The sequence below is a fragment of the Emydura macquarii genome, unplaced genomic scaffold, assembly GCF_026122565.2.
Source record: "Emydura macquarii macquarii isolate MOO-44397 ecotype Brisbane River unplaced genomic scaffold, CSIRO-AGI_Emac_v2 contig_1043, whole genome shotgun sequence".
Classification (NCBI taxonomy): Eukaryota; Metazoa; Chordata; order Testudines; family Chelidae; genus Emydura; species Emydura macquarii.
The window spans coordinates 18,126,962-18,703,677 of NW_027131180.1; the positions used below are offsets into that span (position 1 = coordinate 18,126,962).

At 38.9% G+C, this 576,716-nt stretch overlaps 2 protein-coding genes across 2 annotated transcripts; both read left to right on the top strand.

The window, feature by feature from the left end:
• The first annotated feature begins 43,068 nt into the window (after positions 1 to 43,068).
• LOC137151031 (cell adhesion molecule DSCAM) lies at positions 43,069 to 366,733 on the top strand. The gene is made up of 12 exons (XM_067545225.1): positions 43,069 to 43,145; positions 48,929 to 49,075; positions 300,296 to 300,302; positions 306,028 to 306,167; positions 314,614 to 314,892; positions 316,572 to 316,847; positions 319,310 to 319,606; positions 320,440 to 320,715; positions 333,410 to 333,688; positions 342,591 to 342,710; positions 349,156 to 349,329; positions 366,550 to 366,733. Exons 2-12 carry the CDS (start codon positions 48,973 to 48,975, stop codon positions 366,564 to 366,566), a joined length of 1,968 nt encoding a protein of 655 aa, XP_067401326.1. The 5' UTR covers positions 43,069 to 43,145; positions 48,929 to 48,972; the 3' UTR covers positions 366,567 to 366,733.
• Positions 366,734 to 480,392: 113,659 nt separating this feature from the next.
• Positions 480,393 to 539,335, top strand: LOC137151032 (cell adhesion molecule DSCAM-like). Its single transcript, XM_067545226.1, has 7 exons — positions 480,393 to 480,716; positions 494,002 to 494,032; positions 500,504 to 500,619; positions 504,114 to 504,263; positions 506,450 to 506,647; positions 511,441 to 511,743; positions 538,387 to 539,335. Exons 1-7 carry the CDS (start codon positions 480,524 to 480,526, stop codon positions 538,725 to 538,727), a joined length of 1,332 nt encoding a protein of 443 aa, XP_067401327.1. The 5' UTR covers positions 480,393 to 480,523; the 3' UTR covers positions 538,728 to 539,335.
• Positions 539,336 to 576,716: the final 37,381 nt, after the last annotated feature.

A 576,716-nucleotide genomic window follows, 5' to 3' on the forward strand; every position in this document is an offset into this window, starting at 1 on the left:
TGGCTCCCCCTCTGGGTCCTTCTCAGAGGGGGACCCCCCTCCCGGCTACAGTGATCTTAAAGTATTCTTTTAAGTTTTAAAGTAATTGGTCACATGTTCCATTAAAAGGAGGGCATGTTTTGATAACTCTTCCCCTCCTCCCCGTCCTATTATGGCAGCGGGCAAGGGAGCTGTGTGGTTGTTTAAGTAAATTAATGTTTTTAGGGCTTTGTAATAAAATACCGACAAATTATGTATGTATTTGATACATTGCATAACTCTTATTTTGTACGCATGAATATTTCTGATCCTATACAGGTATGAGAGGGACCTAGACAATGCTTCTTTTCTCCCTGTTATTTTAATTTCTAACATTTTTTATTTTAATTGCCCTATACCTAGCACATTCACTTACATAAATCTAGTTTGCTAGGGTTATCTTGTGGAGTCTAAGGGTGCCGATAAAGCATACACTGTTATTAAGTTTTCCCTTTTTTTTCCATTTATACAAGTATTTAGTACTTCTGGATTTTTCCCAGTGGTAGATTTCATGTGGAATAAAAGATTCAGAATGAAAGCCTTTTATATGAAGAACACTGTCCAGTAGTTTTATATTTTTAAGTCTTTGTCTCTAGATTTGCAATATCCTAAAAGCATTATTAATATTTGATGGCTTAGCGGGAGTCCTAGGTAATATAAATATATAGCAGTCAAACACACAATCCATCTGAGTTTAAATATTTTCAATCCTATCCTTTTAGTCAGAGTTTGGCATGCGTCATAACAAGGATGGTGAATGGAATGTGTCCCACTGATGGGGATGTGTACAAACTGGCTTATGGTATTGAAACTGTTAATTTTTCTTGATTATTTTAATAACTTGCAGATGGGTCTAGTATAAAGCACAAGCTTTGCTTTAGTGAATTATCTAAGAAAAGATTAGGATCCCTCCCTTGTGTTGCATGGCTTGAAAAAGTTTTGCAAGGTCCTTAGAATTCCCCAGACACTATGTAGAGCTCATTGTTGAAATCTTCACATTTGTACAAGAGTTTGCAGAAGAGTGGTGCAGTAGATTAATGTTTTTGATAGGGATGCACTCTGGTTTGTTAAACTCATGACATAAATATTTAGATTTGGGATCTGGAAAATGTTGGGTTAGGGAAAGGTCAAAGAATTAAAAGGATATATTAAGGATATAAGTAAATGGATATAAATAAAAAACATAGGAATACATCATTATGTAATGAGAGAGGATTTCTATCAAGGTGAGTGTGTGAAACCCAGTGCACTCAAGACAAATGTTTTGTGGGGAGAGTGAACCGTGACCAATAAAGTCAATTATTGTAGAAGAATTTGAATAGTTAGAGAATGACTTATGTTTTTCAGTCAAATGTTACATTACTGTCTTTTGCCATACAAATGCAAACAACATCATTCAAACTGATGCTGCAGCACATGCTGTTTTTATGCTCTCACTAGCCTCACATATAGCATTTGTCTACACTAGTTTCCCCCCTAAAATTTCCCATGATTACTAAACACCAGTTCAACTCTATTAGTCTACCAATGGTGGAAATACTAGTGTAACCTTTCGGGTTGCCTTGGTCCACGAACACTTTTGCCAGCACATTATCTAACCTTGCTCAGGGCAGGCCCAAATGACACACTCTAGTAAAGGGTAAAAAAAAATTGTCTAAATGCCATTTTCAAAAGTGGCTTAGGCCCCAAGTAACCTAAGTTTTATTGAAAGTCAGTATGATTTAGGAGACTAAGGGCCAGATTTTTAAAGGTATTTAGGATAAATTACAGTAGGTATTAGGTAAATGACATTGGTACTTAGTCAAGATTAGCACTCCACTATTGCTATCGCAGGTGGAGAAGAATTAGTGGTAGCAATGGTGGAAATTTAGGGAAAATAAAGCCTATTGAAACAAAGCCTTAGTCTGATCTGTGTTCAGTGTACTGTGTACAAGAAAAAAAGATATTTAAAATATGAAGTTGAAACTTTTGGATACCCTTGATGATTGAGCATAAGTACCAGGAGTCACCTTTTAGAAGTAATGCCAAGTATGTTTTTAAGGAAAAAAAACACATTGTCTGGTCACATTATTGTACAATGCCCAGTTTCTTTTTCTTCTTAGCTTGAGATCATTAAAATGCTGCTACTACTAATAGTTTCTGGCTACTGTACCCATTCCCCCTGGCTAAGTACGTGGATGGCTAGCCCAAGCCACCACTCATACCACTCCCTACTATATTATTATTTTTAGCATGCTAGCTCAAGCAGAGGTAGTGCATGTCTGTCCACTTTCACTGGGAAGTACACTCCCAGATGCAGTGTAGATGTACCCCTGTTGGGATGGGGTGGGCAAGGGTGGAGAGCATTGCCAAGTCAAAGATTGCCCAGGATATGGGACAGCACCAGAGAGGATTTTTAATTCTTGTACCAGTTGTATTAAGCAACAATTATATGATTAAGGATCAAGTGCCAACCTTTCTTTTGTTAAAATATATAAAACAGTACCTATACCCATGGTCTTTCCATTTTAATTTTGATCATGAGATCACTTATTCTTATGAGAGGTTTATTGCTTTAATGGGTATGTTTTATTGGTGTCTTCTGTACTAAGTCAGTAGAATAGTATCATTCAGATTATGTAATACAGGTTATTTAAAATTCCACGTGTGCTGCTAGATGTAATAAACCAAAGGATTAAATGCAGCATGTTTTCTTGGATAAACAAAAGCTTTGGACTGACCCAGAGGTTCTTAATTATGACCTTGTCCAGTGATCAAAAAGTTTTTGAATTTCAGGCCTGAGTTAACTGAAAATTTCTTTCTTCTTATATTTATGACTCTGAAGTTTTCTATAGTCACCAGATGGGGAAATCTCTGGAGCAAAGTCCACCCTCTGAAATTAGGATATCAATAGTTTAGTCTAGAAACAAAGCAACCTGGTCTACACAGAACTTTTGTGGCATACAAAAGCTTGAGTTCAGCTGTAATCTGTTCAAAGTTTGAGTTTAGCTGTAATCTGTTCAAAGGTAGATGTATTTTGGTGGTGGGGTAGCCAATGACTGAACTTCCACAAGTCCAGCAGAGATTGCACGGCCTGCCATTGTCAGTCTTTCCAAGTCTTTGCCTGATGAACTAGCTCTGGAGCCAGATTGATTTAGGAACTCTTTTGGGTGCTTGTGTAAGTGGAGACTGAATTCTATTTTCATTGTGCTTTGAGACCCAAACCCTCTTGTTGTGGGGTTTTAAAAGGTTTGGTTGTTTCTTTGAGCAATTACATATGTGCATTCCACTTCAGTGTACTCCCCCCTCCAGTGCACTATTGTTGGAGACTTTTTTCCCTCAGTGATACCAGTTGGGGCAGTGCATGTGCTTTCTGTTGCCTTATGCTGCTGTGCAATGGTATGAAGTGCAGAGCCACCTCAATTACCTTTAGGTCCTTCTTACCGTCTGTGACAGTTGTTGGAGTGTGTTAATAAGGGCATAAGAAAACAAGAATGGCCATATTGAGCCAGACCAATGATCCAGCTAACCCAGTATCCTATCTTCCGACAGTGGCCAGTGCCAGATGCTTCAGAGGGAATGAACAGAATAGGGCAATAATTGAGTGATCCATTCCCTGTCGTCCAGTCCCAGCTTCTGGCAGTCAGAGGTTTAGGGACACTCGGAGCATGGGATTGTGTCCCTGACCATCTTGGCTAATAGCTGTTGATGGATCTATGCTTCACGAACTTATTTAATTCTTTTTTGAATCCCGTTATGCTTTTGGACTTCACAACATCCTCTGGCAACGAGTTCCCCAAGTTGACTGTGTGGTGTGTAAAGAAGTACTTCCTAATGTTAGTTTTCAATCTGCTTCCTATAAATTTTATTGGATGGCTCTCTTTCTTGTGTTACGTGAAGGGGTACATGACACAAGAATCAGTGTTATCTTGCTATCAGAAGTTTCCCTCACTCTCTGTTTGTATATAGTTAGCACTCAGTTTCTTTTAGTCTTAGTTTTAGTGTTAGGCAGTTTTAGTAATACAGTTTACTTTTTAGAATGGCTTTTTATCTACATTTCGGCTCCCATTGTTGGGTACCATACCAGTGCTGGGGCATGCCTCAGTCACGAGGCTTCAAGCCTTGCCATTCCAGCAAGAAACTGATGCCAGTGAGTGACCCACATTCCAGTTGCCTGAAGTGTCTCGGGAAGACTCACTCAGGAGTTGGTGCCAAATTTTTCAAGAACTTTAAGCCAGAGACCAAAAAAGACAGGGAGGCCAGATTTAAATTTATTCTGATGGAGGCAGCCCAATGTCCACATTCAGAGCCTCCCTGCTCAGAACTGGTACCAAGCACATCTGCTTCTGTCAGAAGTGTTCCCCCTGTTTTGGCTGAATCCTCACTCTGGTTGCCTTCCCTGCTACTAAGGAAGAGGCCACAGAAGATGTACTTTGAAGGACTTACTATCCATGAAATCAAGGTCCCCGACACCGAAGTCCATCAAGCGTGCTGAGAAAGAGGGTGTAGTGTGCTTGAGGCAGAGGTATTTCCCAAGGCAGTCATCTACTCAGACAGGACTGTTGACACTGGCACCTGAAGCAGCATCATTTAGCTCAGCGGAGCCATCCTCCTTGCCTCAGCAACAAGAGACTGTCCCGGTGCCCTTAACTCCTGAAGCGTATGCTGTGTTGAGGGATTTGCTGTGTCACTTGGCACTGGTTTCTCTGGCAATCCAAGAGTACTCTGACCCAGTACTGTCAGCTGTTATTAAAACTTGCCGACTGCTTCATCCCAGCATGTGGCACCATGGGCGCCTCCAGACTCTTGAGTGCCACACCACACAGTGCCATCCAAATGGGAACTAGCGGTGATCTCTCTGGTACCTTCTCTAGCTTCCAACACTGATCCCTGGCACGAATAGGAACAGCCTTCCTGTGGTTGGGGGAAGCTGATTCATCTTTAGACTCAGAGGTTGGTTCATACATGTTGCAGTCATGTCATGTCACCATTTCCCTCCAAGCATTTATCACCATTGGTACTCACCAGAGGCTCTGTCTTGGCTGGCCAGTAGAGATCCGTGTCTGTAAGAAATTGGGTGCCAGGGCCTTACCAATGGCCATTTTGGAACCCTTGGGGTTTTCCCCTTGCCGGCAGGTTGTCTCTGTATTCTCCACACTCTACTTAATTTAGTAGACCTAAAGACCCGTCCCACAACATGCAGCTCAGTACTGAGCAAGAGGAAACTGCTCTGGGAAATCTGCCTTTGCAGGAATCAGAGGTGACTCTACCACAGTCAACTTTGGCTTTCTATTCCGCTCCACTCCCCTGTCCCTTTTCTGGAACCACTCTTACAAGTTCTCCTTCAGGAGGTACAATCTCTCCTCCAGTTGGGAGCCATAGAGGAAGTTTCTGTGTCACTCACAGGAAGGGGATTCTATTTTCACTACATCTAATCTCAAAAGCAAAAGGGGTTTCAGACTTTAGAGATCTATTCTAGACTTGTGAGAACTCAACAAATACCTGAAGTACATTTTGCATGGTCAATCTGGCTTCCCCACTGTGGATCCTGTGGACTGATATGATGCCCTTGACTTAAAGGACATGTATTTGCATCAAAGCCAAAGGAAATTCCTCAGATTTGTTTTGGTCAACCAATATCATTACCAGTTTGCACTGCTACCAATTGACCTGTCTGCAGCTCTGCATGTGTTCATGAAGTGCATGGATGTGGTGGGAGCATTCCTGAGGAAATCAGGAGTTCAGTGTTCCCCTACCCGAATGACTGGTTGGTGAGAGGCTAGTCCAAAGTTCAGGTGCTGTCCACTATGGCTGCCATCCAGTCCACTTTCGACATGCTAAGATTACTCATCAACACTGAGAAATCAATCTTGTCATGTATATAAAATAGAGTTTGTAGGAGTGGTCTTGGACTCTACAGAAGCCAAACACTTCCTTCCGCAGATAAGATTCTAGACATTGCTAGCCATTACTTTGTGTCTGAAGGCCCATCCTAGTTCAACAGTGCAAACTTGCTTCAGGATCTCAGAGCATATGTCCTCATGCCCTTTCATATTTCCACATGCCAGGCTCCATCTCAGGAAGCTGCAGGGGTGGTTGGCATTGATCTACTCACCAATTCATCATCCTCTAGACATGGTGGGTCAGGTGCTGTCTAAAATTTTGGCGTCTCTGGGCTGGTGGACAGACCATTCAAATGTGCATAGTGGTGGTGGGGTTTCCATTTGCTCCTCCTCACCCAGCTTTGACCTTAGTTAAGGAGTCTTCTACTCTAGGTTGGGGGTCAGAGGCTCACCTGGGGTCCCTGCAGATGCAAAGTCTGCTCAGGATTGAACTCTGCATGTAAATGTCAGAGAATTGATGGCCTTTTGGCTAGCTTGTCAGGCATTTCTTCCCCATGTCGAGGGATGAAATATGCTTGTACTTACAGAACAGGAGCCATGTCCTATGTGAACAGGCAAGGAGGTGCCCAATTGACTATGCTATGCCAGAAGGTGATGGGGCTATGAGAATTTTGTATCACCAAATCGGTCCACCTCAAAGGCTTTCACTTTCCAAGTGTTCAGAACAATCTGGCAGATCAGTTAAGCAAATCTTTCACTAGGCACCATGAGTGGTATCTCTGCCCAGATGTAGCCAGATTCATTTTGCAGCTGTGGGCGACTCCTTATGTAGACCTGTTTGTTTGCAAAAAAAGTCAACAGAAAGCATCATCAGTTTTGTTCTCTAACAAGTCAGAGTCCAGGTCTCTAACAGATGTTTTCCTGTTGCCCTAGACAGACATGCTTCTATATGCATTTCCTCCAGTCCCACTCCTACTCAGAGTGTTGTTCTAAATCAGGCAAGAAGCATGCTTGAGTCCTTCTCATAGCTCCAGAATTGCCTTGGTAGCATGGGTTTTTCATTCTGATGACCCTTTCAGACAGAGCTCCATTGACCCTACCACCAGATCAATCAGGACCATGGCCAGCACTTGACCTCTCAGGACCATGGCTACAGCCTCCACCCCAAGCTGAAGCCCCTCCACCTGACAACCTGGATTCTCTGTGACTAACACTTCAAGAGGAAGTTTATTCAAAGGGGGTTCAAGACATACTTTTAAATAGTAGAACAGCACCTAGTAGGTATACTTACCTAGTGAGATAGAAGAGATTCTTCTTCTGGGCCAAACAGAAAGGGGTTTCTCCAGTTTGGGCTCCAATACACCATGTGCTGGTGTATTTGTTTATGTCTGAAACAACAAGGTCTCACCATAAGTTCCATCAAGGTCCACCTAGCAGCTATCTTGGCATTCTACCCTCTGACTGACAATCACTCTCTTTTTTTCCAATCCCATGTCAGTCAGATTTTTTAAGGGCCTGGATTGGTTATATTCCCAGGTAGAGGACCCTGTATCCGCATGGGACTTAAACCTGCTATTGACAAAACTAATGGATCTTTCCTTTGAACTTTTAGTTACCTGTTCACTGTGACATCTCTCAGAGATGGTAGCCTTTTCATGGCAATTACCTTGCCAGTAAAGTGGGTGCACTATGTGTCCTAGTGTCTGGACCTCCATGTATCCCTTCATCATCACCCCAAATTTCTCACCAAAATGGTATGTCACTTCCATGTTAATCAGGCAATGTATTTACCAACTTTCTTCCTCATGCTCATCAGGGTGAGGAAAAACTTCACATGTTAGGAGAGAATTCACATTTTACTTGGATGGGACTACCCGAGGAGCATATCTGTGACTTCGTGTTAACACTGTTTTAGTGATTGAGGAGTTCACACTTGATACTTGATTGGTGAAATCTGAGTATAGAATTCACAACCAGTTTGGGATTTGTGCCTTGCTTCTTAACTGTCTGCCCTGAGGTTGGCGCTCATGCTCTTGAGCCACTCCAGACAGCCTGTGCCTATTCTGAGCATTTGCAAAACAGTGGCTTGGTCTTCAGTGCGTATTTTTGCCTCATGTTATATCATCTCTTAACAATCTAGAGGCTATGCCAGTTTTGGATGTGTGGTCCTTCAGTCTTTATTCAGGTAGACTCTGATCCCACGTCCAGGTCAAACCGCTTGTGAGTCTCCTGAAGTGGAATGGACTTGTACAATCATTCGAAGAGGAAGAAGAAACCATTACTAACTTGTTCCATAACTGTTGTTTTTTTAAAATGTTGCATGGGTCCATTGCACAACCCACCATCCTTCCTCTCAATATTGGAGTCTGACAGGCAAGAGAGAACTGAATGGGGTGAGGCATGGCTCTGCCCTTTGTACCATTGCACAGCAGAGTGAGGCAGTAGAGGGCACGTAAGATGCCCAGACGGATACTGCTGACATCAGAAATCTCTGGCCATTGTGCACTGTCATGCGCACACACCTGAAGTGGAAAAGACATGTGAAACACATCACGAAGAACAAGGGATACAGAACCGGTTGTTAACCGTTTGTTTAAGATTTCTGCTATTTAGGATTACCTAGTTGTTGTACCCTTTATTATTCAACCTTGTTTTTAAAAAAAATTCTTCACAGCTCTGTACCATTTACAGCAACTGCTTAGTTAAAACTTGTTATAATGTGTTTTGTATTTCCCTGACGTGTATGGGTGTGTTTCGTCAACTAATTAGATTTCTTATGACACTTTGACAGTGTAAACTGTTATGGGGTAAACAGAAACAACAACAGAAATTCCAAGGCCCACGTCCTCAAAGGGATCTGGGCACCTAACTCCCATTGATTTCAGTGCAAGTCAGTGGGAGGCTTGTGAGAAGCAGCTGTAGGTAGTTTTCTGACTACTCTTGGGAAATTAGAACCAGGGTGAGGTCCAGCTGGCTCTAATAAACCACTAATCTTCACAGAGGCTGCTGGGAGTGAAAGGGGTCTGGTGCCCCTATAAGCCAGGCCCAGCTCATGCCAGGAGTAGCTAGGGGAAGGGTCAACTTCTGGAAGGGTGCACTATTAGGAGGGCCTGGCGACAGCTGGAGCGGGGACACTGAGAAGAGCTCAGGGAAGGCTAACATGTGCCCAGGAGCAGGACAGACCAGCATACTGGAAAAGAGGATAGACCCTCAGAAAGGAAAGCACTGAACCAGGGAAGGTTTGGCCATATGGTGGGGCTTGCCGCCCGTAAGGACACAAACTTTTGTATTTATGTGAAAGGGAAAAAAAGACTTTAATTGCATTTAAGATATATAGAGCATGCAGAATGTATAGGATTTAGGTTTAAAAGTAAAATTGGTGTAAACCACTGGTAAAATAAATACCAATACACCTTTGTTTTAGAAACTGCTACACTTTCCAGCTTCACCGTCTCCCCTCCCTGCCAAATTTCTGTGTTGGTCATCTCATTCTGAATCCCCTAGTGTCGGACTAAAATGGTAACAGAGCCCCCTAACTCTGATTGCTGCTTTTGGCACCCTTTTTGGGGTTGAAAGCCATGGGTAGGCCTATGACTTTAAGAAGCATAGGGGTTGGAGCTCAATCCCATTAAAAGCCACTGGAAAGACTCTCATTGAAATCAACAGAATAAGAATTAGGAGTCTACTCTGTAGTATCTGTAATAAGCAGTTGAATTTCTGGATTCTTTTTCCTTTTGTAAATGTTCCAAGTAACTCTTGTTTAAAGCTAAACTCCTTGTGTGAACTTTGAGAGCAACTGGATGTGTATTGTACTTGAGCAACATTCCTGCTCCTCTTTCTTCCCATATCCACCTAACACTTTCCTGGATTTTTAGGGCTAGAGAAGACTACTATAATCTATTCTGACCTCCTACATAACAGAGACTACTGAATTTCACCCAGTGATTCTTGCATCTAATCCAGTGGTTGAACTAAAGCACATTTCTTACAAAGGCAGCCAATCTTGATTTAAAGACCTCTTAAGCAATGAATAATTTATTAGCCCCCATGGGGTTCTGTTCTAATGGTTAATAACCCTCCATTTTTAAAAAGTTCATCTAATTTCTATTTTGAACTTTGCAGACCTCAATTTTCAGTACTGTGACTAAAATCCTTTGCACCTGCTTCTCATGAAATCCTGGAACTGGGAGCACTCAGGATGTCACGTTTGTGAGGGGCAGACCTAACTGAGCAATGAACATCATGCTGTTTATTGCTTAGGCAGGCCCTTGTTGTTACAAAGGTTGATTAAGAGCTAAAGTAAAAAAAAAAAAAAGTATATCTGCCATTAATCTTTACCAGCACAATAGAGAAGTTATTCTTGGTGGATTTTTTGAACTTGTGGAAGTTGACTTGTGAGAGCTGTATAACTCCTTTGTATGAGAATCAACATTATGTCATGGAAAAGAGATGTAGAATATGGTGGTTCAGTAATCACCCTAGATCTGTAATTTTTAATCTCTTTGAGAATGAGTATCAGATATGAGGCCAACATAGTGTGTTTTCTGTTGTCCTTTCTCTTACTTTCAATCAGTCCCTACACACTCCTTTTCCTCTTCTAGGTCTCTCTTTCCTTCTTCCCCTTTGACACCCTTCCTTTCCACTAAACCACTAGTAGACACATGCACCACCTCCTGCAGGAACACACTAGTAACTGTCTTCTCTGAGATTTCAAACTCCACTTGAGGCCAGGATAGCAGGCAATGCATGCCATAGAGTTTAGCATCAGTGCCCTAAGTTATTGTGGTTAATTAAAAAATGGGGTAACCAGACATAAATAGGTCACTTTTGTCTGGAACTGCCAAACCAGGTAGTAGTCTGCAGATATTTCAGTATGCTCAGATGTTGTTTTGTAGATTGTAAAGCTTATTTGTTTAAAAAACTAAACAGCTGCTTTGATATATTTTTATTGCAAGTATTTTTCAGAAATGTGTCCAAGTATGGATGCCTCCTGTTACACACTGGTGGGATAATTAGCGGGACTGAATATTTGACAATATTATTTGCAGTGGTGGGGTAGCTAATGTTGGTGCCAGGACATGAGAGATACAAAGTGGGTGAGGTAACAAACTTCATAGCAAATGTTTGTCTGGAAGAGGCATCTGTGTTTTGAGAATCTGCTGAGAGGAGGGCACTACAGTCAGTTGTCCTAATGGCACAATCTTCTTCTTGCCAGAGCAGAATAAAGGCATCTGCTCTGATGTGTGTTGCCCTCAATTTCCACCTATGGGAGTTCACATTGCTTAGCTGAGGGCTCCTCTGTGGCTATGTGACTCAAACTCAAATTCATTGCTCTTTTTTTTTTTTTAAATTCCTAGAATCTGTTTCTTTCCCCCTCGCCTCTCCTCTCCTCTCATTTCAGGTGAATAGTGCTGTACTGACACTACAGATACAATACATGAACTCTGTCTGAACAAACCCCTGTTATCCAAATTCTGCCAACAGATGTTTGTGTGTGGTTTCCTCTAATGATGATGAGGTTGGAATGCATGTGTCCAGGGCTGAATTTGGTCCATTAGGTAAAATAGATATGATGATGTGGCAATATCATCTCTTCTCCTACGCTATTGACAGCAGTGTTAGTTTTCCATAAAACATTTTTATATTTAAATTTTATAATCTCTCCCAGAGGCCTCTTCACCCTTCCACCCTCCCACCTTCCCATCTTGCATGTACAGCCTGTCTTCCACACCTTCCCTTATTACTGAATTAACTGAATCTGACTTCCTGCTGCACTTTTCCCTAGACCTACTCCTGTTTTCACATTTAAAATGAGTGCTTTCATTCACCTGTAAGATAGTGTGCTATAAATATGATCAATTGTCATTTGCATTCTATTATTTACACCAGCTGTATTCCTATTGACAAGATGTCAGATGCATAATAATTCAGTACATTCTCACATCAATAATAATTCAGCATTTTATCCTAATGGTAAAATTCCTTATAGAGGAATTTTGAAATCATATATTATAAATGGTGGTATGAAACCTTAACATTCAACTGTGCTGCGTGTTCTTTTCAGATTTTTAGTGTGCTGTGCATCACCTTCCATTAAGTTTCAGAAGGTTATGCAGCTGCTCTTTAACATATTTTCCTCTTTAGTGGGTTAAAACCAATGAGACAGAAGAATTTGTTTTGGTTTTTCCATGTTGCCCGTCAGGATGGGAAAGGACTTCAACTTTTCTTGGAGTTGTGGTCTAATTGCTACTTATTAAAAATAATGAACTATCTTACCAGTCATACTTTCCTGCTGTAGATTTAATTAGCATTTTCCCTCCTTTTGCTAGGCTGATAGAGCTGAGAGGAGGGAAACTGAAGCAATTTGAAACCTTGTTAGAAATTTATGAAGTGCTAAAATGTTTTATTCCCAGAGGCTGGTTTGCCAGCTGTCACTGGTAAGCCATTCGCTGCCTGCCTGTGCGTATGTCTGTGATAGTGAGGGGAGGCGGTAGGCCACAGTCAACAAGAGCATGTACATCATTTGGCAGATTATACACTCCATAATTAGCAGGAAGTAGAGTGAAACTAATTATTTTTCTCCACAATTGGCCAATGACATTTTCGATGAGGATGGATGTGGCATCAGATGAGGGAAGAGCAGAAAGGGCATGGTGATCCTCCATCTTTCAAACAATTAATAGGTCATATTATATGATTCCAGTAACCTGTTAACCTAGTGTACCTGCTGGAAAGGGATAACTTTCAGAACCTTATGTTTTACACACTGTACAGGAGTGGCTGCAGAAAGGCTGTGATTCTGTGTGTTGATAATTCACCTGTGAAAACTTTCTAACACATAACTAGAACCAAGTTGGGAAACTGACTTCTTTTGATTGCTGGACAAGTTTATGCAGGTGCCACCATGGGTGTGTGTTGACTGGTATTGCTCACTCACTGATGCTTATATTCTGTGTTTAGATGTATATGCATACCCCCATTAACTTCTATAGAAGGACTGCATGGGCATCCAAGAGAAAAATCTGTCCCTAAAGCTGGTTCTGTTAGACTATTTATCCAGACAAACCAGCTTGTGGCATCCAAAAGGGTAAGCAATTTATTAGGAGAATAGGTGCTGGTTTTTATTTTAGATTTCATTAAACAAAACACAAATCAATCCGCTTCCATTTTAGAATAAACCATTCCTTATTTGCAAGCAAGTCAGTTGCCCCTTAATGGCATACGCAAACATAGCAGCTTGAAAACCAGTATTTTTATTCCTACCAGTCTGACCTTTAAAGTCCATTTCTATCTATGCATTTTTAAGGAAAGACTTTTACAAGATCAGTTCAAAGACCTTATCTAAGTGGAGTGACTTGAAGTACATTGCATGGAAACATATTACTAGAAGAAAAACTACTAGCAAATGGATCAGGGAGAATTTAGAAAAACAAACATACCAGCTTTCCCCTACCCTTAAAACCAGAAATAGATGAGATTTTGCGGTCTATGATTTTTCTTGTTGCAGATTAAAAGTATTACCTTACAGTGTTAAATATGCCTAGAAATATCCTCCTGGGTCATTTAGTCTACCCTCTGCATGGAACAAGATATATTTTCCAATGCTAGTCTCTAAAGTGTTTTATTGATCATGCTCTTAACACCTCTAATGACAATGTGCCAGTTACCTCCCTAGATAGAGAATTTTTTTGCCTAATTACTTCTGTTTAGAAAAAGCATAATGTGTAACTTGAATTTTTTTCCTCCTAATTTTGTTTCAAGATGTTTGCTCCTCATTATGCCATTCCCAGTCATTGGAGATGAGCTTGCAAAAGTCCTATCCCCTGAGACATAAAGTAAAGGGAGAGAAAAGGGGGTTGGGGCAACCTAACAATAAGGATACTTGCGTCTAAGCTGTGTAAAAATTCTGAGAACTCTCTTTTGCATGTGTGTGTGCGATATATAAACATATATATGGACAACATGTTTCTTGCAAATACATATGATTAAGTATTTCATTTTATTTAAAAACGTATATAGCTTTGGAAAGAAACCATTTTAATGGTTTTACCATTAACCGAAAGGAGCAACACTTGTTTTTTGTATACAGAAAGGTTTGTTTGTGGTCATTCTATCTATTTCTTAAGGGGGCTGAGGTTTTTAAAAAATTATTTATTTTAAGGTTTGGCTTTTAAATGCTTGTGGGCGGCAATACTGCATTCACAGTGCACAACAAGTCTTACTGAACCTACAAAGCTCAGTAGTTACGGTACATATTCATGAATCCTGTTGACTGTCATCTTAATCTAGTAATTATTTACATATATACAGATATCTCTCATTTACAGAGCACTATGATAATTATGTAACAAATCTCTGTCAGTAAGTGAATTCCATAGTGTAATCAGCTTCCCCCTAACCCCAACTAGCTGGATTGCAGGTGGACGTGATTTGAGAAGAACTGGAAGAATGGAAAATAAAGCAAAGTGTCTGTCTTGGAGGGTGGAGCTCCCTGTTGGCTGTAGAGCTGGTCTAAAGGTGGGATTTCCAGTTTCAATATTTTGGTTTTATTTTGGATCTGGCTCAGGAGTCTGGAAGCCCCGAGGCGCCCAGTCTGGGGCATGGTGGGGGAGCCACAGACCCTGGGAGCCCATTCTTGGTGCCTAGCTCTGTGACAAATATCATCTGAAGCCAGAGCTTTTCAGAGGTTCTCTTGAGATGAAATTCCCTGGCAGAGAGCTGAGCCCTGGTAAGAACCTGGGCTTCAAGGGGCTTTTAGAGTTCTGGCTCCACAGCAAGAAGCCTGGAAGCCCTGGCATGGTGGGGCTGCCCCAAAACTGTGGACCCTGAAAGACCAGAGCCCGCAGTAGTCCACTGAGCCTCAATTCATCCTGTCTTTGATTCATCAAAAATTCTTTGAATCTGTGATGTTTCAACAAAACATATTGGGTTCTAGGGATTGGCATTTCTGATGAAACTGTTTCATTGGACAATTTCCAACTGGATCTAAGTGACTGTTCTAGCAGAGAGAGGCACTGTGGGGTGGGAGCTCTTCCTGCATTAAAGCTTTGTGTTTTTTGCTAATGTGGTCTCCCCTCATTACTCAGAAACCCCTGATGCTACAATATCTTATGAGTTTTGTCAGGTCATGAAAAATCCACCCGCTACTCAGCAGTGGTAAATGGGAAGCTTTTCCTTACAAGAGAAGGAGAAAAGGATAGTGGGGGTTTTTTTGTTTGTTTTTTGTTTTGTTTGTTTTTTAAAGGTCTCATTTTCATTCCATATCAGAACAAAAAGAAATTCCACAACCCCAAACCATTTTGCAAAAACAAAATTGTGGTTTTCCTGCCAGTCCATCATGGTTCGTGGAGAGAGGCTGAGAGGCAGGGCTGAACTTCTTGGAACAGGCAGAGGGCAGTTTTCAACCCTTTGTGCCAACATCCATGAAGTTCTGTACAGGTAGAAAATTCTAGTAGAGAGAGCATGATGAAAAACAGACAAGCAGAAGAAAGGAGGTGGGGGCAGATAGATGAGAATGCAGGGAGAAAAGGGGACAGTACAGAAGAGGAGCAAGGGGAAAGACACTAATATAGTAGATTGTCAGCACCAGGATGAGGTGAATATGAAAAGGGTGGGAGAGTGGGTGGGTGGAGGGCCTGGAGAAAGAGATGAGGAGAATGGAAAAAATGATAAATTAATTTTAACCTTCAAGAAAAATACCTAGGTGTCACTGTGAACATCTCACAAAAAATATCTGCTAAGTGTATGATGGCTGTCAAAAGAACAATAAAGTGTTTCCTTTCTGTAAGAAAGGGATAAAGAATAATACTGAAAACATTATAATGACATTGTGTAAACACTGAAATCCTGGTCCCACTAAAGTCAAAGGCAAAACTCCCATTGACTACAGTGAGAGCATGACTACATCCACTGTTCAGTTTTGCCCGCCCCCACTACAAAAGAATTAATAGAAATCCAGACACAATACAAATTATTGGAGATATGGAAAGACTTTCATATGATAGTGGAAGAGAGAAATAAGATTCCAGTTAATTAATTTAGAGAGGAGAAGTTGATGAGGTGACATGGCTGATGTATATAAAACTAGTAGATAACCTGGAGAAAGTAAACAGGAGTGCCTCTTTTAATTCAAGAACTACAGAACACTGAATGAAATTAAAAGGAAATACCACTTTAAGTAATGCATAGCCTGTCCAGTTGACTGCCACTAAATATTGTGGAGACAAAGAACTTAACTGCATACAAAATAAATCATTCATTTTTATGAATCGGAGAGCTGGTTGGTAAATTTCTGTTTAAAATCAAGAACTGGAAAGGAAAAAACTGTGATATTTCTGTGCTGGTGGGGGGGGGGGGGAGAGAGGTGTATGGGGGTTGTTTTGTTTTCTGAAGAGAGAGAATGAATATTCTCCTCCTCCACAGGTGCATATTTTATCTTATCCTGGAGAATGAGGGTTGCTATCCATTTAACATTACTGCAGCTATGTTCCAAAGACTGGGGGCTGAAGTAGGGGGAAGCTCTCTCCATAGACATATTGTTGCATAACACTGCGTTATGGGAGTTGTGCATCTTTCTTTAGAAGTGTTTGGGATTTGATGTCCTGTATCAGACAATGGCTAACTAGGAAGACCACTCTTTACTAAAACAGAATTGCGAGAAAAGGCGTGGTGTGGAGACTGAAAGAATGGATGAAGGGAACAGTATAAAGAAATGGAGGAAGGTGATATGCAAGAACAGATGTGTAACTTTTGAATTTGTGAATTAAATTAAATATACATTATACTCTTATTGTACTTTACCTAAAAGATATCCCAGGTCTCTAAATATGGGGGAGGAATGAGTTGGCTTTTATGAACACTTATTTATATTAATATTGAAGTTTTGATTGTGCAATAAAACAACTGAAGAAAATGACAGGAAAAAAAACCCTAAATTTCAAATTGAATTGAATTGTTCAAATAGTCCTCTGACTTGGGGCGGGGAGACTAACAGCCCCCAGATACTTAGCTTGTTGAGAAAATTTTTCATTGGAAAGACTTAAATGTTCACACCTCCTGTATGCAGGTGTAGTACATTGTCTTAGCATGTATAATTCATGTGTCCCTCTAGCAATTTTCTGCAGGGATTAGAACATCTTGCTACTTACAGCAAGGAAGTTTTTCTTTAGCTCAAGTTGTAGAGATGTGAGTGTGTAGGTGGGTTTTTTGGTACAGAGTTCCTTATTTTGGTCCCTGCTGATAACTGTAGTGTTTGTATCTGACCACATTTTATAACAACACACTGTGCTAAGCAATCATGATTCATAACATCCTGCTGCTGAGTGATGTACGTACGTGACCACAGGCAATAACACTAATAAAAGCAAATTGGTTCCTCTTCTGCAGTGGAGGAGACTGGTAGTGACCCAAAGAGCCAACTCTCTTGCCCTTCTTTATTTGTATGTATGTATATAACTATGTATTTGTCAGTAAAATTTGGGAGTGGTCCCAAAGAATCTTCTTACATACCGCCTCCAAAACCACTAGGCTGATGCAATGCATGTTGTGGTGTGACCAGAGCATTTTTAAATGGGTCTCCAAACAATTATTTGTGTTTCTTTTTGGCCAAATCTACCTCTAGCCTCTGTCCTTTTGGTCTCTCCTTGCTTTCCCTGCACTAAATTTCTATCTTGTTATCTGACAGCATTTTCATTATATTTTTGTACAAAGATCCAAATAGGCGATTTTAAAATGTCCTTGAACTAGCTTTTTAGATTAAGAAAACAATTTAAATGCTGTCTTAGATAAGTGTGCTAGTAAATAAAATGTGTTGGCAGTCAAATTAATGTGAAAATTGCTTTTTGAATTACATTACCCATGATATCTCAACTATATTGTATACATGTGTAATACAGTTTTCTTTTGTGGTGCTGAACTATAAGGCCTCGTTCCACTATTGGCTCCACAAGATAGATATTGCATATATGTCACCAGAAGAATTCTGATGGCTGAACTATATAACTTAGGCTCCTCCCATAATTCAGATAGAGTTTTTTCCCCCCCAGTAAATGAATACTGATATCTTTAAATAGACTTCAAATAAGCCCTACTTCTAAGACTACTTTTTCTCCACTTGATGGTTGTAGTCCAGTTCCTTTTTGTCTAGGAACTTCATGGTGTCTCCTGGAGAAAGATAGTATGTGTGTGTGAGAGGGACAGACCACCATAAGAAATCATCAATCTAGTCAAACAAAGCAATGTGAAATCCACAAGAAGCCAGACATGGTTTCACCAAACTGTGCCTTATTATGGGAATTGGCTTTCTTAATAATACCGTTTCTTCAAGCTACAAGCAAACCCGCATTCTTCAAATAATTTTTTTTGTGCTTCCCACCACTTCCCTAACTTAAACATAAATGACATTCTTGTCCCTTAAGTAGTTAGTTTGTATTCACTTTGAATGATTCATTAATATGAATATAGTTTGCAGAAAACCTCTAGTGAATTTCAATATTTACAGAACACTAGCAGAAATATAGATAACAGATTTAGTATCTGATTATCAATTTACAGTATTAGATATTTGGCAGCAATAATTTCATATTTACACTCTATTTCTTTTTATGAATGTGTTCTATTGTTTGAACTCATGGTAAACCATTTAAATCATATCCCCAGATATGTATTTTAAAGACCACTCCTACATGTCACAAACCCTTTCTGTCTCATACACATATACCATACAAATTTAAACAGTTTCTCAGAGAGAGGTTTCTTATCTCCAGGGATCTCACAAGGAAAGCAAGGCTATTGTCCTTCTTATCATGTGTAGCTTGCTTTCTATGAGGTTGTCTACTCTAGACAAACAGTTAGGGCATAGCGCATCAGTATGTAGTGCACTAACTGTTTGGATGGTCCCTGCTGCCACTCCTACAGGTTTCCTAATGTGTTTTGATCTATGCCCATTTTAAAGTGCAATGTTAAGGGGTCTCTTCTCTGGCTGACATGCTTTGATATGGACTGAAAGGAAGTTGCTAGTAGTTACAAAGTGGGACATTCATACTTGCTCAGACTTGCATCATGCTAGGGTGACCATATGTCCCTAATTGGGCGGGACAGTCCCGAAATGTACATTTCAAGTCCAGGTCCCAGGCTGAATGACTCTGGGACAGTATTTTTCCTCGATTACCTGCAGCAACGCTCCACACCTGCCCGAGGCTCAGGAGTGGAGCCAGCGTCTTCCCAGTGGGTGGGGCTGGGGGTCCTTAGCCCTTACCTTGCCATGAGGCCCCACCCTGGCTTCTCCTCTTCCCCCCAAGGCCCTTCACCTGGCTGGACCAGAAGCCAAAACTGGGCAGTAGTAAGAGCTATCCAGGGAGTCCGGGCCACTGTGAGGAGCCCTAGAGCCTGGACCCTCCACCTGCCCTGGCTGGCATGCCCTGGGGGGCAAGGAAAATGGCTGGGGCTGCTCTTGGGCACCTCAGCCCTCCACCCAGGGCAGATGGAGGGTCTTGGGCTCCCACATCATCCTGGGCTCCCTGGATGGCTCTTACTACTGCCTGGCTCCAGCTTCTGGCCTGGCCAGGGGGCAGAGGGTGGGTTCATGGAGGGCATGGGGCTCCTGCATGTGTCCCATTTTTGCATTTTGAAAAGGTGGTCAACCTACATCATGCCCTCTTTGTTTTTTTTCCCCTTCAGATCTCAGTAGTGTAATGTTGTTAAAGTTCAGTGTAAATGTTCGGTTTAATGAAATGCAGTAATCAATACTGTGGTTTGTATGCATTCTTCCCAGAAGGTAAGGCATGTTTGTTTATTCATAAGAAGCACATTCATTGTAAGGATCCCTAGGGCTCAGATCTGGAAGAAGAAAATGATTTTCAAAGTTCTTGAAGATGAATAACAGAGGATTTAAGATCTCAAAACAAATCCCAATTTATATCGCCACACCTACTGATATACTCAAGATATTATATTGGACATCTCAAGTGATTGCTTTAGAATATAAAATCAATGTTTATCAAATTATCCTTTATTTGTTTCTGAGTGGGTGTCTTTTAAAATTCAGTTTTACTTGTACAGAGGAGCAAATGCTGCTTTTATATTGCTGTCCTCAGTCTGTCGCACAGTAACAAACTGATTCTGAGACTTCTTTAGGAATATGGTTACCTAAAAAAATACTCTGTGGAAAGAAGACACTTCAGTTGTTTTTAAGGTAGCATCTCACTTAATCAAAAAAAAATAATTTTAAACTCACAGTGTCTGATTATAATTATGTATTCTTGAATTACAAAGAACACCTTAATTTATGAAAACTGAAACAAAAGCAAAAAATCCTTAATCTAAAGTATAGTATTTTGCTTGTTACCTTTTTTTGTTTGTTTGTTCTGTAAACTTTAACATGGTAGTAAATCAATGGGATCTGTGGATGACTCAACAGTTGTGAAAAATAGGCCACTTTTTATAGTTGTTGAAGTATGGGTTTGAGGATTTAACTTTAAGCACTCAGGTTCGACTGTAAAAACAACATTAGCTAAAACGTTCAGTATCTAGTGCAGAAGAACTTGAAGCTGGCTAATATATGCTACTGTGTCTGGGGTACAAACATGAGGGAACATTTATCTCTACTATAGAAGTGACATGGCCATTGTTGACAAGATAATGGGGAGTTGTTTGTTGAAAAATACACCTCCTTTAAATAAAATAAATGCTGTCATTTCACAAAGTTTACCTTTCCAGGCACTCATGCACATACATTTAAACAAGTTTAGGTGGTTATGAAAAGAGGTTCCCATTGATGGAAGATTCCACCTAACCTCCATAAAGAGTGTTTGTTTTTTGATCAGTCTAGGTTGGTACTTTATATATAAGAACAGCCATCCTGGGTCAGACCGATGGCTCATCTAGCCAGTACCCTGTCTTCTGACAGTGGCCAATGCCAGGTGTTTCGGAGGGAATGAACAGAACAGACAATCATCAAGTGATCCCTCCGGCAGCCACCCATTCCTAGCTTTTGGCAAACAGAGGCTAGGGACACTTCAGAGCATGGTTTTGCATCCCTGCCCATCCTGGCTAATAGCCATTGATGGACTTATTCTCCAGGAATTCATCTAGTTCTTTTCTGAACCCTGGTATAGTCTTGGCCTTCACAACAATCTTTGGCAAAGAGTTCCACAGGTTGACTGTGCATTGTGGAAAGAAATACTTCCTTTTTTATTTTAAACCTGCTGCCTATTAATGTCATTTGGTGACCCTTACTACTTGTTTTATGAAAAGGAGTAAATAACACTTCCTTATTTCCTTTCTCCACACCAGTCACGGTTTTATAGACATCTATCATATCCTCCTGCCCTTAGCTGTCTCTTTTCCAAGCTGAAAAGTCCTAGTTTTATTAATCTCTCCTCATATGGAAGCTGTTCAATACCCCTAATCATTTCTGTTGCCCTTTTCTGTACCTTTTTCAATTCCAATATATCTTTCTTGAGATGGGGTGAACGGATCTGCACGCAATATTCAAGATGTGGGCATACCATGGATTTATATAGAGGCAATATATCTCTCACCATTGTGTAATACTGAAATGCTTTTAATATTAGCAATTTATATTTAAACTATAGTAAAATGAAAGGTTTAAATTTTCTTATTCTAATTAGAAAAAGAAATGATCCAACTCTAAAAATCCATTTGTTGGATACTCTACAGCAAAAATCACTGATCTGGCATATTAATTTTTAGCAAATATTTTGCACTGTTAAAACATAACACTATGTAAAATGTATACCACCTAGCAGTATTCTCATTGACTTTTTTCTCTTTTTAATTGTAGAAGTCGCAGTTTGTGTTTTCTAGCAGTTAAACATTGCTTTTGCATGTTTGTTCTGTTTAATGCTTAGTAGTTGATGTTCTATAGTAATAGGTCAGTCTGTTGAATATTTGGAGCTGATATCTCCCAGTAAAGAAAGGGAAAATGTGGTCTTGGTGGAAGTAGCTGATGGATTTGTCCAGATTCTCCTTTCATTCCTAAAAACGAAGAAAAAACATTTTAAATAAGCATTCCTGATACAACAGAGAGGGGAGGAGGAAATGGAGAAAGAGAGAGCAAAATTAACTGACCCAGCAGCCAAAAGTGAGGGATTGATCAATGTGCTCTCAGTACCATAACAAGCTTTTCTACACAATATCAGAACAAGCCTCGGGGATGCTAGGGATATTAGTCTATACCCTGGCTTTGATGAGAAAGAACCAACTTGAATGCAAAATGTATCTGAGTGAGCAAATAAAAACTATGGTCTTCAGTTTGAACACGTCCTCTGTTTATGGCTTCTTCTCTGTCGGTGCAAGTAGTAAATAGGGCAAGGTTGTACTCAAACTCCTCAGAGGCTGCTGTGTGCAGTTTCTTTTTCCCCTCTAAGATTCTGCAAGGTGATCTTAAACCCACATTTCCTCAGTGTGTGTCAAGACTCTACTGGCTGCATTAGTGTCCTCCCATGTACTTGAAGTGTCCTTTTCATGAGCAAAGTGACAACTTGCAATCCAATACTTTTTGGATCAATCCAAAGCTTTTGCTTTGGCCCAGAAAATTTACATCTCATGTAATCCTTTGACAGATTAGATCCAGCACTCTCACACACAAGCCTAAATGTCTCTCTGTATTACACAGTCAGAGGGATACTGTTGTAATAGCTTAGCACAGTGGAAATGAATGAAACAAACAAATACTTGTCTTCTGTATTTTATTTTAAAAATATGAAGGGTATGCCATATATTAACAAATGTGTGAAAATATAGAACAAAATCCTCACCGAAGTCAATGGCAAAAATCCCATTGATTTCAGCCAGATCAGGATTTCATTCCTAGTCAACTCTTCTCCCCTCCTTTCCATTGTGCTTAAGTGCTTACGTAGGGCATGCTATGGTTATGTTGCTGTTGTTCATTGACTTCTGCCTTGACTTAGCATAACAGAGCAGATTAAAGAGTGCTTGTTGGTTTTAGTTTTGAGTTTCCTTGCTATTGCTAATTTGTTCTACAAATTGAAGACTACATGGTAAACTAAAAACACAGAAAGCTGTTCAAAAAGGATAAATTCTATAGAAGTACCTTTACTACCAGTTTGAGGGGGCCTGATCCTGCACACACCCTACCAGGCATGGTACTGCCTCCTAGGAGTAATTCCATTGAAGTTATGCAGTTACTCATGGCTGCAAGCCCTTTGCTGGCTAAAGCCAGTAGAGTTTGCAAAATGGAGCCCTTAATTAGTGCTCACAAAACAGAAACAAACCAACAAATACAAAACCACAAAGTAAAAGCAAGGCAAGGGCATTCTGAAATGTATAACTTCTATCCCCCTCCTGGCCACTGCCTTTTATGCTCTGCATATATTTTTTTAGGCACATAGCATGATGTTTATGGATATATGCACACACAAAATATATATATTCTTGCATATTTCCTCATCTCCTTCACAAGTGTGTGTGTGTGGTCTTTTATGATATGTATTACAGTGTGAGTTGGTTTGTCTGACTGGAAAGGAAGTCTCCTTGTGAGGCTTTTCTTATCTTAGCCTTGTTAGTCAGAAATATGACAACTTTTACAGGCTAGAATTAATATTAGCATTAGTTAGTATTAGATTTCTTCATCCCAACATGGCCTCTTCCTATCTTTTGCACTATAACGCTGTAATGGCCTCCTGATACCGTATTTGTACCAGACTAACCTGCCAAAGGTGCACGTGGCAGCTGACATTGACAAACATAAAGGGTAAAATAATAAGAAGTAGTTAGACACCTTGTGCCAGCTCATAGCCCAGTTCCAGCAGAAAATGTCATTAAATTGTGATAATGATTGCACATAATGACTATTTCATACTTTGATTTTGCTTAAAAGATCTTCTATCTCATCATTATTTATACTTTAAAATCAGGCTTCAAAATCAACAGTGCTGCCAATTATATGATGCAGGTACTTAATTAGCACTGATTAGAAGTCAAAGTGAAAAAAAGTATTTTGTCAAATAGCTTCATTTTATTGGGCCTTAATTATTATTTAATGTGGTTGATGAACTGCGGGTTCAACTTTTCATTAAGACTGACTACCTTGTTCAAATCAACTCATACTGAGTCCATCAGGCTGAGGGGTAGAAGATGAGTTTTACAAGCCTTTGCTATCGATAATGACTGTGGTTTAGATTATTTGGGGAATGGAGGAGGGCAGCAATGGCACACACTTACTAACATATTGCAGCATACCAATATATAAAAAGTAAGGAACTAAAGGGGTTACTAGCTTCTTAGAAGTGTTATTAAGGTAGGAATTAGAGGTATACTTTCACAACATTGTACAGGTTTTAAGCCATGCAACTAAAACAAAACAAAATGCTTTGAAAATGTACCATTTAGCTGCTATAACGTGTTTTAATAGAACTGAAGTTACTGGATGCAATCTGAGCACTTGTCTGTATCTTCTTCTACCCTAATTAAGCTTTTATGGGAGTGCCTTTTAATGCCCTCACTAAATACTATACTCTTGTCATCATTTAGTTAATGTACAATATTTCACTGTCCTATGAGATAATGTAACTGCTTAGAACTTTAAAGTCACTTTCTCACTTCCCTTAGGTCTAGTTATGCTAATGAAACCCCTGTTGTATGGGAATTGCACCTATGACACGAAAGGTAGAACTGGGACATTTTTCTTCTCTACATTTCGGGTCTGGTATATGATACTCTTTACATTAGCAAAAATTTGCAGGACTGAATCCTTTGAGAATCTTTCTCCGTCATTGGTTAAAACATATTCAAGATTTCCTTGTGGTTTTCAGCTCTCAGACCTTCTGGAAATCCTCCTGGATCAGTTAGCTGAACTTGGTGTTCTAGGTAGATCGTCCAACATTATCTTGTCTACACATAAAGCTTTCTGTAGTTTCTGAAATATTGGTTTTTTTTTTAATCTTATGAAAATTGTATATCTATCTGCTCTTTAGAGAACTATTGTTACCAAATCGCAACCTCAACTCAAATATTTAACCCCCAACCCCACTCCCCAGATTGTTTTACAATCATTTTCAGGCAATACGAAGAAAATGTTTTATGTAAGCAAACTGTTTAAGGCAGTACCAGTACCCCAGGGCACAATCTTTAGAGTATTACTCTACAGGAGTTGGAACAGAGGTTTTGTTTAAAATGAACCTATAGAAAATGCAGTAAATGGATTAGTTGCAGTTATTGAACAGATGCATGCTTTAAGGAGCATTCCCTTGAATCAATCATTAATTTCAGGCCATTGACACTAATTTCTACTGGATTAAGTTAAACAAAAATCTAAAGTAGGCAAAACATTTTGGAACAAATAAGGTACAAACACTTGGAAGCTGATGTCCACTTTACAAAGACAATGATAATATAAGATTAAGCTAGTGTGTAATTTATAGGTTTAGCTGTGGCACTCATCACTGTGGTATCTGAGCATGTCAAATGTTAATGAATTCATTCTTGTAACACATCTGTGGGTAAAATAAAAGTTTTGTTTCCTCATTTTACAAATGGGGGAGCAGAGAAAGGGGGGAAACAGAAAAACTTAGTGACCTGCTTAAGGTTGCACAAGAAGTTTGAGAGAGCCAGGTTTTGAACCAAGATCTCCCAAATCCCAGTCTAGTGCGTTATATGCTTGCTTTCTGGAAGCCTATGAAGGCCTTCAGACAAAAGTCTTGTATTTTATTAAAAATATCTAAAGTGTAATTGTATGAGAGGGGCATATAAAATACCCACATACTATACCCCTGGTTACCTTTTTTTTTTTTCATTGTAAATCTCTGCTCTTCAGATGATTAGTACACATGATTCTCTGTTTTCAAGGTCTGAATATTATTTTAGGAATCTTTCAGAATGGTTGGGAATGCTAATTGGCTGACGATACAATGTTGTTGGTCCAATGAAAGATATTACCTCACCCACTTTGTCTCTCTAATTGGCTGATGAGGAAGTTAGTTTTCCTGTTAATGGAATGTCCCCTTTAAAAAGAAAACATTGTGCATAAATAGAAAACCCAGTTTCAAAGTGAGTCTAAGCCTCTCACCACCCAAGAATTAATGGAATAAGGCCATTTGGGTTTTTGTAAGAAATAGAAGTAAATGAGGAGGGACAGTATAAATTGTTACGCTCTTAGAGACCAAAATGAGGGGTGAAAATCCTCTACTCTCTTGGGTATATGTAATTCACCCCAGCTTGTCTAGCCTTCTAGTGAAATAGAGGCCAAGAACACTCAATCCATTATATGTTCTCTTCACCAAGAGAGAGAACTAAATAAAAAATTAGTACTTTGTAGCAAACTCCAAAATGGCTTAAAAAAATAAAGCTGAGCAATAAGTAAGTACTAAAGAGGCTTCTCTTCTTTACTATGCCTAGCTAAACTATATAGTGCCTATATAATTAATAACTTTATTCTGATGCTTGATTAAAGCCAGATCATCTTAGAAGTCTCTTTACAAATTCAATACAGATTCTGTTACTTTTACAGAAGGGAGGATATCTGCTTAGACCCATGAAGACTTGACTGTATTTGGGCTTGTACTTGCTGTCCAAGTTGACAGGAAGGATGTTTTATTCTAGCTGAACCATGAACTACTTGTGGGCCATCTTTTCAGCATGATTAGAATCCGTGTTCTCTTTGGTGCCCAACTCTTGCCTGGGCAATGCAAAGTAGTTTTTTTTGTGTTCTGAATGTCTATGTGCTGGATAAGGGAGTGCCTCTCTTGATCTGTAGTTGGGATGTTTGTGACTCTGCCAATCCAGTCTTGTCTAATATGATCGGCAAACTTACAAAACTAATGACATCAAATTGAGATCAAGTCCCCATGGGGAAATGTCTAGGATAGTTGTGAATTAGCAGTACGCTACAAAATACCATTAATCATGGGTGGTACGTGAACATCCCATTTGGGGAGGCCAGCCCCTGGCACCTCCTTCCTCCTGCCCCCACTGGACCCTTGAGCCCCTTACCATGACTGGAGGAGTCCCAACCCCAGGCTGGCCCCAGCCCCAGGCTGGCTGGCCTGCTCCAACCCAGGCAGCCTGAGCACTGTCCCCACCACCCTGAGTCCCAGCTGGCCCAGGCCACCAGCTCCAGACCAGCCAGGCAGCCTTGGTGCTAGGCAGGTCCAGTGCCGGGCAGCCCCAGCTTCAGACTGGCCAGGTGGCCTGAACGCTGGGAGGCCTCAACTCCAGACTGGCCAAGCAACCCAAGCGCCTGCCCCTGCCACCCTGAATCCCAGGCTGCTGGCTGACCCCTGCCCAGCCTAGCCCCAGCCCCTGCCCACTTCGGGGGCGAAGCTGAGCAAGGGAAGGAAGAAGAGCGGCACCTGGGCTGGGGTCATGGAGGAACACAGCAGGGAGGGGGTGGGGTCTCGGGGTGGAGCATGGGTGGGGCCATGCCTGGCTGTTTGGGGAGGCCTATCCTCCCCTGGGCTGTGATACCAGCTGCCATTGCCCTAGATACACTTCATGTTCTATAACTGTCTGAAAAGGCACAGCAGGCTAAGAAATCCAAAGGGAAATGACTGTAACTGGGTTTCTAATTTAGGAAAGAGCTGTGTCAAGCAAATTTGGGGCCCCTCCAAAGTCGTTCTATATGGCCCCAAGCTGCGTGGCTCAAGCTTCAGTTTCTCTTTCTCATGCACTAGTCCAAGCTGACCCAAGTTGCTCTACTAGCATGAAGCTGGGGGCTCCCATCAGGGGGAAACAGAGGGTTGACAGTTGAAAGTAATGGAGGGTAACTTAGTGTGATCCAGTGAGGGTTGAAATAAAGGAGAAGATGTCCCAATTCTCTGCAGAGAGCTCAAGTTATTAATGTCTCCGCTTTCTCAAAATGAATGAGTTTGTACCTAACATAATACAGCAGAGGTGCATGTGTTGCACACACACAGCATTTCAACCTGTTCTTGGTGGGGTGGGGCTAAATAGGGCTACTAGGACCCAGAGGCCCCTTGTGGTTTCAGGTTTGGCAGTGCTGTCTGAACAGGCTGCTATGTTGAGTAAAGAATAGAGTGGGAATACCTCAATGTTTTTAGCAACATTACTATGGTTGCAAATTCTGACTGGCAAAGCCCCTACTGCTCTGTTTCTGGGTCTCTGTTCCACATGCTGAGATTAGAATGATACAACCAAAGTTTTGGTTTAGTTTATTCTGCATTGTAGTTTCTTGTTGCAGAGCATAGCAGTACATATATTGAATGTGGGAGAATGTTTTATAGTGAGCCATGAAAAAATGTGTCCTTCATCCATTGACTGATATACAGTACTGTGTGTTGTTAAGCTTTCTTCACCACTCCCAAGATAAATCTGTTTCAGGTTCCACTTTCCTATGATTTCTTCATGAGTTGATATCAGATAATAGTATTAGCTAACAGAATGTTATTTGTTATATTTTATAGCAACTCCAGGTTGAAGAATATTGGAACATTTTTTTAGAAGATTTTTAGGTCCCAATTTATAGAGGTTTTAAAAAAAGAGGAAATCCCATTATAACAGTGCCAAGTGAACATTTTAATGGGCCAGACTGGGCTAAATTTCTAGTCAAATTGGATGGAAAATATAGTCCTGTTAGGAAAATGCCTTTCACTCTGTGAGTAGGACCGTCCTCATGTGACGTATGTGCTCCCCTCACCATTTTAGGGCCTGATCCAACTCCAGTTGAAGTGAATGAGTCTTTCTATTGACCTCAGAGGCAGTTGGATGAGGCTTACATCAAGGAAAGGAAGGCCCTGTTTGTGACACAAATAAAGCTGGTATGTAATAAAGTTATGAATACAATAGGAGCTGCTATGTAAGAATATTGATATGTAACCTAGTTATTGAGCGAGGACGCATAACTTTTATATTGGGGTAGTAGAATGTTGTTACACACTATAATACTTGGATTCAATAGGGGCTGCGGGAACCACAAACAGAAAAGCAACTCAATAGCTTCCCAGATAAGACCATCTAGGTATCACACTAGAATGACAGTGGGTCATACTGTTAGTTTCAAGAATCCAGTGTCCTCTGTTTCCAGTGAGTTGCAAACTTTGTTTTTCTAGAGCTGTAACTACCCGATTAAAGTGTTTTGTAACTCCCGTCATAAGAATCTTGTGAGCAGATGTCTAGAAAGAGGGGCTGTGGAGAAAACTCTAGAGGAACTGAGTATCTCTAGATCCAGGGAATGGTAAGCCTTAGGGAAAAACTAGATATGCATGCAGTCGTCTTTTTTTTTTTTTTTTAATTAATTAAAGATGTATTGTCTCTGAAATGCTTTTGTTCTGAATAAATGATACTCCACTTTAAGGAAGTTGTCTGACAGCTAATTACCATTGTGATTGCCACAGAGAGAACAGAAGTGAAGGGTCTGGACATAAATCAAGACCTGCTGAGGTGATCACAGCTAATACACCAAGTGACCACCCATTCTGTGAGTGGGAAAATCACATGATTCCACCCTGAGTTATAGCCTGAGACCTATAGGGGACAGAGGTGCAGTTTGCCTGGTAACTGTGATATTCCACTTTAAAATAAGGGGGAAGGGAGATAGTGTGGCTGCTCTCGAGCCTATAGTCATTCGCTATGTGTAGGGACTCAGAGTGCACTGAGAACAATGTTGCCAAGAAGGATTCTATTGTGCTGTTTTTTATACACTCCTAATGCACAGTTAATTGTGCACTTGAATGTGCAGTACATGGGATTGAACCTGGTATTTCTGGGTTTGTCTGCACTTCCCTGCAGGTCAAACTACAGAGTTTGAATAGCAGTGTGCCCCCAAAGTGCTGCTCTGTAACTCCTCACCATGTGGACACTGTGAGTGCAAACTAAAAAACTGCTAGTTTGCAATAACGTAGTCCTCTTCACTGGGCCTTTTGCTCATGCCCTGAGTGTCCAAAAGTTACTAGGAGTCACACAGACAAATAAAAAGTTGCACAAGGCCCTGAAGGTCTTACAGTCTGAGTGGAGACATGGTGGATGAAGGAAGACAAAGTGGAGGAAGGAAGCATGGAGAACAAGTTACAGATGAAACCTTGGGTTAGTTTAGTGATGCTGCACACATCTTGTTGGTGTTGGGGTTTGGTTTTTTTTCAGTGTGTAGTTGGGAATAATTTAAACATTGATAAAACGTCTTGGAGAGAGGCAATTCACTCCTGTGGTAGTGAGATCAAATAATGCTTATTTGTTTCCCCCCTATCGCCTCTCACTTTACCTCCAGTTTATGCCCCACTTCTTCTAACAGATATTTTCCTCATCTGTCTTGCAAGCAGAACATTTATAAATATCCTAGCTGCACAAAAACAAGCTCTTGCTTCTCCAGTTTCCTGCAGCCCCTAGTGAAGTCTCTCCTTTCTGCAGAAGGAAGAGATTTCAAAAGAGGTAGCAGGAGATGAAGAGTTGCTGAGGTGTTTGTGCACAAACATCAAAGTGGCTGTGGGGAGGGCAACTGTGGACTGCCTGCACCTGAAAGTGATGCAGCCTGGTGTTTGTGTGGGGACCATGCAGATCCAAACTCACCCTCCCTGCAGTTCTTCTCTTCTAGTTTCTTTTGTTGAAATATTTCCCTCCTAGGGGTGAAATCCGCACTGAGAGAAAGTTCTTGTGTCCTGCATGGGAGGGAGGGGTAGCCACTCAAGCCATGTGCTTTTAACTCTCCTTTTTTCCTTTGATTACTTCCCCCTCCCCCCTCCGCCAAAGCTATTTTCATAATACTTCGGGCAGAAAGCCCTTTCTTTGATTATTATGCTCATAATCCTGTTCCAGTAATGAGACAAAAATATCTATTGGGTGTATGTATAATCCTGTTGATCATGGAGTGGCTATAATATTTAGAGCATGAGAAGGGGTCCAGAGAGGATGTGGGAGGAACACATTAACTATCAATGGTGAAACTTAGTAAGTAGGAATTTCCCTTTTAAAAAGTCATATAATCTCTAAAAGCAACAAGAAGATATAATAGAACTGCATGAGGTTCGGGGTAATGTTGAACTGACCTTGACACGGAGGAAAACGTCCACTTCCACTGGCTACATCAAGGCAGGGCCCCATGACTAAGGGCTTATCTATGCTTGGGAATTTACAGCGGCACAGCTGTACCGATACAGCTATGCCACTGTAAGAGCACTCATGTAGCCGTGTTAGGCTGATGGGAGAGAGCTCGCCCGTCAACAAAATAAAAGCACCTAAATGAGTGGCGGTAGATATGTCAACGGAGAGTGTCTCCCACTGACATAGCACTGTACACACAAGTGCTTATGCCAGCAAAACTTGTCGCTTAGTGGGGTGTTTTTTCACACCCCTGAGCAACAAGTGTTTTGCCAGCATAAGTGCTAGTGTAGACGAGGCATTAGCCTCCAGGTTCATACAGAAAGAGAGTGTACAGCAAATTGGTGTAAACCTGACTAATCAGTAGAGCTGATCCAATATTTTAAACCAATTCCCAAACTTTTTCTCAAATTAATCATGTCATAGTATTGATTTTTGAGTATTGGAAAACTGCTGTGCATTTATGAATCCTGAAAATTTAATCGAACTTTAGCTTAGTATTGGAAGTACATTACCCTTCACTTGTTATGATTTAACTGTAAAAGTTTGTCATCCAACCAGGATGCAGAAACAACTTCCTGTGAGGCAGATATCCAGTCACACACTACTAACAAGGAATAGTTAAACTGAAGCAGTTCAGAAACAATCCATGGGTTGAAAACTTTAATCAGCAAATACATATAAATAATGTTTGAGAAATTGTGATAATTTTGTAAATCAAACAAATAAACAAAAGGGCTAAAGCATATTTTTACTGCTTTGACTAGGTCAGAGTGCTGCACAGTAGATGTTCCTCTTCTTCCTCCTCTTTATCACTTTTAGTTCTGCTGGGGGAGACACAACGCACATCTTGTACTCTTCTCTTGCCTCTGACTGGTTGTTCATGACCCTATCAAACCACCTTCTTCAAGTCCACTCCTTTCTTTATTTTTACCCTAAAATAAAAATAGACCTCCCCTGAACTTGCCATCACATTGAAAACAAGCAAACAAAGAGAAGTCAAGTGTAATATTAAAACTTCTCTTCTATTTTAAAAAAGGAAATGACTGCAAAACCCCCCTAAAATTAAACTGCCATCACACAGCTTAAAATATTAACTGCTCAGTTCAGCAGGAATAAGTATTAAAGTATCTGTCCCTTCAGTCAAGACATTATTGAATACAAAACTGAAGGCAAGTATTTAGACCACAAACAAATGATACCTTCCTAACTAATTTGAGGGTCCCACACCTTTTACCCAGGGTATTTGTCACTTAGTATCCGTGTTCACCTCCCTGCCGAGCACTATATCAAACAACCCCACTTTTCACACTTCCTGAGATGCAACTCACTTGTAGCCCCCCCACACTCTGCCCCTCATTTTTTTTATGGTTTAACCTGAGGACCTTTTATTTGAATTGAGGAAGCTGCTTTGATTTTAATATAAAATACTATCCTGTGAGAATGGCAATGTAAAAATGTACATTTTTTGTTTTCTTGTAGTGATCTCTTTGTTGGCAAAAAAACAATTGCCCATTTAATTATCCTCATTAGAGGTTTTGAGATTGCTTCAGATGAATATAGCCTTGGAATAATACATTGAGAGTAGGCACATGGAGCAGGAATAGCAATTTGGAAATGCACAGTCTAGTTTTGTTCCTTTTGCACACACTGTAATTTTATACTTCTCAGCCCTAAAATACTAATAGCCTGGCTACCAGTACAGAATATGCTCTATGGGAAGTAGTTCTACAACTATGGAATGTATTCCATAGAAAGAAATTGGGTTTTTTTTTGTTTGTTTGTTTTTTTTGTGTCACCAATTGCATAAGACCTATTAAAACAATATATAAACTAACAAAACCTATATATTTTATTCCATATTGTCCCTTGATCATTCCATTGCATATTACTGCAATAGCAATCTACTACACAATTGCTTGAATTTAGTAGAATAGTACTGCCAAAATTGCTTTGTATTTTGAATTGTACTTTTATCAGACTATAAACTGAGCATGAGTATTTAAAATGTTCAGTTGCTACAGTGATGCCAGAGAATAACTAGAATTTTCTTGTACAATAAATATAAATTAAGACAGGTGCAGTTCACTAACTGACACAATTCCAGAACTTTAAAGCAATACACATCTAATTTCAGTATGGAAATTGACATAAAACAAACTTAATATCTATCATACCAGCACTATACAGGGAATAAGTAATAACTGAGAATGGGCAAACAGTTTTAACCCCAGTACATGTGGTTTCCCTCTAGAAACTTCCTCCTACAATTTAATCCATTATCCTGATCAAATTTTACAACTCTCCCCTCATTACCATCTCGTGATACAGTGTATCAAGTTGGTGGAGAGGTATGTACAGAATACAAAAGGGATTGGAGTTGGTAGCTGGCTTGTTCAGAATTTGTATTTATGACCTGAAAGAGGAGGCGCATAGCATATTGATGGAACTTTCAGACTGTACCTAGGTGTTCAGACCCTTTGAAGTTTGAGGGAAAACCTCTTGGGCTAGCATTACCGCAGTCGAGGTTTGCCTGTAAAAATGCTTGTGGCGTTAGGGGACATTGTCACTGAGAGGGAAATGGTCTGGATTTTATAGAGAAGGTAAGCTGCTGATATTGGTTTTACAGCCCATGTTTGGAGTTTTATAGGTAGGATGGGTTGGAACTCCACTCTCCATAGCAATGATGGGTCCTGGTGGTTTCTACCCGTTTCCTTCTGAGAACTTGAAGAGCAGGGCAGGCTGGGATCTGTAGTCCAAAATAGCAGCCATATTAGTAGTTCTAACTTCTGACATCACAAGATATGGAAATAAGGGAAGTATGTAAACAGTATCCTTTCTGTAATACAGGAGACCTGAAGGTAGCCAGGCTATAGTTTTCTCTTAAGATTTAGTAAACACACTATTGAAAACAGACTATTGAAAAAATACTGTAGAAATCAATGCTACAGTAACAGGGAGTTGAAGTGGAAGTTCATCTGGCTCTTTTTTATATTTAACTTTTCCGCTTTATGATTCATGACATTTCAGTTAGATTAATCTATTTAAATTGGTATAATGAGTTCCTGAAGAACTGAACTTAATAGTAAAGCTGGGCAGAAAATAGTTTTCCCCAAATTGGGTTTGAAACTTTGAAAACTCAATTTCCACAAACCAAAAATTCCCCCAAATTTTTGATTTAGGTCAATCAAAACATTTTGTTTCAATTTCAACCACTTGGTTTTTTGTTTTTGTTTTTATTTCAGCTACCTTAAATTTCTAAATAAACAGTCAAAATTTTGTAACTTTTTCTCAATTGTTTCAAGTTGAAAAATTTGTGAAAACTAATCCAATGAAAAGTGTGAATTTTGATATATTGGCATTTTTGGACAAAAAGACATTTAGTTGAAAAATATCTGACTAGCTCTATTTAAATATATAACCATGCAGAGCTACTTATGGAGAGATCGGAGAAACTTGTTTTATTACAGAGAACAGGGGGATGAGTGAGTGTTTTTTGCCAGAAGATCGGAAGTATTTATTAAATCCTCTCCTCTAGTAAAACTATCCATTTACTAAATAGTTCCAACTATGACCTTATTAGGACAAATTCTGAAAGCTGTGTGTTTTGGGGAAAGAGAATCTTATTTTGTCTTATCTGATGTCTTACAAGAAAGCAGCAATGGGCAAGGAGATCTAAATGGCTTGTAGCAAGTAAATGTTTCTTCTATTCATCATTTGCTTTGCTGCTGATTACACTTAAAATTCTTGTCTCATAGTGTATTGGTTTTATTGGTGCTTCCATATTCATTTATATATTGATGTATTAATTGAATATGCACATTGTCGGTTCATTATTAATTATATTTTTTTAATCGCACGATTGTTTTTGCAATTGACTTAATTTTTTCTCCTTATTTGAAATATTTTGTGTTGCTTTACTACTCTATCGCTCATTATTATGCTTCAATACACCTATTCTTTCCATCATTCTCTCAGTGCCATTCAGAGAGACATTTGAGGTCCCGCTCCTAGCTAGCTGTCATTCAATGCCGTTTTTCTTTTTCCCCACTTTCTGCAACATTCCTGAGTGTCTGCCTTATCTCTACCCTAATTTTGTTCCTTGTATGATCCCCATTTACTTTCTCACCTCCAAATACAGAGGGCCTAATTCTTCCCGCAGGTATGAACATTCAATTCCCATTGACTTAAAAGGAGTTGTGCATGCTTTTAAGGTCAGAATTTGTCCATAATTATTTCACTCATTTTCTTCTTCCTCTAATGCAAATATTTAATACCTATTTCAGTTCCACATTCACTAGTCACTGGGGCAAGTCACTAGATCGAGACATGGCCACAACTACTATATTATATACTACCATGCATCTTTGACCTTTTTCCTCTGACTCATTTTTTTTGATTTGCTGAAATTTTTTAGTATTAGGAGACCAAACTGATTTTGTTTAACTGCCAATGAACCAAAAAACAATTGTTTGCCCAGCTCTAGTTCTGTCATAGTCACCCAATTTCTAGTTATACCTATGGCTGTCACTTCTTTTAATGCAGATAACATTCTTTTTTGTTTGCCACCTTTTAAGGAAAGTGAGTGTTTCTTTTGAGTCTTCTCTATGATTAAACTATTTCTTTTGTCCAGCCTGAATTTTAAATAACTTACGTTTTGTGCATCTTAAATGTTAAAGCTGAAGGGATTTTTGTGCAGGGGTGAGGAATGGGAATAGGTATAGATTCTTTCAATATAATCCCTATATATTTGTAGTCCTTTTGACCTAAGCACTTAGCCAAAATTCAGGGTCCTGCAGATTGTTTTCTAATAGGAGGACAAATTGATGCTGGAGTCAGGTATTTCTTTGCTGCACTCTTGCTTATTTACAAAGAATATACACCCAGTCCTGTTTCCCAGAACACAGCAAAAACAGATTTCTTTGCTCACAATTGCAAACTTCTCTCAGTCAGCACTTTAACCCAAAGCACTCTCTCTTCACTTTTTCTCAGGGTCACACTACAAGTGTTTGTCTGACTGTGTCTGAGGCTTCTTTTCTTTCTCTGGGTGCTTCCATGGTGTTTCTTCTCTCACTCACACAATCACTCCGCTGCATTTATAATCAGCCTGTAATGAAACCCCTCCGTCAACATAGTTTAGATTCCTGAGTGACCTTACCTGCATTGTGGCCTTTGTTTTATCTGGTGACTCCTATTGCTGCACTTATCTCTAAACAAAAGAGCTTTTAATTGTTCCCCCTCATTTAGCCAGAGTGGAAGGCAGCTGTTATGCCCACCCACTTTAACAAGGTTGGACCCGATATATAGGATTAGACCCCATAAATTTATTTGGAAACTACATTTAGTGCAGAATGGGGGATGCCTATTTAATTAGTGAAGCATTACACCATATTCAATCAGTGCTCCAGAATCTGCGCTTGCTGTCTGATGGGTTTCTGGATTGAGTTGAGGGTGAGGGGTTTTGAACTATAAAACGCTAAGTCGTCTTAGATCCCTAAATACTTGAGAGACTGCCTCCCATTGTGTGTCATGCCTGTCACAGTTGGTCTGTGGAGATGCTCAAACCAGACCTCCCTGGCTGCTGAAAACCAGAGTGGTGATTGCTGGCAAAGTGTTCCTCTCTTTTAGAACTTGCACCCATACTTGGAACAAAAGATCCCCAATCGGCTGCATGGCTTAGCAGTCTGAGGGAGCATCCTGGAAAGGGAGTGCTGCTTGGGGGCTGATGTTCACTGAGAGTGGGTGTTTTGTTTTATTCTGCACTGTACAGTTTGTTTACACCTTGGTTACGCTTTGAGGAGTTGCTGCTGGCCCTCCTTTGTTCCTGGGGCTCGCGCTTAACTGTCAGGGTGCTGAAACTTTAAAGATAAGCACACTGTGTGATCTAACCTGTTAAAGTCAAGTATTTGATTGCTGACTAATGAACCAGTTGCTAGATCTGCTCTGGAATTTTTGTGAAGAAACAAGGTTTAGTTGGAAAATGCCAATTCATTGAATCTGAAGGTGTTTCTCAGAAATGTGTTGGGCTTGACAAACTTCCAATGAATCACAAGAAGGATTCTTCTGATGGAACTCAGCCAGACAGGTGGCTTCCTGCCAACTCACCTGGTAGACTGCTGGGGCCCCCGGGTGTGCAGAGTCCGAGGCTGCAGAGCAGTCCCGCTGTGCCGTGGAGTTTGGAAGCCTTTGGAGCCCCATCTCTAATGGCACTTGATCTGGGGCTGTCAGGGCTGCCAGGTGGTAGGCTCCAGATCCATAGCAAGGAACCTGGAAACTCCAGGTGGTCTTAAGGGTTATGGACTCCTTAAGGCTTCTGGGAGCCCTACTGTGGAACTGAGTCTGGTAGCCCTGGCTTCCACGCTTTGAGGCTCCTGGTTTAGCTGTGGCTCCCTAGGGCTCCTTTGCGCCCAGCTCCCTGTCAGCCCTAATGAACTGATGGGGAGCCGGGAGCCAAGAAACCCTGGCAGTCAAAGATGAGGCAGCAGGAGACTCAGAACGTGGGCTCTTAGGGTCAATTTTCTTTACAAATTTTCTAAACAAACTTTTCAATTATTTCTAAATGGCTTTTTGGTCTGAGAGAGAACAAAACTTTTTCAGAATTCTATGTTTCTCCACAGAATGGAAATTCTGCCTTTTGCCCAGCCCTACCATATATGGGGGAAATATCATATCCAGTGCTATGCCATGAACCTGATTGTCCGGTGGAACATTGCTTCAAATTCCACTGCCACATATCTGCTGCAGTGCAGAACGGCAGGAAAGGGCTTAATTACATCACTTATCTTCTCTGCACTGCCTTTATTTTATACTGCCCTCTTTACCCTGAACTTGCCCTTGATTCATATGTCTTTATTTTGGCTAAATAAATATTTGACGCCAATATTGGATTCATAGGGCTGAATTCTTCCTTACATAATCAAGTGTAAGGATAGGATTTAGATGTTAATGTATAAAATGAAGGCAATGTAAATTAGAATGCTGATAAATAATCACTAACCATGTAAGGTAATATTTTTTCAGTAGACCTAGTATTAGATTTCAATAGCTTTACAAATTTGACACACTCAGAAACTGTGTTTATTTAAATGTGTATGTGTGTATGTATATTCCCAGTCTTCTGTAAATATTGAAATTCAACTATTTATTATAACTGTTCCTTATCTACTTCTAATATTTTGATTATTGTAATTTCCTTTTATATTCCAATGTTATCTATTTAAACTAGTTGAGGAGACTGTGTTGTATGACTCCCTAGCCAGACTGATAGTGGGGTGTGACACTCTACCCAAACCTGTGATGGTCAAATCTCATGAAATGCAGTTCAAATAATCTGTAGAAATCTGTCCAAATCTTTTCAGAGTCCCTCTTCAATTTCGGGATTACTCTCTTTTCTTTTTCATGATTTTACCATGACCCTCAGAACTTTCTCCATCCTCAGAAGCATGGAGTAGGCTCACAGTTCTAGCCATCTATTCATCTTTCCCTGCAATTTTTTTTATATAGGCTCTAGACCACTCACTTACCTCTTCATTGTTTTACAGTGGAAGGAAATTAGGTCTTCAATTAATCTATTATAGAAGGAACTGGGTATGTTAGAATGGAATTTGAAGAGCAAATAGAAAAGAATATAAAAACAGAGAAATCATTTTAGTGTATTCAGTGGAACCTGAAAGATAGCATATTTAAAACTGATAAAAGGAAACATAACTCACAGTTAGCCTCAATTAAATTATATGGCAATGAGTTTCATGGACTTGAACAACAGGATTCAGAAAAGGGTTGGACACTATATAGATAACATGAATATTTGAGCTGTCATAGCAAGAATAAAAAAAACGTAATGAACAGTTGTGGAGGAGATCTATATCCCAATGCTTCAGAGCATAAACCAATAGCTAACAAGAATTAGCGGAAAGCTTTCCTTGGGGCAGATTATCCCATAATTTCCTCCTGCAGGGTTTCTTTCATCTTCCCCTGAGGTATCTGATACTGATCACTGTTGGAGACAAGATGTCATACTAGAACTAGATGGACCTCTCCAATGGTCTGAATCCCTATGATAATTCCTATGTCTAGTTCTCTCATACAGTTGCCGTGATTCCTCCTGCAGACATTGAGTGATCTCACCTTCCTTTTGCCTTTTGATTCCACTATATAATCAGGAGTTGTAGCAACCTCTATTATGTCCTGCCTAGTGCGGCGTGAACTCAGGAGCAAGAGACACTTGTAGACATCAGCTATATTGATCAAGCAGAAGAATGATTAGTCTGACTGGCCTTGTGATAAGCCCTTCAAATACAGAGTACATGCAGAGACATGGGAGTCCTGGCTTATTGGAGAGCTGTGGGAAGTGAGTGGTGCTTAGGCTGGGAGAAAGAATAATTACTGGACTATACTTACCAAAATGGGGGCTTTTAGACCCAGTCAAGCCCTATAAACAGGTTTGGGTTTAGGGGAGAAAGTTAAGGTCCAGTCTGGATTCTTATCAACTTCAGGGGCCTGCAACCTGCTCCTCATAGACAGACCTCAATCTCTTCAGAGGATGTTTTTGTGGATGCAGGGGTCTGCCCACACAGAACAATTTACAGGAGCAGGGCCTAAATTTCTTTACCAGTATCTATAGCATGTTGTCCTCCATGCTGGGAAATGTGGATAGGCTTCTTCAAATTCAAGTTTAGATCCAGTTGTAAAACTAAATAAATAATTTTCTTGTTTTCTGCATAGTTAATGAGTTCATTCCAACATCTCGGTCTGATCTTATTATCTTTTGCTTGTATTTATACTCTGTTTTCTATTTCAAGCTTTCATCTGTTTGTTTTCACCCTTAACCTGATTGCTTTTATCAGTTACCCCCTTCTCCTCTCTCCAGTAACATTGGATATGGTCTTACTGTTGCTTTCCTGCCTAAACCTCCATATTTTTATTTTAATATTTAACATAAATTTTAAGGTACAACAACATATAATCGTATTTCCCTCTTTATTTCAGTTTCAATTAAGTTTTGGTACATTATCTGTTCTGTTGTTTAGAAAATTACTTTTTTCTATGAAGCATAGTGGAGATAGCCCTTTAATGAAAGATACTGCACAAAATCCCATTCTGGCTTTTTTCGGCAATATGCATCCAAACAGCTTGTACATTGTACTCAGCAACAAAATAAATCTGGATCTTCTGTTTGTGTGTATATTATATCATCGCAATTACTTTCCAGGGATTCTTGTTGATATGTGCATGTGGCTTCTGTTAAGATTAATATGTACTAGGTGCTACTTTAAAGTGAAGCATTATTGTATAGGCAGATTGATGAAAAGTTAGTCAGAAATAGTGAAAGCTGCTACAGGGGATACAATGTAACTGGACTATGTGATATTTTCTTAATGGTGTATTATAGCATCTATTATGAATCTATTCCCTTGCATAGCATTTTGATTTAAGTTGTGTATGGAAAAGTTAGTCTCTATGTAAGGCACCAAACTTAATGTCTGGTAATCTTCTCTATTTTATGACATGGACAATTTGGTATCCACCTCTTCATCCTAAATCAGAAAACCTACTGTTCCTCATCTGAGCTTCTGTTGAGATGCGGTACAATATATTAAAAGCTAGCAATTGTACAATATATTTGCTATTATGAGTGTCTCTTCTTTGGAGATGAAAATTAAAATAATGCATGTTAAACAATATTTCAATTCTAATTATAGTGACTAGCTCTTATAGTTAAATGAACAATGCTGACTTCCACATTTTTTTTTCATTCTTTATCCCGTTACAATCTGTTTTGTTCCTCGTTTAAAAGTGTGGCTCTATTTAGAAATCTGATTATATAGAAATGGCACCACATTACTCAGCCCATCTTCTTTCTGTATGTATTCATTTCAGGTCTGTTTTCTTTACCAAAAAAATTTAAAAACCAAGTTTTGACTAGGACTGAACCAACCTTGAAGGATCTTTTACATCTGTTTGCCAGGGGCTGGCTGTAAGCCATTCCCTGTCAGTTTGCCTGAAAATTCAGATTCCTAAACCTACAAGATCCTTTCAACCTAGATTTCCCCAGAAATCCCTCTCCACTTAATTTTGCTGTCTTTTAGGTGGACAATCTGCTTTTCCCACTACATAATGGGTTTAGAGGGTCTCCCCCATTGAGGTCTTTGGGGTTGCCAGGCCAATCCCCATCTTTTTTGTGGATGCCACCATGAAGAACCATTTGTCCCAATCCATTATGGTCTTCAAACAGGTAGCAGGAAACAACTTATTCCTTCCTTACCACCCCACCCCCTTAGTGGGTGGGAGAAATAAGAAAACCCTCCATCTCACCCTGACAGCCACCATAAGACTGAGCAGCAGAAGTAGGTAGTACCCTGTAAAGATTAGCTTTATGGTTATTGGGGTTTTTTTATACACCACAGGAGATCATATACTTTGCAGATAAAGGCTAGTATTGAACATCTGGCAGATGTTTACTCTAGCCTGATGCATAATAGATACCTTTTCAAAACTTGCCATTTACCCTGGCTAACTTTGTTTCAATGTTTAGAGAATTTGAGCTATAGAGAAGTGCAAATGTAGACACTAAAATAACCTTTTCTATTTGTCTAAGGCAGTGTTTCTCAATTGGTGTTCCGCGGAACCCCAGGGTTCCGCGGGAACACTGTTAGGGTTCCGTGAGCAGCTGTTCTCCGCGCCGCCGAGAGCAGCTGTTCTCCGCGCCGCCGAAAAAGGGAAGATGTCTCGGATTTTCCGGCAAAGAGTATCCAGTGTAAGTGTAATTTAAGTGAGAAATGCTGACCTTTGCTTATTTCGACATTTGAAGACTGCTAAGAGTTTGGGGGGTTCTGCAATTATTTATGGAGTTCAAAAGGGTTCCGTGGCCAAATCTAATTGAGAAACACTGGTCTAAGGTAAAAATGAGTACGTTTTCAGGGTGAGCATTGCATATATTAAACGCAAAAAGATATACAAACCACTGGTATGGTTGTACAGGGGAAAAAAATCACAATTTCTGGCAATGCAAAAGTAAAGCTTTCACTGCCATGTTCTCAAACAAAGAGCAGTAGGGTGATGCTATTGTATTAGAAGTCTCATACTTTGGATGAGACAGTGAGGTTTCTTCTGCCTATTTGTGGCTTTCTGGTAGAAGGTAATGATCTCCTGGCAATCCTTCTTAAAAGAGTAGGGGATAACTTCCTGTCCTGACCAGTATTCACTCTCTCAGTATACCCAGATCTACTGCCCAAGGCTATGGGGGGGAAGGGTGCTATTGCTGAGGAAACTATAGTTGACATGTTAGCCTTAAACATTCTCTCTATTAAACATATCTAACTTTTTTACTGGCACTGGTCAAATAAAATTTCTAAATTTTATTTCTAAAAATTTCTTGTTACTTTTTAAAGAAACTGATTTTTTTTCCATTATTTGCTCAGTTCTTCTCATAAAATTATAAATTGTTTGATATACCTCAGAGCTGGAAAAAACATAAAAACAAATTCTGTTACAAATGCTAACAGCCTTTGCTAGACAGAAAATTATAGTCACTGAAAGTTTCACTGAAGTAAATTACTGCTAGTATTTGACTGGTCTTAGCAAGAGTGCTGGATCAGCAATGGCAAGGATGATCTAATTTGCTTCTCTTCAGGCTAATGGTAGCCTTGCTAGGGAGTAACTCCTTTTGCTTTGTGTTTTGAGATCCATAGCTTTTTGATTGTTTTATTCTGAGAAAACACAGAAACAAATTGCCCTATCCTATATTAGGATCCAGTTGCCTTAGTTACCTTCGTCAACTATCATAATGGTTCAAATTTGATTGTGCTGTATGTGTTTTATAATCAGCAGTTACTTAAAGGAGGAGAAAAATCCTGAGCATCACTATCATACCATGACTGCCTAATTCGAGATATAAAATAGTTATATGTGCGTAATATTTTCTTAGCTGTTAAATGCACGTTTGTCTGTTTTATCTTGCAGTTTTCAGTGAAGATCTACATGCAAGCCTATATTTTGTCAATGCATCTTTGCAAGAGGTAGTGTTTGCTAGCACCACAGGGACACTGGTGCCCTGTCCTGCAGCAGGGATCCCTCCTGTGACACTCAGATGGTACCTAGCAACGGGCGAGGAGATCTATGATGTCCCAGGGATCCGCCACGTCCACCCCAATGGCACTCTCCAAATTTTCCCCTTCCCTCCTTCAAGCTTTAATAACTTAATCCATGATAACACTTACTATTGCACAGCTGAAAATCCTTCAGGGAAAATCAGAAGTCAGGATGTTCACATTAAGGCCGGTAAGTGGGGTTCTTTACTTCATCACTTCAGATTGGGTGAGGGTGGGAGACCATGTGTTTCAGACTAAAAGTTGTAGCCATTGTCAACTGGAGTAAAGCCTGTGGTCTAGAAGAGAAACCCATGAGGAGTTCTTAATAAAAATCAACAGAAACAATGTGGGTTTTAGACTATTTTTATAAAAGAGAAGTTAAAAGTTCTATCCCAAAGTCCATCAATAAAATGAGTTTCTGAAAGATGCCAAGGTTCACAGCTGACCAGTTAGAGGTAGGCCATTTATCAGAATTTATCAGAATTTATCCCTCAAAGAATTGGGGATGGGAGAAATAGGGAATCTCCCTGTACTGTTTGTTTTGTTTGTTTTTTGGAGGAGGGCAGGGGGCTGATAAGTAAAATCTTTGCATAGGTGAAATAAGGGGAACATTTTGTTATTTTTAGTTGTGAATTGGTTTTGAGACTCAACAGAGATATACAATAGCCTTGAACATGGATGTTAATATATAATAAAATGGTATTGTCAATACATAGGAATAGCTTTATGTTTAACTTAAATTTTGCAAAGGGCTTTTTGTAGGTGTAGCAGTTAGGCAACTATTTTCTGAATAGACTGAATAGAAAGAGGTTGACTCCATAAACAGAGAATTGCTTTTAAATGAAATTAGACTCAAGTCTATTACCACTATTCTACTAGTGCACAGAACTTGTATCTAGTCATTTTATTTAATCAAAAATTTAATTAAAAAAATTCTAGGGGCAGATCCTCTGCTGATGCAAATTCTCAAAGCTCCAGTGACTTCAGTTTACACCAGCTTAATCATCAGTTTACATCAGTGTAATTTACACCATCTGAGGATCTTTCCTCTACAGTATATGCAGTCCAGAAGCTATATTAGAGAAATTGCAAACCATGCACAAATACAGTGTTTTGAGGTTATAGCTCTTCTTATGATTTTCTGCTTGCACACAAGGAAAAGACAGATCATGAAGCATTATGCCAGTTAATAGTTTCTACTTCCACATTTTAGTTTTTCTAATCCTAAATATGACTTCAAAGACATGTGGAGTGATAATTAGAACATACAAGGAAAAACTGACATCGCCAAGAAATGCATAAAATGCACTATCCAAAACATAGTCTACAAAAAACACATTCATTTTCTGTGTAGAACATGGACTTTTTTTTTTTGAGTTGATTGACTCTGTAGACAAGAAATTTGATCTTTTTAGAGAGAACAAATGTCATATCAACTTCGCTATCTGGATTAATATTTACTTCTTTGCAGTTTTTTCCTTGAACTTCTTTTAAACAGAAACTCTAAAGCATTGGGTGATAAACAGCCCAGTCCACCCGAGCCTGGATACAAGGCTTGGATCACAAATCCCCCTTTTCCCCACCAACAAATATCAAGAGCGGTAGAGCTGCCATTGAGTCAGATACCAGGCCATCTCCACTGGTGAGTCTCAGTCCCAGGCATACACCCAATTTCATAATTCTGGGAGATATATACCTGCCCTACTATTCCTACAGAAACTGGATAATATATGTGCAATGTATAGGAACTTGGTGATATCCCTATAAATAGTTTGGGAACCCTCTAGTAGGCCTCCCTATCTTCTATTGCAGAAGCCATCAAAACCCTGCCAGAGTAGCAGTGTGTACCAATAGCAAGGCCTTGTATATTTGTATGTAGTTAGTAAACACTGTTATTTGGAACCCAGCTATAAGTGTGATTTCTGCATGTTGTTAATGCTATGAAGAAAGCAAAGAAATAATAAAATGTAACTTCTGTCAAAGACCACACAGTCCCCCAAAAGTTGTGACATCACATGCTAGATCATATGAAACCCTGAACATGATTCTGGCTTGGCCATAGCAGAAAAGAGAATGCAGCGATTAGTCAACATAAAAACTCTCTCTTTTTGGTGATTTAAATGCAATACCTTGAGAGAAGAACCAATCACTAGAGCTAGAATGGCTCTTTGCTCCTCTCTAGCTCTGCATAAAGTGGGTGCAGTACCCTCCTTCCCAGCCAATCAGAAGATTTTGTAGAGCCAGACATAAGAACATAAAAATGGCCACAATGGATTAGACCAATGGTCCATCTAGCCCAGTATCCTGTCTTCCAACAGTGGCCAATACCAGGTGCTTCAGGGGAATGAATAGAACAGGTAATAATATGTGACGAATGGTATAGCCTGAAACAAAGCTAGCCCTCGATTGATCGGGAGAGGCAAGGAATTCCTGGTATCTATTCTAGGAAACCCTAGGAAGAAAACTGCTGTGTTTCTTGTTTTTGTTTTTTTGTGGAGGATGGAGGTGCTCAAGGCAATGGCTGAACTGAATGGTTTTTGGCTTTGTATGTAAGGCAGGTAAACTCTCTGGGACAGATCCTTGGCTGGGGTAAATGGATATTGGTCCATCTTGCTTTCCATTTTTTTTCCAAGCAACCATGAAAGCTAGAGACCTTTTTCGTGAAAGATGAGTCTCGTAATCACATGACAGAGATCTGGGGCTTTAAGAAAAACAGTAAAAATCACAAGGCTCATGATAAAATCATGAGGCTTGGCAATGTTATGAATGCATTACACAAAACCATTAATGCATGTACACAAACAAGAACTGTCTTGTATGGTTTGGAACTGAATAATTGCTTTTGTGATATATCTCAACCTCCTTGGATATTGCAAACTCCAAAGTTTAGTAGTTTGATTTGGAAATCTGATGAATGTATGCCCTCTTCCTTCCTGTATGCCCAAATGCCAAGTTCCAGATACTGCAATTCTCCCCCGAAAGGGACTGAAGAAATGGGGCTAGTTCAGCCTCTGTCAAATTTCACTGTTTTTCAGGGGTTTGTGTGTGTTTGCTTCTTGGAACAATTGCCCTGGAAGTAGCTTTTTTTAATAACATGAAAGGTTTCTGTAACTGTACAAGCAGTTCAGAAAAAATATGAATCAGCTTGCACTAGCTGTCATGATACCTTCTCAAAATAGCCCATGCTCTGTGAGCTATCTCTGGAGCATAAGTGTTAGGAGACAGTCAGCCACATAAAGAAGATCCTGGTGCTTTGTGAACCCTTCCCTCAAGCATGGAAAGAAGATGATGGCCGGCTTCTTCACATGGGAAGGGGTGCTCCAGGGTTGCGACTGTAAGAGAACATATGCTTCTAGCAATCCAGGAAGTCTGTGATCAAAGTTAGTAACTTTGACTCATTATTTATAATCAGTGATGTATTTTAAACTAATGATGTCATCTTTTCTTCATACTTCATTTTGATTTATTTTATTTTTAGACCTCTTAACCTTTAAACTGCATAATTGTGTAGGCAGATTGTAAAACAAAAAAAACTTTCTTATTCATGAGCTAATGGTTGCACTGTAATTTAAAACCCTACTATTGTACATGCTTAACTTACCTTTTGAATCTCTCAAAGCAGTACTATGTTTCAGGGCAATACACACTGTTATTTAGGAGCAATTGTAAAGAGGTTACCATTTTATAAATCCTTGGCATCTTTGTTTCAGAAATATACATCCAAATGCTGGGAAGCAAGTATAGCTACACCCATGTGAATGTGGTTATACTTAAATTTTGCTCTCAGTGAATATATATATTTGTGGTAGGAGTAGAGGAAGTTTCTATGAAATGGTCCCATAGTTACCTAAGGGCACTGAAATTATTCTCATCAATAATAATAATGACTTCTACACTTGTGTGGCTGCTTTGCCTCTCATGCCTTTCATCAATTTGTATTCCCTGAAACGAGCTTCCCCATTCTCCAACACCCCTTCTCTAGCTGCATTCTTGTACTGGTCTCTCCTTTTACATCCCAGATCTAAAGCAGTGGTGATATTGGGCTCCTACTCTCTCATTCATAGAATCATAGAAGATTAGAGTTGGAACGGACCTCAGGAGGTCATCTAGTACAGCCGCCTGCTCAAAGCAGGACCAATCCCAACTAAATCATCCCAGCCAGGGCTTTGTCAAGTTGCACCTTAAAATTCTCTAAGGATGGGGATTCCAGCACCTCCCTACTTAACCCATTCCAGTGATTCACCACCCTCTTAGTGCAAAAGGTTTTCCTAGTACCCCTCCTAGACCTTCCCCACTGCTACTTGAGACCATTGCTCCTTGTTTTGTGATCTACCACTACTGAGAACAGCCTAGCTGCATCCTCCCTGGAACCCCGCTTCAGGTAGTTAAAGGCTGCTATCAAATCCCCCTGCCTCATTCTTCTCTTCTGCAGACTAAACAAGCCTAGTCCCATCAGCCTCTCCTCATAAGTCATGTGCTACAGCCCCCTAATCATTTTTGTTGCCTTCCACTGGACTCTCTCCAATTTGTCCACATCCTTTCTGTAGTGGGGGACCCAAAACTGGACACAGTACTCCAAATGTGGCCTCACCAGTGCTGAATAGAGAAGAATAATCACTTCCCTTGATCTGCTGGCAATGCTCCTACTAATGCAGCCCAATATACCGTTAGCCTTCTTGGTCTTAATAAGTCTCATGCCACTTCTCACCTTTTTTCCTCTTGAACTGTACTCCATCAGGCATTAATCTCTATCTCCTTCTCCTGTTAGTTACTGCCCACGGGCTTCTGATCTCTGATCTTCATTAATCACAGTGCCTGGATTTCCTCTTCTCCCATTTATCTTCCACTGCCTATCCACCAACTGCTCAGCTGTCATACTGACCTGTCAGATGCTGTTGCCTCTTTCTTCCACTCCCTAATCTCTTCATTTGACCTTCATCTCTGGATCAATTCTCCCAGCTGCCAGCAGGTTTACTAGTATTGTTCCCATTAATGTACCTCACTATCAGTTTCCCTTTTCTGATCACTACCTTATTTCCTTCCTTCCTTCCACTCCACCTCTGCCCCCACTTTTCTGCTCAACCTTTGAGACCTTCAGTCTATTAACATGCCTCACTTCTCTGCAAGTCTGATCACCCTACTTCCTTCCTTATCAATAACCTCAGTTGATTCCATGGTTAGCTCTTTCAACTCTTCTTGCTCTCCTCCATCCTAAATTTCTCTCTTCCATCCTTCTGGTTGTCCCACATATCCTTCCACCAGGAGAAGGTTGGCAGCTTAATTCAACCAAACCAACACATGGGAAGCCCTTGGCAGTGTTAGGGGTGCCTGTGCTCCCTCTGGCAAAGAAGAACACTCAGCTTATGAAGGAAGTGTCCTTATAAAAACCTAGACCAGCAGTCACGAGTTGGAGCATCATTTTTCCATATGGAGTCTGTATTTCTCTTGGGAAATGATTTTCCCCTGGCACTTAGAATTAACTAGAGGATGAACACTGAAATGTGGTGGGGTATAGTTTAGTATTGGAGTAAACAAAAGTCTTGGATTTTTCTCAGAGAGATCCTTCAAGAGCAGCTCTGCAAAATTATCACAGATTTACCAGCCCAGACACACAATTTACTGTCTTACCCTTTCCATTAGGATGAGGAAAGTCTATTTTACTTGCCTGCCTAATTTTTCTTCATCCTGGGTGAATCGTGCAAGACTAATGCAAGAACTGGAGCTGGGCATGATCCCACCATTTTGGGTTTGTGGCTTTGACCAAGCCTGCTGCAAGGTGCATGAAAATGAAAAGGCTATTGGGCATGAGTTCATCTTCTGATTTCCTTTATGTAGGCAGAGGAAGTGTGTTGTCTGTAGTCAGTCCTTTGGGAAATGATACCCACCTCTCCAGGCAGGACCTCTTTCTATTTAATTGTATCTTGGCTTTACCATCTCACTTATTAACAAAAACTCACTATTCTTCCATTTTAGTTTTACGGGAACCCTATACAGTCCGTGTGGAGGACCAGAAAGCCATGAGAGGCAATGTAGCGGTCTTCAAGTGCATTATCCCCTCCTCTGTGGAGGCATACATCACTGTTGTCTCTTGGGAGAAAGACACAGTTTCACTTGTCTCAGGTAGGCTTTAATGACTTTCTTTCCTTATTGGATATGGTTTCTGTGTTTTCCATAATGTTTGCTGGTTCCTTTGTGTTGATTATAGCTGAATGATATTTCATCTTTCCACTGTAATTAATGTATTGCACGTTTAGCATTGATGCATCCTCATGATTAGTTGTGACATGAAGCTTTGAGACAGCTCTGGGTTTTTTTAGCTTGCTCCAAGGGGAATTAACATGTATTTTGTTTTACACCAGACGTGAAATCAGAATTTCTTGGCATTGTGGCATAGCATTGACTTGATTTTTTTAAAAGGAAATTCTGTTTGCCAGAGAGTTTTTTGTTTTTGAGTGTCATAATCTATTTGGTGGGTTGTGATGGTTTTGTAGTGGTGAAGTTATTTATGAAGTACAAGAAATCTTGAGTTACGTTTATTTTGGTTGTTTTAAATTATGTGTGAAATTTACTTCCATATTTTAATAATACTTTTGTACCTGGTACATCTATATTTTAATTATTTTATTTTATACCAGGTATGTCTATAGGCAACATTTGAAAACTTTCATAGCGTGAAAGCTTATGTATCCCCGCCCCCTCCCCCCACACAAATAAAATCTTGCTGTATGCTAAATACATTTATGCATATATTGAAGTTAAACTGTATGTTTATAAAAAGAATTGTCTGCACTGCTGTGTCTACAGAAAATTTACTTTGCTATAGGAAAACTGCAAACTCTCATGCAAATAATTGAACTGTAAATGTGTACAGATGCAGCAAAGAATCCCATTAACCTGATTAAATCTCACAAACTGGCGTCTAGGAGTGAAATCCTGGCCCCATTGAAGGTGGGATTTGTGCCATTGATTTCAGTGGAGTCAGGTTTCACCCTAGGAATCCAACTTTTTCTAGCTAATAGAAATGTAAGAAATCCATAGAACAATGTATGTTGTATATAGACAATATCATATTGAAAGTACACATTGCTGTACTATAACTGAAATGTGTATTATGCTGATAAACACAGAATACATCCGCTATTATATGTTCAAATGAACAATGTACATGCACAGGATGTGAAAGTACAGCTGTTGAGAATTGCATCAAGGGGACAATAATCTGAGCTAAATGTCAGTGCATTGTATATTAAGAATGTGTTTATACTATGCTAGAGTATGTGCTGAATTGAGTTAAAGGCTGTATGTCCCTCCATTTTGGATAAAAGTGGTGCTGATAGAAATAGAATTCTTTGTTTCTATATATCTTGTGTTCTAAACTTGACTTCCTGCCTGTGGTAAATCTATTGTTTAAAAGGTTTTGTCCTCTCGTAGATATATTTCAGACAATATAAAAATAAACTCATTTGGTACAGAATTTTTAAGTGGTCAGTCACCTTGTCCTCTGATATATGTATCGTTTTTAAGTGTAGTAAATCCACTTTAGTACACTTTTTTTTACATTTCCCCCTGTGGGCTGTGATCCAACTATCTGATCTTCAGGGATCACAAACATTGTGCAGCAGCTGACATGATGATGTGATGTGATTTGTAGTTTTGCATTAAAGAACAAGATTGAGCCCTTAATTGTTACAAATATCTTTTATTATTAATGTAACCTGTTAAAATAATATCTAGTACATAAACAATTAAAAATTACCAAGTGTTTAATTTCATGGGTTTTTATTTAATTTATCTTAATCTTAAAGTAGTTTAAGTTAGATCATTTAATGTTATTAAAAATTCCTGTTGGTACACCCGTCATCTTTGGATAGCTCAATTTTTCTCATAATTCTGGAATCTAGAGAACAATATATGTTTCTGCAGCCTTTTCTCTACTATTGTAGAGGGAAATGCTGCTCTTCTGGATGCCACAATCGCTATATAGTACATAGAAAGAGTCTACCAAGTCAAGCCTCTGGCTTCAACATCTGTCATTCTAGTGGCTGTAGGAACATAATAATAGTCTTTTACTGATCGGCTGGCTTTTGACTTTTACTTAATGAAACTACATCTGTTAAAAATCTTCTCATCCCAAAGCATCTTTACAGACGCTGAGAGCAGTAGAGTGTCACCATTCATTCCTCTCCATGGGTTGTTTCTTCAGTAAGTCCAGCCTGTTTATGTCCCTGGAAGAAGAAGAAGAAGAAGAAGAAAAGGATGGAACCGCATTCCCTTGAGCTGGATAGGGTGATTGGCCTAACAAACCATTACATCTGAAACTTACTTGTAATAGAAACAGTACAGTAAGCCATTAAAAATGAAGACTTAATACATTTATCGTAGTCCTGATCCCAGAATAGTATATCTGAAAAAAAAAATCAGTAAATTCTAGTGCAGTCACAAAGCAAGTAAAAACTCTCCATTAAAATTTATGCTTGTTAAAAGATAGTTTAGCTCATCTTGGCAAATCATAAAAAATACTTTAGAAAATCTGATTTGTGAGGTTGTCACAGTACAGATTAAATATAAAAGTTATATTTAATTACAATTCTTCTGATGAATTCCTCAGTATCAGTGTTAAGGGGAGGCAGGGAACATCAATCCAGTTTAACCAGAATGATTACAGGGTTTGCTTTTGATCTCAGTACTTTAGCAGCAGCTTAATAATGGTAGCTTTTTACAAAGCAACATGTTTTAGAAGACAATTTCCTTGAGTTCTCTCCATGATCAATTCAACAATAATATGGCTATGAACTCAAATGGTGGATATTGATTAACCTCACAGTCTTGGATTCCCAGTGCTGATGAATAGGATGCTAAGAAATAACAGGACTATTGAGCTGTTTTCCACTAGTGAGATCAATATTTTGAGGGAAAATGTTCACTAACATAGGTATCAAATACGAGAACAACTTTCCCATGTGTGTCCGTCTGATCAACTTTTGTGAAGTGGTAAAAACAAATATGCAATAATATTATTTTTGCATCTGACAAAATAATATTAGAACATTAGCAATAGGATGGGCTGATTCAGTAAGTAGCTGATGTCATCAGAAAGGAAAGTTAAAGTGAGCAGAGACCACTACGAGGAATTTGTTAGGAATGTATATTTACTGGAGATTATCACCGACTATATTAGACAAAATGCAATGAAAACAGTGGGATAAAACTAGGTATACAGTACTGTAAAAGGAAGAAAGTTGAAAAGAAAATCTCCCATAAAAATTATCTGTTGAAGAACACACAAGTAAGACAGCAAGTTCAGACCCATGGAGGTAAGTGTGAGACTTCCTACACAAGGTAAACAAGCCAGCATTCCAACGGATGCTCCATGTTCTAGTTTCAGAAGAGCAATTTTTGCTTTTGAATTAGTTGTACTTGCATACAATACTTTCAGAGTCCCCATCCTGAATTTTAGAATAAAGGGATTTGCAAATGAACTACAGTCCCTTGTTTCAGATGCTCAGATATTACACAGTATGTTAGGTGTCATTTCTCTTTCGATGTAAAAGCAGGTCTCTGCTTGCTTGCTTTTAAAAGCATTTTTGCTCGTTATACATACCAAAGTTTTTTAGAAGTTTTTAAGAAGAACACTTAAGAAATACGTTTTGGCTCAGATAGCAGGAGCCTTGTTGGTTTCATAATAATGAAATGTGGTGACATCTCTAGCTTTATAGTCTATTTGCTTGATTCTGCTTCTGACTGTGCATATGCAGGTCCCACTGAAGTTATCTGAGAGCATAAAGCTGCCTATAGCAATTCTAATGTGTAATAAAGATGTGATGCACAGGACGACTTGTAAGAGACCTCTCTCTATTCCCTGGTTCTGGTTTAATGCCAGGGGTCAGGGTTAGTGCAAAGGTGAGGGTGTAGAAGGCCACTGGAAGGCATCCCCAGAAGACATTATCTGGAGCTCAGTTGCTAACAGATTCCCCTTCATTTAAAATGATAGTTGCCTATGTTTGGAGACAAAGGTATTGAAGTCCATGCAGTCCCAGTATGCAAGAATAGCAGCTGACTATGAAGTTATTTTTTTGTTGTGTTAGTTGATGATAACACAGAAGTCCCCGAATATCTCTCTGCTCTCCATCTCTCCCCACTTTCCTTCTCTGGCCCTGAAATCACATAAGTTATTGTCCCACAAAACCTCTTTAGCTTCTGGGAACGTCATGCAGTGACTTTGCAAATATAAAGGGATAGATTCTTCAGCAGATGATTACACTTTTTTGGGAGGAGTAGGCTTCATTAAGTTGGTTGTAGTATGAAAGCCTAGATAATACAAAACATAAGGATGTTTAATAAAAAATGGTGTGTGTGTGTAGTGAAAATTTTCCCATAAGCTTTTTTCCACAAAATTTTTCAATTGAAATTAGTTATTTTTAGAAATTAAAAACAGAAAAGTATTCAGTTTTTAAAAAAAGAACATAAAAAAGGGGGAGGAGGAAAAAGGAGAGGGGAAACTCCTTTTCAAGTACATCCATTGGACTTTTTTTTAATTCCATAAAAACGTACATTTTATAAAAGACAGCCATTTTTAATCAAGGTATTTGAATGAAATATTTCAGGATGTATGGCTCACTGTCCTCCAAGATTCAGATAAGGACATCAGTAGACATCAGGAATGGCCAGCCAATTACGAATGTTCTGAATATTTTCTAAATTATATCCATTCAGACAGGCATTTGCTCATCCATGTTTCCTAGTACTAACAATTCTTATTCACTTTTTCCCCACAGTATAGGTTTTGCCTAACAAATGTGACACAATTTGTTTAAAATATGAAAAATAGAAGATCTGACAGTAGTTTGGAGCAATTTTAAAGGGACTTGCACTTGTGTCTTTAAAAGTATTGTAGGCAGATCTTTGAGACCCACATATACTTTCTGATGAATCATGTCTTACCAGTCAAGACTTTGAATTGAATATGAAAATCATATTCTAAGAGCTATAATAGCTGATAATATGATGGCTTGCCAGTATTATTTCTATGCTCACATCAGTAACCAATTCTTGTAAATTTACTTTACCACACTAAACATGAAATGTTATGTCATCCTCTGTTGTTAATCTTGTCATGTGACCACTAGTTAGCTTTGTACGTACACATTTTCTTCTCAGCCCTTACTGCTTTCCCGCATGAAATTACCTCCACAGGTCTCCACTCCTTTAAAATCTGGCACTATGCTGTGTTGACTTTGCAACTACTGAAAACAGTTTTTCCAGAAGGGCCTAATGAATGCAGTAAAGCACATTTGTGCAGTGACAACTGAAAAATGTGCAGCGACTATTCAAAAAAGTGTAATGCACAGGGCAGGTATGTTTGCTGCTGCCACTGCTGGGATGAGTGGAGGAGGACGGGAGTGGTGACTGAAAGGAGATTATTAAAAGGGGAGAGTGTAGGAGAACAGTGAAGGGACAAAGAAGGAGAAGATTGAGTGGGGAAAAATGAGGAAGGAAGGGAAAATAAACTCTAGTCATAGTGAGAAAGAACCTCTCTTTCTGGGGGTTACAGTGGTGTGACACACAAATAAATAGAAACTTTGTCTGCTTTTCCTATGATGTTAAACGGACAAGGGAAAGCAAACACTGAAAAGACAGCAGAAAGGATATACTATATGATATGCAATAGAAGACATGCAAGGAAAAAGTTCATGGGAGTGCAAGGAAAAAGAAAAGAAATATAAACAAATTGGTGCAACATTCTATATAAAAATCTTTCTATTAAAATAAATGCAATATTACAATTTTTGAAGGAAGCAGCTACATATATAAAGAATGTGTGGTATTTAGATGATATGTTCTTGGTTTATTATGAAAATTACTTTAACTAGATGCTGAGAACTATGAGGGCTTTTTTTTTTTTTTCTTTTTTTTTTTGAGATTTTAATGGGTGTGCTTAGTTTAGTTTAGCACTAACAATGAGGTTAACAAGAGATGCATGGACCCTCTTCTCTAAATTCCCCCTTTTTCCCTGTTTAATAACAACCCTTGAAAGGAGCTCAGTTCTGTGAAAGATACATGACCACTTCAAACATAGGAAAAGAACGGGTATGGTATTGTGCATGATGGGGATTTAATCGTTAGTGAAAGAATAGCAGCTTTGAATGAAAGGTGTAGAATTATGTACGGTAAACAAGTCCCTGAAGGGCTTTGATTGACATGCAGATGACAGCTGTTGAGTTTTTGAGCCTCTGCACTTTCCATGGGCCAAAAATTAGACATAGCGGACTAAGGTTTGAGGATATGTCACTGTTGTACAATTATCTGCATTTAATGTAATGCATTGCATTTACATCTTAACTTTAAAAGACTCAAGAGTTCTTGGATCTCTTTCCACACAGCATTCTATGAATTGCAATGATTGATGTCAAGCAGTCGTTTGCCATTAGTTTCCTCATAGGGGTATCTAAGATACAGAACTGAATTTTTTATCTGTACTTATATTTGGAGATTATGGTAATGTCTCAAAGCCCATGGACTGATAATTTTTTTCTGAATAGTGAGCACTGTGCATGACAAAAATGGGTTAAATTTTCTAATTAATGTTCATGAATGTAGATTGTTTTCTATATAAATTATAGTCCTTTAGAAATATTATCAATATAGAAGATGGTCCCATATACAAAGATGAGATACAGATTTGAATACATCCAAAATTCAGAGGAATATATCCAACATTTAATCTACATCTAATCCAAAAGAGGTTTTTTTTTTTTTACTTTTGTTTTGATTTTGTCCCATTTCTAGTGATGACTAACAAACCTGAAAAAGAGATCTGTGTAGTTCAAAAGATTGTCTCTTTCATCAACCAAAGTTGATCTAATAAAAGATAGTGCATTACCCACCCTTGTCTCCGTAACAATCAACCACCATATAACAAATACTTTCAAATGCTCTCGGTCCAAGATTTTTCATTGTCCAAATTGAACAGAATGCAAAATAGGCAGGCCTGATGTTGACAAGTTTGAGAGGTTTCCACATTTGTTGAGTTTGAATAATTTAATATAATATCAATAGTGCAGCTAAGGGATGAAAATAATCTTTTAAATTGTAATACCTACAGAAAAATGCTGCAGCCAGACTCCTCCTTTTTCTTTTTTCTTTCCTTTTCTTTTTTTTTCAAGGCATGATTTTGAGAGCTGCTGTGCATCTGCAACTTCTGTTGATTCCTAGTGAAGTTAACAGGAGTTGCAGATGCTCACCATCTTTCAGGATTGGGCTCCAAGTTTGTTGCAACAGTAATGTGTTTTCCAAGCTTCCAAGCAGACTTGTAAAGCTCACTCATCTCTAAAACTGATATTGCTTCTTAGCTTTCTCTTTCAACAAAGTTATTTTCCTAGGGGACCTTGAGGGAAAAGTAATTTACTGCATTATTTAAGAAATGCCTGGTGATTGCATTTGCAACTTTTTCTTCTCAGTAGTAATGTTTAAAGAGGGGATTACCACATGATAGAAGTTAGAGATGGGAAGGATCTATTAAAAACTCAATAAAAATGGAGGATTTCAACTATGCTCATATTGACTGGTTACATGTCACTTCAGGACAGGACGCAGAGCTAAAGTTTCTTGACACCTTAAATGATTGCGTCTTGTAGCAGCTAGTCCTGGAACCCACAAGAGGAGAGGCAATTCTTGCTTAAGTCCTAAGTGGAGCATAGGATATTGTCCAAGAGGTGAATATAGCTGAACCACTTGGTAATCGAGACCATAACGTAATAAAATTTAGCATCCCTGTGGGAAGGAAAACACCAAAGCATTTAATTTCAGAAAGAGGAACTATACAAAAATTATGAAGCTAGTTAAACAGAAATTGAAAGGTAAAGTGCCAAAAGTGAAATCCCTGCAAGCTGCATGGAAACTTTTTAAAGACACTGTAATAGAGGCTCAATTTTAATGTATACCCAAATTAAAAAACTTACCAAGAGGACCAGAAAAGTGCCACTGTGTCTAAACAACAAAGAAAAAGAAGCAGTTAGAGGCAAAAAGGCATCCTTTAAAAAGTGGAAGTTAAATTCTATTGAAGAAAATAGAAAGGAGCATAAACTCTGGCAAGTGAAGTCTAAAAATATAATTTGGAAGGCCAAAAAAGTATGTGAAGAACAGCTAGCCAAAGACCCAAAAAAGTAACAGCAAAATTTTTTTAAAATACATCAGAAGCAGGAAGCCTCTTAAACAACCAGTGGGACCACTGGCCAATCGAGATGCTAAAGGAGCATTCCAGGAAAATAAGGCCATTGCGGAGAAACTAAATGAATTTTTTTCATAGGTCTTCATGGCTGAGAATGTGAGAGGAGATTCCCAAGCCTGAGATATTCTTTTTAAATGACGAATCTGAGGAATTGTCCCAGATTAAGGTGTCATTAAAGGAGGTTTTGGATCAAGTTGATAAATTAAACAGTAATAAATTACCAGGACCAGATGGTATTCACCCAAGAGTTCTGAAGGAATGCAAATGTGAAATTGCAGAACAACTAACTGTGGTATGTAACCTATCATTTAAATCCGCTTCTTTACCAGATGACTGGAGGATAGCTAATGTGATCTTAATTTTTTAAAAAGACTCCAGAGGCAATCCTGGCAATTACAGGCTGGTAAACCTAACTTCAGTACCAAGCAAATTGATTGAAACTATGGTAAAGAACAGAATTATCAGACACATAGATAAATGTGATTTTTTGGGGAAGAGGCAACATGGTTCTTGTAAAGGGAAATCATGCCTCACCAATCTACTAGTATTCTTTGAGTGGGTCAAGAAGCATGTGGACATGGGTGATCCAGTGGATATAGTGTACTTAGATTTTCAGAAAGCCTTTGATAAGGTCCCTCACCAAAGGCTTTTGTGCAAAGTAAGCTGACAGGGATAAGAGAGAAGGTCCCCTTCTGAATTAGTAACTGGTTAAAAGATAGGAAACAAAGGGTAGGAATAAATGATCAGTTTTCAAAATACAGAGAGAGAAATAGTGGTGTCCCTCAAGGGTCTGTACTGGGACCAATACTATTCAACAGACTCATAAATTATCAGGAAAAAGGGGAAAACAGTGAGGTGGCAAAAATTGCAGATGATACAAAGCTACTCAAGATAGTTAAGTCCAAAGCAGACTGCGAAGAGTTACAAAGGGATCTCACAAAACTGGGTGCATGGGCAACAAAATGGCAGATGAAATTCAGTGTTGATAAATGCAAAGTAATGCACGTTGGAAAACACAGTCCCAACTATACATATAAAATGATGGGGTCTAAATTAGTTGTTACCACTCAAGAAAGAGATCTTGGAGTTGTCATCCTCTCTGTGTGCAGTGGCAGTCAAAAAAGCTAACAGAATGTTGGGAATCATTAGGAAAGGGATAGATAATGAGACAGAAAATATCATATTGACTCTTTATAAATCCATGTGTAGACATGCGTGGCCATCCCTCCTGGTAGGTCTCTGAGGGAGGCCACACCGCTTGGCTGTCACTCTTCTAAAGGCAAGCTCAAAACAGGCAGGGCAGGACAATAAGCAGATAAGGCTCTGGCCCTCCAGCAGGGGCAGTGCTAGCAAGCAGTCTAGCGGGCCTCTGGCTCCCAGGTATGGCAGAGCACCCCAATAGTCTATAAGCTCAGGTCTTCAGGCAGGGTGGAGCTACCATGCAGTCTAGGGGTTCTGGCCTCGGGGCAGGGAGGGAGGTTCATTGGCTTTAAGGTCATGGATGGTGAATGGTTTTTGACTGTTGAGCTAGCATTGCAGAGCCTATGTGCAAGAGCTGGATTGGGAGCTGTGAGAGCAGTGGTGTTTTGTTTTGTTTTTTCTTAGGGTGGCTACAGAAGGCGTGGACATGAGTTGCACAGTTATTTACTTTCTGGATACTAGCTGACATTTCAGAATCTTCACCCCCACGCCCTTCTTCCTCTTAGTACTGGGAATGTAAATGGCTGTTTGTGGGAGATAGGGGCAGGGGAAAAAGGATGTATTTGAATGTATCAGAATGCCAGAAATTCAGGGAGCAGAAATCTGCCCCACTTCTGGTTACTTTATCTGTACTACACTTAGTGAAAGGACACATCTGTTGAAGGTACTGTATGTATCTCAGTACCGGAGAGTGACTAGGAAGCAAGTGGCAATTTTCATTATTAATATTTCCTTCTCCTTCCTTTAAATCTCTTCACCCCATCTCTTCCCTCATTCTTCCTCAGCTTTTTGCCTTTTCCTTGTAAATGTTAGGCGCATAGAAGTCTTGACAGGATTGAGACCTCTCTAGGGGAGGGGTCCTGCACAAGAGAATGGGGAAAAAGATGTTCTGAGGTGGCATGTGTACCTTGCAGAGGAGGAGAACTCTGTCCTGCCTTCCTTCCTTCCTCAAGTGGGGAAGAGGAGATAGTGAGGAGCTGCTTCCTGGGTCAGGTCTTCAAATATTTGAATTTCAGGAAAAACTTCCTTTCTCTATCTATTTCTTTAATTTAATTCCATTCCTCCTGGTTATAACCACACTCTCTCTATTGTGTCAACATCCTTGGAATATTAATAGGCCACACAGCCTAGTCATTATAGCCTCACCAAATGTAAATAATAGATAATAATTAGTTTTTTCCAAATCAGGGAGTCCTTTCAGTCCTTAATCAATTCTATTTCTCTTCAGGTTCTCCTTCCAGTTTTGTCAACATCTTTCTGGTACTGAGGTGCCCAGAAAGGAGCATCATGTACTAGGTGCCTCACCTGTGCCATAAAGAAAGGTGCTTTCGCCTTTTCATACTATTACATGATGATTCTAATGTGTGGTCTACAACAATGCTGCAGGATAGTATATATGGAGGAACCCCCGTATCTTCAGAGGCTCAGCACAGGCCTAGTGGTCTGTTGCACAATACACCATGTTATAAGATGGGAGCCCCAACTGTACTGGATTTTGGTCTTTGGCTATCATATTATTTTGTACACTAATGTTTAATTTGATATCCGCAGTCATAAATACATTATTTCAACAATGTTTCTCTCACTGGAAATATCTATGTATTGGATTATTTCCCCCCAAATGTACCTGAATTTATCTGTGTTTTTCCAGTTTGTATCACATATTATTGCCTACCCAGATTTTTCTTGCAACTCTAGTTCTCCCATTATATTAATTCTCTGCCTTCTTTCCGGAGTTCATACCACTGCCAAATATTGCCTGCACCCTTAATTAATATGGTGTTTACCCCTCGCTTCCACTGGATCTTTAATAAAGATATGAATTAAAATGGGATTGACTATTAACTTTCATGGTCGCTCACTGGACTCCTTTCCTGTCCCAGACACGATGAATTTTATTTTTGTTCTTTATTTGCCATTCCTGAGATGGTTTTTGATCCATGTGGCTTTGCTTATATGTTCAAGGTATTTTGAATTAAATAGTTCAAGGAAGATTTTGTGAGACATTGTCCAAGCATATGATTTCTGCATGGGCTGTACTCATTCAGGCCGCAATCTCGGGAGTATAGTACGGAGGTGGACTGCTGTGCTCATGTGGATCTGCCCTGGCACCAATGGCTGGGGAAAGGGATGCACCTTGCAGATCTAGCCCTAACTTTGCAATTCTATCAAAAATAGTGTAAAATTGTTTTTTATTATCCCATGCTGTTTGCTGTTAATGGATCTTGTTACCCTCTTAGATATTTACATGTTTTTATATATGTTGGTGAATAGATATCGAGTATCCTCTGGGTTTTCAAGATGATTCCCACAAAATTTTGAAACTGACTGGAGAGAAACATCCCATAAGGCATAAGCACTGATGAATTTGATATGAGGGGATGAAACTGAAGCATCAGCTGGTTCATTTTAATGGAAACATGGCCTTACTGCTCAGAACTGATTACACTGTAAAGCTGTGGTCCTATATTTGTAGGCTTGACAGAATTTTATTTTTAGTTTTTAAATAATTTTGCTGGATAATGCTGATATTCATTTTAAAGCATTTTTTTATTTAAATTTTCAGTTACAAGAAATTATTGCAGGGGGGGAGGGCAGACAATACTTATGTAATGACAGTAGATGTTCAGATTCAAAAAAATTAAAACTTTATAACCATTAAAACACAGTCAACATCACATCTCAAAATATACAAAATAAACATCCTTAAGTCAAACTCCTAAGTTCTCAAGCAGCATTTTTCTTTCTTTGCCTATCTGTAAATTTCTATTATCATTGGTGGGGGAAAAAAAATCTGTTGATTTGTTTGTGGATGATGAAACTGGCATTTACTGATGAAAAATCTAATCCTTCCAATCTTATATATTTATGGTTTAGCTGTGATTTCAAAGTGATAAAATGTAGAAACTTTCACTAGCAATGATGTCTGACTTGTATTTTATTTTGATATGGAGTAAATTAATCACAATTAACATTGATCAAGCTTGAAATAATATTTTCTCATGAAATTTTTTGACCAGTATAATTTGGTTGAAATAAAACAACCCCACTAATGAAATAAAACAACCCCACTACTGTTGCCATTGATAAACCTTTAAATGTTCAGAGATTCAGACAGACAGACATCCAGAAATCAGATGCTTAGTCTGATCCATCCCTCTCTCTTGAGAGTCAAAACTGAACTGAGAAGCTCACTAGAAAATCTGTTCTGTTGAGATATCAGGTACTTCCTGATTTCACTCTGGCTAAAAGTACCATAAGATCATCTTTTCGCCTTTTGTTTTTCCACTTTTTGGTCTCCAAAATGCAGACACCAATAGTCTGTTTTAGCTGTTCAGTTATTACTAAGGAATACGGATCATTTTAAAACCAGTGTTCTGTGCAATAATTACAAGAACTGCTTGTAATTTTGTTGGGGGAAGAATTATCCTCTTGCTTGATGATAATTGATCATCCCATGTATACACCGTAACAGTTAAATCTTTTTGGCATTCGATAAGACGCTGTCCCAAATTTTCTTTGCTTTTTCTGGTGATTTGCTAGAAAAATTGAGTTTGTTGGCTTTTTTGTGGGGGAAACCTTCCACAACTATTTTAATTCAAAGAAATGCATCATACTTCTAGTATATTTCTCAGCTTTTAGGCAACGGGTTCATATATGCCTAGTTAGAAGCAAAGAGTGTTTGTGTTTATCATGCACTCAAATGCTATTTATGTTGAACTAGTAAAAATGTTTACTCCAGGCCACAGAGACCAACATGATGCCATACTTTCAACTGACAGAGTAGTGTGATCCGCACAAACTTGTCAACAAAAGCAGGTCAGCAGGACTGAGCAAGGAAAAAAAATCAATAAATCTTTGAATTAATCATGCAGCTGCCAGAGAGAATTATGGGTGCATGAAATGAAGTATGTAGGTATGTATCTATCACAGCTATTTTTTCTATCTCAGTTCAGTCTTTCTTCCTGTGCTTACCTGTTTTTTTTTTCTATTTTAATGTTCCTATGTCTATTCCAATATGTTCTCTAACATTCAGAATCCATTTTAAAGCAACTAATCACATTCAGATAACAGAAAAATGTGTATTAACTTTCTCTATACTGCCATTTTTCTCCATCTGAATTTTATGCAAATTTGATATAATTAATACAAGAGTTTTTAGCTTGATATAAAGCTAAGATTTTTACATCTTGTGCAGTGAATTGGACTGGAAACAACTGATGCTTCATTGCACAGAAGAGTTAAAAATTCATGTCTGCATTGCTGATGTCTCAGGTGAGCCACTGTCCTCATGTCTAATTGAGCACTTCTGCAGCAGTGCAGTGGGGTATGAGCTTTGACCTCTCAGGAGAGAAAAAATCCACACCTGTGCATGAATGCCAGCCCAACTTCCCCATCTGAGTACACTGTTCTGAATAGTATATCACAGACAGCCCCCATCAATAAGCATAATTGCTAGATGTGTGTGTTTGAGCCCTGTCTTCCAAATCTGTATTACAATCAGAAGCAACCAGGGGGGACTTTAAAACAAAAAACAAAAAACGGTCCCCCCCGGGGGGGGGGGGGGGGGGGTGAGGTGGGTGGTCACTGGCGAGAGTAATTTGATGCCAGTGACATTTATGAGCTGATTGAAACTAATTATGAATTAACATAATCATCTTTTCAATAGATCTTTGTGGTCTAAGATTTAGTTTCATCATATTTTCTTTTGTGAAGGATTTACCCTTAATTACACTGCAGTGGTTTTAGGGGGATCATTCCATATATCTTCCTCTAGCAAAAACTTAAGCTTTATACTGCCCTGGTTTTGAGTCTAGTAACATGGACAGCTGATAAGATTAATGCTCCAGGGTCTTTAAATCCTACTGTCAGACTCTCCCACCTCCCCACTACACACACACTATATGTTTTAGATGTAGAAATTTGTCGTGTACAACCAGTCAGATGTCTTCTTTGGCTCTGTGCCTAGGGATAAAGTCTGGCTAAATTCCATTTGGGGAATGGCCCAGCACTTGATGTTCACTCTCACAGTGAATTCAAATTAATTTTCCTCTTTTATCCATGGGCTTTCTTTTCAAATAGACAGTGATACTCATAAATTCCCTGAGAATGATCACCCTGCTACTTGTGGAAGGTCAGGGCAACTCAATTCAGGGATTATATGTTTCAGCAGAGAAAACAGAGTTGACTTGCAGCATTTTTCTTTCAGATCATACTCTTTTTGTGAAAAAATAAAGTCCTTCTAAACATCCTTTACAAAAGGAGGACACTATGTCCGGGACAGATTCGAATTCAGGGAATAAGTTGGATTTGGAATGAAAAAAAGAGGCTAATCTCTTTGGGGCAGAGACTTCTAATTTTTTGTATCTTTTAAACACCTTAATAATAAAATAATAAAATGTAGAAGTTTATTTAAAAGGACACAATATAAAAATCACATTTATGTTGTGTTTTTCTACTCTGTTACAAGTAGCCCTCAAAGCAGTTATCAAGTGAAAATAGTGGAAAATATTTTTCTTTGTTTTTATATTTTTTATTTTGTCCATTTATGCATTCTGTGAGAGTCTTTCAGGCAATACAGAGGAAAAGAGACACTTCTATTTGGAAATAGAAAATCTGCTGTTTGTTTTTGTTTTTATCACAGAAATTTGACAGAATGAACTGATGCCAAGTAAAATACCAATAAAGATGTTTAACTCTTGTTTAAAAATTGGTTAGATTTCATGTGATGGTGATTCTTTAAATGTAAAAAATAGTATGTGCATTTAAAAAAAAAAAAAAAAAAGGATTAAATTATCTAAAATACTATTCAATGCAAAAAATGAGGAAATTGTTCTTACAAATGAAATAACTTGCCTTGAAGCAAACCTCTCATTTAAAACAAAATATCTTGTGCAATTTTAGATCTGTAAATTCAGCCTTCTAACGTTTTTATATGTACATGCAGCATGTACAATAATCTTTTTATTGTAATTTATTTATCTGAAGTCTTAGAATTTCTTCAGTACTCCTGCAGTAAAAATTCATGAACAATTAATGGAGTAAGGGTGAGGTTGGAAAAAAGAACACAGTGAAACACAAAGAATGTAGCAAAGACCAGTACACGTGCACCATGTTATATTTAAATATGGAATGCAAGGCTGGGAATACCGGTGAGGTAAAAGGTTTTGTGAACTTCAGAACCATTTTTTTCCAAACATAAACATATTAGTTTAATAAAAACTTCTGTCCCTGAAAATAATCCAATATTGATTTTGACAACATTCAATGAAAAAAAAATTCTACTCAAGTGGAAGTTATGTGCCTTGTTAAAAAGCAACTTTAGAACTTTCCAACAGAAGCACAAAAGAATACAAAGTGGATCAGACAATATAATCAGTGGGTACAAAAAATACTCAGCATTTTTAGGATGGAAAACAAAGATCTCCCCTAAATGTCATGGTGGCACAAATACATTCACTGCATAGCACTGTGCTAATTTTTTTAAGGATTTAAAAAAAATTCTCTACTACTTTTGACTACCCTCTTTTTCATATCCACTATAATTTTGTTTCTGGAATAGCATTATTAATAGTAGTAGTTGGCAGTTGAATAGTGCTTTCCATCCAAGAATCTTAAAGTACTTTGGGCCAGAATTTCAAAAGTGCTTACAGAATTTAGGAACATACGTCCTGATAAAAATCAGTTGAAAATCTCCTTTTAACAAATATTAAGGCTCTGTAAGGTATTAGTATTATTATCTTCATTTTACATATGAAGAAATTGAGACCCAAAGAGGTTTAGTGACATGCCAAGTTCTGAGACTCTCTGTGGCAAAGCTGGGAACAGAAATTGGGTTTCCTGATATGTAGTCTTCTGCTTTGAGCCTTCATTTACATATATTTCTTTATAAATATGGATTAGCAGAAGAAAATGTATAAGGTGTGAAACCTTTCTCGGTTCATTTTCCCATAATCTCTAACAAAGACATGAAAGAACTTATAACTGGGGAAACAATGGATACAGTTTTGTGCTGAGAATGCATCTGCTTTGTCTTGTGTTCTTGTCAGTAGACCCAATCCTGCATGCTGTCTGTGATTTGGATTGCCATTGCCAGAAATCCCATTTACTTGGATTGGAGTTTCCTGTGTGGAAGGTTTAGAAAGTCAAGCTTGCTAAAAGAGATGGGATGCAAAAACATTGCTGATAAACGTAGTCAGTAAAAATCAAATAAAACTGTTTGCCTTTTGCTGCTTCACTTTTATTTAGACATATTTTCTTGCTGTGTGTGATATTGCCTAGTAATAAATCACTACAAGGAAGCAGTACAAACAAGTATTAAAAAATGCCCTAAATATGTCAGATAAAACTGAAAATGGTCTGTTTTAATCAGTGAATATGGATTGTATTTAAAACTGGAAACTTCTTTTCCTGCTTCTTTGTGACTCACTCTTGTCGTCCTTTACAAATGACATGCATTGCAGAAGTTCAAGTTGCATTCTAATCTCTCCAATTAATACCTTCCTTTAATCATGTGTGGAAATTAAGTGGGTTTAACTGGGGTTTTCTGTTAGTTTCCCACATTCTTCCCCAGACTTTTGTATGGAGAAAGGAATACTGAATATTTCAGTTCAATTAAGTTAACATGTTGTATGTTAACAAACTCCTTCAGAACATTAGTGCAGAATATTGTATTTTCTCTGAATTAAAACTGTTAGAGCTGAGATGATTTGTATGTAGCAATTTAACTACACCATTCATCCAAGCTGCTTCTCTTAAGTGAAATCAATGCCATTTTTTGCATTCCTAATGGGAACCTATTTATTTAAAATCACAGGCATTTTTCACCTTCATTCCGATTGCAGGAGCATAAGATTCCCAAGTTGCTGAGGTGCAGGTAGTTACTGGCTTCAACTCAGTGTATTAATGAAGAACGCTGAAGTATATGATCACATTTGTGTGCCCTGCTTGCTTCGTTAAGACTTTGCTTTATCGCCCTACAGTACCACATCCAAGATTCATGCAACTCAGGTCTGAGGGACATTTTAAAATTTGTCTTTGACACCATTATCTCTACTCTATAATTATTATATGGGTATGAATGCTGCTGCTTTTATAAAGATCCATCAACATTTTTGTTCAGAAGTCTTGTTTTCTGGAGTTTATAAGACGATCATAAAAATGAATTTTGGATTGAAATTTGGCCCTGTAGGTCCAACATTAGTTTAAGAACAGTCTATTAAGCCATTGTAGATTTATTGCTTTTAAGACCAGCAGGTGTGAGAATTGCACAACTAGTTTAGAAAGAAAATATTGCTGTACACTGTATGGTTCAAGAGAGGTATGGTTCAAGAGAGTGAGGGAGGGCCCAGAAGAGCATTGGGTTGATCTGGCTTTGGAGGCTGCCTTGGAATAAGACGTGGCAATAAAGTTCAAATGCAGACATACCAGTGAATATAAAACAACGAAAAATGTGCATAAGAGACAACCCCATGACCCTCAAAGGAAAGTAAAGGAATTTCATCTGTGGATACCACAGCCTGCCACCGCAGTGCTGCTGTCCCTCTAATGCCTTATTTAATATCACCATGGAAGTTATTGGAAGTGGAGGGGAAGGTCATTAGACTGGTATGTAGGCCTCAGAGTAACCTTCTGCTTCTGAAGTTTGATCCAAATGTGTTCACCATAGTTCTGGGTCCAAAGTGAGGAGAGACATTTGTTAGTCGAAAAATGGGAAAATAACTTTGCAAAAAGACTTCCAAATGTTGAAGTTGTTTCTAGTTTGTAGCCTTTGAAATGGAACAATTTTCACTTGATTGAAAAGTTTTACAATTTTTTGGAAAAGTTTTTAAAATTTTGAAAGTTCATGTTCCCTCCTCCTCCCCCTTTATTTCCTGTTTGCCACTGAGTGTAACAAAATGAATGGTGTCAAGGGTTAGGTTTTTTTCAGTTTTTCCTCATCTTTTATTCCTTTTTCAATTTACTATGCTGTAGCTTTTCTAAACTTCTGCCATTTTGGTGGGAGAGTGGTGGGGGGAGGTGGAGAAAGTCAGTGGTTAAAGGAAATATAAAAAGTGTGTGGAAGTGCACCCTTAAGCATAATTTATTCTGTTCCATTCAGTAGCAAAAAGTTTTCAGTTTTGATGGAAAAACAGGATATATTTTAAAATAAATAAAAGAACAACTTCACATGATTTTTTTTTATTCAGAAAGGTCTTTTTTACCTCCCCACAAAGTTTCAAACCAAAATGTTTGACCAGAAATAGAACCACAGGCCTTGTGACTATACCAACACCAAGCTGAGTTTCCTTTGCACATGGTAGGACTGGGGCCTGATTGGGCTGATAACAAAACAAATTGTTTGCAACGTTGAAGCTGTATTGGTCCCAGGATATTGGAGAGACAGAGTGAAGTAATATCTTTTACTTCTGTTAGTGAATGAGACAAGCTTTTGAGCTGCATGGGGCTCAGGTCCGAAAAAGAGCTCTGTGTAGCTCGAAGGGTTATCTCTTTCACCGACAGAAGATAACCCACTGGTAATCCTGGCATTGGAAGCCCTATTCATAAAGTACAAAGGGCTAAAATGTGAAAGCTAATGCAGGCACATACAAATGCACAGAAATGCCTTGGGGGGGTGCTTTGAAAATGTGGTCTAAAGGTTGTACAGTGTGGTCTAAGTATAGGACTTAGCTACAGTGTAAGCTCTGACACTGACTTGATGTATGACCTTGGGCAAACCCTTCAGTGTTTCAAGCTGTAAAATGGGGATATTACTTAGTGAACTACCACCTGTGAGTGTTGGGAAGATTTCGCATACTTTTAGATTAAAGTCCAATGTAAGTGATAAATATCATTAACAGTACACTGCGGTATAGCAATATTCTCTCTCTTCTAATTCTTATATGTAATTGTCTTATTTTCCCCTAGTTTGCAAAGTGGAAGCTTTAAGGAAGGAATAAGGAGAGGCATGAACATGCTGACATGCTTCACTGTGACATTTGATTATCCTTTGAGTCATTGAAAAGATGCTTCTAATTTATCAAAACAATGTTTTCGTGTTTTTGAAAATTCAGTATTTCATACAGTCAAGGATTTATCTATTTTGAATCTCAAGACTTTCTGTATTTTAAAATAAATGTATAGCCACTTTATTAATTATAGATGAAATGCAAAAGGATATTAACATGAGTTTTCCAAACCTTTTGGTAACACCTCCTACCCCAGTAGGCCTACTCCAGCTATACCTTCCACAAGCACAGTCTAATCCAAGAGAGGGTGTCCATACCTCAGAGGGTCCTTGATTCTCTAACTGGTGAAAGAAGCCACAAAAGTGTGAATGGGAGTTCTGTTCTTGAAGCTTACTCCCACAAGGGTCATCGATACCGACACCTCCCTGACAGGCTGAAGAGCACACTTCCAGCGCTTCCCAGCTGATAGAAAATGGACCCTTCAGGAGGCAGATCCTCCATATCAAGATATTAGAGTTCAGAGTGGTTTGATATGCTTGACGGCATTTCCTATCCCACGTCAGTGGCTAGCTGATCAGAATAAACATACCTATCTCAGACATCTCCAAGGCAGTCGCCTGGTCTTTGGTGCCCATGTTTTCCCAGCATTATGCTCTCATGCCTGCTTCCAGAACTGACCTGGTATTTGGTGATGGTGTTCTTTGGATAGTACCAAATCGGACTTCTCAGAACCCTCCTTCACAATTGCTTGGGACTCTCCTGACGTGGAGCCCCTATAGGGCTTGAAGAAGAAGAGGTGGTTACTTACCTTGTAAAAGTAACTGGTGTTCTTAGAGGTGTGTGCCTCTATGGGAATTCCATTACCTGCCCTCTTTCCCCTTTGCCTGAGAGTCCTTTTGCTCGACTTTTGTGGTTGAGATGGAACTGGAGTGGCAGCATGTATCTCCGGCCCCAACACACACAAATCCTTGTACCAGAGCACAAGGCTATGTAGGGCGCAAGCATGGACTTGCTGACACTGCTGACAAAATCATCAGTCTTACAATGAGCTCTGTGTGGATGGGTACCTGTACTTGCATGAAATCTCATTCGGTTGACAGGTCTTCACACAGGCACAGGGGTCTGCTGGCATCATGCTCATTGCTCGATTGTATCATTTACTGTCCTGTTTGTTGTTGTTTTTTTTAAAATGTGTCTACGTGTGAAGTTTTTAAAAATGTCATGGTGGTCTTAAAAAATATTGTAGGCTTTTCAGGGCAGAGAACATGTTCACTTCTTTGTTTGTCCAGTGTCTGTCACAACGGGACCCTGTTCCTAAGTGAGATTTCTGGGTATTACTGAAATTATTATTTGTGTATTCTGGGGTGGTGGTGAGGATTGGGAAGGAGACGGGATGATGTTTTCTACAGATAGCTCAAGTGTAACTTGGTTTGGTGAGAGGAAATAACCCCTCGGGGTGAGGCCTCAGCGGAAGAGGAGGGGCAGTGGGTGGGGCCTTGGGGAGGAAGAGAAGGAGTAGGGGACAGGTCCACAGAGGGGGGCTCCTGCATGTGTCCTACTTCTGTTCTCTCATTCAACTTGCAACAGTGTCAAAGATATAGAAGCATTGTATAACCGCTTTTGCACACCTCCACCAACTCAAGCATTAGTGATCTGAAATGTAGAACTTTTGATTTTAATTTTGTAAAAAATAATTGAATAGTCTGCCATTCTGTGTGTTTGCATATACATATACAAAGTATTGACTGGGTGGGGTGGGAAACATCAGTGAAATATTGCCAAAGGTTTAAAAACAGATTATGAAACTAATCCATTATCCAAAATTTAATTCCTTTTATCCTAGGATTTGTTCATCTTTGGGATTATTGTAGGAACTGGTTGTGTGTGGCTAAAAAATGATGAGGATAGACCTGGTTGAAATAATTCCAATTTTAAAATTTGAACTTTTATTTTTTGGGTGAATTCACTCTTCCCCCTCCCTCATCCCCCACCTGTTTGCTGGCTGACCAATTGAACTTTTTGGGGAAACATTTCCTTGGGTCCCTCCAGCTGCTCTCTTGGAAAAGATGTGCTTAAATAATAGATAAACAGCAGAAATAGCATGGTGACGTGCATGGACTTCATACTGCCATTTGTACAATGATTATTGTTTTCTGGCATCAGTTGGAACAAATAGCATGTGCTGCTTTTTTGATCAGAAGGTCATGCCTGCCAACTAATTGTTCAAAAATCTGAAATCTTAATATATACCACTAAATGCAATATATAAATCCATATATAAGAAAAATACTAGCTATAGTATGTATGTGTGCACAAGCAGATCATATTTAAATGTATACTGTAATTACGTGTAACACGCACTCTGAATTATGCTTTTATGTAAACAAGCAAAACTTAGAGCTAGTTTTTGCTGAGAGGCAAGAGAAATGTGAGTCTAATCTAATGATAAGGAAAAAACATTTGATGTTGCCATTCAGCAGTCTATAGCATGGAAGGACAGAGACTTGAGTCTGGCTTTTTTGTGGGGCTATTGAGGGGTAGATTATTTTATGGAATTGCACAGAAATTTCTTTTGTTCCTTCTCAATGTCAAACTCCAGCCCTCTGAGTCATTTTGAATTTGAATTTACAGTGCACCCTGTGTGTGGACCTCGTGTAGGAGATTAAATATGGTAACTGTACAGCAGATTGTTGTTTTTTAGGAAATTTAATGTTCACAGGGTTTTTTTGCCCACCTTTACTATATTGATTTTTAGTTCAACAATATATATAGGTTATTTGCAGAAAGGATCTACTGTGTTAGTTCTAAAACAAGTATTGGCCTTTACTCTACATGACTACTTACATTGAGAGATATAGACTCCCATTGTCTTCAAGAGGTCTGGATTTCACCCCAGTTTTTAAGGGTTGTCTTTATTACTTTATGAACTATAAATTGCTAGCATGATTTTTTTTAATTATGCTTACACCTTTTTAATCCTATTGAGAATACAGACATTATATACTGGTATTAAAATAACCTTTACAAGCTTTTACCTAATGTTTGTAAATTAGCAAAATACTGGTGTCCTAAATTGCTAATTATTGTTGTAGTGTCAAGTCAAATGTTAGAACTAAGTTTTTGGAAGGCAGGTGTTTAAAAGTTTTCTGTAATGATGCATACTGCCATGCAATTAAAAAACTAAACTAAACAAAAATTCTATTCAAACAACTGCATCCTCAGCACTTCTCAAAGATCATGATACCTAGTCCATTTTACATTACTGAATCAGGCACTTATGGTCTGTCTGTTTCCATATGATAGAAATGTTACCTGACCTAGATAAAAAGCCAGCCCCCAACATCTGTAACATCTTCTAAGTTCCTCTATAGGGCAAGATTCACTGGTATTCTCCAGCTACTTTTGAGCCACTCCATAAACCCAATTTAACTGGCTGATCAGGCCAGTTTGACAATGGATTTTCCTTTGTCAAAATGTTGCATAGCTGCTAGAGTGCACCATTGAATCTAGAGTTAGGGTGCAATACATTACTTTCTTAATTTTGTTTTACTATGTAAGCAATAGCTGTAGCTGACATATGGAGTTGAAGAGGTTGGGGAATGGTCCATAAATTGGTAAGATGTCCAGGAGATATTGATACTCTCTTTTTTAAGATGTAGTCCATACTATGGAAAAAATTTGCAAATCCCTGATATACTCCTCCTCAGAGCTCTCCATGAATCTTAGTTTGATTTCATGAAAAATATTTATTTGCATATCCTTCAAAGTGAGCCACACACAAAGTAAGTGAAGGCCTATCATAATGTAGAATTCAGTATATCCACTGTAAGAAAGTGGCCTGACTCCCAGTTTCGGAACAGCTTTCTATTGATCTCAGTGTTTCTGACAAGGAAAATAGCAATATCGCCCTCAGAAATGCACTTCTTTTGTGAAGCCTTTTGGAAAAAACATCAGCAACAGTCCTGCACAAACTCAAACTTATTCTGGCACCTGAAACAGTACTATATAGTATGTGTCTGATCTGTTTTGTCTGTGCTAGGTGGCAAGTTCCTTAGGCAGAGAGTATGTCCTCTTATATGTTTTTATAGCACTGACGGAACTATTTTCCTTTCCATATACATTATAGCAAGTACCTAGCAAATCTGTTATGGTTACAAAACAATTCCCATTATAATCCCCTGTTTTCAGACTAAAAAATGGCAATAAATCAAGAGCAGAACCAACCCACTTTCGTTTCAATTCAGCACCTTCTTACCGTGGTCATGGGGATTTATAAAACCCCAAAAAAAGATAAATATGTTACCTTATTTCTGGCTCTTCAGAGACTAATTGGTGCAGTTTAAATGCTAACGTTATTAAGCATATGACCTTTTTTTTCCTTTTAAACAAGGGAGATTAACATTTCCTTAACAGTTCTTTTTACATCTATAGTTACAGAAGTAAAATCAAAGGTCAGGAAATGCAAATATTAAGGTTCCAACAGTAATGTTCTCTCAGTTGTGTTACAAAATCATAGTATCTTATATCAATTTTTGGTTAAGTATGTACAGTAGCTTAATATATTGTGATGTTAGATATATGTAATGTACTGGATGTGCTGCTCTTCCAAGTTAATATTGTTGGAATTTCAGCTTTTCCATTTCCTGACTTGTTATTTTGACTATTCAATGCTAATGGGTTTTTTTGGTTTTTTTTTTTAAGTAGGGTTTTTTGGAATTTAATATATTCTTACAGGAGAGAGGTTAAATGTCTACCAGACAGAGAAAATGGCAAATGTCAAGATAAAGATATGCCATTAGAAAGGTCATGCAACAGTAAGTAAGATTTAGCCACAAGTAATAAAGTGGATTAAATTAATTGACTTGTTACGAACAATATTACACTTGATGCATAGAAACTTAGAAATGTTGAGAAATAGGGCTACACAAAAAAAGCAATGGGTTGGAATGGTGAAAATTACAAAAATCGCAACTGTAGTAAAAATTTGTCAAATGTCAAAGCCATTGTATTTCACTCAAGTATCTTGTATGTAATTACTTTTCAAATCATCAAAAGTAGTGTCAAAACCACTAATTTTCAACTACCCTCCTATAAAAGTAAAACGTTGTAAAATAAACTTAAAATATTTAAATTATTTATTAAAAATGTAGTTAATCCTCATTTAAATAAAAAAAATAAATAAAAAAGAAACAAACTAAGATGATAACCTAACTACCACTGTATGCTACAAATCCATAAGCCAGTCATCTACATGCTCCCTGCATTGACGACTTAAAACTTCATGCCAGATGTGTGAGTAAAACTCAGAATCTCTTGTTCCCAAAACAGAGACACTTGAGCTTAAGAAAAATTTCTATTAGCTGTTATCTGCTTGATAGACATATGCCCGACGTATTAGAGAAATTCTGATTCTAGCCAGCTGAGGGCAACAATTCACGTCCACTTTAATCACTTGATTATAATATATAGATTTGGATGGGATGGGGGGGCCTTTTCTCAAAAATAGTGGAATAAACTGTTAAGCGTACCCAATGCTAGAAGTAATCTGCATAGTAGCAGGAGAGGGCAGCAAGACAATTCCCATCTGCAAGACTGCATCCAGTGCTTTTAGGCAGAAGATTGTGCTGTTTTTCGTATTCAGTAATTGCTTTTTATAGACAGCTCCTTTGAGACACCAATCCTGAAATTTACAGTGGACATTGATTTTGGTGGTGCTGGGATTCTGTGTGGATGCTGCCATACACCTATGTGATATCGATTGCAGGATTGCAGACTCGTTTGTAAAAGAATAGAAGAAGCTCATAGAGCTGAAAGCTCACAGTAGGGAGGGGTTAAAATAGCAGAAGTGATGATGGAGATGAGGCAATGAGTTAGTATTGAAAATCAGCTTTAAAAAACCATCAGGCAAAAACTCCATTATATTTTTAAACAAAAATAAACAAAGAAATCATGGAGTCCCTGATTACTGGTACAAAATAGCTCTGACTATCTGATGATCATGGAAAGATATATTCTGAACTAAAGTTATGCTGTAGTTAGCATAGGATTGTTAATAATATATTTGCTGCATAATAAGAATTATATTCTTGTTTAAAAGCACTCTGTTATTTTCAGGAGAATTCTATTTCTCATTAACTTTGAAAGGAAAGGAGAACAGTCATATGAGAAGGGGACTCAAAAAAAGTGAGTGGACTAGAAAAGGGAATGGAATGAAGAGGAAAAAAATGGAAGAGGTCTGCTCGTAGTAATATCTTTTTCCATAGGGCCTTTCATCCCAAAGGATCTTAAAGTGCTTTACAACCAGACATCCAAACTATATAGGGAAACTTGTCTTCTAACCTCTGTATAGGTAGGTGCAAAGAACATGTTTTTAAAGGCTCTGCAAATCCATTTTTGCCCCATGTTGAGTGATAAGTACCCATGCAAAATTGGCCTTAGCCCTTTTTCATTTGCTAAAATAGTCCTTTTTATCCATGCTCTTGACTGCCTGGGGACACAAAGGGATTACCTTATCCACTTATTTATAATTGCTTTCTAAAAGGCATGGTTTTGTCTCCCTTCACCAAATGTTTCTTGGTGAGTTCATCTGGAAATCTTTTACATAATATTCAATACATCATCTTGGGCTAATCTGTAAATAATAAATTGACACTTCAGGAAGCTTCCCTAGCTTTGGAAGTCTAGTGAGGTCTCTCCCAAGACAAACCAGAATCCCCACTGGATATTGATATCTATAGGAGACCCATTAATAGCTAAATTAGTGTGCATGTGGGTATTTTAATTTGTTCAGAATGAGAAAATAGATTGCCATTATCTCGTTACCTTCATGAAGCTCACGATACGTTTACACTTACGAAACTCTTACAGCCTTACAGTAATTGTGAGTAATTAGCAGCTCCTTCACCTTTGACCTTAGAAGTTCTTGCCTCTGACAAATAACTCCATGTTTAGAATTGTTCAGTGTTGTGGAGGAAATACACTACAAAGGGTCACCGCTGTATGACTTTAAGGCAAGACATCTTTCACACTAATGTGCTGGTCTTTACAGACATCTGATTTATTTATTAAAGACAATTACAAAACATGAACTGGAGTTGCAGATCATTGGTTCAAATATGGTTAGTCTGCTCGGTAGTTGGTCTCAATCAAGTTACTAGGTGACAAGTGTCTACCTCTTGAAACAACCACCACTATGGCACTAAACATCTTTGGTGCTCCCAAGTGAAACAAAGGATTGGCAGTGACCCACTAAGGTCAGATTGAGATATTCTGGCTGGGCGGTATGAGGATGGTGACAGTGTTGTGTGTCTGCTCTGGATATATGGAAGATTATGCCCAGAAGTGAGGGGTTTTTTGGTTTTAGTTTTTTCCTTCAGATTTCTAAACAAAGTCACTGAACATGTCTAGTGGTATTGCCATTTGAAGGGCTTCAGTGTCTGGGTACATTGCTATGGTGACTGCCTTCTATTATTAATTATCATAATAAAAAAGATGATTTTCAGTGAAAATTTTTTAAATTATATCTACATGGAATTTAAGTAGTCAGCATGTAATTGCTCAAGTTGGAATTTGGCCAGGAAACCAGTGTGAACACCCTTACTAATGTAAAAGGTGCCATGGAATCACTAGTGAACACAAGGATCTTGGTTTTACACTTTACCAGACAGACAGCACCTCCTGCAGCATATCATCTCCTACCACCATGCTTGGCCACTAGTTCAGTACTGATTTAAAGGACAGAGTACCATCTACTGATTCACCCACAGTACTTCCTACAACTACCTCACAGGGTATTCCATTTTTGTCTTTCCCTGTTTCAGCTTTCACGGGCTGGATTTACAAGTGGATAGAGTGGCCTCTAATCCCATTGAAGTGTGGCCATCTTCAACTATATTGGCTTAAACAATATTTCTATTTTTTTTACTTGTCATCTTATAGACTCATAGGCTCATAGACTACAAGGCCAGAAGGCACCATCATGATCATCTGGCCACAGAATCTCAGCCATCCACTCCTATAATAGACCGATAACCTCTGACTGAGCTACTGAAGTCCTCAAATCATGATTTAAAGACATCAAGTTGCAGAGAATGCACCATTTACTCTAGTTTAAACCTGCAAGTGACCCGTGCCCCATGATACGAAGGAAGGTGAAAAACCCTCAGGGTCTCTGCCAATCTGACCTGGGGGAAAATTCCTTCCTGATCCCAAATATAGTGATCAGATAGACCCTAAGCATGTGGGCAATACTCATGAGCCAGACACCTGAGAGAGAATTCTCTGTAGTAACTCAGAGCCCTCCCCACCTAATGTCCCATCACCAGCCAGGAGAGACACTTGCTGCTAGCAGTCACAGATTGGCTACATGCCATTGGAAGCAGTTTCATCATACCATCCCCTCCACGAACTTATCAAGCTCAGTCTTGAAGCCAGTTAGGTTTTTTTGCCTCCCACTGCTCCCTTTCTAAGTTCCTGTTTCTCCACAGTATTTATCTGAAATATTAGAGCTCCAGTTCTGAGCTTATTCTGAGCAGGATTGAGTGAACAGGAGATCGCAGATGGCTGTTTGCTACCTTTGCAGCTCCCTGGGTTCAGCTGTAACCTACATCTGGCTACATATATTTCCAAAGGCAATAGTGGCAGATGAGAGTGATGCTCCAGCCACAGTTCCTTTTCCCTGGTTATGCCCCTAACACAGCCCCTGTTCCATAGACTGGGAGACAAGGAACATAAAGTTGGTATGCTGGCACCATGCCATGCTGGCGGAGCTCTTGGGCAGCTGGTTCTGCTCTCTTGTCTTCATGCTTTTCCTGAAAAGATTTGGGCCTAGGCATTTTCCTTTCCCACGTGAATATCTATTTCCGGATTAACATGAACAGAGTCTGAAATTTATAGCAGGAACTAATGAATCCCTGGATGACATATTACACCATGCATGACTGCTATTTTAAATGACTGAATTTACAAGAGGCTTGTGAGCTTTTGTCGTCATTTCTGGCAGTGACGTGTTGTGTGATCTCTAATGCTTTAATATGTTTTATTTTATAATAAATACGACTTACTTATTTCTTTTCTCTCTCCTAAAATATAGTTAGCTGACAAGCCATTCAGTTATTATGATTCCCTCCCTTTGCTATGAAAGTTGTATTATGATTAAAAAAATCTTATTTCCCAAACCATATGTAATTTCCTTTCTATGGCAACATTTCTAGTTTTTCAGGGTAAATGTGTCTGATCTTTTTTTCCTTTTTTTTTTTTTTTTAAAAATGTGCTTACATTTGTGTCTTTGTCTGCACATATGGTAGAGACATCTCATGGGAAACATCTTCCTTTTGTTCATGCTTTAGTCTCAAAATCAGTACTTGAATGTAGCTGTATTTTACACATTGGCAATTTTGCAATAATGAAGCTTCGTGAAAACAAAGATTCATGTAGAATTCCTTAGATACCCGATGGTGAGGTTTAGCAATTAAATTCCATCTAATCTCATTGTAACCTATTGGTGTTTCACTGTTGTTCAATTGCATCACAATGCTGATTCTCCAGAAGTGCAAACAGCACAGTCGGTAACTTTTAAGACTTGGCAGATTGATTTTGGAAGGTATTTGTCCAGAGTTTTTGACAAAAATTGGAAGGTCAAGTTCTTTACAGATTCAGCAGCAGGCTCGAATTAAATAATGCTGATACTGTGGGCACTGTAGCTTAGTAAACAGAGCACAAGGACTGGAAGTTGGAAACACTGTGTTATATTCCTAGATCTGCCACTAGTGATTTGGGCAAGTTATTTCATCTCATGGGGCCTCTGTTTTCCCTCTCAGCCTCTCCCTTGCCTACATAGAAAAAATTATCACAGCATAGGTTGTCTCTTACTATGTGTGTATACAGTGCCTTGCACAATAAGACCTGATCTCAGTTGGCCTCTATGCACTATTGTAATATAGATGATTATTATATTGGGAAACGGGGAGAGAGTTGTAAAAGTGAGTTTATAGATTTACTGCACACAATTATTTGCTTAGTGAATTCCATAGAAGTCTAGATGGAAATAAATTCATGCTAAGTGGACATGGAACCTTCTGCTGACCGAAAACTTCAGGATTTCAGCAAGACTTGTGCTTTCATTGCTGTTAAAATGCAGAATGACCCCTGTTCCCTGTGGCATCTTGCCTCTACAAATTCCTTGCCTTTGCAGTTCTCCTTGCATTTTTCATTTTTATTAGAATAATAGAAGATTAGGGTTGGAAGGGACCTCAGGAGGCCATCTAATCCAACTTCCTGCCCACAAAGGACCAACACCAACTAAATCATCCCAGCTAGGGCTTTGTCAAGCTGCACCTTAAAATCCTCTAAGGATGGAGATTCCACCACCTCCCTAGGTAACCTATGTGAGTGCTTCACCACCCTCCTAGTGAAAACGTTTTTTCTAATATCCAACCTAGACCTCCCCTACTGCAACTTAAGATCATTGCTCCTTGTTCTGTCATTTACAACCACTGAGAACAGCCTAGCTCCATCCTCCCTGGAATCTCCTTTCAGGTAGTTAAAGGTTGCTATCAATTCCCCCCTCATTCTTCTCTTCTGCAGACTAAACAAGCCAAGTTCCCTCAGCCTCTCCTCATAAGTCATGTGCTCCAGTCCCCTAAACCTCTGCAGGATTCTCTCCAATTTGTCCACATCCTTTCTGTAGTGGGGGGACACTGGACGTAATATTCCAAATAAGGCCTCACCAGTGCTGAATAGAGGGGAATAATATCTTCCCTCAATCTGCTGACAATACTCCTACTAATGCAGCCCAACATGCCGCTAGCCTTGTTGGCAATAAGGGCACACTGTTGACTCAGACCCAGCTTCTTGTCCACTGCAACACCCAGCTCCTTTTCTGCAGAAATGCTGTCTAGCCAGTCGGTCCTCAGTCTGTATCAGTGCATGGGATTCTTCCATCCTAAGTGCAGGACTCTGCACTTGTCCTTGTTGAACCTCATCAGATTTCTTATGGCCCAATCCTCTAATTTGTCTAGGTCACTCTGAATCTTATCCCTACCCTGCAGGGTATCTACAGCCCCACCCAGCTTAATGTCATCTGCAAACTTGCTGAGGGTGCAATCCATTAATGAAGATGTTGAACAAAACCGGCCTCAGGACTGACCCCTGGGGCACTCCGCTTGTTACCGGCTGCCAACTAGACATCGAGCCGTTGATCACTACCTGTTGAGCCTGATGATCTAACCAGCTTTCTATCCATCTTATAGTCCATTCATCCAACCAACCCATACTTCTTTAACTTGCTGATAAGAATACTGTGGGAGACCATATCAAAAGCATTGCTAAAGTCAAGATATATCACATCCACCACTTTCCCCACATCCACAGAGCCAGTCATCTCATTATAAAAGACAATCAGGTTGGTCAGGCTTGACTTGATTTGCCCTTGGTGAATCCATGCTGACCGTTCCTGATCGCCTTCCTCTCTTCCAAGTGCCTCAAAATGGATTCCTTGAGGACCTGCTCCATGATTTTTCTAGGAACTGAGGTGAGACTGACCTTTCTGTAGTTCCCTAGATCCTCCTTCCTTTTTTTGAAGAATGGTACTATATTTGCCTTTTTCCAATCATCTGGGACCTCCCCCAATCACTATGTATTTTCAGAGATAATGACCAATGGCTCTGTAATCACATCACCCAACTCTCTCAGCACCCTCGGGTGCACTGCATCTGGCCCCATGGACTTATGCATGTCCAGCCTTTCTAAATAGTCCTGAACCTGTTCTTTCAGCACTGAGGGCTGCTCACTTCCTCCCCATTCTGCGCTGCCTAATGAAGTAGTCTGGGGGCTGACCTTGTCTGTGAAGACAAGGGCAAAAAAAGCATTGAATACTTCAGCTTTTTCCACATCATCTGTCATTAGGTTGCCTCCCCCATTCAGTAAGGGGCCCACACTTTCCCTGACCTTCTTGTTACTAACATACCTGTAGAAACCCTTTTTGTTATCCTTCATGTTCCTTGGTAGCTGCAACTTCAATTGTGCTTTGGCCTCCTTGATTTCACTCCTGCATGCTCAAGCAGTATTTTTATACTCCTCCCTGGTCATCTGACCAAGCTTCCACTTCTTGTAAGCTTCTTTGTTGAGCCAAGCTGGTTGCCTGCCCTATTTGCTATTCTTTCTTTACATCGGGACGGTTTGTTTCTGAGACCTCAATAAAGTTTCTTTAAAATACAGCCAGCTCTCTTGGACTCCTTTCCCTCTCATATTAGCCTCCCAGCTCCCTGAGGGAGTCAAAGTCTGCTCTTCTGAAGTCCAGGGTCCATATTCTGCTTTTCTCCTTTCTTCCTTCTGTCAGGATCCTGAACTCTACTATCTCATGGTCACTGCTGCCCAGATTACCACCCACTTCTACTTCCCCTACCAATTCTTCCCTGTTTGTGAGCAGCAGGAGCATGGGCACTAGTATGTTCCTCCAGCACTTGCACCAGGAAGTTGTTCACAACACTCTCCAGAAACTTCCTGGATTGTCTGTGCTCTGCTGTATTGTTCTCCCAGAAGTTGTCAGGTGATTGAAGTCACCCATGAAAACCAGATCCTGTGATCTGGAAACTTTCACTAGTTGTCTGAAGAAAGCCTCATCTACCTCTTCCTCCTGGTCTGGTGGTCTATAACAGACGCCCACCACAACATCATCCTTGTTGCTCTTGCCTCTAAACTTAACTCAGAGATTCTCGATAGGCTTTTTTCCGGTTTCATACTGGAGCTCTGAGCAATCATATTGCTCTCTTAAATGCAGTGCAACTCCACCTTTTCTCCTCGCCTGTCCTTCCTGAACAGTTTATACCCATCCATGACAATGCTCCAGTTGTGTGAGTTACCCCACCAAGTCTTGATTATTCCAATCACATCATAGTTCCTTGACTATGCCAGGACTTCCAATTCCTCCTTTTTGTTTCCTAGCCTTCTTGCATTCGTGTACAGGCACCTAAGATAACCAGCTGATTGCCCGACTTTCTCAGTATGAATCAGAAGGCCTCCCCTGTTGCACCCTTCTCCTTGCACTTCCTCCTGATGTCCCACTTACCTGTGGGATTAGGTCCCAATCCCCTGGAGAACCTAGTTTAAAGCCCTCCTCAGTGGGTATCTAAAAATTATTAGAACATAAAAACTGCCATACTGGGTCAGACCAATGTTCCATCTAGTCCAATAGCCTGGGATAGTTAGTTAGTTCTTTGATAAATTAACTTCACATAAAGAGCATCCAAATTGTACCACATAATAAATGAGAGAACATTTCAGCTCTATATTTTAACTAAGTGCCAAAATCTGCTCATATTAATTTTATTGAGACTGAGAGCCAGTGGGAAGTCTATGTATTATTTAAATCCCATTTAATCTCGGTTTTGAGGGCTTTAGTGGAACTTAAATTGGGCATAAGCCTATGCTATATGTCTTATATGCTTCCTGAGCATGTAAAAATGTGCTAGGCACCATACTGACATAAAAAAACCTAGTCTCTGGTCCAAAGAGCTTACAGTCTAAGTGTAACTATGATAAAAAAAAAAAAGAAAAGGCAAAACAGAGATGTGGTAGGGGGAATGCAGGTTACAAACAGAGCTGGGCAAATAACTCACTTTTTTGCTTCACTGGTGGTTCCAAAAAAATAAAATAAAAATTGGTTTGGTTCTAACAAAATATTTCCCCCTTCCTAACCACCAGGCTATAGGTGTGTGTGTGTCTGTGCGTGTGCTTCAGAGCAGGAATTTGAATCTGGGTCTCCCCCACCCCTAATGAGGGCCTTAACCAGTGGGCTATAAAGTTTAAGAGGACCATCTCCTCCTCTATGACTCTTAGCCCTCCCCCAATTTTTTGTCTAAAACTGTTCTGCAAATTCATGTTGAATTCCCAGATAGTTTCAGTTGACCTGAATGTTCATTTTTTTTGGCGAATAAAATATCCAAAAAATTTCACCCAGTTTTCGTTACAGAGACAATATCGTGGGCAAACTCCATGGTACTGACATACCTTTTCTTTAAATAAAAAAAAAAATGTGTGCGTGTGTGCAAACACACACACACACACACACACACAATGTAAATTTAACTGACTGATGTTTTAGGAACTCTTTATCTTACTTCCACAAGTAGTCCCATTGACGTCACAATTTAACCTTCAATGAAATTATACAGAAGACAGTAACAAGATGAAGATTAAGACACATGTCCCACTTATCAAATTGTTTCTTTTATTTTTGAAATTATAATTCAGAGTTAAATGTTGACATAATTAACTAAGAGTTAATTTTACAGTAGCACTTGGGTAACTTGCACTGCTAATGCAAGATCTTTGGATGTGTAGAAAGAAGAATATCAAGTAGGATTAGGGAGTGTAGGATGAGTGGCCGTCCCTCCCCGTCAGTTCTGGAGGGAGGCCACACCCACTCCCTACCCTGCTCCGGCAGGAGTTGACCCACCCCAGGACAGGTAAACAGTCTCCGGGCTCGGGCCAGGCAGCCCAAAGGCACTATCCCAAGTCCCAATGGGCAGCAAATAGTCCAGCGCCCCATCAGGCAGCAAATAGTTCAGAGGCCCCAGGCGGGGTGGTCAGGGATGGGGGGAGGGAGACGCAGGCCCACCCGACTCCATTGCGTCCAAGCCCATGTCCCTAGCCGTGGCAGAAGGGTATGCCACGGAGTCAGCGGGGTTCCAACCGCAACACGCTGACTCACTGTCTGGTTCCTCAGTCCCCGGACCAGGTGGCCCCCTCCCCTGGGCTACTTCCTGTCCCCTTTCTCTTGGGTACCTGGTGTGCCACCGTCCAGTCAACCTTGTCAGGGTAGGTGCTGAGGGGCAGGTTGAAGAACCCCTCGATATTGTCAGGGGGCGGTAGGTCAAGCAGCTCATCAAGGACGTCAGCGGGGGGGGCAGTTCCTCCAGGTCTGGCCCTGTCAGGGCCCGTGCCTCGTCATCATCCTCTGGAAACTCCAAGAGCAACTCCTCCAAGTCTGGCCCCGGTATGGCCACCTCCTCCTCATCTGCGTCCGGCAGCTCCTCCAGGTCTTGGCCCTTCTGGATCACTGGGTTCAGCAGGGTGGTTGGGTCCGGGGATACCTCTGGGCCCCAGGCTGTGCACTGCTCATTCACCAGTGCCCGGACGCAGGCCCTGGTCCACTTGCCCGGGTACCAGGCTGCAGGCAGCTCTGGAGGGTGGGGAGGGACATCCTTCGCCTCCAGGAGCTGGCCACCAATTGAGCTCCTGGGCCTCTCTTTTATACTTCCTGTCCCTCCCTCTCACTTCTGGGTGGGCGGACAGGCAGTCTCTGGCTCCACCCCACAGGCCCAGCCTGTTTCTCCCTGTCAGTTTCAGAGGGAGGCCACACCCACTCACTACAGGGAGGTGACAGTATCTCTGTCTACAGCACTAGTGAGACCATTACTGGAGTATTGTTTCTATTTCTGCTGTCTGTCCTTTAAAAAGGATGTTGAAGAATTGGAAAAAGTTTGGAAAAGAGCTGCAAGAATGGTTTGAGGAGGTCTGGAAAACTTGCTTTACAGTGGGAGACTAAAGATGAGCAATCTAATCATTTTATCAAAGAGAAGGCTAAGAAGTTACTTGATCATAGTTTATAAGCACCTAAATGGGGAGAAGACTTCTGATAATAGAGGGCTCTTTAATCTAGCAGACAAACACATAAGATCCAATGGCTGGAAGTTGAAGCTAGACACATTCATACTGGAAATAAGATGCACATTTTTAACAGTGAAAGTACTCAATCCGTTAAAACAATTTACCGAGAGACATGGAATAGTCACTTGCAGTCTTTAAATCAAGATTAGATAGCTTTCTAAAAGTTATGATATAGCTCAGATAGAAGTTATGGGTTGATGCAGGGATCACTAGTAGTGTTATGGTCTGTGTTACACAGGAGGTCAAACTAGATGATCATAATGGTCCCTTCCGGCCTTAAAATCTAGATCTCTGAAAACTACAAAGAAAACAAGTTCCTGTTGCTGTTTCTCCAGCCTTCCTCAATTTCCCACCTCCATGTTAGTTTTTCATCCACTTGTTGCGTCTTACTAAGCTTGTAAGCTCTTTGAGGGTATGAACTGTATTTCAGTATAAGCCTGTACAACACCTACAGCTAGAGGGTTCTGAGCACTACTGTGATGCACATCTGGCCATTGTACGACACAGGGTACGGTGAGCCACTGGCATAATGCAGTGTGGCAGTTCCTGTGTTAAATAGTAAATGATATTAAAATATAGGCCAGGGTCACTTTATTATTTCATTACTCTCCTTTTTCAAATATTTTAAAATACTTTGAATGTTCTTTTATTAAAAAATGGTGGTATATTTGCTTCTCTGTAAATCTTTCTCTCGCCATTGGCCACTTTGGCATGAGACTTGTATTGTGCAAGATATAGTGCTATAATATATGTTTTTTCCCCCTGACCTAGAGTGAAAATCTTCTCAAGGGCTGATTTTGATATATGATCCATGTCAGCTCAAAGATAACTCTTCAGAGCAGAGACCATCCAGTTTAAGATTAAAATAGTTAATCTTGTGATGTGAATTGGTTCACTGGAGATAGAGTTAAGACTACCAAACTCATGTCACCCATATGAAGTTAAATTCATACCATGATTCCAGAAGTAAATGGAGATAGTGTTACATACATCCAGATAAAAATGTATTTCAGGAAGTTAGAGTGCAAAGGTTCTCGGGTCGGTATAATCTGACCCCTGAACCTAACTTTCTACTGCCCTCTTAAGATTGTAGCGATGTTACTTCTGTTAAGCATAATTTGCAAGGTAAATTTCCTTTGCCAAGCTGTGATCTGACACAAGTCAGAGGGAGACCACATCATCTAGGTTTGCCTTTTAACTGTCTTCTCCCTCCTTGACCTTGGAAATTATAATATCTATGAGCCCAAAAAAGGTCATGGTCTGTGCATATGTCAAAATTAATTGCAATCCAACACTTCATTCTTGACTTTCAATACCCCACAAAATAGACAGGCAGAAAGGCTTTACTTAATATTACAATTAACTGTCCTGAGGCACTTATGCTGGAAGATGGACATAGGCAAGTAATGGCGATGGTGGTGATAGTGCAAAAATAAACTGCCTTTTTCTACAGAAAAGGGAGGGAAAAAATGGCAGGATTGTGCAGACAGACCATCTTTTCACACTGAAGTACATAATAATGCAATTTAGTTCAATCTTGTCAGGTTGAGAAGATATAAAAAAATAATGCACACATACCTTGTTTGACAGCCCAGCCACTAATGGAGTAAGTGACAATGGCTTTTTGCTCACTGCACACCAGGGAGTGCCTGGAAACTTTGTGAAAATAGATGGAAATCTGGTGGTATTCAGATTCCCAAGGGAGCTGAGGGACCAGTGGTGCGTCATTGTGAGATAAATGTTAAGAGTAGACTCGTACCAGTGAGGGAATGCAAAACAAAAACAAACAAACAAACAAAAATAGCAATAAAGGGAAATGAAGAATTCTGCTTTCACAGTGCAGATGTGATATGAGCTGTCTTTTTTATAAAATGGCAACATTCCACATTAGAGCTTGTTAGCCACATGGAAAAAATTGCAAATAATTCATTTACATTTAAATGTATTAAATATGGGGTTGTGTTGCAGATGACTGACAGCATCAAGCTTTAGTGGCCCAAGTTTGATCTAACTGGTTTAGACAACCAGTGGTTGTGGTTTCAATTTGGAACAAGATAAATAAAATAAATAAATCTGACAAGCTGACTTTTACTACTATAGCATTTCAGGGTTTATGAATCTGCAGCTTAATAAAGACATTTTTGTATGTACAGGCTTTTCTTTTTAAATGAAAGCAGAAATTTTGCCCCCAAAGAAGCTGCAAACTGAACTTGGGAATGATTGCCACCATTTGGGGGTATTGGTGCTCAGATAGAACAGTTTGAAGGGGCTTTATTGTTGTTGCTTGGCCTAAAGGGCTAGAAGAGTATTTTAGCATCCAGCACTTTTATGGTTTCCTAAGATTTATTGAATTCAGCATGCAAATGTGAAAAAGCCTGCATTGAATCCTATTACAAGACTTGATATGTGTATGTGACAGAAAGTTGTCACCTCAGGTACCTAAATGATGTTATTTTCCTTCTTCCTTGGACAAAGGGGGCAAAGTTGATTCACATAGACCTAAATACATCCATCAAATGGAAGATTGGAGGAACAGGCTTGATATAGCTTGGAGACAGCCTGCCTTTTCTAAAAACAAGGATCTGGACTTGATTGGAATAGGTTTAAATACCTTATAGAAGAAAATGTGCTTTTTAGCTATTTTATATTCTGAAACTTTCCAAATTTGTGCAAAATTTATACGCTTTGACTAGGGATCTTATTTTGTCATGTATTATCTTGGAATAGTCCAGATCATATTGCAAAAGACTGTTTTCCTTTTAATTAATTGCAAATAATAATACTTCCTTTTCTGCCAGGCTTTCACCACATTGCCATGGGGTTTGATATAGAATAACTCCTATGTACTGATTACAACACTAATAAATCTCTGAAGTAAATTAAAGAATTGCTCACATTACTCAGTGTGAGGAATGCATAATTATTATCTGAAAATATGATCACACTATACCATTTCTAGTGAACATGATCCTCTCCCTTTGCTGGAAATGGTAGTTTATATTAAATGTGTTAAACAATTTTATCACCATTTTGCCAATTAAATATAAATTATCAAATTACAAAGAATTGGAATAAACTCCTTTATCCAAAAGTAAATACCAACGCCATATTTTCTACTGGTTCAAATTCACTGAGGTCAATGGAGTTACACCAACAGAAAATTTGGCCAAAGATCCTTATTTTGCCATCTGTCCATACACAACCTCTGTTTAAATCTTTGAGAGTTCTGCAGGCAGATTAAGGACAATGTGTCATAGCTAACATACAAATAGTTATGGGAGGTTTTTGCACCTTTCTGGGAGGACAGTAGGATTTAATTTGATGATAAGCTTAAATGGGAAGGTACTCTAACTGCTTCTATATCATGTCATCATTGGACCCATACATGCATCTAGTTTTTATGGCATTATTGATAACATATCTATAGAAACTCCACATCAGTCTTCAGCAAGGATAGATGCTGGGTTGGGTGAGAGCAACTGCACAAAAGAAATGAAATACTTTAAAAAATACAATGATTGCCACTGAATGGGTCAGGATTTGACAAGTAGTCTAGGATAAAGGTATCTGAAAGAGTTGTACTTGATGGCATTTTAATTTTAACTGATTTTTTAAGAGTCCTTTGATTTGTACTTTGGTATTTCTTGGAAGTCAGCCAAACTCACTTTAACTGATAAATATTTGCATACATTCACCCACAAATCCATAATATTTTTATTTTATTTTCTACCATTATTTCAATCAGCATATTTTATTTACCTGATGGCCACCTTTTTTTCTTGGTTAACTTTGTCTGTCTCACTAAAATTTTCCCACATAGAGTATATATAAAGTATATTTGAGAAACGATGTATTTCAAGGTAGATCAGAAGAACATAGAGGCTCCAATTCTATGTATCATTATTTTTTTCTTTATTAAATCAACCTTCTAAATCAATAATCAAAGTATGATTCAAAGAGTTACCCATTTCAGGTTACTTGGATTGATCAACTGAATCCCTATCTATTCCAATCTATCTGTGGTGTTTGAGACATCCATCACCTTGGTAACCAAGAACCCCCTTTCCCCATTCTTACCTCACATGCATCCCCATTCTGTTCTCCCTTTTATCTATATGCAGTCCTCTACAGAGTATTGCACACATATGACACTTTGAAAATGGATATTGTTTTGCTTGACTACCGTATGTGCCCTGAGACACTCATATCTACTACACACTAATTAACAGAACAGTTCAGGTTTAAGTTGGCTTATACCAACTTTTATCATGTTGCTGAGTGCAAGGATCTCTTTTGTGCTGTCATCCATTCATTAGGGCCTAGATTGCTGCAGTGCTTGTTCTTAGTTCCTATTCTGATTTATTTTGATCTGTAAAGTCCTCCTGTAAGGTGAAGACTAAATCATAATTTGAGCTAGCAAGGGTATTTCACACACAGGGTTTGACTGAAAATCTGTCTGCCTGTGTTAATCTGTCAGGGTAGAATTTTTATTTTTTTATTTTTCATTTTAAAGCCAGGGGAGAGAAAATGGGCACTGATCAGGAAAATCCTGAATACAAATTAACTAATAATAATTTTTTAAAAAAAGACTGAGGCTAAACGGTGGTGACTCACTGTGATTTTTGAGCGCCAAGGCCCAGCCCTCACTTGATAAGCCACAGGTGAATCACTAATGTTTTCTTCTATGGTTCCCAGACTAATTAGGCATCATATCTTCCACAAAGGACCTAGTTTTTAAATCTTTCTAGAGAGCTCTTTTGTCAAATTATGTTTGCAGTATAGGGCAAAAGTAGCAAGTTTTATTTTTGTTTTCTAAGAACATCTCTGTTTATAATCTTGGACTAAAAAAGTGACCTTTAATATGAACTGTAGTTTGTAGGATTGAACAGTAAGGCTTAGCGTTTATAAACTACGGAAAGGATGATTTTGTTATTGAAGTGAACTGCAACTCACAAGATCTGGGTTCAGTTCCCAACAATATCACAAACTCTTTCTATGACCTTGAATAAGTAAGTCACTTAATGCCAGATTTTCAGTGGTATTAAGCCATCTAAAGATTTTGGATAGGTGTCTAGTGGGCAGTGCTTAATTTGTAATGAAAGAGGTTCTTGGACTCAAGGAATTAGATGCTGGGGCTCAAACAATTTTTTACTTTCATAACTGATGCAACAAGCCCAGAGGGACCGGGGCTATGAACTGCCAAGCCCTGGCACAAATTAAGCATTGTTAGTGGGATTTTCCAAAGTGCTTAAGCAGGTTTGGCACGTAACTGTCATGGAGAACAATGGGAGTTTAGTTGCTAACCTGCTTAGACACTTTTGAAAATCCCACTAAATGCCTATCTGAATCTTTAAGTGCCTAAACACCTCTAAAATCTGTCCCTTAGTCTTTTTGTGCTTCAGTTCCCCTTCTGTACAATACCTACCTCTGTGGTGTTCTGATCTCTTTTGGGACCTCTGTTTTACAAACAACAGATAGTAATAAATAGAACAAAAAACCTCTGCTTTAGAATTTTGTACTATATTGGAATTACTCCCTTTCCTTTTCCGATAGCAGACTGGGAAATTAAACTCCCTATGTATATCTCTAGTCTATTTTCAAATGAAGTAAGGTTTTTTTTTTTCAAAATATCTTGATTCTGACAATTTTTTCAGCATGAGGAATATTAAAATGTTACTAGCTAGCTGAAAAAGGTAATTACTGTATTTATTACAATTTCTTTAGGAACCTGACAGAACAGTGGTGCACTAGGTGTCAGTGCAATTAGTAGCATCAATAACTTTATATTACCTATTATACTGTTGCAATAGTAATATTAATTCAGCTAAGAATCAATTGGCATGCCCTCAGCCTTTCAGTTTAACTTTTACCTTTATGCAGTTGCATTTTCTATGCTATTCTTTTTTTCTTTTTCTTTTTTTTTTTAATGGAATATATTGCTTCCTACACTTTTTTTAATGATCCTAACATAGGCAATTCATGTCTGTTTCATTATTTACCCATTATGCTAATCTTCTCCCAAGAACAAACTCAAGACAAATGTGGTGGCTGTTGTTTAGTATCACTATATTCTGCATAATCGTCACAGCTTTAACCATGTCATAAAAAAGAAGAAAAAAAGAGAGGAGAGAGATTAAAAAAGGAAAAAACCAATAGAGAAGCAAGCACATAAATTCTCTGTGAAAGAGAGGCCATTAAGCAGTTATACTTGGAGAATGATTATTTTGCACTAGTCAACTCAAAGTCTATTCAGGCATTAAAAAAATAAAACAAAACCAGAACAAAATATGGAGCTTTCATTTCCTAACTTTTTTTTTCAGTGCGAAAGGAATATTAAAAAAAGTGGTGGTGGGTTTTTTCTGGTCTCAGGTCATTTCTATGACATTTATTTTTGAAAGAGGCTGTGTGACAAGCTGACAAGGATTTTCCTTTGGCTCACCTTATTAGCAAGTGTTGGAGCCTGGCAGGGAGTTGCAGTTTTATTACTCAGTGGGGCAGGTCCAGCTCCTTAGACATGAACCTCAACGTAAGAGAGAGAGAAATCTCCCTCCAGGAGACAGAATTATGGTGTGAGACTAATGAGGCCTGAGGGAAGGGATCGTAGAAAAAGCTAAGCTTTGGTAGAATGTTTGTGCTGAGATTTATGCAATGTACAGTTTTGGAATTAATTTTTCCGTTAATAAAACCAAGCCCCAGGCGGAGTGATGTTTTGACTTTATAACAAGTATGTGGCATTTGTTTGGAGCTGGGTGGGGATTACAAGCAACGCTGTCAGTGGATACTGCACAGGGCTGGAAATCAGGAGTCTTGGGTTGAAATTGTAGTCCCACTGAAGTGAATGGGAAATTCTTATTGACTTCAGTGGGGTGAGGATTTGGATTTCACTCTTAGGTGGTGTTATTAATGCTACCAACAATTTACTGCCTGATCTTAGGTCAGTCATTTAGGCCTAATCCTGCAAAATTCTCAATGCTGGTGGGCCCATTGATTAAAATGGTCTCTTTAAAGGTCATTTAGAGAGATTGTGGAAGACTGGTTTGTACTGTCTTTACTTACCTTTTTCTGTAAAGAACTCCTGAAAGGTATATTGGCTTTGTAATGTTTTTGTTTTACTTGTTTGGTATTTTTAATTGAAAATTCAGGTCTTTTTTTTTTACCTTGTTTTTCCTGGAAAATTCTATAGGTTAGTGGTAAACTGATAAATTTACGGCATCACTTATTATGTGGAAGTGAAACATGATTGAGAAGAAAGTGATTTTTAATCACACTGCTTGAAACTTTTTGGGTTTTGTTTTCTTTTTAAGAACATTTGAGGCACTTCAATGCCTGAATAAACAGTCGAAAAAATAGTTTCTTGTTAAAGGTTCAAAACTCTTTCAGCTGCAGATAAGAACCGATGTAACCCAAACTGCATCTTGGGTCCTCCAAGAAAGATCTACAGCAAAACAGGGAGGATCAGCCTTGGCATTTGTTATATTTGCAAGATACAAAATAAACAAATCCTTGTAGGCCTCCTTTACACATCATAAAAGAACACACACTAAAAAGGCACAAAATAGTTTTTTTCCCTTTCTCTTTACATTACTACTTTTATAAGGAAAACATTACTCCTTTTTTACTTCAGTAACCACCCACCCCACAATCTATGTGGGATAATGGTTAACAATGCAAAGTTCGCTTAAATATATAAAAAAATACATAACACGTTAATAAAATAATCTTTTATTAGTGTTATCATTTGATCAGTCCTTGAATTAAGAGAGGGTGGCAATGAATTTCAATGGGTCTTGTATCTCTTTAATCACAGGAAAAAAGTTGGCCTATTCACAACTGAGCTAGAGATAATTGGGAAAGGCTGTGTGTGTTCCAATCCTAGAAGGACAGTTTGCTTAGTTTGCTGAAGAAAGAAGTTGGTGTTCTGGTATAGTCACTAATTTTTTGGTACATAAACACTGTCCCTGAGCTTCCACGAGTTGTCTTTAGAAGAGTAAGGGCAATCATAAACTATTTTTAATGTATTTTTTTTTAACTAGAGACCTACTTTATTTATACATACTGCTAAATTCTTATTTTTTTCTAGTAAGATGCATTCAAATTGCCAGGGTACTAAAGCATGATTATATGAGATAATGAGTTAACCACAAAGGCTGGACTGTAATCAGACACTTTTAAAGTTGACAGACACCTACAATGTTTAGTTAGGTCCAGATCCAGTCAACTTAATCTATTTCCTTTTCATATTATTGGTCCAGGTAAATCAGACAATCCTAATGAAAACACTCTTCACAATTTTCTCTAAATATGCTGTCACATCAAAGAACACAATATAAATTATTCAATGTGTAACTCCCATTTGGAGTTTGCCAGCTTCTGAGACTCTGGACTGAACCTTAGTGTCCTCTGACAGGTTTAAAGTTGGGGCTGAGGGCAGAATGGACTAGAAACCCTGCTGAGGTCAGTAGGGAAGTTTCTGCATTTAGTAATAGGGACAAGCAGTTTGCTGGGCCAATGATGAACCAGGGTCGCTCAGCCACTCTATGGGCGGGAACAGCCTGACACAGAGACAAGAAAGAGACTAGTTTTAGTTTCAGATTTTGAGCTTTGTATTTGGGAATTGGGAGCGGAGAGTGAAGCAGAACAGCACAGGGAATCTCTGATTAGCTCCCCCTCCCCTCAAAGAGCATCTTTGAACTGCTGTGGGATCTAGTGCATGGGTCAAGCAGTTCCAGTCTCTCAGAGTAGCAGAGATCTGACCTGGTGCTGGCTACTGAGAGGCAGCCGAGCGCTTTATAGCAGTTCAGACCAGGGAGCCAGGAGAAAATCCTGCCCCGCCAGGGGCAAAAACACTGTAAAAGCTCACATTTTGTGATGTGATTAAGCCTGCCAACATTCACAGCATTGCAGTACTCATCTCTGGACTCGCTCTCAGAATACCACCTGCCTGGAAAGGTGCCAGGCAGGCAGCTGGGGTTGGGAAGAGTTGTGAGTGTTGGGAGGTGGGGAATTAGTTGATTTGTTGATGTTTTAGTACTTATTAGTTAACCATTTCCCAGATCCTATTGTCCTGCTCCCAGTAAAGTCCCTCTCTGTTATACTGTTGTTTTTGTGTGTGCCATTTCTTTGCTAGGGTTTGTGTTGATATACTTTATTGTTTTTTGTGTACTGGGTTTTATGTTCCTTGCCAGCAGTGGTAGCATTATTAATTTTCCTAAAGGACAGACTCATGTGTTCTGGCCACAGAGAGGAGTCACCATGGGTGGAGGTGATGCAACCCATGTCAGCAGAGGGAAGAAGCCACTCCAAGCAGCAAACACCAGGGAGGAAGCTTGAGTCACACCTGAAGGAAGGGGCTTCAAATAGATTGTACAGTTTGTTTGCAAATTATCCTTACTATTGTTTTTTTGTTTTGTTTTTACCATTCATATACTTAAAAAAAAAATCAAGGGAGTTTTTTTGACCTAAAACATCCATGCATATGCCATAAGTTCTAACGTGACCTTATCAAGTATATTATTTTGATCATTTAAAGGTTTGTTTAGCATGTTACTGGACCTGTAGCATAAGTATTTCTCTGTATGTGTAACTTTATTAATGAACATGAAAGACGTGCCAGATTGCATATCAGCTTCCAAAAATGACATTGTTGAAATTCATGTGTAGGAACTGGCTTGAGACTACTATTTTATTTCCCAGAACCTGTGTATTCATAGGACATTTAAAAGCAGTTTAGTGGGCCTGATTCTCATTCTCATTTACACTCAGACCCCTTTCCATGGCTTTGGCCCTCAGGTTACATCCTATAGTCTGCAGAATATCCCCTCGGTGATGATATTTGTGCAAACCTATTGTAGGGCCAAACTGTTTCTAATGTATTATATTGTATTCTGTGTTTACATGTCTACAACTGAACCGTTCAATTCCTAGCTTTTCTTTTTTTAAAACCTAAAATGCCTTTAAACAGGTTAAAAATCTGTTGAAGATCTACTATAGTGAAAGGCTATCTGCAGAAAAGTTGTCTGATCCAAAAGAGAAACTGCAGAGTAATCTGTGGTGAGATTTAGATCCTGCTAAACCCTCTGGCCACCATTTTGGATTTCTTCTTTTAGACAATGGAGTCCCAGCAACCAATCTTGTAGCTCTGAAGGTTTTGTTTTGATTTTGAAATCCTCTCTCTCAAAATTCCTTGTGAGAGCAATGATCAAACGGAAACAAATCTTTCCAAACTACGGCAATAATAATGTCAGATGGAAGAAATAATATTCCCAAGTTCCTGCAGACAATTTCTTTGAGAATATCCTGTGATACAAAAAATAAACTGAAAGGAAAAACACAAGTAAGTGAAGCTTCAAAGTGACAAAAAAGGGAGTACAGAATTTCGAGAGTTCTGTGACAGCAACACCTACTTGAAAGGTTTACATTTATGTAATTATATATACATGATTTATGGAGCAAAGGTATAAAATGTCCATTTAGAACCCTGAATGTATCCCAAATCAGGGATGGTATAGAATTTATTAGACTACAGACAGATTTAGACTTATTCAATTATCAGAAAATGGACCCCCCCCCCCCCCACACACACACTTTCTTATAGGTGCCATCCTTAACTTCCCTCAGCTCTTTAGCCAAGGGACTCACCCACTTACTGTTGTGGGATTTTTGGCCTGAATGTCCTGTTGTCTCATGAGCCTGGCTGTCTTCCTTTCCTAGAATTTTCTAGGGCAGTGGGTGACTGCTTCTGACATCCTGTACTTCTGAGTGGAGGTTGCCACTGTTTCTTTGCAGCCAATAGATTTGCTGTGATTGTAGGGGTAGGATGGGGACAGGAGGCAGTCTGACTTCTTCACAGAACAGCAGAAGAGCCCAACAATCCTCATGTTGTCCGGCTATACAGAAAGAAGGACAGGATGCATTTGATATGGTTTTAATCAGGCTGCCATTTTATTATTAGATGTCTGGGACTACCTGGCAGATAAATGTGTACAGTACAGGTAACCTCGTGTTCATTCAATAATTACTTAGGGGCCTTCCACCAGCTCCCTCTCTTTTTCCATCCAGGTCCCCCAACCAATCCATTGCTGGGACCTTACCATCCACCCGCCCCCCTCTTCAGAAGGTTAAGGTGAGCTATAAAAAGGTGGGAAGGGTTGACTCCCTGCCACATCATTTATAGGATCCCCGTTCCCCCGTCCCGTTCCTTTAATGGGAATCTCTTTTTTAAGTCCATTTCCAATCCGTTTCTCTAGTCACTATACCTTTCCTATGGACTACCTGCACTGGACATCTGCCTCAAGGAGGCACCAGCAGTTTGCTTGCCTGCCTCCTCCCCAAACCCAGGCAGGTCCCCAGGCATCTCCTAATGCCCTCTTTTATATCGGCCAAAGTGTGTCAGCACCCAAATCTATGAGGTGAACCCCATCTATCGCCGCCTCTTTTTATCAGACAGTAATGTGTATGTGACCCAAGTCTTCCATCACCCCATGTGCTATGCTGAGATTGTTTGGCATGCCACTTGCTGGGTTGCCAACAATACCCTGTACCATAGCACACGCCCCTCCTCAATGGGCCATATCAGTGACTAGCTTCCAAGATCCTGGAATTGCAATGAATTAATTAAAAACTTCCCTAATACCTGAGCCATGCATCCAGAACCACTGATCTCTGCCCTGCCGGTAATGTCATATACCGAGACTCCATAGCGCTAGCAGCATCTGTTTGGGTTCCAAGCTGGCTCTTGGTGCAAGTTCCCAAAATCTGTCAAACTGAAAACAAGACAAGGCATCTGCTATGTCATTATCTACTTCAGGTACATGCTTGGAAGAAAAACAGGTGTTAAGACTTAAACATTGCAGGATGAATGCCCTCACTACCCCATTTTGTGTCCAGTTGGTAGGTCATTTCTGGGCACATCACCTGGCCTGGTAAAACACCCCAAATCCCATGCTCCCTGAAGCATCTGAATGGATTTTCAAACCAACCTCCGATAACCATTCTCCCATCCATAATTATTGGCCCAAAACTGTTCTCACATCTTCAAATCTTGCTTTATCTCTACAGTAACTTGAAGAAAATGATGCGGCTTCACCATGCCTGCTCCAGCCACTGCAAGCAAGGCAGAGAATGCCCTCCCTGGGGCAATCACCCTGAAGCAAAGTTCAGGAGCCCCATAAGAGACTTGGAACATGAGTTTCTTGGCTCCTATTGCTCTCTGAAGCAAACCCAATAGATCCAAGGGAGCCGTGATATGTCCGCCCTTGTATCTAGATCAATCCCTAGGTAATCAATGTAGTGGAAGGGCCCTCTTTTTTCTCTTGTGCTAAGGGTACACCCAACTATTCAGCCAGGCCCTGAAATGTGTCCAACAGGTGAACACACTCATCGGACCCTGCCCATCCACCAAACAAAAAATAATGCACTATTTGCCATAAACCAGCTGCTTGCATTATTGCCCATGCTGTCAAATGCTGAACAGGATACTGCACAGCCTATGGGCATAGCTTTGTCAAAATAAAATTGTCCCTCAAAAGAGAAATCCAAAAGGTCAATGTCCAACGTATGCACCAGCAGAAGTTGAAAAGCAGACTTGATATCACACTTAGCCAGAAGTGCCCCTGAGCCACATGACCTAACCATACACACAGCTTTACCAATGGAGGAATAGCGAACGGAACACAGAACCAGGTCTATTCCATCATTAATGGAGCTACCTCGTGGGTAGGAAAGGTGATGAATTAATCAGTATTCTCCTGGAGCCTTCTTGGGAACCAAGCCTAGTGCGGCAACCCGCCAGCTCCCTCTAGGTAATTGTTTGAATGGCCCTGCTACCCTACCTTCCACCAATTCCTGTGCAATCTTTTTGTGCATAATATGACTCTAAAATCACCACTGATTTTAAATTCTTTGACATTACATGAGTCCTAAGTCCCCATAAAGGGGAAAACGAAATTCAGCAGTAAACCCCTCCCACAAATAATCCCCATGTGTTTTGTTACGCTAATCCCAGAGGAGCACCCTCGACGCCTCCAGTTTATCTGGCTATGGTGCCCTTGCCTATTGTGCTGCCTTCCGCTCTCCCCCTTCCCCACTTGTGTTCTGTGCACCATGTCCCCTTCTAGCTGAGCCGAGCCTGAGGATGGCACTTGATCCAAGTCCAATCCTGTTCCCCCCCCGTGATGTTCCCTGGGCTCACCTGCTCCAGCCGTCCCCACAGCCTCTGTTTGTTGCAGATCAGGCTCACCCCTGCACTCAGCAACCTGCATCTGTTGCTGCTGCAACTCAACACTGCCATCAGCATCAGCATCACCCTTGTCTCCTGCAATTCGCTTGGATGAACATCCAGGCTCTGTTTGACCCAGTACCCTTTGAAAGTGCAGCAGTGGCTGCGGAGACAACATCAAAAGCAACAACCTTGACAACCTGTATCAAATTCCTGTTAATTATTCCAAGCTGACGTGGCTGCATGCTCACTTCCTCTATAGCCACCCCCACCATCAGTCTAGGGGGATGCCTTTGGGGATCCCACAGATCGCCCTGGGCTCCACTAGCCCTAGACCCAGGACTAGACCCTTGCTTTCGTTGATAAGATCTTACCCCTAAAAGCCCACTCCAACTGCTCTGAACAGTATTTGACTTCCACCTGGAGAGGGAAGAGACATTTTCCCCCACCCTAGCCTGCCCACAGTAGGACAAAAATGAAATCTGATCCCCCATGCCTCTACTCACAGCCCGTCTGTGAAGATGAGGGTTGGAAGGACCTCAGCAGGTCATCTAGTCCAAACCTCTGCTCAAAGCAGGACCAACCCCAACTAAATCATCCCAGCCAGGGTTTTGTGAAGCCGAGCTTTAAAAACCACCACCTCCCTAGGTATCCCATGCCAGTGCTTCACCACCCTCCAGTGAAAACGTTTTATCCAACCTAGACCTCCCCCACTGCAACTTGAGACCATTGTTCCTTGTTCTGTCATCTGCCACCGATGAGAACAGCCTAGCTCTATCCCCCCTGGAACCACCTTTCAGGTAGTTGAAGGCTGCTATCAAATCCCCCCTCATTCTTCTCTTCTGCAGATTAAATAAGCCTAGTTCCCTCAGCCTCTCCTGATAAATCATGTGCTCCGGCCCTTTAATCAGCCTCCCTATGCTATTTCAGTAACAAATTCCCTGTCCCCTTCAGTCACCAATCTGCTGCATCTGCCTGTCCTCCGGGGACCAGGGGAAAGTGTGGGAATTGTCAATGGGGGGGATTGCCCCCCTTCTCCTGGCTCTCATCACTTCGCATCCACATGGAGCCATGCTCCTGGTGCTCTGTGCTCCTTGCTCTCTGCTGCTACTGCCTCGGCCTGCTCTATGTAAAAGGGGGCTTCACGCACATGGCTGCCCCTTTTGAACTATTCCAATCATCCAGTTCCCAGGGGATGAGTCAGTGTCATCACGCTGGCCCTTTGTTTCTTTATTCAGCAGTTTGACCTCTCTTCACCCCCAAGGCCCCACTGCCCAGCCATAAAGCAGTGTTCCCTTCATTTGGTCAGCCAGACCCACCCTCCGCTTAAAGGTGCGGTGTGGTCATTCTAGCTGCTGCTTAGATTGGGAACATGGATAAGTAACCCTTTATAGAGCATAGTGTGTTCATTGATGGACCCTAACATTAAACATTCAAGCAAACCTTAGGGCTAGTTTATTACCAACCCCAGCAGACTATATCCTCTAGGATTCAGTTCTCGCAACTAAAATAAGACCCCCATTAGCTTGTCCAGCTCTGTTATTCAGTACATAGCCAATCCTGCAATGACTTTGCGTAAGACCATAGGCTCAGCTATCTAAAGGTATCACTGTTCCACTCAGTGTTGCAATGTCTAATTGACTTAGAAATCTAAATGTCATTTTCTGAAATAACTTAGGTGTCTAAGTCCCATTGATTTTCAATGAAAGGTGGGTCATTTTGGTCAAAAATGATGATTCATCAAAACAGAAACTTTGTGAAAAAAAGGGTGGGCTTGATGAATTTTCTGACTCAAAAAATTGTCGAGGAAAAGTTTTGAAATCACTGAAACATTTCATTTTGACATTTTCAAAATGAAAATTTCTGTGTTTTCTCTCTTTTTGAATGAGCTTGTTTCAAAATTTAAGCTAACTAGAGTGAAAAAAGGTTTTAAAAAGTAGAAATCTAAATGAAACATTTCAAAATGATCTAAATGAAATGTTTCAATTGAGCCAAAATGAAAAAAAATGTTTTCTGGTTTGTGCATAGTTGAGATTTTGACTTTTCATCCTGATTTGAAATGGAAAAAAATTCCAAACTCTCAAAAATTTTCATGGGATGGAAAAACAGTTTCCTGCCCATCTCTTTTATAAATCTGGGCCACAGTCCCATTGGTTCCATCTGCACTGTGTAAACTTCCATCTTCCTCCACCTGCCATCTTTAAAATAAATAAAGATGTGGTCTGAACCATAAACTGGTCCTTACTTGGCTCTAAAATTAAAGTATACCCTCGTGGACATAATCTGAGTGTTCTAGAAATGCAGGAGTACTGTTAAAACCTAACATAGTATGTTCTATAGCATCATAAAGCAGATTCCATTGAAAGCGGTTGTCACAATACAGGGCAATCGCACCTATACTTCCCCCTTGTGGTCCACCAAGGGCACCCACTCTAGGCTCCTGACTGCGCAACCATCACCTCTTTGGAGAAAGAACCACGTCCCTTCCTCCTGACCAGGGTTTTCCAGGCTGCACAGTTCCCTGCCTACACTGTGTTATTCCTGGCAAGCCAGACTGCCTAAACAGGTCAGCATCTGCACTTTGCGTTCTCCTCAGAGGTTATAAACAGCATAATTGCCAGCAGTTATAAATTACCACACTACTGTTTCTAAACAAGCATATTTATTCTGAAGGTGAAAGCATTACAGAGAGAACCATAAAAACAATAAAAGAACCTACACACATGCTAATAATTCCAACAAGGGCTCTGTTAGGAGTTGGTTCTTCAAACTCCACAAAGTGGTTCTTCTGTGGTTACAAGTTCATAAAAGCTTTAGCTCAGAACAAGCACCCTCATGCACAGGTTAGCTTTTCCTTATACAGTTTGAGCCTTTGATCTTCAGATTCTAGGAAAAGGTAATCTGTAGACAATGGTCCCTTCATCAGGGCATAGCTTCAAAAGGCTGGGTTTTTGCATCATTGGAGGGGGCATTTGCATTCATCTCTTCATAGATATTTTCCAGGAATTCCATTTCACACATGTTGTCCCAAAAGACGATCCATATCTGCCACATCTTCAATATAGTCATTTGATCATGCAGGCCAGCAATAATACGTAACCTTTACATATAATACAGTGGACACCAAAGATTCTGAAACTTAATTCAATCAGGCTTTTCAAGAGTATTACAGGAAATTTCCATATCTGTCACAGTGGTAAGGAGGGAAGAAAAGCCAACAGAATGCTGACTGCTTGAGCCTGACTTTGTTGTTGTAGCTAAAGCAGTATGGAAGTAAAAGACTGTTATTACTAAAAAGTGGAGAGTAAAGAGAACCCTTTGGGATCTTATTTTCTCCCTACCTGCCAGATGTTTGTCATACCTAGTTGAAACTTACCAAAAATAACATTATTTTGTATTAACCTGTCCTACAAACCGCTGTTTTTGTGTCTAAAGCTAGACTCCGGATAGGATCCTGACTCAAAAACCTTAATTAAGAAAAGAAAAAACTTTTGGGGCAAATTTCATAGGAAACAAGGTTAGTTAGAACTCTTCTCAGCTCTTTTTCATCCTCTGCATCTTATGTGCATTTGCAGCAGGGGATTCCACTGACCCAACAAAACATAAAAATAAAACACAGGAAAAATGTAGATGCTTTAATTTGGAGTACATCAGAATCAAATCTAAGATGCTCACAAAGACTTAGAAATGTCTTCCACACTTCTAAATACACTAATAATCCATCTAGAAAAATCCTTAAGCCCCAAAGGCTATGAGTTGCATAACAAATATGGACATTACTGTACCAGGTCTAATGAAGCTTTTGTCATTAAATATCATTGTAAGGCTGAGGATAGATGAAAGGAAGCTCTGTTTCTGAACTAGCTTGAACTTTCAGACAAATGCTTTCATCACAGAATGTTGTACATGAGATTAATGAAGGGGTGTGTGTGTGTATCTATATCTATCTGTCTATATAGAGCATGGCTAAGCTGAAACACCACCTGCAGATATTATGAATGAATTCATAGAAATAGAATTAATATACACTAAATGGATCAATGTCAGAGATCTTTGTGTTTTGAGAGTTTGCAGTTTGAAGTTCCTAATTTCCATATTAGTTATGTCAGAAACAAGCCTTGTTTGTCACAGCTCAGTTAGATTGCATGTTCCACACTTCTCAGAACTGGATATTTCGGTCCCAATTCTCTGCTCCTTTCCAGTTGTTTTACACCAGTATAAAACAGATGTTGGGCCTTTCATCTCTTTGTTCTGTAGAAATTTCATTTCCAAAAATATTGAGTTGTAGGGCTTGCCTAAATGCATGGTGTGACCCGTCCATGCCTAGGATAGCCACCTGAAAACGCCAAGGTCAGGACAGGCTGCAAAAGAGGTTCTCTCAGCATTGGTGGTTGACACTGAAATCAGACTTCCCAAACAGCCACAAACCATGCTTCTGATTCCCCACACTGGTTATCAAGAAGCTAAAACAAAATATACTCAGCCCCCTTTACTGCAATTCAGTCTATGGCTCCCAATCAGCCACTAGGTCAAGTAAAGAGAAAAGTTATTTAAAACTCTATGCTCTTTACCAAAAAGGTTCTCCTGAGCCCAAAGAGTCAACCACAGTACCAGATCAATGTAAGTTTGGATCTTACCCAAAATACTCCACTGCCAACCAATCCTTTAGAAACTAAAACTAAAGGTTTATTATAAAAAGAAAGAAACAAACTATAAGAGAAATGTTAATGATTAAAGCAATCACATACATACAAATGATTTGAAAGTCCATATATATATATGAGGTTTTCATTAGAATTGTGGAGTTTGCAGGCTTGGATAGTCCCTCTGGTGTGCATACGGTACCTGGATGGGTCTTAGTCCTTTGTTTCACAGCTTCAGTTGTAGATGAGTTGATCCAGAGGTAGGTGAAGGCTGAAGTCTAAAGACTGACTGAAGACAAAATGGATGTGGTGCAGCTGCTTTTTATGTCCCTTGACCTTTGCCATGCTACTTATGGAAATTTACAGAAATAAGATGGAATCCAGGGTCACATGAGTAAGTCTTGGTGACTCATAAGGTGTAGCCCCTGGTTTCTTTCTCTGGGCTTATTGTATCTTTGAGTTCCCTTAATGGGCCATTAAGCAGCTAGTGCTGCAGCCATCCTGTCTGGGGTGTCACCCAGAAACACAGCACATGTTGAAATACAAATACATAAAATTATCCATAACTTCCAATACATATATGACACATGCACATAAACAATACCATACTTAGCAAACTGTAACCTTTCTAACTGTACCTGACGAGGCCTATCTCTTATGAATTATTGTAATTTTGAAATATTGATATTAAATCACATTATAAATGGTCCCCCTAATCCAGCCAGTGTCACATATAACTATTATGAAGATCCCAGACTTGTAAGGCCACAGATTTGCTATATCCTAACAATCTCCGAACACTATCATAGCTTTATTCTCTTCCTCGTTTTTATGGCTTGCACCCTTTTTCCTTATGATTGTGTGCCTGACACTGTCCTAAGAGAACATCAGGCTAGAATCCTGCCTGACTGCTCTAGAATTGGTGTGTTTTGCTCATCAGTGCTTGGATTCACAGAAGGTACCTTCCAAGACATTCTTCCCTCGTATTGGGACATGAGAATGGGTTCCTAACTCTAAACAACTTGCCATAGTCCATTTACCCACCGGCCGTCTAAGAAACAGTTCATTGTTAGTTTTAGATTTCAGACTTAACTGGAAAGGGAACAAAGACTTTCATAGCAACTATTATTCTTATTGTAACTACTGTAGCAATATTAATTATAGATGTTGCAGCCTGCAAGAAACGTCTGGATTTCTCTATGAAAACCATTTATGGATGTTTCACAAATCCATTATGCACTCACTGTTGTTAACGCTCATCATTTTATCACAAATTTGGCAATATTTGATGTCTTGAAGCCTCAGCATTTCAAGTGGCTAATGTGGGATGCAGCCCCACTCAGGTTTGGCCCATCCGCCCCTCCGTAGGTGGAGATGGAGGGGCAGATGGGCCAAACTTTAGTGGGGCTGCAACCATGCGTGCTAGAATGCAACACCACTTGGTTTGGGAGCCCCTTCAAAAGGGGGGAGGTTGGAGCAAATTGCCCTTCAACCTCAAAAGGAAGTTTTGAAGGTCAAAACAGGATAGTCCTGCAAAACCTGGTCTGCTGGGAGGTATGAGCTTCTGAAGGCATAGGAATCTTGGCTTTTTTTTTTGGTAGTGTTTTTTGTTGTTGTTGTTGATGAAGGCTAAGTGTTTAGACCTCGTTGTGGAGGAAAACTTAAACATTATTCCTTAAAGGCTCAAGAACCAAAAGGTAAATAAAAAGAATAGCAAATTAATTATTTTTATAATCTCATGGCTTACAAGCCAAACTCATGTTTTCATGGGGCCTGATTCATGTTTATTGAATGCTTGGGTTTGGCAATAATGTGCATGTAACAGGGGGAAAAATACATTTCTAACATTTTAACATGCTGCCACATACTGTGCAGTTTATTCACATGCAATTTTCTCATATGGCAAGATGGCAAATCTTTACCTTACCTGCTCAGGTGCTGGGAACATCACTGGCTATAGATTGCTAAAGGGAGTCATAGTCATAGTGTTCAGTCATGTAAACTCGTATTAGGAAGATATTCTCAATTAAAATGTTGCTAGGACCTATTGCCATGTAATACAGAAGTTATTTTATCTTTGTTGTTTTAAAGAAATTTCCATAAAGAATACATTCCTTAGAGAGATTACAAATACACCTCTAAGGGAAAGAGATTATCCACTGCAACCATGTAAGCAACTATATTATACACTTGGATCAGTTTAGATTTTCTAGGGCTGTCACTACAGTACATGTTAGTGTAGGTGATGTATGATTTTATGGGCCTCTAATGTCAAACATGAGGATCAATGTAAAGAAACTATTTGGACCTAAATTGCAAAGCTCAAATTCCGAGCCAGTCATTCACAAATTCAACAGTCTTGTAGTTTGAGTCCCTTTCTTTTACTGAAAAACAAAAATGCTTGAAAAAGGGGACAGAAGAGAAGGTAGTCTTTTATTAAGAAAATAATGACTGAAGAAGTTTAAAGAAAGGCTATGTCTACACTGCCGCAGCAGTGTCGGTGCTCCTGGATCAATGTCACAGGATCGATTGAGCGGGAAGTGGAAACCAGCTTAATCGATCCCGGAAGTGCCCTCCGGTCGATGTCATAAATCCATCCCCACGAGAAGCATAAGGCTGCGCCGACTGGAAGGCATCTCCCATCGTCAAATTCCAAGAAGATTTGAAGCTTTTCAGTGTAACATGAAGATTATAGCTTTGACGGGGTCTTGTGGATGGGGGGAAGCAGTAGATGTGTTATAGCGTGACTTTAGTAAGGCTTTTGATATTATCTCGCATGACCTTCTCATAAGCAAAATAGCGAAATACAGCCTAAATGAAGCTGTGGGTGCAGAACTGGTTGGAAAACTGTTCTGGTAAAGTAATTATCAGTGGTTCACGGTCAGGCTGCAAGGGCATATCAAGTGAGGTCCTGGTTCTGTTCAATATCTTCAGAAAGGCCTCAACTTAACTATTATATCCAGTTCTGGATGCCACATTTCAGGAAAGATGTGGACAAACTAGAGAAAGTCCAGAGAAGAGCAACACAAATAATTAAATGTCAGGAAAACATGACCTGTGAGGTAAGATTGAAAAATCTGGGTTTGTTTAGTTTGGAGAAGAGAAGACTAAAGGGGGACATGATAACAGTTTTCAAGTACAAAAATGGTTGTTAGAAGGAGAAGGGTGAAATATTGTTCTTTTTTCTCGTCTTCCATGACTTTTCAAAAAATAATCTCGAATGGCTCAGATATCTCCTCAGTCTGCTCCTTGAATATTCTAGGATGTATTTCATCAGGTCCTGGTGACTTGAAGACATCTAACCTCAGTAATTTTTAACTTGTTCTTTCCCTATTTTAGACCCATATCCTACCTCATTTTCACTGGCATTCACTATGTTAGACATCTAATCATTACTAACCTTTTTGGTGAATACTGAAACAAAAAAGTCATTTAATACTTCTGCCATTTCCACATTTTCTGTTATTGTTCCTCCTCCCTCCTCCTTATTGAGTAATGGGTCTACCCTATCCTTGGTCTTCCTCTTGCTTCTAAAGTATTTTTAGAATGTTTTCTTGTTACCTTTTATGTCTCTAGCTAGTTTCATTTCATTTTGTACCTTGGCCTTTCTAATTTGTCCCTATATACTTGTGTTATTTGTGTATATTCATCCTTTGTAATCTGACCTAATTTCCACTTTTTGTAGGACTCTTTTTTGAGTTTCAGATCATTGAAGATCTCCTGGGTAAGCCAGGGTGTCTCTTACCATATTTCCTATCTTTCCTGTGCAGTGGGATAGTTTGCTTTTGTGCCTTTAATAATGGTCTTAAATTGCAGCAAGGGAAGTTTAGGTTGGAAATTAGGAAAAATTTCCTAACTAGTTAAGCACTGGAACAAATTGCTTAGGGAGGTTCTGGAATCTCCGTCATTGGAGGTTTTTAAGACCAGGTTAGACAAACACCTGTCAGGTATGGTCTAGCTATTATTATGTCTTGAGGGTAGGGGACTGGACTAGATGGCCTATGGAGGTTCCTTCCATTCCTACACTTCTATGATTAAGAAATCCAGGCTCCAGTGGACCAAGGGAAGAGCAAGTTCCAATGTCCCCTTATGGACCAGTGCCCTACCACCAGCTTCTTGTCATTTATATTGAGGGGACTCCAGCACAAGAGCCTGCAGCAATCTTAACTACCACAGTTATGTCATGGAGAGAGCAGCGTCAGTCACTCTCTGCCTTGTCTGCATACATATTTAACTAATGTAACAAAAGAAACAGTGTTTCTCCTCAGCTTAGGCCCTGCCTGCACTACCTCTAGGATTCCTTTCCAACTCCTGGGCCTATTTTAAGGTAGATTACTAATCACAATAAATATATACCAACTGGTGCAATAGCTTTGTAACATGGAACAAAGCTCACTAGGGAAACCACCAAGGTGACTCATGATCTGAAACAAATTTGAGTCATTCCCATGGCCATGGAAGTCTAGTGTGCTCACATGCTCTGTTGCCAAGCTCTGTAAGGTGATGTCTTAATTTAATAATAATGTGAAAAGGAGGCTACATTTATCTTGAAGATGACAGGGGTGGAAACAGCTGTATTCAAAAAAAAAAAAAGCAGCGATTCATTTCTTTCATATTTTTCCTAGTCTGTAATTATTCCTAATCAAACTACAACAAACAGGAAACACTAAAAATGAAATAAATGCAGTGACAGTTTGCCAATAACGAGCAGAAAATGTTCCATCTGTCTAGCAGTGAGTAAAAATGTGTGTAATTACTGCTCATTTTTCTTCTAATTGCTGAGTTATTAGTTTAAAGCTTACGCACAACTGGTGAACAGTGCCGACTACCCATTCTCTAATGACAGTCCCTGCTCTGCTGTGCTTGAGATCAGGCAAAGCAGAAAATGGAATTTACATTTAGAAAAGTTGTCTGAATTAACCCCTCTGGTAATAGCAGCTCTTCAGTTTGGATTTAGCAAGGTCTTGGGACCAAATCTTCAGCTGGTATAAATCCACATACGATTTACACCAGCTGAAGATCTGGTCCTAAATTTTACGGTGAAATTACCACTTTTTCATGTACATTTTAACTAAATTTCACATGTAGACAGTACTGTATTAGTGCAAAGTCAGGCCCTTTAAGTTTGGACCTGCAGCATCCATGCAGGGGGTTACAGTGCAGTGCTTTGGTGCGCACTGCTATTCACACCCCCTTAGTCAGAACTGCAGGGCCGCGTAGACAAGCTGTGTGACTTGGTAATGGAATTCTGGCTATGTATATGCTGATGGCAGCGTGTAAAGTACAAACACTGCACTCACCCCTAGCACAGGGATAAGTAGCACTGCAGACAATGAGGCACTGTTTAGGCAAGTAAAGACACACCAGAACCTTAGGGTATGTACCCTGCACTGTTCTCTAGATGCCCAAGTGGTGCCTCCCTAGTCTACACCACTAGTTTTAGCAGTGTAATATCCTGCTGCCTCACTGCCACAGGGGAAAGGCTCCAGCATTGAGAAAAGGCTTTGGCAAAGGGGAGACTCCAGGGAAGGGTCTGGCAGCATTCAGAGCTGTCATCATCACAAGTAGCTACACACCGTAGTGGGGCCACAGCCTCCTTTTCATGGCAGTTTGTAGCTACACATACATTACACCTCGCTGCCAGCATAGACAAGGCTTTTGAGACAGTTACTGTCTTGTCAGTTTAGATGGGAGGATTATTAGCATTGGGAAGCAAGGGGAAGCCATAGATGTTATTTGTGATTTAATTGTTGGAAAAATTGTGTGAAAGCATCATGACACAGAATTCTTCTCTCTGCTTATGTACCTGACTCTGCTTGGGTCAGCAGTGGGGGGTTTGAACCCACGATCTTCAGCACTAAAAGCATGATCTTCTAGTAGCCAAATAACTCAATTCTCTAGCTGGCACCCATAGACTTGTAAATCACTTACATGGGGCAGCCACTAGACAGGAACAAAGAACCACATTCGGCTAGTGTAAGTTAAACCTACTCCAAGCAGTCTAACGGCTGTTCAGCTCCTTACTTTAGGTGAACTTTGTGCTTGTTTAAGGTCTGTTTATCCTCAGAACAGACACAGTAGATGGGCAACATCAATTCAGGCTTCTCTACACTGCCATTCCAAAGCACCTTCCTAGTGGACGAGCTCAAGGAGTGACAGGTCTCAGTGTCCATATTTATTCCTACTAGCTCTCTCTGCTGATTTTTGCTATGCCGTTTGTGTTTTTTGATCCAATAGGAGCTGAACAAGGACATTAATTTCATTTAATATAAGATGATAACTTCTAACCTGCACGTTACAAGATCTACTCACTCGTACAACCTTTCAACCAAATAGTAATCGTCAGAGCGGATTCTACAGTTTTAACTCTGGACTGTTTCGCCCCCGTGCTGATTGGCTGTGTGCTTCAACCCTTTCTCACCTCATCCCCCCTCACTGTCTCTTCACCTCAGCCTACCTCCACCTGCCCTCCCTACTCTCCTCCTTCCCTTCTCTCCCTTACCTGTCCCTCTATCCCTTCCCATGTCTTTCCAATTAGCTGATCCCCCTCCTAGTAACCCCCCATTCCTCTGCAAAGCGTGGTAATAATGACATTTTGCAGCCCATCATTTTCTGTGTCGATGTTACATCCCTTTCCCCTCCCCAATGCCTGTCTTGTCTGTTTTGATTGTCAGCTCTGTGGGGCAGGGACCATCTGCTGCTCTGATTGTACAGTGCCTAGCATAATTGGGGCCTTATTTTTTATCATTCCTTAGGCACTAACATTATACCAATAATAATAATCAGCCAAAGCAAACTAAAGCTTTGTGTTTGAGTTGGCAATAGACCTTGGGAGTCCATAAAACTTGTGTTTGTCTAGCTAGAACGACTAAGTGAACCTGGTATAATCTAAAATGCATGGGAAATCTAGTTCTTATTATTCCTGTAGTCTCAGTCATTGCCATTATAATAGAGCTGGAATCTTTCTATGTTCAGAACTGAAGTGAGGAGAAGATGGACTGTTTCTATGGGAAATAGGTAGGAAAGGGCTATCATGACCAACTATTTTTTTGATGTGCTTGTTTAACTACCAATTACATTAATAGGGATTGCATATGTCCACGGATGGGAGAATAGATCTTATAGTTTAACCTACTTTAAAAAACAAAACACACAGCAGCAGTAGAAGAGCCTTAATTTCTTTAATTTGTTTTTATTTTATTTTATTTTTTGGTGATACTTAACCTCTTCTTGTGGATGTGGGGGAGGGAGAATTCATGAAATTGTATTTAAGAATCTCTGCTCTGTGCTTAGAGGACTGGAGCAGTCCTGCTTCTTTTCAGCTCTGAATAAATGTATTTGCTTCATGGGCTCACATGCATATTATGCATAATCCATTAGATACAGTTGCCTGCTGTGTGGTAGAGATAGGGAATGGTGGGACTTCACAGCTTTAAAAATGGCAAGGATACTTTACCCTAAAAGTAGCAGAAATGAAATAATTATTTGCATAATCTTTCTCGAGTCACCTAGGTTTCCTGAAAGCGGCTTAATGTGTTTGGAATAATCTATTAGGAAAATATTAGGGGGAAAATACTCCTTTTTCTCATGACCATATGCATTTTGATTTTCTCTCTTGATCTAAGAGATTTACATTGTGTTTTATTCATCTTAAGAATATTTTCTTTCAGAAAAATAACTGCTATGTAACCTTTGTCCACACTAGCAGAATGCCAGTGAAAACTCCAGGTTGTCATTTGAAACAAGCTCACGTTTCTTTTTCTTTTATTTCTGATACTGTGTTCCAAACACAATATATTGTAGAAAAAACATTAATGATTTAAATGCTATCAATACATATTAGTATTTTGGAATTTCTTTTTCTTTTGATGTAGAACTACTTGTTATGTTGTGCCCAGAATGAAAGATCCCCTCTGCCCCCGAAGCAACAGGGAGATGCTCTTTACAATTATGCATTCATGTAGCCCTACTGAAATTAGTCAGACTTCTCGCATGAGTCAGCTTTTACAGTGTCTGCCCAAATAGCTGTTTGCTTTACTACATATGTGTGTGTTGCCCAGTGTTTTATATTTAGCTTTGACATGGAAGTAGAGGTACATGGAGGTGGATATTGTTCTTTTGGATATATAGATTCCAGTTCAGCTGTGGGTCTCAAATCCAATTAATGAAAATTAGTGCTCAGGAGGCCTGTTCCTTCAGGACAGCAAAATGAATCTTGTAATGTTTGGGGTTTTTTTCAGAGTACACTGCAGATGTGCATAGTGTTAATGGAAGAAGAGAGGCTGACACAGCAATGTAAACCCAATAGAGAATTTCAAACACACCTAATCCACTGAAGATTCTTAATAAACACAGACATTCAAACAGCTATACTCTTGTTGTGTATTGATATCATGTAACTTGCCAGTGAATGTTTAGTCCACCTGAACAACTTTAAAAATTATGGCTTGGCATTAGCCGTATTCGTTCCCTAGGAAAAAAAAGGAAGGTTGTTAGGTGTTTTCTTAATAATCTAAGTTCCAAATTTAACAGCTCCTAAAGCATTTATTTTAGTCAATATCAAATGAATCACTTTAAAGGTCATTTAAAGGTCATTAAAAGCTACCAATTCGTTAAAACTCAGATTTGACCATTTAAAAATATTATTTGCCAACTAAAAGGAAAAGGTGTATAAGAAAATAAATGTTATTTTCTCACTTGTAAAATGGTGTTACAAACCATACAGCATTGAAAACAATAATAAAAGCTATAAAACATAGCTTGTGTCCTCATAAAATGTTAAGAAAAATAAAGCTGCAGAATAGATAACACCATTAAGATACGAACAACTACTGCTTGTTTATTATAACTGTAACATATGTGAGGACTTTTATTTAATTTCCTGGTTGTCAGACATGAGGTTGAAAGTTTTTAATAGCCTCTGGGTATCAAATCTACAGCCTCAGGCTCCTATTTATAATTTAATAAGAGTAATTTATTATAAAGAGAGTAAAAACAAGAATTGCCCAGTAGCTATGAAAGCCCATTTACATTATAATTATCAGGCACATAACAGCTAGAAAATAGATAAAAGGAGCACCACCACTGGCAACAGTATAGTCTGCTAAGACATAACAGAAAATCACAGCTACAGAGATATTTTATATGGGGGAAAGAAGTGGTTATAGATGAAAGGTCATCGCCACCTCAGCTGGCTTGCTGATTCAGCTGGTGGTATTACAAACCGCTCTTCAGAAGATTGAGAGCAATTTTAAAACATTTAGTTCTTGAACCAGCTGGGGTTGGGTGGGAATTATTATAATAAACAAACAAACAAACAGGGAAAGGTGCACCTTGTATCTTTAAAATACTACTATATCAGTGGATCCATAAACTACTTTTTAATTATGCTTTTTTTTCAAGTGTTGGTACATCAGAAGATCTCAGTTCAAGGCAGCAAGGTGTAATGATGCTGGTAGACAGCAAACACCCTTTTTCTGAATATTATACAGCACGGGTTAGATTTTCAAAGAGTTCAGCATGCAACTCCTTTTTTATGTACCTAAATAAAGGGACAGATTTTCAAAAGCGTTTGTCCATTGTTCTCAATAGGGGGTGGGACGTAGGGGAGCTGTTAGGTTCTGAGACCATGTTAAAAATCTGGCCTGTGTTAATGAGTAACCAAATCTCTGCATGTGACTTCTACTTCTGTATGAGAGGGCTATACCCATAGAACTACATCTTGTAACTAATTTTTATGCACCTCATGATGGCTTTAAGACTAAAAAATAATGCAACTAATCCATTGAGTGTGTTTGAGAAAATGGCATTCCCAACCTAGATATTGTCCAGATTTACCCCTTTCTTGATATTATCTTTACTGTTAACTTACATGACATCAAACATAGATTTCAGTCTGAGCTTTTCTGTTCTGGGGTTGCTCCTTGAAGAGATTTCTCTATCTCTAATATTTCTTCTGCCTCAGACTGGTACTCAAACTTTGTATATTTTACTTCTGGGTTGGAGCTAATAGGACCCTGTTGGGGTGACTGCCAGGGTGACTCACTAGATCTTTGCATCTCAGTGCAGGGTCCTCAAAGATGTTATCTGGTTGTGTGGGTTATTTGCTGGGTCTCAGAAATGTAACAGTACACTGCAGTTCCACTGGCAGCCAAGTGCTGACAGGATTATTTTTTCCTGCTGGCTCAGTAGACGATGTGTGGAATCGTTGCTTTGTGATTTTTGCTTTAGAAGCATATTTTGATATTCTTGAAACTGAAAAAATTCAAGGACAAAACTCTGCATGTATCTCATAATTCTGAAATAAGGTACAAAAGTAGGGATGTGCTGTCAGTGAGTTTGGAAGAGGTTTCCACATTTTTTTTCTTTAAACAAGTTAAATTATATGCATATGCTCCCCCTCTGCACTCTGCTTCTATTATGAGGCACCTCTTTCATCCTGTCAACAGCAGCACTCACCAGAGGAGTGGCAAGGGCCCTATTTCCTCATTCCCAACAATCTAATAGGGATCCTAGTGTCCCCTTTCTGTCACAAGAACCTTTGTGGGAGAAGTTTGGCAGTTCTCCCCTCTCAATATCAGTTGTTGTTTCATACAGCAAGTTTCACCCCATCACCAGCAAGAATTTTCAAAGGAAGGTTCACTAGCCCTAAGAGGTACTAGGCTTAGAACTTCCCAGACATGCTATCTGCTTTGTTCCAACAGAAGTGGGCAAAGATCCTGCTATGCTAAAGTGAGGGATTGAGAAGCAAGAAGTGAAACATGATGACACTTTCCCAAATTTCAAATAGTTCTGGCATAATCTAATTTTACTCATCCTTAGAAACCATCACTAAATATATCTGGTATTTTTTATTTACCATTTACATCATGTTTGTTTAAAATGGGAAAATATAAAATAGCTTTGTTATTCCTTCAATGAATCTGTCCCCATGCATCAATGACCTAGAAGAATGAAAGTGCGATAAGGCTATGAAATGTGCTGTTGATACACAACTGGGGATGGCAGGAAGGCAATAACATTCAAAATTACCTGAATAAAAGCAGAAAGATGTAACAGAAAAATGACACATGCAATTCAGAGTAGCATCGGGTAATGAAACTAGGGAGAAAAAAAGAGAAGGAAATAAACTCAAAATAGCCACAAGTTACAAAACCCTGAAAAAGACAATAGAAGTAGCGGGTAAAATTTTAAAATCACTTTTACCGTTCAGTGACCACAACGTTAAAAAATATTTGGAAGGTATAAAAAAAGCTGTGAAATATACCACAGAACCTTTGGTAGCACCATATAGAGCATTTGTGGCTAAATGACTAAAGGTTCATGCTAAAACCAGAAAATCTCATTCTGACCCTTTTGCATTCTGGAAGAGTCTTCTACAAAGGGTGATTTTATAGACTGCTTTTCTTCAAGAAAGGTATTCTATTCAAAATGTGAATTCTGATTCAGTAAAACATCTCTATTCAGTACAGAACTTAAGCACATGCTTAAATGCTCTCCGGAACTGGGCCATAGTTCTTTAATTTAGCTTCTTTTCAGCATGAAAGTAACCATTTTGTTCCATTAAACGTCTCTGATAATGCATACAAGAATTTTGGTGTAATATGACATGCATTCTTCAGCCAGTAGTGACGTATGAATTTGCAGCAATTTGGTGATTTCAGTGTGCATAATGGAGAGTCATGGTGGAAAGTGACAATATATAGAAATACATTCTCCATATTCCCTTCTCTCATTCTGAGTCTGAGTTTTTTTCTTCCCTAGAAAATGAGGTCATTTTGATTAACATGATGTTAAATAAGACTTTGTAATCAGCATAGACAGGGATGAGTTGTGTTTTAACACTGTCAGCGGATTGTGGATAAATCCTACTAGAACCATAGGGTCAGCTATGATCAGCTGACATGAACCCTATAGTTCTAGCAGGATTTACCCATGACCAAGTGACATGATTGTCTCTGTCTACAGTGTCATGGTTAATGCAGTGTTGAAACACAACCTTGAAGAACCATGTCGTCTAACATGACCTCATTTTAAATTGATGACAAGCCCCAAGAGCGTAATATTTGAAGCAGAGGAAAAGGAAGATTTTACTTTGAAACTCCTCCTGATATTAATGGGACATTAAGATAGCCAAATTCTTGCTGTGGAAATGTTATGTCTAAGCTTGAGTGAAATGTTAGTTTTCTACAATCCTTTCTGTAAAAAGCTCATGCTTTCCCATTAATGATGAAGTAATTTCTGTGCAGATACCTCTAGCTTCCATATAAAAAAGACGAAGGGCCCACACAACATCAAAACAGATAGGTAAGTGATTGGTTCAGAGCTAGAATTTAAAGAAAGAGGGAGTTTATATGGTCTTTAATGGAGTTTGAAGCATTATATTTACTATAATAATAAAAAGCAAATAAAACATTGAAAATTAATTATAAGAATGTGAGCTAAGCATTTCATTTTATTACATGGTGAACATTTAAAAATAACTTTTCTAATGCATTTACTGATGCTTTATATGGGTTTGCATGCATCCCAAAGTGCGTGATTCAGAAGAAGGCAGGGCATTAAAAAACGATCAGAAAGTCAATTAAAAACCAGGCCTGCAATGTGAATTGTGTAGTAACAAGAGACTTCCATCACAGGAGAAGCATGAGAACAAGTACACCGACAATAAGGATATGTTTTGGGACAAAGGGCCCTCCCTTTTTGATGAGATATAAAACTGCCAGTTCATATTATTTTTGTTTTAATCTGTACTAATAAGGATCTAGGCTTCCTCACTTATAAAGAAGTGCTTTTCTCCTTTATAGTTCAGGGAATTTGTGATGGCTGTGGTTGAGTTCAAAAGAGTGTGTTATTGACTCATTGTTTACTGGATACGTACAGCATCTCTGCCCTATGAATTCTACATATGCTGTAGTGATATCTCTTTGTTCAATCATTTGTATTACTAGAACATTGTAAATTTTGCATACAGTAGCTGAAGCTGGCGAGTTGCCAGGAAAGTTAAATAGAGTAAAGATTCATTCACTGTGGGGACATGGGGATGAAGAAGGAAACAGGTTTTCTGCCCCAGCCCCAAGATTTTACTATTTGTGGTGTTGTAGGTCTCCTGCATTCTCACTTCTATGTCCTTATTTTATGGTTTGTGTCCTGAGGGCATGATGTTGAGTGATACAAGCAATTGTCTTAGTGTTAGTATCCCCTTAAACATGTGATCTTATGTCCCAACCTGATTTCAAAGAAAAATGTGAGAATGAGCTTTGTTATTAATATCCATTACTTATTAATCTCTGTATGGTTTGCGGTGTGAGAAGAGAGAAAAAGACATTCTACTTGGATATAGATAATATAGTTCAGATATAAAAGATGTATTGGTAGACCTCGTACGATAGTGATTCACTTTTTAAAAACAGAAATAGTATGATCATCTTTCAGTTTAGTGAGGTGTTAAATACTGTGTCACTTTCTTAGATCTTGTTGCTCTTTTCAAATGATGTAAAAACGAAATGCATATAGGGTAATAATTATTTACATGTGGAGACAACAGTCCACCTGTGAAAGCTTTTTACAGTGATCAACCTGTTTGTGTGATGTATGACCCTCATTAATCATTTTCATTTTCAGGTTTTGTAATCTATATCTTGTCTATAAAAACTGAAATATTTCACAAACACATCAAGTTGCAGACACAGATCTCTCTTAACTGTATTTTTTTCCCCTAGCATGCTTTTTCTTTCTTCCTTATTCTTGTTTCTTTCAGGTCAAGCATTTTCTGTTAGCCTCTGCAAGTGCCATAGGTTACTGAATATTACCACTGCTGGTTGGAACTGACTGTGTGTTTGCATTGTTACAATATTATGTAGAGATGTGGTGTATACAGTCTCTCTATATCCTTGTTTCTTCTCTTGGCCAATGTGCTTATCTCCCTTACTCTGTATATTAGTACTACTGTGGAGATTGGGTGGCTGTGTTAAAAAGTCATTTATGCTCCCCAGTTCTATTGGTAGTGCTAGCATTCTGTAAAATATCAGTAGTAAGTTGTGATATTTTAAAGCAGTTCACTAAAGTTAGAGCTGGTAAAAATTGTCCAAAAGTTAAGTTTTTGACAATTTTTATTGAGGAATTTTGTGTTTGAAAACAATTGAAAAAAAATTTTTTTATGACTTTTTCAAAATTAAAAAAAAAAAACAATGACAACCTGTGAACATTTTTTCCTACCAGCTCTAACTAAAGCTATCTTTGGCAGGGTGTAAACAATTAGTGAAGTCAGTGAAGTAAGTGAAGGCTGCTTTTTCTTTCCACACCACATAATAGTTCTACAAATCACTGTTGGCTCAATTAGCAATCTCAGCACAGTAGAGTCCCAGGTCTAGAGTGTGGCAAGTAAATCAGGATGAAAGTAAACTAGCTCACAGAGTGGAGAAAAAAGTGGTGGACCTAGTCAAATATAGGTTAACCTTGGGGATAAGGTACAGTGGAATAAAGCAGGAATGATCATTCCAGAACTACTCCCATTTCACTTTTGGATTCTCCTTTTGCTATAAATATTTTTTGTAACTTTCTATTTCAATCTTTTCTACTTATTTTATTAGTGATGTGAAACAATAGCCCTTTTGTTTTTCATTCCAGAGAAGGACTGTAGCCTGGCTCTTGTGAGTTCCTGCTGACTTTGTGGGGAAGCTTGCACAGCTTCCCACTTCATGCTTGGTTCAAGTTTCTTCTTTTAATATATGATGTTTGTAAACTCTGAATTCCTTCACAATTTTTTTTTTTTTTTTTTGGTAAGAAAAAGGACTAACTTTTTGGCCACTTTTTTAGCATTCATTCTCCTTTGCACCCTCTAGCAGTCTATGTGGATAAGGGCAAATAGGACGTAAAGGGAAACAATGCCTGCTATGAGGTTTTCTGACAAAAAACATAGCTATCTTTCTAAAGATGAATATCCCTCCCCATTTTGTTTGGGGTTTTTTTTTGTAATTTTCAGCACTTTTCTTCCGTAATAACATCTCCTTTAATGTCCTCAATAGTTCTTTAAAATGATTTTTGTAAACATTTTATGAAACAAAAGAGCTCAAAACTATCATATTGCAGTGAAACACTGTTTTTCTTTTATTAATACTAAGGTATCTCCCTTAAAATTGATATTTGTTCCAAGAATATTCTTGACTAGGAAAACAATATCCTCTACTAGTAGATGGAAATTACCAAATACTTAGATTTAGCCAATAAAACCTGTACATATAGTATTTGTACAATGAGGCATGAGAAAAGCTAAAACAAAACTACATACAAGTAAAAATACGGGAAGTTCTGACACACTTGACTAGTTGAGAATTTAGTTAAGAATTTCAGTGACATCTGTGATCAGGTTTGTTAATCAAGAAAAGTCCATAAACATTAGCACAGCATTTGGTGTTAATTTTCTTCATTAGTCAGAAACCACTCTTATTAAAAAAACAAATCAGCTATATAGTGATGCAACTAGCGCTGTTAAAATAAGATATTGAAAGAAAAGGAAATTTAATACTGCAGTTATACTTCTTGTAAAAACCTACATTTGCTGCACAAGGACAAAAACGGTAGATCAACAATTCTATTACATTTTGATTTATTTTCCATAAGCAATGGTTAATTCTGTATGTAAGACTCTGTGCTGTTCTTCATATCTTGTCTTTACTGAAATGATGCAATTTTAAACTATTTGCTAAAGTGACAGTCTGACAATAAATGGCCACACACTCTGAGTGGTGTTGGCTAATTAGCAGAGATTCTCTCTCTGCATGGCTGGACCTTCAGTGTGGTTGCTTTGTTCATCTCCTCTGCTGAAACTCTAACTGGTCTTCATGATTAGCAGGCAGTTCCCACATGCAGAGACAATTGACAGAAAAGGAAACCTCCCATTGGGCAAACCAGTTTTTCTCTCAAAAGGTGGTACATTATATTCTTCTCCTCTTTGAGAAGCTGCAAGTGGGAGCTGGTCATGGGCTGGTTAAGGTCACATAATGAAACTACAAGCTTCTAGCTTGTAATGTTTCCACCTGAGCTGCTCTTTTAGTTGTTGAAATTCAAGAAGGGACATATTAGATATGTTTGATACCCTATTTCACAATGGGATTTTTCCATTTTCACTGTCTCTGTCCTGATCCAGATTATGTTTAGTTTTGGTTTAGTTTTATATTTGAAAATATAGAAATCAAAATCATGGTTAGAAATAAAACAAAAGGAGAGAGTTAGAGTGGAGAAAACAGCACAAATAATGGCTGGGAAATTATATATTCTTTTACACGGGCATCTATCCGTCCATTCCAGCTATTCAGTGGTGCCTCCTGGCAACTTGAACTTGCAGAGCTCTGAGCAAATTTGGATCCTCTGGGGCTGCATGACCATCCCCTAGGATGCATGTCCAAGCCTCCGTATAGGAGTGCACCTACATTCCATCTTTTCCAGTGTGTGAAGAGCATTAAAAACCCATTTTGTGTCCTGTATGTACCGCAGTTATTTTCTAGCCCCTTACTTTAAGTATAACTCTTTATTGTGTGTGTGTTAGTGTTTGGTCACTTTCTGAGTAGTCTACAGATGAGGATAATCCTTTAGTTTCCCTCAGTGAGGGAATCCCTGAGGGCCTACCTCTGTTCCGCTTCATTTTGAAATGTCAGGCTCAAAGGTGCACCTTGTGCCTCGTGATTTACCTGGAACTGGACATGTGTGTTCACTGCCTCATATGTTTTGGGGAAACTCCCTCTCCAGAACAGTGCTCAGTCTTCGAGCATTCACCCTCAGAATGTGCTGGGCATGGGATCACTAGAGGGCTAGCTGAGACTGCAGGCCCGCCTTGCAGGGGAAGCCTTAAAGGGATAGGCACTGGCACCTGAATGCCAGGGTTCTGAGCAGGGCCCACTATGGCTATCAGCAACATTAAGGTCCAGTATTGCCAAGCAAGAGAAGCTATCCGCTCTGGCTTCAGCACCAACATCCAAAAGAAGCTCTAGTGCAAAGTCTTCTGAAGCACTGATTGCTGTTTTGTACGATACCATTGGTAGTAAAACAGCAGTGAAGCTATCTGCTGTGACAGGCGCAGTAAGGATGACACCAGGACATGTTGTACCTATACAGGAGCCCAGAACTGACACCTCTCTTAGGGATCTGAAGGTAATTCCTCTCTTTCAGTAGCCCAGGAATCCCATGTCACCCGGGACTGGCTGTGCTGAGATGCCCTTCATCAGAGTGTAGGTCTTAGAGAAAGGAGAACAAAAAACCTTAACTTCCAGTTACTATAACGCTCTGAGAAAGACATCTTTGCACCAATTGGAGGAGGAGGAGGAATCACTGCCATTAACCTCTCTGGCATCAGAGGCAGGACAACAGAGCTGTCTGATACTGGCACAGGCAGAACTGTCCTCAACCCATGTTTCTCAGGAAGTTGCGATCTGCCTGAAACTCATGTTAGATGTAGTGTTTAAAAAATTAGTATACTTCTTTTGATGGAGTCGTTTAGATATATTACAGAAAGAGAATGTAGATAGTTAAAGATATTTATCTAACATTGTTGACAAAGAAAATCTTTCTAGTGCTGTTATGTCACTCAGCATTTATCCAATTAATTATCTTAAACTCTTGGAGACTACTGTTTTTGCACTGTTTGGCCCCAATTCTGCAATCAGATGTCCTTGAAGTCGTCCTTTACTCTAGCATGAAGTCAATGGGACTATATAGTAGCATAAGGGTCCACACAGGTGCATCTATTTGTAGGACTGGGATCATTTTATTTACTATCTGTCTTTCAGTAGCACTAGAGGCCCAAGATAGGTGCTAGGGGCCGTGTACACACATTTTGTTAACATTTTTTCTCCATCTAAATTTGTTAACTTTGTCTAAATCTTTAATTTATGGCATGTAACTTGTACAAGAGACAGGCTGTGGGTAATGGCAATGTTCTTTACTTAGACAGTATTCCAGGTGGAGCTGATAGTTTTGTGCTCCTGTATCATGTGGGGGAAAGTTTTTGTTTCTCTTCCTTTGCCAGCATTTGTTGTTCAACTTGGACTGCAGCTAAAGAAACACTTTTTGCTCATGTCTAGTAAATAAAAAAGATTACTATGTTGTACTAATTGGACCCTGAGGTTAGCTGTAGATTTTTAAAAACATTGATATAAAGTCTGCTTCATAGCTTGTCTGTAGTGTGAAAGTTTCTAAATTCTGTAATCTGTGCAGGGAGCTGAGACGAGTTAGCTATATGCAGAAGAAGAGTTACAACTGCTTCTCTCCAAGCTATTAATAACCTCTACAACACATCTGGGGAAAATGCTAAGGAAGATCTTGGAAACAGACATATTTATAAACTTCATATCACAAGATGGAAGAACACTCTGCATTAATTAGGGACAGAATAACATAGCACCTAAGCAGCTATTTAATTTTAAAAAATAAGCATGGGTTCACAAAAGGGAAGCCAGGCCTAGCAAATCTAATTCTCTTTTAAAAATTATTAGTTTAGAAATGATATGATTTTATGTGAATAGCTATGGAAATAATTTACCTGAACTAATCTGTAAAGTTAGGGATCAATGTGTGGGTTACCTGAGAGCAAAGAATAGGTTTCATTATCAAAGAGGATAATTTGCATAGAAGCAGTTTGCGATGGAGGCAAGTGACTAATGGAATGCCACAAGGATTAGTATTAGAATGAATGCTGTTCATTTTGTAATGATCTGAAGATGGAATATGCAGTTTGGTGATTAAACAACTGATAGAAAATTAGAGCGCAAATTAATCTAAAGAAGCAATATAGTAAAATTCAGAATAATTCTCAGCATAAAATGTGGCAGATAGATTTGAATCAGCTACTTATATAGAGCACAAGAGACAAATGACCAACAATTTGCCTAAGGAGCATAGACCCAGCAGGGACTCAAGGAAAGTAATTAAAGAACAAATATGCCTGGCCATTGTCATATGTTAGCTTGATGGAGAATCTAGAACCATACATAACTTTTATTTATATACAATTTATACATTTTTGTTGATTTTTTTTGCAGATATCAACTCTTTTTGAGACTGCTGTGTAAAATACATCTTATAAATGTAACTAGTCCTTTAGAATGTCTATTTGTTTCACATCGCCCCAAGATTCATCATTAAGTGTCGACAATAAACATTAACCAACCATATCTTAATATGTAAATTGTTATAAGGAAAGAAGTTGTGTGCTCAGTTTATTTCCTGTTGTCAGGAAACGCTTGGAACATGAAGTTGATTTTGGATGACTTTTTCAATTTTACCCCATCATCCACTAAATCTGAATAAGGTAATTCCAGGTTGGTCCCTGCAGCTCAGCTGAGAAAATAATGGATCTGCATGAAAGCCAGAGGTTAACGGTTCTTGCAGACATTCAAATATAATTCTTAGTAGCTGTCATCCCAGCCCAATCAGTGGAGTTAATCACTCAGACTTACAACCTTGTCTGGTTTATGCGCCTTGGGCAATTAGCCATACTCAACACTTCAATTGACTAGCAAGAGAATGGCAATAGTTTTTGCATTTGAACTGCAGCTTTCATTCTATGATAAACAGAGAATGTTGTCATCATTCTCATCACTGTTGTCATAGTCATCCTCAGCCTCACCATTCTCATCAATCATTTCTGCTGTGAGAGCATTGGCACATTTTCTTTCAGTTCACGCTGCAGTGTATTCTTAGAAATAAACCCCTATGCTCAAATTCCCATCAACTGATGGAGCAGTTATTGAAACCAGTCATGATACACTAATTAAAAATAAAACAAATATTGGATTGCACTAGCAGTGGAAATTCATTGTCCTAGAAGGAGAATTGTGTCCAGCCACATATTTCAAACCAGCCAAGACATCAAGGGCCATAGCCTAGTAGCATTTTAAGCAGAGATAAAAAGAAATAACATGGGAAGATGCTATCAAAAGAAAATAAAGAACAAAACAGGGAACTATATTGTCTAGGGAACTTTTTGTTGTTGTTGCAGGAGAAATTTTAATATCACAATTGTGTTTGTGTTTTAGTGAGCTCTTTGCAACAAGTGGAGGAGAAATATTTTCTACTGTGTCAACAAGTATGTCACCTGTTCATCTGTGTGTAAGTGGGCCGTATTTAGATAGCCACATGGAGATGGAATTCCAGCTGCTGTAAGTAAATGGGCAGGTGATCAACGAAAGAAAAGCAAATACTCTTAGCAGTGATAACTGGAACCTTTCAATTGTGTTTGCTTTTTATTCAGTCGTGTTGGTCAATGGCAGATGTGCTCAGGAAGTTTAGGCTGGAAAGGAAGAGGTGGGACCACTCATGCAGCTGTTAATTTACAGGGCTTTTAATAAGTCCACCTTGCAAAAATCAGTCTGATACAGATATGGGGAGGGGGGGAGAATTAGACTGGATCAACTGGAAACAGCATTCTTTGTAATGGTCTCTTTCTTTCACACCTATTACCACTACTTCTTGGTGAAGAATGCTTTCTGCCTTATACTATATTTTGGAGCTAGGTCAGTGTTTCTCACCAGCTTGCCTTACACTTGAAATTCTACATGTTAATGGGTACATGGTGAGTTTATTATCCTAAAAGCACTTGCCACACATTGGATATTTTAACATGTATCTGCATTTTAGTGGAGTAAAATAATAGTAATAATAATAATACAATAATATAGACACAGATGAAAAACCTAACCCAGCTAGCACAAGTGTACAGTGGATATTTTTGGACTTGTAATTGCATTTTTCATTGATTACACTATATTTTAGTCATGCCACTGACACTTACAAATCTATACTAACTGGACTAACAAAAAATATTTCCCCACTCAGTCCTCCAAACTTTCCAGTTCCCTTTTTAGTTTTCGCACAGATCTGTTAGCATTATTTTTAATTACCAAAAATGGCTGAGTGATTATCTCTTAATTAGCTACTGCACATATTCAGAAATTATTTCAAGTGACAGCTTACATATTCATATTGATAGGCACTCAGATGTCATGGTGATGGGCAGCTTATAAAAGCCCAGATATTTACTAACACAGTAAAGATAGTGTGTTACAGGTGGACATGAAAAATTACATGTACTTTGGAGCCAGTGCGAACACTCAAAGTAAAAAATGAACAAACTTCGGCTTTAGCAGCTCACGCAAGATATGCAAGCACACAAGATAGAATACTATCTGCCATAACAAGGTACACAGTAGTAGCAGTTCAGTGCATGTCTTAGGTGCCTATGTGTAATGGTATACAAAATAGTTTGGGGTAGAGATGCAGGAATGAGAATGCCTTATTCCTAAAGCCACCTTTAAGAGACAATAACAAAATATTAAAGTTGGGTAAAGAACATATCTCACCTCCCCAGTGGTTGCATGTATGCTTGAGTGTGTTATGAGTCACTAGGCCAAAGGCTGTTAGATTGTGAGCGCCTCAGGGTGAGGACCTTTCTTTCTTGTCTGACTTTCTTGTCAGACTAGAAAGTCCTAAGCACTTAGTAAATAAGTGTCTTCCTCTGCTGGAGAAGGGCAGCAGTAACTATATTCATTTGCAAGGTGGCATGGCCTATTGCTATTGGGTTATGGCTCTTTAATTTTACATTTAATTTTCTTTAAAAATAGGTTCTTTCTGAAAACAAGTTGTGGGGGGGTGGCTGTGCAATGAATACTTGCACTTTACACTAGGAAAAGTAAGTTGTATATGGATCGCTTCCTTACTTCTGTTCCCTCAAAACCCTAGAAACTTTCAGCAGCAATCTGTGCCCCACCACCCACTTTCAAAGTTTTTTTTTTTTTTTTTAAATTATAAACAACATGAACAATCCCAAGATGTTTGCATTGGATTGGTTTATTTTACAATAAATAGTTTATTAAAAGAAACTGGAGTTCCCCAGACTTCAGCTGAAAAGGTGAAGGGCAGTGTAAAACGGTTCTGACTCACAGCCTTGGCGTCTCCTTCTGGCTATCTGGGGAATCAGCTCTCAGCCAGGCAGACGCTCCTCTCTGTGCTGTCTCACCCTCAGTCCTGTCTCTGCTGGACCCTCCTTCTCATGACTCAGCCCTTTGGCTGAGTCACAATCTGTGTTCCCTCCTCTCCCCTTCCAGGGGATTCTGCAGTCTGTTCTAGCCACTTCCTTTTGTGACCATCGCAGTCCTGCCACCACTGCTATAGTGATTGGGGGAGGAAGGGAGGCACCCAGACCCACCCACTACTCTGGGTCCTGGCCCAGGGACCCTATGTATGCAGCAGCCTTCCACTACATCTCCCCCACAACTCCTCTGTGGATTTCCCTAGGTCACTTCTCCACAGCCCCAGTACCTTCTCCACCCTTGCTTCAGGGTACTCTGTGCTGCTGAATCCCAGCAGCCAGCCACTGCTCTGTCCAGGGTGCTGACAGTCCATCCTCTTCAAGCTCCTGGGAGGCACCCCTCTTGCTCTGCAGCTCCCTTTTATACTGATCTTCTGGGCTCTGATTGGCTGCCATGCAGCCCCTTCCTATTAACTACCTTTCGTGAAGCCTCTCCAAGGGCCCTCTTAACCCTTTCCTAGCCAGTGCAGGGCAGGCGCCCCCCACAGGCAGCTTGGCACATTAGGCACTGTGATAACATAAAACTGTTACTTTGTTCTGCTCCACACACCTCTCTTAATACTTCCATCTCATGTTGCCTCTATCTTTCTCCCTTCCTCCTGCCTCTGAGATCCTTTAGAGGCAGCCAAATATTAGGTTGATGATAAAAAGGCAGCTGGAAGTGAGGGGTGAGGTAGGGGGATCTGAAAGGGTAAGAGAAGATAATATCCTTAAGCCAAAGACCACTTTAGCAACTAAAATGTGAAGACTGAGATTTCCAAAATAAACTAGAGAGTCTGGATATCCCTTTCACATTGGAAATTAAGTGTCCAAATCCCTTGCTCAACTTTGAAAATTTCAGCCTGTGTGTGAGAGGATGCGTAATATGAATAAAAATATCACTCTGTGGGATAGGGGAGAAAGAATGACGAATTAAGATATATTATTAACTCTCTTTTTCCTTCCAACTTGTTAACTTAATGGCAAAGGGAATATTTTGTTTGTTTGTTTGTTTGTTTTGCTTGTTAGATCACAGCTATGCATGGTTAGGAGTCCATGCACGAATGTGACATCATCAAAAAGGGACCAATGAGCAAATCAGGATATCGTTTTGGACATTCAGTGTCCCCAGTTATGCTGCAATGCATGAATGATCGGAAAGTAATAGTCATTGGCTACATGATGTGCAGTGATAGTGGGGAGAGACTTTCCTCAATTTCTGCACAGTGGAGCACCTCTTTGTGCTCTTCAAACCCTTTGGTTCACCAGTGCTGAAAAGTATTATTTTGTCAAGCAAAAGCTTATCCAGAAAAACAAGTCACTGGAGAAAAGGAGAGAAAAGCTAGAGTTCAGCCTATCCCCGCCTTACAATCAACGGCTTGCTTTATCTTCAGTCTCCTAATAAAAGCTGGTAACTAAGGCAAAAGACTAGGGGTGGAATCTATGAAGGGACTTAGCTATTACAGTGCTGAGGGTCAAACCACTTAACTTTTACGTGCCTAGAAGTTCACATGAACAACATTGTGATTCACAAAGCTGAGTTAGGCACCTGGGCTCCCTAATTAATGAATGGGGAGAGAGAAGGGCACCTAAAAATGCAATCCACCAAAGCCAGCACTCTAGGCAGGGAGCTGCCTAAACTAGTTAATGGGTGAAACTAATGAGGTGTGCTAAGCCCCACCCATCTCTCAGCGATAGATGCTTAAATCCAGGCTGCAGGGAGGCACCTGTCTCTTTTTGCAACCCATGAACAGGAACCAGCTGCCTGGAGTGAGGCAGCTTAGGTGCCTAAGCTGTTTCTTGCAGGAATGAATGAGGGGCCTGTCTCACCCCACAACAAATGGCCGGAAGAGGAGGTAGGGTGTGTGTGACTATTTAAGTATTTATCCACAGTAGAACAGCTTCAACAGGGCAGACTGAGGGAGCGCTGCCATTGCCACCATCACCGCCCCCTTCACAGGCCAGATTTCAAATGGGACCCAGTCTGATAGGCATACTCAGAGGCCTCAAGGCAGATCAGGTCCTGCCTGCAACATAGGCAGACAAACACTTGTCTTCCCTGGGTTTGTTTTGGATCAAGCCAGGCATACATATTCAGCTGACCAATACCTATCTTCCCCTGATTTATGAATTGCTTGGGGGCTTAGGCGCCTGAGTGCCTAGACGGAGACAATAGTGCACCTGCCCAGGGTCTGAAACTTAGGTGGTGCATAGCGAACTTTTACAGTGGAAACATAGGCACCAAGTATCAATCAAGCGAGAGTTTTGTGCTGTTCACAGGGACTTAGGGGCCTAATGTTGGAGTTTGAGTGCCTAAGTTGCTTCATGGATCGCACCATAGGTGTTGTCTCCTGGGTGTCACCCTTACTTTGAGACAGACCGCTCAGTGCAGTACACAGGAGAGACTTAGAAAAGGAATAGAAGTAATTTTAATCATTGGAAGAGAGAGAGAGACTTTCTATTGGCTAGTATTAGCAATGTGCTGGAGGGGAACCTCTTGTTGAAAATCCCCAGCCAGGTTGAAGGAAATAAAATTTCCAGCTGTATTAGAATTATCCATGGGGCAGTGCACTGGTCCCAAGCCATTATCTTTCATTTGTACAATACTCCTTTCCAAGATCTTTGGAATTTTCTGTGGCTTGGATGTATGGGAATGCTAAAGAAGGCTTTCTTTATGTTCCTTTTGCAAGAAAAAATAAGCAAAATCCCTTTTGTTTAGTTATTCTACGAGGAGCTGAATAAATAATTTGTAGCAAATCAATTATTTACATGTAGCCCCTCTCTCTGTTCACAAATTGTCTGACTAATTACCAAAATACCTGTAATGTCTATTCTTGGTCTGCATATTGATCATAAACATTTGTGGCTGTTTGACTGGGCACACAAGTCACATAATATTTTCTATTCTGATTGAATGAGAGTAACTCTTCTCTCAGATTTCTGGTGTGGATATTCATGTTTACATATTCAGAATTTGCTTTCTGCAAACATTCTTGAATATTATGTTAATTTGCCATTTCTGTGAACATTCCTATCAGTAAACTCATTTACTAGAATATTCATGGGTAGGAAATGCAGATGAGGAACAGAAAATATCTGAGGCATTTGACCACCTCTACTTTTCAGTCTTTCAGGCAGTCCATGTGAGAGGAGTCGCACCTTGTTTAGGAAACTGCTAAATAATTCCTGCTTTGAGGTGATCTATTCCTGAGGCTCTTAGTAATACTTCTGAAAAGCGAATATGAAGAGCTCACACCAAATGACAAATATTATTTTAACACTTTCCTTGGAAGATAACTGTACCTTTTGCTAAAAGGTCCAGCAGAGACCACCTAATATTTTTGTTTGCCAAGTGGCAGTGCCTCCAGCCTTGATTCTGTTTATGGAAGGGTGCTTCTATTAAAGGGAGGAAATCCCAATTCCCTCACCCTTACCTGCTGCAAACATATGCATCCCTGTTCATCTTGTTTATTTTGTTAGGTCCCTTTCTTACATTGCTGGCAACACACCTCTGACTGTATTATTATTATTATGCAGCTGCACACATACACATACAGTGCCTGTCTGCTAGGATGTTATCTGAAGCACTGATTGCTGGACTAGGCAGGTGAGTTTCTGTTACAAAAAATGAACCACTCTCCTATTCCTGGTCCATGCCAGTTATTCTACTAGAAAGTGATAAAATGCACTCATATAATTAGGGTCAAATCCTCAGCTGGTGTAAAGATCGATAGGTTTATTGCCTGATGGTCCTAAACTGATTTATTCCAGTTGAGGCTGAAGCCCAGGCCATTTACTGTCTCTGACACTCTTCCTCCTGCACCATTCAATTGCAAAATACATTTTGTTTTAATACAATTTGTGAGACCATTTCTCCAACTGTGAGATCTGTGGCAAATATCAGAAAGAGCTTCTTTAGAACCAAATCAAACAGAGTTGCACTCAGCATATATTTGAATCTGCTAACATTAGGTAGAGTACAATTTTTCCCCCCTTTTACCCTTCCTCAAGGCGTCCACCTCTACATTACATTTTCACTCTTTTAATGAAAAGATCCCACATGAAAGTCTTCCTTCTTTCTATATTTCATGGCTTTTAAGCAGCATTCCATTTCAAAGCAAGTGCCCTTCCATACAGAAAGCCATTTGTTTGCAGAGAATAATTCCTCCTTGGTGTTTGCCACATATTTATTTTGTCTCAGCATTATACGAAGTGTCATGTTGCTGACGCAGAAGGAACTCATTATGGATAGCCTTCACCTTTCAATTGCAAAAGACATTTCCTTGAAATGATAATGTAATGAGTGCTAGATCAGCTGTATGTAACTCTCAGGCTATTCTTTTGATCGGTTCAAAATCCCTTTGTTAAAAAGCTGCTTTATTGATTTCCTGGCTGGTTTTTATGCTGTTTGGATCATCTGTGCATATACACATCACGTTTTTACCATTTCAAAGTGGTTAATAAATGCACACTACTCAGGAGACTGCACAGGAAACAGAGTGAGCCCTTTCTAGAAGAGATCTGTTATTCAACATTTGATGGAAGTACACTAAGCACCTCCTTTAAAATATTTTAAAACCATCTGCCACAAATAAAACTATGTAAGCTGAAGCAAAACAAATGTGGCTCTCTGGGCCATATTTGTAAGAGATTGAACCCTGCAGAAAGCAATGACATTTAGTAAATAGGAGGTCAGATGAGAAAATGTTACTCACTTTGTTCTGTGTTTAACCACAAGTGTGTGTGTGTATGTTTGTGTGTGTGTATATATATATATAAATATATATATATAATGTGAATAATACATTGAGGTATTATTATTATTATTTATTAACTTGTTTCCTTACACTACTGTAGGAGCACAGGATTGAGATGTTTGCGGTATTTTGGTATTTAAATACATTTATATGTACACATATCATATGAACATTATTAGCTATGCAAAATATCCACAATTAAACTCAAACCACTTGAACTTGTATAACTTTGGGTTACTTTACAAATACTCAGACTGTTGGCTGACATACATACTTTGCCTCAGTTTTGAGAATACATGACCCAGATGATGGTTTTATGTTAAAATTCATTATTTCACTATGTTTTTGTGCAAAACCACAATGTTGGTGGTAGTCTCAATCCAGTTTTGCTTTGAGTTTTAGGGATTTATTTTTAACAACAAACAAACAAAAAAGGAATGAAAATTATTGGGTCATGAACTTCATGAACGAAAAGGTAAGTTTAGATGAATCCCTGCAAAGTGAAACCCTGAGGTTATGCACAGATCTGCATAAAAAACTGCATTGTAATTTGGCATTTGTTTCCAAGATAACAATACTCACAGCACAGCTTGTCTCTTCTTCTCCTCCCACTAAGCAGAGTTGCCAATTTGGATTTCACATCAAGACGATGTTGGGTGTTAGAAACAAAATCTATTATTATTTCATTGTCCTCACGTGGGCATATCTGTGACTTGGCTATGTATTTAGCATACCATTCAAGCAATCGTGTACACATTTAATGTGTACTGCTTCCAAACAGTGCAGATGCATAGAGTTGGAAGCTGTTCTTTTGTGCACACTTAAAATCCATGTCAAGGTATCAAAGTATAATTTAAACACCAAAGCTTTCTGATGTTAAGTAGTGTCAAAATTGCCAGGAATGAAACAAAAAATTGATAGCAAATGAAGGAGAGAGAATTTTTATGTTGTTTTTAGCAAAAATGTCCATATATTTCTAGCATATAAAGAGTATTGAGAGATCAGACAAAATAGAATAAAAATATTAAATAGAAACCATTACAAACTACTCACTGTGGATTCTTTCTGAAATTCAAAACGTTTGTAATTACTCCACTAGGGTCAAAAGAGATTTCTGCACCTCTAGTTGAGGCATTCAACAAAATTTTAGTTAAGCCAGGGAATGGTTTGCAGGCAATTCAATTGTTTTACACTGTGGACTTCCTGTGTGACCTTGGGCAAATCACTTAGCCTCTTTTTGCCTCAGTTTCCCATCTATGAAATGAAGATAGTAGCACTTCCCTTCTTCAGAGGTGTTATGAGGATAAATACATTAGCAGCTGATGTGGTGCTCAGCTATCATGGTGATGGGAGAGAAATAAGTATCTAAGATAGATGTAAACAGTTGCTTAAGGAGTCTTGCTCCTGCTGCTCCCAGTTCCACCTGACAGAATGCATATGATCTTGCACATCTACTGAAGGTGGAGGGATGTTTTAAGATGATTAAGTTAGCCAAAAGATGTGAGGCAGCTATACTTCTGAACTTTTCTGGGATGATGATCACCCAACTGGGTATGAGTCCCTACAAGTGAAAGGAAGACAACTGTTTTCTGAGGGAGGTTATTTTGTTTTCAATATCGTACCTTGTTCTTAGTAATAAGATTCCTCATTACTTGACTGAAAACAATATGGCGTCAATCTATGTACTCATATTTTCAAGTGTTTACAAAGAATGTTAGGCTCTCTGATAGGTTGGCAAATGGCTTGCTGCCAGTATGCCTTGAGAGATTATCCCCTTTGCCTAAGCAATGACAACACGGAAAGACACAATGCAGCTGAATTCTATAATGTTATCACAGCTGACTGTCTTCCATATATGGTGGTGTAGGAATGAGTATTTTCAAGATGTGAAGAATGTGATTGAAGCCCAGATCTGGCCCTTTTTGTAGGATTAAGTGCTGAGGGGGTGGAGTCAGCATCTGTTGTTATATTTGTGGGGTGTGTATTTATGGTGATGTCAGAAAGATCTTCCCTCCTCCCTTTTTCTGGATAGGATCAGAATTGATCAGCTTCCATAGAAAGAAATGGTTAAACTATCATAATTAAGTTTGTGAGAATGTAGAGCATGTATATTTTGGTTTGGTTCTATTGAAGTGATCTGCTGCTGTGTTTGGTTTGATAAGAGTTCTGTGAAGGAGACAAAAAGATTCTGGAGTTTGTTTGCAAACAGGCTGTAGCTGTTTGGAATGGTTACTGTATCTGGGGGTAAATAAGAGAAGTATGAAGGTAATTACACATGTCTGAAAATAGAACATGCATTTTGAAACCACTATTAACAAGACAATGGACTCATTATAAATAAACACAGCAATTTACTCCTCATCAGAGATATTTATTGCTAGATGAGTCTTTTGATTGATACCTTTTATTCCTGAATGTTTTAACATTCAAATTCATACATTCAGTATATTCTATTTTAGCATTGACAATAGTTGGAAAGTACATATATTCAGGGAATATAGACTTTCATCCATCTATCTCACTCATATAATCAAACATGCCCATCATCCTCGTGGCTGGGTACCAATATGATTACTGTACATAGGCAATATTGGGTTATAAAAATTATACCTTCCACATCATGTGTATTTTAAGCCAGTAGTGTTTGCAAGGAAGTTATTAATGTGTTTGTTTTGTTTTGAAAATGTCAGGTAGGTTGACAGAAGTATGTCAAGGTACCAAGGCAGTCTTCTGAGTGGCTGTTCCACTCTACTGAAACAGTCTTTTCTATTTTAATGTGCAACCTAGAAGATCTGCTGTCAACCTCATTTCTAGAGTATTAGTTCCTAGACTGTGGTTCCAAGATTGTTGGGTCCACTGAGCATGTGCTGATGGTCTGTGGAGAGCTGTAGTCATGTGGTACTAGTTCTGCTCCAGCTGCTACGTCACATTAAACACAGCAAAAATACATTACATTTTTTCCTAATATTACTTGTCCACATAAACTATTACTTTACTTGCCACAAAGATGTTATGAATATTAAGGGAGGTGTTTTATGTGACTTTGAATTGGAGGTGACAGTCCATAATACAATCTCTCTTTTAAATTGATGTCCACACTATATGAAGAAGACTTTGAACTCTTGTTTTAAAGGAAAGGAGTTCCTTAGCTTTAGAAACCAACACTTTTCACTTATGTCTATATTTACATCAATGTGTTTATTATTTTAATGGACATACTCTGTACAATGGACCACTATATTCTACGCACATAAAGCACAACTAAACATAATACTCTAGAATTTTTTTCAACATGCTTAATTTCATCCACGATATCATCTTGTTTTCTTCACCATTTGAATGATAAAGAAATCTCTATGAATTTTCCCTTGGTATTAGAGATGGGATGAGGCCAGGGTAGGGTTCTTTTGGTGAAAGTGTACTCACTGTTGTTTTTGCTTTGCCGAATGAAAACAGTGAAAGGCCTTGCAACTAATTAGATTAGAATAATTAAGGAATGTTATTGTACTACCAAGTAACCGAGATGCAGTGTACATACATAGGAATGCAAATCAAGGAGGAGTGTGGGTTCAAATGTATAAATTAATTGCAGAGAGAGAAGAATGAACAAAAGTTGCCTTTTTGGACCTATGAATGCTGATAGACAATGGGTCAGAATGAGATACAATCAAGTGCAGATGTGAGAAGTGGGATCACCAGCATTTAGAAAGCTTGTATCTAAAAGGTACTTGGGGCAAGTAATAAAAACAGGGATGCTGCAGATGGACAGGAGAACTGAATGACACTGGAAGTGCGGAAACTGTGTAGTTGGAGAATTCCCTGTAACTAACATTTTCTATAAATGAACTCTGGCAAGGCTTTTCTGTGTAAATTCTGGCCCAGCAAACTCTATGCTAAACATGAGTTCCCACTGCAAAGCTGTCGCAAAAAGAGCCAGTATTATCCTTGGATTCCAAGAGCATATTCAACAAGAGTTCTGTAGCACTTTACAGACTAACAAATTTAATTTCAGCAGGCATAAGCTTTCGTGGGCTTCAGCCCACTTCCTCAGATGCAGTTGGTAGAAATAATACAGCAAATATTGGCAACATATATAGGAGGCAACATATACATATCCAAGAGCATATTGAGCAGGACTAGGAAGCTGATGTTATCTCTGTCTATTAGCACTGGTGAGACCGCTATTGGCACACTTTGGCCCATTGTACAGTCCACAGCAAAAAGGATGTTGAAAAATTGCAAAGGGTTTGGAGAAGAGGTACAAGAATGATCTGAGCAAGAGACTTAAGGAACTCTTATCCTTCTAGCTTAATTAAGGGAGTGTTTAATTTAGAGAGCAATTTGATCAATATCTAGAAGCATCTACATTGTACAGTCCACAGCAAAAAGGATGTTGAAAAATTGCAAAGGGTTTGGAGAAGAGGTACAAGAATGATCTGAGCAAGAGACTTAAGGAACTCTTATCCTTCTAGCTTAATTAAGGGAGTGTTTAATTTAGAGAGCAATTTGATCAATATCTAGAAGCATCTACATGGGAGAAGATATGTTATGCTTCAGATTTCTTTTATTTAGGAAAGGCAAAACATGACTAGTGGCTGGAGCTTGTCAGAATTTTATTGGTCTTATTTCCAGTTTGCATTTTAGCAGTGTATCAGTTAACCATTGGTACAGATTGCCACCCAGGTTATGGTAAGCTCTCTGTCACTTGAAGTTTTAAATCAAGATTAGGTGTCTTTCTAAAATATGTGCTTTATTTCAACCTCCAATTTTTGGCCTCAGTGTAGGAATCACTGGGTGAAATTCTATGGCCTGTGGTATACATGAGGTCAGAGAAGATGATCTTAAAGGATGTCTCTGACCTTAAAATCTATTATCAGAATACATCTTAAAATGGGGGAGAGAATCTCTGTCACTTCTTTCTGTACCTGCCTTCATCTGCTTGACCTATTGAAGTCAATGGAAAGATTCCCAATAACTTCAATGGGTTTGGGATCAGGTTCAGTCTACCTCCTACTCTCACTCTCATGCTGCTGTTGCTGCTCCCCCTAAGGACTCGTGCAAGTGGCCCATACTCCTGCAAGATCATCTATTTACACAAAATTAGCTTTCATAATATCATTCAGTGTTTAAACTGCAAATCAATAGATAAGTGGTTATCTACCCTATTTGAACCCCATTTAACATTTGCCCCCCATTAGCCTTGCTGTTCCACTTGGGGTTGTAATTTATTACCTGAATCATGAAACTGAGGTTAGGGAAGATGGAAAGCAAATCCACATACCCGACAGGACAGGCTGAACGTGGTTTTATTGGCAGAGTAATAGCAGTTTGCATCATCTCTAACAGCTCATGCCCTGCCTTCTGATTCTACCAACAGTGCTGAGTTTCCAAGAGTACAGCTGTTTAAAGGCCTTAAGGGATACATTTCTTACCCTTCGTATTGTATCAGTTTTTTATTTTTATTTATTTATTTTGTGTCCCCGATTCTGGGACCACTGCAACTTTTATTGTATCTTCAACATGTGGGACCATGGCAGATTAATACTCTTTATCTGGCTTGATTACATGATTTCTGTCCAATTCTGCCCTTTAAAGAGTGATCCTTGACACATCCCTTCCATTGTTGTAGGGCTTGGCACAATGTCCTCATAGCTAGTGTTCCTAGTGAAGTAGCAATAGTTCACTGTTACAGATATATATATCTCTCTTTTATAAGTGCAACTTAAATTCATGAAGCCAAAGTCCTTCCTTCTCCATTTGTATAAAATTATGTGCAGAGACGGCATCCTTATCCTGCATGAGAATATTATATTCAACTGTTTTTGCTGGCTTCAAGGGGACTGGATTTTTTACTTGTCCGCAGTGCTGCACTTTTGCAGTTTTTCTAAGTGAATTAGTCAGATAATGAAAGCCAAGGTTTTGTGCATTTTTACTGGCATTCTACTACAGACTACTATGTCACTTCAAGAGTATAGATAGCTAAATAGTATATCTGTATTTGTACAGCATCATTCTATATGGGATGATTCCTTGTCCTATAAAATAATTGGCGTGATGATATGAGTCTTAACAAAGTATGTCTGTGTGCCAAAGAGGGCTAGAAGGAAAGCCTACTGACATATAGACTTGCCTGCAGTCAATTTCCCATGTTTTTTGGCTTCAAAGCGATGTTAATATCTGTCTTATAAACAAATACCTTGTAAATAAACTTCAGTATTTTTTTCATATTTGTGTTCCTCTATTTGGCATCAGTGTCTAGAGCTCAACACTCAAAAGAAGAAAGCAGAATGTGTCTTTGTTTTATAAATAGCAAAACCAAGCCACTGATGAAAAGGTAAATAGAGGTTGATAAATTGAACAGTAAAATAATGTAACAAATCACTTGTATCTTAAATTATTGTTTTACAGCGTACATAACTCCCTCCACAATCATAGTTTTGGCAATTCTAATATTTATTAAAAACCAAAACGTCCTGTTCAAAACACTAATGAAAAACAACTTGAGAATTTGAGACAAAATTCATTATCCATAATGGGTTAATACTCTGGGAAAATCTCTCTATTAATGAGAATACCAGTTTATGAGTCAGTATCTCTTAGACTGATGTTACATCCTCTCTTCATGGATGGATATATTGCACAATTAGTGTTCTTCTGCCTTTCAGCATGAAAAGAGACATTTACTGGAAGTTGAAGACAGAGCTCAGGGTCAACATCACAGTTATTTTAATGAGGAAATTTAAAAACTTGTTAGGGAATACAGAACTTCAAGTTTGGAGTGGGAATATTTTGTCATTCAAAATGGAAATTATAGGAGATGAAAAATACGTTTGAGAATGCTGTGTTAAATTTTTTTCTGTTCTTATTCACTAAACTGCAGTAGCATCGGATTAATAAACAAGGGTTCTGCCATAGTTAATGCTTGCCTGTAAAATAGCCACATGTAAGAAACCTACTGATCCAGAAATGGGAGAAACAAAATCAATTAGCGAGTCAGTGACGCCAAGTCTGATGAGCCAACAAGTGATGCTGACACTGAGAATATTTTATATTTGAAGGTGCAGCTTTAATGATAGAACCAATAGGGGGGAAAACTTGGAAACAATATCACATCTTTGATACTCTCATCCTATGTGGAGAACAGATCTGGGTAAACAAAATTCTCTTATCTGGTAATGAAATCTGACAACAACAACAACAACAACAAAAGTCTAACTTTAAAAAGAAAGAGGATGGGATGCTTTCAATTATCACCTTGATTATTTCATGAAAACAAAAGACAGCTTCCATCACAACCTACTCTCCTCCCGATCCTCCCTTACATTCATTTTCTAGGGAAGTTGTGAATTCCCACGGGTTTGTGAAAATACAGAATTCAGCATAAGTGCAATGTCACTGGGTTGCAAAATGGAAAAATATCTAGATCTGAGTCACAGATATTTTTAAAATCCCCATTACATTAACAAGCAGATTAGCAATAATGCAGTTTCACACACCTGTGTAGGTCAGCATGTCCAATACAGGTAGAGAAATGAGTAGTGATGGGGAAAATTGAAGGACTGGGCATCCTTTAAACTACTGATTTTGATAATGCCATTAGAAATTTTGTGTAAACAATAGCCTCAAACTAGCAAATATATATTAAAACAGAAAGTTGTGAGAGGAGAGAAAATACTTTTAAATTAACCAATTTCATGACCAAGGATATAAATGTGCATTCTGTAAAAAGGTATATACATGGTCTTCTGCATATAAATTCCTTGTCCTCCTGTCAATAAGAAATAATGTTAATGTTTGGTTTTTTTTGGCCCAGGGCATGCAGTGAGGTATGTCATGCTAACGTTAAGCATTTATAAATAATAGTTATGTTTTCAACAACACCTTTTTTTTGCTTGCACACAGCATAGTCTTATTGATACCCTTTGAGAGAGACTGTATGGGTCCCCTGACCTTGGGAGTACCTTATTTATTCTTTTTCATTACCTTACATCTGTTACATTTTTTCAGGGGTAAAATCTGACAAAATCAGCTAACAGGCCCTAAAATCCTTTCACTTGACTCTGTTTAAATAATCTGTTTCTTACATGTGAAATTATAAACCATCAGCATGCAGTTCCCTGTGGTGAGTAGCTAATAATAATGAGGATTTGTTGACTTTGTAGTTATTTTGTGTTTAAGTGGCAGAGACCCAAGAATGTGGGGGAATAAGACATTGTCATTTTTTTTAGCATAAAACAATATAATTCTTTTGAAACCATTAGTAACTCTCTGTATATAGTCTTTGATTTTTAGAAAAAATGAAGGAATCAGATTTCCTCTGAACATTCATGTTGGCACAAAAGAATATGGGGAAAAAATTAATTGGCCACTGAGAGTGACTGAATACATCAAAAGAGATTATATATGATGTATGTTGCAATTACTATAGAAATATGGTAGCTTTATATATAGTGATTAAAAGAGAAAGAGAGCTATCAGTATGCAAACTGACTCTGTGCTAGTAAAGCAAACCATACATCTTCTAATAGGTGAAGTTAAACAGCATGTTAAAAGATTATGCTCCTATCCAGGTCCAATGGGGTTGTTTTGAAGTACAGTGTATTATATGAAAGAAAATTGTGGTCGAGGAAGAAAGAAAGATTATATATTGAATGTTATGTTAAAATTTGGATACATTGGTACATTTTATCAGAAAGGAAATAACAATAAACTTATTCCATGGATCTAGTTAATAGATGAGAAAATAACATTGTCCATGTACTGATCCAAAAGATGATTGCATCTAAAGTGGCGATGTACGAACATTTATACCTAAACAGTATAAACATGAAAAGTAGAAGTGGGAGAAAAAGCAGGACAATCAGTCAAAGTTATGTGGTAGGAGGGTACTTATTCTCAAAAAAGTGCTGCAGAGATGCTGGCTGTGGTCATTTATGGGTATTATATCATAGGCGCTCACTGTCAGAGCATCCCTTTGTGTACCCCAGGGTGCTCCACAAGCCAGTGTGGAGTGACAGGTGTTTCTGTGCCTCAGTTTCCCCTTATGGGTTATCAATAAGTTTAATGAGACTGGTATACAGTGAATGGTGCCCCTTCATGGGTCTAATTTAGTTAATCAAAGGCCGAACAGACATGCAAGCAAGTCTTCATCCTCTTTGTCCTAGCTGGGAGAGAGGGGACAGTTAATATTCGTCTGTCTTCCCCACTTGAGTCCATTTGTCTCCTTTCACCAGTAAGTCCCTCTTGACCCAGGGCCATCTTCTGGAGTCAAGCCTTCTGCCATCACCTGAGGACGGGTTCCTTCCTTGGACTAAGGGCCGCTGCAGAAGGCAAACCACTGCAGCTCTCCGCTGAAGTGTTGTGTAGTTCCCCAATGTCCTGGACTTCTTGCTGCTGTCTGGTAAGGTCTTTCCACTGGGACCAGGCCTTCCTAGGGCTTTGCCTCCTATAAACCTTTTGGAACCTGCTCCAGGAGCATCTTTACTAGGCTTTATTTTCTGATGAACTCTCTGACCAGTTCCCTGAGAAGTCCCTTTCCTCAGAAGCTTCTTTTCTGTATTCTGGGGCTTCCAGTCTGAGCCCTCATAACCATTTATAAGGCCCAGGTGTTCCCTGACTAATTAAATGCCACCCAGCCACCTAGGTAATTAACTATTCACAGGTGAATCTGGGTTCACTCATTCTTGTTAGCAGAGCCTATCATAGATGGGCTGGCCCCTGACTCCCCTTACAGAACCTGCCCTACAACAGGGGGCATGGCAAAATCCTAAATGAACACGAGTGACAGGAGCAGGAAATGTCAGGTTAGAGCCACGAAGAATAATTTGGATGGACCAAACCACAAAGTCACTGAGGGTATGTCTACACTGCTGGCGCTGCATGGATTGATGCAGCGAGATCAATTGAGTGGCCTGTGGAGACCTGCTCAGTCAATCCTGGAAGTGCTCTCTGGTTTGTACCATAAATCCACCCCATGAAAAGAGTAGGGCTATGTTGACTGGAGGGCATCTCCTGTTGACGCAGCACAGTGGAGATGCCGCGGTACAGCAACCTAAGTGAGTCGACGGGAGAAACGCAAGCTACATTATGTATCTTATGTATCTCCCATTGACCAGACCACTGGTGGCAGTGTGGACCAGGCTTGAGAAATGTCAGGATTTTGTGAAACTAAAAATGTAAACTTATTCATTGCTGTTATATATAAAAACACTACTTGAAAGCCTTCTGGATAAACTGACACTATGAGACAGATTGTGCAATCCACTGTATCTTGAGCATTTCTGCCATGAGACTGTCACAGAATTATTTGTCTTCAGTCTAATGTCCTGAAAACATCCAGGAAAGTTGGGAAACACTGCAGTGATGACAAATGACTGTCTATATGAAATATGGTGAGTAGTCGCAGCATAATTCTGTTTAACTCAATGGAATTATTTTGTGACCTGTCTTGATATTTTACACTTGTTATCTAATCAGGCTCTAATCTAGATTCTGATTAGAGTATTGCTATATATTCATGTTTTTTCAATATGTCAGCCTAATCCTTTCTGTGCAGCATGCTTATACATACATTTTATATAGTTTCTCATTATTTTGAAAAAACAAAGCAATGGAGTAGCATGGCAAATAAGATGTGTAAGGGTCAGTGTACAATATTTGCTTCTTTAGATGATGTAGCTCAGACTGCAGTAAATATGTAGGCCAAAGAGGGGAAAGACTTGTCCAACTATGATATTTAGAAAACTGTCTTTCACATCAGACAGGATGCTGTGGTGACACATGTTCTGCAGCACCATTATTGAGAGAGAGTGCAGGTTCGTTATCCCATTGAACCACAAGTTCCCACTACTAGGCACCTGTTTCCTGCGGTAATAATTACTCATTTTAATGACACCTGCCTTGGGTGTTCCCACATAATCTTACATTACAAATGACAATCACCAGTGTAATGTCTTACTATTTCAGGTCTTGAGTGTTCTCTTGGGAAAAACAGATCAATCTGAGAACATACCCATCTTATAGTTACTGCTAATGAGTTATGTCCTAGCATACTGGATATACCAAAAATTAAAAGTGGATATTAGATATTTAACATAGTTGTCTGTGGTCCACAGACTCCATGCCACTACAAAAAAGCTGCTGTCCTGATTCGTAAGGAAACATTGATATTTAAGGTTGAAAGACTAGTTCAGTGTGAAGAAATTTTTTTATATATATTCTTTAAATATATTCAGGTAAAAAAGAATCATAACAATGATATTGATCCATTACTAGATGAAAATGATAGGATTATCAATAATAATGTAGAAAAGGCAGTAGTGTTCAATAAATATTTCTGTTCCGTTGGGGAAAAAACCAATGATATAGTCATATCATATGATTATGATAACACTCTTTCTATTCCACTAGTAACTCAGGAGAATGTTAAACAGCAGCTACTGAAGTCAGATGTTTTTAAATCAACAAGTCCAGATAATTTGATTCAAGAGTTTTTAAAAGAGCTGGCAGAGTTGCTCACTGCACCATTAATGTTGATTTTTCAATAAGTGTTGGAACACTGGAAGTTCCAGAGGGCTCAGAGACAGCTAAACTTATGCCAATATTTTAAAAGGGTAACTATTCATAAAGAATGTAAAGGAGGGTAATATAATTAATAAAATAATCAACATGGTTTTATGGAAAATAGATGCTGCCAAACAAACTTAATACCTTTTTGATGAGATTATAACTTTGGTTGATAAAGGTAACAGTGTTGATGTAATATATTTACACTTCTGTATAGCGGTTGACTTGGTGTCACATGACATTTTAATGAAAAAACTAGAACAACATAAAATTAACATGTCATACATTGAATGGTTTAAAAGCTGGCTAACTGAAAAGTCTCAAAACATAATTGTAAACAGGGGATCATCATTGAACGGATGTGTTGTAGTCCTTGGCCCTACGCTATTTAACATTTTTTTCGTGACCTGGAAAAAAACCCACAAAATCATCACTGATAAAGTTTGCAGATGGCACAAATATTGGGGGAGTGGTAAATAATGAAGAGGACAGGTCACTGATACAGGGTGATCTGGATCACTTGGCAGGCTGGGTGCAAGCAAACAATATGTGTTTTAATACAGCTAAATATAAGTGTGTACTTTTGGAAACAAAGAATGTAGGCCATACTGATAGGATGAGGGACTCTATCCTGGGAAGCAGTGACTCTGAAAAAGGTTTGGGGTTGAGCTTGGTAATCAGCTGAACATGGCTCCCAGTGCGACACTGTGCTCAAAAGAACTAATGCAATCCTTGGATGTCTAAACAGGGGAAACTCAAGTAGAAGAGGTTAGTTTACCTCTGTATTTGGCATTGATGCAACTGCTGCTGGGATACTATGTCCAGTTCTGGTGTTCACAATTCAAGAAAGACGTTGATAAATTGGAGAGGGTTCAAAGAAGAGCCATGAGAATAATTAAAGGATTAAAAAGTATGCTGTATAGTGGTAGATTCATAGAGCTCAATCTATTTAGTTTAACAAAGAGAAGGTTAAGGGGTGACTTGATCTCAGTCTGTAAGTATCTGCATGGGGAATAAATATTTAATAATGGGATCTTCAATCTAGCAGAGAATAGTATAAAACAATCCAATGGCTGGAAGTTGAAGGTATACAAATTTAGACTGGAAATAAGATATAATTTTTTAACATTAACCATTGGAACAATTTACAAAAGGTCATGGTAGATTCTCCTTCACTGGCAATTTTTAAATCAAGATTGGATTAATTTTCTAAAAGATCTGCTCTAGGAATTATTTTGGGGAAGTTCTATGGCCCATGCTATACAGGAAATTAGGCTGGATGATCACAGTGGACCCTTCTGGCTTTGGAATCTATGGATGAGGGATGAATTGTCCATTGCAGAAGAAAAGATCATCTTTCTGGTTTGGTTTTATTTTGTTTTGTGGGTGGAGGGCATAGTTCTGTGTATTTTGTTGTTTACCACTTTTATGTTCCTCTGTCCCTTTTTTGTTTGTTGTGTTTTTTTCTTTAAAGGTTCCCGTGCTTATTAGCATAGTCATACCTTCTTACTTTGCTGGTGGTGACATGCTGCCACACCATTGTAGACTTTCCCATTACAGAGCCCTGCCAATGACAAACATTGACTCACAATTAGACACCAATCCAAAATCACAATTGCAAAAGTCTGAAATCTAGCCTCTGAAGCTTCTTTCTAAGCATTGCCCTAAAACCCTCCCTGTCTCACCCTCCCCACTTTCTGTCTCTTCTACTCACAGCCACTACCACAACTGCAATTCCCAGCCCGACTGGATCATAATCTCTTAGCTGCAGCAAGCAGCACATGCACAGCCATTATTGTGTTAAGCCAGTAGAATGTGGCAAGTTGTTTAAGACCGGTCAGAAACAGTAGATCAGACCAGCCATTAAATAATGTTAATTTCACCTTCCTTTTCCTCTTTCCCAGTTGTATTTAATATTTTTTCTCCACAAAGTTGGGATTCCGGTGAATATCACTTTTCTTCAGGTGTTAGCCTTAGGCCTATACAGCACTTAGAGTAGACTGGAAAAGGGCAGTGATTGTGCACTTAAGCACTCCTAGAAAGGGCTACAAATAAGACTTTCATGTTCTGCTCTGGCGCATAATTATCTTGTTTATATGAATGCAGTACCATAGCACTCTTTGGCTAAGACGCTTTATTACATTCTACATTTTCTGAAGAAAACGGCATTCGTTAATTGCCCTTAGTATCATTGTTCCTATACTGAAGATCATGGAAGGTGGTCACATCACAGAAGAATATAGTATAAATTGATGGGAAGAACCTGAAGGAGGGGAACAATGTCACCTATCAAGAGAACTAATTCTATTATGGAAAGAGGGAGCAAGAAGGAAGGTCAACCAGTGCAAATTTAGGAAGAGATAGCAACTGCACTCCACCAGTTAATGACCTAGCCAAGCTTTACCTTGTGCCTCCTGCAGGTCAAGAATTGGCAGTAGGTCTCAGGCTGCTCAGCCTTCATACTTGACAATGTGTGATGTGACCTATCAAAATACATGATAAGTGACCATATGTAGAACTCCTGTATTGTGGTGTCCGTTGCACCTCACTTGACTGTTTTAATGTATTTAATTAACAATTCATGGATTCTAGTATCTTAATGGCTTTTAAATATATTTTATTTTTAATTTCATTTTGATCAATTGTTGACAGATTTTAATGGTTTCCAAGGCTTTCTTTAACAGTTTGTTGTGGTTCCACCCCCTTGGGGGGGAAACCTGTGAACGAATATTTTAGGGAAAAAACAGGCTTATAACATAGGTCCTTTGTCAAATGTAGAGAATGAAAGGGAAGTGGATGAGCACAGGGGAAAAGCCCTTTTGGTAAATGAGCTTCTACTTTCCACAGGAGTCCTTATTCCCAGTCCCCAGGCAATACTGCATGAGAGAAATTAATGTAGAACCAGGACTTTTTTTTTCCTTATCCCTGAAGTTTCAAAGATGTTTCATTTGATACAATTCTATGTTCCTTAGCAGAAAACTGCAAGGGCTGTTTTATTGCAATAGATTATTATTATTTAGATGCTGCTACTCTCATAGCTCAGATGGACTTGTACCTCAGTCATTGAGTGTGTACTTATATAAGGCCTGGTTTCAGTAAGCAAACATTTATCAAGTTCCTCACTCTGGCTATCCATGAACTAGTGGCTTAACTAAAGACTAAGAGCTGACACTCAGAGTAGTAATGGTGGTTGTAGGTATTAGAAACCCTGAAGGAAGGAGAATGAAACAAAGAAATATCCTTCAGAGTACAAAACACAAGGTAAATCAGAGCTTAAGTAGAAAAGTTGCCTCATATTTATCACCATTTTGAGAGCATATCTGCCAAGCATGACATAAATGAGTAAAGAAATTGCCCTCTTCCCCACTTTTTTATTTTTTAAAAAAAACATAAGTATCTCTTTCTGAATGAGAAAAAGAAATAGTCAAAAAATCTCTCAATTTACCTTTAACTTGCTGATGGAATGAACCCAAGTGCCCTCTTTATAATAATTCTATAAAAAAAATCAGGAATAGACCCATATGAAGTCCATAGAAACCCTTAGTATCTTTGGAGTAGTCACTGTTCCTCTGGTCCATTTCATTACAGTGGAGAATTTTCTGGTAAATTGGGGAATATTAAAATTTAGAAATAAACCTAATTAGGCAGTGGTAGTGTTGGCAGGAGATGTTCTAAGTAACTTTAAAAAGGGAGGTAAAAGTGTCAATGGGGTAGTATCAACATGCTGAATGCCATTCGCATTGCTCTTTTACTGCTCTTGTTCTTAATCCCTTGACACTGTGAGAAGGAAGTACTGTACCTGGCGCACAGGTAAGCCTCAGTGTGCCTGATGGCAAACTTGACCTAAATTCTGCAATGAGGTCCCCGCATTCTGTAGCTCTCTGGTGTATGGCATACAGGAATTTCCTCAGCAGCTTATTTTAAATTTAAGAAAATGAGGATTTAAATGAATTTAATTTGAAAAAGAACAACTCAGCCATGACAACAGGCCCCATTTTACTTATTTTATGTTAAATTCTATTTATTTTACTCTGACCTCACATTTCCAGTTTTCAGTATGCTGCAGATTTGTCCCTTGGTAATGCATAGCTAAATCAGAGAACTTGTCAGATAAATCTGAAGCTGTGGGTGACTGGGGTTTTTGACAACTGGGGGGAATATGGGAGTGGGTTTGTGCTTCTGATATAAGCCTGTTGGCTGCATATTTCTAATAAAGGATCAGCAATCAAATAGTTAACAAAGTTGATATTTTAACATCTTTGTGTTTCAGAATTAATATACCTCATTGATATGAATACAAAACCCCAAACCTCATGTTAAATTATCAGCTTTGTTAATAATTTAATTTTTTTAATGTTACCTATGGCACTTCAGAGTAATTGTTTCGTGCTGCTTCAGACTCAGAAAAATAACACAGCCTCAATTTACGTTCAGGTCTTAATTCCAAGGTTATCCTCCCAGACTAGAATATTATTAAATAATGAAACTGTAATTTCTAGAGGCCGATGTTACCATAAGGGATGGATTCAATAGCCATTCTGCAGTTTTCATGTCAGGGTATGTTGCATTATGATTTTGTGTTTGCCAGTGTTTCTTGGGAAGTGTGAGAGGTGGAGGGTGGGGAGATGCCTGATGCAGATGTCATGCAGAAAACAAAAGGGAGTCCAGTAATTATTTTCCTTTCTTCTAATGATAGATGAACCTAAACAGACTTGTGAGCTTCTTTCAATTCAGCTAAACACATTAAATATTTGAGAGCTGAGGAGAGGCTTTTTTGGGGAGTTATGGTGTAGATGGAGTAATCTGTAGCCATACTGGAAATAGAGAGAGGGAATCAGGGCCAGATTAACCCATAGGCTAATAAGGCTATAGACTTAGGCCCTCCTATTTTTAGGCCCTACTTTATGCCCTCCATTCCATATTGAGGTAACAGCAGAGCAATGGTAGTAGGACCATCAGAAATTTTTTGTCTCATTAGATATTGCTTTGCATAAATGAATCCATCAAGATTGTGAATTCAGTTTATGGTGGTTGTGATTTTGTCTTTGTGGGTTAAGTAAGTGTTTGTGGGCCCAAACAATATTGAACTTTGTACAACAATAGGCCTACACTGGACAATAGAAACCATGCCGAAAAAAAGAGGATGGCAGAAATTGAAGGAGGCCAAAGAAAGACAGCAAAGACAAGATGTAGTGCTGAAAGATACTCCTTCTCTCTTAATGTTTTTTTTCCTCCTAGTAAGACTGGTGGTGAGGAAGTCCAGGCAAATACCAGCCCAAGTGAACCTGCTGCTCCTGATGAAAAGGGACAGCTTCCCGTGATTTCTCTAGCTGCAGTCTCACCCCACTCCTTTGAAGACTTTCCCGATGATAGTCATACAAAAATATCCTTCTCCAAAGATCCAGGAGAGTGGGACATTACTTCTCAAGATCTCATTGTATATTGGACTGAAAAGGGCGCACAGAAATGCCAGAATCTAGACAAAGTGAGAGTACACCAATCAGAATTGTTATCTGACAAAATAAGTGTTTGAATATGTTGAACCTAACAAACAGATTAGTAAGTGAGAATGGCTCATCTCTTCACCTTCTAAGAAGAAAGTGTACTGTTTTTATTGCCATCTGTTTTCTGATACCAAAAAGTGGGGAATGTTCTGAGAAGGCTTCAATGATTGGAAGAATAGTGCATACCTTACTAAGTGTGAAGCATACATTTTCAGTTAGCAACTACCTGAAAGAAAGTGAGTGGTAGAATTGAGACCCAAATGTTGGCCAGTCTGCCAGAGATTGTTGTGTTGAAGCAGTTTCTTTTTTTGTATATGTCCAAGAATTTGACAATTTTTTTCCCTGCGTTAACCAGTGGTTGGATGATTCTTAAAGATTCACTACCAAAGGGATGCCCAGTGCCCAAATCACTAACAGGGACATGATGGAGTGCCAACGCTGAAACTGTGAATGCAGTTGTTCTGGGATACCCCAACATCCTTGACTAGAGAGCATCAGGGATGATGAATCTCAAAAATCAGCAACAAGAAAAGATGCGAAGATCCTGAGTGAAGCAATGCATACTTTGGAAACTGGTATTTTGTGTGGGATCTGGAATGATATACTTCAACCATTCAGCAGGTGCAGTCTAAGCTTGCAAAGTGCTCAAATTGACCTTTCCACTGCTGTAAACCTAATGAGGAGGCTTGGAACTGTACTTCAACAAATGCAGGATAGTTTTGATGAGTGTGAAATTCAGGGGGCTGCAAGGACTGCTAACCATGAGTATAAGTCAGCCAAATGCTGCAAAAGACAGAAGACGTGATGATGCAACTGCCCACTCATTCAGTAACAAGGAGGTCTTCGGAGTTAATATCTTCATCACAATCATCGACAAACTGAAGAGTGCATTAGAACAACAGCTTGAGGCTTACAAAAATATTGACAAAAACTTTAGTGTACTGAAAATTTTTTTGCATACCATTTCAAGTTCCAAGTCAATGAAGGTATCAAACATCTGTGTCAGAAGTACCCAGATGATCTCCCGGTAGATTTTACTAAAGAATTTCTTCAATTTGTTGAATTCACATCACTCTCAGATATAGAGAGAAAAGATGATGAAAGCAAATCTATTTGAATATACCGAACTATCACTGAATCCAATGTGATAGAATGTTTCCCAAATGTTGAAACTGCATTATGGCTGTATTTGTCACTAATGATCACTAACTGTAGTGAAGAATGTTCCTTCCATCTTCTAATAAGGGTAAAAAATGTCCTCCAATCCACCATGACTCAAGAGCATCTGAGTGTTTTGTCTCTCTTGAGCACTGAGAATGAAATCATCAGGTATTTGAATTACGATGACATCATTCATTACTTTGCCACAGCTAGAGCTAGGAAAAAAATTGTTTGAAGAATTGAGTGTAGTGAAAGTAGAATAAATAAAGTAGAATTTACATAAATAAATAATATGTAAATATTATGTAAATAAATGTTAGATGACTTCATACTTTTTTTGAAATATGTAATTCATACTTAGGCCATTCCCTCCCATTAGCCTTAGGCACCTCATAACCTTAATCCAACCCTAGAGGGAATAGGAAAACCTCTTTATCTGAACCCTTAGAGGTGTAGAGTTTGTTCAGTTTTGTTTCTTTCTTTTGAGTTCTGGAACATTCCAGAAACATGCTCACATCTCTCTTGCTAAAATCTATTTGTGAAAGGATGTGTCAAATGAATGAGGAGTAAATAAAACCTGCAAGGCTTTTCCTTTGCCTTGGGGCTGATTTTTTTTCTCCAGCTTTCATATTGCAATGTCAACACAAACTCCACTATACTGAAATCAAAACTGTGGAGAAAATGGATAATAACAAAATAGAAGTCAGTAGTTTTGGGTTTTTTCCCCCCTACATTATGTGCTTCCTTTATATGTTTGCCAGCCTTTTCTATCAGGTGGTACAGCATATGGTGCAATGTCATTATATTGTAGAAATCACAGTAGTTCAGTAGTTTTTTAGATGTCAGACTTCTAGAGACGTGAGCCTACAGCAGTTTGCATTTGTCAATCTTTCTGGATGCTCAAAATATCGTGTAGCGCTCATATACAGATATGAAAGATTGTGTCCCATAGAGCTGAATCAAACTGCCTAATCATAACTATAAAAATCAATACATTTTTAAGGGATGAGTGTATAAGGAATATGCCAGAATTTTGGAACTCATAAAACATACACAAGAGGTATTGCCAACAAAACTCTGAACTATTATGATAGAAATTATAGGTCTTAAATATTAGCACATCAAACTGGAGAATATAACTGGTGGAAACAGCTTTTCATTGGGAAAAACAGGACCAGTCATTCTCTTGATAATGCCTACCTCTCATACACATATTGCATTACATGACTTGCTCCATGACATAGTATGATTAATCAGCTCTTTGTTATGAGTCAAAAATAGACACAAATTCCTAAAAAGTATTGCCCTATAGTTTTCTTCTTTCTCTCTAGCTCCCTATTGGACATGTAAGTTTGCAGATTTGATCTATGCAGTGATTTTTGTTCCCAAGTACCTGTGCTTTTTTAGAGAGGTACTGAATAAATGAACTCTGCACAATACTGTGCAAAAATGACTCTCTTGCACTATGATCTGTTATTGGTCCTTGCCTAGAATAAAACCAGAGGGAAGTCGAGCAATATGAAAATAGCAAATAATGTATTTTATTGAGAATGCAGTTTGTTGCAACAGATATATCCCATTACCACTATGATGACATTAGGTACCAGGATATTCCATCTTAACTAGATCATAAATTGTACTTTGCCTAAAGGATTTATCATCAGTTATGTTTGTGTCTCAGTAGTTTTTTGTTGTTGTTTTGCTTTTAGGGTTTGCAATCACAAGTTAGCCCTCCCTTCAAAAGCATCTTTTATCAAGATGTTGGAACTGGATCCTCTTGTAAATTAAGATCAGAGCACAAAGTTGAATTTTGCTGCTCCTTCCTGTTGATAAATGTTCTTTCTTTTAATCTAGCTAGCAGACAAGACAATGAATTAAACATTAGCTGAATTGGCGAGCAAAATGCTGAAATCCTTTCCTTCTACAGAAATGAGATATTTCACCTAGTAGGTGCCTGGTTAATCAGGATTGAAAGGGAACAAAATGTTTAAAAAAATCTAACAAACAACAAAAGGCCAAAAAAACAAACAATCTCCCCACCTCCGCCACCATCACCTTCTTATCTTTTATGTCTGATGGGGGAAAAAATACAGTTTTATTAGCAATATTGTTTCCTCTGATCATCCTGTTTATGTTTGTACCCTTGTAAACATGTCATAATCTAGATACAGAATATGGAATTTACAAATGCCACTTTATTTCCATTATAGGGGGAAAAGAAACCCTAATCATTTTTTAAAAATAAAAGCATAGCAGCAAATTGGGTGCAGGTAGGATTACTTAACTTCAGTGGCATTGACTTAGTATCAAATTCTGAACACCTTACCTCCACTGATGAGAAGTTAATCCCATTGTTAGTCCTGTAGACTTAAATGGAACTACTTGTTTGGGTAACTGCTCAGTGTTGTGAATAAGGTTTTCATAGAATGGCCCTTAAAGGGATCTCTCTTACTCTGTTTTTTTACAATACCTAATAGACGTGTGTCCGTCCCGTCCCCGTCAACTTCCTTCTTTATCATTATCTGAACCATGCTTATGAGACAACACACAATCTTTTCTGCTTTTATTTTCACATGCCCTCAACACAATGAGATGAAAGCAAAAGAATCAAAATCTGTCACCCAATGAGAATGGGTATTATTTACTATATTGCTGAACTGTCAATGTTATGCCTGTTTAGACAGTAAGTCACTTCTAGACTTGTTGCTTGAATTCTGTTGCATTTTTTCCTTTCTGGTTCAGATATGGTCCCCATGATGTCTGTCATGAGACTTACAGTAGACAGTATTCCTGTAAGCAAAATTTCCTATTATACATATGTCCTACTTACTGAAATTTCCTATGCACTTAAAAGCCGTCTCCTTTAACTGAAGTTACAGTATATGTGCCTGTCAACACCATTTCTTTATTTGGCCATAATCCCACTAACACTTCTGAATGTATTTAACCTTTGGGCACATGAGTGGTCCCACTGAAGTCAATAGTACTTACCTGTATTATGTGAGTTCTTTACACATGTAACTAGTCCCCCTACACATTATTGTTTACTAATGACAGTTTTGACATAAACATCCAGCCCATATACTTATCTCAAAATTCCAAATTCTCCTATGCATTCTAGAGTGCTCCCCCTACACCGTGACTTAAACTTCTACGCTTCCCCCTTCACAGTCTCTTCAGCACTGTTATGCTTTGTCATTATAAATGTCTGTGTCCCACTGAAAATTTCAAATTTAGGGGCATTTTTAAACACATCAAATCTAACATATAAAAATAAATAACATGGGACACTGTATTCATTATATTATTCATTTTCATATTTAATTTCCAGTCTGCTGCACTAGTGTTCTGCCAAAATTAGGACACCTTGCAAAAACTAGGGGATTTCTGCCCAGCTGGTTGAAGAGTGCATAGGTCTTAGTTATAACACTAAACTGAATCCTTGCCCCTACCTTGAAGATTTTTTTTATAGTGCTGAATATTAAAATTGAATGAATCCTGGGATGTTGGTCAAAATAAAAGCAACTACCTAATTCCCCATTGATGTACTGTATGTAAGGATGTGACCTCTTATTGTATTTCTATGTGCTATACTTCTGCACTCACGCTTGTATTGAAAGAGGTACAGTATTTCTGTCATTACAAATATGATTCTGAACATTGAACTGAATTTCTAAATAAATATTATTGGGCATAAATTGTAAGGTTTTCTTTGCTAAATATTGCAAATTATTCAAAAGTCAATGTACTTGTTTCAAAGGAATGATAAAATATTTCTTATTCACTCTCCTCCCCTGCCTAGTTTATCAGACAGTCATCATTCCGAATCACTAACTAACCTAGGGTATTTATAAAAACTATAGAGTACATACCCAAGCTAAGTAATATTTTGATTCACCTGATGAGGGAAAGATATCCATAATAATGTTCAAGAGAGAGCTACAGAATTATTGATGTCTGTGACTTTATATGAGTTTTGGTCAATTGCATTTCTTTCTCTTGCCATGTGCTTTAGAGTGGATATTCTCAACTCAGATTCAAAGCCCACATGTGAAATCCCTGACCTGGCACCCTGAGGAACACACATTTTTCATTCTCTGCTCCCCACTGGCCCTGCATGTAATATCAACCTCCTCTGCCCCTCAAACTGCCACCTCCCAATCTGACATCCCAGTGTGAGCAATGAGGAACTTCCAAGGAAATGGACAGAAACATGCTTTACACTAAGCTAGTACTGTACACACAAATCTTAAGACACTTATTATGTAAAGGGCAGCTGTGGTTTTATCCTAGTCCATACTCTCTCCTCACAATCTCTTCTGGTGACTGGCTTGAATCAAGGAAGGGGGCCCAGGGGTTAATACAGGAAAGAACTATGAATAGCCATGTCTGCCTGTTAAGAACATATCTAAAAAGGAAATGAAGAAAAAGTACGTACTAAAACCTGCTGGGTGATGAGGTGGGCTGTAGGTGTGAATTAAATTTGAATTCATATTCCTAGACTCTTGGCCGTATGAGGCCAATTCTCTCATGGAGATAAAATACCCTGTGTCTTCAGAGTGACTGGTGCTTGCAGTACAGAGAGTCTTCATGGCCATTCTGGAGGGAATTCTTCATCCAAATTCCTAGCAGCAGTAAGCACTCACTTTGATGACCAGCAGTCTTACTGATGACCAGAAATAAGATAGCGAGCGAGGAAGATTTTTTAGCAAGGTGAAATGAAGAATGGTTAGATTTGATGTTTTGTCTTTTTCAGAGTATTTCCACTGGAAAGAATAAAAGTGGCTTCACACTGTTTAAACTTGATTGCTTCAACAGTTTAAAATTCCCCTCACTGTATATTTTAGAACCAATATTTCATTTGATCATCTGCAGAGCTTAATCTAGCTCTGGAAAATAAAAAGCGGATGACATTTTGGCTTTTTTCAGCTATGGTGTCTTGCATCTCAAAAAGATGGTAATATTGGAACAAAAAGTGTTTGTTTTTACTGTAGCTCTGCTATTGATAAATGTTCTGTCTTTTCATCTCGCTTCAGGAAGAAAACATGAATTAAACATTAATTGAACCATATTGGCTGCCAGCATGTAGAAATCTTATTGTAGATGTTAGAAAGTGCAGAAGGCTGCAGGGCAGATTGCTGTTTCTTCATTGATTATTTCAGTAGTAAAAGAGACTTGTTGACAGAATGCTGTTCTGATGTGAATAATATTTACTCCCATGATATCGCAAGAGAGGTGAGAAGAACTGGAGTGGCACACTGTGTTCTATTCCAGGCAGGTAGGAAGTGCTTCCCTTCAGTTATTTCTTGTATTCTAACTACATTAAGACTTTCAGCCTTTGTAAGAGAAAGATGCCACAGAGAATAATTTCCTACTGGTGTTTATGAAATTTTCCCCTCTCCACTTTTTTTTTCCCCTACAAAAATGTGCATCTGTCTTTTTTCTTTCTTTTTTGCTCTTCCCTGTGTACAGTAATAGGCTTTCCAGTACCCATAGTAACACATATTGAAAGTGACTAGCAAAGAATCCCAAAGCTAAGATTCTTGATAGATGCCTGCACTAGAATTTAAACCAAACACACACTAGGCTCAGAATGAAAGACCCCTAAAGCACTGAGTTAGGGACTGAAGGGAAGATTTTCAACCTTTGTCAGGACTTGAAGGTTGCTCTAATGAATCTATACAAAGGAAACGGACTAAAATAATTAATACTTTTGGCTTGTAGGGTTGTGTTTCATATAACTATCTTTTTGCAAATAACTTAAAGATAAACACTACTCAGAAAAATTTCTAGTGGCTAGAGCAAGTGGGTCCATACAGCATATCAGAACAATAAAATGCCCTGGCATGTGCACACTGTATAATTTTTGAACTATGCAAAAAGAGTTCCATGGATAAAAAAGTTTTTCTTTCATCTGTATGAGTTGTTACCATTAATTCTACTTTATTATATACAGTAAACAGCATTATATACAGCATTATAAACAGTAAAACACACACCTAACTTCATAGTTTCCCACCGCATTTCTAGTAATTAAACAGTCTTGTTTATAAATAGATATATATTTGAATTTCTCAAGCGGTCCTGATTCCAGTGGTAGTTACTAAACATTTAATACCTTTTTGTAGCAGCCAAAGTCTCTCTGGGACTCTCAATACTAGCAAATCTCATTTGCTTTTTCATTATGAATTTTGCATATTAGCACCTCCCATAAGTCATAGCATAACAGTGGCTGAAAAATGAGATATTGTACTTTGACATGTATACCTATTTCCTTATTTTTGATGTGTTTTTGTTGTTAAATGCATTTAGTGCTGAGTTAACAGAGCACTGGTGACAAAAGTCTCCTAATTACTCCCAGGCCAAGTACAGCAGAGGAGGCACTGGTATACATCTCCCCATATAGCTCACTAAAGTATTTCAGCCTGGAGCTGAAGAGGACATCTGTAAGAATAAGAGTGTAGTTCACTCTCCATACTCACTCTCACCTAGACATCTCTGCTGGGATTGCCAATAAGGGTGATTATCGGGGAGTCATAAGTATAGAAACATAATGCCTTACTGTGTCTAAAATCCCCTTAACTGTATCCCTCCATACTAGCCCTACTGAGCTTTTGTTGCTTCCTAAATTCATATGTGATAACAGTTTTGTGATCCAGATACCCTTCCATTAAGGACTGGAACTCATTTCACTTTGGGTATGTCTGTGCTGTGACAAAAAAAAAAAAAAAAACCCCACAGCACCAACAGGGGCGCTGAGATCAGAAACCATGTATTTGGTTGTTATTACTACTTAAAGCCAGGGGGTGCTGCCACACCCCCAACCTCCTTATTTCCTGAACCCCTGAGCACCACATCTCAAAGCCTGAGTCAGCTGACTCAGGCTCACAGGGGTCTGGCTGCCACAGGTTGGCAACGTGGTTGCCACAGGTTGGCCATGTTCTCCAACGTAGAGAAGGTCGAATTTGCTGCTGCATCTGATAGAAAGAAATCCTCAGCAATTACAAATTAAGGCAGATGGAGACCATGTCGTCCTCCCAAAAAGACTTTTGCCCCCTTCACCGGAAATCTGAGAAATTATCTCTGCTAGGCAGGATTTACAAGGAAAATGAGAGGAATGCGAGGATGAGAGGCTAGGTAGGATAAAGGGGTTTTTACACGCACTCTTATGTGAAGTTATGTGAAGTAAAGAGGAATGTTTGTTTGAGAGTTAAGATTTCTGTAAGAAATTATTTTAGAAAGTGGCCTTGCCTTCCCAGTTGAGAGTTATAGCCCATGTGGTAGGCAGTTGTCAGGAGGAAGGAGTGAAGAAGCTGTTTGCTGGAGGCTTTTTCCTGTTTGGTGCTTCTCATCAAGCATTATGGCAACTGAATGAAATCACATTGCGGAATCCATTTCTCTGTCCATGTGTGGTTGGTCTAGGGTTTATAGTATATATATCTATATATATAGTATATAGTGTGTATATATATGTTGTGGTTACACAACACAAAATACTTTGGCAACTTAACTTTACATAGAGAACTACGGAAGATAATAGACTGTGCAGACTTAAACTATCTCAAATCCTCTCCTGCTGTGATAAAGAAGGTAAGGATTATAGGTACATCAAGGAAAAAATAAACTCTTTCCAAATGTACTAGATACAGAGACAAGAGACTGGTATGTCACTAGATATCCAACTGTGCATAAAAGTTGCATATATTCTTCTTTCTCAAAACTGTCTGTTACATAAGGCTTTTATTAAAGTTAGGTGATTTAGCTTGGATTAAATTCAAACCCATTTTAACACTAAAAGTTTGAGTGATCCAAACCAAATCCGATTATGTGTTCATTTCAGATGTCTTATGAAAGTGATGAAATGTTAGTTAACGTGAACACAGATTGTTTGCTGTCTGTCCCCCTTTCCTCCTATCCTGCAAAAGATTACAGACTATTAATGTTATGGGTCCATCTGCTTGGAAGCAAGAAGGCAGATTTACAGACTCCCACCCCTCAAGCCCCGAGACCTTCAATATCCTTTGCCTCCTCTCCTGTAATGTTGGAATTCAGCTCTCAGCTCTTTGAATCCAACTTCTCCTTTCCGCATGGAACTTCTGTGGGAATAGAAGAAAACGGCAAAAAGAACTATGAAATAGGGAGAGGGAGAAGGGGGACAAGAACAGGAAAGACGTTGCTGAAAGAAGGCCAACACTAAGCACCACCTAGTGATTCCACACCCAGCTGTGCAGGTTTTCAAAGCCAACAAGCCATGGAAAGTATGCACCACGGAATTCTACATCATTTGTGCAGGCCCCTGCTCTGGGATCTGAGCCTGCATAGTAGGAGGGATGATCATAAGATCCTCTGGGATGTTTCAACTCTAGATCACCCTTAAGGTGGATTTTTTCGGGCTGCGTCGTGGTCTGTTTCTTTAGGAGAGCATCTCATGTCTCAGTAGCAGGATCAAATTGTCAGGAATCTTGTCATTCCAGAAGCTTCTCCTTTAATATCCTCCTGTATTCCCTGTTTGTACAGCTACTATGCCTGAGATATGAAGGCAGTGGTTCAGTGCTATCATTAGGCTCCCACTGAACTCTCTGTAACAACCTGTATAATTTCTGTTCTTGCTGCGTTCATTAGACAGCCAGACAGTTAGACCAACTCTCCTCTCATTATCTGTATTTGTTGAACTCAGGCCTGATTTTTCTAAATCTGATGATAGTCCAGCTGAAAATTCTGAATCCAAATACCTGGGAACTTTAGGGAAGATCTGATCTGAAAATTCACAACTGGTGTCCATGGCTATAATGCACTGAACCATTTAATACAGACAGCATCATGCTTTGAAGTTTAGATCTGGTTGCTTAAGTTTATTTCAGGGCCAAAAACTTTCTAGGCATCTTACTAATGAGTGATACCAATGTTTCAACAGCTGTGGCAAATATATGAAGGACAATATGCTTCCCTGTTGAATGGCCTGTGTAAAGCTGAATTGTTTGTTGCTCAGTTTTTTAATATCTTGGACTTGATTCTTCACTCTGTTGTGTGGGCTTTTATATCAGTGTAAATGCAAGGACATAACGCTGGTATCATGGAGTGAAGAATAAGGCCCCTAATTTTTTTCTATTCACACTTTGGGAATAGTACTACTGTAGTAGTAGTTTTGTTTGTGCGTGGGTTTATTTCCCAGTTTTATTTTTTAAAAGACCTGGATCCATGATTTCATGGTAACCATTATTATATTTTCTTTGTGGCTCCATATTGTTTGTTTGTTTGTTTAAACTCTGACTTGACCTGAGGATAATAATAACATCCTTCATTTTGAATGTTCTGTCTTATTTCTCCCTCCCCCATTCCTGTTCACATCTTTTTCTTTAAAAATTAGCGTTTTCTCTGATAACAATGACTACTTTGCTTGCTTTAACTTGTAAAATGCCTAACTTCATTTAATCAAATATGAATTCAGTCATTAAAAGGTATTTACATTAATTGATTTACAGATTGATTACATAAGATGTGTTAAACTAATATAACAGCATACCCCCAACAGGTATGCAGCCAACTTGAACAATGGTCAGTGGTGATCTCTCAAAAATGAATTCTTGTCTTTAATCTGGAATCACACAGTGATTACTTTCTAAAATAATTACCCGGCTGACTTCACCAGAAAGATTTTACGATTAGACACTATTCTTACAGTATACGGAATCAGGGAATTATCAGTAAGTAATGAACTTTTCCATTATTTTTGGAATATGTTGATACTGGAATGGTCAGTGCAAAGTTCAGATTCTATGTAAGCTTTTTTTTATTTGAATGTATTGTAGTAAACTGTGTATTTTTCAAGTGCTGCAATTAGTATTCTTGCTTACATGAAAGTACAACATATCCTGAAAGTTAATTTTGCAATATAGAGAATATAGTCATTACATAAATTTTTGCTTAATCCAAAATTTTAAGTGAGATTCCAAAAAATACCAAATTAGCATGTTTCTGATGCAAAACCATAAACATGCACAGGTTCAGGTGCAACGTTAGCTCTCATTCATTTGAACAGTTTGAGAACCTTAGTGTTGAGATGGGCCTGAAATTAACCTTGAATATGAACACCATTGAATTTTGCATGAACAGGCATTGCAGGATGGGTCCATAGGAAATTAACATATAGTTATTGGGCATACACATGAATATATTTGTCTCCTAAATCAGAGTGCAGGTTACAGAATGCAGTGTTTTACATTAAGAAAAGCATTTATCATAATCTTATTTTGATTAGCTGTGATATTTTCTTGTTTTTAAAATAACAAGATATTGTAGAAAACTGATATTGATGTCATAGGCCAAAAGGCTTCCTCTTAAATGAAAAACACTGTTACTCTTTTTGTTATACTAGGTGTAATTCCGGATCACACCGTTGTGTATATATAGATGTACAACTTTACATGCAATAACTGAATGGTATTTACTAAACTAGGAAACATTATAGTTCCCACAAGGTTGATCCAGTGGATATAGTGTACTGAAACTTTCAGAAAGCTTTGACAAGGTCCCTCACCAAAAGATCTTAAGAAAAGTAAAGCTGTCAAGGATAAGAAGGAAGGTCCTCTCATGGATCAGTAATTGGTTAAAAATTAGGAAACAAAGGGTAGGAATAAATGGCCAATTTTCAGAATGGAGAGCAGTAAATAGTGGTGTTCCCAGAGGTCAGTACTGGGACCGGTACTGTTCAATATGTTCATAAATGATCTGGAAATAGGGGTAAACAGTGAGGTGGCAAAATATGCAGATGATACAAAACTACTCGAGATAGTTAAGTCCAAAGCACACTGTGAAGAGTTACAAAGGGATCTCACAAAATTGGGTCTGGGTGACTGACAACAAAATGGCAGATTAAATTCAATGTTGATAAATGCAAAGTAATGCACACTGGAAAACATAATCCCAACTATCCATACAAATGATGGGGTCTAAATTAGCTGTTACCACTCAAGGAAGAGATTTTGAAGTCATTGTGGATAGTTCTCTGAAAACATCCTCTCAGTGTGCAGCGACAGAATGTTGGGAATCATTAGGAAAGGGATAGATAATAAAACAGAAAATATCATATTGCCTCTATACAAATCTATGGTAAATCCACATCTTGAATACTGCGTGAAGATCTGGTCGCCCCATCTCAAAAAAGATATATTGGAATTGGAAAAGGTACAGAAAAGGGCAACTAAAATGATTCGAGGTATGGAACAGCTTTCATATGAGGAAAGATTAATAAAACTGGGACTTTTCAGCTTGGAAAGGAGATGACAAAGGGGGATATGATAGATCATATAAAATCATGACTGGTGTGGAGAAAGTAAATAAGAAAGTATTATTTACTCCTTCTCATAATACAAGAACTAAGGGTCACCAAATGAAATAATAGGCAGCAGATTTAAACAAACAAAAGGAAGTATTTCATCCCACAATGCACAGACGACCTGTAGAACTCTTTGCCAGATGGTGTTGCAAAGGCCAAGAGTATACCAGGGTTATAAAAAAAAACTATACATATTCCTGGAGGATAGGTCCATCAATAGCTATTAGCCAGGATGGGCTGGGATGCCAAATCATCCTCTGAAGTGTCCTTTGCTTCTGTTAGCCAGAAGCTGGGAAAGGGCAACAGGGGATGGATCACTTGATAATTGCCCAGTTCTGTTCATTCCCTCTGAAGCACCTGGCATTGGCCACTGTTGGAAGACAGGATACTGGGCTAGATGGACCATTGGTCTCACCCAGTGTGGTCGTTCTTATATTCATTTAAGGATCATGATCTCAAGATTTGTGTTACAATAAGGAATCCTTTACATGTGCATCTTCTCTACTTGTGTTGGTTGAGGTCTCCACTGCACCTTTATAGACCTCCGCAAGTCTGGGGATTTGCATGAGGGGAAAGAGGTGGCAGGGTAAGGGCTGGGGAGGGACTGAGCTAGGGCTTCCCCACCAGGGGTGCAAGTCTTAAGTCCACTTAAAAGTTATTAACCCAGCCTGAGGACAGGTCTACACTACTGCTTAAGTTGGCATATACCATCTTCTCCAGATGTGCCAGAGTGGTGCAGCTGCATCGATGCAGTTGCGCCAGTGTAGCACTTCTAATGTAGACCTGCCCTCAGTCTGGATCATCTTTTGTCTGGTCACCTCGCCACACTGGAGAACCTCCTTGGTTTGTTGGAGAGAGGATATTCTAAGAGCATCCATTAGTGGCTGCAGTCATAATAGCTGGATTCCAATCGACCCAACACTGTTAGGGTGCAAGAAGGAACTGAGAGTTTCATAGCCACCATGGAAGCATGCTGATGGCTAGTACCTCTAGTAGTACCTCCCGAGAACTGCGAGTTCTGAGGAATAGAACACCCTGCTCATTCCACACTGGGGAGTTTCCTTGCATGAAGATTCTGGCAAAAAGCCATGAGCCTTTCTCCTCTGATGGCCTCCTATCCCCCAAGGAGAGAACAATTCCTGCATGTGTCTGAGTAGGTGGTGTGTGATATCTGTTCCCTGTAAAGTATTACAAATACCTTGTGCACATTCAGTAAGGAAATCTATATCTGCCTAAGCTTTCCATAGTCATAGTGCAATGTCTTCAGACAGACCGTGATTTTAGTTGGCTTTCTGCTTCTGAGGACACATGCCTAATGCAAGCTAGTTGGAGAAATCTGAACCAGGAAAGGTAAGTATTGATAACAAATAGAGGTGGGCAGGAAGTACCACTTACTTGGAAAGAACTGGATTTAAATATGAATTTATCCTCCATGAATGGAAATTATTTTGGGGACCAGTGCTAACCTAGAAATTCTGTATACAGTTGGCTTTAAAAGAAGAAATTCAGGAATGCCACAAAAGTGATTCATTCAAGTAAATATACTGTATCATCTGTCTCAATATTGATGGTGTTGCAGTTACTCATCTATTGTGGTTTTATAGCACCTCTAGAAATATAATATTCCAATGTACTGTGCGGTATAAAAAGCTGTAAGTAACTTTTAATAATAAACATCAAATGATTGAGAATTACTTACAGATACATTTTTTTTTGAATTAGTAAGAAAGGCTTTTGCGCAGCTAGATGTTCAAACTCCAATTCCTCAATATACTGCAATATATATTATTAATTTTTAAAAATGAAAAGAATGTTTGCCCATAAACTTGTTGTGTGGGAATTAAATTATCCCTATTGTCTTCAGCCCACTTTCTGAGGTATAGTCTCCTTTCCCTGTGTGTGTAATTGCCATTAGCGGTTTATACATGGTATGTAAAAAAAAGAGCAGACTCCTTCATGCAAAGATGACACAGGTGGAGTTCAGCACACACTTAGCTTTAGTGTTGCTATACATATTTTTTATCTAGTATTATTCATATTTATTAATCTTTTTAATGAGATATAAGTCCACAAGACATTTTCAGTCACTCAAGTCACTCTATTAGGAAAATGTCATAGTTCATAATAATAATACTTGTAGATCATCCTTTGTGTGCATTAATAGAAGACATGGCAATTCTATCATCCACTGCATTTTTTAATGAGTTGTAGCTTTAAAAAATACTAGTGATGCTCTATTTTCCCCTATTACATTTTAATTTTTACCTTATTTTTCAAGTCTTATTCATTTATATTCACTCTGGTAAATCTGCATCATTCAGCTGATTCTGCTATTTCCTTGTCCCTTCACATATCTGCAGCTAATGTACATGTGGACCATAGCTACAGATTTCTTAAGCAGCTAAATAAGTTCAATTGTTTTTATTAAAATGGATGAGTCCTTCCTGTCTAGATCAGATTCATTGCAGGTATAAAGTCCTGCCAATGACTGATCAAGATGCTATGTGGTTATTTCTTTTTCTTCTTCCTTTTCATTCTAATTCAACCAGCCAAGGGCATTAAACCTGTTTTTTTCAGGCAACTTCAATTTGCAAAACTGATCGGGTCAATCTATTGTCCTTGCTGACAGCCCAAGATGCAGCAGACCTGCTGCACAATAAGCAGCCTATGGGGGTCAAAGCCTGCATGTGGCTGATAACAGTGCTATTCTTGGATGGAAAACACCATGATTAGTGAGCTTCAATCTGCCTCAGCATGGGACTATAGCTCAGTGACAAATCCTAAGAAGCCACATTTAGGAATCTCTTTTGTCCCTGTATTTTCTTTCAAAGTGAAGGCTGCAAACACAGAGATCTGAATACTGTTGCTCCCCCCCCCCCACACACACACACACACACACACACACACACACCGTCTCCTCCCCCGCTCGAGTGAGCCCTACAATAAATAATCAAGTATGGTAGAAGCTGAGGGAGGGGATGAGTTCAGGATTATTACCTTGCCTTCTGATTCCAAACAACTCTACTGAGATCTAACATGTTACAGTTACATTGTGCCTTCTACTTTCCACGCTTACTGATTTAGCTGAACATGTGGTTGAGGAGCTCTGCAATCTTATATAATTATATACAACTGCCTACTCAGACTGTGGCCACTTCCTAGTGAGCTGATCATTTCAGAAGTGCTAAAAAAATTATAAATAGATATATGATATTGTATGTTTCATCTTGAAGGATCTCAAAGCACTTTAGAAACTGATATGCAGCATACATTAGTTATGGGGATCTCTTATTCCACCACTGATATTCAGCACTGCAACATTACTCAACACTTGGAGAAAGAAAGTAGATCAAATTTACAGAAGTGAGGAAAAAAGGGAACAAGAAGCATTTTCTTACATGTTTACTGTATAATATAAAACAGACAGCTGCAACCAACTAAAGCGAATTAGTTTTGTCACCTACCTCCTCAACACTGCCATTCAGCCAAAGCTTACCATAAGCACTACTATGAGAACTAGGAATCCAAGCATTAAAGCCTGGCTTTTAAAAGATCTCAGAGTAAGACATGTAATCACTGGGTGGGAAAAACTGATGGAACACTCTGCCTCTCACCCATCTCATTTTTCTTTAGTTATCAATACAGGAAGACATCAAAAAGGTGAATTCCTGAGGAGTTGCCTCTGAGGTTTTCCAGAAGCAAGTAGAATAGAACAGGAGAATAGATGGGACGGGTTGAGCTGAAGATTTCAGAGCTGGTGGGTGATCTTGTTAATAAGCTTTGTTTGGAAGTTTTGTTGGGGCTGGAGTTCTGGGAGTGATTGCAACCGAGGGTAGAGCTGAATGTTGTATAGCAGCAGGGGCCTAATCAACCAAGTGAGCGGCAAACCATTCAGTTTCTTGGAGAGTGCCTAGACTTCAGGTGAGGTCTAATCAGAAAAGAGGGCATCACTGGTACATAGAACTGCCAGTAGAAGAAACAAAACAGTCTGATGCAGACGATATACAATGCTCCCATTTTTTAAGATCAGGACAGGATTACATATTCTCCAAGTGTCAAGTTGCTTCCATGATGGAGGAGAAAGAGAAGCACAAGTCACTCAGGGAAGCTGAATATGAGACACAAAGAGGAAAAAGGCAAGAGAGAATCATATGAAGATATTCAATTTAGGCATCATTTATAGAGATTCCTCCTTGGATGAGTCTGGGTATGATCACACTACAAAGAGCCAAAGTGCAGACAACATGACAAGTGATCAAGGAAGCAAGTTTATAAAAAGTCAACATGGAAACAAATTAAAGAGAGAGTTACTTAGCTGTAAATTCCGAGGACTGGAGCAGAATAGGAATTTAAAATTTCTAGGTCAGCTATTGATAGGGTTGAAATCACATGAGACTATATATATGGGACTTAAACTACTCAGACCTCTGCTGAATGACTGTAGTTCCTCCACGTGGGCATTAATGATCCTGCCAGGTATGACCCTGAGCAGATCAGCAGTAACTACATGGCTCTGAGAGCAAGAGTGAAGGAGTTGGGGACTCAGGTCATGTTCTTGTCCATCCTCCTGGTTGGTGGTTCTGAAGGCTAGATAATGGGGGAATGTGGAAAATTATGACAGGGTCATAGAGGCAACAAAAGGGAAATCAGTAGGAGATTCCTGCTCAGCATGTCAATACACAAATGCAAGGTGTATAGGGAATAAACAGGAAGAACTGGAAATATTAGTATACAAAGTTAAATTTCACTTAATTGACCTCACTGAGACTTGATATGATAAATCTCATGACTGCGATATTGGCATAAAGGGGTATAGCTTGTTCAGGAGGGACCTGCAGGGAAAAAAAGGAGGAGGAGTTGCACTATACATTAAGAATATGTACACTTGTTCTGAGGTCCAGAAGGAGATGAGAGGCAGACGAGTTGAAAGTCTATGGGTAAAGATAAAAGGAGAAAAAGCAGGGTGATGTCATGCCCGTGGTCTATTATAGGCCCCCAAATCAGGAAGAAAAGGTGGATGAGGCATTTCTAGAACAACAGAAATATCCAAAACCAAAGACCTGGCAGTAATGGGGAACTTTAACTATCCAGACATCTGTTGGAAAAGTAACACGCAAAACACAACTGAGGACATCATTTTGTTTAAAAAAGTGGAGGCAGTAACCAGAGGGATTGTGATTTTAGACTTGATTTTGACCAGCATGGAGGAATTGGTTAAAAATCTGAAGATGGAAGGCAATTTGGGTGAAAGTGACCCTGAAATGATAGATTTCATGATTCTAAGGGAAGGAAGGAGTAAGAGCAGCAGAATGAGAATAATGGACTTCAAAAATATTCTTTAACAAATTCAGGGGACTGGTAAATACGGTCCCATGGGAAGAAAATCTAAGGGATAAAGGTGTTCAGGAGTGGTAGTTTCTCAATGAAAACAATATTAAAGGAATAGTTGCAAACTATCCTAATGCAAAGGAAAGATAAGAAGAATAGTAAGAGATCAATATGGCTCCATCAGGAGCTCTCTAATAACCTGAAAATCAAAAAGGAATTCCTGCAAAAAGTGGAAATATGGACCAATTGCTAAGGAGGAGTATGAATAGCACAAACATGTAGAGACAAAATTGTACATTTACCTGACACACACAAATTATTTTCTTCCCCACTTTTCAACAACTGGATAGAGAATGATGCTACGAGATCTCATGTCACTAAAGCTTCTTTGCTTTTACATAATTTACAATATTTACTAGTATATTGTAAAGTCATACATAATCATAACTATACTACACTTGTCAAATAAGTGGGAGGGAGAATACGTGTTTAATATAGCATTATTAGTATGTGTATAGTGCCAGAAAAGTACATAGCAATTTATAGGCAAATATAAATACGTTTTTTCCTCAAAATTTTAAGTTAGACCAAAACACAGCAAAAGGACAACAGGCTATTCAAAATGAGGACAGGTGATTTGGGCAATGGAATGCTAACATGGCAGGAACATTGGGAACAACTTAGCTGTGGAGAGCAGAGCTTAAAACTGTTTGTTTCATTGATTCCTTATTTATTACTTAATTTAAAAATAAAATAAGGCATTTTTCAGTGTTGGAATAGCACGGACAGGCTTTGCGGAACAAATTAGTACTGAGGAAGGATTTGAATAAGGGTGGGATGGTTGTTATGCGCATATCTGTCATTAGTCTATGGCGTGTATAAGTGTTGACTGTATACAATTAGTAGAGCCAGCTGATGTGTCTTTGGTTGTTAAGGGAATTAGCAAATTAATTTACTGACCTTCTGACAATTATTTTCAAAAGAATGGAGAGTGGGCCAGTACCAGAGTATTGGAAAAACAAATTTGTTACCCATCTTTTTAGAAAGGGCAAAAAAATCAATCCTGGAGATTGCTGTCTAGTAAGTGTAACTTCAAATGTGTATGTGGGCTGGGGGTATAATATGAATCTATAAATATGTAGGCCAGGATTTCCAAAAGTGCGTTAGGTGCACAGCTTCTTTGAAAATCCCAGCCCTAGGGGATATCAGAACCATGAGCAAGAAACAGCAAAGCTATGTAAGGAATAAACTGCTCCATACAAAGGTGATAATTTTTGGATGGAATTATAAAATTAGTGACTGAACGGAATAAATACTCATTTATTAAAGAAAACTTAGTTAAAATATTTGAAAAATTCATTCAGATTGGCTCAGATTAAGTACTGAAATATGCATTACAAACTAGCTAAAGGATCACATATAAAGGTTTCAATCCTTCACTGGCAGGAGGATGGACATAATGATCTAACTGGTGCTTTCTATTTCTAATTTTCTATGCTTATATGATGATTCAGCCTTATGCCTTTAAGATAAGGTCATTTTCGAAATAGAATTTGCTGTAAAAAGTACTCTCTAGTATTGCTTATATGCACTTTAAGTAACAGATTCCTTTCAGTATATTACTGGATTATCTTCTGTCCTGAATGGCAAAATCATTAAAGTTTTAATGCAATCCTGCACATCTGAGTTTCCCTGCAGCACCTGTTTCCTGGTCAGATATCACCAGTTTCCTTGTGCTGCCTGCTAAGAACCAGCATGCACTGTAAATCCAGATTTATTCATGTTCTGACCATTTTCTATATTTTTACTTCCAAAGCAAAGTATATGTGGGGGAAAATGTAGTGCAATAGAATAAAAAAACCTATTAAAATATATTCTCTCATAGTAGCCATTGACAATTAGCAACCAGTACAACCTCTTCCCATTACAACATCTACTTATTGTGTAGAACTTCTTGATCTTTTGCTACAGCTGCTTCTCTCATTATCATTTCAGGTTTTATCATTTTCCTAAAAGTCTGATCTATTCTTCCTCTTCACTAAATATATCCAGTAATGTAGTACGCATCATCGTTTTTCTCTCTAGCTTTCATAACAGTATGGTTGTAAAGTAGAACAGTAAAGATGGTATCTAGGCTTGTTGATGACCACTAAATAGAATGTTTTTTAATTTATATTGGTCAAGTTCTGATCACTCAAGCCCCACTCTTTGGGCAAAAGAGGGTCAGTTTAATATTATGACTGAGATATATTTTGTCAGGGAAAAGTCTTTTTTTTTTTTTTAACAGTGATACATGTATCTTACACAATTTTCTTTTAGATGATTGCCTTTGACTCTAAGACCAGAAATTTGATCCCCCTATTGCAAGAGCATCAGAACATTCCTGACTCAGATGTAATTAGGCTCATTATCAAGTTTTACATGGTTACTAGTAGGTGAAAGCCCATGCTGTTACATGGGTGTAATTAAAAAGTCATGTGTAAAAAGGTCCAAAATGGCTAAGAACTTAAAAATTGTAGAGTAACAGACAGCAAATCCATTGATGATTGAACTGGTGATATTCTAAACCAAAAGTGCTCTCAACCATGCTTGTAGCTGTTTCCATCTCTTTACACACTAACTCAAAAAACTTTCAAGGCTTCAGCCTGATGTTTGGGTTTATTATGTGTGTAGTCTTTGTGGGGGTCGCTGGAAAAAATTGCATGTAGGCTATGTTGTGCTGGCAGAGTTGTGTGGGTATCAAATGAGGAGTGTGTCCTGCTGTGAGGGGTTGTGTTTTGGGGATTATTGTGTATGCTGGTTGTGCTGTTGTGATGGTGGTTGTGCTGATTTGTGTCTGGGATGGCTGTGCTGAAAGATCTGTGTTGAATTTGTGGAGGTGGCAGTTGGGTGCATAGTTGTGGCAGATGAGCCAAATAATCCCTGTGTAGTCTTCTTCAGACAGCCAATGACATTGTTGCATGAAAAATAGCTGTAGTGTAAGGGTGGTGATTTTTTGAGTTACCTGTGATATTACATTTGTCTAGAACTCTTGGCATGAAACAGATATATGCCTTACTGTAGCTGTGCACTACATAGGTGTAATTTGTAAAGTCAAAATGGCTGAGAAGTTAGACTTTAGATAATAACAGACTGCGAATCCCAGTGATGATTCAACCTGGGGATATTTTGAACAAAAGGAGCTCTCAACCATTCTTGTAGCTGTTTCCACTGCCTCAGAATGATTCAGCAGACATTTTAGAGTTCGGAGTGACATTCCTGGAATATTATTATATAGATTTTAAAAAATCAACTTAAATGTTTTACTTTGTGGGAGAATTTTGTGTCTAACTTGTTTTTCTTAAAAAATATGCCTGCTGGCTAAATTTTTTCTCTTCTAACATTCTTGCAGAGTGATGAGTCTAAAATAATGTGCAAAAGCCGTTAGCCCCTCTCTACACACACACACAGACTTTAGAGTCTCTTGTCTAAGATGTAGGATTGGTTGTCATCTTAAAAAACATAGTTGTCCTTTAATTCAAATGCCATTTTATATATATAATAAAAATGATTTCTGCCCACTAGTCAGCTTTATCCATTATCTCATAAATTCTACCCCTATCCTGTTGTCCCTGATGAAGGACATTCCTTTACATGAAGTTAAAAGTAATCAGGGATTAAAACCCCTTCCAGTTGGTGGGCACATTATGATTTGTGAAATAAACTGTGGGTGTCGGAATTGGTAGAGGAGAGTTGATTGGAGTAGTTAAACCACAGCAAAGTGAAAGAGCTGACTTAGAAAATGAATCTCCTTCTCTTGTAATCTGAAGACTTGCTAAGTAAAAAAATGAAAATATAATGCTTCTGGTGTTGTTTATTTTCCTGGGGGTTAAGAGATAAAACTGTTTTGGCAATTTTGTTTGTCTATCAACTGTTACTAAATGGAGAATGAAGTCAGGTGATAGTAAATAATAATCATACTGCAGACTGATTTCTAGACAACTACCCAATAAACCTGGTTTATTGCAGCAGAGAAACTACTTTCCTGGAATAGTTATGACCGACACTAAATCAGTATTCTAAGTAATGTATCAGACCAGATACTATAAAGCTGCACTGTTCTATCTTAGAAAACAATATATTTTTTTCAAGGATATAGTTGAAAACATGTTCAATTAGGACTCTCTCTCTAAAAAACCACTGCTTTGTTTCTGAGCAGTTTGAGCTAGGCATAGGAAAGTTCTCATTGTCATTGTTTGAGGCTTCATTACCTGCAAACAAAACCATGAGTATTTATAGTGCTCTCCATAGAATGTCTTCAGCTTTGGCTAACTACATCCTAGTACACTTGGAAACATCAGCACTTAGAAACTCATTCTGTATCGATGGATTGTTTTGAAGCATGCATAGACACTGAATATCCCATGTTTGCAGTGCTGTGCCACAGATAGTCACACAAGGGCAGTTGTTGAGGCATAAGGAAAAGCAAGAGCCACAGTTACTAAGTGTGGTTGTTTTCCTCAACTGTCTAACAAATATTACCATAAGTACATCTAAAAGAGGACAGAAGGACACAGTTTTAGGTTGGCCTTGACTGAGACACCCACGTAGAAGGCATTTTGGCCACTTGGGCCAGTCCCTTGCTTTGGTTGCAGAGCTAGCCGGATGCACTAGTAGTCTTCCTCTAATCTATTGTTAGACTAAGTAAAGTGAACTGAGTGTCAGTAAGTCTGTGCTACCGTTCATCAGCACCACTTATTGGCATTGCTGAAACGCTCAAGTAGGCAATTCCCTTCCCTGGCCTTAAGTAGGAAAACTGAAAAACCTTGTTATCTGGGTTCATTTTTGCTACTCCTGTGGGGAAGAGAGCAGGAGAGAAGAGAGTTCTTCCTCCTCCCTCCCTCCCCCTGGCCGAAAAAACTCAAAAACCATCTTCAGCAGACACCAAGAGTGAAGAATTAGCACCTGACTAGTCCAGTATTGCTTGGAAGGGACCTATCCAGCAGGTCTGATATGATATGAGTGACTGTGTTGTAGCGGGGAAAATGGTGCATGGTTATTGGGAGTAGAAGATGAGTGTGTAGTATCAGAGTTATCAGGGACAGAGTGGCAGAGAGAACGGGGATTGGGTGAAAAGGGGAGTAGTGTGGAAAGGAATGAAATGGAAAAGACGGAGAATGTGGGAGAGCCAGGGACTAAGGTGAATAGGACAGGAGAGTGATAGGAATAGGAATGGGAGCAGAACTCAGAGATTTGAAAGGACTAGAAAATGGAAGTGTAACAATACAAGAGATACAGAAAATTAAGGGAGAAAAGAGTAGATATTATTACTCCATAAATTAAAGAAAACCTAGACAGAGGATAAATGGAGGGAAGACTCACCAAGATACAAACTAGAAGGAAAGAAGAAATGGCATGAAAGAAGGTAAATGAAAAAATAAAATAAAATGAAGAGAGACAGGGTAATGTAATCTAATTTATAGATTATTTAATGCCAAAATGTTACAATAACTGAAACTCCTCATTAAAGTTGAGTGTGCAGAAGATTTGAGCAATATCTTTTTAATGGCTGACAGAAGTCTACTAAAATTTCCACAGACAGAGCACATGCACATGTGAATGTAAGAAATAGAAGGGAAGGCTGATGGAATTTTCTGGACTATCCTAAAGATATTATTTGGGCTGACTGCATCTACTAATCTGGCCCTGATTCTGGGTGAGGGTGCGGGGTAAGAGCTACCTTACTCAACTGGTCAAGTAGCGCAACAATAGTCCTTACATCATAGAGAAGCTCTGGCTGTAGATATAAGCAGGCATCTAATTAACTTGAAACTGGAGGGCAACAAGAGATTCCCTCAACCCCTCCTCAGGCTGCTGGCTATGAAATGCTCCACTCCCACACTCAGTATTAGAGCCACCAAGAGATGCACTCATAACAATCTCTAACACTGGGTATTTAAAATCTCATGGTTGAGAGATACAAACCACTTCCCCTCAACTTTAGTCTGCTCTGGCTGAATAATTTGATCCTCTTGCAAGAGCTACCTGCCCTTGTTTTATCAACAAGTTGAGACAAACGATACATAGTCACAATAAGAACCAGAACAAACTGCGTAGGTCCATGTACTAGGTTAGCATTCCCAATGGAGGAAAAAGAAATTCTGTGGTTAAAATAACATAATTAATGTCCAGTGACAATGCAGCAGTGAAAGAGTGCAAACAGGATGACGACAATGCCAATATTATTTCCAATGTGCCATTCTGGCACATTGATGGGTCTGATGGGAAGCAAAGGGAAGAATGGCCTGGATTTGTTCAGTCTCTCCTATGTGAAAAGAAATCTCCTAGCCTATTTAGTCAAGGCTAAAAGGCCTAGAAGGATCAAAATGGCTCAGTCTAGAAGTCATAGCCTAGCTGACTAGGAATCTTTTGGTCTTCCATCCTCAGTCTGGATACTCCAGCAATATAGCTCAGACAGCTTCTACTGATTTGCTCTGATAGTGCTGTGCATTCCCATTGAAATCAATGAAGCTGCATGCAAGTAGAACTGAAATTCCTATTCTGTTCTATTTTCTTCAGATCCTTTATACCATGCTCATCAATGTAGTGTCTGAATGCTTTCTAATAGTGCAGTAATTGACATGACTATCATCCGTCATATGTGGCTGAGTTTGTCTTTCTTCCTCTCCCCAGGAGGAAAATTGTGTGTAGATTATTGTTATTTCTGTATGGCGTGCTATGCGATGTTTATTAGTGAATTGAAGATCAAAAAGTGCACCTTGCACTTCCAGTGGAGAGTAGTGAGGTTTTTGGAAGCTCTTAGTTCTTTGAGGAGTTCATTCCACAAAGTTGGACCAGCTCCAGAAGAAGCTATCTCCTACAGAAATGAGCTTTACCCTTGATAATGACAATTCTATTGCACCAAAGGATTGGAGGCAACAACAATAGTCTTCCAGCCTTTGGCAATCTTTTAGGTATCCCAGCCCCAGATAATTAGGCACCTTGAAGGTAAAGACTGAGCACTTTAACTTCATGTGATATCTGTGGGGAACCAGTTTAGTGAATAGAGGTCATGTCTATTTTGTAGATACCATAGTTTCATGCCCAGTTAGATTGCATTGTTTTAGTTCAGTCAAGAGATAATGAAGATGAGCATAAATCTACAATTTTGCTTTTTCTCTGTAGAGTGAATATTAGAAAACAAGTTGTGGTTAGCAAAAAAATCCCAGCTAATGCTGGAAGGTCCTAGGCTCAGGTTAAGAATTAATAGCAGCAGTGTGTTAGATGGTTGGAAATTGCAATAGCAGTATGAGCAGGCAACTGGAACCTCTGCACTTTATACTTGTTATAACAATTAGCAATATGATTCCAATCCACAGTTTGTATGTAACAACATTTTTATAATCTTCCATTATAGCATTAACAAAAAGTTCCCTCTAATTTTTTTGCAAGGGTTAATAAACTGTTGTAACAGAATCCTGATTTTGAGCTGAACCATTAATGAAGTTCAGCTTAGTAGCCCCATTCTATCATTTCCTAGAACACCAGGGAATTAGAAAAGATACACGATAAAAGTGTTTGTTGTTATTAAAAATGTTCTTTTGATACCATATGTCATGAGTTATCTGTCTGAGCATATTGCAGAGCTTTTATTGCTTTATGTAATGTTTCAAATTATATGCACAAATAAATATTGCACTTGTGTGTCAAGCTTCATAGGTATATAAGATTTAAACTTCTGTTTTATAGTAACTTTATATTTAAATAGTGTTTCTCATCATCTTAGATAGAAAGCAAATGAGAACCCCACATCTTTGCATGTGTTTGTACTGTGCCAAGCACAATGGGGTCCCTATCCTGATTTTCACCTTTGAGTTAATATAAATTCTTAACTGGAAATGGGTAGAATTTTCAAGTGAATTTAGGTTCCTAAATTCCTAGTCTCATTAACAGTGAATGTGTGCCGTGGTGACCAATGGGAGTTGTAGTTTGGATACCTCATACCCCCATAGTCTTCTCCATGGGCTGGGCTCCCTGACCAGATAACATGTCCCATAATGCAGCACAACCATGTGACTCCCACTAAGCACCGCAGCAGATCAACGAAAGTAGAGACCATGGTAAATTATGGGAGCTATAGTCTGACCATAGAAATAAAGAGGGCAGGAGGCACCTGAGTTACAACTCCCATGAGCAATATGGCTGCACAGGTCAGACTGCTCTGAAACAAAATATTTCAATTCAGCTTGACAAACCAAAATAATTTGATTCAGTTAGTATTTTGTTTCAGTTTTTCTGATGGAAACTTCTGGTTTTTAGTCAAAAGTGTTTGTATTTTACCTTTTCAATTAAAAGTCAAAACTTTGCATGGATGAAAATGAATATTTTTTGGTTTTTGAAATTTTCCATGGGAAAAAACCCATTTTCCAACCAGTTCTGGCCTCTGGTCTTGGTTGGTTCCCAGAGGCTCAGCTGTCTCTCCAAAGATCTCTAACAGCCAAAAGCAGAGTCACATTCATGGATCTTGTGGAATCAATCAGCTGAAATTTCCAACTAGTCGCTCTGGCTAAAGTTAGCATCAAACAACGTTATTTGAATAAATTTTAATGGTGGTGGTGGCAATTACCAGCCTCTGATGTAACCAGTGGTCAGATGAGATCCTACACTAGGATACCTAGCAACTTTAGGGGACTTCTAGACATCAGTCATAATGATCAGAGGAATTTCTTTTGTTATGCTTTGCCTTTGGCTTTTTTTTTTTCCGTTTTGTTATTCTTTTACTATTTTAGAGATGGCACTACATGGGCCAGATGATTTCAGATGTTAAGGATGACTTTGGAAGCCCACTTCAGCTTGGAATAGTGGATAGAACATGGCCCTCCAACATTTTTTGTGGTTATCAATATTTTTATTTAAGATAATGTCATTGGTTACACAGAGGGGCCAGACCCCCACCTGAGATAAACTGGCACAGGGCCATTGATTTCAGTGTATTGTGTGGCTGAGAAGACAGATGACAGTGAGCTCATTGGGTCTATGTCACTTTATACCAGCTGAGGATCTGGGCCTCAGGATTTATAATTATTATATTTTGTATCAATATCTAATTTTTATGCTACCCTATGAGCCACCTTCATTATTAGCTCAATTTTGCAAATGAAAAAGAAATCTGATAATGTGAAAGGAGGATTTATTTTTAAAAATCTTCAGAGCTATAGCTTTGAGTATAAAGGATCACCCTAATCTAAGAAAAATATTACATCCAGCATTAATAAATTGCATGTATATAATGCAATACAAAAGTAGTAGCAGAGACATTTTGTTATGAAAGATACTTTTTCTCTGTATACCTAAAGCATCCTTTTGCCATAATACATAACTTAGAAATGAAATAGAAAATCTTAAAGCAAGACATTTCAGGTATATTTTATACAAATTTTAAGAATTTCATTCTTTAATATATTTTTTGTGAAAATATCCCTGAATATAATATGATTATTCCCTGTTAGTTGTGGAAAAGTGTCTGGCTTCAAAATATGAAAGAATTAGTTCAGGTTTGTAGTCTTTTAAAAATATTGTGTATCTGCTAAACCACATAATACTGAGGGGTCAATCCTGCCCCCCTGAGGTGGGGAGAAACATTGTCTTTTGGCACATCTGTTAAAAAGTTGCTTTAGACACAAGTTAGATGACTTTTCAAGTCACTTGGGGACATGTAGCCTTGTAAATTAAGGCAGAGAAAACAGAATAGAGAACTTCATGTTCCTTTGAGGTAAAAAGGCATTAAGAACATAGATTTTTGTCGTGGAAAATTATCATGCACATGGGGTTAAACTTCACTGTGGGTTAGTACATTAACTCTTCACCTTTGAAAATGTATATCATAATCTGCAGGTGGGTCCTGATTCAGCAAAGTAGCATTGCACCTGCTCAAGTGAGGGGCTGAATCAGGGTCTCCATTCACAGGTGAATGTTACACTGATACTTTGGAAGTTACTTTGAAGTATTTGAAACACTAGACAACTCAGACTGGAAATAAAGCATACATTTTGAACAGTGAGAGTAATTCAGAGTTGGAATCATTTAACAAGGGTCGTGGTGGATTCTCCATCAGTGACAATTTTTAAATAAAAATTGGATGTTTTTCTAAAAGATATGCTCTAGGAATTATTTTGGGGAAACTATAAGACCTGCATTGTATAAGAGGTCAGACTGGATTATCACAATGGTCCCTTCTAGTTTTAGACTCTATTAAGCTGGCCCTATTTAAATATAGTGGGTTTTTTCAATTAAAAATAATAAACATATTAAACATCATGGACATGATTATTGAAATTTTGTTTACCCAAAACCTTGATTATTTGATAATGTTTGTGATCAATTTTAAAATATATTAAAGAAACACAGCATGTTTTGCAAATATAAATATCAATAATACTAACAATTCTTTGGGGGGGAAAAAACATTAATTTTAGCAAAAAAATGCAAATTTTCAATGAAATATTTTTTGTTTGGGAAACTTCTACCCACTGTACAAGTCACAAGTCAGCAACATTAACTTAATTAAAATTATCTTGCTGAGAAAATGCAAAGATGGGATTATTTACTGTTTGTGCTGCATTTTGTTAGCTAAGACACAGAATCATGTATAAAAAGTCTGTTGAGAATAAACTTCATTGTAACACAGAACCCAGCCAGTAGCTGTTCATATAGGTAACATAAGGTGATGAAACTAGTCATAAGAGTGGTAATGCATTGAATAACTCAGAACAAGTATTGACTAGTGTATTAAAATATATATATATGTTTACTCAAAGTGGTGAATTATTAAATTTTATTTCCCATTCATGTTTAAATATTTTAACCAATTATTTTCAAGGTAAATTCATTTTATTTACTTTGTGGATGCCAGGAGACATTTCCTTTAAATCTTTGTTTCAGTCTCTGATCCATTATAGAAAGCTTGAATTTACTTTATTCTGACGAAGAATCAGCAAAATCAGAGCTGCCCTATTTTAACTTCAGAAGGACTGTAGTTCTGATGCTGTGAGGCTGTTTATTGTTAAGATGTCCCTCTTTCTTCCCCTCTCCACCACTTCCAGTTGGGCAGTCTTTTCTTTTTATAAAGGCAATAGAACATCAAAGTTAAAAAAGCGGAAGAGGAGAATAGGGCAACCAGCAATATTGGTGAGGAATACCAATGTGATTTGAGGTGGCAAAACCTGAAACAGGAAAGGGAAGGCTTCTTTTTTTTTTAAAGGGGCGACGTGGGAGAGGAGAGAATACAAAAAACTAAAAGTGGAGGAATCCTGAAGTATGAGAAAATGGTGGAGGAGCACAGAGAGGAGAAAACCGATGTTGTTAGAGTGATTTGTTTTTGTTTTTTGATCAGTTACTTATTGTGAGTAAATTAGCCAATTAGTTATTATTATTTTTATTCACAAGTGATTTGCAGACCATTTTTAATCTGGGCAGATGTATAATTATTTGCAAAATTTGCCAGATAGTTTAGATGAATGGTTCTTGGTATATGGGTTGTTTGCAAACTGTTCACTTTGACTATAGGTGTTCATTATTCATTGTGTATGAATGGCTGTCTAGATCACACAATATTTTTATTGGCTGAATAGAACACATGATTAATGGGATAACAAAATAAATAAAAAAGGACATAAACACAGTTGAACCAATCAGCTGAACCAACTCTGTTTCTGCAAGATTCAATATATATCCTGGACCAGAAATTCAGCTGGTACAAATAAGCGTAATTCAGTGGAGTTACATTCATTTAATCCATCCAAGGATCTAAATGTTTCCTTATTCCACCAAGCTCAAGCACCATATATATTCCTCATTTTGAGGCAGAAAAACTGGGTTAGGGCTAGTAGACTTCGTTTTAAAAAAACAGACATATGTTTTCAGCATGTGTCCCAAATTGACTTCTCCTTGCCCCAGTTTCTTAAGCATGGGAGTCAATGGAACCCTTGGTGTCAGCAGCTGATCTATTTGCCAGATGTGAATGTTAGGGCCAAATGTCAAGGAGCTCACAAACTAGTGAGGGCTTGAGCAGCAGAACTCTGATAAATCTCCAATTGCCACTATAAAAATGATGAATGCGGTCTACATTTTTGCATATATTAAGAACACAAACATAGGCACTTGATTGAAGTAACACACCTAAAAAGGAGCACTGTGATCTCTACCTTCTTTAAATTTCACTAATATAAACTGTTCATAAGAGGCTTTGTCCTTTAATCCTCACTGATTTTTAGACAATTTGTTGTCTTACAATTAAGTGCAGATGGGTTGAAGCTGTAATGCAGATAAACAAAGATGCTTAGGACTGTTTCAATTTCCGGGCTGGATTTTAACAATAATCCAGGTCTAAAATGTAAGAAATCTGTTTTTATCTGATTTTAATGCTTTTTACTGTAATCACTGAAATATGTCAGCTATCTGTCTGTAAAATAATACCCATTATCATATTTAGTGAAGGAATAAATCTTCTAAAAAGACTGGGTAGGAATATACAGCTCTTCGACCTCTTATGTCATGTGACATATAATAATAGATCATTCAACCATGCTAAAAATGACTTGTAGTGCAAGTAAGATTTGGCATTAAAAAGGAGATAGCGCTATCATGAAAGAGCTGTGAAATGTTACAATATAAACAAAATTCCCTCATTTAATACACAAATAAAATCACTGAGGACTCCAAAATGGCTCAGATACCAAACTGCTTTTATAAAGATCTGATTTTCTTTTGTTAAAGACACAAATAGAGATGGACAATTTGGAAAGGTCTGGTAATAAATACATCAATTGACACAAAGCAGGGAAGAGAAGTGCCTGATAAATTTGAATACATCATCTGCAATAGGTTTATGTGATAAGCATTCTTGGATGTTAAGGGGATTAGCTAAGTGACCACTCTCCAATAACCCTTATTCCTATTGAGTCTCACCTGGCTCCACAAGTAGTCCCATTGAAGTCAGTGTGTCTGTTCATGGAGTAAGATGCTAGTCAGGGTAAGGGTGACAGAATCTGGTCTTTTTGGAAGCAATGTTACTTATTTTTGAAAAGTCATGGAGAATCCGGCTGGCAAAATCTTACTGATCTTCAAAAAAGGAGTCATCCTAGCAATTAACATAGAGTAGGATAACTTCAATTCCTAATAAAATGATGGAATAAATACAGAAAAGATAAATCATAAACCATTTAAAGGACATCTGAGCCATTATCAGCATGGGTTTATAAAACCTGACTGCCTGGCAACTTTGACTGCTTTTTATGGTATCTGTCCCTGACTCTGCAATGACCCCTGCACCTCTGGAGATAACTGCAGGATCAGGGTTTTGGTGTCTGAAGCAAACCCAGCAAATAGATTTTAGTAAAATGTTTGGTAAATAATCTGAGTCTTACTTGAAAAATTCATTGTGACTTGGATATAAGGGCTGTCACATGAAGTATACAAATTAGAGCTGGAAAAGAGTTACTGGATTATCTCTCTTGCTGGTGCTAGATTATTTCAGTAGAGGATGGGCTGGTGCTTTGTCCAGGTTAGATTTATGGAGCCATGCGCTCAGGCATTTTAACTCAACATATCTCTATTGACTTCAATGCAGCTCTCTTGATTCACAGCAGCTGATGATCGGACCCGTGCATGTTTGGTTGTCAAGATGTTTTTTTAATCCCCAACAGCATTCCAATATTGTTGGTGCTTGAAATACAGTTCTATGAACAGTTTAAAAAGAGTGATTTAATCAATGAATATGCACTTTCCCAGCTCCTGTCTACTCATTACCTTGAGGAGGGGCAGGAAACTATCTGCTGTTTACCTGCTTCTGCCCCTCGTGCCATCGCTAGGCAAACAGTGACCCAGCAAAGACCATGGTGGGACTTAATGCTTAATGGAGAACACTCCCACTTTCTCTGCCATTTCCTCTAAGGGTTGAGTTAAAGAGCAAGAAAAGGAGGTGACAACTACTAGTAACTGGAGGACTGGGGGAGCTGGAGTGGAGTCCCCCAGTTGTGGGCAACTGCTGCTGCTAGAATGCCCTGTCAGAATCATGTGCTGCTTACTGGTTCCTTTCCTTGTTTGTGAACTAAGAAGCAGAGGTTGTGCGACAGCTGCTACTGGATTCTGGAAGCAGTCCAAGCCTGAGCTGTTCTTAGAGGACAGCTCTTCCCCAGTTCTCACCGTTGTTTTATTGTAGCTGGCTGGCTTCCTTTCTTTGCTTCGCTTGCTCTCGCTAGCAGCAGCCATCCCCGCCCCCTCAGCCACCTCCACAAGCAGCTGGAGAAATTTGGCTTTCCCTCCCTGATCATTACAGTCATTATCTGCCCTCTTTTTTTGTCCCCACAAGCAGACGTTACAGCTACACTGAATTTTTAGCACCACTCCAACCTTTGTCCTTGCACCTGTTCAGTTGCAAGGGTGAGAGTGCTATTGTAGGTAGGGTGCAATGCTACCTAACCCTGATCAGGGCAACTATGGGAAAGTGCTGATGTAAATAAGGCCCTGTGGGAGGTTTATCATTACTCAGTGTAGCAACCCATACGACTTCAAATAGGACATTGCTTGTTTAGTATCTGTCTGCTTTCATCTCCACTCTCATCAACAGGTGATTCCCAGCTCCTAGCTTGAATTAGGAAGTGGAAGCAGGGATAGGAAGATGCAACACTGAATTCAGGCTTAGCTATTATTAAAACATCATTAAAAGAAATTTTGTAAGTTCATAACCCAAGAGCTCTCAACTCTTTGTGTGTGTGTAAAGTTTTTCTCCCCCTTATACTTGGTCTTAAATTTCTTTCTTTTAGTTTTATCCAGGTGCCCAAAGTTGTGCTACTTTGAACCACCTAAAATATATTTTGATTTCAGTCTGGCTAAAAGGGATAATGATGGGTAGCTTCAGAGACCAATGTTTGGTCCCATCTAATTTAACATCTTCACTACTTATCTGGAAGTGGGGATTAATTGCACATTAATGAAATTCTCAGATCATACTAAATTAGGGGCTGTTGCAAACACCACTGAGAACAAACATTAATGCAATGGGACCTAGATAGATTTAAATATGGTATAAGCATTAAAAAATATAATGAGTTTCAGCTAGGAAGAATATGCACTAATACATAGGGGGAAAGAGGGAGGTGAATGTGAAGCAGATATTCATTGGAAGAGTGGAATCCTGCCAAGACAAATCTTGGTGTAATAGAGCAAGTTGGCAATAAAATTACATGCAAGCTTGCAATAAAACATGGATGCAAGAAAGCAGGTTTTGGACTGTGTGCGTAGAAGCTGCCCATCATAGAGCACGGACATGATAGTTGACCCTGTTAAAGGATGCACCTGCAATATTTTGTTCTTTTCTGGCACCTCACTACTCAAAAGATATAGGTAAAAGCAGAGGGATTTCTTGTACTTTGTACTGGCAGTGGAATGTCCATTAACTTCTCTTGTTCCAGGTCTGTCTTCGAATCAACAAAGAATAGTCTCAAGTTCCTAGACAGATTGTAAACTAGGACCTTTTATTCTTCTATATTGATCCAGTCCTCAAATGGTGCTCTGCTTCTTATATCATCAGGCAATGTTACAATCGTGTCTTCGTGATATGTCAGAATGGTCACAACCCTCACTACCTTCAGAAAGAAATGCAAAGCTCACTTGTTTGATTTAGCTTTCCCACCGTAATTAAAAGAACCCTGTCTGCATTTGTGGGAGGGGATGAGGAAAAAAGCTTTTGATACCTGTCTTTAAGAACGAAAGAGAAAGAAAAGGAACGGTTAAGTTTATAGTGAAAGATATTGTATAAAAATAGAGTCCTGGGGATGAAGAGAGGCTACTTTACATTCAGATGTGATTGACACCATATGTGATACAATAACTGTTTTGAGAACTTCTGTTTTAGATTCTCTACACAGATTCTCTTATAAATACAAATAATAGAAAATCAAAATGAAGAAAATTAAACTTGTAGCAAAATGTTGCTGGAGGACTGCCACCATAATAACCCATCATACATAATTCATGCCAAGCCTGCAGCTTCAAAGCCTTGGATCTCTGCTTTCTTTTGAAATATGCGTTGAAAGTGAGCTTCCTCACTTTTGCAAACTTGAAACACAACCAAAATAACTTCTCCCTCCCATCTCAAATGAAAATTACTTTAATCCTGTAAACTATGACATGAAATTTTCTGTTTTGTAACGCTGAGGAGGAAAAGGCCACATTTGTCTAATGTAAGGTTCCCCTTTTCCCTCAACTCTTACAAAACCTTCATTAATTTAGCATATTTAAACTCTGCAAAGTTTTGGCTAAAGCTCAGATGCTTTTTCTGCTTTAAGAACAGAGTGTCTGTTGAGTCTGAATTTTATTTCTGAAGCCAGTCACAAATCCCAGTTTAGAAAATATGCACAATATAATTTCCAATGGCTGCTGAATATAATGGTAAAATATACAGCTAGTGAATGGACCTTCCAAGATACTGTGTCATGGTTTCCATGCAGTCAGGAAAGTTTGGACAAAAATGGGTTCTTTTCCTGTTAGCAGAGAAGTGTGTTGAAACAGATACACTATATTGTATCTTATTTAAACCTTTATTTATAATTATGTATACTCTTTGTTGGGAGTATTAGACAGTGAAAGGAAGGTTCATCTAATTCCACTGCAAAACACCAGCCAACAGCTCTCACCTAAGTAAGTGGGCAACATGAATGGTCAAGTCTAAACTGTTATTTCTTCATCTCTTGGCTTTTTGTGCTAAATGCTTCTAGGTACATGTCCATGTGGTCCTGGTGTTTAGGTAACGTGATCATCCTCTCTGTCTATAGCTACTTTGTCTCACCCAAAAAAATCCACTCACATTGACCATTTCCTTCTTAAACACGAGGGCATATGTTTCTGTTTTTACTGGCCCATTCAACTCGCTAGAACCTCTGTCCTAACTAGAACCAGGTGAAATTTTCAGCTAAAATCTTTTCTGGTGACAAACGTAGATTAAAAAACACCACAACTTTGTATGCATTTGTCACTTTTGCCAAATTGTCTCGAAAAGCAAACAAAAAACATTCCCCCCCCCCAAAAAAAGTGAAAATACTTCATTTAGGCATTTTAAACATGAAACATTTTGATTTTTTGGGATCAAAACAATTTTTTTGTTTTGGAATTTTCATCAATTTCCTTTTTTTAAAAAATATGAAAACTTAAAAACTCTCAATCTAAATGAAATATTTTGTTTTGGGACAAATGAAATATTTAATTCAACCTAAAACAAAGGGGGAGAGGGTATTTTAATTTTCAATTTGCTGAAAATTCTGAAATTTTCATTTTGGGTTGACCAGAAACAATTTTCCCTTACCCCCAACTGTCTCTGCACTGAAAAATCTGTTATTCACATGGCTGTAGTCCTCATCAATGAATTAAAATTGTTACCGAACTAGGGATCTTTGTGTGGACCATTACTTTGGGTACCCATCTCAGATATTTATTTCAAGGGAGTAATTACTTTCATATAGTATCACTCTATTACAGATCTTTCAAGGCAAGGGAGGAAAAAATGAGAAGATACCAGGGAGGAGTGTCTCAGCATTTGGAGGCTGACTAAAGTTGTTGGATCTGCCTATATAGGTGCAATAAAACTAGGTATGAAAGGTTCTCCTTTCAGTGACTTACTTCTGCCCACAGGTAAATGACATGTTGAGCATAAGAAACCGCAAAGGAATTATTTTTATTTTAAAATCCCTCTACCACTTTATATTAAACATGAGATTTATAACTGAGACACAAATTGCAGCCTCGCTTCTGCAGCCTTCAAAGCCAGGCAGAAAACAAGATACTGCATCTTTAAGAGTGCTTACTTGGCATTTACTTATTTAGTTAAAGATCATCACCAAGCAGAAAACCCTCGGGAGGAGTAGATGGCTCATTGGGCCCCATGGGGAGGGCGGTAATTAAACTCTGAAGGCGAGCACTGATGTTAAGCTAAAAGCTCGTCTTTAAATAGTAATACACTTGCAATGTAAAGTGGTAGGCCCTCGGGTGCCTGTTGACATAGCGTTAGGAGCTGGCACTTTTTTTATATAAAAGCTAAATTGAAGAAACGGGTTATGAGCTCATCTGCATAAAGCAATACGATTCTGCCTGAGGGTGCAGGCAACAGGGAGTGATTAGCAAAACGTCTTTTTCCTTGCTACTCTCTTTCTCTGCTAACATGCCACTTGTCACTGAGAAATTTGAGACACCATATGCCAACCTGCAGCTACAGAGACCCCCTTGCTGATTGCACATTGAAGAATTCCATATGAGGTGCTGTCAAGAAAAATTTTTGAGGGCATAGGAAACACACTGGAAAGAAAATACTGGTGTTGCCTTCTTGTTCCTTCTTCTCATGCTGCATCAACCTTGCCTTATGAGAATTTTATATTTTAAATAAAACACTGTTACAGGGAGAGAGTTAAAATGTTTCTCCCCGACTTAAGTGGGGTGAATTTGTTCTAGTTATTCTCTTTACTATACAAAAGCCTAAGCTGGCTGCTTGTTATATCATTTATTCAATAATGATTTGTTAATTTGTTAATTATCTTTATTTTATATATAGATTATTTATAGGGTATTTAAAACCAAAGCAAACAAAAAACTGAAAAACCTGTTAACACTGAGAGAAATATAATAATCTATCATTGCATTTGCAAAACCCAATTACTTAAAACACATAATTGAAAATATTGTAAAATTTAATGCACATGTCAACTGTGCATAAAGGAAAGTATATTTCATCACCACAAAACAACCTTAACTCTGACCCATATTTTTGTTGTTTTGATTTATATCTGTTGTTAAATGGGAAAAGTAATTGACATTGTCTATAATTATGTCTACATACTTATATGGTCCTTGTCACCATAGTAACTGAGTACTTCACATTTATTAATGTCATCAAAACACCCATTTAACATATAGGGAGCTGAAGTACAGGCAGACTAAATGACATGCTCAGCATAATTAATTATGAGTGCATTAATTATGAAAAATTTCCTCATCCATGTATGTTGTCAGCACATTTAAAATGCAACCAGAAGAAATATAGCTTTTTAATATTCTCTAGAACTGGGTTGTTCACCTACCCTTGGATTTTGCTAAATATTCCAGCTTCGGGGTAACTTGATTTCTAGATTGTTTTGTATTATTTTACTGGTCTCAGAAATACAAGAATCCTTAAGAATATGAGTTGATTTTCTCAGAATATGTGATATTGATTACCCTAGAGATTTGGATGTGAAGGTTCAGAGGTAACAGAACTATTTCACTTAACCTCTGTATTACCATATTGTGAAATATATCCTGTGAAGTGACATTCCTACCATTTAGACCCATGGACATCATAGTATGGAGAATGCATAGGCGTGCCAAATTTTCTGCACCATGAATTATGATGCTCCTTTCCTAAAACCTCAGCTCAGTCTTTTTTTGAGCCTCCTGTCCCGGAACTGGAGGAAAAGACATCTTAGTTGCTCAATTTTTACAAAACGATGGAAGGAAGGAACTGAGTGGCTTAGCAGACTAATGATAAACGGGGATTTTCACAGCTAGGTTATTGGTTCAGATACAGGATTGGTAGACAGTGAAAGTAATTTCCATGTACTAGATGTTCAGTGAGCTATGTAAAATTCATTAGTACTTACAGTCTAAACCCTAAAGACTAGATGCCCACATCACAAAACTGGTACCACAATAGGCATTCTTGGTGAAAGTCTCAGCAGGAAGGCCAAAGACCAGATGGACATGGAGGATGAATTGAGCTTTTACCTCTTGAGGGGTTGGTTAGAGTATCTAGTACAAAAAGAGAAGCATTTGGGGGCATGCAAGCAGTCCAAAGAGGATGTGAAAGAAGGCACCTTCCAAAACACAGCTGAAGCATAACGACTGGGTAGGGCTGGGAGGCTTACTCTGCCACTGTGCTGCTGCTGTACCTCTTCTTGAATGAATCATGGAGGATTTCAGTGCCCCAGGCTCCCAATTTGGCACCTTTTACAAGCACGATATTTATTTTATCTATTTACTTAAGTTGTAAAAATGGGTCCATGACCAGAAATATGAAACTTGAGAGCTAATCAGCTTTTAGGATGTGACACATATTTAGAACTGGTGTTAATTATGAAATGTACAGACTCGAATGGCCTGGTTCTCCTCTTGGATCGTTTTTTCACCAGTGTAACTCCATTGATTTTCACAGTTACTCCTGATTTACATGACTGAAAGAAGAAGGAGGATCAGGTCCTATATCATCATAACATAAGGTAGATCTTTGGAAGGACTTAAAAATGTTCGGCTGATGAAACCAAGGATAATTTCCAAATGTTTGGTGATATTATGTAAAGTTCACCTTGCATAGCAGAGAAAAGTGTCCCAGATACAGAATGGCCTCCAGATTCTTACAAAAGAGATGGCAAAGTTATATTTGGCAGCAAATTAATACAAATCTACTGACCTGTTGGCCAGTTTGAAACATTAGAGACCAAGCCCCTCACAGCTCACAAAGCTTAGTGCTCTCATTCATTAATGTTTGTTTACTCTGTTTGTTCAGTCTTTCAAGTAGCAAAGAGCCTTTGCTGTTCACAATGAATGAGCCTAAACCAAATCACAAAATGGGGAACCTTGCCATAGGGGCGATCTGTAAAATTCAGAGGGCTCTAAATGCAGCATGGAGTCAAAAACTTGCAGCAGTTCAGGTCCATTTTCAGAACAAGGTCACAAAATCATGGTCTGTTTATAAGACTGAACTTTTTTATTTGATGTTTGAACTGAGCCTTTTAAACACTTCAGCTCCTCTGAAATGAAAGATGCTGGTATCAGTCTGGCAAGTGTTTGCTTGCAACACCTCACCTGTTAGCAGGTAGCTGGGAGGGGGGATTCCCTGCTGGGAGAAAGTTAAGTGCATTCTAAGGCTGGTGACTCATTACCTCGAGTGGGTAAGAGTGAGGGGGGAGCATCCAGAAAAAGAGAGAAAGGATCTAGGGTGTAGGCTAAAGAATCCTGAAGTAGAAACCCTTGGAGCAAGCAAGAGGACTTGTATTACATTTCATGCTGTATTATTGCTAATTTCTTGGTTGGGCATACTCTAGGAAAAGGGAGTTTCTGAGTGTGGATTTTCTTAGCGTGGAGTTAGACTTTATTATACAGCAAGTTGAGAAGGGCACCAGCTCACAGTGCTATATAAACATAAGATGTTACATTAAAAAAATTCTATCATGAGCTGAAGTTAAAAAAAACACCATCAGTGTCAGAGATGGTACTTATTTCTCTTGTTTTTTCCCTCCCTGTTCTTCTTTTGCTCTGGTGGCTTTGACCATTGATGCTAATTACTACTGAAAAGGACATTTTGGCAAGGCTTTTAAATACAGCTTTTATCTTCTCTAGCAACAGGGAAAGTTGCATTTAATGGTATTGACATCTAAGAGTGACTGCAAGTTTTTCTGTTTATTTGTTTTTAAAGAAGGCCTTCTTACTCCTGAAATTAATCAGGAAATCAGAGCACTTTTTTTCTCAGTAAACAAATATGTTGTGCGCTTGACCAAGTCTGTCTGTCTGTCTACCTATCATGAATTTAAAAGGAAAATATAAGCATTGTCAGTGTTGCATTAAAAACTAAACATCAAGAGTTTCTTTGTATGGAAGTCCACATCACATATTCTATTGAGTGGTTGCCTTGGCTATATGCACCTTATACAATGACAAATTCTTTCCTTTTAATGGATTTAAGCTATTTCCTCCAAACACTCTCTAGTTATTAACCTATATATTACAGTTTATGTACAGTAGTAATGGGGCCAACAAGGAATAAACAGTCCAACTGGGTTCCTGCAGGTATTTCCCTGTCTGAATTAGTATTAATGACCATATATTTATGTAATTGCTCTAACTATTGTTTTCAGAAGGTAATGTGGTAACTTTAGGGCATGTGCTAATGCTGGCCAAGTATCAATGCCAAATATTATGATGTTGGCCTATATGTATTACCTTTGGGTATAGGACTTCTAAGAAAGATAAGTTTATGGTACCATCAGAACTAATGACTGGCTAAATACTTAACATAAACCTGCTCAAAGATATCTGACTAATGACTACTCCTGTTTCAAGAGATTTCTGCTCCAAATCCAGTTAGTCTACTATGTTTTCACCTCTTTTCATTAATTTGCATTGCAAACTGCTGGAAACAAGGTGAAACCGATACAGAAAGTGCAAAAGATGGAGGGGATTCCTCTTAATATATTTCTTTTTATATATTTCAAAGGCCTGTATATATATTTTAAAGACTTTTAGGCCTGCACTTTATCCTACAGTATGGTTTCAGTAATCTAAGGAGAGAGATGCACAATCCTTGGACTATTTCCCCTTTTATAGCTGTCTGCAAAGCACTATTAAATTGCTAATATTAGGTTATAGGCTAATAAGGGCCAGATTCTTGGGGGCACAGTGGATGCTTTGCACCTCACTACTGGCAGAATCTGGCCACATAATTGGCAATAGGAGGATAATCCTAGTGAAGGAGGATCCCACAGCAGCATAGAGATGAGGTAGGGGCTCTTATATCATAACACTTCTCCGATGTTGACATAGAGAATGTGTTGAGAGGAAAGGGGGCATGCCAAAAGCTTTTTCACCCCGCTGATATCTGTCTGCTGTATTGGGGACTGAACCAAAACCAGCTGAAGTCAATGGAAAGACTCCCATTGATTTCAATGGACTTTGGATGAGGTCCGTGGCCTTTTGGCGCCATTGGCATCTGTTGTTACTTAGAGCAACATTAAGGCTACTCTAATTTAAGCTGTTAGACTGACCCAACACAGAGATGGGCCAGTTTCAAGAGAATGAGAAGTTTTTGTGTTCTCCACCTGTACAGTGTACCTTGCAGCCGTACTCAGGGTTCTGGCAGTATTTGACAAGGTGCTGGGTAGAGTTGGTCGGAAGTCCTCCAATGGAAAATGAGAATTTTCAAATTTCCATCAGGAAAATCTAAATGAAATATTTTATTTCAGGTCACTTTGACCTGAATCAGAATATTTCCAAAATGTTTCCTTTCAAACCAGTTCAACAAAACATTCCATTGCATTTCCCTTATGGAAGTTGCTGTTTGGACTCCTATTCTCACCTGTGGACTGGGATCCCTGGAGGACTATTTCTTCCCTAATGCAATGTGGATTTTCCTCTGACAGAGCTGCATGGTGCTTTATGGAGATGTAGTCCAGCTGGGAGGCCTGGTCCATAGGGAATGATAGAGGGCATCAGGCCTTCACTCTACAGCTTCGGGAGGCAATTCACTGCTATGGGAAAAGGCAGTTTAAGATAGAACTGACTCAGAATGACGCATTTGGGGTCAATTCAATTAACTAAATGAAACATTTCAGTTTTGGGAATGTTTTCAAATGTTTCATTTTGGTAAAAAATGTTGAAACTAGATGTTGTGACATTTCCAAATTGACATTTTTTTAAAATTTCTGTTCTGTGGTGGGAAAAAAAAAATCAAAATTTCAACTTTTGTTTGGGACCAAAAAAACCCCCAAAACCTTGTGTAAATGTTGGAATTTCCCTCAGTGTGGAAATGTCAAATGTTGCTTCTCTCTAGTGGTGTGTTATTTGTTTTTGGATTTTTTAGTTTAAACAATATGTTACCTCAGGAGCGCTATGTCTGATGCACATAAAACTTGTTAACTAATAATGGACATTATGTGCATAATTGTTCAGCTACTGAGCTAAAAGTATAGGCCTCAATGCAACTCATGGAGCTGATATGAAATACTTTCCGTGTGAAAGGTAATTACTGTGCCTCCACAACCAATGTGAAAAGAACTGTTTTGCCTTGCAGGCTATTAAGGTTTTCTTGAGGAGTGAAAGAAACATAATAATCAGCCTTTGCCAGGTGAGACATTCTTTTTATTCTAGAGAGAGATTTTTGGGCTGGAGTGAGTGTTTCATTCTGTAGTGTCTAAAATCTGCAGCAGTTACTGTTAGCTAAGATGTTTCAAATGGATAATTGGTTGCTACTTTTGGGAACAACATAATTATCTGCTTCCATAGAAAATTCTGAAGTTTAAAGATTTAAAATAAGGACCAAGTATTTGGGATAACAATGTAACTAAGGATGGATTCCAGCCCAAGCCACCCTTACATACCTTTAAATTAAGCCCTTAGCACTGATCCAAAGTCTAATGAAGTCAGTAGAAAGTCTCCAACTGATTTCAATAGGGTTTGGATCATTAACCTTGAGTCACAGTTCTACACTGGAGCTCCTACTGGGTGGTAAAGCTGCACATCATCCCATTCTCCCAGAGCAGAGAACAAATGTTCTATCTAATCCTTAGGCAGTAAGGACCAAATTTTCAAACAGGTGCCTAATTTCTTCCTGTGGAATCTGTTTACAGCAATGTTTTATAAGCGCAACATAGGCACCTATGTTTGAACATTTGGTTCAGAGCGTCAGACTTAGATTTATACAACCTTATATGTATTAAACATTTCTTTTCAAGGAGTAGTTATCTGTAACAAAGCTTACAACTTCAAAAGAAAAAGCAGCAAAACTAAAAAGCATAAACAGGTATATTTTCACTGCCTAGGTTTATTCTTAGATGAAATATTTTACTCAGCAGAAAGATAATGAAGGAAGAGAATCTTACTGCTTTGGAGAACCAAGATATCTTTTTTTTAAACCCCAGAAGACAGCATTTTTACTTGTTTTTTGTAGCTACAGTAAAGTGTCATTTCCTTCTGTCACCGTTGAAGTCTCTTCTCCCCCTATTATTGGAAACTCTACTTTATTAAACCCGCAAGACCATTTGATCTAAGGAAGATATTGTGGCAGTAAGACCATATATTTTTTCACAGCTTTCTTTGTTGGTTGATAGAATGTTCTCTCTTTATGTTCCTGCCATTTCTCTCTCTCTTAAGCCTCACTCATCTATTGGGAGATGTTTTCATTTCACATTAATTTTAAGACAGGTTTGAAAGAATCTCCCTTGTATGAAAAAGTGTGTTTCAATGAAAAGTTTAAAATGTCATTCAATTTTTCTGACTGCTCCGTCATTCAGATTTAGTCCCTATTCTATTCTTAAATTTGTAATGATCATTATGGCCCTGATCCTCTTCTCTTTGAAGCCTATGTCAAAACTCTCAGAGTGCAAGAACCAGCCCAATATATGCCAATATGTGATACTTCTGTTTTGACCATTGTGTCTGTTAGATATTTGTACTGGAATTATAATATTTGCATTAGTAATGAAGAATAAACATTGACAGATGAAGAGGTCTACTTAATTGCAAATTGCCTTTGAAATGCACCATTAATCTGCTGAGGTTTTAAATACTTCCTTTGAGAAACAAATAATTTTTCTGACCACTTTTGTTGTTATGTTTCCATGGCTTCCTTGACAGAATCAGCTTTCTCTGTGGCCCCAAGTGAATTAATTATATTAAATATCACAAAGTTTCTCTACACTTATAGTAATAAAACAACTGAAAACTGTGGACAAGTATCAAGCCTTAAAAAGAATATTGACACATCATAAATACTGCATATTAAAGAAAAATTGAAATGAGAACTACAGAACATAATTTAACTAAAATAGGTACAAGAGACAATTAAATGCCAGTAAGTTCAGCATATTTGACCCACAAATTAGATAATATATCAGGAGAAGGGAACCCTTATCAATGATTTAAAGAAAAGAATTAAAGATCAGCTGGAATGGTAAAATACTATCTATCTCAGATTGGAATAAAATGGGCTACAAATATGATGTCTTTGCCAGGAATAAAGGAATAAAAAATCTTTGCTTAGACTTCAAAAGGGCTAACTTTAAAAAATGAAGGGAATTAGTTGGGGAAGTGGACTGAACTGAAGATCTCATGGATCTAAAAGTGGAGGAGGCTTGGAATTACTTCAAGTCAAAGTTGCAGGAATTATCTGAAACCTGCATCCCAAGAAAGGGGAAAAAATCATAGGCAAGGGTTGTAGACCAAACCGGATGAGCAAGCATCTCAGACAGGTGATTAAGAGAAAGCAGAAAGCCTACAAGCAGTGGAAGATGGGAGGGATCAGCAAAGAAAGCTATCTCTTGGAGGTCAGAACATGTAGAGATAAAGTTAGAAAGGCCAAAAGCCAAGTAGAGTTGCACCTTGCAAAGGTAATTAAAACCAATAATAAAAGTTTCTATAGCCATATAAATAGGAAGAAAACTAAGAAAGAAGAAGTGGGACCTCTAAGCACTGAGGATGGGGTGGAGGTTAAGGATAATCTAGGCATAGCCAAATATCTAAACAAATACTTTGTCTCCGTTTTTAATTAGGCTAATGATGAATTTGGGGATAGTGGTAGGGTGGCTAATGGGATTGAGACTGTGGAGATTGAAATTACCACATCCAAGGTAGAAGCCAACTTGAACATCTTAATAGGACTAAATTGGGGGGGAGGAAGGCAGATAACCTTCATCCAAGAATATTAAAGGAACTAACACGTGAAATTGCAAACCCATTAGCAAGGATTTTTAATAAATCTGTAAACTCAGGGGCTGTACCGTATGACTGGAGAATAGCTAACATCATTCCTATTTTTAAGAAAGGGAAAAAAGTGATCTGGGTAACTACAGGCCTGTTAGTTTGACCTCAGTAGTATGCAAAATCTTGGAAAAAATGTTGAAAGAGAAAGTAATTAAGGACATCGAGGTTAATGGTAATTGGGATAAAATACAACATGGCTTTACAAAAGGTAGATCGTGCCAGACCATCCTGGTCTCCTTTTTTAAGAAGATAACAGATTTTTTAGACAAAGAGAATGCAGTGGATCTAATTTACCTAGATTTCAGTAAGTCATTTGATACGATTCCACATGGGGAATTATTAATTAAATTGGAAAAGATGGGGATTAATATGAAAATCGAAAGGTGGATAAGGAACTGGTTAAAGGAGAGACTACAGTGGGTCATACTGAAAGGTGAACTGTCAGGCTGGAGAGAAGTTACTAGTGGAGTTCCACGGGGATTGGTCTTGGTACTGATCTTATTTAACCTTTTTATTACTGACCTTGGCACAAAAAGTGGGAAGGTGCTAATAAAGTTTGTGGATGACACAAAGTTGGGAGGTATTGCCAATACAAAGAATGATCAGGATATCATACAGGAAGATCTGGATGACCTTGTAAACTGGAGTAATAGAAATAGGATGAAATTTAATAGTGGAAAGCGCAAGGTCATGCACTTAGGGACTAATAACAAGAACTTTTGCTATAAGCTGGGGATACATCAGTTGGAAGTGAGAGAGGAAGAGAAGGACCTGGGCGTATTGGTTAATCACAGGATGACTATGAGACGCCAATGTGATGTGGCAGTGAAAAAAGCTAATGTGGTCCTAGGATGCATCAGGCAAGGTATTTCCAGTAGAGATAGGAAGGTGTTAGTACCGTTATACAAGGCGTTGGTCAGACCTCATCTGGAAAACTGTGTGCACTTCTGGTTTCCCATGTTTAAGAAAGATGAACTCAAACTGAAACAGGTGCAAGAAGGGCTACTAGGATGATCCGTGGAATGGAAAACCTGCCTTATGAGAGGAGACTCAAAGAGCTTGGCTTGTTTAGCCTAACCAAAAGAAGGTTGAGGAGAGATATGATTGCTCTGTTTAAATACATCAGAGGGATAAATACCAGGAAGGGAGAGGAATTATTTAAGTTCAGGGTCAATGTGGACACAAGAACTATTGGATATAAACTGACCATCACGAAGTTTAGATTTGAAATTAGATGTAGGTTTCTAACTGTCAGAGGAGTGAAGTTCTGGAATAGACTTCCAAGGCGAGCAGTGGGGGCAAAAAACCTAGCTGGCTTTGAAACTGAGCTTGATAAATTTATGGAGGGAATGGTATGATGGGACAGCCTAGTTTTGGCAATTGACTGATCTTTGACTATGTGGTAGATATGCCAATGGCCTGTGAAGGGATATTAGATGGGGTGTGTTCTGAGTTATTACAGAGAATTCTTTCTTGGGTGTCTTTCTTGGCTGGCGAGTCTTGCCCACATGCACAGGGTTTAACTGATTGTCATATTTGGGGTCGGGAAGAAATTTTCCCCCAGGGCAGATTGGCAAAGGTTCTGTGGGGTTTTCACCTTCCTCAGTAGCCTGGGGCATGGCTCACTTGCTGGTGTACACTCTGTACCTTAGAGTGTTTAAACCATGATTTGAGGACTTTAATAACTCAGTCATAGGTTAGAGGTTTATTACAGGAGTGGGTAGGTGAGGTTCTGTGGCCTGCATTGTGCAGGAGATCAGACTAGATGATCCTAGAGTCTATGAGTCTAATAAATTGCATTTTCTGTGAAAATACAAGATGAAAGAATTATAGATTTGCACACTGTTCTGTGTATACTTTGGTAAAATAAAATGAAGATGTTGCTGGACAAAAAATATTCCAGGTCAAGTAAAAAGATGGAGCAGTCAGAAAAATTGAATGACATTTTAAACTTTTCATTGAAACACACTTCTTCATACAAGGGAGATTCTTTCAAAACACAGAACACCAAGAGATAGTGAACTCTTGGAATTATCTAATATGCAAAAGTTCTGTTGGGCAGCATACAGATGAAGGCCTCAGCTGATCTGATATTACACAATGAAAGGACAAAATATGGCTTCTAGTGGAATAAGAATTACTCTCAGGGATAACACAAAGGATATAGGGTGAAATGCTAGCCACATTATAGTCAATGGCAAAACTTCCATCAACTTCGATAGTCTAATTTTCCACTCTATTATATCAGTTTTACATCAGTGTAATTTACTTCTTTTTAATGGAGTTCCACTATCAAAAGCAAGTGTGAAATAAAATACCAAGAATTGGATCCTCTGCCAAATCAACATATGTAATTAGCACATTTTCTAAAGGGGAAATATTTTATTTTCTTAAATTTAAATAGATTCCTTTTAATAATACTCTCCTCAGTAGGATCCAAAGGCCTTGTGTTCCAAATATATTCAATACAACCAGGGGCTAGAGGAAAAAAACAAGGGGAAAGACTTGAGTATAATAAGTACTGCAGCACACACTGAAAATATCTTCTCCACCTCTTGTTCTTCACACATTGATCTTTCAGAAGCATGAGGTAAGATGGAATGTTGTTGGCCTCTTATTTAGTGTTGCTTATGGAGAATATGGAATATCTATGCCTCATTGTTTGAATTGTCTTCAGGCTAGTTTCTGGGAGCAGTCTAATGTGTTGTAAGGTTGCTTAAAATGTCCCATTATTTAAACATAAATAAATAAAAATTCAAAACATGTTTTCAAATATCTGTAATGGCTCCATCATTTGCGTCAAGGACTTGAAATTTGGCAAATGTATAATCCTGAGGTCATAGAGGTGCTTCTGCTGAAAATCCATTCAGAAGTGGCAGAGTTATAATCTGTTGAAAAATCACCATTTGCCATCTGTGTTATGCTCCATAGTGCTTACTAGAGGCTTGCTGCAACGAAAAAAATATGAACACCATTCTATCTGCCCCACCCCCAACAAGCTTGCTCACTGACCCCATCTGCACTGAGCATGATCTTGGAATCGTAGATGCAACCACTGTACATGTGTGTGGATGGGGTGGGGGTGGAATAATTCAGGTGTGGGGGGGATAAGACATGTTCCCTGCTCCTAAACTATTTTCCTACTCAGTGATGCCCACCACCAACCAACACTGTCTGCTTCAGGTCTGGGGAGTTAAAACAGACTTCCCATAGAATAGGGTGACCAGATAACAAGTGTGAAAAATCGGGACATGTTTTTTGGGGGTTTTTTTCAGGAGGAGGATATAATTGAGCATATAAGACAAAGCCCCTAATATTGTGACAGTCCAGTCTTGATAATATCGGGACGTCTGGTTACCTTACCATAGAATCACATAATCATAGCGTTAGAAGGGACCGCTGGGTACAACATGTCCTCCTGTTGCTGCTTCTCTCCATTCAATGCCTTCTGTTCTCTCCCCACTCTTGCTATTGCAGCTGTCATATCTGTATGCTATGGACAGCAGAGTGTTGAGGGAGAGGAGGGGACACAGATACTGCAGCATTCCCTCTTCCTATGTGGCAACAGACTTCCCCACCCAGCACTGGAGAAAGCAGGGAGGCAAGAGGGGTGGGAGTGACAGAATGAATGAAAGCCAAGAAGTTGCACACAGCACTTTAATTCAGGCATTTTCTAACTTCTGAGTGCTTGACTTTACAACCTTAATGTTCTTTTAACATAGTTCTTCAGATATACTCTACTAGTTCTTAAAAAAAAAAAAATGGTTTCATATGAAACTGGGCCCCACTTAGGTCATTAGCAGTGTTTGGATCTTTAGATCTGCCACACAGACCTCTGTCACTTGAGCTAATGGAGTATTCAGTAGTAGTAACCTATTTTCCTCTCTCCAGGCAGCAAGGGAGGATGAAACACACACTGGCCAGTGGATTCCACAGCTATTTGCTGACAGCAGATAAATACTGGGACTGGAGCTGCGTGAATCATACAGTTCACTGGCAATTTTGAAAAGTAAAAAAATGTTTTGGATCAAACAAAGTTTCATCTGATCCAATATAAAACATTTGGTTTTAATTTTGACCGTTTTAAAATATTTGAGATTTTAAAAATTAAAGGAAATTTCAAAACTAAAGGTTTTTTTGAACCAAAAAAATAAAATGTTTCATTTGGGGAGAAAAATGACTAAATGAAACACTTCAATTTTTCCTGAATTTTGAAGGGGTTTTTCCTAAAACAAACAATTTGGAAAAAAATCATCATAACTTCGCCAAACATTTTGTTGTTGCCAAATCTACATTTTTCACTGGAAAAAAATTATCACAAATTTTTGCCTAGCTCTTATTGGAACTCAGGAACCCTGGGTTTTTTTCCAGTGCACAGTTTTCTAGTGGCTATAGTCCCTTCTATCCATGTCCTCCACCTTTTCAGCCTCTCCTTATTCCCCATTCTCCTTCTTTCCACTTCCCAAACTGCCTCTGCTCCCTTCAGCTCTCCTTTGGGAAGCGGGGAATCAGCCAGAGGCATATGGCCAGCATGGAAAGCATCAGCCCAAATGATTAAAATATGGAAAAGTTAGAAGCAATGTAAGATGGGGTCGTACAATGGAAACTATTGGGCAACCTTAAATATAGATATAGGTCTTGTCTGTACTTAAAATGTATATCAGCATAGTTCTGAAAAACTCACAGCCCTGACCAACGTAGCTATGCTGACAAAACACCCAGGGAAGACACAGCTATGAGAATAGAAGAATGCTTCTATTAGCATAGCTAATGTCATTCAGTGAGATGGTGTTCTTACGCCAACAGAAAAACTCCTTCTGTCAGTGGATGCTGCATCTTCGCTATGCTGACATAGCTAGGCCAACATAGGCTCTGTAGTGTAGAAATAGCCACAGCTGCAAGCTACACTTATAATATATATAGACATATATGACATATACATATGTATATGTCTTGCTTCAGGGAAAGAAAAACAAATATTTATTTTTGATTGATATGTAATGATTATTTAAAGGTAAGTAGTAACCAAAAGTCAACAAAACATCTTTATGGGAAAGAAGTGTTTGCTTTCTCAATGAATTTCTAAATCCCTGGAAAAAACATTAATGATTCCATAAGTATTTTGTGTGCATTTTATCACAACTTCTTGTTTTCCTTTGATGGTACCACTATGTATTTGTTTACCTACTGTTTAGGGGATGTATAGAACACATGTAACTGAAGGCTGTTGAAAATCCTCTTGCCTTCCTTGATGAAAATAAAGAAACATACAGTCCTCTCAGGGTTATTTATTACTTCAGAGTTTAAAATGAGGACATGTGAAAGAGAGACTGATTTTTATGTATTAGGGTGCAGAAATAAGATAGAAAAGAAAGAGTGTGAGAAAGGCAGATTGAGTCTTATGATGTACCATTTATTCCTCTTGTTCATTCATTCTTTTCTTGTCACTGATGTCATACTGCTCAATTTTCTTTGGCTGTCAAAGTAACGATCATTTTGGTCCATCCACTGATATTAAATAAGGATGCCAAGAGAAGGAGTGCCAAAGAAAGACAGAAGAAGAAAGAAAATGAGGAGAGCAGAAAAGCATTAAAAAGTCAAATGGTTCATATAAAAATGTGTAGCATAAACTTTGAGCATTCATTTGTATAATGCTGGAATTTCCACCTGGTTGTAATAATCATTTTGATTGGCGGTCAGTAAAAGGATTTCCTCCTGAGTTTAATTTGGTTCTGATTTCCACTTTAATTATTCTGATTTCAACAAGAGCTTAAACCAACCTCTTTCACCATGGATACAGAAAACATGACTTTTAATGTAGTCTGTGGCAATGCACATTGCTTATATTAAACACACACTATACCAGGGGAAAACTAAGACAAATCATGTAAACAAAACAAAACAAAATGAAACCCCACACTGTTCTGCTTAGAACCTATTCTGGACAGGTCATAAATACTTAATATGAAAGCATCAACTCAATATTCCTTTATGAGCCACTGCTTATTTTTAAGCTCTAATATACCGATCTATTTCTCTCTGTGTGTGTGTGTGTATATTTATATATAAATTTCAGAATGTTAAATTTATTACTTTTAGGACAAATGAGTATTATTCCTGTCTGGAACTCTCCCCCTACAGTTTCATACTAGTAACTGTGGTTTTAAACTACAGTAACTCACTTATTCATAGTTTGCCGGTACATAGATTTTATTTCATTTTTTTAACCTTGGAAAAGTTTTGTGCTCAGCTCCTTATTAGAAATGGTAATACATAAAACATCTTTTTGAAATTTAATCTGAAGGTTCTTTCAGTCACATCCACTGGAGCAGTATATAGGGGGCAATATTTGTATTACATTTGGATTTGACTACAAATAAAAATGTTGATCATTTCTACCTCCTTTGCAGGCCTCACAGACCCAGGCTAAAATATGGCTCACATTTTTAAATATGAATAATCATTTTGGGTGCCTCAATTTTTTGAAGCTCAACGGTGGACACTGTAAAAGAATCCTGACTATCAGAAAGAGCTAGGCACTTGCTCTCTGAAAATCAAGCTCTTTTGGGCTGTCTCAAGTTGAGCACCCAGAAAGTTGAGACACCTCAAGTCACTGTTCACTAAAATGTATGACCTTATATGTGTGTGAATGATGCCATGAAGGCAATATTTGCTCCAGGCTCAGATCTTCTGGATCTTATTTCCCTCCTTCTACAAAAGACAGACAAAACTATGGCTCCGTGTTTGCACTGTTAGAGGTACTAACCTTCTGATGAAACATTATACAAAGGTCCTGGTTGAAAATCTCCAGTGGTTATCTAAGTGGAATTTAAATATCCGCAGAGATTTTTACCAAAGACAAGTGTGACAGTGAACACTCTGTGGGTAGAAGGTATATGAAGACCCCTGAAAGTACATTTAGGCAAAATCCCACACTTTTAAAAATCTTCATGAACCTTCTTACCTTCAGGTAAGTGCTGTCTCATGGCATCATTCACATTGAAACCCAACACCACAAAAGCTATAATTATGATTTATTTGTATCCCCTGAGGACATTATATAAAGGCTTTGTGAGTTATGTGAACTCTGGGTGGAAAGAAGGTAACTGATGATTAGGAAATGAATGCAAAGGCACCATCATGTTTTCCCTCTCCAAATTATATACCCCCTAGGAATATGGTGGAATTATTGTAGGTGTGTTAATCATACCTCTCAGTGTTAATTACCACCTAAGCATCTTCACAGTTCAGAGCACCTGGCATCAAAGCTCCAGAGACAAGAGGTTTGAATGGCAATGTGGAGGCCTTAATCCCATGAGATATAGAGGTTAAGGGATGAAACCTCTTCGGGGACTGTATTTTTGTTTTGTGTTTGTACAGTGCCTAGCACAATGGAGCCCTGGTCCATGACTAGGGCTCCTAGGGGCTACCACAAAGCAAATAATAAAAAGTTCTGTTTGGGTGGAGTAAATACTACCTGCTTATGGAAGAATTCCAGGAAAAAAACCCTGCAAACATACACAATTTTGCTGACCAGTCCTCATAAGGGAATAACACCCACCAAAGGGCACAAATCTGAACCAAAGATTTGTTTAAAGAAAATAGCTGAGGTGAAACTGCTAAATGTTTTCAATAAACTAATGGTAGACCATTTATTTTCACCATTAATACACTTTGTAAATAGCTCTATGTGAATGTTTCTAGCTGAGCTTTGCTGACATACTGACACCTATAAAATGGTGCATTGTACTGGTGTATAAAAGCACTTCACATTAAGCATTTGAAATAATCAATTATTTAACAACTTATCACATTTACTCTCCGCTGAATGAAGGATCTTTACAACATCAACAGTCACCACAATTGAATCATCTGTTCTCACATTCTATTTTGAAAAAATGAACACAGCTGACAGCTCCTACGAGGAAAAATAAAAGTTTAAAATTTAGTTTTGCTAAATTATTTACAGTGAGAGAAAATGATTGTTTTTAAATAATAACTTTGTATCTTTTTGGACTCTAAAAGGTACAAACATCCAAAATGGAGAGTGGTCTGATTATCTGGATCAATGGGAATCTTTCCGTTGACTTCAGTGGGCTTTGAATAAGGCCACTGAGCAGCGTTAGGTATTCCTTAGTGGAGGATGAAGCTAGCTTCCAATTATAAACTCAGTTTTCAAACCCCTCCTCCCCAGAAAGAAATGAATATTGTTGAAATGTTACATACCACTTTCCTTCCTGAAGAAGAGTTGTTTTGGGGAAGATTGGAGGAAGAAATCAAATAAGGAGTTTTGAAAATTTGGCATTTATAAAAATTCTGCAGATTTTTGAAAAATTCTAAGCATCCTCTCTTTCGGGAGTGGGGCTCATGTCTCCAAAATGGTGTGCTGCAAATATCATTTGTTTTGTTGGCACCTTTTATTGTTTTGGGGGAAGAGGAGGTAGGGTAATGAGGAAATTACTAAGATACAATGAGTTTTGTGGTGGGCTTGGAATACCCCACTTTAAGATAAGCAGGGAAAGCTTTATTTAGATGTTCATTATATCAGAGATATAAAGAGGAAGCAAGAGAAGTTTGGGGTAGGACCCTTGAGACAAAAGTGAAGCTTTTTGCCTGCCCTGTCCCAGTTGGTAACAGGGGCTGGAAACTCATAGTCCCAAGCTCCAGACCAGGAAAAAATGAGAAGCTGGTAAATTGATCACTTTGCTTACATAATACTATACACTGCTAACCAGATGCTTTTGTAAGTTAAAGGCTATTTTCTTACCTTTGCTGAAACAACCCATCCTTTGTTTACTATTTTGCTCTTTCTCCTCATAAAATAATCCAGGGTAGAGAAACACTCCATGAACAAAGGTGTTTGTGCAGCAAAAAGTGTCAGAACACATGTGTGTGTGTTGAGGGGTGTCTTTGTTTCTTTTTCTTCTTTTTAGTTGCCCATTGCTAAGGTCAGGACATGCTTGTTCAGAGCTCTTTTCATGTGTTTACAGACAAATGCCCCAAGTTATTTTTAAAGGTGACTTGCATACGGGAAACAAAATGGGCATATGTCTTTTTTTGCTCCTTTATGATGTATAAGGAAGGTCTGAAAGGTTGGCTTTTTAATATAAAAATGTTATTGTTCTGTTTCGTTTTCATGTTATAAATGAAAATTTTGTTTGACCTAAAAGAGTTAGTGGTTCCTAGAGAACTAATGAAATTATGACATCATGAGATAGGTGGTGGAAAGCAGTGATACTGAACAGATAAGGGATTTTAGTTCGAATGTTTACAGCTCTTGATTTTTTATTTATTTATTTATTTTTTACATCTCATAAATGCCAATAACTAATAAATACATTGGGAAAAGGGTGTCCTGATGAAAACTTTCAGGCAGGTCCACAAATCCTCCAGCAAAACTAGTGAAGTTCAGACTAAACATTTCTACAGTTAAAATACAAGCAGAAATGGATCTGTTACCTCATACTGAGGCAGACTGATAAGTTGACAGAAATTTTGTTGATATATGGTAGCACTGAAAATTCTGCACTGCATGTCAACAAAGAAATATTTATTGGCACTGCTCTGTATTTATATGTGCAATACCACTCTCTATGTATAGTAGTATTTTAAAATAAGGTGCTGGAAGTCATGAAATATGAATGGGAAATTTGAAAGATCTTCTTTTTACACATTTTTTTCCTACTGCTATTCAGCAGTCCTTCATGTTAAAATTACATTAAACACTGGTGGGTCAGATTAATCCTCACATAACTCCACTGAAATGAATGGAGTTAAACTAAGATGAATTTGACCCTGATTCAGTACAAAGCAATAAGGGGCGGGGTGTTTATATACTTCAGCTCTTGTATGTGGACTCTTTTACTGCCTTTTCTAGAGTCACAGCAAAAACATTTATGCTGATCTGGAGAAAAAGTAGCTGTGTCGGAAAAAATAAATCTTGAGATAGCATGGCTGCTGTCACTGCCTGAAAGAATGTGATGCAATAGTCACAAAATCCTTTTCTTCTCACACACAGTACCTTGTAACACTTCACAATGCTGAAATACACATTCACCAGTGGGTGGCAAATAGACTATTTAATCCTTAAAAAACATCCACTCTGTATTTGCAAATATTATAAATATTATTAGATGTATAATATGAAAAACTACAACTCCGATAACCTGAACTTTTAAAACAAATGTTCAATTGTTTTAGTCAACAATTTATCCTTGCAAATATCTCAAATAGGTTTAAAACTTACACATACATGTCAATGGGGCTTTATGCTCATGTGCCAATTTTTTAAATAGGTCTCCTTTTTAAGCATCTAATTCCGTATTTAAGATAGATGGCCTTGTTTTCAGCAGAGCACGTCAAATCTGGTGCATGTGGTGCAGAATTTAGCTTGAGATTTTTGTCTGAGGTGGGCAAATGAGTTTCCCTCTTTTGTCTAGTTCCCTCTGGCACAAAAAGGAAGATGAGTAGAACTCAATGAACTTCCCTGTTTATAAATCCCATGGGAGAAATCTTGGCCCCACTGAAGACAATGACAAAACTCCCATTAATTTCAAGGATTTCATTCCGGGACCTAAATAAGCCCACAGTAGATTTAACATATTGTACTAACAGAAATAGCTTCAAATACTGAGCTGTTAACCTATCAACAAAGTAGGTGCCCATGAAATGATTCTTCTGTGGGTTCTTGTCTCAAATATTTATTTCAGTACCATTATTGTTTCCCATATGTTTGTTATTTTGCTATATTTTCAATAATGCCTAAGGGAAATATCCTATGTTATGCATATATCCTGAACCCTTCTCCATTCTCCATTCCTTTTTTAAAATATTTTATTGAATGTTCAACTAACACATAATTATTGTATATAATAAAATATCTTTTACCCCATAAAGCAAATCAGGCAGACATTGATGTGTTTAAAAGCATGTGTATGAGCAAAATGATTTTATCCCTTTTTAATCCAATACATTACTTCAGTTATCTTTACTTTAAGGTAATCTTTATCTTAAGTAAAGAGTAAATGGGAAGTGCTGGTACATGTGGTTGAATAGTTATTAAAACAGACATGCAATGAAAAGAGGAAAAGCAAACCAAACAGGAAGACATGGATGGGTGTCAATGCAGAGACTCTTTTTTTCTAGAATCCTGCAAGAATTTCAGTTTCATCAATAAGCAGAAGACATGGGGAAGCCTTGCTTTCCGTTGAAAATTTGAAGCAGTTAACGTTAGGGACCAATCAGGAAAGTCTTGTCTCTTCATTAGAATTCAAGTGGGAAGACAATTAGTGAAAGGGAAGAGAACCTTGGTATCTCAGCTACCCTCCAATAAAAATTGCCAGGCACTCTGCAGACCATTGTGGGATTGGGAGTGAGATTTTTCAGAAGTGCTTAAGTGTTTTAGGAGCACAAATCACAATGACTATCAGTGAAATTTTTGCTCCTAAATCAATTAGGTGCTTTTGAAAATCCCACCTCATCCTGCATATTTATACTTTTTATTCCTGAACAGATACTAATTGCAAGGGAATGTGGCATGTATATAATAACAATACCCTAGCCACCTATACTTTCATATCTAATCTGAACATTTTAAACCCCACGAATCTGTGTATTACAGAAAGAAAAAGAGAGACTGCACTTTATTCACAAGGATAGTGATATTCTGCAGCTACAGTTACTCAGAGTTAGCCTTTGGTCCCTTGGCTGAGAGGACCTGCTAAATTCTGATATTTACAGCTCCTTTACTGTTGGTTGGACTCTTAATCTGCTACTGAAAATAAACATAATTAACAGTGTCAACAGTTCTTTCTGTTTTTGAAAACCTTCCTTAGAGAAATATGCTTTGTGACACTTGTAGTGACTTCATACTTAATTGATTGTAAGAGAGTCAAGGTTAACAGACTGTCTGATAAAATGATGATAGGTTTATTGCTATATGGAAATGTGTGTCTGACTGTTTTTTTAAATATGGAGACAGAACTGGGGTGGAGAGGTCTCTGTTGGAACGGACTGTAATTCTCAGGCACATAACTTTCACTTTTCAGGCCACAATTCTCATCCATCTGGGGATTCCAACTTTAAGTAGGTTTGTGACTCTGGGTCAGATGCTAATGGAAATCAGCTCTCATTACAAACTCACAAACCCTATGTGTAATTAAAGATGATTGGTATAAAAGTGCTCTTTTTTTTTTTTTTTTTTTTTTAAATCCTGAACAGAGCTATCATGAAGTCTGTTTTTGTCTCCTCTTAAAATGAATGACTTTATATGAAGTCTGATAATTGCAACAAAGCTAACGAAAATATATTCCTGTCAATGGAGAGCTAGACAAATTGTGTATGTGTTTTTTCTCTTACCTAGAGATGACCCAAATGAACTGAGAACAGGAGATTCATAAGAAAATATGTTCTTCATTGGTCAGTGCAAATAGTCTTTAGAACTTTCTCAGAAAGCAAAACTGAATGTGAAGCCTCTCCCTACTGTGTGTTTTCCCTTCACACCTTGCAGATTCTTCCTAAAGTGATCCTCTATACAACAACAGATCCATATATTCTATGACAGAACAAATTTTTAAAAAAAAGCTATTCCATTTCCATGGTAATATCAATTCACATTCTGCAGGTACAGCAGCTGCCAGTTAGGCCACTGACTAAATGAAGACTCCTGAAGGCTCTTTCTACTGCAGCACTTGGCCAAAAATAACTTGGCATGCCACAATTTCCCACAAACCCAGAGAGAGAGGAGGATTAAACTGACTGGCAAGCAAACTGTCAGCTCATTTAGTGTCTTCATGCTAAGAGGAACAAAACAGTCACTGTAAACATTTGAGAGAAAAAAGTGTTTATGGTTTGGTACATTATTTGTATGGCCTTAAAGGTAAAACATTTATGCTGTTGAAAGGAATATAAAATATGTTCCATCTAGTTCACCCCAAGAGCACCTGTTAATTTGTTTTCCAGCAGAACTATTATAATTACATACATTCTGAATTGGAATTAATTAGCATTTTTTGGAAGTAACAGCGATAAAACTAAGCCATTATTTAAAATTCATTCTAATAGAAATACATCAGTTTTTGTAGTCAGTCTTGGACTTTTTAGTGTTTTTTTTTTTTCTGAGGGGGACATAAAATGATTGCTTCCATAATTATCTTAATACTGAAGCCCTGTTCATAATTAGATATTACCACATGATATTAAAGTCTGCATCAGTGTACCTGCACTTAGTAGATTTCCATGCTAATCAAGTGTTACAATAGCGCCCCATAAGTGTATTCAATATGAGCCTGTAGAATGAAACTCTTTTTTGACACTCCTGTTACCAAGTGCATCTGTAGTGTTTATACCTGTAGTGTGCCTAATTAAGTTAATTAGAACTAGAACAGACACTCCTGAATTGTAGCATTTGGAAAGTGTGCTAGCAGGCCATCCAAAGGGACTAGAGACTAGAGTGTTCAAAATCAGATTTGGGAAAGCAATCAATCTGGCGTGGAGCCTGAACTTGCTCATTGAGATGGTCCTTCCAGAACGGTGTTCTGATATACAAGTTGATTGTGTATGGAGTGGAGGACTTGCCACTCTTCTGTGGATAGTAGACTTTAGATGTAAGGGTTGGCAGCTCAATTTCTTTCACAGGCAGCTAATAAACTTAAAGGGGCCTCTACTCAGTCTTTGAGTTTGCAGGCAGAATTTTCAGCGTGCAATTAATTATAGGTACAAATGCTAGCATTTAGGGAACTATCTACTTGCTTTCTGGCACACACAGGTAGTTAGGTGTCTAAATTCAAACATTTGCACCAGCAACTAATTATACCTTCAGAATTAGGCTGTTTTTTAAAGATTTAGTCCCAAACATTTTGACTTGGTTATCACTGCTTAATAGATATTTGTACAGAATGCAACAGGAGTAATTAAAGACACCACAGCTCCTTGCTGTAATGATACAAAATGCTACAGTACTTACTGCTGTATGTTAGGCCTTTATTGTGCAATGTTTTACTCATTTTTTTATAAGTAACAAGGGTGAACTTAATTTCCATTTCGCCATACTGAGGAGGCACTTCACTTTTACCTTTTATTTCCTTAATTGGTCTATTTTTTAAACATCATTTCTATAACACAGCCTTAAGAGTTAGTTTTTTAACATTCTATCAGGAACGTCCACCTTGATATTTTAAAATGGCAAGCAAATGTAAGCTTATGTCTCATACAAATGTAATTATAGATTCTCCGGGGAGTATCTTGTGATAGAAGACTTTCTATTTAATGTTATTTTTTTGGGAAGATACTGTCTGAAACACACACTGAAGCCTTGTGAATGCTTACAGGAATATCAGTGTGTATTTTTTTTTTTTATTTTAAGAGAAATTCTGTGGAAAATGACTTTTTCTGAGTGTTTCATTGGCATCTTATTTTACAGAAAATGTATTTGGTGTGTGTTTTATCTGAACATGAGATGCCTCCTAAGTGTGTGTTCTAAACATAGATCTTCTAGTATGACACCTAGTGGGCAATCAGGATAGATATTTTGGAGTATCATTCACATTAGACAAGGATGATTAGCTTTTATCAGATCTACAAATACAGCATGTGAGAAAAATATGTGAAGAAGCATCAACATTTCAGAGGAGTCCTTGTTGATGGCAATATGCATTACCTCCATGGCCTGTAATGCAAAACATTTGTGTCATTAAAAGGAACATCTGGTATTTCCATCTTGTTCAAACCCTTAGATATTACCAAAGGATATTAGAATATGCATCAGTGCAACCTGGCTGTTTTTTATGACATCTGAAAATACAAAAGAAAGTTTCCTTCCCTTTGTGGGTTTTTTCCCCTCCAATATAGCCCTAAAAGAATAATATCCAAAACCATGTTGTGATTCAAAATTCCGATACTTGGTTTAAGAGAATTCAGGGATTAGAAATGTGATTCAAGTGTGGGCTAAAGGGACACATTTAGCAATAAAAAAGAAAAAAAAGATTGCATGCCAGGTAGTAAAAAAAATATAGATTCAGAAGTGGGTTTAAAGTCAAACCCAGATGTGATTTACATTGTCTTAGCCATTTTTACTTCTGAAACTGTGGATAGAAGATTTTTAGGAGCTTTCATCTTGAGTAAATTCCTTCTATAGAATTGTTCTTTTATTCCCACCTATTTTTTCCCTTCTGCTGCCCCAACAAAAATCCTAATGTATTTATATAAACCCAACTGCAAGTCTGAAATTTAAGTAGGGTAGCTTCAGTTTCTGCAAGATCCCCTACAGAACACAGAGCTCACTTGAATTTGACTGTGATATTGGTATTTTCTTCCAAAGCAATATGAAAATATTATTGTTGGGACCAAACTGGCCTGTTTCAGAACTTATTCTGAAGACTATTCATTTCCAAGGATGCCACATTTCTCACTTTGATTCTAATAAATAATAGCATGATTATGTTTTTGACACATTCTCCCTGAAACAATTAAGAACACAGTTTAATTTAAATGTGGGAAGAATGACCATATGGAAGATAAATGTAATACTTTGGACTGCAACATTCAATCTTATAAGAAAATAGACTTGTCTGGATGTATTGACCAAGTAACAGAAGCAATATATTGGCTTTGCTGAAATAAAACAACTTTTGTTACTGATTTAATGTTGCAGTTCCATTTAATACATTTTCCCCAATATCATCTTTGTTTCTATATTTGAATTAAACTGTATTCTTTCATGAACTGTATTTCTACACCATTTTTATTGAAGGAAGTGTGGGGAGGTCTCTCTCTTACTATAAAATTCCTATTTAATGTATTTTATTCAGTCTCTAGAAATACATTGTGACTTAGAAAAATAAAATGATCTGGCAAATAGGCCCCCCAATTCAACAAATCACATAAGAGCATAATAAACCTGGTAGTGTCATGGCTTTCATATTGTAGATATCTGTGCCCCATGCACTAAATGTAGGCCACCAAACTATTATATATAGTCCACCAATGAGCGATCAAAGGTTAATTAGTTCTGGTCACTAAGAGTGTTGGCCAGATTCAAAACAGCAGCCTACAGCTGAAACACTTCTAATCCCCTGAACTGTACAGTCCCCAGGCAGGTCCATTTATTTATCTGTGAGAAATGGAGTATACTCTTCTGGGTTATGTACAAAGTTCCATCCCCATCTTGACCTGAAGTATGACTTATTATCTCCTTCTATAGTGATTGAAGAATGCATAAATTCAGGTGTAAAATAAGGAAAGCAGCAGAATCCAAATTTAGTCTGTAGAATTTTTCTTTTGAATTTTTGAAGAGATGTACAGTCATAAATGTAGCTTCCTACTAATCTTGCGTGGCTTTGTTTCTGGCCATAAAAAGATTCTAAAAATTGCAGGCTCATCAATGAAGTCGTTTAACCATGTTCTTAGTAGAACAACAAGTTTAAAAATTAATTACAGTGAATCTTTCTTGCCCTTTGTCTGTATTATCCCTTGAAGTTATTCAAACTGTGAGTGAAAGTACGAAGCTAAAGAAATGGGGAAAAAAACCCGCAACCTACCCAACCTAAATCCTACAGTACCATTCGTTTTCTGTCTGATTAAACTCTGTAGGTTAACTCTACCATTTGATACTTTCTGTGACTCATTAATGAAACCTATGGTAGAGGGTCTTAGAAAACTAGATCAGCTCATGAATTGAGTATTTTAATTAGTTGGAATATGCATTCTTCGTTAGTTGTCTTGGGACCAGATGCAGTGTAGGTCATTATTGTCCCAGTGCACGAGTCGGGTGTGTGTGGTAGAGATAAGTCTGTAACAAAGCTCTGACAGTAATCATTAGTCTTTAAGATTAACAGAGTGGTTTTATACATTGTCTACATATTAATGAAACAAGGGTGCAGTATGTTATAATAAATGTTTCTCCAGTAGGCTGTAAAGATGCTTCACAGTAGAACAAGTCAGTTGGGCATTATTGTTCCTATTTGTTGGAGTGGGGGACTGGGTTCTTTATTTATGGGACCTTATATCATCATGAACATGAATGAAAAAAGGCCAAATATTTATCACTGCTGCATTCTCATTATTTGAAGGATGTATCGATTAATAGGGTTATTGGTAAAACGTTAGTCTAGAATGTCTTTATCACTGTGCACATAGGGAATGCAAACAGAAATAGTGGTGGGTTTTTTAATTAGGAGCATTGTTTATCACTGTCATTAAACAGGTTCTAAAAGATCCTATGTTGTGAATTTAAATCCCAGGAGAATAGTTTAATTGGAGTACTAGAAGCTGCAGGGTTCTCTCTGACTACCACCTACACCTTAGCAACTGCCTGATCTTTTGCCAACATGTACTGTGGTTACTGTAAACAGGTGTGAAATTTAAAGCAAATTAATAGTGTTTACTAAGTGAGGGCTCTGTTGTACATATAGTCATAGATGTGAGCTGAAGTTCCAGTAAAAAAAGCAGATGTCTCTCTAGTGGGAAGATGTGACACATTTCAAAATGGTGAGAAAACACCTTAGAATAAGTAAATTGTTTCTAGAGACTTGGCAAATAATTCATTAACATACATGGGAGCTAGGTATCATGTTTCTCAGGCCAATGGATTTGTGAAGAGTGTGCAACTGTAGTAATAATAATGATAATCCCCGTAACTGGCTTTAAAAATGTCAACACAAATCTGCAATGGGAAAGAAAGCAACCATTTTCTAGTTCAAATCTACTATGAACTTTTTCAGCCAGTGAAGATTCTTTTCAAAATGACCCCAGAAGTCATTTACATAACCTTCATTGTTAGTTTTAACTGCTTAAATCCTCAGTAATAAGCACTATAAAAATAAATCTTCTCTGCATATCGTAGGAGGCACGAAGACAAGAAAACCAAGGGATTTGCATAGACCCAGAGGTCTTGTCTACAGCCAAGAAACTTGTAAAAATATTTCCCCTGATGCTAACATCTCTTCAGCTCTTTACGTATTAGCAATATAGGGAAGCCCTAGTGCAGAGCCTGCTGTCATGTTTAATACAGTATCATGTATTCTTGTTTAAAGTAGGTCTGATTGACATGATACTTTCAGATACTGCCAGCCTGTAGAGAAAACAACCCAACATCTCTCTTTTGAACTTGGGTATTTTTCAGAGCATAGTTTGCATCCCGGCACATCCTGGCTAAGAGCCATTGATGGACCTATCCTCCAGGAATGTATCTAGTTCTTTTTTTAACACTGGTGTAGTCTTGGCCTTCACAAAATACTCTGGCAAAGAGTTTCACAGGTTGACTGTGAGCTGTGTGAAGAAATACTTCCTTTGATTTGTTTTAAACCTGCTGTCTATTAATTTCATTTGGTGACCCTTAGTTCTTGTGTTATGAGAAGGACTAAATAACACTTCCTTATTTATTTTCTCTAAATCAGTCATGATTTTATAGACCTCATTCATGTCCCCCTTTAGTCATCTCTTTTCCAAGCTGAAAATTTCCAGTCTTATTAATCTCTCCTTTGTCTTATATCCCTCTTCATTAAAGCAAATGCATAACTGAATTATATTATAGATCCATTGACTTCACTGGGACTATTCTTATACATAAAGTTAGGCATGGTTTAAGTACTTTGATGTATCAGGGCTAAAGTCGTTGGGGCAACTTGAACGCTAGAATTATTTTTACTTGAATCGGTATATTTCAAATGTTGATTTGCCTCAGGCAGCTGGAGCTGTGAGTGTTAAAGAAGAAGATTAATTAAAACAGTTTTCAGTTCTTCTGGCATTACTCTGTAGGTTAGATGTGAACCCTTTAGATTTCAGTACTAAAGGAAGAGAATATAAAAGATTTTATGTCATAATATTTGACATTTTTTCTTCTTTCTTAACTTTTTTTTTTAAGCACTTCACAGTTCTTGTAGCTATGTGACATGCTGTAGGTAACAAAACCTGATGTAGGTAGGACCTAAGACAGCACTGTGTGAGAATGAGCATCTGCTTACTTGCTTATTCTAGTTATTTCATGACCATGACAGAAGACATGCTCTTCTCCTGTCAGAAATTTATGTTAATAGACGTCCTTTGGTATTGTGGAATGGCTGATGACAGACGTGACTTTGAGTTTGTGTTTTAGAGGTGTATTCCTAGTCTGGTCAGGTACTCCAGCAGAAAAGCAAAGGCAATTTGGGTCTTTATTAGGAAAGAAGTATTTCAGAGGCTATTGCTGTGAAAACAGAACTGTGACATTATGTTAACACTTTCACCACTGAAAATATTTGGGGGGAAATGGAGAATGATCACTCTTTGGGTACCAAATAATTTCCCTGAAGTACTTCACCTCACATCATTGAAATACTCTTTTGGAAAAAAAATATGCTGATATTAATATGCATTAAATGCATATATAGTCATAGATATTAAAGGGCAGAGTGAACAATTATGATAATCTAGCCTCACATCTGCATTATGCAGGCCATAGAATTTCATACAGATAGATAATTTCACAGTTTAATTCAACTGTTGAAATGTGTTGACTTGTCACTATTAGTGGCAAACTAATAATTCTATTCCCTTACATATTTCAATGTAATTAACTTTTAATTTACATTTTCTAAGCAATTAAATGCAGATATGCAAATATACAGAAACATAATATACAACGATAAATATTCTTGTTAGAAAAAACTGACATGGAGTTGGGAACTTAGTGTCTCCTGTCCTATGAAGTAAGTTGCTATATCATTGTCTGATAGTGTGGCTCCAGGAAGAGATTACCCTGAGTTTTTATGGGTCTAGATCAGAAAGCAAATCTCAATTTTGTTCAAATTCAGGAGAGCTCAGGTCAGGAGTTCAAAGTCTGACTTGTCTCATGCTCTGTAGTAGTAATAATGCACAACATTTCTCTAGCATCTTAAATTTTCAAAGCCGTTAACAGTCACAGTAATTAATGTTCACAATTTTGCATCATCATGTGAAATAGGCCAAATTCTGCCAATTCAAGATTGCCAAGGTTTTGGTGTTGTATTTTGTTTTTTATGGATGACCGATTCATACCTTAGGAACTTCATTGTCTTTAGATTCTGCCTTTGATGATACATGACCTAAATGGAGTCATACAAGTATAAATGAAGGCAACACTTAGCCCTGCAGTTCAGATAGTGTGAACACAATTTTTGATGCACAAACCTAAATAGAATCAGCTCACATTGCCATAGCTTTGTAGTCTCTGCAAGATTAGCAGGGACAAAAAGCAATATAGATTTTATTTCTCCTGAAAAAAGTAAGTAGGCATGACTGAAGATGGACAAGAAGTAGATTGGTTGAGGTAGAAGATGACATTTTTATATAGCATCAGACTAGAACCCCACTTTAATGTATTGGTCACATTGCATTTGGTTAATAGGTATCTCCTTCACAAAGCAAACATTGATTTACAAAGCTAATGGGAAGGGGAATATTGGTAATGCAGGTGTGAAAACAGCATCGGCACAAGTTAAGGTAATTCCTAGAGTAGTTTTCTACCCTTCTACCGTAAGAGATGTATACTGGGAACTGTGCTGAAATGAGATTTGTGGCTCGTCTGGACCAACTCGTGGCTTTCATGCTGTTACTGTGGTGCGACATAGTTCAGACCTCAGAGAGAACATTACAAGAAATGCAATTAATCTCTGCACCAGCAACAGTCCCCCATACTACATAGTGCCCTAATGCTTTCCTCAACTATATATACAGTTTACTCCTGTTCGTTGGAAGGATATATTGTGGGGTAAGAAGAGGCTGTATAAATATAAGGCTGCTGCTAGCTAGGATATGGACACACACTAATGGAGCATTTGTTTGCATCTGCTTGTCTGAGGGAGGTTAAACCACTTTCATCAAACAGACATATATATAATGGTATACATATAAAAACACATAATGTGTTTGCCTTCTCTGTTCAGTTTGTAAGCTCTTCAGGACAGGGATGATCTCTTGCTATATGTAAGAATAGTGCTTAGTACCAAGGGTTCCTGATCTTGGTTGGGGCTTTTCCTGTAATACAAATAACAATGCCCCTGTACTGTTCACAGTTTTTTAAAATATGACCAAGTCACACCTGATCGGTATGAAATATTTGATCATTTCTTTTATTCGCCTCAGCCTCCTCTGAGAAGTGAGAGGAGAGTGCCTTTTGGATGCTAACAGGTGTGCAGCTGAAAGTAAGTGAAATACAGGCTGGAGAGGCTCTCCTGTAGTAAAGGGGGTGGGGAAAACTATGTATAGGTAGTCCTGCTCAAGGAGAGTAGCATTCTTTTCTTGCAAAGCATAAACAACCAGACTTTCAAAAGGGGGAAAGTTCCATGAAAGATTCATGAGCATTAATTTGTTGGATAATCTCACATTACTGCAATGCTTGAAGTCTTTTTAATGGAGGCAGTCAATACAAAGGGAAAAGGAGTGCTTTATATGCACACGTGAACAGGCACAAAGCTGGATTCTCAACTGGCACTGGAGTAATGAGAACAATCCCCAAAGAATGTTTTCTCCAGACCAGGCCTTGAATATTTAATAATGGTGAATTACCAGAACCCTTCAACCATAATGAAAGAATAAGCAGGCAATTAGAGCAAACTCCAAATTCCTAATCCTAAAAAGAATCCCAGCTTTTAACTCACTAAGTGCAAATTTCTTTCCCGCCTGATTTTTGTTCTCTTTTATTTGAAACCAATGCTAAGAAAGAGGCATTCTGCCATCTCATTTAAAAAACAAAAAAGAAACCACAGTGTCATCTTCTGGGGTAATATTCCCAGACACTGCCACTTATTGAAGTGCTATTGTGTTTTGCATCATTACTGTAGTATTTTAAGAGGGATTGTACAAAGCACTTTGGAAACCCTGATAAATCAGTCTGTAATGAGCACAATTTTTAACACCTCCAATGTGTCAATAAGCCACATCGGGCCATAATAGACAGCACTAGTGTCACACTACTGCAGGGCAAAAGAATCATTATCCAATGATATGCTTTAGGTTTGTGAAGCAGAAGAGTCTTATAAATCTGGTGAAGATGATGATAAGGAAAAAGGTATTGATTACTGCAAATATAGCAACAAACTCGTTTAGACACTAACTACAACACATTTCTCAAAATCTTTAGTAATGTGCCAAACAGGTTAATGAGCATCTGTACCTAAATCTACAAGCAGGTTGGGTATTTGGTACATACTGAGTACCACCATGTTTTTTTGCACCATTTCAGGAAGTAATTGCACCTGAATATATCTGATTCAGAGCATGATGTTGCACAGTCAGAATCAGAGGTGGTGGTAATCTACTGGGGCTCTAGGTAGGTATATTTTTGTCCCCTCTTACCTCTCACCCTCCCCCTAAAAATATTAATTGTATTATTTTTCACAGACCAAAAAATATACCTACACAACATATACTAATATATTTTTTTTAAGTCCATGCTAAATAAGATGAATGATATTTTGGGGGCAAAAATATTCTAAATTGGAGCCCCCTTGAAATGCTTGGGGCTCTAAACAGTTGTTTAGTTTCCTTATGTCTAGTGTGACCATTGGTCAGAACTGACCTTCATAATTGGTTTTAGGATATATATATATAATATTATATATATAATAATTGTGTATATGTAATGTATACAAACATATAAATATATGGATGACGTATGGAAAATAAACTCTCCTAGCTTGTAGATGACACTGACATTGGAATGGGAGCAAATAATGTACAGAGCAGATAATGACAAACAGTGCAACCAGACTGAAGAAGATTTGGATTATTTAGGTAATTAGGTCAGCAGATGGCAAATGCAGTTCAATATAGAAATATGTAAAACAATTAGTCTGGGAAGAAGAAAACAATCACCAGCACACTAGTCAGGAAAGAATTCCTTGGTTATAGTGGAAAAGTCACTGAAATCATCAGGACTATGTACAGAGCAATAGAGAACAGTGCAAACACATTGCTAAATTGTACTAGCAAAGGCATGGAGTACAAAACCAAAAATAAGCAACTTGGTTACTGTTTAAGAGATGTTCCATCCCATCATGCAATGTGTGTTTGTGGATATTACTTCCTTAGTATTACAGATGGGCTTGGAAATATGAATCAAAATCGAAGCGTGTGTGTGTGTGTAATGTGTGTGTGTGTAATATAATGTTTGAGACAACAGTTTGTGGAGAAGTGTCACACTATGGGATGTGGCTGACAATATGACATGGTCTTGTATAAGAGATTTGGTGGTCCCCATTTAGTATTCTGTGAGTATTATTGCTCAGTGTACCATAAGAAGGATATTATCACCTTGGAAAAAGCCCATTATGCAAAATGGCAATACCAAATAACACCAGATTTTAAGCTATAAGAAAATGTTATTGAGTCTATCCTCTGTGGATGAAATGAGACTTTGAGATAACCTTGTTGAGACACTCAAAATCATAACAGTCAATTAAGGCACTTTTGTTTTTCACGCTGACAAGGGGTGAAAAAACTTCATCTGCAAATTAGAAGAGTAAATTGGGAATAACACCGCACAATAATACTTAGCATTTGCATAACAGTATGGGCCATATTCTTTGCTGGTGTACATTGATGCAGCTACAGGGGAGCCAATGGAGCTGTGCCAGTTTACACCAGCACAGAGTTTGACACTATATATTCAAGGACTGTACAGACAATAATTAATAAACCCACCTGCCTCACACATTGGTGCTTTTTAAGGATTATTATCCTCATTTTACAGATGAGGAAATTGAGACGGGGTAATGAAGTGACTTGCCAAAGGCCACATGGCAAGTCATTGGCAGAACCAGCATTAGAATTCAGGACCTGCTGATTTCCAGTCCTGTGCACAGTCTTCCAAACCACACAGCCTTCCAACAGATAATTGCTACATGGAATATATTACTGGTAGGACCTTACCAAATTCACAGTCCATTTAGTTCAATTTCATGATCAAAGGATTTTAAAAATCGTAAATTTCACAGTTTCAGATATTTAAATCTGAAATTTCATGGTGTTATAACCATGGAGTCCTGACCCAAACGGGGGTTGTAGGGAGGGAGTGGGGGTGTCACAAGGCTATTGTGAGGGGGGTCACAATATTGCCACGCTTACTTCTACACCACCTACCTCTTCCTGGATCCAAGCCCAGCTCTCAGGAGTTAGAGGCCTTGTGCTGGCTCTGTGTGTGTGTACGTGTGGAGTGACCACAACACCCCCGTGACCATGGGGCCCTGGGCAGTCACCCACTCACCCACCCATAAGGCTGGCCCTGTCCCCTCCCTCTGCCCCTTTAATGCTTCCCCCACTCCCTACCATACCACCTTCACTTCTGAGCTGCTGCTGCTGGTGGCAGCGCTGCCTTCAGAGCTGGGATCCCAGACAGAAGCTGCCGTTCTCTGGCTGCCTAGCTCTGTTAAATCTGGTCTCCCCTGCAATAACCAGATTTCATGGGGGAGACCAGATTTCATGTCTGTGACACTTTTTTCACAGCTGTGAATTTGGTAGGGCCCTAATTACTGGAAATCCACATCTGGATATTCCCATTCCCACATGCTCTCATATTATCTCTTTGTGTTTGAGAAAAACTTCTGTACAGCGATATTCTGAGATCTCACACAATATATTCCTACTACTGAGCTGGTGTTTAGTCATTATCTGCCCTTGTTCCATAAAAATATTCCATCCCCAGGATGCTTCTTTTTTTTTTCTCCCCCTTTAAGGCTGCTTTCCACTTGTGGCAGAAGATGAGTCTCTAGAAAATAACTCATGTTGACTAGAGCCTCTGGACTGGGACATTTGCTATGATTACCATTATTGTTTTCTATATGGATGGGCATTTTTATTTCTAATTCAATCTGAAAATGATCTACAGTAATTCACCAAACCTAGATTTCAGCAGCCTTTATCTGAAGAATCTCAAATAAGGATGAACATAAACTCAATTTCTGATGTACTTTTTACATCAGTTTTACAGGCACAAAACACAGCAAAGAAACATGGGAGATGTGGGGTCCTGCAGGGATCTGTCCTGGGTCTAGTTTTATTCAATATCTTCATAAATGATTTGGATAATGGCATACAGAGTACTCTTATAATGTTTGTGGACGATACCAAGCTGGGAGGGGTTTCAAGCACTTTGGAGGACAGGATTAGAATTCAAATGATCTTGGCAAACTGGAGAAATGATCTGAAAAAAATAGGATGAAATTCAATAGGGACAAATACAAAGTACTCCACTTATGAAGGAATAATCAACTGCACAAATACAAAATGTGAAATGACTGCCTAGGAAGGAGTATTGCAGAAAAGGAGGGTTGCAGTGGGTCACAAATTAAATATGAGTCAACAGTGAAACACTGTTGCAAAAAAGTGAACATCATTCTGGGATGTATTAGCAGGTGTGTTGTAAGGAAGACAAAAGAAGTAATTCTTCCTCTACTCAGCACTCATAAGGCCTCAGCTGGAGTATTGTGTCCAATTCTGGGCACCACATTTTGGGAAAGATGTGGCCAAATTGGAGAAAGTTCAGAGGAGAGAGACAAAAATGATTAAAGGTCTAGAAAACATGATCTGCAAGGAAAGATTGAAAAAAAAACTGGGTTTGTTTACTCTGGAGAATAAAAGAGTGAGGGGGGGGGACGTAACAGTCTTCAAGTACATAAAAGGTTGTTAATAAGAGAAGAGTGATAAATTGTTCTCCTTAACCTCCACAGACAGGACAAGAAGCAATGGGTTTAAATTGCAGCAAGGGAAGTTTAGGTTGGACATTTGGAAAAACTTCCTAACTATCAGGGTAGTTAAGCACGAGAACAAATTGCCTAGGAAGGTTGTGGAATCTCTGTCATTGGAGGTTTTTAAGAACAGTTAGACGAACACCTGTCAGGGATGGTCTCGTTAATACTTAATCTGGCCTCCTCACTGCAGGGGACTGGACGAGATGACCTATCAAGGTCCCTTCCAGTCCTGCGTGTCTATGATTTCTATGGAAGATTTGATTTCAAATTAGCTCCCACATCCCTCTAAGCTTTTCTGGGAAAGCAGCAAGCTTACTTGTGATTTGGGTGTCCCAAAGCTTATATGAACTAATCCATATCAGATAGGCCAATCCCTTAATTAAGAGCTTGGAACCCTCACCTTGAGTTGGCAGAAATGAATCAGCATTACGTTCTATTGCCCTACATAAAACAGAATCCTTTTAAATGAGGTCTTTTCCACTCTCCAGCTTTTTGGTTTGTGCAAAAAGTTTCTAATGGTTCAAACTATAATTATCATTTTATGCTTGAAATTTTATGTTTGCAATATTTCATTAGGCATCATCTGAAATTCCCTAAAAAGCTATTAGTAATTGACATGTTTTTTATTATATGGTGTTATGTAAAACCAGAGATGTTGTAATTCTTGCTACTTCATGTTTACTTAGATTTTAAGAAACAATCTGCTTCTTTTAATCCAGACTTTCATCCTCTCCTTTTAGATAAATAGAAGAACGTATTAAAGTCAGTTGTTTCAAAGTCATTTTTTTCAGCATTGTAGTAATGAATTTAGTTCTTCTCCTCAGTGATCTGCCTCACTTTTACAGCACATTATGTTGGTTATTTCAGCCTGATTTTACGGAGTTATTTTGCCAGAAATGATAATCCATCTAAAACTGGTTTGTTCAGAGCTCCGAATCTCTCCTTTGATGATTATAATAGAACAATAGACCAAGTAACACACTCCTGTAACCAAAGACTTCTCACATGTAAGTGCTGTCAGCTCTTTTGCAGTATATTGAGATATTTTGCATGTTTTACTCATTCTGCCGTTTACTGTTGGAGATGGAAATACTACTAATATTTCTCCCTTTATTCCTTCCCTTTTATTCCTTTGCACCTTTCTTCAAAGTAGCAATGAGTAATAGCTGCAAGAACAGGCGAAAATCCTAGTAATGAGACGTTCGTTGCTACTGCTGGCAACAGCTCTGGCAGCATATGCCCACTTTGTAAAACAAAGCCATTTGTAAATCCATAAACTGAGAAGGAAAATACTCTTGCTTCACATATCAATATCAAAAAGTTGTTTCTGCTGTTAATTCAATTCCCTGTCAGATCAGGGAACTGGTATTTAGACTGAAAAGATGTAAGAGACATGATAACTTACATTCCAATGATTAATGCTGCAGCAACATTTTGCTCATTTTAATTCATTTGAAAGAAGTTTAGTGCCATGGTCCAGTGGATAGAGTACTGGACTGAATCTCAGGAACCCTTGGTTCTCTTACTGACTCTGCCACTGACCTATTGTGTAACCCTGGGCAAGTCACTTCACCTCCCAGGGCCTCTTTCCTCTCCCTTTTCCTCTTTTGTCTGTCTTATCTATTTAGATTGTCTTCGGGAAAGGAAGTGGTTCATGCTAGGTGTTTCTACAGCATGTATTGTAATGGGGCCCTGATCTTGGTTGGGACCTTTAGATGCTATCATAATACAAGTAATTGATAATCATGTTTGCTTCTCTAATCCATCATTTTTAATATTTCCAATTTTAAGTACAATTGTAATTTTAACTGTTGCTGTGTAACACCATGTTAGACAAACCCAAATTTATAAGTAACATTGACTTGATATAGGCAAAAGAAGTACTTACTCCTTGCAGCAATAATTAACCATTTATTTTTATTGGCTAAGGGTGAAATTCTGGCCCCAGTGAAGTCTGCGGCAAAATTCCCACTGACTTTATAGGGGCCAGGATTTCGCTGTTAAGATCTAGTACCTGAATCTCTAAATGGAGAATTAGTATATTTGGAAAACAATTTGTTTTGGCAATGGCAAATATGTGACACTCATCTACCCATGTAGAGTATACTATATATGACAGTATTCTTTTTCTGTATACTCAGAATGCTATACTTTTTAATAAGTATTTCTTGTAATTGTATTAATATAACAAAATATGATCCTAATCCAAATCAGAATGATGTCCGTTAGGGAAAGTACATATTATTGCATTCCTTTACAGCATTTTGAAATTTTGGTGGGTTTTGAAAGTTTTTTTGGTAAATTTTTGGATAAAATAAAGATTTTGTTCAGTTCAAACATTTTCCCTTTTTTTAGCTTGAAAAAACTTGAAATGAAGCTTTTTGTTTTGAGTTTTCATTTTCCATCCTTTATCTCTACTTTTTTTTTTTTTACCACCTTTTCCCCCGACTGAAAAGTAAAAAAGTGAGAGTGAGTGGGGTTTTCCCCTACTTTTTCAAATAGAAAAAATATCCACACAAAAAAAGACAATTTTTCTGTGAAAAAATTTCAGTGTCATCCAAACTCCATTCTTCAATTAATGTTTATAAGTTCTAATCACTTTCATTTAAGACAGGCCTGAAGCACTCCTGCTTCTACAGCAATATTTATATAATAAAGTTTTACCACTAGTATAGTATTTTACAAATTTAAATAAGGAAAATGACTTTGATTGCCTAGCAACAGAATACCTTCTATCTCTTGAAAAAAAAAAAAAGGCTGGCATATCACATCAGCCTGAGATCACCCTAGCAAAATGAAACCCAAATTGATCAACATAGTGTGGTGCAGCAGAGCAATCATTTAAAAAGTGGTGGTGAGAAATAAAGCTATAACCTGCAACAAGGTCAGGAAGGAGCACTTGACACTTAGTCAACCCAAAATTAGAGCAAGACATTTTCTAGAAGTTGGCATGTTTGTACTTCTCAATAACAATTACAGTATGTTCATCTAGATTTTTTCTGATTTCTGCATCACACACAGAGGGTGAATCTCTGAGCACAAGATGCTCTGCTCTTTGCATGGACTAAAATTCCAAATTATGTGAACTGTGGTTATGATTCTCCTGCTCATACCAGTGTAAATCAGGAGTAACTCCACTGAAGTCAATGGAGTTATTCCGGTGTGAGTGAGAGAAGAATTGGCATCAGGACCTTTTGTCCCCTATCTAAAAATGAAGGAGTCATGTCAAAGTTTACATTATATGGCCTAAGTACACTAAACTACAGAAAATAGTGATGGCTTGTGCCTTCTTGGGTAAAACAATCAAATACGCTTAGACAACAGAGGTCCATAGTGTTGAATGTCCATGACCATGTTGTATGGCCTTATTCCAGGTGCCTAAGAGCTCCACTGGGTTAGTACTGATCTGGTGCATCCAGGTTAATTGTGGACGGTATGATCACCACTGTCCATGTCTGGGCAGTGTCCTCTCCTGACCTCAGGTATGAACTTCAAAGCTTGATATGCAGGGACTTTGCCTTCAAGACAGGCAACATGATCAGAAAGGGCAAGGACTGTAGTGGCCAGTCATGGTTTCAGTTCTCCCAAGGGGCCAATCCTCAATGATACATCCCTGTTACTGATAAAGTCAAACTGTTTTATACCCAATAGTTGGCATTGGCAACCCATATGAAATGTCGTTAGTTCATGATGTCTTGCTTAAGCAAAGTCCATGTTTCAGATCCATATAAGAGGATCAGGAGCACAAAGGTTTGGTAAATCCATCATTTTGTATATAGTTTCACCTGCTTTTAACAACAGACCCTATGTAGGTGCTTCATGGCTGATGCTGCTAAACCAGTTCTCCTTAGGATGTCTATCTTGTTGTGCCCATTTGATGACCATTTACTGCCTAGGTAGATGAAGTCACCCACTGCTTCCACAATTTGTCTGGAAGCACAGAGGTATCACAACTTTTGTGCCAGCACTCTGGATTTTTGTTTTTGTCTGAGAAACCCTTAGCCCACAGGCAGTTGCCTTATGCTGGAAGCTCTCTAGTGTGTCTTTGAGGTCATTTGCATCCTGACTGAAGAGGATGACATCATCTGCATAATCCAGGTCAGTAAAAGAAGTTGAACCAACATTTATACCAGTATTTGCATAGCTATGTCCAAGGAGACAATCCATTGTGTGGAGGAATAAGGCTGGGGCCAGAACACATCCCTGCTTCATTCTGGATTAATGTGAAATCTCAGACCCTTAGGTCCCCCAATGTATCCATGCCCCTGAGTCATTATATAGACCTTCAGTTAGCCTCAGGAGGATTTTGGGAACACCAATGCTCATAGGGCCTTCTAGAAGGCAGCTCTATCCACAGAATCGAAAGCTGCCTTTAGGTCTATGAATGCTGCTGTCAAAGGCCGAATTCACAATGGCTTTCAGATAAAAGACGGCGAGTAAGTATAGTGTCCATTGTAGCTCTCTAAGCAGTGAAACATGATTGCTCTGGGAAATGACGTTTCACAAGGAGAGACAGGAGTCAGTGAGTAGGACATCTCTGAGGACTTTTTCAGGAACATAGAGCAGAGTTACTGGCCTGTAGCTGCTGCACTCAATGCATGGGCGTTTTCCCTTATTGAGTGGGATAATGGTCCCTTCTTTCCACTCCACTGGTACCTTCCCAGTAGTCCAGGCCTGGACAAAGTGTTGATGCAATGCTACATTTATGAGCTCTATGGTACCCTTAAGATGTTTGGATGCTTTGCTGTCAGATACAGCAGTACGCTTGCTTTGAAGTTTTTTTATGGCAGAGCAAACCTCTTCCAGCACAGGTGCATCTAGACATATTTCAGGGTCAGGGATTGCCTCTACTGCTAATGTATCCAGATCTGAACACTGAGTCACTTCAGGATGGTTAAGTGTGTGTCATAATATTCTTTCCATCTTTGCAGGACTTCTTCTTGGATTAAGTCCGTTTTACCATCAGCCTTGTTTACCAGCATAGACCCTGAACGAAGTTCAGTTTTGGATCAAAGTGATTGAATAGCTTTGACTGCAGGTCGTAACTTCTTATATCTTATTCCCTTTTCTGCCTCCTTTGCCAAGTTCTCAAAATAAGCCTCACTACCCACTTGTGTCCTTGAGCAAATACCTTGTAAATGTTTATGTTCAGTATTCATCATGGTGCTGAGCATGGTCCTCAGATTTCTTTTGCAAGATTTGCTATGTCTTCTTGGGGAGATACAACATAATAAAGGGGATGATGAAGTAAGAGATGACAGACAAGTATAAAAAATAGCACACTAAACAAAAAATTCTAAACTTCAGCAAAAACAACGAGAGTTCTGTAGCACTTTAAAGACTAACAAATTTAATTTTTGCAGGCATAAGCTTTCGTGGACTGTAACCCACTTCGTCAGATGTAAGGAATAGAAATCAGATTGGGGGTATATCTATACATCTAAGGTTAAGGAACAACAATGGGGAAGGTAGGTATATGCAAAGTCCATTCAGTTAGAGTAGTTGAGGCCAATTCACAATTGATTAGGAGGTGGGAATGTGTGAACAGTGACAATTACTTCTTGTAATGAGATAACCATTCCAAGTCCCTATTTAGACCCAGTTTGATTGTGTCAAATTTGCAGATGAGTTCCAGTTCTGCAGTTTTTCTTTGAAGTCTGTTTTTGAAGTTTTTTTGTAGAAGTATAGCAACTTTCAAATTAGCTACAGAGTGTCCTGGGAGGTTGAAGTGCTCTCCGATTGGTTTATGAATGTCACCATTTTTTATGTCTGATTTGTGTCCATTTATTCTTTTGCGTAGTGACAGTCCAGTTTGACTAATGTACATGGCAGAAGGGCATTGCTGGCACATGATGGCATATAGTACATTAGTAGATGTGCAGGTGAATTAGCTTCTTATGGTGTGGCTGATGTGGTTAGGACCTGTGATGGTGTCACTAGAGTCGATGTGTGGGCAGAGCTGGCAACGGGGTTTGTTGCAGGGGTATGTTCCTGGCTTAGTGATCTTCTTGTATGGTGTACGGTTGCTGGTGAGTATTTGCTTCATGTTGCGGGGCTGTCTGTAAGCAAGGATAGGTCTGCCTCCCACAGCTTGAGCGAGTGAGGGCTCATCTGCTAGGATAGGTTGTAGATCCTTAATGATGTGTTGGAGAGATTTTAGTTGGTGGCTGTAGGTGATGGCCAGTGGTGTTCTGTTGTTTTCTTTGTTGGGTCTGTCCTGTAGTAGGTGACTTCTGGGTATCCGTCTGGCTCTGTCAATTTGTTTCTTCACCTCTCCAGGTAGGTATTGTAGTTTTAAGAATGTTTTATGTTACATGAGTTTAATAAAGCTACAGGCTGCAATATTTACAGAGTAACACTGTGGGATGTCTTTGACACATTGGCTGAACCGAAAAGATCATAACTGTGTAATGAACTATTTTTGAGAAAAAAACGAGCAAAACAAGAACAGAATCACAGTTAGCAGCAGGTCACTCAAAACAATTATTAATTTAAAATGCCCCAGATGCTAACATTAATTTTGGTTAATGCAAGTGCTCTCTCACCAGTACAACATGTTTCATTTCCTTTAACTTAGAAACAAGCAAAAATATAAACAAGCATGAAATATGCTTGAGATTCTTAGCTCATCTTATAAGGCTTTCTTTCTGGTCTCTCTGGAACTGGGGACACCATTCTAGAAAGTATAATTACTTAGCTTGTTTTGCTGTCCTCAATCACTTTCCTTTCTTTACAGCGGGATTTAGAAGTACGAATGAAGTATTTGGCCTTCCATGCTCTCTAAGATTTGTCCAGTCTTTGTATTAAACCACAGTTCAATTCACTAGTGAAAGTCCTTATCCATAGATGTAGCAATTTCTAAATTTGGTGAGGTGAATGGCAACCCTTCTGTGCAGTGAAAATGGGCAAGTGCAAGGCATATTTTCTTATTCTAGATTGCATCTGTGTCGTAGTACATGCACATATGTAAAACAGGATGATGACAAATTAGGTTTGCAGAGTACTTCTCTATAAAGTGTTTTTTAGAAGCCAACATTCATGGAGGGAAATATAATAGACCTATCAGAAATTGTTGTAATTATGTATCAGGAGTAGCCTTATAACCTGAAAGAGAGCACTGATAATATTTTTTAAAGTATGCGGATAGATTTGCAAGATTAACAATATTTGAGATTTGGTTTTTTGGCTCTCTGTTTGTTTTGTTAGTATTTGTTCCATAATGTATATATTAACGTGTGGTCTGATGATTTAAAAATTAGACTGGAAAAGTCTTTGCTCTCTAATTTCCCTTAGCGTATTTACTGAAGATGATTTAAAAAACTACTCTATTTATAATTTTTAAGTACCGTAGTACCCAGGCACTCTAGTAATGAACCAGGACTCCATTGTGTTTGGTGCTGTACAGACACAGCCCCAAAGAACTAAAAATCATGATCACATCCTCAGCTGATGTCAGTTAGGGTAGTTCCATTGTCTTAAAAGGAACTACACAGTATTCCAGCTGAGGAACTGGCCCAATACGACTGAGTGAAAATTCCATCTTTAAGTGTAAATGCCTTTTGGTTCTTTTTTCTATCTCTGATAGGAACATTTTAATATAGATCTGTTATAACTAAGGGTATGTCTACATTGCCATGGCAGGAGGCATTGACTGAGCGGGTCTACGTAGACCCACTCAGTCGATTGGAAAGCGCTCTCTGGTTGACTCAGTTAGTTCACCTCCCCAAAAGGAGTAAAGTTGTGCTGACAGGAGGGCATCTCCGGTTGACACAGCTCCGTGAAGACGCCGCAGTATGTCAGCGTAAGTACGTTGACATTAGGTAGCTTACATATCTCCCATTGACCGCTGCCGCCAGTGTAGACCAGCCCTTAGAGAGGACATGCAGAACTTTAATCATCTCTACATGTCCAAAAGCAAAGAAAACTGTCCAGGTGGAAAAATGATAAAAGCTAACATTCCTCTACTGTCTAGCAAATAGTTGTGCAAGCCACTAGTAAAGTATGAGTCTCATTTTCCTCTAATGACTGGTCTATATATATAGAATAACAGCTATTTACCACAACCCCTATATAAATCCATGGTATGCCCACATCTTGAATACTTCATGCAGATCTGGTCACCTCATCTCAAAAAAGATATATTGGAAGTGGTAAAGGTACAGAAAAGGGAAGCAAAAATGATTAGGGGTATGGAACAGCTTCCATATGAGAAGAAATTAATTAGACTGGTACTTTTCAGCTTGGAAAAGAGACGACTAACAGGGGATAAGATAGTGATCTGTAAAATCATGACTCATGTGGAGAAAAGAAATAAGGAAGTGTTATTTACTTCTTCCCATAACACAAGAAGTAGGGGTCACCAAATGAAACTAATAGGCAGTAGGTTTAAAACAAAAAAAAGGAAGTATTTCTTCACACCGCCTTTTGCTAGAGGATGTTGTGAAGGCCCAAGACTATATCAGGGTTCAGAAAAGAACTAGATAAGTTCCTGGAGGATAGGTCCATCAATGGCTATTAGCCAGGATAGGCAGGGATGGAAAACAACACACTGAAGTGGTTTGCTGCAAGAAGCTGGGAATGGTTACACATGGATGGATCACTTCATGGTTACCTGTTCTAGTCATTCCTTCTGAAACACCTTGGGCTAGATGGACCATTGGTCTAACCCATTGTGGCCATTCTTATGTTCTTAACCTGTTTACACCATTAGCTCAAGTGCTGTGGACCCTAGATTCTCAGTTTTCCTTCCTTTTCCAACCATGCAGGGGATAAACATGATGGAATTTGGAAGGGGAGGGGTTGTTATTCAGTTTCCTTCAAGAAATAATCATTAAGAAATTGTTTACAGAAAACTATGTTAAAACACTAAGGTTACAGAGTCAAGCATTGAAAAGTTAGGAAATTCCAGGGTTAATGTTGCTCCTACAACATTGATTCAGATCCCTTGTTTGTATGCATTAAAATGCAGTCTATAATTATATGATCACATAAACTTTGTTCTAGAGAACCCCTTCCTCATTCAATGCCCATGGCAGATGATGATTATGGCAGAGTGTTGCAAGGAAGGAGGTTCTCTTGAATTTAAGGCCCTGGACTGGAACTCAGGAGAACTAAATTCTGTTTTTTTCCTTTGTCATAGATGTCATATGTGATGTTGAATAAAGCTATATTAATCTATATGCTCAAAGAGGTCAGATTAAGGCGTCCTGGGCTGCCCTAATGCTTGCATTCCTAACTTTTAAATGCTTGATTTTGCAGCCTTACCTGGGTTTTTATATATCTATATACATTTACTAGTTGGACTGGTAAATTATGGTACACGCTTGTTAACATTTTCTCAAAGCAAAGGGATAAAGACACACAACTATATCATTAAAAAATAATGAGTTACGTTTCAAAATCCTTTACTCAATTTTGAAAATTTCTCCTGGTACCATTTTTTAATCCAGACAATAAAATGACTGCAGAGGTGTTAAAGGGCCACTCTATCTTGAATTGTTCCTTATGATATGTGTGAATTACTTATGTTAAACAATCTGTTCCACCTTGCATTTAGCTGTGACACTCTGAGTACCTTGCCCAGGCCTAAAGAAGAACTCTGTGTAGCTCAAAAGCTTGTCAGATGAGTTAATATCTTTTTCTGGACCAACTTCTATCAGTGATTTTTCACCAACAAAAGTTGGTCCAATAAAATTTATTACCTCACACATTCTGTGTGTCTACTGAAATCAGTGGTATTTTTTTTCATTGACCTCAGTGGGACTGGACTTGTAGTTATCCAAATACATTTTCTCTTCCCATGTCCTCTACTTCCTCCCAGTTTCTATTTCCATGACAATTATAACAATAGAATATTAGAAAAATATTATATAAATCAAAATACACACACATCACCTTGGCTCCCAGTCTTGTCAGTGACAAGTTGTCACGAGTCTATTCTCAGTTGGGGAAATTTCTTTTTGTGAGTTCTTAAAGAAATAATTCGAATGTTTGACACTTTCAAAGCAGAGTTTGTCCTACTCGAATTTCAAGGTCAAGTTTTTTCTTGAAATAAATGATTTTTCTTCCTGTTAACCAGAATTCATGTGATAAAGTGTAATTTGGTAATCAGTACATTTTTATTTGAAATTCATTAGTTGCAGCAGGCAGTAACACCTCGTGTGGCCTATTTTGTCCATAATACAGTTTACTTTTTAAGATGAGAATTTAAACGTTGGGAATCTGTGTATATTCCATCTCCAGTTTAGATCTTTAACAAAACACAAACTTTGACAGTCAAGATAAATCCCTATATATTCCAGCTTAATCTGACTTTCTCTGCTAACAAACTAGGTGAGGAATCTATTTTTACTTAGTAATGGCTCATGAATATCCATGATGTTGCCCCCCTGAGGCTGGACAGTAAAAAAACACCCCGAAGTATTTATGATACATGGAAGTAAAAAGGCCAGTACACTATAGACAGCAGTAGTTTAATGAGTTGAATCTAACACGGTCCAATTAAGCAGCATATAGTATTGCCAGGATTTGGGAAATCCATCAATTTCACAGGAAATTAAGGTTGAATTTTTGCCATTACTTGGCCACATGGCAAGGTTCCCAAATGACTCTGAGCGCTGAAGACCTAATTGAGAGCTGTGAATACAGGCAGGGATTTCTCTCCTCTATTGCATTATATGCACACAGTAACCACTCTGTTTATACCAAGTCTCTGTGGTGCTGCTTAGTGGAGTGCAGCATTCTTTCTGGCTGAATGTCATGCAGTGGAGCTAGGACTGCAAATCCTGTTGTACATGGGATTATTTGGCGCAGTAGTGTTTGCTACCACAATTTGATGATAGAAAAATATTTTGCATTTTTCAGTTCCTTTACTTTTGCATACTGCACAAAAAGTGTGGATGACCCTTTAAAGAGAAAGTAAGCCATTGGGGAGTTTACAATCTAAAGGCCCAACCCTTTAACATTTTTAAGTATGTGAGTAAAGTAGTCATATGTATAGCAATTCACAGGATTGGGGCCCGGGTTAAAATGTAGCTGAATAATTAGCACTAGAGAGACTATGCGTGAAATCCCAACCTACTGAAGTTAGTGGAGTTTTGACATTGACTTCAGTGAGGTCAAGATCTCACCCTGGATGTCCAGTCCTGCTACCATAGAAGCCAGCGGCAGCAGAAACGTGCCCAAAGAAATACACTTGTTTCCCTGACTGAAAATTTATTTAATCAAATTTTAATCAAATTAGCTGTCCCAAATAAAGCACCTTTTATGATATGTAAATTGTCCTTTGGAAACGGAAAGCAACTAACTTCATGTAAGATACATCACTCTACAGAGCTGTCAGTTTCCCCATTATTATATAACTTTCATTTTCATTTTTCTTCCTATTTCCAGATTTTTTTTTTTCATTTTCTATTTGATGGTTTTGCTCTGAAGTGTCAATATATATATCTAGAAGGTGCAGGTTTTGCATTTTGTGACTATCCAGCTATAAATTGGAACTAATCATACAAAATTGTTCTTATTTTGCATATCTACTGTCCTTTCTTTGATATCTGCGGAACTAGGTATTTTGTAAACTGTACTGAAATGACTCCTTCCTTTTTTCTTAAACTCCTCCCCGCTTCCCCCGAAAACCTTAGAACTAGATTTGCCTTTTTTAGTCAAAGTGACATGAAGGTGTTGTCCAGTGTTACAAATGGAAGACTTTCCTTTTTTATTTTCCTTCTGAAATGTTAAGTTCCATTGTAAATTTACACTGAAACACGGTGCACTTTCTGTGAGACCTAATCTTAAAACTTACAGCAGCACAGCTGTATTGGTACAGCTATGCCTCTGCAAGAGCACTTGTGTAGCCATGTTATGTTCATGGGAGAGAGTTCTCCTGCTGACATAATAAAACCACCTAAATGAGTGGTGGCAACTATGTCAGCGGGAGAAAGTCTCCCGCCAACTTAGCGCTGTCCATTCAAGGGCTTACGCTGGCAAATTTATGTCACTCAGGGGTGTGTTTTTTTTCATACTCCTGAGCGATAAAAGTTTTGCCAGCATAAGTGCTAGTGTAGACAAGACCTTAACCCCTGCATGTGCTCCTCCAGCACAGGAGACAGGTAAATCCATGAGCTTCTACTTTCAGTTTCTTCCTTTTTCTTTCTTTGGCTCAAACAGAATTTGCCCACCTCCTGCCCAATCCCTGTGAAAAGACTGCAAGGCCTTATGTCTCCACATGAGCTTCAAGGACTCCTTGGGCTCTCCATTGCCTTGGATGTCCTACTGCTAATAACAAAGCCTTCAGGTGATTTACATGTGTTTAGATATTTTGAGCCAGTTTCTCACTCTGCAAATGAGCTGCTTTTGAGACCCACAAAAACTAGTTTGTGCAGTCTTGTCAGGCTCAGTAGCAGTATTTAAACTATATTATTCTGGGAACTATACTATTCCTGGAGCATTAATGATGCTGGTGCAGAAAACAAGAGGTCTTGGTGTGACACCGTACTAGAATAAATTTGAAAGTACAGGTACTGTAACATATGCAGGGATGGGAAGGAGAATTGTCTGAGCTCTATTTCAAATACTGTGCATGTGTGAGAGACACACTGAAAAAGGTAAAATCATTATGAGAATTGGTTTTTTCCTAAATGTGCTAGGTTATTTTGCATGGGGGAGAAAGGGAAAAAGAAATAAACTATGGAAAAATAACTTAATTGGGTAGTAACTGGATGACAATGGGTGTTTTGAGGTATGACATCTTCATCTCTAGGCCATCAGTTCAACTGCAGTCTAGGATGGTATTGACAGAAAGTCACTTACAGTGGACTTCATTGGCCTATGTGAAATGAGTCAGGTGGTAGTCTTTGTCCTTTACCAGCTAGGCACAAGTGTAGTCAAAATAAGAACTTGCACTCATTTCTAGGGATAAATTTGAACCAAACCTTCTTTAAGGTTCAGAAATGAACGGTTAAATGTTGTTCACTTCTGGTTTCCAGCAGGGTCTGGAAGTGCTGAAAGAGGAGGAGAAATGCTGTTCTGCCAGTAACTCCAGCTGAGACTGGAAGCAAAAGCGTTGGAAATCTCATGTGAAAGATTTCAAGCCATTTTGCAGACTCGGATGTTTTGGATAGTTCAGATAAATGTTTGGCTGCTTATTCAAAATTTATCTGCTCACTCACCATCTGTTGTTGTTTATGGCTTTTTACAGGGACCAGAACAGAAGTGAGAAGAATTTTTCCCTACACTAACGAATTTATAATCTTTGTTACACAAACATAGAACCTATGGTACACCACAAGTAGTTGCATTTAGAATAATTTTAATGGATCTGTCTAAGGTACTTTATATGTCTCCCATCACTTTAGTATTGGACTGCCTCACAATCTTTAATGTATTGATCCTCACAGCTTCCCTGTGAGGTACGGCGGTGCTATTATCCCCCCTTTAGAGTTGAGGAACTGAGGCACAGAGAGACTAAATGACTTGCCCAAGTCACACAGGATGTCCATAGTACAGCATGAATTAAAACCGGATCTCCCACAGCCCAGATTAACACTGTAACCACTGCACCATCCATCCTTGCTATGGAAGGATGGCAGTGGTATTACTTTTGTTGTAAGGTGCCATTCAGTGTGAGTAAGGGCCACAGATTGGGCCTGAGTGAAGTAGATAGGAAAGGAGGGGCTACATAACAAATACTGAGTCATGTTACAAGCCAATCTTCTAAACTCTAGTAATTTCCAGAGACAGAAGTTGGGAAAAAGTGAGGAGTCTAGAGCACAAGGTGGTGGGAATCGGCAGAGGAAATAACGGCAAAGGAAATGGATATTGAATAGCGATTGCAAAGAGGAGAGTGAAAGTGCTTGCTTAACCTGATGAGGGATGTTGTTCCAGGCTTAGAGAGCAGTGTGTGAAAATGCACTGCGGTGAGAATGGAAGCAGGCAAAGGGAGCAGTACAAGTAATGTTTCACTTGCAGTAGTTGATATTTTTTAACCAGAGATCCCAGAGAGTCAAGGCCAGCATCACTGGGCTCCCTTCTCCTCCTCCCAGAATCAGCAGTAGGGCATCCTTTCCATGGTTACACCAGGAGTAAGAATGCATTTTCTTAAGGGGATAGGACATACCAGGTTACTACAGTCTATTCTGCTTCTCCTGCCACACCCAGAATCCCCAGATGGATTGATGTTGACACCTTCCCTCCACCCGGAATCCATCCACCATGTTCCCTCTGTTGACATACAAGGAGTAGTTCACACTTCTCTGACCTGTTTTTCCAGGCTCTGACATCATTGCATTGGTTCCACTTGAGTCATGTTTCCAAGCTTTTCTTCATAATCATGAAATCTAGAAATTGTTGGGTTTTTAAAATGTGTTTTATCAAAGCTGAGATTCTGATAGAGTCGCACAACTACAGGAGCTGGAGCCCTAGCCACAGGCCAATAGGGTCTATGCCTTAATTGTGCCCTAAGGAGAAGTTGTTGGTCAATTGTGTTAGGCAGGAGGTCAGACTGGATGATCACAGTGGTCCTTTCTGGCCCTAAAATCTATGCTTCAATGGTAGCAGAGGTATTGAGGAAGTGGGAATGAAGACAAGACTGGGAAAGGAAGAGGTGATCAATAACTTTTATGAGGGCAGTTTCAGTGTAGTGGAGAGGGTGGAGGACAGACGCAGACTGAAGGGAACTTATCCAGACTCCAAACCTTTCAGCTCAGAACCCTGGTTCCACCACTGACCTGACTTGTTGTTTGTCCATCAACAAGTCACTTCATTTTTCTGTGGGTCAGTTTCCCGAGCTGTCCAATGGCTGTCCATTTGCTTTTTTCATGAGCAATACATGTATGTAAGAATGTAAGGAAGATATTTTCTGTTAAACAAAACTTTAGAGTTACAATGTGCACTGTTGAGTTATGCTGCTGTTAACTTAGCTAATTGCTGACTGTAGGAGCAATGCATCTACCATCCTGGATAATGCCAAATAATGTATCTTCTGCTCTTTGGAAAATAATGCAATATGGAAAAGCTGGGAGAGCACAAATTCAGTTTTGCTGCTAGCTACCAAACTTTTCTTCCTAAAATCTTTATTACATACTTTATCATTTATATAGTTATTTTTTGCCATTCATAGCATTTGAAGTTATATTATAAAAATGCTATACACTCTAATAATGTGCTGCAATATAAGATAAGTCATTGCATTTCTATGCTTCTGACTAGAACTCACAAATGTGTATTATTTTTTCAATTCGACTGAAATATTCTCAACCTACAATTTAGCAAATTAAAATATGTATATGAATTGCTCAGATCTGGTATTTCTTATAATTTGCCTACTGTTCTTATATTGAAACAACAGATTAATCTGACACAGAAATCCAGATATGTATTTTTAATAATTACATCAGCATTACAGCAGCTCTGCTTTAATTAAATCTTCACAATTAGACAGATTTGTTATTGCATGTCATTAGTCTCCTTAATGCCATTTTACCTGTTATCACCTGGTTTTCAAGTATACCTCTGTCAAAAGGAAGCTGCTTTTCCACCTTTCTTCATTGTTCACTGACTTACACCTAGAAGCCTGTAGGCAATTATATAAACAACTATGAATTGTCTTGGTGAAAGTCACAGGAAGAATAAATAAATAAATAAACTACACAGGTGCATTAGACTGAATAAAAACATGAGGAGAAACAGATTCTGGGGATTCAGGCAGGGTTTTCCTGTGGGGTTTGTGTTACCATTTGGTCTAATTCTTTCTGAAATGTCCCTAGAGTGTGCTGTTTCAGTGTGTACTCCCTCATTCCATTTTGCTTCCTGAACACAAGAAACACAGTGTTATTGCTAAATTCATAAACTCAATTGATAGACTAAATGTAATTCCAATTTTCCTCAATTTCACAGCTTTGAAATATTCTTCTTTAATTATTTGGTTTTATAATACTGTAAAAAAAATTTTGGAGACCTCCAAGTTGCTTGTTCAGTATTTCATTAATATTGCGAGCATGATGCCAAAAGCTACACCACTCTTTCTCCACCCTAAACATTTATTCTTTCAGTGTGTGCATGGCTCTGTGGGCTTATTTGTAGAGTAAAAACTGGACAGAAATTATTATTTAATCTGACCCTGCATGACTGGTGTTTTATTCCTGCTGTTAAAGTTCATGGCAAAAATAAAATGTCAATTACACACCGTGTACTAATGTTTTATTCCTGCAGCCTATTTAAAAGGGAGGAATAAAGTATCAATTCAGAAACTGTTAAATGGATCCCCGGTAACAACTTCCCCTTGTGAAAATCTGTGGACCCCATTTTCCCCACTGCTGGAAGAGCTCTCTTAGGGAGTTATCTTTCTTCTTGATGCCATCTGTGGATATACTCAAGTGGCAGTTTTTTCTGATGGAAAAATTACACCTGTGTATAAATTTAGGTGCTAATTAAGTATGTTACTTGAAAATAATAAAAAAAGTGAGGTGATTGGGATAAGCTCCACTAGGTCATTGAAAAATAAGAAGTATATTGTTTTAAAAGAAAAAATCTAAATTATTTTTCATTTTGCATGTTAATTTTTCAAATGTTGCATATTCTGACAGTTTTAAATACCATTCCCAAAGAGAAAGCAGTGAACCATTACTGAAATATCAGTTTCACTGCTACTAATGTTGCCCAAGTTATTCAACCCCTTTATTTATCAGATCTTTGGTAACTCAGAAATCTCTCGAGATAGTGCATTTAGAATGTCATGGTAAATCAATTCTCAGCATTGAAAATACTTTGTTGACAACTCCATAACTTCCAATGGGAATTTCCAATGCATATTCTACCCCCTTCCACATACAGAATTCTCATTGATATCAATAGCAGCAGGGTAATATGTACTTGAATTACTGAAAACATCCTGACTTGTCTGGTAAATAGCTTGTTTTTTTTGACCATCTAGGTATGGAACTTTTTTTTATTTAGATCTGCAAATGGAAGAGTGATTACAGCTACAGCCTTTAATTGTATACACTCTAGTTATTTGTTCTCTGTTTCAAAATTGCTTAAGTGCTTATATTTATGCACATGATTAAGTGCTTTCCTGTATCATGGCCTAAAATTACTTATTTTCTAGTTCACTATTTTATTAAAGAAAAGTATTCTATAATGTTACCTTTGCACAATGTATGGCACAGAAAGAGTTTGGGACTTTCTCCAAGAATGGGAAGTGTAATGAAAGATGTAAGATAAGAAAGAAAAAGATAATACAGAATAAAGAGCTGACTTATCCAATGTGGGCAGTTATCTGATTACTAAACACTTCTGATCAATGAATAAAATACTCAAAAATATAGTTAAGAGCAGAGGATACAATAAAAACAAAAAAAAAAACATTTTAGACCAAAACACAAAAAACAGCAAGGTCCCCCAAAGTCAGCAGAGTTATAACCTTGGACTCTAGGTTTAACTAAAATAAAGATTAACAATGATGAAATGATAAACTAATTGAACAGGCCTAGTCAGGAATGATTGCTACATCCCAGCATGAAAGAGTCTATCTTTGTATTTGTGTACAAGTTGGTAGGCTCAATGTTAAGATTGAAAGGAAAAGATTTTTGTGTACCTGAGTGGAGTACGCATCTAGGAATGACCAGATGAGAGTGGATCAGGTCAGCTGACATTCTGATGAATGTTAAGAAATGTAATAAATCTCTTTAATTGTGCATGAGGGATAATACAAGGAATAAAGTACAGTAGAACTTCAGAGTTACAAATACCTTGGGAATGAAGGTTGTTCATAACTCTGAAATGTTTGTAACGCTGAACAAAATGTTATGGTTGTTCTTTCAAAAGTTTACAGCTGAACATTGACTTAACACAGCTCTGAAACTTTACTGTGCAGAAGGAAAATGCTGCTTTTAACCATCTTAATTTAAATGAAATAAGCACAGAAACAGTTTCCTTACATTGTAAATTTTTTTAAGCTTTCCCTTTATTTTTTTAGTAATTTATGTGGAACACAGCGCTGTACTGTATTGGGAGGAGGGGGGATCTGCAGGGAGGGATGTCCCTGGGATAGAGCAGAATGCTGGTCAGCTGGAGAAGCTTGCCAGAAGTGAAACAATTCCAGGAAGGAGGGTCGTGGTCTCCCCTTGTCCCAAGAGAGAAGATGTTTGGGCCCAGGATTGAAGGTAAGGGAGAGACTCGAGCAGGGTAGTGGAGCAGGGAGGAATTCTGAGGTGGAGCTGAAGAGAGGAAGAAGGACCTCAAGAGTCATGCTTTAAAATACAGGAGGAGAGCAGCCACTAAAGGAAGAGGCCCTTTAGGGGAGGAGAATCAGAGCAGCTTGCAACTTCAGGGGTACACTCCCCATTGTTTAGTGACTGCAATGTGCCGAAGGTGGAAGGAAACAGAGGCAGGATGCTTGCAATGCCACACTGTGTCACAAAGGGCCAAACTCTGGGAAAGCACCTTGCAACACAGGCTATCATCATAGATTATTATTTCTCTAGGATTTGTGTTTCATTTGGAGCCCAATTTCACTCCCATGGAAATCAATGGAAATCTTACCCTGGGCTTCAATGGGAGTTGGGCCAGGCCCTCAGTGTCCAGGTTTGACAGTGTGCAGTATACAATGTGAAGAGCTCTCTCTATACCTAGATATTATAGGTTACATGTTACATAATTGTTTGGAGGTCTCTGTGCTACGTAGGCATAGCAGAGTGTCTTTGGGACAGTAAGTTAACCTTATATTAGAATTCTTTAATGTTTTTGGGGGTTGGAGGGATTAAGTAGTACCCTTAATAGTGTGTTAAGGCCATTCATATTCTTTAGAAAAAGAAAATGCAATAAAAGTAAAATTGGATGACATTGGATCTGGTGGTTCTTTGGCTCACTTATGATGTGCATTATTCCTTTTCTATTGAAATCTAAATGTAATGAATAAATCACACCTGGCTTAATGGGAGTTTTGCCCATTTATGCCTGAGCTAAATTTGGTTAAATGCTGCTTCTCATGTCACTGCTGTTTTAGATCCAGCATTCATTGTTCCATAGAGCTTGTCAAGTGAGTTGTTGTAAATAAATGTTCCTACAAATTTAGCTCACTTTTCTGTATTGCAAGCCATTTTCAAGCCAATCATGATTTCTGCAAATGTTATTTTTGCTTGTTTGCCAGTGTTTGGTGCTTCAGGTCTTTGGGTTAGTCTCTTCTGTTGGAAAGGAGAAAACAATTAAAAAACTAATTAAAAATATAACCAAGTATACATTAATAATATATGCACACTTGCACAAATATTTAAAACTTCTATATCTGAAGAAGGAATCCTTGAAACCTTGGTATTTTAATTTCTTGGTCCAATATAAAGGTTATCATATTGTCTGTCTCTTCTAGGATCTGATCCAAAGCACATTAAAGTCAGTGGAAAGACTCCCATTCATTTCAGTGGGCTTTGGATCAGGTATTTAACGGGGAATATTTATAAATACATACTATTCTTTTCTAAAATTGTTAAAATGCCTTAAACCTTGATTGTGAAGCAGTTCTAAACATTTAAGGTTTAACTTTCAACAAAACTCTCAGAATTATATCTAAATGCTGTAATTGAGTGTGGCGAGGGCAGCCTGTTCTGCCCTTCCGTGGGTCCTGAGCCCTTTTCGGCTATTCTGGCAATATGCCTGGGTGGGAGCAGGGGGGGGGGGAGGCCCGGTCCCACCCTCTGCCCTAGGCCCCAACCCAGGGACCCTCGGAGGAGTAGCCTTAAACTGCTTAGTCTGTGAGCTATTCCCTTCCCTGGGTCGCCTGTCCTTGGCCCCACTGCTCGTGGTCCACTTCCTGGAACTGGGGGGCCTCAGGCCTCTGTGCCTAGGATCCCTGGCTGTGCCCAGACAGGCGCCCCCTCGACTCCGATACCTTTTGGGTTGTGGTAGCAACAGCAATTGCTCCAAGCCAAATAGCCATGCTGCTCCTCCCCTCCTCTTAACTCCCCTCCAGCTGCCTGATAGAGAGGTTTTTAACTGCTGGGGAAGCTTCTTGATTGGCCTCAGCTGGTCTAATTGCCCTAATTGCCCTGGAGTAGCCCCAGTTGGATCACCCAGGGAACAAGGATTTGTTGATCCTGGGGCTAATATAGATACCCTCCTGCACTTCTCCCCGCACCTGTTCATTTATTCACACCCCATCCGTGGCCCCACAAAGTTGCGGGACCTCCTCATCAACCTCCTCCTGGCCCTGGCCAAATTGGCTATCTACAAGACCAGGGAGAGGAGGTTGGCAGTGGGGGGCACTCTGCGACTGTGGGGCCTACTTCTGTTCCCTTGTTCACTCGCGTATCCAGGTGGAGTTCTTCTGGGCGGCGTCCGCTGGCTCCTTCGACACCTTCTGGGAGCAGTAGGCGCTGTCTGGGGCTCTCTGCTCGGTGTCCCCTTCTGGCTCCCTTCATTTAAACTTGTGACTCTCACGTCCCTTCCTGTTTTTTCATTAGTTGTCCCAAGCACTCAGTTGAGCTCCAGGCTCAGTGACTCCTCCCCTTAGGCTGGAGGAGGGGCCTTTAGCAGTGGGCGGGCTAGTGCCCACCCACTTCCTGGTCTGCAAATAGACTACTCTCCTGTAGTCATCAGGTCTGGCCCTTTCACAGTAGAAAACAATTGTAATACTGCTCACTGAATAGGAATGTACTCACTTCAGGAACAAGAACTCATATGTCAAAAAATACTTACTTAAAACGTCTTATAGAAAACCTCTCTCTCTGTCTTCTCAAATCTACAGTATGTAATGTATTGTGCATGGATATATTTGGAGCAAATTTACATCAAAACATTCCTTTATGGATGTTAATGGTTTTAATAACACTTGTTACAATCCTATTTCTTTTTAAGAGCTGCTACTGTGCAACAGTTGTTATTGGAAAGTATTTCTTGTGTCAGGAATTACGTGTCTTCTTATGTGTTCTTTCAAAGTTATTATGTTCTCAACTTTTTGAAAACCTTTTGTGTTGTATTTTTACATCAATATAAATGTCCATGTGGTGGAATTTTATACGGTAAATAGATTAAGTGGATGAATTTTTACTGAGTGAACATCAACATTTTTGATCAATAAAAGCTGATGTCTATTGAAACATAAAGTTGATAATATCTATATTGCTACACATAGATTCTGAATGTTTTTGCATCAATAATCTTTGAAAATCTCTCCATCATAGACATGAACTTCTCTAATATAACAATGTTTCTTTTAAACCAACATTCTGAAGGGAAAATTGAGTTGTTTATGGGATCCATTATCAACTATCTATCTATCTAGTCTGGAAGCGGAAATTTTCATATGCTATTCTATTGGGTTAATCCAAGATGAATAATAATTTTAACAGACATTAAGCCACGTAGACATTCAAATGTAGTCATTTACAACATATGCATTAATTGATTAACGTCACTGCTATTCATCTGTACTGGGGCAACAGTAGAAACTTCCTTACTCATCACAAAACTGTTTTTAGCCAATCATCATTCTGGATTTTATATTTCAAAATGAATTACATACACGGCATTCAGAAGATATGTTAATAACTATGTAACAGCTCAGGAGGACTTTGTGAGGCAAACCCGCTGCCAGACCAGTGTTCTCACTCATTTCCGATCCTCCCTGAAGTCATGTCTCCAGCAGTATTCCTCTGGGCCATGTCCACTGTCTCCCCAGATGCCTTTGAGGAGCAGTGGATGCTGTCCGGTTGGTGTGTCCCTCTGAATCCCTGCTATTCTCTGCTCAGTGTCCTCTTCTGGATCCCTGCTTTTGACCCTGACTCCCATCCCTGGTTTTTCATTGGTTGTCCTCTGAGATTATTTGTGGCTGGGTCCAATAGCTCCTCCCCTTAGGCTGGGAGAGGGGCTTTATATGTAGGCAGGCTTGTGCCTACCCATTCCCCCAGAGCCTCAATAAGTACCATGATTCACACCTCCAGAAGAGCCTGCAGTTACTCATCCTTCAGGCATGCTGTAGCAATCTATCCCTGGGCAGAGTCTAGGTCAGATGACCCACAAGTACAGGTATTTCACTTCCACTGCCAGAGTCACCAGTTAGTCTGTGAAACAGTACCACTCGGCTAGGAGCCTTCCCACTTCCTCATGGTGTTAGACTCCCTCAGCTTCCAGCCTGTCCTTGATCCTGCCCTTGCGCTAGCCTTGTTCCAACCTTAACTATGCCCCCTTCTGCCCCTGTTCCTGTCCTATTCCACCCCTGCACCTGCCCTCAGACTCTTGGACTGACTCCAACCTGGGGGTTTCAGCCTGCTTCTGGACTCTGATCCTGATTTGGCATGTCTATGAACTCTGATCCTGGTTCTGACCTTCAGGCATGTCAGCTCTACCCTTGATCCAGTCCTGACTCTATGTCCAGATTCGACCCTCAGTACCTGTTCTTGACCACCACGTCTGATCGCCTATAACCCAGAGCCTGACAGACCTGATTAAAAAGACAAAACTTAACACACACAATTTTAGTGAAGTCACCTAAACCACAATAGTGCCTCAAAGCCAAGTTTCATAAAGCATAACATTTTCAAAAGCACATGAGCTGCCTTTCAATGAGACTTAGGCTCCTGAGTGTCAAAGTCACTTTTGAAAATGTAACTTTAGACTGCGAAACAAGTGCACTAACATTACCACGTAGGATCAGATTTAATGGAGAAACTGAGGTATAGAGTCAAATGTTGTTTTGGTGTTGACTTGTCCCATGATAATCATATCAGGCCATGAAGTTGGAGAATTAATTTGAGGATTCCTACGGGGTCCTTAGTTAGGGCTTGATGCAAGGTATCACATCCAAAGAGCATTGCTTTCCTTTCAATATTACGTTTAAAAGGGTGGGCAGGTGAGAAAGCCTGCTCCCCGCACATCTTGCAGAATGGGGCAAATTCCGCCCTAAGTGACACCCATGCCACCACACTGACATTGCGCTGTCTGAGGTTAACTTTTTCCACAAGGTTTTAAATACACAGTCACTGTCATTTTACAAGGCTGAACTCTTTCATTTGAGGCTGAACTGTGCCTGGCCCCTTTGTGGGGTGTGGCAGGGTGAGAAGGGCAGAAGAGACCCATCATCTTCATAGAAATGCAGAGGCCGTTACAGTACTTGAATTCAGGACACACATCGCTCAAAAGGGGGAGAGATGGAAATGGCTCTGTGGCCTGCCGACTTCTAGATTCTTTCTTAGTGTGATGCATCTCTGCATCATTACATGCTTAAAGATGTGCCCCATGGGCACCATTTCGCCATTTCTTCCTTACTTATTTTTAAAGGAGCCTATGGGAATCCAGCACACAAATTCCAGGGATTGGGTCACTTAACTCCCTTAGGTTTCTTTGAAAATCCCAGCTCAAGCTTATAAGTAAATCAATGGTAAATGATAATATATACTCCCCCATTGACCACCAGCCCAGCAAATAAACATTGTAAATCTCTCACTTAGATTATAAGCTTTTTGGAAGAGGAGCAGTCTTTTTCCCTGTACTTGTACAGCTCCTAACACAGTGGGGTCCTAGTCCTTGAATGGGGCTTGTAAGTGCTTTGACAATACAAATGATAGCTGGGAAAACAAACCCTTATATTTGCCTTTCTCTTTAAAACAGAAGCTTTGGCAAATTGAAGACAAATTTTGAAGACCCTCTCCTCCCAGGAACTCCAAACCATTGTGTGAAGTACAATAAAAAAGTCCATGAGAACAATGGTTGACATTAAAAAAACTGACTGAGGGCTAGACAGGAGACTGCTCTCCTGCCAACATAATAAAGTCACCTAAATGAGCGGCAGTAGCTATGTTGGTGGGAGAGCATCTCCCACTGACTTAGTGCTGTCCACACAAGTGCTTATGCCGGCAAAACTTATGTCACTCAGGGGTGTGTTTTTTTCACACCCCGAGAGACAAAAGTTTTTCCGGCATAAGTGCTAGTGTAGTTAAGGCCTGAGTATAGGGATCCTGCCTGGTGCCACTACAGTCATCACAAGCCAATCAGAATCTAAACATGAACCACATTTTTTTAAAAGTGTCACATCTGTAAGCAACTGGAAACTCTACATAAATAAATAAATGAAATGAAATGAAATGAAAGCTGGGAAAACCAGATACATCTATTTTATTCGCTCTCCAGCAAAGCTGCTTCTTCTGCTGTTGTTTTTCCTGATCAGGAGTTGCAAAGCATACATGGTAACAGTCCTCATCCCTTTCTATGGATGCCATTCCTTTTAAATCTTAAAACTTCATTATAATGGCAGTTGATTGTTGTGATGCCAATCAAAGGCTTTGTTAGCAGAAAGAGGCTGGAGGCTCCTAGATGATCTACAGAAATGCTGATCACTCTGCAAAAGGAAGGTTTGGGGCTACTACACATCGCTTTTATAGCTTCCTCTCCCTTACAGTTCTAACCCTTATCTGAGATATTATACTAAAGAAGCTAATTTGCTTCCCTTTCTGGCCATGCAGTAGATAGGAATCTATTGTAGCATTTGGACATAAAAAACACAACAAACAAATGAACCAAAAAACCAAAACACAGCTGCAGAAAAGCACTTGCAGGAAAGGGGTGAGAACAGGATAAGGAGTGGGCAAAGATTATTGTAGTATTTATTAAAATGCACAGAAGGAAATTATTTTTTTTTCTTGTTTGTTACAAACATGAAGTAATTTGCCATTTATTTGCTAGTGGTTGTGAAAAATACGTTGGCATTGCAGTAGTCAGCTTGTCAATGTGACCTTTTTTAATGTCACATGTCACAGAATTTCATGTCACACTAAGACAATGTGACAGGACAAGAGCAGTGCTTTTCTAATGTTTTCCCTTCACGTTCTCAAAAGTGTTTGCATCCTAAAGAGGAAAGGTACAGTACGCTTGGTGATGCGGTGAACTTTGGAAAAAGAAAGGTCGTATTGCAAGACATGCTTTTCTTTTTTCCCTCTCTTCCCCCTTCCTTATGTGTATTTATTTATTTATTTTAGAAACACACTATACAATTCAAATAAACCAGGAAGGTAATTAGGATGCTTTATGCTCCATGACAAGAACAAACTTGAAATGTCAGGGCTAGTTTAGAATGTCACTCAAATTCTTTATGCAATGTTATTTCCTTACATCTAATGTAATGAGAACTAAATGCAAATGCCTAAGTCCAACTCCAGTAACAATCTTTGGCGGTTATATGTACACAAAAAGATAAGGGTCATACAGAGAACACCACCATTTTTCATCATTTATTTTTAAAAACCAAAACTAAAACCAACACTACATTAAGACTGACTTTTATGAAAAAACATAGAAATCTATCTCCATTTTGTATAAAATATTTGAAATTTTTGGCAACAGATTATAAACTCTAAAGTCTGTCATTTGTGTTGTGGAAATCCTTCTTTGTTACATTAAAGATACCGAAACTAAGGCAGTTTCATGAAAGAAATGAGACACTTTCAGGCAGTTTAATTTTTCACATGGTAGAAGATACATCTTTCTTATTCTTAGTATAGTTAGCAAATGCTAACTTTTTCATGGTGATTACTATAACATATAGCACCAGATCCTCAACTAGTGTAAATGTGGCACATAATACACATATAAATGCTTTTTACAACTGATTTTGTGTTGTATGAGTATGTAAGTTCATACACTATATATGGTGTATTTAGCACATCTTACTTGTATGTTCTAAATTTAATTTGAACTATTAAATGTATCTTCAATAGGGTGGGCCAGCCCATGTTGCATCCATGACTGAATTACCTTTTCACTATTGGGTTTGGGTGCTTTTATCCAGATGATATAGACTCCAGAGCAAAGGTGGTGGTGGTGGTTGGGATTTGGTAGGGGGGTCGGGTTTTAGGGGTTATTTTTTAGCTGGAAAGCCAGATTTCCAGTTATCTTAGACTATCTGCAAAAGATTTTCTCAAAGACCTAGGTTTTGACCTTTGCATTATTATGGTTCAGGCTTCTGCATTAAGTGTCTTAAGGAGTGTGGTAGTTGCAAAGGACTTTGCCTCCTTTCCCTTTTGTCATGCTTCTTGAAGGTGATGACAATTGAGACTTTCACCACACTGGGTTTTCCAAGTCCAGGCTTTGATAAGAGACACACCATCTCAGTTAGGGAGGAAATTAGGCTAATGATATCTTAATATCAGAAGGAATCACACTGAAGAAGTAGAAGGGGGAGCCCTAGAGAGCAGTAAAATCCTTGATGATTGGTTGTCATCTAGCTTGTCAGTGTTACTAGAAATAGTCTCACTGTCTGTGCAGTACTGACAGATCAACAGAAAGCCAATTAGCCAGAAAATGGAAATATAATTTGCCTTTCCTCTCAATCTAGTTGATTTTTGTTTTGTTTATTTGTTTGTTTGTTTGTTTGTAAATATTTCCAGCCATTATGCAAAAGTCATTGTGCAAAAAACTCCCATTGACTTCAGTGGGCTTTGGATCAGGGCCATATTGCCATTGTCACTAGTGCAGAAAATTGGTTCACGTCATTTGTTTTCATGAACTGGTGCCATGATGGTTGAATGGGTGGTAATGCTGACGGAAACTTATTTGTGTTAGAGGAATGACAGGGTGCAAAATTGCTGAATTCAGTATGGTACAATAAATTAACCGATATTTGCATATACAGTGTTGATTTATATTAGAATTCCTTGTATCATTAAGCAAATGGGTTTTCAGTAAAATAAATAAAATTTAGAAATTTCTCCCAAACTTTTTTTTATTTTTGAGTGTTTTCATTTGCTTTATTCCTTCTCCAATTTTGCAATACTAGGTTTTAGCCTGAGCTAGAAGTAAAAGAGTCAAAACACTTCACTTGCCAAGGATCTCTACTAAGTATCAAATTTTTACATTCTCACCTTACTAATTCTTTGACAAGTATCTTCATCATGCTGCTTCTATCCTCCTTGCCTCCCATCCCACACACTTTTTAGGGTGTTTACACATTGTTTCTTGACATTGCAGAAGAACAGAAGAGATTAATTCAGAACTTCACCAGTATTGAGTCTCAACTGGTTTTTGTGGCACTACACCTCTACATGTTTATCCTTATTTTTTCTGTAATTATAGCATGTAGCCATAGACTCAATTTAAGAGCTAAGCAATATGCATGTATCACACATAAGATCTAAATTTTAAAGGACACTGGTTTAATGGACTCTGTTGGATTTTGGAGCCAGGGTTTGGTGGAGTTATAATGAAGAATTTGAAGATGATTGTGTACTTGGCTAGTTTTACAAGAGTTTGGCATTTGGCCTGCATTTAATTTAGACTGTACTGGATACAGATTTAAAAACATGTTCCTTGTTTGTTTGATTTATTTCCTCTGAGATCTCCATTTCAGTGAAGATTTAGTTTTATTTTCAAATTGCTGCTACACAGTAAAACCATCCTGTTTTTAAAAATTGGAATCAAAGTGGTATTATTCTGCAAGTGTATGGTTCAGCATGAGGTGAGAGGGGGTCAGACAAGAAGGCTGACTGTGTTTTTTACATTTGGTTTCAAGTGTAGATGTTCTGCTATCCTGAAGATACATCTATCTTAACATGTACAGCTGGTGCTTGAGTCTGAGATGGGAAGTGAGGGGGCTTGTACTGATTGTCAGTACCTGGTTGAGTTGATCATTTTATTCACTGTGGTGGTGGTGGAAACAACAAGGCTAATAGGCTTGGTAATTTCAGGGTCCACACACGATTCCCCTGGATCAACCCAGGATGTCATGGCTTGCATGATGACCAATGGACTATCCCAGGTGACTTCTGGCTCTTCTCCTACAGCCGGCCATACTGTGGAACCAGTGTTCAGGAGAACATTAGAATAAATTAGTGTGTTCGTTTTTAATGTGTGTGTGGTAATCCCTGCAATGTTGTTAGATGCTCTTCATGTATTCAGGAAGGGTGTGTCCCTGCTGTGAGGAGCTCACAGTCTGAGTTCACATAGATTTTATTAGATCTGTTGAAGAGGGACTGTTTTTTATTGTATGTTTATATAGTGCCCAGTCCAAAGGGATTCTGATCCCACTTGCGGCTTCTAGGCATTCCTGTAATACGAATAGTAAACAACACTGCTAATAATCTGTCAACTGTCTTTCAAACCACTGCCCAAGAATTTTTGATGGGACAATCCTAATGGAATGGATGGGATTGTTCTGAAGAGTTTCTGTTCATTCCTGTCTTGGAGATCCCAAAGGGTGATTTCAGATTTCAGCTATTGCTCCTGGTGCCTTGAGGGCTCTGTAAAGAGGGACATTCTGCAGGGCTACACATTGTCTCCCTTCATGTTAAACATAAATATGAGATCATCAGGGAAGTGGTGGGGAAATATAGATTGTGGTGCATTCAGCGTGCTGATGACATCCAGTTCTGTGTATCCATAACATTGAACCTGGCTGGTGCAATGGAATGAATAACCCCTTGTCTCTGTTAAATCTGAATGAGGATGAGGACAAGCTAGAGCCAATTTTAATTCAGACAGGACCACAGAGGTGACAATGGGCTGGGGGAGGAGACTGGAAGCTTTGTTGAAGGTGATATCTACACACTTGGATGAAGGAGTATGTCCACAGTCTGTGAGTCAGCTTCACAATCTTGGTTTTATTAGACTCAGAGCTGCACTTGGAAGAACCCGTTGCCATTGTAGCCTAAAAGGAGTTTTTTGCATCTCTGCCTGGAGAGGATGTGACCTCCAGTTCAGACCTTGCACGCCATCATCTATGTCTGTCACCTCAAGATTTGTTTACTATAAGACATTCCACATGGGGCTGCTCATCAGAACTACTCAGAAGCTTGAGCTACCGCAGAAGGCAGCTGCCTGCCTACTGAGTGGCTTGTCATAGGAAGCATATATTATTAGCACTACAGTGCTTTGCACTGGCTGCCAGTCCATATCTGGGGGGAGCTGAATTGCACTGCCTTTAATCCATGACGTCCTAAATTGTGTTGGTTTCTGATGATTTGAGGAACTAACTCGCACTTCGGGAGATATTACTGCCTTTGGGATCCGCTGAAATCTGCAAGCTGCAGCCCTCTTGCTATAAGCAAGAAAAAGCTGCTTGGTAGGATATTCCCTGTTACGATTCCTTAGCTTATCTCCTTGTTCTGCTAGAGCCCTGATATATTAACCTTTCAGATAAGCTGCCAAGCCCATCTCTTCTCCCAGGCAGTGGTTGTGGGTTTACAGGGGCTGGAAAATGAAGGAGGATTTAGGTTGTGTCTTATGGTATGGCTGGGTAGATTGCCTTTATTTCTATTAAAGGGAGTCTATAAATAGGACAATCTGTGTATCTGTCAATCTTGTGAGGTGCCTAGAGACTTGAATAGCAATCAAAATGAATAAATAAAAATAAAGAATATAGTGCCTCTGGGGGTTAGCAGGTCAGTGAAATGAGCCTTTGGCCAATCATGTCTCTTTCCTAGTTTAATGTAATTTGCTGTGGGAATGTGTCTCTTTAGCCAGTTCCTATGTTGTTGCTGCTGTTGATAGGAGGGTGCTTGATTACTTTCTGACAGAAAAAAAAAAGATATTTCATCAAATAGTTATGTAAAAACACTAGAACATGTCCAAACCTTTATGATATATCATAAGCAGTGTTCAATGAAATATGTGTACAAGCAATTACATATATCATCATGTAATGTGTATAATGCAATAAATTAACCTAATGAGTCTAAGTTGTTTTTTGTTTAAATAAAAAGAACTCCCAAAGAGTAATAGTGCATAAAGGAATGATGGGAATATCAAAACAGCAAATTGATGTCTGCAATGTGATAACACTCACAATTTCCTCAGGGGTTGTGGCTTTCTTTGTCTTCCGTAAATAAAATTATATGTTCAGGAATTGAGGATGGCAATTAACCACTCTGCACCCCAAGAAAAGGCTACTTGGAAAACACTTGGAGTAGTCTATTCTTGGTATATTGGATAGCTGTTCACTTGGTAATGACTTTAGGAAGCTCACAGGTGCAGGGCAAAAACATTGGTCTGGAAAAGAATAAGCAGGCTGAGGACTGGGTGGCAGAGCTTCTCTAGCTTCTTTTTCTCTTTCTCGTCATGTTCTTCCTTTCTTTTCCCTCTTTCTTTATACATTTATTTTAATCTTTCTAGCATTTTTGTGTTTTTATTTTTCCTATTTTGTTCCCTTTCAATAGAAATTGCTATTTCTCAATTATGTCTTGCATATATTATTGGATGTCATTATTATTGTTGTTTATTATTTGTATTGCCGTAGAGCATACAAGCCCTAGACACACACCACCTTGTTCTGGGCATTGTACAAATAAATAATAAAAAGATGGTCCCTGCATCAAAGACCTTACAATCTAAGTAAACCGTATTAATATTATTTGTTACCCATAGAGATGTGAAGTATAGTGAGTAAAGGTTTCCTAGATTATCCATGAAAGAGATTCTGGTTTATTGGTGTGCAGTTTATGCCAGGGGTGGTCAATTATTTTTGCAGAAGGGCAACTCCATAAATTCTGGTAAGTCTCATGGGCCACATGACGCTAGAGCATCAGCATAGTGCTCCTGCATGGCAGGCCGGCGGGCTGGACAGAAAAGTTTGATGGGCCGGATCCGGCCCGCAGGCCATATTTTGCCCACCCCTGGTTTATGCTATGTTGGTTCATTAGATAAATTCTGTGAGTGACATCGAGGAAAACTACTCTCACTAAATAAAGTGTAACTTGTGCTACATACAAAAAATACTTCTCTCTGTCGCTCTCTCTCAGATTTTTCCATCAGTTATGGAGGTGCAAATTTTGGATGTGGATTTGAGCTTCTCCAGGGGCATTTGGATCCTGGGATTTGGTTCTGGGTCACTTAGCCTGTTGCTAATTATTTATTGAAGACCCCTAAAATAAAACTAGAAATCATATATATTTCCATTAGTAATAAAGTCCTAAATTTTATAAGCGTTTTAGAGGAGGGGGAAGAGTGTTTGATGTTCAAAGACCAAATAAAATATGTACATTTCTCTCTCTCTCTCTCTTTCTCTGTAGTTTTTACTAAAAAGATTAAACTGCATTTTTGTATTTTGTGTGTTCCTGCCTTTTTCTCAAGCTCTTAGACTTACAACATTCCATGAGAGGCAGCATGATGTCATTATAATCACAGTACAATTTTTTTCCTGCTGGGAGGAGACACATTGTTCCTTGTCAGTGAAAGAAAATTGATCCTTTCGATGTTGCAAGTAAAATAAAACAAAATACATTTTAAGTTGCTATCTATCTTTAATTACTATAGACCTTTGTAAAGTAAGCCTGGAAAAATGGCACATTTTGAAGGAAAATATCTTTTTTGAGTCTTTATTCTATTAGAAACAAAGTGATTTTTTTTTCCTTCTGCAAAGAGATTAGATTGTTTTTGTGTTGTTTTTAGAGATATTTTGGTGATTCAGGCATCACCATTACACCTGTGGCTATTTCAGATAACAGATTGTCTTGATGCTTGAATGTTTGTGGGTCATATGTATTTAATATCCAAAGTAATTACCTAAGGAGCTGCCTGAGGTTACACTAAATATTGTCTCATTAGCATTCAACGCCATTGCTAGAGCATGAAGGAGAAAAAAAAATCACTCAGAAACATGTGAAGACAAGATAAAAGAAACATGCTGAGAAGAAAAGACAGTTGTTTCCTAATTGAGCTGGGGAGAAAGATGAAATTGCCTGTGGCATGTTTCCTGTGATCTATACCTGCTTCACATGGAAGTATGATGCTGCAGCTGATAGATTGTCAGCACTGTGATTATAGGTAAGAGCAATCACTGATGTTTTATGCCACATGCAAATAATTAAATGGTACCAACCATCTTTTTTAATATCTGCTACATGGGCAGTACTGTTTGATAAAATATTTATACAAGCTGTGAACTTTCTCTCTCTGTAAACAGCCCACCTCCTCAACCAATCTAATTTGATTTTCATGTGGCATTTTGACACAGAGGCCCATTGGTGTTTCTACTCTGTCAGCAACTCTTGTCCAGCCTGACATACTCACCACATCTAACACAGTGTTTTCAGGATATATACCCAAAAGGTGGCATGTAATATATCATTGGAAAACTAATAACTCACTAACCATTAATGTTTTTGCATGACATTTGTACAGCATGTGCTCAAAGAGATATGGATATTTGCTAGAATTATTCTTAAAATGTGTTTGGCAAGCAATGTATAAACAGTTTGTGTTGAGTTTGTCAATTTGTTTGTCTGTCCAGCCTAGTCATCAGGCAGAGATCAAGAAGGACCATTTACATATAAGGTAAACAAAGCTATCAAGCAAGGGAGAAGATAGCATGGTGTCTGTAACCCAGAAAGAGAGAGAAACTTTATCTGTGCTACAAAGACAGGGTATCTGACCTCATGTGATAAGTAATTGAATCAACTGGATGATTTAGTTGGGGTTGGTCCTGCTCTGAGCAGGGGGTTGAACTAAATGACCCTCCTGAGGTCCCTTCCAAACCTAATCTTCTATGATTCTATTATTCAGAATGATTGTATGCAATATTACTGCGTTATAAATGTGTACTGAGTAAGGCCTTTTATGAAAACTAATGGTACGCTGGTGATTAATATCATTGTGAAGTATGCATTAACACTATCAGAGGATATATGGATACTTAATGAGACTGTATTAAGCTTTAAAGTTTGTGACCAAACACAAGGAGAAACAAGTTTTCCCTCAGACAGGAAGGAAGGAAGGAAGCTATCTGTCTCTAATGAAATTGAGCATGGTGTGACCAAAAACAATGGAAGCTCCATATACATATGAATCAGCAGAGGGATATGAAGTCCACAAGAAACAGCGTGAGGTTATCCTGAGTCTGGGGCAAAACAGTAAGTTTGGGAAGATATAAGGAAAAAGAAGAAGCCATCCTGGTATCCATCATGGGGTGGTCACAAGGGCAGAGCTCTTGCAAGATGAGAAAAATGAGGTTGAAATCTTTGGGAATGGAAGATTAGTAAGGAACCTACCTTGAACAAAGACGGTAGCTTGTTAAGTTAGATCTTAGCCATTGGGAAGTTTTTTTTTTTTTTTTTTAATTTTGTTTGTTTGTAACCCTTTCAAACTTTATTCCATCTACTTGATATCACTTAACTTACTACTTTTGTTTAATAAACTTGCTTTACTTTTTACAATAAACCAACTCTGTGCGGTGCTTGAAAGAAAGAGTGTATTTACCCAGTTAAGTTGATAAGCTGTGATGTGCTTTTGTCTATTTAAAGGAGCAAATGAACCTTATTATTTATCTGGGTGTTCCAGGAGAGGGCTGGACACATCAGGGCAGATGGTTTTGGGGACATTTGGGAGTGTGTTGGGATCAGCTCTGCATTAGGTAACTGGGTGATAGAGATTAGAATGGGGCTGTTTTGTTTTGTTTTGTAGGCAAGTTGCTGTGCTCAGAGTGCTAAACCGGGCTGCAGAGCACACAGACACTCAGGATACTGCATGCTTATCAGCTGGCTGTTGGTGTCTGGGCTGTGAACCACAGCAGCAGAACAGTTAAGGCACCCAGTGTTACAGGGAAGGTGATGACACAACCCCTCACTGATTTGGATTGCACCCCAGAATGTGGTGGATATGTACAGCAGCCTGCAGATGTTTTAGCAGGGTGGTGTTCCATCTTATCACCTCCTCCTGTTCAATGTGTAGATAAATAAACCAAAGAAAATAGAGAGATGTTTGGGCCACAGTGTGCCGTTTATAAGCTGATGATCTTTGGCTCTATTTTCTTTACATTAAACTCAGACATGTACTTTCCAAATGTCTGTCTGTAACAGGGATCTGAATCAAAGGGAACTGTTTGTGATTCAGCCTGGGTATGTCGCCAACATCCATAATGTTCGCAGAATGGCTAGATTCCCAGGGAGCAGTGGTATCTTATCAGCTGTGGCCATCCAGGAGGTTTCTACCATTCCTCTGTAGTACAGAACTTTATCATCTTCAGCCTAGAGGACTATAATGTGCTCTATGTAGAGACAACAATAATGAAGCCTAGCTAGAATCTTCCACTGGTGCAAAATGTAGTGGCTGGCCTCCTAAGTGAGGTAGGAGGCTATTAGTACATAGCATCGCTCTAATAAAATGTATGCTTTGACTTCTTATTTTTATCCAGGTGCTATTCAAGGTATTAGCTAAGATTTTTAAATCTTTGAATAATTTGGGACCCAGTCACCTGAGATACTCCTTACCCTGTGCTTCTGAGTAACTACAGCTGGATGCACTATTTGGAAACGATGAATTTTTTCAATGAATTGAGCATTTTATATTCTGCTTGTGAACTATCTCTGACCCCATGTGGCTTTTCCTGAATTTGTTTTTATCCTTCATAATTATTTATGGAACCACTAGCTAGAACAAATTGCAGCCTATGGCTGACTTGTGATCACTTTTATTTGTTGTGTGCTTGGTCATCTAAGTCACATGGGTGTTGTTTCTATTCCTCGATTGAACAACTGAAACTATTCAAACAGGAGAATAAATGGTGGGTACCAAATAATGAATTGCCTTCTTCACACATGTGAAGACTGGTATTAATATGAAATAACAGCAGTTCCACACACAAATAATGAACAGAAACCAGTTATCCAAATATTCACGAGAAATGAAGAAAAAGGGGCACAAAGATTACCAAATCAAATTGAGAGTTTTTTGTGAAATCCTACCAGGAGACACAGTAAGCTTAGTTCTTTCTGATTTGCTTTGCATCAGTGATAGAAAGTGTCAAATTAACTTAATCATACCCAGAGGTTGTGCATTTCTAAGGAAGATAGGCTTAAATTCCAAGCAGAGAGGACAGAGGCTTTTCTATACTTTTACACCATTATGCAACATTGTAATTCAGACAGTTTAAAGTCGTATGCCAATGTCACTGCTCTTGCTATAAGATGTTACAGCTGCAGTACATAGAAATACTAATTACAGTGCTCTCAGGTAAAGCAAGTACCTTAAGGTTGGCAACAAATTTGTGGGATTGATATGGGTGGTGGTATTGTAATTTCTGTATTTTTTTAAGATAATGGTGTTCAGAATTACAATTCAGAACTGGAAATATACGGTGTAAACTTCTAACCATTTCCATCATGGAAGTAAAGAGAAAAGAAACAAAATAAGATTGTACTAAATGCTAGGACAATGCATGTCTCAATGATTATGTATCTTTTTCTTGTTTTCATTAGCATTGCAATACATTCTGAGTCTGCACTGCACAATTTTTGTAGGACTTCAGGGAGGTTTTGTGGACTTTCTTTATCATTAAATAAAGGTGTTACAGAGAACCGTGCAGAATCTACAGTCAGACTTGCCATTATTTGTTTGTGCTCTCTTTAATATACCTTTAAAATTTAAATTAATTTAGAATTTGGTATCTAGACTCTATGGTGCCATCTGAGGGAATAAACTGATTAAATTAAAGGAATGCCGTCAATTTTAAATTTGACCGTGAAGCTTAATTATGAAAGTGATAGAATTATCAATAATATTGTAGAAAGGCTAGAAGTGTTCAATAAATATTTCTGTTCTGTATTTGTGGGGGAGGGAAGGGAAATGATGCAGTCTCATCCACTAATACTCTGGAGCATGTTAAACAGAAGCTACTAAGTTAGACATTTTAAAATCAGCTGGTCCACATGATTTGCATCCAAGAGTTTTAAAAGAGCTGGCTGAGGAGTGCATTGGACTTTTAATGTCGATTTTTCAATAAATCTTGGAGCACTGGAAAAATTACAGCTAATGTGCCAATTTCTGAAAAGAGTAAATGGGATAACCCAGGTAATTATAAGCCTGCCAGCCTGACATTGATCTCAGGAAAGATAATGGAGTGGCTCATACAGGACTTGATTAATAAGAATTAAAGGAGGGTAATTAATTCAAATCAACATAAATTTATGGAAAAAAGATCATGTTAAACTATAACTTTATTTTTTTAATGAAATTACAAATTTGATTGATAAAGGTAATTGTATTGATGTAATATACTTAGACTTCTGTAAGGTGTGTGCCTTGGTATCACATGACATTTTGATTAAAAAACTGTAACTCTATAAAATTAACATGGCATACATTAAATGGATTAAAAATGGGCTTACTGATAGGTCTCTAAATGTAACTGTAAATGGGTAATTTTCTGTTTCCAGTGGGGTCCCACAGGGATCATGGTCCTGTGTTATTTAACATCTTTATCAATTACCTGAAGGCACAGGAATTGTATTTTATTCCTGGGCAGTTGTTCACTCTTTTTCTTGATTTTCATAAATAGAACATAGATTTTTAAATGCCATAATTGTACCACTAGATTCCAGTAGGAACAGATAGCTATCAGGCAGTTGGCACATGAAAGTAAATCAAATCTTTAATTTGGAGCCAATATAAATGTGCATAAATATGTATAAATTCTTTGAGCATAACTGACTTGGAAGTGAAGTACAAGTGAAATATGAAAACACAACTGTGGAACTGTTTGGTAAACTACAGTCCTCTCAATGGGAGTTGTAGGGATAATCTTTGCCCAGAGTCAGGCCTTAACACTGAAAAGGGGAATAAGAAGGCAGGACAATTGCATTCTCTCATTGCAGTAATTATGGTAAATTGCACCCCATTGAGCTATTGCTTTACTACATAATATACGTTGTTTGGATTAATTTCCTTTTTCTCTAATTCTTCTGGGCAAGACACAGTCTTCTTGCCACAACCATATCGAATGAATTGTGTAAAGTGTCAAGATATTGTCTAATCTAAAATCTACTGCAGTAATGAGGTAAGTTAGGTTAAAGAAGTGATATTTTAAGTTCTCAGAAATTTTAATAAATCAAACTTCTCTGAGTTACCGTACCACAATTGCTTGTATAACGTAAACATGCCATGTTTCTCCCATTTCCAGTGCCAGATATTTTTTAACTGTGCTAAAATGAACTTGAACCCACAAATTTAGCAAAGATTCATAGCTCATGTGTTGTCACTCCAGAAACCTGTGCCTTTGAAAGTGACCATTGCCCCAGTTAGATTTGGGAATTACTTAAATTTAGAAGCAACAATCATATTCTTACAGCAAAGGAGGCTGATAGCCCACCCTCCTTATCTGCAGTGGCAGCCATCCTAAATTCAGAAAATCTGTCCTCTGCAGTAAGAATACTAGTCAGATACACATGACATAGTAGGAAATTAGGATTTGGTTTGGGAAATGTTAAGACCCAAGGTAAGGGAATGGATGCAAAAAATATAACTCCATTTGCATTGGACCCACATTTTGTATCCCTCCCACCATTTTGCATTATTGTTTCCAATGTAGTAGGTGAGCTACTATCTCAGCATTTATTTGTTTTAGAGTGGGCCTCATTATGTGAGGCACTGTATAAACACCTTCTAAGAGACAGTCCCAACCCTGAAGTGTTTACTGTCTGACAGACATGACAGGTAAACTGAGATGAATTGAGTTACTCAAGGTCACACAGTAGGTCAGTGGCAAAGATGAGAATAGAAATCAGGTCTCCTGATTCAGTTCCCTCGCCATTAGAACCCTCTGTAGGAAAGGAAAAGATAAACATCCAAAACTTCTTGATAAGCATTTTGCTTTTTAAAATCATGTTTATTGTTTTACCTGATTCCATTTAAAATGCTTTTGATTTTTCTAATAGCTATGTTTTCTACATGGACTTATTGAAGCTAGAGCAGGACCTGAGCAACAGAGAGACATATTCCCTTCTGCCTGAGCAACACTTAGTACAGGACACAGGAGGATGGGTAAGAAAGGAGAGAGAGAGATTCAGAGTGCCAGCTTTGGCCTCCACATAATTTAAAGCATTGTTGTTTTAAATTGCATGACTTTAGGGTCCATAATGGTCCTTATGCTAGTGCAGAAAGTGCCACACCCCTTATTCCAAGAAGGGGTGGGGCAGGGACACAATGCCTGGCTGCAGTACAAAAGCGTTAGCAGGGAGCTGCCCTCAGACTATGGAATTCTCTGCTGGACACTTGTGACTGGGTCATGCCCCCTTTCTGCCAATTGAGTGGTGCAAAGCGGCATAACCCAGTTTGTGAATCTAGCCCAGAATCTGGATCCCAATTCAAAGCTTGCCCCAGACTTCAGGGCGTCAGGATCCACAGTTTTGGTTTGGGCCCATCTATAAATGAAACATCTCAAGGAATACATATTAAAGAAAGTTGAGGGGGGGAATGTTAAGATATTAACAGATGTTAAAGGACAATGGCTCGTGGGTAACCAGATTTGCTAATTATATGGTACAGGTTTGTGTCAGATACGAACTAATAAAAATTACAGCAAGTTGAAAAAAGGATGCGTAACTTGGGTACCTCTCCCATCCATGCTGTTTTCTGTAACAGCAAATACCAACTTGGTTGTTGTTTAGCAACAGGAGTGCATTGTTGTAATTCACCTCACACAGTAACTGCTTCTGCTGGAATGACTGAAAGCCCTTGACTTAGACATTTGCTTCCTTAATCAACAGCAAAAACTACTGTAGGTTGTACATAGTGGGCCAACTCCTGAGAGGTGGTGAGCACCTGAAAATCATTGAAGTCAGCCTGTGTTGCTGGTTTTCTGTGTATTCTGTGCCTCTAAGGATTTGTGCCTTTGTAGGGAATAAAGAGGTTGTTGGGCGGGGGGGTGTTTTGTTTTGGGTTTTTTTGTGAATTTCTATGAGATCCTAAGAGCAATAGAAAAAAAAATCAGCCTTAGGCTGCTGCTGGGATGAGCCCATTCTACAACACTCAGCCAGAAGCACTCCACTTTAGAAAATTACTTTCACTGAACTCCATGAACCCTGCTGTAACCACTTAATTTTATTCACACCTCTCCCAGGTGAAGTATATAAAGTAATTCTACCTGTGTCAGTCCCTTTCCAGGTAGAATCCTTAGAATACTTTCCTCTTGGCATTCTCCACCTTTATTTATGCACAAATGCTTTCAAGATTAAATAGAAAAGTACTGCCTGGTTTGGAAAAATTTCTGGAGAACTACTACATGGATTTGCATGAGGGTATATTGTTGTGATGAAACTGAAGTTCATGGTAAAGTAGACATTGCCCCCATTTTAGTCACTAGAAAAATCAAAGTTAATTGGGCAGAGGGTTATTTACCACTGAATAAAACAGAGAGAAATGGCGTGCCAGTAAGTATAAATTAAATAACTATATTGACCAGTTTAGAAGTATCTGATAAAATGGATCTACTTCCACATCAAAGTGTTTCTAAGCAATTTTTCCATCTGGAGGAGCTTCCTGAATGATTTATTGATACTGATTGATATGAAGCTTCATTAATATCTCTCTCCTTAAAACACCTGTTGTTAAGAGTATGCCACTTTAACCCTGTGAATATGCTATCTTTCAGTAATATAGATTGCTTTTCAGCCTGCTTGCCATTCCCCTTTAATTTTAAGATTCATTGTAATGGCAGTTTTTGTACAGTGCTCTACTTTAAGAACAGCCAGGCAGTTTTCAAGTTGTTCATTGTGTGATGCATACTGCCACTGCATTAGAAGCACAGATTTTGACTACCCTATGTTTTTACCCTAAAGCTGGGTGGGAAATGCTTTTCTGTCTTGAGAAAATTTTCCAGATTTCGAAAAATTTTCCCAACCTGATTTGAGACAAAGAGTCTATTTCTCAAAATGTTTATGAATTGACAATGTTAAAAAAAAAATATTGGTTCAGGTCAATCAAAACATTTACTTTAGATTTTGACCATTCTTTCTTTCTTTCTTTTTTTAAATGAAAAGTCATTTCAAACAAAGAAAGTGGAATTTTTTGTTTAGAAAATGTCTAAATGGGTGATTTGGACAATTTTGAAATGTTTTCCACAAACTTTTTTAAATGAGAAGTTTATCAAAAACAACCTTTTTCCACACACAATTTTTAGGTTTTGGTGAATTGGCATTTTCCCATGAAAAGATTTCATAAAAAACATCCTGACCAGCTCTATTTTACAGTGCCTGTGACTAGTGTGTGCAACTTTCTTCCCCCCAAGAGTTCTCCTACTCACTTATTCCTACTTTTAATTTTCAGGACATCTGCTCTGCTGGGAGCTGTTATTGTAGAGAGCCTTGCACTTCAAGGCACTAACTTTTGATAAAACTGTTTATTTGCAAAAGATAACATTAATATTTAAATGTTTTTTTATAATCTTTGATTTATTTTTTAGAACATCACATCTCTTTTAGAAATTCCAGCCTGTTATGACAGTACTTCCCTCCTAGTATTGTCAATATAAAATATGGACTGTTGTAATGGTTCTTGTTCTGAATCAGAGGGGCGAGCTTGTAACAGACAGTTCTTATTAATCATGCAGTCACTACACCATGCTAATTTTAAAAACTAAAACATAACTTTGGAAATGCTGTTCTGTAGTTATAAACTAAAAACCCAGCTAACAGCAACACATCAAAGAATAAGTTGTACTGTTTACAGCTTCATTTCTGCAACAAACAAAAAGCAGAAAAATTGAGAGTAGATCTGACAAGTGTCACACATTTCATGTGGTGCACAGGTGTTTTGCAGAACTGTCAGACATTCCTGCACCACCAGTAAAATGTCTTTTACTGATAGACCAACCCCTAACAGAAGGTGCACTGACTACAAGCCAAGATCCCCGCTCTTCTACTGATTATTCTTAATGTTACTGTGGACTTCACAACTCTCATCAGCCAAGACCTCTTATTTTACCTATCTGAGGGGGTGCAACTATTATTCACCCAAAAAAAGTAACTGATCAGTTGAAGCAGATCACAGAATTGGGATTAGAACCCAAGTCTCTAATATGATAGCGCTAAACCACAGCCACTGTGCCACATTTCCTTTTATGGGAAAGTTGACCAATTATGTGTTGTCTAATCCACACTAACAGAGAGTGAGGGTCTTTTTCTCCCTCTAGTGGCTAGACCACATAAGGCCTAATCCAAAGACTATTGAAGTCACTGAGAGTCTGTCCATTGATTCCAGTGGGCTCTGGATCAGACCTATATAACAGTTTATGAATCTACCACTGTCTCCCTGCTAATGTGCATAATCATGTAATTCAAGTAACAAAAGCTTGCACTTTTAGATCCAGTGATCCAAAGCTGGGTCCCTGCAGATGATCCAAACAGGGATTTCATTCAATATAAGTATGTTCTGTGTAACCACTATAACATATGCTGATCCCGAGAATAGAACCCAGGATTCCCGATGCCTAATACTCTAATTCTGGTTCACAAATAGTTGAGGAACCAGTGATAAAGCACATGTTGGTGCTCTAGGCAGTTTCTCACACAGGATAACAGTATATATCTCACACATACATACACACACACAACAGGTCCCTGGCAGAGATGAGACTAAAACTCAAGGTCTCCTGTTTCCCATTCCAGTTCCCTAGCCACTAAACCGACTGTGGAAAAGGAAAAATAAAAATCTGACGCTTCTGCCAGTATTAAAACATCTTTGGAATGTCTAAATATTATAGATGGCAATTTCCTAACTCAAAAAGTGTTGCCGCCAACTTGGGGGAATACTATATTAGACCGCATATTAGACAGATAAAGAAGAACAGATCACCAAATTAAAAATTAATGGTAACTTAGGTACAAGTCATCATGACTTGATCACAAATCAGATGGGAGGAAGAATTGAATCAGAAAAATGTCAGTGATAACTTGAAATTGTTTAAGAACACTTTACTAGGTGCTCCAAAAGACACAATTCTACAATTGAGGAAGAAGGCCGTAGGGATTAAATAAAAAAAGAATATATTGAAAATAAAAGAGAGGGGAAGTTGATAGTAATTAATATAAAACAGAAGCTAGGAACTGTAGAATATTGATAAGGGAAGCAAAGTGACACAAGGAGAAATCTATGGCCAGGAGAGTTATAGAAGGAAGTTTTTTTATGAATATTAGGAACAAAAATAATCCTAACAATGGAATTAGTCCATTACTAGATGAAAATGATAGAATTACCAGTAATAGTGCAGAAAAGGCAGAAGTGGTTTAATAAATATTTCTGTTCTGTATTTGGGGAAAAACAGAAGATTTAGTCATATCATATGATAAAACTCTTTCCATTTTGCTAGTATCTCAGGAGAATGTTAAACAGCTTCTGAAGTTAGATATTTTTAAATCAGCAGGTCCAAATGACTTGCATCCAAGAGTTGTTTTAAAATAGCTGACTGAGGAGCTTGCTAAGCCATTAATGTTAATTTTCAATAAGTATTGGAACATTGGGGAAGTACCAGAAAACTGGAAGAAAGCTAATTTGTGCCAATATTAAAGAAAGGTAAACAGGATGACCTAAGCAATTATAGGCCCGTCAGTCTGACATTGATCCCATGTAAAATAATGGAGCAGCTGATACAGGACTTAGTTAATAAAAAATTAAACGAGGATAACATAATTAATGCCAATCAACATGGGCTTATGGAAAACAGATCCTGAAAAAAAATACTTGGTTGTTTTATAATATTGTAAATTTGGTTGATAAAAGCAATAGTGTTGATGTAATATACTTTGACTTTTGTAAAGCATTTGACTTGGTACCACATGCCATTTTGATTGAAAAACTAGAATGATATAAAATTAAAGATACTACCTTACCCACCTTATCACTCTAATATTCTGGGACCAACAGAGCTACAAAAATGCAAACATAAAATTAATATGGCATACTTTAAATGGATTAAAAGCTGACTAACTGATAGGTCTCAAATGTAATTGAAAATAAGGACTCATCATAGAACAGGTGCGTTACTAGTGTGGCCCTTGAGGGATCATTTCTTGGCCTTATGCTGTTTAAAATTTTTATTAACGATCTGGAAGAAAACAAAATGATCACTGATAAATTTTGCAGATAACACAAAAGATTGGGAAAGTGTCAAATAGTGAAGAGGACATATCGCTAATACAGAGCAATCTGAATTCCTTGAGTTCAAGATAACAAAGTGTATTTTAGTATGGCTAAACATCGAACGTATGCCATACCTACAGGATGGGGACTCTATCCTAGGAAGCATTGACTCTGGAAAAGATTTGGGGTCAAGCTGAACATGAGCTCCCCATGCAACAGTATGGTCAAAAGGACTAATGCATAAACAGGGGAATCTCAAATCGTAGTCACAGAAGTGATTTTACCTTTGTATTTGGCAGTGGTGTGACTGCTGCTGGAATACTGTGTTCAGTTCTGGTGTCCAAAATTCAAGAAGGATGTTGATAAATTGGAGAGGGTTTAGAGAAGAGCCACAAGAATGATTAACTAACAAAGAGAAGATTAAGGGGTGATCACAGTCTGTAAATACCTACCTGGGAACAAATATTTAATAATAGGGTTTTCAATCTAGCAGAGAAGGGCAGGAAGTTGAAGTTAGACAAATTCAGACTGGAAAAAGGTGTATATTTTTAACAGTGAGTGGAACTAACCAGTGGAGCAATTTACCAAGTGTCGTAAATTCTTCCATCACTGATAATTTTAAAATCAAGATTGGATGTTTTTCTAAAAGCTTTGCTCTACAAATTACTTTGAGGAAGTTCTGCAGTTTGTTTTATCCAGGAGGTCACAATGGTGCCTTCTGGCCTTCGAATCTATGAAAACTGTGACTAACCTAAACAATATCAGTTGCTCCTTTCTTAGCAGCTTGCAAGCAGCAGAATATGGTTGCCAACCTTGCATTTTAGTTTTTACTGACATGAGGATCCGACTTGATTATTTTTTACTGACACAGTAAACTTTTTACTGACATCACTAAAAATACCATAAACAATACAATAATGTCACAGAAGTGTGTACTCAATCACGATATTCTGTACACAGGAATTCAGAATTACTCAATTGTTTTAGCTGCAGTTAATTGATCAATCGGGTTCTTTGGGCATGTGCAATAATAGAAAACAGTAAACAGTAGTTTTACGATACAAGAAATGATTCTAAATGACGACAATCGATGTCAAAACACAATATGTTTTATTTCAATGCAATTTCATGGACATTTTCATTTATTTATGATTTTATGGACAGTGTTAAAATTGTACCATTTTTTACTGATTGTTTGTAAATTTATGGATGGTTGGCAACCCTCACTGCTTACAAATCTAATGCATCATGTGTTGTTTGATTTGCCCCACTGGTGAAGTTGCTAATGAATGTTTTGCAAATAAGCAACTGTGTTACAGTTTCAATAATTTAGTGATGCACAAAAAATTATTACATGGTAAAATGGAGACCTTGAATTATAAAAACAAATACTCCCCTCCCATAACCCTACTTTTTTAACTACTCAGCAAAACAGAGTAAGAAAAAGAGGTTTTTTTTAAGCATGCTGAATTGTATGTGCAATTATTAGTGGAGTTGGTGAAATGTTTTCACCGAATAGCTTATTCCCTGATTAGAGGCCTAACCACCAGGCAATAAAGTCATTCTGATTTTCTTTCTCTGGCCCAATGACTATTCATGGTCCTTATGAATGACTATGAAGTGCCCCTGTGAATGACAATGACTAGTCATTGAGCCAGGAAAAGTGAGTCAGAATGACACTGTAACTTGCTGGGCAGGGCACTCAGCTGTGATGGGAGAGACTCAAGTTCAAGTCTATGGTCTAATGACTCTTTAATTATTTATAACAAGGGGAGCAGCTTCAAGAGGAGAGACTAAGAAAGACTCACATTAGAATATCCTATTGTGTGGTGGCTAAAGCACTCACTTGCAACTTGAGAGACTTAAATTCAAATCCCTTCTCCTCATCAGGCAGGAGAGGAAATTCATCTCAGGTCATTTTGTGAATCTAGTCCTCCTTTGTTTTGGTCAAAATGCCAAAAATCTAAATAAAAATTTCAGGTTGGGTCAAAACAAAAAAAACGTTGTTTTGACCTGACTCAGTATTTTCTAGTTTTTGATTTTTTTATAAAATATTAATTTTCGGTTTGACCTGAAACAAAACTTTTTTTTTTTGTGGAAATGCCAGCAAGCTGAAATATCTGTTGTTATCCCAGTTCTAATGATCAGCACTACAGGATAAATTAGTACATTAAATCCACTAGCACTCGGGAGAAGGGGGGTATTTACTGTGTAACACAAATTCTCACATGGTGCCATGTTGCTATTCACATAATACAGTGTGTAAGTCAACACTGTTGTGCCAACAGTACATGCACATTACAGCAGCAAAAAGCTATTGCTGCCTGTGTCCTGCAACCACACCACTTCAGCTTGTGATCATTTAAAAACTCTCAAGCTAAGCAAATTTGTGCCTTCTCAGTACTTGGATAGGAGATCTTTGAAGAAAACTGAGGCTGCTTCAGGAAGTGATATAGTTGATTCTGTAGATGATGTTTTTCCTTCTGAGTTAGTACTGAATCAGTCCTCCAGAATGATCTTAGATGGCACTGTTTTCTCAGAGGATTTCATCATTCAGATGGAATTTAGAGCTAAGGTCATGAGTACTTGTTGTCAGAAGGATTCCAAGTAGAGGTGTTATCTGATATCCTGATAAAGCTTTTTAGGAAGGGGCGGGGGGGTGAGAAGGCTTTGTGTGTTTGTGTGTCTGTGTAAGGTTTCTTCGTGTGCTGCAGTATTTCACTCCAGAGGTGGCTGTATTTCACAATGAATAGTTCTTGTGCATTGTATAGTCTGTAAAGCACTATGGGACCCTTTAGGGATTATTACTTATCATTTTTCATTTCTGGTAAAATAGTTTTTGTCCCACCTTAATATAATAAGTTCTGCTATTTATTTATATCCTTCAATAGCTTGTTATAACTTATTAGCTACTTCAAATTGTTACTCTTCAGACCTTATACAAATGAGATGTGAATTTTTGAGATATATTGGGGATGGGAAGGAACATTTTATAATCTTCATTTCTCTGTGCCCTATTAGTCTCCAATTGCCTTGCAGTTTAGCTACTGTTCTTTACTGATAATAGATGAGATCAAAGTAAATAGTGATGAGTGGCCCTTGACAGCTTTAATATTGCTGTTATATTATGGTAGATTAAGTTTTTAATTAAATAAAATGCAGCAGATTGCCAGATTACATGATTACCATTTCAGGAAGCAGTAAACAGGTTACTCACTAGTTTGGAATTGTTGCAGGTAATTTAACATCCAAGATGCTTCCACCCACTGATGATAATTTGGATTGTGCTTGACTAAATTAATTGATTGTGAATATCTGATCAAGAGATTTTTTTTTTATTTTTTTTTAGCGGGAGGCTATTTCACAGTTAGTGTTTTGTTCAATTAAGTACAATTGATCTTATCCTTTTACATCACCTTACATGATATGTTATCGGATAGTGTTATAACAACATATAATTTAGCTATAAATGTCCAGTTTCAGATAAGAGGGTTATTTAAAGTCAGTGAGAGTTGCACATACATTTCAGAACAGCATTTTCCTACCTGGTGGTCTAGAAGTGAAACAGGTCTCCCCAAAAGCACAGTTTTTAATCTAGTTAAACAGGTCAATGCAAAGCCTTCCCTATTCCTAAGTCTCTCATTAGGGCTGCATGGGAGAGGCGGCCAGCAGAGCAGATACAGAGGGTTACCTTTAGACTAACCTAAACACTGAGGAGCGGTCTCTGTGCTAGTCAGCCCTGATGAAAATAGATGGCAAGGGGAGGGCCACAGGATTAATATTTATGATGATTGTGGCTCTCCTACAACACAAATGACACAGAGAGGCTGCAGCCAATACTTTAATCTACCAAGTGGAGAAGCAACTGTAGGGGTCCATTCAGCTGCTCTGTGCTCTGATCTAGGTTAGGTGATGGGTTTCACTCTTTAACTTTGTGCAGTTTAATCTGCATCTGCACCTATAATTGGTGACATTTCTGTGAGCGAAGTGATTTCTCCTATTTGAAGGGGTAGTTAGTACTGATGTGATTTGGGCTATACTGGGAGTTGATGTGATTTAATGCAAGACCCGGTATACACACAGTTTTGGCCAGTATACGTATTTTGGTAAGGGCTGTAATATTTTTACCAAAATCGTCAAACCAGTACAACCACTCGTGTGGATGTAGTTATACCAATATGAACCTGCTTACATAGGTATAGCTTATTCCATCTCCAGAACAGCTACCAATATAATTGACTCCACACTTGAGGGTTGCACCACGTTAGCTGTATTGGTGGAGTTAAAGCAGTACAACTTGTGTGTTTAGACAAGCCCATAGATTTGATATGCTTTATATAATGGGAATAAGGTGGTTAGATGGCCAAACCTCTTTACATAGGTCGATATAGGAGTGAATTGCAGACATATGCGATTACTTATGGTAGATATATTGGACGAAATGCACAGATATTTTCTTAGTGTCTATGACTGGGATTTTGAAAGGGCCTAAGAGAGTAAAGTGCCCAACTCTTTGACTTTCAATGGAAGTTGGGGGCATGACTTCCTTAGTCCCTGTTGAAAATTACAGCCTACATATAGATGGTAAAAACTATGCTATTTCATAAGTCCTAAATACACTAAATTTCCTTTTGTTCTGGACTTTTTATAATTCTGATTAGTTTGGTTTTTGGCTAATACCCATTTTGTCAATCCGCACCTGCTTTAGAGCCACCTGTAACATAATTGTGAACAACGTGCTGACCTGGAGATATGCCCTTTTTAAGGGAATGGCATCATACTAGCCAAAAGTAACTGCAGAGGCCACTACCAAGTCCTTAAAGCCTTTAGTAACGCCAAATTTCAGAGATCCACATTGCGACTCTGATGGACTGGTATTAGATGGCCCTAAATGACTCAAGTTAGAAAAGAATGTAATTAAGTTACCTTGGCAATATCTTCTGTACCTTCTAGACTTTTATGGCTTGTTATAGTTTAAACCCACACAAAGAGAAGTAGAACTGCAGTGTTACCATGGCAACAGCAGGGGCCTGTCAACACCTCTCTCACTAATAGTGACAAATGGTACTTATTACATCAGCACTAATTTCATCCGATCCCTTTCAGATGAAGATACTTAGTCCTTGCTGATCAAATTCTGTTGCCGTAATTACTGAAAACAGACCTTATTAGATGACAGCACTCCTTACTCATTGCCTCATCTCATGTTGATGCTCATCACTTTTCTAGTTTTACTACTTTTGATGGTGTTTTTTGCCTGTTATGGAGTGTGCTCCCCATTCAAAAGCGATGAGTTTTTATTTCTGGGAGATGCAGAAAGCTATTTAAATTATTTATATTAAATAACTTTCTGGGTGGTTTTAAAATACATAGGAAAAAAGCAAAAGTTAATTCTCAATAAAGTGGAAAGCAAAACTACCAGTGCATATAAAACTGTGCACAGTTCCCTTTAAAGAAAAACTAGAAGTTTAATCCACACACTCATGTAAAATACAGTATGTTTATGTTAAGATCACATTATTTTAACAAGAAGCACATATTGCAACAGTATTTTTGTTACATTACTAAATGTTTCAGTTTCATAAATACAAGTACCCCATAATAGAGTGGCAAGGTGGCCAAGCGGGCACTGGACTGTGCCTCAGGAGAACCTGGCCTCTGTTCTCTACCACCAGTCAGTTGCGTAACCTAGGACCCTTCCCTGTATACCTATTCCACTCCCACCCTTTGTCTTGTCTACTTAGATGGTAAGCTCTTTGGGGCAGGGACTGTATGTCATTAAGGGTATGTAAAGTGCTCACCATGATGGACCCTGATCTTATTTGGACACCACCATAATATAAATATTAATGAGAAATAAGCAAGTGGCTCTTACAAATATCTCTTTTCAGCTAAGATTTCTTATGGTGACACAAACTATGTGCCAGGCCCTACAAACACTTAGGCATGTGTTAATGGGATTTCTCATATACTTAAGTATGTGCAGGATCTGCACTTAAAACAATGAAATATGAAAAATGTAATCCACTTTAGTGGAAAAAATTCATAGTAACCACCATACCCCAGATATGCCACACAGATTGTACTTCATTTTTCAATAGCAACACTGCACCAATAATTGGTGATGTTCCAGCTGTGTTGCTATAAGAAATATTATACCATAATGACCTTTCCATCAAATTCCTTAATAACTTGGTCTGTTCCAGTTTCTTCGGATAAGTTTTTAGCCAATAAATTCAAATGTGTTTTACTAAGGAAGAAGTGGATGAGGCTTTTTATAAAGAACTAACAAATCATCCAATGCACATGACTTGGTGGTGATGGGGGACTTCAACTATTCAGACATCTGTTGGGAAAATAACACAGCATGGCACAGATTATCCAACAAGTTCTTGGAATGTATTGGAGACAATTTTTTATTTCAGAACGTGAAGAAAGCTAGTAGAGGAGAGGCTGTTCTAGATTTGATTTTGACAAATAGGGAGAAACTGGTTGAGAATTTGAAAGTGGAAGGCAGGTTGGGCGAAACGAGATTAAACTAGCTAGAGACACAAAGGGTAACAAGAAAACATTCTACAAATATATTAGAAGCAAGAGAAAGACCAAGGACAGGGTAGGCCCATTACTCGATGGGGGAGAGGGGTACAATAACAGAAAATGTGGAAATGACAGAAGTGCTAAATGGCTTTTTTGTTTCAGTTTTCACCAAAAAGTTTAGTAGCAGTTGGACACCTAACTTAATAAATGCCAGTGAAAATGAGATAGGATCAGAGGCTAAAATGGGGAAAGAACATGTTAAAAATTACTTAGACAAGTTAGATATCTTCAAGTCACCAGGGCCTAATAAAATACATCCTATAAAACTCAAGGAGTTGACTGAGGAGATATCTGAGCCATTAGCAATTATCTTAAAAAAGTCATGGAAGACAGGAGAGATTCTAGAGGACTGAAAAAGCGTAAATATAGTGCCAATCTATAAAAAGGGGAATAAGGACAACCTGCAAAATTACAGACCAGTCATCTTAATTTCAGTACACAGAAATATAATGGAGCAAATAATTAAGCAATCAATTTGCAAACACCTAGAAGATAATAAAATGATAAGTAACAGTCAGCATGGATTTGTTGAGAACAAATCTGTCAAACCAACCTAATAGCTTTCTTTGACAGGGTAACAAGCCTTGTGGATGGGGGAAGCTGTAGATGTGGTATATCTTGACTTTAGTAAGGCTTTTGATACTGTCTCACATGACCTTCTCATAAACAAACTAGGTAAATATAACCTATAATATAACCTATAATATAACCTATAAGGTGGGTGCATAACTGGTTGGAAAGCCATTCCCAGAGAGTAGTTATCAGGAGTTCACAGTCAAGCTAGAAGGGCATATCAAGTGGAGTCCTACAGGGATCAGTTCTGGGTCCAGTTCTGTTCAATATCTTCATCAATGATTTAGATAATGGCATACAGAGTACATCTATAAAGTTTGTGGATGATACCAAGCTGGGAGGAGTTGCCAGTGCTTTTGGAGGACAGGATTAAAATTCAAAACGATCTAGACAAACTGGAGAAATGGTCTGAAGTAAATAGGATGAAATTCAATAAGGACAATACAAAGTACTCAACTTGGGAAGGAACAATCAGTTGCACGCATATAAAATGGGAAATGACTGAATAGGAAGGAGTATTGTGGAAAGGGATTTGAGGGTATAATGAATCACAAATTAAATATGAGTCAACAACGTAACACTGTTGCAAAAAAAAAAAAAAAAAGGCAAATATTTTAGCAGAAGTATTGTAAGCAAGACACAAGAAGCAATTCTTCACTCTATTCCATGTGACTAGCCCTCAGCTGTAGTATTGTGTCCAGTTGTGGGCACCACATTTCAGGGAAAATGTGGACAAATTGGAGAAAGTGCATAAAGAGCAACAAAAATGATTAAAGGTCTAGAAAACATGACCTATGAGGGAAGATTGAAAAAACTGGGTTTGTTTAGTCTGGAAAAGAGAAGACTGAAAGGGGATCTGGTAACAGTTTTCAAGTACATATAAGGTGGTTGCAAAGAGTAGGGAAAAAATTGTTCTCATTAACCTCTGAGGATAGAACAAGAGGCAATGGGCTTAAATTGCAGCAAGGGTGGTTTAGGTTGGACATTAGAAAAAACTTCCTGTAAGGGTAGTTAAGTGCTAGAATAAATTACCTAGTGAGGTTGTAGAATCTCTATCATTGGGGATTTTTAAGAGTAGGTTGGACAGACATCTGTCAGGGATAGTCTAGATAATGCTTGTTCCTGCCATAAGTGCAGGGGACTGGACTAAAAGACCTCTCAAAGTCCCTTCCAGTCCTACAATTTTATGATTCTACGTTGCTAAATAAGGACCGCAGGTAAGGCCCCATGGTTTTGGAATAAACAAATTGGGCGAAGGGTAGAATCGAATTAGCATTCAGATACTGCTTTTTAACCGGGATCTAAACAAATCAAAGAAGGCAGGAAACAAGATCACATTTGGCAGACAGAAAGCTTTTAAAATAAGAATGCCCTTTGTGAATTTGAAAAAAATTAAATGGCAGAAATATTTGTTTTAAAGTTGGCCATTGGCCATGCACAGTACTGCTGTTATTTTTCATAATGTTATTATCTTGGCATCATAATGGAAATGACTTCATGATTATTAGAATTATTATTATATTGTCATCTGATTAAATGACAAAACCATGCTAGATTGTTGTTTTTCCCCCTCAAGACTATGTGCCACTGCTTATCTATATACAGAGATGACATTAGTTTCAAAATTAAATGAAATCATACCAAATCAATCCACATAATCATAATCATACAGAAAGCCATAAGAAAACTACTGTACATTTAAGGTATAGACATAACTAATAAGAACAAAGGAAAGTTGAAAGAACTCATACCCAGAGTAACTATATGCATTACTGCATTTATGGTCCTCTATCAGAGACCACTCATTCTGTAATGCTAAGAAATTATTTAATTGGTTATTATGGACCAAGAATGATAAATTACCCCTGTGCAATGGTCATCACAAAACTTAAGCATCACTTAAATCCACTTAAAGCCTATTTTAAAAATATAGGTGGAATTTGGGTAGTACATAGGGCTTTGTGCTGGTTTTCTGCATGGGATAAATTCCACCCTTCTTGCTATCTATAATTACTTACTTGCTATTTTTATATCAGTTTTCTATTTATCTGTAAAGATCTTAGGCCAAGATTTTCAAAAATAAGAGCCTCATATTGGACTCCTAACTCCACATTTGCTATCTAAATAAGTGACCAGGTTTTTCAAATGTGCTGAGCAATCAACACCTCCACTGGTCTCCTCTAATTTTGAAGAATCACTAGCAAAAGAGTTATTTTAAGTGCCTTAAATATAATTTAAAAAATCAAAAATGAAACAGGAAGCCATCATATTTACAGTCTGATGATGCAAATTGGAGCTGAAAAAATTGGCTTTCCAACTAGAGAGTTTTGGTAATCAGAAGATTTCAAAGTTGTTTTAACATAAATGTAATGTAACAAAAGTAAATAACTAAGTAAGTGTGTTTTTTTTTAAAAGCATGGTTATAGCAAGTTTGACATTAATCTTGCCTCCTTCCCAATTTATCTTTTGGGGGAATCAGACAAAACTCAAAGGTTTTGGTTGCGGTTTTCTCTGAGTTAAGAAAAACAAAACTTGCGGTGTGCGCCCAAGTGAACTGAAACTTAGGACTTTTCAGCAGTGCGGGCTATGGAGGTGTGAATTGCAGTGAGCACCCAAGAATTGCACTCTAATTGCCCTGTGAATGCTGCTGGCACAAATTAAAAATTACAAGGTGCGCAGCTCGTTCTCCTTCTCCTTCTCCTCCTCCAGCCATTTTGTGTGGAGTTAGGCACTTTCCTAACTCATTCACACAAGAAGTGGCTTAGAGTGGGTCAGAGCTCCAGGGGCTAGCCCAAGCCTCTGCCAGTGTAGCAGTATCCACATGCTATTTTTAGCATGCTAGCTCGAGCCCTTCTAGAACAAGTCTGTCTACCAAGGTTGGGAGGCTGTCAGATGCAGTGTGGCATACCCAAAGTTGCCCTACTCCAGGATTCAGGATCCATTAATGAGTTGCTAGCAGAGGCTTCCCTGCAGCCTGGATTTAGGCACCCAGTTCCATGAGGGGGTGGGGCTTAGGCCACACCCCTTTCAACACTGGAATCTCCCAATTGCTACCTTTAAGTGGCTCCCCACCTAGTGTGCTGGTTTTTGTGGATTGTATTCTGAGGTGCCTATCTCTCCTCATTCATTGTCTAGGAGCCTAGGCGCCTAATTCAGGCTTTGTGAATAGCAGTGTTGTTTCACTGATTTTCTAGGCACCTAAAAGTTAGATATTGCAACACTTTGCATCACAGCTTTGAAGTACCATTGTGAATTTAGGCCTTAGTAACTACTAATAGCCTTATCAGTATAACTGAACTGTTTAAGTGCTGCCTGTACTGTATGTAACTGAAACACACTCACCTGTATATTATTTTCTGAGCTTTGATTTTGTTACCGATGTGGACCAGTAGGTAGCTATTCCTGCATGCAGATTCAAGAAGGGAACAGAAAACTAACCCAAAGACTGTTTTCAATTTTCTGACCTCCTCTCAGTCAATGAGATCTACAGACTAAATATTAAGAAATTCTAAAATTCACTATTATAAATCATTATATCATATATATAATATATAATTATATATAACATATATATTATGTAATATATATTATATAATAAACTTTGCTTTCTGGCTGGTAGGAAATTTTGCTTTCTCTAAAGTAAAGCAGCCTCTATGAATCTCTAAGCAAGGCTCATGTGAACTTCTCTAGTGATAGCCAGTAATTGATTCAATACTACTAGACTATTCTCAAAGCCAATTGGTTTAAAATTCCACTCATTTTCTGGAAAATCTTACCAATTCTTCAGCTGTCAGTTTCTTTTGTCCTGTGTTTGTTTGGAGCTTTTCAATTCCAAGGACTATGTGCTTATTTCTTTTTAAATTATTCTGTTCAGTTTTCTTGCTGTTAGTCTTTTTTTGATATTATTTTAAAATTAAGAAAACAGGTGGTTTAATAAATGTCTTAGTATACTGTAGGAATTAGATTTTATTTTAGGTTTCTTTCTTCAGTTCAGCTACAGTATTGTAGAATTCACCATAGGCCTGATCCAAATCCCATTTAAGCAACTGAAAGACTCCCATTGACTAGAATAAGCCTTGGATCAGGACCCAATTAAAAAAGAAAAAAAGAAAAAAGAGAGACTTCAGACATTTTCAAATGTCTTGGTAACAGAGGCAGCTGTATTTTGTGTTAGAGCAATACTGTAGGATTTTTATACAAGTCATTGCATGCATTTTTAAAGCACAAATACTTTTGTATACATGCAATTTTCTTAAAATAACGTATGACACAGACTGACTCCATGCCTACTTTGCAATTTTTTTAATCTACATTTAACTACAGGGACATAACAGTGACATTCAAGACAACAACATTTGGTCATTCCTCTGGGAAAAATATAGCCACAAATCATCCCAACACAGGAGTAGGTCAAATGGGAATAATCAAGTCATATTCATAACTCATTGAAAATAGACTATTCTGAAATTGCTACCTGATACAGAACAAATGTTTCATTAATCAGAAACACATCAACCTAAGAACACTAGTTATGTCAGATAGAATTATGAATGACACTACGGGGAACACAACATTCTGTACTACATGCAAGAATGCATCTATCTATAGAAATGGCACATCCTTATACTTGTTCTACTGATCAGGATACTGTAGAAACATACTGGTATATAAAAACAGACCTGGGTGAGGAAGAAAGATAGACAGCTTGGCATACCAAAAGGTAGCCTGTTAAATAATCCCCTTTAGTATACTGCACAGGAGAGAGAGTAGCATAATCATAAATGTATGAGTCCTGAAATCCTTACTTAGGCAAAACTCACAATGGAGGAAATAGAAATTTTGACAGATCAATAAGGACTTCAGGATTTGATAGAATATGAATGATAGGCCTGTAGTCATACAGCAAGTCAGTATCAAAATCAAATGTGGAATCCAACTCTTGACTGCTAGGCCCAAGCAAGACCTGAAGAACAACTCTGTGTAGCTCTAAAGTTTATCTTTCACTAAATTGGTCCAGTAAAAGATGTTACCTCACCCACCTTGTCTCTCTAAGGTCCACACATAAATCATAAGACAACAATGACTGTCTATCAGCAGCTCATTTCTATATAATATACAAAATACAGTGTGCATGCCCTTAGGTGTGTATTTCAAAACACTGTAACCCAGCCAAATCAAAATGACTTTTCACTGGCCCACCAAAAGGCACAGCCATAACTAAGGAACTATGTGTCTGCCACATTTCAAATCTTTACTAACTGTTGGGATGCTAGAGATGCCTTAAAAAAAAAAAAGGGGGGGAGGGGGTTTACAAACTATTGTTTTTAGAATGGCAAAATGTACTTTTTTCATGGTTTTATCTCTTGAAAATGGCCAAATTATTTTTTTCTCAAACTTTCAGACAAAAACAACCGCTCATCTGAAAACAAATATGCAAAATATCAGCCTGAAAGGTAAAAGTTGGACAAATGTGTGACTATGTCCATTTAGAATAGAAATGCTTGTGTAGCCTGCTTACAGACATCATTGTCTATACACTTCCTATCTCTCACTCATGCAAGGGGTCACTTAGGTTGTGTCTATCCTGCAAATAAAAGGTGTGTGTTAATTCAGGTTTGCTAACCCGTATTCGCTAACTCAGGTTAAAACAGCAGTGAAGACATGGCAACTTGACTTTAACTTGGGTTAGCAGCTCTAGTTCAACCTCAGGCTTCCACAGGGTATGTCTACACTGTAACAGGGAGCAAGTCTCCCAGCCCGAATAGATAGACTCATGCTAGTGGGGCTCAAGCTAGTGCACTAAACAGAGCAATGTGGATGTTGTGGCTCTGGCTGAGTCCCAGGCTAACAACCCACTTTCAGACTCAGCAGGCTGGGTGGGGTTGAGAGCATGAGCTGCTGCCCATCCCCAATGTCCTCACTTCTATATTTAGCATGCTGCCAGTCTGTCTACCTCAGCTGGGACGCTCACTCCCACGTATTTCTGTGTAGGCTTTAACTTGAGCTGCTAACCTGAGTTAAAAGCCAAGATACTATGTCTTCACTGCTATTTTAACCCAATTTAGCAAACGAGGATTAGCTAATCGAAGTTAAGAACACACCTCTCTTTGCAGCGTAGACACAACCCTTAGCCTGTCACTGAAATGCACCCATTTGTGTTTTGTAGCCTTTGAAAAGCGCTCTGCAGTACCTTATAAAATAAAGTTTCCTATATACAAGCTTTGTCCATTCTATTAACATTTCCCAGTGTCTTAAGTACTTTACAGATACACCCACGAGTTTCACTGCCGGAGCAAATATTAGCAGACTTGTTAGGAAATGACAGCAAAGACTTTACCTTACAGTAGTTCTAAAGTTTATTACTGAAATATCTGGTCTTAAAAACACAATAAGGTGATTCCAACTGATATGTGCCCTGAGACTCCCACATGACCTCTTCTGTGATGTAACTATTAAGTTGTTATGACCATTTGATCTTAAAGTACAGTATAAAGCCCAGCTTGATTCTTTAGTAAGTGTAATTAATTATTTCATGTATTTTCTGTTCTCATCAGTGAGATTGAAGATCTAGTAGAGCAGTACTAATGCTTTTATTTCTCCAACAGCACAGTGTGTTTTATCACTTGTGGCAAAAAATATTACCTTAGATAAATAAAATATTTAGATACTTTAAATCCCCAGAATGTTAAATTTCTAGTTAATTTTATTTTCTGCTTGTCTACAGGATTAGTAAGTGTGGTCTATTCTGTCCAAGAATTTACATATATATTCAGACAGCTAGCCCCTCCCACTGTTCCCCTCATCTCAGCTACACTTCAATTTTTAGTGCCCTAGCATGCTCAGAGTTAATGTAGATATGTCCCACCTCCGGTGTAGACATATCCTCTGATTCATAGTGCTCAGAACAATCTGAAAGTGCTTTTGAGGATACAAACAAGAATCCCGAGTGACTCTATGGGGTTTGGAATCAGTCTTTCAGGAGATATTGTATGGAACTCAACTAACCATCCCCCCTGATAATCCATGGGGTGGCACAAAAATAAATGAAGTTGGGTGCCAACTATGAAAGATGCAAAACCTGTGCACATGAACCACTGTAGCAATGCCTTGGGAATTTACAATGTATATATCATCATATCGAATTAGTGAATAATATTCTGGAGAAACATAAGAATTCCAAACAATTGGTGTTTTCTCTTTGTGTTCCTGTGGAATTTACCAGAGTATGTTGATTGATATGTATTCAGTCCAGGACATTCTTTTAATGGCCACTGTTTCTGGGAAAAAACTTTATTGCAAAATGGGTATATTGCAAAATGTGCAGCATAATTCATTTAATAAAAAATGGAAACGGACTATACGCAACTCAAAAATGAATGATTACATAAGAAAGCAAATATTTTGAATGCACTTCTGTTTGCAGCCTATATTGACAAGATGACTGATGTGTATGGCTTTTGTATTTTTTTATATTTACACCAACATTGGGATTTTGCGTTTTTAAAAGTGGTATTTTATGTCACAAACATGACCCAAGGCATTCTACAGTGGGGAAATAAAATAATACTGTGGCACTTTGAAAACAGAACATTAGTTAAAAAGTAATCAGTTACTTAATTTAAGGTTCTCAGCCCCTATAAGCTGGTGCTAAGTAACCATTTTAGGATTCTGCTGATTAGCAGAATCTTTTGGTGGCATAGAATCAGGATAGCCTACTCTATGGTATACCTCCCCCCCACATAACTCCTGACATAAGGAGATGTGTCTTGCGGGAGCTGTGATTGGAGCATACCCTACTGCTCTTAGAGGGTGGCTGTGCCTGGGAACTTCTGCTTTTGCCCAGCCAAGTGCAGTTGGAAAGAAGGGACCAAGGTGGCGAAGTGAGACTGTTGCCTGGGTCACTAATGGACTGTGAGACTTTGGCTATGTGTAGAGTAGCCATCACGGAGGGGTTAGAATGTGGAGTGCAGCTGCACAAATCAAAAGCCCTCCTCCATTTTAAATGGTGGATTCCAGAGTGCAGAAGGCAGAACAAGCAATTCAGGATACAGCTTCCAGCAGGCTCTTGTTGCTGTTATGTAATGTTTACATAAAAATAATTTAGTTTTTAATTACAAGTTCTCTGTACCTTAATAAGAACAACAGCACGAGCTAGATTTCACCCTGCCCTGCAGACAACAGCCACAGCACACACAAGAGTCAAAAGACTGATTCTTGCTAATTTCAATTAAATAACACTTGCAATTAGGCAAGGCTTTTTTCTCTTCTAATTAGTAGAACCCCAACAATTCTGAGTTCATGCTTTTCAGCTGTTGGGTTTGCCAGTGGCATTTACATGTGCCTGGAAGAAGAGGCTGATTGGACAAATTTGATCTTTCATTCTCATGAATCTAGAAGGTGATAATGGAAAGAAGCCATTGGTCAAATTGCATGCTAAAATCAGGGTCACTAGAGCAGAAAGAGACTGGGTCTTTGGTTTTGAGTTTAACTGCTGTTGGTGTTTGTGATGCTTGTGCCATCTACATCCTCAAAACCTGAGGACAGCTGTTACACTGCTATCTAGACATCTTTGTTCAGTTATCCGTTGATTGCAGGTGTCAAAGGTTCCTATGCTCACTGGTTGGGACTTCTGGATTGGAGCAGAGGAAAGTGGGGTGAGAGCTTGTTCTCTGACCCCTTAGGAGTGAGTGCTTCCTCAAGCGAGAAGGTACCAAGGACTTTTTGTCTGACACTAACTATGGCAGATTCTGATCTAACGAGTAAAGGCTGGGGGGGGGGGGGAGGGAGAGAGAGGAGCTTTAAATTAAAAAGACAGAATTTACACAAAAAAGCTACCTGTTGTTGGTTAAAAGTTTTATCTGAAGTGGAATCTTTCTGCTATTTAGATGTCTGAGTTATGAAAAATAAAATGAAACAAATATTAAAAATGTATCGTTTATAAATATGAACAGAGATTGTCACTTATATTTGTGGAGTGGGGATAGGTCTTTTAAAATAAACGATCAAGAAGTGATCAAGCTGCAAAATTCAGATCTAAATCCAGATTGCAAAGCCCCCAAAGTCCAGATGTAGAGTTGGGGTTTGAACCCATCTTTACATATTATTAATTTCAAATCCAGTAAAAAAAATTTTTGAATGGGTGAGGAGATTTTTTTTTTAAATCTTTAAAGAAAAAACAACTATATATAATATGTATATTCAATATAATGAATATTTTCAATTAAAGAATCAGTTCTAGGACTGTGTGATATTGCTAACATATTGTGAACAGAATATGCAGTGAAATTTGATAAAAAAAATTATTTGCTATGAATTATTTGCTAGAAATGATGCATCTTTTAGTTACCTGTCTCTCTCTCTCTCCTGCATTTATAATGAGTTCTGCTGCTTTTGTTTCTATAGGACCCCTTCACTGTGTGCAGTTTCATTCTGGTTCCTCAGTCAAATGTAAAAGATTTCTGATCCTGGTGTTCTGTGTTCCAGTTATAAAACTCTGAACTGAATATGAGACTGTTACAATTTCAAACAGATTAAAAGCAGCTTACTTTGCCAGGCTACGTGATAGGGGGAGATTATAAGAGGGCAGTGGCCTAAATTGGTAAGAGAAGATCTGTCAAACATTCTGTAGTCCAATCATCTTCCTGTGTTTGCAGTCAAAAAAGGATTAAATATGGCTATTGCCATACATGTATTATTCTAATTCATGAGTGAGTCTCAGTCATATAGCAGAGATAGTAGGGACGACATTTGCAAAACTGGGTACCTAAGGTTAGGCAAGGTTAGGTTCCAAGTTTGAACATTTTGGCCTTCGACACAAGCATAGCAGATTATATAGACACACTGTGCTGTAACGTGGTGAAAAAATATGAAATATAATAGGATGTCAAATAGATGAAAATATAATTAGTCCTTCACCTGTATAAATTGGATAATTAAACAACTTAGAAGCCTTCAGGAGTGAAATATTGTCTGATCTGTCTTCGTCTATGCTGCTTGTATTCCCTGTTGTAATTTTGACTGGGAAAAACGGGGGTAAGTGGGAAGCGCACACAGGGTGTATTTCCGACTATCTCAGAGAGATGAGCTTACACAATTAAAGCCAGCCTCTCCCTCAGAGAAAGAGAGTCAAAAGGTTTGTGCTGACTCTCCTAAGCACATGGGGGAAGTCAGACAATTAAGACATCAAAAACAGCAGCATATGATTTCAGCCACATGACCATTCTTAACCACCTCAGCTCAGGTTTTATCTTGAAATTCCCATGGGAATCCAAATAGTTTTGGGCTAGGAAAGAGGGGAATCAGCCCTCAGTTCCTAATTTTTCCTTGTGCAGAAAACTCCACAAACAAGAATGTAATTTCCAAGATGCAATGTGAATGCAAAAAAGGGGGCAATTTCTAGTATTCACAGTTTTTCTACAAATGTTCCATTCAGCCCTAGGTGGATTCTTATTTGGGGTTATCTGATCTTGTGCTGTTGTTTAAAATAGGGGTGGTGGGAGGTGCAACAGTAGTGACAACAGCTTCCATAACTGCAGGAAGGTAGGTAGCATAATTTATATAATCAAACTTTTCTGAACTGTTTTTACTCACTAACATTATTTTCACACATCTTTGTGAATTGATTGGTTTTGTAACATATAGTTGTTTGAAAGAAAGAGGGTGTATGTGTGGATGTTCTTGAAATATTCCCTCCTATAAATATGATTTGAACATTACAAATGTCATCTTGTCTTGGAGATTTAACACTATAAATGCTACTCTGGAGTTAATGAGTCGACATGTAACTTGGAGGCAGTGCTTTGGTAGATTTACATACACTTGGGACAAAAGACACAGCTTTTCGATCAGACTAATGGTTTGGAAGTGGCTTCAGAAAGAGTGCTTGTAATCACATTTGACGGTCTGAATTGATGGCTGATGGCTTGTAAAGGGCAATGCACTGGAGTGATTTCAGGGAGCTTTTAATAATGTGTGGCAAATGATCAGGCTGCACAGTCAATCACTTTGTAGGTGCCAATATTATTTTTTTTCAGAGAGGCACCAGAGCACAAAACAAAGGAAGCACAAAACTGCAGACATAGGTAAGGGAATCAGAGTTTCCAGGTGGACAGAATATCAGGTTCAGTAAATCCTATATAAACAAATCTTATCTATAATGATCCCTTGAAATTTAAATATTACATATGGCTCTTATTATATACTATTATTATTATGTATTTGTTGTTTCCAGAAGCACCCACAAAGTGCTAGACCTTGCACAAACATAAAGGAAGGCATGATGGAGGGATTCTTTCTCCCTCTCTGCACAAGTACAAGAAGCAGCATACTCTTACACAATTGTTTCATTTTTTCTCTCTCTCCTTTAAAAAAAAAAAAAAACCAAAAACTACCACAAGTAACAAGTGGTGGAACCAGCAAATGATCAGTGGTGGCTCAGGAATGAATTCAACTCCACCTTCTTCTTTTTCATTCTTTGTTATTTTGTGAGTAAAATTCCTTTTGAATACCTGGCACTATAATGCAACTTCTGCAGAAGACCAAAGAAGCATGCTCAGAATTTCCAAAGAGTCATTTTGAGTGTTTCAATTTTTGGGTGTCCAATTTAAAATACCTTCAAGGGGCCTGATTTTCAGAGGGCAGGTATTCAGCAGGAGTCTCGATAGCAAAATCTTTTGTCTCCAGCCTAATCACTTCCCATTTTGATAGATCTATATGCTGTGTGTATTAGCACTTGTATTTCTAGAGTTATTTAGTAGATACTCACTGGTCAGTGCATCCACTCATCCCACCTCATACTGTTTTGTGTGCTTTTGTACCTACAAAGCATGTTGGCAATGCAAACAGTTGTAATATTGGAATGAAATGTTTTGGCCAGCCCACACAGCTGCAGCTGAAGTTATGTGGGAGAGATGTAATACACCGAGTAGAATGTTGTTATGACTTTATAGATAATGTATAATGATATTTTCATTTCTGCTTTATAAGAAGTGAAGGACCTTTCTACTTTTTATTTGAGAGAAATAATTAGCATAGTGAAGTCCTCCAATGAAATGGGTTGAAAATTCATCTGTGATATATAAAACACTGTGTCCAGTTCCTTTCTGCAGACAGCAATAGGAGATAATCCAATGTTGCAGGCTGCTGGCAACCCCACATTATTCAGATGAGGGCATTCTAAGGTATTACACTTTAACTTTACTACTGGCACAGAATACAAATTCTCACCCACCTTGGGATGCTTGCAACTTTATTCATCTGGAGTTAAGAGTAAAAGAATCTACTCTTCCATCTAAAAATCACAAAAGAAAACATGGTATTCTCATATCCCACATATGTTAGAAGGTCTGGAGAGTCCAATTTAAGATTCCATTTATCAAAAAACCCCACCCCAAATGCATGAAATTATGAAAATATGGATGAAGTCACACAAACCCCGTAGCCCTCTTCCCATTACACCAAGAGCCTTTCAACCTCCCTTTAATCTTAAATTTGTAGGAAACAGCATTGTGCACTTTGTCACTGGAGTAATGAAAATGTGAGCCACAGAGCACTGGTTTCATACATACACATGTCCGCCATACCAGGTGAGCTAATTCATCTCCAACTGACTTCTACTATTTTCATGTGAGTGCTATTAATTTCATGTTGGCTGCTTAAGAATTTTGTATATTTAGTTACACTAGTCCCCATCTCATGCATTTTGGATGATGCACGGGGGAGAGCCTTACTGTAAATCTTAGGAGCTGCATACTGGGGAATACACTTGACTTCTCAATGTCTTTCTGTCTCTGACAGAAATTCTTCACTGATGTTCCCCTCCCCTATTCAATCCCACTGAACTCAGTGAAGTTGCATGGGGTGTAAGTCAGCTCAGAATTTGACCCATAGAATATAGAATGTGGTCTTGCCTCAGCGCAGGGAGTTGGACTTGATGACCTCTCAAAGTCCCTGCCAACCCTACATTTCTGTGTTTCTATGATATTTTGGACACTGTTACTCATACAAATGAAAGAGGAAAAAAAGAATATAGCTCAAAAACCAGTTGTCCAAAAATCTTTTATGTTTGCATTTCAGAGTCATTCATTTCAGTGGTTCATTTTGTTGTTTTGACTAAATAAATGAATAAGCAAGACATACATTCTTTTATCTTGTGTTCCTGCCTGGTCTCAATGAAAACCTGAAGTACAAGCTTCCAGTTTGTTTTGCTCATGTTTTTACTAGGTTTATGACAATGGTTTGATTGATTGTATGAGGCACATACATTTTTGTTTCTCTTAAGTCTCTTTGTTTTATAATGTTGGCTTGCAGTCCCAACAGGAGTGCTTGCATTTGGTACCACAGCCCAATTGCTGTTGGCCAAAATGAGGACCTTAATAGTAAATCCAGGAATAGATAGTGGATGCTTGCTTAGTTTTCCTGGTGCTAAATAATAAAACTGGTTGGTTCAATGCAATGCTGCGTCTGCCTTTTCCATGTTATGTTAATTTTTCAATAGACTGAAGGATAAAATGATCATGAACTGAGTACCAATTATTGACCAGTTTTCATGTGTGGACAGTCTCCTGTTTGTCTCCAAAGGAAAACTTTAGCCCATTCAGTATTTCTGTTACAGTGTGTGATAATAAGATAGGGATGGATCCTAAGTTTTTATCTTTTCTATTAGTTCTTGCTCAACTGTTTACCAGAGTATATCATATATTGTAGAGGGCAGAGCCTCACTTGATGTAAAGTGTCATAGTTCCATTAAGGCCCCTAACAATGTTGCTGTTGCCTTCTTCCCACGCCTCTACCCAGCCACTTCTCTACAGGGATTTTCCTTCCTGCTATTCTGCAAAGTGAACAATAACTATTAGGGCTATCAATTTAAAAATTTTAAAAATTAATCGTGATTAATCATGCTGTTAAACAATAATAGAATACCATTTATTTTAATATTTTGGATGTTTTCTACATTTTCAATTACAGCACAGAATACAAAGTATACAGTGCTCATCTTATATTATTATTTTTATTACAAATATTTGCACTATAAAAAAGAAACAAAAGAAAGAGAATTTCAATTCACTTCATACAAGTAATGTAGTGTAGTATCATGAAAGTTGAACTTAAAAATGTAGAATTATGCCAAAAAAAAAAGCTGCAATCAAAAATAAAACAATACGCATATGAATGTTTAGCATATCTAGCACATAAATACCATGCAATGCCAGCTACAACAGTGCTATGCAAACTCCTGTTCTCACTTTCATGTGACATTGTAAACAAGAAGTGTGCAGCATTATCTCTTGTAAATGTAAACAAACTTGTTTGTCTTAGTGATTGGCTGAGCAAGAAGTAGGACTTAGTGGACTTGTAGGCTCTAAAGATTTATATTGTTTTGTTTTTGAGTGCAGTTATGTAACAAAAAAAGATCTACATTTGTAAATTGCACTTTCACAATAAAGAGATTGCACTACAGTACTTGTATGATGTGACTTGAAAAATACTATTTCTTTTTCCTTTTTTACAGTGCAAATATTTATAATAAAATAATAATATAAAGTGAGCACTGTATACTTTATATTCGGTGTTGTAATTGAAATCAGTATGTTTGACAATGTAGAAAAACATCCAAAAACATTTATAATAAATTTAAATTGGTATTCTATTATTGTTTAACAGTGTGATTAAAACTACGATTAATCGCGATTAATCTTTTTAATCGAGATAACTCAAAACAAATTAATTGCTTGAGTTAACTGTATTAATTGACAGCCCTAATAAATATATGTTCTCTCAACTCCCCTGCTCCCTTGCTGTGTTTTACAACAAAAAATACACGTGTATATGTTATTTGACTCAGTAGAGTAGCTTGAGTCCATTTCCTCAAAATTTTGCCAACTCATAATTTTCACTGGCTCACAATGCTATTTTTTATTATTTTGTAAAACCTACCAATTTTGTACACAAAATATCACAAAACTAAAAACCAGGCCTTTGCAGTCATAGGATAGACTAGTGTCATCAAAATCTATAGAATTAAAAGTTATGATACATTTTTGAATTGCTGCTTTTTATATAGCTTTTTGTTTTTTTATTACAGCCATTTGTCAGATACCGTGTAGGATTGCCCATCCTTCAGTGATATATAATTTGACATTACTTATACTTCACTCAACATTTCCTAATTGTGCATCAGCCTGGACAATACACACTGGTCTTTGTGTGTCATATGTTCCCATTTTGTGCTTGATCCACAGAAAATGAGAGTTTGTTACAGCTCCTAGATACAGAGTTTGAATCTGACTCTTAAACTGTAGCTATGGAGACTCATGCTTTTAGCTCTAACAGAGTTCAGTCTCCAGCATGCCACATATAATGGTGGGCATCACAATTGCACAGGGTGTGCAATCAGTTGACATACTCCAGCTAACAGCTCCCTTGTGTAAAATGGCTGATGCTAGATGCAGGGATTCCTGCCATTGGAGAGGGCTGGCAAGTGGTTCTGAACTCTGAAACTTGCTAACACCCTTTTGGTCTGCTAGACACCAGATTTAGAAAGCTTCATGGTATTTTGCAAAAATGATTTGTTTTTTCAGCCGTTTCCTGGGAGTGCTGAGTGGAGTTGATTAGGGCCCTGAGTTAGGAATATTTTGTTTCAAGGTTGGATTTCTGTTTAAGAACGCCTTTTAATATCTTTTGGACAGTTGTGAATTTGGTTAAACATTTTATAGTATATGTAGAGAATTTATGATAGACACAATATAGAAATCAAAATAAATAAAAATGACAACAGATATAGGCACTGACTGCTATGGTTCAACTTGCAAAACGAAAAACAAAAAAAATCATTACAACCCCTCGGTTTCAGACACCCATAACTTTCTATGCTTTGAGTGAAATCCTGGCCCCATTGATATCAATAGGAATTTTGCTATTGATTTTAATGGAGCCAGGATTTCACCCCTGGTCTCTGCCAGAAGCTAACTTTCTCTCATATCCACACACACACGCTTCTCCTTCCCCCTGCGTTTAAAGATTCAGGGAAAATTGTAACCATATACAAGTTAGGCAGAATGAGGAGAGGAAAACTTGTCCACTTGAAATTATCTGTTTTTCTAAACAGAGCTACAGCAAAAACAGCTGAAAGTTGGCATGGAAATATAGGAGGAGTTCTCACTAAGCACTAGTGCTTTTGTTGGCTTTAAAACAACTTTACTTTAATGTACCTAAGTTATGAGTTCTTGAAAATTATGCACAAGAAAGTCAGTCTTCAGTGTTTTGAAATGAAATGAAAAAAATGGAGTGCAAAATATTTTGGCATTTTCACTTCTTATCTGAAGTAGAAGTGCTAATATTCATAACAAAATGCAAGGATATGCCTCCCCCTCCGGCATATTTTCTTATAACATTTTTACTGTTATGTGCACATTTTTAGATAAATTTGGAATCACTTTTCACGGAGACTGGACCATGCTTTGAGCAACCAGATATTGGTTTCTGAACCAAAACTGGCAAAATGAGATGAACATTCATACTTTCAGAATCTGCTGCAAGACCAGGCATTTTGTCGACATGCAGGTGAAGCAGAATGAGATAGCACAAAGTGAAATGGCACAAATGTTTGTGCAAAACTTCACAAAGTATTATGAATTTTATACAACTCTAATCTTGATTGAAACCAGAAATTTCAGGGGAATGTGAAAGTGGAAAGAAGCATATAAAGAAGGTTGGGGTGGGAAGGGAGCTAACCATTTTTCAAATCTCAGAAAAGGGTTGGTTTGTGTTTGGACCAAGTTTTCTGCAAAAGTTTGAATCAGTTCTGATTTTGTTTGAACCACTTTCCTCACCTGTAACTAATAAAATAACATTACAAACTTTTCAAGTTTTTTTTTAATGTTGTGGGTCCCTTGATTGACATTACTACTTTTAAGACATTTATCTGCATCACATTTCTTTTAATACAATATGGATAAAGTACAGATATTTTTAATTAGATATACATTCAATCCAGTCAATGTATTAAAGTAACAAAAATAAAACCTCCCAAAATGATTGTCAGAACCCTGGTAGAACTTTCTAGACTGAAGCTTTCTAGATGCTGTTTATTCATACATTAAGGCCAGAAGAGACCATTATGATAATCACATCTGATCTCCTGCATAACACCAGCCATATAATTTCACCCAGTAATTTCTGCATCAAGTCCATAACTTCTGGTTAGACCATATCTTTTAGAAGTCATGCAGTCTTGATTTAAAGATATCAAATAATGGAGAATCCCTCACTGTTAAAAATTTACCCTTGTTTCCACTCTGAATTTATCTAGTTTCAACTTTCAGACATTGGATTTCAGGGGGGTGATTCCCCCAGTGGAAATAGTGTGTGTGTGGAGGGGATGTATGATCCCTCCCTCTGTGATATCTTGTGGACACGAGAGTCGGACCTGGCTAATTTCTACCTGCATAGGGCAGGGCAGAGCAAGAGTGGGATCTTAAGGCGGGGCTGGAGCAGCCTGGGCTGCACATGAGATCAGGCAGGCCTCCAGAGAGCAGATAGGACTCCCTGGCCCAGCCCAGTCCATCCTTCCACCCACAATAGGGCCTGGCAGAGACACCCAGCCCAGGGTACAGCAGAAACACATGCACCAGCCACCAGGCTGAGGACAGAACTGGCACCTGGGGAGGAGACAGTGGGGATCAGCACACAGAGGCCAACCACCGAGGAGCTGGAGAGAGCACCGGGCAACAGCAGCTAAGAAACAGCAGTAGGAACCACCAGGATAACCCTTCCAAGCCTGTAGCTGGCAGCCCTCCACCTCCCAGCCCTCCACTCAGCCCCGTTCACAGAGACCTCCTCCCATTGGATCCAAAAGGCCCTTGCTATCAACTCTCCTTGTGTAGGTGTGTGGCAGGCTTCACTCAGAGGCCAACTGGCCTAGCAGGCAGGCCATGGCTCAACAGTCCGCAAAGCCCTGTGATACCCTTCCTGGGCAGTCCGCAAGCCTGGCAGCTGCTGCAGTCCACTGTGTCCTGGTGTCCCTTAAGTTCTTCTGGCTGGATGATGGATGGAGTGGGGAAAGTAGGGGGACCCAGGCCCTCGCTCTCCACTGGTTCCCAGCCTAGGCACAAGGGGAAAGGGAAAAGGAGTGTCTCAGTCTCTTCTTCCTGCAACACCAGACCAGCCTCTTCTGGGTCACTTCCTACCTCCCTGCTCTCTCTTCAGTTTGGGGCAAGATCACAGCACTCTGCTCCCCCTCCCAGAAGAGAGTTCCCAATCAGTCTCAGCTTTTCAGATAGTCAAATGGGACTCCCCAGTCCACTTCTCAGTGTCCAGTTATTCTCCTTTGGCAGCGAGCAGGGGGCAGAAAAGGCTTAGGTCCTTGGCCTCCCAGTTGGGTCTTACCTGCAGTTAAGACCCTTCTCCTGTGGATCAATCTGTCCCAGAAGCTGCAGACAGCCGCTCTTTCACTTCCCCCCTCCCTTCCCGCTTCACTGTCAGAGTTGCCTTTTAAGCAGATCCTTCATTTGGAGTATAGTCCCCAGATGCTGAGGGGCAGGGCCCTCTTGGCCAAGTATTGCTCCTTTAATCCTATAGCCTTTGTGTGGGGTCTGTAAACTCCATCAGAAGGTGCTTATAGAATGTGATAAATCACCTCTTAACCTTCCCTTTGATAAGCTAAATAGATTGTGCTTCTTAATTCTCACTGTGAGGTGTAACTTCCAGACCTTGAATCAGTCTTGTACCTTTTTACTGTACCCCTTCCAATTTTTCAACATTTTTAATGGTGATTTAAGATTTATTTTTTGTCCTAATCTCTCCCTGCAGGGTATCTGAGGTATTCCTCATTTCTGCTTCCCAGATATAAAGACTTGACATAGTTGGTTATGATCACTTAATTCAGAAGCTAGTGCTCTGGACTTGATAGATACATGTATTCCCTTTAACTTCAATATGATGTCTTAAGTGGCTGAACTCCCACCTTCCAATTTCTTGTGTGTGAACAGTTTTGCCCACAGTTAACTCTCAATTTATGTATTATATATTACTTACATAATTTATTACACACAGGGACCTTATATTATTTATCACATGCATAAAGACATTTATGTGCAGACATGCAGGCATAGGATGTTTTCTTACATAAATACTCTTATTAGTGTATTAATAGTTAACCTTTGTTATATTCTAAGCAAAACTTGCACCAAAAAGCAAATGTTTACCATGGTATCAAATGAATACATCTTCATAGTATTACATTTTAAATTTAGTAAATACCATAATAAATTCAAATTCTGTAATATGGTAAATGTTGTCTTCTTATTAGCATCCTTGTATATTTTTCTTCATATATTCTATTTGTCTAATTGTGAACAGTCTTTCTTTAAGAGATATTATCATTGACTTTATATCATATTCCAAAATGCTATAGATGAAGCAAAACTTTCTAAAAAGAATTACAATTTTTTATGAGTAAACATTGAAAATTATTTTACTTTTGGCATAATTATTCTGTACAATGTAGATTTAAATGGGGACTAGAACACAGTCAGGTATCCAATACCAACAGAGTTTGTTGGAAAGTGCTGATTTGTCAAACCTGAAATGTTTGTCCAGTTTGAACTTTCATCATATCGCAAACAGGGTTCCATGGAAACCTTCTAAAAAACCTAGAAACTCTAGTGATTCTCAGAGCTTCCAGGCTCCCTGATATGGAGCTGGAAGCCCTGGGAACCCCAGATGTAGTGGGGACTCTGAATGGTAGGTGTGAAACTGACATGAATCATATTAATTTCAGTCAGCAGCAGCCAGGGAGCATATTTTGTTTCAGAAATATCATGTGTTTCCAAAACAAAAATTTCACAGAATTTCAAATTTCCATGATATTGTGAAAAAAAATATTTCAGTCTGAATTGGAAGAAAACCAAATTTCAAAATGTCAGTTTCCTGTGAACCAGAAATCCCAAATTTCAGTCAATTTTAATAGTTACTCAGATTAGAATTCGGCCAGGATGTCGAGTGAACCTCCTGCTCTTGGGGAAAGGGCTATGGGATCTCTAATGACCACAAATGGTTAGGAGTACTTCAGTTTTATATTTCAGCCAAAAAAGACATGCTAGGTGAAAGTATTCCATAGTCTGTCACTACATTGCTATAGCAAATAAGTACAGTTTAAGTTAGAAATGCAGTTACTTACATATTCTTGCCAATGATTGTTTGTCCTTCTGCCATTTTTAAAAAAAGAGTCTGGCATTTTGACTTTTAGTCAAAAAATGCTTCAGGATTTAAATGAGAGAGTAACTCTGAAGTCAGTAGTTTTTCAAGGTAGAAAGGTAGATGTTAGGAAATGGCTATTGCCTTAGGCAATATTACTTCCTCTCCCTGCTGCTTCCCTTCCCCCCCAAAGCATACCCACATGCATGCACATCCAAACAGGATTGAATGTCAAAAACACCTTGTACAAAGACCAAAGAGGATTCCATTTCACAGCCTGAAATCCTAGTTCCCCAAGTGAAATCAAGTCTCTCTTTTTCTTAGAGTCATCTCAGAGGTATATTCAGGCAGACTATTCTACATGTTAAAAGATAGGGAGGTAATAAGAGAACAGTGTAAAAGAGTTGCAGCTTTAAGATCCAGTTTTGAAAGATTAGGTTAAAGACAACAAAGGTAATAGGCTGGTCACACAATCAGATCCCATCCAACCACTTACAATTAATTATTAAAGCCCTTCTTTGAGCATTTGTTAGTTTGAATAGAAGAGCTGTCAGCTCTTAGGTCACTATTGAATATCAGCCTTAAATCATTATTATTGAACTGGTAGACTCTGAACCACTAATGTTGTCTTGGACAAAAACAAGTGAAGCACAGTATACTGATTTGTGGAGCAATTTTTTAAAATGTATTTTATTTTATTTTTACTTCTGTCCTCTGCCTTCTCTGCTCTTCAGAGTACTACATTTTGAACAATATGTTCCTTACACTACAGAAAGAACATAAGTGAACCGAAATCCATTAATGGAGTCTCTGTACATCTTGTTTTTGAAGTAAATTCTTTATGGGAGGGAAATTGGGTATCTAGAGGTACATTGTGTAGAGTGGAAATACTGGGTACTATGATACATGATACTATGATACTACTGGGGCTGCATCATAAAGAATTTTAGCAAGAGAAATTGATCTCTTCTTTGGAGGTAAAGTAACTATGAAAGTCTAGAGAAATAACTATGACCCTAATATATTCTACTGTGGCAGTTACTTAAGAGGTTGAATTTTTGGAGAATTAGCATGGAATAAATGCCATATGCCATCCAGCTGTCAGATTGTACTACATTAGAGGGTTTTTTTGTGACATTTATGGCTGTTCACATCCCTAAGCCATTGGCTGCAGAAAATAGAGTTCTCAAATTAAAGTTTAATATCAAGAAAGGGAAGGTAAAATAATTTTAGTCTAAAGCCTTTATCTCTACTATTTTATGCTGTCTGATTTTGAAAAACAGGAATATTCTTTTATTTTTTCTTTTACTTTGCAATCTGGAAGAAATTGCCATTTCTTAAATTGCCATAGCATGTCAAATCATAAAAATTGCGGCATATTTCTTTTTTCAAAATTCACTGGGTACATGGCCCCCATATTAAGTGACTTTACTTATAAGAGAGTATCTGTTGGCCTTGTGTGCGTTTAACTTTTTTCCACACTATCAAAAGGAAATTGAATATTCCTATAGGATGAACTTATATCTGTGCAAAGAGCCAGTAAATGGGCTCTTAAATCCATTAAAATTCATCTTAAGCCCTGTTTTGAGGATTTAAATGAGACTTAACTGTTTCACAGGTTTCATGTTGGTCCTCTGCACAAGGGTAAATTTCACCCATTTGCTAATCCCTTAATAAAGGGCCCTTAAGTGTACTCCTTATATCTAATATAAATATAAGAAATGCTCGTCTTCTAATTTTTGTATATAAATATTGTCAGTGAGATAGCAGATAATGTTTAGGAACAATGGAACTATACCAATGGCACAAACAAAAATACTAGGTACATTTTCTATGTTCGTATCTTTGCCCTACTTCATACCCTCCCAATCTGCAGGATGGGCCTCAGGATGAGGAAACCTCTGTTCGGATCCCTTCACTAAGATCCTCCCCTATTGTCCTTTCAGGCATTTATCCCCTACAGGAATGGCTGAAGACTCCCCAAACTAGCAAAGCCTCATGGATCTGCATGAGGCCAAATCTCTCTGTGATGAAGACATATGCCTCCACGTTGACTCTGGCTGCAGGCAAGGCCATCTTTCTTCCCACCCGATTGTCTGACAGCCTCTGGAGCTGGGAAGGGAAATAATTGCCTTCCAACAAGGATTTGTATTGGTTGAGCAACACATCTTCTGTTCACTAAAGCAAACTGTTACGTGTGTAAAAACAACAAAAGTCCTGTAGCACCTTAAAGACTAACAAATTTCTGCGGTCATAAGCTTTTGTGCTCTGACCTAAACAAAAGAGCAAATAGAAGTTGGCAGGCCCACAGACAGAGCATGCGAGCACTAAAGATGAAGGAGGATGTTTTTGTGCTTAAAGCACAGGACTAGGAGTCAGGAGATCTAGATTCAATTACCAACTCAGCCACTAACTTCCAGTATAACAGTGGGCAAATCACTTCACTTTTCTGTGCCTCATTTTCCTCATTGATTTACAAAAAATGGAGATAATAAATATTGTCTCTCAGAGGTGTGTTTGATGGCTTATTTCATTAGTGTTTCTGAGGCAGTTGGATGTTGTCTAGTGATGAGCACTGGAGAGGTGCACATAAATAAATAAAAGAAATACTTAAATTATTGATTTTTATGCTAAAGGATTTTGTTTGTAAGGCTTTTCTTTCCATATCCTGCCAATCTTGAGGGATGTAATATTACTGGGTGAAATTTTCCCCTAGGGAAAAAGAACAGGACCTAATTTACATGCTTGTTAAAACTCACTTCAGCCCTCAGTCTGGAAATTAAACTGGATTTGAATGGCTCGTAAGCCTTGATTTGATCCTCTGCATGGGGATGAATATCTCCCATTTTAAATCGCTATATTGAGTCAACGTGTGAATGACTATTTTTTTTTAATTATTTGAATAAATCTTATGTGATTAAAATGCTAGCCTTAAAAACCAATAACCCACCATGACAAGAAAAAGTAATCTGAATGATAAGGTTATACTGTATAAAACACCACATCACAACACAATTCGTATCTTGTCATTTTAGTGTTGATTATAGTTATGTCATGAAAATGTTAAAGCTTCATGGTTAAGCCCTCAAAAAATCAGGAAATGACAAAGTTAGAGTTGTGTGTACACCTTAAATCTAACCCCTTGTGCAGACGCATTACAGTCTTTAATCACCTACTCAAACATGAGTTTTCAACTAATACAACGTAATATAGTTGGGTTTTTTTACTACAACCTTACTTATACATGTAAGGCATCTTATATAATTCTTAGTTGCTAAATATCTCATTAAATATTCAGTCTAGGAAGCAGCCTCATTAGATCACAGCAGACAAGAATTATTTAGTTTCATAATCCAGACTAGCACAACTGCCTCTGCATATTCCTTTTATTATAGTGGTCCTGCTGCTGATACTTCTAATCCTTTGAAGCACTTATCCAACAAATAAGTTGCTGTTAATGCTACTGCACACTTTTCTGTGTTGGCACCAGATGAAGAGACAGTATCTTTCAACGCCAAGAAAAATTATCCTCAAACCCTAGAAGATGGGATTAACAATGCATAAAGCCTTGAGATACTTCCAGCAGCTCAGTAGCCCTGCAGAAGTAAAAAAAAACAAAAACCCAAACCCTTAAAACGGAAAATGTGTGAGGTATGTCCTGTTCATATGAGTGACAAGAGAAATGTATTCCACCAATATTCTGTAGTAGTGTATGAGAGAGAGACTTTTAATGTGGGTAGAGAAAATATACACTTGATTGTACAGGAAGGACAGACTATGGCTGGTGCATTGGAGACATTTCCAAAGAACACTCACATTTTTATTATCTATTATTTATATTATCATAGTGTCTAGAAATCCGAGTCCTGGGCCAGGTCCCTGTTGTGCAAGGCGCTGTACAAACACTGAACAAAAAGACTGTCCCTGCTGCACAAGCTGCAGTTTACAATCTAAAAATAAGATAAGAGACAACAGATGGATACAGTGTAATTGTAGCTGTGTCAGTCCCAAGATAGTAGAGAGACAAAGTGGGTGAAGTATTATCTCTTATTGGACCAACTTCTGGAGCTGGTCCAATAAAAGATATTATCACTTTGTCTCTCTAACAGATGGATACAGACAGACAGGAGAGTACAAGGAAACCATGAGACAATATTGGTCAACATGATAGGCTGTGGCCTCGGCACAAGAGCAGCTTAACCATTGCCAACCATTTTTGTAGGTATCATGTCAAAGGGGAGTTTTCTGAAGGGACTTGAAGGAGCAGAATGAGTTAGTTTTGCAGATGTGTACACTGAGTACCACCCCAGGTGAAGGGCAGCATGGGAGAAAGGACAAAGGTGCTTGTTTGAAACTTTAGCAAGAGGATGATCAACCCGCTTCAGCTTCTGTCTTGTTCAGGGACATGGAAAGGTGGTTTAGAGCTGCATTTCTCCCCCTCCTTTGTGTCCTATACTAAGCAATGCACAGCTGGACCTGAGGATCTGGGCTTTGATGTCCAGAAGCCATTATTTAGTCCTATTCATGTCTCTGTTTCTGGTTGAGTTGTTTCCTGGCAAGTGAATAGTTCAAATAGTTTTTATCCTATGGATCCCGTATGTTTACTTGCCAAATCAATAAAAGAGAAGGAAAAGACCCCTCCTCAAGGTCCCACCCCAAACTCCAAATTATTGATTTAGGATTCCCAGATTTGACAAACATACAGTCAACCATTAGATCAAAATACTAAACTAGACTGTGTCAAGTGATACTTTGTGAAATAGAGCATATGCAATGGGTGAATATATTGTGAAACTCTTAATAGATTTTCCCGGGAGGGGAGGGCTACTGGAGTAACAATTTTGATAAGACTCACCCTCCGGTTTGAGATGCTTCATTACCTTCACAGTTACCTGTGATGTGATCCAAAGCAGTAAGAAATCAATGCATTTAAAGCATGTGAAACTATTAAACTGCAGCAATTCTAATTCAATGTAGCATAATATTGATTATATGCAATTAGTTACAATAAGACTGCTGTTAGTGGCACTAGTAATGCTGTATATCCCAGGCTATAATTTATGCTAATCATATTGTTTATACCTAAAGTTCTCTACATATAAAGTGACTTTGAAGCTATAAACTGTTAAGTCTGATGCATAAACCTAACCATTGTTCAGTTCAAAAGAAATGCAAGTCCTTCCTTCATATAATGGGGGATATCTTGCTTATTCTTAAATCTCCCTGTTGATGGAAAAGGAGATGAATTAGGTTCCCTGAGATCATACAGTAAAATGTAAATTTAGCTGTATTGTATCACTGGTCACCTAGAGGCCATATATTTATTAAGGATTCACCAGCAAAAACTTGAAAGAACCAATTTTAATCCTCAGGCAGCTTCATACATCACGCATGAACCCCATTTAATCAAAAGCTGCCTTAAAACTAGCTGGTGATTTAAAACTTAGCTGCTTTCTTTGCAACTGAAATAGGGAAAGCAGCTGACAGAGTAAAGTCTATAAAGGCCTGAATCATCTAAAACTGCAGTATTAAGATTATGACAATTTTCCTTAACATGATAGAGGATCGAGAGCTAACTGCTATGAGGAGACTTGCAATTACCGAGACCAAATGCACCCAAAGGAGATTTGGTGCGTTATATACATATTGCTATTTTTTTATTATCCAAAAATAATTAACATTGACATAACTGTTAATTAACACAGTCTTGACAAATGTACATAACAGTACAATTCAATATTGATCATTTTCCGTTCCCCTTTGAAAAACCAATCCCTTTACAGAAAACAAACTCTTTCTTTTAAAGCCCCAAACATAATATAATACAAATACAATTAGGACTGACAACTGATAGCAAATATGTCCCTTTTTTTGCAACTTCTCAAACATGGATGAGAAAGGAAAAAGAAATAAGGAGGAGCATCTCTGCAAATGTTCTCTTTTATCTTACATAACTCTCAGTTTTCCATGGTGTCCATTATCACAATAAGCAATATATTTAATTTCTTAAAACGACTGAACTGTATACACAATAAGATTATCTGTTCATTTTTTCTTTCTAATTCTGCTCCTAGAGAGATACAGTATTATGATACTAGAGTTGAGCCCATATCAACCAAGAGTATGAATTCTAACTCCCCCCTAGTTTTAGGGGTGTTTGGATTTGGATCATTGGATTCAGATCACTTCCTGTGGATCTGAATGCAACATGTCTTCCAAACCTGAGGAAGGACTCCTGTGCTGGCATATATCATGGCAATGTCAGGGGCTAGCCACTACTTAGTCTTTTGTAACATGTCAGTTTGTAAAGATGAACTTGGTGTTTGCATATTTTTGAACATTATTTTATTTACCTTAATAGTCTTAGGAGCAGGGAAATAGTTTTTTAGGGAAAAGCAGATTGTTATTGTAGCTTATATCACAGGTGAATAGGGAAACTTGGGTAGTATAGTTAAGATTTTGCCCTAACTTAGGTGTGGCCAGGCCTGGGGTCATGGGGTTGCAGCCCCGCTCAGGTTTGGCCCAGCTGTTCCTGCCCCTCAAGGCAGCTGCCTAGTTTGCATATAGCTAGAGCAGCTCATGTCCATGAGACATGGGACAGTGTTCACTTGGTAACCTGGGGAATTGAACCTAAGGTCTTTATCTTCCCCATGAGAACTGAAAGAGGGGGAGAATGGTCTTTTTTCTTTGTCCCCTTCTTGAATGATTGGAGGAGGGAGAATGCTAGCTTACTCAATGGTGTATCAAAACTCTGACAGCTGCTCAGCCAAATATGGTTAATTATTGTGCTAATCAGGAAATTAATTATTCAATTTGTAAATTCCAATTTCTTTCACTGGAAGCTCAGAAAGGGAAGTGTGATTTGTCAGCACTGCTTCCAGCAAAGTTGATGGTAGTGATGAGCAAACTTTTAAGAGTCTAAAGTTTGGATCTAGGGTAGATAAACATGCAAAACTGGATGTTTATCTGAAACTCTTGAGTCCAGAAAAATAAACTGGTGTCCACACAAGAGCAGGCCTTACAATGAGAAATTCAGTTCATCTCAACATTCTCAGAAATATGCTGAGAATTGCTTTTCTTGCGCTGTGTTTCCACTCATCTAGTTCAGGCAGCTGTGACTTAGTAGTGAAAATAATTACTCTGAACATTTCAGAGCCTTCAGCAAATTCTGGTTCATTTCTAGAACTGGGCAAAGGGGATATGAAAATACAGTGGAACCCCATGTATCCAGTCTAATTGGGACCAGGGCCAGAATGGATAATAAAAAATTTGGATAATCAGGAGAATGGGCCGGGCTTGGGCTGTCAGCCCCCCAGCAGCAGCAGGGCTTGGGGGCTAACTTCCTGAGCCCCACTTCCCAGTTCAGTTCATACAGAGAGCTGGATAACGGAGGCTTGGATAAATGGTGTGCTACTGTAGTTTATCAGAGCTCTGAATGAAATTTCAGTGGATCTTGCTTGGGCCCTACTTGAAATCAATGAGAGTCTTTGGCATCAGACCAGGCTTTTATAAAGAGAACACTTCTGGATACTTTAACCTCCTGCAAAGCCACATGGTCATGCAGACAGTCATTGTTATTTGGATTCACAGATGCATAGATCTTAAGGCTAAAAGGCACCATTATGATCATTTAGTCAGATCTTCTGTCTGACACAGGCTAAAGAATCGCCCAATAATTTCTGTATCTAGCTTGTGACTTCTGTTTAAGCTATTGCATATCTTTTAGAAAGCAATCTGGTCTTGACTTAAAGACTGTAGATCACGGAGAATCCAGCATGTCCTAGAAAGTTAGCAGAATTATTTCTGGGTTAGAAAGCTATTTCAGTGGAAATCTATCAGTTTCTTTGAGAATTATGAAAGGTTAAGAAACTTATGTACTTGTGTGTAAATTTGATAGCTCAAACCAATAAACTGTCTGCCAATGAAAACAAAAATTTAGGCCCTGTCCATACCACATCTAAAACCATCTTTGGCCTCAAGTCTGCAAATGTTTATGTATGTTCTTAACTTTACTCATGAAATTAATCTCACTGAGTTCACATCAAGGCTGAGAACAGTCGGTATGAACTTCTATGCTCTGTGATGCTACTATCTTGTTTTATAAAATCTTAACTTTCATTTTGAGGGGGGAGAGAGAAAAACACCAACCCTAGCTGTCTAGTTGTTATGATTCTTAAGAAAATCTCAAAAGTATTAACTGAGGGCTTGTCTACACTTAAAGCACTGTAGTGGCACAGCTGCGCCACTGTGGCCCTTAGTGAAGACATTACCTACACCGACGGGACAGCTTCTCCAATCGGCATATGTACTCCACCTCCCCAAGAGGCGGTAGTTATGTCATCAGAAGAAGGTCTCCCGTTCTCATAGCACTGTCTGCACCGGGGATTAGGTCAGTATAACTACATCACTCAGAGGGGTGGATTTTCCGTACCTCTGAGAGACGTAGTTATACTGACATAGATTGGTAGTGTAGACCAAGCCAGAGTCTATCTGATGTAGAGGAGTCTGTTTGAGTCTGCAGAGAGATTGGAACAATAGCCCTGAGAGGTGTGAACTGTCACATTCATCTCAATAAGGTGTTAACTCAGATGCTCATTGATCATGATTTAAATGTTTTAAATGGTTTACATGTTTTATTTCTCTTGTAAGAAAAGAGATGGGGAATCATATATCTTCACAAATTATTGAATAACATCTCATTTCACTGCCAAAAGTGTGTTTGGCATTTGGGAGATACCACCACTTATTTTCTTCCCCAGACAAGAAGGAGTTATGCCAGCCTAAGGGGCCCATCGGCATAATCAATAACCCTGAAGGGGAGCCAGTGGAGCTCAAAGAGATGCATAGTCTTATTTTGGACATCAGTGCAACCTACTGTGAATGGCATCTCATTTTGATGACTTACATGGATAGAACATATTTTGTGAGTGGAGCTTGGAAGAGTACCACCACTCTTATTTTAACTCAATGTGGTTCATGCATAGATGTTTGCAGGACTGTGGCTTCAGAGCAGTGTTTAAGCATGGCTGTGTCTAGCACATTTTCCCTGTCCAGAGTGGTAGATAGTTTTGTTGTTTAGAGACTTACGTTGTAGCCATGCTATAAAATGGTGATAAAGGTTATTCTTTAGTATGGCTCTTTTGAGACATGTTCAGGGAAACCATTATAGATCCTTGATAGAAAAACAGTTTTATCAGTCGGAAGTGATGAGTACAATTGATACAAGTTTAGTTGTGCTATATTATCATTTAGCATCTGATTAAAGCAACCATCCGTTCTTTTTATTTCTATCAACCCAATTTAGATGATAATAATATCAAATCATGATATGTTTCCCACAAAGTGAAAATCACATTTGATTTTTACCCCTTCTTGAGCATAACATTACTCCTATTCAAAGACTAGTACTATAGCTGCCAAAAAGGGGAAAAAAAGTAAAAAAACCAAACTCCTTGAATGCAGACTAAAAGAACAATTAATGTTGGAGTCTTAAAATATGCTCATTTTCATACAAAAATATTTGACACTAAATCCACAAGAAAGCATTCAAATACTCTTTTATGAATTATACATGAGAACAATTTCATATTGGAAACCTAAACAGAGATATCTTAACTTTATTACTAAGACCTGTAAAATTTTATTTTACTCTTTGATATTATCCAGTCTAATGGATGGCATAAAAACCATACATAAGAGCTACTTCATAATTGTTAAGGTGACCTTTCATCACTTAGAGGAATTAATACAAGATTTGCCAATGCAGCTAAACTTTAATGAAGTCACTGGGTTATTTAGGGCAGTAGGCAGCAGTTAGTAAAATAAGAGATATACTTCTCTATATGTCATCCAGGCGGTTTAAAGAGACACAGTTCAGGTTGGCAGGCTCCAATTTGACCTACTTTCCCTCCATCTATTTCTTTTCAAGATCTTATTACTTTTTTATTTGTTTCTTCAGATTAAATGCTTCAGTAATGTCTCCTATATAAATACAAATTTAATGTTATTCACAAGTGATGGAAATTAATTTGATTAAGGAAACTAAAATTGTTGCTGGTAAAGTTTGCAGATGGCATGAAAATTGGTGCAGTTATAAATAGTGATAAGGATAGGTCAACTGTACAGAAAGAGCTGGATCACTTGGTAAGCTGGTCTCATTAAAACAACATTTTTTAACACAGCTAGATGCAAGGTCTAGGAACAAAGAATATAGGTCATTGTTTCATTGAGTTTAAGGCCAGAAGGGATCATTGGATCACCTAGTCTGACCTTCTGTATATCACAGGCCATTAAATTTCTCCATACACCCTGATGCTGAGCTCAGTGACTTTAGTTGGACCAAAACATTTCAGTTCTCAGAAGACTCAACCATTATGTGCCACGAAAAGAGTACAGGAGAACCTGAGGTGCCACCAATGCCCAAGGGACCTGCAGGATGGTGGACTGTATTCTAGAAAGCTCTCTGAAAAAGACATCAGAGGTTATGGTGAATAATCAACGGACGGTTACTGTGGCTAAGAAGACTGACATTGTTTTGGGATGCATAAACAGGGGACTATCAAGTAGGAGTAGGGAGAGGATATTACCTCTGGATATAGCATTCCTGAGACGATTACTAAAATATTGTGTCCAATTCTGAGGTGTGAACTTAAAAAGCATGTTGAAAAATTGGGAAAGGTTCTGAAAAGAGCTGCAAGAATGATTCAAAGTCTGAAAAATCCACTTTACAATCAAATATTTAGGAAGCTCGTTCTATTTAGCTTATCAAAGAAAAGGTTAACAGGTAACTTGACCATGGTCTGTAAGTACCTATGTGGGGAGAAGATTTATAATAATAGAGAAGTTATTTAATGCAACAGACAAAGCACAACATCAAATAGCTGGGACCTTAAGCTAGGTTAATTCAGACCAGAAATAATGTACAAACTTTTAACAGTGATAGTAACTAACCATTGGAATAATTTATCTTGTGGTTGTAGTGGTTTCTTCATTAAAGTCTTTAATCAAGATTTATGTCTTTCTAAAAATGTATTTGGCAAGTCCCTGGTTAATCTGTGTGACTCGGTTTACCCATTTGAAGAACAGTTATAATTATAATATTAGTAATAACACTCGCCTACCTCACAATTGTGTTATGAAGAGTAATCAATGTTTGTAATATGCTCTGGTGTCTTTGAATGAAAGACACTACATGCAAATGATGGGCCTGATTTTCAGAGGTGCTGAGCATCGAAAACTACAATTCAAGTGAATAGGAGCTGCACGCACTTAGCATTCCTTAAAATCAGATGCTAAAATTATTATAATTATCAAGTTTCCAAGGAATTATTACAAACAACAGAAAGGACAAATAAAGGTGAATTATGAAATATATTTTGACAGTATTATTTTTTAATTGGGGTGAAGGTGATTTCTTTGCCTCCCACCCTCCCTCCCTTGAAGGTCTCTAACAGCAAAAAAACAAAAATTTCTCTGAAAGGATGCATCTTAGAAAAAAAATCCTTATGTAGCATATTAGGTAGGTAAATTAAAAAAGTAGATTTTGCTGGAGCAAAAACAAGAGTGATTAAATTAAATATGCCTGGAGAACAGAACACTCCCCAAGACCAGCAGAGTAATAAATGCATGTTGATCTAGGTGTATTTCTAAACACTTTTGAAGTACAGTACACAGAATTCTTGACACTTAGGCTTTGTCAGTTTTCAGAATGGAGAGAGGTAAATAGTGGTGTCCCCCTGGGGTCTGTAATGGGACCAGTACTAATGAACATATTCATAAATGATCTGGAAAAAGTGAGGTTAAACAGTGAGGTGGTAACATTTGCAGATGATAGAAAACTACTCAAGATAGTTAAGTTCAAAGCAGACTGAGAAGAGTTACAAAGAGATCTCACAAAACTGAGTGACTGGGCAACATAATGGCAGATGAAATTCAGTGTTAATAAATGCAAAGTAGTGCACATGGGAAAACATAATCCTGACTACACATATAAAATGATGAGGTCTAAATTAGCTATTACCGTTCAAGAAAGAGATCTTGGAGTCATTGTGTATAGTTCTCTGAAAATATCCACACAATGTGCAGCAGCAGTCAAAAAAGCTAACAGAATGTTGGGAATCATTAGGAAAGGGATAGATAATAATTCAGAAAATATTGGATTGCCTCTTTATAAATCCATGGTACAATCACATCTTGAATATCGCGTGTAGATCTGGTTGTACCATCTCCAAAAAGATATATTGGAATTGGAAAAGGTATAGAAAAGGGCAACTAAAATGATTAGGGTATGGAAAAGCTTCCATATCAGGAGAAATTAATAAGACTAGGTAGGACTTTTTATTGTGGAAAAGAGACTACTAAGAAGGGTTATGATAGAGGGGGGTATGTGTGGAGAAAGTAAATAAGGAAATGTTATTTACTTCTTCTCATAACAAGAACTAGGGGTCACCAAATGAAATTAATAGGCAGCAGGTTTAAAATGAACAAAACCAAGTATTTCTTCACACAATGCACAGTCAACCTGTGGAACTCCCTGCCAGAGGATGTTGTGAAGGCCAAGATTATAATGGAGTTCAAAAAAGATCTTGATTAATTCCTGTAGGATAGGTCATCAATGGCTATTAGCCAGGATAGGCAGGGGTTGCTGTTTGCCACAGGGTGGGAATGGCCGATGGGATAGATCACTTGATGATTACCTGTTCTAGTCATTCCCACTGAATCACCTGGAATTGGCCACTGTTGGAAGACAGGATACTGGGCTAGATGAACCATTGGTCTGACCCAGTATGGCCGTTCTTATGTTGCGGCTGACAACTTGTCGACTTTAATGAAAATCCTCTCCATTTAGAAGGTGACAGAAGTTACATACATTTTCCCTTTTATTTTATGTTATCTTTTATGTCTAGCATTTTTATGGTTTAAAGGAGTTGGTTATAAAAGTGTTACATAAGTATGTAAAATATATTAAGAAAAAGAGAGGAAGAGAAATGCTTTAACCCTGTAATTATACACAGTATGTGTTGGTGAGAAATGTATACTATGTGATAACATCTGGCATGTGGCAATAGCTCTTTATTTTTAGTTATCTTTAAAAAGGATAAGGCAAAAATTCCTAGATAATGTAATAAGTAAAGGTTTTATTTCACAACTCTCTTTCTAATATTTTACTATGACACCATTTAAATATTGCTAATACTACATGTATATTCAAAGAGGCAACCCCATATACATGGGGCTAAGACTAGAAGATGATTACATGTACATTAATAACTCCTTATTTAAAAATAATTGTGCTTAATATATTACTCAGATAATGATAATTTACAAATTCCTAGCAGTGCAAAGACATGATGTGAAGTTTCTGTAGCTTTCAGACAGGCTTTTTAAAAAATAAGACCAAATTTGACTGGCATGTTTACGTAGGAGCATGTGATAATTTTTGTAGGCTGCAGTAAGGGGAAGAAGGCTCCACCAACAACAGGCAGAGGAACATTACACAGCATGGGAGTGGCTTACATATCTATGCATATTTGTCCCTTAGACCAACAACAGGCAATATACGTAAGTCTCTACATAAGATTCCTGTTCCTATATTGATAGGAATAATATGCATTAGGTGGGAGATCCTGTGGGAATTCAACTTTTAAACCCAGGTTTATGCAAAGACTTAAGCATGTGTATAACTTTACTCATGAGTAATCCCACAATGGCTTAAATCTTTGTAGGACTGGGGCCATACTTAGTAAAGATGCTATTGCAATCAGAGTCAATCAGAATGGGAGACAATGATACAGGACACTTTTAGGACATTTGTTTGGCCATTTGCACATTATTTTCATACATGGTTGGGTAAATGAGCTAATTAAGTCCATAACTGTTCACTTAAATTACTTGAAAACCATTCTCTTCAAGTGATCATTAGGCTTAAGAGTTAGCCCCAACTGAGATTAATGAGGGCAGCTCATATCTCTTGGAGTGATCCCGTCAGGCTGCCTGCAGTCACAGGAAGACATCTGTGCATTGGTTTCTTGGTTCACATCATGAAGAGTTCTTTGCAAACATAGGGAATATCAACTTTAAAAAAATAAAAGTCTAGATTCTACAGACATGTTGGATGGATACCTCAGAAGTTATGGCTCTGAACTGTGGGCTGTGTTTTTGGCATGACTGCTTGAAAACCTCCCTTTTTTTTTTTTAGCACTGATGTAGGAATTTTTCAAGGTAAAACATATGAAACATATGAAAAAGACTGCACAGAAATTAGGTTGCAAATGTTGAGTAAAGGACAGAGGAGAGTGGATTGCATAGTTGTGTCTGAGAGAGCATAGGTTGTAAATGCCCTGGAAAAGGAAGGCTTACTTAGCACGTGCAAAGGGGGAAAACAAAGAGTAATGTGGTGAAACTAAGCAACATAAAATTTTCACTGGATGCCAGTGAAACACCAGGGAACAGCCTTCCAAAGAAGTGGTAGAAGCCCCATCACAGGAGCCATTTAAAATAGACTGTACAAATAATTAGAATATGTAATGTAGAGAGCAAGTGTATACTGGCTAATGAATGCCCTAGATGATCCAATATATACTTTCAATCTCCAATTTCTGTGTTTTCACCAATTGCAAGGTTTTCCAGTACAATTGTTCAACCGCTGCATGAAGAGTAACTCGCACAGTCAACGAATCTCTGTCTGGTTAAGCATTACTTCTGGAAAGAGTTCGTAGTAACACTAATAACCACTGAAGTCAAAGAAGTGGCATTGATCATTCTTACTGGGTTAGTTATGCATTGTTAGATCGGGTATACCGTTTTCTCCAAACATTGTAATTAAAGATATTGCAATATTTAAAAATACAAATACTGATTTTTTCCCTTGTGAACTTTAAGCTGTATATTTCAACCATAATTGTACTGCTTTGAAATATTATCTCCCAGGAGATGGTGTCTGCTTTCCACTATGCTAAGAAGCGTGTTTTGTTTCAAATTAATCTGGGCTGAAACACAAACTCTGTGCATTTCAGTAATTAAAATTTTCAAGACAATATGAAATAGATCTGGTCCTTGGATAGAAGGAAAAAAAAAAAAAAAGGAACAGCACCATATAAAGATAAACATACTCCCAGAGGGCCTCCACAGATATACCATGGCTGAAAAGCCTTTTCCCTAGCTCTCCTCACAACATCTGTCCCATGTCTAGCAGAAATCCTCAGGTTGGGCACTGAGCTCTGCATTTGATCCAAAGTGAGCAGGAGCTCAATATCCTGTATATTTGTGTTTCAACAGGAGTTTTTAACAGCAGCTCAGTATAATAATTTAAGCTCTTTTGCAAAGATGAGGAAAAATAATAGATTCAAAGTTTGGCCTAACTCTGCTTCCACTGAAATAATTGGCAAATATTGCATTGACTTCAAAGGAAGCAGAATAAGGCCAAGCCAGTGTCATATCTGAGGTTATTTTATCATTCAGCACCTATCGTGAGAAAAAAAGAGGTTGTCTAAGGTTGTTCTAACCCTCTATGCCTTGTTCCGTAGGTCAGTCTTGTGATGTGTTTTTAAATCAATTTCTACAAATTCTTTTTTAATTTCTTTTAGATCACTGCTTAAATGGGATGCCCAGGTAATTGTTCTCCCCACAAATAGCATTTTATTTTGATTCATTGATTCTTAGAAGTGCTTGTACCTTGACCTATTTGTGTGTAGCTGCCCTTCATATTGTTAACCACAGATAAATCTGTATGCAAACCCATGTCTGGTTAAAAAGAAGTGTTTCTCACATCCATGTTATTGAATATTGGTTTATAACTGTTGTCATCCCTGTATATTTTTCACCATAATTTGGGAAGTCAGATATATTTAACAGTATGCATGTACAAATGTTCTCATCATAATAATTATCAAACACCAGGAGAACAAGAGTGCTCTTAGTGTTGCTATAAACTGTTTATCTCTTACTTTTAATAAATGCAATCATCGGTAGGGCTAAAATTCCAGATGGGTCTTCAGAGGGAGGTTGGTGGATGATTGGGCAACAAAATGGCAGATGAAATTCAATATAGATAAATGCAAAGTAATACATATTGGAAAATATAATCCCAACTCTACATATAAAATGATGGAGTCTAAATTAGCTGTTAAAAGAGATCTTGGAGTCATGGTGGATAGATTGCTGAAAACAGCCACTCAATGCACAGCAGCAGTCAAAAAAGCTAGCAGAATGGTGGGAATCATTAAGAAAGAGAGACAGATTAATTCAGAAAATATTGGATTGCCTCTTTATAAATCCATGGTACGACTACATCTTGAATATTGTGTGCAGATCTGGTTGTCCCATCTTTAAAAATATATATTGGAGTTGGAAAAAGTACAGAAAAGGGCAACAAAAATGATTAGGGGTATGGAAAAGCTTCCATATGAGGAGAGGTTAATAAAACTGGGACTTTGCAGCTTGGAAAAGAGACGAGTAAGGAGGGATATTATAGAGGTGTATAAAATCATGACTGGTGTGGAGAAAGTAAATAAGATAGTTTATTTGCTCCTTGTCATAACACAAGAACTAGGAGTCAATCTATGAAATTAATAGCCAGCAGGTTTAAAATGAACAAAAGAAAGTATTGCTACACACAACGCACAATCAACCTGTGGAACTCTTTGCCAGAGGATGTTGTGAAGGCCAAGACTATACCAGAGTTAATAAAAGAACTAGATAAGTTCCCGGAGGATAGGTCCATCAATGGCTATAAGCCAGGATAGGCTGAGATGAAAACCATGCTCTGAAGTGTCCCCAGCTTCTGTTTGTCAGAAGCTGGGAATGGGTGAAGGGATGAATCACTTGATGATTGTCTGTTCTGTTCATTCCCTCTGAAACACCTAGCATTGGCCACTGTCGGAAGACAAGATACTGGGCTAGATGGACCATTGGTCTGACCCAGTATGGCTGTTCTTATGTGAAGCACATACTTAGGAGCTTGGCTGGATCAGGGGCTAAGGATGAAATTAACTGTAATTGCAGAGGACCTAAGTATGACTCTGCACTCTTCAGATCCTTAGGACTCAGGAGGGTGAAATCCTGGCCCCACTGAAGTTAATGGGAGTTTTGCCATCGACTTTGGTGGGGTCAGGATTTCACTCTTAGCCTTTAATGAATATGGGTTTGTAATTGAACAGTTTGACAGCTTTTAACTATACCAGTAGTCACTGACAACAGCTATAATGGGCACGTTTAATCAGATTTAACCACCATATGTTATAAAAAATCAATTTGTATTTAGTAAGCATACGATAATTCACTTCTGTACATTTTTTATTTTAAAAACAAAGTTATTGAATGCTACTTATTACTATGTATATCCTTGATTTGTGATTAATGTACTGTTATTCAATCACAATAATTGCGAACAAAAGGAAGTATTTTTTCACACAATGTACAGTCAACCTATGGAACTCCTTCCCAGAGAGTGTTGTGAAGGCCAAGACTATAATGGGGTTCAAGCAAGAACTAGATAAGTTCCTGTAGGATAGGTCCATCAATGGCTATTAGCCAGGATAGGCAGGGTTGCTGTTTGCAAGAGGATGGGAATGGCCGTCAGGGTGGATCACTTGATGATTACCTGTTCTAGTCATTCCCACTGAAGCACCTGGCATTGGCCACTGTCAGAAGACAGGACACTGGGCTAGATGAACCATTGGTCTGACCCGGTATGGCCGTTCTTATGAGTGCAAAAACATGCACTGCATTCTAATGACAATGCTAGATATTAAGTGATAGAAAATGTTACTGCAAAAACAATTTAATATTTTCTTTTTTCCTGTATCTCTTAATTTCTACTTATTATAATAATTAAAAAACTTGGTAAAATTATCCTTTCCCTAAAAGTTTATTTATATATTTGTTTGTTTGTTTTTCCGCAATGTCTGGAGGCACCAAGTGAAAACAGGGTGCCATTGTGCTAGGTGCTGTACATATGCAAAGTAAGATATAGTCCCTGTCCCCAAAAGCTTATGATCTAAATAGACAAGATAGAAAAAAAGTGGGAGAAAGAGAATATCCTCACCATTTTACAGAAGGGGAATTGAGGAACAGATAGATTAAGTGATAAGTCCATGCTCATATGGGAAATCAGTGATAGAGATAGGAATTGAAGTCCGATCTCCAGTACCTTACCTACAAGACCAATTTTCATTTTAAATTTTGTTCATTTTTATTTGACAGTGTTCCCCGCATCAATACAACCATCCCCTTCATCTCCCATGACAACTTTGCTCCACCTTATTTATTTCCAGTGATTGTTATTAGCATCATCAATGAGACCAACACAACAGAGAGAACTGGGCTTGTTCATTATTCTGTGTTCCCTTTATTGGCTGTCTTCCTCATTCTGTTAGCACAGCAAATAAATACATAAACAAAAATTATAAAGACATGTATACACAGTAGCTTTTTCACATTCTTGGTTAAAGAAGAATGGATTAAAAAGAAATGTAAATACATATATACATATAGTATTTGTAGACTCATAGACTTTAAGGCCAGAAGGGACCATCATGATTATCTAGTCTGACCCCTTGAAGATTGCAGGCCACAGAACCTCACCCATCCACTCTCGTAGGAGGCCCATATCCTCTGACTGAAGTTACTGAAGTCCTCAAATCTTGATTTAGGGACTTCAAGTTACAGAGAACCCACCACTTTCTCTACTTCAAATCAGCAAATGCCCCATGCAGAAGTGGAAGGCAAAAAAACCCCCGGATCTCTGCCAATCTGACCTGGGGAAAAATTCCTTCCTGATCCAAAATATGGTGACAAGTTAGACCCTGAACATGTGGACAAGACCCACCAGATATCTGGGAATGAATTCTCGGTAGTAACTCAGAGACCTTCCCATCTAGTGTCCCATCTCTGGCCATTGGAGTCATTTGCTAATAGCAGTTGTGGATGGGCCATGTGCCGTTGTAGGCAACCTCAGCATACCATCTCCTCCATAAACGTATGCCAAATGCAAGTGTGTGTATGTAATATAATATTTTAAAAATTAATTGGAGAAGACTTTCCACCACATTTTGACAATTTTAAGGTACTATGGATCAAATGATGGAGCAGAACAATTTGGGCCTGTCCCTTTTTAAAGAGCAACCACTCTTCTGGGCTTATTTTCTTCTTGAAATTAGACTTTGATGCTTCTAAAAATTTAAGATTATTGCTTTTTCCTTTTCCTTTTTAATAATCTTTGGTTATTTGAACTTGAAAGCATTTCCCTTTTCTTGATCTAGTTTATTTGAGCTCTTAATCTAGACTCAAAGCCCAGAAGTCTCCCACTGCTATGTCCCTTCAAGTCACCTGAGGTTAGCTTTGCTGTCTTTGTTTTCTGTTCTGAGGTCACACTTGAAACAATCTAGTGGCAGGCCCTTCTCAGTCCAGGGTCCCAGTCTTTTTTCCAGATATGTTTCCCTCTCTGGAGAGGTTTCCAGATCTTGGTGTAAAAGCTTTCTTTTTTTTTTTTTTTTTTTTTGCAAGTTTTCTCAAACCTCATTGGTTTCCCTTTTCTTCACAATCATATTTGAAATTTTCTGATTGTTTTCTGGTACTTCTAGGCAATAAGACCAGTTTGGTTTAATATTGTCTTATTATGTATATCCTCCTAGATAATTATTCCGATGTATATCATTCATCAGGTAAATTGCTAGTGTAAAATAATACTCTTTGACATTTAAAGTAGCTGGCTCAAATTCCATATTAGTCGATTCCCTCTTATATTTTATTTAAAACACTTCTCTGGTATTTGGTGTTGTAATAAATGTGATTATGAATTAATGATATCTTTCTTTGATACTCATATGTCATACTTTTAATATGTGTTCTTGTACTTTTATAGGAAATCCACCTGAATTAATTTTGTGATAGGCATTCATAAATGGATGCTTAGTAAAATATAAGATTAACAACTTCATTATCTTAGATTCTGATGAAGAAAACTTCAAACTTTTCACCTCAGAAAGACAAAATAATAATAAAAATCTGTAGGCGTTTTGACCACTGTAAACTCTTTTGTCTTTCAGGATCTAGATTTCTCATCACATCCACGGGAGCCTTGTATATTGTAGATGTACAGAATGAAGATGGATTGTATAATTACCGATGTATCACACGGCACAGATACACTGGAGAAACAAGACAAAGCAACAGTGCAAGACTTTTTGTATCAGGTACTCTGGTATTTCTTAAAATCTGTATTCTATATATTTCTCTCTCCAGCATAAAGCAGGAACTATTGGTACTAATTATCACTTATCTAGCAAACTGAATGCAAATGTAAGTATGTAAGGATGTACAGTACTTTTTCTGTAGAAGTGTTATAAATTTAAGTTGCTTTTTCTATTTTTGTCACTTAATTATGTATTTTTATGTTGCATCATATGTGGAAAACACTGTCCACAATGCTATAATATAAACTATTCCCTCAAAATTAAGAAGCTACAGACCCAAGCCTGCACAGCAGTTCATTCTCAGAACTGGGATAAAAACACAGACGTTCCTAGCTCTTAATCCAATGCTTAGTCCACAAAACTATGCTGCTTTCAACAGTAAGATCTGAAATTTTTTTTTCTCAAATGGCCCTTTCATAAGTAATGTAGATTTAGATGCACACAATCTTTTCCTCTTCTTCATGTAGTTTGAAACATTCACTTGCTGGTATTCTTCTACTTTCTAGTAAATATTGATTGAGATGACCCCCATTCAGCAATATCCAGGATTTAGCAGTTTTATTTTAACCCCTCAGCCTATAAATGCAGCACTCCAGGTCAACATTTCCAAACCATCACTGAGGTGTTAGTCTACCTAATTAGTGTGCACAAAGTAAAAAACACATAAAGCTAGGAAACAGACAGCTAAAAGTGACACCACACCTTCCTGTATCTTAGTGATTAAAGACCAAGTGGGTCTTTAATGACCCTAAGGTTTCAAAAGTGGCTGGGCAGTAAAATTTGTTCAGGGGTTTGATTGAATTATGAAAACAAATTTACATGCCCCCAAAAGTAAGCTATTTTCAAAATTGGACATGCAAGCTGCTTTAAAAAAATGCTTGTCCAGATAACCTAGGAGGTAGAGGCTACGAGCTACACTTTAGTGTGCATTTTGATTAATTTTAGTAGATATATAGTGCTCTACAAACATTAACTTCTCACAGTCCTTCCATTAGGTAAATATGTATCTGTTACTATCCTAAATTTTCCAAAGGGGATAATTAAAGAAGAAAGGATAAGTGATCATATGTAAATTGCAGCCAGGTGTTTTCACCCTGCAGGCTTACAAATGAGAAGGCATATCATTGAACAGTGTAATTTATTTTTCTTTTACAATCTTATTATTTTGAAGCCAGCATCACAATTTTTGTATGTCTAATGATTTTGGAACACTTGGGGTTGTCAATACTGCCTTCTTCCATGTCCCCTATTCCTTACCCTCAGCTCCCAATCTTAGTACAGGGAACTGGGAGCTGAGAGTGAGGAGAGGAGACAATGGCTGGGACTGAGATTTAGCACCACAGCATAGGATTAGAACCCCCACTTTTGAGCATAGGCCTGGAAAGGATCTTCTGGGTCGTTGAATCCAGTCCCCTGCTATTGTAGGCAACCCTGCCATATAATCCCATTCATAAATGTAACAAGTTCCATTTTAAAACCAGTTAGGTTTCTTGCCCCTGCTATTCCTATTGGAATGCTGTTCCAAAACCTCACTCCTTTGATGGTTAATGGGTCAGAGTGTGTGTGTGTGTCTTTGTACGTCTGTTTCTGTATCCAAAAGTCATTACACATCTGCAAAATCAGCCACTTTTGTGCCCCAGACTATACAGTGCACATCCTCTCCCCCTCCCAGATCCCCAAAGAGGCTGTCTTTCCTATCTAATGCCTATGGCATGAGTTATGGCTAGGGCTTCTGTTTTTTAGTTTTAACTGATAAACATTGATAAAATAAATAAAAGAAAGAAAGAAATGGGTGTTTTTTCAATAAACACTAGAAATGGTCACTTGTATCTAAGGGTTTATTTACACAAAGCAGTAATGCTGACTACAGGGGTGTGAAAAGTGCATTAATGTGTTGTGCATTAATTAGTCAGTATAGAGAGTGTGCAGTAAAGATTCCCTGGTGCACTTTAACATAGTGCTATCTGAAACAGTACTACATTAAAGCATGCTAAAGAACACTACAAAGAGATTACTCATTACAGTATATACAAAAAGAAAGCCCACCACGCCACTAATTATTGGTCATCTACATAAAACTCAAAAATTGCTAAAAACAAGTTCTGAAAAATGAAATTAATAAACTCAGAAAACTAAAGCCCTAATTATGGCATTGTAGCAATTACCTGTTTTCACCATCAAACAGCTATTATATGGCTGTAGCCCTGCAGATCAATCTGGGTATAGCAACTGTCACAAGCCAACAACTGAAGGACTCATCCTCCTTCCCTAGGATTAATCCTTTATCAGGAAAATCTGATGATTAAATCTACAAATCCCCACTTCTTGCAGTTTGCCAACTGTGACTGAGATCTTAGGTCACGAAGACTTGCAACAGGATCAAACCTACTGTCCTCCTTTCTTCTGAGAATGTTATTTAATGGCCATTCAGCCCATTTGATAATATAAATCAGTATATAAATGCTAAATACTATTTCATTATTCAATCCAGAAGTATTTCACTATTCAGGTCCTGCTACTTGTACTATGTCCTATGTGGCTGAAACATTCAACCCTACTTTTTTCCAGTCAGATGAGGAAATATAAGTCCAGCACAATGATCTGTCTGGTTATCCCAGATATTTGGTCTTAATAGTACATGTTGATTTCCATCCTTCCCATTCAGCCCTCTAATATGACCCCACTCCCTCATGCAGTCAAGCTGAACCTGAACCAGTGGTAATCTATAATCAAGCCATTATCTTGACCAGTATAGGAGGATTTCTACCCTAGCTGCTTCCTGGAACAAGGCGGAACAAAGCTGCTTGTTTCATCATGTATGCCTTTTTGACCAACCCAGAGGATATACCCCAACATGGAGTTCCCTTTCCTGCCCAATTCCACATTCACTGTCATGGTGGGAAGTCTTGTGCATCCTAATGTACACAACCTTAACTTCAGCATTTTGGGCTTTTGAGTGTTTCGTTTTGGAAAACTAAATTCTGTTCTCATCTACACTCATGCAATCCTGCTCAAGTCACTGGGGTTGCATCGGTGTAACTGAGAGCAGAATCTGACTTCACATACAGAATCCTACCTCCCAATGACTTTGTCTTAACAAGACACAAAAAAACCAAAATAACATTGGGACGACGAATAATTTCTACCTCCATTCCCCACAAAGAAAATCCAAAGCAGAACAGCTTCAAATAAAATGTTTTGCCTCAATTTTCCATTGTCCTTGTTGACAGCCTCCTGCAGCTGACTGCTGAATCCCAATATTTTAAAGAGGCTGTTGCAGTGTGCTTTTCATTAGATTTTTTAAATGGGGATATAGTACTTTCTGTTTATTTTAGTGGCGGTAATTACAAATAGATAAATGGGTTCCTTTCCTCTTTTCTTTTTTGTTTTTAACTGAAAAATGGTTAACAGCTTCGTAGGAGCTTCTATCAGGAATCTATTTGAGGGACATCCTATGAGAACATAAGGCTATTGAAGAGAGGCTTTTACTGTGCACTTGAATACACTAGAACAGAATGCAAGAAAGAGGGGTCATGTTAATTTTATTTTGTACATCCAGAAATCGATCTATATTATCTGTAATATATTATTAGCAGGTTGGTCCTGCTTTGAGCAGGGGGTTGGATTAGATGACCTCCTGAGGTCCTTTCCAACCCTAATCTTCTATCATTCTGATTTTATATTTATATTATCGCCTCTACCACACATGCTTTCTAAACCATATGTCATGGAGAATAACTGTTGCCTGAAGCAAGCACATGGATGTTGGACTCTGGTGTTTTGGCCTTTTTTTTTTTTTTTCCTCAAGCCACTTCTTTCGTTCCCTGTATCAGAGCAGGTGATCCTTGTCCTGTTTTGAGGTCTAAATGCCACCTCATGGATTTGCACTTTAGGGAGTTGTGAACTGTACCACTTATACCTGTCAAACACTTTGAAACTGAAAACATCTATTCAAAGATCATCTGCTCCTGGAAACTTTTGAATAGTGTTGCACAAAAGTGGCAAAAAAAAAAAAAGGGAATTTCCTGTGAAATGTTTAGCCATTTCATGTGCAACTTGTATAGAAGGAATGGAAACACTTTTTTATTTTCAAATCTCCTTAGGAGATTTGGCCTGCTGTATTAATTTAGATGGAATAAATGGTCCGAAGGTGTTAGTATAACCCAGACACTGTTCAGCATTAAACAGTCTTAAACAAGGTTCTGGGACTTGGTATACAGGTAGCTCAGCCTGCTTTGAACCTTGGCAAACACACCATTAAAACCCTTTTAATCTTTTATTGAAGATTCAGAAAAGAAGGGAAAACACTTAACACATTTGAAATGCAAAGTATTAAATAAGGCTTTCATTTTAACAATATCCCTTGTTCCCTTTCACTTTAGCTGGAGAGAGTTTTTAGAAGGAAAAACCCACTTATCTGACAGCCTTTTAGATGGTATCAAAGATAATACTAACTAACCTTTTTACAGAAAGAATAAGTTAGTTGAGATGTGCTGAAACTGTTATTGTTGCTGCTGTTGTTGTTGTTAAAGTCTGATCCCATTTCATCCTAGGTGGTGTTTGAGACTCAGCTGGAGCCCATAGAGGTGGTCAGATCATCTGGGTTCCTTTCTCTAGCCCAGTCTGGTCAGGACATCTCTCAGGATTAGCATGACAAAGGCCCAGGGTCCCAGGAGGTGGTGTGGGTGGCAGCCATGATGGTGAAGCTTGCTCTACTAGCCAATTATTCTCCCAAAAGTCTCTTTCTTTAAGGACCGACAAACAGTGATTGGCAGATTAGCCCGTCCCCCAACTATCTTGTCAACCAGTTAGGCCTAGTTTCCAACACACCAATTTTGGTTCACTGATTTCAGGTTCCATACTTCTCTTTTTTATCAAAAATTATCTTAACACGGTGCTTGAGTAATATCACTAGGCCTTTTTGTTTAATTTAGTGTTTGCCTCCCTTTCGTACCTTTTCCCGTCAACCTTTGTTGTTATAGGTTATTATGACATCTCATGAATTTACACTCACTTTTTACAGCTGAGCTGACAATAAGGGTAAATTTGCAGGCCCAATTATCACAATTGGATATCCAATCCTCATCAGTTTTAGTGGAACTTGGACATCTAAGTCCCTTAGATCGCTTTGAAAATCACAGCCAGAATGTATTTTTATCGTCAATTCCATGTTTTAAAAAAATTATAAAATCAGTTTTAAAAAATTAAACAAACTGACTTAAGGTGGCTGGCATGTTATGATTTTCTCACAGTGTCACTGATTTTCAGTTACTCTGCAGCATCTGTTATATTCTGTACCCTTATGATAGTGCCACTTAATCTACTTTTTTATTTTGATGCACCTTAGTTTTTTTCCCCCACTCCAGCAGCATGACAGGCAATATCATCTGGTTGATAGCAACAGCATCACAGTTCACCAGCTTTGTGCTTTGATCAAGTGCCCATAAAATAACACACATCAGGGGTAATGTACAGGCCAGTGTCTTCTTGAGTCTGGTTAGAAAGCATATAGAATTTTGTATCATTATGTGCAGCTCCTGGAGCCATCCCAGCCACATACTTTGTGGATTTAAGACCACATCCTTACTTCATTCAGTAGCAAAGAAGACCACTGTGCACCTGAAGTTCTGCAAACACATCCTATGTTGAACAGAGGCTACTGAAGTGTCTGCATATGTTAGAGATCATTACTAGCATCCCGTCCATATTTGCATTTGTCTCGAGTTAACTCCATCAAAACCAAGTTGAGGCAGCAGGGTGCCAAACAGGATATGTACAGAAAGCTCTTTTCATGTTGTGTCTGTGGTCTGACACTGCAAACCAGAGATAAAAGAGGAGCAGATTATCCACTTCGTTATGAGTTCTTTCAGCTTTCCTAAAATGTTCCTGAGAGAGTAATTTCTGAAAGCCACACATGCACAACACAGCATGCTAACAAATATTATATGTTGTTGCCAAATATAGACCCAATGTCTACTAATGCGTGTAAAATCATTGGTTCGGTTATGGATCTACATGTCAGTAATGTGATAGACCTTATAGTTGGTGAAAGAATGCTGTAGAACTGATGTTCTTCCTTGAGTGATTGCACATGTCCACTGCAGGTGTTTGTGCACTCTACGGCCTAGCTGTCGGAGAGTTTTTCCTCTAGCGATACCCATCGGGGTGGCACAGGCACTTTCTGCTGCCTTCTGCATCACACATAGACATAGAGGGCAGAGCCCTTCTGACCCCCACCTTAGTTCTTTCCTACTGACCATGATGGTTGTTGGAGCTCCCTTTTCTAGCTTCTGCAAGTCTTTTCTTCTAGCATGTAAGTAGTACCATTTTTAGAATCTGTGTAGTTAGTTAATGTAGTGTTGCTATTTAGTTAGTGTAGATTAGTTGAAAAAAGAAGAAAAATAGAATTTTTGTTGTTGTTTGTGTGTCTCCGGTGCCTAATCTGGATCCCAGCCCTGGTACTGGAGTTATGCCATGCCCTCTGATTGCCCTGCCACTCTTGTGGTAAGGCACTTCCTATTAGTGACCCTCACCCCAGCTGCCTTAAGTGCTTGTGGAAGGCTCAAGTAAGGGACAGATGTAGCATCTCTAAGGGTTTTAAGCTCTGCTCTAAGAAGGACACAGCAGCCAGGCTGAAATATCTGCTGCTAGAATCAGTGCTCTGTCCTCCATCAGAACCATCCATCTTGGTTCAGATACTAAGTGCCTCGCCTCAGCCAGAAGTGCTCTTCCAGTGTTACCAGTACCAAGGGGCAGGTTGGTGTCGTCAGTTCCAAAGATGAGGCAACTTAAGTCAGACTTGGTGCTGGTACATCAAGGGAGATGAAGAGCTCGAGCACAACTAAAGACTTAGGAGAGTGCTCAAAAAGGAGGCAGTCTCTGGAACACACCTCAGAGCAGGGGAGTTCATTGACTCCAGAGTCCAGGACAGGCCTGTTGAGACTCGACTCCTGAAATGCCATGTGATTGTCTCACACCCTAGTACCACAGAACACTTTCCCAGTACCGTCAACCCCTGAGGCATTTCAAGCTGCACGAGAGTTATTGAACCTGTTAGTGTCACCATCAATGGCAGTTCAGGAGTCTCACCCAGCACCGGTGCCCAAGGTAACGTTAATGGCTATAGAAGAGGTCCCTCCGTTTTTCAGGAGAAGGTGACTTTACCTTCGATACTTCCTGATCCCAAAAGCAAAAGAGGGTGACAGGCCTATTTTATATCTAAGAGGGTTAAACAATTCCTGAAGGAAATCTATGTTCCAAATGGTCAGTCTAACTTCAATTATTCCTTCCCTGGAGCCAGGGGACTGGTATACTGTTCTCGACTTAAAGGATGATTACTTTCATACGGCAATTCATCAGAGCCACAGAAAATTTCTAAGGTTCACCATCAGCAGTTTCCATTATTAGTTCATGATGCTCTCGACTGCCCGTCACTTATTTTCAAAGCATATGGCAATGGTAGCAGCATTCCTTCAGAGATCAGGTGTCCATGTCTTCTCTTATCTGGATGACTGGCTCATAAAATGTCAATCCAGGTTGCCAGCATTGTCCAGCATAAGCATAATATGATCCACATTCAAAGTGCTCAGCTGATCAACACAGAGAAGTTGCATTGATAGCTTCATTTAAGTTCATTTTATTTTATTTTAATAGTAATAATAAATGTATGTTTTGTGGTATGGCCGAGAGGCCCCAATCAGGTTGGGCCCCATTGTAAAGCACGCAGCACAAATATAAGAAAATGGCAGTCCCCGTCCAAAGAGATTACAGTCTAAAAGACTACATAACACATAGAACATTATGCTTGGTAAGGTATCGAAGCATAAACATGGACTTAATGTTCCATATTTCTCTAGAGCAGAAATAGCAATGGTCACCATGGCAGTTGGAACTTGTTTGTGTGAGAAAAAGTCTTCCTGGGAACCTGGACAAAGAGCAGTGTGCTGGACTTATCAGCTTTAGTTTACTTCTGCTATCTAAGATTCTTCTTCAAGACTATACAATATTTGTCTGTCAATTAGACTACAAACAGGGTACCACACGGTTTTGGCCATTTCTCTTCTGACAAAGGAATAATTCACTCTTCTAATTCCAAATCCTTTGACCACTTAAAAGCAGGTGGAATAGGTTGGTTTAGTTCTCGGTGAAACATGTTTACATTTTCTGACTCTTCTCTTCTCTTATGGGTGACATGAAGAACGATTGCCACATGGAAAAAATCCAGTGGGAGGACTTCCAAGTAATCATGCAATGTTTAGTTAGTACATGCTGCTGGATGTCAGCCAGCACTGCTGAGATACCACAATCTAGATGACTGGTGCACAGTAGTAGTTTATAGTACATACAGTTCTGGGATAGTAACTAAAAAAGAAGGATAAATAGTGGCATATTGCTTAGAAAACGTAATCTTAATTAACTACACTGAAAACATTTATTTGCTTTCCAGACCCAGCAAACTCAGCTCCATCTATTCTGGATGGATTTGACCAACGTAAAGCCATGGCAGGACAGCGAGTGGAGCTGCCTTGCAAAGCATCGGGGCACCCAGCACCAAAGTACCGTTGGCTGAAGGACAATGTTCCCTGGGAGCCTGATAGTAGGTTTCGGCAGACAGTCACAGGTCTACTGATAGAGAACACACGTCCTTCAGACTCAGGCAACTACGTTTGTGAAGTGTGGAACAACTATGGTACAGCTGAGGTGATAGGACAGCTACATGTAAAACGTAAGTCCAGGACGGAATTTAGCAAGTATGATTTCAAATCCCTGATTGTACATGGTTTCGCAATGGATCGAAAAGAAGGAAACATTTTGTAGCAGCTTCTATTGTTGTCATCATTGTTATTACTTATTTTATTATTGTAAACGGTGGCTGCTTGAAGCTGCTCAGGGGATTGGAATGTTATGAGCAGTCTCAGTGGAGATGGACTAGGGAGTAGAATGCAGACGAGAGATCAGAAGTGCAAAATGAATACGGTTTATCACATGGTTATGTGATTTTTCACATCACAAAAATATTTTGCAAGGTAATAGAACTAGATAAATGGCAAACATTCTTCTGAATAAAAGTGTCAAGCTCTGGTCTCTAGGATTCCTGCTATTCGTTATTTTTGAGTATTCAAATAATCACTGAGTGTTCATGAAAATGTATGCAAATCCTGAATGTCTCATGCATTTTATCATAGATGATTATTAGTCTGAAAAGCTGTATTTGAAAGGCATTATTTGCTGTTTGTTATTCTTCTGTTGTTTACATTTTTTTCTTTAAAGGAGCAGAAACAATACCATGTGACTTAGATTTCTAACCACACAACATGAATAACAAATTGTCAAAAGGAAAAGCATGTGAACAAGCCATTGTCTAAAACTTATTCAGTGAATAATTACAAATAACAAATACATCCAAAGAAAATCAGGAGGGGCCTACATTTGTAAAACATTCATAACAAGTAGTTGAATCAGATCCACTTAATATAGTACAGGCTCATAACAGACCAGGAATATCTGGCAATCCTCAACAGGGAAATACTAATGGCTTTTTCAATTATCATGTTATACAATATTCAGTAAAAGAGATTCAGTAAAACAGACATATATATAATTCTTTATTTAACTCATCTATTGTACAGAATATGGTATAACATCTTATATCTGTAACTGTGTGCGTGTGTGTATGAGAGAGAGAGAGATGTAAAATAAATAAGTAATATTATACTTCATATTTGAAACACTGTCAGTGCTGGTCTTTAAACAAACAAAATAATATCTCATCACATTTAATTCATAACACATATATCCATAAATGACAAAAAAGGGTAAGTTTTTAATTATTTCGTGTTGGTAGAGGTGGTATTGAACAAAAATCCTGGGGCAGAATCTCATCTGGATATAAACTTAATTGTAGTCCATTATGTATATACTGGGCCCAATCAAAATGCATATCCAAATTCAATAGCTTTAGTTGTGGGTGTATGTGTGGATAAAGACTCACTTCCTCGTGTTTACTTTTATTACTTCAATACTGTGAATTTTCTTTCGCATGTAATATAAAACTTCCGTAAAAATATATCATAATATTTTTAAATGGTGGCACTGAAAATAAAGTCAGCTAAGCTCCCTTACTGCTTTGTGTGCTTATCCTGCAATGAGCGCCACACCAGGGCACCCTGGAATCCAGGCAGTGAGACTCCAATAGCCGGCTATAGGGATCTGTCTGTCCAGAACTCATTGCGGGATTGTGGCCTTGAAAGGCCTTTTAAAGCAAACACGGCCACCTATTCTCTTTTCAGTGATGTGTGTTTGTGATTCAGCTTTTTTCCTCAGTGAAAGGTCACCTCTAGTCATATTTTTAAAAAGATACATAATGTATTTATTTTTTTCCCTCCTTTTGACTTAAATCTTCAGAGCCTCTGAAAGCCACAATCAGTCCACAGAAAGTTAAAAGCAGTGTTGGTAGTCAAGTGTCCTTGTCCTGCAGTGTGACTGGAACTGAGGACCAAGAACTCTCCTGGTACCGAAATGGTGAAATCATCAACCCGGGAAACAATGTGAGGATCATTGGGATCAACCGGGAGAATCTCATTATGGATGGCATGGCCAAAAGTGATGGTGGTGCATACCAGTGCTTTGTACGCAAGGACAAGATGTCTGCTCAAGATTATGTGCAGGTGGTGCTAGAAGGTCAGTCATTACCTGCTTTAGTGGGGACACTGGCTACTGTGAAGTGTTATAGTACGTATATAACATTATAAAATGCTTGTGTTCGTCAATTATAAAGAGAGAGAAGACCCGGTGCATGCAAGAAGGGTGAAGCTAGCTACACACCTTAGGAGATATTTGTGCATCTCCATGCTCCAGAACAATAAATGAAGGAAATGCAGGTCCAAGCATCAAAGAAATTGATTTGAAAAATATCCTCCCTCCCTAAGCCCCACCAAATGCATTATTTTTATGCTGCTATCCAACATTCTCTAACTCCAGGACAAGAGAGAGGAGAGATCCCGGTTGAGGATCAAACCTTTCATTCCAAACACAGTTTTTAAGGCTGGATGTGAAATCAGTTGAAGGTCTGGAGATCATACTATGTAACTGACACAATGTTCCACATAATAATCAAGTGAGGAAAGTAATCAATTTGAACAGAGCCAGTTCACTAATGAGGCTGTAGTGCAGTCAGGGCATGGCCACTATTTTTAGTCTTTATAGACAAAGAAGAGATTACCTGCCTGGACCTAGTTACCTCGGCAACCATCTCCTGTGACTAAGAAAGCCTAAAGAGCATATTGATAATCTATAATGATGTCGAGAGAGTGCAGGTTATCAGAGAGCGACAGCAGGAAAGATTTCAAAGACACTCGGGTCTCGCTGGGAAAATAATGTCTGCTTTCATCTCCAAAAAAGCCTGTCACTTGAATAAAAAAAGGGCAGAGGTGCCTACTGAGCACACTCACTGATTTATTTGTCGTGTGTCAGTTTCCATTCAGGATAAAAAGCCTATAGCTTTTTTGTCTTGTGAGAGATGACAGTGCTAATACACGAAAAAGGAAAGGAAGAGAGAGAGTCGGAGATGAAAAAAGAAATGTTAAATACTCTGTCACACATCCAGGAGGACAGGAACAAAGAGAGAGGGAGAGAGAAAAACATATAAGAAATCCAGCCTAATGTCTCTGCTGAAATGTTTAGGTGTTTCAATGTACCAGAAATGATCATTTTGATTCTCTTAGGTGATTGTGCTGGGGAGAGAGAATGCTGCCACTCTTTTTTTTTTTTTTTTTTTTTTTTTTTTTTTTTTAATCCTTCTGAGACTCATTTTGTGGGGCTAGCAATTCAAACTCCGACACATCCCGAGATCTCCCTCAGTTTTCTGTGTGATCCTGTGTTGAGATTACTATATAAGGAGAGGCTGTTTCCAATGGAATTATGTTGGTCTGAGCCTCCATGAAATGTGCTGAGTGCACTATGTATTCTCTCAGAACATGAGAGTTACTGACGCTTGTCACTGCTGTCCTTCCCCATTACATCTTGTGTGGAATTGAAATGAGTTATTCCCATAGGACACAGCCCACTGTGTGGGAAGAGAGGGGTTTTCAAGAGGCTTAAGCCGTTCTCTGTACTGTGATTAAACCACCATCTTATAGTCTTTGCTGATGATAATATTTTCTCAACTTTAAAACTAATTGGCTGGCCACATGATGCATTAGAATCAAATAACGGCATACAGAATTGTTTTCCAAAGCTCTGAATAGATTGCTTCCTTCATATCATATGCTGAACTAGATACATTCTTACCCTCAATTATATTTAAATCCATTCTAAACACCTCTTTTGAAATATAATTTTAAAAGAGAACTACAGAAAGAGTGTACTGTAAGACTTTGGAAAAAAACCTTCTAAATAATAATAGGGATTCAGTTTTCTTAAAACCATTACCCTTCTATACTATCCAGTTAGGAAATAATTTAATTCTACTCCATACTTTGAAAATCCTTGCCCTTCCTTTTCTCGCATGCACCTTGGAGACTTTGGTTAAATTGTGGCTTGGTAGATTTGTTTATAACCTACCACAAAAATTGTCATCATCAGCATGACTAGCAATTTGTATTCAGGAAAGGCATATTTTAATACTGGTATAAAAGGTTATTGCAGGACTGAACTGAATTGGCAGAGCTGTGTGGAATTAGCATATACAAGTTATGCCTGGCTTTTGCCAACATTATTCATCCTTAACTTTCAAAGGGATTGAAATGTACCAGAAAAAGTATATCCCCAAACATCATAGGCTTATACTATACTTCACTGGCTTCTGAATTGCATATGGCTTCAAAGGCTTTTCATAGGAACACGGAAATTGCTATACCAGAACAAACCAATGGTCCATCTAGTCCAGTATCATCTCTCCAACAGTGGTCAGTATCTGAAGCTTCAGAGGAAGGTGCAAAAGAAACACAGCAGTAAGCAGCTATTAGATAACCTATCCACAGGAAAAATCCTTCCTAACCTTCATTAATTAGAGGTTGGCTTATGTTCCTGAAGCATGAGAGTTAGCGTCCGTTTCAAAACTCTTGGTTTATGTGCTAAAAAAAGGCAGAGAGAGCAGGTTTATTGTGTACATGCTGTTAATTTACTTTCCTTTTCCTCTTCAGATGGAACTCCCAAAATCATTTCTGCCTTCAGTGAGAAAGTGGTGAGTCCAGGAGAGCCTGTCTCCCTTATGTGCAATGTGAAGGGGACTCCTCTCCCCACAATCACCTGGACACTCGATGAAGATCCCATAATCAAAGATGGTAATCACCGTATCAGCCAGATTATCACCTCCGAGGGCAACGTGGTCAGCTACCTGAATATCTCTAACACTCAGGTCCGAGATGGGGGAGTCTATCGCTGTACAGCGAACAACTCGGCGGGAGTCATCCTGTACCAGGCTCGAATAAACGTAAGAGGTGCTTGTCAAATCAGCTCCTCAAAAAAACACACATAACTCATTGTAGTGGAGAAGAAGATTGTTGCATGCACTGATCTGAGTCTTGGAATGCCAAAACTGACTTACTGTGGTTCTCCCCATCTTCCCACCTCCTTCAACCCCATCTAGAAACTCTGTTATATGGTTTAATATTGGAAGGCCCCTTCCCTCTTTTGGCTTAGGATGTCAGCTTGTTATGCAGTCTCTTTTTCTAAACTTATGTTCCTGAAGCCTGAGGGTTAGTGTCTTCACTAATATGTTTTCCTATTTTGGTTCTTGCATGCATATGTTTCTTATTTTCCTCTCCTTTAGTTGTCCTACATCCATTGTAATTACTTATGCATATAGTACGTTAGCTTGTACTTGTAGTTCTACATGGCATAATATCCATCCTCATGATATTCTATTTTATATACATCAGAATGAATGCTAACTTTGTCAGTATTCTCATGTGTAACAGGATTCTAGTTTAACATATCTTTTATTATTTGACATTAATTAAATCATTCCTTGGCCTTTAAATTGTAATGCAGCAAAGATTTTATCACAAAGTATTCAATAATACAAACATATACCACAGCTCTAATTAGAATATAAGCTGTAGGGCAAGAGAAACAAGAGCACATAATGATTAGGGAGACTGCTTAAGTGGTTCTTAAAAGCAAAACCTGTCAAATGTTAAGAAAAAATGTGATGCAGACTGCATTTGTAGGTGTTGTAAACATTTATATATTCAGCAAAAAAAAAAAAGAATATTTCCTCTAGCAAGTGTGCCCTTAAATTATTTTCAAGAGTTTCTTTTTACCTTCACAGGGCCAGCAAGCATTCGGCCAATGAAAAATATCACAGCAATAGCAGGACGGGACACCTATATACATTGCCATGTGATTGGCTATCCATATTACTCCATTAAATGGTACAAGAACTCTGACCTTCTTCCTTTTAACCATCGCCAAGTAGCATTCGAAAACAATGGAACGTTGAAACTCTCAGATGTGCAGAAGGAAGTGGATGAAGGGGAATATACATGCAATGTTCTGGTTCAACCCCAGCTTTCCACAAGCCAGAGTGTGCACGTGACTGTAAAAGGTAATGTTTATACTGAAATTTAATGCCAAGTTAATGGCCAGATGGTTTTGAATCAGTACAAGAATCCACACATAAATTAATCTGTTGGTTTTTTTTTACAATCGTGTAGGGATGATGTATAGCTAATGGTCATCTACAGATATCATATTGTACCATGCTTGCTCTCATTGGGTTGTGCCTTACCTTTTTTACTTCAATGGGACTACTTGCATAGTAAGGTACTGCTCACCATGAGTAAATCTGGGAGATCTTACCTTATAAGATGACGAGTACTCTAGCGTTTTTAAAGACTGAAGACTAAAGAGCATGGAATGTAATCCTTTGTTTTTTTCTGAGACAACTCAGTGGTTGAGGATGACTGATCATTCACCTAAATGTTACGTTCATTGAAGTTTCATTGATCATTTCCTTGTCTCTCTTCTTGATACCTAAAGTCAGTTATGCAAGCTAGTTATTTTCAGCTTTTAGCGAATGAATTGTGACTATTTCTCCTTTTTCTCCAGTAAGCACTAAATTAATTAAACTTGATTTTTTTTTTTTAAATAGGAGTAGTTCTTTTCAGGGAGATGTTGATGCTTTAAAGAGAAACCCATTTATCTAAGTTCATTTCAATGTTACATGACTTGTAATTTGCAACGGGATGTTTGAAATCCGTGAAAAAGTTCCTGTACAAGGAACTTGGAAACTGACATGTAAAAATTCAGAAGTAGATTATGATAATTTCCAAGCATTGCATCCAGATCATTCATAAAGACATGAAAGATAAAAAGCACAAAAGTGCTTATTATGCTTGATTTTCAAAACTAGGTTGTACTGAGATGGGTCCCTCATCCAGGACTACTAACAAGTTCATTTCACATAAGTCTGCAGGAAAAACTGAAGTGCACTTTCCCCTTATGAATTTGTTCAAAAGCTTTTCTACCCTTTTGTATTTTTCTGTGATTAATATGTGTCAGGCCCCAGATAACATACCAAGAACATTTCTAGGCTTTTTTTTCTTGTTTTCATTCTAGAATGATATTAATTGCTTATTACTTGAAAGGGTGGAGTGATTCGGTTGTAACCAGTAGTACTGTGGATCCTTAAAGGAGTGACCCCCTCATGTTCTTTAGCCCTCAGAAGGGGAACTGTTCCACACCATTTGTTATAAAAAGCTGCTAACATAGCAGAACTGCTGTTGGTGCAGCTCTGTGAAAATTAATGTTAAATTAGTAATTGTGACGATATCATATCTACTGTTCCCCCTGGTTGAGAATGCCACCTCTTAATTGTATCATTCTTCAAGTGCTTATGACAGCTAATGTAATTAGATGTAGATGGAAGTGCTCTTACTGTATTTGTAAAGAAAAGCCTTGGTGCCCATTCCAGTACAATTCAGTTACCTAGGCCAAAACACAACTGGCCATCCTGAAGGAGATTTGATGCCTTAGGATCCGGATATGGTGGCAAAATTAGGACTATGAATGGATTTCAAGCAGCAACCCCCAACTTTTATCAAACTGTAACATAGGGGGGGAATGCTACCCACCCATCACTCATGGTCTCATATAGCTGGCATTTAAGTGGTTAAGTGCAGCAGCTACAGGACTCCTACCATATAACCCATAACTTGGGGTAGGATTTCCTCAGCCCACCCGCCCAGGATTCAGCAGGCTCTGAGTCCTACCAACCCCACCCCATGAGGGGAAGAGACAGAAGGGTGGGGACATTGGTCCATGAGGGCCACAAGGTCTCACCCTATCCCATGAGCCCAAGGCCCATCAGCAAAATCCCAGGTTTTTTACCACTGGGAACCATTCACTTTATCATTGTAATGGCACTGCACATTCCTGAATAACCTATTAAGGCTCAAAGGTGCTATGAGGAAGTCAAAAAACCTCCTCCAGCCTCTACTAACTGGCCCTACAGGAGAAAAAATTCCTTCCTGACCCCCAAATAGGTGAACAGTTAGACCTGCAGCATCTGCCAGCTTGGATTCCCATTCCTAGCTCAGGGTGGGGAGGGGGTGGGGCTGCTAGAATGGAGATGAAAGAGTCTCCACATGGCCGAGGCTACCGGTTAATTCCTGGAGTTGGGGAATATGGGGCCAAACATTGCCCTTCCCGCCAAATGGCCAATGGGTGCCAGATATTCCAAGGGACCGGGAGAAACTATCTGGTGTCCCTCGGTGAGTGTATCTCTCCCTTGCTGCTGGGGCTGTCCTCCTTCACCACCAGTCCCATCAAATTCCCCCACCAGTTGAGGTGAGTGGGTGGCATTTTGACTTCCCGTGGATCACAGATTTCAAACTTGACTCCTCCTCTCTCTGAAAGTCTCAAATGATCCAGAGGCCTTTATTTTATCTTGACAGGAGTGAGCTATTTAAAAAAAATAAACTAGCTAAAGCCGCCATTGCCTAATAAATTATTTTTACAGTAAATAGAAGATTCCAAAGTTGGGCTTTCTTCTCTTGCCTTTGTCAAATCTGAACAATTTTTAATTTAGTTATTATATATTTTAACTGTAGTCCAGCACTGCCGTAAATTGTCCTGGGCAGCTGCACATTTTTTGTCTCAGTAGTTAATAATTACATAACAGATTTATCCTGCCTATTATATGTACTTCTTTGGAGTACTAGCAGTTAACAAAAGTCAGTATTTGCATATTACTTTAAAATATAACATAAATTATTATAGTTTTATTTTTTCCTTTATAGTTTCTGTAATGAATGTGATCAGTTTTCAGATTGACACTATTATGTTTGATACTGAAAAATAAACAAAATTTGGGGCAGCATGAATATATAAGTTCAAATTTCCTGAAATAGCTTCATAGAGTTTAAGGCCTGAATGGGGTTATTAAATCGTCTAGTCTGACCTCCTGTATATCACTGGCCCTTACATTTCACCCATTTCATTTGCACAGGTAACCTTAATTCTGGCATTTCCTAACTGCTTAGTGCTTGCCTTTGCAATCTTAATAACATCCTTTTAACATAGCTTTTTGTGTGTAATTTCCTAGCTTTTTAATAAAGCAAACTGAAAAAATAAAAACAACAAGGCATTCAGCATCATAATAACTTTCACATAGGTGATCAACAGGGTTGGAACTTGAGATCTGCTGCATGACCTCTGTCTCTTGAACTAGAGGATGGTGTTCTCCTGTTCGCACAGAGTCTTCTGCTCATTCCTCCCAAGCTTGCCCTGTTCTGCTCTGTCCTATCCAGCCTGTCCCTGTTCCAGTCCTGTCGCTTCCCCACCTGTGTCCTTGTTCCAGTTCCATTCTCTTTACCTAGCCAATCCCAGTCTCTACACCTCAGATTTCTCCTTCCTAGTCTTCCCCTCTGAGCTGCTTCTCCCAGTCTCCTTTCCCAGTCAACCATTCTCATTTCTCCCTTTTCCTCTGGGTACAGCTCTTGGTCCCTCTGCATTTGAATTGGGCAGCTTCCTCCTCCATATTGACTGGATCCAAAAGGGGGTGTGATGGAGTGTATAATAAACCAGTGATGAAGGATTTAATGAGTTGCTGAGGCAAGGCTAGCCCAGACCCTCTAGCTCTGTCAATCATATCAAGGGTGGAATAAAGGCTTAAAACCAGGAAGTTCCCAGAAGCTGCTGAGCAGCTCTGAGAAAGAGCATATGTCAGCTCTGCACTTCACAGGAGACTCCTCAAAGCCTTCAGGGGAACTGCCCTCAGGGAGGCCATTTACCAGACCCTCATATGCTTACAAGAAGACAGTAACCTTGGTATACTGGCCAGATAAGATAGGTCTGGCCACTACTTGGTTTGTAATGAAAGAAGTGCTGGGGCTCAAGCCATTTTTTTTTACATTCATAACTAATGCAGCAAGCCCAGAGGTGTTGGAGCTATGAACTGCCAACCCTAGAGGTGCTGGGGCTCAGCTCTGGTACAAATTAAGCACTGGGTCCAGCAAGCCCCAAGACAAGATGATTTGGTGGTTGGTGCTGCTACCCTCTACCCCTTTTGGGGTTAGAGAATCTGAGAACAGACAAAAGGGACTACAGGAGTGGGAGCCAAGAACTCCATCCCCATCAACCCAAAAAGACTATCTTGCCCAATTTGTGTTCTAGGGACTCTGACTCGGGCAAATGGGGGCACCCTGAAGCCTTTACAGTGCCCATCCAGTAGGAAGCACCCATCATCTGCCTGAGAACTGTGATAGGGGAGCATTGACATCACAAGAGAGACAGGCTCCCTGCTGTCAGTTCTGATGCCTCCCCCCCCAGTCCTCCCCACAGCAGCCCAGAGCTGCAGTTGCAGGGAAAGTTCTGCTCAGCACCCTGGAAGGTAGGCTGGAGCATGCTGGCTTAAGGTAGAATCTTCGGAGTTTTTAGCTGTGAAGTTCTACCAAGTCTCTATGGAGCATGTGTGAACTGTGATTTTTCAAAGTGTCATAACTTGGCCAACTGTGGATGCATTTTCACAGGGATAAGGCACATCCCTGATGCAAAAAGCCACCTCCCTGACAAATCTGAAGACCTTGCTCCAAAGCATAGGGACGCTAGAGCGTCTCAAAGGAAAGATTATTAAAATGTTTTAACATGAGCATAATAATGTATTTTTCCCCAACTGTGTTTTGGAAACAGCCAAACAATTGTGGCTGAAATTTATTTAAAAAAAAAATGTCAGCCTGTGGCAGACACCTGGCATGGAAAATTATAGCCCAAACAATTAAAGTTTTGGCATAGTTATAAGCAACTGAATACAGGGTGGGAGTGTGTGTGTGTGTGTGTGTATTTATCTTTTAAACATTGTTGAAAAATTAACCACTCAAATGGTGAGATTAAAACTATTATTATAAATTCAAGCTATAGTAAAACCCATCAGAACTAAGTGATGATTTTTTTGGTCAGTGTCATAGGAGATGCTTCCCAGGTGAACAGCCTGCTGTTACTCATGTTTCTCTTACTGAAACAAATTGAAAAAAAGAAGCCCTAGAGAGAGAAGGATGCTGCACCATTAAACAAATGCAGTGTTCCAAAGTAATGTCACTGATTCCATAGAGTTTATTTATCTCTCTGGTTTAGAGGAAGTTACACAACCTTACCTTTTGTAAAACGTATAAAATAATTATATTAGTGTGTTTCTTCTCTGGTGACAAGAAAGCCAATTATGGGCTATTTCCAAGATCCTTTATATTAAAACTGTCTCAATTATTCCTCTTTGCCTTTCTTGGGAAGTGTCTGTTTTTCTTTAATTAATAAATAAAACGTTGTCCATTGATTTGCATTGCAGATCAGAGCGTCGGAGGCTGCTTTAGAAAATGAAAACTATATAGACATGAAAGGAGAAAACTAGACTCTTTCAAGGGTTCTATGGATCTCTTTATACTTTCATTAAACAATCTGCTAGTTCTTTCATGCTTGGTTCAATCATTAGTACATCTGACAGTAAATGTGAGCTTCGTTTCATGCATGTACATAAGGACAGCCTCGCTCCCTATCTGCACTAGTGAGACTAGTGTTGCAAGGTTTTGAGTTAGATATGTTTTTAGCTTTGATATCCTTCTTAGCTTCTGCTGTAAGGGAGCTAAGAAAAAGACACTGAGGCCTGAACACCTTAAATACACAATTTGGTTAAATGATATTTGAATCTTGTATAGACTTGAAAAACACTCTATGACGTTGTATGGAACTTGATGTGTATAATAAATAGTGCTGATAGGCATACTTGTCCATCACTACCTGATAAGACAGCTCCACACTCTGTCCTCTCTTTGCTGATATGCTTTGCAACTTCATTATTGTCTAATACTTTTCAACAAAACAAGGAAACAGTTTGGACTATCTTATCAGGCGAAAATTGATGGATATGCCCTTTGGATCTGCAAGGTACAAATCAGATCTGAGCCCCCTTCTTAGTACTGTTTTATTTTTATATTTTGGAGTACCTTTATATTAATAGGCAACCTTGCTGCTCTTATTGCTATGTTCACATGAAATATCTTCTGTGGAAACCTTCCAAATTCATGTCTCAACTTTTAAAAAATTGTTTTGTATGTATTAACACAGTGTTAAAGTTGCTGACTTCCATTAATAACCAGCCCCCCCAATACACACACACAAATGTTACATGTATCCTGAGTCCTGTAGTAGACAATATATCTGTTTTTCTACATATTTCTGATTATTTTACTTCTAAAAATGCAAACACCTCTGAAAAATAGATGTAGAAGCTGTTGCGTTGCTATGCCTGTGTTTGTGATGGAGAATTAGTCATGAACAAGTATGTAACAAAATATTTTGCATACTACTGTTTAATACAAATAGAAAAGTATGATTTACTAATTTTGGTTTAACAAATCTTTATGAAATGTATTGTATTTGTGTGTATTGGAGTAGTAGAGCTGGCTGGGAATTTTTGGACAAAATGATTTTTTGTCAAAAATACCAATTCATCAAACTGGGCCTGGGAATGTAGCAGTTTCAATTAAACTTTCCTCAAGTTTAGGCTGGAATTTCTGGTGAAAGAGAGAGCTACCCCACCACAGCCAATAGTCCAGTGATTAGGACACTCATCTTGGATATGAGACACAGGGTCTTGATCCTGGGTCTTCTATATCCCAGGTGAAGGCCTTAACCACTGGGCTAACGGTATAAGGGAAGCACTGCTACCACTGTCTAAAAATTTCATCCATCTCTACTCTTAACTTCATGTTAATGCAGGTGGGGTTTTTTAATTTGAATTTCCCTTGTTTTTTGGGGAATTTTTCATTTCCCTTACTGAAATTAATTGAAAAAGAAGTCCAAGAGAGAGGAGACTATAGCATCATTTTAAAAACTGCAGTGTTCAGAAGTGATCTTACTGATTTCATGGAGTGTATTTATCTCCGTGAATTACAGACCCTCCCATTACCTCATGCTGAAGTTACACCACCTTACCTCCTGCAAGCCTGATAGAAGAATTATATCATGGTGTTTCTTCTCTAATAACAGGCTCTTAGTCTTATATTTATTTGAGGGCTATGACTGGTATATGTGTAGAATAGATCTGATATGTTATGTGTGTTCACATAAATACTATATATATGTGTGCATGTGTAAGATATATGTGTGTAAGATATAAGATCAGGATTATGATAATGGAAGAGTGGATATAAAACCAACTGCATGGGTATAGTTCTAGAATTATGGTAGCAGGGGAGTTGGTGTGAAATCAATATGATTGTCAAAGTGGTTGCAGGAGCCAATTCCAGAGCCAATGGTACTTCTTTAAAATTATCTTGCCTCTAGCCCCCTCTCACTAAAGTCTGAAGCTTTTAGCTCAAATCCCTTAGTTGATCTCAACCCCTCACATATAGAATGAGGAAAGAGGCACTCTCTAGCATGGCTAGGGTCCAAACCATGGAAATAATTTAGCTTCTTGTGCAGACAAAGGCATAGTAAGACCCAGTGGTTGGAAGCTGATGTTAGATAAATTCAGGCTGGAGTTAAGGTGCACATTTTTAACAGTGAAGGTAGTTACCCACTGGAGCAATTTATCAAGAGATGTGTTGGATTCTGTATCATCTGAGATCTTCCAGTCAAGATTGCTGTCTCTATAAAGTATATGGTCTATCTGAACCACACTTCAGTGGAGGAATGGCTGGGTGAAAAACTGTAGCTTGCGTTATACAGGAGGTTAAACTAGGCAATCATAATGGTCCCTTCTGGTCTCTTGCATTTCCTAAGTTATGTGTGCTTGACTTTGCAATACTTTTAATGTAAAGATAGGGGGTTTTGGGGGGAGGAGAGGATTTTTCCTATGTGTATATATATGTATATAAATAATCCATTGGCATATAAATGAAGAATGTACTATGATACAGTACCCTGATAAATGAATAAATGAGAGTGTCATGGTACAGAAATAGAATCACACAGATCAGCCTCATTCATTTTTTGGATGCAGTTGCTTAGTAAAAGCTTTTAAAACATTATTTCTCCCTTTTCAGGACGGGTTGAATTAACACTTAGCAAGGAAACCAGGACATGTGGAGTCAGAAGTTCAGATCAATAAATGTCATTAGCAGATGTAATGTTAGCAGATGTCTAGTCTGTTTATTTGGTCACCCTTTTCAGTTTGGAATAAATATTTTGATGAATCATAATCCCTGCTGATAAGGTTCAATATACAGCAGTAAGGGGCAGACAAATGAAAGTCTAATGCTCCACTGGATAAGTTGGATTCTGCACCTAGTAACACACAATTGATTAAACAATTTCGGAGAAACCAGACGTAGTTAAGGAAACTTACAAAGAGCCAGACTGTGGCTAGTCCTGGGTGTCTGCACAAGGCCCAGACACAATCCTGACCCATGCACTCTCAATGCATAAGAACCAAATGAGTCTAGCCCAGACAGAGGTTAGTAAGCACCCCAAAGGGGCAGAACAAATTTATGAAGATCAGGCCATTATTTGTATCGGCCAATGGATCTAGACCGGTCTGGGAAGTGGAGCTCACTCTGTACCCTGTGAAAGGGTGTGTCAGGAACCATTCATGCAGGTTTTTCTGCAGGCATGCTGCAGAAAAATCCTCTAAGGAACAGTTTTCAGTGACATAAAATGACAATAACCTCTGTTTCACTGTGTGGGGTACCACGGGGTGGAGAAGGAGGGAATGCACATGGGAAGATTGCAAAAATAGATTAGTTAGAGGATGTGCTGTTTCAGTGAATCCCCTCAACAATTTCCTCCAGTGACATTCCTGTAGACTTTTCGCCAAGAAATTAAAGCTGCTTCTCTCCTAATGGAAGGCAGTGGAAGAAACTGAAGGTAATCAAAGAAATCTCCCACAGGTGTGCTTGCTAGGACAAGGAGACATAATTTAAACCTTCTCGCACTAGCACTAGTGAGCCTAGCCCATAATCCTCTTCTTAAATAATAAAAAAAAACCGAGAGTTCTGTGGCACTTTAAAGACTAACAAATTTAATTTTTGTAGGCATAAGCTTTTGTGAGACTCAGCTCACTTTGTCAGATGCAGAGGTCGAATGATACAGTAAATAGGAAACGTAGATATACAAGTGCATAGAGAACAATGGGGGAGATGGATGAAAGCCGGGTATTTGAGGGCTAATGACAGTCATTGAGTAGGAGGTGAGAATGGGTGAGCAAAGCAATTACCTCATCCACCTCCCCCATTGTTCTCTATGCACTTGTATATCTATGTTTCCTATTTACTGTATCATTCGACCTCTGCATCTGACAAAGTGAGCTGAGTCTCACGAAAGCTTATGCCTACAAAAATTAAATTTGTTAGTCTTTAAAGTGCCACAGAACTCTCGTTGTTTTTGCTGTATACAGACTAACACAGCTACCCCTCTGGAACTGTTAAATAAAAAAAGTGCTCCTGGCTTGAGCACTACCAAGACATTATATTTCTTGGACGAGAGCTGAAATTTGCACCGTTTCTCCCCAAGCTTGCTCTTCACTGGATTTTCCCTTGTCCTAATGGATGCTTTCTTACTACCATCACTGTTAAAAATTTGCACCTTAGCTCTAGCCTTAATCTATCTAACTTCAGTCTCCAACCATTGGGTCTTACTATGGGAGTTGAAAACACAGTCCACCAACCAAATGGGAAAAAGCCCATTGGTTCTGCAGATCTCAAGTCAAATCAAACATTTAACCAAAAAAAGGGGAAAAAGTTCACTATAGCCCTACATTTTAGCAACACAATTTTTTAAGTATTTGTTATACTGTAATTGTCTGTACATTTTATAATACTAGCTGGCCTGTGCTACACTCCAGTGTAACTGGAGTTATACCAGCATAAAACTTGAGTAACAAAGTGGTAAGTTGGGCCTTCTATTTTTAAAAAAAATGAAATACTTTATTTAGTTGGGGATGGATGCAACCTTTGTACATATTGTATTTTTTCAAGCATAATGTATCAGAAATATCTCTCTTATAGCCACTTTATTTTAGAAATATTGGGACATATTTTGGCTAATAATTTTTTGTTTTCTGTCATTGGATTCTTGAGATGTAAAGTATATTTGTTTTCTGAGAACCTTTCTGCTCAAGTTAGCTCATTAAAGCTGTTTTGAGCAACTCAGGCATACAAATGTAATATTAGATTAGTTGTTAGCAACAACTTGGAGATGTCACTGAAATATTTACATCGGTCAAAGCAATGATAATAAAAACATACTGGTTTAAAAAAATATTCCCTGCCAGGATGCCACGCTGCTACAGGTTACAGGAATAAACAATAGTCTGTCTTATTTATGCTCTAATACCTATCTGGAGAGACAATGTGTTGGTCTTCAAATGTCACAACTACTTTCTAAACTCTATCTGAAAACTGCTACATGGTGGTGAATTCCATTATAATGCAAGAAATTGGGGAGGGCTAACATCAATACCTTGCAAAAATTTGCTGAAAAGTTTTAATGTTAATTTGATCCTTTAGAGTCTTCAAGATCAGGGTGGGAATCTCATGAGACAAGACTTTCTTGCAAGCTTCTGGAAGTTTCCACTTGTAGTTAGGCCAAAAATAGCCCCAGACTATACATCTGCTTCTGGTCTCAACAAGAATCTGGAAGTATAGATCTGTGAAAATTATTTTCAGGTGTTACATACAAATATTCCCTATTTAGTATGAACTGTTTTGCCTAGGCCTAGTACAGAGTATCTTATATTTTCAGGTTTTAATGCAATCTCTATCAAATATTTCTTAGATTTGGAAGCCATGGCTAATAATGTCAGGTGACTTTTCTGCATGTCAGCCTGTACTCCTAAGTTAGCCTTTTAACTGAAGCTATTCTATTCCCACGGTCCTCTGAATTGACATTTTTGAATGAGGGAATGGGGGGAAGGCCAGTACCTTGTTCCTGTTTGTCTCTGTTTGGAAATGTCACCCTCAAAAATAGAAAAGGGATTTAGCATGTTGAAGAAAGAACAATTCAAATAACCCTGACCCCCACTCTACCAGTTAGCTAGTTTTTGTCTTCTATATGAATGGGAATCGACTGTTCCAATGTCCAAATGGTTTACTGATTCAATAAGGGGTTTCCCTCCTACCTGCAAGAAGGTTTCTGCTGTCAGCAACAAGCAGGGCTTCCAAATTAAATTTATTTTTTCTTCTGTTTCTTGACATCTGTCCCATGTTTCTGTTATAAGAACTTGTGTAAAAGGGTGGAGTTAATATCAGAACTTCATGTTTATTATTCCCCTGATTAATTTGTAAAGACAAATATTAGTCTTTGACATCTTAAACCTAAAGTGCTTCATTTTCCCCTCAGTTATACAAGACTTATCCAGAATCTTTAATTTCAATTATGCCTTCTTAAAAAATACGATGTGTTCAAGTAGGCCTCTTAATAGGGTTTGCATAGGACTGACATGGCGTACAGGCCTTTTGCTGCACTTGTGCATAGAAATTAATTTCACCTGAAGGTTCTGATCTTGCAAACATCTATACTTAACTTTAAGCATCTGAGTAGCCCCATTTGAAGACAGGAGGGATAATTATGTGGCTGCAAGCAACTGTTTGCAGATCAGGGTGTAAGAGTCCAAAAATTTCCACAGTCTCATATGATAGTGTCCCAGGTAAGGTTTCCATACAAGGCCATATTTTATAGACAAAGGTTGAGAACGCTGAGAGAGGAGTCTGAAGAATCATTACAAAAGCTTAAATTGCATGAAAGCAGAGCTGTCTAGTGGTTAGAACTCTAAATTTTATTCCAGACTTATTGTGTGATTTCAGGAAAGTCACTAAGGCCTAGATCCTCAGAGTTAAGCACCTTTCAATGAAATCAGTTGGAGTTGGGTGCCTAAATACCTCCGAGGATCTCAGCCTAAGACCTGATTCTGCAAAGTGCTGAGCACATCCTACAGGTTGCTTAGCACCTTTGATTTCCTTTGATTTCTGTAAGAGTCTAGATACTGAGAACAAGAGGTAGGCAGGAATTTTTCAAGAAAATATTTTTCATCACAACAAAAACTTTTCACAGAAAATTTCACAGATCAATTTTGACAGAACTTTAGTTGGGAAAGTTTCTCAAGTCAGGGATAGAATTGAGAGAGAGAGAGAGAGATCGATCTGTCCACCACAAATAGCCAGTAGCCCAGTGGCTAGGACACTCATCTGGGATGGCAGACCCCCAAGTTTAATTCCCTTCTCTGAATCAGGGAAGGAACTTGAACCTGGGTCTCCCACATCCCACGTGAGTGCTCTAACCCTTGGCTATTGGCTATTCTGGGGTAGGTTTCTTTCTCGCTCTGGTTTTTCACAAAAAAATGTAAAAAGTCTCTATTTTTGTCTCAATGCACACCACCACCAAAAGCTTAAAGCTCACAATTTTTCACAAAATTGAATTCTTGTTTTCTGGGCAGCCCTACTGAGAATGTTTCAGGAAATACAACTTCCTGGGCCAGGATGCAAGGGTCTGATTTTAAGAGGTGATGACAACTCATTGGTGCCATTGACTTAAGTTGGAATTGTGGGTGATCATCATCTCTGAAAGTCTCGTCACCTTGGTTTATCCATCTGTTAGATGGGGAAAATAATGCTACCTCATAGAGGTGCTATAAAGCTTAATTAATGTTTGTAAATCATATTGAGGTCCTTGAATAAAAACTGCTATATAGTTACTATATTTTTTATTACTGTTACATATGTGACATACCAGCTGGCTGGTTGAAGATAGTTTTCTTTTAAATAATTATACTATATTTGCAATAATTCTTTTCTTTTAATATTTAATTTCAGTTCCACCTTTTATCCAGCCTTTTGAGTTTCCAAGGTTCTCTATTGGACATCGAGTCTTCGTTCCATGTGTTGTGGTCTCAGGGGATTTGCCAATCACAATCACCTGGCAGAAGGATGGCAGGCCAATCCCAGCCAGTCTTGGAGTAACCATTGACAACATTGACTTCACCAGCTCCTTAAGGATTTTTAATCTTTCACTGATGCACAATGGGAATTATACCTGTATAGCTAGAAATGACGCTGCAGCTGTGGAGCGCCAAAGCCAATTAATTGTGAGAGGTAAGAGTTGTAATTAATCTGAAGGGCACCAATTAAACAGAATTATACAAGAATACGTCTAAATGATCATTGTTTGATGGTGGTATAAAATAGTGGAATATATGGTAATCCCTCCTCTCATATTAAAGAATACAAAACAATAAAGCAGAAAAACAAGCATAACTTTTTCTGTACTGAGTACTGAGCCTTGAACCTAATAAGCAACCAAGGAATGCATTAGGGCACAAATGGGTGCCACCGGATTTAATTTATGGAAAAATTTTGAAGCACCAACCCACACATCCTTTGGGAACAAAGCATTTAAACTGCTATTAGATTAGTTTCCCTTTATTGGTATTCTAGTCTGATTCTCTGTATTTTTAATTTAGAAGAACAGTATCTCCTACAAATTATGCTAATCAACCAGAACACATGAACATTTCTAGGAACTGCCTTTAACAAGAAAATGATTTTTTCCTCCTGCTTATCAGTTCTTAAAATATGATTTTAATTATTCAGATATTGTCCTTTGTCTTTGCATCTGCTCTAAACTCACAGTCTCTGGAATATGAGTATAGGATCCCAAAAGTTAGAGATAGAAAACACCTATTAGTACAGATGCTCTGGAATTTCTTTTTCTTTTGAAAAAATTCAGTAAACCAAAGAAAATTTTGTTTTTGTAAAAGATTTTCTGCAACATTTTTGGGAGTTTCATTGAGAGACAGGTTGGGGGTTGGAGGGGAGGGGAGAGATGTATTTTCAGGTTCAGAAACAAACAAAAAAAGAAAGATTCTCAGGCAAAATGTTTAGTTTCACTGAAATTTAATCTGATCACACATTTTTCAGTTTTTGATTTTTTAAAATTATAAGCCTGAAAAATATAATTAAAAGTAGATATTTCCAACTGAAATTTCTCCTTTTGATGAAAAAACAATTTAAAATGAAAGCTATTCATGAAAAATCATTGAATAAAATTTCAACCGGCTTTATATGTTAGATCACATTTAACATTGTTCCCTGGGGCCCAGTGCAAGATTATTCCCTTTGGTAGATTCTCAAGTTTATTATCCTATTATAGTATTATTACAACTATTTTTGTTATTTGTATTATATTAGTACCCAAAGACCCCAGTCAGGACTGGGGCTCCCTTGTGTGAGGTGCTGTACAAAGACACAGTTCTTGCTCTGAAGAGTTTACTGTCCACAAAGATAAAAATAGACAAAGACGGGGGAAAAGCATACGTCATACAAGCAAGGGCCATATTTCAAGAAAGCCCTTAAGAAGGTGCTTAAGTTCCTCCTTATTCAAGACAGCATTTAAGTGCATGTTTAATCTGAAGGCATGCTTACATATCATTTGGGATTTAAGCATGTGCATACTGTGAAGCATGTGCTAAAGTATTAATCTGAACAAGGGTGCTTTCCTGGCATCCTTCAAGGCCAGAAGTAGCAGGGCAATAGCAGGCATATCACTTGTTTATTCTTGTACATGTGTGTGTGTGTTCATGTTCATCCCAACAATCATATTTAATTGTAGAAGTAGAATCCCCCCAGCCCCATCTTTCCTTTCCCCAGCAATGGAACCTCCACACCCTCTCCCTTTCTCCTCACCACCTCCGCATGGACATCCCCTCTGTCCAGTAAGTCACACTAAGTTCTGATGATCTCACCAGACCACTGGGCCTGTGAAAGCTGTTCTGTTCCCCCTGTACCCAGATTGTGTTACTACCTCCAATGCCATTCTTCTGTTGCCCCTACTTGACATCTGTTTAGGTGAGTCCCAGCTGGCCTGCTGTGTCTCCCCTGCCCATGCTAATACTGCCGTTGCCTCCCTGCTGCTTCCCTCTGTCACCTATTCCTAAGGAGAAGGGCTTGGCTGGCTTGCTCTCTCTCCACGTGTTTATGCTGTTACCTCTGTTGCCAGTGTACTTCTACCCTTCCCTGGTCATCTTACCCTCCTAAGGAGAGGTTCGAGCTAACCTATTCCCTGACACCTCCACGTGGTTATTGCTACTTCCCCTCATCTGCTCATCTTCATGAGAGGTTTGGCTGGCCTCATTGATCCCTCTGCTGCAGATGCTGCCTCTTGCTGTGTCTGTGCTCCTGATTTTCCTTTTCCCTAGAGGAAGTTCTTACAGGCCAATCTCTGGAGATGACAGGGGGTAGCTCCTGCCCTGCACGTCTCTGGGGCCTGGGGAAAGACTCTTGGGGTCCTGCTGCTTCAAAGTTCTGTGCAGATGGAGTGGCTGGTATGTTTCCCCCCACTTTACCCATGCTGCTACCACCACTGACACTCTGCTTTAATTTCCTCTCATTTCTCCTCCCCTTCTATCAATTTAAATGATAATGACCCAGTCAGTTTCCCTTGAGACACCATATCTAGGGTGATATATCACTGTTAGGAAAAGTTTTCTAATACTGAGCCTAAATTTTCCATTAGGTGCTGGACTGACCCCCCGTCTCCTCATTGTGCCACCTCAAACACCCCATTTCACATATGTCAGTAGCCAGCCATCAGAGGGTCACTGTTGGTCGTTACTAATCTGGACTCAACCTGTTAGACACCCTGAGGTAAAAGACTAGCTATCCCACTATCTGTTCCCTGAGCGTACCAGTCTCTCATCATTTTTCTTCCTAGTATGAGTGTCGTACGACTAAAATGTTATATTTTTTCTAAATGAGCAAAGCAGTTTTCCCCTATATATTGGGAGAATAAATGGCACTTAAACTCTTCTTGTTTCTAATCCATATTGTGCAACAGCTTCTGAGCAATATGCTCTGGATTTAAAGACTGGCTTTACCAACTGGTTGGGGATGGATTCTTGGAAAGGTCTCATGTAAAGTGTGTGGGGATTTTTTATACAATAGTAGAGAGAAATCATGTGTGCTGGTATGGAAAAGTAAATAAAAATATGACTGTTCATTGTAAATATTTATTTTCTCTAATTCCTTTATACACTGATGTTACTTTTAAAAATTGAATTCAAATTATTTGTATAAAGAAGACAATTAAGGTTAAAAATTGAATTAAAATGTTTTTTATAAAAAAGATAATTAAGTATTTAAAATATTTGGAAGCCTAGATCATTTAACAGCACATGGGTAGACTTAAAATATCATCTAAATACACTGTAATGCAAAATTGAACTGAAGAGGATTTTATCTGCCAATACTTCATTTAAGGGTCTATATTTCTCCTGCAGTGGCTGTTGACAACATTAATACCTACAGTACTGTAAAGCAGAATGGAAAACTCTTTATTACCTGCAGTTTTTTAGACATTAGTGAGGGTATGAACTTTTGAAGGGGCCATATGGTGGCTCATAAATGTAAAAGAAAATAATCTTCAATTATTCTCTGTCAAAGCATATTTATCTGTCATTTTTAAACAAGCTTATTAATTTAGGGGATGGTATTGAATACGTTTTGTCTGTTTTTAATTTAAATGTTTTAATTTGCCTTGAGACTCTTTGCCATTTTGCAGGCAATAAAAATGGTGATGGTGGGAAACATTATTTTCTTTGAATTGTGTGCATTTCAGATAAAATCCTTATCCATGCTCCTGCTCTGTTTTGCTACCTAAAAGTGCCAGAGTGGCCCCAGTGTTATCTGAGTTATTCTGGAGGCCTCTCCCATAGTCTCTTGTTTTTAAAATAAACTCATCCTACTTGAAAGGAAGCCCATCCACCCTCTTCTTTCAAAGATGGCTGGTACTGAAGCCAAATGAATGAAAATAAGGCTCACTTTCATAAACTCATGCTATGTTGGCTCCTGTCAGTTTTTATAGAAAAGTCCTTTAGAATTGACTAGTGATTAAACCAATAGGGTTTTTAAAAACTATACTAAAAAACCTATATTAATCATTATTTTTTAAATTATTTTATTTCTGCTAGCACCCTCAATGTGCAACACACTGTATAAATGCAAAAGAAAGAAAATGACTCCTGCTATGAAAAGCTTTCACAGAATTTCAGAGAACTATATCCTTTTTATAGAATTTGTAAACCATTTCACAAAATTAAATTCAGCATATTTTCTCTTCTATAAGCTAGTTCAAAATTCTACAGAAAGGTGATTATTAATAATTCCTATGGGGCTTTTCTAATACAGGAGTAAAATAATTGTGATATAAAAAGAGCAGTAAGAAGTGTTTTAATTGGTGAGAAAAACCCTCATAAATGTATTATGAATTCCCAAAATCTCAAGTACTACTAGAACAGAGATTTCAAAGAAAGTAATGTGCGCATAAATCATGATTTTAACATTCCTTTGTGTGAACACATCATGAGTTTATAGTGCGATAAGGCCTTTAAATACTTAATAACATCCCATAATGCATTTAATGGAAATGTGTTTTCATTTTGTGCTTGCTCGGTATATCCTATATTGTCAGATAGTTAAGCAGCCAATGAGGAGTCCCAGAGCCTTTGAATGTTCCATAAAGGAAGAGAGTCCATGTCTGCTTACTGACATTTTGAAAAAAATTTGTAGCAAATGTAGACTGTGATTGAAAAGTAAGGAAAGGAAGACAAATGGTCATTGTCAGTATTGAATATTCCATTTATTTTCCTTGTTGGTATTTATGCTGCAGTTTTGAAGGCTATTCTTGAAAGGCTTACTTAACATTTTGTTTTCTCATTTAACAAACCTGATCAACATGACCTGTTGTGCTTTATCTCATTTTGCCAAAGAACATCTCTTTTCTAGAACTGCATAGCAAGTGGTTTCACTAAACCAGCTAAATTGACCCCATAGGTCCAATGGCCAAATTTAATAACTGTTCATCTCTGCTAACATACAGTGTGTAATGATCTCATTCATTAATACATCAATGGCTGCTTTGGCTGATTAAATTTCTTCCATCATTTTGACAGTATGACCTAAATGTAAAGTACAAATGTTCCATGTAAAAATGAAATGTATTCTGGGCCAATCACTTAGATTGTTTTGCCACTCACTGCAGTGGCTCACTAGAAAAGCCCATGTTAGGAGTCTTCAGAATTACTCTCTGGTATAATGTACTATTAACAATAGTTGGAATTAGGAACACTTTCATGGATTTTTAACGCCAGAAGGGTCCATTATAAGTGTCTAGTCTGACATCCCACATACTTTGATCATGCTACTAAAAATTGACAGTGCTTAATTTGTAATGAAAGAGTGCCAGGGCTCAAGCAATTAGGTGTATGCAGAACTGGCCACCTCGACAGTCTTTTTCAACATCCTCTTAAGCATCATGCTCATGATAGGCTACTGTCTGAGGAAGGATATTGGACATGATGGACCATTTTGTCTGAGCTGATATGGAAAATTGTTTGTATGTAGCACCACTGAACAGCAACCACAACCGCTGTGGTAAAGTGGCAACCAGCTGGTGTACAACATACTGCTCCTGTAAGGGGAAATTTTGGCTAAAGATATCTGAGCAAAACCATACATCATGGAAGTACAGTGGAATCTGTAGTATCTATAAAGGGCATCCCAGAACATGGTTTTATCTGAAAGTCATTCACCCAGAAAGTACAAGAAACTTATCCCTATTAGAGGAATGTGGGACCATGTCTGGACATGAACAAGTGATTCCAAAAAGTCAATTTTAGTCCTATGTCACTAAGCCACCTGTCCCATTGTGATGAGAAGCCAACGTCTGGTAGGTAGGCCATAGGACTGGGAGTCAGGAGACCTAGGTGCTAACTCATAGTTGACTTCATCTTCAGAGGTGCTGAACTCAGCGGGAATGGTGATTGCTCAACACAATTTATATGAAGTATGTGTGTGACCAGGGTTCTCTGTGGTGTAGTTACGCTGTCTGTAAAATTGGGGTAATGATACTGATCCATTTTTGTAAAGTGTTGATTCACAGATAGAAAGTATAGTATATGTAATAAGTCACTTTAACTTAATGTAAATATTATTTTAAAGGCAGCCTGTTATTCCACAGTGGACATGTTGTCTAACTCTTCTAGGGGTTTTTATGTTCCTGTTTAGCAGTTAATATTGTGGAAGCATACAGTTTTATGAAAATTAGCGATCATGAAAAATAGCCATTGTCAACAAAAGCAAAATAAAGACTACAAAATAACTTTTTTCAGACAGAAAGTAAACTAATCAAATTGTGCCAACATGTTATTGCTAGAGATCTTTGTAAATATTGTAACATTGTAGTCTCCACTTTCTTGAAGGACAAAAGTAAAGTCCCATAATTATCCAGTTGCATATTATTTTATGGTATCATTTTAGTTACTAAACTATTATGTTAATTTATTATTGTATTAACAATGTTTAGGTGATACAGAATCTTTCATCTTGGAAAACCAAGGGTGAAGATACTGACTCTATATTGACACATATTTATTGTCAATCTTTGACAATGTTACTAGGATTTTAACCTCTGAATACCAATGCTTTTGAATTGACTCATTATCCACTGACTCGGATCCCATCTCCATCAAGCCCTGGGAAGCTGAGTGCAACACATTTGCATGCAATTCTGGAGGAAATTCAAGTGTCTCATTAGTTTTAAAATGATGTCTCCTTTATTATAAATATGTCCATTCTCCAACATATCATTGTATGAGGCAGGTGCTACTCTCTTCAGAACGGTAGCCTTTTGTTTCCATGTCTCAGGCAGCCACCTTTATATGCACCATATCATTCTACCAAAAATGTGTTACAGGATTTTTCCTGAATCAGGCAAAGCATTTGTTTTACAGAATTTTTCATGTAAGACTTTGGGGATGGCCACTTTTTTATTGATGTTGGGAAATCTTGAAGATAATTTGCTTCCCGTTAACAGTTCTCCAGGTGAAACATTTATAGGGTTGACTAGACTGTGAGCTATATAAACCCAAGTATTATTTGTGTTACTGCCTAATGTTTTTTATCAAGCCTTGCAGAATTAAATGGACTTATAACAGTTTAATTTCATCTGCTGATGTAAATTTTATATATTAATGGCTGGAATAGCGTGGACTATTGTCCAAGATTACAGTTGCTAGGGTTGCAGTTTAGTGAATAGCTTTCATGTGAATTAATATAATACTGGATTTGTGCTTGACAGTGGGGCAAACCTCTGGAACGCTGGAATAATTAAGAACAATAAATACAGTAGCCCTTTCCATTACAAAGTAATAAATCAGAACCAGCCTGTTTCAATGCAGAAGTGGATATAGTTCTGTCACAGTTAGCTCCTCTGGTTTGTTGCAGCAATATTTAAGATATACAACATTTCTTGTCATCTGGTCATTGTCTTTATTCATATTTGATTAATAAACTGCTTCACAATATATTAGAATTTTCAGTGTCCCAGATAAAATTGTAGGATTTAATTGAGAAAAGAAACTAGTAAAATGATCATCTGCTCTCAATAACATTGCTCCCACAAATGCTAACTCATCCTGCATTGGATGGTACTATTTACATAAGCCACTAAGTCACCTATAATGGAAAATGTAGGTCATTGATATAGCACTGGTCATTATGCTATGCTTCCATTGCACTGTTTTTCTGATTCATGCAGTGAACCAAATTCAGTAAAAATATCTTTCACAAGCGCAGTCACATAACATCATTTTCTGTCTGGCACTAAAACAAGATTTGTATATATTGAGGATATAAATAGACTATACATTTCTGTTTTCCAAGTGTGTGAGTCATTAGTTAAACACTGGAACAAATTACCTAGAGAGACTGTGGAATCTCCATCACTGAAGGCTTTTAAGGACAGCTTAGACAAAAACCTGTCAGGGATGGTCTAGATAATACTAAGTCCTGCCTCAGTGCAGGGAACTGGTTTAGATGATCTATTGAGGTCCCTTTCAGGCCTACACTTCTATGATTTTATGATTATGGGCCTGATTCAAAGCCCATTAAAGTCAATGGAAAGACTCCAATTGACTTTAATGGATTTTTAGATCAGACCCTATATGCTTTAGGTCATCTTTTATTTAGAACTTTTGTCTCTCTTTGTCTGTACTTCAAACTCTGAAAGCCATTCATAGCTGTCAAATTTTCTTTTTGAAAATGTGATGAATTTGTCGGTTTGATTGACCCCTTAATGTCAAGTAGTGGCACCTCAAGGTCAGCTCCTAGTGACAATATTGTCACAAGTAATTATTCTCCTCCACTGGCACATTTTGGTCATTTCCCCAAAATTAAAAGATCTAATGAAATCTGTAACACATATCTATCTCAGATAGCTCAGATCATTTCTCTCTCATTTGAGCGTGACCTCAGAGAAATATAGATCAGCCGAAAATTTCCACACTTGTTTATTGAATGATGAGCACTGTTATAATTCATGGTTTGAACCTCATCATTTTTTTAAAAAGTGATCTTTCTAAGAGCTAGGTGGTATAAATATTTTTGTTATATTACTTTTTTCAATAATATTTAGGTTTGGTTTTCTGCTTTATTTTGTTTGATTTCCTCTTTTTCTGAAACTTGTCAGCATACATAATTATTCTGATACCAAAGGACAGCAAATTTTGTTTATTTTTTGTTTGTTCTTAGAAACCTGTCCTACCTCAATTTTCCATAGTTAGCACTCCTGTGCTGACGGTGAGCATATGCCATCATTTGAGGCTGATTATGAGGTAGATCACGTGAGACAGCAAGTGGAATTTACCATTCAACCCTTTTTTTCTCTAATGTCTCACTCAGTGGTGCACAATGTTTGTTTTCATTTTCACTGGCAAAAACTGCTTTAAATGAGTGTAAATCAAAATTAAGAAAAATCAAGAGTAAAAAAGGTCAGCTGATGGATTTGAATGTCGAAATGCTATCTTTTCAATTTTGCTTTGTGTGAAATGTTGTGCCCATTTCTAATTTTTATTCCCATTAAAATTCCTAGAGTTGGCCAATAATTTTCTGAAGTATCTTCTCAGCTGCATAATTTCTCAATGATTCCTTGTTTTTCCCTCAGTTCCCCCTAGATTTGTGGTTCAACCAAGTGATCAAGATGGGATTTATGGTAAAGCTGTAATCCTCAACTGTTCTGCAGAGGGTTATCCTGTGCCCACCATTGTCTGGAAAAACTCAAAAGGTATGGCTTCTTTCATAATCATTTGGGTCCATATTCTGACACTCTTATTTCAATGTAATAGCACCTTATTTCATGTAATTCAATAGGACTAGTTATAGAGTAATATTGGATTTGATTAAGAATATCACAATCTAGTCCTTGATATTTAGAGTAAGTAGTAGTAGTAGTAAAATTCATGTGTTACCTCTGTACGTATGTTTATACATCCTTCTGTTGGTATAAAACTGTCTACAGTGATTTTAGGTTCTTGAGAGTAAACCTGAATAAAGTCTCAAGAAGAAGGGGAAGGAAGGTAAATTTTGGTTTGATTGCTGTGACCTTCAGAACAAGGTTCATTGGTATTACTTAGTTTGATTTTTTTTTTCTTTTAAAATCCATGGTAACACAGCCAATCATATCTTTTCAGCAAAGAAGGTCAGGTAGTATTAGTATAACCCAGTAATTCAGTATGTGCTTTACATAATGCTTTAACATTTTATTTTTATGTAACAGAGCATTAAAACTGGCCCCACTTGACCCCAGCTAACCACATGAAGTTGACAGCTTTTTAATTAAAATGTGCTGTCTGCTAGATTGTGTCTTTTAGTCAATTATGTGTAATGCTTACCTTGTGTCAAAGCTGGAGTTATTCAAGAAAACAAGTGTACTGTATGCATTAATTAGATGTTAACCATTTACCACTGTATAGAAGAGAATACCTGATTGCACCAAGCTGTATGTAGACAAACAAAAGACAACTCAGTTCTGGCTAAAATTTGGTGCTGTTCAGGGCATTACCTGAGGTGACACTACATGTCATTTTCCGTTTAGTAACACTGTTTTGCTTTACCAGTGCCTGGAAGAAAATATGGACTTAATTTAAACATTTCAAGATGTCCTTTTATTTTTACTTTCCATGTTGTGGTAATAAAGAAAAAAGATTATTCTGTGTTCCATTTGTATTCTAAAAAGGGAGGCCAAGTCAGGTTAGCTAGATTCCAGCTAACAGTGTGTGAGCACAAATAGTCCTGTTTAGTAGCAAAGAAGAGAGAGGTTTAATTTTAATGATGTTCTACACATATAAGTGAAAATCCTGTAATAATCTCCATACATAGCTCATCCCTAATCTTGGATGCAATAGGTTATCAATCAGAACAAAGATTTAGTTGATATTAGTGGTGGTCAACAATGTTTGACTTTTTGAAGTTCCAATGATTTCCCCCCAACAGCTCTAGCTGACATGGACAATATTTTCATGCTGACATTGTATTTTGTTATTAAACCATGATTTCATCAAAAATTTTAATGAAAATGTTTTACAGATCTGTAGGCTATACAGTCGATCTTGTCTTAAAAGGGCACACTATATAATTTTCTTGTGGCAGGTTTGAAACAGGATCCAAAATAAGTACTGGGGTGGAGGTCTTTAGGAACAAAGCACACAGGTACCATCAGTTTTGTAGATGCCACGTAGAGTTTACAGATTATCAACAAACCTCAAAAGCCGTTAGCATCATGGTCAATATAAAGTTAGTCCAAAAGGAAAGGCAGAATGGCTTTTGTGCACAGTGAGATAATATTGACATCCAGGTCACCTCTGTAGATTTATGACCTAAATCAATATATAAACCCAAGTAATGATGGGCAGGGTGCTATTATCTTAGTCTCCAAGGAACATTCAGTCACATCACAAAACTCACCACACAGTAATGCATGATTGACAGTCACTGCTCAGGATGGACTTTGGCTTTGCAAGTCAAGAGGGAGATGCTTTTGCAAAGCTACACGTAGAAGCTTTCCCAAATTCTGCCTGTATCTCACCAGTGTTATTAATCCTTCACTTTTCATGAGCACTCTCAGAATTTTGAATACAGGGAAATGTAACAAGAGAGAATCTATACACAGATACCTGCTGCAAATACACAAAATGAATAAAGTGTAACTATTTCCCTTGCACTAACCACAAGAAAGTTGGTTCATTCAGGAAAAAAAAGTAGGAAAAGAGAAAAAACATGAATGTGACTAATAAAGTTGAAAAATCATTAATGACAGCTAATATCTGTGCAGACATTCTCCTATAATGTTACCAAGTTCAGGGTATCTGCCTAGGTAATCTTCTGTATAACTGCCAGTCCCAAAGGTAAGCTCTTCTAGGATTAGAGAAACTTAAATTTGCACATATGATAATTTTTAACATCCGAATGTAGTATTCATGAGTTGTTATACCTTTCTCTTTCCCCATAGTATTTACTCATTCCATTTCTTTTTAGGCTTACTCAGACGACTGCTTATAGGAGTGGTTTCCAACCTTTATGAGTTAAAGCCCAACTAATTAACATTAGGTAAAACATGTGACCCGCCCCCCACTCTCCACTGCCCTGCCCCCTCACCGGCCATAAACACATATAACCCCTATAAATACATATAAGGATAATAATAACAACACTAAATTACCTAAATAATAATATAACAATAAATTACTCTTACCTGAGTAAGAAGCTAAGCTTTCCTTGGCACAGCTGGCACCTTGTGCCTCGTGTGGCCCCACCTCTTCCTGTCCCTCATGGACTGAGTGTAATGGAGACGGCAGGGGCTGGCCAGGGCTGCTTTAGGCCCTCACCATCACAGGGATGAGGGGGCTGATAGCTGGCATGGAGCTCGGGGGGCGCTGTTGATGCATCCAGCCGATACTGGGCTCAGGGAGCTAAATGACCTCAATATTACTGAAGACTCATGGACCCCCTGTAATCTTTAGCGCCTCCCCAAGGGGGTCGCATACCCCAGGTTGGGAACCTTTGGCTTATAGTAATTGATGTTGATGGATATCAAATTCATGTACAGAAAGTTATATAGGAGAATCCCACTGAAAAATATTTCCATGTGATTTCTCTGAAAATGCCCCTTACTGCCTCCCAAATTAGACCATAAAAGCTTTGGAGCTGGGTCCTTGTACGTATTTGTAAGACACCTAACACCATGAGACTTGCTCCTGATTTGGGCCTATATAATATAATATCATATAATATAATTTATACTATAATATAATAATAATTAATAAAGTGTAAGCTAAGTGGGCATCAATAGAAATTAGCATCCTCTATCAACAATACAAATACTATCTATGTATTATATCTAAGGTGTTCCCAGGATATCTCTCAACACAATATCAATGGGTATGTCTACCCTGTAGTCAGGATGTGTGCTTGCAGCACATGTAGAAATACCCAAGCTAACTTAAATCTAGTAGGCTCGGGTATTAGAGCAGTGAAGCAGTCTACACTAAGGCGAATGAAATTTTCTGGATGAATAGTTCTTTTCCCCCCGAAAAAGCAGTTTGCAGTAGACCGAAACTATTCGGGTTAAATTTGTCAAATAATTTCAGACAAAAACAAAAATGAAAAAAACAATGTCTTGACAAAATTGAAACAAAAATTCTTTTGGATTTTTTAGTTCTGCCACCAAAATAAAAATCAATTATTCATTCAGCTACACATGCTGCCATCACACCTCCACTTGCTGTGTAGATATACCTAAGTGCCACAGCACAGACAATGGTAGTGCAAGATTCCCTTTAAATGTATTTCAGTTCTGCTCTGCTCTAGAAGGAGTACCTGTAAAAGTGAAAGGGTAGGGTAGTTGCCATACCCCATTCTTGGTGAATTTTGTGAGGAGAGCATATGTAGCATTAGAACTGGACTGAAACCACCAATACTGAAGTGGGAAAAGGGAAGCAACAATATTCAGTACAGACTTGGGCCAAATTCAAGCAACTGATCTTGAGGTTCTGTATCTTATTACTTTTCCCCTGAATATCCAGTGTCTCCATTCCCATGGAAAAATGGCTTCAGCTCAATCATTTGGGATTGGAAAATGGGACCTTTTCTCTCTCTCATGAGTAAGACCCTTGATGTTTAATGATGATTGAAGAATCCATGGATGCCAGATCAGAAACATGTATAATAACTCTGCTATTGAAGGGTGTTATGCTCCACTTTGCTGTGTAGTGAAAGAAAACCAAAGCATTCAGCTATGGGGTAGAAGGGAAAAGTGGCTGCGTGAGATGTTAATCAACTCTGTTTATTTGCCCTTTCCTCCTTCACAGCTGTTATATAAGCTCTGCTCCACTCAGCGGGGTAGGGTACGGCCAGAGGGAGGTGGGAAGGAGTTAGGGAACAAATACTTTGTGTAGCTTAATCCCCTATCAAAGCAGCATGAAAGCATCAAAATGTATTGCTGCCACGAGCAAGAGTAAATCCCTCCCTGCATTTTTTCACTGTGGACTGTAAAGGGGCTCAGTCAATGTCAACCCAACAAGGACAAATGCTGTGCTGCCATTGTTGTGGGGGAGGTCTCGGAGGAGAACAGACAGGCTGAGATCTAAGGGGCATAACTCTGTTATTCCAGCAGATATTTGTCTGTTCACAAGAAGTGGCAGCCTGACCCTCTGGCCCGTCTACTCTGCTTCTGGACCCACTGCCAGGAAGTGTAGTGGCCCAGGCCCTTCTAGATCTGTCCTCCCAATTAGCATGTGAAAGGAAGCATATGGGCCTAATCGAGTAGATGATTCAGTTCTGTCCAACCAGCCTCCATGTCTGCCAAATCATAAGATGGATCTGAATTCTGTATTTTAAATTAGTTGTTAAGATTAGCCATTTATGCACCTTCTGACAGTTTCCATATCTGCTCCTTGAGAGATGTGCACAGTTTGGGTGTTGTTTTTGTTTTTATAAGTTTAACAGCTTTGTTCACACCTTATTAAATTCTTTGCAGCTCTGACTGTGAAAATTAACAGATTGAAATTCTTTAAATTATACATTGCATTTTAATTTGGTTTCATTGCTCCTACCCATGCCAAAGAGTGAAGTTTGGCTACATGTCTGCATGTTTACAGGTATCATAGATTTATCTTTAGGTGGTTGTTTCAATCCAAAAATTATTATTAAACTTGCTTCTGTTTGCATAACAACTTCTTAGTGTGTGCACAACGTGCCTTAGGTGGCACGTGACCAGGATTCATCACCGAATTTGGTCCGCTGGTTAGATCATTAGCTTCCCCGGCTTGGGCCAGGTACTGATGGGGAGTGCAACATGAACGTTGATCCATGCCCTCAATTTGCATAACCGATGCTGATAATAGAATGTTTGATATCAATTATTAGACATCCCAGTATATTACAGTATTCAGTCTAATCTATCTGTCTAATGAATATAAAATTCACCCATCACTGTGATATGTAGGAGCCATAAAAACCAAATAACAATTATCTCAGAGCATCGTACTCCCTATTTTGCCTGGTTATCAGCCAAGGAGTGCTCTGGGCAAGTCATCATGGGGATGCAAAGCTGTCCGCCACTTACTTGCACACCTCAATGCTGGGCCACCCCAGAAGCACAATATGGGGAATCATAAGGGGATTACAGCACTGGTGAATGGAATCAAAATAGGGCTTGACTGGGACTAAAGTACAGCATAGGCCTCATGCGGGCTCTATGAGAATAGGTACTATTGGAAAGGGATATGCATTGCCAAATAATAAATAGATCTGAAATAAACTGAATTTAACAGACACATGCATGATGGTATTATACAACACTGTAAATCTAACCTTGGAAAGTGAGGGTTTTCTTAAGGAGGCGACTATCAATAACAACCCCATCTGAGCATTCCCTAATAACACAGGTCAATGAGCTAAGATCATCCCTGCTGAGCACCCTTGACTGCAATGCAGTGACATCAGGGATGTATTTGGTTCAATGTCTCATTTCACTGTTGATAGAAAAGTGACCAGTGTGTGTTTTGAGTGAGTTGTGCAAGAGTTCTTTTATGGCAATCTGCAGTCCTTCGCATGCGCTTAGATGTGTTCTTGCATCAATCTGAATGCTGTTCCAGGACACAGTGACTCTGAGATTACGTATGATCAGACTGTCAGCTGTAGAGGAAATGTTCACTGATGTGTTTGTCCTCATGTTACCATGAGTTTAGTGAACAAGGTCCTTAAAGTCCCTTGAGCAGTCCATGTTTACTACAATAGATGTCCCTCATGAGCATAAGGAATTCATCTGGTATATGCATAAGGAATGCAGACTTCTGTGACTGTTCAACTGTAATTTTGAATAATTTATCAGCCACTAAATGTTCAACAAATTTGGCTTTTTACTCAGGAGCTCTCTGCAAACTTCTCTCTCTCTTTTACTCCTGTTCTCCCTCTGCCTCCACCCCCTACCTTGTGGTGAATTGTAACAACAGTTATAATTGATTAGCTAGACCTTTTTTTTCTTTCCATTAAATGACTTTCGTTTTGGCAAAAGGCAGCTTGTTCCAAAGATGGTTATGATGCCAGAAAGCAACATTTCATTTTAATTGAATTTAGCCTGCAATAATAGGCAACCGTTGTTGCTGCCTTTTTAAAAAATTCTTCTTTCCCCACCTCTTCCATCCTGACTAATCTTTTGGGTTCTGCTGTAGGTGCTGGGGTCCCCCAGTTCCAGCCAATTGCCTTGAATGGCCGTATCCAGCTTCTCACAAATGGCTCCTTGTTGATTAAACACGTGCTGGAGGAAGATAGTGGATACTACCTCTGCAAGGTCAGCAATGATGTGGGAGCGGATGTCAGCAAGTCCATGTACCTCACTGTTAAAAGTAAGAACTAAAAACACTTCTTTATGACCCAAATCTGAGTTACAAAGGTTTGTTTATTACTGCCCTATTCCTGATAAAATAGCTTTTTATTTGATATTGAAATTCAATTGCATATTCTTGTAACTGGAATGTCAATATAGTTGGGTAAAGTTATTTAGAAGAGTTAAATATGGATGAAAAGGCAGAGTGTTGACACAATCTACAGTTCAACAGTGGAGAATGTAGTGAGAAAGTTCTTTGGGTAAGCACAAGGAATGAATAATGAAGGAGAAATATTATGAGTATCTGCTAGCAAACCCTAAAATTGACTGAGAACACAAATGAAAAATTCCTGAACTAATTCTCAAGGTACCATAAAATGCAGTTATCATATTTATAATCTATATAGATCATTTATATAGATACGATAAATATCATATTTCTTTTAAATTGGTCATTGGTAGATTATTTTCAGAAAATACATACATATTTACTTCTGCAAATGATTTGGTCAAAGCCTTTTCTATCTTCTTTACTGTGCGGTCAGGAGGGATGAATGGATATGTCCCAATTTTTAACATGTACCTTTGGTCTGTGTTTGTACAGCAGCTAGCACAATGGGGCCCTGGGTCCATGACTGGGTCTTCTAGGTGCTACAATCACACAAATAATAAATATTAATAATTATATCTGCACAATTCCTCTTAATGTAAACATAGATGAGAATATAGAGATGATGATGTATTGCAGAAGAGATCACAATGTTGATACACTTCCTCACCAGGGGGACAGGAAATAGTGACACAGTAGTGTATGTGACATCCTCCAAACATTCCTTGTTGACTTATTAGAACAGCATAGATGGAGATCACCAGGGAGAGCATGCACTTTCATGCCTGTAGTATTTCACTGATTGATTGAATGCTTTGGAGGTTCTGGATGCCAATTGTCTTGGCAAAAGACTATCCTTGAAAGTAAAAAAGATATTTTTCCTCTAAAAGGGAGGGAAAATGCAGGTTATTAACTCTCCATTGGATCTGTAGTCTAGGATCTACAGCTTTTTAATACCAAGAATTGCTGATTGTTGTAAATGGATTGCAAAGACTCGTGTGAATCTTATTACACCTGCAAGTATTATAACCTCAACTATCTTCCACCCTCTAGTTTATCTTTTGCCAAAAGTGACACTCTAATTGGTGCAAAGCACAGGACCATTTTTCCTGATCACTGCAGAAATTACCAAAGTAATGTGATATTCAAAATTTCCAAAACCAAAAATATTAGTAGTTACTAATGGTTTTCATAAGTCAGGTTTAATATCAGTTTCCCACGCTTCTATAACTGACCAGTTTTCAGCTACAGGAGCAGTACATTTTTGTAATACACTATAGAAAAGCAGCTTCTCTCTTGTTGGCAACTATGCACAGTGCCTGTCTGATCACTGCATGCAGTTTCATGTGTGATAAAAGAGCATCCCTTATCAAATAAGAGCAGGGGCCTCCCTGGAGAGTTAGTTACTGTTTGAATCTAATGAACACCCCTCTGGCTCTAAGATAGCAAACACACACATGCATGCACTCTCACACATACATACTCACACACATACTGTTCCCAGCATGGGATTTGTAAAGCAGCTACCGGATACACTGTTTGCATGTGGGTGTATGCATAAAGGAGATTCAGCCGTAGCTTTAGTCAAACATACATTAAGGGCAATCTGGTTTCTGGAGTGACATCAATAGAACAGTACAGTTATATGCCTATGATATGGCTGAATTTCCAGTTATGGTAGGATTATTATGATGGAGATGTAACAAACTGCTGTCACTCCAAAGGAAACCCTATACCTATGTGGTGTTCTCCAGACATTGTATTCAGATTTCTATTGTTTTATTTTCCCCTGTGATTATTTTTATTCCCTTTCCTGCTTGCTTTCCTACTCTTATTCACTGCCTTCTATGCTTTAGTCCTCAGGGATACCCCTGCTACTAGATGAAAGCTCAAACTTCCTCAGTGAAATTTCACTATGCCAGCCATTAATTGATCCTGCATAACGTGTTTGTCCAGCTGCACATGTTCACCCTAAATGCCTCCTTTTACTTAAAGGCAGAAGAGGATGAAATATGTTACAGGCAGTGATTTCTGGGTGACAGGGTTAGAAAGAATATCCCTTCAAAAATTCAAAAAGATTAACACAAATATATTGCTACTTTTTTTTTTTTAAGGATCCTTGTGACAAATCAGCTTCCTTTTTTCTTCTATATTCCTTGACACTCTGCATAGGTTTTCCATCTCTATCCTGCACCCTAGAATCTCAAATCACTGGAGAAAGAAATCAGTGGCTTAATATAGACTTAATCACTGAGCTCTTGAAACCAGGCTACCATTCTGAGAAAGAGAAATAAGGGCTGGATCTTCTCCTCCTTTTTAACCTGTGTCTTGCACCACTAGAAACATATGTACATATATGCAATCATTGAAAGCATAACCATGAATTAAAAATAATAATATTCTTATATGCCAATGATTTCCCATCCATGTTTAATGAGTGTTTCTATCTACTCCATTTTCCCCTTTGTTTATCCTAACACCTTCAGAGAAGCTTTCCATATTAACTGGGATAAAACTCATCTTTCTGAAAGACTGGATCCTTTACTCTTCCAGCATTTCTAATATCAACTATGCAAAGTTATCCCCTATTTACAGTAGGTGTTAACATATGATAAGTATCTTTACTCGTGATTTATAACTGGCTAGAAGGCACATTTGAACTAACATGCTTTCCTGGTTTATTGCTTCTTACTTATCGAGACTTACTATGCAGTTCATACTGGCTAAAAAGCAACCTTGCTAACACCTGATAGCAATTCCAGATATGTATTTATATTATTTAATGTTCCAAATGGTGCTTGTCGCAAGATGATTCACCTCAGAGAAGGTAGCTAAAGCTGCATGACTGATGGAGATTGTGTAAGGAATGAGTGTACAGTAAAGAGAGAAGATATCAAAGGACAGAGCCCCAAGGAAAATTGATAGAGGGTGAGGAGGAGAAAGAGCCGCCAAAGTGGATGTTGAAGCAGCAGCCAAAGTACAAGAATGAGAATCGTAAAAGCATAGTCTATATCTAACATATATAGTCCATCTCTTTACCTTTTGATAAGTCCATCTGAAGATCACCATCGGGTATATCTGTCTTTCTGCTGGGTGCAAAATATGCAATTTTCAAACTTCACATGCACCAGAATATATAAAACGTGAAAAACACAATGAGAGAGCCCCGTAATAAGGCATCCAAAACTGGACTTCTTCCAGTGGTAGTTTAGATTAGGGGATTCTAAGGAAATTCTACAGAGGATAACAAGCCTTTCAAGGTGATGGGAAGAACTGAAGTTAATTGAATGTTGTCCAGGAGTCATAGGGGAAGATATGCCTATTTAAAATGGGCACCATTCAAAAACTAATTGCACAGGTTGGTTCACCGGAATACTATCACACTTTAATTCCTAACTAGAGAGTGTATAATATGATAAAACAAGTTTGTAAGAATTTCTTCTAATGGGAGCCAAGCTTCTGTATAAAACATAGGAAGTAATCTGCGGTATGTTCCTATTTAAATCACCAGCCTGACCCTTCCTAAATTCATCATTTGTTGCATGCCAGCATGGAGACTGCTGACATTTAGTATGAACAACAAAACCCTTCCAGTAAGTCCTGTCTACCAATAAAATCACTTCATTCATGTTCCTCTCAAATACTCTTCTTGACAATTTGCATTATACATCATTAATACATAAACTTAAAGCTGTACCCTACAGTCAGACTCATGCATCCTTCCAGAATGAATGTATTAATCACAGATAATACTTATCATGCTAACTTATACCACTTTAAATATTTTAACTAAACCCTGCCAAAGAATTGTGACAGGAGCTCAGAGCAAACGGGGAAAAAAAGCCCATGATAGGCAGCATTATCCAGTGGCTAGGGCCCTGGGGAGGGAGCCAGAGGTTCTAGTCCCAGCTCTACCTGTGACCTTGGGTAAATTACTTCTCCTCTTTGTGTCTGTTTTCCTTCCCACCATTTATGTGTCAAGCCTATTTAAATTGTAAGCTCTTCACACCCAGAGTTGTCTTTCACAGTCTTTCACTGTGTTTGTACAGCACCTGGCACAGTGGGGCCCTCATCTCAGTTGGGGGTCTAGGTGCCACTGCAATACACATAAATTATGATGATAAAATAAAAAACATAAAGAAGATCACATGGAGGCTTATATAAGGACACTCTGAGTCCTGTGAAAATATTTCACCCACTGTTGGAAGGTAGCACACTACCATATCACTGAGACATTGCAGTATTTATTTGTGAAAAACAAACATACAGAAAAGTAAACCTGGCCTCCTTTGTGAGTTTCTGGGCAATGAAAAAGTGAGACTGTATAGTTCAGTGACTTAAACATCTCATCAGAACAATGGAGTAAGTAAAGACATAAAATAATAAAAAATGAATGCAGTTAAATTGAAAGCAGCATATACACCAAAAAGTGCCTTTTTTTCTTGAGGTACCCAACTGCCTTACCTTTTTCCACCCCACCCTACCAGCCAAGGGATGCATATATCTTTGTTAAAATATGTAGGAGTAAACAAACTATTGGGAGCCTCTGTTCTAATTACCAGATAAATGTTGATGGATTGTAGTACAAGCTATACTTTTTTTTTTTTAATGCAGTCTGGGAGAAACTATAGAAAAGCTATGGTAAATCTTGAAAACATGAAAAGGTTCCCTAGACACAAATACTCACTCTTGTTAGTATAACAGGCCCCCTTTTATCCTAATGAGGTCCTCCCACTATGAGAAATGAACACGCTCTGAGTGCTGTTTGCTGCCTCTTCAGACCATCAGCACAGCTTTGATTTAAGGACTTGCACTTTAATCACCCATCATGTGTCATTACCCCGACAGGCGGCAGCAGCCGCAAGATACAAGCTCCAGTAAATTGCACTGAAAGTCGCTGAAGCGACCCTTTGTTGATTTTTTTTTACAGCTATTCAATGGCAGATCAGCCCTCATAACAACACAATGCCTGTGGCTACAGGGTGAAATTAAACGTGAAGTATGTTCAAGGTAGCTGGTAGAAAGCTGGAATATCCCTTTTTTCTGTAGATTTGAATGCTTTTTTCTCGTTTCACTAATGCCAAGCCTGTGGCAATTGGCTGAAATGACTGCTATATCTCATCAGATAATTGCCAAATGCACTACAGTACAAATATTAGTGCTTTTGTATGCAAATCATTACATTACTATCATTTTTTTTAAAGAAGGGATTGAAAATTTGCTCTCTTTTTAAAAGAAAGAACCCTGTTGTAACTGGCCATGCGAGGAAAAAACGTAGCAGCACAGGAGACTAGCTGCACGAGCAATGCCTCTAGCAAGAAGATGAGACAAAGTTTCTCACACAAATGCATATATAGATAAGTACATATTGACCTACAATATCTATTTTATCTAGATAAACGGCATCACGCTCATTATCTTTTTTTGTAGACAGTAGTCTCTCCAAGCCCTATGGTGCTTGCATAACAAAATTAAGTATGAAGTATATCTGGATTTTTTTTAATACTTGCATAGAAAACATTCAGCTGAGACTTGAATTCTATTTTCAGAAGTGTTCTGCTGTCGGAGGTGTCATAAGGGATGTATAATATTAAGGCATTGTTGCAGAGGTGATCAACTTAGTAAAGTCATTACCCATTTCCTCCTTTAAATCCTTCCTTCACACTGACTTTTGCTATGAGGCCTGCAAGAAACCAGCCAATTACTACTGGATAGTCCGAGGGGGATGGTATAGTATAGCCAATATTCTATTTCTTTATATTTAAAATATATAAATAATAGCTATAGATGAAAAATGTATAAAACAACAGGTATTTTGACAGGGTCCCTCTTCCCTGCCCTTGGTATTTGTTTTTTTTTTTTCCTATTGAATTGTAACTTTTTTGGGAAACAGGATGGTGGCTCTGATCCTGCAGTAAGCGTCCGGACAGAGCCCCATTGAAGTCAATGGAACTGTGTGCATGCAAAAGTCTGCTCAGCAGAGCTCATTGCCGGGTCAGGATCTGTGTCTCCTATGTATATGGACAGCACCTAGAACATTATGGGTGGGACCAGAATAAATAATAGTAAAATATTTCCATTTTTGCCATTGATGCTCCGGTACTACAGTGATGGCTATTAGATAGAAAAATATCCAGTTCATATTCCCCTTGATCAATCTTATAAACCTTTTGTGATGATAGGAGTGGAATTAAAAATGGATATTTAAAATATAAGATACAGTAGAGTTAGTGAAAGGGGCAGCATTCCCAGCTTAGAGAACAGTTCACCTGTCACAACAGTGCAATTCCTATGCAAGAGGGGAAAATTAATCCAATGTATGTTATAGATGACTGGTTGAAATATAGAGCTTCTCTCTTTCTTTTTTTCTCTTTCTCCTCCCAATATTCAAGTCTAATTCATTTGTCATTGAAATGCAATGTCGGCGGCACTAGAATATAATGGAATATAAAGTAAGCTGGCTAAGAGGAATACTTTAATCTTGGAAGGCTTCCATCTTACAAGAAGTGTATTGGAAATTGTCCTCACTTATCATTTGGGGGGGGGGGGGGGGTGAAAGAGAGAATTTAAAACAAAATTATTCAGTTTAGATGTATCTTCACATGAAGCCTGCATGTAGATTTCTGGAATAAGGTATGTTTTTCTAAATAGGTTTTTAAGCAAATATATGACAACTAGCTTAACAGAATTTCACTATTATTTGTACTTGCTTACTGCGCTGTTGCAATATATTTGGAGAGAGCTCTGTATTTTTCTACCCTACCCATTTAATGACCCAGATCAGATTTTGTTACTCCATTGTTGCACTTTTCAGAGTTACACAAGGTGTCTGGTGTGGATCATTATCACCTGCCTACAGCATGAGAGAGCCTTGTGTGTGCTCACCAGAGGAGACCCTCCCCAATGACTGTTGGCAATACAGCCGCTCCTATCTGGTTTCCAGAAGCCCCACTCTTTCCTAATTCAGACTGGCAATTTACATATCCCACTTTGTTACCCTACAGTGCGCAGGTCCTTATCTTCTGGACACCCACCACATACACCAATCGGCTGCCTCCATGAAAGCAGTGGATCCCGGCTCACTAGTCTCTTAGCCCAAGGCCCTTAGCCATGTCTATAGTAAAACCAAGTTGAAGTTTATTTAACAGAGCTTGAGACAGAGATTCAAATAAAAGCAAGTAAAAAGGTTTGGAACTAAGGTTCCAGGTAAAAGAAAAATATAAAACACAGTCTATAACCTATACTTCTTAACAAATTACTTTCCTGTCTAATAAGGTACTTCTTACCCAATGGTCAATCCCTACAGCTCTTGTCCAGTTTAGAAAACTGGGATCCACCTTTCATGAGACGCCCCCCTTGGCAGAGTCTCTCGATGACAACTTGTGCTCTCTCGTCATTTCTTCTATGGTAACAGACTATTGTCTCTTACCCTTTGCCTTTGTAAATCCTCAAGTCTGCACCTCATCCAGATAGTAAAAATAGGGCTGGCTCCACAGATGTTCATTGTTTTCAAGGTTGTTGAAGTTAGCCCTGAGACCCATCTCACTTTGACCCTTCTCACCTCACGTGACACATTTCACTTCAACAGTTTTGAAATATAATTGTGATGCTAGGCCCGAAAAAGCCAAGCAACTTTGCAAGTTACATGGCCCAACTCTGACCTTTCAAGATATATTATAGGAAAATACAATGATAGTGCGGGTCATTGCTTATAAGTAGACTAGAACTTTGATATGCAAGTGTATTGTTGGTAGTTGTTTGATGTTGTTTATGTATCTAGTGTTAGAGGTTAGCAATGTAGATAAACTGCTTTCCTGTCTGTCACTGTTCTATTAAGAGTTCAAAAGGACCATATGAACATTTAGATAGAACTTTGAATGTAACAATACTATTGTTTGTATTTCTCTTTGAAGTTTAAGTAGTAAATACCTGTAAATGGTTGTAAATGGCCAATTACCTTGGGCTAAAGTAACTAGTTACCAGCGTGCACAGGACATAGGAGATGATACATCAGAGCCCCATGTAATCATATATTAATTGTTCAAGGAGACACCTTCTGTCAAGAAAATATCGGTCAGCCTGCATCAATCTATAAAAGACTCTAGTGGACTGATCCTTTTTATCTCAAATCTGTCAAAGCTTGTCAGGGAAAGTTTGGATCGCAAGATTGAGATCCCAGCACCAGCCTGGAATCACCCTGCTAATTCTCATGGGAGAATTTGAACAAACTCTGCACATGGACTATTTAGTCTTCATTTCTCTGGACTGGATTTCTAACAAAGAAGCTCTAAACAAAGACGGATGACCTCCAAACTGTTTGGGTAATTTTAGAGATTTTGCAATTTGAGAACTTTGCAATTCAGTTATCATTTCTACTTTGAAACTGACCTAAGAGCTTTATTTTCATCTGTGTATGTATAGTGACCTTTTAAAAATTACTCTATTTCCTTTTTTTAAAGAAAAATATTAGTTTAGTTAATAAGCATTGACTTTAAGCATGTATTTGGGTAAGATCTGACCTATTCATTGACCTGTTCGGTAATGTGTCCGATCCTCTGGGATTGGTAGAACTTTTTTACATATGATGGATAAAGATTTTCAGTAATCGCCTTGGCTGCCTGGGTGCTAGCCAAATGGCTGGATAGTTTTAAGGGAACTTTGTTCTGTCTATTGAATAACCAGTGAGGCCATCAGAACCTGTTTGTTGCTGGCTTGCTATATCTTATGGAAGAAAAACCACCAGTATTTTAGGGCTTTGCCTGCCCCATTCTTTGCAATTTGCCCTGTTTAAAAGCTATCTCAGCATGGCTCCCCTGAAAGCCAACATCACAATAATATTCTACATATTACGTCTTTTAAACTATTTCCCACACAAACATCTCACAGTAACCATGACAGTCAGCTGATTTGTAGCTTTCGGCAGCAATCACACATGAACCCTTTGGTGAAATACTGAGAAGATGGTCAGACAGAGGGGTAATATACTGGCCTGGGTATGCGTGGGCATGTCTGTGTCACATTTCTTGTCTCTCCACATAAGAATTTTTTTAAAATATATTTATCCTAAGAAGCAGGTGTGAAACCTCTCCCATCCCCCCGTTAAGAAAATAGATGCCACATTTTTTAATCACTCTAATATCTGTAAAAGCATCCAGGACTAGGATTTAGGTACTTTCTGTTCACACTATAGGCCATCTTTTTAACCTTACTCTTCTTTATATTTTCTTATCAACCTGCAAACTGAGGGCACAAATACCTGCAGGTACAAATGAGCTTCTTCAGATGTCAAAGTACTTGTTTGCATGCACTGTTCAGGTACCTAGAAGTCTGAATATATTAAAAAATGCACTGCTTCATTGCATAAAAATGTAGGCCTTCTCAAGCCTAGGACTATCTTGGGTCCCACATAGCCTTGCCCTTTCCCCTACCCCTATGAGTTTGGGGGAAGAAAAAACTCCAAGGGCCAAGTCAGCTGGAGAACCAGAGACTCCCACAGCAGGAATTGACACAGTTGCCACTATAGCAGGTGGGATGATAAAGCCCACTTAGGGGATCCCTCCCAAGAGTGCCTTGGACCTAGAGCTATATAAGTGAGGACCCCTCCTCCCATATCTAGAAGACAGCACTCCACACCAAGAGGAGGAGGTGAGGACCTGATGAATCATTATCATTGTATACTAGCCTCAACAATTGACACACTGGCCCCAAATGTCCCCTTCCTCTCAATCACCCATATAGACCTTCTTGGTTTTCTGGCATGCTGTGCTGGATGATGAGAGAGGGTAGAAACTCAAGCACTGATGGTGGAAAACAAAGACTGATACACACAAAATAAAACAAAGAATTCCTTCAAGACTTTGCTGAGGTTGTATTACAAGCCAAGAGAAACTTCTTGTCAGTCTCCATTGAAACTGCCAATCTCACCTCAAGGAGCTATCCAGGGTTGTAAACCATCTCATCAATCCTGAATGCCTACTACCTGCCTCAGAATCAAGCATGAAGTGCTGCAAAGAGCTATCATCCTTCTTTGCTAAAAAGATCATTCACATTTGGGAAGATCCTGTACATTCTCAAACAGCATGGATCTGCCCCACCTATACTCACCAACCAACAGCCCATCTGCATTCCCAAAGTTCAGTACATTCACTCATCAAGAAGTTCTGAACTCCCTAAGGGAGACTCAAACCAAGACTTGCAAATCCAACTCATGCCCTTCCTGGCTTATGAAAGAGAGCCATAAGCATCTGGTACAATTCCTGACTGAAATAGCCAATGCCTCATTCAGAGAAGGAATCTTCCTTCCCCCCTTCAAATATGCAATAATCTGACCAACAATGAATATACCTACCCTGGATACATTGGCTCTAGCCAACTGCCACCCAGTGTGAAACCTTCCATTCCTGAGCAAGTTCATAGAGAAGTTACTGAAACTCCAACTACAAGCTTATTTAATTGAAGTTAATATTCTAGACCCAGCACAATCTGGATTCAGGCCAGGAGGTGAAAGTGAAACTGCTATAGTGGTACTGATAGATGATCTCCTGTCAATGGATAGAAGACAGATATCCATTCTCATCCTCCTGGTCCTATCTGCAGCATTTGACACTGTTGACCATGAGATAATGCTGTCCTACCTGAGACAGGTGGCAAGAGTCCAGGGTAGTGCACTAAATGTTTGAGTTCTTCCTGGAGGAATGCACTCAAGAGTAATGATGGGAAACTGGACCTCCATCACTACATCCCTCCATTGCCTAGTCCCACAAAGATCAATTCTCTCTCTGGTCCTTTTCAACATCTACATGCAGTCACTAGGTGAACTGGTCAGATGCAAGTGTTCAAGTGCCATCAATATGCAGATGACACACAGCTCTACCTATTTTTCATCACATATGACCATCCCACTATCCCCAAGATGTCTCAGTGCTTGCAGTAGGTCGACTCATGAATAAAGAACTGCTGACTGAAGCTGAACTTGAGCAAGATAGAGGTTATACTGGTGGGCAGAGGAAAATATTTTGACAAGTTTGCAGCCATGGGTACATATCCATAATTGATCAATTCAATCCATAGTTTAGGAGGCTCCTGGATTCATCACTGAGGCTGAGCCCCCACATAAGAGCATCTGCAAGCATTGCTTCTGTTCCATCCTGGAAGATGATGACATGGCTTTAATTGTTCATACCTTCATCACCTCCTGTCTGGACTACAACAATGTGATACACCTGTGTATGAAACCTTCAGTTCTTAGGGAACTCCAACTAGTACAAAATGCTGCAGTATGTCTCCACAGCAACACAGGCTGCCATGAGCACATAAAACTTGTCCTCTGCTCTCTACACTACCTTCACATAGAATATTGAGTAAAGTTCAAGTCTCAGTTGTTATCTTCAAGATGTTCCATGGCTTGACCCCAGGATCTAAAAGATCGACTAAGGTTCCATAATAACTTTTCTCCTCTGGCACAATAGAACTCTCAGTGATAAGGGTACACATCTGTGCATTTCTTTGGCCTTGCCTTCTCTAACAGAAATTCATAGTAACATGTAAACAAAAACAAATAAATAAAAAAAAACCTTCCAAAACAAAATACTACACTGCACACACTTCTCCCCCTGGGGAGAAGATGAGAGAACAAACAACATATGACAGATGTGTAGCTTTGTTATGTAATGCACTACTGCAAGGTGCTCAGATACTATGATAATGAGCATAGTATTCATTAGAACCTATATAGAATACAGCATCCAGGGGACCAGGCTCTAACTCAGGCCTGTGGGCTTCCAGAAGAAGAAACTCCAAGGGCAGAGGCAGGCCAGAAGCTACAAGCTGACTGACAGCAGCATGTACACCTTCCACTCTGTACACTGGTGATGTCATCTGATTCCCACTTCATATATTTAATTTTAACCTAAACCGCCAGTATGGAAAGCAAAGATGTTCCTCAAATACTCAGAGCATTAATAGGTGTAAACAAAGCTGAGAGAGAGGAGACAGCACTCACCATGACCCGTTCTCTCCCCTGCTTCCACAAATTAATCATCCCAAAATGTATATTCACCACTACTTGTCTGTTTGCCACCTCACCGTAGCTGGGCTCAACTCCCATGCTGACAAGTTTTCTTGATTGGCTCATCAGGGCTCAGTGCTGAGTCTCACTAGTGATTCAAAGAAGCTGGGAGACAGCATCAAAGAATGAGAGTAGATGGTGGATCTGAGGAGCTCTACTGGGTACTTTACGTGGAAGTACTTGATATGGCAAATAAGATGGATAAGTCATAAAATACATAGAAATATGAAAACTGCATTATAGGAACTATGGTATGGGCATGTATATGGGTGTCATTTGGGGCTTTTAGAGGCCATGGTTTGTTTACAAAGGGGATCTGAAAAGAAGGTGAGATGCCATAACCCAAATTTCAGAAGAGAGTGATATAAGTATTCATATTTTATCCAAGAAACTCTTCTTTGTGCAGACCACACCTTCAAAAATGTAGACACTTTCAAACAATATTTTTCTCTCTGTTTACTTAAACCAGGAAGCCATGGGAGCAACAAAGAGATTTTAAAGTCCCCTCAAAGTCAAAAGGTTAATGCAGCCTTAAATATGGAGTTGTTCCATGCCACCAAAATATTCTGTTAAAACAATTTTCTGGTAGTTTCATTTTTATTCACTACGTGATAGGAAGTATAGACTAATATACAGTACATATGCACACATGTCGTCTGTGACTCTGATTAGTTTACATGCAGTCTGATGGGTTTTGTTTACTATTGTATATACACCTGTAAACAAATCCATTTTTCCCTACACATTCATCTTATTTGGTGGCCAACCCGTGCAGTACATAACGCTATGGAGTTTTCATTTTTCTCTCTTATCAAATCAACCACATTTCTTGAATAATGTTTAAAAATATACATGCAACTTTGAATAGACATTTTCTTTGATGATGAAGCATATGTAACTTACTTTCCTAATGCAGAAGGAGTGGGTGTGTGTTGATGCCCAGCAGAATATAAATTCCCATTATAGGAAATAAATGCATGATTCATCATCATTTATTTTTGTATTTGCAGTTCATCAGGAGTTGGGGCTAAATTTGGTAACGGAAAATGAATATGCTTAAATCAATGATAAATTCTGTTCTTTTAAAGAGGATACTGTAAAGCTGATAGTGAGATACCAATCAGTTTACCAGCCGTATATAATACATGTGACTATGTTCCTGCTCAGAAGTGTTAATGATTTCATCCCTATTTTTAGAAAATGAACATTTTTTCTTTTTAGTTTTTCTTCTTCCTACTTATTATAGTGTTAATGTGAGGTTGTTTCCTATTTATAAAGTTATAAGCATCTACCAACTTGAGTACACTCTGCGGCCAAGGTGCACCAGGATAGGGACGTTGCTCATAACTTTCCTCATTTTTCTCCTACCCTCCCTCTTTTGGTCTGTCCATAGCCCACCAAGCCACTTTCTTTCCTACAGATCATTAGGCCTCTTCTCAGTAAATTTTTTATTACAGTATGTTTGAAAACTCAACTACGAGGCAGAAGCTGGTATTCTCAAATGACAAACAAATAGCAAAAGTGCAAGTTTATCAATTATAATATACTTATATCGGTGACCCTAAGAGCATCCAAGTTTCAGAGGCCAAAGGACTCACTGGTATCAGGTAATGAATTTCAGCTGGCCTAACCAATTCAGTGTACTCCAATTCACTATGATTATAATTTGTAGCTAAAAGGTGTCGTGTAATATATCATTGGAAAACTAATAACTCACTGATCATTAATATTATTCTGTAATGTACGTACACAGTGTATATAAAGAATTATGGATCTATGCTGGAATTATGACTAAAGTATGTTTAAACAAGGTACGTCGGGGGAATTGGCAAACAGATATGCCCTAGCCAAAAGAATGTGCATTTGCTTCTCTGGCTTGCCCAGTCATCAGGAAGAGACAATGAAGATCTATTTACATATTAGGTAAACAAAGCTAACCAGTGGGGTGGAGACAGCTTCCAACAGAGAAGAGAAACTTTATCTGGGCTATAAACACAGGGGATTTGAACCTCAAGTAATAACCAATTGAATCAACTGATTATATACAATACTACTGTATTATAAATGTTTATCAAATGAGGTGTTTTATGAAGGCCTTTGACACATTGATGATTAATATCATGGTAAAATGTATGTATTGATACTATACAAAGAGTTATGGATACTCATTGATATTAGGCTTTACAGTCTGTTTCCAAACAAAGAGAGAAACAAGTCTCTCCCAGACAGGAGGGACTGTCACAGCTATTTACCTGTCTCCTATATAAATTAAACATGATGGAATCAAAACAATGGAAGCCCCATTTGCATACTAGGGAATGGGAAGCCCACAGGAAGGGGAAAAAAAACATGAGGTCATCCTGTCTCTTGAAACAAAGTCATTGAACTTTGGAAGATATAAGCAAGGACAGAAACCATTGTTGTCATTCATCTGTAAACAGATGCAAGAGGCCAGAGTTCTTGCAAGCTGAGAAAGATGGGTCCTTCTACTAAGGGGGGGGTTGAAGTCTCTGAAGACTGAATATAGATGAGAAACCTGTTCAGGCAAAGATCTTTCACCTAGGAAGACAAGTGAAACCAGCCCTTTGTGCTTCTGTGGAAGGTCCTGACGGAAAGTCAGCAACAGCTGGGAAGAAGAGAGATTAGTCAGAAATCTACCTGGAACACAGACTGTAGCTGGTTAAATCTTAGCCACTAGAAAGCGTATTTTGTTTTGTTTTACATATAACTCTTTCTATCTTCATTCCTTGTACTTAAACTCACTTATCCTGTGTATATTTTGTTAATACATTTATTTTATTTTTACTATAAACCTACTCAGTGCAGTCTTTGAAGTGAAGGGTGTACTTACCCTAATTAGGCTAATAAGATGTGTCTTTAAAGGAGCAATTAACCTTATTATCTCTCTGAGTGGTCAAGGTGAGGGCTGGATACTTCAGGGCACACAGTTTTGGGGAAATTTGGGAATAGAAGTGTGTTGGTGTCAACTTGCTGGTTATCATTGCCGAAGCTGATGGAAGCCAGAGTGGGACTGTGGGGTTGTAAACAGGCTGCTGGTGTCAGAGCTGCTGAACCAGGGCTGTCTATCACACAGACACTCAGGGTGTAACCTGCATGCTTGCAGGCTGACTGGGGGCATCCCAGGCTGGAAGCTACAGCAGCCAAGCACTATAAGACACCCAGTGTTGCAGGGCAAGATGTGAAATAACCCCTTACTGGTCCAGATTGCACCCTGAAATGTGACAGTGTCCCATCTAAGTGTCCCATCTAAGAACTTTGAATGGGCAATCTACAACAGATATCTTGATTTTCTTTCGTCTTTCTCCTCGAACCCCTTCAGCCTGAATTCTGCTCCCTGAACTTTACTGAAACTGCTCTTACCAAAGCCTAAGCAACCTCTTCCTAACTAAGGCCTCAATATTACAGTGTGCTAACTTCAGTGAGGCATTGTGTGAGCACCGCAGTCTAACCACACCTGATGAATTGCAGGATTTGAGACCTAAATTGGAGAACCTTTTTTCTCTCCTCTTTCTCTTTGATCTCTCTGAAGTTTTTGGTATCATGGATCATTGCCTCCTCAACAACCTATCCTACCTGTCATCTTTGTGAATCTGTTCTCTCTTAATTCTTCTTCTGTCACTCTGCCCTTTGTCCAGAATCTAGTCTGGATGAGGTTCCTCCTTCCTCCACTTCCTATCTGTTGGTATTCTACAAGACTAGCCCTTCCTCCTGCTTTTCTCTCCATCTTATCCCTAGGTGACCTCATCCATTCACACATGTTCAGCCACCATCTCCTTGTTAATTATTAAAAAATCTATACCTGAGCTGTCTTCCCCTCACCTCTCCTATGAAAATGTAAAATTTGCAGAATATTGTTGAATGCAGCAGAAGTTGTGGACAGAGCCTTAAATCATAAATCCATAGTTTTTTCATGCCTACAAGTTCTCCTGTGTTCCTGATAAACTAAGCATGGACATTTTCAGCACAAAATGTTTGCTTCAAAAAGTTATCCATTTTTGAAAATGGGGGTTATTATGGAAGCTGTTTTACTAATCTTGACTATCATTTACCAGGTGCCCACTATATTACTTATAAAAATTAAATTATCTTGCATTCTAGTTCCTTACAAAGAATTTAATTTTAGACTTATTGAACACTGGAAAACTTAAGAGTGTGTTTTAGAAGTTAGGATCTTATATTAGAAAATTTATCCAAGACTGTTATTAAGTGTAAAAAAAAATGCCATTTTCAAGCAAAAGAGAGAAGCACTGAATTCCAAGCAAAAACTATCCTTTGGGAATATATGCAAAGAATATAAATCAGCCCTGAGTACTGAATGATACATACACTCCACATCAGTTACACATATTTTGCTGCCTAATATTCATGTAGCAAAAAAAAATGTAAAGAATGTACAAACTATGCAAACATTGGATTCAAAGAGCATATTTAATTTTAAATACAATATTAAATATCTCTATTAGTCTAAGAGATTCTCATCCAACTGCTTCCAACATTACACGTTTAAGCTTTTTTTTTTTTTTTTTTTGGGTAAAGGAAGCAATTTTGTCTTCAGAGAGAAAAGAACATCATTTTTGTGGTCTTTTGTTTTGTACTTCAAACTGTTATTCAAGAGTTACATGGTAGCTGTGATCATATCTTTCTATGAAAATCCTATGATTATTCAGTATAAATAGCATGTGTGTATCCTATAATAATCACAGTAAAAGCAAAGGTTAAATATACAGTTTGGAGACTCACTAAAGGTACAGAAGATGCAGGACTAAAGGAGGATTGCATATTAGGTCAAAGATCCCTGCAGACAAGTGAATTTCTGGCATTTTGTTTCCCAGATGGCCACTTGCTGTGAGTTCATCATGTACAGTAATTCACAAGGAAGCACTTGCAAATGGTTAGTAAAGTACAGTTGTTTTCAGCAGCCTAAATAGATTTGCTCTGCGGGAAATTGTTTTTCTTTAGCCTGAATTGTATACTTAAACAAAGATTTCATCTCAGCATCAGGGGCTGAATGATCATTAAAGTTTTCTTTTTCCTTTCTTCAGATATTTTCTGTGTGTGATGCCAGTATGAACCATAATCTGTTGCCTGGATGTTTCTTTGAAAGCAAGGACAGTCTTTGGAACTGTCCATTTATAACAATGGCTGTTACCTTTAAACTGTTGTAAGAATGTCTTTGTGATACACAATCGATCATAAAGAACTAAAGAAGTGTGTTTTAATTTTTAAATAAATCTCTTTAGGGGAATACTGGGTTAAGTAATGAATTATAAATCTTGTCAAACCAAGAGCCATGATTAGCTAATGAAAGAACTCACAGTATTGGCCCAATCTCTTAAAAAAAATAGTCTAGGTTATTTGTATCTTTCTCGATCAGGCCACAGAATAATTAACAGGTTCTACACTGACTTTTTTCTCTTTTACATCATATGGTGGAATATTTGAGTATTTTCATTTAACCATGAAAGATTGTTGTCTTGACAGTAATGGGTTACTTTGTAAAATTCATTTTGCTTCCCACCGTGTTATTTATTTAATGTTTAGCTTCCATCTGGCAAATGCAAGGGTAGCCCACAGGGATGTAGTCTCAGATTAATATGTGGGGATGTATATGCATAAAATACTCTGATTCTTCAGGATGAGAATAAACACCAAAGTCTTTACTCTTTAGTTGAAGAGAAGATTGCTGTTATTGAATGATAGGATAATACTTTCTTTACCTTATGGGATTTCTGTAAGAGTTCCAGTACTGGTTTGAGCTTCTGAAACATTATTACTCACTCAGCTTTGAAAAGATTAGGTAATAGTGTTAATTGATCTTTTACAACTTCAGATATTATTTAGGGATTTAGGTCGCTTATAAACAACAACATCAATTGTGGACAACTAGTTGGAAATCTAAATATGTCCATCTCTGTGGGCAAAGTGTGTGAATGTCATTAACATTATGCAATTGTTGTAACTATTATTGTATTTGTGTGTCTTCTCCATGCTATGTCCCATCACACAAGTTGATGCAGTATAATTTGCGCAATGAACTTGCACAGTATAGTTAAGACTGGCAGTTTCTACATCACACCCTGTTTTAATATTTCCGTGCTTAGTTTTGCAGAATGTCACATGGTGTCATTATCCATTAAAACATACAACCTACAACATACAAAAACTAGTGAGCTCCCGTTCCCCTTTTGATATCCTTTAAACACTGGCCACAGTCAAAAACAGTTTAGAGAAGGGACAGAAAAGTGAACAAAAAGAGGTACAAATATGGTCAGATGATATTGGGAGTCAGATTTCATAAACATAGTTATGTATATTTTTTCCACTACTTGCCCATTTCTAATTTAGCTTTTGCATAGCATGGCCATCCATCATATAGTTTTGTCCATTTTGATACTGGTGGCAATTTCTACTCAGAAGCCCTGAACAGCTAAAGAACTTACATAGATTCTGAGAAAAGTTTTTAAGGCCATATGGGGAAGCTTGCCTTCCCTATGCATGGCTTTCATATTTATGAGCATTAAATTTAATCTTCAAGGCTACAATTTTTTTAAAATGGGTTCTTAAGTCTATATTTATATGCCTATATTCTGTATAGGTTGATTTTCAAAAATGTTTCCAGTGACTTCAGTGAGAGCTGATTAATTCTCACCAATTTGAAGAGCTGGACATTTATTTAGGAGCCTAAGCTTAGGCACCATTTTTTAAAATCTTGGCCTAAACTTTTAAGAAAAAATAAACAATGATGACTAGTATTTATGATAGTATTATATACTGTATACCATATGCAGTGTTGTTGTAGTCATGTTGGTCCCAGGATATTAGAGATAGGATGGGTGAGATAATATCTTTATTGGACCAACTTTCTGTTGGTGAGAGAGACAGAAACTTTTCAGCTTACACACAACTGATGAAGAGCTCTCTATAATTCAATAGCTTGTCTCTCTCACCTACAGAAGTTGGTCTAATAAAAGATATTACCTCACCCATCTTGTCACTGTATGCCATACTCTGTAATGACATGTAATCAAACACTATTATGGTTGGAATTATGTAGAGTAAATGTTGTATTAATCTTTAGTGGCAGAAATTCCAAAGTGCTTGTTGTTGGCCTAACTCCACTCCCACTGAAAAAAAGAGTAAAGCTCCCATTGATTTCAATGAGAGTGGCATTAGGCCAATATTGTGAGCACTTTTTAATCCCATCCCCATTTTGAAAGTCTGTTGTATTAGTTAAATTACATACATAAGTCATAGTCAACCATATAAAAAAAATGTGTCAGGTAATTAATGAGTAAAGGAAAAGTAGTCCATTGAGGTGTAGCTACATTGGAAAGAAACAAACAAAACAAAACAAAAAGAAGAGAGAGCAAAGGAATTAAAATAATTTAAACATCTTTTCGGAGACAGAATTGAGCTCTAAATATAAACCTGTAATGGAAAATGGAAAGATTTGAAGTTCCTAATGGAATTTGTTACTTGCCTTTATAACTGTAGAAAGAAAATCTGAGAAACAAGGTGGGTGAGGTAATATCTTTTATTGGACCAACTTCTGTTGGTGAGAGAGACAAGCTTTTTAATTTACACAGAGCTCTTGTTCAGGTTTCGTCTACACTGGCCGGGTTGGTCGATGGGAGATACTCAAGCTACATAATGTATCTTGCATATCTCCTGTCGACATACTTATGTTGACATGCCATGGTGTCTTCACGGCACCTTACTCCTTTTGGGGAGGTGGACTAATTGAGGCGACCAGAAAGTGCTCTCTGATTGCCTGAGCAGGTCTACACAAACCTGCTCAATCAATGGCACTTCATCAATCCTTGCTACTGCAGCAATGTAGACATACCCTCAGAATGTCACAGCTAAATACAAGGTGGACCAGGTGGTTTAGCATAAATAGTTTACACATGTTTCAAGGGATCATTCAAGGTTAAGTGGCTTGTTAATACCCCTTCAGTCATAAGGGAGAAAGGAAGAAGGGAGGAAGGCAGTTGGGAGGGGTTGTTAGTGTGTTATAGATTGTTGTAATAAGCCATAAATTTGTTGTCTCTATTCAGTCCATAATTTTTAGTGTCTAGCAAAGTTATGAATTTAAGCTTCCTGGTTTATCTTTTGAAAGTGTTGTGCAAGTTTCCTTTGAGGATGAGACTGGTAAGTCAGATATAGAGTGATCAGTTTGTGAAAAGTGTTCGCACACAAGTAATAATGGTGTTCTTGTCTTTTGTCATTTTCCTGTGTGAGTTCATTTGAGAGTGCAGTGATTGTCTGGTTTCACCTCCATAGTTGTTATTGGGGCATTGGATGAGGTACACCACATGTTGTCAAGGACACATGTAGGACCCATGGATCTTGAAAGGTGTTTGGGGGTGGGTGTTCATTGTAACAGTGCAGAGTGATCAATGAAGCACTGGAGAGAAATCTGCAGATTTTGAATCTATTGTTCTGGCTGGGTCTGGTGCCACTTTGAGTTGGTGTGTCCTGGTCTGTAGGGAGCTTGATTCTGATGATGAGTTTAGAAAGATTGGAGGGGGCGTTGTTTGAAGGCCATAGCGGGGATTCAGGAAAGATTTCTTTCAGAATAGGGTCTGCATCAAGTATGGTTTGTAGTTGTTTGATGATACTCTAAGGGTTACAGTGTGAGGTGGTAGGTGATACCACCAACTAGAAAGGACTCACACTACAATTTACCCAGGAATTTAAGAATATCATCAAATCCTTCCCCAGACAACTCCAAGAAAAACTCTATAAAATCATCCCCCAAAAACTTACCTCCAGGACCTTCTACATGCTTCCCAAGATACACAAATAAGGGAACCCTGGCAATCCCATCATATGTGGCCACAGCACTCTTATTGAAGGAATATCAGGACTCATAGAAACCATCCTCAAACTACTCATCACACAAAGGGCCATCTTCCTCCAGGACACAACTGATTTCCTCCACAAACTCCTCAACGTTAACAACCTCTCTCAGAACACCATCTTTGCCACCATGGATGTCTCTTCTCTCTACACCAACATCCCTCAGGATGACAGCATAGGTGCCTGCCTCAAATATTTACAAGATAATGGACAACTCTCAAATATCCACCCCAAACACATCACCAAACTCATCCATTTCATCCTTACCCATAACAATTTTACATTCAACAACAAACAGTTTGCTCAAACCATGGGAACAACCATGGATGTGAGGATGGCTCCCAATATGTGTTGTGTGTTACAGATCGTTGTATTGAGCAGTGAAACCAGTGTCTCTGTTAAGTCCATGTTTTTTAGAGTCTAGCATGGTTATGAATTTAAGTTCTCAGGCTCACCTTTTGAAGGTATTGTGCAGATTTCCTTTAAGGATGAGTATTGAAAAATCAGATATAGAGTGATTACTTTGTTAAGCGTTCATCTGTCCTTACTGTCCACTCTATTTCAAGTGATCTCCTAAAACATATGTTAGTGTGTCCTAAGAGTACCCTGATGCTATATGGCAAGGGGCTCTCTGATATTTAGCAGCGTCTCAGCTGGCCTGACTCAGTGTACCCCAACTCACTGATGTCATCATCCTTATCTAAAAGCTAGGTGTAAGGATCATGTGCAAACTGGCAATACGCTGGTGATTAAAATTACTGTGTGGTATATGTCTGAGTGATACATGAAAAATTGTAAATATGCACTGGAAATATGTTCTTAAAATACGTTCAGCAGGTAGGGCTTAAATCACCCCATGCTAGACAAAGGAATGTGTCTTGAATGTATCTCCAGCGTAAATTGAGCAGAGAGAGACAATGAAAGGTAAACAAAGCCATCAAACCAGCATGTAGAGGAGATAGGCACTTAACTATCATGATAGGGGAGGAGTCTGCAAAAATGAAAATGGCATCAGCTCCCTGGTGGAAACAGCAAGTCGAGCCCCCAGGAGGGCTTCTGGACTTTGAAAACAAAGATAGAACTTCAAGGATATAAGCAGAGAGAAAAGGCCTTCTTGGAATCCTTCACCTGAAGAGACAAAAAAACCAAATGCTTTGAACTGTGTGTTGGATCCTGGCTAAGAACTGGCCAGCCATGATGGAAAAACAGCTGTCATGAGAAAATTCCCTGGAACAAAAGATTCTAGTTTGTTAAGTTTTAGTCTTAGAAGCATATTTTGACTATTGTTTGTTTTACACATCTATCTCAGTTCCTTCAACTTGGTATCACTTAAATATCTGGTTTTTTGTTTTGTTTTTTTACACAACCATCTCAGTGCAGTGTTTCAAATGGAAGAGTAAAATCCTCTTCAGCCAAACTAACAGGCTGGTGCTGCGCATTGTCTCTTTAAAGAAATAGTGACCTTCATAAGGTTTTGTTCATACTACAGAGAGAGGGGATGATCAGTGCAGGGGAGATGGTTATGGTGATCCTTGGGGCTGGAAGTGCAGTGAGCTTCACCCTGCAGGGAATAACCAGGCTGGTGGAAGCCAAGGTGACGTCACTGTGCTGTGAGCAGGCTGCTGGTGTCAGAACTCTGAGCTGCACAGCACAGAAGCACCCCAGGTTGCAGGACGAGCAATGACAACCCCTTACTGGTCAGGGTGAACCCCCAAAGCATCAAAATTACCTCTTGTGCTTAACTATCTGTCCCAACTTTTGTTTAGCTCAGACACGCTGATTTCTTCCCCAGACCTGAAGAGCTTTGTGTAAGCTCGAAATTTTGTCTCTCTCACCAACAGAAGTTGGTCCAGTAAAAGATATTACCTCATCTACCTGGTTTCCTTCATATCCTGAGACCAAGATGGCTATAGCTACAGTGCAAACAGCAAGAAAGAGGCATTGTGTAATGTAGGCATGTCACGCTGTTTCATAGAGCAATGCAATATAACATTGTGGTACCTCTGGCTGACAAAGGTTGGCTTCCTGCCAAATATTTAAAGTCATACACCAGTATTTTCAGCTGGAAAAACTGCTGTCATCAATTTTTAAAACAGTGACTTTCCCAGCTGAAACAAGGCAGAGCAGACTTTTAAATGATTGTGTGTTATCAGGGAAAATCCCTTACTGTTTGTGAACTTAATATCCATCTCTAATTAAGATATAAGTAATTGCTTAATTAAGTTAATGTATTTTAATGCAAATGGACATGTATTTAAATGGTGAATATGACCACCAAAGCTCTGTGCTTCTGGTCCTCAAGATGTTTGCTGATTCCATATGGTATATGAACCTGATCTTAAAGCCAATCTGATTTGAAAATTTCCAGACAGGATTTTGTTTTTCGTTATAAAATATCTCTGCTTGGCTGGCATTTTTCATGCAGCCTAAATAATCCCTTAGATTTGAGAATAAAAAGCAAATGTAATTGCCGTGTGTCCTTGCTACCTTTATAAACATATATATTCTGCAAAAGGAAATTTTGTATGAAATACCAGTAACAGGTTTATTGATCTAGTGCCTCTTAAACTCAAACATATTTAAAGCAGCACACCTGCAGACAAATTGTTTCGAAAAAAGAGTTTTGAATTTTGTTAATTTATAAATTCCATATAGTAATGGTTCATGATGATGAAAATATTCCCTACCAACAAAGCGAGTTCTATAAAGATACCAGTTGTGCAGGATTCTCACTTGTTGGTTTTAGCTTCTTAGCACAAGACTGGCAGAACTCCCAAAGCCCTTAAGCAGGAATTAAAATAAAGTGCAGTGGAGAGGAGAGAAGCATAACTGCTTTTTCTTCTTTTGCCCTGGAGGAGCAGTTCCCTCATCTACATGTGGCAAGAGCTCCCCCTCCTGTTTCAATCTGCTTTAAACATTGCTCCTAAGGTTATTTGACCCCCGAGGGCAACAGGAGCACAGTGGAGGGCGAACCAGGCTCCCTACTAGCGATGACACGGCTACACACTCACATGCTGTCAAGTATAAATGCTTTTCTCAACCATTCCATTCAGTTCCTTAGAGCTTGTTTACATGGGATATTTTTCCAATTCCACCTGTATATCAGTATAGTTAAAGTGCTATAGTTACACTGGTATAACTCCCCATGTGAACACTCTTATTCTGGAGTAAGAGTGGCTTTTTTCGACTTAGTTTAAACCACTTCCAAAGCAACATTAACAAAAGTGAAAAAAAGGCCCTCTGATACTGCAATAGGAGTGTCCATACATGGAGTTATACCAGTATAAATACAGTGCTTTAAATTCACACCTTACCTTATACTGGAATAGCTTCCGCATATAGACAAGCCTTTAGCGGGAGGGAGGTGAAGCTCCCAGAAAGACAAGCCAATTCAAGGTGTTCAACATAAAAATGTGCCCCATTTATATAGCACCATACTATATAAAACCATTAAATTGTCTAAAGTTTACTTCATCATATAGGCTGTGTCCTTCTCTTCCTATATATGCCTACATGCCATAATGTCAGTGTGGGGGGTACATCTTTTTCTTAAGAACCTATTAAGTAGCTAACTAGTAGAATTAGTCATTGTCAAAATACTGTTTTTATTTTGTTTTGCTTTTTTTAGTTCTTCTTGTGTGTTTCAGCAATGAAATATATGGTTGGTTTTCACAGTTCTCATGTCAGTCATGTAATGCTTGAGTGGAATATGAGTCTGGCATACCAAACGTGTGCAGTCTGATATTTTCCTTGCAAAATATTGACAATTCGCTGGAAATCTGATTTGTGTGGTACTGCATAGAATTATTTTAAAACAAGTTCTTTAAAAAAAAATTTATAAAACCACACTTTATATCCTTTCTGACATGGGGCCATGATAAAAGTCAACATTTAAAACTCCACAATAATTGCAGTATAGTGGTATCTCCTATGTATAAGAGGATACTATGGTTACTGAAAATACCCAGAGCAGTGAATATTTAATTTTTAATATCATTCACTATATACATTTACAGTGAATTTATAAAAGACTAGTGTAGCTCTAAAGTGTCATTTGTCAGATGTTCTTCATTTAGGTTGTCTGTATTAAACAAACATTTTTCAGCTAAACTTTGTGTAGTATTAAATTAAAAGAAATATATTTTCATTAACTTTGACAAAGTATTGATCTTCTCTGATAGAAACAGTGCTTTATCAGCACTGCTATCTCAAACTATTGAGTCAGATGAGGAATTTGAATTTTCAGTAAACTCTTACATCCTGGATTTTGACTTCACGGCAACTTTTTGTTTTGTTTGTTCCAGAATTTTTAAGGTCTGTGATCTACTTACAATAGAATTGTTTCAGATACACATAAAAATAAATACTTCTCAGTAATGCTTGCTGCATCACCATTAGAGTTTGCTGGGACATATAAGATTTTTTTTCCTTTTACTGTTTTGGGAAGTATGCTGTAAGCACAGTGTTCTGTTAGACTATGAGGTAATCAGCAATTATTTAAAATACTATACATAAAAAGTCAAATTAATTCACTGTGGATATTTGAATGTTAGACCCTGATGCATGAAAGCATCTCTCTTTAAGACAGCACTTAAGCATGTTGAGGATAATGGAATTTAAACACATGCTCCAGGTTAAGCATATTCTGTCCTGAATCAGACTCTTAGATTGTGATGAGGAAACAATGCTTTGCTTTATTCCTTAGTATGATCACAAAATATTTTTAAATTTCAAATAAAGCAAAAAACTAGAGCAATGCAACGTTATGGTTAAGCACATGTACAAAAGTCAGAAAACTTGATTATGGTTCTCCCAGCAACAATTACTTGCACCTTTGGACACTTTTATCATGGCATTAATTTAAATCAGTAAATTCATCCATATGACAGGCCATTTTATGGAGTTACAGTTCAGGGAACCTTAATTTTGAATTTCCTGATCTTCGTGCATTTAAATATTCAACTATCATTTTACATCAACAAAGTTTACCATTGTTGCTCTAGTTGTAGCTTAATTTTTTTTTTTTTTTTTTTTTTGGTTTAAAAGAAATATAGTATAGGACACTTAAAGAAATGTAAAAGATTTGAAATAAACACGTTTCTTACAGTGTTCAGAGAGCTAATGTGTGTAGGCTTACTATATATGTACCTACTGTTTTGCACCTCAGTGCAATGCTAATGATATTGAGATTAAATACTTATTTCCTGTATAAACAAAATACATGCGGGGGATCAGGAAAAGTAATGAGGTTGACTTTGTATAGTTTCCAGGCAACCATATCCTCAGGTTGTAGAGTTCCGGAGTGGGGCGTAGAGTAGGAAGGGATATGTACATTTTCTCAACCTGTGGATCCCAAATGGAAGCCCTAGACTTTTAGGGTCAGGAGGTGGAGAGCCAGTTCCTCTGTTTTGTTCTGCTGGGCCCCATTATCTCATGCCCCTGGCAGTACACTCCTCAAGAAACCATGCTGCCATAGTATGACCTAGCTGGTATGAATGGTGCTTCAAGCAGCATTGACTCCAGATCATATTTCTGCTTCAAAATCTGTGGGACAAGCTGGGGAAAATGCTACTAGCATTCCTGACTGATCCTCTGCTCTTTCCTGTCCTGTATCAGGCCCCACCCTCAATATAATGCATAGCCCACCTCTCATTTCAACCAAGAAGTTTATCTAGGGTCCCAGGAAGAAGTGAATGTGGGAGGAGACAAGAAGCCTCCATATCAATATGTAGCTGATGTGGATTTTTCTCCAACTGCAGAATCTGACATGATCTAGCACTTTAGTGACTTTTGTGAAGTGCATGCCAGGAGATGATTTTCATATATCTTTAATATGGACTAATCTAATTCCAGTCTTCAAACATATCATAGGCAATTGCTGTTGAGAACTAAATCTATGACAGATTTGGAGTTTTGCTTAATTCAAACTATTTTTGAGTGACTGTGTTAGAGAGCAAATACCTATATGAAAATTTGCTGTAAGCACTAACATACTTAAAAAAAAAAATCTAATAACTTCAAAAGACCATTTGGAATTTTACCAAATTTAAGAGAGGAGGAAATAAACATTGTGATGAAAACAAATATCAAGAAGTTTTAATGGTTTGGGGATTTTTTCCACCCCAGAGTGCTATAAAAAGGATGTGCAATCAAAGTGCAATGACCTTGATGCTATAATACTGTATTACAACTAATATCAGTACATCATAATATTAATTAAAATTAGCATAAAAATACATTGGCAGGTGACTTCTTCTTACAGTTTGCAGATATCATGTTTACATGACTAAAGAGGTATATGTTACTACAGTGTGATTTGTAGAAATCATTTTGGATTATATAGAAAGCTTGATCTGTCTAAAGCTCCCTTTAAGAAATTTTGCTTTGTACGTGGCTTACAGACAAGGATGTGAGAAATGTATTTTTTTGCCTTATCTCTTGTTTAGGTGGAGGAAGTTGCATTAACTGCAGTAGGTTTTCCATCTAAATTATTTCAATTTCATTAGGTTAGTCAAGAACTCTGATGAAATTTAATCGTTTTCAGGGTACTGTTGGTAGAGGAAGGGTGACAAAAGCTTTGTAACACGGTTAGGTTTGTTTTTCTCTTATTGATCTTCATGAGAACAGTCATTAGTATAATGATCCTAATCCAAAATCCCATAATGTAACTGGGAATAAACACGTCTTGGTTAATGTCCTTCAATTAATAGGTCACCAGATATGTCTGAAGCAGGTTGTAAACAAGTAGGTTTTAGGATCTGAGCCCAAATGATATTAGGTTTTCCTACACTGTTTAGATAAAATGGATTCCTAAGATTTACTCAAAAGGATCACTCTTGCAGTCTTTAATTATAGTATATACATGTTAATGGCACCATTGACAAGAAATTACAATGTCCCAAGGACAACGTGCTGCAGTTGTTTCCTATGAAAACAATTGTGTGTGATAATACAGCCTGTCACAAGATGTCAAAAGAAACCACATGGTGTCTTGCAATGATTGTGAAATTATCAGGTGTCACCATTGTATATATCATAAACAATACCATCATAGCTGAATTTCTGGTGAATTTATTAGGTGACTAATAGTGGAGAGAGCAAACAATTGAGATTTTAAACATCTTAAATGCGTAGAATGATGCAACAATGAGCTGTTTGAGGCAATTACTGTGATAGAATAACAGTACATTAATCATGAATCAAGGATACACATGGTAATAAGTACCATTCAATAACTTTGTTTTTAAAATTAAAAATGTACAGTAGTGAATTATCGTATGCTTACTAAATACAAATTGATTTTTTATAAATACTGTGATTAAATCTAATGTAACATGCCCATTATAGCTGTTGTCAGTGACTACTGGTATAGTTAAAAGCTGTCAAACTGTTCAATTACAAACCCATATTCATTAAAAGCTAAAAGTGAAATCCTGACCCCACCAAAGTCGATGGCAAAACTCCCACTAACTTCAGTGGAGCCAGGATTTCACCCTCCTGAGTCCTAAGGATCTGAAGAGGTCAGAGTCATACTTAGGCCATCTTCAGTTACAGTTAATTTCATCCTTAGCCCCTGATCCTGCCAAGCTCCTAAGTATGTGCTTCACATAAGAACAGCCATACTGGGTCAGACCAATGGTCCATCTAGCCCAGTATCTTGTCTTCCGACAGTGGCCAATGCTAGGTGTTTCAGAGGGAATGAGCAGAACAGACAATCATCAAGTGATCCATCCCGTTGCCCATTCCCAGCTTCTGGCAAACAGAGGCTAGGGATACTTCAGAGCATGGTTTTCATCCCAGCCTATCCTGGCTTATAGCCATTGATGGACCTATCCCCCAGGAACTTATCTAGTTCTTCTATTAACTCTGGTATAGTCTTGGCCTTTACAACATCCTCTGGCAAAGAGTTCCACAGGTTGATTGTGCGTTGTGAGAAGCAATACTTTCTTTTGTTCATTTTAAACCTGCCACCTATTAATTTCATATGGTGACCCCTAGTTCTTGTGTTATGAGGAGGAGTAAATAACACTTTCTTATTTACTTTCTCCACAATAGTTATGATTTTATACACCTCTTTTATATCCCGCCTTACTCATCTCTTTTCCAAGCTGAAAAGTCCCATTCTTATTAATCTCTTCTCATATGGAAGCTGTTCCATACCCCTAATCATTTTAGTTGCTCTTTTCTGTACCTTTTCCAACTCCAATATATCTTTCTTGAGATGGAGCAACCAGATCTGCATGCGGTATTCAAGATGTGGGCGTGCCATGGATTTATATAGAGGCAATATTATATTTTCTGTCTTATTATCTATCCCTTTCCTAATGATTCCCAGCATTCTGTTAGCTTTTTTGACTGACACTGCACACCAAGAGGATATTTTCAGAGAACTATCCACAATGACTCCAAGATCTCTTTCTTCAGTGGTAACAGCTAATTTAAACCCCATCATTTTATACGTATAGGTTGGATTATGTTTTTCAATAAGCATTACTTTACACTTATCAGCAATGAATTTCAACTGCTGTTTTGTTGCCCGGTTATCCAGTTTTGTGAGATCTCTTAACTCTTTGCAGTCTGGTTTGGACTTAACTATCTTGAGTAGTTTTGTATCATCTGCAATTTTTGCCACCTTACTGTTTACCCCCTTTTTCCAGATCATTTATGAATATAGTGAACAGTACTGGTTCCAGTACTGACTCCTGGGGGACACCAGTATTTACCTCTCTCAAATCTGAAAATTGACCATTTATTCCTACCCTTTGTTTTCTATTTACTGATCCAGGACAGGACCTCCCCTCTTATCCCATGACAGCTGACTATGCTTAAGAGCATTTGGTGAGGGACCTTGTCAAAGACTTTCTGAAAATCTAAGTACACTTTATCCACTGGATCATCCTTGTCCACATGCTTTTTGACCCCCCTCAAAGAATTCTAGTAGATTGGTGAGGCATGATTTTCCTTTACAAAAAACATGTTGACTCTTCCCCAACAAATCATGTTTATATATGTGTCTGATAATTCTGTTCTTTCTTGTAATTTCAACCAATTTGCCTGGTACTGAAGTTAGGCTTACTGGCTTATAATTGCCAGGATCGCCTCTGGAGCCTTTTTTAAAAATTGGCATCACATTAGCTATTCTCCAGTCATCAGGTACAGAAGATGATTTAAATAATAGGTTACATACCAGCTTTAAGCACATGAGTTTCCAGTTGAAGTCAATGGATCTACTCACAAGCTAAAGGGCTTTGCTGGTTGAGGGCCTTAATGAATAACATACATTTCATGTTATTAAAGTTAAATGTCATAGAAATAAAGCATAAATGATTCAATCAGGCTACCCCAATTTACAATTTACATTGCTTTTCTTTTTCCTTCATATGAATGGCCCATTCCCATTCACCTGCAAGCAAAACTCCAATTGAAGATTTATTGTTACCGTATTTTTTTTTTTTTTTTGAGGAAACTAGATCAGAAGGCCGCTCAAGTGTCAGATATACTGGCCCACAGAAATAAATGAGTGAGTGTGAATGTGAAGGTAGATTAATCTTGAAGGATCTACATCCTTAGTTGGCAGTTGGAAATATACAATAAATCTAAGTAAGCATCCAGAAGATTCACTGATGCAAGGGTTAAATGTGAACAAAAATCCAATATCACTTTAATATTGTCCCATAAAGGAATGAATAGTTAGTCTAAACCTGTACATGGATGGTCACATATGACAACCCCTCATAAATATATTACTTACTGACAGATTGGTACCTCAGAGTGTTCTTGGATGTGCTCTGAAAAGTTGTAAGACCAGCTCATTGAGCAAGACTGGACACTGGCAAGACAGATGACATACATTCTGTCATGAACTTTGACAAGACCAGTACTCTTAACTGCTGATGATAATCATAATAGAGTAGTACAGGAGAGTAGTTTTCCTGGCCTGTGTCCTGGTTTCTTCTAATAGCTGGTTTGTTAGGAAAACTCAGAGTGCTAAGTTTATTCCTTTGACTTCAGTGAATCTGGACCAGTGAGAAGCTGTTCATATTTAAGCATGTTTCATTTACCATACCATGAGTTTAATTTATTTTGGCTTATTGGTGAGGATTAATGAGAAGGACCAGAGAGCCACATCCATAATAGGAGATGGAGGGAGAAGTTGGGGGGCTTTTTATCTGAACCAGTCCAAGCTTGAAGAGTGGTCCAGATTTTAAACAGGAGTGCATGAATGAAGGTTCTGGACAGTTACTTGTTTCCTACTCATTTTGACAGTGGTTGTTTGCCTTTTTTTTTCAACTAGATTTTAAAAATTTCTTTCTAAACCATAGGCTATGGTTATTTGGTTTCAATATTTTTGTTCTACTAGTTTTTTTTCTCTTATAGTACTGGGGAATACAATACAATAAGATGGTATAGCAATAATGTTTGCTTATTATATCTCATTGCTCTCTTTGCCTACCCTCCAACCCCCATTGTTGGCAACTATCATATGCATTTGGCAAATCTCGTATTAGTCTTGTTGCAAGTAGAGATTGTCCCCAGATAAATGTTTAGATCTGAAGACTTGAACTTAGTGGATTTTTGGATCCAAAAATGGAATTGAAAATTCTCTGGTAGCTTCTGATTCTATGCAGAGCCAAACTAGACCCTTGGATGTGAACAACCTCAGACTCCAGAGGGTAGTATTATATTTTGTACATCCCTCCAAGAAGCTCACATATTGCTATCTCTATTTTACAGAAGGGAAACTAAGGCCAGGTCTCCACTACAGGGTTAGGTCAACATAAACTGCCTTGCATCAACCTAGCTGTGGAAGTTTCTTCACTTAAGTTTGGCTCCTGCTGATGTAAGTGCCTCTCTACGCCAATTTAGTAACACCACCTCCCCAAGTGGTGTAGAGTCATGGTTGATGTAATTAGATTGACACAGTGTCAGGCTAGACACTGCGTTGCATATGTCAACTGTTACTGGCTTTCAGGAGATGTCCCACAATGCCCCACACTGACAATACATTCAATAAAAGCGCTTCTGATGAGGATGCACACCACTGACATAAGGAGCCTCGTGTGCATACACACACAAGCAATTTAATAACTGTGGTGGCTGTATACCGATGTAAGTTAGATCAACAAAATTTTGTAGTATAGACATGGCCAAAATCAGAGAGAAGGTAAGTGATTTCCAAAGGCGACACAGGAAGTCTGTGGCGGAGTTTGGACTAGAACTCCTATCTATAAAATGAGGATAATGACACTGACCTCCTTTGTGAAGCACTATGAGATCTTATGAGGGAAAGCACTATTTAAGAGCTAGGAGTACTCACAGACCTGGGCTTTATCTGCATGACCATCTCTTTATTCCTCTTAATGGCTTTATTCAGTCTCTAGATACTAGAAATAAGGGAGAGAATCTGAACTTTACCATCCCATTTACCGCTATCAAATATTGGATTTCAATAAACACATCCTCATGAAATTAATGCCTTTTTATATAGCAAATACAGATGGGTGAATCTGTCTGGTTGAAAGCAAATCCTAAGCTGAGTACACAGAATCCTTCTGATATTTGAAAAATAAAATGGATAACATTTAAAACAATAATATTGTAGTTCACACCTCGGTACTTCTTGTTTCTAGCTGAGTCCAGAAGTGTAAGTGCCAAAACAGCATGATCGTATGTTCTTGCAGTATTTCTATCCCTACCAGAAGTAGAAATATTGGAATTTAGGCACCCAGATATTACGGTGATGAGCATGGTATAAAAATCTATAAAGAATAGAACAGAATTCTTGACCGGTGACTCATTTTCATAAGATTTCCAGCCTAATTTTCAGAAGATTGGATAAGATTAAGATAATGATCCAAAATGTGGGGTGCTTTATCTGAACTGAAGTTCCAAACCTTGTGATGTTTTCTGCAAAAAACTCTTACTTATTCAGGTTTACAGCATTGCAGTCGCAAGCTAGCTGTGCCTGAAACATGCAATACATTTCCAGTGGCCTTTTTTTCACCTCTTTCCCTCTAAGGCCAAGTATCTACAAGGAACACAATCTAATTAAAAGACACAGCAGGACCCTGCTCAGAAAGGAGGAGAGAAGTGAAAAAAATACTGTGTATGGTGTTATAGGCTTTTGTTGTGGCCAAACCCAAGGCAAGGAACATGAGCTCTGGATAAAGAGGTAGAAGAGATTGAGATTTGTGAGGGACTAGAACACAGAAGATGGCAGAACTGACAGTAGCAGTTGGGTGAGTTATTGTAGCTGCCATGAACTTTGCAGGCTTTTGGAACAAGAATCAAAGAATTATTATTTGTTAGCAGCTGTATTAAAAATGTATTGAACTGGCAGAACTGAGTAGGCTTTTCCTTTCTTCCCTGCTGTGGATAGGCCTGCATTATTTTAAATTATTTTTTCACAGTTCACTAGAGGTCAACTTTCTAATGAGCTGTTCACTGTAGATCAAGCTCTGAACTGTCTGACTCTTGGCTGATGCCACACTCATACAAAGCAACTGAATTAAAAATACAGTATTAATATTGGACTATAAATCTGCAGATCTTCACAAAGGTCCAGGTGTGCCTTGGAAAAAGCATTGCTTTATTAGACTGTCTTTGGCGAACATAAGGTTACTAAAATTTTGTTTCCTCTAATTATGTACCCATTTATAAAAGGCAACAAGCACTTAAATTGCTCTACTTTTGTCCAGTAAAAACTCTTTATTGTCCAGATAATCAGGACTTCCTTTTAGGATGACTTCAGTTACTGTTGTGAGTGCTCTGCACTTCAGTAAATCAGACTTTCAAGTTAGGCACATGAAAAATGAAAATGAGGAACACACACTTAGTGACCACCTGCTAAAATGTATGTTTAAATAACTTGTCCAGCATAATATAGGAACTCAGTGGAAGAAGATGGGCCACAACTAAGTTATCCTGTGTGGTGTTCACATGCCTTAACCACAAGACTCTCTTTTCTCTTCCTTCATTTCTATGTCTTATTCAGTACATATCCATGAACTTCTCAGACAAAAGAAACAAGACTCCTAGAAGTAGCCTCATTTACTACATAACCCTGATTCATTGTCTGTGCACTGTACATCTTGCAAACTAAGTGTGGCAGGGTTTCTCTGGAACAAACAGTATGTGATCATTCAATTAAAGATTGGATCATACTGCGTATGCACAAAAGGGCTGAATAAAGGTTTTCCAGGAAGCCTAATTCTGTTATTTCCCAGTGTTTGAGTGCTTGACTTTGCAAACCAAAAAAAATGTTTTTAATGTAGGGTTTCTGTATGTAATTTCCTACTTTTTTTTTTTTTTTTAAGGAAAAATAAAGAAATTCTGTTATGTACTGCTGTAATTTCCCACACGACTATCACCCACCATCAGTAGAATTTGAACACTGAGGATTTTAGCGTGAACTTCTACCACTTGAGCTACCTTAACTGGCAGCAGAAGAATGCTGTTATCCCAGCCAAATGCTGGTCTGGAAGATTTTGAGTAGGATCCCAGTCTGATATTCTCTCTATATCCTGGAAGGTGGGAGGAGTTCATTCCATATGTCGTGTTCTCAATACAGGGCATAGGTCAGTTGGAACATTTGCTGGATCATGTTATTTTGGAGGGCGGGGTTCTGCAGGCCCTTATTCTTGCTTTCTTTTCCTTCTTTCTCATCACAGCTGCTCCAGGAGCAGCTGGGTTATCTGCTTCTGTCCCAGTACAGTGTCTGTTGCTGATGGTGATTTATATAATGTTCATGTTTAGTCATTATTCTGGCATGATACCAAAATTTTGCTGATAACACAGGTGATAGAAGGGAAGTGTGATTTTCAACAGCATATGACTGATAAACCTTCAAGGAATTTCATGGAACAAAGAAAAGGCATTTAGATTCATAGACTTTAAGGCCAGAAGGGATCATCATGATCATCTAATCTGACCTCCTGCATATCACAGGCCACAGAACCTCACTCACCCACTCCATCAATAGGCCCATGACCTCTGGCTGAGTAACTGATGTCCTCAAATCTTGATTTAAAGACTTCAGGTTACAGAGAATACACCATTTACTCTAGTTCAAACCAGCAAGTGACCCGTGCCTGACGCTGCAGAGGAAGGCAAAAAACACCAAAGGTCTCTCTGGCACCGACACTTTCTCCCTCATGAAATTCCTTTCAATTTGACTGAAGACAGTGTAGATGTTAGAACTTCTCAAGAAAAGGTCTCAAGAATCTTTATGATGGCATTGTATGTAATATGGTAGATCTTTAGTAACACACAGATACCAAAAAAGCAGTTTCCAAGTGTCTGTTGACAAGCTGCTCTTAAATATAATTCTAAATCCCATCCATCAATCTAATAATCTGTTTCTACTGAGAAACCTAAAGGTCGTTCTCCCTGTGAGCCAACCAGAAGAATGGGAAATTGTGCAGAAAACATTAAGTGAAATCCTGGCCTGACTGAAGTCAAATGGGAGTTTTGCCAGAGAGTCAGCAGAGCCAAAATTTCATCCATTGTACTTCCTTTTGCAAATGCTATTGTAACTCCTTCTTCCACCCCATGTAGAACAAAAAAGCAAAAACAATTAATGTGTTACAACTTTGTTATAGCTTATACCGTATCCTTTAAAAATGTTTTACCTTAATTCAGTGATGCTCAGACCTCATTGGTTCAGGAGCCAAGTTAGCAATCAGCATTACCCAAAAAAACCACAGTAGTCTTGAATTTATTTTCATTTACACTATGTGTGTGTGGATAGCTAGATTGATTTTTTTCTTGGTTATTCTGACCAAGTATTATTATTTTATCAACTACAATTGGTTAACAACATAGTAAAAGTATCCTGATTGGTTAATAGCTAAATCACGCAGTGTTTTAATATCATATGCTGCAAAGAGCCACAGGAGACACATTAAAGAGCCACTTGTGAGTATCACTGCCTTAATTAGTTTCAACTGCTCTACTAGGAGGTGCAGCTGTCAAAAATCAAATGGAATTTTAGGGAAAATTTTCACAAAAATATTGTCAGGTTATAAAACACTTTTTCAGCACATTTTGTAATTTCCCAATCAGCTGTAACTAGAACTACAGGAATCTTACATATAAAATAGGGTTTTTATTGCATGAGTAAGGCAAGGAAGATTTGGAAAATATAGAATTAAATTATATCCCTCACTGCTCTTTTCCCTAGCATGATGTACAGCTTTATTCTTTTCTCCAGTTCTGCCACATTTTTCTAAATGTCTTCATTTGGTGGTGCTACTTTTTGTTAGTTATAGAAAGTTACTAGTTATTAATACTGCCAAAGATTAGGGTAGAGATTTAAAACAAATACACTGTGCTCTGCTTATCAGGCAATCCTTATTAGATAAGCAGCTTTTGTCAGATAATAAATATTCTTTATAAGAGGGTTTCTATAATTCTAAATAGATTTACTCTAATGGGTTACATCAATCACCATGTGTCAGGGTATTAACACAGACTACATAGGGAATTGGTAGCTCCAAAGATTGTGTGGCAAACAGCCAACTTCCCCCTAGTGGGTCCCACGCTTCTGCCCCTTGTAGTGGGCCAGGGAGCCACCAGTCACCCCATCTCCCCAAGGAGGTGCCTTGCTGCGGCTCCTCTTTCCAGCTGGGGCCAAGGGTTTCCCCCTCTCTGCTCCTCAGGCTGCAGAGAAGCACCATCTCCTAGCCCAGGGGAAACTTCTCCTCCAGCTGCCACAAGCCTTCTGGCAACTTCCTTCTTCTGTGCTCCCCCCCTCCCTTTAGGGAAGGCAGGGTTTAAGTACACCTGGAAGAGCCCTTCATTGGGTCCAGGTATCTCTAATCGCCCTGCAATCATCTCTTCTCTGCTTGCAGGAAAAAGGGTTTTGGCATTCTTGGGCTTACATACTGGCCCTGGTATGCCCTTTTGAGGCCCTCTGGCCTGACTTTATCACAGTTGATAATGGAATAAGTAAGTCTTTTGCCTCTAGGTCACCAGTTTGAATCTGACTAGGTTAGTTGTGAATGAAAATATCTGACAATTGTTTGGTACTCTCAGTCCAGTTTTCTAGAAGACCTGTTTCTACATTGCAAAAATAACTGTTATAGAACTCCTCAGCTGGCATGCTAAGCAGGGAGATTAAGAACTGATTCAGCTTGGACACCCTGAAACACTTTTACCTCAGTTGGCAGCGGGTGGACTCTACAAGTCATAGCTGAGACACATTAGCAAGGAGCAGTGCAGAAAACTTGTATGGCTGCAATCCATGCTGTTACTGTTGAATGAATGAATGAACAGGAAATGTTTGCCTCCTTATGAATAAATAGAAGATTTGTGCCTCAGTCAAGAGGTACTGATAATGATAATTTTTACCAACAAAGGAATCACTCTATACCAACTTGACAGACAATAGAAGAGACCGACTTTTTCTGTTTATTAACTATAGACGTTCACTATGGATAGTGGCAGAGCTTTCCTTAAGTAACCAACCGATAGATCCCCCACCCCAAAATGCCTTTCTTGACAGTCTTGTCAACTGTTGCCCAGACTTTAACCTCCCTTTTTGGGACAAAGCTTTTTGATAAGGTTGTGGCAAGGAACCTCTAGTAGTAACTTGAGTATTGTGACTTCCTTGAATACTTTCATTCTGGCTTTAATGCTATCTCCATGCCGTATACGTGCCTAGTCAATATGGTTGGTGATGTCCTACTGCAATGATGAACAAAGAGCTGATGTTCATTTTAGATCAGCAGCAGCTGTTGTTACTGTGAACCACTTGATGCTGACCCACTTGGAGAGATTGGCTAACATGAAGAGCATCATTTTTTAGTGGTTCAGCATCTCTGTGGAGGTGTCCAGACAGTTCAGGATTGGGGCTCTTGAATTGAGCTACTCTTTCTAAAAAAAAAAATCTGATTAATTCTATTAAAATGTAGATAATAGTAAAGAGGAAATGTTAATTACGTTTTCATGAAATGCTTTTGTTGTTTTTCTAGCGGCTTTATGCCTGAGCCAGCTGGGTACTTTCAAGGAAATCCTGTTCTTTATGAAAACAGACACATGCTGCTATACCAGAAATCCTTTCTCAGTCTAAAAAACTGAGGATATCCATATACAAAAACACTGTCAGTAAAAGTTGCTGTCCAATTTACATATCTAACAAGCAACCTGAAAAGCAGGGAAATTAAAAATTAACCCACCTAACAGTTCATATTATCTGCTCTTTCACCCAGAGACACACCCCTCACCATTAGCAAAACTACCACACACAACAGACATTGAGCCACAATGTCAAACCTGCGCCATTAGACATGTCAGCCTTCCAGAAGCCTCATCCTCAGACTGGAGTGTGAGTGGTATCCCAAAACTGTGCAGGTGAGGCAATGGAAGAGTGGTGAGAGTTTGACCAGAGCAAGGTTTTGCATTGACTAGACTGGATCAGCCACTCACCTCGCAATGTTGTCACTAGACCAGTGAAGAGGTGTGGCTTTTGTACACACAATGGATAGACACATTTGGTGGGTGCAATCAAGATAGCAAATTCTGAGAATTTGGCCAAAAGTCAATATAGTTGCTAAAATATAGTCCTCCTTTAACATAATATTATAGTGGCTGGCTTAGCTTGATTTATTATATTCAGTGCTTATTATAAAGAGCATGCTTCGATATCCCTATTGACATTTTTGTTCACTGCACACTGACGTGTATTTGGAAGTGGAGGTGTTCCCATTAGTTTATAGTTTCCTTTAATGTTTTGCTTTAAATTAAACAAAATGAAGGTCTTTATAGATTTTATGAGATGTGCCAGGCAGAGTTGGTAAAAAGGGGCCTGGAGTCTTTTGCCATGCGTTTTGTCCATGAGATTGATAGCTGTAATTTAGTCCAGCCCAAAGCATTGGGATTCATTATGCCTTTCCTTAGCCAAGGGATAAACATGGTCTCCAGAGAAGTAGAGACATATTTCTTTTCAGAGTATGCTGAAAACAAACTGAAATGCAAGGTATGGAGTGATGGGGATTTCCTCTGTTCCTTTCAAGATATTTTAAAACCTGATTCCAAGTTATATGGCTCCATGAAAAACAATTTGTTTTTCAAAAAAAATTTAGACCCTTTTGGTCTAAAACCTCAGCTAGGGCCAAAGAGAACCACCGTGTAAAAGGTGGCTTTGTGCTCCCCTGATCCTCAAAGGGCTGGACATGTTGGTCCCTCAGAATAAGTCGGAGCAGCCATAAAGCTGCTTTAAGTTGCATCAACTTGTTTTGACCCCAGGGGTTTCATACAGCAGCCAGGTATCAGCAGCATGTAGGGATGCCACAGCCACGCTACTTTTCCCGGGGCTCAGGGACGGTGCATGTCATAGACACTGATGTGTTGGCTTAGTGACAGTGGGAGATTCCACTACACTAGGTGAACCTCTTTTGGCTGGCTACACTGGCATTATGAATTCTTTGTGCTGAGAATGGGGCAAAAAATGATGGCAGTGCAAGATCTGGACCAAGGTCCAGATAGCCAATAGCAAAATTTGGCCATAAAGTTTGTATCTGTGTTGCTATGTGTTTATACGGTGGTCATCAATACAGTATCTGAGCACCTCTTGCTGTCTTGTTACTGTTTATTCTAGTTCTTATACCATGTCCGTCACTACATCTGACACCTTTCCTAAAATCATTAAGGGAGGTGACTAACATCTGCCAAATGTGGTTCATTCTTTTTTCCTTCATCTCCTAAGGAGGAAAATTATGTACAAAGTATGATTTTTTAAAATAACTTTAATTTATTGTATTTTAATACCTTTTATTGTATGGACACGGTGGTGTGTGTTGAAGAAGTGCACCTTGCACTTAGAAAGGAAAGTAATGAGGTTTGAGATGGATCTGAGGCGCTGTAGCCATTGGTTCCACACTCTTGGACTGGCCCCAAGAAAGCTCTCTCAGCTGCATATGAGATCTTTTTGCAGTAGCGTCTGAGGGTCAGACTTGTCAACCATGGACCTCATCCCACAGCTTTAGGTGATCTTTTAGGTATCCTAGGCCCAAATCATGGACTGCTTTGAAGATAAAGACCTAGTGCTTAAATTTGACAGTACACTATACATACATTATAGAATAGATGTAAAAAGCAAAAAGCTTGCCCACCTATTGCAAACGGCTAGGTAGGGCATTCTATGCCCTAACAGATTTAGGCAAACTAAGGAAAAGTTACCCTTCGTGATCATCTGTTGCTTTCTTCATTCTGGGTCAGATTTATAGCCTTCAAATGCTACAATTTTATTAGACCATGTTCATTTAAGCAGTCTTAATTCACAACTGGCAATAACTATTATTTTTACCCCTGTGGGTAACACTATGTTCACTTTTCATAGCGATTCCTACACAAAATGGTGTTGTACACAAAGTAAATACAATTACCTACCAATCTGCTTTTGGACCAGGCAGGCTAGGTTTTGACTCCCTGAGCTGGTTTCCCCCTCTTCATGTACATTTTCCTTTTACTTACCACAGTTCAGGGGGTCTCTTTTCCCCTGCAAAAATGGCTGATATTCCAACCAGCCAAAGATGAAGGTATTGCTGAAAGACAGCAAAATATATAGTGGCTTAAGATTTAAGTTTAGTTTTTCTTTGGCAGTGGATGGTGCTAATATTCAGTCATTGAGCTGGTCCAAACAGTCTAGATTCCTGACTGCCTGCCTAATTCCCCAAAGGGTCTCTGGAGCAAAGGACAAAATTAAAGTTTTGATTGGAGAAGCAAGATAAATGCATGTTAATGTAAATACAATGTCTTCAAAACTTTGCTTAGGTTTTCCTTCAAATTAGGGATATCCTGTAATTCTCCTGTCCTGCCTTCTTCTGAGAAAGTTATATTCATTAATATCCTGAATCTTCTTGTTTTTGTGATGTAGAATTTCTAAATTACACTCAGTGTTTGATTGTACGTGTGTACAACCATACATGTATAACATTTGTGTGTGTGTGTGTAACCACAACTTTCTGTCTATATACAGAGGAGATATATGTTCTGTGTGTGTGTGTGTATGTGTGTATATATATACACACACACACCATACAGTATAGTTGTAGCCATGTTGGTCTCAGGATAGTAGAGAGACAAGGTGGGTGAGGTAATATCTTTTACTGCATTTTGCTGTGATACTGGGAATAAATTTCCCCAAACTGAAGAAGAGCTCTGTGTGGCTAGAAAGCGTCTCTCTCTCACCAACAGAAATTGGTCATATAAAAGGTATTACCTTACCCACCGTGTCTCTGTATATGTACCACTGACACAAATATATATGGATAGATATATCTCACTTCTATTCTATTTGGTTCTTATGCTGCACCCATCACCATGGTATCAGATGCTATCTATCAGTCTATGCAATAAAACTAAAATTCATTCTGAAAAACCAAAATGAAACTAGACTATTTCTACCAGAGCTGTACTTTTTATACATCAGCAGATTGTATTTCATGGCTCTTTACCGCAGAACTGTGCTGTTTAGATCCAAGTCACCGTGCTTAAAAGTGTACTTACTTGCATGAACAAGCAGTGAATGAAAACCATTAGTGTCCCAGCATGCATTGCTCAGCGGCACTCGTTTTTGTTGTTGCTGAAGCTTCTTAGTGTTTCTGCTTCATTTAAACCCCTCAATACCCCAATTAGTGCCTGCTTTTCTTCCCCTGGGAGGGACATTTACACATGTCACTGAATTTAATTTAGGATCAAAGCAAAGGGGAAAACATCCAGGGTTATACACTATTGTAACATTTCTATTGATCTTGGATTTAACTTTTGCACAGCAACTAATAAAGATGATCATTGATTTAGAGTAAAAAAAGGATCCGAGAAAATGTACTCTTAGTGGATGAACATTTCAGATACCAATACATTTGTGAGAAATCCATCCTTTGTAGTCTAATAATAATACTAATTAATTTCCCATGGAGAAGATGGTCTTTGTCCAATTCTTCATGAATCATGCTAATATAAAAATAAACTGTTTATAAGTCTCCAATTAGTTATTCTTCCTATTAGCTATTAGTCTAGCTTGGATGATATTTATCTCACAGAGTTTCATATGATCTATCACAATTTCTCAAAAATGTCCTCGGGCTTTTACTATAGTTCACTGCAGGGAACAAAGCTGTCAATCTACCATTTCCATTCTGTTGGTTATTAGGCAGTTCACTTAGCAAAGTGGGTATTGTATACACATGGCAATGCAGAATCAAGTCACATTCATTTCAGAACTATGTCAGATGAGAGAGAGAATAAGAAATATAAGCACTGTTAGTCTCTGGTGTGTTATTTGCAGATAGCAGTTTGCAGTGTACAAACATAAAAAGAGTGCAAGAAAAGCCTCAGGAAAGGGAAAAGACTTGCCTGTAGTGAACGGAGAGAAAAAAAGCGTGTTATTAATGTGTCTTTTGGTTAAAATTCATAGTTGCCATGCAAAATAAATCAACTCCTTTTCCTATAATCTGACTGCTTCTGAGTGAATAAGATATGAACCCTAAATGTTCACAGCCTTTACCCTGACACATTCAATCATATCATGAGGCTCTGGAGAAGCTGCCTAGTGCTCAAAACATTGTCATCCTTATTAAAGCTTAGCATTAAATAAGGCCTATTCTAGTTTGGAAACACATGTTTGAGTAATACTTATAATCAAGTAACTTCATTATATAACTGCAATAAGCCAGCAGAGATGATATTTTAGAATGTGCTGAATACTTATTTAATTCCAGGCTGAAGAAATAATTTTCTTTATAAGGATTAAGGTTACCCAGTAATCAGGCTCTAATGCTGCAGTTTTTACATATCATAAAGTCTTGATTAAAAAATTTTTTGATCTGGGGATTGCAAGGTGGCTTTTTATATTTGGGACACGGACAAGAATTCTATTTGTGTTTATAATTGCTGTCTATTATTTACATGCTGCTATTAAAATGCTTGGTGCTATGTGAACAAATATGAAGAAAAGATCCCTGCTGTGTTTTTAATCTTTCATCCAATGTACCACTGTTTCTCAACAAGTATTACTTTCAGACAACTGTCCTGCTAGTACAGAGAACTTCTAATGAAACCTAAACTAGTTGCAAGGCAACTGTCAATTAACAACTGCTAATTCAAGTGTAACTACAAGACTGAAAGTCCTCATTGTATGCCAGGTTTGATTATTTAAAAAAAAATATAATCAGCTAAATAGATGGCCTGAATTAATTTCATACACATTGCAAAGTTTCCTGCATTTCAGTGCAGTACTCTAAACTAAAGCTGAATGAATAATTCGTACTAAATTAATTCATCAGACTCCTGCTCATTTTTTGTTTGCACAATGTTCATGAGCAGATTGCAAAATTCTCAGGTTTATTTGTTTGAAATTATCTGCAGTGTTTTTTCCTTATATTAATACCTCACTAATAGTTCATTCCAAAATATTTGCTATTTGAACTTTGAAATTCATACCACATTGGTTAGTTATATAAGTAACCTAGCATTCCTTCTGTTCATCAATTAGATTACTTAAATCATGAATTCAGGATGAATTCTAAATATTACAATAAAATATACAAAGTAAAATTCACTTTAGTCAATGTATTCAAGTATTTTAGCTTAAAGTTAGCTTTTTGCAAGTATTTGTGCCAGAAAAGTTTGACTTTCAGTGTTCTTGACAAGCAAATATAAAGGGATCTATAGAAGCCGTCACACTGAAATTCATTTTCAAATTTGAATGAATACCAATAGAAAATATTTTTCCATTATTTGCTCAGCTCTGCTGTAAGCCATAGCTTCCATTAGAAATGGCACTAGTTACAAAAGAATTGAAGCGATACCGGAGGGCTGATTTTTCAGATTTATTTCTGTGAGTGAATTTAGTGCTCTGACAAGTGAGTGGTTAATATAGTATTAATATGAACCAGCCACATTGCTAGTTTTCTCACACAGCTCTGTCAATTATGACAGGCAACATTATTTTTATTCCAGGCTTGGGCCTCCCTGGAGTGGTCTAATGATGTGAACAAGTGGGGGCTAAGATGAGACCAATATTTTCACTTTTGTTATGGGCCCCAATCTAACAATGCACTTAAGCATATGCTTAACTTTAAGCGCTTGAGTAGTTCCATTGACTAAGTTCTTTGCTAGATAGGGGATGTTATACATATTTGAATCCAAGTCTCCAAAAGACAGAAGCTTATACATTAAACTAGTGTGTCACTTAGCCTCCACCAACAGGGAAATTTGAAACTAAATGGTAAATTTCTAGTGGTTTACCAGTAGGATATTATAGGGCTATTTGAATTTGAAAGGAAATTAGTTAATGAAAATCAATAGAGAATATATGGGCACACCTGTTGATCTAGTTTTGGTATTAGCTAGGCTATTTAGAAACTAAGAACTGTCTTCCTGAAGTTTAAATGCTTTTATTTTTAAGGGTGTTTCAGTTTTGGAAAAAAAAAATGTGTTTTTTCTAGCTAAAGTGAAACCTGGCCTGTTTGTTGTCATTAAAAGTATGTTTATACTGATGGCAGCAAAGTCGCCACCGTCAGATCAATCTTTCTGGATCGATTGAGCAGTCATTGTAGACCCGCACAATCGATCAGGAAGTCAATGCAGTAAATCCACCCCCTCAAGTGGCGTAGCGCTGCGTCGACGGGAACGCAGTTCCTGTCGGTGCTGTGCAGTGAAGACAGTGCACAGAAGGGAATCCCAGCAGTTGACGGGAGTTATGCAAGCTACTCTGTGTAGCTTGCGTAACTCCTGTTGACAGCCGCCGAATTTCCAGGTAACTTTAGACCAGGGCTAAGAAAGCATTCCCTATATCCTCAGGGCATCCCACATATAGTACATAGTACATTTGTTAAATAGTACATTTGTTTTTTCATTTCTCCTTTGTGCTAAATCATCCATATTATTATAGTTACAGTATCACATAGAACCCCCAACCAAGATCAGGATCCTAGTGTACTATAAGTTGTACAGACACAGAGTGACAGACAGTACCTGATCTGAAGAGCTGAATAGATGACGGTGGGAGAAGAAACAGAGGTGAAATGACTTGCTAAAGGTCACACAGCAGGTCAGCAACAGCCCCAGGAATAGAACCCACATCTCCTGAGACTAAGTCTGGCATCCTATCTACTAGACCACAGTACTGCTTAAGTGCCTTTGTATTTATTTTTTAATTCTGCTTGTTATCTGTTACATTTGTCACTTTATACTTTCAGTATATTTTTTTCTCATTAGCCCCTCTCTACTTTTTTTCATTTCACTTAAATCTATGTAATGTTTGGATTTGACTCAAACCTTTGAACACTTTTGTTTTAAAGATGATTTGAAATGGGGCCAACCATATTTGCTGAACCCTACTATAGAGAGCCTCCAAGTGCTGGCTCCCCACCAATAGTTCTTTCTTCAGCTTCTAGGAATTTTGGGGTGCATAGCACCTATTTGCTGCATGGAAACTCATTACAGTGGTAATTATTCATGACACATGCAGAGACAGGGTAGTTTTAAAATTTTTCTTCCTTGATTGGTGTTTTTAACTAACTGGTTGAGCTCTGAGAAAAACAGAAATAAATGAAAAAACCTCACAAGATTGCAAATTTCTTTTAAAGGGATTTTAAGTGGAATTCACATTTTTTACAGTTCAGTTTACTATTGCCTTGTGATGGGTGAATCTAAAAGATTTAAAAGTTTGGCTCAGATGGTTATCTCAAGCTTATCCTAATTTACTGAAACTCAGTAGTGGTCCAGGTTCTGTTTAGTTTGAGATTTAGATGAAAGGTGTCTGCGCAAGTTCTTATTTTATCTGAATCATAGAAGATTAGGGATGGAAGGGATCTCAGGAAGTTATCTAGTACAACCCCCTGCTCAAAGCAGGACCAACCCCAATTCAATCAATTCAACAGTTCTTAATAGTAACCTTTTCTACTAAATTCTGTACCTTGATTTTGGATGGCAAAGTTAACAGTCTCTAACAGTGAAGTTATTCCCTATGATGTCCACTTAAGAACGGGGAAGGTAACTGGTTGACATGTAAAAAATTAAACCATCACCCTTTGAGACAGAAGACTGGTTTTAAACACAGAACCCCGCTAGATACATATTAGTAGTTCTGGGCTCACACTGTAAAATTCAGATCTCAAAGCTGTGAATTGCCATACTGGATCAGACCTGTGATCTACATAGTCCAGAATCCTACCTTCAACAGTGGTCAGCACAGCAACGGTTGCTATGCAAAGAACCCCACAGTAGGCAGGTGTAGAGTAACCTGGCCCCCAAGGAAGCCTTCTCCTAAATCCTGATAACTCGAGATGGCATAAGCCCTGAAGCATGAAGCTTTATATCCCTTCCAAAACATTTTTAAAAGTATTTACTACTACAACTGGGTCTTCTTGTTATTCATATAAATGTTCTTGTTTGAATCTTACTAAGTTTTGGCCTTGATGACATTCTGTGGGAATTAGTTCCACAGTCTCATTATCTCAATCTGAAAGTTCCTAACGTCAGAAGTTGTTTGAATCCGGGGTTTGGTTTTGGTGTATCTCTGACACCAATAAAGCCAAAAGGGTCCAAGTAAATTCTACTGAGAAATATATTTTTTTTGGTTTTATTATATAGATTGTTCAAGATGATTTGTCAGTAAAGAACCAAGATATTTAATTAGGCAATTTACACCACTTAACAGTAGTTGATTAAAGATAGAAGAAAGGAGGAACACACAGCCTTATGTAGTCTAAGGCCTGGTCTACACTTACCTTCAAATTTGGAGGCAGTTAACGGGAGTTACGCAAGCTACTCTGTGTAGCTTGCGTAACTCCCGTTGACTTCATAACTCCTCTTCTACACGGCATCTTCACTGTGCTGCACCACCTGAGAGGGTGATTTTAATGCGTCGACTTCCAGATCGATTGAGCAGGTCTTCCCTAACCACTCAATAGATCTAGATAAATCGATCAGATGGTTGCGAATTGCCACCATCAGTGAAGACTTACCCTTAGGAATGTGTCTTTGATACCAGAGATCTTCTTTAGAGGGAGATAAGAGGAGACTGTTGGAGAATTTATGGGTTAGGATCATTGCAGATAGATTGTGAAGAAGAAATCAGCTCTGGAAGGAAAGGGACTATGTAGCTGTCTGAGTCATTGCTATGGCAATGAAAATTCAGTGCTGACAACTGTGTTAGAGGGAGCAGATGGTAATGAGGGATAAAGTTGTCAGTGAAAAACAAAATGATTTCTTCTCATGTAATTTTTCTAGTGTTCTTACTAAGAAAGTTTTCTTGAATATTTTGTTCCTCATGGTTAAGGTTAAGATTTTGTCATGGTTATGTTTAGTAAAAGTCAGAGAGGTCTCAGGCAATAAACAAAAATTCACAAAAGCCTATGACCTTTTTGTGACTTTTACTAAAATAATGGTGTGGGGAGAGGCAGATGAAGAATGACTAAAGCCCGAAGGTGGGGAGAAGGGTTTGAGACCCTGAGCCCTGCTGTGGCATGGGGCGGGGACAGGTCCAGCACCCACCACCTGTGGAGGCTGATGGTTCCCAGGCCAGCAGCTCGAAGCATCTTTGCTAAAGGTTGGCATCCAAAACCGGACACGGTACTCCAACTGAGGCCTCACCAGTGCCAAATGGAATGGGATAATTACCTCCCATGTCTTATATAAGATACTTCTGTTGATACACCCCAGAATGTTTTTTGCAACTGTATCACATTATTGGCTCATCTTGAGTCATGATCCACTAGAACCCTGGACCCTTTTCAGCAGTACTACCATCTTCCCAATTATTCCACTTTTTGCATTTGTGCATACGATTTTTCCTTCTAAGTGTAATACTTTATACCGGGGCATATGTAGCCTCCTGATTCAATGGGTCCATATACCATAGTCAAGGGGGCCACTGATCACAAACAGAAGCGCCTTCTGCCTCAGCACCACAACCCTAATCCTGTCTTGGTGTGGAGAGAAGGCCCTGAGGGAGGGGCAGATAGAGAGTGAACTCACCTTGCAGTGGTGTCTCCTGTTTTATGCGGTTGGGCCAGGTTCCCCACTCCAGCCATTGCAACTTGGCACACAGATTCACAGTGCCACTCAGATTTGGCCCTCTTGGTTTCATGGTGGGGGCAATTGAATCCTTGCTACAGCTGCTCCTGCTTTGCACTTGTCCTTATTGAATTTCATCTTGTTGATTTCAGACCAATTCTCTAATTTGTTACGGTCAATTTAAATTCTAATCCTGTCCTCCAAAGTGCTTGCAAACCCTTCCATCTTGGTGTCACTTCTAAAGTTTATAAGCATAATCTTCATTCCCTTAACCAAGTTATTAATGAAAATACATCATAGTACTGGACCCAGGACAGACCATTGCAGGACTTCACTAGATACATCCTTCCAATCTGACAGCATACTATTGATAACTACTTTTTGAGAACGGTTTTTCAACCAGTTCTGTGCCACCTTATAGTAATTTCAGCTAAACCACATTTCCCTAATTTGTTTATGAGAATATTATGTGGGACTCTGTCAAAAGCCTTACTAAAATTATGCTATCTCACATCTACTGCTTCCCTTCCTATCCAGTAGGCCAGTAATACTGTCAAAGAAGCAAATTAGACAGAGCCATGCTGGCTATTATTTATCACCCTTTTATTCTCTAGGTACTTACAAACTGGTTTTTAATAAATTGTTCCAGTATCCAGGTATCAGCATTAGGCTGACTGGTCTATAATTCCCAGGTCCTCTTTCTTTCCCTTTTTACTATCTACATGCTATAGCCTATATTTGGGAACTATCTCTCACACTGACAGGGGAACCAACTAGATAATTTAATCATTTTTTCCACTGCTAACTTCCATGATTAACTACATTGTGATGTTAACTACATTAACTACTGTAGAAATGCTGTCTGAACATAGTCAGTTTACAGCAAACAGAAAATGCCTGTGAATTTCTAAGCCCCATGCCTCCTCTGACTAAATTCAAGGGTGCAAGATCAGGCACTTGGCACTGGAACTTGGTAGCCACTGTGGCAAACAGCCAGCTACACCCTAGTGAGTCTCACACTTCTACCCCTTGTATTGGGCCAGGGAGTCACCAGTTACCCCATCTCCCCAGGCTGAACAATTCTTTTGTCCTTTCTCCTCAGCATGCCCCCAGGACCAGGGGAAGTATCTTACTGTAGCTCCCTCCAGCCAGCTGGGGCAAAGGGTTGTCTCCTTCTCTGCCTCTCTGGCTGCAGAGAAGCACCATCTCCTAGCCTGGGGGAAGTTTCTCCTCCAGCTCCCACGAACCTTCTGGCAGCTTCCTTCTCCTGTGTTTCCGCCGCCGCCGCCACCCCCCCCCTTTAGGGAAGGCAGGGTTTAAGTACACCTGGAATAGCCCTTCATTGGGTCCATGTGTCTCTAATTGCCCTGCAATCATCTCTCCTCTACTTGCAGGAAAAAGGGCTTTTGGCATTCTTGGGCTTACATACTGGCCCTGGTATGCCCTTTTGAGGCCCTGTGGCCTGACTTTATCACACTACATTTTCAAAGAGCCTCCTTTTTGTTGCCTACAAAGTCTTCCAGACTTGCAACATGTAGTGCATAGGTGCAGCTGTCTGCTCAATCTTGCAGGATTATGGCCAAAATGTGCAATGCACCCATGTACTCATACAAAACCTACCTGTGTGTCCATACATTGGATAACTGGATATGCCTAGTTTACTGATTTGTAAGTCTAGATGCAAAGGGGTGCATGCCCCAAAAGCTGACCCTCTGAATATATGGTGGGTTCTGAAAGTTGGAAAGTCTTATTTTTGTAAAATAAACCAGCTAAGCAGCGCAGTATTATATTCCATAAGACTCCTGGAGAAATTGGGGCCACTACTTCTTTTTATGAAAGTGGAAATTCCTCTGAATCCAGTTTCCTCTTCCAAGTAATCTTTAATGTAGAACACTTCTCCTTGAGAAAGTTTATCAGGATTTAATGTACAAACAGTTTTACAAGACATAGATAATCAGAATGCATAAGGATCCTTGATAAGTGCATCGTATCTCAGAGAAAACCTTTCTAAGAATCCTTTCTGTAGTTAGATCCAATTTTTAATTCTAACCCACAGCTCCACAACCTTGTTAATTATCAGAACAGTTTGTTATGGTTCAGAAACCCTTCCAACGGAAAGGGCTGCATCCTGACATATTGTCGTATCCAAGCATCAATAGCTCTGACATGTGAAAAGGTCATGCCACCAAACATTAGCATTTCAAAGCAGCAATTATAGTAATTCATTTAAAAAAGGTTTCTTCTTCTGTCCACTAGCAATGGATTTGTCTAAAGAAAAGCCTGGAAAGACCCTGACCCAAGCTGAATGCCACTATCTCCTTTCTGAAATTGAGACTCACAAATACGTAAATGAAACAAATTGACTGTTCACCTGATTAAAAGAGGCAATCTCACCATGTGTAAAAATGGAGAAAACTGTATGGTGGAAATAGCTTCAGAATGTGAGAGGTTGGCAAGGAGTCTCTTCTCTCTACTCCAACTCCAACTCCATGCACCTCAAAGTGATGGACTTGATTCAGTTCAGAGGAAGGTGGTTCTGTTCAGCACACAAAGTTTTCAAACTTTTTCAGTGGAGGTCATAGCTTGACTGAGTGATGGACGTTCTTCCCATTCACAATTGCCTAGGCCCCTTTTCCTCCCATTCATGACTGCATAACAACCCTACAGCAATTGTTTGCATGGAAAAGTACTAGGTGTGTTTTTAACTGCCTGAATGATAGTGGAGACCCAAAGTAATTTCTGCAAGATGTCACTTCTGTCATACGTTTAAACATATCATTACAAAAATGTATTGTGTTTCTCTTATGTTCCTTCTCACCCTACCACATGGAAGGTCTTTATTTTTTCATTACCTTCCAACGGTTGGAGAAGTCTGAGGCAGCAAAGCACCATTTTCAGTCTCAGTTCAGACCATTGGAAAGGGTTAATGCTTCATTGCCTTTATCCAACGACCCTGCTCAAATCTGCCTGTCCTTATCCATTGACACTCATGTCCATACCCTTTTATACACTTCTTTCCAAACACTGGGTAGCAGCATGAGGCACAAAATGGCATCATTTTCTATTCCTTGTGCTGGTGGTAGCCTATTGGAAAATCCATGGTCAATCCAATCTGTGGGCAAACCTACATCCAGTCTGGGTAAAGATGGAGGTGGGGGGAGGCTGTTTTGAGCAGACTTACTCCAGTCCATTTCCTGGGATTGGGACTGTTTTCTCATTCTCCTCAGCCAGCAAACTAATGAAGGTAGCGGCCAAATGAAGGGATCACTTAGCCTGCCAGACTCCAAGACGAAGAAAAGAAAGCAGGCTTTGCTGCTTTCCTGGAAAGAAGGGGGAGGTTGTAGCTGGCTTATAGGTGTGACAAAAGGAAGTGCCTCAGCCCCTTCTCATTCTGATGCTGCAGCAGTAGGGCAGGGCAGGCTGGATTCTAATCACTGAATGATTCTTTCTTCTCTTCCGCCAGGATCTCTCTACGAATAGGGAGCCAGATGTGTGAGTACATAAAACACTTCTCCCGCACTCCCTCAAGTGGCCACTCAGAGTCTCAGTGTATGTCTACACAGCATTTTGGAGAGAGACTCCTAGCTGAGGTCAACCAACTTGGATAAGAGGGGCTCCTGCCAGCACTCTAAAACTATTGCTATAGAGAGCACTTTGAAGTTGCAGCTCAGCTTGGAGCTGGGCCCTGAAGCCCACACCCCTCCCAAGGCTGTCAACCAAGGCTGGGGGGCCTTGCTCCAAAATGCTGTGTAAAAAAAAGAGTGAGTGTACTGTGGTATTCAGCAGCAGATCGCAAGATTTGTGACAGTGTGCGGTAGGGAGAGACAGTGGCTCTGAGTTCATCCCAGATTCCATTCCATGGGCTATATGTCTGATTGCTCCATGGTCCATCCTGGCTTGTTTTAAAGCATGAATTTGAAAAGAATGCTTTCTTTGACAGGATAAAAAGCCTTGTGGATAGGGAGGAAGTGGTAGATGTTGTATATCTTCACTTTAGTAAGGCTTTTGATACTGTCTCAGTTGACCTTCCCATAAACAAACGAGGGAAATACAACCTAAATGGAGCTACTATAAGGTGATGTATAAGTGGTTGGAAAACTGTTCCCACACAGTAGTTATCAGTGGTTCACAATCAAGTTGGAAGAGCATATTGAGTAGGATCCCACAGGGATCAGTTCTGGGTCTAGTTCTGTTCAATATCTTAATCAATGATTTAGATAATGGCATAGAGAGTACACTTACAAAGTTTGCGCATGATACCGAGATGAGATGGATTGTAAATGCTTTGGAGGATAGGATTAAAATTCAAAATGATCTGGACAAACTGGAGAAATTGTCTGAAGTAAATAGGATGAAATTCAACAAAATCATGTGCAAAGTACTCCGCTTAGGAAGGAATGATCAGTTGCATACATACAAAATGGGAAATGACTGCCTACAAAGAAGTACTGTGGAAAGGGATCTGGGGGTAATAGTGGGTCACAAGCTAAATATGAATCAACAGTGTAATGTTTCAAAAAAAGCAAACATCATTCTGGGATGTATTAGCAGGAGTTTTGTAAGCAAGACACAAGAAGTAATTCTTCTGCTCTACTCCGTGCTGATTAGACCTCAACTGGAGTATTGTGTCCAGTTTTGAGTGCCACATTTCAGGAAAGATGTGAATAAATTAGAGAAAGTGCAGAGAAGAGCAACAAAAATGATTAAAGGTCTAGAAAACACGACCTATGAGGGAAGATTGAAAAAACTGGGTTAGTTTAGTCTGGAGAAGAGAAGACTGAGGGGGAAATGATAACAGTTTTCAAGTACATAAAAGGTTGTTATAAGGAGGAGGAGGAAAAATGGTTCTCCTTAACCTCTGAGGACAGGACAAGAAGCAATGGGCTTAAATTGCAGCAAAGGTGGTTTACATTGGACATTAGCAAAAACTTCCTAATTGTCAGGATAGTTAAGCACTGGCATAAATTGCCTAGGAAGGTTGTAGAATCTCCATAATTGGAAATTTTTAAGAGCAGGTTAGACAAACGCTTGTCAGGAATGGTCTAGATAATTCTTAGTCCTGCCATAAGTGCAGGGGACTGGACTAGATGACCTCTCAAGGCCCCTTCCAGTCCTACGATTCTGTGTTGTTCAAAAACCTACATACAAAATGGGACGCAAAGCTGACGCCACACTGTTCCTCTCCACTGCTCTGCTGCTTCTTTCTTGTGATCAGACTACTGTCAAAATTTAGGATTCCTCTAAATGTCAGCACCTTCCTGCTCACAAGAACAGAACAAGCGGAGCAGAGAGACAGCACATGCAGCAATCACAAACAAACCCCGTGCCCTGTGTGTTTGTTGTTGGTGAGTCACTCAGCTGAGATTTGCTTTATTGCATCACCCAGTGTCAAGGGATGGTCACGTTTCAGGGTTTGATTTTGTTGAAATGATATTTTGAGAGGATGCTCAGTTTGGATTTGTCAGTCCTGAGCCTGTCTTTTTAAGTAACCATTAGGGGAAGACATGTGGTAAAAGACTTATAAGAACTACAGATAATTACATCTGTGCCATACTGTAGAATTTGAAATGAAACTTGAAAATTGCATTTTCTTTACATAGGTTGTGACAAAAGTAGCATTTTACAGCTGCTGCAAATCATGTCCAAACTGGTCAGCAAAGACTAATGACTACTTAATATAGTAAGAGAAAATCAGGGTAGGTTTAGCATCAGCTTTATATATAACACATGTAAAACATATGATAATTATATTCTCTAAATACATAGATTGTAAACTCTTCTGTGCAGCCATCTGTCTCTTGTGATTTTATACAGCTCCTAGCTTCATGGTGCCCTGATCTCCACTGAGGCCTCTAGGTGCTTCTGTAATACTGACAATCATACAGTACATAATTATAAATAAAGAGAAATGTAAATGCACATTCCATTAGTCTTCTGCTGAATCTTGACATAGTAGCATGGCAACAAGTATGAAGTTCTCCCATCACATCTTTAGAGACCACGTACCTGGCTGCTTATGGCTTACAGTAATTTTCTGTATCCAGGCATATTTTAATTTATTAAAAACAGGGGTGGGCCTACGCTTCAAATCTAGATTCCTAGCACCTTAATGTGTAGGAAGAATTGTCTGGATCTCAGATGTTGGCTTGGGACCATCTTCAGTTAAAATATTATTTCTTATACTACATAAAAAGAAAATAAATCCACTGCAAAAGTATTTATGCTAGCTAGTGAAATATCAACCACATGCCTGAGCCTGAGACTCCAAAACCAGACCTTAGTTAGAGTAGCTGCCTCACTGATTAGCTGCCTTGTTTTTTATTTTTAGTTCCTGCTATGATCACTTCCTATCCAAACACCACCTTGGCGACACAGGGTCAAAAGAAGGAGATGAGCTGCACAGCACATGGTGAGAAACCCATCATAGTCCGCTGGGAGAAAGAGGATCGAATCATTAACCCCGAAATGTCCCGCTATCTTGTTTCCACCAAGGAAGTGGGCGATGAAGTCATCTCTACCCTGCAGGTACTAAAACAAAGTGACCAATGATCTTTTCATACATTCTAGAGAGTTGCTTGATTCTGTTATTTGTGGCTGAGGACACCAGGCACACCTTTCCCCAATTCCTGTCAATCTAAAAATAATGATTTTGGGTATGATGCACCTCTGGCTTACACTGGTTGGAGTCAGGAGTCGCTCCATTGAAGTCAATGGAGTTATTTTGGTACAAAACCAGTGTTAGAAGGAAGAGAACCAAACCCTGTGTTTTTAAATTTCCTCTTCCCATCTGGGCTCCTGAGTAGTGCACAGGCAGTTTTAAAAAGAGTCAGAGTAATAATCACATAAAATACCCATTAAAATATCCTAAGCAAAATGAGGTTAAAGGAAAAGTTGCCTCAGGGACATGAGCAGGATTTGCACTGCGTCTGTTAATATTCAGCAGATACTGTATACGGTAGCAAAAACCGTCCAGCCAGCTGGCAAGAAGTCATATGTCACAGGTTTGCTGTTACTTTTGTGAAATACAGCTCTCTGGTGGCATCATGGCTATGAATCTTGCTTTATCTGTCAAATATAGACTGGGCTCAGTTAAGCATTAAGAGGCTCAGTTGGACTCAGTATGGAGAGGTGTACCACCTTAATGGCCTTATGGCTTTATGGGGCATAATGTTGCATGGACACTAATGGGAACAAGAGAAGAGGTAGCTCTGGCTAAACAAGTGAAGCTTTCCTAGTGGCCTGGTGCCAGGACCCTGCCCTCCCTCTGCCTAGACATGCGTCTGGATACAGTGTCAATTCTGGTGGTGTTAACTTGCTCCTTTTTCCACTACCGCAGCCTGCAGCCAAATAATGCTGCCTCCTGCACATCTGTGCTAAACAAGGGACAAAGGGCTTCTTGCACCCTCTCCCCACCACGGCATCCAGGCTGGCACAGCCACAATTTGGCTTGAGTCTGTATTACCAGTACATTTATAACACACTATCCAACTAGCTGAGAACAGGTCATGAGTGTTTTGTAATACGCCCTTCTTCTTGTTGAAATTGACATCAGGACTGAGGACATCAGCACAGGATACATCTGATGCTGCAGCATATTTTGGTCCAAATACCCTGTATTTAAAGATTTAGGTGGATGCCATGTCAAGTGTAGCAACTGGAGCACCTTTCTTTGATCTTCTTTTGCTTTTAAGTATTATTTGCTGTGAAATTTGTCACCGGGAATCCCTCCAGGCTTCAGATCCCTGGAAGCACTGGTTTCTCCCCTGATCCCTCACCTCTACATGGGAATGGCACCAACAAAAGATCAGGTGAATTAAAAAGTGAGTTTTATTTAAAACTCACCAATAAACATAAGTATCTAACCTGCTCATCTATGTTTTTGCATGCATGTTTAGTAATATATTTTTAAAATGGCACAGATTTTCACTTTTTTCCCCCCAAAGAATACAATGCAAAACTTTCTGCATAATTTGGCAAAATTCTTGTTGATTTCCAGTACTACTTTTCAGCTACACTATACAAACAAGAAAACAATAAGAAGAGATGTTTTGTATCAAACTCAAGGAAATAACTAGCTCTCTGATGATGCTAAGCTATATTCTCGCAGTAAAAGTAGCTCTTTCTTCACTAGCAGGAAGATGTTTTGGAGACTATCCAGTAAAGTTCCTGTTCTCTTTCAGTTGAAGTCAATGTGAGTTTTGTCATTGACTTCAGTGAGAGAAGATAAGGTTCATGTACATATGCTATGAATAGTATTTATTACATACAAAGAAATGTATCCTGCAAATAGATACATTAGCATTGGTCCCTGCATCCACAAGTCACTGATTGTAGTGTGATTTCATCTGTGTGCACATGATAGCACTTCTGTTTGCCAGATTGAGGCATTAACCCCTTTCTTGGTTAGCAAATTGTTCATGAAATAATATGGCAGTGATATATAGAGCGAGACATAGCTATATACAAAAATGCACAGTAAAGTTACAAGAATATTATTAAGGTTGCAAAGTCAAGGTCTCAAAAGTTAAGAAATGCCAGAATTAAGGTTGCCTGTGCATCCTTTGTCTGTCCCACTTGTACAGGCTTTACTTACATGATTATATAATATTTTTTCCACAGGACCCCTGCCTCATTCGGTGCATGGGATGGACAGTGCTCTCTTATTGAGCAGTTATTGCATATATAGATATATATTTTAACTTAATTGTTCAGTTTGTGGCCCCAGGCCTTATTTACTATTCAAACCCTGCTCAGAATATAGAACTATTAATTTCATCATAGGATTCTCTGTGACACTTATAATTATAGTATCTTAGTGCTTCACAAACATTAATTAATCTACATTCACAACAGCCTTGTGAGATGAAGTGGAGGTATTACCCCATTTTGCAGATGGGGAACTGAGGCACAGAGAGATTATGGTCAAATGTTTCCACTAATTTTGGTTGTCCATTTTGAGACACCTAAGACCTGATTTTTCAGAGTACTTAGCATGATATAGCACTTTATCTGTTCAAAGCACAGCTCTCACTGATTTCAGTTGCAGCTTGTGAATGCTGAGGACTTCTGCAAATCAGACCCGAGGGTCTCAGATCAGGCACCCAGAAAATGAGAAACACAAAGTTAGTGACCATCTGTGAAAAGACTGATTTAAGTGATTTGCCAAGTATCACTTGACAGAGGCAGGGATAGAATTCAGTTCTCCAGGGCAGCATTCAACTGCCTTGACCATGAGACTGTCCTTTCGCTTCCTGCAATCCCCAGCCCTCTCTGTGTTAGAATCACAGTTTCCTTCTCCACGTTGGCAGGTTGCCAGCAGGGGAGATATTGAGAGCTCAGGATCCGTTCTCTCAGTTCTTTTGCCTGGCTCCACCCTGGCCTGGAGTAGCTGGGAGTAGCCATTACAGGGAAAATACAGCTTCTCCCATGTAGCGGTGGCCTGGAGGGAGCACACTCAGTCACTCTGAGGCTATGGCTCATGTGCAATCTGGTCAGCTCTAGGAGAGAGAGGATGCAGCATGCTCAGTAAATTTGTGTGGATGGCTCATGTGCAGTCCTGTCACATATAGGGTCTGTGAGAGGGTGGCGCAGGAGCAGTCTAGTCAGCACTAAATGCTGTGAGACATTTGAACATGCTCAGTTAGGAGGGACTCTGTGGAGATTTTAGCTGCTAAAGTCAAAGCTCTCTACTGTGCATGTACAAATGGGGATTTTTCAAAGATATATAACCTGGTTACATTTGGGTGGATTTTAAAGGGGATGAAAAAAGAGGCACATCCCTCACACAAAGCCCACCTCCTGCGAAATGTCAAGTCCCTGTTCCAAAGCATGCGGGTGCTAGAGCAGAATGTTACAGCTTCATTCTTGGAGATGGTTGGACCATTGTGACTGAAATTTAAAAAAAGAAAAAAACAATAGCCTGAGGCAGACACCTGGTATGAAAAATCTCAGCCCAAATGATTAAAGTCTGGCAAAGTTATAAGCCACAGGGTCTTATAATGGGAAATGGTAGGTAAGCTTAATAAAAGCTGGCATTATCAGCACCACCTCTAATATATGTAAGTATATATATATATAAATATAAATATCATTATTATGTGTAAATATCATTATTATGGTACTTATATCCAGAGTTCCATATAATAATTTGTGACACCATGCATTAAATTGCATTTATTATGCATTTTTTACCACCTCACCTGCACTCTGCCTATAAATCCATCTCCACTTGGATTACTTGCAAACATTAAGTTGCTTCAAACATCTGCCATTTTCCTTTTTAAAAACAACCTGCCAGAGAAAAGTTTCTTTCATTATTCCAAAGTAAAATATTAAAGTGGTCTTAGTGCAGGGTGGGGAGCAATGAGCCCTAGATCAGCGGGAAATTAAAGATCTGACCTCTTGTATCCCAACAGAGCTAAAAAAGGGTTCTACTGCTGGGAAGGGGAGTTTTCTAGTGGGATTTAGCTCATGCTTCTGGTCTTGATAGATGCCAATATTTTGGACCTTAAACTCATGCCATTGTTATTTATTCTGTAAAGTTACATATATGTTTGTATATTACATGTATACACACACATACAATATCTGTGTGTTACTGCAAAGAGAAACAGTTTGTATCATTTCCCCACCTTGTATCGGAAAGATGCTTACATTTATTTGTTTTCTGTACATACTGTTAAACCAGCTGCTTCTTTTCAACCCACCTTTAGATTTTGCCAACTGTCCGTGAAGATTCTGGCTTCTTTTCCTGCCACGCTATCAATTCTTATGGGGAGGACCGTGGAATAATTCAGCTCACTGTGCAAGGTAGGAAGAGGACAACATAAGGAAAAAAACACAACTATTGTAGTACAGTAAGTGTACGCCATGCTCAGAAATCTGTTTTTGGGGGGAGGTTCTAGTCCCTAATTAAACATATTCCTAATTGTCAGAGAAATTAGAAGCTGCATCAGAATCTTAAACTTATATTTTCTAGCACCACAGAATCAATCACAGTGAGCTCCAGAGTCTTTGTAGAAACATACAGATGAGTAAAGGGAGTATTTCTTATCTGCACTAGTTGACAATCTACTTGTCAGCTTTAAGAAACCATTCAGCACATATACTGTAGGGATGGTATACTTGAGGGTTGATTCATTTATTCTGTAAATCAAGAAAATGCTTAAAACTAAGATGAAAGAAAGCAAAAGTGATTTGTTTGGATTTTTTTTAGGAGAAATGTTAAACCTACTGTAGATTTAGAAACAAAATATTTCAAGTTTAAACAGGCAAAATAAATGTTAATATATTGTGCAACTCAGGCTCCCGTAGCCTGTATCGCCTGGGGATGGGATCTCCTTGCTGTGGGGAGCTCAGCTGGGCAGACAGCAGCAGATTGTAGAGAAGTTTACGGTGATGCAGAGCAAAGGCAGAACTCAGCCTTCTTTTAGGAATTTACATTCAAAGGGTTGAGACTGTTATTCTCCCCGAACCCTCAATAGTTTAGCCATAAAGGTATTGTCCTTATGTATATACCATCATATACATTCAAAATGTATAATTACCAGTGAAGTGTGACAGTTGTAGCCAGAACCTCCCCTGCATGAATACTGCAAATGGGAGTACAATTTAAGCAATACTACAATATGTTGCATCTATGCATCTACCGTTAGTGATCCAAGACAAATTCAGTCTCTCTTATTTTGAAACATGACTTTTCCTTCCTTTACAGAATGTTCTTCAATAGGTGGTTAAATGAGTATAGTTATTAATGAGGGAGCAGAGAAAATGGCATGAGATCTTCCTGTTAACAAACCATGTTAGAGCCATGCTCATTATTATAGCTTATGCTTAGTACTGGCCTTTTTTTTGACTAAAGCAGAGTCTGTCTGTTAACCCAGAGCCACCAGACCCTCCTGAAATAGAAATCCGAGAGGTGAGAGCACGTAGCATTGCCCTCAGATGGACCATGGGATTTGATGGAAATAGTCCAATCACAGGCTATGATATTGAATGCAAGAACAAGTCTGGTAAGAAATAGTCTTCATTTGCAAGTGATACATTTCTCATCTCTTGTTTTTATTCCTTTATCAATTTTGTTTGTACTGTAAACAGTAAATCATAAATCAAAACACCTTGATGAAAATTCTTCCTCCACAGTTTGTTTTATTTTCTACAGTAGGGTTCATCTTCTGCCATTTCACTGTTTTAGATTTCTTGTGATATGACCCTTTCATTTATATTTGAATTGTTGCTCTTCCCTTTTTATTGGGATATCCACAGGTAATTGCATTAGATTTCCTGATTCGGGCTTAGCCATTCCAGCTTGTGACTACCATGATGGATGCTGAATGGTACTAGGCCACTATTTTTACCTCTATCTCTTCCTGGTTTTTTTTCCCCCCCACTGCCTATTTTTCTCAGTGGGGTAATTTCTCTGAACAGTGACCTTTTATCTGGAAGAGATAAATAGAAGAGAAGAGAATTTGCACATAGGGTTGTGTGACGTTTCACCTGAACAGCAGGGCTAGGAGCCAAACTGCAGTCTTGGGAATGTACTAGAATAGACAAAGAAATCTGTACAGTAGCTTGCTGAGCCCTAAGCTGAATTTGCAGTAACCTACCTGAAATGCTGCAAGGGACAGGCTAGTGGCACATATCTGCAGTACAGAGTAAGCAGATATATTTCTGCTAGGTCAGCATTCAGCTGTATCAACATGTAACTCGTAAGTAAAGCTGACACATCTCTCAGTATCACTACAGGTGTGCTAATTCCTATTCTTAAAGGAAAAATACAGTTTTGAGAAATACAGTGACATTTTAAACTGTTAAATATATGAACTTTTGGATTAAATATCATAGCTCTGCCTCCAGGCTGAACTTCATTTGCTCTGTAACGTAAAACATGCATGTTGGTTTGAGTTTCAACTCTGTTTGAACAGGTGGCAGAAAGAGTTACGGTAAGGTCATGATATCACTTTCATTTATGCTTTCTCATACATAATATGTTGTTGCTGTGCGTTATACTGCTCTGATTAATTTACCCTTACAAACTTGTAGATGAACGGTGTGTGTCCATCTGTCTCACACACATTTTATATGCAACTTTGTAAGACATTACATATGCACAAATTAAGTCGGGGGGAAAGAAGGAAAATACCTTATATAGGAACAGAAAATGAAAGCTGAAAGGGTCATTGAAGAATGATGAGAACTTGAAGAACTGTAAGAAAATAAACATAACTCCTGATTCAGGGCATCATCCCTATACAGAAAAGAATTTAAACACAGGTTTATCTTTAAGCACATGTTCAAGTTCCATTGAAGTCCATGCAAATTAAGGTCATACTTAAAATTTAAGCACATGCTTAAATGCTCTCATAAATCATGGCCCAAGGAAGGACTAGGAAGGAAGCAGAAAATTATAGATGAGCAAGATTTACCTTATTAATCAGTAAGCTTTGAAAGATATTAAAAAAGGACATTGAATTTGTTTGTTTTGTGCTGCTCCTTGGTGTTTGTTGTCTATGGAGAATACCTGTGGACAAAGTCTAATAACTGATGGGTTTTCAATATATATGGTTATCGGCGCAAACATTTTGCTGATGCAGTTAATAATGAGACAGTATTCGTATAACATTCTATTTTTAACTCTTCAAAACCAATAACTAATTGTAAAAATTATATTCTACTACATGTCTCGAATATTTTGCATTTGACTGGTCTGGTTTGTATCTGTGCTGTGCATAGCGCTGCCAGCTGTCCAGGTTTTCCCAAGATTTTCTTTTTTCAGCTAGCTGTCCTGGGAAATCTGTTAGGGTGCTCAGTAGCCACAGCCAGCTGCCAGTTTTATGGGCTCAGGATCACCCCGGACATCCTAGTTTTTGTAGCACAGAGGCAGCAATCCTACCTGTGCATGCTATTTTGGTATACAAAAATAGCATATTAATATTACTCTTGTTAGGTTAGGAAGTGGGAGTTAGAAGAATGCTGTGCTACAAAACAGAAGCAAACATCACACTTGGTTGTATAAACCACCCATAAATCAGGGGGTTTTGTTTGTATTTTAAGGAGAGATGAGATTTTTTTTTAATTGAAAATATATCAATGAGTATGGTTCCCTAAAGATTATGGCCCGGATTGTCAGTCTAGCAGCCCTGGAAGCACAACCTAGGATGTGCAGCTTAGCAGGGATATGACTTTAAGTTACACGTGCACCTCCATGTGTCTAGGTCTGGCTTTGCCTGTCCACCTATAATCCCCCCCCTCAACCCAGAAGAAGTGGATTTTGGAATGCCATCCCTCTGTGACACACCTTCCTCCAACTCTGAGCTCACCCCTACATTGCGCAGGGAATCCCCTGCACCAGGATATTTCCGGGCTGGAGAGATCCAGTTGCTTTCCTCTCTTGCTAGGCTAGAGGAGCGATGTAAAGGGGCAAGAATGCGGTCCAGAATCAGCATCTATATCTTCTCTGGTTAATCTGATGGAATCTTTTCTGGTGATAATACAGGGTGCATGCAAGGGTAAAGTAGTGAACGTAACATACTTGGATTTCAAAACTGCTGCTGAACAATACTACATGATAAACTTGTAGCAAGGATACCATAGGAGATACTGTCACAGAATGGATTAAAAAATGTGACTCAGGCACATTATAATGATAAAAGTTTGAGTCAGGAAATAAAAAAGGAATGGATGGTATATGGACAATACTTTAAAATCTGCACGTCTAAATAAACAACGTAGGCCCAATCCTGCAAGGTATGGAGCACCCTCAACTCACAGTGTAGGCAATGGGCACGTTGTCTTTGAGATTCAGATCCTTAGAGCTGTTGTTCTCAGTCAGTGGTCATTACAACTGAAATACTGTGCCCCGTTTTTGCTCATAATTCTATAGAAAAATCATCAAGAAGTTAGAAAAACAACAGTAACAAAATGAAAGCACTGGTAAAGTTAACTTATGCAGAACGGCTTAAAAAAAACATGCTGAAGAAAAAGAGTCAATAGGAGTTATCATTGAATTTTTTCAGATGTTACGTGAGCTTAAGAAGATAAGATGCTTGAACAAATATTAAACCCAGTCCTTGATGTACACAGATTAAAGAAGACAATAACAGGCTAAGAGATAATTTAGGCAGAAGTTTCACAAAGCAAATGATAAGCATCTGGAATGAATAAAAGTGAAAATAATCATTAAATACTTAAGAAATAACATTGAAGGTTACTGCTGGATATGCCAACTGAGTATTCCTGGTACTTGGGTCCTGGTGATTATATAGCGGTCAGAGTGGTGACTAGAACACAGAAGGGGTGATTCTTTTCCTACCTTTTCTGGAACCTCTGCTTCAAGAAAGAATTCATGGCAAGACCTCAGGACAGTTCTCTCCCAGCCATGGCTTTATGGCCATATACATTACACCCAACATGAATATGTGTACAATTGTTTTTTCTGATTGTATTATACTTGAGTGTCTTATTTGCCAGTCTTAAAATGTGTGTCAGCCTAGAAATATCAGTTAAAGAACAAAGTTCAACTGACAGTATGTCTTAGATGAATATTTAAAAATTTCACTGACAAATCAATGAGGGAAAAAAGGCTAAAGTCTTAGGTACAGTACTTTTAGCAAACCCCCAATCTAACCATCAAAGCTCTCACAACTGTTCCTAAACAGTGACATAATGTCATCTTTCTTTCTCTTTCTCTGATACTATACCCACCATAACACCCTCCAGTGAAAGCTTCATTCCAACTCTTGAGTAAACCCACTTGTAATTGTTCTCAGAAAGCAACCAGATTTACAGCCACTTCCAGAATGACAAAAACGGTCATAAACCTTTGACAAGCATCCTTAGCTCATCTTCCAGCCTATCCATTACCCAAGTAAGAAGCATTTGTAGCTCTGAAACTCCTTCAATTTTAAAAGAGTACTGATAAATAGTTAAACATGGGAAATCACAAATGATAAGAAAATTCAGTTTCCATGACTTCCATGAGAACATGATTCAAAGACCTTTTACATGAATGAATGAACTGTAGCGAAAGCAGGTGAAGATATGAGAGGCCCACTCAGTAGTAGCATGGGCAAGAAGCATTCTGCTGATTAAAATGGCACGCAGTGTTTAGTAATCTATTTTTGAAAGTATTACCCAAACACACTGCATTAAATTGTCATTAGCCCTTTTTACTCTCACTATGATGTTTTTACTATAGGCTTGATCCTGTACAATGCAGGTGCTGAGTGTTGTGTTATAAGGTAAACTGTGATGAGCAAGTCTGGGGAGCACAGGGCAACCTAGGGCCATATAAAGGCAATCTCCAGTTTAGGCACATCATGACGTGCACCATGGGCCTCTCCCCACTTGAAGTGACATTGGGCCCCTCTCCTGACACGAAGAGGCAGAAGCAACATAAGAACATAAGAATGGCCATACTGGGTCAGATTCTAGCCCAGTATCTTGGTTTCTGACAGTGGCAGATGCCAGATGCTTCCAAGGAAATGAACTGAATAGAACAAATATTGAATGATCCACCCCCTGTCGTCAGTTCCAGCTTCTGGCAGTCAAAGGTTCAGGAACATCCAGAGCATGGGGTTGCATCTCTGACCATCTTGGCTAATAGGCATTGGTGGACCAATCCTCCATGAACTGGTCTAATTCTTTTTTGAACCCAGTTGTACTTTTGACCTTCACAACATTCCCAGGCAATGAGTTCCACAGGTTGACCATGTTTTATGTGAAGTACTTCTTTCTGTGTTTGTTAAACTTGCCGTCTGTTCATTTTATTGGGTCAACCCCCTCCCAATGGTTCTTGTGTTGTGTAAAGGGATAAATAACACTTCCCAAGTCACTTTCTCTACAACAGTCATGATTTTATAGACCTCTGTCATATCATGAGGCATCATGAGGCTCCCTTCTCTGCACCAGGAATGGCAACAAGGCCCACACTTTCTTTTGGGGTGGCAGCAAGAGGACTTTCCTGTACTTATTCCAACTACTTGGGTGTCACTGTTGCATGGGTGGGACTGTTATCCTCCTTCCACACACACAGTCTTTCAGGACAAAGGGTGGGGAGGGGTGGCAGGGTTCTCCAGAGGCATTGGTTTTGGAGTTAACACCTCATTAAGATGAATGGGGAATTAATCCGTCTCTGAGCTTTTGTCTCAGGTTCCCTTACAACTCAGGCAGACATTTTTGCATCTTTTATGTCACATTTTCAAGCTTTTCTTTACAACCAGGTGGTCCAGAAACTTTTTTAAAAATAAAAGTTGTGATTTTTATATAAACAGGGTTCCAGGAACTAAGACTACAGGCTTGGACTGATAGTGCCTATCTAGATCCATGGTCCAGGAACCTGACTTTGCAGTGAAATTTCTGCTGTTTAGCCACCAAATTACTCCAGCCTGCAAGCAGCAGAAGGGACAATGAGCGGAGTTGGGTCGGGGGGTAGACCATGTAGCTAGGTGTCTCATCATACTTAACATTATGTCTTCTCAAACACGCCCATTCTCTGTCCACATCCTGCCTATTTTTGACATTGCATCCTTGAAAGTTAGGGAGCAAGTTGCTAAAGGAGGGGAGGATTAAGCCTAGTGCTTGACCTTTCTCGTTCCGTGTGTAGACTCATCTCACACTTGCACTTAAGTACAACAACAGCTCTGCATTACTTGATTTATGCTGTGCATGGATTTGCAGAATCAAGGTCTTTATCTGCATCCTGACAAGGATAGCTTCAAGAAATCATACAGCTTTTAGCAGTGTGCTACAAATGTGTGCAGTTTTAAATAGTATCACTAGATGGCACCTCACACACAAAATAGAAATTCAGTGTTGGCTAAAATATTATATATACAATCATTTCCCCCAAATCAGAAGTAGAGTACAATATAAAACTTATTCAGCCTAGCTATATGCTCTAAATTGACTTTTCTGGGTCAATCATTACCTTAGGAATTAGTGGAAAGTACAACACAGTGCTATTGATTTTCATAAACATTTTCTGTCAATGTGCATTTTATATAGCACTGAGATTTGTATGATTTTAAAAAAAAATCTCTGAGGGAAAAAAATGAACTGAAATTTTATGCTTTCTCTTTGTATCTTTACCTGTTCTGTATATTATTTCTAAGTTAAAACCCTGTTAAATAGATTTTTCCCTCAGAAATTTATATAAAAATGTACTTTAAAATCCATGTATTCCCTATACTCAATCTGGAAAAAAATATAGAAGTCTGGAAGATTCTGGTTTTCCATCTCCTCCCTTATTCTGGTATGTCATTATTTAATCTACTAAACACCTAGGGGATTTTTCAGGCTGTGTACTCTGATTTGAGTAATTTAATAGTAAAATAAAATCTAACACTGAAAATTGAAAACATTAAAAATCAATTTTGTAATGTGTTGAATATATTCAAATCAAGGAAATTATCATCTACCACAAAGGAAGTTTATTTAATCCTCCATATAAACTGGATCTTTTTATTCCAGAACTGTTGACATAACAAATTGGAGTAGAGACAGTCTTACTCTATGTTTGTACAGTACAAAGCATAATGGGGCACAGATCTTGGCTGAGGTCTCTATGCACTATTCTAACAACAACAACAACAACCATTGCTAAATATTACAGGCCAGATTCTCTGCTGTCTTGAGATTATTCTGTTCAGTGCATCTGAATTGTGGGATCATCAGGGAGCCAGTTGCAGCTCCCTAATTCTTTGCCAAGCCCCCGAGCAGATTAGTATAGCCTAATGGCTGCTCTAAAATATATCAGCTGGCAATAGTCCCCAAAGGACCCTCTGACAATGAAAGAGAGCCAGAATGCAGTGCATTCCAGCTATGCTTCCTTCTTGCCCTCCAGTGACAATGGCTGCAGGAGGGTGGCATATGAGTATGTTTTGCCAGCTGTACACCTAGTAGAGAGTCTCCCGTTTCTGGATGCTTTTATGAACTTCAAACATTTTGAGACTTGTTCATCACTGAATGGTTCCCCATTTGCTATATTATGGTGGCTTAATTCTTTCTTCTGAAGCATTTGGCATCAACCTGTCTCAGATACAGGATACTGGACTAAATTAACAATTGATTTATTCTGGTATGGCCATTCCCAAATTGCAGTTTTTTGAGGGGTGATGGCTGCCATCATTAATTCAAATGTTAGCAGTCTTCCAAGATACATAAGGACAGTTTCAATCTTTGACCCAGAGCACCATTTAAAAATGTCCCTAAAGTGTAAAAAGAGTACTCAGAGCAAATGGTATTGAGATTATATGCATATATATATATTGATATTGAGATTATAAGAAGTCTGTTAGACATTCTGGGAGCACTGCTGCAAAGGCAGCAGTGACGAGTAGTAAATGAATGCAGTTGCAATTGATCAGCACCACATCAGTTGATACCTAAATGTTTGGGGTTTTTGAAGGAGCATCAGCTGATACCTAAATGTTTGGGACTTTTAAATGCAAACTGACAGACAAAGAATGAAACTGTTTTGCAACCAACAACGTTGGTTAGGTTGTAAACAATTTGCACATCTCTAAGAGATGCCACAGAGAGAGAGAATTACACACTGCCTCAAAAACTGGGCACAATATTTTGTTTCCTGCTATGCTTTCCTATTTTTAACCTAGACTTTTCTGTCTGGTGAGCTTTTCATGATGCTGCCTGCAGTGACACTCGCTATACAACACCACTGGATAGCTCCCAGCGAAATCCCATAGGATACTGCTGAGGTTAAAGGAGGAATATACAATACAGTGAGAAAGAAATGACTGATGACAATACATAAGAGAAGTCAAGATGATTTAAAACAGATCAGTCCCATTGTTTTATTTGGACTGATTTAATGTTATGTTGAGTCAGAGTAGTTATTACATGTAGCCAAAGTCTGTCCTTTTTAATATCAAGTGCCAAGCAAGTTTAGTGAATAATTTATGCTAAATGTGGATAACCCCAGATTTCCTTAGATATTGATTTAATCTGGATAAAATTCCTCCTTTTACAAGTACATACAGATAACTCATGGGATTCATGACTCCACAAATGTTAAATCTAATTGAATTGTAATCTGCATTGTTAACCTGAAAACATGTCTTAATGGCTTAGCACTGGATACTGAAAGGTGCTGAGTACTCTGGCCCTGATCCCTCTTAAACTCATGCTTAGTTACGTGCATAGTTCATTGAATAAACTTGCAGGAGCGAGCCCTTAAGAATTTAAAACATAAAGCATTTTTATCCTTTTAAATGATCCTTTGCATCTCTAAGAATTCTCCCTGTCCCCCTTTTCATTCCTGTTTAACAACTTCCTTTCAAGGCTCTTTGTCACAGTAACCAACCTTCCATCTGAGGAGCACTGAATGGAGAATTCCTTTAGGACAGCGGTCCTCATCCTTTTCCCATGTCATCCCCCCCCAAAAAAAATCAGGGGAGCCCTCTCACTCTCATTTAACTATAAAAGAGAGAGGGTTGTAGCAATCCCTTTGGACCTTTTCATGCACCCCAGGCTGAGAACTCTTTCTTTAAGAGACCATCGAGGCCACACTTTGATCAGTGAGAAGAAGTACTGAGAAAAAACGTGATATGCCATTTAGGTTGTATTAGCAAAATTTTCCCAGAGCTGAAAATCTGAGGTCTTCTTTGACCAGGTTGATTTAGTTAAATATTTGAAATAACAAAATGAATGGGAAATTGTCTTTAGCTTTTTCTTTCCCCATTTATTAAATAGACACCTGGGATTCTGTTCAGAGAACCAAAGATGTTTCCCCTCAGCTGAACCAGGCCACAATCATTGACCTCCACCCTTCTTCCACCTACAATATCCGCATGTATGCCAAAAACCGCATTGGCAAGAGTGAAGCAAGCAATGAGCTCACTATCACTACAGATGAAGCAGGTACGTTCTGGCTTTGTATTGTCTAAATCTCACCTGACCTCAAGTTTTCTTCATTTGTAGGAATCCATGTTTGGAATGCCAGATATGCTATTATAGCTACCTCATAGAAGATGCTAAAGTATTCCAGGAGCGTATGACTTCAGAAACCTTATTATGAAGGCCTGTCATTAAGGCTATTCAGTGGCATCTAGTGGTCAAAGAAGACATTATGCCCCAAATTTTACACATTGGATACTTGAAGCTATGTATTTAAATCTATATTTAAGCACCTAAATAATAATATCTAAAATTTAGTGAAAAATCAGACTTGTTCATTTGGATGCCTAAATATGGATTTAGGTGCTTAACTTAAGATTCCTAAGGTTGAAAATGTTGATCTATGTGAATATCATTGTTGATCTCCATGAATGTCATTGAATATCATTGTTGATCTCCATGAATGTCATTATTCAGCTATTCTCTACCCATTTAATGTCCTGACTGCAATTAAAGTTAGTTTGCTGTAATTAATTGAGATTGTTTCCTTGAATTTAATTTTCATGCAGTCCTCCACCACAGATGGCATTGGCCATTGCAACTCTTCCTCTCCGCCTAGGAAGGGAAATGACTGACCTGTCATAAAGCAGTCATACCAGAGCTGCTGTGTGTCTGCTCTGGCAAGAGGATTCTGCCAGCACCTTTCTGAGCCTGTAATTGCTACGTGCAGTGGCTTCTTTACATTCAAGTCTCTATGGGTCTCACTTGCTGAAGTGCAAAAATAATCCTTTATGGCATTCCTCTGTTCTGGTGCCTTCCTCTTTCTGAAGCCAATGCTGTATCATTCTGTTCCTTATTATATTTAATAATGTTGAATGTATGCGTATACCTCCCCTCAAAGATACATATTGCAATTAAATAAATAGAAATCACATCTGGGATTTCCAAAGGAGCCTAAAGAAGATCAACACATTAACACCACTGAAATTCTTATATCCCTTAGGTTCCTTTGAAAACCACAGGTCATACGAGAATCTACTGTTTCTTGTTTGAGAAGCATACTTGCACAATACATACTTATTTATTTTTCCTATGCTAACATGCTAATACCTCCCTTCTTGGGGAATGATTTTTCTAAAAGATACATGCTAGGAGTTATTTTCGGGAAGTCCCATGGCCTTGTGTTTTACAGGAGGTCAGAGTAGAGGATCACCATGGTACCTTCTGGCCTGGAATCTATGAATCTATGTACAGTTGAGAGGTAGAACATAATGTAGGTGGTTAGGTGCTGGATTGTGGGAGATAAAGCCCCACCACATTCTAAAGCTACATGATGGTTTAGGCTCTACACTGTCAGGGGCACTTTTCTTAGCCCAGCACATGAGAATTTGTCTGTGCAAGTCTTGTCAATAGTAACAGAAGACTAAATCACTGCAGTGAAAATTTACCTTGCTGTGAGATCAGATTTACAGATCTCAAGGACTTGTGACAAAGAATAGGAGCCTAAGGGCTTACTGTACAAACCAAAGCAAATAGGAGACAACATGAACTGCATTCATTTTTGCCCCCTGATGCTCTTTTTTAGCATATATATTCTGCCCACAAATAATGTCAGTGTTAGGAAAGGAAGTCAGAGAATGAAGAGAACTCTGCATTATGGTTTTTAATTTTATGATTCTTCAATGGTGGGGCAGATGGCAGGTTTCTTTACTACATATCAAGGAAAGGATGAGTAGTTTGTTTGCTTTTAAACTGCATGTTGAAAACGGAAATGTTTTTCCTGTTTGCAAGGTGAAATGTGAACATTTTAGAGAGACAGGTTACCCATCCTCTGAGCCTGGAGTACCTCCACTTCCCACTTCCCCCTCTCCAAAATCTCCTAAAGAAATTGTGTCTCTCATATATGCACACAAGTTATTAATATTTGCTGTTAATGCACTTGGAGTGTTTCTTACTTACTGACTTTCTTTTGTCTGATAATTAACATGTCAGTGTCAGCAATTGACCTCCCATTAAAGACTAGCTTCCCCATTAGCAGGCTGAAACCTGAATGTCACATTTTATTCAGTGCCTCCTGACCTAGTTTCAGGATGACTGGGCCTTTCACTGCTCTCATTAAGGAGCTGTCCAGTCAGAGTAAAAGGTCAGTTATGTGGAACTGCAGTCAAAAGTCATTGATTTATTCAGGGAACAATCAGAGGAGGGAAGGTCATGTCTAGGCAAGGTGCACAGCATTGTCTTGGTTTTGGTTTGATCAGTCGCACGACGTAGAGAAGTGCAGTCATTTGTCATTGCTTACTTTAGTTTGCTGCTTTTACTTCAGGAGGGTTAAATTAGCAGAGGGTGCTAAGCATAAGGAGAAGCCGAAGGGAAGAGATCAAAATGAAGGTTTGAGAAAAACAACAACATTAAAAATTTAAAAACCAAAACCCGGATTACATATCATACACTAGTGTGACCCCAGGCTGCCAGCAGTGTTTATTAGAAAGTAAACTGAAAAGGATGCCTTCAGCAAGAGGAGAGTCAAGCAATATCCTCTGTCCTTTCACTAATCTGGAGCTGATTTCAGGGCTGTTGGGGCTTTTTTTCCCTACAACGTCTAATAGCTACTGCTTTGAAAGATAGACTGAGAGAGCTAATTTCCATCAGTTTGACAGGAACTTTTTCTTTGTTTTTGTGTATTGTGCAAGCTGAGATATCGGTGTTCTTTTTTTTTTTTTTTGGCTTTGTCACAGACTCTGAGTGACCTTAAGATGCTCATTTAGCTTCTCTCTGCCTCAGTCTCCTTATCTGTACAATGGGGATAACATCATTTACCTGCCTCCCAGGGATGTTATGAGGCTTAAATCAATCATCTGTAAATCCTCTTGAGATGCTCAGATGGAAGGCCCTAGAGAAATATATATTACTGTTACTATTTATCATTCATGACCTATAGCAAACAAAGCTGCAGAGAAGTTGGCTTCCACATACAAGTAGTTATCAAGGGCTCAATGGATTTAACGTATGTGTGTAAGGGTCTGACTATACTACACTTGAGGATGAGCCTCCCAACCCAGGTAGACAGATTTGCACTAGTGTGGCTCGCTAAACATTGCAGCATGGACATAGCAGTGCTGGCAGAGACTTGGGCTAGCTTCCCAGGCTCAGAACCAGGGGTGTTGACAGCCTGAGCAGCCATCTGAGCAGCAACATCCATACTGCTATTTTAGCATGCCAGCTTGAGCCCCGCTATCGTGAATCTATCTACCTTTGAGCGATGAGGCTCACTCCCAGCTGCAGTGCAGATATACCCTAAAAATATGTCTACACTGCAATGAAAAACCCGCCGCTGCCACGTGCCAGCTGACTCGGGCTTGCGGGGCTCAGTGTGTGGGGCTCTTAAATTGCGGTGTAGCTATTCCAGGCTGGGGCTATAGCCCGAGCTCTGGGACTCTCCTCCCTCACAGGATCCTAGAGCCCAGGCTCCAGCCCGAGCCCAGAACTCTACAGTGCAATGAAACAACCTCACAGTCCGAGTCCCCTGAGCCCAAAGTCAGCTGGTACGGGGCAGCAGTGGGTTTAATTTCAGTGTAGACATACCCTAAGAGGTTAACATAACCTTGCATGTTTTGGATGGAGTTTTTTTGGTGAAAAATCACCTCCCAAATTAATTCCTGGAAACCACGCTGGAAATTTACCTCATTACCTTCAGGGTAGTAGTGAGATACCCAGCCACTCTTAATAATCATGTAAGTTGTGGTGAAGGCGTACATTGAAATTGGCAGACAGTAATTTCACTCCGTCGCACCCTCTGTCACAGCCTCCTTACCACACACTTTGTCACAGCACACTCCCCTCTCTCTTCTCTCTGCCCTCTGTCACCATCCTCTCCCCAAACCCACTGCCCTCACACACTCATTCTGTTATACCCTCTGTCACAACTTGCTCCCTCTCACCACATCCTCAGTCATGGCTTCTCCGTTCTCCATCACAAACTCACCCACAGCCTGTCTCCGCCATTCACCTTCCTCTGCGATCTCTGTCATAGTCCCCCTCACCTCTAACTCCACTGTACCATACGCTGCACCCCACAGTCCACAACACCATCTGTCAAGGCCTTTAGAATCATAGAATCATAGGGTTAGAAGGGACCGCAAGGGTCATCTACTCTAAGATCTACATCTGCCAAGATGCAGGACCCTTCTCTCTCAACTTGCCCTCACATCTACCTTATCCCCTCCTCCAGCTCCCCACTGACCCAATATACAACCATTCACTCTGTCACTATCCTTTGCAGTCCCCTAACTAAGTTCTTGAGACTGCTCTCACTTACATTGATGTAAATCAGGAGAATTAGTGTGAAACCAATGTGAGATCAGAACTGGGTCCAGAATGTGTTATTCCAAGTATAGCAAAGCAACCCAGAATCTTTATGAAAATAAGGCAAAATGGCTCAAGTTTGCTGCAGTGTTTCTCTCTTATTTCCTTCCTACCTGCATGAGTTTCCTGTGGTGAGTCTGAATTCTTCAGACCAGAAGAAGAAAGGTTTAGCCTATATAAATATGTCACAGTAATAACCTCCACACCAGAGACCGAGAATACATTTCTGCACATGGAGTAAAGAAATAAACTGCAGGCATAAAGGGAATTTATGGTTGCCATTTTGTGAAGCCAATGAAAAAGGCAGGATTGATTAGTTCATTTTGTGGGCCAAATGTTTTGTACATATCTACCACAGAGTAATATAGCTGGAATGATAACATTAGTGTCTGTAAACTGGTGGTTAGAGTCTAGAGCTGACTTAAAGAACTAGCCGAGACCCCATTCTTGCTGTTGTACTCACTCTGTTTTCATTGCTGTGTGTTACTGCATAGGAAATTGCGATGAAAAATCTATGGCTGGCCCATGCCAACTGACCTCATGGAGCTAGGGCTAAGAGACTATTTCATTGCTATGTAGACATTCAGGCTGAGGCTGGAGCATGGGCTTTGGGACCTCCTGAGGGGGGAGGGTCCCAGAGCTTGGGCTCCAGCCCAAGCCCAAACGTCTACACCAGAATTAAACAGTCCCTTAGTCTGAGCCCCACAAGCCCAAGTTAGATGGCATAGGCCAGCCGCAAATGTCTAATTGCAGTGTAGACAGACCCTTAAACTAAGGACCCATATGAGCTACAGGCAATGGTTCCACTTCACCATAGGTGAAATTCACCCCTGTGCACAGAGCCAACAAAGTCCCACAAAATAGGACTTGTATATGTCTTCAGTGGAGCATAAGTCTTGTTCTGGGTCTCTGTACAGGGGTGGAATTTCACCCCATGTAAGCCAAATGGACTTCTTTCACTGCAGCTATTATTTCCTGCTGTTTACCACACGGACGGCTTTCATTGCAGCTTCCATTTCCTCCTGCTCTTCCTCTCACAACCTAGTTTCACCCTCTTCAGTCCTTTGCTCCCTTTGTCATATTATTAAATTTGTGATTTCATACTTTTTATTTGTGCCAACTCATACAATAGAAACCCCTCTATTAGCGCTCTGAGATACCTCCATCTCTTTCTTCATATCCTTCCATTCAAATTACTTGTTTTGGTTAGCTTTCGTTTGCAAATCTCCACTGCAACACTAACTGCCTCCAATCAGTGATCATTGTGTTGGAACTGTCTAACATAGATATAAGTCTCTCAGGACTAGAACCTTGTCTTCCCACTGGTTTGTGAAACACCACAACATACCTTTGGTAGTATATAAATAATAAGAGATTCCCTCTGACTGAGCCAGCAGGAACTGTCCCATGCTCATTTCATCTGGCGGTTATTCTTTATATGGTTTCCACACTGATATGTTTAGACACAGAAAAGCTATTTGTTCAGTTTTTTTTTTCTTCATAAAATAATTATTTTGTACTGAATATGCTCAGGCTTTAGTTAACAAAAGGAATTTAATCAGAAGCTATATGTTGAAAATGATCAAAGCTGGTTGAAGAGTTGCTGTGTTCCCTAATTCTGAATGGGTGCTGCTGTCTTTTCAGTGCCAGTGCATTCACAACAGCTTAAAGCACACACAGTACATCAACAGAGAAGACTTTAAAGGGAAAGAAAAGCAGCTTGCGCATGCCACTAAACAAGGCTTCTTGAAGGAAAGTCACCTGTGACTCACTCTTGTTTTATTTGCAAGCTTGCTGAATCTTGAAGTACATTACATTTCATTGTCACAAATACCATGCGATCAGCTACTCGAGATTCCTTAGCCTTTTGGTTTTGTTTGAGTAAAGCGATACCTTCAATGCTTCACGTGTTGTTAAAAGGTTTCATTCCAACCCAAAACCTCTGTTCTATGCCGCAGTGTTGACATCAACACTGTACATTGTGTTGTTTTCTGCTACATTGTAAGAACCTGCCTTACGATGTGTCTCTCTCTGTCACCAGCTCCTGATGGCCCACCTCAGGAAGTTCAGCTTGAGCCTGTATCTTCACAAAGCATTCGGGTCACTTGGAAAGTAAGTAAACATAGCAGGAAACATAGACTATAACAGTATTTATGTGTGTTTAAAGAGCTGTTGTTAGGATAAATATTACAATTGTGGAACAGAAGTATTTTATTCTGAATAAAATTTGCAGATCATTTTGCCAACAGATCTTACAAGCTTCGCCAATAAGACTGTCATTTTATTCGAGGAAAGAATGCTCCAGAGGAAAATAATTGCTGCAGGCCTGTGTTTCTATTGAACAGAGTAACCGTTTCTATTTGTGCTCTAAGTGTCTTTATTCTAATTTGCAAGCAAGGCCTTATGCTGACAAAATTAGTGTTCACATTCAAAGGAATGACTGCACAGATAGAGGCATGATGACCTCATTGGTGCTAGTAGGATGTATGTCTCGATTTGTTCAAAAGTAGAGTCCAAGACACCCGTGGTTTCGTACTTAGGTTAGTCAAAATTATCTATTTTTCCAATGTAATTTTTAAAAATCTCCATTGTAACTGCTGTAGTCTAATGCTTGTGACTTGGTTTGTTTTGTTTGAGTTTTATTTAGTGTCCGATAACTGAAAAGTTTTACATATGTTATTGGACAGGGAAATCAATGGGTTTATAAACACTTTCAAACAAACTGTACATCCTGATGCATAGAATAAAGATATGGGGTCACTATAGGGTAATCTTAATAAAAGTGGCAATTTCCACACCACATTCCGAAATATGTAGAATAAAGTGTTAAAAAATGGTGACAGCATAATGGCCATTAATATGTGTAGAAATTCTACATGTTTACTGTAACTTAGTGTCAATGTGAACTGTGCCATCTAACAGAACTTTTGGAGTGTCATGGTCATAATTGGAGAATGCTGGCCATTTATCATGGCAGCAGACTCTCATCTCAGACAGTTCATGATGGAACAAGATTATCCTGTATATAAAGGAAGTATCTGTACATACAGACAGGCTATAGCTAATGAATTGTCCAGCTAATGCAGACAAACCTCACATGCTAGGGATTCTTGAATAGTTTGGTAGTATATTAAAATGGATATATTGAAAACTCTGCCTACGGGGCACGTCCACTGAAGTACAAATACAGGTTTCTCTATCATCAGTCCTAAATTAATTCTTCTCCACCCCATAGACCTGGAGGCGGGGGGCAGGAAAGTACAAATAATATTGATGGTGCCTGGCACAAAGTACAGTGTGTCCTCAGAGGTCTAAGCTTCTGGGGATTATTCCCCTTTACTGCTGCTGTACATGCTGTTCTTTGTAGTGCATGTGTCATCTGCAAAGCATTGCATTTAGTTATATAAATCTAATAGCAAAACATAATGATTCAGATTGGAAGGGAAGATGATAAAATTATAAAATGCAGCAAATTGCATCCAATTTAAAATTCTTGCAATGTATAAATAAGGAAGTGATTGCGCCCTGACTTGTCCAGTCAGGCAAAAAGGTTTTGCTAGTCCTTTTTTATGGGTCAGATATACAGTGATAACGTTTGCATAACCTTCATGTCATGCAGTTATCCTTTTTGTTGCTGTGGTTTCCACAGATAGCAATGGTTTGTGGCTACAAAGAATAGCACCATATAGCAAGCAAAATGAAGCACCATAATATGTCAGCAGAGAAAGCTAAAGAGGGTACATGAAGTGCAGTACTTTAATATAATTTACCATTAACAGGAAAATTGTCTTCCGAAATAATAGTCATCTTCTAAAATAATGTACACAGTATATTGACTCTGGTCTTATATAAAGAAATGCTTAAAAGCTCATTTTGAAGGAGATTCTCAAAAGTACAAATGGTACTTAGGTACCATTGACTTTCTGTTGGAGTCATGCACCTCACTGCCCTTGGAGTCTTTTGAAAATCTCCCCCCTAAGCATTATGGACTCAATTCACTCAAATATTTGAAATTAAAATGAAACTTCCGGGCCTAAATTTTCACAAATTGCCTCCATCACTGTAGGTACAATTTTGTACTCTTCATTAAATGCGGGCACAATTATCTGTGCCTGCAGTTATACCTGTTTAGACACTTAACTACCCGGTCTGTCTGTGTTGTCAGGTAAATAAATGTAGCTAAATGATTGCAGCTGGAATTGTTTTTTCCTGGTCGCTTCCTTGCACAGAGAACATTCAGAATCATGGCCAAGATTGATTTGTTCTGTGGAACTACAATACTTTTCAAATAATGGCATTGTACACTTTATAATAAAATTAACATGCAAGTGCACAGTATACTGAAAGAAAAATAACATTTAACTGCTACATTATTGTGTATTATAACTCATATACAAATACATAATAATAGTACTACTACTAATAAATAATAATAGTGCAACAATTAAGGTTGATACACACCCAACATACCTGACATAAACCACAAAAGCAAGGAAATGAAAGGTTAAGCCACCTATCAGTACAGACCGTCTGTTCTTCTATCCAGTGTTTAATTTGTAAAGAAAGAGGTGCTGGGGCTCCAGCAATTTTTTTACATTTCTAACTGATGCAGCGAGCCCAGAAGTGCCAGGTCTATAAACTGCCAAGCCTAGAGGTGCCAGGGCTCAGCCCTGGCACAAATTAAGCACTGCTTCTCTCCATGAACATGCGCCTTAACGCTACCGCAGCAATCATACACTGCAGATCGCAAACCACAAACTCTTCTGCTCTAGAGATGCAGCATAAGAGACATGATATTCACTTGATTTAAATTATCTTCTGTTCAGTATGGTGTGTTGAGAAGTAATACATTTTGGCTGTAGCTGCACCAGTCTCCCTTGCTCTAAGTTCCCCATGTGTCTGGCAGGAAACAGGTCGCTTTGATTCAGCGGTATTTAGGGTTGTTCTAGAATACAAAGTGTTTAGAGATGATCTGTTGGCTCATCCAAACAGTGCTAGGCTTCACCATGGTGTTTGGAACAAAATTACTTCTTTTTTTTTTTAAATCTATTATCTCCCTCACTGCTTACTGCTTGGGCTACTGCTTTGCCAGTGTTCAAGTAGCCCTCCTGAATCCTTCTCTTAGGACTACTGCTCACTCATCATGATCCTTACTGGGAGACTTCTTTCTGACAGGCAGACTCTTGGCCTTAGTCTCTATGGCCCCATTTAGGGATGGAATAAGCACTTTGCTATACACGTGACATGCACATAACCTCTTGCATACAAACAGGCTGCATCTTTATTGCATTGCATAAGATAAGATAAGAAGATAAGAACGGCCATATTGGGTCAGACCAATGGAACTTCTAGCTCAATATCCCGTCTTCTGACAGTGGTTAATGTCAGAAGTTTCAGGGAGAGTGATCCATCCCCAGTCGTCCAGTCCTAGCTTCTGGCAGTCGAAAGCTAGGGACACCCAGAGCATGGGGTTGCAGCCTTCACTATTTTGGCTAATAGCCACTGAGGGACTTATTCTCCATGAACTTATCTAATTCTTTTTTTAACCTCTTTATACATTTGGCCTTCGCAACATCCCCTGGCAACGTGTTCCCCAGGTTGACTGTGCATTGTGTGAAGAAGAACCTCCTTTTGTTTGTTTTAAACCTACTGCCTATTAATTTCTTTGGGTGACCCCTGGTTCTTGCTATATAAAAAATACAACAGTGAAACACTGCAGCTAATGTTTTCAAACCTGGGCACATAGAGTAAGGCTCCTAAATTCATGTTTAGGAACAAGCAGGTTGGGATTTTTTCCCAAAACAGGTTTTTGGTTTTCTGAGAGGTTTTTTTGGGTCAGAAAATGCTGATTTGTCCAAACTGAAACTTGGTACTGCAATGTATCAGTTTCAACAAAACTTTCAGAAGTCCAGCATGGAATTTTTGGTCAGAGACACCCACCCGAGAATAGCTAATCGGGTTTGCATACACTTCAAGCTGGAGCTGTAAATTATAGCTTTGAGGAGACAGACCCAAACTAGCTCTGATCAAGCTAGCACAGTAAAAATAGACTGTAGCTGCAGTGGCACGAGCAGCAGGCAGGACTAGCCACCCCACCTGGATGTCCAGAATTTCAAACAGGATCATACTCAGTGCATCTAAGCCCCTGCCTCTGCTGCCACATCTACACTCAATTTTTAGTGTTTTGGTTTTCAGACAGTCAGCTTTTAAACAAAAAAAAAAAAGAAATTTTCTATTGAGACTATTTTCACAAAAAAAGTAGTTTTCCATCAAAAAACCAGTTTTGAGAGAAAAATTTCAACCATCTATAACTCTAAGCAGAGGACAATTAAGCAATAAAGTGAATGAATGATCAGTTATCTGAGTATTCTAATAATTCTGCTGGTTGTCTGTGCCCTGGTGTTTGTTTTTTGGTTTTGGGGTGTGGGTTTTTTGTTGGTTTTTTTTGAGTAAAACAACCAAACTACACTGTCCATTCACAAAGATGGTCCACATTTGATGCAATGATTATGAACAGAGTGTGTAGTGTTTAAAGCAAGAAAACTATTTACCATTTACTTAGTCACTTAGCCATTAAAATCTAACTGTGATATTTCCTTCTCAACGGGGACAAACATTCTGCATTCCCATGAAGATAACCAGATTTTTAAAATTCAATCCAAGTTCTTTTCCCCCAATGATAAAATATGAAATTTTCTAGTCATTTAAAGAGCAACAAACTGTAAAAGTATTGAGGCTATGATGCCACACTGCCAACTAATGCATTTTTATAAGATGTGATTTTTTTAAAAAGAAATGTCTTCAATCATCCTACAGAACAGAGTTATGCAGAAATGGAAAAAAACAAAAACAAAAAAACAAAAAACCCCAAGCTGGTCTATTATATACCAAAAAGTATTGTTCTAGTGCCAGCTCTGGTTTCATGCATGAACTTAGGCCCTGATGCTGCATCTCTTTTGTACACTTCTACTGAAATCAGTGAGGATTTGGTATGTGAGGTCTTAGTGATTAGGCTATGTATACTTGTCTTTATTCGTTCTTATTAGCTAAAGTCCACATTGAAACAATGAAAGAGGAGGACACCACTCCCTTAGAAAATGTGTTGTTACTGGAGGAATTGAAGTAAACTCTTGTCCTAAGAATATATTCCTGCCTGAAGCTTTGTCTCCATTTTGGAAACCAAATTCAGTGGAAAATAAACAAGACATCTGAAAATGAAATCCTGTTATTCTGGGAAATCTGGTTAGAGGCTTCAGTAGAATATGCAGATGGTTGTGAGAGAGCTTGGTTGGGCAGTCTGATGGGATCTCTCTGTGTGTATTAGTTTTTGTACATGGACTCTAAGTGGTAGTTGTAATTTTTATAATTCTACAGGCAGCCAGAGCATTAGATGGAAACATTTTTACAAAACGAAATAAAGAGTAGCTCAACACAGTTCAGCATCTGTGTAAGTGGAAACAGAACAAACAATTCTGTCACTAATAGACTTTCTCACCAAGTTAACAATTTTTTATTTTATTTTATACAATATTTTATGCTACAGTCTACTAAAATGAAAAGATCTCTGCCAGTCAGAGTGCAGGTATTTTTTATAATGACTCAGAACTATAGTATACAAAAATTCATTGGGAAAATCTTTGAACATTGGATACGGAATGCTTGTTTCAATAGCCACTCAGTATGGAAATCCCTACATTCCGATTCATGACTTTCTTCCGAGCTTATCTAGGTGCCCACAACAGACATGGCTGCCTCAAGTTCTTGATTTACCCAAGAAAAGCTTCCAAATCTAAATTAGGTCTCAAAATATTTTACCATTAGGCCTTTTAGTAAAATAATAGTTTGGAATTCTCCTTAACTCAGTTATGATTATATCCTGGGCAATAAACAACTTGGCCTGAAATTTATTTAGTGACTCCCTCAATTTATTACCTAAAATAGAGTAGTGTTCATTTGAAGAACATTTTGACTTTCTGTACAATTCAAAGTGCTTAAGGGAAATAATTTATTTGTGTTTTCACATATATACTTAACATGTAATATTTCATATCCGTTTAGGCTCCAAAGAAGCATTTGCAAAATGGAATTATTCGTGGATACCAGATAGGCTATCGAGAGTACAGTGCAGGGGGCAATTTCCAATTCAACATCATCAGTATTGATACCACTGGCGACAGTGAAGTTTATACGCTGGATAACCTGAAAAAATTCACCCAGTATGGCATGGTAGTACAGGCATGTAACCGAGCTGGAATAGGACCTTCTTCTCAGGAAATCATCACCACGACCCTAGAGGATGGTAGGTCCTAGACAAGCAAATATCATGTATACCATGGCACACATTTTATGATTTCTTTGTTAGGCCTTTCATTCCCACGGATGGATATGTTGACCTAATTGTACCTACTGCCTGATTAGTGTTCGTTATATAGTGGATAATAGAAAGGTTAGATTGGGAAACAATAAATAGGTGGGTGGCAACAAATCAGTCGGCATCTTGTATATACATTTCAAATTGCTAGCTATGAAATATAGTTCAGCTTAAGAAATATGTCTGTTCTGATTTAATAACATCTCCAGTTGTGAGAGAACTTGATTGAGAACATAGCCTTTCTTAGAAATATCCTGGTTTTGATATTGACTCATTTGCCAGTTTAATGCTTTCATCATGGGATCACAGTGTGGTTTGATATCTTGTAAAATAAAAATACTAGAACTGAAGTAGCTATTTTTTTCAGATAAATCTGCAGTGAAACCCAGAGATATGCTTATGCAGTACCATAATTTGCCAGCCTAAAATGAGGCATGAGTTTTTCCAAGAATGTCCAAACTAATAAGAGAATAGTCACTGGCACTTACTGTATATTTCAGGCTGTCCACTCAGAAAAGCAATTCAGAATTATTTTTTTTAAACTACACAGAAGAGCATTTCTCAAATAATGATAGAGAGTCCTCTAGTGGAAAAAAAGAATTATTCCATATGCTATAGAGAGGCCTGATACTTAAGAACAGTATAAAAGGAAATTCTAACAGGTAGAACCAAGGAAGATATCAAAGACTAGATTTTCAGAAATTCAAATAGGCCGAAATCCACTAAAGTCAATGCCAGTTTACACCACCTGAGAATCCGACCTTATGTATGTTAAACAGAGTACTGTAATACATTTATACATTCTTGAGTGTTACAGTGTTTGAGGCATATGTTTCATAGAACACTGGTGTTTTTCATTTACTGCAAATCCTGTTAGTACTAGACAGAGTACTGCAGGATGGCATACAATTCACTTAAACATGCATGTTTTTGCTACTGCAGCAAGTGTACATTGTTTCTGCTGTATCTGAAACATATGGGTACTTTCTTGGCAACATTTTTCTAAGATCACTATGAGGTCATTATGGGGATAAAATGAGCCAAGAAGGCGAATCCATAGTTTAACAAGCATTGCATTTGAAACTGAAATTACTAAATATAAATTTATTGAAGTGGATTGAAAATGTTCTAAACCATTATGATTTTTTTGTGAAATATTTTCTGATTTTTTTCATGAAACTGCTTTTTTTACAACCACTTTTTAAAAGGTTGGAATTAAAAAAAAAAACCAAACCTGTAAATTTTGATTTAGAAAAATCTCAAAATATTCAAAAAACAATTTGTATGTCTATTTCAATCAGTGCTAGAATTTCTTTTTCTTTTAGTAGGAAGGGCAAATCCTACTGAAGGACAAGTCTGTGAGGGAGAAAGAGAGTCCAAGGTCATTTCTGGGGAGTGAACTGTACTTTCAAAAACAAATGTAGCAACAACAAAGCAGTTCCATCAGTAGCAAACTAGAAACTCACATTAAAATAATGGATTTTGCTTTAGTGATGAAAATGTAGTAGAAAGGGACTCTGCCAAGAAGTGAGAACAATTGTTCTTTAATTTGCATCTCCAATGAATTGTGAAGAAAATATATATGTGCATTTTAAGCATTCAGTTTCACACTGGTGTAGTCTCTTAAGAGCACAGTTTTACTTGTCCACAGAAGTTACCTGGAGCTAAAATTGGTGAATATCTTATTACAGTGCCCAGTTGCCCTCCAGGGAATGTGCAAGCCACTGCTACATCACCAGAAACTATCTCCATTTCCTGGTCTACACTTGCCAAAGAAGCCCTGAATGGGATTCTACAGGGATTCAGAGTTATTTACTGGGCTAATCTCTTGGATGGAGGTAAGCAGCTTCAACCAACCTATCAGGTGTGTGCCAATAGCAATGACAGGATAACAGGCAATTCATGGCAGTTTGTCATTTTGTCCTCCTGTGTGAAGAGCATATCAGAAAACTTTAAATTTTCTTTCATCATCATTTTACACAGAGCATCATACATCTGTGTCTGAATCATTCCATACAGAGTTTTGCGTAGCTGACAGGTTGTTACAAAACTGTTTATGAATACACATGTTCAAAAGAGAATTTTTGGCAGGTGTGAGAGCATCATCAGATCCTCTTTACCTCCTCAACAATGAAGCTATTGCCTTTCCTTTAAAGATTACTTTGCTAGTTTTAACAGTGTTGTATCCAGATATCAAAATACCTGCTACCTGCTTATTCATCCAGGAAGAACAAAATTAAACATAAGAATCCTTTTTTAAATGTCACAGCTGTTTTTAAAAAAATATATTTTTTGAAATACTAAAAAGTTTCTTGTTTTCAGAGGGGAAAATAAAACCTCCTGGCATTTCTTTTTCTTTCTTTCTTTCTTTCTTTTTAAAGGTCAGCAGAATCACTTCTGAAACCATTTCTGTGTCATGGATTTGTCTTCAGTGTTTGGCTTTTGAGGTCCACAATGTAGGGGATTTCTGTTTTGTAATTAGTAAATGGGTTGAAATATTTCAACTATTTTTGTTAATAAACAAGTTGCATTTTATCTGACAGTAACACTTTTCATCTCCATTGATTTGAAACAAAAATTACACGTTAAAGTGTGTGTGTACTCGAAGTAGTGACACTGTAAAAATAACACCATTCTACTCACTAGATTTGCTCCCAGTATATTTTTAGTTATATGCTGACAATGTGCTTTTGCCTCCACAATTAGGGTGAAAGAAGGAAGCAGCTTTGGGGCAGTTTTTTTCTTCAACGTGTGTTTGAAGTGCTCAGATGTTTGGAATGTTAACATAGATCCTAATGGAGGTGGATTAGTGGGGGGAGAACAAGACAGGTGGTCAAATGTCCATGCATTTTTCACTTTCTGCAATTTATCACAACATTACCTCCACATTTGTTCCCTTCTTGTGGACTTTATTGAAAAATAAGTTTTAATACTCTTTTAATTCTTGTTAGCAGTGCAGAGCTGTGTCAGCTCTGGCAGAATGAGCTGGATTAGAGTCTGGTGTGTGCGTCCATCAATAGAATAGTTAATTAAATTCCAACTCTCTTGCCAAATTCTGTCCTCTGCTAGTTTCACCTGTGCTAGTTACACCATGAGGTTCACTATTACTGGTGATAATGCTCAAGTCAGAAATCTTTTGAGGTAAAGTGAATATTCATTGGTGAATTAAAAATAAAGACAAGAAAATTTGCACAGCCAGAAAAATGTGTCAAGGATAATCATAATGAAACTCAAAGTTAAACATTATAGTCCTGATTCAAGACAATGTACTTTTTTCATTGACTTCAGTAGGCTTTGGATTAGGCCCTACATTGCTGAAAAGCTGCGTTGAGGTATATTCTACTATACCCTGCAAAATGTAGCTATTGGACCTGAAATTTTAACTTTGAATGTCCTTATCTTATTAGCTATATTTTCTTCCCTAATTGTTCTTTTAAAGCATTGTTGCACATGAATTGTGTTTCCTAGTGTAATACAATAAAGTTTATGTGATGAGCAACTTCTCTCTTCTCTCTTTTACCACATTGAAATCTATCGTTAACTAGCGCTACTGACCACAGTGTACTTTGCAGTAGAGCTGGCCAAAACTGATCAAACTAAAAGCATTATTTGTTTTAACTTTACAAAAAAAATGGCCTTTTTTCGGAAAATGAAAACTTTTGTAAAAATTGTTGACTTTTACTAATGTTTTTATGTTGAGGGAAAAATTTTGCATCATTTTTCATCAATTTTTAAATTGTAAATATTATCAGTACCATTATAGAAATATTTCATTTACCAAAAAATGGTTCTCATGAAATGGGAAATTTCAGTAACCATTTTGAAATGGTTTTGATATCTTTGCTTAAAATTTTATTTAAAAAATTTGCAAAAAAACCCCAAAAAAACAAATAATGAAAAACAAGTTTGCTATTAACCATGTGAAATAGAAATGACTTAGAAATTTCAAGTGTTGTCATTTTTTAATACTAGCTCTACTTTATTGTATTGATCAGTGTGAGCATTCAAAGTATCTATTTTGTAATCACAAAATATTCTTTCTCTTTCATGAGTGCATATTCTTTAATCCGAAGATTTCCCTTTAATTTTCACACCAATATAGACATGTATGTCTAAAAGAAGAGTAGCATTGCCAATAACTTGCTTCACTTTTTGTTCACTAGAGCTGGGAGAGATTAAAAATGTCACTACTACACAGCCCTCACTAGAGCTTGATGGCCTAGAAAAATACACCAACTACAGCATCCAGGTGTTGGCATTCACACGAGCTGGAGATGGAGTCAGAAGTGAACAAATTTTCACCCGCACTAAAGAGGATGGTAAGAACTAAGAACATCTCCATAGCCAGCCTAATATGGTATGACACTGCTTGATTTGGCCCAGATTTTCAAAGCAGTGTGTGCACAACATCCAACGTGCATAAACAAATTGGGACTTGCATGTATAGTTCTTGAGTTGTGAGCACATGTTTGGTGCTGTGGGCACAGTTTAAAAAAATCCTGGGCATTTCTATTTATTCATTCCTTATGGGCCAGGTTAAGGATGAAGGCCCCAATTCAGCAAAGCATCTAAGCATGTTATCAATTTAAGCATGTCAGCATTTTTAAAAAAAATGTAGCAATAGTCTATTGAACAACTTTCACATTTTTCTGTTTTGAAATTATCCTTGAGAAATAAAGGTTTCCAAATTAAAAAAAAAAAATTAAAGGTGAAAAAAATGTATTTTGTTTATGCTTTCATAATTCACATGTGGCTGATGGGGTTTCCTTAAACTTAACCGCCCTAAGCCCTCAAAAAGAACCTACAAACATAAAAATACCTCACTTTTGATCAGAGATCGAGCATGGAAAATTTCAAGCCCAAATGGTTCATGTTTAGGAAACTGATAAGCATGCAAAAAAAGATTGCGTAGAAGATGCTATACAATTTTAACTATAGGCTGCTAGAATCTACTGTGTATACTGCCCTAGGCTCTAGGAATTAGACTTTCTATATCAATAGAAGGTGGGAGCCTAACCTGCTTAAGCCCTTTTGAAAATCCCACGAGGCACCTAACTGCCTCTTTAAGCATCTAAATACCTTTGAAAATCTGGCCTCAAGGGCTCAAGGATGTTTTGCTAGAGATAGGAGTGTACAGAGGCCCAGGAATAGAGCTGATTGAATAATCTGAATAGTTCAATAATTTCTTCAGTGACATTTTAAATAAGTTAGTCAATAGTTTTTTTTCTTTATTATTCATCAAATTTATAGATAATGCATAAATATTTGTAAAATTAATTTGGAAGGGGAGTTACAAAAGTGCATGAGGGAGAAGGTGCCTAACTCCCACTGGTTTTCATTCACTTGATGAATTTCATTAAGTTAATCAAATAAAGTATGAAGGGACTGATTTTGAAACTTACCCTCCACTTTAATGTCACTTTCCACTGCCAGAATAGTGTCAAGGCCTCATAGCAAATGAAGATCAGGCTGTCGCAGGGTGGCACTAGACCTTTAAGAAGGAAGAGCCTAGTCCATCTGTGACTCATCAGCTGCATCCTAGCTGCATCCTAACTGGGTCTTAAGAGGGCACCAGGCCCACAGAAAATGGGAGCTACTTAGAGAAGTTAATGGTTGAATGGGCAGGTGAGAGCTGTCAGGAACCAAAAATTAGAGGCAGTGGAGGTGGGCGCGGAGGCATGTAAAGGAAGATGAAGGTGGTTCCTGGAGAGGGCTGAAAGCAGAAAAGCAGCAAATGGGGTTTGCAGGCTGATCCCCCTAAACCAGCAAGCTAGGGCTGAAGGCCAGACAGCAACACAGGGTGCTGCCTGCTGACTTCTAAGCCAGAGAGCCAAAGCTGAGGGCTGAAGGCAAGGGAGCAGTGGAGGACATGCCTGCTGACACCTCTGTGCTGGAGAGCTAGGGAAGCAATAGAAGGGCCTATCTGCTGGCCTGCATGGGATATGGAAAGTTAACTGAACAGGGGGCGCGGTGGGTGCCCTCCTACTGAGAGTGAACTGCCATCAGAGAGGCTGGGGGTAGGGTGTTCCTGCTGGGAAGAGTGGATTATATTCCATCTGGAAGGCCTGGTGTGGCTGTCCTGGTTAAAGACGGGAAGAGATCTGAAGAAGAGCCCAAGTGTGATGGCAGACACTGGAGTATGGTATGTGAGGTATGTTTGGGCCATCCGTACCTTGAGTCAGAGCACGTATGGCATTCCAAAACACCATGAGCTTGAAGTTACTATAGCTGTGTCTCTGGCTTAAAGAAATGTCTAAAAATACTTTTAAAACTGTAATATACTGTAATATGTTTTCAAAGGACTTTTGCATTTGAGGTGACAGAAAAGCCAATGTGGCAGTGCTTGGGTAAATATTCCACTCCACTGACTGCGGGCTCAGTCCCCGTGTCAAGAGTGAGACACACTGCTGCAGGGGAGCTCAGGAAGAATTCTGTCTCAGGGAGGCAGAATTCATCTCAGAGTACAGAAGGAGTGCACCTGCTGCTATGTCCCTTCAGGGACAGTACAGCATACTACCCCATGTGTGGTGGACAGTCTCATGATGGAGGAGGGGCAGGGTCATGTCTTTTCCTTCTCCCTGACTCACTTTGGGTGTCTTGCTCTGTGGGGTACATAGAGAGAGCAGTCCTTACAGTCTGAAAAGCACAGAGGGTGTGATTTCGCCTGGCTGCTTTTCAGTGTTTCAAGCAAGGGGCTCCTTTAACCTTCCTCACCCTTGCAAAACCAGAGAGCTGTTAAGCAGTATTTGGCCCTATGCCGTTAAGTCCAACCTTTTCAGACATTGCAAGAGTCTGCTCAATGGCTCTACTGTTTAATTCTTCATCAGGGAATCTCATTTAAGGTATGTATGTAGATAATTGCACTATTTCATATCTTGTGCCAGCTTCAATGTGGTTATTTTAATTCTGGTACGGAACTTTGCTAGGATAGTGAGAGCGTTAAAATTAGAAATGGATCCAAACACCCCTGAACTTTGAGGAAGTTAGCACCTGAACGATGCTGCTGGTTGCTATTTCTCCAAACTGTGGTGCTAAATACATGAGATCTTTGGAAGAGTTCAGACCTGGAGAGCTCCTATCTTCCTCTCGTGGTCATCTATACTTAAAATGAGGACAGAGTATCCTGAGCTTCATAATAAACTCATTCTGGGGTGTCTTTTACCTTTCCATCAAGCCTCCTACTTCTTTATTATTATTGGGCTATGTCATGTGAGTTCTGGTTTTTGTTTTTACATCAGTGGGAAGTTTTCCTTAAATCACTAGCACGGTATGTTCCATTATTATTGATAAAAGCAGTGTGTGGCCATCCATCACTTAAATATGGGTTCCCAACTTTGATATATGTGTCCATGAATTCAGAATATCTTTAGCAGCCCTGAAACGGGCTATTTTCTTCCCAAGTAGCAAATATAAACAGTAACCCAAATAGTAAGGAAATTGGGCTAGAGAAAATGAGTTTGTATTTGGATTTCTTGTAATAGTCAGTACTGATTTTAGACACCAGAGGTCAGACATGGCTGCTGTTGAGGAAATGAGAGAGATTCCAGCTGAGAATATGAGGCAGGCTTCCTTTTAAGGTGACATCATTTATGTTTTTGCCTAGCTTTTCTCCCCACAAGCCTTTGGAAAAATGAATTATTCCTCTCGGAGATCATTGTGGCACGATGAGGAGTGGAGCAGAAACTTTGTATTTTAAGAATTCATTGCTTTTTCCCCTGCCCGGTTCACTCTCAGTAGAGCTACTCATAAGCCAAGTGTCATCCTCATCTGTGGTTTTATTTTACTGATCATTAAAAATTAAAATTGATTTTCTAATTCTCTCCCTCCTTGAGTTTAAACTGCATTTTCACAAGGTATTTTATTTGATGGCATGGGGACTGAATTATTTCCTTCATATTTCTTTATGGGAAATGATACACTATAAACCTTAATTGAAACAATGAATCTGTACTCTTCATTAAATAGACCATTAAATAGAGCCAGATCCTCAGCTATGGTAAATCAGCATAGCTCCATTGATTTCAGTGGAACTACCTCAATTTGCACCAGCTGAGAATCTGGGTTATTAACTCACTCAAAGTTTTGTTCAAAGGGGATACTTCCTACTTAGGTGTGGGTACATACAGCCCAATTTAGCTTTAGGTGGCAGCCTAAATCTGCTGTGCCTAACTTTGTATTACTGCATTGCTGCCCTAGGCAGCTTTTGGGGCTCGCATGATCCAGAAGGATCCATGAAGGATACATGCGTTTCTTTCTTTCTTTCTTTCTTTCTTTCTTTCTTTCTTTCTTTCTTTCTTTCTAAAACATACTGTTCATCTTATCAAGAGGGAATAAAAGTGTAGGCAGAGATGTCTTTTTGTGTGCCCAAAAAAGGTGGGTGCCAGACATCATCATCAGTGGGTTGGCGCTGTACACTTCAGAGTCAGAATCCTGTGCACAGAGCAGAGCTTTGCTCTCCAAGAGGTGATAGCACCTTCAAATGTACCATTCGTGGCACTTTTGCCTCCCTCGTGTCTGGTACTGTGAAGAAAAATAGCCAACTATACACCGGCAGTGAAAAGTGAGAGAGCCCTCGGAACCTCTCTGGATCCCCACTCTCCCCCGTCAGGAAATCCCTAGTCCTCCCTGTATAATTATCCTCTCCATGTTAGTGTTGCCCCTCCTCTTCCACCTACAGTCTTTCAACACATTTTCATGCAGCCATAGCTGGTTATAGACAACAAAACAAAGTGCTCCCTTTCCCATCTGGGTTGAAACATACTATCTCCATGCTGTTTTTAGGCTCCTGTTGTCTGGGGAATGAGCTTGGATCATTTTTTGGTCTGGGATCCTAACATCTGATCACAAGGACAGCTTTAAGTGGCGTTTAGTGTTTTGGTGTTGAGTCTTTCTTTCCTTCCAACTCACCTCCATTCATTCACACCCTTGGCAGTCACTGAAAAGCAGTCCATAGTACATGCCATGTTTAGCTTGTTGCCGTTGGAAATTAGAGGGCTCAAAGAGCTGGTGAGAATGATGGAAGTCTCAGGCTGCAACCAAAAGATCACCTACAAATTCAGCCCTTTTAAAATCACCACAATCACTAGCCAACTTTGAGAGAACACATGGGATCATCTGGCCTATATAACCAGAAGCTAGTAAGTAGAGTTAGTCAGGAATTATCTGACAAAACATTTTTGTCATGGGAAAATGTCAGTCAAAACCTAAACGTTTCATGAGAAAGAGATGGTTTCAACCAATCTTTCAGTCTAAAAATTTTTGAAAAAAAGTATTGAAATTGTCAAAGTCCTGTTTTAGACATTTTCAAAACGAAATGTTTTGATTGACCCAATCTGAATTTTTTTTTCTGGATTATCAGATCACAAATTTTTTTGAGATTTCTATTTTTCATCCTCTTTTAGGACAGAAAAACATTCAAAATCTGAAAAAACTCTAGCACGATGGGAAGAACATTTCCTGCCCAGCTCTAAAATTAGTTCCATAGAAATGAGTGGCAATGGGAATAAATAGCTCTTGCTACCAGTTTAGGACTGTGAGGGTGTGAACATGTCTCTCAATGATAAGGTCAACAGCTCTCATCACCACCAAAAGTAGGTTCTTCAGAATATTCCAGGACCCCATTTAATAAGCATCCCAGTTATTTTATTATATGATCTATGCTCCATGATAGAACACCAAAACCAGAGACTTTCACTGCCTCATGTAGGTTTCCTGAATGGAGAGGCTGGATGTGTGTACATGTTTGTTTCTATATAGCTAGAGAGAGATCAAGATTATTGAACTTCATCCTTTAGTAAAAGCAAACTTGGATTTACATGTCACAGTGATATCCTTCAGGGTTTTCTGAATAAATGTCTAAAATGAAATATTATTAGCAATTAAATTTTGTCTGTTTCAACATCTCGTAGGAGAAAATATAGGAATCCAGTAAATAGTAAAGCTTGTCACGTGCGTCTATTGTCTGGAAAACTATAGAACAGTGTTTCTCAAATAGTGTTGGTTCCATGGGCTGAGTTGAAGGGTTCCGCGAAAAAGCGGAACCGCGCCGCCAAAATCAACACAAATCGCGCGCCGCCCAACAGCTGGCAGTGCGCCGCCGAACAGCTATGAGCACGCCGCGGAACAGCTGATGGCGCCACCAAAAAGCCGTGAGCACGCCGCGGAACAGCTGATGGCACCGCCGAAAAGCCGTGAACGCGCCGCCGAGCAGCTAATCGCGCCGCAGAAAACTGCTTACAGAGCGCACTGCTGAAACCAGCCTACACCGCGCTGCCAAAAAGGGGAAGATTTCCTGGACTTGTCGGCGGAGGGTATCGCATGGCCGCACAAGGGTGCCGCGGCGAAATATAATTGAGAAACACTGCTATAGAACAATTTTTAATTAATATTTCAGCAGTTGACAGCTATGATCCACTTCATCAGAACCTCTCCCCATGCATCAAACCTTAATTTGACAAAAAAATATTTTAAATTCACATATCTAGTTGCAGTGATTTTCAGGAGACATTAGTAACCATAAAGAATCTCCCACTGGGCTAAGTAATTACCTGGGAGAGCCAGTTTTCACTTTTCAGCAGTAATGAATAACATTTCTAATTAACTGGATATAAATAACATAAGAATGGGCATACCAGGTCCATCTAGCCCAGTATCCTGTCTTCCAACAGTGGCCAATGCCAGGTGCTTCAGACGAATGAACAGACCAGGTAATCATCAAATGATCTATCCCCTGTCACCCATTCCCAGCTTCCGGCAAACAGAGGCTAGGGACACTTCAGAGTATGGTTTTGCATCCCTGCCAATTCTGGCTCATAGCCATTGATGAACCTATCCTCCATGAACTTATCTAGTTCTTTTTTGAACCCTGTTATAGTCTTGACCTTCACGGGATCCTCTGGCAAAGAGTTCCACAGGTTGACTGTGTGTTGTGTGAAGAAATACTTCCTTTTGTTCGTTTTAAACCTGCAGCCTATTAATTTCATTTGGTGACCCCTAGTTCTTGTGTTGTGATAAGGATTAAATAACACTTCCTGATTTACCTTCTCTACACCAGTCATGATTTTATAGACCTTTATCAAATCTCTCCTTAGTCATCTCTTTCCCCAGTCTTATTAACCTCTCCTCATATGGAAGCTGTTCCATACCCCTAATCATATTAGATGCCCTTTTCTGTACCTTTTCCAATTCCAATATATCTTTTTTGAGATGGGGTGACCAGATCTGCATGCAGTATTCAAGATGTGGACGTACCATGGATTTATATAGTGGCAATATGATATATATTATATCATAATATAAATAATGAGCTGAATGCTGTCAAACATCAATATTTATTCTGTATTGGGTGGAATCCACTAAATGAATTAGCCTTTCAGAGCAAGGATTAGTGGCGGTTGGGTTGAGATGTGAATATAATGATGAGCTCCTCATTTGGACCCTTAGCAATGTTATTAATACAGTATAAAAAGAAAATGCTGGATTACAGGAAGCCTCTACAGTATTGTGAATGGATGCATTTTAGGCAAAATTGTATTTAGTGGTACCTACCAATCAGCTTTCTTACATTGTTTAGAGAAAATATTAGATGCAGTGGAGTGGCAGTGTCTTACAAAGCTGATTTATTGGTGCACATGTGGAAGCTGAAGTTTTTCTTAAATGCATTTCAGAGGCTGAGGCGGTTAACTATAAAACTAAATTTAGCTGCAAACTTAGGCCTCAATCTTGCTAGCTTCTTGTGAGCAGAGTGCACCACCTATTAGTGCCTCTTAATTTCAATGAGGATCTGGATATGGTTAAGGTTCTGTCTGTGCAGATCAGCTTGCAGAAGCAGGATCTAAAATGGTATGAATTTGGTAGCAAATTTTCTTTGACACTGAAGAGATGAGGTGAGCAACCAAAATTTCCATTCCACAGGAGATTACAACATTAAAACAAACAAACAAACAAAAATCAGAATCAGAACAAAAATCTGAAATTCTGAAATTCCTCACAAAACAAAAATGCAGAAAAAATTCTATTTGGGACCATCAAAATGGTTTGTTTCAATACCATCAAAACATTTCTTTTTGATAGTGTTGAAACATCTTGTTTTGATTTTTATGTTATATGAATATCTAGAATTAAAATACAATTTAATGTAATCTAAACTGAAATGATAAACCACTGTATAAATGAAACATTTTGATGTTATCAAAATGAAATATTCTGAAGTTTTCCCAAAGAAAATATTGTTGAAATGGACTCATTTTCCACAAAACATTTCGATTTTGACTGAATTGCATTTTTCAGTGGAAAACTATTCTGACCAAAAAAAATCAATCAATTCTTGCACTAAATAGACCTTTTGGCATGTTGTAATAAGTACAGCGTGTTGAGTACTTTTCATATAAATTTCATATTTTATGGACGTTCTCACACACACAAATTGTAGACAATAGGAAGAGACTATGCTGATATATCTGAAGTTGTAGAAAAATTATACAATATATTGTATGTTTGAGAAATATGAGGGCATATCATTAAATTCTTTTTCATAATGCAAATACAGAAGGAGACAGGGTTAAGGTTGTACACAGAAAATTAAAGTTGGTGTTTCCCGACTTTGGGTGTTTAACCAGGCAGCCTTAATTGTTTTTTTCACATATTTTGCAATGGAATACATAATAAGCTGCTGTATATCAATAATTAAATGTTTGGTTATTTGTGAGTATAAATATGTGCACATGTATATTATACATACGTAGAACACATAATTTCACATGTGTAATCTCTGCAAAGCTTCATTAATATTTGTGGCGGGGGAATGGTGTATAAAATATTAATTATAACACATACTTCACTGGACACACTTGACTAGGTAGAGTTTCTTCCCTTTCTTTTCCATTTCTTGAGTACATTAAGACCTCTGAGCTGTTTTCTTGTTGAATATGCTGTAATTAAAGTGTTTTGATCGCTTTGATCAACTTTAATAACTATACATATTGCTCTTTCAGTTCCAGGTCCTCCTGCTGGAGTTAAAGCAGCTGCAGCTTCACCATCCACTGTATTTGTGTCCTGGCTCCCCCCATTTAAGTTAAATGGTGTCATCCGAAAGTACACAGTGTTCTGCTCTCACCCTTATCCCACGGTAAGTTCTACAAAACAACTTTAGAAGTTCAGTATTAACCTGTCCATGTACATTTCCAGATGTTTAGTGCCTAAAGCTTTTCTGGGATGTTCTCCTTTTTTCTTCTTTCTCTCTGCAGGGTTTTTTTTCGAGGGTGGGGATGAAGGGGAGCTGTTTTCAAATATCTCCTTTTCAACAGTAGTTAAAGCTTAATACAACACACTACTTTACAAATAATTTCAAATCGTAGGATTCTGAGGTTGAATAATTTTAAAGGCACAGGTTCTGAAGCTTTTTAGTTGGTTTTCACAAGACCAACTGTCAGCTATCTGTGACCCAGTTACAGCTGGGTAAACTGTGGAAATATTTATTCATGAACATATTTGCTAACTCCAACTTGTGATTGAATCTATGTTCCTACTGTTCTGGCTTGGGCATTCACGTGTGAATTAATGTAATGATGTGTGAACAACCATATTTGCTTGTGAATATACATATCTGTGCCAGAAGCATTTGCCCATCCTATAGATACACATTATCTGAAAATTTAACAAGGGAAAACTGAATTGAACATTGGATAGTCAATTCATATCTTTCTCTCTCCCTCAGTCAGGAAGGAATCCAGATATTTTAAAATCTGGGGGCCATCTATTCTTTATAAACATCAGTGCTTGTCTCTCTGATACAAATATAACATATTTATAAATACTTTATATTTATTGCATTTTATATTTTTCTCTTTGTGGCAAAAGGGTGTGGGGATGTTAAATGAGAATACCCATTAACCATGATACCTTTAAGAGAACATATCCTTAGTTTATGATACAATGAACCTTTTGTTCCTGAATTAAAATTTTCAAAAGTGCCCAAGTCCCATTTTCAAAAGTGATTTAGGAACCTAAGAACTAATTTTCAAATATATCTCCCATTGAAATCAGTGAGAATTAGATATATCTCCCATTGAAATCAGTGAGAATTAGATACCTAACCTGCTTAGATGTTTCTGAAACCCCACTAGTTGCCTATCTACATCTTCAGGTAACCAAATACTTTTGAAAATCTGTGTCCAAACCTCTTTTGAAATGGGACTTAGGCTTTTAAGTATTTTTTAAATTTGTATCTCTAATTCCATTATTTCAAAAATCATTGTGTTGAAACCAAAACATAGTGATATTTGATGATATGGTGTGGTCGTTTTGTTGTTGTTGTTAAACTAGCTATTGGATTCACAGCACTGACTACTAATGGAGTTAGTATTGCTCAAAGAGGGTTGTTTGGGTTTTACTGAACCAGTGCCTGTATATTTTAGGTCAGAACTGTGATGCTCCAAAAGCGTTTATTACTAAGGGTATGTCTACACTGTGAAGTGAAGCCGATTTAATTTCAGTCGACCTTCACTCACCGAACTAATGGAGTCAGTGGGGCATGATCACACCACGCTCATTGTGTCAGGACAGTGCATCTCCACCAGCCACGCTTTTATCGATGGACAGAGCAGTGCACCATGGGTAGCTATTGCACAGTGCAACTAGCTGCAGGGGCTTTTGGCACGGTCTTCGGACTCCCATGGTGCAGTGTCCTCCTCCCCTCCCTCTTCTGATGTCAACAGCAAACAAACGAACATTTCTTTTATGCCACTTTTTGAAAACCTGCATCAGCCAAGCATACACATTGCCCAAGAAGCATGGAGCCCGCTCAGCTCTGCACTATTACTGTGAGCATCACAAATACCTTGTGACTTATCCTGCAGTATTTCCAAGGCCAAGAAAGGAGCTGCAGCATGGAAAATTGCGATGTGACTCAAGCCACCCTGCTGCAAGCCATAGAATGAAACAAGTCTCGGTGGAGTGCCGTTTCTGGTTCCAAGAAGCAAGCAGTGACTGTTGGGATTGCATCGTTATGATGGTATGGGATGATGAGCAGTGGCTGCAGAACTTTTGGATGCATGAGGCCATTTTCCTAGAACTTTGCGCAGAACTTTCCCCAGCCCTGAAGTGCAGAAATACTAACTTGAGACCTGCTCTGACAGTGAAGAAGTGAGTGGACATTGCTCTGTGGAAGCTAGTAACCCCAGACTGCTACCAGTCCATTGAGAATCAATTCAGAGTCGGTAAATCCACTGTAGGAGCTGCTATGCTACAAGTGTGCAGGGCCATTAACAGACTTCTGCTAAGAAGGGTAGTAAGTGTGGGAAATGTGCAGAACATAGTGGATGGGTTTGCCACAATGGAGATCCCTAACTGCGGAGGGGAAATAGATGTCACGCATATGCCTATCTTAGCACCAGACCACTTTGCCACAGAGTACATAGGCCGAAAGGGATACTTTTCCATGGTGTTGCAAGGAATGGTGGATGACAGGTGACATTTCACCAGCATCAGTGTGGGGTGGTCTGGAAAGGTGTATGACTCAAGTCTGTTCAGAAAGATGCAAGTGGGGACTTTCTTTCCAGATCAAAAAATAACTACTGATGATGTTGAAATGCCAATAGTGATTGCAGGAGATCCAGCCTACCCCTTGTTCCCATGGCTCATGAAGCCATACACCGGACACCTGGACAGCATTAAGAAGCAGTTCAATAATAGGTTGAGCAAGTGCAGAATGGTGGTAGTATGTGCCTTTGGACATGTAAAGGCTCGCTGGTGCAGCTTGCTCACTAGGTTAGACCTTAGTGAACGCAATATCCCCATAGTTATCTGCCTGCTGTGTGCTCCATAATGTCTGCAAGACAAAGAGGGAGAAGTTTCCACTGGGTTGGGTCATGGAGGCAGATCGACTGGCCGCAAACTTTGAGCAGCCAGATACCAGTGCAGCAAGGAGCCCTGCACCTCAGGGAGACTTTGAAAACCCATTTTTGTAATAAGCCACAGTAATGAGCGCCACATATCTGTGCTTTGCCTTCCTGTACTATCCCCTTCATTGCTGCACCGTCACAGTAACTCCCCTTCCTATACCACCTGCATGAATTTAATAAATAAAGAATACTTAATAACAAAGAAGTTGACTTTTATTGCACACACGTAACAGTAAAAGAAAAGGAAAATAATTTAACTGTTAGCAATGATTCTCTTGGAATTGTGGGGAAGGGGGAACAAACGTTGCTTGATTGTGCAAGCACAAAAGCCAGCACATCGAAAGTTCTCTTCCTGTTCTCTTCTTCCAGTGTCAAGTGGTGCATATACTGCACCCTGCCCAACGTCCTCCTGGAACGCTTGGGGTTGAGGGCTTGAGAAGAGGTCAATTGTTGCTGCAAGTTCTGCAGGGGCTGTAGAGGGAGTCTTTCCTGCTATTGCTGCTCCTGAAGCTCAGCAAGATACCTCAACATGTCTGAGTGGTCCCTTGTTATCCGCAGCATCTCATCCTGCATTGTGTGCTCATGTTCCTAGGCTGCTCTCCATGTCCATGTCCAGTTTTTCAGGCAATGAAATCCTCCAGGCTCTGAGCTCCGTGTCAGCTGCCCCGGAGGCATTCGTTATCTCGTTGAATATGTCATCCCGAGTTCTCTTTTTATGCCTTCTGATCTGCAACAGCCTCTCTGCAGGAGTGGAGGACATACTGAAGGCCACACTTTCCACTGCAAGGCTCACAAAGCACAAGTCAACCATTAGTGCACACCATGGATGAAATGCAAAGTTGCAATGTAAAATCACTCCTTTTATTATTCTCAAGTGAACGATAGTCCAGAATCACAATCACTACCTCTTCCATGGGTCTGTGTGATGCAGCAACCATGGAGAGTAAGGGGCTTGTCCCTCCAGTGTTTGGAAATCCCCGGAACACAGAATGTGCTTGGGACATTTCCCCTTTCCCCAGTAACATGACCAAAATTCGTTCAGCCTCCCAAAATTCATTTTTTGAAGGAGGCCGCCCTAGAGGGAGGGTAGGTGTGGGGGAGTATGGGGTAGGGGAAAACATATTACCATGCAATCCTGATCCTTGCCACCCAGAACAACCTCGTATTAGTGAAGCATCGGTTGAGGGAGCCAGAAACCAGCCCAGGAAAGGGACCACACACACTGTTGCTTTCGGTATGAGCACGTGTATTGTAAACTTGCACCGTCTCCCCTTACTGATATTAGTCTTCTGAGGGTGACGCAGGTGGAAAGGGAGCAATTACTGCAGGCATCTGGATACAGACCTGGTCCATATGCTGCTATGCTGTGCTCTGCAATGATACCAGAAAATTTAATAATGAAGTGGCGTGGCAAAGTGTTGTATCGTGGTGGAAGAAATAAGTCTGCCCTCCCAAGAAACCATCTGCAAAGGATTGCAGAGTACCTCCATGAAAGTTTCCTGGAGATATCCATGGAGGATTCTCGAGTCATCCCTGTGCACATTAACAGCCTTTTCCGGGGGCGACCTTCTGCATAATTGGAGCACCTATAGGGAAGTCTATCCCCACTACACCTTAAATTTTTTTTGTATTAAATGGAACACATCAGACAACGTACATCCAACACTGTGATTGAAATTCCATATTCATCAGAGGTGCCTTCCCTGGCATCTCGTTCAGCCAAGATGCTGTCCTGTGTCAAGCTGGGCTGCTCTGAGGTTAAAAACTGCTCCTGGCTTTCAGGGAGAATGGATATCCCATGTGCCTGCCCCCCATTCTTCTCCTCTTCCTCATCCACAGTTTCATCGTCAATGGCCCTTGACTCAGATTCTCCTGAGGTAACAATGCTGCATCTGGGGGCAGTGGTGGGGTCGCTTCCAAGAATTTCATGCAGCTCATTGTAGAAGCGGCATGTCTTTGGTGACAAACCAGAATGACTGTTCACCTCACTTGTCTTTTGATACGCCTGCCTCATTTCATTGATTTTAAAACGGCATTGCTGTGTGTCCCTGTTGTGCCCCTTCTCCAATATGCCCTGTGATATCTTTTCATAGATCTTTTCATAGATCTGCTGGATTGGATCTGTGCCTGAACAGGCTCTTCTCTCCACAGACCAATGAGATCCAACACCTCAAGTCTACTCCAGGCTGGAGTGCATTTGGGGCATTCAGTTGCCATGATCAGTTCTGCTAGCGACCCCTCTCCATGCTGACCAAAGAGGAAATGGGAATTCAAAATTTCTCAGGGCTTGAGCGGTGCAGCAGAGTTGAAAAACATGCCCAGAGTGGTCACAGGGAAGAATTGTGGGACACCTTCTGGAGGCCAGTGAGGTTGATTTACACAACGCTCTGCTTACACTGCTTCTCATTTGACCCATCCACTTAGGTTTTAGCGCTACGCCTCTCACAGAGCTGGTTTTATTAAGTCGATGTTTCTGGCGAGTTAGGTTGGTGGAACAGACCTGGCAGTGGAGACACATACATTATGTGGTCAATGGAAGGCACCTTCCATCAACCTAGATTCGCAATGTGGACCAGGCCTAAGTAATTTGTCTATGGTTTAGAAAAAACACCAGGTGGTGCTGCTGCTTCTGTTTACCTCTCACATATTTTCTCCTTCAGCTTCTTTGCTGGAAACATTGTTGTACTTGGGTTATATCACAGGGAGATTAAGCACCATACAGTACATCCAGTAACTAGGAATTGATTTTGAAGGCTCTCGCTGATTATATTGTTCTTTCTCAGGCAAATCTATTTTTGGAGGCTCAAAAATTGTGTTAACCCTCCATGTTTTGTTAACACCTCATTTACAAGGCTCAAAATGCTTCTCTCATGGTTTGTACTACAGAGACATTTTTGCAGAGTAAATGTGTTCTGCAAAATAAGGGGCTGCTAGGACTGACTAGAGCCACTGCTGTTGTTGGACTATATGGTGTTGCTGCAGTTTTAGGGGATTAATTGTGATGTGATGTCAGGGTTCCTAGAGCCTATGGACAGGGACCCTTTTTGGTGTTTACATACATTATAAATAAATATCATAAGGGCAGGCTGTCTAAAGCTCCTCCATAGTTCTCTGCTGATTCATATAAATTATGATTTACACAGCACCAGCTTCTATTCAATACTTGAGCAGAAATGGCCAATCACACTAAATTGCCAGCATCTGTAAACAACAATTTAGGCATCCTCCTTGTGTAAAACAAGACCACAGGATTCATTTTAGGACCTCAATCTCATATTTTCTTTAAGACAAAATGTCTTGGGGTTTTTTTTGTTTGGTTTTGTTCATTTGTTTGTTTTGTCATAAAAACATCCTCAGATAAGAATGTATTTTTACCACTATCTATTGAAACCTAAACTGAGAGAGACACATTGTAAATAGAACGGTGCTTTAATATTGCATGTTGCTGCTATAGTACCCCGGAGCTCTGTTTTTAAAGACACCATTCTTAAATTTTTCATTTAAAAAAAACCAAACCCCTTCACTGACTGCTATTATGGGCATTCTTGGACACTACACAGTAGAAAACGGTTTCTCAAACAAAAGCCAGATTTTTCCTCACTTACCTCCAATAACCATAGTATAATTTTGCACTCATCCCTAAATTCCACCCCTACCCAGCCTCTTACATTATCTTGTAGGCATTCATAAAGTAGATGAAAATAGAAGGGTGGGGGAAGGACTCATCAGTTTTGGTGGTTGTATGCCATCTTGGATTTTGATATCATGTAATGAAGTGACACTGTATCATCTTATGTGAGGGGACTTGGTCTGAGGACAAAGGAATAAATGTACTTGGAAGGAGTTCATGTCCTCAATCAGGCCCATAGCCAGCCAAACAGAAATGGTGTGTGTGCACACGAGTGCATGTGTGCACTCAGTGGATGATGCTATGTAGGGGAATAACCCGAATGCGCCTAAGAACTCCTTATTATGGAGAACCAGGAGGGCAGAAGGCACTGACAGGCTCATTCTGTTTCCCCTGCTTTTTGGCTGGGCTAGGGAAGCTTGTGTGAGAAGCTGCTCCACCTAGTGGCAGGAAGTTTTGGAGTCCCATAAATTCCCCATCCAGGTACATCTGCTGCTGCTGCTGCTGCCACTGAAGATTCTTCTTGATTTGTCCTTTGTTTTATCAATCAGTGAAGAAGTGGTAGAAGGAAGTGGAGCTCTAGGGCAGCTGAGCTCCTCCAAACCCTGGAGAAAGAACGAAGGGGATCAATGCTCTACTCTTTACCCCCTTTCTTGAACTGTTGCTTGTAGAGTTGCAGAGAATCCACCACATCAACAGAGTGACATACAGTTTGCAAAAAGATACAAGGGAAAAGAGAATATGTCAGAGATGGTGACCAACTTTGACTACATCTTTTCAAGTATTCTTTTTTTATAAAGACCATTTTGTATACTGAGAATGATATGATTCAACACACTTCAGACCACATTGTTCTGCGCTAGCAATATAGTTAGGCTTGGAAGGACTAGATTTTTATTGTTAAATGTTAGTAAAAGTTAGATTTCACTGTCCACACCCAAACCAATAATTTCCATTGATATTAATCAAAATTTACAAATAGGCTAAGTAAAAAAAAATGCTGCTTGAGAACTCCTTCCGGTTTGATTTGTACATCTTCACATGTGATGTTGACAATTACTGGTTTAGTGGTTATACTGCTTTAACTTTTTGAATCTCAACATGTACTATCATTAAATAACTATTGTCTGACCTCCCCATAATTTTCTGCAACTGTGAAAATTTAAAGGGGCAAAAACAGAAAAAAAAAATGCTTCAGAATAAACATTGAAATTATCTGTGAAAATGATACACAATAAAAATCAAATTCTGCCATGCCTAAATATAGTTAATGTTCTTTCAGATTAAAGCCTTGCTTGGGAGTCCATTGAGTGTTTAAAACACTGTGAATTAGCAAAAAAATGAACAATTAGTGCTGGCCATATTGTGCATACTTCTACACAGTGCATCCATCAAATGACCCTGTGGCTTCCTGAAGTGCAAGATTTGCCCACATTTCTCATAGCCAGATTCATTTTGCAAGAGCAGACTCTGATAGAAGTTCTGCTGACTTTAGACAAATGGATGCTGAAATTTTCAGCTTGAAACACCTTGATTCCAAAGGGCAGCATCTGCCTAGAATATTTCAAACAGAAGAATTTGATTCACCAGTGAAAACAGAAAAGCAACTATCATTGAATTTCCAATTTCTGTCCAAGATACCTTGAGAGGACCCTTATACCACACAACATTGAGAACTACACTCTTCTTCACATTCTGGAAAAATATTTTTTCATTGTGCAAACGGAGAAAAATGCAGCTTCTGACATTCATTTTAAAGCTGACTGCTAACCTTTGTTGTCTACAGACAAAGGTTTCCATTTATGTAAGAGATGAATGAACCAATTTGGATTAAATAAGAGCTGGGAAGCAGAAAGAGCCTAGAAAACAGCATCACAACAGCAAGTGACTAAAACCTCCCTGCTTGGGAAATAGCAATGACCAGTTCAGAAAAGAGAAACCAAAAAAACAGGTGTCTCATGGTCAAAGTGGGAAGAGGCATAATGAGCAGGATTTAATTGATGTAAAAACAGAGGGTAAGAGTAGCGGGACTTCAGATGTGATGGGAAAGCAAAAAGAAAAGACTAAGGCCTCATGCAAAGGGTGGACCACGGATGTAGTTCAACAGTGTATGATGACAATTTATCAGAAATATACAATATTTTAAAAACTAGATTGCATAACTGGTTACAAAAGTTCTCAGTTTGTCACTTTCTCATGAGGTAGTACATTAATCAAGCCACATATTTACTGTGAGAGAGGAAAACCATTAAAGTAGGTTATTCTGCTGCTTCCATGAAGTGGGTCATTTAATTGCAAATAAATCTGCTATTCCATCTATGGAATGGTTAGAGATGGGGGGGAAAGGAGCAATTTAAGTAGAACAGTACTATGAAAGGATACTAAATAGAAACTGTGCCCTATTTTCAGTGTATTATCAGTTAGTTCTTGTCTTCGATTCCACCTATATTAAGATGTGGAGTAAGATGACCTCACTACCACACTCTGATTTCCTGATAAGGAAAGTCTAAAAGCAGAATTAGTTTGGCCAATTGTACCTAGTGAGGATTGAAATGGAAGGTGTGCAACCTCTACTGATAACTTTGAATGTCTGACGGATTTCAGTGGTGCCTTTTCCTCTCTCTAATTATTGGCATTAAACATTCTATTTTTCTCAGAGAATAGCATCTCAGCTATCATCAGAGGGTAGCATCTCAACTATAAAATTTTTTCTTTTTTTTTTCTTTAGTTACTGCATAAATATTTCCGTGGTAGACAAAGATATAATATATCAGGAAATAATGAAACATGTATCATGAAATAATATGCATTTTCCATAATTAGGAAAGGTTTAATTACATGACAAATCACAATGGTTGAACGGTGGACTAGAGTGGCTTCTAAGTTACTTTTTGACTTTTTTGAAAAGCAATCTTTGCTGTGCACAGTTATTACTGGGCTCCCTAGAGAGTGTGTGATTTGATATACCTTATGCAAGGCAATACCAAATCATAATACTTCAGCAGATTATGGAAGGGTTGTGATCCTTATGTGTGTTGCCTTTGACTAAATGCTTCACACCCTTCATTCAGTGAAACTAGTTTTGAGAGTGTTTAATGGTCACATTGAGAGAAACTTGGAAAATTGCCTAGTTCAACATATATAGGAAAAGTGGCTTTTTATAAATAAATACCCCCAAATGGTGTAAAAGATGGAAAAGTTCGAAGTAGAAGTGTGGAGGGCCTAGCACAGACTCTGCTAGGTCTATCAATACTTCTGTAAATGTGTTTGTGGGAGGAAAGAAGGAGATACAGAGACCTGAAGAGGTTGTAGGGAAGGAGAAAGCATTATTCTGAGCCAGGGAACCAAACCAATTGGTCCCTAAAATATTATTTGATTTGGGGAATTGACAAAGGTTAAGGACTTTTTATTTTTATTTTGCCTAAACAAAGTTTGTCCACCACTATCATAGACACTACATCTTGAGCTTACTTCATAATAAAGAGGTAGTCAATATCTGATTCATGTTTGATTTGTACACAAATCCTCTAATAGGAAAGATGTTTTAAATTGTTTGGCCTAGTGTCAAAGACAACATATGGATATCTATTATTCATATGATTCCCACATGTTGTGACTTTTAAATGTACCACTGCAGATGCTCTGTCTGCTGACTCCTGTGATTGGACAGTCAGTAGTAAAGACAGATCCCTACACACCATTCACTGGAGATCCATAGAATAAAATGGGAGGAAAAGACTTCCTCATCTTTCAATTATTGCTGTGACTTTTCTCTCTAAATTGCCTATCATCACTTTGAGAGATTATTTTGTTGTGAAGAAGATATGTACTCCAATCAGAGGTGCTGACTGCTCCCAGAAAATGCAGAAAGGCTAGTTATTATGATTATTGTAATTTATTTTGTTATTTATATAGTATCATAAAGCTACTTGGCACTGTATGGCACATGACCTGTGATGAACAAATACATCCCTGTTCCAGCTCTTTAGCTGCAGATTGAGAAACACAACTGGTGCTGAACAGTCTGCCTGAGTCTAGCCCTGATGAAGATATCTTTACATCTGCCTCTAACCCTCCCCTGTTTTAAAGACATGAGCAAAAACTGCACTATATGATGCAAAGCTAGTTATAAAAAAAGTGGGGTATGGTCATTACAGATGTACAGGCCTTGTAGATTAAGAGTATGTTAAGATTTTTAAAAGAGGAAAGAGAGAAATTTGGTGGGTGAATATTAAGAAGGCAGAGTCAGGAGTAGGCTAAGGGAGTAAAAAGTATGCTCACGAGGGAGGCCCAGCTAGAGTCAAGGTTGCTGGAGAGGTGCAGATTTTTTTGCATCTAATCCACACTTAAATTCATGCATTACAGGAAGTATTTGTCAATTTGCTTACACAGCACTTTATACAGCGTGCGTGTATTTGTTTATTTAATACTTATTTTTATAAACCACACAGACTTATTTTATATTTTTTCAGCTAGTTTAAAAAAACTTATTTTAATGCTATTTAAAATACTTACCTTTTTGTACACCATAGTCTTATTTTCTAACTATGTTACAGCTTTATTATCAGCACAAATAATTGTAGATTCATTGTTTTAATCTCAATCAGCTTTACATTTTTGTTTAACATTTTTGCCATAGGGCATATCTCTAAAATAGATTGAAACTAACAGATTAAGTGATCTATCTGCACAAATGGCACTGATGTGCTATGTAATATAATTTTAAGCAGATCTTCCTTTAAACCACTGCTAAAAAAAACCCTGATATTGCTTTATCATAAAATGGTAGACTTGTCTCATTACTCAGCTTCAGATTTGGCTTCTGATGGATTTTAATAGCAAGTACTCAATATATGACAATTTCAACATGTATGAATTTGTCACAACCTCTTCAACATATATCAGTGATAGAATTCACAACTTTTAGCTCCAGAAGCACGGGATGAAATCCTGGCCCTTTTAAAGTCAATGTAAAACTCACGTTGACTTCAGTGGGGTCAGGATTTCACATATAGGTTTTTTAAGTCTGTAAATTAAAGACATGTTCTTCTTTAAAGGGAGGCTCCTTACAAATAGCATTGCTGGGGTTCTGTGATTATTTTCTCTCCAAGTCTTCAAGCTCAAATATTTTCAGTTTACAATTCAAACCATGTTTATTTCTAACTGCCAGTTTTACACACACTACCACTGATTTGTAGCAATGAAAAACAGGACTCAGCAGCTGTAAACAGCTAGGTGATTCTTTATTGAGGCAGTTGGGCACATATGTGCTGTATGACTTCCTACTTTGCTGACTCAGGTACACAGCTTGAGCTGCCCCATTCAGGGTCTGCCTAAATCCCAGTCCAGTTGTAGTAATCATGAAATGGATTACTGAGGAATAGATTACACTACAGGATGGGAGGCTAAAACTGGGTTTTGTCTTCAGTAGGTTTGCACAGGGTGCACCTAAGGACTAAGCCGGAATGAAGCAAACAATTCTGTTGATAGTGATGTACAAGAAGGCACAGAATCCGGTTTATTATTAGCTGGGTTGACTCTGCAGTGTGAAGGGGAATAAAAAGAAGTAACAACTTATTTTAGTCACTAATCTGAGGAGATGTGATTCTGAATACCCCCCAGGGAACAGGTCTATTGAATAAAAAGCTAACATTTATATAGTCACATTTCAGAGTAGAATTGCACTTTCTAATAATGCTGTCATTTTTTACATTTTAATTTGATGCTTTTTATGCTCATGCTGGGGATGTTAGCTGCGCTGACTCTGCTGTTTCTTCACAAGCCAGATAGCATAAGTCTAAGTGAATCCCAGTTTGCATTCTTCTCTCAGCAGTCTTCATATAGCTCTTTCAATTCATCCTAGTCCTAACCTGGATCCCTGTGATCCCATATAAAAATGTGCAAGGAGAGGAGCACATGTGATACCTGCGAATCTTAGCAGGACAAGGACAGAGAGAGATTTTCAGTGCAGCAATTGTTCTCAGTGCAGAACTGGCAGAGATGCAGTGCAGACAGGGGAAGTGGCTTGCTTCTGTTCCATAGGCTGTCTGTCACAGGAAATCCTGGCCTTAATCCTAACCCTGTGGAGTGCTGCATAGAGGCACTCTTCTTCTGCAGTTTCCATAGGCTTGGCAAAACAGGTGGCCCAGCTGTTGTTCTGCATCTAGCTGACAGTACCTAGTTACCTGCACCCTGTAGTCCCTCTGATGGAGTCACAGAGCTTGGAAGGGATAGTTAATGCTGTTTCCAACAGCGTTAATTAATCTATTTTAGTAATATTTGGCTATACGGGAGGGAAAGTGTGCTGCCTAGAGTGGCTGTTCCTTTGCTTCTCTTTCTGTTGCCTGGATTCCACCAGTAGCTGGTCTATATGGATAATTAGTAGAAAGATTGCACAGAGGGGAGAATGTGTCATATAGCTTCCATTTCGTGCTGCACAGCCCCAGCTGGTTTTCCCTGATTATGCTCCACGCTGTGCTTCACAGACAGTGAACTGAAGGAGTAAATGATAAACCCAACATAGGGGAGCTGAAGAAGCCACTGCACCAGCTCAGCTAGTAGAAAGAAACCCTTGAATAAGTGTAGCTTTCTGTCACAGGGCGGGTATGTCCCATCCCGGGCATCGGAAAATGGGAAAATGGGGAAAAAAGCTGATGGGTCAGGTCCAACCCACATGGCTCCCTTCCGAGGCAGGATGGTCTAAGTCACTGAGCCACCCTTTTCTTCAGGGCAATAGCCCACCAGGCAGGGCAGCACGGCCCAAAGGCCAGAGTCAGTACAGCGGCCCCCTTGTTGGGGCAGCCCAGGGCCCTGGCAGTGATGGGGGTGCTTGCCACCGAATCAGTGGGGCTCCTCTTGAAACACACTGAGTGGCACCCTGCTTTGCCCCCTTTAACATCATTCGAGCCTCCTGGGCTACTTTCTTCCCTGTTGACAGCTGCATTCCACAATTCCCCAGGGCCTCTGGGGTCCCCAGTCAGTGTAGTTCCTGGCAGCTTGGTCCGTCTTTGAGGTTTGTCTGGTGGCCTAGGATCTGTCCAGGGCTTGGAGTGGTTTGGATCAGCGGCCAACGTCTGCAGTGGTCCCCTGGACAGAACCAGCAGTGTGCATCCTTCCCGGACAGCAGTCTACCTTGTCTGAGCAGGGTTGTTGCCTTTTATATCCCCCTTCCATGGGGAGTATGCCCAGCAGGGGCAGAGGGGCATGGCCTTGTCAGCCAGCAATGAGTCTTTAACCCTCAGACAGAGCGGGGCTGGTACACCCCGTCACACATTCCTTTCAGCATAGGGCATTCATAATGGGACATGCAAAGCCCAATATATGACAAGGTGACATTTCCTTTAAAAAGTTTTAGCACCATTTTTTTTTAGTTGTTTAATCATCTTGCTGATGAAGCTTCCTTTTCCCCGTCATGCATTGTAAGTCTCTGGCATATTAGTCTAGATGAAATTAAAGAAAAAAAGCTAGAAGTAAAATCAATTCCTTGTCACTGGAACATCCCCAAGTGTTTGGAAGTTAATATTAGATGTTGAAATGAGAATGTTCTGTTAACCAGATAGAAACTAAAACATTTTTCTAAAATATCTTGCTAAAAAGTTGAATATGGATATATTTGCTAGTTTTACCAGATTCAATTAATGAATTATTCAGTGAAGGTGAATAATTAATTGAAGTAGAGACAGTTGCTAATGCTGTTCCGTCTCTGTGGCAGTAAGGAAGGAGCCAAACATGAGAGGGATTAAAACGAATTGGAGACACCAGTGTTGTGATTCTTCCATTAATGGAACGGCAGTAAATATCCCAGTGGCCAGAGAGATAGAAATCTCCTTCTCCCCTGGAGCCTTGCCCACCTGCTAGGGGATCACTGAAATGGTCTTTTTACAACCACAGGAATAATTTTACTGTGATTCTAAAGGTCTGGAGAACATAGCACCAGTGCCTCCAGTTCCCCTCTGCACTTCCTCCATCTACTGTATTCCTTTCCTGGCCCTCTACGTCTTTCTATAAGCTCACCTTATCTCAATAAACGTACTCCTCCAAAGCAGCTAAAATTGCGTCATACCTGCAAACTCTATCCCAAGATCTCAGCCTGTCTATCCCGGACACTGCCATTTGCAGAGCTAGTCAGCTAGGCTGCCCGGGAAGATGACCTACAGAATAACAGATGTACTCAGAAGAGAAGTATTTATGCCTAGCTGAAACCAGGAAGTGCTGTAATCATGGGAAATAAGAATTTCCATGTAAATTTCATGAAGTGATTTTTAAAGCTCTGATTTGGGTTTCAGTAACACCAGCCGTCTACATTCTGAAAAGTGTTAGAAAGGAGAGCAACAGCTTAAAGGTAAATTATTTTCAACAAGAACAGTGTACAGATATTTAACTTATTGTTTCTCTTACACAAAGGTATCTTTTGAAGAGGTGCCAATTAGAATTAGTGATACAAAGTCACAGCTGTAGACACAAAAACAGCTCCATGAAGAGAACCCTCACAAATGCCCAATTACTTAAAAATAATTGTGTTTATTTATAAATATGGCATATCCAATATTCTGTATGTTTTCTTAAGTTCAGATAAGAGCTGGAATGTAATATTGACAGTCTGTGTTAAACAAAATACCAGCGTATATTCCACATTAGTAGACACCTTATCGATAGATGATTCTAGAGAGATTAATTCATTGAGCCCAAGAGCCAGAGAGCATTTGACCCTTCTGACTGCCCTTTCAAATTCACCCCAGATAATTTTAGCTTATGAATATTAAAATTCAATCAGCTGTACCATTGAGCAATATCTTAATTTTTGCTTATGACCACACACAGGATTTAGCCTGTCAAACAAAAGGCATTTGTCCAATATTCATGTGTAAATATTGAGACAATATTTTTTAAATCCCTATGTAATGTCCTGGACAACAAATGGAAGTGGCTCCCTGAGTTCACTCCCTACCTAAATTGACCTCTCCATGTCAGCAGTGGAAGCCATGACAAACATATCGTAAATCGGGCAAACTAATACTGCATTGTGGCAGAGTGGCTAGGAAAAGTCCATCAGCCCTATATAAGGACTGCTTTGGGCCTAGATAACATTGAGTGTGAACAAGCGAATTCCAAACCAGAGCTGGCCTCTCCAGAGGGGGAGAGGTTGGATGCAGGAAAATCAGCCAGTGGGCCTGCCCACCAATGGGAGCAAACAGGGATGCGCTGGAGCTGGATAAGAGATACTTTCTGTCAGATGAAGCAGACTAACTCCAAAGGTGCTCATACAAAGGACTGGCCCTGTCACTGCAAGGAATCAGCCCTACAGTAGAGTAAAGGGTTATCTGGTGAGGCTTTGAGAAGTTTCTATAGATGCTGGCCATGGTTGCTCTGGGAAAATATATCATGTTAGAATGGATTAATTAAAACATTACGTTAATCAACATAATGTTAAACATAATTTAGGACCTGCTTAGACTGGGCCACGTTAAATTTAAAAAGTCAGCAATGTGGGGGACTTTCAGGTTACCAGTGACCAGATAACACATTTTTAAACAAAGTGATCCTTGTCCATCCTAAAGGCAAAATGGAGTTTAAAGAGGTAAGTTAACAAATGTTCTAGCATGATGCATTTTCCCAGTGTAGAAGATGTAGAGGGATATGCTTTGTCCCACCAGTTGGCAGAGACTTCCCTGTCAGTCAAGCTACAGAGCTGCTAATTGACACCTGAGAAACAGCCTGTTTATTCTGAATTCCCTTTGGAAGCACAATTTATGTGAATACTTTCAGGTCAAACTCTCCTTTGAAATGGCAATTACTTGGAATTGGCCTTTACCACCCTGAGATATTTGTATATCAAAGGGCATTCATGCACCCAGCCTGTCTGTTTTAATAAACTCAGAATACATCAAAATGTATTTGTAATAAAAGAATCACAACACAATTTTTATTTCTGTGTCATTAATACTCTGTTAGCCTGCCATTAGCTAATGAGACTCAAGTGTAATGTTGCACATAGAAATTATTCTATTTTTTTCCTTTGTACTGATGGGTTATCCGGGCTATTTTTATATTCAAGATTCACAGAACCTGTGTTAGAAATAAAACTGAATGTTCTGATTGCACATTATTGCTAACTACTGGCTTCAATATTTTTACTGCAACCTCCTTCTTTCTGAACCAGCAGCAGAATGTAAGCTGGTAACATGGCTGGTGTCAGGCAGTAATATCACAGCTAATACCTTTCATTCAGTGCTGTCTATTGTATTATTCCAGTAGCATTTACTATTCCAGCCTGAGACAAAACTTCCCTCCCAGAAGATAAAACCCTCAGAAGAATAAAGCCTCATTGTACAGTGTGTACTTAGATACAGAATCACTGGCCATCCTTAAATCCCCAGGCTTCTTTAATTACACAGGCTATTTTGGATGCACTGTAAACTGTTTCACCACAACTGGCACTGGCTGGCACTGGCACCTCGTTAGTATCCCTCCAGCGTACAGCTGAAGCACATTAGTGTGGCATTGTGGGGAAGACTGACCTTTCACTGCCCGTACTGTGCCTATTCTTGCCCTGATCCAGCACAGTAGCTGAAAAGACCCATAGCTGAGAATCTTTGAATCAAGAAACAAAACAAAATTCATTTTGTAGGGAAACAAAATTTGCATGGGTAGGAATGGAGTTTATAAAGCTTAGATCATCCAATCACAATAAGAAAAGGTTAAATCATCCAATCAAGGTATTGAACAATGCCTTAAGACTTAGGTAACCAGTCACAAAACATGACTAGTGAATTCCAAATATCCAGTCAGACAGATGAGGAAATATTCACTGAGGACGATCTGACTACAACCCATAGTGCAATGTGTTCATAAGAATTATTCACGGAACACATTTGTCAAATATATTAATTAAACGTATTTATCAACCTAGTTAAACGAAACAAAGTCAAAAAAAATTGTGAGCTCTATACAGGAAAATAAGGGCTAAATTCACTGAATAAATTGATTACGAAATATAGTTCTATTCTATTAAGTACCATGCACAGTCTATTTGGGAACGATTACCATCATTCATGCCAGGCGCCCAGAGGTAAAAGACTAGTGCTACTCCACTCGACAATCTTTCTCTAGATATTGTTTATTTTAGTTTGGAAACGTTTGTCTCTCTCATCACAGGTAATCAGCGAGTTTGAAGCCTCTCCTGACTCATTTTCCTACAGAATTCCCAACTTGAGTCGGAATCGACAATACAGTGTCTGGGTGGTAGCAGTGACTGCTGCAGGAAGAGGCAATAGCAGTGAGATTATCACCGTGGAACCATTGGCTAAAGGTATGGAGACTGCCTTTTATAAAATACTCCATCTGTCTGCCTGTTAAGAACACCAGTTACTAACATACCTTAATTGTAATTGGTGCTGTGGTCTGTTTATTGTTACGTCTCAGCTCTAATTTTACCTAAGGGTTTGTCTACGCTGCAATCAGAGGTGTGATTGCAGCTTGTATAGGTATATCCACCTTAGCTTTAATTGTGCTAGGACAGCTTAAAACAACAATGTAGACAGAATGGCAGACTGCAGGGGGGAGGGTTAGTTCCCCTGCAATGTAAATATGGAGGGAGGAGGTCTCAGGCCTCAAACTATCACCTCTCTCTTGGGGTGAAATTACACAAGTTTCCCAGTCTCAGACCAGGCTCTGGGCTGTAATCCCCTGTGTTTAGCTGTGATTACTTCAGTGGGCCTGACTTATCTTCAGTGCCTGCAGTTCTGTTCCTTCCAGGAGCAATGACGGTGGTACCCATGTGGCACTGGGCCAGTCCAGCATCATGCAGAGACGGGATTGAGGTCCAGCTCACTCCACACTCCACTTGGCTCAGGCCAAGGCTGCTGCTTCGTGGCTGGCCAGGTGGTAGGGAGAGGTGGTGCTCTAACTTGTGCCAAGGAGTCATCCAGCCCCCTACTAGCCAGTTCCCCTCTCCCTCTTCCCCATCGTGAGGATTGGGGGGAAGCAAAAGAGTGGCTTAGAATGACCTTTGCCACCCAGCCCTTCATCACAAGTTCAGCCCAATTTAGAACTGAACCCTCTCAGTCAAAACAATCCCCAAGTATCACTGAATATCTGATTTATAGCAATATCATAGTCTCAGAATAGACTGTTCGCACTCTGAGATAAACTGACAGGAGTAAGCAAATTCAAAAGGGAGGCAGGCACAGTGAGCAACATTCAACCTCAGCGTAAGCAGACGCTACTTCATGCAATTATACCTGCTCGTTCCAAATACTGAATTTGGCTCTCCATTTTTAACCCATCAAATATGCCTAAGGGCCGGATGCCAACACCCTTGCACAGAGTAGCATGATTTTATTTCCTTGGGACTCCTGATGGAATAAGGCTCTTTCTAATGTGAGTAGGGGTGACAAAATTGGGCCCATGGTGATCTGAGAACCTGGGAAAAACTAGGTGAGTTGCAAACAGAAAGTCTTTCTTAATATTGAGTTTCCACTTCCCTTGTTTTGGTTGGTTTCTGTTATAACGTTAATGTTAAATATGTTTTTTCTCTTAATATATTAATTTTGTGCATCAAAAAAGTTCTACATTATGTGTATGAGAGACTTAATAGCATGCACACACTATCAAACTATCCATTTAATGTATGTTTTTTATTGAGGTGTACTGTATTATTCTATCATGCAATAAATGAAAGAAACTCCTGAACCATAATATCCCCTGTGGGAGCTTGTGTACAGAGGAACTATGATTTGTGTGTATATTTTGCTGTCCTGTTCGGTGGGGGCAGAGAATGCATTCCCTGATTAATTTGAATTATAGTGAGTTGTCACGGCTCCTTGTTCAGTGCTTCCGAGCACATTTCTTTCTTAAGATTTGGTTGTGCCCTCTGGAGAGAGGGGTTGAGTACACTTTGTTTCGCCATTGAAAGCTCTGGCCCTCTGCTTCTTAGTAGAGCTAGGCTAATAAGAGATGTTTCAGTTTAGCCAGCAAACCAAAAGTGGTTTGGTGGGTTTAGTTAGGAGGGGATAAGCTAAGGAGAATGGTTTCAGAGGAGATATTTGAATCCACATCTCCTACCTCTCAGGCAAGCACCTTAATCACCAGGTTGTAGAGTCACTGGTTTGCTCGCTATCTTTGGCACAATGGATATTTAAGTATTTATTCAAAGTGGAACAGCTTCCAGAGGAGAGACTAAGGACTGCACCCCAGGATAGGCTAGTGGTAGGATGCTCACCTGGGAGAGAAGAGATCTGAATTAAAGTCCCTGTTCCCAAGTGTAGATTCAGACCTAGGTCTCCCACCTCCCAAACAACTGCTCTAACCACTGGGCTAAAGGTTATGAAGGGGAGAAACACACTTTTTCCCTAGCTAAAACTAACTGGGTAAAATTTGCAAATAGTTTCAGGTCAACTGAAACTGCATTGTTCAGTGAGTGAACTATTCATCTGAAAAATGTCACCCATTTGTACTTCTGAGCCCATGGAGGTGAACACAAAATAAAAAAACTGCAGACAACTTCTGAAGCACAGGATAGAGTGTCCATAGGTGAATGTGAGAGGAGCACCTTCGGGAGAGAAAGGAGAAGTACAAAACTGTTTTATGCCATCTTAGAATTGGTGAAATTACAGTATATGAAAGCAAAAGTCACATTAATACAATGTCATGTCCTCTAATGTAAGGATAGTAGGCAGTTTGAAGGCATGCAAGGTGTTTTAACAACATAGTAAAATAATGTGAGACTTGCAAGTAAGCTGTTGATAGCTTAGGCAAACCAAGCTCTCTATCTCTGAGTTCACTTGTGAACATCAAAGTATTTTTAACTCATAAATGCCTGCTATAATTTCAAAACTAGTCTTTGTTTTCTAAGGAATGTGACTGAGGATTTTGTTTGTTTCTAGTTTGTTTGTTTCTTTTTGTTTTTTGTTTTGGAAGTCTCAGAAGTTTATTAGAATTTAGATGATGGGGAAATGTTTGTGTTGCTTTACTATCTACTTTACAAGCAAATAACATGATAAGAGTATCTAGTGTATGGAAAGTAGTGGGCCTTACCTAGACCTTAGTTCCTCCTGTGCAGCTGACACACTGGACAGTCCAGTTTCTCCATTGATTATGATGCTAATTATGTTAGTACTTCCCAGGTGATACCAACACATTCAATATCCTCTGTCTCTGTCTTCTGACAGTTTTTCCTTAGCCTTCCTCACTTTCTCTTTCTTTCTGATTTGCAGCACAGTGCTTGCTTAGCATGTCTCCCATCTGATGTACATGTCCCAACCATCTGATTCTTCTTTCTTTGATGATATTTTAACATGTCCTGCTCTGTGAGCTCCCTTCTCTCACATTTGTTATTTTGGGATTCCATGAAATGTGTAGTATCTTCCTCAGCCATCTATGATGGGCAGCCGTATCTTTTCATTAGCCGCTGTCCGTGGTCAGGTCTCTGCAAAGTACAGTAGTGCGACCACTACAATCGCATGGTATAATCTGATCTTTAGTTTGGTGTGGAGACTTCTGTTTGACCAGTTGCTGTGGTACGCTTTGTGGTACAGATGTAGCAGACCCTTTTATAAATTAAAAGAAAAGTAGTATCTTCATATTTTATACTGTAAACATGTTCAGTGAGTTTCATTCTATCAGTTTGCAAGTGATTTGTGTTTCTGTGAAGTTACATGTTACTTCTGTGCACCCTAATAATGTAGGACACACAAAATGTTAAAACCATTTCCTGTCATAACCACAACTGAAATGTCTGCAGGGACCTCACATCGGATCTCTTTAGGATAATTAACTTTTGAAGTTACCTTCAAAAAGTAGGTAAACTACACAAGCAGGGTGGTACTGGAATTCTGCTTTATTTACACTTTTTTTTTAAGTGAGGGATCTTGCAGTTGTCCAAAATAGTAGTTAAAAATAACAGAAATGTTCAGCCAATACCAGAGAGCTTAGGGAGCCTCAGAAACATTTTGAAAAGATCAAAATGAAATATTGTCGATCCAGAACAATCGATCTCACGGCGGCGACTTTGCTGCTGTCAGCGTAGCCGTAGCCCAAGTCTGTTAAAGCTAAAACATGACCCTGTTGTGCCTATGTACTATAGAATAAAAATACTATCGTAACATTTTGCTGTTATCCATAGGTACAGTAGGACGTGTTAAAGATGGAACTGTCATCTTAACTTTGAAATTATTTGCTTTTGTGAATTCAAGTTAGACTGCTATCCCCACAGCACATTAGGATTTATTTGTCTAACTCTCTAGTAATTGTGATGACACTATGCCTCTTAAACTTAGCAAATTTCATCTTGAAAAACAAAACAGCTTTGTGTTATGCAGTACAAAAAAATCTCTTAAAAGTGACAAATCTATTTTTCAAGTTCCCACAACTCAAAATACAGATTTTTTCCAGTTCAAAAGAAAATTAATCTTCCCCAGATACAATGTTTAGTCAGGGCTTCCTCATGGGATGCTGAAGAGAATAGTGTATATACTTGTGTTGAACATCCTGATGCTGCAACCACAAGCCTATACAAGTCATGCTTTAAGCAAGTGTGTCCTACGTGGAACAAAATTAACTTTCTGTGAGCCCAACTTATGAAATATTTTTTTGATCCTGACAACACCACTGTTTTTATTTTTTAAAATTCATTGTCCCACATGGATTTATCCCATACAACATAAAGGCCTTGTTTTCAAAGCAGACAGCCCATTTTGAGTGCACAAATGCCAGTTTTGTAGGCACAAACTGGTGCAAGAACAAATTTAAAAGTGCTGTTAAAACTGTGTCTTGTACTGTTAAAATTGACTGTGGTCCATGCATTTGAGGAAACAACTTACACATCCATATGAAGGTTTTCAGATGGGAACCTTGATGACTTTAGCATGTATGTGATAACATTTTCCATGATCAGAGATCTTGTCTTTTCTGGTGATATTCAATTGCCAGAATGGCCCTTGGGTACCATTGCAACCTGCAGCAACTTAAATCAGATAAAGGGCTGTTCTAAATTGCACCAGTCACTTGCTCCAGGATCAGGGGGACACAGAGATGACATAAAGCCCATTTTCCCCCAGTTGAGTTGGGTACAACACTAGAGAAGCTGAAGATCTGGCCCTATATATCACTAATGTGCAGTTACAGTAAATTGCATCTTTACTCTCAAATAACCATTCTATTCTATGTCAGATGTGAATTCTTGGCAGACAGTTCAACACTATAGATAGTTTTAATGTAATGCTCATATATCATTAGAGGAGATGAACCATCGATAGACTGACCTAACTGTCAAAATCTATCTGTCTCTTTATTTTATGCATTTTATAGCATGCATCACTATAGTATTTAATCACTAGCACTCTTTTTCCTGTTGAGCCGTCTCAGCTAGAAAATATAGACCTAACTGAAAATTACAAATCTGGTTATGAACCCTGGCAGTTCCACCTACAATCCCACTGCGGTACAGTAGGTATCTAGCCTAAACTGCTAATTATCACTATGCTGTGGATAGGGATGATACCCACTGGATTTCAAGATCACAATGTTTTATCTGGTGTAGTAGTTTTCTTATTTACACTAATACTGCTTTGGACAGAAACACAGGTAATAGCCAAGACTTGCTTCCAAAGAGTCTATCGTATTCCCTGAACTGCTAGAAAATGAGAAAAAGGAACCTTTCTACACATGAAACTGACACAGAAGTAGAGCAGGTATTGGGACAAGCTCTGATCACTGGATTACCTTAGAAAGGATATGCAGTGGGGCATAAGACCGTATAGGCAAAGTGTAAGGTGGTTTGACACTTGTACAAAATTAGTCTCTTTTATAGCAAGAGCAGGGATTAAACAATGTTGAATTTTGGAGGAATTCATCTGGGCCATTGAAGACATAGATTCACCATAAAAGCGATTATAAAAAAATCCAACTATTGATAAATTCAGAATGTTTTCGACTTTCACCCCACTGAGGTGAATAAGATTTTGTTTGCTAGTTGAAATGAAACAAGGAGATATCATAGGATGCTGATATGCTATTCCTCAGTAACTAAAGCCTTTAAGATTCATATGTGTTGTAGACACGACTACCAGGAAACATGGACTAAAAGATCATTTAAAGAGGGGAATCCCTTTGAGATAACATTTCATCTAGCACCTACCCATAAATATATAAAAGATGAAGTTTTCATAAAGTAAAGACAGCTCAGTGATTTAAAGCTTTTGGGATTAATTCTTCTTCAAAACTTCCATCCCCGGTCTTCTTTCCTCCAGATATTAAAAATATATTATTTGTGTTCAAATAAATGGCTGATAATGTGGGTTGAAAATAATTCATTAGTATCATAGAAACACAGCTTGGAGCAAGTTGGCTTTTCCTTTAAATATTTAAATTTTGCATTTGTGTCGTGTTACTCCAAAGAAAGTCTGAAAAAGTGCTCCTGTGTTTCAGTCTTCCTCTTCTTATTGTTCAGCTCCAGCCAGAATTCTGACATTCAGTGGCACAGTAACGACCCCATGGATGAAGGATATCGTCCTTCCTTGCAAGGCCGTTGGGGACCCATCTCCTACAGTCAAGTGGATGAAGGATAGGTAACCAGCAACTATATGTGTATCTTGAATAAGGCACTTTAGCTTAAAATTATGGGGCAAGATTGTGCATGACACTGCACGAGTGTGTCAGGAGGAAAAAGGAGGAATCTGCTCTTGTTTCACTGTGCAGAGACTGTGTACAGCTGCAGAAAGGAAGAAGTTCAGAATGTCCGACTGACTAAAACTTGTTGACTTTAAGGGTTAGTAGGTACTGAAAACAGTGGGAAGATAAATATTAAGTACTTGAAATAGTTTTGATTGCTATTTAGATATCAAAGTCAGAGAATATAACTGGAGCGTCAGTGATCATTGTGTTGCTAACGTGAATCAAAATCCATGGTAAATGCCAATAATAGTAATTTTCTAAAAAGAAAACACTCATGAGTGTAGTACATGTGACACACATTTTGCTCTTTTCTAAACATACTGGTCACATGTTAGTGATCCATGCTTGTAACTGTATGGGAAATAATTTGATCCACGTATTGGATCAGCAATGATACTTGGAAGCTGTGAGAGAGAAATCCATGTCTCATAACTGTGATTATTCTTTTATAACAATGCATTTTAGAACTTTGAGTTACACTATACCCTGAGTTGATTGTACTTTTTGAAGTGGCAGATAAATAAGGAGGAAGGGAGCTCTCTGTAATCCTTTATTATTCAAATCATAGCCAGGATGTCCCCTGTCCAAATACTGACCTTTGGCATTCTCTAGCAGCATATCTTCAGGGCTGTTTTATATAAAAAGGGTCCTGTTTTTTCTTTTGTTTGTTTTAATCCGATTGTAACTTCTTTAATGTATGCATTTTGTTTCCTGTGAGGTAGTAACGGGACACCCAGTCTAGTGATGATTGATGGGCGAAGAAGCATCTTTAGCAATGGTAGCTTTGTTATCCGTACTGTGAAAGCGGAGGATTCTGGATATTACAGCTGTGTGGCCAGTAACAACTGGGGATCAGATGAAATTATTCTGAATTTGCAGGTACAAGGTAAGCCAATTGGACCTCTTACATAATTATTTGTACAGTCTTATCAAAGCTTTTAGTTAATGTGTGAGAGTGCATGTAATACCTATTTAAGTGTGTGAGTGTTTGCATGTCTTTGTACAGACATTAATAGTTTTGCAAATTTAAATATTCAAAAATGAGAAATTAAAAATTAAAAGAAAGGTTCTCTGCATAACAATGGCTTGACTATGGTGTACATTTGTCAAGTTAAAAATCAATAGGAGGAAGTCATTGGCATCACTGGAACTGTTCATGCACTTACAGTGAAGCATGTGGATAAGCATTTGCAGCATCAGCTCCAGAGTGTTCACTTTCAATTGGTTTTGAGTTCTACATAAGGAAAATAACATCTTATGCTTTTACATTGTGTTATAGATATATGGATATCTTAAATTTAGCAATAGCCGAAGGAATTTTGCTTAAACTTCCAAAACCAATAACAAAAAATTCACACCTGGACTGAGACCTAGCTTGGAAAACTTCGGTGTGAAAGGAGAAATGTACAGAAAACTTTGGTGATTATAGCGGGGTATTAATATTTTTCCCTACTATAATCTTAGTTAGCAGCTATTACCAGGTACCTGCTATAGTATTTTTTAAATGTACACAGTCTCCTCACATGGTGTTGCTCAGTGCACAAACAATGTGAAAATACGCGTAACACTCATGTCAACAAAAGCACACAATTTGCTTGAGCCTACACACAAAATGATCCCCCAACTCACAAAATTCTCTTCCTCATTCCCTCTCATTGCAAAGCTTGAGCAAATAACTTTTGCAATGTGCTTTAATTTTCAAAAACTTATCAGACGCAGAGGAAATAAATTACTGAATTGAGCACATTCTTTGGAAAACAAGTTGTATGATCCTAAAAACTGTCAGCTCAACCAGCCTAGCAATTTAGAACACAAAGAGAGAGGTGATTTTTATGGCAGTGTAGGTGTTTCGATGTATCCCTATCTATTAAGCCTTGAAACAAGTGTCAGTGAAGCATTAATTCATCTAAAATCCAACAAAATAATGAGGATGCTTGTTTGTAGTGTCTGAAACATGATCACAACAGGGAGGTGGGATAATACCTACTTTCATAACTGTGTATTGTTGAAGTTATTAAACTGCAACTAGAAGCAAAAGTAACTAAAAGCACAGCACTATTACTTCCTTGGAATAAAGGGAGATTGGCATTTAATATGTGGGATCTTAGGTTGGGAAGGTGAGAACTGTGATGAAAGATTTTACATTAAATATTTTAGTGTGTAATATGTTCAGTAACTTTCAGTAGAATGTATCAAACCAATATGAATAAGAGAGCATAATTCAAACTGGAACAGTTGCAAAGAAGGGCTACTAGGATGATCCAAGGAATGGAGAACCTGCCTTATGAGAGGAGACTCAAAGAGCTTGGCTTGTTTAGCCTAACCAAAAGAAGACTGAGGGCAGATATGATTGTTCTCTATAAATACATCAGAGGGATAAATACCAGGGAGGAAGAGGAGTTATTTAAGTTCAGCACCAATGTGGACACAAGAACAAATGGATATAAACTGGCCATCAGGAAGTTTAGACTTCAAATTAGATGAAGGTTTCTAACTATCAGGGGAGTGAAGTTCTATAACAGCCTTCCAAGGGGAGCAGTAGGAGCAAGAAACCTAGCTGGCTTCAAGACTGAGCTTAATAAATTTATGGAGAAGATGGTATGATGGGATAGCCTAATATGGCAATTGACTGATCTTAGATTACTAGCAGTAAATATGCCCAATGTCCTGTGAAGGGATGTTAGATGGGGTGAGTTCTAATTTACTACAGATAATTCTTTCTGGGCCCTAGTCTACACTTATCTGGTAATTTGGCGGCAATCGACGGGAGTTACACAAGCTACTCTGCATAGCTTGCGTAACTCCCATCGACTGCTGTGCTTCCCTTCTGCGTGGAGTCTTCACTGCACTGTGCCGACAGGAACCACGTTCCTATCAACACAGCGCTATGCCACTTGAGCGGGTGGTTTACCAGCATCGACTTCTGGATGAATTGAGTGGGTCTTCACTGACCACTCAATCAATCCAGATAGGTCGATCTGACAGCGGCGACTTTGCCACCGTTAGTATACCATATCCTGGGTGTCTGGTTGGTGAGTCTTGTCCAGGGTTTAACTGATCGCTATATTTGGGGTCGGGAAGGAATTTTCCCCCAGGGCAGATTGGTATAGGTCCTGGGGGGTTTTCTCCTTCCCCTGGAACACGGGGCCTGGGCCACTTGCTGGTGGATTCTCCATACCTTGAAGTCTTTAAACCATGATTTGAGGATTTCAATAACTCAGTCTTAGGTTAGGAATCTATTACAGGAATGGGTGACTGAAGTTCTGTGCCCTGTTTTGTGCAGGAGATCAGACTAGATGATCATAATGGTTCCTTCTAACTTTATATTCTATGAGTCTATGAACAATGGTACAGTACACCTGCTTAAACAATCTTCCCTGGAGTACAGAGTTTATTTTTTCTCCATCACTCATACTATACTTAGAGAGTTAAGTAACTAAGATCAGCCCACCTATAAACTAATAGTCAGTTGTGAATCTGGAGCTTTTGCTTCACATCAGCACTGATCAAATTGCTGTCCTGAGACTTGAATTGCAATTTCAGCAAGAGATTACTCCAGCTGCTTTCCTCTGGTGGCACAAAGAGTCCATAAACCCAGCTGCATTTACAGCTGCTTTGTGCCACTAGAACAGTGCATAATACCTGATGCATGCTAGTGAGTCTGACCAATAGGATAAAATCCTGGATACACTGAAAGTCAATGGAAGTTTCGCCATTGATTTCAATCGAGCTTGGATTTCACCCTTAGTGTTCAGTTTCACATCCTTCAGCCTCCAGTTTCTTTCTCACTTCCTCTGTGTATGCTGAAAGAAAAGATGGAACTTATATTAAGATTCAGCTTCCTCCAAGCAATTTAGGATGGGATGTCTTTGACAGAGCTGGGTAGGAAACAATTTTCCAATTCTGGGAATATTTTCAAGACTTTGAAAATTTTTCCCATTCTGAATCAGCACTAGAAATCAAAGTCTCAAAAATGTTCATAAACCAAAAAAATGAAGTGAAACTTCCATTTTGATAATTTCAAAATGTACTCTTTTTATTTTGACCTTTTTCTAAATGCTTTTTTCAGTCTAACTAAATGAAATTTCTAAACAAAAAGTCATTTCAAACCGGATAAACCGAATTTTTCATTTTGAAGATGTTGAAACAAAAGATTTTGACAATTTTAAAACTTGTCTCCAAAAAAAATGTCAAGGCACGAGGTTCATTGAAACGTTCCTGTTTTGAATACATTTTTGTTTTTGACATATTGGCATTTATGATGAAAAAACATTTCATAGAAAAATTCCCGATCAGCTCTATTCTCCAATCCTAGAGTTTCTGGAGGTACTTCATAGAGTATGGACAATGTCATATAATTCCTAGGAGGAACATGTTACTTGTGTAAATAACAAGAGTGAGGATTCCCTCAGAAAAGTGCAAATGGCAAAAAAAAAAAAAAAAAAAAATTACTTACACATTAGTATCTGAAAGCAAAGATAGATAATCCAGTTTGGATAGAGAGGGATCAAATCCAAGCCCTCAGACAAAACTGCAATTTTAACTAAACCTGTTTTGTGATCGTAAAGATTATATAAATTTTTAAAAAAATTTAGTTTATGATATTCTTGAACTTTTGCCTCTCCTGGTTCAAGCTAGGAGCAGAAGGGGAAGAGAAATGTCTAAATACCACAAAGATTTTCCTTGCCATATTCCTGGCCTGACAATAACCAGGCAGTCCCAGAAATCATACAAGAGCTTTTTCTCATCTAATTTCTAGTCCAGAATTGGAGACACAAGAGGTTCAGATAAAATTGGGTTAAATATTCAAACCTTAGGGCTCTGATCCAAACTGAATCAACCCTCTGGAGTTTCACCTACCACTATGTGTTCATTTTTTTAAAACAAACAGCATTAGCTCTGCAAATGTTCGGCTTCGAGGAGTCCACAGCATGCATGGCAGTTTCTGTCCACCCCCTCCCCCCCATTCAGGTATCCTCAGTTGATGTGGTAGGACTAGATAAATAGTTCAGGTGGAAATCAAAGCCATGTACAAGTCTGCCAAAATGAAACACAGCATTACAAGATGAGCTCAGCAGATACTTTCCACACGATGGAATCGTGATATTATGTCAAAGTGAAAAAGAGAGAGAGTCACTTTCCCACAATCAGCCTCAGGAGCACGGTGCTCTGGGAATCCATCCTCTATGCCTAGGCAAAATTTTGGGTCTGTTGGTTCTGTTGCTGTCCACAGAGTCTAAAACTTCTCCATGCTCACTCACACTCCTTGTTGGTAATGCTGCATCTCCTCCATGTAGATGGGCATTGTGAATGGAAGAGAAGAGAAACATCTGGAGGAGTTGTGGCTTTGCACAAGTTGCTTTTGCTCATAGAAAGCTGGATTTTCTCATGACAGAGATAGTCCAGCCCCGTGCTATTTAACACACACAGCTACATTTTTAGCACATGGAGCTGAACAAAAAATCTGTATATATCCACTTTTGCATGTGCAGTTACCACTATCTGGTGCAAATGCATCTTTGCGTGCACCATTTATTTGCAAACACTTTCCATCAGCTACAAATTCAGCCATTGCGCTTAAAACAGGCATGAAAATTAATAGAAATTAATCCTGAGGGGCCAAATGTGTTCCTGGTCACTTGAAAGAAGATCCTGCAGGATAGCAGAGCTGAGAAATTCTTTCTGATAAAAAGTGGGAAAGAGTGAGAAAAAATGAAAAATAAAATTGTATAGAAATTTAAATATAAAAGATGCTTGCTCTTAACTGAGGGTGTCAAATATTCAGACACTTTGACAGAAATAATTTGCATTTTTTGCCACACAAAGCAGTTATTTGATAAGTGACTGCTTGAATGGTTTAAAGTCATGCATAATCACTTGAATCTATTTTCTATTTTTAACTCTTTCCCATGCAGTGCCACCAGATCAGCCAAGACTTACTGTGTCCAAAACCACATCTTCCTCTATCACTCTTTCCTGGATACCTGGAGACAATGGTGGTAGTTCTATCCGAGGTAATAGAATTCAGGTTAACTGCAACTTCTTACTAAATTATCATCTCTTTATAGGCCTGGTATGTAATAATGAACAACTACAATAGAGAAAAACAAATCAACCCCATTTATTGTCAGCATCAAATCTACAGTAGCACAATGGTAACATCTTACAGTAAAATGCAATCTTTTTTGATTATCATTTAACCACTATATTCCAGCCTGCCCCCATTTGTTTCTCTAATATCTCTCACTGACTATACATGTGGCCTTTGACAATCCACTTTGGGACTTAGGTATATCACTTCGTCTGTGCTGCTTGACAAAAGGTGTTTTAAAATATGCCTTTCTCACCTTCCCCACTTGAAGCTGTAATACTGGGACAGTATCTTTTGAAATTGATCCAGGAACATGTACACAAGTATCTCGTATGATACTCAGAATCTATTAGAACTAACTCAGTAAGAATACAGTTCAGTATCTTGCTGTGGTAACAGGTTTCCTAACATATAAAAATCTTCATAATATCTTGTCATATTCAGCAAAATTTGTGATTCATATCTTCTAAAGAAGTTAGGTAGCTGGTTTATCATTGTTTTTGTTTTTCGTGCAGGTTATATATTGCAGTACTCTGAGGACAACAGTGAGCAGTGGGGTAGTTTTCCCATTAGCCCTAGTGAACGATCCTACCGTTTAGAGACCTTGAAATGTGGCACCTGGTACAAGTTCACACTAACTGCTCAGAATGGAGTGGGACCAGGACGCATCAGTGAGATTATAGAGGCCAAAACGCTTGGAAAAGGTACTGAATTTCTGTCCTGTTTGCTCAGACAGTTAATGAGAGTAAGCTCTCCCATACTGCTATAGAAGTAATTCTGTTGTCATGGTTAGAAAGAGAAACACAGGTGTTCCAATTTTAGTTGCTTTGAGTATTTTGTTACTGTTATTGAAAACATTGTTTGCATTGTTGTTTTAACCATATTGGTCCCTGGGCATGAGAAAGACAAGATGGGTGAGGTAGTATCTTTTATTGGACCAACTTCTGTTGGTGAAAGGGACAAGCTTTCAAGCTACTTAGAGCTCTTCTTCAGGTCTGAGAAAGGAAACAGAGTTTCTGAGCTAAATGCAAGTTGGGACAAATTGTTAAGCAGAAAGGGTAAGTTACCTCACCTACCTTTTCTCTTTGAAAACGTTTTCAGCTATGTCTTTATCATGACAGAAGAGGTTAGCATTCCTTCGCTGCTTTTCTTTCTTGATGTAACTGATAATAATGTCCAAAATGGTTTGGCAAATTTTACTTCTGAAGCTAGAATTTTAAGCATAGCTATCTTTTTTTTGTTAATTTAAAGATATACTGTCAGTTCCCATTACCATTATGGGACTTGCCCATATGCTTCAAAATACAGCTAGTAAATACAGCAGAATTTCTATACCATGGGAAATTCCAGTATTTTAACATTTGTTTTGATCCTGACACAGGATGAAAAATATCAACTTCTTTTCATAACTGTGTTTCATTTCAAAATGTCAACATTTTTTATGCTTTTATTCACATGACAAAAACAGAAAATTGTGTCAAAATTGACATTTCCCCACAAAATATTTTGATTTTAATATATATCACTGGGAAAAAAAATTGCCTGAAAAATGTTGATCTGTTCCACTTCAAAGGAATGATATAGCCCTAGTGGACAATTCAGTAATGTAGATTTTTTTTTTAACAAGTTTACCTGTCTTTCTATGACTCTCCATTCTGAAATGTCTGTTCCAGATTTTCAAAAGTGCACATTGTGCAGGTCAGGTCTGCACAGAAATGCATGCACACTGTTTCTGGGTTTGAAAATCTGGGTCTCTGAATTCAGAATGAGGTGTGAAAAAACACTTTAAAACTTGGGGAGTAAAATTTGCTGACTAGTGGACACTTTGGGAGAGATTTATGACAAAGGGAGAACCCCCCTATCAGTTATTCCTTATATATTTTTATTTATTCTAAGTATTTCACTTAAAATATATACTTTCTCTTAGAGCCACAGTTTTCGAAAGAACAAGAACTTTTTGCCAGTATTAACACCACTCGAGTGCGGCTGAACCTTATTGGCTGGAATGACGGCGGTTGTCCAATCACCTCCTTTACTCTGGAATACCGGCCATTTGGGACCACAGCCTGGACAACAGCTCAGCGGACGTCGCTTTCTAAATCCTACATACTGTATGACCTCCAGGAAGCAACTTGGTATGAACTGCAGATGAGAGTGTGCAACAGTGCAGGCTGTGCAGAGAAACAGGCCAATTTTGCCACACTCAACTATGATGGCAGTAAGTGCATCCATTTTATGTATCTGGTGTAGAGACTGTTTTTGTATAGTTTCTAGTGCTTCTCTTCCATCCAACTGTTAACCATCAACTGTCAAATTGTTCCTGCAGCCATCACCAGAGAAAGTGTGATTGGTTGCAGTGTCATTCCACTGAGTTCCTTTGTGACAGAATCCTAAGCCAGCTAAGCAGCCTTCCGCATAGCAACTGAGGGTGTTGGGCTAATAGTGAAAACCAGACTTTTCTGAGTGCAGTAAGTTATTTTGGTGCAGCAGGTTTCCTTACTGTGTTGTTCAGTCAGCTATAATTCAAGTCCCATCAGTGATCTTAGTGTTTTATTTAGCCCCTTCTTTCTCCTCCTTCCCGATCCTTACACACAGTTTTTCCACCTTTTCCTGAAATTTTAAAGAACCAAACACAATAATTACTGTATGGCTGGATTTGCTGTTAGAAGCCACACACTAAGTTGGGATGTTGTGAAAGGAACAAACCAGAATGTGTAATAAAAGAACTAGAGCATTTAGCCACTAAATTCATCTGAAAAACTGTTTTCAAAAGGCCAATCCTATGCTTTTTGGTCAGTAGAAGGTAAATAATTTAATTTCACATAATGTTACCTAAGTGCCCTTTAACTTTGTGTGCTGTGATATGGAATCTGCAATAAGAAGACAATAAAAGTGTAAAGTTATTTATAGTTTTAAGTTCAATGGGGCACGGCTTCTGGTCAGCTGGAAAATCTCACAAAGAGCAGCAGACATTTATGACTCTGATTTATCCTGTTTGATAACAATGTTTTGGTAGTGAAGATCTACAGCCAAAGTAGCTACAGTCAGCTTTAGAGAGAGTATGATTTAGAAAAGTGAGTACATGATGGGGAAACAGAAGAGTTTGTAGACCAGGCTGGGAAACAGAATTTCATTTGCATGAAAGGATTTTTTTCATCCCAAATTGAGACAAAACCCAAACATTTGAAATTTTTTATGGAACTGAAATTCTGAAATAATTTGTTGTAGAGACACCGAAACATTCCTGCAGCAGGGATGTTTCAGTTTTTCCAAAATGAAATATATTACCCATGTTTTCTGGCTAACCAGCTGCTCCCTGTGGGCTGCTAAGATATGGGTGAGCCATGGAGCTGAAGACAATTTTTCAGTGGAAACTCAGAATATTCTGGAAAAATTTAAATGTACCTGGGGAAAATTTTGATTTGCAGAAGGTGACTTTTCCATTAGAAAATCATTCAGGTTTAAAATTTCAAACCAGTTCTACTCATGAGTGCTAATCCTGACTTTCTTGACTCATTGTGTGACCTAACGCAAGTCACTTAACCAGTCTTGTTTTAGTTTCCCCACCAGTAGAAAGGGGATAATAATACTTATGAATTTATGTACTGTAAGTTGTTTTTTAAGGACTAGTTAGTACTTGTACTGAGGTTTTAAGAAGTTAAGTGCTATAGACAAGTGCTTGTTTGCAATAGTAGATTTTGGGTAAAGTCTTCAGAAAGTTAGCAGAAAGTCCTGAGTTGTAGATCCTTTCAGTTGTTTGGTTTGCATTTGGTTTGTAAAACCTGATAGGTATTCGTACAGCTTATAACTAAATATTAGGCTAAATGTCCTAAAACATAAAGTTCTGTTGAGCAAGTTAGTCCAAAAGGCTGATGTTTTCATACTAGAGCTGTATGAAACTCCTTCATTTCAGTTCACACAAATTTCAGCTAATATTTCCCAGTGGTTTCAGTTTGCAGAATTTTGTGACCCTTCTATTTTTGCTTGAGTTTCAGATACATTCAGACCAAATACTTAGGTCTGGATTCTTAGCTGTAAATATCCACTGGGAATAGCTGTGGTATGGTAGACTACAAAGAAGCTAGTTGTGTGGATCCCTGATTCTAAGGCTGGTTCTATTCTAATCCTGGCATAAATAGAACAGTTCAGTAGCAGCTCTATGACTATGGCCCACAAAGACCCATCAAAGAGCCAACAATAGCTGGAATGCATAAAACTCTCTGATCCAGGACCATAGTGTATCATGGGATATGTAGTCTAGCTGGGGAAGCTGGCCCATATGGGAAAATGGAGTCATGAGGCACCTGAACTACAACTCCTGTGAGGCACCACACCAGCTCAGGCAAATGCAGATGAATGTTGAACTGACCTGAAGCAACATGTTTGCAAACTGAAATTATTTATAACTTTTTGTTCTGTGAAAAGTTTTGATATTTTAACTTTTAGTGGCTATTTGGGATGAAAACAAATGTTGAAATATCAAAATGTTGAATTTTCCACTGGATGGAAATTTTGTTTTTTGATCAGCTCTAATTATGCATGATAAACATCATACACTGGTTGTGTAAAGCATATATAATTCTATTAAACCTGTAGTACGTATTGTATTAAAATAACAGTGCTCATGTACAGTGTGCCAGGTTTGCACTTTACTTAGAAAAGCTATAGAACATTTAATATATTGACCTAAAAACTGAGGGTTTAATTAAAAATGAGGACATTCTTTTAATATCACTTAAGTCAAAATATATGATCTAGCAAGAGCAAGCCTAACTCTCTCCTCAGCCAAAGGGCTTGTGTGGCTGTAACTGATGGTAAAATTTAGCACTTAGTATTCAGGAGAATTTGGGATGATTACATTACAGAGATTAGTTTTCCCTTCATCTTTTTGCAGTTCTTTCCATTTCTTTATCTGATCATTCTCTTGGTCATTCCCTTAGCTAACCATCTCCATTAGTTCTGTGTAAATATGTTTTCATGCTTTTCTCTTGAAAGGTGTTATTGTTCTTGGTTTCCTATTAAACCAAATTATTTTTTGGTATAATGTGAACACTGTAGTTCAGTAAAGGGGGAAAAAACATTACTGTGTGTGTATGAAAAATGAGAAAAATTATATGCAAAATGCTACCCTATGAAAATAAATGTGTTGAATTATCTGAGATAACCTTGGATGTTGGCACCTCTTGTGCTTACCTGCAGTCCTTTAAGGTATCACTGTGCTTATTACATACAAATCAAGTCGCTGTTCTGCAATTATGGCACTTACATTGCATCTCCTCATAATACTTGTATGATTCTGTATGCTACATAACGAGATATAACCACATGACACAGTACAGCAGTTAAAATGTAAGAGAATGGAACTGTTTGTTAATCCTAACCTCCTGTCCATTTAGCAAGCAGGTAGCCAGTTTTTTGCTCCAGTAGCTGGTTAAAATTAAATAGTTTCCATCTACAGTCATCAGCATTCACAATACTTACATATTTCTACTCATGTTCCACACAAATCTGCATTTTATAGCCCTGTTTGTGAATGCATATAGCAGGTTAATAGTAATCAGGATGTGAATGAGAAGCCTCCAATGATTAAACAGCTTTCTTTAGAAAATCATGCATGCTGCTCATATGCCTGAGAATGAAAACAAAGAGTGAAGTATTATATATGTATACATATGCCATCAGTGAATGGTGCTGGAAATGCAAATGCATCCCAAAATGAAAAGAGCAAGCTGCCTGCCTCTTAGAATGGCTGTGCTTTATAATCTCCCTCCCCTACTCCACTTTTCAAATCTCATGTGTTCCTCGTATCCTTATCATCCTATTTCTTTCATGAATTAAACCTCAGACAGTCTTTTATCAGCTACAGAATTAGTGGCAGGTAGGTTATCTGAGTTCAAGTTCAGTACTGAACTGCCCACTTAAACACCTCACACAAGAATGTGTCTGTTTAAAGAACCCATTTGATGTACATAGCAGGGAATGTACATTCCTTTTTAAAAGAATTCCTGATAAATAATGTAAATCTGTTACACAAATTCTAATTTCCCATAGTAAAGAATGAAACAAATAGGTTGGACTTTAGACCTGCAATTTCTTTGAAATGATTAAATATGTCATGTGTGAAGGTAATATCCATGTTGAACATGACAAAGCCCTCTTAATGGCTTATATACCCTTGGAAGATACAGTACGGTTTCTATACACTGTAGTTCCTGAAAACCTAACCTTTTCTCTTCATTAATAGGCATCTAATGTCATGACACTGTTTCCAGGTACAATCCCTCCACTCATTAAATCAGTTGTCCAAAGTGAGGAAGGTCTGGCGACCAACGAAGGGCTAAAGATGCTGGTGACCATTTCCTGTATCTTAGTTGGGGTCTTGCTGCTTTTTGTGCTTCTGCTGATTGTGCGAAGAAGGAGGAGGGAGCAGAGACTGAAGAGACTCAGAGGTAAGAGAGGACATTTGGCATTTATTCCCACATATTCATGGTCACATAGCATAAACGTGTAAATGGGGCTGTGAACAGAAAAGCTTGTGAGAGTTTGAGTGATGTACCAAATACATTTTTCTATATAAAGTATCATTTTCTTGTGATATTAAGTCAGTAACCATAGTAATACTGGTGATTTTAAAAAAAAAATTCTTTACAGAAATTCCTCTTTTTGGACGTTGTAAAGAAATACCTCTGAAAAAATCAGTTTCTCATCTCCATAAGCAAAGTGATTATTTTATCTGGAAAAAAATAATGTATTCTCATGCGTTTCTTTATTTTTTATGTTAATAATTTCAGCACCCCCAGTTACAATTTCTTTGAAAAAGCGTATTGGTTGTTCTTTGAGGGGAGGGGAATCCACTTTTCAAGAAATCCTAGATATGTGATTTATGTTAACTCTGATGCAGTAACCAGATATCAATGAGCTAGAAAAATACATCCATAAATTCTCCAACTTGCTCATATATCTTTTGTAAAAGACGTGATCACATGTTGCTTATTGGGATGGACATTAATTATATTGTATAACAATAGCATATTTCATTATTCACTTCAAATAGAAAAAGTTTTAAATTGTTTATTTAACTCCTCTCTCCTATTATTTCTCATTTTCTTTGTTGTTGAATAGTCCCTTTCTGTAATCATTACCCTATTCAGACATAATTGTCTGAACTGTACAGAGGTATTCAATCTATGAATTAATTCAATTTCATTGTTTCTTCTGATGAATGCCCTGATCAGTCCATCACCATGTATCATACTGCACTAATTGCAAAGGGGGGCTCTGTACCATCTCTGCACCCTGCCTTGTGTGCCTCATGACTTGGCTGTGTTTGTGAAGCCTGGAAAATAGTACATCACATCAAGGCTTACTGAAATTAATTTGCCTTTCATAGCCTGCACTACATAATCACAAAAATATTTGTAATCTTTAAAATGAGTATTTATTTCCAGGTACTATGTGAAAGAAGAAGATATTTCACACATTTTATCTTGATGATTAAAAATAGAGCCAGCCCTAAGTTTTGCAGGATAACATGTGCAAACCCCTCTTCATCTTTTTCCCAATATTGGTATCCACCCTCCTCTTCTTCAGGCTGCCTCCTGCCTTCCTGTAGTGACACCTGTGTGTGTGATGATGCAGGGCCTCTAGAACTGTGCAGATACATAGGTCACAGAAGAGGAATTATCTTGTGTTTAAAGCACAGCACAGGGAGTCAGGAGACTTGGGTTGTGTTGCCTGCTTTTCTGTAGGTTTCCTGTGTGTGACATTAGTCATGTCACACTCACTTTGCCTCAGTTTTCCTCATTATTAAAATGGGGGTAGTAATACCTGCTTCTCAGAGAGATTGTGAGACTCAATACTTTAATGATTGTAAAGTGCTTTGAGACCATTGGCTGAAATGCATTATTGCTATGCACATGCAGAGTATTTTTACTCTGATTATTAATATGATTTTTTATAGATTAATAGCTTATAAAACCAGAAGGAACTATTGTGATCATCTAGTCTAATCTGCTGTATAACACAGGCCATAGCACTTTCCTGAATTAATTCCTGTTAGAGCATAACTAGAGCATATATTTTAGGAAGACATCTAATCTTGATTTTAAAATTGGCACTGATGGAGAATCCACCACAGCCCTTGGTAAATTGTTCCAATAGTTAATTACCCCTGTTAAAAATTTGCACCGTGTTCCTAGTCTGAATTTCAGTAGCGTCAACTTCCAGCCATTGGAGCTTGTATTATCTTTGTCTGCTACATTGAAGAGCTCTTTATTATCAATTTTTTATTCCCCATGTAGGTAGATTCTGATTAAGTCACCCCTTAACCTTTTCTTTCATTAACTAAATAGATAGAACTTCTGGAGTCTTTTGCTCTAAGGCATGTTTTTCATACACAGAGAATGCTGCAAAACAACCCTCAGCATCCTGCCAACTTATTCTAATGAAAACCTGCTTTGGAACACTACATGGGGACTTCTCACATGTACACCAATGGGTGTAAAGATTTCATTATCAAGATATTCAAAATCCCATTGTGTCAAACTGTATATATTGTGAAACTCACCCTAACGTTCTTCTAATTTATTAAATTAATCCAGCTCAGAGATATATTATTGGTGGCTCTTCTCTGAACACTTTCCAGTTTTACAACATCCTTTTTCAGTTGTGGACATCAGAACAGGACACAGTATTCCAGTAGTAGTTCCACCACTGCCAAATACAGAAGTAATATAACCTCTCTTACTAAATATTCCTCTGTTTATAATCTAAATATTGCATTAGCCTGTTTGGTCACAGCATTGTACTGGGAGCTCATGTTATGCTGATTATCCAACACGACCCCCAAATCTTTTTCAGAGTCACTGCTTCCCAGGATGGAGTCCCCCATCCTGTAAATATAACCTGCATCCTTTGTTCCTAGATATATGATCTTACATTTGGTTGTATTAAAATACATATCCTTTGCTTGCCTCCAGCTTACCAAGTGATCCAGATCACACTGTATCTGACCTGTCCTTTTCATTATTTACCACTCCCTCAATCTAGGTGTCTCTGCAGACTTTATCAAGAAAGATTTTGTTTTCTTCCATGTCATTGATAAAAATTATTAAATAGTGTAGGACCAAGAAACAATCGTTGTAGGACCTCACTAGAAACACACCTGTTATGACATTTCTGAATCAAAACTTTTCATTCCTGAAAAGAAGTTGATATTTTGACTTTTCATCCCTTTTCAGTATCAAAACAAATGTCAAAATATTGCTGTCAGTTACATTTTGAGACCTATTAGTTAGTACACATTAAATGGATTCAAAATGCCTATGTTGTTTTTGTCTCATTCTAGTTTCTTATTCAAAATGTTGTGTGATACCAATTCAAATGCCCTATAGAAGTCTAAGTATATTACATCAACACTATTACCGTTATCAACTCAACTTGTAATCTCATCAAAGACAGATATCAAGTTATTTTGACAGGCTTTGCTTTCTATAAATCCATGTTGATTGCCATTAATTATATTACTCTCCTTTAATATTTTATTAATCAAGTCTAGTATTAGCCATTTCATTATTTTGGCTGGGACTGATGAAAGGTCTATAATTACTTGATTTATTCCAAGTACCCTTTTTAAATATTGGCAGAACATTAGCTTTTCTCTGTCCTCTAAAACTTGCCTAGAATTCACAGACGAATTAAAAATCAACATTAATGGTCCAGAGAGCTCTTGGCCAGCTCTCTTAAAACTCTTGGATGTAAGTTGTCTGGAATAGCTGATTTAAAAATGTCTAACTTTAGTAGATGCTGTTTAACATCTTTCTGAGTTCCTATCACATTGGAAAGTATTTCATCATGATATGATATGATATGATATGATATGATATGATTGATATAATATTAAAACATCATCTGACTTTTACCCAGTTACAGAATAGACATATTTATTGAAACATTATGATCCTAAGGCCATCACAGACACACTTTTCACTAACATTATTTATATTTAATCTAATTCTGAATTTGTTTTCTCTGTATAAAAGCTTTTATAAATATTTTTAGGAAGTGTGAACATTATCACATGGCGTTTGTATCTTCATGAAGATATACAACTGACAGAGAAGGTAAAATGAGGATTCATATATTCCAAGGCCAGAAGGGACCACTGTGATAAACTAATCTGACCTCCTATATAACCCAGGCCATAGAAATTCCCTAAAATAATTCCTAGAGCATATCTTTTAGAAAAACATCCAATCTTGATTTAAAAGAATCCACCACAAGCCTTGGTAAATTGTTCTAATGGTTAATTACTCTCACTGTCAAAAATGTATGCCTTATTTCCAGTCTAGCTCCCAGTTCCAGCCACTGGATAATGTTATACTTTTTTCTGATAGGTTGAAGAACAATTTCATAATATTTGTTCCCCATGTAGATACTTATAAACTATAATCAAGCCACCCCTTAACCTTCTCTTTGTTAAACTACACAGATTAAACTTTTAGAGTCTAGCACTATAAGGCAAGTTTTCTAATCCTTTAGTTGTTTTCGTGGCTCTTCTCTGAACACACTCCAATTTATCAACTTCCTTGAATTGTGGGTGCCAGAACTGGGCACAATATTCCATCAGCAGTTGGACTAGGGCCAAAACTGAGGTAAAATAACCCTTCTACTCCTATTTGAGATTCCCTTCTTTATGCAGCCCTGGATCTCATTTGCTCTTTTGGCCACAGTGCCACACTGGGAGTTCATGTTCAGCTGATTATGCACCACGGACCCCCAAATCTTTTTCATAGATTGATGTCACTTGCGGTGCATTTTTCATAAGAACATCCTCTCTGTGATCTGTATTTGGGATTATGGTTATGACCTAGAATAGGGTTATGGCTTCAGTTCTGCCCAGGCAAATTAAGCAGCATAGCCAGTATATGCTCCTTCTCAAGCATTTTACTGATTATTTGTTTTAAAATGTAGAGATAGCTAAAAATGTGTCTTCTTCCAATGTTACATGTAGTATAATTTATTTATCCAAGAACTCTCAGTACAGAGACAGGACTTGGTTTTCAACCAGGTGTTTACCCAATTTTGAAGCCATAATGGATGAGGCACAGGGAGGTCAAGTGACTGCCTGAGGTGATATAGTGATTCAGTAACTCAGCATGTATTAGAACAAAGGAACCTGCTGACTTTCCCTTTTTTTCCTGCTATTAACCTATCGCCACTGTTACTGAAACAGTATGTCCTTTGCTTTGAATTTCAGTTCGCTTTAATCCAAGCAGGAGATAGGAGCACAGAATGATACCTCATAAGTTGCAGCACCCAATTTAAAACTGTGGTATGACTGCTGATTTCCCAGTGTCAACCCTAATGGGTTAAGAAATATAACTGATGAGAAAACTGTTAGCAAAAGTGAGTGCAGAAGCTGGATTTCCCATTTTTCACATCCCGATGCAGTCATTCACCTAGTATGCCTCTCTAGTACGTGAAGTTTGCATGCCAATGAGTCTGAATTCTTGCTTCAGTTAATGTTTTGAACACACTGTTATCTTATTGCAATGGGCACAGGAGTTTTTTTTTACCAAATGTGTAAAGTATTCACAGACTATATGTGTCAAACCTCATGTAACCTCAGTGCATTCGTTTTCATTCAGTAAGTCTCTGCCATGCACATGTAAACTGTGTGCAGCTCATGGAAGCCTTTGTGTATTCTGTTGTTGCTATTGTCTGAGGCAATAAACTAACTTAGGCAGTTGCTGTGCTAAATATTGGTGCTGCAGTTAAATTGCAGTATTTTCTCATTCAACATTTTATGCATAGTACTGCAGGTTTCCTTCTGGCAGTCTGAGTGAAATTATGAGGAGATGCTTCCTTACACAAATGCTAGCTAAATATGCGTTTTAACACACATTTGTGGTGTTGAGAACATAAGCACACTCAATTTTTGTCAGATACAGCAAGAAGCACAATATAGCTGAGCAGCAGCTGAGAATATATGGAAGGAAGTTGCTTGAAACCAAGGGAAAAGGACACATGAGTGATCATATTGATGCTACCTTGTGTTTGTTCCAGATATATGGCACTGGGAGATTCAGATATTTGCTTTCTAGAGCAAAGCTGGAAAAGCTGCAATGAAAAAAAGGAGGGAAAACTTCATGGAAAAACTTTTCCTGTGTTTCAACCAGCAGTCTAGCTATCTGTGGTCCCACTTAAGGAACTATGAGTTGCTGATTTAAAGCTTCCTGCAGAATGGAAGAGAGTGTTTATGTATATCAGCCATGTTAAGTCTGAGTTGTGGATAATATTTGGATCTGATCTCTTCATCATCCTAGAGATTACTGTAACTTGTCAGCAACAAGAAACACTGCTGAGATTTCTAAGAAATCAGAACTAACTTTGAATCAGTTATTGCATTTCCTAGGCTATATAGGCCCTGATTTTTCCTCGTCTTTTGTACATAAAAATCTTGCCAAGTCCTTAAAAATCAGTGGTAAAACCATCATTGACTTCAGCTGGAAGCAGGGCCTTAGTTTGGTTTAGAAGTTCAAAATTATTTTTCTTGTTATTATGTAGCACCATTCATATAAAATGTCAATCAACTGCTAACAGCAAAAGCCCTTGATGTAAGAGAGAGAGAGTGGCACAGTGATTCAAATTAGATGGGGCATCTCAAGTAAAAAAACCAACCTCGCCTTTCCATCCCCCCATCTGCTCTTGCATTGCAAAGGAAAAGAGAGACTAAGACTGAAGGAACGGAATGAGCAGAAGGGGGAAAATGAACATTCACATACTTTGGTAATGGTCAGGTATAATATCCAATAAAGTGGCTGATGTCAAAGATATAGGGTATCACAAGTCCATGGAGGATTTTAAAAGCAAAGAGAGCCAAGTTTGCATTATAGTCAAAGATAAATAAAAATCCATTAAGAGTGATACATTGGGCTGGTGATATGCTCCTGTCCCCTGAAACAGGTGAATAGTTTGCCCATTGTATTCTACATCTTTGGAAGTTTAGAGACATGATATTTAGTAGGATGGATGAGGAACTTGTAATACATGCAGTAGACCCAGGAGGTGATTAAGGAATGTAAAAGATTTCAGCAGAAGCAGGAAGAAGTTAAAAACAAATTCTGTCATTATCATGGACATGCTAGATTTGCAAACATGGAGATAAGGCAGGAAAAGATAAATTAAGAGCTCCACGTGACCAATTTTTTATAGAACAGCTCCTTAAAAGCTTGAAACTTGTGATTTGTTTTGTTATCAGATTTGTTTACCTCTTTTGTGTCTGCACACTGCTTTGTTGTTGTGGGACTGCTCATGATCTCTGGATTCAGCGTTTTTAACATTAATTCATGTTTTGGTTGTGGGGGGATGCACATCCATCTTTGTTGTGTTAAAAATACCACAAAAACATTTATATTCATTTTACAAACAAATATAAGAGGCAATATTGAAAGGCAGACTTTGGGTTAACCAGCCTTCAATAGGGTCCCTTTAATTTGTTATCTCCACTGATAAGGATACCCAGAAAGGGCTTTATTTTAAGCGTAGCTGCAAGAGTGCCTATGAGTATGTCTGCACGGCATAGCTGGCCTGGGTCTGCAGACTCTGTGTTTCCAAGCCTGCACTTGAGCATCCACATTGCATTGGAAAGCCAAGCTTCGCAGCCGAGCTGGTGCATTCACACTGCACTACACAAATCTGAGTCAGAACTTCAGCTTCTGGGGCATATACCATCATATCCCAGGGCTCCTAGCACCCTCGCCAGCTGTAGCCCCTCTAGGGCTTGGGTCACCGTGTGGTGTGGGAGAACTTGTCTGTCTGCCCAGCAGGAGTTGACTGGAAGTGTTTGGAGCAGTTTTAACCCACAAGCCCATCCAGCTGAGCCATTTTGTGTCCATACGCCACCAACAGCTAGAGACATTTTGTGTCCACACACCACCAGCCAACAATATGTATCCTGATCTAGTAGAAGAACTTCTCTCCTCATGCTATCAGTCCTATTTCAGTAATCAGGCAGAACTTTTGTGAGATGCCAATGGACATTTCAGTGGCAGTTTCTAACCTGCCAAAGGCACCTCTCAGGAGGGGGATACTGACATGCCAGTCACAACCCAGCTGGTGCTGTTCATGCCTGGTGCCTGAGCTGCAGATTCCTTCTGTGTAGATTGGTGCTTCTGGAGAAGAATCACAAGCACAGACTGGTGGGATCACATCATCACGCAGACCTGGGATGACCTGCAATACTCCAGAACTTTTGCATGAAGAAGCAGATGTTCCTGAAAGCTGGTGATCTGTTTACCCCAACTGTCAGGTGCCAGGACACCCATGTAAACTGGGTCATATACCAGTCCAGACGTGGGTTGCTATAGCTATCTATCCCAAATTCCTACAGGTCTGTGGCTAACCAATTTGAAGTTGGCAAATCAGCTGTGGGGGCTATCATGGCTGAGGTTTGTGAGGCGATCAGAACTGTGATGTACTCAGAGGTGGTGGGCATTATAAATATTCCTGATGTAGCTGCTGGCTATGTACTGGGGCCATTGACGGGACTCATGCCCATAGTTTGTCCTCTTCAAAGAGCACAGGGGTACATAAACAGCAAAGGATACTTCTGCATTTTTAGGGAGACCCAAGTACAGATCAGAGCTCCATTTGCAAACAAATAACATGAAGTCAGTCCCTGTCCAAGACGTTTTACAATCTAAAATGTAGATAATACATGGCAAATGAATAAACAGATAAAAGGGACACAAGGAAGAGAGGCTACAGGGGCAAATTACTTTGGATCTAGGAGAAAAAAGCATAATCTTGGAAATTGGAAAACCTGTAAGTAAATATTCATAATAAATAATAAAGAAAGCTTTCTATTTCTGAGATGTATATTAGTGGGGGATCTAGATAATTTCAAAGAGCCACCAGGGACTTCTGTGAGAGGGGTTGGGACAGTTTCTGAATACTGGATGTCAGATTGGCTTGGTACTCCTCGGAGAAGCAAGTCCCAACTCACTCCATCTTTCTATCTGTCTGAACAGCCCTTCTCTCTTGGCCTGGTCTCCCATGAGAACTGCTTTGTCCTTGTTGCCAGTTCCCAACAGCTGTCTGGAGGAGACAGGAGGTCAGGCTGAGGATGCAGCAAAATCATTGTGACAAAAGAAACTCCAAGGTGGTAGAGTCTCAGTGGGGGACTTAGTTCTTAAGAAATTACAATGGAAATTTTAAAATAAAAATTAAAAACTAGTGGCTTGATACACAAAAACATGCATCCACGTGGACCTTTACTCATGCTTGGAGTCCTACTGAAGTTAGTGGGACTCTATGAGAGAGTAAGTGTCCACCCACTGGGATCTTTTTGCAGGACTGACTCTTATGGGAATAATCTGCTAGCCACTGATTGTATGTAGGGCTCCCTCTGAAGGCAAGAAGATAGTTCTGCATAATAGCTGTCTACACTGCCAATGGAGGTTGACGTAACACCGCTTACGTTGACCCCCTAAAGTATGCGTCTCCACTGGCACGTCAGTTCCGCCAACCTAAATCGCGGTAAAAATTTGATTTAATAAAACCAGCTCTGCAAGTGGCGTAATGCTGGAATCAAATTCTGTGGGTCGAATGAGCTTCAGTGCAGATGGAGCACAATGTAAATCAACATCATTGGCCTCCTGGAGGTATCCAATATTGCTCTGCTTTGACCACTCTGCACATTCACACTCTGCTGCATTGTGGCCATGTAGGCAGGAAATAGCTCCTCCCTGCAAGCCCTGGGAAATTTTGAATTCCTATTTCCTGTTTAGTCAGCCTGGAGAGAGCTTCCCAGCACAGCTGATCATGGCAACTGCATGCCCCAAACACGCTCCAGCATGGAGCCGACCTGAGGTCTTGGATCTTATTGGTTTGTGGGGTGAAGAGTCTGTTCTGGCTTAGCTCTGAGCCAGCAAAAGAAATTTGGATATCTACAAGAAGATATCTTGTGACATGTTGGAGAAGAGGCACAACAGGGACACGCAGCAGTGCTGCATTAAGATCAAAGAGCTGAGGCAGGCTTATCAGAAAACTAGGGAAGCTAACATCCAGTCTGGCTCCTCACCCAAAACATGCCGCTTTTACGAGGAGCTGCATGTGATTCTCAGTGGAGACCCCACCACTGTGCCACCATGCAACATTGATACCTCGGGGGAATCTGAGTCCAGGATGAATGAGGATGAGTCTGTGGACAAGGAGGAGGGGGATGGTGAGGATAACAGGCGAGTGGTGTATCCCTTCTTCCTAAAAGCCAGAAGCTGTTTGCAACACAGGAGCAGCCCACCCAGAAGGAGGAAACCGTGACTAACCAGGATGTTGGGGAAGGCTCATCTGGTGAGTATGTTCTGCAAATTGCATGTCTTTGGTTATATCCCCTGTTTCCAGAATCTTGTACCAGAGGCAAAAAGTGGTGTGTGTGATGGTGGGGCTGTGCTTCCTTGTACTTCGTGTGCTTAAGCACTGGGTTCATCCCGGAAAATATTATTTATGTGTACAGGGATGCTCCAAGAATCCTCCATGCATATCTCCAGGAAGCTTTCATTTAGGTACTCTGCAATCCTTTGGAGAAGGTTTCTTGGGAGGGCAGCCTTATTTCTTCCACAATGATAAAACACTTTCCCCCACCACTCCATTATTAACTGTGCAGGCATCAATGTGGAACACAGCATAGAAGCATAAGGGCCAGGCCTGTAGCTAGATGCTTGCAGCAAATCCTTCCTTTCCACTTGTGTGACCCTCAGCAGGCTGATATCACTCATGGTTACCTAGGGAAGATGATGCACAGTAGGTGACCAAGAATGTTTTTTAAAGTGTGTTATTGCACAGCCAGGGACGGTTTCTTGGTTTGGCATACTGCAAGTCCTTAAGCAGGACGTTGTTACTATGGCCTTTTTTACTCCAGAGACAGTTAACCCATACCCACTTCTCACCCTTTCTTCCACCTGTGAAAAGCCTGATCATTTGGGAGCACCACATCCATACTGCTCTAGGGAGCATGGACCTGTGCAGCATGAGCACAGGGGATTTCACTAACAGGTGCACTAGCTCCTTGCTTACCATGGCTGGAAGGGCACTCCGACTCCTGCAATAGTCAGGCAATAGAATGCGGTTGTAACCTTCTCTTGGGAATGTTCAGGGGACTTATTTTTACATTGTCACATTGCTTTTCTTTCATGGGATGAGTTAACAGTGGGTACCTTGTGCTTTGATTCCCTCACAGTGAGCAACGTGGCCTTCAACAGTCCACTGTCTCATACTCCTGCAGAGCGCCTGTCGCAGATAAGAAAGTGAAAAAAAAAACCCGGGATGACATGTTTAATGAGCTAATGAATGCTTCCGTGGCTGCTGACATAGAGCTAAGAGCATGGAGGATTTAATTATCTGACAAACTGAACATGGACATGGACAACAGGAAGGCAGCACAGAAGTATGATTATTCAACACAAGAAGAGAAGCACAGAACAGATAAGCAATGCACATTGCTGTTGTGTCTCATGTCAAAAGTGGTTTTTCAATGCTTCCCTGAGGTGCAGTGCTCTGCGTTTGGCTGTCAGCGTTGCAGTGGCATCTGGCTGCTCAAAATTTGTGGCCAGCTTATCTGCTTCCACAACTCAACCCAATGGGAACGTCTCCCCCTTTGTCTCACAGACATTATGGAGCAACCACAGGCAGAGACAACTATTGGGATTTTTTTTACTGAGGTCTAACCTAGTGAGCAGACTTCACCAGTGTGCTTTTAAACATCCAAATGCACATTCCACCACCATTCTGCACCACCATTCTGCACTTGCTGAGCCTCACTGTCCAGGTGCCCAGTGTAGGGCTTCATTAGCCAGGGGAGCAATGGGTAGGCAGGGTCCCCCAGGATCACTATTGGCATTTCAACATCGCCAATATTTATTTTATGGTCAGGAAAGAAAGTGCCCACCTGCATCTTTTTTAACAGACCTGAGTTTCTAAAGATGTGTGCGTCATGCACTTTTCCAGACCACCCCACAATGATGTCGGTGAAGCATCCCCTGTGATCCACAAGGGCCTGCAACACTATTGAGAAGTATCCTTTTTGATTTATGTACTCTGAGATAAGGTGGTCCGGGGCTAAGATAGGGATGTGTGTGCCATCTATTGCCCCGCCACAGTTTGGCAACCCCATTGCAGAAAAGCCTTCCACTATGTCCTCCACATTTCCCAAAGTCACTACCCATCTTAGCAGAAGTCTATTAATGGCACAGCACACTCGAATCACAGCTGCTCCCACAGTGGATTTACCAACTCTGAATTGATTCCCAACTCACCGGTAGAAGTCTGGCATTGCTACCTTCCACAGAGTGATGGCCACTCTCCTCTTCACAATCAGAGCTGGTCTCAACCGAGTATTCACGCGTTTCAGGGCTGGGGAGAACGCTCCGCGAAGTTCAGAGAAAGTGGCCTTTCGCATTCAAAAGTTCTGCAGCCACTGCTCATCATCCCACACCTTCAAAACTATGTGATCCCACCAGCTGCTTCTTGTTTCCAGGGACCAGAAGCAGCACTCTATCGACTGCAGATGGAGCGTGGCAGCTGCAGGAAACAGGAATTGTTTCATTCTATGGCTTGTAGCAAGGCGGCCTCTGTAACATCACAGTTTTCAGCGCTGCGGCTCCTGTCTCGCCCATGAAAATACTGCAGAATAAGCCGTGAAGTGTTTTTGTTGCTCGCAATAATAGTGCAGAGCTGAGCGAACTCCATTCCTTTCAGGCAATGGCGTGCGTGCGGCAAAAAGGGTTTAAAATATGGCGTGAAAAGGAGATTGTCTGTTTGTTTTGGACTGGAGCAAGAAGGGCGGAGTATGTTGCATCATGGGAGGACGACAACCTTCCCAAAAGCCTCTGCAGCTAGTTGCACTGTGGGGTAGCTACCCATGGTGCACTACTTTGCTTGTTGACCCAAGCATGTCTAGTGGGGATGCAATTCCCTGATTCAATGAGCGTGGTGGGATCATGCTCCTGCAACTTCTAAAATTCGGCAGGTGAAAGTCGTTTTAAAATAAATTAACTTCACTCCACAGTGTAGACATACCCTAATGGAGTGGTATGGATACCTGAAAGTGATCAAACAAACTCACCATTTTGAGATCTTCCTTGGCCAATGTTCCAGGCAATTAGATGTGGTTTGATTGTGCCCAGGTAGGCAATTGTTCATTCATCTCATGACCTGTTCTTATTCAGAAGTACCTGAAACTATGTGAACTACTTCAACTCATTTTAATGTCTTTTGAACTAATCATGTTGCAGAAGGGACAGTGCTAATCCTTTTATTAGGGCTGTTTTGGTTTTTATATTGTCTCTCTACTTTTACTGAATTTCCTTAGCTTTTTCAAGTTAAATTCTATTCTGGTCTAAATTTAGTTTTCTTCAAAACCAAGAGGAACAGTTTGCAATAAAGCCTTTAATATGTTTCTGAGCATTTTCACTGCCACTGGAGAATTATACATGCTCTGTGTGTCAGAAAGATATATGATAGTAAATGCAGTTTTAACAAAAATAAGGAGTTTTAAAAACTATTATGTCTTGATGACTGATCTGAGGAAATAAAATAATCTTTAATAAATGGCTGGTCTGAATCTTCCACTTCTTAATAATCCACCTACCAAATACACTTTCATTGTGGCACAAAAAATAAATCTTTAACTAGCTATTTATCAGGTACTAATATTTGCCCTGTTTTTTTTTTTAGATGCAAAGAGTTTGGCTGAAATGCTCATGAGGTAAGAATGATGTTTAGTAATTCAAAGTTCAATAATGTTTCTGGTTCAATGGATCATATTCAAAATCATTCCTGGGAACAATTTAATTATTAAACCTTCCATTCCTGAATTCTATGTATCTATGTGCCAAACACAGCATTTTAGTATCTTTTAGGAATTAGGGCAATGATTTCTAATGGACCAGGAATCACCAAAGTTCCACCAAAATCTAGTCAGTCACATGGTGCTGATTCACCTCCTTGTTTGCACCTATTAAATCATGTTAAAAGAGACTGAAGATGCATTGAAAACTCTGCTAATATTATTACTTTTGCAGTTAAGCAGTTGCTGAACTTGCTGCAGGGATTATATGCAATCATCAGTTAAAAAAGAGGTGTTCAGTGCAGTCATAAATGGCAACGCACAAAAAAGGTGATCTATGAGACAATATCTCTATTAAGAAGTGAACCGCAATATAAAAAAGTTTGAGAACCCCTGTATTAGCAGATTAAATTACAGGATATGTTGAGGTCCCTTTGGAGATTTTGCCTGCCCACTGAAGTGTTTTTATAATATGCATCAAGGGAATTGCTCTTCAGAGATCATCTTATTGAAGGCAATAAATGCCTGGAAGCACATATTTGAAAATACAATGCCCATATATACACGCCCACCCACCATTGCTAGCTGATTTAAGTAGAGCTTTGTGAAAGTGGGGACAATTTATTTATTATTCTGCTGTTTTGTTCTGAGTCATTTCACTATCCAAAAATATAATCCTTTTGTGAAATTACAACAAATTACTGTTCTTGCAACAAATTTTCAGTGTTTATTGGTTTGTCTGGAAAAAAAATGTTGAACTTTGAAACCATTGTGGATTTTTTAAAAATAGGACCATTTTGGTTCATATTAACTGTAAATTGTGCTCATTTTTAAGTTAAAAAACCTTTCAGGATATGTGATGTTTTGCCAGATTGGACCATTTTCAAACATTCAAATCCCCCATCTCTGAGGGTTTAGATTTCATTTGAATTTTGAATTTTCATTTGAATTTTCTGTACATCTTAGTTATAAGCCTATATCTATCTGTCTGATATGTTGGTAATACATAGGGTTAATCAGTTAACCTAGACCAAAATCTGGCCCCCATCCTGCAAACACTTACATGTCTGTATAGTCCATTGACTTAAATAGGACTGTTTGTGTGGGTACAATTACATATGTTCATGTTTGCAGGATTGGAGCTCTAGATAACTGTAAGTGACAAGTAAAAATGATTTCAACAGAGTCGCTTTTTGGTGTTTCTCTATGTCACAAAAAAACCACATAGTTCATCAGATTTGGCAAGCCCCTGCTCAAAAGAAAGCCAGTATTAATAAAGAAGATGAAATCAAGTTGCACTGGCAAAATATTGTATATCTATCCTGTTACTTATCTGCAGTCATTTCTGCCAACCTTTTCTTTTTGTGAGTATTGAAAGTCAGTCCTCCATCCCATTAAAAAACAGTTGGCTTAATTTTTTTTAAAAAGTCAACTGCATATGTATCTTCTAAAGGTATAAATAACAATAAACGATCAAAATAGACCTTTTGAAAAAATATATGACTTAGGACATTTTCAAAAGTGACTAGTAATTTTGCAGCACTTTCTGGGAGCCTGTTTTTAAGGGGTGCATGCACAGCACATTCTGAAAAATCAGGCCCCTTAAAGGTTACCTCAGATGGGGTAATCAAAAACCTAGGTTCCCAAAATAACTAGTTAACTTTTGAAAATTTAGGCCTTTTTTAAACAAAGGAGGCAAAATCCCAATAATCCACAGAGTCACATATGTTAAATTTCTTGGTACATTATGAATAAAATTTCTTTATATTACACCAAAACCTAGTATCATATAAAAAGCTAGAAAGATGGTAATACAAGGGTAATTCCATTTTGTGAGCCAGGTTGTGCCATTTAGGCACAGTATTGCATTGGAGGCAGTACGGACACACTCACCCTAGTGTCCCTGCCTGCTCTGCAGAATGATGCAGGAGAAGGGGGTGGGACCATCATCCTGCCTTGTCATGCTCTTTGGGGAGATTTGTGCCCCCATGAGTGGACTTAAGAATAAAAAGGGTTAAGGATGGAGCTTTAGTCTTTGCATTGAATGCCTTGTTGTAGGGTGTTTTAGTCAAAATCCTGGGGAAGCTATGTTAACAGCTTCATAAGAGTTATATGATTTGCCCCTCACACCTCAAGTTAGTAACAGTTACTGGTATTTGAGCCCAGCTTTGTGATGTTTCCATTGGGCAGCACAGATAAGTTCCTTATAACTGTTCATCATTGATCAATTTAAGGAACTGGCTCATGTTTCTAATTTTGAGAATAGGATAAGGCATAAATTTCCTCTGAAATCTCTAATCTGACCTTCACATTTACAAAGGAATGGTTTTCCATGTCTTTCGCATTAACCTACTTACTGGTCTTAGCCTCAAAAATTAAAGAAGAGGCATGGCTGTTGGCCAAGTACTCAAAATTACATTAGTTTTAGCTAGGGGCCATATGTAATCCCTTTGTGTGTAAATGGGTGAGTAAGATTCAAGCCTGTTGTGAATATATAGATTTTTTCAGTCATTCAATTGAGGATTTTTTAAATCTCTAGATAGGTTAGTCAAAATTCATCTCTTTAATAAGTTTTGAACAAACTTTTAGCACATCAAGCATTTCACTTGCTTAAAAAACAAACAAACATAAACATGTATCAATAGTAAATGAGATATGTTATGCACAATGTCTAATTAGCTACTTAGGAACCTTGAGACAAATTTGAGACTTCTGATCTATAGAGTCTCATTATTCTTTATTATCTCAGAGTAACGGAAATGTAGGTAAATGATATTTCTCCCATTAGGGAAGTAGTCTCTGGAATCCTTACGTATGAAATCATAATCGTCTGATGCTAATGGCCTGGATTTCCTAACTTAAAGAGATACTAATTAGAGTGGGTTGGAAATTTTTTAACCAATTTTTTCTCCGTTGGAAAATGTCAATGCTTTGAAAACAACTATTCATGGAGACAAATCAGTTTTAATAGTAGGGTTTCTCATCTCCAGGATGGAATTGAGAGAGACAGAGAGAGAGAGACTTTTGTGAAGGCTTCTTGGGGGTGGGAGGAGGAAGAGAATTGGGCAGAAGAGTGACTTGAACCTGGGACTCCTACATCCCATGAGTTCTCTAACCACTGGGTTACTGGGATATTGTTCTGGGGTGGGTCTCTCTTTCATGTGTGTATGTGTGTTGGTTTCTTTTCTTTCTCCAAAATGTCTCATTTTCATTCTGATGCAGAATGAAAACACATTTCAAAACCTTGACATTTTTGGTGAAATGGAATTCTTGTTTTCTGAGATGCCCTGGAACTCGCTAATTGCGTTACTGAAGGGAAATCAGTGTTTTCTTGTCCTGATTTCTTTTAACTTTACAATTTAAACATATCTGTTAAAAACCCTTTTGTCAAAGTTGAAACATTTGAATGGCTAATTAAGGCTGTCTTGAGACATGGTCATTCAACAGTTGCTCCTAGAGACGAACATCCTTGCCAAACCTCCCCCTGCATCATGGGATGGGTGCCTAGGAGGGTTGGACACTGCCATCTCACTCACCCAAGCTCCAAAAGATATACACAGGTGCAGAGATGTTGAGTGAGGCAGGATGCCTCACTGATTAGGGCATTAGCCTAGTTCATGGGATAACCAAGTCTAATTTCCTTCTTGATCACAGATTTCCTATATGATCTTGGGAAAGTCCCTAAAGGCCAGATTTTCACAGGCATTTGGGTTCCTAAAATATACATAGCTGCCTACTGGGAATTTCAAAAGCAGATTAGGCACCTAATTCCCATAGGAATCAATGAGAGTTAGGCACCTAACCAGTTCAGGGACTTTTGAAAATCCCAGTAGATGCCTATCTATGTCTTTAAGCAACTAACTGCCTTTGAAAGTGTGGCCCTTAGTCTCTCTGTGTCTTAATTCCCCTTCTCTGAAGTGGAGATAGTAGCACTGCCCTAACAAAGGAATACATTTGTAATGGTGAGAGTAATCAATCATTGGAACAATTTATCAAAGGTCATGCTGGATTCTCCATCTCTGACAATTTTAAAATCAAGAGTGGACGTTTTTCTAAAAGATCTACTCTAGGAATTATTTTGGGGAAGTTCTATGGCCATGTATTTTTGCCAGCAAGTTAAAGAAGTATGGGTTGGATGAATGGACTATAAGGTGGATAGAAAGCTGGCTAGATATCAAGCTCATGGGTAGTGATCAATGGCTTGATGTCTTCTTGGCAGCCGGTATTAAGCAGAGTGCCCCAGAGGTTGTTCCTGGGGCCAGTTTTGTTCAGCATCTTCATTAATGATCTGGATGATGGGGTGGATTGCACCCTCAGCAAGTTCACACATGACACTAAGATGGGGGAGTGGTAGATATGCTGGAGAGTAGGGGTAGGATACAGAATGACCTAGACAAATTCAGGATTGGGCCAAAAAAAATCTGATGAGATTCAGGAAGGACAAGTGCAGAGTCCTGCACTTAGGACAGAAGAATCCCATGCTCTGCTACAGACTGAGGACCAACTCGCTAGGCAACAGTTATGCAGAAAAGGACCTGGGGGTTACAGTGGACAAGAAGCTGTATATGAGTCAACAGTGGGCCCTTGTTGCCAAGACAGCTAACGGCATATTGGGCTGCATTAGGAGGAATATTGCCAGAAGATTGAGAGAAGTGATTATTCCCCTCTATTTGGCACTGGGGAGGCCACATCTGGATTATTATGTCCAGTTTTGGGTTGCCCACTACAGAAGAGATGTGGACAAATTGTAGAGAGTCCAGTAGAGGGCAACAAAAACGATTAGGGGGCTGGAGCACATGACTTATGAGGAGAGGCTGAGAGAACTAGGCTTATTTAGTCTGCAGAAGAGAAGAAGGAGGGGGGATTTGATAGCTGCCTTCAATGGAGCTAGCCTGTTCTCAGTGATGGCAGGTGACAGACCAAGGTGCAGTGGTCTAAAGTTGTAGTGGGGAGGTTTGGATTGGATATTAGGAAAATCTTTTTCACTAGGAGGGTGGTGAAGCACTGGAATGGATTACCTAGGGAGGTGGTGGAATCTCCATCCTTAGAGATTTTTAAGGTTCGTCTTGACAAAGCCCTGGCTGGGATGATTTAATTGGGTTTGATCCTGCTTGAACAGGGAGTTGGACTAGATGTCCTCCTGAGGTCCCTTCCAACCCTAATCTTCTATGATTCTATGCTTCTAAGTTCTATACAGGAGGTCAGACTAGATGATCACAATGATGATCCTTCAGATCTTAGAATCTATGAAGAGTCTATGACCCTCACATGTTTGTTGTGAGAATAAACACATTAAAGACTGTGTGGTTCTCTGATACTATGGTGATGGGGGCCATTATCACCTAAGATAGACAGAGTGGGGGAAAGACTAGAAAAGTAGAGTCTGGCAGATATGTCCTAACTCAGTTCTGGTGGATTCCATTGGATCTGTTGAGTTTAGGACAGAACTGCTGCCCATTTTGTGATGGAAGGGAATTCCTGCTACAGACTGATTCAGGGAAAACAAGGGGACCCTTTTGGAGATTTCCTTCCCTTTGGTATTTCCATGGAAAGGAGTGAACAGGTCCTTGGATGTTAGTGCAATATGGACGATTTTACTGCAACTTCTGTACTGGATATAATTATACTGCTCAGTTTTACTACCCATTTTCATTTACTTTGTAGTAGATGGCTCATTCCCAGAGTAATTTTCTGGTACACAGACTTTAAAATTGTTATAACTTATGTGATGATACAATAATTGTTTTATACTCCTGTTCTAAAATACCATATCCAATGAAACGAGTTCATCCATGAATGCTAGCAAGGTTTATAATTTCTTACTAGAGCAATGTCAACAGAACTAAAATCTTCACTTTTCTTTATGCAATTCATTATTATTAATAGAATATCTCGTGACTGACTGATTGCTTTTTTAACTTACCAATTCTTATGATGTTCAGGGTTTAAATCATTGCTGAAAAATAATTAATATGAGAAATTTCTATAAGACACCATCTTCCCACTGACCTGTTTGGTTAGCTGAAGGCTTTATTAGTCATATCTGAGAAATGCAAAAAAAAAAAATGGCAGCTTTATAACTGTTTTAATCAGTTTCATTATTCAGCAGCTGCATGAGAAAGATTTAATAAGGGCTTTTGATAGATAGCCACTGAATAATGGCAGACTCAGTCCCTCCCCCCACCTATTCTTCTAAACTCCATATCATGTACTTTAAATTAATACCACCAATTTCTTCAAAGTACAAAGAAAGGAAATAAAATGTCTGAGAATTTTGCTGACTATGATAATTTTATTATTAGATTAAGCTGAACTGATTTTTAGAAAGGAAATATTTAAGTATCTTTTCATTTGGGAGCCATTTTCATGTGTGTCTCTCTTTGTGCTTAGTAAGAACACCAGGACCTCAGATACACTTAACAAGCAGCAGCAGACGCTGAGGATGCACATAGATATTCCCAGAGCTCAGCTTCTGATCGAAGAGAGAGACACAATGGAGACCATTGGTAAATTGGCAATGCACTTACGTTGCTTTATATCATAAATGTTTTTGGTGGACTTTGTACTGCATCCTTTATCCATAAAAAAGAGCTAGAGTCCCAATTTACAAGCTAATTTGTCATGGATGAAAAGTGAATTGAAGCCATTTCCACATTTGAATGATTTTGAGCTTTAAGGTGTCTTAGCGCTTTGAAAGTGGAGTAGGGCAGCAAAAAATAAAATGTTCCATTCTGACATTTTCAAAATGAAAACTTTAATTTTCCATTTCAAAATGACCTTTTTGTTTTGAAATTTTAATTTGTTTATACTAAAAAAGGTTATTTTTAAAGGGTTGAAATAAAAACAATAAACATTTCTAAATTACTGAAATAAACCATGCTATGAAGCTCTGTTTGCCAGAAGCTGGAATGAGTGACAGGGGATGGATCACATGATGATTACCTGTTCTGTTCATTCCATCTGAAGCTCCTGGTATTGACAACTGTCAGAAGACAGGATACTGGGTTAGATAGACTATAGACTAGATAGACTAGATACTGGCCAGTATAGCTGTTCTTATGTTCTTAAAATGTTTTGAGTGACCCAATCAGAAATTTTTTTTCAGACTGTCTGTTTGTGAAATATTTGACATTTCAATTTTTTGTCCCGATATGGGACAAGAAAAGAATTAAAAAATCTCTTGTGGGTCAAGAAAATTGTTTTCCCACCCAAATCTATCTAAAACTCCCTATTATAGATCTACCTAGCTATAGCGAAAGCTATTCTGTATTCTGCTGCACTGAATAGTCAAAAACTGTAAATAACTTACGTTATGCCTGGGATGCATCTGAAATCTCATGAAAACAGTAATTTTCCTAAGATATTAGTCCAAAATGGCTGAAAGCTCACAAAAACGTCTGATCTCATGTGTGTCTTGCTATACAAAATGGCAGGGCTCTCACAAGAGTCGCAGATTTTGCCAGATTTCCACCATTTTGGACAAAGAGCAGTCTAAAGCAAACTTGAAGCTGACTTAAGTGGTCAGCAGAGGATTCCACTTGCATAGAGGAATCCTCCAGTGAAATAGAGCAGATGTAGTGGTCACATTTAGGATGTGGTCAGAGGGGAGGAGAGCCAGCCAGTATAATGTAGCTCAGCTCTGATAGTCCTAGTCAGTCCCAGGATTGGGGAAGAATGAGGTAACTTTGTCCCATCATATCCTGTGCCAGGCTATCTTGATTTGGTTGAATCAGAAAATTCAGCCTTTTCTGTATTGCATCATTTATAGCAGTGGTCCTCAAACATTTTACCCCATGCCTCCCCTTACCTCTGTCCACACATCCCACTCCTCCTCCCCACAGCTGGGGCTGGGAGCTGGGGAATGCGGTCAGATCCAGGGACCAAGGCTGGGAGTGGAGCCACAGTGGCTGGGGCCGAGGCAGGGCCCAGGCACCAAGGCTGTGGCCAGGGGTCAGGTATGAAGACCACAGGCGGGCACCATGACCAGGGGATGAGGCAGGGGCTGGGGGTTGAGGCCATGCACTGTGACTGGGGGCCAAAGCTGAGCCAGGGGCCGGGTGCTGGGGCCATGGCCGAGCCAGGAGGGGAGACTGTGGCCAGGCCCGGAGCAGAGCTTGCTAGGTGGCGCTCCTTCCCCATCCCCCATGGGGACTTGCCCAGGCCCGGCTATGCCCCCCAAATGTTCCTCCCCACACTTTGGAGACCTCTGGTTTATAGGGTTGTTTTGAAGACAGGATCCACACGTCACCTGCAACATGGACGTTTTTGATTCCAGTTTTTATTTTTCCAAAGTTCACTTCTGTACTGCAATCTTTTATGACAAGTTTTATCCTGGAGGAAGATTTTACTCTTGAGTTATAGCTGCTGGGCAATAGGGGTTTATAATGGAAATGCCATTAGCACCTTAACTACAGCAATGTGATCCATGTCACAGTAAAAGACTGTATTGCACAAAGTAGTAATAGTAAGCAGGCACTTTGACAAGCTTTCACAAAGGCTTTGGCAGGTTTTATTCATGACCTGAATAAGAGCTCTTCTTTTGCCAGGGACAGTGTAATTTGGTTTCATAATGTTCATTCTCTTTAGGGCCTTTTTTGGGCAAAAAATGCCAGTTATGTTACTGTGCAGGATGTTCACATTAATGTTCTCTTGTCAACTGAAAAAAACAACAATTGTTAGAAACAGTGCATCAGTCTCAGCTGATGGGCAAATTCACAGAAGCACCATTGCTGGCAGTCCCTTTAGAAATGCATTAAAAAGCTATATATTGTATGATGGCAGGAATTTCCCATGGATTTCATTGCTATTGAGAATAGATGAAAAAGGTTGTAATAATGTAAAAGAAAATCTGGAGACTGAACCCTGATAGCACTAAGCATACAAATGTAGTTGTTTTGCAAGCATGAAGTCAATGGAAGATTTACCATTGATTATAGCGGGGCAGAAAGGGACATACTGTATATTCAAACTTTTAAAATTGGGTGGGCAACACACTCTGCATTCTATATAACTTATTTTTTTTAAAAACCGCACTGTGATCACAATTGAAAAGAAAAAAGCTACTAGTTGCAGTCAGGACCAAATGCTTCCCCATGTAGCCTGGCTTGGTGCAGGGAGGAGATTCTGTATAGATAGTTGGAAGGAATCCTCCTCAGTAGCTTCTGCTGTTTAGTTGCAGAGAATCCATGCAGTAGTGGATTCACAAGTGTTCCTTTCTCCCCTACTCTGCCTGGGATCTACCATCCTCTCCTACCCCACTCCACAAATCCTGCTGTGCAGGGATGGGAAGAAGCTCCCATGCAGCTGTACTCCACATCATACAGGAGATCCACACCACTTGCTCCAGGATCTCCAAATCCTTTTCCTATTGTGCTGTTGACCAGTCAGTTCTGCTGCAGGAAGTGCCCTTTGCAGCATAAGGAAGTGTCAAGATTTGGCCCATAGGCTCCAGTCCACCAAAGCTCTTATGCATGTGCTTAAATGTAAGCATAAGATTTGTCCCACTGAGTTCCTCAGGAGCGCTCAAGAGTTTAAGCAAGTTCATAAGCGCTTTACTGGATCGCGGCCCTAATGTTGCAGTATTTTTGTGCTGGTGCTGAAGGGACAAAGCTAGCCAGAAGAGAGAGCACAAGTTAGTTAACAATCTCCTTTTGACATCTCAAATACAGTCACTTATGCTAATGACAAACAAGAAAGTAAATAATCCATGGTCATGTTAATCTGTGCTCCATGGAGCATCAAGGGGCGGAGGGAACCAGTTTTTACAAAAGGGAAAAAGTCAAAGTACTCAAGGCAAAGTATTGTTACCGACAACAGAGTGTTTTTAAAAGGATACTCAAAAAGCCTGCCTGTGTCCCGTAAAGTAATCAGATCACAAAAGAAGGCCCACAAGCAATACTCATTTCTATAGTTTTGTGTAAAGTCAAGGACTTAAGCTATTTTGAAGGATTAATAAAAAATATGATTCCTTATTTTAATGTTCATTTTCTGTTGCTTATAGATGACAGATCAACAGTGTTATTAACTGATGCTGATTTTGGAGAGACATCTAAACAGAAGTCATTGACAGTTACTCATACAGTACATTACCAGTCTGTCTCACAAGCTACTGGACCATTGGTTGATGTTTCTGATGCCCGACCAGGAACAAGTGAGTATAAAAGGGAATATATTACCTATAGCAGAGACCATTACAAAGATACTGAATACCATTACTGCAGTATTTACATTATTGTGGTATTTTCTTTATTTAGAATGGGGAAACTATTTTGTAAAGCAGGAAATGGTCTCTTTTGCAGTTGGAGTCACTGTAAAAGTGTTACATATTCAGATTCAATATAGTAAAAGTTTCCTTTGCATGTTAAAATGTAGATGTAATTTAAGGTATTTTCAACCTGAATATTCTTCAAAGGAAATTTATGCTGGGTTTTAATATTTAGAATTTAGTGAGTAAATATTTTAATGGATTTTAATGTCTAATATATATTTATTTCTCTCTAATCAATCTTTATTGAATTTCTCAGTTTACTGTAATAGTTCCTAACATTCTAGGATATGAAAAATACATTTTCTGATTACTGCATTTTTTAAAAAGTTACATTTCTAGTTATTATATTAAATCCATTTCTCAGATAGGTCCATGCTGAGATCATCTTACAATGATTTAAATGAAATGAATAAATATATTATTACAATATGTTCTTCCTAAACTCTGTGATAAATGTGTTCCATATCTATATTACTGGAAAAGTTTAATTAAATATAAGGCATATTTATTAGATAGTGATATGGTGTAATGTGACATACTGGAAATATATAAACAATTCCTAGGATGTATAGAAATGCAAAGATCAAATACAGTTATTGTTATTTATTATATTGAAAGATCAAGGCTATGAGAATTAACAATAGACTAGAACCATAGTTAAAATCTAACTATCTTTAATGATGCAAGATCCTGCACTCCAAAAGTACTTGGCTTTCTTAGAGATGAATACAGGCTGGACAACATCCTAGAATAATTACACTTTCCATTCCTTGACTTATGTGCCCAATTCAAAGCCCATTGAAGTCTGATATCGTGTTTATGAATGGCATTGAGTTTGTATTTTTGTTTTGCTCTGGAGGAGGATCTGAAATAGAAGGGCAAACAGCCACGGCCATTTTGTATTTATAAATAACCTGCACCTTTGAAGTGACAGGCTGTAAATGCTTCATTGGGAATGTTGATTCAGAAACAATGCTGAAAGTCAATATCTAGTGATGATTTATCCATCAACCTGTTCCTGTTAAAATTTTCCACTCCAAAGTAATAGAACAGCCTTACCAAACTGTCAAATGCTTTTTCATAGGTTTGAATTTTTAGTGTTTAATTCTTACATTCTCCATTGTTACTAATAGAAGCTTCAAAAGAAAAATCTTTCCCTACTGGTTTAGGCACTTTCCATTTGCCAATTAAAGATTTTTCTTCTCCCTTTGGGCTTATGATGGAAAACAAGCCTTGTTTTTGTACCAGCGCCACTGATGCTGTCAACAAAGCCTAAGCAGTCAATGTTGGCAGTTAGCTTACTTGTACTCCCTCTGAAGGATGGATGGATTGTCTCTGGAACAACAAAGCATACAATCTTTTAGGCCCTACATAAATAGTAGATTTTTTTTTTAATTTCTAAAGAAGAATTGAGGTGATTTTATTTTTTTTTTCACACACTGTCAGACTCTTTCTAGATAAATTTGCCATTGTAACTTGGAGGATTTTAAGATGGGCTAGGTTTTCAGCTACCTGGTAGCAGCTCTTTAGCGTGCACGATCAACAACATACTAACCCAAATATGAACTAATAAATAAACAATAAATATATAGGGTTTTGGTAGTGAGTAGTACTGTTATATGTAAATGTTAAGTAAGATACCTAGAGTAGGAAATGTGATAATGTAATCTCCTACCCGTTTGTAATCTTATCATTTATATTTTATAAATTGGGTTGGGAGCACTACAGTGGAGGATGGAGTTGTTATGATTCATCTGAAATGATAATGAGTGAAATAGAGTTACATGGCAGTAGGGAACTGGGTGGATCCCTTTACCTGTTCATTCCCAGACTTCTTAGCATTTGTGATGTATAAATATGCAGAGTTTCTGTGAAGAGAATGTCCTAATTTGGGCATGTACTAGCTGCACTTCACTGAAATACATTTTCATCCTTAACTCTCTTTCAGCAGTTTTTGTTTGCATATCAATGCTACCTCAGTTATCACTTCATTTCAGTTATTCTGCTAGTGATTTTTTATTGACTAATTAAGAACTTAATGGCAAAGATTCTCTGTTTGTCAATGACAGATCCTACTACAAGAAGGAATGCAAAAACTGGGCCCACAGCTCGCAACAGGTATGCTAGTCAATGGACTCTCAACAGACCCCATCCCACTATATCAGCCCACACCCTCACCACAGACTGGAGGCTGCCAACACCCAGAGCTGCAGGATCAGTAGACAAGGAAAGTGACAGCTACAGTGTCAGCCCCTCACAGGACACAGGTATAATGTTGTTTTTCAGAATTCCATTATAAAGACCATACAGGCATAACAGGAATAGCATTCACTGCATGAGAGCTTTTTTTTTTTTCTTTTTAAAACATTTTTAAAATGTATCTTCTAACTGCAACTGGCTTATGCAAGCACCTACCATTTATAATAACAAGAATTGTATACATGACTTCCTATGACGAAAATGTGGTCCAAAATCTTTTGATGATTCTGTTGGTAATTTTTCTGGTCACTGAAACTACGTACATCCTGAGTTCTAAGGGAAAGGTCTGAGAATTTGTTTCATAAAATGGCACGGGCCAGGAAATGGCAATATTAGCAACTGGGAAATGGAGTCAAAACTGGAATGGTTTTAAGGTTTGAGCTACTATAAGGTAAATTGTTTCCAGTGGTGTAATTTGCTCATAAGGGGGAAAGCCCAGATTTGGGACCCAATCCAGGATGCATTATCATCAATAGGTGTTGAACCAAGCCCTAATTTACTTTGGGAACAACTATATCTCTAAATAATGAGAAGGGGTAAATTGAAGATGCAATTCTCCCACTCAGTCTTAATACTAGCCTTCTTGTTTCCAAGTTAAAATGCAATTGTGGGATTGAAAAGCGAAGCTTGTTTTCTTTTTGCTCTATACTGAACAAGTGATGAAGAACATTACAGCTGTAAATGGGTTACATTACATTAGCAGGGAAACAGTCACACAGCAGCTCCAAAGAACATGTTTGTTTGAAGTATATCGCTGACAGAGGAAGTGACTCCTTGTCAAGCTCAAGGCTGCCCAGAAGGAACTGCTTGTACTCCCTCACAATTTAGAGGGGTTATGCAGCAAAATCTCAGAACAGTCAGGCCCCAAAAGAGACAGCTATCCAGAGCAGTCTACAGAAATAGCCTTTCACTACGTAGAAATATGAGGGTGGTTTTTTTAAATCCAGCTATCCTCTGAGTAAGAAAAAGCAGACATTTGCTTTGCTTTCATTTAAAAACCTTTGTTCCAAGATTTTCCAAAACATATTCCTAAAGATAGGGACCTAAATATGCAGCTTGATTTTCAGAAGTGCTGAGCACTAAATATGTCCCATTAATTTCCACTGGGCTACTCAGAGTAGTAAGCACTATGGTCAGTAATATTTATAGGATTAAGTTGTTATCTGTTCAGAACTCACAACCTTCTTCTAAATATCTTTTAAAATTGTACTGCCGCTCACATATGTCATCCAAGACTAATATCAGGAACTTCCTATGAATTGTGTTTTCGTCATTCTAAGGTACATTGTTAAATCAAATTATGTGACATTTACATGATTATGTGGATAGATATATAAAAATAAAAAGACTTATACAACCTATTCAGTTAAGAATCAAGGTACATTTTCTTTGCTGTAATGGATTTATGCATATCTAATCAGTAGAATATTTTATATTCTTTGAAGGGAAGGTTGGACCCTAATAATGAACAAATTAAATCTAAAAAAAATACAGTGAAAGGCTGCCTTAATGGCTTATGGATATTGCTCTACGAAGCTGCATGGAAATCTAGGTGACTCTCTCTTGGGCTGTTGGGAAAAGTAGGAAAGCTGAGGAAGGCAGTATGTCCACCTTGGTTAAAAAGAGAGTACTTCATGTTGCCCATCTGACACTCCTCCACCTCCAGCTAATTAAGAAGTTTCTTCCCGACTTCTTTAGCTAGAAAGGTGGTGAGGTCATGAGGGTTAATTCCACTAGTTATACAGATTCATGTTGAAAACGCTATCTCAGAAAACCTTGTTCTGGGCATGCTGGATTGTGGGCCTGGTCATGAATTTGTTGTGCCCCAACCTGTAGACGATCTTTAGGGGGTACCCCTTTTAGTGTGCCAAATCCCCAAGGGGTCACATCCTTCCACAAGGTTGGCCACATGGCCTCAATGCCTCTGACGCTGAGCCTCCAGGCTCCAGAACCGCTGTTCCTCACCGTGAGCTCTGCCCAGTGAGTCCAACTGAATCAGACTCCTGTTCAGAGATTTTTTCCCCCGTTGGAGGATCGATGCACTTTAGCAAATATCTGCTGTGACTCTGTGTGGCCTTTTCAAAACAGAATAGAGTTTATTAGTTAACTGGAATACAGCATAGAGAAGCAAAGGTAAAGAGAGAGTTCAGACCTGCCAATGCTAGGGCTGCATCCAGCCAAGCTACTGTAGAATCCATCTGGGCTCTGTCTCTTTGTCTGTCCGTCCATAGTGAGAGCTGCTGTGTTTCTGTGATGCCAGTTCTTATCACAGATATCTGACACCTCTTGCCTTTGTACTTAGGACACAGCCTTGCTGTGTTCACATGTTCAGCTGCCTCTGCAGTTAAGTGTTAACCTTTGGTCATAGGGGTTTCCATTGTCTCTTCCAGAACCTCCATTCACACAAGCTCAGTTTGTTAATGATTCTGGTCTCAAACCAGGCAGCTATGTGAGTCAAACACCTCAGGTGTCCTGCTCTGCCCTTGGAGCCACATTTTAACCCTTCTGCACCCACTAGGTAGCAATACCAAGGTGATCAGTACAGAGTCATACAGATAGTTTATAAGAATGTTACAGAAAATTTCCACATGCATCACAAGCATATTGTCTCATATCCCAGCATAGCAAGATTCTACACACGCAGGCTAATTTTATTTGGTGGACAAGTAAAGTATCATTAGGTTTTCACAGCATCATCCAATCAAAAGGGCACAAAGTGGTTTCACTGCATGGACTAGTAAACATTAAAAATATTTTACAAGCCTGGTTTTTAAGCTATAGTATTTGAACAAAGATTATTAATTATTACTACAGACACCTTCCAACTCTATCTCTGCCCTTTAAGATGTGCACTGTCTTATATTAGAATTAAAATAGATTTTTAAAATCAAAAGTAAACTTGGAAACTTGGTTCATGGAAAGAGTACGCAATACTGGGGTGACAAACCTGTATATATGTTATGCTTTTTTATTTCTAGGTAAGGAATGGAGTCAGAGTGATAAATCTATTGTTATTTTAGAAGATGAAACAATTGTGTATTGAATTGTACAACCAAATATAGCTATGCTACATGTCTAAAGCGATGTCTTCACTGGAAACACTGCAACAGCACTGCTGCAGCATTTCAGTGTAGACATTTACTACAGCAACAGGATGGGTTTTCCCATCACTCTAGTTAATCCACCTCCTTGAAAGGTGGTAGCTAGGTCAATGGAATAATTCTTCCATCAATTTACCACTCTCTACTCTGGAAATTAGCACCTTAACTCCATTGTACAGGGGTATGGATTTTTCACACCCCTGAGTGACGTAGCTGAAGTTGACCTAACTTTTTAATGTCGGGCTTGCCTAAGAATCAATGAATGAAATGAACTAAGTTTTCAAGCTCTGGACTCATATTTCCAAGGCAAGGCAGCTTGGGACATATGAGGGCAGAACTTAGCATTTCATGAATTGGTAACTTTAAATTTAGTGGAGATATGTCCAAAAGGTCTTTAATCATTCACATATATAGGTAAGTTTAAAGGTCCTAATCAAATTAAGCCATATCATAAAAATACTTACAAATTAAAATAATGCATTTACCTCTTTATAACTGACAGGTGTGTTGCTCTTCTTATGGAATAAAAACAGATACCAGGACTCTAGTACATGATATAAAAAAAAAAGACTTGTAATTACCGCACTGTTTCCTCTAGTTACTGTAGTAGTCTTATTTTTTTTTTTTTGAACTAGTTGTCGTTACAGCTACTATTAATATTATTATTAATTTATTGAGTATCAGTAATGTGCATGGAACTGTACAAAATCTGGAAGAAGATATGGTTCCTGCTCGAGGGCCTTGTGAAAGTTCTCTGCTCTCCTGACACACCACAGCTGAAAAGTATAGCATTCCAGTGATTTTGCCACTTAATTAAATAGAAACCTCTCATCTGCTTCACTTTTCAGGGTTTGACATTGTAAATGCAGTATGCTTTACCATATATAAGTCACTAATTAAATCTCCAAGAATAATGATGTTTGTTTAAGTGAATTTCATGTTTCCAGGAATTGGTAATGGGAAAAGAGACACTTCTGTATCACAAAAGACTTGATCCGGTGTCCATTAAAGTCAATGGTGAAGTTACCATTGACTTCATTAGTGCTGAATCAGGCCCCAGAATAAAAGCAGACTGGTAGTGACTAAAACACATTACCTTCTAATGCAGCCATTTACTCTGCGTGAGATGAGTTGGTGATTTCAGTCCTATTCCTAAAAGACAGATGTTTGTCTCGGAACCATTGCCATTCTGTTGTACCTTTGTTGGCATTCTCAACAGAAGGGCCAAGGTTCAAATGGATATAGAAAATGAGCTATCTTTTCACCCCTCAAGATGAGCCCTCTAAAACATGTTTGAGGCACATTAACAGGATATGGTATTGAAAGTGTCCTTGGTAGTGCTGTGTCTGTTTTGTGGATAAACAGTGGCCTTCTGTTTTTATTTTAATACATCAATCTCTAAACTCACTTTTCAAAAGAGAAAGTGAGAGTGTGTGTGTGGGGAGGGGGAGGGGGGAAGAGTAGTCATATTTTTCTTACTGAATAAAGGTTTTTTCTGCTTCTAAGCAAACAAGTCAATTCTGATTCATATGCTGCTGCTAAGGCAAGGAGACCTCATTTTAAGTGGAAAGATCAACATTCATGATGAGGTAGACTCATCCAAGTCAATGTCAGGAAAATGACACCTTAGTAAAAACCTTTTAATATTCATGATTTAGATACTGAAATGACCGCCCTGTTTATCTTTTTTGGATATTTAGATCGAGCAAGAAGCAGCATGGTCTCCACAGAAAGTGCCTCCTCTACATATGAAGAGCTAGCAAGAGCATATGAACATGCTAAGATGGAAGAGCAGCTGAGACATGCCAAGTTCACAATTACAGAATGCTTTATATCAGACACATCATCGGAACAGCTAACGGCAGGGACTAATGAGTACACAGACAGTCTGACCTCAAGCACACCATCAGAATCGGGGATCTGCAGATTTACTGCATCACCCCCCAAACCTCAGGACGGAGGGCGCGTGATGAACATGGCAGTTCCAAAGGCACATCGGCCAGGTAAGAGCACAGAGCTAATTTTTTGGTACTTTGGGTGAGTATTTCACTGCCTGCATAGCATGGTTGACAGGACAAGATATATCACAATGAAGGAAGAAGAGATGTCATATTTCTGGTAAGTATTCACAGAGTGAAGAATCACTATTTATCATAACTGATGTTATATTCAGTGTAAGTTTATCCTCCTGTATACAGACAAAGAAAAATAATGGTATAGTAGTGCTCTTTCACTGATCTCAAAGTAATGCTGCAAAACGTCATTGCAATTGGCTGCAGACAGATGTCCCTTTCATGGATATTGTTGAGGTGTTGTACTCTCCCCTTGATCTCTGTGCTTCCAGAATTATAATGATCTGAAACTGGGGAAAACAAAAATGAAAACAATGATGAAGGGAACAGCTTACCTCAGGGGACTGACAATAGGATATGGAGCCTTCCACATTCAAGTCACTAACTTAAATCCATCCCAAATTGTTAGTAACTAATAATGCCCGATGGGTGCCTGATGAGTCCAGCTCCTGAAAGGCAAAAAATTCTATTTTTAATGACACCCTTATAATATACAATGTCGTAGGTATGCCTGGTGCTTTGCTGGCAAATATGTCACAAACCCTTCTCTGAAGATTTTACAGTCTAGTTTAGACAATGCATGACATGACAAAGGGAGAGATGACATAAGTGAAGTAGGATTTATACAATACAAAGTCATGAAGCTATTTATTTATTTATTGCATGTGCTGTATTAGTTCTATTTTTAAATTATTTTATTTATAATTTCATTTTTAGTAAGTTTGTTCATTAGTCTGGGTTGGTGTTGGGGCTCCCTGTATGTGTAGAAAGCAACTTGTACATTGTGGGTGCTCTCCTAACATAAATAATAAATTTGAACAAATGGGATTTGGGGGAAGAGAGGAAACAAGCATAACAAATAGCTTTGAACAGGTTGTTCCAGGAGCAGGAAGTAGCATGGAAGAGAACATGGAGGGGTTTCTGCGAGAAGGATACAAGAAGAATGTGAAAGGACTCAGAGAAAGAAGTAATGAAGCTGTAATAGTTTAGGCAGGGAATTACCAAGGCATTCAAAAAGATAAAGTGGGGGATGGGTAGAGGAAATGATTTAGTGGAGAAAATGACTAATTTCCCACCTGGTTACACACTGGAAACACAAACCCAAGAGTGGTGATCACTTGGGATATGTGAATCTATAAAAAACAAGAACTAAAGATAAATATTTTTTCTTGCTTTGCTTAGGGAAAATATCCACACTTCAGAACTCTGACATTACAATCTGTCCCTTCCAATCAGTCAACAGACATGTTCTATAATTCTCTCAGACAAAAATAGTTTACTCTATTCCTTTCATTTTTCCAAATAAATTATTGATGCTTATTTAATATTTTTAAATGGTCTAATGTATTCTAAATAATGTAGATGCTCCATGGGGGCAGCCAGTGCTAAAATTCAGTCCCCATGTTTGAGCTGAAAGCTCCATGGTTTAAGATCTCAGTAGTTCCCCTCCAGTGAATTAAAGATTGATAGTGATCCCTGAGGCCGTCACCCAAATTGTTTGAATTCACACCCATTTTCATGTTACATTTTAACTTTCTTTTACCTTAATGAGAGGAAACATATCATATGACATAGTAATAAGATTTAATAACTTGGAATAGTTCTGCAAGTTCCAGTGGCCCACCATGATTATGGCCCATTGATGATAATGTTTCTTTAACATGGGCTTTCAATGATACTTTATAACTTAAAGGCCTTAGACAAAGTATGGAATTGTAAGGAGGTTGATTCTTCAGGTAGCTGATTCTAGTAGGTAGATTAATATTCCCAGTGTCCACATTGTTGATGGATGACTCAAGGGGCATTTTTTTCAATCACCTAAATCTTTAGAAATTCTGAGAAAGTTATTAAAATTGAAATATAATTAAAGACATCATTATACATCTGGTAGCTTGATGAAGATATAAAAATGTTAACATGTGTAGATTTGCTAGATGGAAACATCTGAAGATGGATATTTGACAATGCTCTTTGATTTTGATTTTCTCATTTAATGTCATTGTTTTTCAAGATCACATCTCCCTGTCTTTTTCTGTGGTGTTTTTCTTTTCCTCTGCCTCTGTCTCTTATACTATGTTATTTTCTGTAACCTATGCCTCCTGCTTCCTAATTTCTGATCTCACCTTTTAATCAAACTTCTTGTAACCCTCCTGCTACCAACTATTATCATTGTAGGGATCTGCATAAATAATAGTTATTGTTCAAAAATAATCCCAACAGAGTTTTTAATTAAAAATAGAATGTATTTAGAATTTACAGGATATTCCACACCAGATTATAGCACCTGGATATTTTGAAAGACTGGAAATTTAGAGGCTAAACCACCTGATGGTAAGAGCTCCTTTTCATTAGGGCAAGGTGATGAATGGAGATAGGTGTATTAAATAACTTGCTGTATAGCACGAATATCAGCTACAGTCAATAAGTCAAAGATTTTGGACTATTGTGAGCTGAGTTGACATTCATATCACTCAGGTACTGAGCTAACCAGTCTGTTGCTCCCATTAATGCAGGTAAAACACTGAAACCATAGGACTCGATCCTGCAAACTGCTGAGCACTCCAGTGTGGTGCTGTATTCTTATTAATTTAATTGATTTGTAACCACATAGCATTTCACATTAGTGCTCAGCACTTTGCAGGATTAGGCCCTTTAGTCATAGAGCCTGATTTGTCCAACAAGTAGCATTTGAGCCACTAGATTGAGCCACTGAAGATGGCTAATGGTAAACAGTGGAGAGTTTGGGAGTCCATTTGAAAGGAGGGAGGGAGAAAGGATGGGCAGCCCATTTTCAGTATGGATTATCTGTGTATTCAGGGGGTCGAATAATAGGATCTTCCCTTATTTCCCCAAGTCAGCTTCATTCAAAGTATCTTTGGAATCCAAATATTTGAATATTTACCTATCCCTATAAATGACAAATGCAAATAACCATGCCAGGTTGGCATTTCACATTGGAATTCCATTTGGATGGCTAATCACACATTGAGACAGGCTTAAAATGTGATCATTTACAGCACTATATCTGGGAATTAGGATTACCTTTCCAGAACCTCTATATTTTAAATGCAACTCTAATTGTATAATTAGTAATATATGACAGAAGACCTCTCCTTATTCCAAACCACAGTAAACCTTTCAATGCTCTGGAATGAAATCAGAGAGTGTGACCTTCTTTTCTCTCCCAGTCAGCTGTGTTTCTGCTGCCTTGTTTTCTGATGCTCATGTTTACAGGTGGCATTTAGAGATGGCTTCTAGCTTACCTGGATTTCTGTTCCTATGTTCTTCATGATGTTTAGTCTACACAACAAAGAGAGTCAGGTACCTGAAGCTACAAAATCATGAAATTAACATTTAGTCAATTAAATTGCAATAAGATTTAAAAGAAAACGAAAATAATAGTACCTAATAAAACTGTATCTGACAAAGTTGGAAATAAAAATATTTTTATACTAAATTAGAGACATGCAACATCACTGGAAAGTCATTTGAATATTCAGCTGAATTATTCTTATACAACTCAGATTGTCAAGCATATTTTCCTGCAGCACGTCTCACCCCATCTCATCACAAGCATTCCATCATTTTCACTGATTCTAACAAAGAATTATTAGAGGGGTTGCAATACTAAATATTCCTGTAGTTATGCTTTTATATTTATATATTATAAATAAATATAAAATATTTATATATAAAAGCATAACTACAGGAATATATATATATATTAGAAATCATGGTTGCAGGACATAGAATAGAGAACTAAAATGGTTTATGAATTCTCACTTTCAAAGTTCTAAAGACAGAATTCTAAAAGCATTTTTGCTAATCTTTCCAAATCCACGTATGGGTCTCTGGAGAGAAATCAGATTATTTGCTGTTTTTCTTTTATGTCAACATTAACACATTTTTTTTTCTTTTACCTTCTAATAATGGTCAGTTGCACATCTGAGACCATTGATCAAAATAAAATTGTTGCACTGTACCTCCTTCCCCATAGGTTTCAAATTGCAATAGCCTGGTTTCTGATCCACCTCCTGGATGCGGCCAAGAGTGGGATTAATAGAATCTTCTTGTTAATCATTGCATCAGGATGCTTTAATTTTTTACAGTTCTGCAGGCACAGAGCAACCTACAGATTTTGCAAACCTTGCTAACTCAGTGTACAAAATCTAACTGGGTCTCTGAGTCTAGGTCATCTTGCATGGATAATGGTCGTGCTGCACAGCATGCTACTGCAATAGCATCCTGTGCTAGACTGAAGGTTAAAAGAACAAGGGGATATTAGAGACAGTGTGTTAGTATTTTAAACTTTGTGTGCAAAATGGGCCCTTCAGAATGAGGAGACCTGTCATGTTTTGCGGTGCAACCCAAACCAGTGAGAGGTTGTGTCACTGCTTGCCCTGTAACTCTGAGTAACTTAAAATGTTCTGCTGCTGTGGCTTCCTGTCTGGACATACCCAGCCAGCATACAAGCATGCACTGAGGGTCTGTGTGTTCAGCGGCCCTGGTTCTACAACTCTGACTCCAGCATCTGTTTGATACACCACAACCACACTCTGGTCTCCACCAATCTTGGTTACTACCACCCAAGAGTATCCCAACACACCCTGGTCAAGAATTTCCCCAAAGCCATCTGCTCTGAAGTGTCCAGTCCTCTCCTGGAACATCCAGAGAATTAATAAGGTTTGTTGCTCCTTAAAAGAGACAAAGGCATAGCTTATTACTTTAACTGGAGTTAACAATGACTTCAGTTCAAACACAGCACTAGATTGGTTTTGATTAAAAGTAAAACAAGTGTATTAACAAAAAAAACAGGTTTTAAGTGAGTTCAAGTACGAGGGATAAAGGCAAAATGGTTACAAGCAAATAAAAAGAAAATATGCTTTCTAGTGGCAAAGACCTAACTTAACAAGCTACAACCTTGGTTCAAGGTAGATTTCTTACCAATCTTTTTCCTTCTGCCCATGGCTGATTTTCTCTGAGGCCTGATCTACACTGGCCGTGAATAACTTGCATACTTACAATAACTTGCATTTCTCCCTTTGACTTCCTAATGACTATTTACTGTGGTGTCTCCACTGCACTGCACAGACAGGAAATGCCCTTCTGCAGATGCAGAGCTACACTTCTTGTCAAGGTGGTTCAATTGAGCGAGTCTTCACTGCCACTCAGTCAAACCCGCAAAATCGATCCTGCACTGCTGGCGGTGGCACCAGCAATGTAGACATAGCCTCAGTCAGGACCTTTCACAGAAATACAAGGTGATCATTCCCATTGTCTTCCTAGGTGAAAGGTATTTGCCTAAGCAGGTTGTCACATTTATTCAGTTCCCAGAGACTTCAACCCCCTTCGCTGAAGGACCCATCTTTCTCACTTTGCATGGTCTTCTTGTATCTGTCCAGGAATGGAGGCCAAGATAGCTTCTTCTCTCTTATATTTTCCCAAACTCACTGTTTTATCCCCATACTCAGGATAGCCTCACCTGTTCTTTCCTTCCTCTGGACTTCTCATTCTTCTGCTTATTCATATGTAATTGAGGCTACCATTGTTTTTGGTCACTCCTTGCTTAATTTCATTGGAGACAAGTAGATATCTACCTTCACTCTTGTCTGGAGAGAAAACCTGTTTCTTCCTTTGTTTCGTCACAGACTTTATATCAGTGGTTCCCAACCTTTTTGGCTCGAGGGCCACAAATATAATTTTTACATCCCTGAAAGGCCATCAGTGTCTGCCAGCAGGCCCTTCCCCCTCCCCGCCCCACCACTGCAGCCAGAGGGAAGGAGTTCAGCGAGGAGGCTCTCCCGTCCCCCTGGCTGCAGCACAGAAACTGTGCGCTCCACCTGAGTCCCTAGGCTGTGGCTCCCTTCTGCAGCCGGGGGACAGGAGATCAGTGCTTCCCTCCCTGTGGCTTCTGCAGGAACCCAGACACTAGGGAACCAGGTGGACCACTTTGCCATGCTCCCTACTACAGCCAAGGGGAGGGGAGCACTGATCTCCCGTCCCCTTGGCTGCAGCAATAAGCCCTCACTGGCAACACGCTCCGTGTGGTTACTTAGGCAGCGGCTCCCTTCTGCAGCCAGCAGGAGGGGAGCCATGGGCCACTCTGAAAGACATCACAGGCCACTTTTGGCCTGCAGGCCACAGGTTGGGAACCACGACTTTAAAGCGTAATATCAGTGAGTATTCATAATTCCTCATATAGTGCTAATAAATATATTTTACCATAATATTAATCACCAGTATGTCATTAGGTTTCATAAAAGATCTTATGTGATACACTTTTATAATGCAGTAATATAGTGTATCATCAGTTGGTCAATTGCTTATCATCTCAGGTTCAGACTCCTGCAAGAGACAGTCTCCCCCACTCACTTGGTTGATGGCTATATATTTACCTTTTATGTAAATGTGCCTTCATTGTCTCTGACAATGCTGACAACAAACAAATACACATTCCTTTGTCTAGAGCAGACTGGGTTTATGCATTGCTTGCCAAACACATTTTAAGAACATAATTCTAGCACATATCCATAATTCCTTTTACATGCTTTGTACATACATCACACAAGAATATTAATGATCCGTGAGTTATTAGTTTTCCAATGTTATAAGACATGCCATCTGTTTGGGTATATATCATGACAACCGTGGGTTAGGTGTGATGAATATGTCAGGCCTGACAAGAGTTGCTGACACAAAGTAGTGAACCACTAATGGGCTTCTGTGTCACAGACCCCTTCTGCCAATCATTTTGTAGTGTTAATGTCCTGTAATATATGAAAAAATGATGTCAAGATATTGTTAGTATTGAACTTAATATCATCCTCAACTTTAAAGATTCTGGAAATCTGGGAGCTCACCTAACTTTTTGATTTTCATGAGAACAATGGATAAATCAAATGAAAGCAATTGGAAATTAAAAATATAGAGATTTTTACCTTTTGATCACCAATTTCACACTAGCTCAGGCTGGTAGTTGACTAAATCAATTCACATTTCATGGTGATCCAGTCATCTGTGTGAGAAGAGTTGATGGACTTACTGGGTTGTTAGTGGACAGGTGTCCACATCACAGATTGCACCCCCCATTGCCACTATCTGGCAGCCTCAGTTGTGATTTAACAGTCGTGGAGACTGAACTATCATTTCAGCACAAGATGTAGTCCTTAGGGTCAGGACTGAGGCACATTTGTCAGAGTTAGGCAATTTCCACTGTGAATACTTGTGGTCTACCTGGGAAATTGATAAATGAATTAGTCTTTCATTCTCCAGGGCTGTCACTCAGCAGCTGCATTGAAAAAATTGGTATGAGAAGTTGAAGCTAGATAAATTCAGACTGGAAATAAGGCATACATTTTTAATGGTGAGAGTAATTAACCATTAGAGCAATTTACCAAGGGTCATGGTGATGTCTCCCTCACTGTCAATTTTTAGAAAAACATCCAATCTTGATTTAAAACATACGCTCTAGGCATTATGTTGGGGAATTTCTATGGCCTGTACTATACAGGAGGTCAGACAATTCTGGCCTTGGAATCTAGGAATTTAAAATAGATGTGCCCTGTTCTTGCCTTCTACTGTCCCCTCAATGTTTTTTTTTAATGGAAGATAAGAGAAGATAATTGTAATAGTGTATGATGGAGTATCAACCCCACAAGAGGCCTGAGCAGGTAAAAAGGGCCAATTACCCTATGACAGGTTGCACCTGGAGGAGAGTCAGGGCTCATTGAGCCTAATGGCTGATGAAACCCCACTGGAGGAGGAACTGAGCTGGATTTACAAAGAGAGGAAGTTGGTGGTAAGAGGGGACTATAGGGAGGAACTCTATTGTCACTCCCTAATGAGGAGAGGAGTTGGCAAGAGACAAGTAGGAGTCTTAAGAGGAGTAAACCCTGGGATCTTGCCTGGGAAAACAGACCCTGGCAAGAATTTAAGAGAGGGTAAAGTAGCCACAGTGAATTGAAGAGGTTGCAGTGGTGATCCAGGCATGGGCCAGAACACAGAGAAAGGAAAGTAGGAAAGAGCCCAGAGAAACAGTGACAAGGTCTGGGATTGCTTAGATCATGGCTGCTGGACATAGGGTCCCTGGACTGGAATCTGGAGTAGAGGGCAAGCCTGGGTTTCCCTACCAGCCATTGGGGAAGTGGCATAATCTGTGCAGTGGAACAGCAGATTGTCCGGAGGGACTTTGTTATCCCGGAAAGGGAAAACTATAGTGACCTGGCTGGAGGCCAAGCCATGAAGAGGTAGCATTTGACTCCAGAGAGAGAGAGAGACAGGTCAAGAAACTGAAGGAGAGGTCTTTAGACTGATTGAGGGCTAATCCCCAGACTCAGCCACAGGGAAGCGTCACAGCAGTGAGTAGTTAACCCTGTGACATAGTTGAAGTTTCCTCATAACATTGCTGTTATTTGCTTTAAAATATTAACACAAAAATGAGTTATCTCAACAATTATTCTAACTGCAATAAACACGCCAGTCACAGAGATTATTAAAAAAACATTTCTGTTATTATCATTTTAAATCTTGTAATAGTCTCAGCTAAAATGCCTTTTACTGTTTTTCTCACTTTCCTCCTTATTGACTGGGGAAGTGAAAAAGGCAGTACTAGCAGATATTTAGATATCTGGTGTGCTTTTAGATCACCCTGCCTGACAGGCTGACCACTCGTCGGCATCTCTCTGATTGGACATGCACCCCACATAGCTCCTGAATGAATTATTGTGGGCCTGAAGGCCAAGTAACATACCTGGCAGCACCTACAAGAGAGAAAATCAGGCATAATTGATAAGAAAGCCCACCTGAGGAGGGACACCAGTGGTGATTACAAAGCCAGTTAGTTGAGAACAGAAGGGACTGCCAAGAGAGAGAGTTTGCAGTCACTCTCTGGGAATAGAGAAGGATTGAGGAGGAAGTGCAGAGGAGGGAACTAAGAGTTATAGAATCATAGAAGATTAGGGTTGGAAGGGACCTCAGGAGGTCATCTAATCCAACCCCTGCTCAAAGCAGGACCAACCCCAACTAAACCATCCAAGTCAGGGCTTTCTGAAGCCGGGCCTTAAAGACCTCTAACAATGGAGATTCTGCCACCTCCCTAGGTAACCCATTCCAGTGCTTCACCACCCTCCTACTGAAAAAGCTTTTTCCTAATATCCAACCTAGACCTCCCCCACTGCAACTTAAGATCATTGCTCTTTGTTCTGTCACCTGCCACCACTGAGAATAACCTAGTTCCATCCTCCCTGTAACCCCCTTTCAGGAAGTTGAAGGCTCCTATCAAATCCCTCTTCATTCTTCTCTTCTGCAGACTAAGCAAGCCTAGTTCCTTCAGCCTCTTCTTATAAGTCATGTGCTCCAGCCCCCTAATCATTTTCATTGCCCTCTGCTGGACTCTTTCCAATTTGTCCACATCCTTTCTGTAGTGGGAGGCCCAAAACTGGACACAGTACTCCAAATGAGGCATCACCAGTGCTGAATAGAGGGGAATAATCACTTTCCTCGATCTTCTGGCAATGCTCCTACTAATGCAGCCCAATATTTCATTAGCATTCTTGGCAATAAGGGCGCACTGTTGACTCATATCCAGCTTCTTGTCCATTGTAATCCCCAGATCCTTTTCTGCCGAACTGCTGCCCAGCCAGTCAGTGCCCAGTCTATAGCAATGCATGGGATTCTTCTGTCCTAAGTGCAGGATTCTGCACTTGTCTTTGTTGAAACTCATCAGATTTATTTTGGCTCAATCCTCTCAGGGACTGAGAGGAAAGTCATCCTAAAGAAGTTATGAGGACAAAGACCTGGTAAAGGATGGATAGGAAGGAGTCCAGGGAAACAGAAGCAAGGAGTGGGACTGCGCAGAACTTGCCAGCTGGTTATAGAGTCCCTGGGCTGAAACCCAGTGTAATGGAAAGACCAGGTTCCCCTACCAGCCACTGGCAAGGTGGCATGTGTCCAAAGTTAGGGCCAAAGACTCTCTTGTGAGCACACTGGACAATTTTATGTTGGGCTTCTGTTATTCTGGATGTGTTGGACTAAATAGTGACCTGGCTGGAGGGCTAAGTTATGGGAAGAGAGACTACTGCAATAATGGAGTAACTATCAGCTGGGGTTATCAGACTGAAAGACAGCTGCTACATCACCCCTGGCCAGAAGGGGCACTGTGTGGTGAGTGAACATCTTCACTTTCCCTCAACAACAGAAGCCGTAATAGAAAAAAATAGATTTAGTGTCACTTTGGGGGACAGAGATATGGTTCTACCTAACCCCACACTTCCTTGGTGATTTGCTCCTTGAGGATTATGTCTGGCATAGAGCCCTAGCATGCCCACATCACCCAGAGCAAAGGCTTTCTGAGGGATGGAATCCTTGCTATTCTCTAGCCCTTGTGTGGCCATGTGAAGAACTACTCACAATCTAGCTCTTAGTATGCATATTACCCACACCCACTGATTTAAATATGCTTACATTTTCCAAGAATCTCTTACCTGCCCTTTATCAATAATGACTTTTATAAGGTCTTTAGTTTCTAACTGATTCAATGCTAGGTGTGCCTATCAGAAGACTGAGGTCTGGTCTACTCTGGCATAATGATGTTATTTAGGGTTGTGATGCTTTTGGAAATGTAACTTTGCCAGTAAAAGCCCCAGTGAAAATGCAGTTAAACTAGTATAAAGGTATCTTATACCAGTATAGCTTACTCCACTTACCAAACCAGAATAAGCTATACTAGTATACTGCATTTACACTAGAGGGTTTTGCCACTTTAAGTATAGCAGTGTAGTTAAAGCGACAAAATTTCTAAGTGCGGATAAGCCCATGAGATGAAGAATGCAATCACTTTTATGAAATAATTGTTCATAAAGGTCCTCAAGAAGATGTTGAAGATTAACTGCTGCATGTGGAGCGCTGTTTTGTGAACCCAAGCAGGAGGTGAACGTTTGAGAGTGGCCAGGGCACAAATTTTATTTTCCAGACTCAAACAGTATGTATAATAATAAGCTACTCAGCACCCTGAGAAAGAAAGGACGTACACAAGTAATAAAGTTCAAAGGGTTCATTCTTTTCAAACATTAGTCCTGCAGCTCAGGCAAAAGAGATGTGAACTAATATGTGACGAGTTCATAGATGCTGAAGCTGGGGGTTCAGTTTTCTACCTGGCGAAGTTTAGAGTGCAACATGGAGGGGAAATCTATTTTGAAACCCAATTTCTGCTGAAAAGTTGCTGGCAAAGTTCCGTGAAGTTCCAGCAGTAACTGACCCTGATATGAATGCAGCCATTGGAGATTTAATAATGACTGTGATGCTTGACTCAGGAACAGCATTGACCTGAGAAAATGGATGTTTTATGCCCCCTTTTTTCTCTCTCTTGTATTTCTGCACTGGTGGAAACTAGAAGTGAGTCCAAGCTACAAAGTCTGACTCCAGAACCAAAACTTAATTTCCTTAAAGATTTGGGGTGTTTGAATCTGGAGTTTTGGTTCAAGTCCATCTCACAACTGAAATCTATATGCTATTTGATAAATCATGTAGTTGCAGTTTGTGTGATTTGAGATTACCTGGTATTGCAACAGATCTATAGAGTTGATGAAACTGGTTGCAATAGCATTAGGTTTCTTTCTGCTTTTTTAACTCGGTGAAGTATTTGCGTTTGTATGGTCACTACATTTTTTCATCAAAAATTGGCTAAATTCTCCATTGCCTTATACCTGATACAGTCACTTACACTTGGGCAAAGTGAGAAAAAAGTATTGGTAAAATGCTATCATATCAGAATGGCAGCATTTTACACCAAATTTCAAGAGATGCAAAAGGTGCAAGGCAATGAAGAATCAGGCCCATCCTTTCTATTTTATGAAGGGGCCTGGATTCCCTCTCCTGTTACCATCAACATTCAGTAGCTTCTAGAGATATCCTAGAGAGGATTACCCAGCTCTTTGTAGCGCTTATTAAATATCCCTGGATTGCAATACTAATTCTATCCCCTCCCAACCTGCACAAATATTGTAAGAGGACATTCAACAGCTGTCCCAGGATTCAGACTAATAAGTGTGAACTAGATGATATAAGAACATAAGAATGTCCATACTGAGTCAGACCAATGGTCAGTCTTCCAACTGTGGCCGGTGCCAGATGCTGTGCTTCACCAAGATGGAGGGTTCGTGTTTTGAGATCTCAGTGGCAGAAGGAGGTGGGTGGACAAGTCAGTGCTTATAAAGGTTGTTTATTTAAGCTACAAGCAATACAATGAAAAAGGCGCTTACCACAATCAGAGAGGGGAAACCCATTTCCTCTCAATAAGCGAGCTGCCCCAGGAACGGACCCAAACAAGTAGCACCTGCACAGGCCTAGTGAGAGCTTCGACTCCAGTGTGTTACCTCTGTCAGGATATAGTCCACTCTATCATTCTGATTGGTTATCTCTTGATCCGCTAAATGATTGGCTATTGACACTTGTTTTTCCTTGCACTATTGGTGCACTTCTGGCAGCCAATCAGCTATTACTTCCCTCTCCCACCATCATGCACTATTCCTATTCCATTTATGGTATATGCATGCATTCTTACCATATATAGAGGATATTTCTTACCCTAACTGCCTTTAAGCTGCTTTAAGCCAGTTTTGCAGTTAGCACACTGCTGCTGTTTCAAGCTCATATCTAGGTCATGGTGCGGTTAGCATATTTCCCCCTTATCTCAAGCTCATATCTAGGCCATCGGGCCTTGCCTTACCACTATGCTGCATCCATGTCACAATTTTTTTCCAGGCCCTACAGATGTTTTAGAGAGAATGAACAGAACAGATCAATTATCTAGTGATCCATCCCTTGTCATCCAGTCCCAGTTTATGGCAATCAGAGGTTTAGTGACACCTGGCACATGGGGTTGCATCTCTGGCTATCTTGGCTAATAGCCATTGATGGACCTATCCTCCATGAACTTATCTAATTCTTTTTTGAACCTGGTTACGCTTTTCGTTTTCATAACGTACATTGGCAACAAGTTCCGCAGGTTGACTGTGTGTTCCGTAAAGAAGTACTTCCTTATGTTTATATTAATCCTGCTGCCTATTAATTTAATTGGGTGACCCTTGGATCATGTGTTATGTGAAGGGGTAAATAGCACTTCCCTATTCACTTTTTCACACCATTCATGATTTTATAGACCTCTATCCTATCCTCCCTTAGTTGTCTGTTTTCTAAGCTGAACAGTCCCAGTCTTCTTAATCTCTCTTCATATGGAAGCTGCTCCATGTCCCTAATCATTTTTGTTGCCCTGCTTTGTAACTTTTTCAGTTCTACTATATCCTTTTTGAAATGGGGTAACCAGCTGGAGGAGGATACTTCCTTTTTCAGTTGGATATTTGCATCAGATGGTTTAAAATGCAGTAGAGAATGTTTTTAATCACTGTTTAATTTGCTGGAAGCAATTCCAAGACTGATTAAATTAATCAACTTGACTCCATAAAAGAGTTAAGTGGACCCAGGACCAGTGCTGAGAAAACTATGAGCAGGCTAATCAAAGCCAACAGGAAAACAGTGGAGCAGGTGGAATGTTTGTAAATAGAAATGCATAGATTTTATATGGTTTTTAATCCTCAGCAAGAAGTCTCTTAATATGTACTCTGTGGCAGAACCTTTACACATCTGCTTCTGAAGTTACTCCCTTTGCAGGAATGGCATCTAACATCTTATTTTATTATGTTTTCTCTATGCTTGAGATAATTATTTATGTTTTACTGTGCTGTTGTAAACTGGGAGCACATCAGCAAGATTCAGAGCCATGCAGTCTTCATCTTGTCATAGGGGTAGCACATCAGTGATGAAAAGAGAAATTTTCAATATCCTCTCTCAGTTTTTCTATCTGTGGGATATCAGGGATTTAGCCACCTTTCAGCCTTAACAAGCTAATGTTCTGCAAATATGAAAGCCATTTAATTCCACATTTAATAGGGACTCATTACAGAGTTTAAATCATTGGCTTGTGTCATTTCCTCAATTGATTTACAGAGTGAGGTTCATTTTTACAAGTTTGTATAACCTTGCTGTTGCATTAATATTAAACTAGAAAAGTATTAGATCAGTGATTCTACTGATATTATATCAAACTGGAAAATATATTGAAGTGATTTTGATACAATCCTAAATTTTCTAGGCAGCTTTAATGTGAAAATTTCAGTTTAAAAAGAGTGTGATAGACCTGACCATTATGTTCAATTCAATGGGAGTAAAAGAGGTGGAGATTGTTGTGCAGCTGCTATTTATGAATCAGTAATGCTCGGGTAAGGTAGCTTTATCACAGCCTTTTGTTAGAAGAAGAAAACAGAATGACAGCAGTTCCTTACAGGTTCCAATAACAGCGTCTAACAGCAGCATTGTGAACTGTTTTTATCTTGTTCTCAAATGAGGCTTCATTTTTAGTTTTTCATTTGAAAGTTTGTAATCAGTTTTTCACAAGTACTTATCCTAGATTGCTTTAGTTTACTGAGTTGTTTGTTTTCTCTTTCTGCCAGGTTAAAGAATCCCATGCTTTATATATAATATATATATGAAAGAACATACATTTGTTTCTTTATTCGAAACAACTTAAATTATTAAAAGTGAAAGATTTATAAAATCTTTACTTTCATTACCTAATTCTGATTGTTTACTTCTTTGTATTTCTCTCAGCTGAAAATAAAAAGAAACATCCTAGTTTCTTGTATAGCATAGAGGTAATGGATGCAACTCCATAGTGAAAGGCAGAGTTTTGCACTTAAAGCGGAGTATAGTTCATTTTCAGTCGATTTAATTTTCATGTTCTCCTGTTCGATTGCTGAAATGCTTAGATTGCAAACACTACAAGAAAATGTTCAAATCCAAATTAAAATATTGTTTTTATTTGTGAAAACAGTTCTACCAATCTTATATTTTTTTAAAACATTGGTTTTACAAAACCTTAATTTGGGGCCTAAAATGGCCTGAGAAGCATCCTTTTTATGTACAACAAGTGAAACATTTCATCTTGCTGGTTTTATAAGATGCTGAGTGATTTTTATATGCCAGACTAACCACAAACAATTGTTTCCATAGAAACAGTAAAATGATCCAGCTATGCCATAAGGTCCTGTGGTCAGTTACAGATGTTCCTGTTACAATTAGCCCCAGACCTTAGGCTCCATTTCTTTCCATTATGCCATGGGGCCTTATTACAATTTTAGATCTACAACAGAACTAAAATGTTGGCAGCTGGAAGTGGTAGTTTGTGCTTACCTGCAAGAACATGATCATGCTCTTGTCAGATCATAACGTGCAAGCTAACAAGTATCGTTGCACATGCAGAGAGTCAATGTAACAGCGTATCTTTATCATAACTGCTGTTTGTTTTCTCAGTGCAAAGACTTCTTTAGATAGTGGCCTTTAATATATACATATTTTTATGTTGTGCAACTTTGGTGTCAGCAGTTAGAAAGTTCTTAATTTAAGTAAGAAAATCTGGATTTCTGGCCCTAGTTGATTAATTAGCAAGGCTAACACAATGCACCCGGTCAGTACCACTGAAGTTATTTCCACTCGTGGACATAAGGAGACCCAGTTACAGTGAATGTGCTTTGAGTATCACTTCAGGAATGTTATATATCAGCATCAGTCTTTGATTCTGAGTTTTTCTGGTTCTAAATCTTCCTACAAATGTTAGTTAGTAGAGATTGAAACTACAGCCTAATTTTTGAGTTTCTTTTTGCAGGATTTCTAAGGCCATGCCTACATTGACATAATCACATAGTATAGACACAGCCTACGCTAAAGGAATGGGTTTTTCTGTTGGTGTAGGAATACTACCTCCGCAAGCAACAGTATTTAGGTTAATGGAAGCATTCTTCCATCAACCTAGCTGTGTCTACCCTAAGGGTTGGGACGACATGACTGTTTTGCTCAGGCATGTGGATTTTTCACACCTGTGAGCAATGTGGCTTTGTCAACCTATATTTTGTGTGTAGGCAAAGTTTGTCAGTTTTAGCCATCGATTTCAACAGCAGGGCCTGATCCAAAGCCTATTGAAATCAATAGAATAACTCTCACTGATTTCATTGAGTTTTGAATCAGGTTATATCTGCCAGTTGAACTTCTGCACTCTCTTGAATTCTCCTAAGATATCCCAGGAATAAATCATTAGGTGCACCAGGTTTTAGAAAGTGGCAACTAATTAGCTCTCTTGTGAGATGAAGTTTTCATTCTCTGAATCCAGCCAGCAGCAAATTAGTGTTAAACACCGGTGTTACTGACCATACATAATTGAGTGATGACTATGGTATGTTTTCTCTATCTCCTCTATGGGACAGGAGATTGCTGTTTCCAAGTGCCCTTAAAAACATGAAGCAGCTTGTGTGATGAACCAAAGACATTGATTTACACAGAGAGTCCTTTTTACACATTTTTACAAGCTTGCTGTTGCATTAATATTGAACTAGATAAGCCTCAGATCTACAACTGTGCTGGTATTCCCAAAAACTGGACTCTCACCCACTGTGTGATCCAAAGGCTACAATACATCCACTATGGTATCTGGAGTTAATTAATTCTTAGTTCCAGCACCAGAAGTACAGTGGCAGTCCTTAAAGATGTGCCAGTTTTGCCTGAGATACATAACTAAAATTACTTCAAAGTTTCTGCAATGTTCTCTTGAACTTTGTACTGTAGTAAATACCTTGAATACTGAAGAGATTATGCTAAGATAGTATAAATACAAATACTTACTTAAGTATGAGGAAACTGACAAGTTTTTATAGTCTAGCGCTATATATCAGTCCCACTTCTGCTTACAATAGTCAGAAGAAGAAATGTACTTCATTTATTGTTTTATTACAGGCTTCAAACTAGAGAGAGATATAATGTTTGCCTCCTAGTATTCAATTAGAAGGCCCTGTTTTAAGTATTTTTCTTTGATTTAATACAGATGTATGTTCTCAGTTCAGTTATAGTAGTAGTCGTTTTGCTTTAAGACACTCATTGATTAAAAACCTATTTTAAGAATTAGAAGGCTTAAGCCAAAGTAACTGAATAAATTACAGTCTTTTAAAACGTTGCATATTAGATGGAATTTTCATTTTTGATCACGGAGGGCCAGGTCCTCAGCTAATGTAAATCAGTTTAGTCTCACTGAAATCAATACAGCTATGCCAGTTTTACCCAAGCTGAGGTTCTGGCCACAAAACTATAATATTACTCATCCCCCAGGAGATATTTTGATTATAAATAACGAGTAGCTTAATGATGATGAATGAAATCAACAGCAGGTGTGTTTGTTTCATTGTGTGAAACTTAACTGCTAAATTATTCAAAAAACTAGGGGAAAATAGCTTTTGTGAACATGCAAACATCAGCAGCTTGCAAGAAGCAGTTAAGTATATAGTATATATAAACATAGCTCAACAGAAATTTCATAAAAACAATTCCTCTCCCGACTATAAAGTACAACCATGAGGGGACCTAAAGGAGTTTTAATATCCCACTCTAGGTATAGTAAATATTACAGAGAAGTGTTGGATATTTCCAAATGAATCACACACTAGCAGAGTGTAGCGTGGAGATTTTACTCCTTTTGCATTATGTACTTACAGACATAGGTCCATGTTTTCATCTTGGTTTTTTGTTTTGTTTTGTTTTGTTTTGTTTTTTTTGTTTCTTTGTTTTTTGGGGGATTTTTTAGTACCATCCTTGAAATATTAAAACATCTTTCACCATCTCTGTGACAAACACTCAATATGGAATGGAATGGGCTCTAATGACATGGTGGTTACCCCTATGAAAAGAGAAGTTGACAGTCACCTAGCTGCAAGTTAGCAAACTGCAAAAATGCATCAAAAGTTGAGTACCCCTAATGGATCTCATTCAAAACTAACTCTTTAACTTATTTAAATATGTCAAAAGTTGAGCACTTTGAGTGTTTTCATAGGCATTTTAGCACTAGTTGAAGACATTCAAAACAAACAGAGAGCTAATGAGCGCTTTCACAACTCGGGGTTCCTAGCCAATCAGAGAATGAGCTACACTTCAACTTCCTTTTTCTCCCTGCTGCATGTCAGTAATAGAGCCCCTCCTTCTTTGAGGAACATTTTCCAATTCAGGCTAGAATAGAGTGTTATGATTTCTCTATATTAGTGTGACTATGAGATGTTAGTTATGCTGTGGTAGAAATATTAAAAGAAATGGAGTAAATATGTTAGGCCTAATCCTTCTATAATAGGGGAGGTAGGGGATACTCAGGCAGTAGTTTGTATAATTATACATTTTCCTTCTTCCTGCACCTCGGTTTAACTCTTTGCTGAAGCACATTCCAGAGTTCTGTCTTTTCAGGACTTTTCAAAAAGCAATAAAAAAAGTTAAGCCTCATGGTTATTGTAGGTAAAACCCTAGTAAATAGATGTTAATAGGTCCCAGTCAATTTCAAAGAGAGTATATCATACAGTTTCTTAGTAAATCAAACATTTAATGCACACAAAATTGGTGTTCCTTATACAGTCTTTCCCCCTTTGTTTCTGGTACAAAGATTCAAATATAAGGTTTCATCTTCTATCTTTTAGCACACGCATCAAGACACATTCCCCTCTGATCTCCTCTCAGAGATGATTTCCCAGTCTTTATGGTGTGATCATAGTCTATAGTGTGTGTCACTTGTACTCTTCAGAGCTGGAAGAGATTGGCAGCATCTCAATCCTTTCAAACACTTCAGAACTTTGTCATCAAACAAAGTGTCTGGAGATCTCCACAGCTAGCAGCATGCCAGCCCGTGGGTTAATAGCTTATTGGTCCTCACAGTTGCTGGCGAATCAGAAGTCTACAGCCTGCATCCAAAGTAGTACAGGGATTGGGACCCAGCCATCACAGCAGTCACATTTCTTAGTCCTGTGCCGATCAGTCACTGAGTCCGCAAGGCTGTTCCCCTCACATACACACACTTTGATTGGCTCCACTCTCAGAGAGCTACTGGGGTATAACCTTACAAGTGAGTTGCCCTCAATGAAAATTTCCTATACAGCCTCAGAACAGTAACATGTCTGGTAACTACCACAACCTGTTCTGGAAGTTTCTGGGTCTTTCTAATTGCGTTATTCTACCCGGCTCTCTGCACGTGTGTAAAGAAACAGAGCATCCAACTAAGATTCATGTCTCCTTCCCACTGCTTCTCTTCCCCTCCCCTGGAGAAACAAAGTCAAATGCTGTGGTATAAAGCATGTGGGTTACACTTCCTCTTCTGGCTCAGGCTAACCTCAGGGAGTCTGCAAACAAGAGTGAGTTCTGAGGCTGCTACAAGGCATATTAAAGTTGAAAAATTGTTCCATCTATTGGTCATTCTCCCTGCATGTTTTGTTAGAGGGCCCATGCTCTGATGTGCTCTGATGTGCCCAAAAGAACTTAGGCTCCCGTGGCCCTTCTGTTCAGATAGCTGTGGCTACCTGAGAGCTCCATTTGGTTGAGAGCTAGTCTGAGGGCTTTGTTCAGTTGAGCAGTCATTGATTTGCATGGGAAAATTTCATTTCCTTTACAACTAGTCTTCAGCACACAGTGGAGTCCTGTTTGAAAACTCTGTGCTCTATTCAGTTTTCCATATTAGTACATTAATTAAGAACATCCTTGCTGTGTTTATTCCCTGTTTGAACACAGGTCTTTGTTTCATTTCCAAACAGCTGAAAATAACTCACTTACAGGGATTTCCACGCTGGAGCAGACTTGAAAAAAGTGAACATTTAAAAATATTTGGCTTATATTTTTCTATTCTTTCCACTATTCTTTAAGGGTTAAATTGAGCCTGTGGGTCCATGCAGCAGCTGGGATGTGTAATTCCCAGCACAGATAGACATACTCCCACTAGGGTAACCAGGTAGCAAGAGTGAAAAATTAGGACGGGGGGTGGGGGATAATAGGCGCCCACATAAGAAAAAAACCTGAATATCAGGACTGTCCTTATAAAATCAGGACATCTGGTCACCCTAGCTCACACTAGCGCTGCTGAAGGTAGCAGTCTAAATAGCACTGTGATCACGGTGACACAGGTGGTGTCTCAGGCTAGCTGCCCAGCTACGTGCCCAAGGGGTCAGATGAGATTGTACTTGGGCAGCTAGCCTTTGCTACTCCGGACACACTGCTTTTTTTTACGGGCTAGCTCAAGCAGAGCTAGCATGTGTATGTCTGAGCAGGGCATCACATCTCCCAGATGCAGTGTAGACATACCCTGAGATTCAGTCCTAAGTAAGGAGTGATGTAATTTCTACTTGAACAGCTGATCCCCCTTCGCTCTCTTTCCCTGTGAAAGAGAATAAGTAACTTTAGCTCTTGAAAGGATAATGCTTACTTCCCCAGCATGACTGGCCAGCTACTCTACCAATGAGTAAGAAGGGGAGGGAGCAGAGCAGAGTTTCTCCCTGCCAATTTATTTTCTGGAGGTAGTGTTCACAGACCAAGAGATGTGCTGTCCAGCACACTCAAACCCCAGATCTGTGTAGGCCGAGCAATGAGTCACAAGACTGATCCTTCTTACTGCCTTGCTCAGCTGAGTAAAAAAAAAAAATCAGCACTATCTAATCCTCACAGATTTATGTTAGAATAGAGGCTTTTTCTTTCTCATAGTGCCAGTTATTCTTTGTGATTATTACGACTCCATCGCCTGTTGCTATGGAAATTACAGTAATGCAACACAGACAACTCTGTTGGCTCAGTGTAGCATAAAACAGACCATGTGGGAGCAAGATCTTGTTTCAAATACCAACAGCAACAATTGTAAGAAGCGTTACATCTGGATTGAGAAAGCAGCCTGTTGAGGCTACCTAAGAATTTCCTGACACCCAGTTTTCAGCCCCTTGTAACTTTCTCAAATGTCTGTCTTTTGAACTAACGGTTCCTAGGCCTGCGACCAGCCAAGCTGAATTTTTTTTTTAAATGTTTGAGTGAAAACTGGTTTGCCATATTTGAGAATGAAAACCCTTTTCCATTATTCAAAATTTCACCCCCTTTGTTTGAACCCATTTCACACCTCCAGAGGTGAGGATAGAATGTTGACATTTGTCAGGAAAATGGCCGTCATTGAGGAGAAGTACTCTGGGGTGTTCTGGTGAAAATTGGTATTGATTTGGGAAAGTCATGATTCATTAGGAACACCACACAGCTATTGTATACCAGACTGGTAAGGGTATCTTTTTACAGCCCACAAGACTCCTGAAATGAGCATGGCACAGATCCTTGGCTTGTGTAGGACAGTTTTTAAAAAAAAAAAAAAACAGGGGGAGGAGGGTAGAACCTTCTGGAGTTTGAAGGAATTTAGGCTATGCCTTCACTGATACAAAGATGTGGACTTGGTTTGGGTTTGTGGACGGTGGTTTTATTTTGTTTGTCTGGATCAAAATAGCTATCTCACTGTAAAATCCTAGTGGAGGCAAAGCACAAGTAGTTTTTACCTCACTATAGCTAGTCACGATCAGTTCTATGCCTCCAGCCTGGATCTGATCTCCCTTTAGCTGCTTCAAGGTAAAAAATTACCCATTTTAGCTAGGATTTTACATCGTTAGCTATCTCAGTGTAAAAAACACCTTTTTTGCAGTGCAGTCATTGCCTTAGGAAACATCCTTTTTCTGGGAAAAAGATATTGTAAATGATAAATGCATGTAGGGAAGAGACTTACAGTATTTATTTTAATTTTCTAGAAGATGTCTCATCTTAAAAAGTACTGTGTTAACTATTTCAACTGTGGTAGAGATTTGGCCACTGAGAAGAATTAAGGCAATGCTCAATTAAATTGCTGGGTTCATATTTAAATAAATGATTATTATTGATCTACATACTCCATTTTTCCAAAGACGTATATCTCTTATTTTTAAACCCATCAGAGAGCTATAGTCTCTGAATGGCTGTTGTACTAATTAAGCCTAAATGCATAAATTATTAAACATACTCATTTGCAGTGCTTACGCAGTTGAAAGGTTTGCTTTCATTGCTAATAAGGCACACACAGCACTGAAAAGAGATAATTAGAGCATCAAAGGCAATGAACCATCTTAAAACTTCATAATGCTTTGCCTGAAAAACTTAACATTTGACTGAATTTGTCAGAATAGTAACAATCCGAAAAACATATATACCAATGTGTCCGGAAATATGAGAAATGAAATCTTGCCATGTTATTTCTGTAGCCATGGCTCTCCCATCCTTTTTAATCCTCTTAAAATACCCTCACACTTGATCTAGGAATGCTAACGTGGACCCCTGTGGTGATATTTCAAAGACTGTTTTTCAGTCAGAAATATTAGTTCTAACTAATCAAAGACTTTTTTCATCCCGTGATATGGCTCTGATCCTAGCAAGGGGAGGCAGGGGGGAGAGTTCTTGAAAGTTTTCTTTTTCAACACTTTTAATCATCTGTTTATCTTAGAAGTTGCAGGGAATGATGCTTCTTTCTGTTACACAAACCGTTGCTTCATTACAATATGAAAATGTGTGCATCACACAAAATAGTTAGTAAATCAAAGATAAGATGACATATTGTATTAGTGGATTTTGAAGAACAAGTTATATACTTAGTTTGTGATATATTAATACAATCCTTTAAAACAGTACACCTCTTCATATGCAAATTACTATAAAAATTACTGCGTATTTGCAAAGATTAAGACTATCCAGCAGACGTGGATTCAGATAAATCTTTTCCCTTTCATATAGTCTAGAAAACTCTCAAATGTGTATATATTTTGTTTTCTGTCCAGCACCTTGAAAGCAAAACTTCAGCTATATGAAATTAAACACTTTTCTTTTTTAAATCCATATTTAATCCACTAGTCTCAGGAAGCAACCGTGTGTTAAGTAATTGAAATTCATATTTAATATGAGAGTTGGGGCCCACCAATAATGCAAGATCTGGTTTTCATTCTGAGCTTGTTTCTGTTTCATAAAGTGTATTGTGGAACATATAGTGCAAGCAGCAATGGGTATAGATGGCCAGTTTGTATGGCATAGTTAAGACATAGCCAATTCCATGCTATTCTTAAAGAAGCGGTTCAGTTGTACCATCTTGACTGTGGGTTGTGGGAGTTAAGCCCATTGAAATCATTGCGATGATGAGAGTGATCTCCAGGGAAAAAGCAGTTGCTGCAGAAAAGGGTGTTGGTGATTCAGTACAGTAGGTGGCGCTCTTTCCCTGAATCATATAGAACCAGTGTTTCAGCATGGTGTAAAGGGCACCGTGTTGCTGAGCGTGTCATTGTTCAGATACAACAAGAAACCCAGGTCCTGATGGCTAATAACCTCAAAATGTTTACGAGCATAACGGTGTGATTCCCAAAGGCCTGTATGGGTAATTACGTACCAGCTACCGTCATTCTTCCTCCCATTTCAATTGCATACACTGTTGTTCACTTCCTGTCCTAACCAGCTGAGCAGTGTAGCTGTGTGCTGGTGCACTTTACCTTTGTGGTAGCTGCAGTCCTGCAGAGGCTAAAGTGCCTTGTGTATGTAAACTGCTTTGGGGTGAGATGTCAGAGAAAGGTAAAGTAGTAATTATCAGGCTCTAGACAATTTACATTTCATCTTCCAAATGTTAACCATATGATTACGGGCCCACACCGGTTTTCCCGTTCTTGTATAAATGATGCTGCAGCATGTCAGCTGAATCCTGAGATGTGCACTACTTCCTACTATGTGGGGGTTAAATACAGTGTGCCATACATCTGTACTTGAAATGTAACTACAATAAAACATATGGTGTCAGACAGTGCCTGCAGGAGATCCACAGGAATAAACTGTGATTCTGTTCAAACATAACTTCTTGGTAATTTTTCTGTCTGTAATTTTAAATCACGAATAGATTAGAAGCTATTTATCTTTCAGATAACAATTGCCTTTACTTTTCAGGCAAGGTAAAGAATCTGCTTTATTTTAAAGTACTGAGCAACTTTCAGTTTGATTAGTCAATTATACCAGCCACCTGCATTAACAGGTGTGAGAAATTGATAGGGTACGGAGGACAGTCCCAGTACCAAGGGAGGGAGGCATTTGCCAAGGGATAATAAGAAGTCTCTGGCACTCATTTGCCTGCTGGAGGAGCAGCGTGATCATTGGCCAGCATTCCCCGGCTCCCAGGATTTAGCCCAGTGCAGAAGCCATGTGGAGCTTTTTTCAACTCTGTTCCAGCAGCCCACCCCACCCACCTGAACTAGGAATGGGAATCTAGCCTGACAGGTGCTGTGCACCTAATCGATTGCCTGTTTAGGGAGTCAGGAAGAAATATTTTCTCCCAAGGGCCATTTGGCAGAAGACAAGGGAATTTTTTGCCTTCCTCACAGCACCATCAAGCCACAGTGGCTTAAGTAGGAATACACTTAGTGCCTAACTAAAGTAGTTGGTTGAATTTTTTTATTCATCACAACCTGTGTCTGATTTCCAGTGCTCTTAAGAGAATAAAATTAAGAGTTCCCAGAGTAAAAGACCTGCGATTTTGGTAATGGACCTCGGGCTCATGTGATAGGGTCAGACCTTGTGGTCTTTCTGGGCTGAAGTCCCCACTCTGCTGCACCCTCTATCCCCCTTGCAGGGGAGAAGGTGCTAGGACTCAGAGAGAGAGAGCTGAGTCCTGGGGGGTAGGCAGAAGATACCCACTCTACCTTATGGGTTATGTGGTCAGGAGCCCTGGAACCAACTAAATGCCTGGTATAGGAGAGTATAAATGATTGGTGCTTCGTGACCCTCCCTTGTGTTAAAGTTTAATAAAATTTGCAATCTGCTGCTTAACTCCATGCATGTGTTCTCGTTTTGCTGCGGTGTCCACATCAAACTCTCTCTGCAACATGGTATCAAGAAGTACACTGCTCTTTATGGTAGTGACACAAACCAGCCTGTATTTCTGCTTTTCAAACAGCTCATGTATATGTACTAATATTAGTACAATACAAGACTTTTACTTAGAACAGTTGGCAGGCATTTATTTTATAAATGTGGGTGTAATTTTACTTATAACCCTGAGAAATAATTATATCAGTTTACAGGGGTATTTTGATATGTTCTCCAGTTTATCTAAATCAGTGCTGATTGGAATAGGATGCTGAGAGTGGTTGCTGTTGCATTGTAATAGAAAACTATAAGCTTCTGAAAACTCTTGTCCCCTTTTAAGGTATGTCTACACTGCAGTTAGACACCCACGGCTGGCCCATGCCATCTGATTTGGGCTCCCAAGGCTTGAGCTAAGGGGTTGTGTAATTGTGGTGTTGACGTTTGGGCTCAGGCTGGAGCCTGGGTTCCGGGATGCTCCCACCTCGCAGAACATCCACAGTTATGTAGCTGTGGATGGAAGGGGATGCCCAAAATAGATGAACTGTCATTATCCTGCTGCACCAAAAACCCAGATCCAGGCATATTTCTCACCATCATCACCCATGTGTATGTTTGCCACATCAAATCTTTTTGGAAAGAGACGTGCTTTAAGTTTGCTTCTTTTTTCCACTGATCTCCTTGAATTTTTGCAAGTCAGTTTATGAAAGAATAAGGCAATATTAGATTAAGTTCAACTGATTTGTGTAGCATGGCTACCAGATGGACAGATACATGCATAGGAATGATGATACCCTACCCCCTGCTTCCCCACATGGTGCACAATGACCACAGAGCAGCTCCAAAAAAGGTTATTCCAGCTGAACAGTAGGAATGGATTCCATAGCTCTGTATGAAGCCCCTTGTCTGCAAAAATGATGAGAGGATGTGTGCAATGATAAATCCTCTAGTCCCATCAGTGTAGCATTATTGGCTACAAATATAAATGCTCAAAAGTCAGCAAATGAAAAAAGTTAGGGTTCCCAGTAATGTTAACTGAACAGAATTAATTGTATTGTTTTGTATTCCTGTGTTGCTTTTTTAATGTGTACATTAATATGTGAATGTGTATGCTGTTAAATGGCTAGCATAAGGAAAGGAAGAAGGATACTGGAGAGTTTAGGCCACTAACCTGGTTAATCTGGAGACCCAAATTCAATACCCTGCTCTGCCATGGACTTAATCTCTGTGCCTCAATTCCCTAAAATAGGGTGATAGAACTTCTCTACCGCTCAGACGCTGTTGTGATGGGACCAGTGATGGATGTCATAAGATGTACAGGCTGTGCAAAGAGGGCACATTAATATCACTGTAATGGCCCTAACTTTTTTATATTTTAACTATGAGGTGTTTAAATTTGTTATTTTATATAATTAATTATTTTTGAGCTAGATTGAGCATTTAGTCAAAATTCTGGAGGTTTTCACTGAAAAACTGAAAACCAATCCAATATTTTTCAAAGTTCAATAGCCAAACTCTCTAAATTTTTGACAATCCAAAAAACAAATTTATTTTTTGTTTTTAACAATAAATTCTGAAAAAAAGTTCTTCAATTTCTTTTCATAGGAAATAAAATACATTTTGAAACAGCTTCGTTGCCTCTGTGTTATGAACGTTCTGACTGGAATTAGGGAAGTCTTGTTTTGAAATCAGATTATATGGCTGCCTAAATGCTTGAGTCCATATCAGCCATATAAGCAGTTGTACCGAGTTGCATGAAGATAACTAAGAGCTTGCTTTTCATGTTTTTCTTCACAGGTGACCTCATGCATTTGCCACCATATCTTAGAATGGACTTTTTGTTAAACCGAGGCGTTTCAGGCACTAGCAGAGACCTAGGTTTGGGGCAAGCCTGCTTGGAACCTCAGAAAAGCCGAACCTTGAAGCGTCCCACAGTTCTGGAGCCGATACCTATGGAGACATCCTCCACAAGAGAAGTACAGTCATGGCAACCTGGTGCCGTGGCAACATTACCTCAGCGAGAAGGGGCTGAGCTAGGACAGGCAGCTAAAATGAGCAGCTCCCAAGAATCCCTGCTGGACTCCCGGGGCCACTTGAAAGGAAACAATCCCTACGCAAAATCTTACACCCTGGTATAACAAAAAGAGCATGGCTGGACAGTGGCTGTAAATACTTACAATTAAAAAAACCAATCAAAGCTACCTTTTTTATTGAATTCCAATATTTATAATTAAAGAAGAAGATTGCCAAAATATTTGAAAAAAAATACAAACTACAGACAGTGCAAAGACTCTCCTGCTTTTTTTCTGTCTGAGTGTGAGCTTCATCTGACTGGACATCTGAATTTTTGGGTAAAAGAAGTCCAGTTTTCTGATCTTCACAAGCTTTTGTGTTTTTACTGATTTTCTACAAAGTGCATGGGGACTAAATAAAACATTGCAACTGGAAGTTCCATCACACAAGATTAAAAAGAAGGGGGGAAAATCACCCTATTTGTGAATTTAACAGGGACATTGATCTGGGAAATCAAAAAGTCTTTTGTCATGTTTGCACACTTTTTTTTAATTAGAAAATGGGTCCTTGATCGATCTTTTTGTTTTGTTGTTAATTAGGATGAGTGCTGTCAGTGGAGTGGGTGGGGGGGAAATCAATTTGCTTTTGGTTTTTCTTTTTTTTAATAATTTAATGAGACACTCTTTGCATTTTGTCTATGCGAAATAAAAGGGTCTTCTGCCTTTATTTGTCATCTTTGCTTGCATTGCTTTCTGCTGTGCTTGGTTTTCTTTATGTCCAGTAACTATTTCAGCACTTCCCCCTGTATACTTTACACAGGCAAAACCTTCACTGATATGCCGTTTGGATGTTTTTCTAAAGGAGATGCTCTAGTTCAAACAGGAATGAATTCAGGGAAGTCCTACGGCCTTTGCTATACAGAAAGTCAAAGTAAATGATCACAATGGTCCCTTCTGGCTTTAGAATCTATGAATCTTTGATTTGGTATGGAGTTTGGCCTATATGAGGAGAGCAGGGACATGCCTGTACAATTTATTGGGGTTTGCTCAGACAGAGATCCCCTTGCTAATGAGATAAAGGGTCATAATGTTGCAAAGGAGTAAGATGCTAGGAATAAAACCAGCACTGGACCTTTTGTGTACACTTTGGATCTGATCCAAAACCCTTGAAGTCTATGGGAATCTTTCCATTGACTTCAATAGGTTTTGGATCAAGCCCTTTATAAAAATGTAACAAGAAGTGTTTTGGTGTTACTTTACTGATTCCCTAGCGGCAAATCTTTTGTCCCTCATGTAGGCAACATTTCCATTGGCTTCACTGTATATGTTATCTATCTAGGACTGAATAGTCAAGCTTCTCCCTATGACAGGACAAGATGGGTCTTTCCAAGCATTCAGAAAAATCTTTGTACACATTCCTTCCACAACAATTGTAAGAAATGTGCTTTCTATCAACCTGTCTTTTTTTTTTTTTTTTTTTAAAGACGACAAAGACCCATTTTTACCAAGGAGCTCCCCATTTACAAATCTTTATTGCACTTTTTGCTTACATGAAAAATATTGTTATTTTGCAGAAAATATAAAGTATGATGATCCCTAAGCTCCTATTTCTGTGTTCTAGTCTTTCTCTCTCTTTGACAAAATATCCTTAACAATGGGGCAACATACTGTATGTCTTATTGTTGTATTGTGTATTTGTAAAAGCCTTGAGCATAGTATTTAAGCACATGATATTGAAATCAATGAGACTTAAACATGCACTTACATGCTTCATTACATCAGGGAAAACCTGTCTTATGAGAGGAGATTCAAAGAGCTTGGCTTGTTTAGCCTAACCAAAAGAAGGCTGAGGGCAGATATGATTGCTCTCTATAATAAATACCAGGGAGGGAGAGGAGTTATTTAAGTTCAGCACCAATGTGAACACAAGAACAAATGGTTATAAACTGGCCATCAGGAAGTTTAGACTTGAAATTAGACGAAGGTTTCTAACCATCAGGGGAATGAAGTTCTGGAACAGCCTTTCAAGGGGAGCAGTGGGGACAAGAAACCTAGCTGGCTTCAAGCCTCAACTTGATAAATTTATGGAAGGGATGTTATGATGGGATAGCGTAATTTCGCAATTGACTGATCTTAGATTACTAGTGGTAAATATGCCCAATGGCCTATGAAGGGATGTTAGATGGGGTGGGTTCTGAGTTACTACAGAGGATTCTTTCTGGGTGTCTGGCTGGTGAGTCTTGCCCACATGCTCAGGGTTTAACTGATTGCCATATTTGGGGTCTGGAAGGAATTTTCCCCCAGGGCAGATTGGCAGAGTCCCTTGGATTTTTTCACCTTCCTCTGTAGCATGGGGCACAGGTCACTTGCTGGTGGATTCTCTGTACCTTCAAGTCTTTAAATCATTATTTGAGGACTTCAATAATAACTCAGTCTTAGGTTAAGGGTCTATTATAGGAGTGGGTGGCTGAAGTTCTGTGGCCTGCATTGTGCAGGAGGTCAGACTAGATGATCATAATGGTCCCTTCTGATCTTATAGTCTATGAAGGTCTAAGCACTAATAATGTGGTTGGCACTGAAGAAGAAGGGACAAAATGAAGATGGCCTAAGGCCTGTTCAGCTTCCAGACCAATAGAGAAATACAAGGTGATGGCCATTTCCCTATCTAGGCCACCAGTTTGACCAACCTGATATTAGAGCTGATGAAAACCCCAAGTTTTTTTCCAGCAAAATTTTCAAATGACAAATTTCACAAAAAAACATTTCAATTTTTCACATGAAATTTCACTTAGGTGGGGAGAGTTCTAGGGAGAGTTTTGTAGGAGCTAAGCTCAAAAAGTGGTCCTTGCTGATAGAGAGCCAAATTCTAAGGAATGGGGCAGGCGATCCCAGACCCTGTGTGAAGACCCAGGCCCTCAGTTGGATTCCCCACACTCAGTGTGGAGATTCACAGCTTTGGAGGAATAAACCCCACCACGCGTTCTACATTGGTGGGAGTGAGATAGAGGTGAAACCTCACCCATCAACTAAAACAAACTGTAGGAAACTGAGTGAGGAAAACCTCAGTGAGGATTCTTCCTCCACTGCCCTCTGACCCCAGGCCTCTTTGCACAGATATTTCTGAAGGAGATGGTGATTCCCCTGCAAGTGATATTTGTCTACATCATACCTTCTCCAATGCTCCACCCCCTAACTATGCTTTGAATAATCTATTTTCTCTTCACCAACCACCAATTCTCTGTCCTTTCCATTGATCAATTGAGAGGAAGAAAGATGGTCCAGAGGTTAGGGCACTAGCTGAAGACCTGCAATCAAGCCTCTGTTTCACTACAGACTTCCTGTGACCCTGGGCAAGTCAATTTGTCTCTCTGTGCCTCTGTTCCCTAGCTGAAATATGGGGATAATAGTACTTATCTACCACACAGAAGTGGTGTAAAGATAAATACTTCAGATGCTAAGATAAAGATAAGACTATAAAATATAGTTTATTTTATATATGCTATATATATTTTATTATATATATACTATATATATATTTTATTATATGAAATATAAACTAAGATAAAGATAAATACTTCAAATACTACAGAAATGGAGACCATAAAAGTACCTAATGCATTATTCTTATTTTTATTATTGTAACACCTAAGGGCCCCATTGTGCTAGGTGCTGTACAGACACGTAACAAAAAGAAAGCCCCTGCCTACAAAGAGCAGTACAAGTACAAGACAAGTTCAACAGCTAGGTACAGACAGACCAACGGGAGAGAACAAGGAAAACAATGAGACACTATTGCTCAGCATAGTAGGCTGTGGTATCAGCACACTGGCAGCCTAGCTTTTGTTGTTGTTGTTTTTTTTTTTTTGTAGGTTTCGTGGCAAAGATGAGTTTTAAGGATGGATCTGAAGGAGGTACATGAATTAGATTTGCAGATGTCTACAGGAAGTGCTCGCAAGCATGAGGGACAGCGTGGAAGAAAGCATGAAGGTGCTTGTTTGAAAATGTAACAAGAGAGCCATGGAGGCTGACATCATGGGCTGACTGGAGGTGGGAGCCTAGGGAGGTTGTGGAACCGCCATCACTGGAGATTTTTAAGCACAGGTTAGACAAATACCTGTAAGGGATGATCTAGATAATACTTAGTCCTGCCATAAGTGCAGAGGACTGGACTAGATGACCTTGTGAGGTCCCTTCCAGTCTACAATTCTATGATTCTATGTCAATAGTGAATGAGAGATGATAAGTGAAAAGCAGATAGGCCATGAAAGGCCATGGAAGTGAGGACAAGCTGCTTATGTTTGATGGGATAGAGAAGAGGGAGCCAGTGGAGGGATGCAGAGAGAGGAATGACATGGTCAGTGATAGGCTAGGAAAATGATCTTTGCAGCAGTATTCTGAATGGATATGGGTGGGGCACATCTAGATTTATATGTACCGAGGGCAGAGAAAAGGATGACACAATAATCAAGATATGAATTGATGACAGCCTGAATGAGAGTTTTAGCAGCATGGCTAGATAGGAAACGCCATATCTTAGAGATGGTATACAGACAGAATCTGCAAGGCTTAGACATAGCTTGGATGTGAGGAGCTAGCTAGAGACCCAAATTGAAGATGACACCAGTGTGACAAGCCTGAGTGACAGGCCAAATGGTGGTGTTCTCCATAGTGATCAAAAACAAGTTAGCAGGGAGGGTTTGGGGTGCATATTAGGAGCTCTGTTGATGTTAGCCATGTTGATCTTAAGATGAAGTCTAGATATCCACGAGGAGATACCAGAGAGACAGGTTGAGGTTTTTTGTTTGGACAGAAGGAGACAGGTCTGTATTTCTAGATATTATCTTGTCAAATCCATCTTTACTTACATTTTATCTCTTGTTTTGTTTGTGGTAAATTGTGGATTCCTTGTTGCCGGGACCATGTCTTATTCTGTGTCTTTTAAAAAGTGCCATCTTCATTTGCGCTAACTGGCAATCTCTGCAGAAAAGCCAAAGACTGAATGGACTTGGAGATTGAATTGCCAGAGGTGGCTGCTGCATGTCAAGGGTGTGGAGGTGTGTGTGGAAACTTGTACATCTGTTGACCACACTTTAAATGATTTTGGATTAACACGGGGTATACTGGTCCCCAAGGTTGTCAGCCTAGCATCTTTCACCTGGATGAATCTGTGTATGTGCAATTTTTATTTTATATAGACAATGCAAATGACATACAGCTGAGAAATAGAGTTTGAACGTGCTGAATCCAGCAGACTCCTCCAATGTGTCATAATGATGAGAACATCTGTGCTGCAGCACTTTATGCTGACCTGCCAACAAAAGTCACAGAACAAATGGCTTTCCTGAGTTCTCACTTCTTCTTTCTAACTATAATTTGGTCTCTTGTGGAGCAGTCGATTCAAACTTTGTCATCATCTTCCTCCCTGGAGGTAGAGAGAGATAGCTTCAGCCTTCTGATAGATATAGTAAAGTCAATAGAGCTACACAATTTACACCACATGAGAGTCTAGTCCATATTTTTATATATACTTTTTTTTATATTGAAGTGCTTTTTCAAATATTTTTTGGGGAAGGGGGGATGGAGGGGAACAGTCTTTTGGAGGGGGAAAAAAAAACATGCAACCTACTAATTTTTTAAGTCTTTTCAGGGTTATTTCCACTTAGGTCACTGCAATGGTTTAATGATCTATTGCTGCTGACTCTGGAACATTCCGGAAAGAAAAAAAATGTCTTTCACTATTAATTTTGTCTGATCTTGCCTGAGCTTCCCAGGGGGAGATCTCAGTACCTCCCCAAAGAGCCAGTTCTCTCACTAGGAAATACATAGGTCCCGTGCACATGTTAGGTCACAGCACACCTGCTTTGGTTTGAGGCTGACTAAATTATAGCCAAATGGTTATATTTCTTTATATCAGCATTTCCATACAGCATACTTAAAAAGGATAACATAGGTTTCAAAGGTTCCATATTTATGAACTTTTCTTTCAGTATCAATATCACACCAATTGTGGATTTCATGCAATTACTGGGCAATGCCATAGCGCGCAGATTGTAGGAGTGTTCGTAGGTCTCTGTAAATGTCCAGGTAAGTCTGCAGAAATGGTACCTTTTGTGTGTCAGTTTGTGACTAGAGCAGGGTAAAAGTTTTTGGATGAATAGCTTATTCACTCAAAATTCAGCTTTGGGTCAAATTTGGTGAACAGTTTCAGGCAAAAAAAAAAAAAGAGAGAGAACTGATCTTTTTGTTCTGACATTTTCTGAACAAAATGGTTTGATTTTTTGTTTCAAACTGATGTGTCATTTAGAAAGTTAGCCAGATAGGGGAAAAGAAACAAAAGAGGGTAAAAACACCCAAAAGAAAAATAAATGAAAAACAAAACCCCTCAAAAATTATAATACTTTTGATTCAAACAGAATGTTTCATTTGACCTGAAACAAATTTGTTTTCAGTTTTTCATTTCAGCCACCAAACAGGCTACAACACAAGAAAAGCCACAGGTGTATTGTGCGGGGCTTGATCCTACAAGATGCTGCACACCTTTGGTGGGAGTGGAGGAGCCTCAGCATTTAGCAGGACTGAGTCTGTGCAGACAGACTAGTGAGGGTTCATTTGTGAGGGATGATTCTGAGAACACGGTGAACCAAATTCAGTCATTGTGTAAGTGGCTGGAACTCCATGGACTCATTGTAAAGTGCTTGTCATCCTATAGGTGGTATTGGCCTTTACAATAAATCATTTCAAGCCTGAAATGAATTCCTTTCTCTCTGGGATAATTATAGAGCGTTTCATTGTCTCAAGTTGTTGAGCTGGGAGGAGAGCAATAAGGTATTTTAGGTATCTATATGTCCTGATTGGGTAAGGCAAGTTGCCTCCACTTTAGAGGGAAAAAGTAATAGTTTTCCTTAAAGAAAAGGTAAGGTAGACAAAACTGTAACCGTGAACTCCCAAGTGAAAACACACATTTAATATGTATTTATTCTTTGTTAATCTTTCATAGTAAAAGTGGTTAACATTCTATGAAGTAAACAATGTACATTTAGCCACAAAACCTTAGGCCAAAATTTACATACTAGATGCCTAAAGTTTAGACTCCCGAATTCATAGTTAGGTATTTAAATAAATGAGGCCTGATGTTCAAAAGAGTTGGGTACATCTAGCTCTTCTTTCTCTGACAACCTGGACACTTTTATCTAGATGGCAAAATATTGATTTAAGAGCTTAACATTTTTTTTTGTTTATAGCACCTTATAGCATCTTAGCGTCTGAATGCCTCATATTCTTTAAAGTATTTAACCTTACACTATCCCTTTGAGATAGGGCAGCGCTTTTCTCCCCATTTTACAGATTGGTAACTGAAACAGACAGTGACATGTCCAATGTCAAAGCAAACTACAGAAATGTGGTCTTGATGAAATTACTATAAGGCGGATGCATAAATGGTTGAAAGACTATACTCAAAGAGTGTTATCAATAGTTCGCTGTCAAACTGGGAAGATGTATCTATTGGAGTCCTGCAGCAGTCTGTCCTGGGGCCGGTGCTATCCAAAATTTTCATGAATGACTTGAATAATAGAGTGGAGAGTGTACTTAAAAGTGTGCACATGACACCAAGGTGGGAGGAGTTGTCAGCACTTTGGAGGACAGGACTAGAATTCAAAATGACCTTGAAAAATTGGACAATTGGACCAAAAGCAACAAGATGAAATTCAATAAAGACAAGTGCAAAGTACTACATTTAGGAATGACAAATCAAACACACAACTATAAAGCAAGGAATAACTGACTAGGTGGACGTACAACTGAAAATGATCAGTGTGTTATCGTGAATCACAAATTTAATATCAGTCAATAAAGTGATGCAGTTGCAAATTAAAGGCTAATATCATTCTGGGCTGTATTAACAGGAGTGTCATATGTAAGACCTAGGAGGTAACTGTTCTACTCTACCCAATGCAAGCCACAGAAACTCACCCACCCGCTCCTGTAAAAAACCTCTAACCTATGACTGAGTTATTGAAGTCCTCAAATCATGGTTTAAAGACTTTAAGATACAGAGAATCCTCTAGCACTGGTAAGGCCTTTGCTGGAATAGTGTGTCCAGTTTTGGATGCAACACTTTAGGAAAGATGTGAACAAATTGGAGAGAGTCCAGAAGAGAGCAACAAAAATGATACAATATTTAGAAAATGGGACCCATGAGGAAAGGTTAAAAAAAACTGGGCATGTTTATTCTTAAGAAAAGAAGACAGCGAAAACCTGATAGGAGTCTTTAAATATGTTAAGAGCTGATATGAAGAGCATGGTGATCAGAGTTCTCCATGTCCACTGAGGATAGGATGAGAAGTACTGGGTTTACTGGGCAAGGGAGATTAAGATTAAATATTAGGAAAAGCTTGCTAACTGTAAGGATAGTTAAGTACTGGAATGGACTTCCAAGGGAAGCTGTTGAATTCCCGTCATTGGAGGTTATTAATAACAGGTTAGATAAACACCTGTCAGGGATGATGTAGGTATACTTAGTCCTGCCTCAGCATAGGGAGATGGACTACATGATCTTTCAAGGTCCCTTCCAGCTCTACAATTCTATGAATTTTATACAGGGAGGTAGTAGCAGAGCAGAGAACTGAATTCAGATCTCCCAAGTCCCAACTAGCACACTGGGCCATTCTTTGCCACTTTAAGCATGTGGGTTTGAATCTGTTGGCCTTAACCTCTTTGTGACCTAGAAAAGATGATGCTGGAGGCTGTTGTGGACAGGATAATCGCTATGTTCCACATGCTGAATTATTTTTCAGGAAACCATAGAGAAAAAAATTGACTTGTGTTAATTGGTTTTGGCATTTTAGTTAAAATAATCCTGTTATGTCAAATAGGTTAAATGGAATTATATTGTTAAGGATTTCAATTCATACTCCTTTATTCCCATTGGAAGTCAGCCTCTGTGGGACCTGTCAATATCTCTACATAGACATATTGATAATCTGTGTTTTAATAGCTCCTTCCTTTCATTAGGTTAACCAAGACCAGTTGGTTTCTAAAGGTTCACCGGGACTGTGTTTGATGTAAGTAGTGCTATTCCAAGGGCCTAGTTTGAAGATAGTTTTGTTCATGAATTTAAAAAAAAAGAAAAGCATTATGGAGTTATAAGGCTGCACGCCACTTCAGTTTCTTCACCCCTCTATAATTACCCTAACTTCAGTAATAGGGTAATTATAGGCTTTTGTGCAGGGACTTACATTAACTGCTACCTGAATCCACTTGAACTTGAAACTTGCCAAGCACACGCCACCATTGTTGCCAATAGAACAAGTTATTCTAAAACTCCCACAGATCAGGAGCTAAAGGAAGGCTTAATTAAAATTGGTGGCAGAATACAGATTCCTCCCCCTAACCAACACATACAAAGTACCAAAAGTTGCTAATTTTCTTCTGGGATTCCTGTCTCTATTAAAATAACCTAATAGCTATTATTGTTTAAAAAAACAAAAAAAAAACAAAAAGCCTCACTTGCCTTTCATTCTGAACCTAGGGAAATATGTGACTGACAGGTGGTTTGGGAAGCTATTCCAAGCCAGTCTAGAGGGGCTTGTTCATTAGGCTTTGACTTATTGGCAAACAGCTCTCCGCAGCTCTAATTAAATCACTGTCCTTGAAGGTGAAACCTTTTCAGTATTTATAAGCAGAGGAATGCAAGGCAAAGCGGCTCTGAAATAACAACAATTCTGTGCTGTTGAAATCAGTGAGAGTTTTGACATTGACTCCAGTGAGAACAGGATCAAGCATTGAATCTCATAATGCTGTCAAGAGTTGTTTTTTTTTTTTTTTAATAAAAGAGGGGGAGGTGGTGTAATAATTGGAGAAGAGTGTAGCCAGAGTAGCTATTTTAAGACTGGTTTGGCACATCTCCACTGGGGAAAAGGAGAAATGGGGTATATTTCAGTGCCATTATGTGGGGATTTTACATGTCACATACACCAACATTTTAGGCATAAAGTTAGCAATCTAAACCCATATAAAGGCACCAAATTATGTGGTCTGGTTTTCTTAGGTTGAGTTGGATGCTTGGCACCTCTGAAAATCAGGCCACTTAGAATCATAGAATCATAGAATATTAGAGTTGGAAGGGACCTCAGGAGGTCATCTAGTCCAACCCCCTGCTCAAAGCAGGACTAACCTCTGCTATATCATCCCAACCAGGGCTTTGTCAAGCCGCAGCTTAAAAACCTCTAAGGATGGAGATTCCACCACCTCCCTAGGTAACCCATTCCAGTGCTTCACCACCCTCCTAGTAAAAAACTTTTTCCTAATGTCCAACCTAGACCTCCCTCCCTGCAACTTGAGACCGTTGCTCCTTGTTCTGTCATCTGCCACCACCGAGAACAGCCTAGCCCCATCCTCCCTAGAACCCCCTTTCAGGTAGTTAAAGGCCGCTATCAAATCCCCCCTCACTCTTCTCTTTTGCAGACTAAACAAGCCCAGTTCCCTCAGCCTCTCCTCATAAGTCCTGTGCTCCAGCCCCCTAATCATTTTTGTTGCCCTCCGCTGGACTCTCTCCAACTTGTCCACATCCTTTTTGTATTGGGGGGCCCAAAACTGGACACAATATTCTAAATGCAGCCTCACCAATGCCGAATAGAGGGGAATAATCACTTCCCGTGACCTGCTAGCAATGCCCCTCCTAATGCAGCCCAATATGCCATTGGCCTTCTTGCCAACCAGGGCACACTGCTGACTCATATCCAGCTTTTTATCCACCGTTACCCCCAGGTCCTTTTCTGCAGAGCTGCTGCCCAGCTCGTCGGTCCCCAGTCTATAGCTGTGCATGGGATTCTTTCTTCCTAAGTGGAGGACTCTGCACTTGTCCTTGTTGAACCTCATTAGATTTCTTTTGGCCCAATCCTCCAGTTTGTTTAGGTCACTCTGTATCCTATCCCTACCTTGCAGGGTATCTACCACTCCCCCCAGCTTAGTGTCGTCCGCAAACTTGCTGAGGGTGCAATCTACCCCATCCTCCAGATCATTAATAAAGATGTTGAACAAAACCGGCCCCAGGACCGACCCCTGGGGAACTCCGCTTGTGACCGGTTGCCAGCTAGACATGGAGCCATTGATCACTACTTGTTGAGCCCTATGCTCTAGCCAGTTCACTATCCATTTTATAGTCCTTTCATCCAACCCATACTTCTTTAACTTGCTGATAAGAATACTGTGAGAAACCGTATCAAAAGTTTTGCTAAAGTCAAGGTATATCACATCCACCACCTTCCCTACATCCACAGAGCCAGTCACCTCATCATAGAAAGCAATCAGGTTGGTCAGGCATGACTTTCCCTTGGTGAATCCGTGTTGACTGTTCCTGATCACCTTCCTCTCTTCCAAGTGCCTTAAAATGGATTCCTTAAGGACCTGCTCCATGATCTTTCCAGGGATTGAGGTGAGGCTGACCGGTCTGTAGTTCCCCGGATCCTCTTTCCTCCCTTTTTTGAAGATGGGCACTATATTTGCTTTTTTCCAGTCCTCAGGGACCTCCCCCTGTTGCCATGAGCTTTCAAAGATAATAGCCAATGGCTCTGAAATCACCTCAGCCAACTCCCTCAGCACCCTCGGGTGCATTGCATCCGGCCCCATGGACTTGTGAATGTCCAATCCTTCTAAATAGTCTTGAACCTGTTCCTTCAGCACTGGGGGATGTTCGCCTCCTTCCCATTCTGTGCCACCCAGTACAGCAGTCTGGGAGCTGATCTTGTCTGTGAAGACAGAGGCAAAAAAGGCATTGAGTACCTCAGCTTTCTCCACATCCTCCGTCACTAGGTCGCCTCCCTCTTTCTTTAAGGGGCCTACACTTGTTTAGGTGTCTAACTTAAGACACCTAAATCTGAAAGCATTGGCTTTTAATTCTTTGCACACCTCACTAAAAGTGCACTCCCAAAAGCTGCTTCAGTTTCAGTTTAGAATACGGAACTGTAGCCACTCCAGCAAAATTACATATAACACTTGGATTGTATGCTCACCTACTTGTGCAACATAAGACTCACAGGGCTGTTTTGAATTTAGCTTGAGTTTGAGTGGCAGTGCATTGCCACTGGTATAGCCAGGTACGTTGAAGGACGTGCACATTCTGAAAGACAACAACAAGGATACAACAAGAGCATACGCTTATCTATCTAGTGAACAGATGTTGAGGACTCTCCAGTCAGTCTTGCATTGCAGATCCAACTGTCACAAATAATACAATTAGTTTGTTTATTTGTGGTTATAACAAACAGACACGAATGGACATTCTACTGTACAGAAAATTTCAAGATCAATGTGAAATCTACCACATTCTTGTCACTATCACTGTACATTTTTTTTAATGGAACAGAGGAGGGAAAGTTGCTTATCTTCATAAAACTACATCAATCAACCACTCGCAAACACATCACTTTGAAATGCTCTTGTGTGGATGTATATACAAGTATTACTAATTTAAGGCCACCTCCTTTATCAAATATTTTCTCTTTCTAGCAGACAGTGTCTCCCCCTTATTTTGATCACTTTGGTTCTTATTCTGAATTGATCCCAGTATTGAGTTGCGCTGCCAAACCCTTTGACCACCAGGCGATGGAGCATTTAAGGGAAATTTTCTAAATGAGTGTGTTATAAGAACTTATATAGAATAGAATCCTCAGTCCAGTGCAAAACTGGAATAGCTGGCTGAGTGCAGGGAATATAGGAAGGGGTTAGAGAAATAGAATCTTCTCCCCAGGTCCTGAGGTGGCTGCAGCATCAGTCCTGAAGCTACATAAATCCCCTGGTCCTAGTGCATCCCCTTCAAAGGGGTGTGGATCAATGTAGCAACAGGCAGTGCTATGAAGCTGAGTTCAACATCACCTGTTTTCACCCCTGTCATACAGCAGAACTACAGCAATTCCCCCATCAGGGGCCTTGAGCAGATGCGAGAAAAGGGCCAGGGTTTTGCTTCTTAAAGCACATGCAGGAAATGTTATTACAAAAGTAATAACATAATAACGAACATGTTAAATATATAACAAAGCAATTAACACCACATTAATACCTATGCCTCAGGGTGTATGGTTTAAAATGGAATAGCCAGACTAGGATTAGTTCTAAGCAATCATGATAGAATAATTTGGTATAGCCCGTATGGAGAAAGCGAACAAAGAGCTGAGCTATAACGTTCCAATAAACCTCAGCTAGCAGTCTGTTGGGCACTAGATGAAAGCACTTGAAAATTTGTCATGAAAGTTAGTGGCCAATGTGCTCAACCAATGGAGCAATCATCTAGCACTTATGTGTTTGAACCTGCCATAGACCTCAAAGCCCATGGAAAACTGAGCTAATCAAATCCCTTGGTGCAGCTTCTAAACACTCACAAAATGCAGAGTGCCTGAAAAATAGATGGTAGTGTGAAATACTGGGGTACAATCCAGACCAGTGGGGTGCTGTGTCATCCCCTGGGCAGTGACCTGGTTGTCCTTTACAATGCCTTGCTGCTGTAGCCTGGACTGCTCACAAACAACCACCACCATGCAGGTCACTCGCAGATATGTTTGACTTCAGCCTGCCAGTCACACCCTGGCTCCCACCAGCCTTGGTTAAACTGCAGGGTGATCTCAGGACACTCCCAGTCCCAGACTTTTCACCAGAAATCTGTGTCCTGCACTGTCCAGCCCTCTCCCAGATAGTCCCGAAACGTTGTTAGTTATTCCTTTAACATACACCAGTTTATCATGATAAATGAAGTTACCCAGATACTTTCACTTAAACACGCTGGATTAGATGACACAATAAAACAAGTTTATTAACTACAACGAGAGAGATTTTAAGTGAGTACAAGTAATGGGTCAGAAATGGATACAAGAAAAATAGAGATGAAATGCTTTCTAGTGCCTAACTTAATAAACTAGATTAGATTCAAGAAAAAAATTTCTCACCACATGCTTCCGGCACGTTATTAACCAAACTCTTCACGTCAGGATCTCCCATGCCCCATAGTCCAACAGCTGTTTCCTTTTGTCTTCTCAGGTACGGAGACTGTGATGGGCAGCAGGAGCGTGCCTTGGGATGTTTGTCCCTCCTTTTCATAGTTTCAGTCCTCCTCTTGAAAAACATTTCCAGATGAGAACTGGGAGACAGAGTCTGTGTGGAAGGATGTTCCCGGCTGGGTTTTTTTTCACCTGTTTTCGCTCCTTTGTTTTCGCTTCCTGTGTGATGACCCTTGTTTACTGCTTAAATGCAAGTTAAGGCAAACACACTTTCCTTTATTAGGCCAAACCTGTTTTCCAACATCTGCCTGGGCAAACCTGTGGGCTTTGGAACATGTGTTAATAATATCATACAGGGGAAACCTCATAACTTCACATACAATGTTGCCACATGTATTTTTCCAGGATAATGTATTACTGATAAGCAAATTATGAGTTTTCAAATGATACCTCACAAAGCATAACTTGTACAAAGGTTATTACAGTAGTTGTGATGGAGTACACGCTTGTATTCACATGCTACACAAGTAGATACCCTGAATTGAATAGATCACTTTGCAGAACATGGATTTGATGCAGACTGAAGAGTCAGTAAGGGAAATAGCTGCCTGAGTTTAGCATGGGCCACACAAGGAAAGATCAGGCCCAATCCACTAATTCCTCTACTTCACTATTTCTAGCTAAATAAAAGCTAACTTTTCCATGCACGCTTCAGTAACACACATGTCTATGCAGCCCATCCAAAACTCTGAGTGATGCGCTGCAAATGAAGTGTGAGTGGGTAAGCAATTTTCAGAGGCGGGCAGCCCTTTTTAATTTCCATCCATGCAGGTGAGCAATGCAGAAAAAGAGGGACGACGAGGAAATATAGGATGAGAAAATAAGCGACTTACTCTCTGATGGACTAAAAACCTATCTGCCGCAGTGCTCAGTGCTCCGTGACAGTGCTTAGCTCCCTACGAGAGTTGGGCCAGCACTCAATTTTCAGCATGCTTATTTTAGATGATTCCTTCATTCTGAAAGAGCTCAGCCAACTTTTGACGCATTTTAGCTCACTCCTATTTTAACAGTTAAAGTGATCAAAATACCAGTAAAATTAACTGGTGCGTGGAGAGCAGAAAAATTAACACCCACAATAGAATTAAACAGTGATTAAATTATGTGACAGCCAATTGTAGTCACAGTAAAATAATAATGATCATTAAGGCTCAGGTGCTGTCACATATATTTTTAGTAAAAGTCAGGGACAGGTCATGGGCAGTAAACAAAAATTTGGGGAAGCCAGGAACAGTCTCTGACTTTTACTAAGAATACGCGGGAGCGGGGAGTGCAAACAGAGTGCTGCTGGGACTTGCAGATGCTCCAGCCCCGCTGTTGCTACCGTGGCAGGGGCTGACAGCAGCTGTGCTGCTGGGACTTGCAGATGCTCCAGCCCCGCCGCTGCTACCGTGGCAGGGGCTGACAGCAGCTGCTCTAGACACCAGGGGTTGCCCCAACCAGCCACTGCTTCAGCAGCCCAGGGGAATGGCCGCTGATCAGCTGTTCCGTGGTGCCCTGGGGGCAGGCCACCAATCATTTGTTCAGTGATGGGAAAGGGCTGTCCAGTCAGCTCTTTGGGGGTCCCAGGCTGGTTGCTGGTCAGCTGGTCAGGGTCCCTCGGTAGCCACCACCCAGCAGTTATTTGGAGGTCCCAGCCCTATGCCAGAAAAGGTCACCGAGGCCTCAGAAAGTCACTGAATCCCGAATTCAGTGGGATTTTATGGTGAGCAAAATAAGGCTGGATTAGGCCAGTAATAAGGAGAGGAAATGGTCTCCTGGGTGCACAATGCTGAAAAAGTTGCAGCTCAAAAGCTAAAATTGCACAGTGTACTGAAATTTGCCACTATTTTAAACCCAGCACGATATGAATGTAGACATTGTTATGCATTTACATATCTCTATTACAGAGCAAACTGATCACAGAAGATTAGTGTTGGAAGAGACCTCAGGAGGTCATCTAGTCCAACCCCTGATCACAGCAGGACCAACCCCAACTAAATCATCCCAGCCAGGGTTTTTTCAAGCCAGGCCTTAAATATTTCTAAGGATGGAGATTCCACCACCTCCCTAGGTAGCCTAGTCCAGTGCTTCACCACCCTCCTAGTGAAAACTTTTTCCTAATATTCAACCTAGACCTCCCCCACTGCAACTTGAGACCATTGCTCCAAGTTCTGTCATCTGAGAACAGCCTAGCTCCATCCTCTTTGGCACTCCCCTTCAGGTACTTGAAGGCAGCTATCAAATTCCCCCTCACTCTTCTCTTCTGCAAACTAAACAAGCCTAGTTCTCTCAGTCTCTCCTCATAAGTCATGTGCTCCAGTCCCCTATTAATTGTTGTTGCCCTCAGCTGGACTCTCTCCAATTTGTCCATATCATTTCTGTAGTGGGAGGCCTAAAACTGGACACAATACTCCAAATGTGACCTCACCAGTGCTGAATAGAGGAATAATCACTTCCCTCGATCTGTTGCCAATGCTCCTAATAATGCAGCCCAATACGCCTTCTTGGCAATGCAGGCACACTGTTGACTTATATCCAGCTTCTTGTCCACTGTAACTCCCAGGTCCTTTTCTGCAGAACTGCTGCCTCACCAGTCAGTCCCCAGTCTGTAGCAGTGCATGGGATTTTTCAGTCCTAAGTGCAGGACTCTGCACTTGTTCTTGTTGATCATCACATTTCTTTTGGCCCAATCCTGCAATTTGTCTAGGTCAGTCTGTATCCTATCCTTACCCTCCAGCTACCGTTGCCCCCAGTTTTGTGGCATCTGCAAGCTTGCTAAGGGTGCAATCCACTCCATCCTCCATATCATTAATGAAGATGTTGAACAAAACTGGCCCCAAGACCGACCCCTGGGACACTCCACTTGTTACTGGCTGCCAACTAGACATCGAGTCATTGATCACTACTGACTGAGCCCATTGAGCTAGCCAGCTTTCTAGCCACCTCATAGTCTATTCATCCAACCCATACTTCTTTAACTTGCTGGCAAGAATACTGTGGGAGACAGTATCAAAAGCTTTCCTAAAGTCGAGATTTATCATGTCCAGTACTTTCCCTACATCCACAGAGCCAGTCATCTCATCATAGAATGTAATCAGGTTGGTCAGCCATGACTTGCCCTTGGTGAATCCATGCTGACTGTTCCTGTACACCTTCCGCTCTTCCAAGTGCCTCAAAATGGATTCCTTGAGGACCTGCTCCATGATTTTTCTGGGGACTGAGGTGAGGCTGACCAATTTGTAGTTCCCTGGATTTTCCTTCTTCCCTTGTTTGAAGGTGGGTACTATATTTGCTTTTTTTGAATTGTCTGGGACCTCCCCCGAGTTTTCAGAGCTAATGGCCAATGGCTCTGCAATCACATCAGCCAATTCCCTCAGTACCCTCAGATGCATTGCATCTGGCCCCATGGACTTGTGTATGTATGTCCAACCTTTCTAAATAGTCCTAAACTTGTTCTTTCACCACTGAGGGCTGCTCACCTCCTCCTCATTCTGTGCTGCCCAGTGCATTAGTCTGGGAGCTGACCTTATCTGTGATGACAGAGGCAAAAAAAGCATGGAGTACTTCAGCTTTTTCCACGTCCTCTGTCACTAGGTTGCCTCCCCCATTCTGTAAGGGGCCCACACTTTCCCTGAACTTCTTCTTGCTGCTAACATACCTATAGAAACCCTCTTGTTACCCTTCACATCCCTTGCTTGCTGCAACTCCAATTCTGCTTTGGCCTTCCTGATTTCACTCCTGCATGCTCTGCAGTATTTACTCCTCCCTAGTCATATGACCAAGCGTCCACTTCTTGTAAGCTTCCTTTTTGTGTTTGATGCTTGCTAGTGAACTTTTTTATTGCTCCTTTTATAGCGTTAATCAAAGATTAAAACTAAAAGTTCAGGGAGAGCTGAATTGTCAAACATCGGTTATATGAGCTAAGTGTAAAGACATCACTTGTAAGGATGGCACAATTGTAACGCTACAGAGCTTTCCAGGGCTAGGCACAAGTGCTGTGCGAAGAGGCGAATCTCCCCTTCTAATCAGATAAAGAGCCAGAGGATGGCTGGTGTTAGGAAAGTTATTTTGTTTCTTCAGAAGCTTTTCTATAATATCTACCACCAAGATATCTGAGCACCTTGCAAACATTAATAGATTTATCCTTCCAACACTCCTGTGAGATAGGAAAGTTAAATGCTTTACCCGAGGTCACAACAATCATTGTATGGCAAAGCCAGGTATAGATTTCCTGGGAAGGTGGTTTTTAATGTGTTTGTTTTTTACTACAGTGTAGTAAATTACATTAAAAAAACCATTAAATAAAAACCTTAAGTTTGCAAAATCAAGCACCCAAAAGTTAACACCAGAATTAAGCATGCCTGTGCAAAACTCAACTCAGCCCCCCTACACACACACACACACACACACACACACACACACACACTCTGTTTGTGCATATGCTTTATGGCAGAGGTCCCGAAACTGTGGGGCATGCCCCTCCACCCCCCATTGGAGTGCAAAGGAACATTCAGGGTGAGGTGTTGGGCATGGGTAAGCCCCCATAGAAGGTGGGGAGGGACCGCCACCAAACTCTGCACTGCCACAAGCTCCGTCCCTGGCTCGGCCACGGCCTTGGCACCCGGCCCCTGGCTTGGCCTTAGGCCCTGGTTGCGGCACGGAGCCTCATCCCGCAGCTCCCCCAAGCAGGGTCCCACTCCCAGCCACAGTCCCCAGCCCCGACTGTCACCCTGCTCCCAGCCCCAGCTGCGAGGGTAGTGGGTGCGGGGGTGAAGGGGGGGAGCCTGGAGTAAAAAAATGTGTGGACCACTGCTTTATGGTATAGTTTTTAATGACATGATCACATACTATTTTATCCGCAAACCCCGTTTCATTCAGTGCACTGGCTGGATGACGACCTGGAGATGAATCGGGGTTGTGTAATAAATGAGCCCATTGCCTGTAGGATCCCTGCCTCATTTGTTGCAGAAGTTGGAAAACGTGGACTGGATGAGCCAGTGGAGTAAGGGATGTGAAAGGATGGTCTCATGGTTAAGCCACTTGAATGCCACCCTGGAAAGTGGGCTCATCCCTAACTCTGTCATAGAATTCCTCCGCAATAGTAGGCAAATCACACTTTGGCCCACGTTCTTAAGGGTAGTTAGGAGTTTCACTCCCATTGACTTCAGTAGGAGTTATGCACCTAAATACCTTTATGGATCTGGGCCTTAAACCAAAATATGCACAGGTGGCCACTAATTGTGTATTCTTCATTTTCTGGGTGCCCTTTCTGAGATATCTGGTGCCAGATTTGCGGAAATGCTGAACATTCACAGCTACAGTTGATATCAGTGGCAACTGTGCTTCGAACATATAAAGTGCTAACACTAAGTACTCTGAAAAATCAGGCCCTAGCTGTCTCAATATTGGGAACATGTTTGATAATTTGGGCCTTAGGCTCCCTAGTCTTCCATTCCTCTGCTATAAAACGGGGATAATACTACCACCTAATCTCACAGAAATGCTGTGAAGATAAATTAAGTAATGTTTGTGCAGCACTTAGGTACTGAAGTGAGAACACCATAAAAACACCCAAGGAAATTAATCATTTTGTATTCAATGCAGGATTTGGATGGTGGGTGTTAAATAAGCCTTGGAGCCACACATTAAATGTGGAGGATAAAAGTAAATATTGAATAACTACCTACTCACTGAGTGAGATGGATTTTTTTGAAAAAATACCGTCTGAGCATGTAATTAAAGATTATATCATACTGCGCATGCACAAAGAGGCTAAATTAAGGTTACAGGGGCAACTTTAATTCTGGAATTTCCCACCTGTTGAGTGCTTGACTCTGAAACCTAGTTTTTTGGATATAATATAATGAATATAATATTAAAAATACTGAATAGGTGACAATCAATAGTTATGTTTAGAAAAAAATGTTTTTCAGTTACTTTCAAATAACTTTTATAGTTGATTCATTCAACCAATAGGATATTTCTGGTGCCAAGTCTATATATATTCTGTCTGAAAAAATGTCAACATTTAAAAAAAAATCTTCTGTACTAAATAAGTACAGGTTTGCAATGAAGTTTTGGATTACATGTCAAAGTATCCCAGAGTGCTAGAAAGTGGTCACTGGGTCAATACATATAAAAATACAAAGGCAATAAAAATTAAGAAAAAGTCATATTAATATGCAGAGAAGCTTGCAAGATTTGTTGGTTGATATACATTTAAAGTGTTTTCTAAATATTTAATAAAAGTGACATTTATCAAAAACGATGCTTCTATTATAGTATTTATACTGCCTGGAATTTTGAATTCCATACACTGGGAATTCTGTATATTATTCTGGGATGGTTTTTTTATGCCTTGTTTTTTAAACATTTTTTCCAAGCACATGGAAATGCTGCAGTATTTTTACAAAGCATAAGTACCGGCCACCAATTCCTAGGAATTTCAGTACTGAGCTTAGTGCCTCAGAAACTTGTCTAACCCTTTAAACTGTAGTTGAAAGAGGGCAGACATGGAAACTTCCTGGATACTTTCAGACAAAATCCCTGTACTTGACTAGTCATTAAGACAACAGCCCAGGTACCAACCGGCTGTCATATTCTTGATAATTAAGGATCCAATTCTGCAACCACTTAGGTAAATGGGTAACTTTACTCACATAAGTAACCCTGTTTAGTTCAGAGTAAAGTTACTCGTGTGTAAATGGTTGCAGGACTGAGCCCTAACTTGCCTCCAGATATTGAGGAACATCTTCTTTTAATGTGTGTCTTCTGGCAAATGTAGAATACCAGTGCTCCTCAAAGAGCACTTGACTTTCTCAACCAGAAGTCTGATCTCTCAAGGTAAGATAACATGTAAGAAGCACTGGGACTGCAATACCCTTTAATGAAATCACTGAAGTGTGAACAAACTGATGAGTGATGTTGCATGGGTACTCTCCTTTTTTATCATGCATACATTTTAAAGGCTACAAACTACCATGACATTTACATTTCTCTGTTTTGTTGTAGGTTATAAATTGAAGCCAAAGTGTAATCAAACTGTCCATTAAAGTCCCTTGTTTTCTCTCTCCTGTACCTCTGGGACTTCCGTAGGATTCATGTGACTGCTCAAAAATGATTCTGGAAGCTGAATTTCACCCCAGTCAACCTAATCTGCATCTGTCTAGTGGTAAATGCATTTACTGGTTCGTGCTTGACAAATAGAAGATCAGCACAAATAGAAAAATAAGAGGTGAGGTCTAGAAGAGGGTTTTTTGTTTTTTGTTTTTTTTTTGCCATTTCACCATTTCAGGAGATGGTACCCTATGAAAAAAGTTTAATTAATTCTTTGATTGCCATGTTGGATGAAGCTTCCAGGGTTTTTTTCACCTTCCTTATTCATAACATAATTTGGGCCAGGACTGTTGAAGTGGAGCATCTAGTATCCATGAGCCTCCCCTTTCACTGCACAAGCTCTAGAGACAGAGAATTCTATGTTTACATCTTGTGGAAGGTGCTCTGACACCATGGTGATGGACAACCTTATAAAAACCTAAATGGATAGATACTCAAGAGGCCAGAAGCTCGCCTAGTGTAAATCTGCATAGCTTCTTTGAAATTAATGCCATTATGCTGATTTACAACAGCTGAGAATTTGACTCTCTCTGTGTGTGTGTGTGTGTGTGTGTGTGTGTGTGTGTGTGTATAAATATATAATAGACAGGAAGGCTTAGATTTGGGTCCATATATGTATAATATGCTACTGTATATGTAAACCTATACATTATTCATGTTTTAAACTTTTCACACTGGTATATCATATCATTTGTTATTGTATATGGGCTCGATCTAACTTCCATTCAAGTCCATGGAAGACACCCTTTGACTTCAGTTGGGTTAGGATCAGCGCCCTATGAATTATTTACCAATGTGGAAAAATCTTAAATACAGCACTGAGTGTGAGATTCTCCTGTTGGATAATATTCACATTTCATCTCCCAACACTGTAATGTCGAATATATCTCATTCATTCCATGAATATGCTCAGCCTTGAAATCTATTCCTACTTGAGGAATGAGAGGATATAAAAGGAAAGATGTATTTAAACCTACCAACCAGGCCAGCAGTAACTTTAAAAAGTCTTCCCCCTTTCTTTCTGGAGGGTATTTTTTGGACTCTCCTTTCAATCTAGCACCTTCTCTACCTGATGGCTGACAAAGCGCCTGTTTTTTGTATGGTAGGTTTTTTATATTTGATTTGGTTTTGGTTTTTTCATGGGATGCCATCCACTTAGTACAGCATTTGGTGTAGCAACTGGAAAGCAGCTTGGGGAGCAGTTCATCAGCTCTGTAAAATAAAGCCCATGAGTTTAATTTATTTTTTATAAGAGCAGGGTTAAAAAAAAAACCCTACAATGCATTGTTGAAAGGAGTTCATTTAGCATCACTGGGATCTGACTTCGTGAATATAGAAGTTCTAAAGGGATCTGCTAACTCTAATTGTATTCTCTTATTGTTCCTGTTAGAAGACAAAAATGTTAGTTTAGCAGCAGAAATATCTGCTGGAGGGAATTTTATTTGAATCAAACTGACCTTTGAAGAAGTAAAATAATATGAGGTTGCTGAAAAAAATAAAAGAAAAGCTATTTAATTTTAAACATTTCAAAATACTTAAAGAAAAACCTGCTATGACATATCTGCAACAAACCAGTGGTCTATGAGGTAGGTGTCGGATGGGTTTGGATTTGGGAAACACATATTTAAGCTGGAATTAAAGGTGAATAACCTTTCTATCAGAAATGGCACTGTTTTTAATTGAGTGGTATTTTGTTTACTACTTGTTTTATTAAAGATAAACAGAATTGTTGACAGTACAAGTAATTGTTTTATAAGTGATTAAAGAAGGGTTGTCAGCTATACATGATAATAATGCAATGTAGCAGAGCAAAGGCAGTAAAGGTGGCAATAAATGTATGTACCGTTACTATAAATGTTATGTCATTTTTTTCATCTGTTCATTCCATAGGATCCACCTTTCATCCAAGAGTTCATCTGTTAACCGAATACAGTACCCACGTCATTCTATTTCTCTAATTCCTTTATTTTTGACAGCTACATTCTATGGAAAGTCTTTGATTTTTCAACCACAGGTCCCAGTTCAGAAAAGCAAGTAAACATTTGCTTTAGCCCATCCGTATAAAGCATATGCTTAAGACCCATTCTATGAAATCTTGGCAAAGTGAATGGCAAAGATTCCGTTGACTTTAATAAGGCTAGGATTTCACCCATTGACCTCAGTGGGACTTAATCATATACTTAAAGTAAGGCTTAAATACTCTGCTTAATAGGAGCCATAGTGCAGATCTACATTGTTTCCTTTATTGTTTGGGTTTTTTGCCACAGTTTTATAATATTCTATATGGATAAAAAAAACAAAGAACAACTCTAACACAAGTTGTTGGGAAAAGAACATTAGTAAATGTAGAACAATGAGATTGTTTATGAAAAATTTCAGAACAAAGGTCTTTTATAGACTCGGCCATTGCATTTAGCTACACAGTTGTTATAGAAGATATAGGAAACAGGTAAACACTGGCAACTTGGTTTTTACCCCAAAATTAGATATTGTTAAAAAAAAGTGTTCTATGATTTTTTTAAATTCCAGTGGAATTAATTTTTTTTTAAATTATCCTATAATTTTTACAAACCAAACATTTCAGCATTAAGATGCTGAAAGTGAAAATAACTATAAACCAAAGTGAACTGGCATAATTGGTTTTCTTTGTTCAAGTAGAGAGAAATGCAAAAGTAAACAAAAAGCATAAGTACAAGCAAACTAGATTTTTTAAAAATTCTTTCACTTTAAATAAATACTTTCCTTTTAAATAATTTCCAGTTAATAACAAATTGATTTGCTTTGAACAATTAACTCATTTTTATTTCTTGTTTAATTTAATTATATTTACTTTTTTGCTTCACAAGAATTGGAGTCACTTGAATTTCACCAGTTTGAGGGTTCACACGCAGTTTTTGAACCCACAGGATTTTGTTCACATTTTATTCTAAGTTTAAAAACCTCTTATCAAAACCACAGATGAAAATGTTTTACTATACCTGATGTTCACAGCTCTCCAGAGGCTGCATGTCACTGTTCATTTTGGGTTTGACTGAGAATCAGTGAGAGGTCACCCAAAGAAATTCACATGCTAAGGTAAACATTCTGTGTCCTGGCTTGGCCATGCCTGCTACACAGGTTTTGGAGAAGCAGCCTGGAGATGTTTGTGGATGGGTATCACAGAGAGAGGCTGTGTTTAAATGAGCTCTGCAATTCCAGTATCTAAAAAACACAGATAACCCATATACTATACACTTTGGACTAGATCCACAAAAGGATTTGGGTACCTAACTCCCAGTTTAGGTGCTAAACTCCAAAATTTAGGCTCCACTGAGATCCTCAAAACCCTTTCCCAGCTGCCACCTAACTCAGGAAGCATGGTGCCTAAAATTGCTTGGTGCCTTAATTTTTTACATAAAGGGCCCCTCGGCACCTAAATTTCTGCCTCTGGGCATACACACAATGCCTCACTCTAAGCCCTCAGGCACTTATCTCATAACTAAGCCACAGCAGGTTCCTCAAGCTAGGTGTTCCCCCACCCATCTCACCTGCAGGGCCTGATCCAGTAGGCATTCTCAAAGCATGCCTCCATGCAAACCAGTCAGGAGAAAGTCTTCCTTTTAACCTTTACCCCAATGGTCAGGGAACAGAATGTGGGAAATTCTGGTTCAAATCCCCCCTCTGCCTAATGAGGAGATGGGATTTGAACAGGAATTCCCCACTTTTCAAGTGCCTGCACTAACCACTGGCCTGTGGGATATTCTGATGTAGGGCTCCCTCACTCTTTCCTGTTGAAGCTGTTCCCCCTGTTTGAGTGTCATTGAGATCCTCAAAACCCCTGCTCAGCTGCCTTCTAAAGTGTGTGGAGGGTGGTTGGGTGTGTACTTAGATACATACTAACATGAATGACTATATCTATCTACATCTGCATAGCCATGGAATGGAGTTTTGACAATTTACACCAGGTGAGGAAGAGGATCAGAACCTGTTTCTGAGAGAGAGATCAAATGCCTTCTTAAATTTTTCATTGGTGTATATTCTCTTTTCTTCCACACTCCCAGTATACGACATATATTTGAGTACATAGCTTTGAAGTGACCTTTTCCTGCATTTTATTAACATCAGTCTAATGATGACCTTACCTCAGAGTTTTTAATACTTGACAGAATGTGCCTCCTTACTCTTTGGAAGGTATTTTATTGCAGAAAATATGCTGGGTATATTTAAGGCTTGGGTAGGTAAAGGAAAACATATGGGTTGTGGGGGTTTTTAATTTCCCTAATGGACATGGTAATTTCCTCAGTCTTGTCAAGAATCAGAGTAAATTAGTTTCCTATAACAACTGCATTTGGAGTTAATCACTGTGCCTGGTTATGACACAATTATTTCCTAACTGAAAAAGTGCACATTATCATGAATATTCAAATGAGAATGTAGGCCATTAAAGCCCCATTTATTCTACAAACAGAACTGGCGTGATTGTTGATCTAGGACTTCCTGCAAAATAGCTTTCTAAGGATCTGTGAGGCAAGACCTTTTGTAAAATGGCTATGTATCTTTACTAAAAGAACAGTAAATGAACTGAGCTGACAGCTCATCTAATTTTCTATTTGATTTTTCAGAATTGCCAAACTTTCAAATGTATCATAAAATCCCCAAATGAACTTGAACAAAATTGCTTGTTCCTTTGAGTTTAATGGAGTTGTTACTTTTTATCCATGCTAACTCACTGGTCAACACACTTATTTTTATGATTAGAGGGCGTATGTATAGATCTTCAAGGTTTGTTATATCACCTGTAAAGGTGCAGGAACAATTCTACTGCTATTCCAGAAAGCTTTTCATCTGATGATCTCAAAGTGCTTTAAAAATTTAATTAAAATCCACAAAACCCCTGCAAGAAACAGGCTATGTCTACAGTGTGAGCTAGGGGTGTGGTTCCGCTGCTCGTGTACATATACTTGCATTATCTCAATGAGAGCTAGCACCAGTATAAATAGCAGTGTAGCTACAATAGCATGGATAGCAGTAATAGAGGGACAGCTGAGTTATGCTGAGTACAAACCTCCCTAAAAGCTGTGGGTACTTATTCAGCATGGCTCAGCCAGGCCTTTGCTGTCGCTACCCATGCTTCTGTGACTACATTGCTACTTATACCCCTACTAGCTCAGTGAGAGGAAGGGCAAGGATGTGTACATGATCATGGAAATCACATTTATAGCTTGTAGTATAAACATAGCCTTAATATTATACCCATAAAGAATGTCAATCCCAGTATGTTAGCCAAATTACTACAAGATGTTCTTACTATTTTACTGAGAAACTGGTAAAGGACCTTGACTCTAATCTAGTGGAGAATAAGTCTGATCATTCAGCCAACAAAAAAAGTTGGTCTCATGTATCAGAGACTACAGATTTTTTAATATACAAAAATGCTATATATTCAGAGACGTTTTTTTTCTCTGATTTTCAATGTGCTTTCTCCTAACTGCTAGAGAAGACCCTAGTAATTCTGGCCCACAACCTCAAACATATTTTGGTGCCTAAATTTCATTGAAATGATCCTTATGTGTAAAAAGTGATCCATTGTATAGGTAGAAGAGAAAATCTTTATCACTTAGAAAAAGACTAGTCTCTTCAGTAGTAACATGCAGAAAGGAAGAGTGAGGGAAGGAAGCATACAGTGCTCTATTCAATTAGGGAATGGAGAGAGAATGTGGATTGTGCTGCTGACACACCAAGTTGATTTTCCCCTCAGTGCACATGCATAATTCCCATTAATGGCATACAGCAAGAAGAATACTGCTGCATGTGGGATCATGGCATATCCAATGAACCAAACACCATCCTCACTTTTCTCCAAGGAACCCTGTTGAAGTCAATGAACAAAAAAAAATGGGGAGTGCCATGAAGTCAGCAGGGTTGCACTAGTGTAACTGAGGTACAATTTGGTCCATTATGTATACTACCTTTCTTTTTCCAGAAATTAAGGCCTTAATCCTGCAAGTTGCTCCACATGGCAAACCCCGGACCTCATGCAGAACTCCTTTTACACAGGAGAAGGGGCCACCTGTGAGGAGCTCCTTTCAGGACTGGGGCCTATCAGCTCTTCAGATCATGGACTCTCCTATTACTTTGTGTTTGTACAGGGCTCAGCACAATGGGAGCCGAATCTTGACTAGGGCACCTAGGTATCTCTGTAATGCAAATAATAATAATTGGCCCCATTAGAGTTTATAATTGAAACTGACATTTTTCCCTTAGTTTTTGAAAGATACTAAGCCACATTTTTATTCTTTAAAAAAAAACAAACAAAAAAACAAAGCCAAAACTGTGGGCACAATCTATTTTCCCCACCACTGCAGAGCTTCCAATGACATCCAGTGACATACCAGAACTGGACTGCAGATTTTGCTTTCTATTTCATTCATTATTTTATTGAGGAAAATAATTAACACACGAAGGTCTGAAGAACCAAGAAGGAAGCCTTGCTTTTTCACATAGGCAGGCTGTAAGTGCAATTTGGAGTGTTATATATCTTTAATGGCTTCGGAAATGGATATTGCAATCTTAATATGCAATTGATGCATGGTGCACAGTTATAGCTCCTTGGGAGGCATTTGCATTGACTATTATGATGTTTTCCTAATTAGATGCCTCTGAATACAGATCTCCTATTTCCAGCATGTTTTTTTATGTTGAATTACCCAAGAAATTCAGTTCAACTGGCAGTTTAGCTTACCCAAATGCCATCAAAAGAAGTTAGCTGAAATAATTTACAGAAGCAGTAATGTGCTTCCAGCACTAATATTAGCATTTCATGGCCTTCAGCTAGCTTGGGCAATAAACAAACTTCAATTCTGCAAATTCACTCAGACAAATGTTTACTGTGTTCTCTGCCAGAATGGTGGCAGATCATTAGGGGCCAGCATGCCTCTTTGCGTTAGAAGCCATTGCTTGCTCTCAGTTGATGGAGTATAATGAATATTAATCATGGTCACAAAGCATCTTCCTCCCTAAAAGGAGATTAAGTGTGAGAAGTAAAACAAAGAAGGGCATAACCGAAGGAGGTTTGATGTAAGAAGCCTGACCCAGAACAGTATAATAAACTGATGGGGTTGAAGGTATGGATGGCTCAGTAAATTGGGATATGGCCCCTTTCGCTTCTAGGTCATGGGTTAAAAAATAGCCCTGATGAGTAGTGTCTCCAAGTTTCCATCTGCCAGCTGTTTATTGGCTCATGGGAAATAAGCTGGTCATCTCAGTTATGTTCCAAGAGAATAGGGCTTCATGTTACCTTAAATGTCATCATTATATGGCTTTGTAAAGAGCCCAAAGTTTGAATGAACATAGACATTGTACTACCAAATCATCCCTAGAGCTTACAGTGGAACAGCATGCCCTAGAACTTGTCCATTGTGGGACAACATGTAGAAGCTTCCACCACTGCTTTCCATGCTGTAAGTATATTGTGTGTGTATACAGGACTTTGATCTCCAGGGCCATCAATTCAGTGGTATTTTGATCGTTTTGTTTACTACTTGTTTCATTAAAGATAATTGTTGATAGTACAAGTAATTTTTATAAGTGATTAAAGAAGGGTTGTCAGCTATACAAAATAATAATGGAATATTGCAGAGCAAAGGCAGCAAAGGTTGCAATAAATATGTGTACCATCACTATAAATGTTATGTCATTATTTCCATCTGTTCATTCCACAGGATCTAACCTTTCCTCCAAGAGTTTATCTGGTAACCTAATACAGGTACTCAAGTCATTCCATTTCTCTTAATCTAATCCAGGAACTTTCAAGAGTAATAAATTAACTGAAGATAACATTAGAAAAGTTATCTGGAAGTCATAGCATCACATCTAAATCTCACAAAAAGAAGCATTGTATCTCTATTAAGATTTCTGGTTACTCTTGCTTACAAAAGGTGCATTTTGCTCTTTGATATCTTTTCCCCTATTGCTAGAGAAATAGATGCTTGTAAATACCTTTGAGTACATAGGTAAAATCATAGCTGAGATTTTTTTCAAAATACCTAAAGTTAGGTTCCTAAGACCCAGCTCCTCAAAGAAATTTAGGCATCTAACTCCCATTGACTTTGTGGATCTGGGCCTAAGTCCATATTTAGGCATTTGTGTAAGTGGCTGGTCAGATTTTCAAAAGTACTGAGCACTCAGCAGCTCCCATTGAAGACTTGCAGGCATTAAATGAGAGTCGTTCTTTTAGCAATGGTCCATGATGGCAAGGAGCATGACATCACCCAATGATTACTGCTAAGACTTTATCCAGAAAAAGAAACACCCAGACAATTTAGAGGAAACTGACAGTACTAAATTATTATCAATTATCAATTATTATTATAGCCATGAACTGCTAGCAAAGGTGATGAAACTTTTCTTGTAGAATAAAATGGTGCCCCAAGATGTACTCTTACAGAGTGAGAGCAAGTCTGTTCAAAAAAATCTTTAACTTTCTTGAAGCCCAAACTGTGGAACTGCCTTTAAACCCTTTCAGGGTGGACATTAATAGTTTAAGGAACTTGAGTGAAAAATGAATTAAATTATATATATGCAAAATATTACCTAACTACATGACTATCCGTCCCCTTCAACATAGTGTCTGAGCACCACACAGACATTCAAGGACTTAAAGTCAGGGGGAAAGCCGCTTCCTCCCTCCCCCCTGCTAAAAGCAGAGGGAGAGATTATTTTCTTGGGTTTTGTTTGAGGGATCTAAATTTCTCTCCTGATTATTCACTGACTGGTGAAATAAGTTTGCATCTGGCAGGAGAATCTACACAGAAGCAGCAAACAGAGATGTTTATAGAGCCCCAGACCTTCCCGCCAGTTAGTGGATCAGCAGTAGTGCCTGATAGGAGAAAAAGAATTGTCCAAGTTGGGAGGTCCCCTGTCTGCCTTTATCTTACAGAAAAATTACTCCCCCTGCTGGCTTCCCCTCTCCCTAGCAAGACAGAGATGGAAAGAAGTGGAGTCCATCATCTCTGACACTCTATCCCCTGCAGGGACAGAGAGAGAGCCTGCCACTGTTTTCCCCTTAGCCAGAATCCAAGAGGAACAAAATGGCTCTGTTGAATCCCTTTGCCCTCCTGGCTTTCCATAATGGGATTGTGTAGAAAGGGTAGTTGAGAAAACAAGGGCTGTTCCTCCGCATAGCCCCACAGTCTCTCGGCCTGCTGGGGGACACGGACTCCATTCAGATATGTTTATTCTATTGCCCCATTCCCTTGCCAATGGCATGTCCTTTCCCACCTGATGCTGAAATATAACTTCACTTGGTGATGTCATTCCTCCAGGACAACATACAACCACCAGAATTAATCAGCTCATTCCTCCTGTTTTGATCAACTCCTGTTGCTGAGGCAGTGACCTCACCGTTATCCATGGTTTCCCAGAAGTCCAGCGAGCCTCGGTGCTGAATCAAGAGTGGCCAAAATGAAATACTGGTACAATGGCACAGCAGCAGCAGTGAGGAAGGAGATGTTGTTGCAGGAGGATGGAACAGTCTTTTCACACTATCTTGGCCACAATAACAGTTGAACAGAAAAACCAAAAAGCAAACAAATACCAACTCTCTCCCTTTGCCTCAAGCCTCCCTACCTCTGCTTCCCACCAAACCAACTGTCCCTGCACCTGCCGCTCAGACTCCCCCAGCTCCTCCATATTCTCCATATCCTCCCCATATTCTGCCCTAGCATTCCTGGCATGCCACTCTGGTGCCCCGGAATGACAAATCTAGGTCCAGAACAGCTGGGCCAGTAGGGCAACTTCAGGCAACAGCAAATGGAGTAACAGCCTTCAACAGCAATTTGTCCTCTCCCCTCTCTGAACTCCATTAATCTCCTTCCCTTTTCTGAACCTCTTCCCCTTTTCACTCCTGGCCCTTCCTGACATCAGTCAAACAAACTAAGGAGCTGAGCAAGTGGCATCACAGAGACCAGTTCCCTTTAAAACAGACCAGCAGCTCAATGTCTAGTTGGCAGCCGGTAACAAGCAGCATGCTGCAGGGGTCAGTGCTGGAGCCGGTTTTGTTCGAATCTTCATTAATGATCTGGAGAATGGGGTGGCTTGTACCCTCCGCAGCTTTGCAAATGACACTAAGCTAGGGGGAGTGATATATATGCTCAAGAGCAGAGATAGGATACAGAGTGACCTAGACAAACTGGAGGATTGGACCAAAAGAATTCTGATAAGGTTCAACAAGGACAAGTACAGAGTCCTGCATTTAGGACAGAAGACTCCCATGCACTTCTACAGACTGGGAACTGACTGGCTAGGCATCAGTTCTGCAGAAGAGGTCCTGGGGGTTACAGTGGACAAGAAGCTGGGTATGAGTCAACAGTGTGCCCTTATTGCCCAGAAGGCTAACGGCATATTGGGCTGCATTAGTAGGAGCATTGCCAGCAGATTGAGGGAAGTGATTATTCCCCTCTATTTGGCACTGGTGAGGCCTCATTTGGAGTATTGTGTCTAGTTTTGAGCCTCCCACTACACGAAGGATGTGGACAAATTGGAAAGAGTCCAGCGGATGGCAATGAAAATGATTAGGGGGCTGGAGCACATGCCTTATAAGGAGAGGCTGAGGGAACTAGGCTTGTTTAGTCTGCAAAAGAGAAGAATGAGGGGGGATTTGATAACAGCCTTCAACTTCCTGACAGGGGGTTACAGGGAGGATGGAACTAGGCTGTTCTCAGTGGTAGTAAATGACAGAACTAGGAGCAATGGTCTCAAGTTGCAGTGGGGAAGGTCTAGGTTGGATATTAGGGAAAAAAAATTCACTAGGAGGGTGGTGAATCACTGGAATGGGTTACCTAGGAAGTGGAATCTCCATCCTTAGAAGTTTTTAAGGTATGGCTTGCGAAAACCCTGGCTGGTATGATTTAGTTGGGGTTGGTCGTGTTTTGAGCAGGGGTTTGGACTCGATGACCTCCTGAGGTCCCTTCCAATCCTAATCTTCTATGATTCCAGAGCAAGTGACCTCACAGAATTCTGTTTCTTCTTATAAGATCAGTAAGTAAGAGATCAAGGGCCAGCAATGCCACAAAGACCTGTCCATTGACGTTAGCCCAGGTTGGTCCTGTAGAGATGCTGAGTCATTGTCATCACAATGGTCTGTCCCTGACATAAAAAGGCCTAAGTCTTGATAGTCACCCATCTATCTACAGGTTCTTGAATCAGAGACATCACAGAAACTTGTGTCTTTAAATCAGCCCAGCAAACTTGTGGGGCGAAGCCAGTGAGCTCACAAAAGCCCATGTCGTGACATCAGCTAACTATACGGGCTTGAGCAAGATGACTTAATGAGATTTTTCTCTCTCTAATTTCCTATAATCACATACCTTAAAGCAGAAAACAAAGGGCAAGAGAGACTTTCAGCCTCTTCCCTCCTCATGTTCACATGCAAATTTGTGTGTGTTACATACTGCCTTGCTCTCACCTCAACATTACAGCCTTTCTCTTATATCAGGGGTCAAAGGAGACACTTTCCATTATCCATTGCTGACCTCACCAATAAATGAGTTTACCCTAATAAATGTAGCAGCACATATTTGTTGCCTAGCCTGATTTTTTTTTCCAATTTAACAGTAACACATAGTATACACATATATAAAGTGTTATACATGTAAGCAAGGTCTGAGTGGCACTGTCCCTGCTCAGCAACTGAAAGTGGGGGGAACCTTATTTACATGGGCTTTGTATTTGCATGACTACAATTAAGTATTAGGTGTTGAGCATGATAGGAAATGGTTAATGCGTATGGTATTGTGTTACAAGTCACTTTTGTGTCAACTGCAGGAGTAATGAAATGTTGTCCTTCGATTGTATGAACAAAGGGCATCAGATCTGTGTTTAGCCTGTTCTGATAAAAAATTCACTCTCACATAAACAAAGCCCAAAAAGGGTGGCGGACGAATGTTTCAGCACTGCAAGAGGAGAGAAGGAGGAATGAGAAGTCTCCTGTTGAGAGTGCATTAGCCCTGGCAAAGGGCTACCCTCAGGCATGGATTGATGATCTCCTCCCACTGTTAAAAGGTAGAATTAATTATTCTTCTTGGAGTCTTTTGTTTTTTAAAAGCAAGGACATTGCTTCTGTGTCAGCAGAAGGTTTTCCCATGAGCTGACATTCCCTATGAGCTGAATCACTAGAGAAAGTGGGAAACCTTGACTGACAGCCAGCAGAGAGATGCCAGCAGTGGACGGCACCTGCAACCGGTGGGATCAGCCAGCACCAGTAGATGGTGGGAGCAACAGCGGTCAATGCCAGCAGATAGTGTACACTTGCAGACGGTGGGATCGGTTGGCGCCAGCAGACAGCGGGAGCCAGGAGCAGTCAGTGCCTGCAGATGCCAAGATTGGTTATCATCTGTAGACAGAGGGGGCCAGCAGACGGCGGGAGCCAGGAGCGGTGCACGCCAGCAGACGGTGAGAGCCAGCAGCAGGGACTCAGTGAGGCCTGGAAGTGACAGGAGGCAGCAACGGAGGAGGCCTGGTCAAGCCTGCATCTGGCAGGAGCCTGCAGAGGGGGACAGGCTGAGCCCCAGCCAAGAGGTGGACATTGCAACTATGACAGTCAGTACAGGAGAAAGCAAGAAGTGAGGGGATGGGTTTGTCTCATTGAGTTCATGAATTCTGTTTGCACTGTTTCCCAAATCAGTGCTGTGTTACTTCCCTTCTGTTATTAAAATGTTTACTTTCTACACTCAGACTCTGTTCCGGCGAGAGGGGAAGTATTGCCTTTTGGGGCGCCCAGGGTATAGTGTGTGATTTCCCAGGTGACTGGGTGGGGGCTCGAGCCAGTTTGATGTGACATTGACAGGGACCCCTAGATATAGAACCCGGCCCTTGCTGCTGCAGACTCTGTCTAGCAGTAGGGTTACATAACACAATTCTGCTCTCTACTCGAAAGGATCCATCTGAACAAAATGGGACTGAGGCTGTGTCCTACAATCCTGGAACACACTCAGGCTGAGCAGTGTATAGTTGCTGAAATGCATTTATGTTAAATCGCTCCTTCTGCCTGGGGTGGCTGCCCTATTGATCTCCATGTAGGGCTACTTCTTCCTTTTGACCGTCTAATGAAAGTTATTGTCCTTTCCTGCTCCCAGTTCCTCTCTAGGGAACTCAGTTAGACAAAATGGCTGCTTCATATGCATACCTGCCATTTCCCTCCTCTGAACCTTGGATTTAGAAATCATCTGTAAAACTTAAACAGCCTACTTTAGGCAGCTTCTTCAAATAATTAAGCTTTTTAAGGGTTACATATGCATCCATGGATGATTTTTAACACTGGCCCATGTGTAAGTATTAGAATTTTTAGCTGCAACATATATTGGTGCAAATGGATTTTGTGACTTCAATTTATAACATTTGTGTGTATGCAGGTATTAGATATTTTTAAGTGTGCATATGGGTCATTGTACCCGAGCAAAAAGCATGCATTTATGAGTACGAATGGCAGCTGGGTAGAGGTCTGACTGAAAATTTACCTCAAAATATCCAATTTCTCTTCACAATATACATCTGCCCAAATAAACTCCAAAGAAATCTGCGCACTAAGGACATATGCAGTTTATGATCCTGATTGAATAGTTTGGAAGACTGTCAAAAATGAAGTTAATATCAAAGAATTGGGCACTGTATCTGTGTCCTCTTCACTCTAACATCATGAAATGCTGTAGTTCCATGACAACAGATCATGGTTAGAGTTTAATGCCCAGAAGAAATCCCAGCAAGCTGAAGTGTTCCCATATTGAAGTTCAAAGGCAAGCATCAATCAATCTGTCAACAAAATAGAAGAATAAAATAGCAGCTCCTCTCTGTAATATAGTCTTCAAAGATGGACAGTGATTCTACTGAATTCTGGAAACTGATCTTTTTTTTTTAAAAAAAAAAGCCTAGCATGCTAAACTTTTAGCAACAGATATGAAGAATATAAGCTATATTTCACCACAGAATATTACTGAGGTAAATAACTTAGTGAACTTTTCAAAATTTTTAGGTGAATTAAAAAATAACATCTGCTTTTTCACTAGCTAAAAGAAATAAATAGTATGGGTTATTAACCCTCATGCGACTGGGCATATTCTGCTCATCAGCTGTATTCAGGGAAAAAATTGCCTCTCATAAAAGTTTGGCTTTTATGTGTTGGGGGGATTACAACTTCTTCTAAAATATTCAGCACTGACTATTGCTGGAAGCCAAGGTTGTATCAATAATTGATCTGTCCTGCCCCCCCCCCCCACACAGAGCGTTCTCATCAGGGATGGCTCCGGGAGTGACCCGGCAGTGAGTCTTGGAGTTAACACCCCACCATACCTCTCAAAGCTATTGTTTCAAACTGTCTGCAGACTCAAGCAATTATTGCTGCTTTAGTGTTGCTTCTCACAGAGCCCTGGGCTGGCTCCTAGTGAAGACGGAGGGTCCAGGTCCAGATCCAGATCCAGGTCCAGGTCCCCTTACACACTCCTAAGGCCCAAGGCCCAGCTGCAGGTGGAGAGCTGAAGCTTCCCAACTTAGGGTGAAAAATAGGCACCTCTACCACCCTGACAGAAAGACAAAGGCCTGGAAGTCAGATGCACTAATCATTAGTCAGCCCAGCCCTCTGAGCACCCGATCATGTATTTGAAGGCTTTAAAGATAAGGACCGGGACCAGATCCTGAAAGATATTTAAGCACCTAACTCCCAATGGGAGGTGTCTAAATACTTTTCAGGATCTGGGCTGTGGTCCTTGAACTGGACCTGGAATTGGATCAGGAGCCAATGTAGAGCATATATTTGACATACTGTCTTGTGACAATCTGCCCTGAAGCCCATCTTGCTCATTTATTTCATCACCTAGTGTACATAGGAGCAGTTGTTCATACAATGACCCAAGCAAAAATATCTGTCCATTAATCATAAATGTTTCTCAAATGTCCCCTTTACAGATAAAATGTTTTACTCTGTTGTTAACATATGTAGCTCTAACAACAACAAAAATAAGATGGAATGTTGGTTTTAAATTTTTCGTTGGAGGTGATAATTCTAAAACAACTGGAAATCTAAAACGGTGACAGTGTAAATTGGTGGTTACTAACTGGAAGCTGATGTTTAACATATGGGGTCTACCATGTTATAGATGTGAGTTCTTTAGCAATACTGAACTGTAGTATGCTGAAAGCAGGCTGACAAACCTCACTGGCTGGCAGAAACCTTGTTCATCACTGAATCACTGCAGTACAGTTACAATTCATAGAATCACAGAAGATTAGGATTGGAAGGGACCGCAAGGGGTCGTCTAGTCCAACCCCCCGAAGACAAAGCGCTTTTCAAAAGTGCCCAAGGGTATGTCTACATTGCAATTAAAAACTTGTAGCTGGACCATGCCAACTGACTTGGGCTTGTGGAGATCGGGCTGTATAACCGCAATATAGACTTCCAGCCGTGGGCTGGAGCTAGGAGCCTGTGGGGTGGGAAGATAGCAAAACTCGGACTGCAGCTGGAGCAGGAATGTCTACACAGCAATTAAACAGTCCCATAGCCTGAGTCCCGTGAGCCCAAGTCAGTGGCACAGGCACAGGTTTTTAATTGCAGTGTAGTTATACTCTGTGAGGCTTAAGAACACAAATCCCAGTGACTTTCAGTGGAACTTGTACTCCAAAGTCCCGTAGGGGCTTTTGACAATCTCATCCTCTATGACTAAGGTAAATATATTTTTGTACTTAGTTCAAGACAAAACCAAAATGAATTGCCGTCCAATATTACGTGAGAATGACTAGGCTTTCTTTTGTGTTAATTAGACTAAGAGAGGAAGGAAAAACAAATCCAGGAATAATTAATATTCTTTCAGAAGCTAACTATAAAAATGGAATGTAACAGTCATAATAATGCCTAAACTGGTGGAGTCAATAATGCATATATCCCCACCTGCCAACAAAGAGCAGTTATTTGGTGGAAATCATCAGATCAGTATATCTCAGAGATAAGGCAAGCAAAAAACTAACCAACCTTGACTTCTCATTTCATCTAAAGAATATCATCACTAACGGCAGTACAAGATAATGGATTCACAGGGAAAAAATGTGGCATAAGGCATGCAAACAAGGGGTAACCTTTTAAAGCTGATATTCAACAGAGCCTTCTTATTACCTAAAAATAAAAATGTTGACACCAGCAACAGCAGAATCTAAATCCAACTTTCTCTGTAGTGTATCGGCAGAAGAGCCATTTGTCTGATAGTATGTTAGCAGGAGAAGGGAGTAAGAAACAAAAGTGAGGGACTTTTGGTTCCTAGGAAAAACTGTCAAGTCCGGATGATTCGGGCTGTGCCCATTAGTGCCACTATTGTTAAGTGTCTCCCTGACATTCATATTATTATCTGAAGACTTTAACTCCACCATTAAAATGCCTTCCTTGGCATACATGTTTTTGCACTTCTGTAACTTAAAGGTTATTTTAAATTACGTTTTACAGGTCATGAGTCCATAATACAAGGTGTTATTTTTAAAATGAGAGCTGAAGTGAAAGAAAGCATTTTCCACTGTGATGCTGCTGTGCAGGTGTGTGTGTGGTAAGCAGAACTGGATGAACTCCTCAAACATTTTTCATGAATACTTGTTTGAAAAAACAGTGAATTCCCCCTTGGCTGTATTGTGAACCTGATTGTTTTTGGTTGTTGTTTGCATTATGGTAGCGCCTAGAAGCCCCAGTCATGGACCAGGACCCCATTATGCTAGGCACTTTATAAACAATAGCAAAGACATCCTTGCCTCAGTGAGCTAAAATCTACGTGTGAGAGGCAACAGATGACAGCAGACAGCATGGAAACAGTGAAATAATGTAAGTCAGTGAAATAGCACTCCACAGAAATAAGGATAAGATCCAAGCCTGCACACAAAGGAAATATCACTACATTTCAACCAATATTATTCTCAAGCATCCTATTCTTTGTTGCAACAACTGCTCGTTTATGGCATGTATATTGAA

Bases quoted from the DNA above. Each gene is read 5' to 3' on its own strand.
- LOC137151032 (XM_067545226.1), top strand. From the start codon at position 480,524: ATGACACTGTTTCCAGGTACAATCCCTCCACTCATTAAATCAGTTGTC. The intron at 500,620-504,113 runs GTAAATTGGCAA...TGTTGCTTATAG, and splicing joins AGACACAATGGAGACCATTG to ATGACAGATCAACAGTGTTA. The intron at 504,264-506,449 runs GTGAGTATAAAA...TGTCAATGACAG, and splicing joins TGATGCCCGACCAGGAACAA to ATCCTACTACAAGAAGGAAT.
- LOC137151031 (XM_067545225.1), top strand. From the start codon at position 48,973: ATGAGAGGCAATGTAGCGGTCTTCAAGTGCATTATCCCCTCCTCTGTG. The intron at 306,168-314,613 runs GTACTCTGGTAT...TTTGCTTTCCAG, and splicing joins TGCAAGACTTTTTGTATCAG to ACCCAGCAAACTCAGCTCCA. The intron at 342,711-349,155 runs GTATGGCTTCTT...GTTCTGCTGTAG, and splicing joins TGTCTGGAAAAACTCAAAAG to GTGCTGGGGTCCCCCAGTTC.